Genomic DNA, 576,716 nt, shown 5'->3' with positions numbered 1-576,716 from the left:
ATACAGCTGGTTCTCAGCATGTGGTAATGATAGATATCTTATAACTGAAGGAAGCACAGATGGAGAAACGGAGCAGGACACTCTTGATAAAAAATCTTAAGATCTCACAAGGGTGATTTTTTTCAATTAATCAGAATAACAAAGACACAAACTGTCAGCTGGTTTCAGACAAAGATAATAAAGCTGTCTGGTCTAACTTGAATCCAAATGAACAGTTATGGAAAGAACTGAAGATCAGAGTAAACTTACGGAGTACAAAACTGTTTGTATGAAAGAATGGACCAATAACACATGAGAAATGGATGCTATGATTTCCTTCATATAGGAGAAATTTTCAGGTTTTCATTACAAAGAAATATGTTATTAGGTATTGAATAAATTTCAGTAAGAATTTTCAACACTTCGAAACTGTCATTCTACTTTCTTCCATATAATTAATGGACTTTGTTTTGATGTCTTGTAATGTTTGAATTTTCTGAGTTGTAACTGATGTATGGTCTTGATTTTATGTTCATCGCCTCCTTAGAAATATATTTTTAGAGAAAAACGTATTAAAGCATTTAATAATTATTTTCCTCGCTATGAACATGTGAAAATATAAATAAAATGTTATATAATTATTTTTTAAAAATCTGTGTATGTGTATGGACAATAAAGAACACACTTTACACCAATATTAATAAAATTACTATAAAGTTTCTTTTAAACTAAACTGGTGAAAAGTCTCTCCAATGTCAAATTTCAACATTTTATTCATGGAATAAAATAACAATTTAATTGAGGAACTTGAGAAAATTATTCAGGATGATTACAATTTTAAATTTCAAAATATTTGTGGAATGCTAGCAGTCTTGTCGACCACAATCCAGATGGGAGGCAACAGCTCTGGCTCACCGTCGGCATGCAGTTTGAATCCAAGTGCTGCCTGGCCTCAGCGTTTATCGCTGCTTCCAAACTGGAACCTAGAGAGAAATGCAATTCAGGCTGCATGGCCAAACGCAGAGGACAGCTGGCTGCTAGTCTGACACATTGGTGTCTCTCTTCACAAGCCCTGTTGGCAACAACATCTTTAGAACAACGAGGAATTACCTGGAGAGGGTCTAAGATTTTGTAAATGTGACATTTGACTCCCTCATGAATTTATGATGCAAAAAATCTTCTGATTCTTATGTTAAATGTTTAACCAACATCAGACTCCAAATCAAACAACAATACTTATCCAGAATGATATCATCTTAAAGTCACAGCTCTACGATTCTTAAATGTAGATTTGCTAATAAGACATGGAAGTTCTCAAATGTGAAAATTATGAATTTTGCCCTTAACATGTGGTTTCAAACTCACCTTATGAAACATCTGATGAAAACAGGTGACTTTTTATTGTAATTACAAAAGACTTTACTGTAAAGACAAAGTCTTATTATTACTTATCTTGCTTAGTAATTCATGTTTTGGATAATACTGAAATTCCCAAATGACTGTGGAGAGCTTTAGAAAAATAAGCCATTTATTTTAAGGTGCACAAATATTCTTGGCTGTGTGAGGAAAACTAGAGATACATAAAAAGCAGTTGAGCGATTACAAGAAAAATACAGACGGAAAAAAAAAAAGATGTCAAGGGAGAAAGAAGCAGAACCAGGGAAGCGAGGCCTGGCTTTATTATATCCTAATATGCCTTCCATACTCAGCCTGTGAGGAGAAGAGTGCCGAGACATAATTATATCCCCTCCCCAGGCCGTCTTCCTGTATTAACGTCTCCTCTAGTTCACTGGCTGCGACAGAGACAAATGAGAGAGTTTTTCCAGCAGATCATTCTCATCCGTTACTGCCAGTTCCGTGTGATAGATCGTCGCAGCTAAAGCGGGGCAATAGATCAAGGCATAAAAGAGCCTCTGTAGCGTAGACTACCCCTGAAGAGCGTAGCTTTACAGATCATCGCCCGTCTAATGCTTTTGTGGGTTAGGAGTCAGATCCTGTTAGTTGTGGTGCTCCCTTTTCCAACCTTTCTCTGAAACCTTTCTAACATGTCTTTCCTTTTCTAATCATTAAGCTGGAGTAAATTGCTGTAATTGTGCTGTTGACCTCACATTATCACAGGCAATGTGCTTTTTGAGCCTCCTATTGTGAATAATTGACTTTAATTGCCTTGTTATTACACATACACTTAGTATTATTTAAATCATTATTCATATTTACCAGTACCAGACAACTCTGTTGTTGATATAAAAACAATTTTTGCTTTTACATGGTCCACTGTTTTGTATCCCACTTTGAATTTATCATTCATAACATTTATTTTCTATTGCTACAAAGAATTAGATGTTTTTGTCACTGGAAACAAATGTGATTAAAAAGGCAAAAACAAAAAGAGAGAAAAAATAACTGTTTAGCAGATGGAAAGAAGCTGTAGCCCCTCATAATTTTGTGATCATTTTTCAGCACAAGTGAATGCATCACAACAGGACAAGATTTTATGCATCTTTGAAGACTTTTTTCCCACACTTGAACCAGCCAGAAAATATTGAAATATCATCTCTACTTTGTCATGTCTGCTTGTCTCACAAAGTATGTATCAGGCTTAATTATAAGCTTATTTTAATTTTCAATTGGCAAAAACAGTTTAAATACCACCGTTTGCCAGAATAATAAAAAAAAAAACACAGCTTATTCTTTAATGAAGTACAAACACCTGTTTCCTGTACATTTTTTCCAAGTTTTCTTTTCCTGTCAGTAGAAAGTCAGTCAGCATGCCTCATGACTGAACAGTCATTGCTACTTTTTGCAGTTTCATGTTATTTTTGAGATTTCTTCTTTACGTTTTACACAACCTGCCCTTTGACAGCGTGGCAACCTTTCCAGGGGGCACCCTGGACTTGATGCCAGTGATCCTACATGGATGCACAGGTAAAGATAATGGATGGATGATTGCTCAATTAAATTAAGGAATGAATATTTCCTCATATTATACAATATGTGAATAAGAAGTGCAAATGCAGCAGATTTATGCCAATGCTTCTATAAAAAAAGCATAAATCTGGAAGTTTCCAATAAGTAATTTTTTTTTCCAATATAAAGTCTCAGTGGTGCTGTGTCCAGTTCTATCCTTTTGTTGGGAAGAACCAGTCAAATAATTTCTTCAATTAAGAGCTTTTCTTTCACATTAAAAATTCTTTTGTGTTCTTCCTTTCACTCCTTCCTGTCTTGCAAATGAATATAAAAGGTGTTGGTTCTGATTCTGGTGGAAACGAGTCCACTTATGCCATTTACTTGATCAGATGGCTTTAGGCGTATGCTGTATGTCATGTTCTGAATCTCAATATTTGCTAGCATTGCACTAAATGGAAAAAAATAAAATAAAATTACCTGAATTTAGTCTGGACCGGACTGGAATGTGAAGTGAACTTGTACATGAATGGGGCATGTTTGATCCCTAAGATTTCTATTAGATGACATTTAGCAAGTAAGACTCGTAGCAAACTGTTCCACCGATAATTCAAATTGCACAGTGCATGCTTGGTATTTACATTTATTGCTGGTAATTGTGACTATGAAAAGGTTACAAAAGCATAAAGTATTACTGCTGGGGAACAGCTAAGTGTCCTGTCTCAATCAGGGGTAGTGAAAAGACATCCCTAAATAGCATACTGCTTCTTTATATGCTACAAGTAACACGACGAATTAGCAGGGCTGCACAACATTACAGATTTCAATTAATTCTGATCAGCACAGATGTTGCATCACTCTCCCACGAAGCAGGCTCATTTTTATGCAAATTGAAGCTGTTAGACGAGGGAAAGGATAGCTGGAAACTGTGAAATGGATAAATTTACATCTATAGAAGCTTGAAGGTATTTGTCAATATGATGCTTAAATCTTCCATAAATACTAGTGCTAATTTATCTTAGTGAATTTAGCTACAAGTACAATAATGAGATGATGCAATATTTTGCTCTTACACATCTTGATTTGAGCAGTTCAGAGGTTGTTGTTTTTTTTTAACCTAAACATAAGACAAGTAATGTTGTAATTCCAGTCATAAATGTCCACTCAGTTCCTGACAGAAGCCTTGACAGGAACCCTGAAATCTCATAAGGGTCAAAGTGTGTGTGACTTCCCTCACCCAAACAGGATATGTTTAAAGAACTTCTGTACACCTCGCCTGCTTTTTCTGTAAAATGTGTCATAGGAGTCATTTTTCTTGTCTTTCTCTTCATCGGGGGTTGTGGGAACCAAGGCTGCTGTGATGACAGCTATCGTGGCATGGGCTGGTTCGAAGAAGTCACCCCATTGTTCACTTTGATAAATCGTTTAGATGGTAGTGACCTCTTCAGACTACTCTTCCTTCTATGACTTTGATGTATTTAAGTGTGAGAAACAGTTGGGGTATAGTTCTCTGACTTCTCTAGACAGTTTCCTTGTCAGACCATAAAAATTTAATTTGAATCCTCTCGAGATTTAAACACGTCAAAGATAGGTAATAATGGATCTGTCCATGTTTTCCTGAACTGACGTCTCAACGTTGAAACTCCTGAAAGCAAAGGAATCTGCAGAAAGATTTTAAGGTGGTGTTACAGATTATTTTAGGGTGCGTTGCATGCATCTTTACAGTTTTCCACATTTTAACATTATCTAGCCACAAACCTTTACATATTTTATTGGACTAATTGACCAACACAAGGTAGTGCATAATAGTAAAATATGCATTGCAAATTACACAATTTGAGCATCTCAAAGATCGCTGTTTATTCCTTCATCTAAAGTTAGAAGAGTAAGACACAACTGGAAAATATGTGATGGTCCAGCTGTTCTGTGTTGATGGGAAAAAGGATGTAGCAAAGTACCAGACAATCCTGGAATACAACTTCTTGAAATTGTTTTTAATTTGTCATCTTCCTTAAACTCTTAAGAATTGCTACACATGCAACTTCATGTAAGCATCACATCAAATCCCAATAAAATACATGTAAGTCTATGTTTTTAATGTGACAAAATGTGAAAAAACTCTTGGTATAAATATTTTTTATGCCAAGAAGTGAATTTCCAATTAACATAAACCTGACTACTGTAATGTTGAATCATCATTTGTTAATATTATAGTACTTAACAATGGAGAGAATGTCATTTTTTCACATTTTGTCAAAAAGATATTTAAAAAATTTCAATGTGAGAATCAGATATTGAATAATTTGTCTCTGTCTCATTTCCCAGACAAGCTCAATTATTCATCTTGCTCTCTATTTCATCTTTCCGTCTTGTCTTTGCCTGAAACATTGAGATTCACCACAACAGGTGTAGAGGTCAACTGAGAGGTCACAGCTTTTACATTTGACTTGCTAAAGACTGGCGACAAGAAACCTGCAGAAGGAAAAGAATCCAGGATACTAAAAAGCGTGATTTATCATGTCTGCCAGAATTCTGCCGAGACTGGATGAAAAACGGCCTCGAAGGTTAGAAAACACAGTCTGTTGTCAATATTTTAATCCGACTGTGTCCACACAGTGTCACGCTTTTTTTAGCTTTTTCATACTTTATCATAGGAATCCTGAAATGCGAAGCAAGGCCATAAATATCAAGTTTTTTCTTTAAGGTTGTTGTATACATGTTAGAAATTACATGACAGATTTTACTGACTGAAATACATTTAGTTAAACTTTGAGCAACTGAGTTTAGCATAATTTAAGGATTATCATTAATACCAGACTTGCAGAATGTAAATGGGAAACTTATTGATTAAGTAAACATAAGAAGACAAAAAATTCTGTACCTTTTAAAAATCTCAGAAATAATTTACTTACTTGCATTACCCCAGTTGCTTGATAATTATGCTGCTCTAAAAGCTTTCTGTAATTCACATCATATAACACATTATTGCTTAAATGTACACAATATATTAATTTTAAAAGCAGATCATTTGTTTAATCTACATAATCTCTATTCTAGTGATGTATTTCTATTCTGCTCATGGTCTCAGTATTCAGTTACTGTTCTCTGTACAGCTTATTTTTGTTTTACTTTGAAAAGCAGCATTTTCTACTTGTTTCCTTGTAGTTCTCTGTGTTGGTCTCTATATTCTCTTTTCAGCTTTTTGATCCAAATCTTGATTGTTTTTAATTTTGTATTGATTCTCAAATTTATTTCCCAAGTTCCCTGCTGTATTTTATCAGACATTTTCCCCATTTCTTCAGTTTAACGGCAGTTACTCGCCTTCCCTCACACCTGCACCCAGTTTCTAATCAACCACCTGCTCAGAAATCAACTATGTCTCAATTAGTAGCTCTTTGCCAGAGCAAAACATTTTTAGATTGTAATAAATAGTCACATGACAATTACTAGTCAGAAAGGACTTTTTTTTTTTAAATCTTGTTTTATTTATGCATTTTTGCATCTTGCTCTTCATAGGTTTTATGCCATCTACTAGTGCATGTGGGAACATGCAATTTTTAAATGTAATTATTTTCATCTTGGATTTTTGATTGATATGCATCATTAAAATTATAAGGCTAATATGTAGGCCACCAATGGCAGGTATTTATGCTACAATCAATTAAAATCATGTAAACTGCATTTTTAAAAACAAAGATCCACACAAAAAAAAAGTTATTCTTTGTGAATAATAATTAATGCTGATGATTCACATGAACAAATTACAGATTGTTGCATCCCGCCTAACCCCACTGCAAGCGCACATACACACTGGCAAGTGAATTATCTTGGCTACTAAAATGATGAACCTTCAACCACAATGTGACATTGAGAAATTAATTTGCACACCATTTGCCAACTGAAAACTTACACGTCTGGACCTCCTTTATCCCCCCTACAGCAATCTAACGTCAACCCCACTTCCATCAATCACAGCTGGAAGTGGAGTCTGTATTCTGAAACATGTGTGCTGGTTGGAAGTGGTGGTGAGAGGAGGTTTGGTACCAGAAGGAACAGCCAACCAAATAATTTGGAGCTGTCTCCACGGAACCACACACCCCACTGAGGCTACCGTCACTCCTGTACCCAAAACAGCGACATAAGGCTGTCACTGCCCAAAACAAGATGTCATGTCAAGGCAGGAAAATTACACAATAACGAGCCTCACTGGAGATTAGGCTAATGAGAAAATCAAAAAACAATTTAATTCTTGTCAGCATCTTTAAATTACCTCTCTTCGCGGTACACTGATTAAAAAAAAGTCTGCCACTCAGCCGGCTGTCCACTATAAATAACCCCTAGGCTTTTTGGACTATGGACCATTTACTTTATTATGAGTGGTTAAACATACAACACACACATATCTCTGTGGACACATTTTTTACGCTTCCCCAGTAGCTCCTTTAATTCTTTTAGAGTAAGAAAGATTTGCTTTGGCAATACAAATGTATGACTTATGTGTTCGTATAGAGTAATGGATTATTTATACTTGTGGTTGATTTAGGTTTAAAGGATTATTTAATGTTACCAACCTGCTTCTTCTGAATAATAATACAGACATAATAATACATTTTGTAGAAGAATCTTAACTAAGCTAAAGATTGGGGTTATGGCAAAGACGACTTCCATTCTGAGGCTCGGAGCTCATCGGTAAAATAAATAGTCAAAGTATCAGTAAAACGTCATCTGAATAACTGGTTCCCAATTGTAAGAAGCGTCCAACTGGCTTAATGACAATGATTACTGAGAGAAGTATTTACATTTTTTAAATTGAAATGTAGATATAATGTAAAGCAGATAAATTTTGATCAAGTTTATTCTCCTTCACATAGTTTAATTATATTTTGAGGGAACCATGTTGATCACAAGCAACATGGTTTCTCATATGAAATCAAGTTGCATAGAAATATGGTTGAAAAAATGTATATTGTAAATTTGCCAGTGTTCTGAAAAATTTTGTCTTAACTTTTGGGCTTTTGAAGTTTACTGATAATTTTAAAAATCTTTTCCATTTCTGCTTTGTTTGTGTAGTAATATGATGGGATCAGTGGTGAGTAATTTTGGATGCTTCATGCACTTAGCATCTAATTCAATGATTATCCAGCAATAACAGAGGGTCCTTTTTTTTACAATAACAGTGGCTTTTCAAAAACATTTCTGTGTTTTACATGCCAGTGAGCATTAGAAAAAAAAAATATATATATATATATATATATATTTATAAAACTAATAACTTCAGAAATGTTTGATCACTTTGTAGGAGAGAGTCCCCTCACCTGATCCAATTAATCCTCATCTTTGTTTCTGATCTTCCCCTGAAGACTTCCCAACTCTCGCTGCATCCCAGGAAGCTTTTTTACCGACGCAGCATCTGCTTTTTGCTTTCTGCTCCAATGTCGTGGTGGTAATTAACTGGCAAAATGTTAGCTACAGCATGTCATGAAATGGCCACATCATTATTCCCAAACAACCTGCAAGCATATGGCACCAAATGTTACATTTCCCTAATAACCCCTGAGACTAGCAATGTGAGCTAAGAGCAGAGAAGGAACGGTTTTGTTTGGATATCAAGGGCTCAGCTGAGAGTTATCAGTTCATTCTGCCAACAGTAGAGGTTTATGGGACAAAGCTTGGAGCTGTTTAGTTGTTAAAATTAGAGACAACATAGGAACAGGTGCCACACTATAGAAGCATCTCTTGAGAACAAAGGTCCACTCCAGTGGTTGAGGCACTGCCTTGAATGTGTTTTATGATTATGTTTTTGGTTTAATCATAGGTGACTGATTTTGCTATAAAATTAAGGAGCAAAATTTGGAAATATATATATTTCTGTTTTCATTCCATTTAAAAAAAACCATCAAATAAAGTGGATAAAATTAAGAGTTATTCTCTAACTGATTAGATGAGGATGTACAGAGCTAGCTCATTAGAAACTGTTTTTCTTTAGTTTTTACTGTCTTGGCTGATTTTATAAGACTAATCTCAGAGGGTTTTAAATGATTCAACACTTAACCATGTTTTCACATACTGTACATACTCAGATTACATACTACTATGTTTCCTGAAGGAGTGGTGTTTGATATATTGTTTGATAATATGGTCACAGATATCACTGGGGTTTCTACAAACTATAAATAAACTGCTTGAAAATAATGTCTAAGTCTAATCACATGTATTTGCAAACAATATCTATGCAGTATTTGCAATTGTTTTAGGCAGGCTGAGTACATGTTGAATTGAAGCTTATGGCAGTGGAGCTTAAAAATAGTTTTAGATTTTAAATTGAAAACTCAAGAGTGGCAGTTCCTGTCAATAGTTAAAACAAGATTTCTTACATTGCTGGCAACCATGTTCTCCTTTGTGTAGGCCACTTGCACAACAAAACATAAACTAGCTGTGTTAAGTAGCCTAAGCACTCATAATTTTGACATTCGTCTCTTTCACAAAACATTTCTTTTGTAAGCCACCTCTGATCTCTCTCTGGTCATTCATAAAACCCAAAATCTCCCAACATCAGTCCTGTTCTTGGTCGAGTAAGACTCTCCAAATTGTATATTTCAGCTTCTTACTGCTCCTTTATAGTAGCAAATCCTTATATGGTCACAGAAAACTGCATCATAACTGCATCAGTTTCCCAACCTGCAAAAGCATCTTTCTCCTACAAGTCAGCTGATACAGGCTTGTGACTTCTTTGATTGGCTAGTCAGTGGCGTAATTGAGGGCTGACTTCTAACCACTGTATTTTCAGAGTGAAAAAATGTTTTAGGAGATTGAAAGTATGTCTCTTAGTCTGTCTGATTACAAATCAATATGGTCATTTGGTTCAGATTAATATTGCAGTTCAATCAGCTCATGTACTGAGCTGAGCTGGGTGCATAGTTATTGGTTGATGAAACGACTTCTTTTAGGAGTTAAGCTCTATATGGACCTCATAGCCTTAACATTGTTTTTACAAGAATAAACATGTTAGCTGCCAAATTAAGCCACCTGACTCATAATGCTCCCCGCCGCTTCCGTCTTTCACTATTTCACCAAGACTTTGATTGCCAGTCTTGAGTAGCCAAGCGGCTAACGCCATTTCCACCTCTTTACGTGCACCACTGCTCATCTCGTCACTGCTCTCGCGAAGCCATATGGCTTACGGACATGCTCCCCATTTGTCAAATAATTTCTCAAGCGAGAGGACAGGAAGGAGGGAAGAGAAAGATGTGCAGAGAGCAAAATCTCATCCACCCACTCTGTTTCTGACTGAACACAGGTTTTGAGAATGGAGCAGTTGCAATTGGCTTGTTAGGGTTCTTCAGGACTGATTCTTAACTGATATTGAATCGGATAGAAAGCTGAAGCAATTAAACACAGTACTTTATTCATTGGCACAGCTTTTAAATCTGAAAAGAGAACTCACTTGTGAAATTCAAGATTAATTGGAGTGAATTTAGAAATCAGTTGTGGGCAGGTTTTGTCTTTTGTTCCCCATTCTACTCTTGTTAAATCAACTTAATTACCTCTATCTACCAACTTCCTTATTGAAGCCAAATGCATTGAAAACATTTGAAGTAAACTAATAAGCAACACCAGTTCTCTATAATATTTACGCCTTACAAATTTCATGACTTAGTATATTCCTGAAGCTCCATGATCATGTATGCTCTGAGGACTTTGCTGCTGAGAGAGTTAACCCTTCTTCTCCCGATGGCCTGATGTTGGCAATGCATGACAGTGCCAGTTGACAACAGCGGCTACGGATGACAGATGACAGCAGAGGACGAAGTGGTTTGTTGTGTGTGTGTGAGTAAATGGGGGCTGCTTATGAGGATAAGGTGTCCGTGGGAGATCTCCGAACACACATACTCACACACCATCGCATTACCACAACTGAGGCATTAGCTCAAACACATGCCAACATCCTTGTGTATTCAGACTTGCCTGCACGCACATAAAGGCACACACACACGCATGTTCCTCCCAGGCATCATCCCATCTATTTGACACAGTAATTACAGCACACACTGATTCCAATGATGGATGAACTCCCAGTCTGGGATGATCAGTCCCTCCTTCCTCCTGGTTTTTCCTCTTTCTTCTCCCTTGTGTTCTTCTCCCTGCCTCGCCATACAACTTCCAGGCTTGTTTATTAAAGAGCTTTTAAAACCTCCTAACATTACTGTAGAAAGGATGTCAAATATGATTGATAAAACCAGATAAGAAGATTTCAACTCCAGGAAGAGGATTGGCAGATTAAGACAGCATATTTCCTTTTATTAAAGCTTAAATAATTATAGATGTTATTTCTTTATTACCATCTCTGACTATAGCACAATATCAAGTTTTTTGTTTGTTGATTTATTAGCATAACATTATTGCACCATTTGAAGTACAATGCACTATTATAATCTACATCAGTCAGTATCATAATAAGTCTATTAATTCATCAAATATCTATCACAGATCTCAATTAATGTAATCAATTTATTTTTATGTTAATTACACATATTCTTTTTTTTTTTTTTTTACCAGTTATTTGTTATTTCTTACATTGTGTGTGAATTGTGAGACAGTTATTTTTTGTTTTTAAGCATATGCACTGACTGATGGCACTTTTAAATTTCGTTGTTCTTGTGACAATGACAATAAAGATTTATCTATCTATCTATCTAAAGTTCACTCCCTAATTATACAAACAATAGAAAACAAAAACCTCACGTTTTCTACTCTACTTGTACAGTAAAAATAGATTTTACCAGTTTAATAGTTTTCAAAATAAAACTAAAGTTAAAAATTCAATACAAGCTGATGAAAATTTAGCTTTCATCACAAGTATTTTGGCCTATGTGTATTTTTAAAGAAATGTGTTTCATCACCAGAAATTATGAATTCTAAGACCTAACATTAATTTGAAAGAGAGAGAGGAACCAAAGGATGGAACCACCTCTGAGATTTCAGATCATAGACACTTCATATTCTTGTGATCAACTTGCATTGCTACTTTGGAATTGCATAACCTTCATACCTCTTTCGACCAGAGACAATCATCTTCTGCTCCAGTTCAATCTATCCGTTAGGTCACCCGTGAGAAGGGCGAGTAACAAGTTATAAGCAAATGAAAACACTAAGTATAAAAATAGGCACCCCAACATAATTTTTTTCTTTTTCTATTCTTAATTTCTCATTGCAATAAGTTTTTCAGAGTTTTTTTTTCAATTATTAAGTGCAACTCCACATGCAACCGCTAGGGGCCGCCTGTCACATTGGTGGCATAGAGAAGGTTGGACACAGAAGAAGAATTAACCTTCCTGTTAGACCTCAGCTTCCGCGTTTGGGGAAAAGCGGCTCAATCTTTTCTGATCTACTGAAAAAGGCTCTTTACACTCGGTGTTTGCAGGGCTTGTCCAAGGTAACAATTAATGATGAACATCGATCCGAAGCCCCAACAAGTAAGCTGGAGAAAAGGTTTTAAGATGTTCGCCTCGTTATACACAGATACGAAGGTGAGTTTTACTTTCTTTAAACTTTGTGGCTAACATTAGCTTTAGCTTATGCTAGACATTTTTCTTGTAAAAATGTGCTATTTAAGTATTTAAACATTTTTCATCCATTCTAACGGACAATGTTTTTACCTTATGTTCAAGTATATTACGTGCGTTTATTGTCGTTAGTGTCAGAGACCAAGTAACGGGGATTTTACGGTTCAGGCTTTTTGCTTCTGAAGCCTGAGGAACAACAAGCTTAACAGTAGAGCAGCTCTGGTGTTGGAGTTCTAGTTCAGCTGACTGTTCAGGTTCAAAGTTGTTGCTTTTAGAAAAATATGTCCGTGTTCCTTAAGGTCTCCGTGTTATTTCACTTTATTAGTTTTGCATGCTTCTTGTGAAGCAGGACGGTGTTTACAGCGGTTTGTACAGGCGGATCAGTAGCTCGGCTGTCTGGCTCTGGTCTGATCTCTGGTTCCCATAAACTCTTTCAGGCTGAATACAGAAGTGATTCCATGGAAATAACACAGGAGGCTCCTTTACCTTCTTCTTTAGGCTTAAGAAGTTGATCCGGAGTGAAGTGAAGGCTGTAAACTTTGCTGTGCTGCGTTAGCTTTAACTGGTAGCGATGAATATTTACAAGCCATCGTCTTCTTAATTCAGGACCGCTTGGAAATCCATGAAAACTTAAAAGCCCATTATATTAGGAAGACAGCAATGTTCATAGTATTGTTTTATTTGCGTCTGAAATAAGACTTTGTCTTTTCTAGCTGTCATGGTAACTCAAAGCGGAAAAGAGAGCCGCATTTGCGCATGCGGTTGTGACGTCAGCGCGGCAGGTGCAAAGAGCCCATGGAAGCGCAACATGTGTCTCATCTTTCCTACACTACAGGTCAGTAAAATGTATTTGGATGCATATATATATATATATATATATATATATATATATATATTTATATAATATAAAAGAGTTGACGAGGCTATTAAACCAAGAGTCAACTAGTTGATTGCATGTTCAATCAAAATTGTCTTTTACAAATTTAGACATCCCCTTTACAAGAATTTATTCTGGTAAATATTTTTTTTAATTAAGCATTGAAACTACACAAAGTTAATATTCTTTGATAATGCATTGGTACATTTTAATGAAAAGATAAACAATGTCTCTAAAAACTAAAAGCTAATATTAAACCAAATTTTCAGTTAAGAAAAATGTAGGCACATTTTAAAGTGCTCACTAATTTGGAGCAGTAATATACATAAATCCTCTTCAACTTCTGATTATCCAATTTGGCACCATATCACATATTCATGTCCTTTTAGCTATTGCATTGAATTTTCTTTTTTTTCCCTAACTGTATAATTGAGCTGCTGTTTTTTACATGGGGGAGTGAGGCGAAGAGAAAAGGAGGCTTGTCGCCTCAGGATGAGAGTGAAGTGATTCTGTAAGGAAGGTTTGCACTGCCCATCCACACAGACTGGCTAAGAAATCACCCACCCCTGATGCATCAAAATCTGTCAGAGAAAAAACAGAGACACAGCGAGGTCACACCAAACGGGATGAGCGACCTTCTCGACGGCTGCTGATGTCTTTTTCATTAGTTGCCATGGGGCGGGTTGAGGGAGAGTGGGGGGTTGCTGATTCGGTTGAATACCCCAGCGAATTGGCCTGAAATACAAGGCAATCAAGAATAATGTCATTGCCCACACAAATTAATGCAAGACTCATAACATTGTGAATGCGACTATTAATATAAAGAATACTCAGTGAAAAGTTATCTAATTTTCTGAAACATTTTACAATCTATATGAATGTAGAAATGTCCTGTGACTAAAAAGATGATTAATATAACAACTGCTGGATATAAAATTTATTTTATTACTGGAGTTATGAGCTTCTGCTGGTTTTCAGAGATCGTAGATCTTGTGATACAGCACAAAATAATATTTTACTACTGCAATGTGCTTAAACAAGGTATGCTGCCTCTGATTTATTAATATATTTTCTTGTGAAAGCATGATTCTTCTTCTACATTGAGCCAATAAGATATTATTCTTGCATAACCCAGAGCTGTTAGATAATCAGAGATGAGTTTTTAACACAATTTCATCACTCATGCTTTTCCTGCGATAGCTCATTGAGCATTTTTACAGTTACACATGGACCTATAGAGGAAAAAGACACTAATTACCAAGGTCTATCAAAGGCCGTCTTGACCAGACAAGATCTCAAAAACATTTTTAAATGTTAAGACCTACTTTTTATACTTAACCAACATTCCACTGAGATTCATTTATAATCCGTATTATTCAATATTATCTTATGGCTGCTCGGAGGCTCCAGCATTTTGCAATTAGTTGTGCTGTAGGTATGAAAAATGGACAAAGCTTTTGACTTTGGATAATCTTGACCTGAGTCAATATAACATTCTCCCCTAAACATTATTTTATAAAAGAGAAGCTTCTATTGTTTTGATAAGCTACAGCAATATCATAAGATTTATTCCTATCCTTCGCTGTATTCAGTTTTTTCCAAGATTTGGTATGATGGGAAAGTTCGACCTCTGCTCAAACCCTCCAGCACATCCCAAAGATTCTCAATGGATTTAAGGTCCAGAGTCTGTGGTGATAAATCCATGTGAGGATGAGATCTCACACTTCCTGATCACTTCATCTGCCTCTCTTCTTACCCTGATGCACCCATCACTCTGGACTCATCGGACCAGATGTTCTACAATTGCTCCAATGTTTAATTCCTTCGCAAGTCTCAAGTGAATTTCCAATAGCTAAGCTCTTAGTTTCACCACCAAATGATCATCAGTCACAATCTGTCAGGATTTTTTTCCTGCCACCTTAAGGCCAACCTGCCCATTTGGATTTTACCTACTGCTCCACATTAGCCACTATGTCTGATCTAGACCAATCATGTCTGTTGTTCCCTAAACATACAAATATGATTTTATGGTCAATTAAACAGCAACATGGGATTATTGTATACCCTTTCTACAGGCTAGTAAAATTTTTAGTCTGTAGAATACAATGGACAGTAAATTATTTTTATATTTTCCTGTACATTTATTTTCCACCAATCCAAGATTAAGGTCAAATATCAACTATGAGTGATTTAGTGGAATTTTCACAACCATTTACCTTTTCATTCAGCATCATAATTACTTCCAAACAATGGTCTGTCTCCCCTCGTATAACTGGCGCCTATTCCGCCCTGAATATTGCTAGAGAATGGGAAAAAGCACTGCTTCCACAGAGGATGTGAACATGGGCTGTGGGCACATTGTTGGCCTTGAGTCCCACCACACTACAGTCTTCCAGGGCTTTTGGTGTAGAGGGGGTCAGTAGTTGGTAGTCCACTTCTGCAGTTTCCTGTTCGCATGGCATTTAGACCTACAAGGCGCCAGGGACCTGGCCACTGTGAAAGACTATGAGCAGGAGGCGAGTAAATCCCTTCCTGACGTCAGTGACGTGTTTGGCTCGCGTGACGAGTTGAAGGCTCAGGAATAGGTGAAAAAAATTAATAGTATAGAGAATACTGCCAGCATGACTCAGAGCTGTTGGTTTGAAAAGGAAGCCATAATTAATTTGCTCTCTTTAAAAGTCTTGGAGTTCACCAACTTCTTTTGAAAAACTACTCATCTCCTTGGTTGAAGAAAAGAACTTAAAAAAAAAATTCAAATGAGATCAGATTCTAAGTAACCATACATGTTGATTAAGTGGATAAGAAGTAAATGAAAAACAGTAAAATTAGGATATGTGAAAAACATTATTTTTTATGTTCAAGTTTACAAAAAGGAGCTGCTTCTCGTGATTACCGGACTCTCCCTACATTATGCCAGCTTTGCATAAATCTTAGGACAATTGTCATCACCCCAGGAAAGGAAGACATTTTCTTGCTCTGTATCCTTGTCATGTTTTCACATTGGCATGGCCCCCTATTGTTGTACAGAATTGGACAGAGTCAGGCTCTTTGATGCGTTAAGTGATTTACTGACCAACTGGACATAAACAAATGGTTCATTGAGGACTCTGGGCAGGAAGTCCCCTCTGGCTTCAAACGGGTGCGCCGAAAAACAATAGTTTGAGGTCCATTTCTCTCTGTGATTTCTGTCATTGAGCTGAGTGATAAAAATGGTAGCACTAAACTGGAAATATGATAACTGTGACTTTTTCTTTGTAATCTTTACTACAGCTTTGTAAGTTTTAATTTATGGGATCAACGACCTTTTTTACAGCTGGAAGCTTGTTAACTTTTGACTTTTGATACCTTGATGGTCAAACTATAGTATAGTATGTAAAGAAATCTCAATCAATAGCTCTTCACTGGGTTTTGACTTGCAGTATAAACTGTACTACATGGACTGATGTTGCTCAGTGGAAATAAGATATAGAATATGTAGCTGTAAGAATAATTTTAATGATAATGGGTTAAATTTTTCTTTAAGGGTGTTAATCTTTTGGTTACACTGGGCTTATTTAATAATTTGATCTATTTTGTTCACTTAGATAATTGTGCTTCTCTATCTGTGGTTGTGTTGGAAAAGCAAAGTATATACAGAATTGTCTCTTCTAAATCTGCCCAGATACCCAGAAATTATGCTTAATTACATGGATTTGCTAACCAGAGTCATACAGAGTGGAATTAAGAAAGACTGCAGATATTAGTTGATGAAGTAGTGCTAAGATGGCTCCACTGTGCAGATTATTGGTATATATATTAAGGTATAGTTGGTGCCTGTTAAAAAGGCATTTGCAAGTGTTTTTAGACTGTGTATTCACAAGGTCTATTATGGTTGTAGTCATTAACCTACAGTAGACTCAGCACATGTGAACTTTGGTTTATTTTCATTTGTTAACAAAAATGTTATATTTAAGACACCAGGATGTTTCAAAGCAATATTTAAAGCAAATGCTCAGCAGATAGCTGTAAATGCTGTAATTTTTGTGATTGAACCAGTTGATTTGTTTGCATGAGTCAAAAATGTTTTCTGCTTTTTAAAATTCACCTTATGTATAAACAAGATAGAGCCATCTGAATCATCACTATATCAGGTATGTTTATTTTTCAGTGTGTTTTATATTAAGAGGAAGCTCTTAGAGGAGGGAGATCTGGGAGTGCCCTTTAAATTGGGATCCTGTTGTGCTACAAAGGGAGAAATAATCATTCATTAACTCTGCTGACCCCACAGAGGAGGGGTAGGGATTTAAATCGAGACCCTCTTTGTGTCATCCACTCTGCAGCTGGGTCAAGTCAATTGACAATGCACATAATGATCTTAAATGGATTAACTGGCCAAACACGCCCCAGAGTTTCCTTTTCAATTATGGAGCGAACAGATTTTTAAAATGGAGTCCAGTGAGGATAGCAGCGTCCAGACGACCCCTGGGGGTTACATGCTGAGTGTGTGTGTGCGTGTGGGGGTGTGTGTTTCAGTGTGTCATTGGGAAAGAGTTGACAGAGTTGGTTACAGCCTTCAGGTCATGCACGGACTCACTTGGAAAGGTGTTTTATGATAATAGAGGAAGGATGAAAGCTGTGAGACAGGAAAGGTGAGCTGGTATGCGTGTCTACGTGTGTGTGTTCGTACGTGCAAGCCTGGGGGTTTCAGACATGTCATTTCTCGATAAGCTCCCTGAGGAACAGACTTTATTGTCACAATGAAGACCCTGACAGACAAGTTAATCAATCTGGCAATTTAGTGTTGCACATCTCCCTTGTTCCTGCACTCACTTCCTCTCTGCTCACACACACACCCCCACACACAGTGTGTATGTTCACCTGCTGAAGTGTTCCAGGTTAGGATGTTAAACAGCAGGTCTTCTAATCACCTTTAACAATTTCTCATAAAATAAACTAACAAAATTAATAAGCATGTGAAATGAGAGAGTATCTGTGTTTTGTTGCTGGATGTTAGCTTGAAGCAAGATGAATTTAGAAAAGAACATCTCAAATCATATTGCCTTTCATTTCTGTTAACATCTGGCAACATCAGAGGTTTAACTAAGACTTTACTGGTTAGATAAGACTAATGTGTCTTCATTCAGTTTTCAATGTGTAAGAATTACAAGCAAAACAAAACGATTTTTAACATAAAATATTTAAAATGCAGTTCTTTAATTATTATTTTTTATGTATTCAGTGATATTCTAATAGGATATTGTATTTTACCTGCTTGTGACATCAAGTATCTGAAAGTGTTTGATGAGAGTCCACTGTTAATAAAAGATCTGCTCTGCTAAGCTGCAGCCAAAGATTGCTTTACACATAAGATGTCATTAAAATACTAAAGGGGGCCAGATTTCAGGATAGTTGTTATCCACATACTTATGTTGTGGAAATAAATCCTAAATCACTTTGTGACTTTGTATCTTCCCATCCATCTTTATCACAGCAGAGTTAAAACATCTTCAGCTAAATTAATGTTTCTAAAAAAATTGTCTCAAGTTCTTGTACATTATGCATTTGTGCTATACCGACACACTATTAGGAGAAGGATGTGAACATTATTGATATCTTTTGCCAGCAAATATCTTTAGCCTAAATGTGAGAAGTTTACATGTTCTATGTGTCTGTCAGTTATTTCCATTTGCAATTTTCCTCCCACTGTCTTAAACCATACAAGATTGGGAAAAGGACTGAATCTTTCAATGTGTGTTTGTGAAACTCTGTGTTGACCTTTGAAGGCAGGGTTCAACTGCCCTATAACTATGACCAAAGTATGTAAAAGAAATTATGGATCATATGATTTAAACTCACCTGGACTGACAGCATTGCTTTGCATCACAGTAAAAGATATAGACAAATGTTTCATATTATAAATCAATCTTAGATATTAGTACATTTATTCAGAAGAAGAGGAAAAAACAGTATATATTTTGAAACAAAATCACCAGTTGCTGATAACGTCATTAATTATGCCTAACAGAATGATTATTTGCCAACAGAAGTTTGTATTTTTGATGTCAACAGAATCTGCTAAGTTTAAGAATAACCTAAAACGTTAATTAAACGTCATCATCTGATTGTAATTATCCATACCAACACACCTGAAGGAATGAGCATGGCCTATTGGTTTACATTTTCCAGGATTTAATAAATTAATGTTCCAAGCTAAAGAATGTTTTGTGATCACAAAAAATTAGAGGTGCCTATGTGTGCTTGAACCGGCTCTGGTTTTTAACTACAGCTGTGAGAGAGATACAGAGCCTCCACGGCCTCTTTTCTGCACGCTCCAGTGTTACATGATCTAAGTGTTTTTTTTTTTTCTGAATGGCAGCACTGAGTCGACCGCACAACTGTGCTGTGTTGTGACAGCTTTGATTAATTTGATAATGATGACCTATTGTGGCATTTTATGCTAAGGTAAGCACAGCTGGCTGTCCGGGTCAGAAGGAGTAGGAGGAGGTCGCGTTATGAGAGCGTTAACTTTGTTAACAGAGACGCGGCCAAAGGGGAGACTCAGACCAAGGACAGGGATCAATGAAAGAGTCGTTTAATGAAATGGACAGTAACCTTGAAGGCGATGTGGGTCGTCAAGCTGGAAGCATCAAACACCACTGCTCGTACCTTTATTCGTCATTTCGCCTTGGATTTTTTTCATTTGTTTCTGCTTTTTGTGATTTTTAGTGATGTTCACTTGTATTTTACAAATCTCAAAATTTTTTATTTAATTGTCCTCACGTGAACTTTTTTAAGTTATTCGCTAATTTATTTTTAGTTTACACATTAGCTTCCTGAGTTGCTGTGGAAAGTTGCTGGTTTCTCTTAAGCTTGTGCTGCTGAAAGTTTTTCTCTTCCGTCCTTTCTTAGATGAGAGAAGACGAGACACCCGATAGCAATCTGGGCTGTGCTTGTGAGTCATCCTTTTCCAGAGTCGGATGGAACTTGAACCTTTAATCCAGAGGATCTCAGAATTCGGAGAGTTGCAGATTCCTTATCATTTACATTAATCTCAGGAATTTGCGCCATGCCAGGAAGATACAGGCTCCATTTACTTAACGGACACAAAATAGGGGCAACAGCTATGATGATCCTTGACTAGCTGGAGCTCACAACCATATCATGCGCTAAGCTGTAAATAATAATGTAATAAGGCTGACAGGAGACACAATATTTAACATAGAAAATTCTTAATTTGTCCCATTATTAGGTTTTGGAATTAAATTCTGGCCACTTGTAGATGTTTTAATTTGACATGTTTTGGTGTAGATACTTTGCATGTCAGCAAAAGACAGTCTTAATTGAAAGGACGATCTTCTTGATGACCTCTGATCTAAAGATCTCTCACCTTCAGTGAGAAGTTCAGCCTCATCTCTTTCCAAGTCCTTTGAAGTGATACTTTCAAAATAAAAAACAAACCCAACACTTGTCCATAAACCCTGCCAGCCACTGTATCGAAGCTCATTGGTGAAATTAATACCCGCTCGGAAACTGACCACAGACACTGCTACTACTTCTACACTTAACCTCGCCGCGTCTGCTCAACCTCTTTAGGGCTTGTCATGAAGTGAGCAGGAGAACTACTTTAATTGTGATTTCACTTTCTTTTTTTTTTGTATTTGTGGAAAAACAATCTCCACAAAAATGATAACTAAGGGAATTCAATCTGTTTTTTGGAAACGCTGCATCACGGTAATTCAAGACAACACAGCAGCTGTAACGATGACATTTCGAAATGCCATTTTTTTCCACTTCAACAGGGGCTGCAACTGATTCTTATACTGCAGCCGCTACCTGCTTGATCACAGCAGTAAGCCAGATTATTTCGAACTCGAGTAACAAGCATTAGCTAGTTAAAGAGTGACTGTAATTGCATGTGGGCAAAAACTAAACAGTTGGACTTGGCTGGCATAGCAGCAGGATTTTTCATAAACTTTGAGTTGATCTGATGTAAAAGATTTTTTTTTACTAAATTAAAATGACATACAGGGACAGTAAATCTAAAACTATTAATTGTGGCTGTAAGAGCACAGACCGTAGACTGTTTTATGGTCTGATTACATGCTCCTCTGTACCACAAAACACTAAGCCAGGAATGTTAAGCCAGCCTCAGTTTATGTAGGGAAAAAAGGTGGCCGGGAGGTTACGGCTTCTCAGAATAGTGAAGCCTTGTACACACAGCACCCATCGGCTTCACTTCACTTCCATATCCATGTTTGTAAATGTGAAGGATTGCTGCCACAGAGCCAGACTTTACTTACAGAGGAAATTTTGCTTTCATCCCATTTTTACTTTTAATCCTAGAAGAACAAAATCTTGTTGTACTAAGTGGGAAAAAAAGATCTTCATAAAAATAGAAATAAAACATAAAGTAACTTGAAAGATTGTACTGAATAACCTATAGAAATATAACTACAGTAACGTGAAAGTTTTTAAGATCTTGAACACAGACACACACCGGTGGTTTGGTAGATCGAGAAAAAAAATATATATATATATCCCCTTTTTCCAAAAATCAAAATTTCCACATTAATTTATCTTTACTCACCAATAATGTTCACTGACTGGTTTTGCTAAACTTACTAATTTTATTAAGTTCCTCCTCTGTCTTTTTTTAGTTGTTGGCTATTTCGTCATTCCACCGTTGCATGCTTTGAGAGACTTTCCAGAGTTCAAATAATTTCTTCCAGCAGGACCTTTTTTTACCAAGCCTGCATCAAATTGTACCCATGATGGAAATATTTCTTTCCAACTTTGACAACCTACAATTGAAAGTAATTTTCTATAATCTGATCCAAGTCTCTTGTAGTAAAAACAATGCTAAAATCTACCAGCAGGAAGTTGCTAAGTGTTGTTTTGGTTCAATCAGGGGTCATAATTTGTCATCATAGCTAGCTGACCCAAACAATGATTACACGATTCAGAGCCCTCTTCCCCTCAAAAGTACATAGATAGATTACACTACAAGGTTTTCAGATAACATACAATTGAATTAAACTAGAGGTCACATTTGAAAGTTCTTATGACTTCCATCTCCATAATTAATGAATACTTACTTACAATAAAAAATAAAATCATACACCATAATTTATTAAATGAAAGTATAAAGGGATGAATTAGCTTGATATATGTCATTTTTCCAATATATTTAAACAAAAATATTGATCGCAGTTTTTGTTTAAAATTGACAATCATATTACAATAACAGCATCAATAGATGTGAAAAACACAAACTATTATCTGCTAAATAACATGCATTTACTTCAGAATGGACAAAAACAGCAAACCATACAATCAAAACTTATTAAAAAAAAAAATCTTATTTTGCATTAGTCTCTGATTCAATGCAAGAGCAGAAAATTATGGCCTTTAACTAGCAGCGACCTTTATTTATATATTTTTTATTTAAAAAAATAATAATATAGTTCAGAATCACTACACATTGCTGCAACTTATAGTAGCCAAATGAGATTAATGTATTAGATTTGTCCAAAATTTTATTTGATTCTTTGATGTTGTCTTTTCTGCTACATTTATAGATTAAATAATCAACTTATAATGTCTTTTAATTTTAATGACAAATTCAGTTGTTTGAAAACCAGATTTCTAAATTGCATAAAAATAATATAATAATAAAACTTAACACTTCTTTAAAAGAAAAATATAAAGAGAAAAAATGTTTCTAAAGAGTTTCATGCATGCAATTAAAGATATAAATCTATGTGAGACTGTAATCAGGAAACGATAATTCACACAAATAATTCCATTTTATTGTTGGTGTAATGCATCGACACAGAAATAGGTCTTTAGGAAATTAGTATGAAAAATTTTTACGTCACACGTGTGTGTGAGGTGGGGAGAGTAGGGGGTGTCATCAACAAAGGTAAGTTGGAGGATCAACCTGCATTACATAATACAGACCAAATTTAAAATAAAAAACACGTTTCATTTGCATGGTCGTATATCCTTAACCTCTGAGAACCCAACTGGAGGTTAAATTCTAGAACGAAGAGAAACTTTGAACTCCTTCAAAGAAATTACGGTCCTGGAGATATCTAAAAGTTAAATTCACAACTGAGGACCAGACTTAAATACGAAGCAGCAGAAGATGGAAGAGAGGCTTTCAAGAGCAGATGTATGGCTGCTACAAAATGAGGATCAGTTGCTTTGGGAACTTAAAACCTCAGAGGACAGTGAGAGCTATTTGTATATTAAGATGAACAGTCTAACTTTGGCGCGGCTCTTCAGGGTTAGGGTTGGAGTTTGTCTCATTTGTTTCAAATAAACTAAATTTGTCTCAGTAATATTCATAAAATAAAAACTAAATCTGAAAAGTTACTATAAATAATGATGAACAAGGATAGAGCATGAAAAAGTAGAAAGAAAATGTATCCTTGCCTTCTTCACTCCTTAATAGTTGTTATCCATATTGTTGATTTTAGTGTACAGGCTTAATCCTTTACAATAGTAATGGTATGACAGCGTCTGCCTCACCTCATTTCAGTGGTATCCCTCAGTGGCAGGTAAAACCTCTCAAATCAATAGCACATATGGTCCACATTACAGTGGGAAAGGCCTCCAAATGGCCCATTTTTTCTAAGAGTGGCTCACATCGATGACAGACGTGTTCTGATTCCACATATGTTGAAATGTAGAAACCGTTACATGGCCTCTTTGATACAGGATGATTTATAGGGCCTTGACACCGGTTGCAAATGTCTTTTCAGAGGGCATGAGGAGGCCTTTGCAAGTGGACAGTGTCGATCAAATCACATTCCAGGACTCAACAAAATGGGTAGCGTTTCCACTCAAGGGTTTTTGCTCTTGCTTCCCTTGTTTCACTGTCATCAAGCGTTGATTTTGTCTTAAGTGAAAGAAAAGCTGAACAGAACGATAGATTTGTGCATATTCAGCACTTCCCTGAAAACACCATCTGGAGAAAATTTGTATTTTAATCAAACTCCCTCAGTATTTATGCTGTGAACAGATTTTATGCTCCAGTTAGAGACGGGTTAAAGTAGAAACAGAGAGAGGAAAAAACAGACAATGCTTAGTGAAATCTGCTCTGTATGCATCAACAGCCTTGCCAAAGTGCTCAGCATTACAAAATGAGGTTGGTTGAGGTCGCTATCTTGTGAGGTATAATTATATCTTTAAACTAAGCCTCTCGCTTCAACATAATGGTAGGTAAACAGAGCCTGATTGGTGACACTTCTCAGTTTCAAATCCCGACTCATGCAGATAACTCAATTAGCAAATGAAGGATCAAGAAATCCCTTAATAGGGATTGGTGTGGATGAACAAACGTGTTCCCAAAAGTGAATTACCGCTCAAATTTCTCTTGGTCATGAAAGTCCTTCCGGCTAATGGCACGGCTGAATCCATGTTCAGTGAAGTGCTCATGTTCCATTAGAAATGTCAGTCATTCACTTGACAGAGTGATCCACTAATGCACACTGCTGCCTCATGCGAAAGACATTTTCAACTAGCCTTTAGCTGCGTCTCTGAGATTAAATAATTTGGTTTAGGTGGCATATATAAATATGTGAGTACCAACTCCTGATCACTTAGTCCACTTTTAAACAAAACTGAATACAGGAGGGCAATTATGAATGCAAAGTGAGACCTGACAACACCCAGGAGGATGTAAGTGACAGCATGAAAGTGAAAGTTTAACGTAATTTCAGATCTCTATTACTGTGGCTTTATTGAATAATACCTCATGTCTGAGCAGTGCTAACAGTAAACTGTATGATGGATTATTGTATGACATGCCACACCCATTGTTTACGTTCCTGCTTTATTTGACATGTTTAAGGATCAGGAAGGCGTTAGCTGGAGATAGGCACCAGCACCTCTCCCGACCCCACTAGGGTCAAGGGTGTTAGAAAATGAATGGATCAGGAATCAGGAAGAACCGTTAAATATGGTGGTGGTGAGCCAATTCAAATAGCTGAATTGAAACAGAAATACCCTGGAGCAACTGCCTTTTATTAGCCAGTTGCTAGAAGTAAATTGATATGAATTACCTTACTACTACTTGAATCCTATTAAAGTACATCTACTGTATATAGTATATATAGTATAGGTATATAGTATATTGCTGGAAATGACTGCCCATCATTTCCAGCAGTCATTTGGAGAAAGGCAGAGTAACGTTTTTAGTGATTTTTTTTTCATATGACCGTACAGTAAAGGCAACTGTTTAAGCATTTTATCTGTGTGTCAATCAGTCAACAGTCCAATAATAATAATAATAATAATAATAATAATAATATACACACTCTTTTTACTTACCTATACAAATTATTTTCTTGTCTTAAAAGATCCAAATTAGTTTGGGAAACTACATGTTGCAGACAAATATGATGTCGCTATGAGGTTGTGGAAAAGCAAACAAAGCATCAGAGTGGGAAAAGATAAACAGCTGCTAAGGTTTAAATCTACTCAAATCTAAGATAACAAATCCACTGGGATACAGTGAGAAAATTTAATAAGTTTAGGATTTATTTATGGTGTGGCATCTAAGATGTTTCATTCTTGTGCTTTTTCAGATCTCATAGTTTAGAAATTTTCTTCAAGCGTTATAGACTGATCAGCTGATAAGACGGATTGATGCAGCCATTTTAGTTTGAAAGTGTAGATACTAATTTAGGATTATGTTGAACAAATATGAAGATTTTCAATTTAAGCTATACATGAAGTTGGCATTCCATCTTCACAGACCCTGAATTCAGAAGATCCTAAGTTTCCCTTCAGGCAAGCAGCAGGTGAACTGAGTCAGGTTCTTGACAACCCCAATGTTATGGATTGGGGTTGTGTCCACAACCCCAAGCAGTATTTATTTATTTGGTTGATCCATAGTCTTCTGTTTGGAGCTTCAGTGGCCAAAAGGCGACTAACTGTAATATTTGTGTTACACAGAGAAAATAAAAATCACTCAGAATTGACTGAACAGGAAAATAAGTCAGCTTATTTTGTTCAAGTCATTCCACAGAGCAGCTGTCGTCAAACTGCCATCACATTCATCAGTCCACCACTTTTAGAGCCCACCTTCTCAACTCAAATAAGCCAATAACATGAGCCTTCCTGAGCGGGAAAAAAAAAATAAAAATAAGAATGACTAACTTTACATAAATTATCAGGACGTTATAATTATTATGAAATATAGGTTAAGAATGTAATGTGTACACACCTGTACACATAAAATGTATGTTTATAAATTATTTCACAATTCTCTTAATTACTTCTTAAACATAATCAACCAATCAAACTTCTACTCTTCTCAGGTCACGTCATACAAAACCACTTCATCTGAGGTGGGTCTCATCTTCATCTACAGCACAACACGACTGCCAAGGAGCACACACTCATTTTGACATTTGACTGGAGTAACTTGAATATAACTACCAAACAAATACCTTGTTCACTGCTGCATAATTGAGTGCAACATTCAACAACCTCCATATGAAATAAGCAGCTAGGGAAGAACTTTCATTTTCCTAACAATTTTAAATAATGCTTTTCTCAGTCCTCTGCTAATGGTGTAGTCTTCTTTAGACAGATTCCCTGTGTTGCTAATGTTTGATTAATTTGTTGGTACTGTGATATATATTATTATGTACAGCATCCCTTTGTGATACCATTTTTTTCCCCTTGCAGATTTATTTGCCACGATTGTTGCCACAGTTACCCTGAAATGTAATCCAACTACTGGTTACTGATTAAGCATTTAAAAAGTGATTTAGTTTCTTTTACTGATTACTTGATTTCAAAAGTAGAAAAAAATACAAGTTACTTAACTAGACATCTGCTAACACCTGTTGTGTTTTTAATCATGTGAAACACTTTCAACTACCTTGTTGCTGGAATTTGCGACACAATAAGCCTGACGTGACTTTTATTTAAAATTTGCATACTGCCTTTTGGCTCAACACCATGCTACATAAACGTTCTTTATTAAATAATTAAAGTAAAAGTGTACACAGTGTGTGTTTTACAGTCTAAAGCACAAACTAGAACCTTAATCAGCAGGTTATGCATAATGGCTCTGCGATCCAATAGTGCACAGGTTTGGTATGGCAGGCGTGTGATGGAAACATGAGCCTGAACAGACAATGTGCCATGAAGCCTGGGGAATGTGAGCCTTTAAGCTGGGCTGAGCTGAATTGAGTTTTCAATAGTAGAGTAAATTCAAGGAATCTGTCAGAGTCAAGTTGACAAATACAATCATATATAAGGAGTTTTGCTGAATACCAGAGAAATTACAGAGTTTTTAAAAGTATGCCAAACATGAACAAATATTCAAATTTATTTGTTTTCAGTAACAGATATGAGCATTTGTTAACCAACACACATGGAGTTTAATTAAAACTTATGCATAAATCCCAGTTTATCATTTATTTGTTTTGATTTCTAGTTTTCCACAATACATTATTTTAGTCATTTTTATATACAGAAAAAAAATTATATGTTTCTCTTGGTCTCAAATACAAATATATATATAATCGTCATTTAGGCTCCTACTGTACTGGACTTTTATTAGACATTCAGGTTCAGCCGGCCTTTGAGCTTCTAGTGCTAAAATCAATACTGGAATTCAAGCCAACATCAGTCAAGTGTAGGGGACAAAACCAAAGCCTGGAGCTGTGAACACAATGTAGTCTTCACGCTGTCAGGTTGGTTGTTTACATGTGGCCTGAGATAATTAGCCTAGAAGTAATGACTGCACTCTGATGACAGCCGCTGAAACTTGATCTCTTGGTGTGACATGCTCTCCCCGTCACTCTCCCCTGCCCAACAACTGCAGTGGGGCTATTTTTGCACAGGCTGGAAGCTGGGCGAGCCTGGCGCCAGCTCCTGGGACCTGGTGTGCTAAAGGGTTGACAGGGCCAACATTGCCATTCGCCCCTTAACCTCCAATACCCTACCAGTGCCAAACGGCACCCGTAACCCAAGACAGATAACACTACCCCCCACGGGCGGAAGAATAAATGTGGCGTATTCTGATACCCCGTCTACCCTTGATTACAGTGAGCGAAGCAAAGGGTCAGAATGCTTTCTGTGTCAGATTCCAATTAAGGATGTTATGGATCTCTCTGGCCTAAGGAAGTGGTCCCCAACCCCCAAGCCGCGGACCGGTACCGGTCCGTGAACCAATTGGTACCGGGCTGCACAATAAAAAGTTTTATATTTCCTTTATGTATTATTTGAGTCTTGATGATCTTTTATTTTGAAAATCCTTTAACCGGATTCTCTCGGTTACGTCTTGCTCACCAACATTGAGCCCACAAGCAGCAAAATGAGTAAAAAACATATCAGATGTCTTTGGAAAGTTTCTTTGCGAAGGGAAAAGGCTCAGAGAAGAGACAGGAGAATGGATTTATCCCGGACCGGTAGGTGATTCCCACATTACAAGCCCGCTCTGCATGATGTGCGGCGACCGGCTGGCTGATGAGACAACGAAGCTTCAAACTGCTTCGCCATGTAGAGACCCTTATTTATGCACAATCTTGTGCATAAATAAGGGTGTCATTGTTTCCCATCTCTCCCAAATGCGACTATCTCATTGCAGAGAAACAACCTCAGGGCTCCCATTAATCTGTCATTATCTTGAGTTAAAATGTTCATGAAAGTAAAATGTTCGTTTTTGTGGCACATCTGTACATAGCGACCACAGTCAGAGAGCGTTAGGGCAGTGGTCGGAGTAGAGGAGCAGAGCTTATGAGTCTTAAGTCCGGTTCACACGGCACAATTTAAGAATTGTTGGCATATTTTCCAAACCTCTGTGACCACACAGGAGCTGATAAAAGTACAACAGGTTTGATCGGTTCGTGTGTCCAGCCACACGGCAGGAGCAACGCACCACACACGAACCGATTCCAGTCACGAACATCCCAATTCCAGAAGAAAATCCCTTAAAACCCCTAACACACCATACGCGAATTTTATAAACAAACACGGATGACGATGTAGAAGCAATGGTGACAGTTTGTGGACTCATTTTAAGCGAGCTAGTGTCAGCGTCAAGCCCTGACTGAATGAATAGCCTTATCTTTATAACCCATGTCACTTTAATGATTAAAAGTTACCGGGTTTATAAACTGTGGTACCAGTTTTGCTCCAGTTCCTCTCATTATCGTTTCTGGTCCTCTCATTATCGTTTCTGTTGATATAATCCTCACAGACTCTCGGTTGCGCCATGTAAGCTGTTTGGGATTCCCCTCCGCGCTTTCTGATAGGCTACCTGTCACATTCAACAGTCTGTGTTCTTGCTCCCAGGGACGGAAAACCCTACTCGCTGCAATAAAAGGGCCAAGACAATCCAACATGTTGAATACGCCTGATTTTAGATCGGAGCAGTCCAACATTCTACGTAACACACAGCATAGGCAGGATGATCGGTTATGATTATCGCCAACGTCAATCTTAGAACTCGGAAAGCTCTAAGATTGTCGTAAGGAGAAAATCGGGGCAAAAACTTGCCAAGTCTTGACCGGTCCTTGGTCATAAAAAGGTTGGGGACCACTGGCCTAGGGTAGCCAAAACCCATCTTCAAGAGCTATTATCCTGCAACTTTTAGATGCATCCCTTTTTCCAACCCAGTTGAATCTAATGTGACTCTGGAGAGGCCAGACTGAGCTCTTCCTTCTTTGATCCAGGTGTGTTGGGACAAGAAAGCATCCACAAGTTGCAGAATAGCTGCTCTTGAGGACTGGAGTTGGGCACCACTGTCCTAGGACATGTCAAATCAGAAATGTTCTGATCTGTCTGCACCTCCAAATTACATGCAGAGTTTTTGCTAATCCCAAGATTTTTAAATTGTTGGCTGATTTTCAAAACCTGAGTGACCCCACGCATGATATAAAAAAATCATAGATATTACAGGTTTGATCCTAGAGTGTGTGATGTGCAGTCATACGCCAAAGGCAACACACCAAACACACTCATGAACATTAAGATGTCAGATGAGAAGCCTTGCAAATTTCTAGAGATCAAACATGAGTTCAGAGTAAATAAACATGGCTGACAAGAAAAAAGCAATGGTGATAGATATGACTTATTTAACATAAAAACAAAAAGATATCTGTGGCATACACCAGACTTTCTGGTGGCAATTGTTTTGTCTTGTGTACTTTGGATTGCCCTCCTTATTTCTGTGATCTTGCTTTCTGATCACAGAAAGCAAGTACACATCACATTCAACTGGCTGCATGGTCATTTGTCCTAGGGCAGGGGTGTCAAACTCCAGTCCTGGAGGGCCGGTGTCCTGCAACTTTTACTTGTGCTTCTGCTGCAACACACCTGAATAGAATAATTAGGTCATTAGCAAGGATCTGGAGAACTTACCTACACAAGGAGGAGGTAATTAAGCCATTTCATTCCAGTGTTTTGTACCTGTGGCACATCTAAAAACTGCAGGACAGTGTCCCTTGAGGACTGGAGTTTGACACCTGTGTCCTAGGGGAACACCCCATGTATGAGGCCAAGACTTTCAAACATGCTGAAAAATCTCCAATTTGAGGTTGGAGCTGTCCAAACGTCCATCCTTAGACAAGATCTCTTTTAGCACATCACTCGCAGCAGAAAATTTTCATAAGATTATCTTTATAAAAATTGGGGACATGAGTCTTAAGAATCATGTCCTTAGTCATGTCAGAAGGAGAAAATTGGTTCAAAAATTGGTAAAATTATCTTGCAAAACAAAGCAGCACACTTCATAGCTTGGTGCAGATTTTTTCTAAAAAGAAATTGCTATGATGGAAGTTGACATGTCAATATTTATTGCTTAGTACAGTCGGTTTTTGCATTTTACTTTGTTCATGAACTTATCTTACGTACTGGTTTTGCAGGAGAAAAAATAGGAAGTGCTGCCTTAGTTCAGGTATTCATACTTTGCTGTATATTGCTGATGTCACAGCAGGAGACCAGGTGAAGAAAAAGGGGAAGACAATCTGTTTTAATTTGATACAAGGCAATTTTAGGGTTTTTCTTTGCCTTAGTTTTATGCAGGTTATTTTGTGCCAAGTTATTAACTTTTGGATTTTTGTAAATGATCCACCCACTACACCAGACAACCTCTGCCTACTGCTCGTTTTCAGCCACTTTGGCCACGCTATCCCACAACACCATTGATTTTAATATAGTATGAAACTAGAGTCTGATAAAAACTAATGAATCAGATAGTATTGTTTAGAACATGCCTGGAATAAGGTTAATCTAGGCTAAATTAAAAAAAAAAACATGAATGAAATCAATGACGGCAGGAGTAATGAAGCAAATTCCACATTTCTTAGCCGTTTGCTGTATGAGTTTTGTTGGTTCTTTTACATGTTTTTTATTGTTTTTGACTTGCTTATGAGGATCTCTACAAGTCTGTGATAAACTTGAATACATCTCTTAGCACCTTCTTTGCTAACAGCAACAAAAAAATCCCTGCCAAGTATTAAAGAGCACCAAATTTCCACTTTGCACCATTCTAAAAAAAGTTGTGCGGTTCGAGCTACATCAGAGCTAAAGAAAGCAGGCACAGCGTTGCAGCCGTGCCACCCCTGTAGTTCGGCAGCTTTAGTAGACAAACAAGGACTTCCCTAGGCAGCTATCACAACTTTCCTGCAAGGCAAGTGCAAAGACTTATCTAGTGTACTTACAGGGTGTAAAAAAGCTTTCCCATTGTGAGTCAACAAATGAGGGACATGAATTATCTTCATCTTCCATCCTCTCTCTTCCTCTGTTGTCTAACCTCAAAGCACTTTGAGCAAAGCTTCTCCACAAATCTAAAAGTCTAAATTTGGATGGCATTACATGAAGAGTTTCAATGACTCAAACCACAAGGAATAGTGTGTTGCCCAAGCAGCTAAAAGACAGCATACCGGAGACATGTGTCTTTCTTTTAAAGATGATCCCGTCGCTCGGCCTGTCAGTCTTTTTTTTCTTTTTTTTTTGCTTCCCTAAAGTTATGTTCTTCAAAAAAGTGAAGGAGTAGCACACAGAATCATATTTTTGGGACAGGAAGCAGAAACTGTGTACTTAGGTGGAGGTGGATTACTGTGTTGTTTGTCTGAAATTTACATAGATAGTGTCATACTGTACATTCACTTTCAAACTATTCATATATTTTTTTGTTGACAAGAACAGGCATAAAAGTCATATTTTGTAATGTTCATAAACATTTTCACACAAGTGTTGATAAGAAAGAAATTTAGTGACATTTATTTGTTACTGCCTCTTTTGGTTTGCGTGCATGACTATATTTACAACATCTTACTGATTTATCTCTACATATGCAGTCATGTGAGCACTAGGAGGTGTAAAAATATATTTTATATTTGTAGCTACAAAAAGCACAGTAAATAATTCATCCCCTCTGATTTATTTGATGGGTAATCATAATCTACTGTATGAACTGTCAAGAAGCAGAGCTGTCAAACACGTATCTGTTTTCCTCTCAGAGGTTTAGAGGTTACATCCTTGCTCTTGAAAGGCAGACACTAACATTTAAAAGGCCTAAAGGACTGCAAGGTTGCCACTTGTGACCTCCAAATGGTATTCATTCCTTGTCGGTCTTGTGTGTGAAACATTTCTGTTGACACCCAGCAATGTGGTGTTGATGAGTTAATCTAGCAGCTGAGTGTGTCCTTTAGCTACACCCGGGCCCCCTGTAGATTTTCAGAGGAAAAACAGCCCTTATCTCTGCAGGAGAAGAGAAAAATAAGAGCATCAGTGGCAGTAAATTCACAGGATACCAGTGTAAGCATGACAAAGCGTTGCCTCCTTTGTCTACGGCATGCCTCATCATGACTGTTTGTGCTCACAACATCATTGGAGTTCAATTGGTCCCGAGCCCTGCCCAAGTATTTCTTTTTAACAGCCGATATTTGGCCCATAGATGAGCTGTATCCAAAGGGAGCGGTTACATCTGATGGGAAAATATTCCTCTTGTTCTTCAGCAGGGTGCAAAGACAACAAAAAGACAGTCAGGAAGGCTAGGAGGTTGCACACATAAGGTTTTTTGATCTCGCGTTCAATAGTTTATTCCAACAACATTTAAAAGAAAAAAAACTGGATTATTAAATATTATAAAATGCTGCATCAGAGTTGCTCCTTTGCCATTTCCAGCTTCATTTTAGAATTTACTATATTGAAAAAAGGACATTTCTCACAAAATGTTTCATGCTGTTCATACAACTAACAGTATATGGTAACTTTATAATCTACTCATAGTCTGTTTTAAGCCAATGTGTAAGTTCAACCTTATTGCAGATAATACAAAATAACCCAATTGATCTTTTAGATTTTTGACTTGTGTTTTATTAATCCTATTCACATGTAAAATTTTCTAGAAACTGAAATTTTACACATTTGCAATGCTATCAGTGGGTAAAACAGGTTTTGACAATGCATGTTGCAACAGAGTTAAAAATACCGAACAAATATTTTAGTGCTGACAGAATCATTTATTTCTTTATCTTAATTTATGCTATTTATCTCTTTTGTTGTGCAGATACTTTGTCTACATTGATGAAGACTCATTCACATCAGCATGCTAAATTTATGAATCAACTAAAATGGTTCTGGATTAAACCTCATTTTGTGATTCATTGGACAAAGAATTTTTAGAAAATTTCGCTAATACTCAGATTCCCAGATGTTGGTCGTGGCACCACAGAAAAAAATGTCTTCCGTTATCCTTGCGTTTTCACACAACAAAAGATTTACGTTTTCTCTGAGTCCACAAATTATAAGAATGTGGCAGTTTCATACAGCCTCACACTTCATAAACCTGACAGAACGAAATGTTTTTCAATGTACTTTGTTTTTTTATTTGAACCTGTTTAAAACATTTACATTTAGTTACAACACTGACTGAAAAGTATCCGGTGAAAGAGGCATAAGGCCAAAGGTTTTTATACTTGTCTTATTAGCACCTTTTCTATTATTCCTGAACCTCAGCTTCTCTTGCAGGTTCCAATGGAAACCACAAGGCCAGGCAGGTTTACTTTAACTATTTTGGATGGAGTCCAGAGTTGGCCCAGATCAGGACAGCAAAAATAGGCTTGGAGTATGCTCGGCCCTGAGTATGAAATCCACACTAAGGCTTGCCCGCTTTATTGTATGTGTGGGACACTCGGCAAATATCACTTGCTTCCCAGAAACATCTTGTAACCTGGGCTTATTAGACAGCCTTAATAAGGACACCTGACAGCTGAGCCACATTCTTCTCAAACCAGTCTGATGTAAGTTTTATGTGATGTTGGAGTTCAAGATGTTTTGAGCGTCATAGATTAAATAATTTAAAGTTTTTCCATTGGCTAGAGGTGTCACAAACACAATAACTGCTTTGTGTTCCAATTAACTGCACGAAAGCAAAACAAAGTTGCAAACTACATAAGTTTCATTAGAAAATGTTGAGTCTTGGATATAAAATTGCATAAATCTCCACATAAACAACCAAAACTAATACACGTTAAAATAAAAAGAATCTTAAGTTATATTTGGAGAGCAGTAAACGTTTGCTCCACTGACTGCACTCCAAACCCATTTTTCACTGTGGGAAAGTCCAACTAGGCCTCAGCAGGGATCCTCCTCAGGAGGGAGGGGGAGCTTGCATTCAAACTAGATCTGAAGGTGGTAAAGATCAGCATATTCGTTCACACTGACAGCTCCTCTGACATCTCGGAATTTATCTCTTGCAGCACATTTTCACAGGCTTAAGACAGCAGCCAATTGCTCTGTGGTATATCTCACTTACTGTTTGGACAGAAACAGCTGTAAACTGAGGCCGGCATGGGGAAATAGCACTGCATTTGTTTGTGCTGTGACACAGCTACAAGAATTTACAGCATTCTCTCAAGGTTCCACATAAGTGCCAAAATTTAGTTTCACTCTGAAGCCACAGTTGCAGCAAACTCCTGAAGCCTGTAGGTTTGTTTGAGGTGACAGTTTGTCACCTCAAAGGCAAAGGTGAATGGCAAGTATGGCACTATCAACAGCCCCAGCTTATTAGCCTGCTGCTTTGACACTGGATCGTGAAGGCTTATTATGAGGGATGAGTAATGTGAGCCAGAATAAATCAATCCAGACCTGTCTTATAAAATTCATTCAAAGCAGCATGATGTCTCATAATGTAAATTATGCTGGAAAATTGAAAGACTGCCAGGAGAGCAAAGATGTGAGCAATAGTAAGATGGAGAGATGCACTCTCTTATTGTCAAACTTTACAAGCCAAATTCAATGCATTGCAAGCTACAAAATGATATTTTCTACATCTTATCATCAAAGCAAATGAATGCGAGTTAAACTTTTCCTGAATCTTGTTTGCAAAGGCTTAACAAACCTGAGGTTTTAGTGTGTTCTGTGCTGATGTAAGTAGAGAAATTTCTTAATATTTTTCTTTCTGTGTACTTAAGCAGAAATGGCCAAATGCCAACAAGTGAAGACTGTGTATTTCTGCTGCTGTGCAGTTGTTCTTGTCTTTAACTCACGGACACTCAAGCCACAACTTGAGCCCATTTGTTATCTGTTGCTGCGGCACGAGTTATTTAGCCTGTCAGCAGAATGATAAACTCTCTGCTGCCCTGGGTGTCACTTCGACAGCTAGCTCCCACATTAGCCAATAAACCTATAAGGTGGACAGGAGAGACGAGACTCCAAAATAAGACATCACAACTCTGACAAGTGGCAACTGCACTTACACAGCGATCAATAACATAAAACAACTGAGTTCTTTTTTTAAATCTAAAAAAACAACCTCAGGGCCACAGTAGTTTGGGTTATGTACCCACAGTTTTAAAGTTAAATTTGAAACTAGCAAACTAGCATTATTGCATGAATATACTACAAAGTTCTGATATAGACCTCTGCAGACGATTCTGTAAATTCCTTGGATTACTGTGAAATGCTGTGAGCTGTATTTAGGCAGTGGGTATTGTGCACAGAGGAGACTTTGTGCCTGGTACCGCCATTAATCACAGTTAACTTGACATTATAGGGATTCTTTATTAGAGGTTAGAGTTGGATGTGAGGTTCGGGGGAAGGTCAAGGCGAGCTTTATTTCTGTGGATTTGTCGAAACGCTATAAAACACATCATTCACTTACTGCTGCAAAATATGTTTCACTCTGCAAAAGCTGCTATAGAAAACAACACATGATGTTTCTTCAGAAGAGGCATAGGCCTATTTTTGCTTTACATTACAGTAACGTTTGTTGTGCTCTGTGTATTACTGAAATTGCATATATTGTGAAAATATTTGTTTTATGTATTTATTTTTCTTAATATGTCACTATGTAATAATTCCTGCTCTTATACCTCAAGCTGCAAAATGTTTCACTCTTGCAAATAAAACCATAATGGGATATTTTGAAAGAGACTATTCAATTAGAGTAGGATTTTTTTTTCTCTGCCTTGATAAGGTGACCTTCATTCTTTGTTTCTTCTTTTTACCACTTTCATTCACAAGCCACATTTCAGGGCTTGTGAGCTCATACTAGCCGAGTGTGGAAATTGCCACCTTTGAAAAATTAGCTTCCTGTCACCAAGAGGTCTTGAGTGAACACCCCTTTCGTAAGAAATAGGAGATTCCGATCCTGTGTGCATTAATTTTTCCATGCACAGTCTTCCAGGTTTGACCGATTGGTAAGGTTATCAAAAGTACTACATTAACTTTTCACTCCTCATTTCTGTGTGTTTTGCATCCAGACCTTCTTGCTTTCTCTTAAAGTGGCCTTGTTAAGTAGTTATCTAGTCTCTGTAAGACCTTTCATTGGACCTTCCCTTTGTACACATTTCCTGTCTACTTTTGTCTACTTGACCATGGCAGCATTTTGTAGACTATAAAATGTAACCACCAACTTCCTGGATTGTTAACAAACAACACCAGGAAGTTCTAGCTTTAAGAAATAGGAAAACAAAAATAGAATAGACAGGACTTAAGAGTTGGATATTTTCTCAAAACTTTAATTTTTAACTTGTAACTCGATGATAATTGCCTTAAATGGGAAAAATGGAATACAAGTTTTATTTGTGTCAGACTCATATAAGCTTTACAGATCGAATTTAAAATTAGTGATCTGCTTGTTTCCTTCCTGTTTTTTAAGTTGTCTGTTATGTGTGGGTGCATCTTAAGCCTTTATCATGGCTATTGATTCCTAGGTCAGATGACGGTCTCTTCACAAAAAATAAAATAGTCAGCGACTAGGCAGAAAATGACTGTACTGTTAGACACACTTTGATTGAGACCACATATTAAATCTTTAGTAGAAAAGAGAAATTTTAAAATTCAGAAAGTCTGTCATTTTCTCATTTTTAAAACTGGTAATTATGCCCTCAATGTTCTTTAAAACCCTAAATATAGCATTGATAAGATGGCAAAGACTGTGTAGAATAGTTAAGCTCACATATTAGGAACAGCGTTGGACTGAGCTGTCTCTACTTGGCAACATGTCACTGTCCTGTTCTGTGCATTTGTTGTGATCCCACTTCTGGCTGCTGCTTTTCTTTCAGTGCATTATGTGGTTCTGTTGCTGCTTCCCCCCTTCTGCAACAGACACCAGCTGAGGTCTGACCCCTGCTGACAGAAATGGAGGTTGTACTGAAGAGCTATTGCTCTGATATTGATTTTAACGTTAATCTTGATTTTAACTGCAGCCAGTCACATATAACACACAGTTTTCTATGTATTGCTTTAAAATCTGTTGTTAGCATAGTTACATACCCAATGAAATGGTAAACATGAAGGTGAGTTTGTGGTTTGCTGCATTTCAAAAATAGTTTATGAAATATTTATGAATTTACTTGTCCTTTCTGTTCTCTGTTGCACAATAAAAATGTTACCCCACATTGATTAGTGAACATTCAAGCATTTAAAAGTGAGAGTGCCCAGGTTGACTTTTGACTGGCCACCTATACTGAAAACAGAAATCACTGTTGGACACATCTCTCTTATGGCTGAGAGACACATCTCGTTCAGTCGTTGCTCAATGTTACACCATGATGAATGTAAGGGGATAAGCACAAATTTACATGCAGTCTTCAGCATAATGAGTCTGCCAGACATTCAAATATATTTTTTTCTACTCTGTTTTTATTAATGCATTTTATGCACTCAAATCAGTTTATTTATATAGCAACAATTTAAAAATACTTAATCTCAAGGACATTTACAAGACATCCAGGTCCAATTGTGATCCAGTTTTGTTTAAAATTGAATCTATTACAAGGCAATTCAAGCATCTAGTCCACTTTGGCTGAACTTGTTGCTGACTCAATATTTCAGTGATTTAATTTTCTTTTTCATACAGCATCATATTATATAGATCAGCTTATTATAATTTTGGTGTTTTATTTTTCCATCAGGTGCAGGTTACTGACATTTATTTTAGTCATTTTTATTTTCTCATGGAAATTATTTCTAAACTTCTTAACTACTGTGTCTCAGGGCTCATTGTGGGATTGTGGCAAAACACACACTGTGTAATCGTCCGTGTGTTTTTAAGCACTTAAGGTTTGATGTTAAAAGTTCTTGATACAGAAAAAGACCATTTATAATTCATGTGCTAAACTTTAAAATTCACAGAAAAAACCCAACTTGCATATCTGAGCAAACATTGCTCACAAAGGTGCCATTTTAAAAGGCCACTAAGTCGTGCTCAGTAGCTGATACTGTAGCATAACTAATTTAATGTACAACCAAGCTAGACTGGCCTGGGATTTTTGGGACATATACCAAGATATTTGGTATCATGACCTAACCCGGAGACCCATATTCACCTTATTCCTGGCGGTTCCGCTAGGGTTGATGATGTTATCGCTTTCTGGTAACCTGATGGCAGCTGCAATAAAACAGTGTGTTTTACTGCAACCTAATTGAGATCTATTACTCAATTAGGTTGCAATAGCAAACTTCCTGAAAACTGCAAAACAGCTGAAACACTGAGTTACTTTAAATCCAGACTTAAAAAACACACTTGTTTAGAGTTGCTTTTGAAACATTATAAATGAAACATTGATAAATATGCTGATGTGTAATAATGTCACCAGACATTTTTCAATTGACTGTCTTCTATGACTATATTTTTGTGTTTTTATGTTGAAAAGCACCTTAAACTGCCTTGTTGCTGAAATGTGTGATACAAATAAACTTGATAAATTGATTGATTGATTTACATTTCTGTTACAATATTTACACACTTATGCACATGTGCAAGCTTTGCAAATACATGTCTGCTTGTTTTGCAGATCAACCTGTGGCTTCAGTTGGTCTCTTTTTAACATACATTAAATGGAAACTGGATTGTACTTGCAGTCAGTGAAGCAATAGTGGATGATGCATCTGAATGCACTGCAACCACCAAAAGTACAGCATGTTAGCTCTTTTCACTTACAAACTAAATCCCACTAAGAGCTCTTCGTCAATCCTCCATTTTGTGCTTTTCATCTTTGTGGTAATAACCTGATATAGTTGTTTTACTTTCCTTTATCATGCTGTGAGAATCTCATTTCCCCTCATGCTTAATTATAGCACCTGAAGTTAGAATGTTCTTCAAAAGTAAAAATATATTTTTGTCCCAGACACACTTCTTGTCCAAATGAATATTGGATAAAATTAACAACTGCAACTTATTGTTTAGGTTGGGCAATTATCATCTTATAGTTATCATAAAAGTGGAGCGCTTTGATATTAACTGCCAATCTCTGTGAATCTCAGCAGCAATTACTATAAATTGTTAAAAAATAAATGTGCTGAAAACTAAAGCAAAACCCTCAAAGAGTTTTTAAAATGTTTTATTTATGAGAGAAATTCAGGTCAATATTTGCATTAGTTCCAGAGCAAGGACATGATTTCTGCTTTGCACCTGTGCACCGAAAAGAATGAAAGCATGTCACAGTTGTCTTTACAAATAGACATGAGTGGTTGCTGGAGAATGATTTTTTCTTTCATGCCATGCCAATACATGCACTATTAGATGTGTGTCCTTTTGATCTGTTTCAATCCCTGACATGAATTACAACCATGTTACAGCAATAAGTTGAGCAGAAACCTCTGTCACATTTCACCATGTTATGCTGCATGTTGGAATCAGCTGCTTAGCCATAATACATACATTTACTCACTGCTTTGTCACAGTCAGGAGTAATGCTAAAAGCAACCTTTTCAGGTCATGCACTGCTGAATATTTAAAGGTAATGATTTATCTCCTGTGTCTGATAAGAGACGAGGTGCTAAGGTGCTATCTGTTATTTATCTCACACTGCCACCTAGACCTTATACTTGGTTATTAAAAGAACAAGACAATTTGTAAGCATCTTAAATAAGAGCTAGAAGTTTGTGGTAGTTTTATCATCATCCAATTGAGATTTCAGATTTATCCTAATTGTTTGTTAATTGCTCACATTTTGCATTGTACATCTAATTTCTGTGGACAGCACTTTTCATCTCTTATCTCCTGTCTGTGAAAACTAAGCAGCGTCTCGTCAAAGCAAAATGTTCAAACTATTGTTCTGCATACGGGTCAAAAGAGGTCCTTAACAGCAGGACTCAGTTATGGTTTGATCCCTTGCCATCTGGTGACATCTTTCACAGCGTTCAGCAGAATTTGGCTCAACTCCACAGCCTTACTGCGATCTCACCGGTAATGCTTAGCGTCTATTTATACAGTGCGAGCAAATGGCTGGAGCAGGATTTAAAGCACGGCATTAACAAGCTGAAATGTCTGAATAGAGCATCCAGCGGATGTGAAGTGCTATGTGCTGGGGAATGGCAGCTTGGAGGGGATATTTGAGATGACTTCCTCATTGTTGAAAAGCATCCACTTCCTCACATTGGATCAGGGGATAGTTTTTATAGGTGGGGCGGCTCATCCTCTTTATTTACCAAGGAGAGCGAGTGTCGGCACCATAACCACAGCCCTCCTCCCCTTCCAGACTTCACCCTATTGTTGGCCAGCCTGGAGTTTGAACACAAGCCAGACCACCTTCGATCTCCGTCACGCATTGTTCACTGCTGTGTTGCCACAGACCCCAGTTTACTACGGCTGCACTGGGACATCTGGCCTTCCAGCAACTGCCACCTGTTCTGTGGAGGGTTTGTGCACCAAACTGGGATCGCTGATATGCCCATTTGTTGGCTGCATTAGTTGTAGCACATCATGTGATGTGACAGACTAAGCTCTGTACTCAGTACTGTCTCAAGTTTCCCATTAAAGATGAACAGGAAGAATGAGCTGGTGGAATCGGGGGCGATTAGATTTTCCATTTCATACAGTATGCATCACACTGAACTCACATGATTTGTCAAAGTTCTGCAACAGTACGTTTTACTGCTTATTTTATAATAAACATACACCTGGTAACATGTATTAAACAAAATAGGTTTAATCTACAATTTTGGCCCTGAGTCCATTTCAAAGACTTTACCACCCTGCTGCCCACTGGGGTCTCACAGCATAACATCATCAAATGGTCACTTAACCTTGCAATAAATAATCTAGTTGCTTTAATCATAAAATGCCTCTCCTCTTTCACTTTTAATTTCCTATATGTTTAATGTTTCATATTCAATTTAAGTTTAAATATACTTAAGAAATGATAACTGAGCAAGCTAATGTGACTTAACATTTATGGTACTTTGAAACACTGAACATTACAAACACAAACAAGTAAATAACAGGACAATGACACATATATTTTTAACTATTTTTTAAAAATAAATTTAAAATAGACATGCAAACACAACTGGCCCACTTACACCAACATCCCCAGTAGAACTGTTTTCCTTCAGAAGTTACACAATCTTTAAGGTTCATCTATGTGTGATAATAGATGGAGGTTGTCAGAAAACATTAGTGAATAAGTACAAAAATATACCTAGCTTTACTCATCTCATGGAGAACTGTTCAATGATAGGAAGATGAGATAGGAGAGGAGGTTAACTTTCCAGCAAGACAAAGTCGCTAAACATATATCCAGGTCCGCATTGGAATCACGTTGATCAAATTATTTTCAGAAAGGACCAGTTAAAGTTCAGGCCTAAATACCATTGATAATCTGTGGCAAGATTTATAAGTTTATATTCACAGCCCAATATCAAACATCCGGTCTGTCTTATATTGGGCTGTTTTTCAAAGAAAAATAAGTAGAAAATTCAGTCCACATCTACAAAGCAGGTAGAGGCATTCTTTTAATGATTTGCAGCTGTAATGGCAGCAAAAGATATTGACCTACTGAGCCAGAACGCAAATCCAGACCACACTTTCAATGTAGATTTTTGTAAAAATCTTAAAAACCATCAAACGACTAAATTATGTAGGTGGTGCATTTTTAAAGCACAAAGTTCAGATTTCATATTAGAATGATGCTCATTAAAGAAGCGTGTTCACGTATAGGAGTTGGTGGGTGTTAAGGATTTAATGACATAAATACGATCAGAACGGCAAACAATTACTGCGGTTATTGCTATGTTTTAACTCGCTATGAGCCTATTTGACTTTGACTCAGGGATGATGAGGTAATCTCAGATGCTGACTTTTTTTGTATTTCGTCATCTTCCTAAAATAATGGGCTAAGTCAATTTTTGCCAAAAATGGCAATTTATTTTGTCTAAATCATCTTTTATCACAAAGAGGAGTTTTTTTGTTCTCTTCCTCAATTGCAAAATCATTGTTGCATTTTATAAAATTATTGAAAACTAAAAGTCAATGAACTTATCTTGTCTTTTGGTATTTTTCATTTTTTTTGTCTTTGAAGTCAAAACTTGGATCTATTAATAATATCATATCCAACTTAATTGTGTTTAAAGTTCAAAAGCCAGTGTGGTTGTTGCAGATATCAATTGAGCCATTATTATAAATATAATTTGATAACAAAGTATTTCTATGAATCCTTTGGACATAAACATTGTAATGTAGGAATTACAAAATATTGAACAGTAGTATAGCTGGTGATTTATTTCCTGATAAACAATACTTTGCTACCAGAATTATCAGTAGGAATATACACATGTTAGCCATGTTCGATAATAAGGTTGGCAATTAGAAGGAAACTCAGACTTTTCAGCTTAAATCTTGGTGGTTTTCCAATAGATTTTTTTCTATCCTAAATACCAAAATTCTGACTTCCAAGAACAAACAGGAAGCGACGTTGTTACTCAGCTGTCTTGGTGCAGAAAGGGTCGCATTCAACACATTTTGGGTGGTCATAATGTTATGACTTTTTTTCCTTTGAGTAATCTGTGAAGTAAAAATTATAGCAATTATCTGAATCATTTTTAGAAAAGTCTTCTTCCAGATGTTCTTCACAGCCATGGTGCTAATAAGCTGCTAGAGGAAACAGGAAATAACTTCAAGCCAGTACATAAGGAGAAATACAAAGATCTTTGATGCATTCCGTATGAGCAGGAAAGTAAGAATTTCAGGGTTCACTGTGGGGATTTTCAGCTCAAACTGCTTCTTACCACTGTCTCAAATAAAACATAATTATTTCCTTCTGACATAACATTTTTTGCCTGCACCCCCGGTGCTTATGTTTACACCTGGAGAGCATATTTCTGTGATGTTTTTAAAAAAGTTGTACTAATAAGTTTCAATGTTGTTTTCATATTTGCAGCTTACAAGTACAACACAGACAAAGAGATTCTAATGATTAAATCTATATTCATTTCCAATAATGCGTGTGCCGAAGTGTGCGCTGGATGGTGCAACAGAGAAATATAAAGGGGTATTTAATGTTTAATGTTTACTTTAATGTTTGTACCAGTGGGTCAGGTTGTGATCACCCAGCAAAGGCAGTCACTACAAAAGCAATAAAATAAAACACAAATCAAAGAGTATTCTTTGATTTATTCTGAGCTAAAATACACAGTTTGGCTGAAAATAGATTACAGAACTTTCTTTCAATCTTTCCTTTAGTGCTTTTATAGTATGTGTCTTCAGTGGGTCAGCACAGGGAAAAATTGGCAATTGTATTTCCATCTTTATGTGTTTCTCAACTTGGAGCTGATTTGGGGTCAGTGGGGTGGGGAGAAAGAAAACATCTTACTTCCTCTTTTAAGAAAAAGACACGGTGTGCGGTAGTACCAGTGACTACTAGGTCACATCAGGGGGTAAAAACAACTGAGAGCAAGAGTTTCTTCACACCCGCCTGGTTAATCAGCTTCCCAGTGGTGCCTAGAAACTATTCTTCTTACCTCACTCAGCAGGGAAGAAAAAAAATGCCTTTGAACCTCGCAGAAAGAAGTAAGCCACATAAATGATCATTCTTCTGTCAATTTGTGTATCATACTAACAGGTAAATCATAGAAATATGTAAAATGAAATTGATTGTTATTTTCCAATTGAAAATAAACTAAACATCCAAGTGAGACTTCTTCTGGCTCTGTTCTCCAGTACACTAGCCTTTCTTTCCTGCAGGACTTTGGGAAAGCCTCTGGAGTGATCCAGCATGTCTCCCACACCTCCCTATCCCTGTCCTGGTTGCTTTCTGAGAAGCAGCTGCTCTGAGATTTAGATATAATCATTCAGGCAGGCGGAGAGGGCATCAAGACATTTCCCCCTGAGAAGTAGGAGAGCATGAGGAGGCAGAATATGAGCCATGTTTGCCTGACACAATTTGATGAAGGGTCTGCATGTCTGCAGTAGTAAAAACTCCCTGGAGTGCAAACCCTCACTGTGTACTACTACCGTCCAGACTTTTGAATGGAGTTTAAAATTAATATTGGTATTACTTTGTGTGTTTTAAATCACAGAAAGAAATTTTAGTAATCTGCTCACATAGCTATTAAAGTTCTGAAAGACATGGAAATTCTGATGGTTTATTTAAGCATTTGTTAACCTGTTCCTTCTGGTTCCTTTATTCTTATATGGATATCTTATTTACTTACTAAGTACATTATTACTTTAGAATAATATCCAAAGCAAACTAAGATAACTACTTGTGTCTAAAACTCAGAGACATATCAAACGTTTGTTGGAAAATGCATGAGTTTAAATTTTGTTCGAATTAAAGCAGCTGCAGTGCACTCACATTGTTCACTCAAGTTCAATCAAATCATGCAAAATTAGTTTTTTCAACCTGCTCTAAATTGTCTGATTTGTCTCTTTATATCAGAAAGTGCATTTTCCTTTTTTCCGCACCTTCAAAGACTTACCCTAACCCCTAATGTATCTCTGCTTATTGCATTTCTTCATTTCATGACAACGTTTGGCCAGATGCTCAGAGAGACTGTTTCATGGCAGCACTCATCAGATGGAAATTCAAATTAATTTGTCAGGTCATGTTCAACCAACTCATTACTGGTGATTTGGTTAGAAAGGAAAATGGACTCAGGTGACTGACAAGGCAGCTGAAGCCATTATGCAGAGACTTGGGATCACATCCCAGTGTTGGAAGACTATTCCCATCCACGGGCCTCCAGGAGTCATCCATCATGAGGGATTTCATTTTGTTCTTTAATGTTGGCTACATGTTGTTGTTGCAAGCCACAGAAATGATCAGAATTTGGCCAGATTGAACCATGGGCCGAGCGTGCTCAGTCATTGTTATCAGCAACAATTAATGTCTTTCAGTGATTTGGCAGGGAGAGAATGACAATTCATGTTGAAAATGGAGGCGTGTTTCTCAGAATCCTGCCAACACTGGGCAAGATCAAATACTCAAGACTGCTTCCTTTGCCAAAGACGGCAATTAAAGCACATTCCATTCCAGACTCCATCCCGGTTTTAAATGTCTCCAGTAATTTCCTTTTAAACAATTGTGGAAACAGTTTGGATTATTAACATGTGTATCGACCCAACCATACTATATATATATATATATACTGTATATAATGTATGTGTTCATTAATTATTACTATTTCTGGGCTTTGTCAATTTGCTAAGGATATATATGCAGGATATATTAAAAAAATCCTTCATCATATCTGTCACCTAAAATCCCACCAAAAAATTGCATGCAGTTTTTATTGATAGGATAAAAAAAAGGGGTATAAATATTTTTGCAAGTTCTGTAGTCTCAAAACTGTATATACTGTATAATGGTTCTTTTGGCAAGACTGCTTTTTTCCCAGGTTTGTAAAGGTTTCGCAGAATGCTGGTCCATTTCTCATATAGATTCATACAGTTTCATACCTGTTCATCCTCAGCCATAAGTAAACGGCAAAAGGAAAAACTGCTTTCACCTAACCGTAATCATCTCAGCTTATGGTTAGGTGAAACCAGTAAAATTCTAGACCCAATTATCCAAATGATTAATTGCACTTACAAATGATCACTTAAAAAAACAGATATTTTAATTTCCAGTGAGCAATCACACTGAACTGACCGTAATTATTACCATGCACAGAGCATTCCTCTGTCAGTGGATTCTGAAAAAATTGACTGAATGCATGTATAATATTAGACCAGATTCAGATCTGCTTTAATTGCTAACACACATGTATATATATATATAAAGATAGAATTCCAATATGTTCTCCAGTTTTACTTTCATAATGATAGTATAAAAAAAGCTTAAATAGAAAATATTGGACAATTGCAAGTTTTTAAGTTCTTTTTACATTTCATTAAAACAGTAACTAAGAGCATGTTTTAAAATGTTGGTTTTTTTTCCAAAGACAATAAAGCTAACAACTTTTACCTAATTTTAACGTGCATGCACATACCTTAAAATCTGATTATTTTAACAAAACTGATTTTCAGTTTTATTTTTACATTGTATAAATTCATAGTCAGATGTCTGCAGTTGCATTTATAGTCATGGTGAAAAGAACCTACTTGAATCCTGGAATGTCATGTTGTTTGTACATATGAAGGGTTTTAGTTTTTCACAAAGATCTTCCATTTTTCTAACATCTTGACATGGTGGAATGTGGTATTTTGGGACACAATTTGGGGAGAGAAAAACATTCTGGACGTCCTTTTTCCAAGAGTTCAAATCTCCCGGTAATGATGTGACTGAAAAGTTTTCTTATATGACGTTGCTTTGGGATATTGCAAATTGCAATGTCCTTAGAGCCTAAGAGGGTTTTCTAGATAAAGATGCTGTTTAGTCATCATCTGCTTTAGGTTGAAAAGGGGGATCCTGAAGTTGAACGCTGCCTGTGGACTGTGTCATGCCAGCAGTTTGGGATGGAATATTTTTTTTGTTGGGTCCCATACAACATATCCCATACAACACAGGTGAACATGACAATTTTGAATTGAGAGCCATTTGTTTTTATTGAACACAAAATAACCTGCAATTCCACCTTGATTGGACTTTGTGTAGGAAATGTGCTTTCACCAAGCTTCGTCAATATAAGTTTATATCATGTTGCCCCTGGAGATCCATCCAAGTCTGTGTACATGAGGCCCCTTTAGTGTTAAAACTTCTGAATATCTCTATTACCATAACTAGATCATCAGTTTCCTGTGTTATGATATGAAGATTGTAACTTTGTAAGATTCTTGCACTTGAGCACAGTGGGTGTAAGAGGTGTTTTATTAGGATGACAAACAGAACCTGACCACAAACAGCTGTAATTATCACCATAATTGTTAACATTTCTACCAGAACGTTGGGCTGCTCCTCGGGTTTTCATCAGGGGCCCTTAAGTATGTGATACCCACCATCAAGCTGTGTTTATGATGCCGCCAAAGCCTTTATTGCAGTCTCAGCTATCATAACAGTTGGGGGACTAGCTGGGGGCAGAAAATGGAAGGCAAGCCTTTTAGATGTGAGCACATATGCGTGGTGATAGATGTAATCCCTCTCTACCGCTCTTGCCCTCTGTTTGCTATCCCCCCATCGCAGCCCTTAATGGCGACGAATCCCCCTTCAAGGCTGTGAACCCGCGCTGTGCTCCAGTCTGCCTTCATGCTTGTTGACTTCAGAAGGTTCTGATGTCATAATGAAGAGGGCTGGCGCTTTGAAATGGCTCCTTGGGAATTTCATGCTCCCTGTGCTTTGAATGGACTAAGATGCTCAGCTGGCAGGTATAGTAGAAATAGGAGTTTTATGGCCTCTGCCCGGGAGGGGGGAAGTGAGAACAGGGCGAGAACATAGAGGCGGCAGCATTGCGATGCTTCTAGCCCGAAACTTCGAACTGCATTTCTCATGCCATCTAATCTGAAAGCACAGCTAAAATCCTGCTAATCTTCCCCAATTTCAAAGGGATACAAGGTGGTATACCAGTTACTCCACCAGGAATCTGCTGAAATGCTTAAAAGATTCACTGTCATATTTTGGATCTCTAAGGAACTCCAGGGTTAGTGCTTAGTGGTTGATAGAATATTCTACATGGTAAATATGAAACACAGAACATTTAAACCAATCAAAGTGAGGCTAAGGACAAAAAAATGTAATGGATGTACTTTACTAAATGCAATATTCAGCTGACATGCAGATATGAAGGTAGTGCTTGCCAAAAACCATTTGCAAGATGTTGAACGGTGAAACAGGAAGTGGATGAATATTTACTTATCTTTAGTAGAGGTAAAAATTAAGTATCTTTCTCTTAGGATAGATCTTTATTACATCAAACAGGCTGTTTCCTGTCAAAACATTAGCAGGAACAAAGTCTAAGCTACTTCCTCCAATACCTTTAATGATGTCATGCATTTTGCCCTCCGTTTAAGGGGAGCAGCAATCAGCCGGGATCAATGGCATTCCAACATGATTCCTGGAGCAAATCTCCAGTGCACAGACGGACTTGACAGGAGTACAAATTTATCATTTGCTTTACGATATCCCCAAATCAGTTCAGAATGCCTTTAAAGGGGGCCGCAGGGAAGGAGTGCAAAGACACATGTGAGTCGTCTGTTCACCAGCAGGCTCCCCATGGAACATAAATTCTGGGCTTCCACCGCAGAATGGGCCTGAAATGGAAGCAGACATACTTTACTAATAAAGAGTAGTTTTCCAGCTTTAGTAATAGCTGAAGGACTGACTGACTATCTGTAGGAAACTTTAAAAAGTAAAAAAGAACATAACAAAACTTTCAACAAAACTATACTCTCTAAACTGAAGTAAGTTTAGAGAGGAAAATACCTTTTAAAAAATTAATTACTGAGGAATATGTTGCAAGTATTTTTTCTGTTTTTAATCACACAATAAATTGGTGCTTAACTGGCATTAATTTGTTGATTCAGTGGCCCATTTTCAATGCTTGTAGTGTTCTTTAAAAATTCTAAAAAATCTTAATTTATCTGTTTTTCCCATATTCCATGCAATTACATGGCATATATATTGAAGCAGGGAGGGTGTCTCCCAGATTGTATGTGCCATCAACAAAAGATTGTAACCTATGCCCAGCCAAAAGAATATAATTTGATCATGGATTGTTCAGAATTCTGCAGAAAGAACATTGGAATTGCAGGTTCCCCAAGATTTCCATGAGTAACCAACACTGACTGCCACTTCCCACGCAGCTTTATCAATACTAGCTGCCTGCCAGCCAAATGCTGCCAATGACTGTTAAAGAGCTGAGAAACACAGCTTTGTTATTGCAGGATATCTGTGACAACCTGATGTGGAGCTGAGAACGTCATGTTGTGAGTCTGCTCAGCGTACAACACACTGTTAACGAACAGTGTTAACAGCACGCTTTAACATCGCTTGTTATTATATGGTATTTTCATGTCAGTAGGTTACATAAAATAGTCCTAAAATGTTTTAAAATGTCCCTGTTCTTAAAGGTAATGGCAGCTAAGCTACTCTAAATCTAATGTCTGAAATGGTTGATTTCTCATTCAGTCAAAACTAAGAAAGCATTATTTGCTCAAAATAAAGTTCTCTCTTTTGCTTTGTGAATAGGTATATACCAAGACTGGCAGTTAGTTTAAATTTACCATTTACCACTTGATCTAACTAATCTTAATTAGTTTAGAGGTAATTTCCCTCACCAAGAATACTCATCAATACAATCCTTAGTCTACTACTTGGATAATCAACTAGCACAACACACAGGTCATTGTTAACGGTCTGCTACAGCTGATTGTAGCAGCTGATTCTTTAAGGTAGCAGTCTTTTACTCTACCAGTGGGTTAATGCAGTCTGTTCTTGGATTAAATTTTCACCAGTCTGTTTTGTTCTGTATGAAGTTCAGTCCTTGTTTTCTCATCAAGGCCAGACCCAACAGTTTGGTCAAAAACATTCCTGAAACTTTGCTCCAAGTTTACATGATTCCATGATGCAGTTGGTACTTTGGCTGCACATCCTTGATGTGAATCTCCAGTTCCACCACATCCTAAAGGGCTATGCTGGAATGCTATCTGATAACTGCGGAGGCCTTTGTGAAACAGTGAATTCATTGTCGTATTGAAGAAAGTAGTTTATTATGATTTAATTTTTGTGTTGTGGTGCAATATCCTGCAGGAAGTTGGCAGCAGAAGATAAGTTTACTGTGGTCAAGAAGAAATGAACATGGTCAGGAAAAATACCCAGTCAGAATGTGGTGCTTAAATGATACTCAGTGGGGACTATCGAGCCCAAAGTATGCAAGAAAATATCCCCATTCCCACTATTCCTATCACTCCCTTTCTTCATTTTGATACTCAGTTTGAACCTCAGCAAGTTATCTTCAACCTATCTAGATGTTTGGCTGAATCCCTATTTATTTTAGCAGATCTACCTACTTCAGTCTTTTTCAAAAATGTAGAGATTAAAAATTTACATTTTACTGCACCAGGCTTTTTGAGATTGATTTTTTTTTTTTTTTACGTTAAACTCTGCTTTGACTTGAGCCTCAGTTTTGGTAGCTGTTGGTTTTTCTCCTGCTGGAGAAGTTCTGTTTCTCCAAATCCAGTTTTTTTTATAACTTCTCTCTACTACAGGTAAATAGTCGACTACTGAAAATTACTTGACAAAATATATAAAACAAATCTGAATTATCTTTTTAAACACTTTCCACAAAATAAAATAAATACCAGTTGTTCCATATTTACTTCAGTCTTTAATGTTTCTTTTCCATAATATGATGACAAAAACATTTCACACATGATTACAATTTATGGCTGCATATATGAATGATTTCCATTCATCTTCTGCCTGTTTTTTTCCTTCTTGTTGGTCTCCTATTACTGTCACGGACAGGATTTTGCAGAATGAAATGTCATCAGATGATCATAGCTCTGTTTGATCTGCACATCGAGGAAGGTCTAAGTAATTGATGAAAGCTTGATTAAGGTGATAACCTTATTTGGCAACAGTTGGAAGAATCAAAGTATTCCGGAGGATTTTGCAACATGATTTTCTAAAAGAGAAATTCTCAGATCATTCAAGTGAAGAAAGACGCAGTGGGTAGAAAATGATCACAAACAGATGCTGAATGAGAAAAGGCATGTGACCATTTATTTAGGGTTATTTTCTTCAACATTTAACTTTTATTATGTAATTAAATCTGTATTTCACGTAACTATTCTAAAACAGGAAATTTGGAGGATTTTAATTATGCAGTTTAAATCTCTTTAAGCATAGTTTTTATCTGTCTAATCATATTTGAAAGGGAATTCTTTCATTGTGACAGTTTAATTTGAAATCTTAACATTCAATATGAAGGGCTTTTGTTGTGATAACATGGTTGTTACTTTGGTGAGGAATCATAACTGAAGGAGTGCCTTAGTGACTCATAATCATAATGTCACTCTGCAGCACAGTGCCATGTTTGGGGCTAGGCTTGCCATAGCCACTGAGTACGACTATAGAAGATGGAGGCTGCAACATCAGGCCAAGTGTAAAATTGATGTGTCCTAAGGTTAAGAATTTAGCACTAACCAGTGACAAAGTAAAAACCTAAGACTTTATGTGGAGAGCTGATCCCCATAGATTTGGAACAGGTGCAGCTTAAGAGCTCCACAGCTGCCCTTTAATGCAGGAACTAACGTTCCATGATCAAAGTTATTACCTGAGCCTCAGCTTTGGTCAATTTATATCACAAAGGTTTTCTGAAATTATTCTCAACACCTTTGAAGTAAATACAAATCACTGAACCCCCCATGATTTGAAATTGCTTTATTTTGAATTATGATGTGCATATTCATGTGCTCTTGAACCAGAGATGAAACCAACAGGTAGTAATAAACAACTTCTGTGAAAATAACTGCGGCAAATTATTATTTTAAGACTCAAAAAGCTTTGAAGCTCCTTTTCATTTGTGTCAATCCCTGTGCAATAAAAATAATTTTACAATAAGTTCTAAAATGTTACATAAATCACCTGCTTTACAAGATTTGTTTTCAGGTTGTTGATGGAAAACTTATGAGCTGACATCTTTTCCTGAAGCTTCAGTGTTACAAGTTTACTTTCAAAAAGAAGCAGAAGGTTAGAGACGGGAACAAATGCTATATTTAGTAGCACCTGGTGAATTTGAATGCATAATAAATTGCTATTTGTAGTATGAGAGACACCTTACTGTTGAAAAAGACAATCAGATCCTCAACTGTTTCTGTCATTAATAATTTTGATCAGATATGTACATGCAAAATATGTAGAGCACTGTCTGAAGATTTTCAATATTTTTTTTATTACCTGGGATTTTTTATCTCATGCAGGGAAAACAAACCTATGCTGCCTGGGGTACCAATCAGTGCTGTACCTTTCTGATTGGTAAATGTTCTATCACAGCAGCTTGACTGTTCCAGTCTATGTAATACGTTGGCCTTAAATCTGGGGTAAAAAGTGTCATTCCACTTTGTAACTATTTGTTAAAATACACTTCATAAAGTCTGTGGAAAAAAAAATTAATGAAACTGATATGCCAGAACACATAACTATGTTGTGCAATGCATTATTTGATTGATCTCAGGCCAAATACAAAGTTCCTGATTGTGAAGCACAAGAAACAACTGGCATTCATTAACGTGGCGAAGAACAAACTGTCCCTGGAAAGATAAACGAGCAAGTGAGGGCTTCGCTTGGGATCAAGTGAAGTTTGAGCGTGAGATGCTTCTTTCAGCACAGGCTCTGGGACTTTGCTGGGACACCTTGTTGGGAGTGCACACCGCTGGGCAGACGGTGCTGCTGGAAGCTCAAGAAACAATGAGCAGCAGACCAAATGATGACAGAGTGTTCGCCTTTGATCTGCTAATGTATGATTGGCCTGTTTTTTGTCAGAAATAACAGATTCATTAAAGTTTAAGGCTAATGAAAACTCTTCAAACATAATTTTGATACAGTGAAAAATCTGGATTACATTCAATAACTAAGTCTTTGAATATCCAATGCCAAATTTTTTTCTGATTACGAGTGCAAAACATACTTCTAATCAGTGAGGCATTTGTCTGCCTTTGCCAGGAAGTTATGTTTTATGCATGTGAGAAAGAAAAACAAAGAATGTGAGCACAACCCACTGTACTGTTTAAATCAATATGCCCTTAAATCTGTTCATTCTATTACTTCTTTGATTGTATGAACTCTGTGAACTAACACGTTTTCAGAATCACCTGAAAAATACAATCATCTGCAAAGGGAAACTGAAATTATTCCATTTTCCCTTATTTTGTCATCCTCCACCCCTGTACTGGCATTAGTAGACTGCCACACTTTGGTTATTTGGATTTTGGTTTTTATTTGTTGATCATGTCCTTGTTCGTTTATTTTGATAGGTTTTACCATAATCAGTTCGTAACTCCTTTGTCCATTATTGTTAGAAAAGTGCTGCCATTCCTTTGTGTTTAGTTTCCTCAGTTTATTCTTGTGTTTGGTGCTTTTGGATTTTTTTCTCTTAGATTAGGTATTCTTTTCCCCTTCATTTGAACTTGAAATGTTTTGTGAGATTTCCTGTCTGACATCTGAATGCCCATGAGTGAAATCCGTTAGTGTGTGTTGTGTCGTCTTTGATGTGTGGCTGTAGACCACACACTGTACAACCAAACTTTATATACTGATGATTTTTTTATTGTCATGTGTGAGGTTTCTTAGATTTAGAAAATCAACCCACAATTTTAAAATTGTGCCATGTAACCAGGCATGAACAGTGTTTCGCTACATTTGGTGCAGTTCTCTTCTCAAACAGTAGATGTCAGAACTGAGGAAGTAATCCTAATTCACTGCAGCCAGCACTAGTAGAAGAAGTATCCTTACCTACTTTCTTCACAAATATAATATTCAATTTCATCTAAACAACTTCAATTTAATAAAATAAAATGTAAAAATTAATGTGTGTAAATATCATCCTAAAGCTGACATGAATAACAGCTTCTACTAATGCAGGTACGTGTGTGTTGCTGAAGTTGTATGACTAATTGACAGGGTAAGTTGTTAGGTCCGGGTCAAATGAATGGCTCCTCCCCAAACTGCAAACTCTGTAGGAATGTGAAGAACCTATTCTTTTTTTGTTGTTTCTTGTTGCAAAGGATTTTCTATTTGACTTTGAAAAATGAACACAGCTCATATTTCAATTACTTTTGGGGGGATTTTTAAACACAATTTTATTCAAAAACATTTGCTTTTTTGCTTTTCATCACTGGTTGCCAAAAAGAACTTTTAAAAAAATGAATAAATACATTTATATAAATGTCCTATTTTTAAACGACTTTTACATACAGATTTGTATTTAATCTGTGTTTTTCATAGCTGGTTTCTGATGAGAAAATACAATTACCAAAACATACAGAGTCCCCCATAGGCTGCCTGAGGTGTGCAGATATTCCAGAAAGATCTAAAAAGCTGACAGGTCTGGGAAATGTTAAGTGGCCCCTTCACTTTTTGTGGTTTGAAAACATTTTAACGGTTCTCCCACAATAACAACAGTAACAGTGTCACAGACACTCACCGCTTTTATAGAGCTTGCCGTTGCCCCTTGGAAGGATTGATGCGTCACCATAGAAACACTGACCCGTTGCAACAAGGGCTCGGCCTCAGATTTATGGGTGTTTTCAGCTTGTTACAGCAGATTTATCATCATAATAAAAAAGAACAACAGTCTGTTGAAATCATTAAGGGGAGTCTGGAAACTCTGGGTTAAAGGCAAAGGTACGGCAGCGGCAGCAGAAAAATAATGTTGAAATGATAAACTACAAACATTCGGACGCTAATAAAACCATCTCTGTTTCGTTCTGGAAATGATTAATTACTTTTTATTTCTACAGAGAGAAAACAGGCAAAAGAAGAAAGTAATTTTTTGTTTAGCTTAACAGCTAAAATTTATGTTTTTTATCATCATAAGTCTTAGCAAATACACTCATTAAGTTTTCTCTAACAGGTGTTTGTACTGAAACATTTAATTGGTAACTGAGCTTAGCAGTTTCTCCTACGAGCCTCGGTCTCCCTATTTTCTTTCCTCAAATTCAAATTGGTCCTGATTGCTTATGATTGCACATGTGATGAAGCAAAGATATTCAAAACCCCAAGATTTCCTCTGGCATGTTCTGATGTTATTTAAGACTTCTTCAAGAATCCTGGTGGAAGGCAGAGAGGAATGGTCTGCTGTTAGAGATGAAGTCATTAGCATTGTGCACTGATAAAGACGGATGACTCGTGGAAAGTGGTGATGAGGAGTTGGAAGGGTAGGGGAAAAAAAGCCTGGAGCGTGATGGCCTGACTGGTATTTTAAGAAGGACATCTTCATTCCTTCCTGCCAGAGTGAGTGATCTACCTCCATTTGCCATGGTAGCGAGCCGCCTGACCCTGCGGGGGCAGTCCGGCCGACTGGCCCTTCTTGGGGGCAGCGAGCAGTGTGTCCCTTAAGCAGGCTTGACCGACCTACAGTCCCACTCTCTGCGGTCAGGCCCTGGCCAGAGGGATTTGAGATGTGGCAGCATAATCAATTTCCATGATTCATGATCACCCCAAATGGAGGTCGTGCTGAGCGACTGGGCAGCTGAAAGAAGAGAGCAGACGGGGAATGCTGACAACAGAGCTGAGTCCACTGCCATGTATAGGAGAGGCGACGCTCTTCCTCAGGCTGCCGTGGGGTCAGGTCTTCCTCTTTGCTGAGTAACTACATCGATCCCAACACAGCAATTCTTGTTCTAATCAGCTCCAAAGAAAATCTGCTGAACAGACTCAGGTTAGGATTACAGAGTAATGATTTTTTTATTTAGCTTCTTCACAAACTTCACAAAAGTTTTCTGTTAACTTCAAGTAATCTGCATTTTCTTTTTTTCTTTTTTTAGCAACAAAACGGCCAATAGCAGGTAATTGCCAATTTCAAACTTTGTCAATGGCCGTGTATTGTTGTTGCTGTTTTGGTAGCAATGAGAAAACATTTACAAAATGTATTTTTCTAAATTTTTAATTGTTGTTGTGTTTCAACTTATTTGAAAAGTCATTTTCTTTTTCTGTTCTCTGGTAAATTGTTTTATTTGCAATTAATTTTAAAAAATTCTTTACAAATTTGCAGAATAGTAAAAAACAATCTAGCTTCTCACTTTTATTCTGTGCTTTTTATAGAATATAAAAGCATCTCATCTTTGTGACCCAGAGACCTTGTAAAACCTTAGGTTTGTATTTTGGCAGTGTGAAGGTCTGTCATATGGACAGACCTTATGAAAGAGCGAGGAAAAACAAAACACTGATCATTCAAGTTTTCCAACTTATGTCAGAAGCTAATTTCACCGTTATTTATTCAGTAAATTTTGTTTGTAAATTCTTAATTTAATAAATTGCGATGAGGCCATAAATTCTGAAACTCTAACAAATTATGTATTTTTTACAGATCTTACACTTTTATGTGTAGATAATGTTGCAAACACAAATTAATAATAAAAAGAAAACAGGCATATTTTTTATCTTGACCCCAAAAAACAACAAATTATGTCTCAAATATAAGTATACTTATATATAAAAATAACTATTTTTTCACAGCTAATTCAGTAAATTTTAGTTGTAGGATCCTTGGATGTTTGTGGCTTCCTAATTTGCTGTAATTTATTTCAGAGCTGGAGAGACAATAAATCTGGTTATTGTGTAAAATGTATGTTTTTACTTTTGCCTAATAACAAATGAATCAAATTAAAAATGAAATCTGAACTACAAGGTTTTTATTCAAAGTTTTCTAACGTTGTACAAAAACATTTGTTTAAATATCATATTTTATTCTCATTCCATATGATGCATAGTCATTTGCACCCCTTAGTTGTTTATTTGGTTATCTTCATGTTTGCATATGAAGATAAACAAATAAATAACTGCACACATAAATTATGCAGGGATTGAACACAAAATATGATAAAAAATAATTCAACATTCAAAAAAAAAGTGAAATGGAAGCTGAGTAAATACACAGAAATAAACAGTGGGGCATTTTACATGACATTTACATGCACAAAATACACATAAACAGACATATAAATAACAATTTTGGAAACAATTTCAACTATAGAAATGTTTCAAATCACAACAATTAACCCTAATTTGTGTTTCAATCTGAAGTAATCATTTCCAGAACTGTTAAAAATAAATGCAAATTTTCTTTTGCTTGTTTGCTTTGTGCTGCAGCAGGGTGGCGCTGGTGTGATTTATCTCACCTGTCGTTGTTCTGTCTTTGACGAAAACAACAACTGTGGTCGACGTTCTCACGGGGAAATTGGAGAGAGCTCTTCTTAGGTAACTAGTTTAACTGCTGGAGAATCAACAAAGATATTAGTCAGTCACATGAGTTAATGGTGTGACGTCTCACACTGTAAACAGCTGTTGGAGTCATATCATGGCAGTCATGGCGGATTCCAGACCAGTTCACAAAAACGGTTTCCTCCCTCTCGTATCATGTTCAGCTCAAGCCACCAGACATTTTGTTTAGTTTGTTTACATATAATTGAAATCTGAAAAAGAAAAAAAAAGGAAAATTAGCAAAACTGTTTTTATATCGCATTTAATTTTTTTTATTGTCTTCTTTGGGCATTTTACCTCTGATGTAACAGGCAATTATTTCATATCTCTTATTTCTAGTGTTGCCTAATACAATGACTTGGTTGCTTAATTGGTCAACTTAACTAGTAGCTTAGGTTAAATGTAAAATGGGTTTTTGGAGTTGTCATAATATCTACATTGTTATGTTTGAAATTTCTGCTGAAATGTACAATGGTAAATATAATGTCTTATTCCAAATCCAAAAGTCGAACAAAACATCACATCATAGACATAATACTCAGAAATAATCCTGTCATAAATAAACACCTGTTAGCTGGCTGCGTCTAATGTCACACTCCCTCTGCATTTGTTTGTCCAGCTATCAAGGTCATGGTCCTTGTCCTATTAGCAGGCTATGGCAGCCCTGTGTGCTCTATATGGAGAAGGTGGTGATGATTGTGCTTATGTGTGGGTGGGGCATAGAGACAGGAGGCAGGGCTGAAGCTCAGGAGTTGAGATGTCTGCCCCTGAGAGGACAGCAGGAGGTCGGCCTCTCCTGCCCAGACGACCGCTGACCCCCATGGAGACAGTCCCGCTTCAAGTTGCTGCCGGGTCTCTTTGAAAACATCCTCGGCCCTGCTTGAGTGATTGGCCATATGGGCCACTGTGCCATCCAGGAATCCCCCCACCCCACTGTGCAAACGTGGAGCTGTGGGAGACGAGAGGAGGAAGCTTGGCAATCTCCACCGAGAACCGTAACACAGACGTCTGGTCTGCAGTTTACCACAGCTAGGTGCAGTAATTTCTAGTTTCCCAAAACTGAGTCTGTTCTTTTTCTATTTACTGGCATATTAATAAAATAGGAGCCAATTTCAGGATGAAGTAGATGGAGCATCTTAAACATTGGTAATATGTTTATATGAATGGACAACTTTCTCCTCTCTATAGAGTTTATGATGGGTTGGTTTTTACCTTTTTTTTTTACCATTTGTTGTGTCATAAAGACCACAAGATTATCATGTATTGAGAAGAAAAATACATCCAATTCTTTTTTCCATACAGTGTTTTTCCATATTTGCATGCTGCACTTTAAAAAGCTGGTTAACATATGGGTGAAAAGAAGATTTTAGCAAAACTGGGAGTGTGAAACAATAAGATAAAAAATACTGAAAAAAATCAAACTCGTACTACTTCCAACTATTGGCAATGAACTACGGTCTGCAAGCTGACATATTTTTCATCTGCAAATTATATTTTTTCAAGGCTGTCTATTCTGAACTATTCTGAATCTATCACAGATTATTTTAGATTGATTGTTTGGCTGCTTGCATGCAGTTACTGTCTTCTGTGGTCAGTTAGTTGGAGATCAATAGCCAATTGACCCAAAGCAAATACAAACTAATATAATTTACTACAAATAAATCTTAGTGGTGTCTGATAATGTGTCATTGTTTTACACGAAGAGAAGAGCCACTGACCTTCATTAACTTTTCTAACATGGGGACTGATGACAGGAGGTTAGATATATTTATATGCATCTTCCTGATTTCTAGACCAAATTCCTTAAATTTATTACACTGGGTTTCAAAAACTTCAGATTCTGAACTATTTAGGGAACAAAATATTCAACCTCCAACTTACCACAAAATTCCTCCTAGAAATCAGTTTTAAATGCTAATGTTTACCCACAGTGAAGACTTTGTGTTCTTTTTGAACTTAGTTTGGCCACGAGAGATGTAACATAGACCCACCATATTTAAAATATTTTGGAAGCATAGTTGAATTTTAGGCTAGATCATGTCAAGGCACCGTTCTCTCCTTCCACCCAGCTCACATGGCTAACACCCTCAACATCCCTCTGTGTAGGCGGTGGACCCTTTTCAGGGCCAAGGACCAGGACTCAAGTATTGACTACCAGGGACTGTGGAAATAAAGGTGACCCTCTGCCCCAAGTCCGGATGAAGTCCACCAGTTCCCATGATCTTCCTGTATGGAGGTTTCTCTCTGCCTCAAATTGTGTTTGGTTTGCTGTTCATAACTATAAAAAGGATAGGCAGAATAATAAAGAGACAGAATCATTTGCAGAAGTGAGGGTCCTGCTGTAGTTTCTTGCAGTAAAGAAATAGCTGGTTCAAAAACTGATGGCGTGTTTTTACAGGTCTGTCTAAGCTGAGACTCTCAAGTATAGGAAGAGGATAAGGATCATCATCAAAAGATTGAAATCCCAGATATAAGAGATTGAGATGAGCTGACTCTGTCGGATAGGTGAGCTCAGTCTATAGGACTCTGCATGTTCAAGCAGAAGTTATGAAATCATTTGTCACTGTCACAGCTGCATTACCAAAATTGTATCATTTTGTTGTCAGCCTCAAATCTTCCACCCCTTTTTGTCACAACCCCCAATGCAAACGTTTTGTACCTGCCCTCTGCATCTGAAACTATTGTGTGATTGGTCAGAATTTCATGGGTCTGTTTGTTTATGATGGAAAAAAACCCCAAACTACTCAACTTCCAGAAACTGGTTTTTCAGCCAGAAAGCAGGATGGATAGTTTTGAGAAGCGCTTGTCCAAGGTCGTGAGAAAGTACATACCATTGGACCGAAACACTGAACTCCCCCAGTTTGCGTCTTGTCTGACGCAGATACAAAAACAGAACAAAAAATATGATTAAATTTTGTAGGGGATCAGCACTGTGAAGTTTGTCTGTCAGCTGTTCTGCAATTCTTGAGAAATTAACAAAATATCTTTTTGTCAAAAAATGTAACAAATCTGAACATTTTGACTTTTAATATGCAAGGAAATTTATGAAAAGTTGCTCATTATGCTTTATAATGAGCCTTTGACTTTATGAACAAATCAGATTTGAACTTTTGAACATGATGTTTTGAACCCCTGATCTATATTTTTTTCTGAACTATAGTACAGCAGACAGAGCTTTGAGAAATATAATTTATTCACATATCAGTTTATTTTGAAATTCCACTGATGGCAAAGCTGCTTCCTTCTGTTTGATTGGTTGATCATGTGACCATTGTTCCAGATAAACACATTGTGTTAATTATCGTTGTTTTCATACATTCACTTCATGATGCAGTACTCAAACCATTCAAACATTATGTTTATAGTTTCTTTGCTTTTTATAAATAAATGTATTAATTCTACAGAGAAATGTGGAGTTGTCTGGACACTGAAGGTTTATTATGCTCTTTAAACATCAAAACCCTGCACCTGCAAAACATTGGCCCATATATCTTCAAACCGAAGTGTCAAGACTTTTAATAGCCGATCCTGCAGGAGGACCAGAAGTTCTTTGAGTTATTCATAACAGCTGAATCATGAAGAATGGTAGAATCCTTTAGTGGGATTTTCATTGTTTTATTTATACCTGATAACAAGGATCATAAAGGTATTTTGTGGCTGATGCCGGGCCAATCTTCTTGTTCTCTCATAGGTTTATTTCACAACACTTTATGCCGCTCCTTCTGCTCCGCAAAATGAGATTTCATCAGAGTTGTAAATCTCCATGTCAGGGATTTTCTTTGATTTTTTTCAATCCCTCCTTCCTTCACATCTCTCGCTCTCTCTGTTTCTTCAGCGCATGATTGTGCAAAGCCTCAGAGGCTTACTTGGCAGCAACTGAAAAGGCAGAGGGGGTTAAAATGAACAAAAGTAATTTTATGTTTATGGGTACAAATTTTCTCACATTTTGTTGCAGTTAAATGTTTTGGCTGCACATTTGCCTCGGTGAATGGAGAAGGTGGTGGGGAATCCCTTGGAAATTGCAGGGTTTTTTTTTAGTTCTCATGCTTTACTTCACACAGAGTTTTATTTATGAAATCACCCTCCCATATGGTTGTAGTTGCTTTAAGGTTAGAAAGTACTTTCACCCAACTTCAACAGATTCTTTTTCAATTTTACTTAAGTCAATGCCAGCAGGTGGAGTCAGGGAAATAAGTGCTCTGTTAAAAGATGTGGTAATGGTGATAATCCCAAATGTCATCAGATAAAAGACAAGCCTTTTTCTGCTAAATTATATAGAAATCAAGTGTATCTACTATGCATGAGCCTCTTATGATCACACAGCACTCTCTGGTAAAGTGTAGGGTATGATTTGTGGTCGTTTTCAAAGTGCTGGTGTGAGGACGCTTCAGCGAAAAAGGCTGATCCATATCTCTCCTTATTTGATCAGCCCCAGTTCAAAAAACATGTTCCAAGTAAAGCTTGACGCCTCTGTGCTGTCAGATACTACAGAAGCTAAAATAACTGACAACTAAACATTTAACATTTCTTCCTAGTAATGCATATTTCACACCAGTAAAATGTGAAATAAGTCAGCAGCACAGACTTTGCTCATAGAATCATAAAATAAAACCTTCTCTGCTTGAAGAGAAGATCTTTGTGAAGAATCAGCTGTTTCTCTTTTGTAATCAGTGCAGACTGATTAAAGGCAAGTCAGTCACAGAATCAGTTAAGTGACTTTAACATTGTTGGCTACAGCATTGCACTCTGTGCTAGTCCCTAGTTAAAACATGAATGTTTTAATGCTGCGTCAGTGTTACAGCAGGAGCTAAAACGTGATCCTGTGATTTACCTGCACTTTCAAACAGGTCTCAAACATTTGGAATTGAATTAATTTCACACACTTATTTCAAAACCTGCCATCATCCATGTTCATAAATACACCGTCAAGTGCTTATTTCTGTTAATTGTCTTTACCAAGTTAATTTAATTATCTTACAGCTCTTAGAAAAAAAATAAATAAATTGTTATATCCAATCATGAGGAAGATTGCTGACTTGACATTTACACCAACAAAAAAGCTGACTGTTCATTGCCGAATGCAAGCATATTTATTCATGGAAATTTGAGTGGAAGGAAAATATGTTGGAAAAAAAGGTGCAAAAGCAAAAGGGATAACTACAGTCTTGAATCAAAGCTTTTTCAAAAGTTTGGGGAGGCTGACAAAACACTGTGGTGCTTAAAGAACCGCATGCAGACGTGTTAAGGTCATGGGCTATAAGGCAAAATCCTTGTGACTAGAGACACCAAGCATCTTACTTAGGCTAAAAAAATTATTATTATTATTATTATTATTATTAATAATAATAATTTATTTATCAACTCCAAACTAAGAACAGTCATCTACCAGGAAATTATAGATCAGGTCCTGCTTCATTCTGATGACAAGATGCTTTCATTTTCTAATATGAATTACAACAACATTTAATTCCCCTATGGGATCAATAAAGTATTTTTTAATGTAAATTTGAATTTCCAAGAGGACTTGGCATCAACCCACACAGTCAGAGGTACCAGGAACTAATATAATCACCAATCTAGAAAACCTTTTTCTCAGAAGTCAACATCTTCTGCAAAATCATCTTAGCTCTTCCATCAGCAGTAAAGTGAAACACTTAACACCAGCTTGACAAAGGTCATTAATTTTGTCAAAGTCTTAAGCAGGTGCTGGAAAAGCAGATAATGTGGGAAAAATCCAGCTAAGGAAATAAAGGCCAAGAGAATAAAGGGAATGAAGGCACTTTTTTCTCAGACAAACTTCAACCTTTTACTCCCTGCTAGACAGCATTGTCATAAATTATGCATTGTTAAGGTTCTGAATACCTTTTGGCACCTACTTCAAAAGAATTCAGATGTTCTGCTTGTTAGCTTCAGATTTGGCATGAAGAAAGGGGCACGTGGTACCTCCACATCTGGATGCCAGCACCTTGGCTGATATTGAGACTTTGTCTCTTGTGACATCTTTATGATCACATGCTGTTACCCATTGCACCCATTGGGTTTTTGGCCATATCTCCCACAATAAACCTCACAACCTTCACCCAGCCTCCTTATCACCCAGGGATCCCTCTTCTAGTTAACTCTGACGGGAATGTAAAACATTTGAAGTGTCTTTTGATTCCAGCCCTTTGCAAACGTTGCTGCTAAATGGAACCTTGCAAAGTTGGGTGGAACCCATCTTGAGCGACCTGCAGAGAAACCAGCCTACACACCTTGTCTTCATTACTACAATATAGTCCTTTTATGATGTTCCCCTATCAATGAATCTATCTCGCCTTTCCTGATTTATTGTCTGGCCCCGCGGTGGCCCCTGAAGCCTTTGACCTCCTTAAAATCTGCCTCTGAACAAATGGCAAGAGAATAAAAAAGAAGAGTGTTGTGTAATTGTTTTTTTTTTCTCCTTACTTTTTCAAGTGTTGACTCTTGCACATACAGTATTTCCACTGTTACCTTCTCTGCAGCTGGCTTCACTTAGGAAACCGTCCACATTGTAGGCTTTGAACAGGTGCAGAGTGGAAACTGTTAACCAGGAAGGCTGCATAAACACTCAGCAGGCTGTAAGACAAAGGCCTGCTGCTGTTTTAATCTCCCAGAAGTATGGGAACTAGAATAAGGAAGTGGAAATATGAAAAATGTCTTCACCCAGAGCTAAACTGGCTTCAACTATAATTGTTGAAACTAAAATGTTTTGAATCTTCATTAAAAAATAACCTCTGTCCAGATTTTAATGTATTTAAGGTCTAAGGTGTCTTCATTTGGTGAGGTTGGTCAGATGCCTGCCTCCCTAGCTGTTGGCTTCTATGAAGGACTTTATCTTCTTCCAGACATTGTCAGTTGATATTATAATTGCAATTAGAAACAGGGAAAAATATCTTATAGTGTATTGCCTGAAGAAAATGTAGAAGGGACCAATTTACACAAAGTCAGTTATGATAGCCTACACAGTTCTTTTCTAACAGACTTGCAAAGGCCACTTATCTCTAGTCAAAACAAGAGTTAGTGTTTTATTTACACAATTGCATTTACTTTGATGCAAGGCTTTTGCATGAATGATTGTCATCCAATGAGAGTATTTGTTGGTGTAGGTTAGATTAGGTTAGGCTTAAAATTACCACCATGTTTATTTTGACTGGAAGTAATATTAATGTTTTGGAGTGGCCCAGTCAGAGTCCAGAGTTTCATACAGAATCTATAGGCTAAGCTATTCTAATGCTTCAATAAATGTTCATTTTATGAGCTGAGGTGTCTTTTTCTTACTGTGGCCTTCAGCAACCCTGATGAGAGCAGCTGAGAGATTAGATATAAACTCAAATTTAAAACAATTTTGTATGTCTTCTAGTCAAATATTTATGTTTAATCTATTAACTTTCATGTTATGTATTTATTATTTTATTGCTGTTTAAGTTATTAATCTTTGCTTACTTTTATACGTTATAAGAATTTTGCTCCTTACAATTCTGGATAAGGTCTTCTGAGATAAAAAATCTGAGGTGGCTCCATCTATTCAAAGCCCCAACAGCAGACAGGACATGTCAGAAACATGGGAGGTTGGGGATCTTTGGCTTAGTGGAGCAGGACAGCGAGGAGGGGCTGACAGGTTACAGACAGGTTCATTGTGAAGCTATAGAAGATGGGCCTATCTGGACTTCCCAGAGGCCATTGGTCTGTTCGAGTCCTTGGGGCTTCATGCCATCGCTGGGGGCATCAAGCATCTGACACTTAAGCACATGGCCATGTTGATAGGTTGTCAATTCCAGAAGGCTGGAAACACTCAGGCATACTAAAGCAGCATGAACACAAACAAATGTACATAGATGAGTTTGCCTCACATATTTGGATGCACATCTAAATGCTAACTGCAGAGCAGAAACTGCAGAAAAGAGGGAAAAGCTTAGACAGACAAAGGAATGCGAAGAGGAGATGGAGCGCATTCCCTCCAGCTTTGACAGGAGAAATAAATCATTGCAATTATGGGCTGGACCAAGTAAATGGGGACAGGTCAACCTTATCATTTCCAAGTTCAAGGTGTTCCTGCTCATCTGAGCCAGCCAGGCGCTGATGCCAACAGACCATGGTTGATGACAGTGATCTAAATGTGCCATGGAAGCCTGTGAAGTGTTTGGCTCAAGAATGGGATGGTTCCCCCAACTGGGCAGGTATCGTCACATTGACTCAATGTTGGCATAGCAGTTTAGTTGAAATATAGCAACAATTTGAGCTTATATTTTGTTTTTTGACAACTTTCTTCACTCATATTGTAATTTTTGTAATACAAAACAAATAAGTGACTTGAACACAATGTGACACAACTGGTACCGTTCCTTATCTTAAGCAGTGAGCATTGGCTGAAATATATAAATAGACATGATTCTACTCTAAAACCAATCAGCTCTCTTTTTTGTCTCCGCAGTGCCAGACTGTTTGCATGTGAGCTCAGAAGAACACGGCTAACACGGAGCGCTACGTTTATTTCTTTGTTTCTTCACCTCCTTTTGGTCTTTCACCACCACCATCTGACTATTTTGCTTTTATTCCCTTTCATACTTGTGCCCCCCCCCCCCCCCCCCCCTTTTTTTTTCTCTCTTGTGGGTGGAAGTAGGGGAGCTCAAGACAGGGGGAAATTGGTGTAATGAATTTAGGGCACTCATGCTTGCTGAGGCGAGCCTCCCTTGGCTGCTTGTAGCCATTAATCTTCCGCACTCTGTCAGACCAAAATTTGCCCACAATAGGCAAAGGGGGAGCTCAAATTGACTACCAATTACGCGCTTGTGAATAAAGGAGATAGAGAAAGGAGGGAGAGCACAATATGGTTCAGCTGTAACGTTTATTTTAACCCTGTGAACTGTGCAGGAGCAGGAAGGTCTGCGGATTGAGTTGTTGGCGTGTGCGTGGGTGTGTGTGTGTGTGTGTGTGTGTGTGGGCGTGCGTGCGTGCGTGTGTGTGTGGGTGTGAGTGGTCAGGGGTGAACTGTAACTTTGACTACATCGTCAACCATCTCAGGATGTGGAAGTTATTCACCTCCACTGAGTGTACTACGTATTTGATTGTTTCATTCCAGCCTCAAACTGCTTTATAAACCTAATTTTTTACTAATGTTTTCAGTTAATTTATAATTTTGTTTTGTATTGAAATTGATATCAACCACAATACCAATTACTCAAGCTTACACTACTGTAGTTATTTGCATAAAAGTAAGATGAGATTCTCAAACTTTTTTTAAGCCACAAAATATTAACTCCATTTCACAATAAAGTTTTAAAGTTTCCACAGTGATCATGTAAAGGCTTCAAATAAAATACTCCAGATATATATTTTTATTTTTTATAAAATATATATTTCTCTCTGTTTATAAAACTCTTCATCTTCGTGGTCTTTGGGATTATTATCATAGATTGTTGTGATATTGATGCTGCACCAGAAGGTGATGATAATTTGAAGGTTTATGGCATAAAAATTAAAGTGAAGGGGATTCTCACCCTGACAAAGGAAGTCTCCATAAATCCTAAGTTAATAAATCATGTTTTAAATCTTACCTGATTTGGGAATTTGTCACAACTGGTTTACTGGCTTATGATATAAAATAATGTACATTTTCCACTTATTCTTGACTGGAAGGAATTTGGTTTTGTGATTATAATAAATACAATTTATCTGCAATTAAGCCACTCAAAGTTATTCTGATCTGATCCGAGTTTATAAATTGTAGTACTTTTTTAGGGTTGAGTGCTTCAAACAGGAATCACAGCCAGAATCAAAGAAATTTGGGTGTAGTGTAAAGAAGAATTAGAATTAGCAAATTATCTTAAATGTTAATAGTGTAATTTAAATGTTTGCCAACATATTTTGACAATTTTTGTCAAACAACTAAAACTGTCTGTGCCAATGTAACAAAATTCAATGTAAATCTTGGTTGTAGTTTAGTTTTAACAACGTTTCCTTTACTGCTGTATGTATCCAACATGTATGACCTTGTACTCATAGACATAAGTCTAATTTCAGTGGATGCTCAGAAACACACACTGGATGCAGTGTGTGTTTGTTTAAAACACCCTTGAAATAACACTAAACTGAGGTGCCAAAACCCTTTAATGTGTGATTCCCTTTTCAGCAAAATTCAAACATTAGCATGATTACTGGTTGTGATTATATGAGCTCTTGTGTTTATTGTATTACCCAAAAGAACATGACAAGAACTAATAAGTTCCTTAATTGTCTCTGAATTCATTCAAGCCTAAATTTGCTATCGGAGACATCGGCCTGCACACTTGGAAACCATGTTTTCAATAAGATCGTTACATGAATTCTCCTCCCAACATGTGGTGGAAGAAAGAAAAAAAAAACTTGACTGGACACTGGAAGATAGATCAGAAGTCTTAATGAAGTTTGACTTTCAGGATTAGCAAACTCAGTCCCAGCCTGCTTTGAAGATAGACTCAGTTTGCAATTCCAAGGAAAGCTTTCACAGCTAAAACAATATATTTTAAAGCTGATTGCTCTCACTGCTTCAGTGTGGTGAGAATTAGCACAGGACATGCTGCTGGTGTTAAACATGACAGAACTGAAGCTCATACCCCTGAAAGCCCCCAAACAAAAAACGTTTGAGAGTGTATTCATTTCTATCAATGCCTAACGCTGCATGGTGTTTATGATGTAAACTGAGGCTGGAGCTCTGGAAATCTTAACATCTAGTCTTGAACTGCAAATAAGTGTGTTTTAAGTGCAGTTTGAGTTTTTCTGCAGGGATCCCTAAATGCATGTAAACATCAACGCGTCTTTGCAGACACACAGCAGAGTGTGTCCCGGCCTGTCAGGGGGGCAGATGGACGATGTTGTTCTGTTTGGGATGAAAGAGGTGTGAAGGAGGCGCAGCCAGCCAACTGCTTAGGGTCACGTAAGGGTTGTCCACTCCGCTTGAAAGACAGACGACTCAAGACATCATCAACAGAATCTCACGCGTGAGCAGCGCAGAACCCAACACAAACATTATCAACAAAACAAACATTCCTACTTCCAAGACAGAATGCCCCCTTTGTGTGAAAGCTGTACTGTTTTCCGCTTTGTTTTTGGTTTCTGTTTGCACAGCAGACATCACAAGAAAAACACTCATCAGCCTTGTAGAATTATAAATCTAAGGCATAAGCAGTAGGATTTTAAATGTTGGAAACATACCTGCAGTTCAGAAAAAGAAAGCTTAGCAGAAATTGGATATTTTTTCAAGAAGGCACATTTTGGTAAACTTGAATAGCATCAAAACGTTTAATTGTTTCAGTAATTTCATAACAAAAAGTGAAAAGTAAGTTTGTTTTTGTAATTTTTATGATTATGGCTAACAGGAACTTAAAACCTCAAATGCACTTTCTCAAAAAATGTATACACATCAGAATATACAGAACATATTTAATGCAGAAAATCTATGCTCTGGTCATAAAGAGCGTTGATTTTATAGTAATCCAGCAGATTGTTTTTACAAGAACGAGTGTTGTGTCCAAACTTTATTGAAAATTTGAATGAAAGGAAAGAGTGTTATAGAAAAGCTCAAGTTTGAAGTAAATTTCATCCAAGAATTTGAGGGAGATTCAGAAACTGTAGAGTGTGGCTGGAGTCAGTGGTACAAAATCTTTCAGATTCATTGGTTTTTATTTCATTTGGAGATCAGTGTCCTTTTGCACAGGGTTCAGAGTGAAGTCAGGGATAATTTGGGGAGTCCTATTATCTGATGGTGTTGGTTGGTTCATTATTTTCAGATAAAACATCCATCCATTGTCTATGCTGCTTATCCTTGCAGGGCTGAGGAGGGACTGGTGCCTACCTCCAGCTGTCATTGAGTGAGAGGTGGGTTACACTTTGGACAGATTGCCAATCCATCACAGATCAATATAGATTCCTACAGGACAAAAAAATGACTCGCATACCTACTCTAAGGGAGAAATATATGCCTCTTTTGCACAGGGAGAACATAGAAACTGCAGGCTGGGCTCTGGACCTAGGATTTTCTAGCTACACGACAACAGAGCTACCCACTGTCCCACTGTGGACCATCTAAATGAAACAGATACAGGAAAATATTCTGCATATACAGTACATCATGATTTATTGCATGTTATTAAAAATACAAAAATTTTTTAATAACATGAGACAGGCAAGTGTGGTTTTGAACGGCCTTTTTGGATCATAAAAGTTCCCCATCTTCCCTTATTCTAATCTGGTCAGGCTGTGAAACGTTGCAAGGCAGAATGAGGATCTCAGATCTCCTCTAACACACACACTCTGTACACAGAGAGAATACACATCCAGATGTTTATAATAAGGAACAGGTTTTACTCTAATGCACAATGATTCTTTTTTTAGATAACAATTGGTTGAAGTAGTTATGTTTTTATTTATCAAAAAATGGGACCAGCTTACTTTTAGAATTACTTTCTGTAATTCTAAAAGTTTTTTCTTTCATCTTTTTGACTTTTTAAAATCCTCTGCAGTTCTTGCTATTGATGATTGTGGTCTGTAGTTCATTGCTTCTCTGTGTCAACAATTTTTTTTTTCATCCCTACATTATCATGGCTGACAACACAAGAGAAGGAAAGGGAAAGTACGTGGATCAGTAACTTTACAGAAATGTTAAATAGTTTTAGATAAGATAAAAACTGTGAATAGTTTGGACATTGCTTGTCAAAACTTTATATTTTCATTTAGCTGACTTTCAACCAGAATCTTCAAATCTTGTATTTAGTTCCATGTGACTGTAATGCCACATTGCTACCACAAGGCGGCAGTAGCAGGGGTGACTTTTACAGCAAGGCAGCACCTGGTTTAATGCAGTAGTTGTACTACTGCTGCCACAAGGCGACAGCTGAGAAATACACTCACAGAGTTTTGAACGCTTGGACCAGCTTCTATTTAGTTTTAATTCAACTGAGTAGTGTTTGTGTACTTCTTCTCTTAAAAGGATGAAGATTACTGCAGTTTTTGAGACTCATATTGATAAGTTTGTGTTTTTAGTCAGCTACAATATGCTAAAACTCTCAGTATGACAATGGACAGCAACACAGTGGAAGTGTCAGCTTAACTGCTCAATGATTTCACCAATGTTGCTTAAAGAGATGAGAGATTTCATTCAGTTCAGGAGTTTTGAGACAATCAGCTTTAAACCCACTTACTGTAAAGCATGAGAGTGGCAGTGTCATGATGGGGCCATTAGCCATAAATTAGACTGGTAAATCTTGAAAATAAAACGGATGAACAATGAGGACAATATAAAAATATTCACAAATTATCAGCTAGAATTTTGGAACTCGGACAAATGTTTGTAACTTCAGTGCAAAGCAAATTAGCATACAGCTTTTTTAAATTACTTTATCAAAATCCAAATATCAATGTATTCAAAAAGAGCTGGACAAGTCCAGTACAGGAAACTGATACAGCTTCATAAGCAGTAATATGTTCATGTACAATTCAGCCAACAGATGGCAGCTTTCTGAAGGACACATAATCAAGTTTCGGCCTGACACTTTTACATTGTTTAAAAATTCTACTTGATAAACATTGTTTTAAAAGAAAGGTTTGTATGAGCACACATTTTTGTTTTATGGAACAACATTTCTATAAACCCACATCATCTAAAACTGGCATTTATTTACTTGTCTCAACTTGAGTTTTAGCAGAGATGAGGTGCATAAGGTGTGACTGTGGAGAAGGTCTTATTACTGAGCTGCTATGCCCTCTAGCACTGATAGAGAGAAGAAGACATCAATCTTTTGCTAATTCCTTCAAGTGTGAAAGGGTCCTTGTGGTGTCAGCCAAAGGGGAAAGATGGTTTTAGCCAGAGGTAGTGAACAAGTAGAGGATGAGGGAAGGAGAGAGGCCTCCTCACAAGTAAAACTCGTCCTTTTTGGTCCCCCATCGTACCCCCTACGCTCAGCCTCAACCTTGTGGCTGACACCCCTGGATGACCGTCCAGATGGCAGCAGCATTAACCCAACAAAGGCGATCTAATTAGGGCTACAATAGAGAAAATAAAGGGGGGTGACAGTGTCCTGATGGACGGCACGCCACAGGAACAGCCAAGCAAGCCACTTGAGACCAATACCACACCTCCAACCCCCATCCTCACAGACACACACTTTCACTGAACATGCTCACCCCCACACCCCCTGGCAGTAATATAGGGGGCTATGACTTTATTACCCCTCATTAACACAAATTAGACCACTTGAGCCTCCCTGAATGGCAATGACAAATTGAATTAAGTGTTTGGAAACAAGTCAGTCTCCACCCATGGCCAGGCTGCCACCATATTGCTTAAACAATCAATGAAGGGTGTGTACGTGTGGGCAAGAGAGAAGAAAACTGCTATTATTTGAGGTAGGTGGAGACTTCAGAAGCTGTGAATGGCTGAATTCCTTTGGAAAAAAACATCAGTCCGTCTGCTTGGGATGAGTTAAGTGAAGCAAGTTAAAGGAGGAATGAAACAGAGAGGACCAGATGGTTTGAAACCATTTACAGCACATAACTCAAGACATTCAGTCATTTATGAGTTGACTCACGTATCAGATTTAGAGAAAAAAAAAATATATATATATTTTTTTTTTACCAGAAACATGGTCTGAGTTGACTGTCATGTTTCATTAACCTTCATTAAACAGAGATGCATAAAAATAAAAACCTCCAAAATGTTTTCTCAGAGACATGTTATTATACAGCCAGCATCATGTAGCAAAGAATGTCATTGACCAACCTGGTTATGTGGATGAATTTGTACCGTTGAGTTTATGTTGAAAACCTGATATATTTAGTATCAGAAATTAGATAAATATTGGATTATAGGTCAGACTGACAAAAAAGTTCAGCAACTCATCAATATTGACAGTGGTAAATGCGATATTTTCCTCTAAACTGGAGAAGTATTGATTTTACTGAAAATATTTTGGTAAGGGTAAACCAAACTAATTTAATAAATTACATATTAATTTTATTATTTTTGCTCAGATGCTTTAGATAAACATAGTTAATAAAATAGCGAGACTTCTTGATTAAACTTTGCTTTAATAACCATGTGATAATTAGTCAGGTTTATAGATTTGTCTATAAGCCTTATGATTCCTTACAATTACAGAATGAACAGTAACTACAGTTTTCTCTGAAAAGAATATGCTGACACCTTGTGGTACATACTGAAATTACAGTTTTAATTTTTTGCTTACAAAATCAGTTTAATCAAGGATGCAAATAGTGAAAGTATTGAAGGAAGCCACGAAGAAGTGAAATATACGACTTTGAAAGTTTTCTTTTATATTTTGCTCTGTTTTCTTCTCTCTTCCATTTCTCTTCCCTGTTGTGCTTCAGTATCAGAAGCTTTCAACTTATGAACAAGGCTCAGTGGTCTATTGTATCTGTGTAATATTTTCTATAATTAATATATTTGCTTTAATATTTGTAGAACTTATTTTTTTAAATGGCTATGATTTTACTAAGACTTTACTAAGTGTTAACTGTTCTTGGTTTTGTTGCCCCTTTCAGCCATTTTGTGTGCTTTAGTGTTTGCTCATGTTTTTTCTCTTTCACATCTCCATGCAGCAGTATAAAATATTCTTTCACCATAGCTAGAATTTCCTGATACAGAGGAAGTCAAATCTAACAAATAAAATGCAAATAGATTTATTTATTATCTACATAAGAGTAGATATGATTTCATATTATTATTTAGTTTAGCAGTATTAGAGGCCAATTGGATGCAGCTTTTAACATAAAATAAAATTAATAGTATATATAATATCAATGTTATGATGGATCAAAATGGTTTAAAATATCATTTTTAAATGATATTTTGAAAAGATCATTTTAAACAAGTTAAACAAAACTTGTTTAACTTTGTAAATAAGCTTTACAAAGTTAAACTTGTTTTGCTGTGCAGTGATGCTGACAAATTTATGACAATAATTGATCTTATTAAAATGAATCTGCTGGTGATATTAGCACATGTGTTAGTTCAGCCACTGCATCCCTTCACATAATTTTGACTGCCTTCATGGAACAATTGCAGCCAAATAAAAACAAAATAAAATAAAAGTTTGCTTCCATGTATTTCCAGTACAGATGTTGATATTGTTCTTTTAACTGATTTAGAAAATGAACTAAATTTATCTTATTTAGTAAAGTAACTAAATAAGCTAAAACCTTGCTTTTTCCAGCTAACCTGATAAAAGGAATTAGCTTTCTATAGGAGTCCAGGCAACTTAACCTTCCTGTTATGTTGCTGGTCAAATGACCTGTTTTAAAGTTTACTTTTTTTTTTAAATAGTTGGAAGTATTTTTTTTTTTTTTTGCATGAAACCTTTTCTATTTGTCCTAATAGGTGCACTCTACATATAAATTGAAAATTTATTCATTTTACACATTTGCAACCCCCCTGCGCCTACAGTTTACATAGATATTGTTCGGGTCAATTTGACCCGGCAGTCAAGTTGAAGGGTAAAAAAAATGTCCAATTCTATATGTTTCCTTGCAGCTGTGAACCATATTTCACTACACACTCCCACACACACCACATTACACACATGCGCACACACACAAGCCCACTTTCTCGCTACTCTCTTTACTTCATTAGGAAACTGCGAGAAAGCAGGTGTTCATACAACTTTTGATGGGAACCTTGTCTGTTCCTGTGGGCAAATTCCACCCACTCTGAGTGGACACTCAGCAGAAGTGGGGAAAACATAAATACTCTCTGCATGACTCATTTGTCTTGATTTTAATCAGCGGGTCAATTTGACCCTGAACAGTATGTGTGTTTCAAGTTCAATTTTAAAGATCACCCATTGAAATAAAAAAATCAAAATGTAATATAAAAAATTTTACAAAAGCTAAATTTCAAGGAAATTATTGTTTTTTTGGTGTCTAGGTTTTTTCAGTGGACATAAAAAAATTAAATTCCATTTTTTATCTCCAAATGAGTAAATGAGTAAGTTGTCGTCACTGATCCTTTATTTGTGAGAAATAAAAAAACATAATTGCCCAAATATTGATTGAAATGGTTAGTATTGGAGTTAATAATCAGATACAAAAATGTTTTGGAGGAATCTTTTAGTTTCTGACATTATTACATGATTAAACACACAAATTGACCCATGAACATTATTGCTGTACCTCAGAAACGAACATAACAGGAGGGTTAAATCATTTTCATAAATGTACACAATCAGGATAAAATCTATAATATGTAGCTAAAAGAGGGATACGTGGCATAATCAATTTTGTTAAATGACAGTCAGATTTTAGAGCTTTATTTTGTTTCAAATCAAACACTAGATGGGGCTAGAGATTTAAAACATGCGCACACTTCCAACTGACACTGTTTGTACCGTAACAAAATGAGTTACTTGCCCTGTGATGGATGGCAACCTGTGCAGGCTGTACACCGCTTCTCACGCAATGACAGCTAGAAGAAGGCACCAGCCCCAAGGAATAAGTGGGTATAGATGATGGATGGATGGATGGATGGATGGATGGAAATGTGTTAATATTTGTTTCGTAAATACACAAATAAAATGATGTTAATACAATTATCAGGTCATACACGCATGTCATCCACAATGTTTCCACTATAAAACAACCAGGCTGTTAAACTGGCATGAAATCCCTGCTAAAATCCGTGTATTTCCATGTAGATTTCTTATTAGAATAGAAATCAACTGTATTGAGTTTCACTAACTCTAAAAGAAAAAGAAATTTTGTTAAAAAAATCATACTGATATAAAACTTTGTATTACATAACATTGTTAAGATATCAAAATGTCTGTTAAGGCTCAGGGTAAACTTTAACAATTCTAATTAGCTAAACTCACTCACTCATATCATTGCATGTGATTGCAATATGTATATATTAACTATATTAAATCAAATGTACAAAATACAGATATATATTTTGACGGGCTTCCATTGTGCAGCACAGAGCCATCACATTGTTTTACATGTTGGTAAGTCTCTGAAGTACAACATGTCCAGATGTATTCAGTTGCTTTATAGCAAATCCAGCTTGTATGTTATCGTCATAATATTGACTCAAACACCATATTCGGCTAACATCTGTTACCAGTAAGCCAAAGCATTTTTCCTCCCAGTTCCAATATCCCTTCCAGCCATCAGGTTGTGCTGTTGCACCGCTCTATTTCTTAACGTTTGCTCGAATTGCAGGGGTCTTGTTTATCTGTATATAGACTAGAGGACTGTGTCCACCTGGAAGTGGTACAAAAGCACAGTTGTGCAGGAAGCGTCTGCAATTTCCTCCCTCTTGCGTCACAAACGCATTACTGTGCCTCTAACCCAAACCACAACCACATGGGAGCCAGTGCAGTGCTGGAATTTTCCCACTCACAAAAAAACACGTTAAGACTTCAGACACTTTTGGCTGACTTCGAGGTGGGGCTGAGCTCTTTCTGTGATTCCTTCGATGAATGAGCCACTTCTTAGGAGCACCTGTCCTGTGTTAGGAACCAATAAAACAGCTTATGTCCAAGTTTTACCTCCCATCTTCTAATTTGATCTCCATCTTGGATCATTTCTTGTTCATGATATTTGGGTTGCTTCATCCTTTATTACTTTCCTCCATGTTTTAGATCTCATCTTTTGGCCTCAGGAAACTAACAAATGTTTTCCTGATCCCTAATGTAACACTTGAAAATGCTTGCTGAAGTCAAGAGACAAAACAAAGAAAATACACAGACAACATTTTTTTAAATCTTTTCTTCTCTTGGGAAATAACTCATGGATTTAAAACAGCTTCTCACCACATTGTTTTTAGGTATCATGACAGTTATATAGTGCTAACATAATGCATTGACTATACTCTTCTTTGTAGCACTGGAAAATATCAGGTTGTGAAAGTACAAAGTCAGCAGCCATTACTGCAGCACAGGGCTGAGTGTACATTTTGCTCCCTTTCTATTGTTTACCTCTACTTTCAGAGCAGTTTATCTTGCAAATCCCCCCTAAAACCTGTTGAAGTCTTCTTTTGTTTCAGTTTTACAATATCAAATGAAAGCTAAAGCCCTTATACCCTCTGGCAGTTTTAGTTCAATGCATTATTTAATAACAGAGAAAGAAAACAGATCAATTTCACAGTTTAAGCAATGATCAATGAAGCAAATCTGTTTTATTTTGGTCACAAGATAAGAAAACAGCCTTCAGCCATTCTTAATGAACATTTTGTCTGTAGGAATTAAGTAGATTGTAATGAAGTCAAATGGTTGTGAGTTAAAGGGAAAAAAAAATTCACAAGCTTTATTACAAAATATGAACTAAACTAGGGTTCATTACTTCAAAGTTGTTGCAGTGGAGTTAAATTAATTCTAGTCAAAGTAAAGGAACTACTCAATCAATCCTAGAGAGCTTTTATAGGATTCATGAGCTGCCTCACCGATATGTGTTTTCTTGTATTTTTGCTAATTAGTCCTCAGGTTAAAGAAAGAAAACTGTTTATTCCTGAATAGAATAAAGTTCAGATAGTATCTTGTTTTTATCAACATGGTGTAAAATACATTCTTCCTCAATAATGGGTATGTAAATTCACTCCTTCAATGTTGAAGGAAGGAACTTCCATGTTCTTATTCCTCTAAAAATAACTTATTTTGTGCAGGTAAGAAATCTCTGACATAGTTGGAATTAAGACTTTTCATGCATTCATGTTGATTTTTCCAGCTGAGATAAAATTCTGACTAGTAAATTCAAATAATACTCATAAAAAAAAGAAAAAAAAAGAACCATATGGCAACATTTTCCAGTTTCACATGATGAAACCGAAACGAAACCGAAAAAAGCAAGACAGGTTTTTCAGATTTAACATCTGCTAACGGAATTGGATGCAAATTGCTTATAAGGGGAATTATATTAATTATCCAGTAATATAATGACAAAACAAACAGATCTGCAAACCATTGCAGTATTTTTATCCATTTACAATTGCAACAGTTACTTTGACTTTTGAAAACCAAACCAAGAAACACAACCTTGTTGTCGTTATGGGAACCAAGGGTTTAGATATTTACCTGACATAAAACAACCCAGGAGCAAATATATGCTGCATCACTCTGATTTCCTAATGTGCTGACATTGTGTGTTGCTAGATTAAAAGTTATTGCAACTCATCTTGGCCATTTCTGTCAACCGGATAATTGTTAACCAGTGCAAAGCTTCATCTACTGTAGCTTCACACTGTTAACTTTCGGACGACTGCACACATACACAAAACGCTTCGCTATGCAGAGGGTGAGCTCAACAGAGCCTGATGCCTCAGTGGACCATGTCTTAGACCTAAACAGAACCAAACTGCAGGGAGAAGTAACCACACAAACAGACAAGTATGTTGTTAATGGCTTCTCAATTTAATTAAAAAAATACTGTATTAATCCCAAATTAATGCAGTATTTTAATTTGTATTGAAATACAAATTAAAATAGTAAGTCACAGCAACATTTAATTTTGCTGTGATAACATTAAATGTTGCTGTGACTCACATTATCCACGTTTCTTGAAAGAGTCATTTTACTGTTGGCTTTGTGCAGAAAGGATCTCCAGCTGGAGTTTGCATGACAGTAGTTCTGATGAATCTCTGACTGTAGATAGTGTGAAGATAGTGTGACTGTTATAGTATGTTTATAACACTCTCGTCATGAGGATGCTCAGCAATGTTCTTTATTTTATGAAGAATCCTTCTTTGAATAATAATTTCCAGACTCTCAAAAGACTCTCTTACTCTGTTTTTGAATTTACTAAGTATTTCTGTACATAAACTAAATTTTTTAAAGTTCCTCAAGACGGCATTTGTTGTACATTAGATGTAGATAAATCTATATTAAATTAAATATGATGTATTATGTCTCCATTAAAGATAACATTTTCTCATTGCAAACATATGAACCACCTTCTTAAGTTTGACTTTAAATTCATGCTTGCATTTTTATTCCAGGAGATTTTGTTCTGGAGTTAAACATGTTTAGATAGTTTGTAGGGAACAACTATGCAAATAAAACAGCAAATTTCTTTTTTTCCAATTATTTGGAGAAAACATTGTACATAAAAAAATCATCATGATTCAACACTCTTCCAGTATTTAATCTGAACAACATTTTATTTCAGAAGAAGATTGGTACATTTTCAATATACTATTTTTAGAATTAATTAATATACTATAATATTGTTGCTGTATTGTGCACACCTGAGATAAATGGCTGAACTGAGGTTTAACATACGGTTTGCACAGGTCAGATTTCAAAGCAGAAGGCATCTATCTCTATGTGTCTCTAAATAAAATGTGCGTCTCGCCTCTTTTTTTCAAATTTGGGACTGATATGTGGCACCAAATTACCCCCTGGGCCATAATAAAAGCTAAAGATGGTATCCTTTTTTTTTCCTCGCTCAGAAAGAATGACTTTCATGCTTGGCTGCCGTCCAATTTTATCTCCAGGAGTTGCTAGGCGACAGGAAGGTCCTTATAGTGAGTGTATTCTGGGAAATGTTGGGGCCAACAAGTGAATTCTCTGTAACTTATCACCTGCCTTCAACGCTGTGATAACGTGCTTCGATGAAGTGAGAGTATGTGATGTAACTGGACCATCTGATAAAGCTGTTTGATCAGTAAATATTTTTTGTAGCTATTTAAATTAATAATGTGTATTCTCAGAGTCACATTAACTTCAAACACTGAATTCTTTAGAGATTTCAGTTTCTCTTTATCTACTGTTAGAAATATTTCATGTTGCTAAATTTGCACCTGACTCATAAATTATCTCTTTCATGAGCTAATCTTTTATGTTTTCAAACATAAAATATTTATATTTCTCACATAAAATTAGTGCTTGAGGTGTCCTGAAAGGCAGTACATTTCATCACTATTACACTTTTACTTGCTAATGACTTTAAAAAAAATTCTCTGCTGGACCTAATGATACAGCAGAGCAAGAACTTGTCATGGAGAAGTTTTGACAAAACTGATACTCACAGATGGTCAACCAATTTTACTGAGTAAAAGCTAATTTGCGAATAAGAAAGGCAAAAACCTCAATCACACTCAAAAGACTTGCAGTTGTAACTGTAGCAAATGTATTTCTTTTTTACTTCTCAGGTTTCTAATTAGAATAAAACCCACCATCCGTCCCTCCCCCCATTTCATGACTATGCACTGCTTGTGCTAATAAATCCCAATACAACAGAAGGACATTGTTGTGATTTTTAGTTGTTACTTGAAGAAATTTAAAAAACATCAAGGATTATTAATGTGTTTATATAATAGCGCTTCAGACCTGTGATGTCTGGTTTTTAAACCTGAACCTGGTCATCTGATCTTGAATATGTGAAAAAAAACCAATGTGTGAATGGATCATGAAGTAGGCATATAGTTTTTTTTGTCTTTTTTAAAACTTTTTAGTGCAGTAATTTATTCCATTGTCAGCTTTAATATACATTAATTGCTCTATTATAGTTCTCACTGCATAAATATTAAACAAGGTTATGTAATATTACTGCTGAGGTTGGCAGCTTTTAAGAAATTGAGAAAGTTAAAAGAAACATTATTGTAAAAATCAGTTTCAAGGTAGAAAACCAGAGAAAGCAGCTGCTAACATGCCAGTTCTGTTTGTAATGGAACAATATGAAAAACCACAAAAACATAAAAATATTCTCTGCTGTCTTGTTTCTGTCTTTGTCTTATCTTTTATAAGGCTGAATAAGTGAAATGATTCTGCAGCATGGTAGACTGAAGGCAGATGGTTAAATATTAAGAGCTGAAACATTTTGAAGGAAACACAAACTGGAAAATACCTGCTGTGCTCTCTGACCTAATGTTAAAATCATTTAATGTTCTTCTGCTGTGCAAACCTCACACCGGTCTGAGGTTTATTTCAACTGACAGTACATCTGCACAAGTGAAACAGCCACCAAGAAATGAGACGATCATGCTGTGCAGGGAACTTAATAACCTGTCCAGCTCGCTTAAACAGCTCGGGGTTTTGATTTCACATAAATCCTTTGTGAAATTTCAATTACAGCATCAAAGCAGTAATCTGCCCTCAGAGGGACACAGTTGTTATTGCAGAGTCCAAGAGACAGTCAGTGCAGCACTGTGAGTTCATCACCACTGCAGTTGTCATAATGAATCCTTCCACACCAGTGACTGCGGATATGGATAACAATCAGTAAAAAGAATTTGAAATAACGGTACAGGTATTACGTTTGTTTAATGTAATCCCCTTCACCACCACAAGGCACATAGCTTTGTCAAGATGTCAATGCAAAATATTTTTTTCTTATTTTTCTCAATTTAAAATCTGTACCAAATGACCACCAAATCTCTTGGTTGACGGCTAAAGATGATACCCCATTTACCTCTCACTATGAAGTGACTTTTGTGCTCAGCTGTTGTTCAATTTTATGGCAGGGAGTTGCTAGGCAACAGGAGCATCCTTTTTGGATGTGCATTCAGAGAAAGGATGAATGAAGCTGCAGAATGAATCCTGCAGCTTTGCTGCTTATTATAAACCTTTCAGCCTGTTGTGATGTGGGTCAACAAAAGAGAATAATGTTAATCAAACCACTGTGGGATTGAAGTGAATCATTTCAGGTTTTGCTTTGTCCTGCATAGAGACTCAGACACAATAAGGTTAAATGCTTCTACCCAAAGTAGAAACACAAAGTGAACGTGGACTATTAGATTTGATAACAATTATTTTATGCAAAAGGTCAGACAAATTTAGCTACAAATTTATTTAGACTGAAATAAAGCAAAGACAATGCAACTGTTTACAACAGCACTGTGCAAAAGTTTTAGCCAAATTAATAATAAAAAAAAAAAAGCTGGAAGCCAAAAACATTTTTAAAATGGAAATGTTGATTTTTTTATGCTCATCAGTCAATAACATCTGGTGAATATATGAAAAAGGATCATAGAGGCTTTGTTTAACTAACCAAGCCCCTTTAAAAGCATGAATTGTTTTTGGTACATGTTTTCTAATGAAGTTTGATCTGTAGGTTGCACCAAATATCTTGGAAAACTAACCACAGATCTATTGATGCTTGTTTATGTAATCCCAGACAAACTGAAGATGTTGAGATCAGTTTTTAATTACATTGGCTTGTGGTTGTTCTCCTGCTGCAGTACACATTTGGGCTCAATCAAATACCAGCTTGAGGCGTATTGCCTGATGAGAAGCATCTCCTTGCATTTCTCAGCTTTTAGATCATGATCAGTTCAAAGCTCCACCTGTATTGGCAGAAAAACAGAACCAAAGACCCTCTGCTATTTTTCACTGTAGTCTGCAGACACTCATTCCTGTCACTAGTTGGTGAAAAAACAACCTTCTGCAAAAATCGAATGTTTAAATTGTATACTCAGTCAAGCACACTGGGTCTTTGTTAATAACAATAATTTAATTCAATGTGCAGTCAATGGATTATTTCTGCACGCCATTAGGTATTTTCATTTTGTTATCACATCCCTTGAAAAGTATTATAACAATGAGTTTATCAAAAATGGCTGTCATGTTTTTAATAGAGAAGGTTTACATTTCTACCCTGCAGTATTGTACTTTATCCAAGAAGCATTCAGTGTAGCCAACACAATGATAAACACACTGACTTAATGAGTAAAATAAATCAAATGGGCAGAAATGACTAAATACTGCTGCTGAGCATTAACTAAATCTTGATTAAGTGCCAGAGGGAATCCAGTTGCCTCAGTCTTAGTGACAGAGACTGTTGGTCAACACCTGACTGATCATTCTGTCCTTTAATAAAACCTCCAGCTTACTCATTTTGTAATTAAACACCCAGTTATAGTCAAAATCAAATTTTCTGCTGTTTTACATCTTTATTGCTTTGCCTGTCAAACTATGGAGAAGGATTGGTTTAGAACACACATTGTATGCATCATAACAACCAGCTGGCGAAGACATATTATAGGATCATGAAAAATACATATCTCATAAATGGTGCAGCTAACTGGATTATACAGACCTATCTGCAGAGCGACTAATGGAAGTGGAGGCGTAGTGGGAATACGACCTGTTTGCTGACTGTGTTTGCCTGAAATGCTAGCCTGCAAGGCTTTTTCTCCACTGTTCTCACAGAGACAAATCCCTGTTGCACTTAGTAGTCATCCATTTTTAATGCCATGGCCTCAGCTGGAGAGATGCATGAAGGCAGAAGAAAAGGGGTGGGGGGCTCTAATATATGCAAACTAGAATCAGAAGCAATTATAAGGATTGAGTTGGAGAGACTGGAGACAGTAAGGCTATTCATAAACTAATCATAGCATTTCTTCATTCATTATTTACCTAATTTATGGAACATTTGTAGTGATTCAAGCTGCGGCTGTAAGTCACAAGCACTCACAGCTGCACTCCTTTAGTACAGCTCTGAGTTTTTCACAGAAAACAAGAAGCGTCAGCAAAGCTTCCTGCCTGCTTTTGAGCCCTGTAATGTGTCTGCAGCAGCCATTCCACAGATGGCAGGCGGGGAAGGCCAGCAGAGCCAGCTATTCAATCCACTTCAGCGCAAACATGATCTTTCTGAACCAGAGACACAAGCCAAGACATTCCTGCGTGGGCCGACCTCCCAAAACAACAGCGAACAACTGTGGCACTGTGTTTGTCCTCTCAGGGAACATCTTTGAGATGTCAGGGCAGCAGATCAGCTTGAGTTGGATCAAAGGTTAGAGTATTACTGTTATGCGTGTAGAACATGTAGAACATTAATGTAATATTCACATTACTTACAAGGCATTTCATATCAGAAACTGTCCTGGTTGAGATGTTCAATGTTCAGTGCAGCAGTAATCTGAGACTTGTTTAGAGACATGCTTGTATACTTCTCTGTTATTAAGTAAACCACAGAACACAGCCATGTAGCTCAAATATTTGATATGTTTTTATTTCTCTAGTGAATTCTTGTTATTCTGCACAGCAGCATACAGTAAAATATGGTAAAATATAAATAACAAAGTTCAACAGTGTTTCTTTTTCTCTTAATCATTTAATCAAAAACCTCTGTTAAAAGTGGCAAATGTTGTCAGCATTTTTTTCACTCTTTTGCACCCTCTCAATGTATCATTGGACAGCGAATCTTTCAAAAGTATGGGCATATTCATTATTTACAGACAATCACCTTTTGGTGAAGTAATGCTTATCATAGCTTTTTGGAAACTCACTTCCATTGTGTTAAATGCAACAAAATGAAAATACAATTATGTTATACAAAGATCAAAAATACTATCAAAAACCCTTAATATAAATGGCAGCACTATATCAATAAACTGCTATTGATTTTTTTTTTCTTTTACATGTAAGTACAAAATCCCGTTGAGGTAGCGCCCTCTGAAGTCACTTGTCATGTTAAAATACTGAATAAACATCATTTGTATTGACTGTACAGCAAACCTTTTGTCTGTCTCCCATTAATGCAGTTGTTTTCCTTTGGTAAACAAAACTTTCAGAAATGTGCAGTCCCACAAGTGACACTTTGAATTGTACATTCAGGACATTTTTGCATCTTTTTTGGGATTCTTCAGAAAAGAAAAAAGAAACAGATTATTGTTTACTGACATTCATTTGCTATGTTTTTCAGGTAATAAGGACTTACAATGTTTTATATAGCAGAGTAGGCCTGGCCATGAGACGCTCAGCTGAACAAATTGTCAAGGGAAACAAACATTTTTAAAAGTAAAATTACAACATAGGACTTACAAAGAAATAAAATAAAATCCAGTGTGTCACTTTTATTTGGGAATGTAAACATAAAAATGTGGAATAGTTTCAAATCTGCTCAGGTATGAGATATAATAGGTTTCTTATCAGTTGTTTGTTCCCCAGAGAACATGGAGCTAAAACAGAGGCGACATTGTCTGTTTTTAGTTCCTTCCTCCCAGAATGAGAATCAACTTTTAGAGCAAGTTGGAAAACATGTGGTGGAGTTTTTTTTTTTTTTTTTTTCAGGCAGGCAGAGGGGTTCAAAGACTTCCTCCTTCACTCAGACCCACACATACACATTACCAACACATTCCTCGGCTTTCTTTTAATGGCAAACATAACTTTGGTTTCTCTAAGACATGAAAGAAGATTGCAGCGAGCTTTTAGCTCACCATACAAAAATACTTGGTAGAAATTGGTTATGACATTCATCTCCCTTACCAAATGTCAGTGTATTTTCTTATGTGACCAAAATACTTTTAAAAATGTTGGATTATTGATACATATGTGTTTTTGTATGCACACACTCAAATGACTATAAACTAGAGAAAAGAGTAAATCTGATGAATAAAGCAGAAAATGATTCTATGTGGATAAAAGAACTATAAAAATAGAAGCATTCTCATAGATGGAACAAAGAAAAGAGACATTATGCTTATGAGACAGGAATAAAGGCTAAAACCGAAATCAAAACAGTCATCTGGAAATTGTTCAGTGCAATTCAATTTACTTTATAGATTCGTCTATTTAAAATATTTTCATCCTCTTACCGCCCACAGCCCTCCCCCCCTTTAATGGGCGCTGGGATGGCTGGTCTTTCGACAGTGGACAGTATTTTATCGTGTGGGCATTGTCCCCGTTGGCGCTGCAGAGCGGGCAGGTGTAAGCCCTCAGAATCGGACACACAACTCGGCCGTCCGGAGTTTTCAGGACGTGAGAGCCGAACACCTCCTCCGGCGCTCCGTTATTCCGGCAGAACACGCAGATTTTGGGCTCCTGTTTGCCCCTGGTTGTAGGTTTGCGCATCTTCCGCTCCACACCAAAGAGATCGAACCCCGCAAAGCTTCCACCGAAGCCCATCTCCCGCTCCGGCAGCTGGCTTGGGAACGGGCTGAGGATGGAGAAGCGCTCCTTCAGGTCCAGGATGGAGGGTGGCGGGGGGCTCCCGGACGGGCAGCAGCAGTCCAGGTGCCCGCTCTCTCCGGTGCCGCCCGCGATTACGCACGGGCAAGTCGGGGAATCGTCCAAACCCAGCGTCGCTTTCAGGGACTCGGTGATAGAGTTCGGATTCTGGGGCATGTTGAGCTTATTATTCTTCGTAACCAATGTCGTGAGTCCAAGATAGTCGTTCCAGAAATTGAAAGTATAATCGTAGGGGTTGCGCGCATTCAAATAGTTGTGATTGAGAAAATCCATGGTCACTTGTGGTTGCTTGCTTGCCGTCAAAAGATGAAACAGCCAGTGTAATCCGTTGAGTCAGAGTAGCCAGAGTTCACCTCCAGGAATACTTCATACACAGCGAAGTGATCTCCAATGTTCCTGTTTTGTTTGAGCGTCCTGCAAACTGGCTTTCTGGTTATATGGACCAGGAGGGCGGGGCGCTTTTCCACCAAACCCAAGTTTCTGATCAGAGGGGGGAAAGCTGCTCCTTTTCTTCAAAGCCACATTTAGACAGATTTGTTTTCCTGCGGGCAGCCTCTACTGCGACATCAATCAGCTCTCTGACGTCCAGAAAGTCGGTTACTTTTAGAGGGAAAATGGTTTTAATGTTTAATGATTTAAAAAATGTGCAGAAAATGAGTTTGCTTTGAAAACCATTATGTAGTTAATCACAGAGTTTCGAAATGAGACCGAAATGTTCCCCTTTTGCAATAAAAATTGTAAAGTTTCACATGATTTCTTAATCAGTATTAGTTATTGCAAGTAAATATTATCAAGACATATCTTAACTCATTGTGTCCCAAGAGTGAATACACTATTTTCTCATGGAAGCCATCTTTTAGAACAAAAAGTTACACCTGGATCAAATCTTTATACCTCAACATTCCTTCATGCCAAATATATGCAGTTTCTAATTTTCACGACTTGACAAATAGCTTTGGGACTCACAAAATCGTTAAATTAATTAACACATGCAATTGAGTCTTTGATAACTGCTTTATGTCATTGTACACATATAGAAATAAAATAACATTAAGGTTTCAGTCATTACATGAAGATGAATTGTTCAACAGGGGGCAGCATCATGCAGCTGCGGGTCAGTTCATATGAACCAAAAGACCCCTGACTAACTACTGTGTTCATGTCAAACTCTGTTGAGAGGATGACATTTCCAAGAAAACTAGAGGAAGAAACTATAAAGGCCACTGAGTGGACGGTAAAAGTCACTGATTTTGTCCCGCGATGGCCACATGTTAGCAACATGGTCCCAATGTGGCAGCTCTGGTCACTTTGACATTGAAAAGTGAAAATAGACAAACACAAAATGAAGTGGCACACATTTCTCCAATGCTACTGGATTTCAGTCTCTAATCAAATGGGAATCCGAATATTTACGGTAAATAGTGAACATGGTAAATATGGTTTGTGGCTGTTGTAAATACTGCTTACCACCTTGAACTCTAGAGATCTTCATGGAAAAATGGCTACAAGAAAGGAATTGTCATAAGAAATGCTTTGGAAGTCATGTACAAGCCACCAGCCATGTTTTGGTCAGGTGAGACCAAAACTTAGCTTTGTAATTTATGTGCAGAGTGTGGCAGAAAACAAATTTTGACCTAAAACCCTGAACATATCTTCAGGGGACCAGGCATAATGCTGGAGTTAGTTGAAGTTAAATACAGAGCAATACTGCAGAAACACCACAAAAACTTAATTGAAGATGAAAAAGACTTGAGATCAGGGAGGAGGTTCACTGAAACCTACACATACATGCAGACCTATATCAGAATGAGCTTGAATAAAATATTTCCATGTTTAAGAAACTGCGACAGACTGGCGACCTGTCCGGGGTGTACCCCGCCTCTCGCCCGGAACGTAGCTGGAGATGGGCACCAGCAACCCTCCCGACCCCATTAGGGACAAGGGTGAACAGAAAATGGATGGATGGATGGATGTTTAAGAAATCCCAATCCAAAATCAAAATATAAGTTGAAGATCTGCAACAAGACTTAAAAACTTTCATTTACATAGGCTCTCCACTCAGTCTGACTCTGCTTAGTTAGTTTGCAAAGAAGAAATTTCAGTCTTTACATGTACAAAGCTGGTCAACACATTACTAAAAAGCCCTGCAGCTGTAAAATATGGTTCTACCTATAGACTCAGGAGGCCTGGATACAAGGCACTGTGTTGTTCTTGTTGCAGCTGAAAACATAAAAACATTACTTTCTTGGTTTAAATCATTGCAGTGTAACAACGGCAATGCCTTTGCCAAAAGGGAGCTAATTTGTCTTAAGAAACTTTAACTTTATGTTTTAAACCCCCCCCCCCTTGACATTTCAACTACAACCTCATTGTGAAATTAGAAATGAATGCACAGCAAACAAATAAACAAATTTGGACAGATAAAGATAAATATACTTTCCACCTTACATCTTCACAAAAGCCTTTATGTTTCCAACACAGTTTGTGCCATCAGTCAGGCAGGAGCGTGAAGCAAAGTGGGATTATTATGTCTATTTAATGCAAGCCAAGATGTTTGCACTCATGAGAAAACAGTTTACATCCTAACACTTCAACAAAACAGCAACTCAAATGTAAAGGTAAACCCAAAAGAACATGACATTTTCACTTTGATACGCATAAACCTTTAATAACTTGTTTGTGCTTAACTTTCTCTGGAAAACTGAATAAATCAGAAGTTACTGAACACAATGTTATTTTTTTTGTTTTTATTTTGTTGGTCTTCAGGCAAACATCTTATTTCTATCAAACCATCTGCCAATGACTGCTCCATAAAAAAACAAGATAAAAAAGTGGCATCAAAAGCTTGAATTCCCTCAGGCCCCAAACGAAAACATTTCCATCAAACCACTTAAACTAGTTTCTTTCTGGCTCTACATATATTTCCAGTCCAACTGTCTCAGCAACAACATAGGGATCACATTGCCCATGCTCCTCTAGTTTTGTGTTGGGTTTGTGAGTATTATGAATCTAACAACAAATTCTTTGAGTCTAAACATTTCTCTGTACTTGTCCCAGAAAAATTGCTAAACATTCTTTACAGCCGCGTCCCAGTAGAGAATCAGTTTCTGAATGCGGAGGTAAAATGCAGAGGACACATGAGGCAGCCACCCTGAACAGTCCCCCCTCTGTGGGCCTCTGATCCTGTGATGAAGTGGGCATGTAAAGAATGCTGAAGCAGCTCTCTTGAAACAATGATAGCACGAATGACTGCTGTTCTAATTAAAACTTCCAGGGGGAGACTGCAAAAAAAAAAAAAATTACTGACTTGGAAGGATTACATCCATTTCTAGTGGATACAATAAGAATGCACTACCTTGTTATCACAAGACAGTGATAACAGAAAGAGGAGCTCTGTTCACCAAGCTGCAGAGGCGTGGAGGCAATTTCTCATTATTGTAAGCGTTCAGCAAGTTAGTTTGAAATAGTATTGACTCCTCATTGGATTTTCACTCCATCCCCCCGCTGCAAAATATAAATTTTATTATGAAGCATTAATAATGCATTTAATCGCCAATTCTTTTTCTGCAAGCCAGGGAAGATTGTGAGAGCAGATTCCCGTGTTGCTGCAGTGTAACTGAAATATTCATGGCCACATTAGTCCTTTATTTTGTTGTGACTAAGAGAAATTAATACTCTTTCATTAACTAGAGCTAATTCTGTTGCTGCCTCGAGGCTGCACGGGTATGTTTGACAGAAGGAGGAACTAGCAGGATGGATGTGGTTGGAAACTTAGTCTGGAGTCCTGCAGACTGATTGTTGGTCAGGGGCTTCTTTTGCTCGAAAGAAAAACAGGAAAATGTCTGCTGTCTGGAAAGCAAACTGTGCATTTTCAGTGATGAGATATGAAACCCATTCTTTAATGCAAATTGGTTCAAGTAGACATTTTTGTTAAATTCTGATTTACAGCATTTAATAGAGCTACTCTTTCACATTTGATTAATCCAAAATCCTGCACTCAAAAAAGCTGTTTTGGTGAAGAAAGCCGATTTGCCAGATATGAGATAAAAAGACAACACAGTTCATTTTGATGTGATAAATTATTGAAAATATTATGGAACTCATTAAACAAGAAATAATTTTTTCCCTTGTTTTAAATAGATCTCCGGGCAGTAATAATTTAAAAGCATCATTTGGGCATGTTTTAAGTCATGATAAGATAGTGCCTCCAGTTTCAAAGGTTGTGTGAAATCTCTTTATTCCCCCCATCCCAAAAAAAAACCAGACTCCCGTAGTGGCCTTGAAGAGTGATTCTGCGGATAAATCAGAGCTACGCCTTGTTCAAGAATACTTTGGTTGTGGTTATGCCCTTCAAATCTGTTAAGGCCGATAATCTGAGGCCTCAAGAAACAAAAACCATTTTCATACATCTTCCACCTCCTTCATTTACATGTTTACAGAACAAAATAAATCAATACCCTAAATGATATATAATGGGTTTGCAAAAATTGCTGAAAAATCCATTTTGTCATATTGATTGCAGTGATGAAGATGAATGCTGAATCACTTACGTCCAAAGGACTCATGTTTTGCAACCTGCAGTCTTCAGACCTTTTCCGATATCCTGGAAAATAACTTTTTGCTTTCGACGCATAGATTAGCATGTGTTTTCATTCCCGACCATTAGAGCTCTGCTTGTGATTATGCAAATGAGAGAGCAAGCAGGAAATTTAATCAAACCGCAAATTTGATTTTATGTGAAAGATTGCTGGAGGGTGGGGGCTTGATCACTTAATTCTGGGCAACAAAATTATGCTCATTTTTATTTATTCTTTTCACAGCATGTCTCACCTTGGAAGCAGCACAGCTCTAAAGGTTTGAGGTTTGCAGAGCACCGCGGAAGGTTTGATTATCCTTTTGTTCTCCCATGAGAAGCTGAATGGAAACTGGAGTTAATGGAAAGCATTTCCATATCAGCAGCAGAGCACAGCAGCTTGTGTTTTTGCATTTTTATTGTTGTTGCGTTCCCTGAACTAAGTATCTGAGTACTGTGTTTCCTTTTATTTTCCAAAGCATGAAAATGGGCTTCAATAATTGCACATAAACTCAGATGATGCTGTTGTGTTTGTATTATAGATAGTTGGTGATTTAACAGACTTTCTCCAGAGGCCTGTTAGAATTAAAACCAATAAAACATTCACTCAATATGCGAGTTGAGTCTGTGTAATCAAGACTAGGAAGTTACATAAACAGTCATTTTATTAAAGACCCACTTGATTTACTGACTTTGGGACCTGAAGGAGGGGATTGCTCCATGTAATTCATAACTGACACTCAACACCACAAATTAGAGTGATTTTCTGAAATTATGTGTCTAACCTGCCTGAATTTACCTGGATCACATCTCGCTATAGTAATATTTCCAGTGGTAAATTATAATTGTCTGAAAAAGGAAGGTTTCTATGCAATGACATTTCACTTGACATTGCACCAGTTCAGATGCAAATTAGGGTTAAAAGCAACACTTCAGTTTCCACGCAGCTAAATATTTCTGAAGATATAGCTTCATACATACACTTCATATACTCTTGACTTAAAACTCAAGTGTATATGAAGCTCCCTTGAGATCAGAAGCCAATTTCACAACTTTTAGCATATAAACCTGTCTGCCTTTCAGAGTGCATTGGCTATTGACTAAAAATTCAAGTTGTAGGGTAGAGTGACGTAGGCATATGCGTCTCCAGCCCTTAGGGGCCGACGTCCAACTTTTAGATGTGTTCCTGTTCCAACACAGCTAAAAGAGTGGTTTCAACTCTGTCAAGTTCTATAGACAGCTGTTTTTGATCAGGACGTTTCTTTCCAGTGCATCAAAGCAGGGTGGTGTCCAGGTGTTGGAGGACACCATTCCCCAAGGTCAGGAGACCCCTATGGATCGCGTAGCTTCAGATGTATTCCAAACAAGAGTGTGCTTAAAAGGCACAAAGCTCATCCATCATAGCTTTGATTTTATAGGGCAGCAGTGGTGGGAGTTTGTCCTGTAATCAAAGTTGCTGGTTCAAACCCCTGCACCATCCGCCTCCATCATGTCTTCTAGTAAAACACTTCACCTGCCTAGCCTGATGGTGGTCAGATTGCCCAGGGATGCTGCTGCACCACTGGTCAGTCTGCTCCAGGGCAGCGGTAACTTACCAGTATGTTAGTGCTTGGAAAAAAATGAGTGACTGAAAGTTGTGAAGCAATTTGGGATTCTTCTGGACATGATAAAGCCCTGTACAAGTACATGCACAGTTTTAATATATAATGGCACATCTTCATTTTTGTTCAAAGTTCCACTGTAAAATGGTTGATTTCATAAAAATCTGTTTTGAAACAAATCCATTGCCTGTTAATATGCATTGTAGCCCAGGATGATTAAATTACATTTCTGAAAAATACCTTAACATATCCACTTTCAGTGAATGTTTCAATTACACAAACAGCATTGAGCTCATGAATGTTTGAGCCCATGAATTTACCATGCAGGAATGAAGTCGCAAATATTTTATACCAAGGTTTGGCCAAAACTGCAAAGATACAGGATTCAAACAATTGCAGTTTCACAAATTGAGATCCAAGACTTAAGCCCAATTTGCTTTCTGAAGTTTATTTTTTCTTCCTGTGCAAAGCTTCATGGCCCAAACATATTTGCAGATCTTTCCAAGAAAAGTTAGGTTGATTTAAACAATGCATTTCTGGTTTTCAGTGAGTCATTTCTGACTATTGTCCATTTTGACATCCAAGACATTTGTCTCAAAATAAAATCTAAGTTTTAAATTCCTTGTAGGGCTTCAAGTGAGATTTTATAGTCACGCTTGCATTTTCCTCCAAACAATCTGCATTTTTGGTCAACTTGCCGCTACAAATTACCCCAAGGTGAGTGTCTGCATTGTTGTCTCACCAACTAGCTGCAGTTGAAACACTCAAGGATTAACTGGGTTGGGGGGTGGGAATTACATCAATGCCTCAACAGGATTGTGCAAAATATTTGGAACTTCAGTCATTTGCTTCTGGTGTGCCTCTAAATTTGCAGAGCAGGAGGTGCTAAAGGACTGTAGTTGGGCAACCCAGTAGAAGACTAAAGCTGCATTGAAAACATTACAGTTGAGATTCAGACAGTCATTTACAATTTTTAAAAAGTGAATACTCTTAAGACAGTCTAATCTTCAACTTTTATTGGTAAGTTAAGGGGATGATCATATCTCCAACTATACAGTCTTCTTCCAAAGCAAGGTTGTACAAGTATCCACTTCCATCTTTGTAGGCACTGGTCACTATCCTGAGCCAACCTTTTTCACCCTGAAAGAGAAAAGTTGTTAACTTGCAACCATGTTCAACCAAACTTTAGTTTAAATCTAGCAAACAAGTAGCTTGACGCACCCAAGGTTCCCCCCAAGAGTTGCGAACAATCCAATATTCAGTGCCATTTTCCACACCCCAGCCTGTTACTGACACAATGTGGTTAATGACAGGAAACTGGACATACTCCGAGTACAAGCCGCCAGTATACCCGTGAAGTTTCTGAGTGGTCATGATGCCACAGCTGAAGAAAGACATGTGCATAAGTTCAACTTAAGCAGTCTAAAAATGCAAGAGTCTTCATTTTATTCAACTTATACCTGATTGGTCCTCCAGCATAGATTTCTGCCATCATCTCTTCCCTTCCACTCACAGCACCAAAGTCCCCCACTTTCCATAATGTGTAGTTCTGGATAGCATTGCACTCCCCAAAAGTTGTACAAGTGCCACAGGAATTGAATGGCTTGCAGTCTAGGACAAAAAAAAAAAAAAAAAAAAGACACAAAATATTCCAACTACAGAGGCACATCTTATTCAAATAGAAACTGGTGAGGCTTTAGTTCTTACCTTGGTCAACAGCCTGGTAGTTATTACAGGTCTCATCAGGAATCCCATGGTTGTGAGCATACTCCCACACACCCGCATGGTCTCCTCCATAACAGGTACCAGAGTCAGCACAGTCAATTACATGTTGGACTGACAGAAATGCAGATGGCCATGCCCCTCCACGCTTAATATTGATACGATCTACAGGAAGTGCAATTGAAAAGATGAGTCAAGTCATCCAGCTACCTTAACTCCCATATCGCCATTTAAGAGTCCCCCCCTTCTGTCATCATTGCATTTTTCAAATTAAAGTCATTTCCTCAAGCCATAACCAAGTTGTGCATAACCACAATAGCTTTAATGGCAGCCATTTTGTCTTCTTGGAAAGTTTAATTTAGCTATATTAGCATAGTTTTAATGTAAAATCAAAAACCTATAAGACAAACACAAAAAACTGGTACCGTTTACCTGCCATAGCACTGGTGCTACCATGTGCCCAACAGGAGCCACAGAACTGAGGGATGTGTTGGTTACGGGTGGTACTGGCATAGTTAATACCATTCACATTCCTCCAGTCCCAGGACTTTGGCAGGTGAGCAAGGTTCAGGAGTTCATGAGCACGAGATGCAGTTCTATGGAAGACAAGTCAACCTCACAAACAGATCCACTGAAACACCTCAGATTGACAGTCATTGCCTTCATCTCAGTGAAGTCACAACAGAAAAAGCATCAAGTCATTGAATGGCTCAGTTAAGTCGCTATGGCCAAGAGTCATTAAAAAATAAATAAACCCAAGTACAACATGACAAGCTTAGAACATGACATAAAACATAGTGCCTTCATTCTCTTACACTACAGTTTCAAGGTACCCTACTTAATCTGCTTTAACTGCACCTTTAGAGAACATACAACTAAGGAGAGAGAGAGAAAAATATAAAAATAAATAAAACTTACTTGGCTCCATAGTTTGGTTTTCTAGGCTGAGGTTTGTAGCAGCCAAACTTGCTGCTGAAGCTCTGCTGTGCTGCAGCAGCATGTATGATGAGCACAAAAATCAGACCTTCTAGCTGACACAACTTCATCTTCAGAACAATAACTTCACACACAACTGGTGGGGAATAAATGCTCTTCTAGTCAGCCAAAAACCTGTTGGAGGCAATCAGGCTTTATTGAGCGCACATGTGAGTGCCTTAGAGTGCTGCTGGGTGTGTCCAGGTGGTGGTAAACCTGGTAGGCCCTAACTATGCCAGAGACATTTTTTTATTTTAGTTGTCAGTAAGAGTTGGATTTAACTTCTCAACCTGGAACTACACCAAGAATCAGATTAAATGGATAAATGAACAGAATAATTGAAGGTAAGCAGAAAAGTGAGTTGCCACTAACATACTTTTAGAGACTAGAACTACTTACTCTGTGGACCAAAAGTGTCTCACAGAGTTTTATTTTAATGATGATTGATTCAAAAGTGGAGAAAAGTTATTCCAATTTAGCCTAATTTTGCAAATATTGATGCAAAGCACCAGCTGTGATTGAGATCAGAGCTGGTGATGTCAGCAGTCAAAATCATTAGATGTGTGAGTTGAATAGCATAAGCAGTTTCAGCCTAAAAATGAAGATATTTTCACATTTATAGCAGCACACTGATTGTTGACAGAATCTCATCATTATGTTGCCTCATTTGTGTTTTGTTTATGCTCTAACTGCATCTCAGTGACAACAAAGACTTTATCAGGCTTCACTGTGAGACCACAAACAGAGCGTGATACTAATTGACTGCCTGCCATCTTTCCCCATCTGCAGGAATAGAAAGTCATATTTAATGCCTTGATTAAAATCTAATCCCTCCATGTGAGACGGAGATGAAAGTAATTCTCATGTAATGGAGACTATTAATATTTAGATATGGAAAGGAAACCAGAGTGCAGATTTGCAATCGGCTGGAGAATGTTAACTGAATTTCAGGGTTGTCGGGGAGCTAGAAACTAAAACATGAAATTCAAAAAGGAACTTTTTTAAATTTAGCATTATGTTTCCAATTACCATGTTTTAAACGTCTATTTCTTTGCGTGCACTGTTTTGTGAGGTTTCTTTGTGTGCACTGAAAACCTGTGATGAAACTATTTTCCCTTTGAAATAATTAGTTATTAAGCAAAATATTGATCCTCAGGAATAATTACTGTGAAGCCCAAATTTGTCCATATTGAATGCAGATAAGCTTTCCGACTTGCATTGATTTTCTGTACATCTGGCTGGTGGGTGATTTTTCTGCTGTGTGCTTAAATGTTTTCACAACAATTTTAGTTATGTGATTACAGACATTGCACTAATTTTCAGACCTTTGTTATGCCTCCATCTGTCCAGCTCCTAGAGCAGGATAATAGGCAACCAAGGTGCTTATTGGGTGCTTACTTGTACTTGTCCAAGGACAGAATAACCCATCCTAACAGACTGCTGATTTTAGGAAAAGCATATAAAAAATAAATAGAAATACTAGCAGTAATTTATGCACAGGTATATCTCAGTAAATAGGTTCTAAAAGTGAAACTCCTTTGTAGACTCCATATAAACAAAGTAATGTACTTTAAGTGTTTCAATCTATTGAGATTGAATACACTGGCTTGAATCTATTGAAAAGTGGTTGGACCAGTGAACACCAGTCAAGTCCTTTTTCTCCTTAATGTATCGAGGGAACCTCCTTGGGATGACACTTGAAGCTCCAGCTTTAACTCATAAATGAACTCAAACCCTTGAATGTGTTGTCTCTACCACTTGTGAGTCGATTTTACTACAGTTTTCCTTTCACTCAACCTTCCATTAATATCCTTGGATACAGCACTTTGAGAACAACCAGCTTCTTTAGCAATGACCTTTTAATGGCCTACCCTCAATATACTGGGTGTCATTGACTGCCAGCCAATGAACTACTGAGTCAGCAGTCTTTAAGTTTTTATTAGCTGTAAGACATAATCAATAAAATTACCACTGTTAAAAATGGTACACACAGCATGTTATTAAATTGAGTTTCATTTTTTAAATTGAGTGACAAAAATAATGTAAATTTGTTGGTATTCTAATTGAGGTGTCTATGTATTTATCCCGTCTTTCTGACTTTGCTCCCATATGTTTGATAAATAAATATGCTCTCATGGAATTTGAAGTAATATGGGAATATACTGTATATTTCCTGTATGAGAGTCTATGGGGATGAACCTTCGTTGGTTTTCTTTTTCCCTGCTAATTTTAAATCAGAAAATGCTCCACATTTATGCACATAGTAAAAGAAAAGTCAGATCTGTGAGAAGTTTGAGAATTTATGATTTATTCACTGACTTGACAGCTTGTTACAGTGGCATCAGAGTCATATCTCAATGACGAGCATCGTTGGTTACCTTCATGAGCGCATCTCTTTTCTCATTAATGTCAACATCATTAGTGAGTTTGTAACGTAGGTGATGGAGTTCTGCAGATGTTTGAGTGTGTGTGCAGTCGGCTGAACTGTTGTGTGTGTCGGCGTCAGTGGGGGGTGCATAACACACGTGTTCAATGATCTGTGCAGAACTTAGAGGTCAGTTGTCTTCCACTGGCTTTTTCTCAAGATGACACTTCACTCCCATGTATTCTACACTTACCTGTCAACTACCATGAAGGGGGGAATGTCAAATAACTGGACAGTTGAATAAAAAGAGCAGCTAGTTAAAGTTTTTATGCATTTTGAATCAGTTTTATGTGGGTGAGAATAAAATTCATCAACTTAGTTGTGTGTTAAGTCTAAACAATTTCTGATTTGTGTTTTAATATTATTCCATTTTCAGAGAATGTCTGGCAGTATGGCTCTTTGCTCAGGGCACATCTGTGACACAAGGTGTCACATGTACTCAGTTTTCTGCTGCTTACATGGATATGGCTGGTGTGTGGGCACTCCTCAATGTTGTGCGCTGTAATCTGGATTATTCTACACTGAACAGAGATACTTTGAAATACACCATGAGATTTGTTTAGCCTGTTGTTCTAATTGTGAGAGTAATTTGGCAACCTTAGATTATGATTGGCAACATACAGATAACCATGTTTTTCAGTTTTCTACAAACGTGCAATGATTGAAGTTTTTTTTTTTGTTCTAAAGGCTAATAGGCAACTACAGAAGACTTATTATAAGTCCAGTTATTTATTTAATTTGAAGCAAGTATTTTAATACCTGCTGGCAGCAAATATTTTATTAATTTAAACAAACAACCAATATATCAAAATAATGTTGATAAAATTATGATACAAAATCCATGCCAGTGTTTTTAATCTAGTATATCCATGACTGTGATTGGTTGGACATCTTTGAATAAATACAGTGTGGACTTTATGTGTTATAGAAGCTTCACAAAAAGGTCAAATATTGCCAAACAGTCTAATCAGTTGAGACAGACCACACTGACAAATGACAGAAATGTAAATTTCTGGAGCTATGTGCAGAAAAAAAACTCGCACTTTACAGCTGATTTCATCATTTGACTATTCAAATTATAAAAGGACAAAAGGGAGAAATTCTGTTGTAACAGGGAATAATAATCTACTTCAAGGTGACATTGTCTCAAACAACGACACGGTTTGTTTGTTTTGAAACTATCTAGTTAATCCTGAAATTATTGCAGAATGTTTCACCACTTGACTGACAAAAGGTAAGACTTTAGGACCTGAAATTGAATGTCTTGGTCATTATTTCTAGTAAGGATCTCTGGTCTTCTCAAAGGCAGACACATTTTCCAGCTGAGGAAATTTCAAAAGGGTTGGGGGGAGGATAGCATTAAGCTCCTGTTCCAGGGGGAATTACCTGTCCGCCACAACCAAATCCCTCAGAATCAAAGTTCACTGTGGGGTGTTCCTAAAACTCACCAAGCCATTTCACATTTGATTGGCTGAACTGATGTTAAAAGAGATGAGGAGATGCACTTGTTCAGCACATCTTTTCCATAAATGGCTTTTAATAGACATTGTATTAGAAAATAGAAGGCAATAGTTTTAAGAACAGAATTTAAATCTCATTGATGTCAACCAGAAATGAAAGCATAAAGACTCTTTCTGCATTATTAACATCATATTTGTCACTCAGGTTGATAAAAATAAAACAGGGACAAGGTTTTTGAACAAAATTGCAATTTCTGAAGAATTATGAGATGATTAAAGCTTACGTTAATTTAATGAGTTCATAACGCCTCTGATTTTATTTCTCATCTGGTTAAAAACTCTGTCAGTGACGTTGCAGTAGAACTGGTAATAATTCTTTTTTCTGAAGTGTCAGCCAACTTTCCGTTGAGAATCAACCAAAAAATAAGATTAGACATATTTTATCAAATGCATTTAGATTAAGAAAATTAACAATATAAGAAAGTGAAAATATCAAAGAGCATGTTCTTAACACATGCTTTGAGTTTAGTAAAAATCAGAAAAAGGTCAGAGACCTGCTTTGAAACTTAAATTGAAATAATTCTGCAATCCCTTATTTTTTTCTGCTTGAGTCAAAACTACAACAATTGTTAAATAACTTGGAGAACTTTATTTTCTTTCATATTCAGTGTGTGCAACATTTACCTGCTGATTTAAACACATGTGCTGTTTGGATGTGTTGTTATCATTTAGAAGAAAAGGTGAAGTAGGCAAAACTAGAACTGACCAGTCAGACTTGAAAGATGCAAGGATCAGATATAGGATCTGAGTCTCAATCACAGCATTTTAAAATGAGAAAAATCAGGTCCTCTGACTAACATCTGTTTTTGATATCTTTTGTTATTCAGTCTGTAGAATGATGACATGATTCTTTATGCAAGTCTTGCCAAACCTTTTTACAGGCTGTGTGCATTGTTTTGCAAAGAGAGATTGCATTGGCAGTTGCTAGATTTTACTGTCTGAGACAAGTGACCTGCTCTGCCCACCATGTTCTGATTTTTTTTTTCCATTCATGAGAATGGGACTTCATTCTAAGCAAACCAGTATGAAGCCAGAATCCGTTTTTTTTTTTTTTGTTTTTTTTTGCTTTCAGTTTTGTGGGCACATGATTTTTCAGAGCACTGAAATACTTTAAGAGCCAAACTGTCAGTGAGTCATTTCAAAATGTAGAGTAAAAGTGCAAACTTTAGCCTAGCATTTTAGCAAACTACTCGACATAAAAACATTTTCAGAAGGTGCAAGATAAGAGTTATTAGGACTGTACCTGTAAACATTATGTTTCAAACAAAACTATCCTGCAAAGACTTAAAAATATCTGGTGATGTCAAAAGAAAAAAAAGGTTAGTGCAACATCTGTAACATTATAGTTTAACGAGAATTAGAAATAAGTTTCTGACAAAATACATATAAGATCTTGGTTAAAATTGTTGCTAGTGATGATTCAAAATGATATTTCTCCTTATAAAGGTTCTTGAAATCTTCATATGCTTTTCCATTTGATCTGATGCTTCTGCTCTGCATTTACCCATCAAATAGTCATAGCTGCAATATGACGCTTCCCTGTGGATTTCAGTTTGAGATCCTGTCAGTGGAGCTTTTTCTTCCATCTCCTTCACTCTTGTTTGGTTTTAGTCATTCCACACTCCTCTGGGCTTTGTGTGTGTATTGATAGGTTCATGGGTTTGTTTACATTTAAACATTTTTTTTCACCCATGCTGCTAAGGGAAATCAATGTGTGCATGGTCTAGTTTTATAGAGCACAGCAGGCGGAGAGAAACCATTTGTACTCATGCACCAAGTGACCATATCTGAATGAACATAGTTTCATTTTCTCCAATCTCTCAACCAAACCTTTTATTGTAGGTGGACCATAAGATTAACTACTAAAATACATTGAGTACATTACATTGTTGTGCTTTTGGATCTTTAATATACCAAATATACCAAATCCCAGATCTCACTTCTGGACACCTTTCCACAACACAGAGGCTATTTTTGGTTCAGAATACATTTCTGCAACTTGTAGAATTGTTTTTACACTTCTTTTGTAAACAGAAAATTGATACAGTGACAAGTGAACACAATATGAAGGTTTCTTAGGGTTGATGCTGCAGCAGGGTGAAGGATAATCAATTTCAAATATGTTGTTTTTCAGTTTAAAATAAATAAATTGAAGAAACAGCATCATAATAAATGATAAGACCAGCTTTTTGAGGACTTATTGTGTGAATAGAGCATTGTTGTGCTGAAAAAAATGTTTTTGTTTTCTTAGGAAGAACAAAACAGCATTCATTGACGTATGATGAATGCATCCATTCAAAACTCGATCTCCATGATCTTACTGTATGTCACTTTGTGGCAAGTCCCTGATGGCTGATGGTGAGCTGTTGGGTGCTTTATGAAGGTGGAGGTCTTTCAGTTACAATCTTTAACGTCTTTGTGCTGACACATACAGTAGCTCTGGAAATGTCCTCTGTATGAAGTTACTTAAATTTATAAAAGGTTTGTGCAAATACAACGCAGGTAAATCTCAAAAGATGTAACATCTGAATTATAAAATACTTCAACTGCCATAAAGGATCAGTGATGTGACAGAAACATCAGCAGACCTGTTCATGTCCTGTTTGTTCTTCACCTGATGCTCTATTGACACCTGTCCTTGTCTGCCCCTTCCCCCCTTCCAACAACAAACAGCACTGGGAAACACAGCTGTCTAGCACTTGATATAAACATCTAGCAGATGCTCATGAAAAATATCAAAAACTCTCCACTCCTAAACCTTTTGCCAGCATGGTATGTTCCTCTTGTAACATTTTTATGTTGCAGGGTTGCTTTTACATCTATCTCTCAAAGTGGGATTGAGGTGCTTTAAAGTACTTATTTTGTCTACACATCAAAATTTAAGCTACATGTTTATTTTATATATTATTATTTAGCTAAATGCATATATGCCATTCCTATGAGACAGAACAGGGAAGATTAGATAAATTGCCTCAGATTCAAACCTGCGTGTTACTGTTCATTTGACTGTGCTGTTCTGCAGAATTGAGTCTGTTCGGAACAGAAGGTCACTTGGCCCACATGAAACCAGTGCATTGTTAAGTTCAGTTCTAGCATGTCCAAGTCTGTGTTATTTATCCACAGTGTCATCATTTAACCCACTGAAGACTAAAAACCGAAGCCCGAGGCAAAGAAATTGGACGCCATGAGTTTAACCATGCCTTTTGTGTTTTTACTGCTGGTATTTTGCCCAAGGTGCCATCAGTCCCCCTTCTGTGATGATGTTATTGTTAAACATCTTAAGAAGCAGAGACTGAAAATGGTGGTCCGCCTCAATAATTGATTCCCACTAATCCTTTAACTGAAGTGCCTCTTTCTATGCAGTAAATGTATAGTTGTTCTGGCACCATAAGGTTGCATTTGTTTGGCTGCTTGGATCACCACCACAGTGGCCTAATCCTACAGAATTAGTCTATCCAGCAGACACCTTTTGACCAGAAGGCATTGACCATTAAAAATGTTACAAAAGGAATGACTGTGTTTTCCACAAAGGTCTCCCCCCTCCTCCTTTTTTGCTCCATATGTGAAGGGTAGCCCACTGAATAAATTGCAGTTGCTTCAGCACAGTTTGACTTCTCCCTGCACATTGATTGTGCTTATTAAACACTCTGAAAGGCTAATTGGACCATATGCAGGCTACATCCGCAGAACTGCGATAATAAGGTTTTTATTCACTGAAACGATGCAGCTGAGCAAGCTTTGATTTTTATTTTGTGAATCAGAATTACCATCAGCTACGATTGAGGCAATCTTGGTTTTTGATGGGGGAGCAGTGGAATCTCATAAAAGTAGTTCAGCTGCTTTAAATATACAGCATTAGTGTCACATCTACAATCTGAAAGGAAATTTAAAACCAAAAGCCCTCTGGCACCAGAACAGAATTTTTCTTTCTCTTTCATGATAGATGTTATCAAGATGTCACATTAGATTACTTCTTTTTTTAAACTGAGATCCAATTCAAGCAAGAGCTATCTCTCCCTGTTGAGTGGTCTTGACAGAAGCAATTTCCTAGTTCTAATAGAAAGATTTCTTCATTGCTACAATTTACTAAATACCATGGGAGGCACACAGCGGCACCAGATGCGTCCCAGAGTCCCCAGGAAGACTCCAGCAGATTTGGGTTTTGAAGACACGTACAGAAGCATAGCAAATGTGTTCTGAATCTAGTTGCTTTATTTATTAAAATAAGCTTTTTATATAAAGTTTTGATTTTCAAACTATGTATGATCTACCTAAGAAGAACACCTCAGAAGTAAACATATAAATAGGGCAAGACATTAGTGTATTTGTAGTTTCTATTTTAGGTGGATTCATATTGCAATTATAAACATTCTAGGACAAATTGTTTAATTGTAAGACAATTTCTGGACATGAGCTTAAGTCAGTCTATAGTCACTCAAGAACAAAGACATGGACAGCTGATATTTACATTCACAGCCACAGATGTATTTGAGTCTGTGTTAATTTTTCCAGATAAATCATACAGTGTGACTGCTGCTGACGGACGTCTGAATATTGTCCATCATTCTCTTTTGCCAAGTCATCTGCACTTCCTTAGCTGTTACTTCTCTCTCATCCTCCTCTCCTTGTTTCTAATGCTTGACTCCAAAACATTCTAAAGTTACTGTCCAGTTATTGCTGAATTGCTGCCTATGTTAGTAAAATTGTTCAAGTCAATCCAAATAGTAAAACAGCACAGTGAAATTCAATCTATTGGTAAGAAGTCAGCTGTCTTAGGAAGTCCAGTCAGTTCCATTGTATGATTGACTCTGTAGTAATTCCTTTTGTGTGAGCAACAGGTGACAAAAATTATTAAATTATTTTTAAAATCAAGAAATCTCCAGAACAGTTTACACAACAAAGAACACCAAAGTACTGAATTATTTTCTCTGAGCAAGTGTACTATGGCAGTGGTTCTCAAATGGGGGTACGTGTACCGCTGGGGGTACGTGGAGGTACTGCAGGGGGTACGTGAAGCTTTTCAAAATATCTTTAAAAAATCAGTAGGCTCCTCATAATAAGTCTTGGGAAAAATTATTTTGTGAAAAGTTCGATAAAATATAAATGTGTGTTCATGCACTGAATTTTATATTCAGTATTTAGTTTCAATATCCTTTAAAATAAAACGGTTTGACTGGTTTTATACCTTCCTGGTGGTCACCGTCTTCTGTTTTTCATTTTTGTTTAACCATGCAATGTTTGCAATATGGATGTATTTGTCAGGTTCACTGATATAAGTTGTTTGGCTTTAATAAATCAGACAGTGATTTTACAGCACTGTACCTCTTTTTAATTCCAAAAATGTTTTGCCCGTGACTAAAAATATATTTTTAAGGGGGTACATCACTGAAAAAAGTTTGAGAACCACTGCCCTAGAGCAACGCATGGAAGGAGCAGAGAGTAGAAACGGTAGAAAGGTACTCAACTTTTTCTACTACTTTTACACGACTTCACAGGCCCTCGCATACAGGTGCTGGTGCGAGGGCTTTCAAAGGCCAGGGCCTTCACATGCCTTCGCATCCAGGTGGCGGTGCGAGGGCCTTCACAGGCCAGGTCCATGAAGGATCCCTGGCCTTCACAGTCCCCTCGCGTCCAAGTGGCGGTGCGAGGGCCTTCACAGGTCAGGTCATTCAAGGATCCCTGGCCTTCACAGGCCCTCGCGTCCACGTTCAGTGCGAGGGCCTTCACAGGCCAGGTCCATGAAGGATCCCAGGCCTTCACAGGCCCTCGCGTCCACGTTCGGTGCGAGGGCTTTCACAGGTCAGGTCATTCAAGGATCCCTGGCCTTCACAGGCCCTCGCGTCCACGTTCGGTGCGAGGGCCTTCACAGGCCAGGTCCATGAAGGATCCCTGGCCTTCACAGGCCCTCGCGTCCATGTTCGGTGTGAGGGCCTTCACAGGCCTTCACATTACCACGTGGTCGTCTTATTCAAGCACTTCTGAAGGAACAGCCTGCGATGTCATCGATTACATCACGTTCGTTTTGTCGGTCTGATGTCATCAGTGACAGTCAGGGACGGACGTGATGTCATCGATGACATCGCAGGCTGTTACCTCAGAAAAAATATTTTTTATACCTATGTTACATGTCTCAGCTGTATTGAAACAGTTGTAACAATTGATGTTTGTTTTGTTTTGTCTCTTCTTCTCCTTTCTTCCGAGTGGGAAGCCTGTAAACAAGAACAGCTTTAGCGAACGAAGAACGACTGCCGTTTTCTTCCCCAAACTCTGTCTGTTTTATTACAAATTGTCAAAATCATGAAATCATGCAATCATACATTGAACATTCCTTTGTGCATTCATGTCCATGTGTCCTTCCGTTGCTCCAAAACAACCATATTCCATCTACTTCAATAAACAACATCAGCCCCCACCAGCTGTGACAGCATCCATGGGCCAAATCAAAACAATTCAACAATCGATTTAAATCTTACAGATTTACATAAAAAGAAAACTATTCCTCAAGTTCAGTTAAATTGTAAGGCTACTAATTTCTTTGAATTGTAATAACTCTGAAAAATGTAATCATATTATTAGTTCTATAATTTAATATGGGCATATTTAGAGGACTAGATCTAGCTTAAGCTAGTACAGTAGAATCAATTACAGGGTAGTAGGGGAAAAGTGGTAACGTCTATAATAAATGTTTGAAACTGATGAGAACTGATTTCCGGTACATGTAACAGAGTAACTTTAACACTTCCTATCAAAAGATAACACAACCCCTCAGGATACCACCGAAATCTTAATAAGGTTGGGTCGGAGAGTGTATCGAAGTTTAGATACATGTAGCAAACTTCTATAACGGCTGTTTTACTACCGTTATAGCTACAAACCGTAATTATGAAACAAAATCACTCTTTTTCCCTCGAACGTCTAAACACGTCTAGCAAGTAATTACGAAATCAGCACCGAATGAACTTGTAAATTTACATTTTAGCGGGGACAGTTTCCACCAGCTTCACACTACTAACCTGTAAACAAGAATAGCTTTAGCGAACGAAGAACGACCGCCATCTTTTTCCCCAAACTCTGTCTGAGGCGCAAGGGGGAAAGGGGCGGGGCTCCTCACTCTAGGTCTCCTGGTGAAACGCTGTCTATAATTTGACTCTAACAGAACTGGAAACATCAGTATGAGACCTGAAAGAGCGTAGGGACACCCTATGGTCATATCTCAACTCTTTAAGATGTTCCTTTCGGTCATTAATCTACACCTGTTCTTTAAGTCTTGTAATATGTATATTTTTAAATGACAGAATAAATGTATTCATTCAGATTTTGTGGTTTTTAACCACTTTTCTCCACTCTCAGGATGTTATTCACCTCTCAAAACATTATTAATGTTATTCGTCATGCAAAACATTTGTATGCAGATTGTGTATTGTGCAGATAGGTTTAGGTGTTGTCTAGGGACCTACAGCAACTTTTATTATTTCCAGTCAATAATTTCCTGTAATGAAGAATTGGAAGCAGTGGCCACAGCTACATGGTCCATAAGGGTGCAGGATCTCAAAATGTTACTCCATTGTCCGTCATACCTGTTTCTAAAGAGCTGAATAGATTTAAACAGCCTGCATGTGAAATCATGTAACAAGTTCAGCCAAATATTTTTAGGTGTAGGAGAAACCCCCAAAATATTTCATACATAATGCCTGATGAATATGAAAAGTTTTAGACTCCACCCCTTTGATTCTGCACTCTAAGCTGTATGCTCTGACAAAACAGATGAGCAAGATTTTTTTTTTTTTTCTATGAACAAACTGTGCTTGTTTTTATCAAAAGAAAATACAATGTTGCTGTGAGTTCTGGCTTTAAAATGTTGCTTATTACAAGTAAACAAATCCCATTTCTTTCCACCCTAGTGAATGCCAGAATGTGCAATGGTCTTATTAAGGTTATGCAAGCCTTTATTTGATAAAACATGAGGCCACCTGAATCCTGACTTTACAGGGTGGTAATGGTGTGTTGCAGTCTGTTGTGCCCATCTGTTATCCCCGTGTTGAATGAAAGGCAGGTGGTCAGCCGCTGATGTACCCCCGCTTTGAACTATCGTTCATCTTAGCCCACTCAATCTTCACACAGTGATCAAAAGAAACTGCTGCTACAGAATACATGTGCTCATACATATGCATATCATGGCTAAAAAGACTCCTCTGGCACCCATTAGCTGTACAGTCACACTATGAAGGCCTGCTTTGAGAATTTGCATGTGGACATTAGCAGATTAATCATGAGTGACAGTCAGGGAAACGCTGTGGTAAAAAAAATAAAAAATAAAAACCCACATGGGAGGCACAATGGACCCTGACCTACATGTGCAAAGTAGATTGCTGGCCTGATAACACTATGACATTCAAATAATTAAAATGACCCAGTTGGCTTTTCTCTCTGTGAACAAAGAAAAGTCTAGTTTGAATATAAAAAAAGATCAACTTTAATGCCCTGAATCATAAAAATGACATGTGATTTGAGGCCATCTCTGCAGATATTGAATTAGACATTTCACACTGTGCAAGAAGTTTTAATACAATCTTTCCAAAAACAAAGATTCAGTCCATAAGAAGAGAAGATCGTTTCAATTGATTTTCATTGCAGAAAGTAAAACCTCAAAGGCTGAATAGATTATGTTGTATGTTATTAGGGGTGCCAATCATTATTGAGTCAGTGTCACTTATTGATGCCGTGGCTGATGTTTCATGAGGTCAATATGAAAACTGAATTGAAAGTTTTGTGCTACTTTACTTCAATTTTAGCTTTTCAAATAGAGGAGAGCTTTGAAATGTTGGAACTGGCAGAGAGTTTAAGTTTTCATACAGTCTGAGCACATTCAGACAAAGGGAGCATACATGTGTCCTAAATAGCTTATGGATTACCCAATGCGTTTGGTTAACTAGTCAGAACTTTAGTTCAAAATGACATTAAATTCAACATTTATAGAGAAATTGGTTATTTGTCATCCATACAAATGTGTCAAATCCTTATTTTACTGCTGTCTCAGGAGTGGTTGATACTTTCCTACACCATTTTGCCTTCCATTTGAGAAATTATCTTGCAGAAAAGCATTTTTGCTAAACATTTTTTGAAGCACAGAGATATTATTTGGTGCATAAAGAATATTGACATATTAGGTGATCTGCGGTTGTATGATTTTTTATTATTATTTTGTTTTGCTCTAAAGACGAATCCTGCCAGGGTCTTCAAGTCATGACCCTCAGGTCATACGCTGGAAGAGTTCACGGCCAAGTGAGAAGCATCCAGAATGAAAACTGACTTCTTTGAAGTTGAAACATCTCCAATGAAGCTGTGCAAACTTTAACTTAACTATTAACAATCTATTTCAAACCTAAACAAAACACAGAGGAAGCAAGCACCGTTAAAGCTGAAGTTTGCAAAATAAATGTTGCATCACTGCAACCTTCCATATGAGTGGATATAAATTCAGTCAATAAAAAGACCCTGAAGGCAGGTTGTTCTTCAGATGGCTAGTACTTTACCTCATTGTTCTTCGGGACTGTGTGAAAACACAGAAAAATATCTTTCTTTTCTAGTCCTTAAAATCCTCACACAGGGAGTCCTAAAAACTGAAGGGTGCAAAAATTCAGATGGTAAATACTATAGAAAATGTTATAGTAGGTAAATGTGAATATGCGATCTTTAGAAGACTAACTTCAGGTGACTTCTTAAAATAAACCAATTATGATCAGTCATGATGTAAATTGATTAAATTTTAAATTAAAGATTTTAATATTGGCACAGTCAATACCTGCAGTCACATAAAATATGCACAATTCTGTGAAAAGCACATTATTCATAAATATTACTGCAATGGAAAATAATTTATTTGGGCTTATTTACACCATGGATCAACTCTGATTTCTGTGTCCAATTTACCTGTTTCTTTGAGAGTCTCCAAGTGAAAAAGGGCTAAAATTAGAACCAGCCAGCTCCATGGTTATCAATCATGTATCTGCTGCGGACCTCAGAGGCAAAGGTTGATGGAGAGTATAAGGCCAACAGAAGAAAGAGGGCTGTGCAGCTGCTCTTCGTTTTGAGCCTCTAGGCCTAATCGTTCACACAGAAACTCGGCTTTTAGAGTGGGATGAAAAGCTGTTTTAATTTTCTCTGCAAGTACCATGGAGGTATTTGCCTTCTTAAAGATTTTTACCATTTACATTTTTACATAACAATTCTACATTGTAGGTAATCTAAAAAAAAAAAAAAATAAGAAATGGTAATCAGAGTAAATGCAACATATAATTTTCAAATCAAATTTTTATTTAGGAAATTAAGGAAACCGTCCAAATGCCTTATGTGAAAATATAATCATCCACTTTTTAAAATAAAACAAAAAAGTTCAAATTAACTGATTAACCCCGTTCTTGTGACTCTCCTAGCCCCACCCAAGCCTGATTACTATTTGACCTGTAGCTTAAACTAAATCCTTAAATAGAACTTGTCTGGCTGCATGAAGTAGGCTTAAAGATCTCAAAAGCAAGACATCATGCCCTGATCTAAAGAAACTCAAGATCAGATAAGAAACAAAGACACAGTCTGGAAAGGATTATGAAGCCATTTATAATGGTTTGGAACTCCAGACCACCAGTCAGTCATCATTCACAAATAGAGACAACATGGAAGGGCGGTGAACTTTCCCAGGAGTGGCTGACCTACCAAAATTACTACATCAACAATACATCCAGTAGATCACAAAATAACCCAGAACAACAGATAAGGTCAGGGTTCATGACTCCACAATAATAAAGAGACGGGGCAGAACTGGCATACATGGGAGAGTTGCAATTCCAAACCACTGTTGGCCAAAAAGAACATAACGGTGCATCTTACATTTGCCAAAAAAAAAAAAAAAAAACAGTTGTGATGAGCCCAAAGGTTTTAGGACAATATTCTTTTGACTAACAAGACAAAAGTCAAATTTCTGGAAACTGTTACATCTGGCATAAAACTGGTAGGATAACAGTCTGGGGCTGCTTTGCTTCTTCAGGACCAGAACAACTTACCATAATTGATGGAGCCATGTGTTTTGCTCTCCTGCACAAACTCATTAAGGAGAAAGTCTGACCATCAGTACAAGGCCTTAAGAATACACATAGAGTAAGAGCCACTTGAAGGTCGAGTGTCCCTGCTCTAGTCTTTATTAAACAGAGAGCCAGATATTAATTTCTTATTTTCAAGTCCTTACAAGAATTGCAACATCTCTTATTTAGTTCCCTACCTAATTTCGATTTTATTTTTCATGCACATTGAGTTTTGCTACTTTGCAATTTATATGACAATCACACTGAACACAAGTGACATCAGCACTTGCATTTATTGCCGTTATTGTCATTCATCACCATAACAGCATTTTCTCTTAAAAGTGCTGGTGTTTTTATAGCTTGGGTCTAAATTGTTTTTAGTTATTAGGAGAAAACTGAATTAGAAAAAATAGTTCATTTGAAAAAAACTTGTAAGTCTTAAGTCAAATAAGTGTTTCTACTGTAGAATCAAACAAAAGGCTTTTGTTTCCCAGGAGGAATTTGACCACCTCAAGAAAATTTACTGAGAATTGCATTCTGGACAAGTGAAAACATGCTAGAAATATTTGAAAACAAAACTGTTATGGATTTAGCCTTCTTCGTTGGAAAAGCATTTCATTACCCTGCCTGGGGTTAGTGATTAGGAAAAGAGCCAGGCAATGTATGAAGTGCAGGTGTGTTTCTTTGGCACAAGTAATCCTGGGTTTTATTGGCTCTGGACTCTCCATCAAAGGGCCATGACCACTTGAAATTCTTCACTGCAAAAACTCTGCAACTTCTGAAGCGTCTTTAGCAGGACAGAGGAGGAGCTGGTCCTCCATTTAGCCTGATTTCCTGTCTTTTTAAAGGATGAATGACCAGCTTTAGGCAATTCAGAGTGCCCTCACCTATAGCACTCCGTTTGATCTCACCATCATGGCTGCACACAGGTTGAAAGAGAGTGGACCCTTAATGTCAAGGCCATTTTTAATGAGTCCCTTAAGATGGGAGCAACCAGAGGCCCCCCAAGAAAATGTAATATCCTTCTTCAGCCAACTGACTTCCTTTTTGTTCCAGTTTCAGCTTCTATTTCTCATTCGTCAATATTATTTGAGTTTTTAAAAGACATACCCAGTAGTACTTTGCTTATTAAAAACCTTTATTGAAGCAATAGCAATGTGTTTTCTTGATGAAGCTTAATTTATAATAATAAAAGTCTTAGGACATTTATCTTTATAACAGTATTGACTGGTTTGTCATGTTATGGGGGCTCATCTCATCTTAATTGCATTTTAATGGATCTTTAGCAGAAATAATCAGCATTAAAGTCAGTGCAGTATGATAAAATGTTAGATTGGCTTAAGATGAACTGAAATGACTTGATTTAATTTATGCACTGCCTGAAAAATTTGTTCAATTTAACTAATCACATCTCAACCAAAGTCATTTGCATTTGTGAATAATGTGATTTCAAATCCAGGAGAGAAGGACGATGGCATTCATTTGAATTCCTCAGGCTTGTGCACAACAGGCTTTTTACAGATTCCAGTGCCCAGTTTTAAGAAGCCGCGTTGTTAATGAGAGGCACAACAGGCAGTGTTTATTCTGGCTTTGCTGTGTAGCTGCAGCTCTGCTTTGTTTGAGTCCCCTCTGAAATCTTCCACTGTGCTCCGTAGCCCCTTTGTGTCCTCGTACTCCCTAAGCTCTAGTCCACCTCTTTGTTTGCTTTGTGCAGTTTCTGTGGCGACTGAGCCGCTGGCCCCCAATCAGAGGCCCATACTCCTGACAGACAGGGGTGGGAGGGCAAGAAGGGTGTTGGTGAGTGGAAGTAAGAGCAAGAGACAAAGCACACACATTTCTTATGGTTTGAAGAGCACACAAGTATGAATACAAATATTCAGAATCACATTTCTGTTCTTTTGCGCACACGTGCATCCACAGGTCATGAATTGCAAATAGTGACTTGGATTCAGTTTTACCACCATGTCGGATTCAGTGACAAAATACCCTTGTGACAGCACAATGAGCCGCTTTTGCACCTTCATATGCTTCGTGACAGCTCAGAAATTCTTCTCCAGAGCTCGTCTTTCCATCACCACAGGTCTACCTACCATTCAGGTGAGGTCTTTGTCCCCCTTGGAACATTCTTTTTGTTTATTTGTTCGCCTGTCTTTACGAACTTTCTTAGGAATTTAGAGAGCCTGTGCTTTGAAATCCTAACTACCACCTGCCAGTGATAAAAGCCCTCCAAACCTTGAGATCTTTTACACAGGCAGGTTTACTTATGCTCTGCATCTTAAGCACTAAAAAATGGGGAATCCCAAAATACTATTTGATCATCAGTGTTACCCTACAAAAACACACCCTTTATGTTTGGGGAGAACATTTTCTCTCTGGTCTTCTAAGGGGTCATGAAAATTGACCATGTTGTGCAACATAAGGCTATTATTCCTCTGCTCCTCCCTCTCATTCCTCCTTCATCTTAACCTTGTGCACATTACCTGGAACCTGGTGATCATATTGCAGCCCGCTGATTGACTTGCAGCCGTGTTGTCACGTCTCCCAATCTTTTGTGAGGCTTTAATCATCCGTTGCCTGCTCGCTGCTACTCTCCCTCTCACTCAAGCTAAAAGCGCAGTGGGTGCAGCTTGCTGAGGAGACTGTCATTTATTTCAATGAAGGTATTGAAAAGCAAGTGCTACCGTCTGTCCCTCTATGTGTGCATGACTGTAGTGTTAGGCTCTGTGGAATGATATTCAGTGTATGAAATATTGATTTTTAATTTTTTTGTGAACTTTTATTTAAGAAAAGAAAAGATTAAAGTTAATGTGATGAATTTTGACAGAGATTGACTTGTTTCTGTGTGCAACTAGATCATTTAAAAAAAACAGAATTGAAAGCTTAAAAGCATCTGTCATTGCACTGTCACTTTAAGAGAGGATTTGGGCTATGTCTTTCTCAGCCCGAAGGTCAAATTGATCTCTGTGATGGGTTAGTCATTTATTACAGTCTGACTGGAGGTTCACATCAACTAAAAGGTGTAATGTGGAAAGAATACCTGAGAACAGGGGCTGAATTGTAAATGATGAATCAGGGTAAGCCGACTCAAGGTTTAAAGCTCACAGCGTACAGCTTTTGTTATTCCTTGCTCCCTCTAACAGGAGAAATACTGTTTCCCACAGTATGTGAACAATTAGATTTCTATCAGACCTTTTGAGACAGAGGTATGCTAGATTAACTTTTTTGTTTTTAAAAAGGTTTTTATGTATATTATAAGGATTAGAATGTTGTCTTTCTAAATTAAATCTTATATTGTTCTCATCTAAGGAATTTTACTAAATATAAAATTTGGTTTCTGTCTTCTGTTATGTACCTTTCCTGGCAACATGTGTCTGTGGGCCCCATAAGGTTGCTATGCTATTTGAATGGTCACACTGGTTGATTAAATACAGCCAATACTGGCAAAACAATTTGGGATACTTTAATTGGGTTCCGGCTTTTTTTAAAAATGGGAAACAGGTGGAGATGCTCCAATCACAGAAACATGTTCAGTCACTGAGTCCATCTGAACTGTCATCATTAAAAAGCTGTCTCTGGATCATTGAAAATCTACAAATAAAAATAAAATTGCCAGTATTATGGGAGAGAGGAACTTGCACAGACGAAACCTAGCCTAAAAAGAATTACAACATTTTTTTTATTTTATTTGCAAGACAAATTATAGCCCTTAAAATTTGTGTTTTTTCTCTTATTCCAGACCTGAAAATTTATATAAAGGGGTGAAAACAAGCTGCTATAAAATGGAATGGAAACACTAAGTATAAAAATAGGCACCCCAACATTATTTTAGTTTTTCTATCCTTAATTCCTCACAATAAGTAATAAGTTCTTCAGTCATTTAGTGAGATTCCACATACCACCGCTAGGGGCGCCTGTCGCATTGGTGGCATAGAGAAGGTCCAGCACACAGAAGAAGAATAAACCTTCCTGAGAAAAGGAAGCTGTGTGTGGCTCATCTTTTCTATATCACAGGTGAGTACAATTATATTTTGATGCGTATTGGTATTCTTTAAGAGTTGAAGAGGTTATTGAATCGAGAGTCAACTAGTGAGTCACAGCATGCAGTTACTGATTAGTATTTTGTAGAAAACAGGACATATTTCTGGGGGCTAAATATGCTAATGCTAGTGGACTTTGTACACATGTGTGTTTAGCTAGCTGAAAAACAGCTGAAGGACTGCTGAATTCACTCTGAACTTGTCATATTGTTCACTTTTTGGAATGGTTTTCACACAAAACACATCGTTTAGTGTCTTCATTTGTAAAATGGACCTTTCTTTATGGGTTATTGCAAAAACATAATTTTTGGGGGGTAAAAGCATTAATTTATTGTAACCATAAAGGAGCTTAAACTAGCCTCTTTTGATCAGACAACAACTGTATATCTTCACCAGAGAAGATGTCACACTGTGTGTGAAAAAGCACTCATTGTTACACAGCTCTGCAGTTAAACAAGACTTCAGTATTAAACAAAAATGTTTATATATAGCTTTTATTTTGATAGTCTCAATTTGCATATTAGCTTAATATTTAGCCAAGGGGTAAATATTGAGCTGGGAGCTTACCACTTAACTTAAAACTAAACATTTCAATTGCTAGCTCTATATTCAGCTTACTAATTACTAGTAATATACTGTATGATGTAGATGTTACAGTTGAAACTATGACTTTTATAAATGAATGAAAGTGAAAATATGATTTTGAAAAATAACCCCCCACTAGGCTAATAAACCTAAATTATTGCTGTTAATTTTTGACTGTAACTTAACTAACAGCTCAACATACCATTAACATGGAGCTATTACACTACGTACTAGAGATCCCATAGTGGCCCAGTGTGTTGGCTGGGGGTGTCTGGTCATCAGCTGTTGAAACGAGTTTTGTAGGGGTTATTAAGGACTGTTGTTCTCTTTTTGCTACTGTACCCAAACTGGTGGCTTTCTTGATGGAAAATTCTGACATCAAGCGTCCATTTTACAGTGACAGTTAGTCACATTGAATAAGTAATGAGGTCAATGGAAGGAGATCAGAAAGGACCTGTGCTTGAGAAAAACCTTTGAAACTACTTTTTAAATTTTTCATCATTATTTCACCCTTTCTTTTGACCAGCCAATCATAAAATCAAGTGACTTGTCTATATATTTGGAAAAACAAAAGTTGTGGGTAGAGTTGTTTAACAGTTAAGTGTGGAATGCTTTCCCTTGAATCCTGGTGCTTTTCTAGTCTCAGACAAATCCAGGAGTCCTTTCTGTATTGACAGTTAAGCCTTGTCACACATGATATTAACATTGGTCACAATTTCATTGATGTTCCTCATGCTTTAGTCAGACGTGCCTGTGAAAGTCACAGAGTTCACAAAATGCATTATCCATGCAATATTGGACACATCTTTAAATGAGGAAGTATATGAAAATCATGAGAGTTAGACTTTTCCTGCATCAGCTCCATACATGGTGTAATTCATATTGGCAAGCATGCAGTTCTTGTGCAAAGCGTAGTAGCTGTAGATGAAAGCAGCTGAAAATATCTCCTTACTTCATGTTGAAGCTTTCTGAACCATCAGTTTTATACTCAGGGGGTTTTATTGGACTTCTCCGCATACTTCACCTGACTATTATCACTGCAGCTTGTCAGAGGGGAATACAAACAAATATGCAACATTGTGTTCATCAAAGGGCAGCCCTCTGGGAGCAGTTTAAATATATTTAAAAATGGTCAGAAAATCTAGATTCTTTATTTGCTTCAGAAGAATGACAACTTTCAGTTAATAATAAAAAAGCATGGAAATAATGTTGTTCTGCATGTCTGTTACGCTTGGGCCATGTTAAGCTTGACAGATTTATTTATATCTACCAGCCAAGCAAAATACTTTTTGCGAGAACAGAATATGTTACAAGATGGCAAAATATTTAAGGCAATCAGAATCACGGGAAGCTTTGCAGGTTTTTACTTGAAGAATGGGAGAAAATAGGATCCATAAAAAGTCTCTGTTGTTCAATTTGTCCCTCACAGATACAGATGTATATTTTACATCTAAACAGCGTTGCAGAGCCTGCATGTGTGTAAAACATGTGGGTTTTTAACCCTTTACCTGAAAAATGATCAAATCAACATCCAAGTCACTTCATCTTTCATAAACAGGGAGGATGATTTGAAGAAATGTGCTCTGATTATTTTCTTGATTTCTGGTCTGCTGGTGACCAGGCAAAAATGATCTCCTAATCATAGGAGTAAGCCATCTTTAACATGCATCAGCTGAAGCCCCCGTTTAAGATATGTGTGTTTGAAGGTGTTTACAGCACAAGTAGTCATGTATTATCCAAACAAAGGAAATTTAACCAAATGAGTGATCAGTTACTTCAAAAATATAGCTCGCTATAAACCAAAACAAACTGCTTTGCTGCAACTGCAGCTATTATAAGTTGCAAACTTAATTAATTCTCCAGCAGGCAAAATTACATTTTCAAAACTCATTTTGCACAAAAATTGTGGGATGAGATTACTTGAACACTATAGATAAGGGAGCACCCAGAGAAACTGCATGAAGAGAAATGGTAAGAGATCCCTCTCTCTGCTTCTTACACAACTTGGAACAAACCGGTAATTGTGTTTCCATTTAAAATGTAAATAATATTTAACATATTTTACACAAATATAAATTTAAGAAAAAACAGGTTTTGACCATATTATAATTTGCCTTTATATTTTATCTAATGAAGAATGGACAGTGATCTTTAAAGTATGCCTCATGCTATTAAAATATTCCAGATTACCTATATTAAAACATTAGCTGTGGCTGCAAACATTTGAATAAATACTGATCAAAGACAAGCTAATATTAATTTAAATGTACCTTCTTTTTATTTTATTTTTTTTCCTTTTTCTCTAGCATTTTTACTTCATGTGAGTCCTATGTTCAGGAGAGTTATCTAAATGCTAATGCCTTCATGTATCAAAGAGCAGAGTGGACTTCACAAACCAGAGAAACATCTGTTATCGAAGAGTTGGTGGTAAGTGCAGACTATTGAAAGATTAAGATATCACAAAAATCTCACACAATTCCCTGTTTTATTTGCTAAATCAACACAAGAGTTGATACAAAAGCCCATGCAGTTCAGATATGCAATTTTGTAAGTTACTGCTGAGAATCAGACAGCAGAAGTAATGCATCTCATTTTGCTGAATGCTAATGTCACAATTGATTATTTTTGAGATATTCTCTTTCTGGTCTACTGAAAATCCATTCCACAAAAAAGTCTGTCTTCCTTTTAAGTCCATCTTTTTAGAATTTCTAGGATTCAGACTAAAGAATAATGCTTTTCTAAAAGATAATGCTTTTCTAAGCAATTTCCTCATGCTTTGTTTAAATCTTATGGGTCCAGATAAACTCTTGTTTTTCTTGTCATGTATCAGTGTGAAGCTTGTCAGGCCTGGAAATCACCTGGCTACAGATAAATAACCCTGAGGAATTTGTGGTTTTCTGAAGTCAGCGAGGCAAGCGAGAGTGCAAGCCCTCCTCTGGGCCCTCCACTCGCCCTGAGCCGTAAAACATTTCTAATGGAATCTGACCTTCACTGCATTCCAGTTCGTGTTCAGTTCTGGTTGTACAACCCCTGGCAAAAAGTATGGACTCACCAGTCTTGGATGAGCACTCATTCAGACATTTCATGCTGTAAAACAAACTCAGATCAAAAACATGATACAATATTAAGGTCGTTCCAAAGTGCAACTTGTTGGCCTTCAGGAACACTCAAAGAAATGAAGAGAAACTATTGTGGGAGTCAGTGAATGATACTTTAATTGACCAAGCACAGGGAAATAAATATGGAATCACTCAGGTCTGAGGAAAAAAGTGTGGAATCACTCAAATTGGAGGTAGAAAAAAAAGGACACACCCAGTCTATTTCCTTTCCCTAAATGGACACCTGCCCCAGATTAGATGTGCCCGTTAGTGTGCAGTTCAAAACACCTGCAGTCATGACACCTTGGAGGGCTGCTGGACGAAGTGGAGTGGTGAGAACCATGGCTCCAACAAGAGAAATGTCCCTTGAAACAAAAGAGAGGATTGTGAAACTTCTTGAGGAAGGTAACCCTTCACGCATGGTTGCTAAAGATGTGGGCTGTTCACAGTCAGCTGTATCCAAGATATGGACCAAATACAAACAGCATGGAATGGTTGTCAAAGCCAAGCGTACTGGTAGACCAAGAAAGACATCAAAGCGTCAAGACAAACAACTTAAGGCCATTTGTCTTGAAAACCGAAAAAGTACAACTAAACAGATGAAGCATAAATGGGAGGAAGTTGGAGTCAATGTATGTGACCGAACCGTAAGAAATCGCCTAAAGGAGATGGGATTTCAATACAGGAAAGCTAAACGAAAACCAGCATTGACACCTAAACATAAAAGAACGAGACTCCAATGGGCTAAGGAGAGGCAATCATGGACTGTGGATGACTGGATGAAAGTTGTCTTCAGTGATGAGTCAAGAATCTGCATTGGACAAGGTGATGATGCTGGAACTTTTGTTTGGTGCCGTTCCAGTGAGATTTATGAAGAGGCCTGCCTGAAGAAAACAACCAAATTTCCACAGTCCTTGATGATATGGGGCTGCATGTCAGGCAAAGGCACTGGGGAGATGACTGTGGTTAATTCTTCTATCAATGCACAAGTTTACATTGACATTTTGGACAGTTTTCTCATCCCTTCAATTGAACAGATGTTTGGTGATGATGAAATAATTTTCCAAGATGACAATGCATCGTGCCATCGGGCAAAAACAGTGAAGGCATTCCTTGAAGAAAGACACATTCAGTCGATGTCATGGCCTGCAAATAGTCCAGATCTCAACCCAATTGAAAACCTGTGGTGGAGATTGAAAAAAATGGTCCAGAAGAAGGGTCCAACCAGCAAAGCTGATCTGGCAACTGCTATCAAAGAGAGTTGGCACCAAATTGATGCAGAATACTGTTTGTCACTCATCAAGTCCATGCCTCACAGACTGAAAGCTGTTATAAAAGCCAAAGGTGGTGCAACTAAATACTAGTGATGTATGTTGAATGGTCTTTTGTTTATGCGTTTTTCATGATTCCATACTTTTTTCCTCAGACCTGAGTGATTCCATATTTATTTCCCTGTGCTTGGTCAATTAAAGTATCATTCACTGACTCCCACAATAGTTTCTCTTCATTTCTTTGAGTGTTCCTGAAGGCCAACAAGTTGCACTTTGGAACGACCTTAATATTGTATCATGTTTTTGATCTGAGTTTGTTTTACAGCATGAAATGTCTGAATGAGTGCTCATCCAAGACTGGTGAGTCCATACTTTTTGCCAGGGGTTGTAGCAGCAGCAACGCCAGCAGCGCACCACATGACTCAGTTCTCCAGACCACAGCTTTCCACCTTTCTACTCTAGTCTGACTGAAGGGGCTAATTAACAAACATTTAATGCAGACACTTCAAACTCCATTGTACTAAGTGTGTCACCTTGCCTGCTGGTTGTTATAGAAAATTCATACATGTTTTTAGGTTCAAAACCAAATCATATTTTCTTGACAAAAATATAAAAAAAATCAAATGAATGAAATTATATGCTTTGATTAAATGAAGCCTGCTACACTGCAAAAACACAATATCTTAAGTATTTTTGTCTATTTTTAGAGCAACAATCTTAGTACACTTCAGCTAAGCCAAATCTAACTTACAAGTAACTTTTCAGCAAGATACAGGAGCTTTAAGTCAAGAAATCCTGAATATTGATAACATGTATTAGCTCCACTGGTAGATTATATCCACTTATAACAAGATTTTTCTCATGTTAGAAGTGAAACAAATCTCCCAGGGGAACTAGTACTTTTGATCAATTTGAAGGAATTATTGACTTAAAACAAGCCCCTAATTTCCTGAAAGGTTACTTGAGTTTTCATCTTATTTCAAGTGTACTTAGATAATTACACATGATACCACTCAAAAATACTTTGTGAGAGTTTGTGTTTTTATAGTGTAGTCATGTAGTAATACCGTAAAAAAATCCTGTTTGGACATTCCACTGGACTTACAACAGAAAAAGACTGAATCACAGCTGGACCTTTGATGAAATCATAAAGCCTTTTGTTTTCAAACTGCTACTTCTATTATTTTAAGCTTCTGACTCTTGCACTTTAAATATGAATCTGATAGATGTAAGAAAAGATTATCCTGAAGCATGACAAAGGTAGCGCATGTCTCAGATCTCCTAGAGTGGTAGATGGATCAGGTCTAGTTTCTGTGAAAACTGATTGAGTTAAAAAAAAATGTTCCAACTGGTTCCAAGAAAATCTTTCTGATGTTGCTTTTCTCTCTGCATCAATGATCAACTAATCCAGGTGATTAATTAATCATTGTGTGTATATTTTTGACATTGCAAGCTGTACATTTAACCCTCCTGTTATGTTCGTTTCTGAGGTACAGCAATAATGTTCGTGGGTCAGTTAGACCCAGGGAGTGTATAATCATGCAATAGTGTCAGAAACCAAAAGATTCCTCCAACACATTTTTGCCTCTGATTATTAACTTCAATACTAACCATTTCAATCAATATTTGTGCAATGATGTTTTTTTATTTCTCAGAAATTAAGGATCAATGACGACATCCTACTCATTTACTCATTTACTCAAAAAGACCTAGACACAAAAAAACAATAATTTCCTTGAAATTGATCTTTGGTATTTTTTTAATGTTACACTTTACTTTTTTTCTTTGCAATGGGTGACCTTTATAATTGAACTTGAGACACACATACTGTTCAGGGTCAAATTGACCCTCTGATTAAAATCAAGATAAATGAGTCATGCACAGAGTATTTATGTTTCCCTCCATTTCTGCTGAGTGTCCACTCAGAGTGGGTGGAATTTGCCCATCCATCCATCCATCCATTTTCCGTTCACCCTTGTCCCTAATGGGGTCGGGAGGGTTGCTGGTGCCCATCTCCAGCCACATTCCGGGCGAGAGGCGGGGTACACCCCGGACAGGTCGCCAGTCTGTCGCAGGGCAACACAGAGACATACAGGACAAACAACCATTCACACACACACTCACACCTAGGGAGAATTTAGAGAAACCAATTGACCTGACAGTCATGTTTTTGGACTGTGGGAGGAAGCCGGAGTACCCGGAGAGAACCCACGCATGCACAGGGAGAACATGCAAACTCCATGCAGAAAGACCCCGGCCGGGAATCGAACCCAGGACCTTCTTGCTGCAAGGCAACAGTGCTACCAACTGCGCCACTGTGCAGCCCTGGAATTTGCCCACTGGAACAGAAAAGATTCCAGTCAAAAGTTGTATGAACACCTGCTTTCTTGCAGTTTCCTAGTGAAGTAAAGGGAATAGTGAGGGGGTGGGCTTGTGTGTGTCGGCGTGTGCATGTATGTGTGTGGTGTGTTGTGTTTGTGTGGTGAAATATGGTTCATAGTTGCAAGGAAATGTATAGAATTGGACTTTTTTTTAAATCTTTTTTTGCACTTCAACTTGACTGCCTGGTCAAATTGACCCGAAGAATATCTATGTAAAAAGTACACGCAGGGGGAGTAGGGGTGTACTATTTGTGTACACGCCTACACAAAATTCATTTTAATTTTATAAATGAATAAATTTTCAATTTATATGTAGAGTGCACCTATTAAGACAAATAGAAACAGTTTCATTCAAAAAATACTTCCAACTATTAAAAAAATATTTTAAACTTTAAAACGGTCAATTTGACTCGCAACATAAAATCTAAATTGTCTTTTACCAAAGATGAAACAATCTGCCAAACGGTATAACCAGAAGTATTACAAAAATATTGTAGCTGCAAACTGATCAAGATTTTGTAATGTAACACAAAATTAGACCTTAATGCATTAGTATGCATGGTGAAAACTCTGTTAGCATGACTGCAGAAGGTAATATTGTTAACAATCACAGTAGATGGTCCTTAGAAGAGAAACATCACATTCAGATGTTTTTGAGATCAGAAAGCTCCACCCATAACGTTCAGGTTTGAGTTTACATCAAAAAGGTTCAACCAGAATGCACTCACAGCAAATTATTACAGCATCGAAAGCAAATCAGATGTTGAGCATAACATAGAAATATTCTAAACAGAGTGGAGCCTTGACAGTGTAAAAATATTGAGGACGATCACAAGAATGACCGTTCTTCATGAGCTTGGAATAAATGACAGGTGTAGCCAAAATGTCAGAATGTGCATATTAGATTCAAATTATGTGTGCATTTCTTATACATAATCCCTGATCTTGTGTGTTTATTGTTATTGGGTAAAGAGTCACACAAGAAGAAGCATGCATTAAGATCTGAACTGTTTTATCAGCTTAGAGGTCAGTTTCTGGCATTGTTCTGTTTACTCCCTGCTTTTCACTTCATTCCACAGAAGCTCCATCTGACCCAAGGCAGCAGAAGTGATTGCAAAACACTGATACAATAGCTCATTTATGCATTCTTCTCACACTGCTGAAGCTTCATGTTTTACAGGGAAAAGTATCCATGCAATGTGGGAATATTTTATCCCCCAGAATGTTTAAGTCATGAGATGGTTCCACTGTTCTGTTCGCCTGTGCAGGCGTCTTTTGTTTTCTGTCTCTTTTCTTTCTCTCCCTTGTATAATTCTTTTCTTTTTTGCGTTCACATTGCATTCTTTCTTTGTCCTGGACCTCTTCCTCCTCCAAAAATCAACAGTAGGAATAAAAACATTCCAGAACCAATTTGATTTTAAAGCATCACAAAAGCTGGAGCAGAAATACAACTCCAGTTAAATGAGCACTTAGAGAATCATGGGAAAGGGCTGCATCTTGGCCAAATGCACATTTTAGCAAGGTCCAGCATTAAGAACATTTCTCAGCTGCTCAAGCAGAAATAATCTCATGGGCTGATTTACTTTAGCAGCTGGACTAATTAAGTTCTTTTATTTGGATAACCAGTATTAGATTCCAGTTTAGAGAAAAGAGTTAAATGGAAAAGAATGAGGCAAATGTAAGAGTAGTTGCAATTACACATAATCACTGAGGTGACTTCATGGATGAAAGCAGTGCAGAACAAAAAGTGTTTCAGCAAATGCTCAAAAAAGCGAGATGTTTACAGAGAAAGAGCAGACTACAGATAAAACTTGGAAACAAGTCTTCGAAGTTGGAATTTCAAAAACAAAAGTGACTGCATTGACAGGTGACTAAAGCTAACTTTGTCCCTAGTGTGTACTTATGGTTATACTTTTAGCATCACTGTAGTATACAACATGTTTTTGTTTCTTTCGGACAACAAAAGAAACAGAGTCCAATAATAGAAAATAAGGAAGTAGTCATTTAGATATTTCTGAATGAAATGCACTAAAATATTTACACTGAATAAGTTTAGGATGAACCTTCATTTTAATTTTCTCTTGGAGGTTTTCAATCAGTTAATGTAGTCGCAAAAACAAAAATGCATACATCAGTTAGAGTTATTGGTAATGTAGTTATTTTTACATTCTTTTTTCTATTTCAGTTTGCATTGGGGGGGTTCACAAGTAATGTCACCAGGAAGCTCCGTAAATCTCATTTTTGTTTCTGAATAACTATAATTTGTGGTGTACTGTATGTAGCAGTCTGATATAAAAAAAAAATAATAGTGGTGTAAAGGTTTATTGAATAATCTAATTAACTGCCAAGGTAAAAATAATATTTTATGCATTAATGGAAAATGTTTTGGAAATACAGTATTCCAAGAGCGAGCAGTAGTATAATGTGTCCAGACAGTTTCTTGAATAAGTTACCTTGCCAATCTGTTGTTACACCTTCAGGTTTTCCACATTTTGCCACACTACAACCACAAACTTTAGGATATTTTTTATTGCCATTTTATGTGTCAAAATTACACAATTTCTGAGAATTCTGAAGTGGAAGAAAAATGATATCAAAATCTTTTCCAAATATAAATCAGAAAGGTGTGGCATGCATTGGAATTTAGTGCATTAGAGTAACTATTTTTGGAGAATCTCATTTGGCTGAAGTGAGCTGGATGTGTTTTAGGATTTTGTCAGTAGCTTAATGTCACTAGTGACTGACATTTTTAGCTGTCGTCCAATTGTTAAATAGCTCAGTCAGACTGGATTGAGAGCTTCTGTGTGCTATACTATGTGCATTTCTGAATGATGGATCAAATAATTCTCAATGGCATGCTTAAAAGTTAGGTTACTGATTATTATTATTTTTTAAATTTCTGCTGTAAACTTCCTCACAACTTTCTCCCTGACCTGTCTGCTGCGTTCCTAGGTTTGAGCTATAACACAACACTATAAAGTTCTAGAGATATGAATACTTTTTGCATAGCATTGTAAATTAATGATATCATTGTATTGTAAAATTCTAATTTTTATGAGAACATTTTCTTTATGGTTTGTTTGAAAATAGATGACCTGGTAAATGGTATCTAATTCAATTTAAAGACAAAAAAATCTGACAGTTAAGAACAATTTCCAAAGGGAATGGATTACCTTCATTGACTTTGCTCTGTGTACTGAAGCTGAGGTGTTAAGTGGAGCAGAAAGGGGCAGTGAGGAATAAAACACAGCCAGATGGAAGGAATCACACTTTCTGGAAGGTGTTCTCACGGATTTTGAACAGAAATGTAACACGTGATGCTTCGGAAGCACCAGAGCCGGATTTATTCATTGACTTTCAATTTACTGTGATGCAAAAACATCCGATCGTTAACATTCAGTGGACAAATGAGTTTCTCCTTTACAGAGACAGTAGAGCAGGTCTTTGTTGCTCCCTTGCTTTGCAAGTTCACAATGAACATCTGCAACCATTCCAAGGTCATTTGCAGAATTGGATACAGAGATATATTTTAATAGCTAAATAGTTACTTCCATTACGCACGTTTGTGTGCTAGCACTAAAAGAATTTAGATTAGAAGAGAAACTTAACCAGTATCTACTGGAATTAACCAGTATCTACTGTTATCCACAATGTTTCATTTAGTTAATCATTTCATGAACTCTGAACCTTAACTTGATCACACAAAAAACAACAGGTTCTAATTTATAATTATTTCTCTAGCAGAGACATTTTTTAATAGTTTTGTTTAGGTTTTAGTTCAAGCTGTAAACATTTTTTTAGTTCCTTTTTTATTTGACTATTTTCTTTATCTTGTGATGTTCTATACATCTTCTTCATGACGATCGTTTCCATTCATTCTAATGATTGCTCATTCACAATATTAATTTCAAACTTTGACATTTCCTTGCTCTGTCCTTCTATCTGCATGGAAAAGGAAACAATGCTGTGAATTAACAAACAACGGCTGGCAGTAGATCAATGATGTGATACCAAATATCAAGTGCATTTTGAAATTTTTCATTAATTGCAGCAACACCAAATTGTTAGCAAAGTTACCCCCCCCCCCATCCCTCTAGAACACACACACAGTTATTTCACAGCTGGTACCACCTACAGCTCTCTTCATGCTCAACAAGCCATGACGGTGGTCACAGAGCAAATCTGGGCGTCACACTAGTGTAACTGAATGTGCCTGGATGCGTTTATGCAGGGATGTTTGCTGAGCCCTTATGGTTTGTATCAGGGTTCCAGCAACAAAGTTCCTTCTGGACATGAACTTGACAAGACACAATTAAAGTAATTGATCACTTAGACTAATTCAGTGTGTGGTATCCAGACTGATTTGTTAGAGCATTCCATACTTTGCTTTACAATTGCAAATCTAATGTTTGCATTATGAAACTATAGAGTTGATATCTTGGATTTGTTTGGAGAACGACACCTTGCAGAAATTTGTTGTTTGATAAATGGCTTGGTAGTTTCATGATCTTCAGTAAATGTCTTTCTCAAATAGTAATATAAAATTGTAAAATTATTCTATATTCAGAACTCAGTTAGACATTTGATTAAGCATTCATTCATTCATTCATTATATTCCACTGATCAGACATGAATGATCCAGACATGCCTCTCCCCAGAAACACTCTACAACTCATTCTGGGGATTCCATGCATGAAGAGAGATTTATTGTATTCCTTCCAACAGGTTAGAGTCTGCCGTGGGGTCTGCTCTCAACAGGATGTGCCTGGAAAAGCTCAAAAAGGGAAGTGTGTATCTTAAATAGATACCATATCTTTAAGGCTCTAATCAGCCACCCTACTGAGAAAGCCTAATATAGTCAAGGATCTTGTTCTTTCTGTTAGGAGCCATATCTCATGACCACACGTGAAGGTCAGAGGAGACTGACCTCCAAATTGAAAGAAGCAATCCACCTTTTTTAGTTTGAAAGTCCTGGTCTCAAACAAAGAGGACCTGCTTCTGATTCTTGATCAACTACAAATCAGTCTAATACACACTATTGGTCAGGGCTTAATATACCAACAGAAGCACAATTAAACTCAACAGTGGGAACAATGTTCTATGCTGAGAATCTGAATGCAGGTCCTGCTTTGGGTATACAATCACTGGATATCTTTTAAAAGGATTCTAGGTACCTTAAACTTAACAAAATCCCTGTCCACAAAAGTCGTCAACCTCAAGAGAAATGATTCTGAGACTTCTTTAGATCTACAAAACACACGTTGACCAGACAACCCGAGAGATTGTTTGAATCATCCAGTCTGATCTCAAGGCTGAAAAGTGTTATTCCTCAATAATCCCTTAACACTCTCTGGACCCAGGTCTTAATTATGCTGTTACAGTTACAGCCATTAGTCTTATTCGTTTAAAAGATGATGTTTGCTTGACACAGAATGATATTATGCTTTTTAGACTTTCTGCAAGTTTCCATAAATTTGTTGTGAGCAAATCTTCCGTCCAAATCTCACTTTTCATGAAAATATGAAACATCAAGTTTTACATAGATAAACATGCTTTTACTTATGAAAAAGTAAAAGATGTCTTTTGATGTTATTATGACTAAGAGTTCTACTGCAAATTTTTTCATTAATAATACTTTGGTGATGCAAAAGAGTCTTTTTCAGGTTCAAAAAGCACAGTAAATTGTAGTGTGAGCTCAGGTTTTCATATAATTCTTATTCAAATAATCATGTATGCATAGGTGCCAATAGGTGATGTCAGCAGCTAGACTGAATGAAACCCTTAAGAAGACTTAAAGCTTTCTCATTTTCCATTTGAACTTATTTGCTGTGTTTTTATGTTCCTATTTGCACAAAACAAATCAACCTCAATATGGTAAAGACATATTGAGTGTTCTTTTCTCTGCGTGGAAAGAAAAAAACAATCTGCAAACATTTTGCCTCGCTCAGCCAACTTTGGAAAGGTGCCACTTTACTTGTAGAACAGCAGCCAAACTGACTGTCAGTACTTTGTTTTCTTTATCCTCCATTTATTGCTGACCCTCTCAGCTTAGTGCCAAACGGTGGCTCGGTGCTCCATCACTTCCCTGGTTTCTTTGCATAAGATATTTCACACTTTGGTGTTCCCATTATGATCCAGGAAAGCCTCAGGGTCGTCCCATTGAGCAGTGTAAACACAGAACATTGGGCTTGTCTGTATTGACACAGGCACATTTTGTCCATATTTTCAGTTTACTCTGGTTCTATGAGTGATGGATTAGGTAACAGAGACTGCCAGTTTGATCTGTGCTAATGTGACCATAAGAGTGTGTTGCATGAGATTAAAAGATGAGTGGATTATAATGTTTGTGTTGCACCACCTCCGAAAACCATTATAACTCACATTAATTAGGCAGGCTCATGCATAGGCTCTAATTCAATTGCACACGCTGCTGTTCAGTAATGAATATTTAGCAAAAATCATTTAAAATGAAAAATAAAGCTTCTTCTTGCAGCTTAAATGGTCTGTTGTGGTTTTAAAACCAGTGCAAACCCACCTACATTGGTGGTTATTGCATCAATATTGCTCTGGAACAGTTTTAGGAGCTGAGGTGCTGCTAGTTGAAACCTGGCAAATGTAGATACTCAAGATCACTTGAAATATCCTTTTAAATGTTGAATGCAATTTGAAGGTTCTCAACTGCAGAATATATTTTTTTATATATCAACATCTCTCATTGCCATTAAGATGTTGAGTATAACTAAAGAACTCTCCAGAAAAAAGTTTTTACCTAGAGACTCTTATTCACTTGAAAAAAAAACAAAAAAACATCACATACACAAGCACTGGCAAGATGAAACAAATGCTAGACAAATGCTAAACCAGGAGCCACAAATCAACTCAATACCATGGCAAAAATGAAACACATTGGTTATAGCACTATGCTGTGGGGATTTTGTAGCTGAAGGAGTTAGGCGACAAGTCATGGCCAAAAGAAAGTGACTGCAACGACAGAGAGGCATCCTTGATAATCTTCCCCAGAGCGTTCTCAGAATAGGTTGACAGTTCATCTTCTAACAAGTAATCTAGTACCTGACTGGATTGCTGATCCTAAACCAGTTGCTTGATTACAGCCCTAGATTGTATATTGGCAGTCCTAGACTCTGCAGAGGGGGAAACTACACACCAGAGTCTCTGCAATTAAAGGAAGCTGATTTCTTAAAAGGATTAACTGAGTGTATAAAACAAGACATGGTCACAAAGCACCCCTTCCTCACCCATTGGCAGTCCCTAATACTGGTCAACATTCTAGTCAAACAGCAAGAATCTTACCTGCTCAGCAACAGAGTCAAAGACGGTGTGTCGTAAACTGTGAGTTGTAAATACTAATGTTGGGGTCATGGGGGCAGCAAGTTAATAAAAAAACATCAATCTGTGGCAGTAAGAACACAGTGTCTTAAAGAACATCTTAAGCACCATGATATATAGAGAGCATCTACATTCTTATCTTTAAAAATATGTTCAAAGATAATATTGCAGGAAGAGTGAAATAAAACATAATTTCCCAATATTACAGACCTGAGGTACATATCCACGATTACAAAGAAATTACTTTGTGAAAACTCTAAGAGGCCCATGACAATGCTCTCCAAAATGTAACAAAAATATTTTAATGAATGTTTTAGTTCCCCTAAACTGTCACCCAAATACACTTTTATGTTATTCAATGTGTCCATGTCCTCATGACAGTTGAGGGGTTTTAAAATAACTGGGACAGGTTAGAAAAGCTTTTGTCAGCTAGATGGAGATTTTATTACATTTAGATATGCTTCACACCTAACTGGAGTAGAATATTAGAATTATTTTTCAGAGTAGTTTTCTCTGAATAAAAATACATCTGCTGGAACCTGAACTCTACAATCACAGCTGCAGTGGAAAACTTTACTAAAGAACTGAAAGTGACTGTCTTAATGAGCTGACTTTCTATCTGAAGAATACATTAATACAGCTAAAACTTTCTTCTGAAATCAAAACCGAAGCCACTGGAATGTAATACTCAGAGGTAATATAGGCTTTAAAATGTCTGAATATATCCCTTTTGGCCCAGCATCTTTAAGAAATTATTAAGAGAAAATATTTTGTTTCTCCTTCAGATGCAGTTTCATTTTTTTTTTTCCTATAGTCAAATCTTTAGTTGATCAAGTAGAGCTATTCTCCTTGGTCCTATTTCACAGTTTGCACTGTTGCAGAGACCTAGAAGATATTAAAGACTGTAAGACTGAATGCTAAAATAGAATACAACTCAACTTCCACACTTGATGCTGAGAAATATTCCATTTCTTATCTTAATGAACCCCTCCATTTTGTAAATTCTTACAGGAGAGATGGGAGGATCTTTATGGAGTTTTCTGACTTTCATGACTTTGCAAAAAGTTACATTGATCAGTCCTTGATACCAAGGACTACTGTATTAATTCACCTTTTATGTGTACATGCTGTTCATGTGTTATCACACTGAAACACTTAGAAAGTAGTTATTTGGTACATCCCTGCTAGGCAGTCTTATGTTATATATATATATATATATATATATATATATATATATATATATTTTTTTTTTTTACTTTACAAATCCTAATAAAAATGAGGATGTTTGACAGTTTAACATTCATAAAAAGCAGAATTTATTCTGAATTGTTGAGTGGCTACAGTTAAACTGACAGAAATGTATGCCATAAGATTAAAATTGAGCTTAAACATAAACTGGTTAGTATTTTTACAATTTATTGATGCAACATGTTGATAATATCAGCAGCAAACAAAGCAGTGAAGAAAAAGCTCTGTTTTTCCTAAGCTGGGGGATTTTTCATGTTTTATACAAATCTGTAAGATTTTTCACAATTATTTTTATTTTCGTTTCTCTTTCAATATACACAATAGAGCCTGTGATTTGAGTGTTTTGCGAAAATGACAGGATGTTAGAAACTTTAAGAGGTCATTGGAAGGTCTTCTTTTTTGTACCATGACTGTAAAGAAAAATGGCATCTCAAGAAAAGCCTCCTTTGTTCGTCAGAAGAAGAAAAAAATCCCACTGGGAAAAGCTAAAAAGCAGCAGACAAACTGTTTAACTGACAGGGATTCACAGTGAAGTGCAGAATAAAAAGACCAACCACAGCATAACTAATGAACAAGATAAGTCATACTGAGAAGAAATATAAGTGCCAATTTTAAACCTCAGATTGAAAGTGAGGTCAAAGTAAAACCTTCACGGATCCATGAATATACAGTAACTAAATGCCGACCTTCAGATGAGGACACCCTGTAAAGGGGAAGGGAGGCTCAGGGTCCATCAAAATGTTTGCATTTTAATTGCTTTCTGCTGATCTGATCCAGTTTCCCCTCTGTGCTTTTATGCTATTTTCTCCCCCTGTTCTGAATAACTCGCATTCCCCAGTCTCTGCATTGCCTCATATTATGTAGCATGAGTGCAGGCAGAGGCCTGGCAGTCCATGAATAGGGTCAGTTAGATTTCAAACCTTTCCCGATGAAAAGAGCCCTGGCTGCGGTTGGAGACACTGGAGCTGCTCCCAGCAGCTTCACAAAGGCTAGCTTTCAAAAAAAAAGAAAGGAGATGAGGGAAGGGTTAGAGGGTTTCTTTTCCTTTCTTTTACCTCATCTTCCATACAAGCAGAATGAAGGCTAGTTGGGGAAAAAAGAGAATGAGAGTACTGGGATGACCTGTTGTAAAAAAGGCAGCAAAGACAGATTGCTATGTAGCTGGAAAGAAAAAGACAGGATGGTATGAATGTTGATGTTTGAATTAGATAAAATAGTTTATAGTAGGTGAAAGCTAGGGGATGTAAGAGAAACAGTGATACATTATTAGTCATTTCCCACATTAAAGTGAGCTGTGAGTAACTAACCAATAAAGAGCTGCAGTTCAATTTTTTATATCACTGCACTGAGAGTTAAACAGTATTTCTCCGTAATGCCTTTGCACCGACCGAACTTGATGTTCTTCATTAATATTTTACAGTTTTTTCCTTCTGACCTTTCCTGCTGCTGTATCTGTTGAAAAGAACTTCCTCAACGGATTACTTCTTTTGGTTTTCTAATGTATGCAGTTAATTTGACACAGTTTCAGAAAATTTATATGGCAATGTTGATTGAATAAAAGAGAAAAAGAGGAAACAAAACGATTACATACCAAAATGGTACTCTACAGTCATTACAAACACATTTACAGTGCAATTGGGTAAGGCAATTTACAAAATGTACAAAATCTGCATGTGCATTTATGCTAAAACTATAAAGAAAAATGTAAACTGTTAGTGTTACACAGGCCCTTCTGGGGCCAAATCTTTGGAGCACAGCAAACGACCTCTTGTTTACCTCATTTTGGAATGTTTGTAAATGGTAGATTAACAGTACTTTTCTTGTTTTAATGACTCAGAGCACTGTTCACCAGTAATATTCAACTTAACCAATAGGCAGAATGGTCGACAGCATGGGGGGAGAACAGGAGACACTGCAAGCTTAGAAAGGGTTTTTTTTTTTATAACAATATAGCATAAAAAAACCATATGATCAATTCAATGGAATTAAGTTGTAGATTCTCACTTAATATTGGAAAAACAATTTGTGCATATGTTTGTTAGAGAATAAGTTTGATATATTGCTGAAGAAGTATCAGCAGTGCATCTGTTGGAAGTAGAAACTTTAAATGTAGAAAATAATCCTTGAGTAGTATTATTCCTCCAGCCTACAGGGAGGCTAGTATTCCAACAAAGCAAAGTGCAAACAGAAATGTTGTTTTTTTTTTATTATTTGATGGTTCAGAAATTTATTAGCACAAAAGAATTAGCTTTATTCCATGCAGAACCTTAGCATGAACTTCGAAAAGGCTTTTGTGAATTTATTTTCAAGTGTCTTCTGGAAGCTAAGCAATGCAAAAAGGCCCATACTGTTAAGTCTTACAATTAGTGATATGTTTTTGACATTGACTGAGTACAGTTAATTTTGCCATTTCAATGAAGATTTTAAAATAGATGATAAATTGTCACTTTTCCAAAACATAAAATAGGTGATAAGGAAAGCAGAAGCAACCAGGCAGCATGAAGAAATTTAAGTGAGACGATAACACTGACAGAGACAAAAGTCAAAGTGAGAGAGGATTGGAGAGTTTAGTAATGTCTGATTGCTATGAAAGGAAAACAATCAAAGAAAGCCAGCAGAGACAGAAAAAGGAACAATGAGGGTTTAGAAAAAAATAAGAAGAGGACAGGGATGCTGTGATAAATTGTCTAGGTGAGCGAGAAATGATAATGGTTAAAAGCAAAGAATGAAAAAGCATAAGAGAGTGAAAGAAATTGGTGACAAGCTGTACAAGGAAAGTAGAAAGTGAAATGAACCAAAAGAGAGGGTCCACTGCGTGTCTGAGAAATCCTGCAGTAAAATGCCAGCCCTCACAAAAGAACAGGTGTTTGGTGGTCTCAGGTTTCAGGCAGAGGGAGCTGATAGGGTGACGGGGATGTTGACATTCAACGATGACAAAGGAGAGCCTGTTTGTGAACATCATGTTTTTTTTTGAGGGGATATGCGTAAAAGAGAAAAGCATTATTAGCCATGTAATGATGACAGCTATGAAATGTTATCTTCAGCTACATCTTTATTACACTCTGCCAAATCATGGCATATAAGGAACTTGTGGACATTTGATTTAGTAAATTCTGCTTTTGCCTGTTTAAGCTTCAACATTCAGTATTGGCCTTAGACATAAAATATCTTTTAAAGGAAAGGTTTTTATCTAGATAATAGCTGGATAAACTTGGGTCTTGAGGGAAATTCAATCTGTTTAAAAGCACATCTCCTCAGGGAAACAAATTACCGTTTTAAGTGTCACATGTTGACAGGTGAGAGGCCCAGCCTTCACACCTCATTTATTGGAGCTTTTTGTTAAACGTTGCCCATTTGCAAGCCAAGGCCACCGTGTGCGCTAGTTTGCCTGCTGATGTGTGCAGTAATGTGTGCTTGCAGATTTCCTGCATGTTAATGATGGGAACAGTGCTACAGCAGGACCATACTTCAGAGTGAGAGTGCTTTGCTTCAGGCTACATCTACATTGATTTTTTAGTTTTCAATCCTCTGGGATGTAAATTCTGCTTTAAACTTTGGCAAACTTGCAACAAGTTCCATTACTGAGGTGAATGTCAGCACCATCAATAACAATGTTTATTCCTAATGAGTTAAAATGACAGCAGCATGTTTTTTCTCAATAACATCTTCAACTTTTAGATTTTTACGCCTTTGACCGTCTATGTCTGCTTGCAGTGACCTGAAACGGGTCTTAATGTCAGTGGGCTGCGAAGATGATTAATATCACCTCAGATAATGATAATGCATATGGTATGGTATATCACTGTCTTTGCTAAAATGACAGATTAGTTTGAATGTACCTGATGCCTCCGAGTCAGAATACATTAACCTATCCTTAATAAACAGAAAAGTATCGGGCAAAAAGCATTTTTCTGAAGCCTTACCTGTTTTCTTGATCTTCACCCAAAGAGACAAGCATTTTTAATGGGTTTTTATTATTCTTTTTATCACTATTTACCTCCTACATTGTAGGTTTGGTCAAACTATCTGACGGGATGTGTCCCACAAGTCTTTAATGAACCCATAACTATTTCCTTTACCATTGCTCCCTAATGTAATTTCTTTACCAGTGCAACTATGAAATGGCTCAGTGGTTCTAGAAAAATAATTTGTCAGTTTATGGTCTGAGGCCAAGGCCAAAAAACAAGTTAAACTTGTATTATAACACTTGTAATATAAAATTTCACTTATTGGTTTACTGCTGTGCAACCTAGTATTATAATGTGAATTCAGCAGGTGGGCCATTGTTTTGTCTGCTTAGTTTTCCTGTCAAACTTTTGTTGTAACCAATATTTTTCTATAACATTTAGTAATGTCTGAAGTTTTATTAAATGAAATAAAAATATAGGCCCATGACCAACAAAGAAGGTGGTTTAACATAATAAAATATTATTCTAATATTTAAGGTGTCTTAGAAATACATCAGACATATTTTTCTAATTAAAGCCTCCTGACATCCACTAAAACATCCCCCTTAGAGATCCAACATACATACAATTCTGCTTCATTCATGCTTCTATTGAGTGTGTTTAATTTGACCTAAATTAACTCCAAAGTTTTATTTAAGTAGCCTGAGATCACATTTGTTGTAAACTGGTCCTATTTTGATAAATGCACATAATTGGATTTTAATTTAAGATTTAACATAGACATGGAGACACAAATGGGAATGCTTTGATGACAGTAGTGAAACACAAACTTGAGATTGTCTTTAGTCTGACTTAAGATTTGAATTACCTCAAATAAGTTGTGCCTTGGCTGATTTGGACTTGGATGTGGTCCCAGTTGTATCAAACTGGAACCGCATAGCACAGTTAAGAACATGGACTTCAGTCCTACATTTCTAACTTTCCACCAAATTATGTGGCCTGGCCTAGATACCCATAAAATGTAACAGCCTTGGGCCTCTGTTCCATACCATTCTCTTCCCTAACCATATTTCAGGCTTATTCTCATTCGGGCAAAAGATGTCCCTCCAAGGCACAAAGCAGCAAAGAGGTGTAGACAGAGGGTGCCCAACAGAGTCAGCTGTCAGGTGCGACAAATTAATGGCAAAGTGTTGCTGCTGCCAGGCAGGCAGGGGTGGCAGCTGTTCAACTAGAGACTCTCTGTCACTGCTGCACACATTAATGTAGCATGGAAACTTGTTTCAGGCATCACTGAGGCCATGTTTACGAGCTCTGATGGCTTCTGAAAGGTGAAGCATGGATGAAGGGGGAGCAGAGACCAGCTGTTAGTGAAGCCTGATGGATCTGACTCAGCAAAGAAGCTCTGCTCCTAATGATTGCTGTCAAGGATGAGTTTCAAAGCTCTGAATTGGAAAATTCATGGTTGCAACATGTAATCTGCAGTCATACATATAATCCATGAGGGTCATTTTTGTCTGAATGGCCTATTTGTAGGTGATTTCACCTGTACCCGCTCAGTTATTCAGGCTTTTCATACAGCACCGTCTCTGGGTTTTCCCCCCCGTTTCCTTCCAGTGTTATCCTTGTGCTCGGACTCTTTATTCATGCAAGCACAGTTTGCTGGAACTATCCACTGAAAACAGAGAGTGCTGTCGTAATAGGTTCACTGAGTTTGAAACCGTACCCAGGTGCCCGCCTCCTTCCTCTGCTCTGCACCACTGCCACTGAAATGTGTTTGTGTGATTGCTACTGAAAGCCTGCACTGACCTGAAAACAAGTCCCAAAATTATAAATAGCCCCTCTCCTTTAATCCAGTGGATCCATGATGGGAAAGTGGCCCCCTTGTTCACACATCCAATCAAAGTCTTTAGAATGATCAAAGGTGTTTCTGGACACTAATGCAAATCTCTGGAGACTAACACCGGATGAAACCACTGAGGAATTTTCAGAAACTCCCACTTAAGTCCTGAAACCTAAAGGGAAGTCAATCGAAGCAACAAAGCTTGACATGAAGTGATGTGTCCATCCAGTATGAAACCGAAATGCTCCCCTTGCCTAATGTTCATGATTTAAAATGATTCAGCAAAATATTAATACTTTTGCATCACCTTAACAAATAACGCCTCAGTTGTTGTCCCAGTGTTTTAGTAAGTAATTGTTTTTCTCTGTTTTTCTATACGATGCAGTTTTCCAAAATCTTAACTCTGCAGAAGTTTGTGTCTCTTCTTGCTCGTGTGAAGCTCAGTCATTGTGTGCAGAGATTCTCCTGCAGATTCCTGACCGGTGCAATTTCGAAAGAGCTTGGGTGAGAGTGTTTTACACTCACTCATCCGTTAAGTGAACATCCAATAGCAGGTCTGAACTGGTGCACCAGCTAGGTTACAAGTTGTGACAAGCTTAGCTGGCTCCCTGACTCTCTAGGCCAGAGTATTTATTAAAGTCTATTCAACCCTGTGTCCTGCAAAAATAAACAGAGTGCCAGGCTGCTGGAGAAAGTGCTGACAGTGAGTATATTTAAGCAGGTTGCAATAGAATGGGTCTGAACCTTATAGGCTCTAGAATACTGACCAGGCAGGAGGGGAAATGTTAAACTCTACTGATTTGCAGACAGAACCGTAGTGGTCCGAGTATGTGTGCAGAACTTCTGCTTTGTACTTGGCTTTGGGTGCAGTGCTTTGCGGAATGAAATGGTTGTGTTGTTGGTAAGTGAAAGCAGCAGGGAGTGCTGGAGGGAGTGAAAGGGGAAAAGATTATGAGATTGAATAAGAGAAAGCTTTGGAGCACAATCTTCTGCCAAAGAAGGCAATAAGAAGAGGAGCTGCAGAAAGAGGAGAGTTACTCAGGAGAGGAGAGTTACTTTAACATGTCAATTGCATTGACATGTTAAATGTCAAAGGTGAAGTAAAAATCTATTGTTAAGTCTGTGGCCTGCCTTTTAAACAGTGGCTTGGATCAAATCTCTCTGAAGTGGCTTGAATAAATCCACAAGGGACCATCGAGTGGCAAAAGGAAGGCAGAATCAAACAGATAACACACACAGCGTTGAAGTTCAAACTGAAAACTTCTGAGCTACATATTGTCTGTAAAACCAAATCATAAAATGCTGTAAAAGATTCACAGATATGCTCTGACTTTTTAAGCCCCCCCTTTTTGTAAAGGTTTAGTCTTCCAGCTCATTGTTTCTGATCTTGTTCACTAATTGATCACTAATTGAATTGATATCATTCAAGGACCATTCTGTTTTGATTTCAAGCTGCTGCAAAAATGAATAGACACAAACTTGATGTTCCATGTGCTTGTGATTAAAAACCCCAAATTTTAGAAATGGTGCTATATGTGGGTCATCTGATCTCTTCTTTCCTTGAAGAAGTCCAACTCAAGTCATACTTGAGTCCAACTAATCATTATAAATGTTATATATTATACATGTCTAGTTCCTGAAATCTTTAATACAAAGGGATTGGGACTGGTTGGCGACTTCACCATAACGTTATAACAAAAACAGTGTTACCAACTTTCCAGGCTGGTAAGAATACTGAACACACCATATATAGAATGTTGGCATTGGCATGACCTGTTAATGCTTAGACACAATGCATTCACTGATCAGAAAAAGATGGGATTTCTGAGTTTCCACTCTCACTGGTTAGAACTAATGAGGTGAATAGTAACCAGATGATTTCTCTGAGTCTCTACTTCTAACTCTAATTCAATTTTGCTGTTCACTTGGTTATGCCTGTCATTTGAAAATAACAGAAAATCAAACTAAATATGCACAGAGTAAGCAGATAGTCAGTGTAGTTGTTTGTCATTGTTGTGAAAAGCTTACAAAAACATGTAAAATTATATTTTTACCCAAAGTTCCAGGTAACATTATAAGCCCTGGAAATATAGATCAGCCTCATACAGTTTGGGATTATTATTGTGTAATGGTCTTTTTCTTTATTGAGGTTTCTTTGGTGTAGGTCAAAGTATGCCTAGGAGGGCTGCTTGGAGTGAACGTGTCTGGTGCATCTGCTTTGTTGTGTTCACTCTGGCATGCGGTCCTGGGGCTGTGGTGTGCACCTAACTGCTGTTCACATTTTTTCACCCGCCTCTCTGGCTGTGTTCCCTTGTTTGGCAGATTTACCCAACAAACATCTGCACCGCCCTTCGTTAATGCAGAAGACGGCAACCAAATGTGCTGCTTTGTCTGCAGAGCGCCTTGAGATTCTCCATAAAGCCAAAATTCCTGCTTAAATTAGATTGTTATTTGATCATAATTCAAATTGCTGCCGGGACTTTTGTTCAAAAACAAAACAATTTCACCAGAAACATCATCTTGCAGATAAGTAATTTGATTGGCTGCTGGATTAGCTCTTTCATCTGGTGAGGATTACGGAGTCCAAAGAATGACTAAACTATGAAAGAGAATTTTCATATTTTTCAGACTCTGCGATAGGAGGCATCGACTGCTTTAAATCATCCTACATTTTAACAAATTCTATAGTGTGAAATTTTGGCATTTTTATGATGAAGGTGTGGTAAACGAGGTGTTGTGGAACACAGCAAGGCTGGGAAGCCCTCAGGAAGGAGGATTTGCACAGAGGAAACCAGAATCATCGGAATTCAATTTCAAGATCAGGAGGTGATGACCCCACTTTTAGGGAGCGCCTCAGGAGAAGAGCTTTTGAGATTGGCTACCCTCACCCGACTCCCACCAGCTTTCCTCCAGATGCACGCACACGCCCACACACACACGCACACACTCAAAAACATGCTGTTAGACAGATATGCTTGTAGTTTTCATCCACTTGCTTTTGACAAGGGTTAATCACTTCCTGAGACCTTGTACTGTGGCGCAGCACCAAAGCCAACCACATTTCTCTCTTTATCACAATCTGTTTGTATTTGCCTTTGTGAGGCTTCCTGTTTTTTTGTTTTGTCTTGTTGTTTTGAAGCCTTGACTTCATTTTTTTCTTTTGGTAACACAATGAGTAGTCTCAGTTTGACATTTTTCTCAGGTGAAACCCTAAGCACAGAGATACCAGCAGGGACTGCGGTAAGAAAGCACAGATGGGGAGTGAAATGATCCAGCTAGGCTCAATGCCCCACTGTATCCGTGCACTGTGTTGTATCTTTTTCACTCTCACTTTCCTCCTCTCCCCAGTGGCCTCCTCCACTCAGGTTGTGAATACTGATGCGGACTGTGTGGGCATGATGGGAAATGTCAGTTTGGGCAAATTAGAGTCTACCTGAAGTGACTGAGGCCATTGCTATCTGCAGAGTTTGCTGTGTAGACTGCCCCCATGAGGGTCTGAGTAACTCTGCAAAGCAAAGAGTGAGAGATACTGATGAATTGTTTTGTAGGATGCATATATGGATAAAAATAGATATCTTAATGCTAGACAGGTTACTAAAATTATGCCTTCTTTGTTTCTTTTGAAGATTCAGTTGTTGAACATTTATAGCAGTTGTGTTTTTTGCTGTTGTTAATGTTTTACTAGCAAAAACAGATGTTTCACATTGAAGTTACTAATAAAAGCCAGTTGTGTTAAATCTTGCCCAGCTGTGGAGCAGAAGGTAGAACCTGTCCTGCAGCTCAACCTAAGGATCCCAGTCTCCACTGACCAGTCAGAGGAAACATTCATGTTAGCCAAGGAGAGCAAAGCAGAATATACTGTATTATGGTGACCCACAAAGAATTTATAGTTTTATACTCACTGGAACAAAACAGATTTATTTTTTATACATGAAATAAAAATGAATTTTAAATGGTAGAACTTCATTGTAAGAGAATGGAGCATTTGTTTGTACTGTTTCCAATGGAAAGTCAACTAAAATAATAATAAGCGTAAGAAGAAACAAAGGGTAGTGAGGCGTTTAGCCATAGGATCTGGAGCAGCGTCAGACTACTTTATGTACAAAAATATAGATGGCAAATAAAGTTACCCTGTTTATGTTTGCACTTCTGACTTCTTATATCTCATTAAAAAAAGTGGCACGCATAATAATTTCTCAATCTGGGTATTCTGTTTTATTGTTTAGGATGTAGAAATGTATAGATCCAGGCTATCTTCCAATATACTAACAGAAATAAGTACATACATCGCCCTTTGTGCTGATTGACTGTTCCTCCAAGAATGGAGATGAAGACTCCAGATGTTAGCTGTGGTAGAACTAAGATGGTATATTTAGTTTTGAATTATTAAAATAGGCAGTCTAAATATGCAATTCAAATATTTGTGAGTGACTGCGGTCCCTAGCCCCTGTGAATACCTCAGCATAATTTATATTTTCATGTTATTCAAAGAAATGACCAACATTAATGGCAAATTTTAGCTTCCAGTTCCTGTATTTTCTGACATCCACATTTTACCTTATCCACACAAAAGTCTTTATCCCACTAAATCCCCAATCCTACCAGACCAACTGGCTGCTGCTTGCTTGTCACATCTGCCAGTAACGAAAAGGCTGAAATGCATTAGGAGTTCATTTAACAAAAACCTGATTACAGCAGCTGAATACCTCCTTGTAAAAAGTGGTCCACTGCAAACATTAAAATAAAAAATGTGATTATTGTAAGTTCTAAAAAAAGATACAAAAACAGCTAACCCACAAGCCTTCTTTTATAGAACCTTCCTTATGCACATGTTTTTACATTCACTGCTGTAAACAATTAAGACCACATTTTTTTGCAATTGTGGAAAAGGAAGAGAATCAGTCACACTTTTCCAACAGCGCAGCTAATAATAGAAAACACTTTCACCATAATGCAGTCCAAATAAGCCTGTAAAAGCAAATGCTTTTTAAAACATAGGCATGTCAACAACTTTTTTCTTTTCCTGAGCAACTGAAGTTCATTCATTCATAAATCTTGAAAGGAAAGCATGCAGACACAACATATGGAAGTGTTTTTCCAGAGCAGCTTCTAATGATAGCACTATTGTCCACAGCAGCAGGAGATGTTTAAGACAGAGACGGGCATGAGGTTCTAAATCTTAGAAGAAATGACTTTTTTTAGATACTCGTATCTGATGGAAGACAAAGAAGAACCCAGAAGAATCAAGAGCTCCTTCTGCATATGGTGACAATTATATCAAACGTTGTTCTTCAGTAATTCCAGCAATCGAAAAGAAATCACAATATTCTAATCCCAGCCTTTCTCCTTCATCTCTTCTCCCACCATTAATCCAGGCATGCAGCACTCTTCATGTCTGTGGAGCCTCGTCTTCATCATTATTTCTTTCTCTGCAGCAGTGCTCAGCTCATGATTAGATACTCTCTGGGTCCTACTTCAAAATTCAAGAGGAAAAATACCCGCATGGTGCTGCGTACAGTATCTGCCAGGTTTTGACTTTCAAACACCTTTCAGTGCTACTGAACTTCTTTGAATTCTTCTTTTTTATTACGAGTATAGCATTCATATCTGGCTTTAAAACGTATATGTTCATTTTGTAAGAAGGGACAACATGTAAGGACTCGTCATGTTTGAAACTGAAAACTCTAAGAGATAGTTGGAAAGAAAAATGAAAGAAGCTGCACAAACCTAAAGAGTGATATAGGTATGCTCTGGAAGAAATATGTTAAAACTGTTTCCAAATGAAGAAAATGTGTGTTTCTTATAAGGAACCTGATGAAGTATTATATTTTAGATTCACAGTATGAAACAGTTCTTTGGAAGAGAGCAGCACCTCTGATATTTTGAAAGTTCAGCCAGCAGAGGGAGTGGACTTAGAACTCAGTGTAACAACTTTTTCAGCAATGTCTCTTTTCTGACCTGCATTCAGTCTCCATGGTAACCAGCCATTGAAGTGGCCTGTTGATGGTTATAGAGTCTACTACTAACCTTCCTGCACTGAACTTTGAAACAGACATTCACTAAAAATGTCATGAAAATTTCATACAGCAGATCCACAGGTTTTCAGAAGGTGTACTTCTTTATTAGGAGCCATCAGCAAGAGAAACACTCTTCAGCTCTTATACAAAAGGGAAGATTTTCCTCTATGAACATACATGGATCAGGCATAAAATTATGACCCCTGACAGGAGAAATGAATAATGCCCATTATCTGTTGATAACTCAATTAATAAAATAAATTTAAATAAAACCAGAATGTAACACATCTATTCAGAAAGGCTGTGGTGGCAGACAGATGACTGGATCTCTTAAAAAAGACTTTTCTTTTCCCAGTCTGCAGTGGTCAATATTCATCAAAAGGAAGAAACAGAGGTAAACCAGAAGCTGGCTCTTTGATACAGGTGGTGAACGGTGCAGGTTTTATTGATATGGATGGAATAAGAGTCACTGTTGACATGGAAAAAGTCAGTTTTTATACATAAAGCACAGTTAAGTCATTTTTGAAAGATTCATATGATTTGATTACAAAAGCACTGGGGCAAAAATGTTTGGTTCCCTATTTTAAATAAGTGGAGACTATTCAGCAGTCATGTCCCTAAGGACCGTTGTTGAGGCTCCACAATATGCTTTTGATTATGCTAAGTAAAAGGAAGGGAGACGGAAACAAACGGAAAACAATCTGAGAAGAGATGCAAAATGACAGACGTTTGGGATACGTCAAACAAAGGAGAATTGATCATTGTGAATACTGTAAATAGATTTGGGTTAGAGGCAAGTCTGATTTTGGAAAAGGCTTAATTTGTGGACACAATCAGTATTGGAACAAAAAGTGGTTGGATCATTCTAAGTCGGCATGCACAAACGTGAGTTAAAAATGTCAAATGAGGATCTGTAATAACGTCTACAGATTGAACAGTTCAAGATGTCTGAGTGGAAATAAAATTCTGTTTTAATGATGCTGGCATATTCCTATAAAGAAATCATGACTTGAAGAGTTTCTGCTTTTTCCAGCTCAGCATGAGGCACTCGTCTGCGTTTAAATCATATTGATGTTCAAGAAAAATGTTCAGATGAACAGATACATTATCATGTTAAGTGTGCAGTTACTTAAATTTTTCACTCAATTATTTAATAAAGGCTTGATTGCTAAAATATTCCAGCCAATTGTCAGCTGGCGAAGAACCAGGAAAGCAGCCAGATCTATTCATTTTTTGTCTGTTTTTAAAACTCAAGAGCATTCAGCAGCCAGATCTGTATTTTCATTAAAAAGGCAATGTGTCTGATTCACCTCAGGGTTTTACTCCTAAATCATTTAACATATTCAGGCTCTTTTTATTTCTTTCGCTGCAGGCTTTTATACCTAAAATTCTGATAGCAAAAAATTTGTAGCCTTTTTTTTTTTATTTTAGCTTTTCTGAACAAAGATTTAGAAGAATAATGTTTTTTTGGGTTTTTTTTTTTTACCAAACACACTGATTGTTTTGTTCTGATCTTCAAAAATGAAGTATTAAATTTTTGTGGCGGTATTGATTACCAGGAAATCAAATGCATTGGTGTATGATCACGTACCTGTTACTTATTTTGTCTTTTATATTTAGTAATAGCTTCTGGCTTTTGGCTTTTTTAGTGATGTGTTTTGTATTTATATAATTATTGTATAAAATCTGTGAGTAGATAAATAAGAATGAAAGATTCATGCCTGATTCTAAAATATGTGCTCTGATTTGACAGTGCTGCAGCTGAGCTATCACCATCAGTGAAAAATACTGAATCAAAAGAGTGATTGAAAATAAAATGGGGTCATGACTTCATTCTTGCAGCACTGTGACTTTGTGACTTTCTTCAAAATAGATAAAAAGACAACATAAAACATGGAACTGAACTCAGAGAAGAGTGGGAGCTACATTTAGCTGTCCACCAATGAGTCTGCACTTTCACCATGCTGGTCATAGTGCATGTGAAGATAGAGATGTTGTAAGCAGTAAATGTGTACTGAAATCAATGTATTTTTTTACAATGTAATAAACCTTGTAATAAAACCTGTAATAAAGCTTTTTTCACATAGATTTCAATAAATGAATAGATGAATTAGGTGAATTTAAAATGTATCACTGTGTGTAATAGAGTATGTGTGCTCAGCACACATACTCTATTAAAGTTTGTTTTGGGACACTATTATCACTTTAAGGAAAGTAAGCCTGCTGCTCTTGAGTTCAACATAATTGCGAATCTAAACTCTTCTTTTCTTTTCACATTTAATCAACAATGGTCTGGTCAAATATTTAAAGTTAAACTGAGCAAAATAACATATATAAATGTTGATTATTCAGATAATACATCCCAAAATTGTAGTTTTTAAAAAAGACATTGTTGGCAAAAACATGCATTTGATTCTTAATGTTTGACCTCTAAGAATTGGGGGCATTTTTCTTGGTCTTGAGATAACATATGATGTAAATTGAGATATGCAAATAAACCAAACTGAATTGAAATGATTAGTACTTCTGTTACTAATTGAATGCAATGGATTTTCTTTAGGTATGTCAGAATAAAGCACACCTAAAGAAAATCTTGCAGCATTTTCCTTCCACCTCACAGTTATGAGATGCCTTGTGTTGGTCTAGCAAACAAAATCAGAATGAAATGCATTAACACTTTGAGCTTTGAAAGAAACAACAATAGATAAGTATCAAGATGATAAAAAAACAAGAACAGAAAGATGAAGACAAAGAGTCATGTGTGTGCAGAAAAAAAATAAGACAGGGAACAGAGAGAGGGATTGTAATGAAATGGGACACACACTGAGCAACAAGCAAAGGAAAACATTCGAGACCTCTTACTGAGAAGGTAAAGCACAGAGCACTGAAGCACGATAGGTCTCTCAGACAGCAGATATTTATTTTGGCTGCTAGACTGTAGCATAATGCACTTATCTATAACATCACATGTTTAATGTTGATATAATTCAACAGGTTTTGGTATAAATTGTCATACTGCCATATGCCTTCTTTTTAAACTTGAGAATCTGGTCCTTTAAAAGGTCAAGCTCAAAGAAAATTCATTCGTTTGAAGCAGAGTTACTGAGACAGACGTATAAATGAATGTAATGCCTGTAACATTAGCACCCATAAAGAATAAAGTTCATGTCCCTATAAAAAAGTAAATAAATGTTTAGTGAAATAAAATTGTTTAATGCAACTTAGCCAATAGAAAGTCATTACTGACAGGGTCAGGTCTAAATAAGGTTTAAACCACCAACAGGTTTTTAAATTTTAGTTTTCACTACGTTAGTTTTCTCATAAGGTTTCAGAAGCATTAAACATTGCTTGAATCCATTTTAAGCTAGTTCTACATTTTGAGTGCAAATTTAGGTTTGAATTTAGATATAAAACATATGTTTGTTTCCTCTGATTTTAAGCATCCAACCTGTGCAGTGTCTCTACATGCTGTCGTGAACATTTTGAGCCTCACAAAGCCAGACATCCACAGTACCCCTGGACATTAATATTCACCAGCATCTGCTTCAAAGAAAACCCCTTTACAAATCCAGGAATGCAACTCCTGTGGATTCCAGGCTTTGACATTTCACCAATGAGAATGTCCCCCTGGCTTAACAGCTTGAAAAGTGCATCTTCAGCGCTTCATAGTATGTATTATTCCCCCTTATTTGCGAAGTCTGAAGTCTGTGTGGGTTATATATAATTCATTTTTGTTCCCAAGCTGAGGCAAGGTCAGATCTATTTCAATAGCATTTCTATGATAACTAATATAAATATGTATTATTGAGGTGAGCTTTTCAGAATTCCACTCTTCCCTTTTACTGTATGGATGTCAGTCATGACAGCAGCAGAGAGCCAGTAATACTCTCTGTCTGTATAATTAGAAGCATATATCACCTTTTAAGGTGAGCAGCATGCTTCTTGGATCTTATTTGTTTTTTGTCAATGATTTATATTATGTGTTTAATAGTAGACGTTTCGTGGTTTCATTCATACATAACACACACACACACTTAGAACCACACGGTGTCAAAAGTATACACACCCCTTTAAAAAAATATATATATTATAAAGCAATATGAATCTAACATAACCTGATTGTAAAGACCCCTGAAATAATGTTTTATTCAAGCCCTCTTTCATTTGGTTTCAGGATTCAATCTCCAAAAATCCAAACCTCCAATTAGAAATAAAGCTCAGCTGTTCTGGTCAATTTTCCTGCCATTTAGTAATTTGTATTCTTTAGCTAAATACATCATTAGTAGAGTGGCTACAAATAATCAAAAGATATCAGTCACAAGAAAGGATATAAAAAATAGCAGAATTTGATGTGCATGAGGTCACAGTGAAGGGGCAGTTACCAATAACAGCAGAAAAACAGCAAACATATCATATCTAACACCATTGAATTTAGTAAATGTGGCACCTTTTGAGATTTTGTCAGGAGCCTGGGAGTTGTTAGAAATCATTTTTCGCACCTTGGCACAGATTCTCCAAGTTCTATCTTTGACAAAGCCAACAACAGAAATCTGTGTAGGACAGTGCTCCTCAATTCCAGTCCTCAGGCCCCCCTGCTCTGCATGTTTGAGATGTGACTCTATTCCAGAACAGCTGATTCAAATGATTGACCTGATGATCACCCATAGATTCAATCCAGGTGTGTAGCAGAAGGAAAACACCTAAAACATGTAGAGCAGGGGGGCCTGAGGACCGCAATTGAGAAACACTGGTGTAGGATGAGCAGAGCACCTGGGCTAATTAGCCCATAAACAAATGTGTAGACACTTGAATAATTCTACTCCTAGCTGTATTATGTGGACAAGTTGGTCTGATTATTAAAAACATGAGTGTTGCATATTAATTTTTTTTCTAAAAGGTTGGATTAAGAGTTTTTTTAAGCTGCTGTAAACATACTGAAATTGTATTCTTAACTAATTCAAATCTGTTCAATATTGAAGCACTAAAGACAACACAATTCAATTTCAACAGAATTACATCCAAATTTGACCTTAGGTTTACAAACAGACATAAGATTTCAGTTATCCTTTTGACTTAAAAATTCAACCTGAGCAACAAACAGCACTTTCCAGCATATTGGTTATGGCCCACTTTGGTCAACAAAAAAGAAAAAGTTATAAGAAAGCACACCCATCGATCATGGGCACATATGTCGAGACTGCCCTAATAAAAATTGGGTGTAAATAATGGACGGGGCAGTTATTGAGACCAGCACCATTTGCTGCAGGGAGACATCGCCTATAAAACCAACATCACTGTTTGTCTCAATCTGAGCTGCATCACACTGTTTGTCTCAAGTCCACCATTAAAGCTCAGTTTCCAGCACTGTTAATGTTGTTGTTCAATGGTCTGCAGCACTGTTTCTCAAATCCCCCCTGCCCTGCATGTTGTAGATGTTCCCCTTCTGCCACACACCTGGATTGAATCCATGGGTGATTAACAGGCTTCTCTAGTACTTGATGACTGCAGAAGACTTCATGCAACCATTTGGATCAGCTGTTCTGAAATAGAGACACATATAAAACATGGAGAGGAGGGGGGCTTGAGGACTGGAATTGAGAAGCACTTAGAGCCAGGATCTTTGAATCTCATCAAATAAAACTTTGCTTTATTCCTCGCTGCTTTCTTATATAAAGTGTATTAAATTAGTTTTTGGTCTGTTGCGTCAATAATGTCTGAGCCTATGTTTTTTCTTATTGTTTTGTGGCAATACATCAAGAGAACACAACAATGTGGTTAGTTTTTCAAGTGCTTACACTGGATGCAGACCTGGATAAATAATTTCTCTGAGTGTGTAATACTTTACAGAGTCTATAGTATGCTTTCTTGTCTATTCTTTTTGTCCACTTTTCTATGTGCTTTAATGTTGAAAATGTGAAGGAGAGTTTGAGACATGAATATAGCTGGAATTTTACCAGGTTTGACAGTAATACATTCCTGATCAAAATTTTGAGATTAGTTGACATATGGAAAGAATTTACATTGGATCTTTAGAAGATTCTAAGTAGAGCTTTAAAATGCAAAAACAAGAAATGGGAGTGAGACAAATAAAAAAAATATGAGAAAGCATTTTTATTGCAAACAACCATTAAACTGAAATAGGCTGTTTATCAGTTTTATACTCCAACAGGATCTACACTGGAACACAGAAGCAGACAGGGTGGAAATTATTTTGGTTTTATTACTGATAAAGGTCATGTACTTGGTAAAAGGAATAATAGCCACCAGGTCACAGTTGAATCCAATGACCAACAGGGACAAAACACAGTTGGCTTATAGACTGCAGAAAATGGAGTCCAAAATCTACCTACAGATGGCACGCTACTCAGATCTGTCGACAAATGCTGTCAAAATACATTTTGCTCCACTCATGTCTTGGGGCAGGAGCACAAATCTGAAATTGGTCAAAGTCTTTGTCTGACTTAGAAATAAAAAATGTTGGGGAAAAAATATTCTTTGATATAAATTAGAACTGTTGCTGAGGCAGTGAGAAAATTAGTGAGAAAATAAATTTAGGAGGTGGCTTAGAGAAAAGATTTCATCATGCCAGAATAAAGCAGGCAGTGTGTGCTTTTGATGATTGAAACAGTCCTGAATTTGACCTCACTAACAACTCACTTTCAGAGGAAGTTGGGTTATGAAAATCATATTTTGATTTTCATAACTCATATACAGGGTCATAGCAGATGTAATAATATTGATCTTCCTTATGTTGGTGTCAAAGGTTTCCTCACACAACAGAACAAAACAGATGAGAGCAAACAAAGTCCAATCAGACACATACTGTCTGACAGCTGCTGGGAGGCCAGAAGACAAACCCATTAAACAGTGGAGAAGCAGCATTAAAAAATTATTTTTTCTTGATTTTCACTGTAAAATAAGGGTAGTTCAAAGGTTTCAAGTGGCTTAGTAAACCAATGCAGTAGCCATTTAACAGGCAGTGTCCAAACAGTATTAATAAAACCATAGAGCATGTAGAATAAAAACAGCTGAGACCACAAGAATTTAGGCAGGACGGGGACTGATAAACAGTTAGGCTGCAGAAATCCATCATTCAGTTCTAGAAAATAAGCACCTGGAAAGAATAACAACTGGTTGGACTTTTGTTGTTAATTTCAATCTGAGCTCAATGTTTCTCAGTTAAAGTTGGCTGTCTTAAGGTAAGATTGTCCAAGCTGGTCAGGTAAACCTTTCGTGTAGGTATGCTACAATACTGATAGCACTATTATGGCTGTTAGTACCTTTTTGTTAGAAATATGCAAAAAGTTATTCACAAATTGGCATACTGATTATTGTACTCCCTAGCATCTGTTGTCTTTACTCCAATATATTGTGCTTTATAATCTTTAAATTCCCAAAACAGCCACTCTTACTCACATATTCACATTAACAACCTCTAATTACCATCATGCCTGCACAGGGATTTGGTCTAATGTCATTGTTTTGCCCTTTAAACTGCATTGCATAGTCAAAAACACACAGTATTAGTGAAGAAATGCCAGATACTGAAAGTTAATATGGCAGCAGAATTCACTTATTGTGCATTTATTTTAACTGCACAGCCATGCAATCTAAATACATAAATTCAGGAGGCCCTTAGATAACTTAAACAAATTTAAACACTATTCTTCTTCTCTCTAATAAATCTTTCACTCCTGAATTAAGCACCATTACATAATGTCAGGATAACCTGAAGTTCGTCATGTAAAAGCAGGATATCTCTTTAACCAAAGTCTTTTGAAATTCAGTCGATTTTTTTTAAACAAAAATTATTCTGCATTTGTTTTTTTATGTTGTTGTTGACTTTGCATTAAGAAGAGACTGTGGCTCAGTGCTAGAGTAGTCGTCTTGTAATTACAAGGCTGCAGGATTAATTCCAGCTTCCTTCTGTTACATGTCAATCTGCCCTTGGTAAGGCATTTAGCCCCAAATTACCTACCAATTAAATGAGTGTTTGTGAGAGGTCATTATGACTAGAAAGGTACTACGTATATTTAATCCATTTATAAATAAGGTGATAATAGTAAATACATGATATAAAAATATGCAATGATCAGTTCAGTTGCTAAAGGCAACCAACCATGTAATGTGTAGTCATCAATTTTCATCTATAGAGGCACAACAGGTCAAAAATACAAAGGATGAAAGGTAGTGTATCTACTAAACCTCACAAAAATCATTCACAGTTTTCAAATATTCTGTCAAGTGTCATTGATCAAGTTAAACTGTTTTAGTTGAACATTTTTACCATGTGTGTACTCTTTGTTTTTCTGCCAGATAAACTAAATCCACCTTAAATTCAAACTGACCAGGTGCTCTGTCATAATTTGGTGGTGAAGCAGCAAAATGAAGGATTAGTAGTGACCAATAAGGACTGTATGATTCCTTTGAATCAACTGGTCCTCTACAAGGTGAGGGTAAATAAAAAACCCAGTCGGAAACAGCCAGTGGATTGTTAGTTCATCTGGCAGAGGATATAACATATACATTCATGAAAGTGAAAAGCTCAGAGATGTTGACTCAGACAAGGTGCTCTTTCATGCCACTGCTTTCTTTGACACGAAAACTCCCTCTGGAGAGTTTGTTACATCAGCAGTGCAAGGACATTTACAGGAGGAACAGGAAAAGTCTGTAGTTTTTTATGATTTAGAAAGTTCAAATTTGGCTACTCAATTTCAAAACAGAGACTGTCTATATACTCTTTAAACAAAATCAAAAGAGATCCTATGATCTAATCATTGCCAATTCATGGCCATTTTGTCAAGCTTTTATTTATCTAATAGACATATATGATAAATTATTTTTTAAATAAGGAAGAAAGAAATGATTGACTAAGAAGTAAAAAGAAAATTTTTAAAAATCCAGTGTTTATGCCCTTTAACAACACAGTCTGATCAGTAATACTACAGTTGATCATGTAAAAGATATTCTAACTCTTTATGCTGTGTGAGTCATCAGAAAAAGACTTAATCCTTCTCATAAAACAGCTTATTCAACTTAAAGTAAAGTACGAACGTAAATTTATTTTCTTTCTCCAAATAACTCCATTTGAAATGAATAGAACTCATTAAAAATGAATTGGCAGAATTTTATCTGAATGAGCATTTGGGGAAAAAAAAATCCATAATTCACAGTAGCTCCCGAAACAGAGCCCAACAGAGATGTTGTTCTGCGCTCTGAGTTCAGAGGAACAGCTGCTGCAGAAAACAAATTCCATAAACACTTCATTGGCAACCATGCTGCACTTGGTTTACCCAATACGACTGTGAATATTTTAAGAATCGCTGCTGCTGAAAACTAACATGCACAGATGTCTCTTTCAGAAAGTTGCTTTACTCTGTGCTGGGAAATATGTAAAGCCAGACTGCAGGGAGCCGGCAAGACAAAATTTCAAAGCAGCACAAGTGAAAGTAGCATCAAATCACAAATTTGGTTTGTGGAAAAGCTTTTGTGGCAAAGCATGTCAGACTAATAGTTTGCATACACAAACTTGGCACAAACACAGCAAAATTTGGAGCTGTAAACAAATTTGAACTTGTTTTTCTGAGTTTGATATGGAGACTCACAACATTTCTTCCACATTGCCCTGTAAGACAGCTCTGTTAGAATCTATTGTGTGACCTTTGTTCAATGAGATGTGATACAACGGTGCTGCCAATCAGAAGGCACAGTGTTTGACTGCAACCTGCTGGTGGTCTTTGGGCCCTCAGATTTAAGAGGCTTCAGAGTAGGTAGGGCACTAACAGACCCCTGTGAGGACACCAAAGAGATTTGAGTGAAGCAGGCGCCAATTTACTGTCATCTCTCCAGTTGATTAAATGGGTTCCCAAGCTGGTACCCACCTCTTGATGAAGCAGGAACACAGAGGAAGGAGTTGACAAATGGGCGAACACACCCTGCGCGGCTTACTAATGTTGTTTGATGGGATGTCGGTATGAAAGACATTGGTACTGGCAGCCCGGGAGAAATTACCTGCTGTGTGGGTCTATAGGACAGGGGGGGATTTCTGAAGACGGATGGGTAGTATAAAAAGGGGCTTACAGAAATACTGACAATGCACAAGCGTGTGCATGGAGGCACTGCTGCTGAGTGCCGCTTTCTATAAAGCCATTAAGAAATTTTTCGAATACCTAGAAAAGGTATTGACACAAAAAGGAAAAAAAGTGGAGGAAAGTGCACAGGCCCATTATCCACTCAATGACAACACAGAAGAATGCAAACATTGCGTTCTCAGTGTACCGTTCTGCAAACAAGGTTATACAGAAAGGTAAAACAACATAAAGATGTTTCATCAGCAGCTACTGCAAAAATCACCCCTATTTACAGTTGAATATATTTATGTTTCCAAAATATCTCATTTAAAGATTTAACACAGACTTAGTTATTTCTTTTAAATTATCAAGAATATTTAAAGAAAAAAATCAGAGGAACTGTGGCATACAGCTTCAATGCAGCATGAAAGGCATCCAGGAAACATAATCTTGCCATATATTTTCTTAGGCAAAGAATAACCTTTCAAGCAGGTATGTTATTCTTTACTGTTACGGAGTCTGCAACTCCAGCCTTTGGATGGATCCCTGCACCAACACACCTGAATCAAAAGGCTGAATTACCTCACTGGAAAGTCAAGAAGTTTAGCAAAGACTTTGTCACTTTTTATTCAGTTGAAACCAGACCTGTGGTTTAATCATTTCATGCAACAGTAAAAAGTACAAATACAAAATGCAAGTCAACATTTGGAGATTCACTTGTTGAGTGAAGTGATTTCCACTTTCTGATTTTCATTTAGAACAAGCACATGCTAGCAGCAGGCACGACAGAGACATTTATTCAAACTCATATGATGCAGCTTTTAAGTTGAAGGCTATCGATCTGGCAGTACATAGAGCTGCCGCACGTAAGCTCGGCGTGAATGAATCCATGGTTCGGCGTTGGAGATGGAGGGTCGCATCCTTAATAGCAGATTTATTAAGGACACACCCCTCTGCTGTGTCCTTGAGAGCGGCGGAGATATCAGTGGCTTATAGCCTGGTGCTTCTTATATATGTACGCTTCCAGTTTCTTTTTATTTCATGTTTTTATTGTAGGTGCAGCTTATAGTATGGTGCGCTCTATAGTCTGGAAAATACGATACTAGAGCTAACCACTGTGTGGTTAGTGTCACCAGTTTTGTGGTCATCATAAATCTTCATGTTGTCTTCTGCTATCCATTCCTAGTAAATGTGATATATCTTGTGATACCTTAATAGTGATTGACGTGTATTTGCTTAATAACCTTGAAATACATCTTTGTTTGAAATGTGAATTTGTAAATGTATATTTGCTTGATAATTTAGATGATGGTATTTGACTTTATGTAATGCTTATTGGTTATTTTAAAATTGATGTCATGATATTTTTATTAGGTAAAGCACTTTGAACTGCCTTGCTGCTGAAGTGCTATACAATTAAACGTGACTCGGTTTGTCCCTGAAACACAATATTTCACAGGAATTGGACTAGACAAGGTTTTCAGTCAACCCTATGTCCACTATGGGAGAAAACGTGGAGGTGGTTGAGAAATATAATTACCTTGGAGAACAAGTCAGTTCTGTTTTGCAAATGTAGGTTAGACTGGAAGGAATTAGCAGGGTTCCAGCAAAGTTATTCCAAATGTTCTTGTTATGTAGTTATCAGAATTTTTGCTTAAGGTAATTCTGCTCCTTTAGTGAAGTTCACATCAGAAGGCTGATCAAAACTTTACTGTTTTGGCAAAGAAAAGTAATTTTTACTACAGAAACATTCTCATGAAAAGGCCATCAAACATCAGTTGTGCAGAAACTTAATATCAAGGCATCTGTGTGCTTGTTGTGTTTAATTTAAAGACCTGTGACATCTAAAATATAATCAAAGTCTGAAAGTAATATCAAAGAAATATTGCATTACATATCACAGATAATATTAACCCCCAAAATCAATCTAAATGCTTCACTTTCAAACAGGCACACAAATCAAATTGACAAGGTAACTGTGAAATTGAGGACTCTCCAAAACTTATTACACTTTAAGTGCATTTTATAATCCATTGTTTTCATAACATGTACGGAATGCTAACTGCAGGATCTTTTTTTATAACTACCTCTTCAACGCCCTCAAGCCGTTTTGGTGTGTAATTGATGTGGAGTATGGAATCACCAGAGAGGGATAAACTGATTACAGTCTTGGAGCCAATATGGGTGTCTGGTGAAAAGGTGATATGGCACTGTGAAAAATTGAGAAATAGTATTATTTCTGCAGGGTTTTGTGCCTTTGCAGCTAAAAGCTTTGCCATTTAGGAAAAGCTCTTACCCTAAGTTGCTGTAAATATGAGAAGAAAGGTAATAATTTTATTTTTTTTAACTTAGGACAGGTTTTTCTTGTGAAGCCTGATAAAATCTGCTCTGCGGAAAGTCATTTTTAACCATCAGCAATCCTATCACACACATTTTATCATGCTGTGGTAAAGAGCTTACTTACAGCGCTCCAAAAAAACCTACACCAAGAGTTTAGTTTGATGGCCTAATTTAACAGCTGTGCTCCTGAATGGCCTGCAATTTTTTTAAGAGACCCCACCAGTAAGAGTCGATGCATCACGCCGGCACCTGAAATTGGAGTGATGGCGAGCGCTGATGTGCTCTGGAGGGCAGTTTTCCTTTGGGCTTATCTGAGCTGTCGGAGGCGGCAGACGACAGTCTTCTCCATCTAACAGCCTCTCGCTCTAATAACTGCAAGTCCCATCTCTGAGAAACCCGCCCGCCGCATGACTGATCAATGTGGACAGGTAGTTTCAAGGCCTCTGCTCATATTGCCCAGAACAGGGAGAAGCATATTTTCCTGAGGGCTCAGCTGTATCTGCCTTTTAAATTATGTAATAAACTTTATTTTTCTAGTATTCACAAAAACATTGCAACCAAGTGCTTTACAAACAATAAAACCAGAGAGGTATTCAATAAAAGCACAGGTGCATGCAGTTTCTTTGGATATAATGATGCAGATCCAATTTTATAGCACTGGCATATTACTTTTTAAATCATAAAACTGAACTATTCAAAAGTCATTTCAGCTAAGAGCTGTTCTTGTTATTAATGACAGTGACAGCAGTTAGTGCTAAATCTAACTCTGGCAAGGTTTTGTGTTTAAACAAGCTCATAACATAAAAAGAGTTTCAGCCTTTGCAAGAGCAGCAAAAACAATAACTCTCTGATGCACTTTTACTGCTGCTTATTGTTGTTTTGTTCTAATAAAATTTGTGAGTATGCACTCCTGCTGCCAACTTAAAAACCCATCTAAAAGGCAGCACATCATATGGTCAGACAGTAAACACTCTTCCTTGCCCAGACACAGTTTCCATGGAGACCACGGTCTCCCTTCTCTCCCAGGGGAGACTAAACACTGAGCGAACATGAGACAATTCATATAAATTGTTCCCTAATCTTGTTATTTTTCATTTTAATACTGGAATTAAAATTGGATTACAATAATGGAAGCTGAAGCTTTTTATGCTCTGACATTTACTGTAATTTAAGCCATGGTGGGGTATGGAGCTTCTACAGCTGCCATTCTTCTCTGAAGTGCTGCAATGGAAAGCATATTTTCATTTTTATGAAGCTCATCCAAAAAATACTTGATATGTTGTGAATATATTCATTATGTGATTATCAATTTGAATAAAGGCTCTTACTGATGCTGACTAATAATCCTGTAATTGCACCTGTAAAGAATTTAAGTACAAAAAACACACCCAAAGAGCAAACCTGTTCATGTCTATCTGTCTTTGATTGCTGGCAGTATAGCACATTTTCTCTGGTCTTGTGAATCATTTTATTCTTGAACTGATAGTAAGTGAAGTTGTAATTGAAAGCTTTTTTCTCAATAGCAATTGTGTGGTAGCCGTATGACATGTTAACCTCATCTATAATTGTTTGCAGGCATCTTGGTTTCTTTAATGTTCAGAAACTTGAACTTCTTTGAAACTTTTGCATGTTTCAGATTTTCTTGAACTGTTGGTTTCAGAGTTCAAAAAGCATGCAGGCTTATTTTTGTTGTATGCCCTGTAGTATGACTGTCTAACCAAACAACATGGTGCATTACCTCTGATTTGTGGTAACAACAATTGTACTGCAGTTGCTTGTGAAATGTATATAGTCCAATGACATTTCAGATTTAAAAATGCCTGGTTTTGATCTCTTAGCCTGAGATTTGTTCTCTGATGTTATTAGTAAATAAAAACCAAGAAGTAAGAAAATAGGCACCCCAACATTATTTTTCATTTTGTATCTTTTGGTTTCTCGTTGTAGTGAGTTCTTTGGTGTTGTTTCGGTTGGTCCGTGCAATTTCACGCACGCCCGCTGGGGGCGCTGTTGCGTTGGTGGTATAGAAAAGACTGAGCACACAAGAAGAATAAATCTTCCTGTTAGATGCTGACTGAAGTTCAACGTGTGTGTCTCATCTTTTCTGTATCACAGGTTAGTAAAAATGTATTTTTATGCATACATTTGGGAGTTGAAGGGGTTATTGAATCGGGAGTTGACTAGTGAGTCATGTTGTCCGGTTTGTGATGAGTATTGTGTAGAAAACGGAACACAGTTCTGGAGGCTGGTTTATGCTAATGCTAGCGGACTTTGTTCCTGTGTATTGAGCTAGCTGAGAAACAGCTAAAGGACTGCTGAATTCATATTGAACTGGTTGGATTTTGTACATTTCAAAACGCTAAATATTTTAAATGTTTTATGTGCAAAATGGCGTTTCCTTCTCAAAAACCAGCAAAACCATATTGTACGACATTCATAACTAATGGCTGTCAAGTGTAAAGGTTGGTAAAGAGACGCAGCATTAAAGGACCATTACACCTTTTTCAGTTCTGTATTTCTTTGTGTAGCAGATAAAGTACTATTGTTCTGTAAAACTATACAGTTGTAAGAGAAGATGGTTAAATATTAAAGTATATTTTATCTGTGCAGAATAGAGGTTGTGAAGGCTATTAAAATAGCTAAAAGCAAATTCATGTACTTTTATTTGGATTGTTACAAATACTAAAGATTTGAAAATATGCAGTATGTTCATTGTACAAAAGAAGAATAAATCTTCCTGTTAGATGCTGACGGAAGCTCAACGTGTATGTCTCATCTTTTCTGTATCACAGCATCACATGTTGAGAGAAGATCATTTTTCTACATTACCCTCAGCCACTCAGGGCAACACTTAAATTTCCATGCTTAAAATATTATTGCAAAATAGCCTGATATAGAAGATTATTGAGAATGACCTGTTAGGATTATGTCAGAGTATGACTCAACCTTAATGACTCCCTAAAAAGCCCTGAAATGACACATGGTGTACAGATTGTCCACAACATCCAGGGTGTTAGAAGTGTTATTATTATTGGACAAATGGGATGAAATAAGTCCTTAACCAAGATCCTTACTGCCCAGTTGCACTGAGTAAGAGTAGCAAACTAGTCTTTACTGAACTACAGAGCAAATTAATCAAAGTAAATGATAAACGCATTGTAAACTTTTTTGTACAGTCTGAGCAGTGTCAAAAATTTGGGTGTTATTGACCCAATGTAAAATCTGCTTTTTGTAACTGGGATATAGTGCATTTGTCAAATTCTTATTGCATAACTGAAGTCAGATACCTTTGAGTGCTTGGTGCAATTACCAAATTTCATAATCATTCATCTAATGCTTGTTGAATTGCTTTCCCACCACTCAACTGTCTTCTTTCACTACTGACCATATACAGTGTCAAATAAATCACCTTGTAGGCTGTGATGTGGATTCCTTACACTCCCAGACAAGCTTGACCTCTTTGGACCACAGTAATCTCTGACTTTTCTCCTACTTTTCTCCTCTGCTTTTGATGACACTTTACCTATAGCCTCCTTTTTTTAGCCTGAAACTCAAGACAGAGGGGTTAGCCGCTTCACGGCTCATGCATTTGTTGGTCTGCTGGATTTCAAAAGGAAGAGCTATCTTACCTCCCCAGAAGGGAAACATCCCCAGGTCAGGGCTCTATATCATGTCCAGATATGAAAAGCCTGTCAGTGGGGCAGAAGCCCATGAAATAAACACCTTTTGACAAGGCAACCTTTGAACTCATCAGAACAGGTAATTTTTCCTTGTCACATGTTAGAGCATGTAAAGTATGTATCGTTTAAAGTGCAGTGCTATTACTGTAGTTAAATTCAGAGTGCTTGGTTTAACTTGCTCTCTGCCTATATGGAAGTAGTGAAATAATTTCACTTATGGACTTCTGTATCATTCATCATGTTTTAGGCACCCATGTTTAAAACGGGGAGTACAGCACAGCTCAGTGAACCTGAAACTATGCATTACCACTTTCACTCTGTGCTCACATTTCCATTTGTTCTTTGATATGTTGTTCTGGTGCAGATTTAGCTGCATGGCATGACAGTATTAATCCCCTACGTTACCTCATCTTGTTTGTTTTGGGTGTTATGTGTCTCCCTTAATGAGATGAATCCAATCTTCTGTGCTTCTGCAGATTCAAAACAACACTGATGGATTTCACAAATCCAATTAGTAGATTCTGTCTGCCTCTTGCTTCTGATTAAAAGAGCTCACTATTGTCTATTAATGGCATAAGTAATTAGCAAAGTGGTGGCAGTCCATTACAGTGATCATAGTTGCAAACCAATCAGGGGTATGAGTTATGGAAGTTCTCAAGGACACATGTAGACCATTGTTAAAACCAGTTAACAAATTGTCTTTTTTATAAAGCAATTCCTAATATTCCTTTTATCAGTGAATTTTACTTATGAAGATGAATTCTACACAAAACTGGATGGTCTGGTTTTAAATGATGGAACAGCAATACTAGCTAGAATAACCACTTTTTGTAACCAAGGTAGGATATCACCTTTGAACAGCAACATGTAAAACTTTGTGCCACAATGGATCACAGCTGCAGAATTAGACAGGATGCTACTCCTGTCAGTAAAGAAAACAGGAAACTAAGATGCCATTTCGCACAAGCTCTCCAAAATTGGCAGATTTTCTAATGTTTCCTGGTCCCAGGAGCATTGATTTCAGCTGCAACGTTCAAAGAGTGGTGTAATAAAATTGCATTAGAATTTATATTCACAATAAAGTAAGGCTTAGGTTAGGACTTAGGTTTAAACAACATGAAAGCTTTAATCCATTCAACCGATTCTTCTACACACATAAAGGAAGGTTCAGAATGCAGAATGGAATTAACTATTATTGGAATTCCCCCTTTAAACAAACGTCGACAGAAGAGAAAGTTGAACCTAACTTTACAGTCGGAGAACAGAAGAAAACTGACTTTTTAACCACCTTTCAAGCACATTTAGAAAAATATAAACATTTTCTTATAGACTTCTTTTCACCTTTTAACAGCACTTTTATGTTGTTTAGACAGAAGGCAATGCCATTCTTTCTGTCTATTCAACGAAAATTTGCTGGGGGTGGATATCTCAGCAAAACTAGTTGGGTTTGATTTTTTTCCACTTTATATTGGAGGTTTTTTAAGGAGAAGAGTCTGCAGTTATTTAGTTCAGAAAAAATGTGCCCTTGCTTACTTTACACCAAGCAAACTATGACTCATTTCCATGTGTCCCTACCTACTGCCTAAAATACGATAAAAAGACGCTTTGATTAAATGGATAGAAGCTTCTATCACTAGTAAAAACGCTTCTGCTTTTATCCTGCAGCAAAAATAATCAGGTGCTGCAAGTTTTACTCTGCAGAAGTGGAACATGTTTTTTCCCCTAAAATAAATACCGTATTTTCCGCACTATAAGGCGCACCGCATTATAAGGCGCACCTTCAATGAATGGCCTATTTTAAAACTTTTTTCATATATAAGGCGCACCGCATTATAAGGCGCATAGAATAGACGCTACAGTAGAGGCTGAGGTTACGTTATGCATCCGTTAGATGGAACTGCGATAAAGGGAATGTCGACAAAATAGTCAGATAGGTCAGTCAAACTTTATTAATAGATTACAAACCAGCGTTCTGAAAACTCCGTTCATTCCCAAAATGAACAGCTGTTGCTTCCTCCACTTCCGCACCATTGATTGTTCATGTTAAATTCTCTCGCTGCTGCTCTATGGGCTCTTTGCACCTCAGCTTAATGATGTACATCAAGCCGAAGCCCCGACAAGTAGCTGGAGAACGGTTTTAACATGTTCGCCTTGTTATGAAGGTGAGTTTTACTTTCTTTAAACTTTGTGGCTAACATTAGCTTTAGCTTATGCCGGACATTTTTCTTGTAAAAATGTGCTATTTAAGTATCTAAACATTTTTCATAATTCATTAACGGACAATGTTTTTACCTTATGTTCAAGTATATTACGTGGTTTATTGTCGTTAGTGTCAGAGACCAAGTAACGGACGGTTCAGGCTTTTTGCTTCTGAAGCACAACGAGCCCATAGCTTAACATTAGCTCTGGTGTCGGAGTTCTAGTTCAGCTGACTGTTCAGGTTAAGAGTTGTTGCTTTTAGAAAAATATGGCCGTGTTCCTTAAGGTCTCCGTGTTACTTCGCTTTATTAGTTTTGCATGCTTCTTGTGAAGCAGGACGGTGTTCACAGCGGTTTGTACAGGCGGATCAGTAGCTCGGCTGTCAGGCTCTGGTCTGATCTCTGGTTCCCATAAACTCGATCATTCAGGCTGAATACAGAAGTGATTCCATGGAAATAACACAGGAGGCTCCTTTACCTTCTGCTTTAGGCTGAAGAAGTTGATCCGGAGTGACGTGAAGGCTGTAAACTTTGCTGTGCTGCGTTAGCTTTAACTGGTAGCGACGAATATTTACAAGCCATCGTCTTCTTAATTCAGGATCGTTTGGAAATCCATGAAAACTTAAAAGCCCATTATATTAGGAAGACAGCAATGTTCATAGTATTGTTTTATTTGCGTCTGAAATAAGACTTTGTCTTTTCTAGCTGTCATGGTAACTCAAAGCGAAAAAAGAGAGCCGCATTTGCGCTTGCGGTTGTGACGTCAGCGCGGCAGGTGCAAAGAGCCCATTCCCGTGTTCTACTGTGTGACTGATCGCCTTGAGCTTAAACTCTGCGTTGTAAGCGTGTCTCTTAATAGGAGCCATTTTGGGGTCTTTACACAAAACCCAGCTTGCACTGCTGGCTGCATCGGCGTCTGCTTTCCCGTTTCTTCTTCTACGGGGAAAATGAAGTTGGCGTCTGCTTTCCCGTTTCTTCTTCTACGGGGGAAATGAAGTTAGCGTCTGCGTTCCTCCGTTTCTTCTTCTACGGGGAAAATAAAGTCGGCGTCTGCTTTCCCGTTTCTTCTTCCACGGGGGAAAATGAAGTCGGCGGCTGCTTACCGTAGTTGCGAGACCTGTTGTGGCTCAATATTGGTCCATTTATAAGGCGCACCGGATTATAAGGCGCACTGTCGGCTTTTGAGAAAATTGAAGGTTTTTAGGTGCGCCTTATAGTGCGGAAAATACGGTAGTTTTCCCAAGAAAGTTTAGTGGCAAGGTGACTTGTTAAAGTATGATTGCACATGTCTCACTATGTACTCCAGGCATCCTCCACTGTTCATCCATAATTGCCTCAGGAGCAGGTTCTAGGTTTATGTTTGAATTACCAAAGTGATAAACAGAAGAAACTTTGGCACTTTCCTACCCAACAAGTGAACCTTGTTCTATTTGTTTACAGGCCTTTCAGCAATCCTCTACCTCTTTTCTGAGAATTCCCTCAGCTCATCTTGTTGATTTAAACTTTTTATATCAGTGTGGACTAGCCTGCAGAGCAAACAACGTAAGAAGTGAAGGGATAAGTGTCCAACGGAAACATAACTCAGAGTAAAATCGCTTCTGAATTGAGATGCTGCTGCATGTAGAGCCTTCGGGTTCAAACAGACTGATGGTCCAGACATAGGAGGGTTTTTGAGAGAAAGTAGAAAAAATTGGGGGATGAGCAGCAGTCAATTTGGCTGATCTGTGAGAGCATTGTTTTATGGCTGGAGAAGTAGTGTGAATACGGGGCAAAACAAAATGGGTGAGAACATACCATAATTGCTTTTTGTAGCTATCAAAACCTTTTAGAGTAGAAAGTCTTTTTTTTTTCTCTTTACTCCAAATGTGTCAGGCTCCCATTGTCAAATAAAGAAGGAAAAATAATTGTTATCTATTACTTTAGAAGTTTTTTTTACAAGTAGTAAAAAACTTGTTCACAGCAACATTAAAAAATATGCCACAGGGTATAGAAATGATCATAACAATTCACAAGTGTTCCTAGAAGGGTCTTCATCACATCTAAATTTACCAAAACATGAGGGCTAATTTATACCTTAGCACCCCATTACAAAGATAATTGGAAGTATAAAACAAAAACAAATTTGACAGAGCACATACTGTTTCTTAAAGTCTGCTTTTGTTCCACACCACCATCAATGCGAGGCAAGTTTATTTGTATAGCACATTTCAGCAACAGGGCAGTTTGAGGTGCTAGACGTAATGACAAAAAGGACGTCTTCCCCTTTTCTGACCCATGTATCTGTTTGTTGTTTAACTTGAATCAATTAACGTGAAATAAATGTTCAAACTGAAACCCATTAAGCCACCAACCATGACAAAAACAACAATTGCTTTTAGATTGCATTTGTAGAGAAATAACAAGAATCAGAGATTATCTGTATGAAGTAAGTTAAATGTTGCTCAGTATTTTAATCATATTTTTTTATCATGCTGGAATGGGTTGAACACCAAGGTTGTTTGTTCTATCAACTTGTCAAGGTAACACAGAAGGAGAGTTCCTGCCAGATCTGGACTGTAATAAAGATTAAGCTTCTTTGCAACCCTCCATTCACTACTGATTCATATTGTATATGATTCATAGTTTGTCCTTGATCAATTTTATGGTCATTTGGTTTTCATGTTGTTTTTTGGTGATTCTTAACCTAGACAAGCCAAGACACCTGAAATATTAATAGAGCCTCTTCAGTATGTGCAAATATAATAAAGACCCAGCAGTGCTTCCAAATTCCTCCTCTTCAAATAAAATCTTCTCTGTTTCATTATGAAAAGAGTTAGTCAGTCTGTCTAAAATTTTTACAAAGCTGTTCAGCAGCATTTATGTACTCACCAGTAAATAAGCATCTGGTAAGTTTGGGATTAATTTATTGCAAGACTTGAGAGAAATGCAGATTTTTTTTTTTTCATTTTCCCCAAATATGGCAGGTTATCAGAGTGAACTATAGAAAAGACTTTTGTGAAAGAGGAAAAAAAGACAGACATCACATCTCACTGGGGTAAATGTGGACTGCAGTCCTCGAGGCCATAAAGCTGCCAACACTTCCTGTTGGACCAAAGCTCTAACTGCTTAGTTTAATTGCTCCCAGAGAAAGAGGTTAATGGTTAAAGAGTACCAGATTCTGTATAAAGGTGATTATAGTAATCTAAACACAAAATATTAGCAGCAGTACTGTGATAGGGATTGTAAAGAACTTAATTGGCTCCAGTTGGGCTGCTGGATTATCACATCTGCTTTGGGGTCCATTTGTCTGATTGCACAAATAATGTTATGTCTACAATTTTTACTCATGAAATCAAATTTTAATATTAAACAGACATGACTAAATACAAAAGTCAGTTTTTTTCAAATTATACTTTCATGGTTTATGAATGAAAACTATCCAAACCAACATTACCCTGTGTAAAAAAAAAAAAAGGCAGTTGCCCTTGAATAGCTATCAAAGATTTGAGACACTTTGCAGTGAGCCTTTTGCCAACTACTTGCTTCAGAAACATTGAAAAATCTTCATTTTTTATTGATGCTGTTTTGTTAAATCATTCAGAGGTGAACTTGCTGGTGTGTTTGAGATCATTGTCTGGCTGTATTATCAAATTGAGCTTGAACATAAGATCATGAATTTAAATCCAGACATTCCCTTTCAGGATTTTTTTGTTGAGAAGTTCTTCTCAAATTTCAGAAGAGCTCTTGTTTTCTTTTTGGTCAGCAATGGTTTTCACCTGAGAACTCCCCCATAGCTGCCATTTTTTTCCAATCCCCTCAAGAAGACAAATCCTGATTTTGTTGTTTTAGGCTGGCAAATTGTTTTCCTTGATTATTTCATGACCTCCTGGATGAGTTGTTGATGTACTGTTGGAGTAATTTTTGAAGGCCCGTGACTCCTGAGAGGGTTCACCACTTTTCCATATTTTCTTTATCTGTCTAGAGTACCTGATTGCGGGTTGGTGGAATGTCAGAGCCCTTCGTAACCATTTCCAGACTGACAAATGCCGGTTTCTCTCCGCTTCGTGAATTCCATACAGATCTGAACATAAATATTCTTTTGAGACAGATTAGCCAACGTTTTGTGGGTTTGTGACATTGAACTCAACTGTTCAAAAGATGGAGTTAATCACAGCTGATTGGTTATTTAACAAGGGGGTTGACTACTATTCAACATAGGGTCCAGTATTTTTTGTACTTTGAATCATTACTGTGAATGTCTTATAGTAAAATTAAAAGGGACAAATACTTTTCCCTTTTAAAGGAATGAATTCTTCCTCATTTTAATGAGAATAAAAGGGTAAAAGTTGTGTAATTAACCAAAACTGAACAAATCCATTTCAGCCTTAGAAATGGTAAAATTCCTCAGTTACATGTTTGTTTGGAAATACCTACAAACTGGCAGGCATGAAATCAAAAAGTGCACACATACATTCCCTGCAAGGAGTCATTAGGACCATCTGAACAAATTTCCCTCACATACATCAAGCGTGCTGAAGAACAATAGACTTTAAATCCTGTTGTTCACTCTGACTTGATGTGGTGTGGCTTATTGCCATTGTGTTGACACAAATTTATTTCAACGAGAGCCACAGAGAAAAGATCAAATGCAGTCACCTCCTAATCACTTGTTATCCTGCTGGCTTAATGACCTGTGTAACATGGAATTACGGACATGAATAGTGATGACAACTAGCGCTCTTAATCTCATTTTTCGGACATGCAAAAGCAAGGACATCGATAGATTTGATGCTGGAAGTGTTGCTGCATAGAATCTGCATTGACTACTTGTTTCAATCAGCAGAATACCTATGTACTTAAATTTGCTAGTCATTCTCTTTCTAATAGAATGTAGAGAACAGATAATTAGAAAACTTATGTGATGTTATGAAACGATTAAAAAAATCCTGGGAGGAACAACTATTTTTCTGTATATGCTGTAAATCATTTTGCACTGCCCTATTTTTCCATTAAGACAGCACAAATCATTGAACTTCAGTCGAAGGTAGATTTTATCAGAACATGTTCAAAAGGTATTGCTGAATACTACATAGGTGTGAAGCCATTCATATATCACCTTTGTGTGTTGGTTGCCCTTTATTTTGCTCCTATAGGAATTCACAAAGTTGGAACACACAGGGAGATTTCTTTGAAGATTCCTCTATGGACACTGTCCAAATCATCCAGAGTCCTGGGTTCTGTCTTATGTTGTCTTCTAGGTTTTCCATATGATTTAGGTCTGGTTAATGAAATGATTATTGAAATGAAGGTTGGTTTTGCTTCTGAAAAACAATTTGTTATGTTGGATCGATATCCTGCTCAAGGCCCAATGATGATCCATTTTCAGTTCTTCTGGCAGAGGCCTTCTAAAGTTTTTATTCATGTCCTGGTATTGTAGAGTTCATGATTGCATCCTTTCTAATGAGGAACCTTTATTCTCATATTCATCCTTTGTTTCATGCTAGACAAGCCCTGAGTGTTTGCTGCTGAACAGCTTCATCTTAGTCTTCTTCACTCCATATATTTATATCAGTGATGTGAGGACAAAAGAGCATTCTCCTGTCTAAAAATGGACATCACTTTCAGACCATGAATGCTCTTCTGGAACCAACTGTCACCATATGAAGTAATTTTCATATTACTTCATATATGATTTGCAGTATATCCACACATTAGGCACTGCAATTAAAAACTAATGAGTCATATATTAAAAATCAGGTGAGCTTGCTCCTTAGCACCTTCCTGTTATAAAAGTCCACAAGCTGGACCTTAGTCATCCTGAACTTTCATTAGTTGCTTCTACCAGGTTACCAAATTAGCACACCAGCCAATGATGCAAAATATTGAAACAGATTTAATAATACTTTAATTGAAGATATTATTCTTTTAAGATGAGATATTAGAAACTACAATTTCTCTTAGAAGTGTAGTTTTTGCTGTTGGACCTTTTTGTCATATCTCAAAACTGCCCATTCCTATCTTTGTATTCTCTTGTTTCTGTTTTGTCTTTTTGCAATTTATTTATTTTTTTTCTCCGAAGAATTTTTGCGGCACTAGTGGCTTGTATTTTTTTGCGACAGTAGGCAGACAGGAAAGAGGGCGGAAGACAGGCGTCGTACCTGTGACGTCCACGTCAAGGACTAAGGCCTCCAAACGTGGGACATGCTAACCCCCTGCGCCACCACAGCACGCCCCTCTTTTTGTAATTTAAAGCTTATTTTTTAATTCAGGAGCACAAAATATAAATACTTGTAATTTATTTCCTGGTCTTAAGTTTTTGACAAATATTATTTATGCTCCAGCAAAACATAATGTCAAGGAATATTGATTAAAATTTCAAAACATTATTATCTATAAATTCAAAAATGCTTTTGTCAAAACTTGCAAGAGTGTATCACCAGTAATTTAACTATCTATTAAAATTAGATTTTTGTTTCTAAGGGGATAAATGAACTCAGACTAAAGGTTTACATTTTTGTGCAACTTCAAGGACAGATTATGCTGCTTCAATCAAAGATGTTCGTATGTAAGACTTTCTGCACATCTTTAACAAGGATGCTAATAAGTGAGCAGTTTTCTGGTTTCTCTCCAAACATTTTTTGATTCAAGCTAAATAGAAGAATTAATTAGAGATCACAAATTGAATTCAGAAAAATGTGACATAACATATTGGTTTTGTTATGGACATGGACTGGAAACACATGTTTTTCATCTTAAAGCAGGTCAGTATCTGGTGGTGTTAAGAACGCATTTGCACATTATGTGTACGAATTTTCATTTACAGAAATAAAGCATACTTAACTTTCAATTTATGGGCAGGAACCCCCTACAAAGAAAAGGCTAATTCAGATTTAATGTATCACAATTAAAAATAATGGAGAATTTAAACTTAATCAAGAAAGAAATAATGTGCTCAGAAAGGCATGTGCAGACAGCTTTGTCTTGTTAATGTTACTCCAAACATGTGAAGCTCCCTACCGTGCCAGATGATAATTGGATAATCAATCTCTACTAAACTGTAGTGGTGTAAGGTCTCTGTGTAGCACTTCATCAGTGTCACCATGTCAGCTGCTCTCCTGTCCTTATTTTCACCCTTCAACAAGCTGCAAAATTCTGGGAAATACGTGAAGGATTTATTTGTGTGAAATTTTCGGGCTTGCAAAATTAAAGTTGAACAAAATCCTGTGAGAGAAATGAATATAAATGTGCAGCAGAAGCTCACCAGGTGATTTATGTGTCTTTACAGAACTGGGGGAAAGCACCTCCTCCCAAAACTGCTACCTTTGACCCTGAGCCAGGATTTTACGCGTTATCTTGTCAGGATCCCTGGGAAGCTTTAATACCGTCTTCTGTAGCGTAAATTTTAATGGCAGATGTTTATAGAAGGGAATGTCTTCTTTCTATTCAGCTGGTTTGATGGAATTCAGGTGGTGGAAGCTAACAGCATACAGAAACCCCATTAGAGAGCTTTTAAACTTGATTTGTCTATATGCTATACAAGTACTTTATCACTAGAAAATAGAATCCAAATCTGAATGGATTAGGATGTTTACTGTGGTTTGAGCCTGCAGATGTAGAGGCGAACTCAGAAAAGTGGTCTGACGGGAAAAAAATAAACAGGGTTTCCTTGAAACTGTGTCTGTAATGTGTTTTTAGGTCATTAGTGGTACTTGGAGCTCAGTAAAGGTTGAAGGAAATGTTTGTGTCTACACGCAAACAACATGTCGATGCTTAGAAAAACACTGAACATGTTTTTCCCTTTCCAAAGAGTGTCGGATTTTGTGAGCACATTCCTTTGCCATCAACTTACTTTTATATTTATGTTCATTTTGTTGTAATTATGCACAATCTCATAAAAGAAGGAATACTTTTTATTAGATTTTGCATCCTAATAATGTCCGTTTGTGGTTCTTCTGCTGCAGCGGCAGTCAGTGTGGTCCTCTGCTGATGTAGCCCATCTGCCTCAAGGTTTGACATTTTGTTTTAGAAATAGCTTCCTGCATACCTTAGTTAAAACAAGAGCTAATGTAGGAAGGACCAGTCTGCCCATTATTCTCTGAACTCTGACATCAACAAAGCATTTCCCTCCACACACCTGCTACTTGTTGGATATTTTCTCCTGTCAGATCTTCTCTGTAAACCTGAGATATGATTGTGTGTGAAAATCTCAGTAGATAAGAGTTTCTAAAATACTTACACCAGCTAATCTGGCACTAACAGTTATTCCAGTTCTTTGTCTTTCTGTTGGTCAGTTTGAGCTTCAACAAGTTATCCACACCACATCTAGATACCTAAATGAACTAAGTTGCTGCCGTGTGATTGGCATATTGGTTGCTTATGACAACAAGAAATTAAAAATATGTGCGTGATAAAGTAACCACAAGTGCATATATAATAGTTACACTGATATTAACCAAACAATTATAGATACACCAACACCTCTTGACGTCAGTCTACTAACTCAAGAACAATTTCAATGAAAATAATACACATTGACACCCCTGGGGACATATTAGTTTGACTTTGTGACGTTGTTGAAAGAGATTTAAAGATTCTAGTGTCTTTTTAGATGATCAATAAATCTGTTCCATTTCTTAGTACCCTAGATGAGAACCAAGAAAAGATTTGAATGAGAGAAATTTCTATTCACCGTTGAGCAAAGGCGTACAATTTTAAACAAAGCTCAGTATTTTGTATTTGGTGAATTTATTATGCCTATGATGCTGTTATGATCACCAACCTTAGTGACAGGACTTTTATGATACAATCACGATTTTAAAAAGTACAAAATACTAGTGATTGTTTTCTGTTTCTTGAAAGAAAGCGGTTAGATTTTAAATTGGGGAATACATTCTTATCCAGTGACAAAAATATTGCTTGGTGAGATTCAAGAGCTTCACATCTGATGTATGCTGCTTTCAGAGTTACCATTGAGAATCTGTTCATTCATTCATTCATTCATTCATTCATGCTTATGGGTCCCTTTCCATTTTCTCTCATCACATTAATATTTAACTTGTGTTGAGTTGCTGATAGTCACTGAGGGGATTTTAATCCAAAGAAAGAATTTCAGTAAGAATTTTCCATTTGATTTGAATGTAGGTAGAAAAAGGAATATTTTTACATCTCCGTTGAATGGATGAACTGTCCTGATTGTGTTTAGTATTTCTAAGAGGATAATATAAGTTTCTTTAAGAACACGGGTGGAAAAAACAGAACATCACCTGAATAATTTGTATATTTCTAATTAAATATGGAGCATTTAGTCATAAAAAAATAAAAAGCTTTCATTTCAATAAAAGAAATCAACTTTTAATTCAAATAATCAAATTTTAATGTATGGCTGCAGACTCAACATAAATGTTACTTTTCTCTCTGGCTCATTAATGATAAAATGTAATGTCTAGATCACAAAGCTTTTGTGATGTTTTTTGCAATTAACGCACTGTAATCTCAGATGCTGCCCTTGGGAGTCCAATATGCATATGATAAATATCTAAATCCTGCAGTCAACAATCAGCTTGGGAGAGGCAGATTTAGGCAGGAGTTATTTAGCCCATGTCACTCACCATGAATCTTTTAAATGTGAACCTGCTTACTCCCTCCAAACTAAGCAGGGATCATAAAATGTGTAGATGTGCTTCAGCATACCCGAGCACAATATGTGCTCAGTGAAGGCAAGATAACTTATTTCTGTAGCACTATTCATACACAGTCATTCAAAGGGCTTTGTAGCAAAATTAAGGAATAGTCACACAGAAAATCACTACAAAAACACAAAATACTAACAAAGACAATATTTTAAGGGACAGTATTATTTCATTTTTGAGCTTTACATTATGTTATGATGTTATTCCCTCATCAAAAACATGAACATAGAATTGCCTTGATTCTTTCATGCATGGTTGAGTAATCCTTGAATTTCCCATGGCAACCATTCACCTGTGCAAAACTCTTGGACAGGCTGAGCGCTGCCTGTTTTTTTGTTTTTTTATCTTTGGTACTTTGTCTTTTAGTTTTTATACTTGCTGCAACATCAATTGCCCAATTTGGGATACGAATAAATCTGAATCTGAATCTGAAAGTTCCTCCTCAGAGGTTAAATTTTCCAAGTGTCTGCCTTACAGATCACCTGTCCCCCCCTCAACTCCTTCAGGCTAGCCAGCAGCAATTAGCAAACAGCAAAACATTCTGGTAAATCTTTGGATGGATGTTATTTCACTGGAGCAGCATCCAGACTGGTAAACAGAGGTCAATGGACATTTGCAATGCTAATACCTAAAGAAAAAATGTATTACATCTTTATTAGTTGTTTTAATTGCAAAATTGACATGAGCGAGTCAGTTATTGAATGACTTTATTGGTCTGCAACATGGTATAGCAAATCATTTTCACACACTTTCAGTTCCAAAATATTCATGAACAACCTTTATCTGCTCATGATGTGCATTTGAGGTTATGGTGACTAAAGCAGTTTCTTTTTTATTTTTAGTAAGTAATAAAAGTCATATGAAACTTAATCTTGTACCTGACAAAAAATAAAGTCATGCAAGTATTATGGTGGAGTATAATTTCTTTTTTGATTACAATAGTTAAACTTAATTAGGCTAAAACAATACACAATGATAATGTTGTTTTATTTATAACTTGAAATATGAGGATTAGATCTTGCCTGATTGTACAAAATAATCTAGCGACCCAGTCCACCAAAGAATCCCATCAGTGCATTCAGGCAGTCATGTGTATGCATGTGTGTGTTTATCATTCTGTCCCAGTGGGGCTCGTCCTCCAGGCTGCTGCTGCAAATAACCTTGTATTTTTAGTTAGCCCAGCCTGCTTGAATGAACAACGACTGCAATCTGAATCTTTGAAAAGCACAGTTCATAACATTCCTCATCAATATTCTTTCTCACTATTACCTGACCTAAATTTTACCATCTTAAATTATGTACTCTAAAAATACTTAAAGAATACAAATATTTTGCTTACAGAGTTTTGCTTAAAATATGTATGAGTCTTTCTTTGGATTGATTTAACACAATGGGTTCATATGAACAAACACACTGAGTTAGGCTTTCAATGCCCAAATATGGAATAAAGTATATTATGTTCTATATTTATACTACCACAGGCTGCATTATAAAATAACATCCAATAATAAAATAAAGATATTATCTTGTTTTTTATTGAATCTTATTAGTAGCAGTTTTTCCTTTGTATCTAAACCAAATGAGCTAAACAGAGAGAGCATTTGACTGCAGATACCGTCTTTTAACTTCCCTTCCAACCAACACGTGGAGCATAAGCTTGACGTTACTTGTTTGGGTTGTTGTGGAGGAACTGCAGGGAGACTTAGAAAATCTGAATAACAAACTGTATTCTTTGAATAACATTTTGTCAGCTACATTGCTTTAGTGCAGCTGAACTCCAGTTGTTTCTAATACCCGTACATAAAATAAAGTGCAAGAACTAATCATCAAAACACCCCTGTCTAAAAAAGGAATGTGCCCTAAAAAGTAGGGTTCCAGTTTGTAGGGTCTCCAAGATAACACATTCAGACTCAGTTCTTCTGATGCTCTCCAACTTACTGGATAAATTATTGAGTGTTCACTTTATCAAATTGAATCTGGAGATTTTGGTTTTACTACTTTCCTTTTTATTGGTTATGGTTTAATTTATTGAAAGGACAGTTTAGTGTTCCATACATAAGATCAGCAATTTTTGGCACCTTTAAAATAAATGCTCTCTTCTCTTTTTTTGGTCATGCCAATATAATAAGCATATTTTAGAAGTAAAAGTGGTTAAAATGATAACATGTGTACTCCTTTTTAATTTTTCATGTTAAATTTTGAGATGATGTTTGTCTTCTGTAGATTTCACACTTCCCTTTACAAGAGAGTACTTACAATAAACTGCAACCTATGCACTGAAAACTGCCAGACATCAAGAATTTGATCATGCAGTAGCAATCTCCCTGACTTCCATAAGAGAAAAATCACAAAAATCTTTAAATAAAATATTTACAACCCTTGTGATGTAACTGAAAAGTTTGTTTTCCCACAGGTCCTGCAGAATAAGCTCTGTTTTTCAGTTTTGTTCATGACTTTGTACGGCTTCAGGTTATTATGTTTGGTTCAATAAAACACAACCATGCAAGAGTAAAATACTTCAAAAATGATCTTAGTAGACAGAAAATGATGCCAGGCAGCCTGACTGCTGAGGGCGTGGAGGTATACTTGGAAAAAGTTTCAGTTTTATGCTGACATTAACTGAGGTTGGGCTGAAATTAAGGCATCTACAGTTTCAAACGGACACGGATCACACACCAACATGCTCCAAATGATTCACCCAGTCAATTTTATTCTCACTTCCTGCTTGGTTTGCTTACTGCTTATTTCATTTCAAAGGGACAAAACCAGGAAGCCAATTTGAGCATGGAGCAACACCATCTACTTGCTGCCTTGCTGTAAATAATTTCTCCACCTGATAGTTGGACAGATGTGGATGATATCATCTGGTGTGATGCAGTGAGGGGTTGTAGGAGGTTGTTTTCTGTGCAAATACATCTTCTGTAAGTTAGAAGCGAGTCCTGCATGTCAATATTCCAATGATGTTTTAGTAAAACATTATCAGAAAGACACAGACTCATTTTCCCTGGAGTTTTCCGGTGTCCAGATATGATTCATGGTCGCTTTATTGTCACTGTGGCTCTCATTGTTTACCAAACGAGTACAAAAGCACAGCATGAGGCCGGATGCACGCTCAAAAGACATGAAAAGAAGTCAGAACTGACTGTGCAGTGAATGCCATTATCTATGGTTTGAATATTGAGACACACCAAGGCACAACACGGCATCAACCGGACCGTGTTGTGTGTTTTAGCATGCTGTGAGCTGGCTTTTAACACATTTCCAAGGGCAGCTTCTGAAATGTGCTGGAGGAGCCCAGAGATGGTGCACAATATTCTCCATAGGCCTTCAGCTTATGTTCTTTTCTCAGTCACAGGAGAGAGACACAAGAAAAGAAACAGTGAGACAGTGAAATTGGCATGACCTTAAAAACTCCCCACAGACTCAAACTTCCATATGAGCCCAGTGTTGTTTCTGTACACCGTCAGCAGGTATTCTCTTTGGTTATTGACACTTTATTTAGAGGGAAAAAAAGGTTTAAAAGAGATTTTTTAAAAAGTAGATATAGATCTATTTGCAAATATATTCATGCCATTTGAACATTTACAAATTTGATTATATTCTGGCCTGAATAATACAATCAATCAGGTTGTTGGTTTGGTCTGGGACTAGGTGGACTGGGTGAGCTGGACTAAACCAACTTGGTTTGGTCCATAAACAGAGGGACAAACATTTGAGTTATTCTTAATACAACATAGGTTTGCAAGTAAAAAAGGGTGTAATAGGAAATAATAAAACTTATATAAATTTGTCATACTACAAGGGGTGACCAGATTTTTTTGAGTTGGAAAAATGGGAGCGCAAAAGCTTTTATGTTCCTTCACCTAGAAGCTACATTTGCTCCATTGTTCAGGTACTTCTGCCTTTGCACCAATTTATGTTGAAATACCAGTACAAGCTAGAAGTTTATATTTGAAACTTCACAAAATGTAGAAAATCTTCAGGAGGATTAAAATTTTTGCAAGATGCTCTAAATGTATGTCTGACTTTTCAAGCATTGCTCTGCTTTAGAAATGTATGTCCAAACTGAAGAAAAACGTAAAAATGAGTATAATATGATAATAATATTTACATTTTGAAAAACTGCTACATTCATAGGATAAAAAAACAGTCTCATTCTTTGGAAGTGGAACATACAAAAATGAGGGATGTCTTTTAAACTTTATCATAGAACTTTGTAGAGATTCATAGACTGGAAGACTAATCCTGGTGTTAAGCTCTTTATGTTCCAACAAAGATGCTAGTTTTATAATTAATAGACTATGGGAGGAGAATGGCTTGCTCTGTTTAATATTCAGTTTTCCTGCAGCTAATTCCAGTTGTCATAGTAACGCATCCTGCTTCATGGTTTGAGTAGTTCAGGAGCAGGTCATCTGTAAAAAATAGATGTAATAAGCAGTGTTTAAAGAAATGTGGATACGTCTTATACTTCAACACAGTCAGAAATGATAACATGTGAGCTGACAAGCCAAAAAGTTAAAAGCTGAGGAAGACTGCTTGTCCGTAAAAATGATCAGATCTTGTAAAATGCATCTTAGTCGTAGACTCAGACCTCAGTGTGTTCTATCCAACTGTTTACAGCCTCTGGTGTCATGTTAATATTGATTTTTGCTTTGTCTTTGCAGGACTTGCATAAAGGTAATCAGAGCATACACAGACTTTCATCCTAAGAGACCTAAAATGTATGTAAATGTGTAGAAACTCTGGCCTGTCACTTTGGATAATATGAGTTACAATAACATATAATTTCACTTTGGAATTAATAAAATATTTTTGAATTTGATTTTAAAACACTTAGTTTTCCTACATTCTGGTTAAGCATGTGGCATTTGATTTAGTTATGAATTACTCTAAAGGGAAATATAAATATTTTTCTTCCATCTTGTAATTTATGTTGTAACCCTGCAGGTGTTTCCTGCCTGAGCAAGAGGCTGTTAGCTGCCACTCATTCCTGTCTATTATGAGAAACAGCTTCCACAAAAATAGGATAATTCATTGCTGCTTACAATATTGTATTCAATGCTTCTCCTAAATTATTACTGAAGGTAATATTTTATTTAATACATGAAGACAACAAGGACTCCTATTTTTCAAGGTTCTGTATAATGGTTTAGAAAGTTTCCTGGCCTGTCAAATATGCAGTGCATGAGGAAAGTATTCACAGCACTTCACTTTTTCCATATTTGGTTACCTTACAGCCTTATCCCAAACTGTAATTTCCTCAAACTTTTATATGCTGGTCTTTTGCAGAATTATTAAAAATTGAAGAAAAAAAACACATTAACATAAGTATTCACATTATTCTGAAGGAGCATTTGTCTGTAGACTTTAAAGAAAAAGATTAATTTAATACAATTTGGAAAAAGGCTGCAACGGAACAAAATATGGAAAAAGTGAAGTATTGTGAATTACGGATGCAGTGTGTACTGTTTACATATTCAAAGTTTCATCTTGGTCATCAGTGCCTGTCCTATTCTAAACATAAGACAGACACTTACTGTACATTTTAGGTTTGCTTGGCAGAAAAGACTCAGTCTCACATTAGTTGATTGTTTCAGGCAGTAATGTAATGGGGGATTTGTTTCTTTTGCAGTCATGGATAAAATTAAGCACACAATCAATATGAGGTCTGGACTTTGGCTGAGCCAAGCATCGCCTTTATTCTTTTCTTCTACAGCCATTTGGCAGTAGACCTACTGGTTTGCTATAGATCATTGTCTTACTAATGGCTGATTTTGGTTTGACTCCATAATATTTGTTAATTCTTGTTGAACTTTGTAACTTGATAGTTGTCTGGCCCTATAACTGCAAAACAAGCTCATATCATTATGCCTCTGTCACCTTACTTTTTTATTTGTTTATGCTGATATGCTTTGTTTGATTACTTCAATATGCTTGTTATTCTCATCTGTCTGTAGGATGTTGAATAAAATGCCTTGTAATTTACACAAAAGCAACTTTACAGACATAGTCATTCTGCCATAGTTTTTTTTTTCATATTTCTTCAGTCTTTCCATTTCTCCACTCATAAACTTAAACATTTAACATCAGATGGAGTTTGTGGGTATTATACAGATTGAGCTTTTTAGCTTTGATGAACTTAATGGGACTTATGTTGCTTTGAAATTGGCAGAGGTCTTAAACATTTTCCACTTGGAGAAAACACTTTCTCATGGCAGTTCTCAAACTTCAGGTAGTTTGAACATAAATCTACAACCTTTCCTTGATTGATAACCATTGATTATAACTTCTCAAAGATCACTACTGACATTGACATTATGTTAACACACATGGAGTATAGATGAGCTAGACTTATTAACTTCTAAAATTCAAGCTAGTGGAAAAAGCTATATATGAGTTTGATCAATCAATCAGGAACATTTGATTAGTTGTGCTGGGCTGTTACTCTCCTAGAATCCTATAAACACTAAGGGTGAACCTTGCTTTGTCACTGTAATGTAAAATCTGTGCAATTTATGATGCTATGAAGAGTACTTCCTTGAAAAAGAAAAGAGCAAGAAAAGGTATTTGAAGATACAAAAATAGATGATAAATAAGTGACCTTTAAAGCAAGGGAAAATAGCTGAAATTAAAAGTACTTTGACAAAATAAAAAAAGACATATTCAACAGTCATGGAAAAGAACACATTTGTCATTTTGCAGAAGGTTTAATCCATCAAGTGGTTATTAAGGAAAAATAAATATGGCAGTCATCAATCTGACAGAATCTGTGGGGGGAGGAAATGATTAGGGTTATGGAAAATGGAACATCCAATCTCAAAGACTTGGAACAGATAAACAATAATAAATTGTTAAAATGCTCGTGGAAAAAAATGTAAAAAGCTGAAATGGCAACAAAGCTTTTTCCATAGATTTTTATAGAGTATTAATAATTTTTAACTCGCTGTTGTCAAGATCTAAAATATTTTTTTCCACAATTGTTTCTCTTTTGATATTGTTTTAGTATCTCTTGAGAATTACCTTTCATTTCCTTTCAGAAACAAAGAGGAAATGAGGATTTTAAATAATTTTGTGTATTTGAAGCTCAAGAATTTATGAGTTTGCTAGCATTTTAAACCTGTTTAAACATAAATAAAAGCTTTTTTTCTTCTTTTTATATTGAATTATGCAGATGTTTGGATCTCAATGGTACATTGAGATTTAGTACCAACTGTGGTCTCCTTCATCTCTGCATCACTGTGCACTCTGGACATCTTTATATAGAGTACAACTCAGTCATTGATATGAGTTTATTTATAAAACTAACCAGGGTATTTCTCCTTCTTATGCATCCTGTCTTATCAAGGAAAGTGGAAATTACAATCTTAGGTCTATGGATGTTCTGCAATTTGTTGACCCCAAAGTACGAACTCAACTGTGCAAGAAAATTTTTAGATTTTCAGCATCTCATATCTGGAAAAACTTGCAATCTTAGCTTCAATTTCACACCTGCATTACATTTCATGAGCTTAAAAATATAGCAATATCATTTTTACAGCGTGCATATTTTTCCTCTGAGCAAATTGTAATTAGTGCTGCAGTCTTTGCCAGGTCTCACTTGTAAAAGGGATATCTGATCCCAGTGGGTCTAACCTGACTAAATGAAGCTTAAATACATATTTATAATGTCAAAATTACCAGCAATAAAATTATGATAGATTCAAAGATAAATTTATGTTAAGTCTTTTTGTTATTTCTGTCAGCTGCAAACTTTCTTATCTTTCACTAAACTCGTGGGTAGGAAATTTATTCAAAGCAACCAGCAGATAGAGCTGCAAAAACAAAGAGCGTTTCCAGTGCTGGTCAACATGAACGCCATTAATGCTGCCCCCACGTTCATCATTATCCCAGAGCAATCTAAAGCTCAATAAAATGCAAATCAAAATTACGGCTGTTCTCACATCAGAAGATTTATACCTTAAAGTGCATCAATCAGTGGGATTCACTGAGATAGAAGGTTATGTTGAAAGAGTGTACAGTAATGGAATACGAAATAGGCAACATTAAATTATATCTGTGCTGCATACAGTTTGATATCAGGTGTTTTAATCAGCTCAGAAGGCTGAATGTGATGGGGGTTTGCTCATATTTAACTTGATTTAATGTAGAACCAGTCTAATTTTTACTCATTAGGGAGGGAATTTATTTCCTTCTCGCATGTTCCTCAATAGGAAACAACAAGGGAAGCGCTGACAGCATTTAAGAGCCAATTATTTTCCAAGAATACCATTTAATGAGGATATGGAGAGACTGTTTTTATGTGTCTCCTTGGGTGTTTATTTTGATTCACCCTGGTGTTGAACTGGGGCTTTTACAAGCACACAACCAATAACCTCAACAACCCCTCTTACAGAGAAATGTTCCCCTGCCTCCTGTGCTTTTTTACACTCACATTTTAATCCAATTCATTACTTTACGAGCCCTCACTACACTCAGCTGTCAGAGGAGACAAAAACCTTACCAAATATGGATGCATTTTTGTTCCCTTGGATCTGTGCTGCCCTCCCCTGGGGGTAATACACCCCCATCTCTCTCTGCACGCACATGCACTGACACCCTCCACCCCTTCATCCCCAACCCATTTAAAAGGGTGAAAAAATGGGGCTGCTTATTGTGTCACCTCTTCCATGGGAGGAAATGGCATTCTGGAAAAATGAAACTGAATGCACCCACAGCTTTTGAAAAAGGTAATTCTCAGTCAAAGGCAATTGGAGATTTACACAAAAATATTTAGAACAGATTCATTAATATTTGAAGTAAACAAGAGAATGGAGGTGGATGAATTTATTTAAATGTAATTTTTTGGGGGTAAATTTTTTTATTGTTTAGTAGATACTTTATTTTTCTGTACTTTAGTGCCATCCATCAGTTATTGTACAGTCAATTAGAGGTTGGGTCTTTATTTGTTTAGATTAAACCATTACTTGAATAATTTCAAGTTTCTTCAAACATAATGTTTAATATAAATGACACATAATATGAAAAGTTTAGGACCAAGCATAGGACCTTTTACGCCAAAGGTAATATTCACCAATAATATTAGCAGTTGACAACATTGTTGCACTTCAGACATTGTATGACTGTAATTCAGTTTTAATTTTCAATATGTACATCACCAATTTGACACTTTCAGTTTAACTTGACCTTTGTGATTTACATATTTATTCAGCTTAGTTACATCAGTATTTGGACTCTTCATTATAGTGACAAACTGAAAAGTCAGAGGAGATTAATATATTTATAAAATGATATACTTAATATGACAGAAAGCTTGAAATAAACAACCCATGTCAATCTGAAAGCAGCATTTCTTTTAATTTTTTTTTTTACAAAAAGCTTTCTTAACAGTCCTGTCAGTCAGAGTTATTCTGTTCTTTCAGATGTTATTTTTCTGCTGCTACACTGCTACCAATTACCCAGCATGAGTGATGGGCGGCAGTCCAGGGAGCATGGGCATACAGCGGGTCACCGGTGCTGGGGTCTCAATTAACACACACAACCACGTATGGGATCAGGCACTGCCCTTATCTCCTATTTATAGAATAACACAGAGACAAACACAGTGCATTGTCAAGAGGCAAGACCCTCAAGGTCAGCTGTTGCTACTGCCCGATGTTTGTAGCCAGAGCACAGAGACGAATGTTCAGCTGAGAGCGTCTGCTTGTCTGATTGTTAGGTTTCTTTATTTAGCCGGAAAGCCAACTTGTATTTATTAATTTAAACATGCTGAGCTTGAAGTATGTTCTCTTGATAGGGTGCTGGTCATTTTGTCTCTTTTTCATTCTTTAGTCTCCTATTTTTGGCTGTTTCTTCCTTGACTTTTACAGGTACAAATATACGTCCCATGAATACAGGATATCCATCCATCCATCCATTTTCTGTTCACCCTTGTCCCTAATGGGGTCGGGAGGGTTGCTGGTGCCCATCTCCAGCTACGTTCCGGGCGAGAGGCGGGGTACACCCTGGACAGGTCGCCAGTCTGTCGCAGGGCGAATACAGGATATTTCTTACTATTTATGTATCAGTCTACATAAAAAAACATGGTGTTATGACAATAATAAATGTAGGTCTGGTTTGTTCCCAGGTCATAATCTGCCATTTTTCATGAGTTAGTTAGCTTAATTTACTGTGCAATGCTCCAACCAATTTGAGTAAACAACCAGTATTGTTTTTATGTTTGAAGGAATATGATACTTTATCTTATGAGCAATCCCCTCCTCCTCACAGGCTTCAGCATAATGAGCTTCTGCCTTTAAAAAATTACAAATGATAACTCATATGCTAATGGCCGTGGCATTTTTGCCTTGCTTCATTATGGAGATTTAATGCAGACAGAGGAGCTTTCAAATCACTTTTTAGGACAACTGAAGCGCAATCAAAGCTTGCATTAGGAGGGTTCGTGAGGTGACTCTTTGTGGGATTCAATTTGCATCTTAAATCTAACAACTGTAACTGCACAAAACACACAGCGTGCATGCAGATTGGTCTAATTAGAGTGTATCCTGTCCTCCTGAGCGTCCGCATATTTTAACGGTGCCTGCACTTGTCAGAAATAGCTCCACAACATATGATAATGTGTGACGATGAAACCAGTATGAAAAACAAGGTCATGCCCTACATTTTACTCATGGAGGTAGTGTACCATGTGATTCTCAATACAGAGCAACTAATAAACAATCCACTACACAACGAGCAGCAACTAGAGGCTCATAGCTACCATGGTATACACTCATATCTGATGCAGGTGCATGGAGGCGCCCAGTTATAGCAGCAACCTCTGCTAAAAAGGTCAGTGTGAGCATCGGTCAGGGCTGTTTTATTAAACACAGAAAGGCTGAACTATCACACAAAACCACAGTAACAAAAATAATTTTGCATTTGAGTAAATGCAAAATTATTTTTGTTACTGTCACTTTTAGCTATAAAACACTTACAGAAAGAAGTAATTACAAATAAATAATTACCCATAGTGTCAGTAAATGTTGTGTTTTATATCCTGTTACTAGAGATCAGGCTGCAAACTTTGATGATACAGTATATGTTTAGCCTTTCACAATATTTGACCTACACTTTTTGATTGGCATTTACTAATAACAAATTCGAAGTTGAAAGCCTCTAACAATACAATAAAACAAATCATTTTTGTATGTCTATATCTACTTGATTAAAGAGAAGACTGAAAATGGCAGTATTATGATCTTTTACTTTGTGGGACACAAAATATGTAGAAGATCTATTCTGTCTTTAACTTCTGTTGGCAGGTCTGACTTTTCAAAAAAAGACAAAGCATTTTCTTGATGAAATGCATCAGGAGGGGAATTATTTTAATTCGCAAAAACAAAGAACTGGACAAATGATTAAAATCTTAATAGATTAGGGTGTGTTCCAGAAAGGAGGCTTAACTAGAACTTGCTTAGCCGTAGTTCTTGTATTGCTACCATTAGAAACCAGTTCTTGTACAAATAAACAGTCTTTTTTTCTGGCATCTGTTCTGTGCTGGAGACAAACCGCTTTCACCTGGAGCTAGAGGTGCGCCTATAGAGCAGAACAGTCAATCAAAAAGTTGTGATTCAAATGTGTCTGAAACTCTGAAGTTAGCTGCGTTCTGTTTAACTTAGGATGAAAAACTGTAAGTAATTGTAATTGTAAAAGAGCAGTTTCAACTATTAGGAAAAAATATCATTGGAATAACATAAACTACAGTTTCTTCCTATTTGTTTTGACAGGGTTTGAATAGATGAATCCACTGCATTCAGCTGTGCTCAAAGCCAATATTTACTTCTGAATCCATGAACGCCATGTAGACTAGGTTCTTAAACATTTTTATTTCCAATCACATTGGTGAAAATTAATGCTTTTAACTTGTCTTGTTTTCTAGGCTGCTTCTACTGCAGGTGATATTTGGCCAAATGCTTGCAGGGATAATATAATAAACAATATGATTTTTGCAACAGAAAATGCTGTCTCCATTCACCACAGTCATTTTCATTCTTGGAATGAAACAGAGGGAGTTAAAATTTAATTGGATGTGATGTTTATAGATGTATGACGTGTCTCTTAGGTCATGGAAAGCTAAACTGGTTCCAGATATGAACAGGAAATATAGAGAGCAAACTCTGACCTTTGAGTTGAAGAAGCTGAGTTTAAAGTTTCAGAAAGGCTTACATCATTAAATTCACTAATCTTAAAGAAAATAAATTTAGAGTGTGTTCAGAGGCCTAACTAATCATCAGCACAATACTAATTTATATTTATTTACCATGGCAACAAGTACCAAAAGTCATTAAACAATAGAAGGAGCAGGTTCTCCTTCAGTCTTTTAAAGAAGATTTGGTCATATAACAAGGCAGGAGTAGGAAGAGAGAGCAGATTCATGGTGACTTTGAATACATTGCTGCTCTAATTTAACACTTATCCATATTTACAATTTAAGTTAGAGTCTAGATCAATCAAAATCAATCAATCAAATTTTATTTTTCTATCACATTTCAGCAGCAAGGCATTTCAAAGTGCTTTACATCATATCAAACACAGAAACACAAAGTCATCAAGTGGGTAGATGGTGTCTTGAATAAATTCTATTTCCTTAGATGTAATGCAAAGCAAAACTGGACCATTAACAAATATAGAAATGAAGTCTATATACATAACACATAACTCACAATTTGAATGCAATTAATATTTGTTCCAAGCTTATACAAACATAAAGTCCATGGTGAATTGTTGTGTGTGGACATTGTATGTAAATAGCAGAGTCTATTGTCACATTTACATCCTCTCACATTTAGAGGTTCAGCAAAATTAGTTCAAAGGATGACTATTCCCAGTCATAACGAATGCTTTAATGATTTATGATAGTTGGAAATATATCAGGTGTAACTTATGGGTTTATGTTTAAACCTAAGTGTCCTGAAATTTCCTTTGTTGTGTTTTGTGCTGAGGACTAACGGACAGCTTCACCCCAGATTTATTCACTATGCTTTGCAACCTACTGTTACATTTGCATTATGTGCTTCTGTGTTATTCCATCAAAGAACATCAATAAATCTGTGTGGGTTCAGTAAACAGTGCAAGACTTTGATTATTGTTATATGGAACACCTGGGGACTCGGGGAGCTCCTCAGTTATTAAAAGCTTCACTACAAACTAACCTCTCTGCTCTCTTGCACAGGCCTGCTGACACTTTGTTTTATTCATTTTGCTTGCAAATTACTCTTACATATACATTCCCTACACAGGCAGACCAATGATTTAGCTGACTTTTACATCTCATATTAGGAACTTTGACTTATGCGTTATTTTGTTCTTATTTTCAGCAAGGTCATTAAATACAAACATAAAGGTGAACTGTTGCGTGTGGACATTATGTGTTAGTAGCAGAATCTATTTCTGATGTACATTTTTCCATAAATCTGTAGTTTGTTCAGATCTCACTTTGTTAATTTCAAAACTACCGCCCTTTTCCAACTGAGCTGTCACAGAGTTTGGCTTTAATGTAAAACTCAGGGTCTTGAATGTGCTGCAATAAATCCAAAGATGGTCTGTCCAGTTTGTGTCATGATGGGGCACCCAGTCCTAGAAACATTTGCAACTATCATGAATATGAAAAATCTTTTTGACTGTGGAAGAATGATTACCAAATTGTTTCAACTCTTCAAGAGTTGAAGAGCCTTTCAACTCTTCTTGGAGTGAAAAACAGCAGAACATTTTCTCATAAGATCTGCTCAGAGTTTAATAGTACTAAATATTTTAGATTTTTCTTATGCTAACATTTTATTTTTTGTCTATTTTTCTGTAGTTCATTTATGTTGGTAATTGATTGACAATTTATCCTCCCAGTCCCTGTCCCTCTGGTTTTCAATTCCCCTGCCCCTTACAACCGGGGGATCGGAGTGTCAACAGTGCCTATTACAAACCATCTTGATACCAACCCAACCCCGTAGCCCCCCTTGCAAATCCTCTACATTTTCTGCTTCCTCTATGTGTTTATGGTGTTTAAGAAGTCAGATTTATGTCTTGCATTTTGTGAGATCAGGTTCTGAAAAGGTTCAAAGCTATTTCATGGTAGCAACAATCGCTCTGTGGGAAATGATAGGAACCTACCTGATAAAGCTTTTGCTCTAGGACAAGAATTTTCTTTTTTTAATTTTTTGTTCATTTAGTTAATTTCACTAATTTTTAGCCCAATATATTAATCCATTTATCTATAACTGCTTGTTCATGCAGAGTTTTGAGATGAAAAGACGGGTATACTCTGGACAGGTCTAACCTGGAGAGTCCTTAGATGAAAAAGGAGAACTCCATTCAGAAATATGCTGGTAACACAAGAAAAGAGGTGAATTTGTAGATCTTCAGAAATTTGCATTTGTTGCTGTATGCAGAGGGTTACTTTTCTCAGTAAAATGCTTAATGCTTCAGATCACCCCCATTGAAAATTTGAGCCACAAATACACAATCACAGACAATTCAACAACCCTGAACTCATATCAATAAACAAAAGCCTGGAAGAGAGCCAGCAGCTCCATTGTGTGAGATTTGATCATCTGTGACCCAAACCATTCTGTTTCTTAATGAAAAGTGCATTTGGACACGGAGGAATTCTCCCATGTTAGCCTCTAAGCTAGCACTCTACACGAGGGAGTAAAGGAATACTTGTTCTCAGATAAAATGAAAACGACCACGGCAATGCATCACATTAGATATTCACAGCAACCATTAGCAGGCAGGCTGAAGGGAGTCTCAGCTGAAATTAGACCCCAGTAAAAAGGCTGGACAGAGGAAATCTCCAGAGATCTGGAAGTGAGTTCATGCCAGCAGGGATTCATAGAAATTGCCTTCATTCCAGTGTGCTGATCAGAAATAAAAAAATAATACAATTTAAATTTCATATTGTGCCATGGTGCTCCAGCTCTGGTGAAAACCTCCTTGATCACATGCTACTTTTTTCTGCTTCAAGGCCTAATATATATATGGCTGCTTCAACAGTAATAGACTCATGGGAAATAAACTCTGTGACTCCATCGCTGTTTCTGCTTCACCGATGGCAGTTTGTTGGAATTACTCTCAATTTTGAAAGGAGGTCATTATGGCCTGCTCTTTTGGGGCAATGCTGGAACATCTGTGGTTTTATTTTCTGGGTATTTTCTTTGCCATGTGCCACATTTAGAGAAATCAGCACTCCCATTATATGGTAACTGCACACTGTTGACTTCACTGATTTGTTGTAAACCTCAACATTGCTGGAACCTGCCGGCAAACAAACTCACACAGAACTTTTTAGTAATGTCCTTTGAAACAATTTCAGTTACTTTGTTTTGATCAATCAGCCAATCGTAGCCTCATACTGCAGAATTTCCGTCTGCACCCTGTGGCTTAAATGGACACAATTTAAAATGTGTTTATGAGTTACAACTGTTGCAGTTTAGAAATTAGAGCTGACTCCAACATTTACAGTGACCAGAACATCAAAGGCTGCTCATATTTACATTTCTGTGAAACTGAAAAATTAAGAGTGATTTACCTAAAGTGTAATATGGAAAAGTGCCTCATAAACAAATCGACATGAAAACCCATAATTGAAAAGACTAAATACTCATCTTAATCAAACTAAATTTACTAATGTTTTAATGAAAAAGACAACTACACAAGCAAACTTAACCAAAGCTGCTACATTAAAAATCGGAGCAAAATTGACTCAAATCTTAGATTCTTCAAGAGTTTAAATTAAAAGATTAGTAGTAATATGAGGGAGGGAAATGAAGGAGAAAACTGGGATTCAAACACCACTATGCATTTTTTTAAATAATAAAAGATGTTTTTATTATTAGCAGTAAGAGTGGTATTTGGGTTACTCTTTCCTTAAAAACATTTGCTGTATTTAGCCAAGTTTAATAAGTAAGTTAAAAGCAGACTTGTGTACTTTTTAATAAAAGTAACTAGATAGATGTGGTTATAGTTAAAGAGAAAGCAAAAAATTGTATTTATGAGAAAATAAATACTTTGCGTTGTACCTAATAGTTTCCACTGTAACAAAATTTGAATTTGTTAGCAATAACGTTGCCCTGTGCTGGTTGCTAGATTAATATCGTTGTTGAACTACAGTCAGATGCTGCATTTATGGCACAGCTTACATAGAAAACACCTTTGAAGGAAATGAATCAATTTGCTTTATTTTAACATGTCAAGAAAGAACAAAGTGAAATGATTTGGAGGAATGCAGTTACTGTAGGTGAAAGGTCAAATTTGACATCTTCTGTGCATTACATCTCATTATTATTATCTTATTAATGTGTGAACAAAAATAGATTTCACAGGAGCCACTGAAATTGAGTTTTTAATACATAATTTTAACTCTCATTAACAGCAGTTCAAATGCGTAATATTACGCTTCACATTTTCACTAAGGACTACTTCATTAATGTAGTTTAAATTCTTCACCTCTTTTTATTGTGTGATAATAATTGCTGTTTTTGTCGTTGTTTTAAAAATGGCTGCATTTCCCCACACTTTCCACAATCAGCTCAAACTTTTCAGTGGCCATTCATCTTTTTTCTTGGCTAACTTATTGATCAGTGAACTCACTTTTCTCCAACTATCTCACCGTTTGGGGTGCATTATGTGTTCAAATCGATATGTCTTCACTCGACTTTAAAAGGTTGATGATGCTGAAACACAATTGATCCATTAATAAAACATTCAGGTTCAGTCTATAGTAAACAGAAGAATGAACACTCAGGTACATGCATTGATTGGCCTACAAGCTCACACACTGAGTACAAGCACCCAATCTGCCTCTGCTTGAATAATACATCAAAGGTCAATAATAATAAGATGTTTGGTCAATAAAGATTTTATTGGACCAATTGAACTTGTTCCATCTTTTTATTTAGAATATTATTTCTCCATTTTTTCACCATTTACCTTTTTTTTTTAATGAATTGTTCTTTTCTAACACCAGAATATTTTCACTTTATTTTTCAATTATAGAAAAAAGCAATGGCTTTACTCCAGTGTTGTCTCAATATGTTGTCAAGTTGTCCAATGTCCAAACCAATGTCCAAATATCACCCAGTTTAAACTAAAGGTAGAAAAGCAGTTGTCAGAAACCACATATTCCTGACAACACAGGAGTTCTTCAAGGATATGTGTTTGGTTCACTTTTGTACTCTCTGTGTACACCTACAACTTTGTGGCCACTCATGGTTCTAACACTATTGTTAAATGATGCTGGACATTTTTACAAGCCAAAATTAAATAGAATGCATGGATTAGGTAAAGAGCCTGGTGTCATGATATCAGGAGAAAATGCCTCTAGCTGAACGTCTAGAGAGTTAAGCAGTAAGCAACAGCAAGACTGAAAGCCTCTAAACATCAGTGGTTCTCCACTGGAAAAGTGAGGAGTTAAAGCAAGCTTTGGTAACTTAATTACTATCTTTGTCTTGCTTTAATCCCTTAACTGTCACCTCCCAAATGCTTACTTATCAGTCAAAGGGTCCATGAGGACAGTGATGTCCTCATGATAGTTAATTAAATACTTTTGCATTTAGACATTTAACAATTAGTAATTAGTGTTTATTCAGCATGGTTTTAGGGACAATATACAGTTTTTAATGTGAAAAACATACTACATTGAAAAACTTGCATGTTAAATAATATTAAATAGAGACAATTTTAGTGAATATGTCTGAATGCTGAAAAACAAAATTTTTGCTTTTGTAATCTGAAATGATGCTGAGATGTGGAAAGGAAGCACATCTTTCTTCTCTTTGAGAACAAAAATCTCAAGTATGGGAGGTCTTTTAAACCTGATGCAGGGAGAGTACATTCTGAGAGGCTTTAGCCCTCTTAAGACACCCCATGGTGGGAGGTTTCTCTCAATCTTCTCTCGCTCCACAGGGTAGGAGGAGTGTGTACGGATGCATATCTGTGTGCTGTTTGTGTGTAGGTTGAAGTCTGGGTTAGAGGAGGGTGGTAGTGTCTCTTCACTCTCTTAGATCCTTCCAAGGATTAAGAAGGAACCTCAGTGATTTAATTTTTCAACAGAAAGAGGTCAAACTGATCTTTTGAATCTTACTTTGGATTAAATGAAACTCTACTCTTTTTTTGCCTAAGAAAGTTCTCCAAGTTGTGTTCCACAGCAACACAAAAAAACATTGCTTGAATAAATGTTTTTCAGCCTGCAGAGTATTTTAAAACATTTGACATTTAGTGACCAGTGGGATTTTACTTTTAATTATTTCAAATTGAAAATAGGGTTTGTGAATGCAGGTGGGAGACTCTCTGAAATTAAATACCTTGATATGTTATAGGAAAAGAAAGGTTCATTAAGGTGTAATTGGGTCGTCATGGTGCTCCCTAATGCAAGAAAACAATACAATAAACTTTTAATTAAAAATGACAGGGACCTTTCAGAGAGCAGCAGACACATGTGTCATTAAGCAAAAACAATATTGTGGAAAAGAGAGATTAAAGGTGAACACAGAACTGTTGCACCACCTTGAAAAGAGTGAAGCATGGTTTATATCTGTGCTGGTGTGATGAGCAGGACTAAACTACCGCAGGATATCACAGCTACCAAATATAGAAGACTGATGGATCAACAGCAGCCTCCATTCCAGCTGATGAAATATTAGCATCAGGCTTTATTTTTCTGACTGAAACTAAACATGGTTTTAATATACAAATAACTTTAGAGTAGTCAGGTGTTCTAGCAGCTACTATACATGCAGTGACAGTAGAAAGTTTATATACACTCATCATGAATGTAATCAGCTTTGGCTTTCAGGGCTGAACAACTTTCATGAAAACAGAAACAAGAATTGTCTGACCAGTAGAATGTTTTCAAAGCTGTACATTTCAACATATGTTTGATTTAAAAATCCTTTAGGAAAGTTTTTATTTTTTTATCCAACTTTGCTGGAAAACGTTATATCTGGAGATGGTATCCTTACTGCTAGATTGACTTTATTTAGTCAGCGTTGCATCTACTATTGCATGCTTTTTTAGCTAACAACGTGCAAATGACATAATTCTGACTGTTGGCAGTGATGATTGATGTCATTTAAACTGGTTGATATTTTGGCACTGATCCGGCTTTTAAACAACGTCCAAATATTATTTTATTTGGGTTCAATTCCAGAAGCTCAATGATAGTCTTTATTTATCCTCATACAACTTCTGATGTGTATGTTGTTTTTTATTTCCAGTTTTTGATAATAGTTTGATTTAAATGAAACTTAAATACAACTAGATTCTCCAGAAAGAAAGTCATCCCAAACATACACTGTACATCATAACTAGTTTTGAAAAGGAGAAGACAAGGTTGTGGAATAGCCTCTACAATATACCACACCAAAATTCCCCACCAATAACTATACTGAAAATTTGAAGAGTTTTCAAAAGCATAGCAGTAACAGACATATATGAGTTCTCCCCATTCTCTCAAGAGTAGTGTTGAAATATCCAGCCAGAGTTACTTTACGAGGAAAAATTGTCAGTTTGTCACCAGCAGCCTAAGTCTGTGTAGCAGCATAACTACAGAACAAAAAGGAAGTTTTAAGCCTAGTCTTAAAAGTAAACAAAGTGACTTATGGACAAAAACTGGGCACTTCTTCATTAGAGGAGCCTCATAACTAAAAGATCTGCCTCCCAACTCCTTTTAGAAACTCTAGACCACCAACAAACTTGCAGTCTAACAGCAAAGTGCTCTGTTAGGGAAATATGGAACAATCCGATTTCTGATATGAGCTGGAGCTTAATGATTTTTAAGGTCTAAGTAGTGTATGGCATGATAGTTCCAATCAAGAGTCCAATGAAGTGGGTTACATGGAAGTAACACCCACACATATCAACAAGCTGTTTCATAGCTGTTTACTGTGGAGTACATGCATAGAGGTTGCTGTGGATGAAACTATTAAAATATTCACATCAAAAACATCCTGCACATTTAACTATCTCCTGCCCTCATCTTTCCAATATTCTGTGTACAATTCTAAATATATAGAAGTGCAGATCTTCTCACTTCCTGTAGTTTTTTTTTGGGGGGGGTGGGGGGCACAGGGGGATCAACCAAGGAAACAAGCACAGTACAAGTGAGCATAGCAATCTCTGCCCAACTTTCAAAGTTGCCATAAAAGTTTCTGTCTTGTAGAGAATTTATCCCTCAACCAGAACTTCCTGGCAGAGCACAGTGGGGTGTTTTGGGTGAGAAGGCTGAGCCTTTGTGTAGAGAGCTCAAGGACAGGAGAGCATAACCCTTTTACAAGTTTGATTTATAATTGCGATTGAAAGCTGTGTTTACATCCGTTCTGCAGTCTCTACAGCAAACACTGCAGTTCACAGCCTGCTAAAAGAGAAGCCAGAAAATTGAAACCATTAAAAATGTATCTTTTTATGCTGCGTGAAGGTGGAGGAAGGGCCGAAGGTTGGCATGGTCACAGAGCATGGTGTTTACATCTGGCTGTACAGCGGTGTGTACAGTAATACTCTCACAGAAGGCTAAGGAAATGTTAAATCACTTCTGACAGCTGAGAAATTCCTCCCATCTCTGCTGTAAGAAGTTCAGAGACTTTCTTTGATGAGAGGCTGCAGGCTAATGAGTAATCACTTGGTGGAGACATGATTATTGTGCTGTGAGTGTTTTTAAATGCCTGCTTGTAAAAACAAACCATTACGTATTTGTTCATCAATTTGTCACAGCTAAATAGAATAAACAAGCACACTAAATGAAAGTCAATGTACCTTTTCTGTTAGTATACAAGGTGAATGCAAGCAGAAATTAGCTACTTCATTAATAATATGTTATTATTTACAAAGTCAAATACAGCTTAAATGCATCATAAACTTCTACTAACACCACATCTTTGTGATTGCATCAAAAGCATAACATTAATAAACATGCACATTCTTAATGTGAACATATCCAAATGGAAAGTATAGCTAAACTTATAGGCTGCATGTTGGAGAGTGTATGGCATGACATGGAGTTAGCATGTTCTTCCTGTGAGTGCGTGGGTTATCTCTGGGTACTCTGGCTTCCTCCCACTGTCCAAAAACATGATGTCAGGTACTTTGCCTTTCGCAAAGTACCACTGGAGATACGCACCAGCCTCCCCACAATCCTACAAGAACAAGTGGGTGTAGATAACAGTTGGATGGATGTATTATCACGTAAATGCAGAGATAATCATGTGCTCTGTCTGAGTTTACCTTTTTGTCTTAATTGTTTTTAATTTGAGTAAGACATGTCAGAACATGCATAACTGTAACTTTAGCATAAACCATACCAGAAGCCAGAAATATCCTAAATTTATACCTGGATTTTCTTTTAACTTAGCAAGTTTAAATAAGCAGCTGGAGGTTCATGAAGAGACTGCTAGTGATGATGCATCAAATACTTGTTTTACTGAGGCATCCAAAGTAATTGGTGTCTGATTTTATTAGATATTTTCCAGTTTTCTGTGTATAGAAATGTTTGCATTCTCAGTGCTGCATTTTTTCTGATCTTTCTATCAGATCTTTCATGTTAAATGGAATAAACAGGGTAAATTTGTACACTTTCTACATTTTATTTGGAAGTGTTTGAGCATATCATGTACAAAGTTTTTTGTTGTTTTTTGTTTCTTTCTTTTTTTTAATCAGAAGGACTCTTTCCAGTCTTAATTGAAAACCTCTGGAAAGAGGTTTTGCAATGTGAGAAATTTCTCTCTAGTTATGTGCTTTTATTTAAAACATCCTAACAGTAAACACCAACATAAGCCTAATTTAGAACCTCCTCTGTGGGAAAACAACATGGATGTGTTTTAAATATCTAAAAGGGAATGGAAATAGTGAATGCAAAGAGTGCCATCTAGTGTACCATGATATATTATTTTTATTTTCCATTCATATGAGTATCAATAATATATCTTGCATCTACCTAATCATCAGTATTTATTTCAGAGCTGTCCTACTCATTATAATCATAAAGTACATTGAAAACGTAACATCACATCCACATTTTAATAGCAGCACATATTTTCCTAGTTTCCTGGTTTTCTCCCTAAGAGTTATTGGTTGAACATGAAACATTTTATTGGGAATAAAAACCAATTTTGTAGACAAAATGCACAACTTTTGAATACGAGTGGATGAACCATGCTTTGTGGTAAATGAACAACATTGTACTGATTTTAAATATTAACACAATTAACATCTAAAAAATGTTCTCCTGGTTTACCTCTATGTTAGAATAAAAAAGAATGTGCATCAGATTTGTCAATATGTAGTTCATGTCTGTTTTAAAACAAATTTTCCTTTTGGATACAGATTTTTTTATTTAAATTTAAAATTAACTTATATTTCCCTTTTTTGCTCTTTTTAAAAATAATTCTAAGAAAATCATTCAGATCGTTTTCTTCTTCGTCTTCTTCTATCGTATTTATGGAAAAATAGTTTGTAAAAATACCAAAATTAAGCAAAATGACGAAATAATCCGCATTCTGTTGGTCAAATTGCAGTTTTTCTCCGCATTCACATAAGAAAGGAAGAGAAACCGTCATTGTTTATGGCAGGGGTGCCCAAAGTCGGACCTCAAGGATCCGGAATCCTGCGTGTTTTAGTTCTCTCCCTGGTTTAACGCACCTGGATCAAATGGTGGCCTAAAAAGAATACTGACATGCTGAAAAGGTTGTTGGTTCCACCAGGGAGAGAACTTAAACGCGCAGGATGCCGGCCCTCGAGGACCGACTTTGGGCACCCCTGGTTTATGGTATCCAGGATGCAGAATCCATAGAAACGGAAGAGAAGGAGGAAGTCTTCCTGCTGTCTCTTTTCTGTACTGCTGCATATTTCCACAAGATGTCAGCAGAGATCCGCAACATCTTACTAACTAAAACCGGATTCTTTCCTGTGGAATAATGAAGCCTGCGACAGACTGGCGACCTGTCCAGGGTGACCCCGCCTCTCTCCCGGAACGGTAGCTGGAGATAGACACCAGCACCCCTCCAGACCCTCTAAGAGACAAGGGTGTACAGAAGATGAATGAATGAATGAATGAATGAATGGATGGATGGATGGATGGATGGAGCCTCAACTGTGACCAGATCCTTTTGTACTTCTGTAAGTCAGAGCAGAGCAAAGAACTATATTACAAACGATGTTTTTGTCTCAGTTATATAAGAACACGGTCACTTTAAAAAAAATAGACAAGTTTCCCTTGTTTCTTTCTATCTATCTATCTATCTATCTATCTATCTATCTATCTATCTATCTATCTATCTATTAAGGGAGAGTTGTAGGCTTATTATCAAACTGGTTCATGTTGGAATTAGTCAATATTCATAATTTACATCTTTAAAATATAGCACCATGAGGACACAATTGAAATACCCTGAAAGAAGAAGTGTTAAAGATTCCTTATGTACTGGGTAACTGATTATCCATCCTTGCAGGGTCACAGGTGTCAGTGGGGGAGAGGTATGGTTCTCCCTGGACAGGTCAACAGTCCATCACAGGGCAGCATGGATGCACAGGAAAAATAACCACTCACACACACCTGAGGACCAAACAGTCATGAGTTTTGGCCCGTGGGAAAGCGGCCGGAGGCAACCCACACATACACAGGGAAAACATGCAAACTGCATGTAGAAACACCTCACTCTGGAATTTGAACCAAGGACTTTCTTGCTTGCATATTATTTAAGATTTTTTAAAATGATGTCACCAGAAAGACAAAAATATGGTTATGTGTGAATTCTCATATTTTAAAGACTAAAATAGAAAAGAAATAAAAGAAATAAAGAACCTAATTACAAAACAATCCACTCCTATGGTTGGTCTAGCACACGTTAAAATAAAATAAAATTTTATATATATACATATATATATATATATAGTAGCAAAATATGCAGAAGCTCATTACAAATAGATGCATTGCACTGTATTCTATTTATGTGTATTGTAGTATGTAATTGGAAGAGTTAGATATTTTTATACATAAATCTTTATTTTCAAACTATTCAGGCAATAAATGTGGATCATTGTGTCAGTTCTCTTACTTAATTGTAAATGTCAGGATTGAAACCTTTGCTCTAAATCAGTGAGATCCCTCCTGTGCTTTTTGCCCCACATGTGAAAGTGGGTGTGTGATCCCCAGCGTGCTGCTGCCCTCATTGGCTGCTGGTGGAGCGGCGCTGCTCTGTGTATTTTGGACCGTTGGAGCGATACTGCGGTGTGCGAGTCTTAAACTACCATCAAGTGAACGGAAAACAGCAACATTAAAACCGGAAGTTTGTCTTTACAAAAATAAGAGCACGCATTAAAGCCTCTGACGAACAAGCGAAGCGAAAACTTCCCCTCCCAACTTCACTAATTGTTTTAAAATGTCTCCAAATGCTACAAACGTGAACGAAAATGTTGTAAGTGTGGAGAGTTTTAGCTCTGATTTTCATCCTTCTGCTGATCCAATATATTTTCAAGGAGTCTGTCTGCAAGCTACCTTTATTGTGAAGGCTTCAAGCCTCAGTTCTGTAGATAAATACGTGCAACTTGACGCTGCAAACACTCTAGCAGGAGCGACTCTGTGGAGTGCACAAACTGGTTCGTTTGCCTGGCCGCCGGTGCTGCTGCTGGAACATCTACAGCGACAACCGAGGGAAACTGGAACACTGACGCGGCTCTTCACTCATTTCGGAGGAATATCGCGGCTTTTGCACCTTTTCTGTAAGGCGTTCATACTTAAAGAGAAGAGCCAAGTCCTTCGTCCATGGCCAGTCCGGTTGCAGACCTTGGACAGTCTCATCAGCATCAACCTGTGCCGGAGTCGGCCGCCGACTCTGCGTTTCTGGAGGCTCAGAAATGGATCGAGGTGAGTTCAAAAACTCGAGTGCTGAATCACCTCATCAGAACCTGCTTCCTTTAAGCGCAGGTGTTTGTTGATGCACTTAATTTTATTGTTTCTTCACCTGTTGAAATAAGAAATACATTTCCCAAAAAAATACTATGCAGGTTCATTGTAGCTGCATGCATCATCTAAATCCTAACTTTTACCCTTTAAACAACCTGAATATAACACCAATAGTAAAGGAACAGTTTCAGTTATTTTGTCCAGGCCCTCCTCAAATTTGCAGAACGGGCTCGCTGTTGTACAGTGGCTGTTTAAAGTGACCCGGTGCGTGTTTGGCTGAAAACAATGAATGCATCATGTGGAATGGATTTTTGCCCCATTGCAGGCCCAGTCAACAATAATCACACACAAGCGACGTTTTGTTCAGGGAGAATTTCAATCATGACACTTGTCAGTCTCCATTGCGTTTAAGTTTGTCATCATCCTGCTTTCAGCTGACTGACAACTGCTTCATGATTTTCACTTAAATTATTTTTTTTATAATTAAAATGGAAACATTTTGATTTGGAATAGTGGAGATCTCCTTACCCTGTGGCATAAAATGTTTGACTGTCTTGGATTGTACCTGATGTTCATCTGTTCATTTTTTTTAGCTATTAATGCACACGCCAAGGGAAAATCTATGGCTTGTTGCTAGAATGCCATTTTTTCCTGATAATTTTTGGCTTTCTTAAAGGTCTGATCAGCCAATTCTGATTTTAACAGATTCCAGTTATTTTAAGGAATAAAACATATAATTGTGACAAATGATCCCCAAGTTTCTTAAAAGATGTAATAGTTATGAATCCAACAGAAAAAAAAATTACAAGCTTATCCCCAAATGCAATAAAGCATATGTCCCATTCACTGTTGGCTAACTGGTGCATCCCTATTCCATATTTCTAATATTGATATTTTTGTATGCTCACAACACACCATGTTATCTGCATTAAAAAGACACAGATAAAAGTGTCAGGTGCCTTTGTAGGCCTATTTAGCAGCTCCAAACTCCTCAGAGGGCCATGTCACATCTTTAAAAAGCCACCACTGACCTAGAATTCATGAGGCTGAGAACAGATCAGTGGAAGTGAACTGAAACTGCTTTTTTGTTGTTCTCCTCTCAGCTTTCTCCCTTGGGATCTGACTTCATTATCCCCACACACCAGTTGACAGTCACTCACTCCTGACTGAATCTAAGTACAAAGTTTCAGTCAACATCCAGTTATATCCAACTGCTGCACCAGGTATAATGTCAGCACCTGATGCAAGAGGTTATGCCAGCAGTTTCCCCAGTTTGACATTTATTGTCAAAGACAAATCAAACAATAGAAAACTGTTGAGTCTGGCATGTTTGGATGTGTATCTTCTCAGCAGTTTGTTGAGGATGAAGCTAACTTTCGTTTTATGAAAGGTGTTTTGCTCACAGTTTCAATTTTTGCTCAAATGGTGCAGACTTGACTAAGGAAGACATGCACGATTACTTCCTAAAGCCATTTTGGAGCTAGTTCATGCCAAACATAATTAGGCTGACTTCTTTTTTCCCCTTACATGGATCACCTTTTACTTATTTTGTTTTGGCAGGTGAAAATAATTTAAAACCTGCCATTCATCATCTAACCACACAGAGACCCCTGCATCTGCTTTCAAAGCCAGATTCATGCCTCAATGTCTGCCTGTCCTGGTGGTCTCACCATGGTTAAATCTTGAGCTAATTCAATGCTTAAGTTGTGGGTTGTGCGTCAATTGAAGTAAAGCTGTGGCAGTCAAAGGGCTTGTCATGAACTACCGGGATGCATCTTGCGAGGAAAAGTAATTTTTCACAGATGTTTGATGAACTCAATGATGAGAGGTTGACACAAACTTTATTTTTGTAGCAAAAATTATTACAGTTCCTCTAAAATTACAAAAAACCAGTGGTGGATATTGCCAACTCTAAAGTTACTTTAGAGAAATCTAAGCATGATTAACATTTTCTCACACAGTGAGAAAAACACTGCCAATGGAGACATGCCCTTATTGGCTAGAAATGAACCAGACATTAATTGGCTAGAGTGAGACTTAACCATTGATAAAGGGGTTTGAATGCAGCCTTGCTTCAACACACCTGAATCGAGCTGTTATTCAGCTCTGCAGAGGCCCGGTAATGAGCCATTCATTCCATAGATGGAAGAACTGAATTTGGGCACCCCTAATACATAGGATGAGAATAAAGAGGTTAAGCTCTTTCAGTGACTTTGTACTGGAAATACAGACAAACTTAAACCTAGAATCGCTTGACCAGTTCTAACTTCCATGGATGGGGCACATAGTGATTGCAAAATTATAACCAGAGCAATTTTAAAACTTGTTCTTGGTCTGTTGTGGTCAGTAGCTATCAAACATGGTCCAAAGCAGGAGCAGTGAACAGGCGACAGGGTCATGGGTGACTGATCTTTACTAATGAAGGAGTGAAGACTGGCCTGTGGTCCAGTCCAGGAGTTGAACTACTATGGCTGAATTTACTGAGGTGTTACACAGTGCATTACATTTGGACCTGCATAGCTAAAGGCCAGTCAAAGAGCCTTTGCTGACTCCTGTTCACCGCAGAAAACCCTAAAAATGGGCGCGTGAACACCAAAACTGCACCAGGAAGCAGTGGAGGAACAGCTTGGTCTCACTAAATACATTTTCTTTTAAACTTGTTTGATGGCTAGGTGCCTTGTTTACTTGGGAACAAATGGGACCATGAAAGGATACACCATGGGAAGATGACAAGGAAGTAGAGACACTGTGATGCTTTGACCAATCTTGGGCAGGGAAACCCTGGACATCTGCCATCCATGTGGGTGTTATTTTGACACGTCCCACCATCAAGTATTGTTGCATACTGCGTACACCCTTGGAAACAGTACTCCCTAATGGCTGCGACCTCTTTAAGAGCAATAATGCTCCCTGCTACAAAGCAAGAATAGTTCAAGAATAGTTTAAGCAGCACAACAATAAATATGAGGCGTTAACTTGGAGTTGAAGTTCCCACAATCCCAATGAGTCTCGCAACTTACATGACATGAAGGTTCTGCTAACATGTTGGCGCTGAAAACTAAGCTCACCTTCTGGGGCCTGATGGAGTCCTTGTGTCAAAGGTTCAGGGCTGTCTTTTTAGCAAAAGGGTAGCTAACACATTATTAGATAGATGGTCATAATGCAATGAAAATGTTATGTTTGAAAATAATAATTATCGTGTTGAAATGACAAACTAGTCATGTAAAATATTCCTCAGCTTCAACTGCCAGACAAAAGGCATCCAGCAGCATTCTTTGGAACAATCCAGAACTGCAGTGAAGCATTGACACCTGCAATTATTAAGTCTTTGATGGGTGCTTCTTCACACTCGCAACCCTCTCTAATGATGGTTCTTAAGTTCCTCTGAACTTCAGAGGAGTCTGGCTGGCCCTTTGATGAGAGCAGAAGCCCCCAGTTGGTTAGGTTGAATGATTTGTGTCGAACAGCCATGGGGCGTTTTGCTTGAACAGAAACCTGATGAAACTGCCTTATTTGTCTTCTTTTCTCTGAAGCATCTCAGTAGTTTGATGAATTGGCTTTTCTCTAACTGGTAGTTTAGGACTGTTCTGCCTCTAACAGAATCATGTGAAATTATAACAAATGACAGGTTGTGTAATTTCAACAGTTGTATAGTTTTGCCTGAGCTGAAGACAAATTTATTGCAAAACAGGCAGCTAGAATTATTAGAAACAAATTAGAACAAGCAAAAATGCAAATTATGTAACCTTATCTAATCCAAAACCTATACTGAACTGAAGCCCCAGAAATCAAGCCATTTTTTACTGGCAGCTTGATTACTGTTGGTACTTTTAGGTTTAAGCTGAAAATATTTGCTCAAAATTTGATTACTCAGTCTGTTAATTTTGTTTGTTCAAATAGCTTTCAAACATGAGTTTGAGTGATTACAAAGTGAAATGATTTTAGTCTTAATGCAGGATCAGCAGGGTGAAAACTGTCTGGATTAGTTTGTTTGTTGGCTCTGTTCTCCAACACATTCTAGTCTAAACAAGGTTTCTTGGCACAATGTTTTTTTCTCCTGAGCATGTGTGAGCGTGTTGGGTGTCCCTTTTCTTACCAAGTAAAAACACATCTGGAAATTTTGGAATAATATAAAGATGCCTGAATGGAAAAGTGAATGGAGAATGGAGAAGTCTTGACATGCCAATGTCTCAGATCTCAGCAGACAGGTCAGACATATTACAGAGATTCTCTTCAATGTTTATATTACCATGTATACTATATTTAGACTTACTGCTATCATAAACCCAATTATGACATACACTGATTGGGGGGGAAAAAAGGTTGAATATGAAAATAAGATGTGTACATTTTTCTAGTCTTGGATTATTTTTATTGCCCTGTGACAGGATTTCATGTCACCTGTTTAAACTCCAATTTGCTGCTTCCTGATCCATGCCTTTGGCTAAATAATTGTTGCTCTTTGTTAATGGATTTTGATCCAGTCTTTTGTTTTGGATCAGGTTGCTTGTTTCTGTCACAGGATCTGGCAACAGCTCTGGCACAGTCTGTGCAAAACAGGATGAGTGCTGGCAAAAAGAGCACATCCTTCTGGAGCAAAGGGGAAACCTGAATAACTCTGAGTATGATGATGGATGTGCGTATAAATAATCAACTTCTGCTAACACCATAATCTAAAGTGGATTAGGTGAACTCACTACTTGACATTTGCATGCTTTCAAGCAACGCATATCCGCTAAAGATTTCTAAACATATTCTTCTTTTAAAAACTATTCAAAATTATGCTGAGATATTTTTGTCCGATTTGTTTTTAGAAGCATTTTTATTTTCTCTACACCTCTAAAACATTCTTTAAAATTCTTAAGGAATTTTAAAGAATTCTTATAAAAAGTTTTATCTACACTCACCACTGATTGAACCATCAAAACCTCAAAAATTTGACCTTTTTTCAACCAGTGAATGTACTAAACTAAACACTACCAGGCTGCAAGTCAAAGCTTTACAGAAACTGGAAATTGGCCTTAAAATTTCAATCACTGCATCTTTAATAATTGTTTTTTATTTAACTGAAATTCTCTGAGGGCTTTGTGAAAGACACCATTTAAGGTCTTTATTTTTTTTAAGTTAAACATTGTTCTGTAGTGGAATAAATTAAAGGAATTCACCATTACTTTTTTTTCCTATGGAAATGAAGAGGAGCCCAGATGGAGGGATGTCAGAGAAGGCGGACCATGATGCATGGTTGTTTAGCAAGGCTGCCGTCCACACTGTGTTTAGTCTTCGTTGTTGACTCACACAAACTGTTCCCTGTGAGATGTAAAAGAATGCAGATATTTTACTGGTCAGCTTGATAAGGTACTTTTTATGTTCAAGTGTACACTTCAGTAACATTTTTAATTCATTATAATTAACCGGCTCTTGAGCTGTAATTAGAGTTCTTTGTTGTTCAGGATGTTGTTTCTTTGAGCAGAGGTCAGTCTCGAAAAGCATAAAGTCTTGGAACACATTTATTTGGTTTGTTTATGATCTTATGTAAACAAAAATCTTGCAATCTACTTTAACATAAGATTTTCACCAATTTGCCCTCATTGTTGTAGTTGGTTAAATGATTTATTTGAGTTTAACAAACATCTGTAATTACTCTGTCTGTGTTTAGTTACGACCTGCTGCATGATATCATTTGCAGTTTAGGTTCTTTGTAATTTCATCCTACAGAATGGACCGTAATGTTAAGGGTTGAGCTTTCTTGGCAGTTGCCGTTGGAGTACTTGGGCTGCATTGCTATGACTACAATCTGTTGAAGAATGTAATTTTAGAAGGAAGTGTCGGTCTGAGAAGGATTTAGGCCACTTGAAGGATGTTCCATTCATCACTTAGTGCTCTTCTGAGGTTTAGACCCCGGATGTACAAAAGACATCCCTATCTTTACTACCATGATTTATGAAATCAGGGTGTGCATAGTTTTTGTGCTCGCTAAAGTATTTAATCATCCATTTTTAGTGTTTTTCATGTTGTTGTTTTTGTTGTTTAAGGTAGCACTTTCTTATTTTCAGAACTGCAATGTTTGATTTAAAATTAGATTAAAGAAAAACTGTGTAGAATTCCATCATTTGAAACACAAGATTTAAGAACAAAATTCCAAATGTTTAGTCTGTCAGTAGTGTCATTTTTTCAATGATAACAGAGAGCAAAGGGCAGGAATTTGCATCTTCGAGTCTACATTAACACAAACCAGACATGGACTCTGTTGAAGACCTGAGCTAGCAGTTACTTATTGTCATCTCCTAAAATGTGGTTCTTTAAGCAACTATAAAGCGTCATGGAATTTGAGAAAATTAACTCAAGAATTGTTAGTTAAAATTTTTCTTCCAATGCATAATGTTTATTCTGCACAGCTGAGCTATGACTAATAATAATGTAGTATGAGCTGAAGGGTTGGTCATTGGAGAAATGTCTTTTTTTTTTTTGTCTTAAGTGTTGTGCAGCTCAAATAAACCTGTGAAAGTTACAGATGAAAGTTAATTCTGTGACAGTCACTGACTCACAGATGCAAATTTCTGCCCTCCACTCATTAAGAATCTGTCAATCTTTTCAAGTTGTGTTGCAAATAACTGCTGTGTTGACACAGTTGAATTAGTGAAAATGGTACCACTGAGGAAACGTGTTTGAAAGATATTATCAACTTTTAACTGCAAGTACTAAACCAGATCTTGTGTTAGAACTCCTTTTACACTGGTTGTAAAAGACAGAATTAAGAACCACTGGCAGAGAGCCACTTGGTGTAGCATTATTTCTTCTTTAGAAACCGTTTCCTTCTGAATTTATGTACTGGAACACAGTGCAGGGAGATTTACTGGTTAGACATAACATTATGACCACTCACAGATAGTCATTTGCACTGATTATTTTTCTGGCAACTATATCCTGTGACATATTAGGCAGCAAGTGGACATTTTCCCCCAGAGTTGATCTGTTAGAAGCAGGACAAAATCTGCAATTGTAATGATTTCCGCAAGTTTGATCAGGGCAAAATTATGATAGTAGTTTGTAGCTTGAGCTACACCCTTTTTATTTTTAATTGTAGATTTCAACACAAATTACGTACATCGAATGGTTTGTTCCATGGTTAGCCTTATGTTGTTGAGGGTTTTGGTTTGTCCTCGTCTGTAAGGAGAATCACTTTCTTTAATTGTCTGCTTTTGTTTTGTGGCTTTTTGCTCCTGTGAAGTGCAAGTTTGAAATCAACATTTGCAAATATTCTCACTCAGCTCACAAATCAAATGCAAATTAATGTTTGACCTTTTCACCTCTTTTATTTGACTTCTTTTTGGTAGTTTATGGGAACCAGTAAAACTGCTCTTTCCAGGCCTTGTTTAGCTTATGAAAAATGGGGTCACATGTACATGTTAGTCATATTTATCACTTCTTAAATTGATCAAAACAGCAGATTTAAATTTCTTTCTGTAAGTAATTTAATGATTTAACATTTTAAATCAAAGGTAAAGATCTCTTGGCCTCATCATGTTAGATGCAAACAAATGAATATTTTTCATGTATGTCAGTCTATTTCAGTGGATTAAATGCTTCTGAATAAAGTGCAAAACTGAAATTAGTTGTGCAGTATAATTTTAGATTTATGTGAAAATGTTACTTTGAATGCATTTTTAATAATGCTTATCTAGCTCATGATGATTCAGTGACATTTTAATGGCATTGTTGGTAAACCAGTGAAGCATTGCCTCATTTTAAAAGTTGGTAAGGATGACGTTTGTTCTACCTGTAGCTGATTTGTTTAGTGATGCGTTCTCGAGGAGCCTCCAGATAAAGCAATAAATTGAATGGTTGCTGTTCATGTTCAGTAGAAGCAATGTGGATGTTTTAAAGCTCTATCTGTGTGACAGAAGGATGATGTTCATGTGAAACAGGAAGGTTGATCTTTTCTGGTGACATCTACAGGTTCTTCATTTCACAACCAAATATATTTAAATGAGGTGGTTGCTGGACTTCGTGACAGCAGCGTTGCTCAGTTATTCTCATTCTCATCACAACTTAGACAACAGTATTTTGTTTAAGTTGTGTATTTTGACAGTATTGACCACATTAGATGTCACATTTTGTAAGGATGTTTAAAAAGCCTTAATATTTTATTGATTCCAGTAGCGATTGAAGTGGCAAAAAATAGAAGGCTAAGAAAATGTGTCTTTAATGAAATGACACGTGGCACAATTCCTCTTAAAATATCTATTAAATAAATAAAACTAAATATTTTTGTTTTATTTATATCTTCCTTTTTATATTTGTCAGACTTTCTGTGGCATTTTAGTAATCTAGTATTTTGGGTGATGAACAGAAGATGGCACATGACGCACACTTTTCTTTCAGCCATCTGGAACTTTTTCTTATTATATTTTTCTACTCAATTTAAATACAAATCTGGTGGAATCTACCGATTTGTCTCTCTTTACACTCCAGATGTCTGAAGCTAAATCTTTGCGTACTTGTATCAGGTTTCTGTTATGGCAGATTGATTTTCCTCCTAATTCTCTCCTTGATGCCACCAAGGCATGACCAAATCAAAAAAGTAAAAAAGAAAGAAGATCAATTCAAATTTTAAATGTCTGTGAAGAACACAACCCACCCAGGATGTCATCTGCTCACTGTTTCTCTTTGTGTCTGTGGGTGTGCCTCAGAGTGTGTGTCTCCTGCCTGATGTCTGAAGTCTGTCTGTGACAAGGTGAACAGAGTCATCTTGTTCAACTGCTGTGTGTGTGTGTGTGTTCATGCTCTGAAAGAGAAAGCTTTCAACAAGAAAGATTAAAGCAGGGTAGCATTCAAGCTGTGTTGCAGCACTCACACATGCACGCGCACACACAGCGCTGTCTTAAAGAGAGGCAGCCGGCCGTGTGCCAGGCTGCACAGTCATTCTCTGCAGGAAAGCTGTTAGGTAGGGTTGTTACTTAGCATGCTTAGAGGTAAATCTAATAAAAGGGTCACCCTGAGAATAAACTGATAGGCGACAACACATAAAGTGCCTTAGTGTTAGGCTTTGATCTTTTAAGCCTAAAAACATTGAAAAAAAAGCCTTCTGAAAATAGCTATTAATACAAGAGGGACATTTTGGCTTTTTTATTACTTATTTGTTAAATAAGTAGCCACATGGCGATGTCAAAATCCTCGATGAATTAAACAGGAAGTGCTTTTATTTTGAAGAACCCAAAGTGCTTTGGCAATGAAGCTATCTAAACAGAGATAGAATAAAGAAGCAAGTTAAGTTTTGACATTATCCACATTAATTTAATGGTGATTTCAGTTTGTGGTGATTTTTATACTGCTACAACAGGCATACGGGTTGTTATAATTAACAACCCGTGGAAGCTTAATTAACTTCAGATCTGTAACATTCCTAGTTAACAAGTCAAATGCAACTTTAAACAAAAGAATATGCACATCTCTGACAGGCGTGGTCTGTGGTTGACAACTTTAAATAAAAATACCAACTCTGAAGTTGCCATTAACTCATTTTACTAGCTTGTACTGTTAAGAAGTATAACAGGAAATCCTAAGGAAGCGCATAATAACAACTATAACAGCTGCGTTATAGTTGTTATAACTATAACTGTAACTTTTCTGCGTTACTATAACGCAGAAAAGGAGAGAATCATTTACTTCCCCTTGTCCCATGAAATTGGACAAGAAAATATTTGTTCATTAGTCATGAAATGACTCGTTAGAACAGGGGTGCCCAAGGGTCGGCATCCTGCGTGTTTTAGTTTTCTCCCTGGTTTAACGCACCTGGACCAAATGATGGCTCATTAGAAGGCCTAAGAAGAATACTGACATGCTGAAAAGGTTGTTGGTACCACCAGGGAGAGAACTAAAACATGCAGGATGAAGGCCTTTGAGGACCGACTTTGGGCACCCCTGGTTTAGAAGGTGAGCCTAAGTCAGCTTTAAATTCGATGTTATGGTGGCTCCATTATGTTCATTGCTAAGGTCTGCTATTATGTAAATGCATGTAGTACAAGAACATGTTTAAGCATTCATAAAATAGAATTAGCATTAACAATGACAATATTTTCACTGGATATTGCAGGAGAGACTGACACTAGCTGAACACATTCAAAGTTACATGCTGCAGTTAAGACATTAACTCCTCATGCCTTTACACCAAAACCTCACTTCAAAAATACAGAACCAACTCCTTATTAATGACTTTCACAGGTTTTAAGTACAGTTAGTATTATGTAAATATGCTTTTTTACCTGAAACCTAAATCGGTTTGCTTCTTTGTTTTCACCAGTGCCAAAAGTTGGTTGAAATTCGACCTGCTTGAGTTACAGAACTCAAGTAATTTTTTAGGCGTTAGTGGGAACACAAAAGCTAAGGAACAAGAAAAACCTAATTTATCTGTCTTTGTAAACGGAATTGGAGAAATCACCACTATTCTCTTAAAGGAAAACAAAGCTGATTAAAAGCAGTTTTATAGTAAAGCTATTCATGCCTTCTTCTTGTTATTTACTGGCTTTCTTACTTTTGACAGGAAAAGTAGAGCCTCTGGAGCTGTTTTGAGTTGTTCCTTTGAACACACTACAGAGGAAAAGTGTTTACGTTCTAGTTGAACGCCCAGCTTCTATTTAATTAAACAGGAGCCACAAATCAACAGTGAGCCAGAAATATGTGCAGGTTACACAAGCCATGTTGCTCTACGTCACTTGTCTTGTAATCTGCCAAAACTATTGATTGTCCTCATTTACAAGCTGGGTGGTCACATTGCCTGCCTCTGATTTAATTCAGGATTTATGCATTCCTGTATGGACTCTGACATTTTGTATACAGGTCAGTTTAGAAACCATAATTAAACCTTTGCAAATGTGCAACAACTCTTGTAGTTGTTATGAAAAGATTTTATGCAGATGTACCCTTGCTATTAGCTTAAAGTCATTGCATTAGGTGTTATTCTGAAACCTTCCTCTATCCTGAGGTGTATGAAGCTTTTAACAGCAGATAAATGGGACCTTTTGAGGGAAAAGGCAGTGAGTGATGTTTCATCACCATCCAGGGGATGTTTCTAATTAGGTCATGCAGGATGAGCTGGTTTTTTAGTTTTCTAAGCCGGCGCTCTGGGGAGCTGGACTCTTTCTGACTGCCGAGGGAGTAAGTGAAACTTGACTGACAGTCATAAAGCTGTAATGTGAGAATTGTTTAAGAAACACAGTGGCTTTTGTCAGAATATTGGCTGTATTACAAGTGACTGAAAAAAACAGAAACATAACATGTCTCTTGTGGCTACAGATCTTGAAAATCTATCCTTCCCACCCATTCCCTGAATACATTTCAGATTGTTGTTGTTATACAACTGTAACAACAATCTTGGCAAAAGTTGAAAGTGACAGGCTAGTGATAGAAGTTCAGAGGGGTTAGTTAAAACCTAGAGATCTCAAAAACTGAACATTTGGAGTTGGTTTATAAATGATTTATATTAAGTACTTTGGTGTTTTATTTTGAGTTAAATAATCAGGTCATTTAAAGGACTCTGGAGAACTTGACTGCATGCTGAGGAGGTAATTCAGCTATTAGCTTCAGGTGTGTTGGATCATTGACACACTTCAATGCTGCAGGAAAACAGCCTTTGATGATTTGAAGGCCCCTGTCTTTTCCCGACTTGAAAGCTCTATGCAGACTCTCCATGCCTCCTTCTCTGTTTTTAGTACTTTTCCATGACAGAGTTATAGCACCACTTGCAGGCCTGGAATAGTTACAACAGCATTTAAGCTCGTTTTCATTGTCTTCATGTAGAAGTCATTTCTTTTACAGATTGTATGTTCAGAGAAATCTTGTAGGAACAACATAAATAATGGGTATTTTAGGGACAACGGTTTTCATCCAGATCAGTCTTTACTGTTTGTTAGTTGTTGAAGCTAAAAGCTAAAGTAGCAGGCCGTCTTTTTGAATCGGATAGGTTTAGATGACTCAGGTTTGCCATGAATGGAAGCTTTTTGAACTGAGTGGGATTGCTTTCATTGTTCCTCACACAGTGTGTCATACACATTACTCTGTGCCCACTGGGTCCAACATTCCTACAACCCCCTAGTCCTCATCCCATTCAGACACCAGCGCACACACATGCACTCTCTCACACATGAATACTGGCTTCGCCCCATTAACAATGTGTGCAGCCATCAGACTCTGGGAAATGACACAACCGTACCAACACTTGCCTGAACTTCCCTGTATGATGACAAAATATACATACTCTTGTTTTATATTAATGCAGGCAGATGGTATCTCTTATCAAAGGATCAGATGAAAGAAAGTTTTATCTGATCCTTTTTCACTTTATCTTCAAATGGCATGAATAATATTATACCAAAATAAAAACATCCATGCATCTGTGTCATGAATGAAAAAGAGGTTTAAACTTTACTATAATATTTGCCAGATATGCACTTCCTGCTTTCATGTTTTGTTTTGGTAAGGACATGAAGGGTTTACAAAATGCATCGTGTTTATTGTCTTTGCTGACCAATTTGACTATATTGAAGAAATGTAAACAAATGTAGAATTTTATGCAGTGAAAACTGTTAAATTGAAATTTTTGCCAATATTCACAAGCAATATGTCCATTCTTTATTGAAAATACTATTTTCTTTTCCATCTCACTGTACATGCATTTTAATGCTGGAATTTTTCCCACATTTGACTTATTTTCCACATTTAAGTAGTTCTTACTCTCCTTTTTAATATGTGTCTGTGCATAAAATCAGTCAAAACCGTGCAGCAAGATAGAAGTCTGTATCTGCTCCCAACCAGCACTGGATTTGATCAGGTCTATATCTAGTTTGTATCTTTATAATCTGGCTTTAAATAAGCTTAAAGAAGAAGTCAGATAATATCAGGTTGTTGTAACAGAAGTGGATCTATATTTCCGTTTTTAAAATCTATGAAGCTATTAATGCTCTGATAATATCTTCTTTTCTGATCTTTAAAGTTGCTTCATTGTACATTGAATTCAGATTTGCTGCTTGAAAGGTTTTTCTGCACTCAGGTATGCGTAAGCTCCATTAAAAGTGAAGAGGATAAAAGCTTCTTTTAAAAGGCAGAAGTATGACTTGGACAGTAGAAGTCCTGTTCTCTGGAACTGCAGAAGGTCAGGTTGTGTGGAGCGGCAGTAGCAGGCAGAGGTCTCCTCAGGCTCCTTCAGAGCTGGTTCACTGCCAGCCCTGCAATTTAGGAAGCTTGTTTGTTGAATACTGGCAGCAGTTTAACTTTGGCAGACCATTTAACATTTCACATTGATGGACTAAATGCTGTCTAAAGGTGCTCTATTTTGTTCTTTCTTTGGTTTTTCCTTGATAATATCTGCATAAACTAGTACTTAATCACAGCAGATAAGAATATTAAAAGAGTAGGCCTTGAGTAGCAGTAATGATGAGTAATAATGAGGCCATATAACACAAACCTATCAATCATTCAATCATTCAAGGGAATAGAGGCCCAAGTTATAAATCAGTATTACATCTAGATGCAAAAGACAAGTTAGAAAAATGTGTTTTGAAGTTACAGTTTATTAGAAACTTCTCAGCATCCTTGTGTCATGTCTTTGCCAGCAGCCAGTTTTTGCATTCATGAACATGCATATATAAATTACTCTTTTTGAATCACCATATAAGTGTGGAGAAACTATTTTGTATTAGCCAAACTCTGATTTGATAGTTTTTCTACATTTTAATCAAAACAAAGAATACTTGGGTATAAATCTGAAAATTGTTTCTTTTCTAACATGCTAATATGTTATTGATTCTGAATACATCCATTAATTTGCCTTTACGCAGACTCAAGTAAGATAGGTTAATATTAGCTTATGTGTACTTGAAAACAAAGTCCAAAATGTGAAACTCCCCTAAAAAACAAAGCTTGCTCAGATATTGCTAATAATAATTGACTGCAGTTATCTTCTGAAAAGCTTACAAAGTGATAACTCAACACAAAACAGACTATTCAGTGCATGTAAACTGTCGTTTGTCTGAAATATTTAGGCTTAACATTTCAAAGCTTGAATGTGTTTTTAGGAATGCTCAGTTCTGTTAAATTCATTGTGTTGACGAAACCAAGTTGTAGACTTTTTAATGTTGATTTCTACTGGACAGAATTGCCTTAAATGTCCAAATTAGATTAAAATCTGTTGTAATAACCTGAATAATGCCCTGTTTTGATGTTGCTGTTGACAGAGAATGTCAGTGAAACTCCTGATAAGACCTGCTGAGGACAAAGTTTTGCGAGAATATGAAGAAAGAGCATGTAAGAACATGCAGACGGGGAAGAAAAGAATTTTTTCATGCTGACAGATTAGGGGGTTTGGTTTGTTTTGGCTTGTGTACGGACCTGGCTCTCTGAAATTGACAGCATAGAAAGGAATTTCATTTCTGTCATTGCCGTTTTTAATAAACATCCAGGATCTGTTGCCAGGATACTGTTGTGAGCATTGTGCCACTTGTGAATAAACTCCAAATCCAACTTTTAATATCAAGGAAGAAATTTCAAGTCAACACATTTTTACTACAATTACTCTATTCTGAGCCTGGATCATTCCCAGGTTCCTAATGTAGCTTAAAAATACAAGACGAAGAAGTGAGAGAAAGACAAAAACAACAGAGTAGGCAAGTTATTTGAAATTGCATATAGACTCAGTATTTTCATCACTTGATCAAGGTTTAAAACCAAATATGGGTTTAAATATGAGTTCCTTATCATGTTCTGTCAGCAAATTGCTTCCACACTCTAATGACCGCCTGGTGGCAAAAGCAAAGTGTTTTTTTGTTTTTTGTTTTACACCTCTGAATGTGGCAGAGGGACAAAAACAAGGCCTGTTGCAACACTCTGTCGCTGTAGAGATTGGTCATACTAAGACAGTCATTTTAAAGTTCTTAAAGATCCTGAATTGACAGAAAAGTCAAGTGAACCTGAAAACATTCACATGCACTTCATAAATCCAACAGTCTATCTGTGAAGACTCAGGCTGATCCTGAGCCCAAAGAAGACGCCTACTGATGCTGACTGTGTCCAATTACTGTTGGACCATGTCTGCAACAGAAGGGCTTAAAGAAAAAAAAGGCTCCTCTCTAAGTGAAACCCGACTGTTTCAGGCATTTATCAAAAGTTGGAAGAAAGTTTATTTTCTGACAAAAAAAAAAAAAAATGGTCAATGTCATGATGGCCTCTGACGATATTAACATAGCAGATCAAACGGGAGATGTTTCTAAGCAGCACAGTAGCAGAGGTTGATCTGGGAGCATTTTCCTTCAAAAGAACAGTAGACCCTCAGGTTATGCACAACTCGGTGGTAATATTGCAGCAATTACCGTATTGACTATAGGTATTGGTCTATACAACAAGACAACCATGCAGGTCATCCAGAAAAATAGCGTCTCTCTTTTGAATCATCCTGCATGTTCACTTTTGCAGATGGATGGCTAGGGAGGTTTTAAAAACTGGTTGTCATGTCGTGACCATAGCTGTCCTTGATGATGCTAGTTTCACCATATGGAGCAACACTCCCATATGTCTACTGGAAAAGATTGCATCACACAGGTGATGTGATGAGCAACTGTAAATCCAAGTATTTTACACAATATCTTTGTAGTCACCTACTGCGTAAAGGCAATTACAGCAATTGTCACTCAAGCCAATTTGGAAACTGTTGGGATTAAAACCCAGCTCAGCCATATATTTGTACTAGGCTAACCCACGACTAGGCCTTCATTAAACAGGTTAATACTGCCAATGAGCTGTGGACCAGGTCAACATGAGGGTGCCCTCTTGTCTGTCAGAGTTTGACTACACTCCTTGTGTGACCACTGGGTAGATGTTGTTTTGTGCGTCAGGAAAGCTGTAGCTGGCAGGATATTGGAGACTAGGGGAAGCACATTGAAAAGCCCAGCTGCTTAAGTAGCTTAGCTCAAAGAACCAGTGTCGACATCGAGGATCTTTGTTTCCTATCCGGGTTCTTGGAGAGCTTGTCTCTAAAATCCTGTCGGGTATGAGAGAAATGCTGAAGTTGTGCTTTTCTGTGGACTCCATGAGTTGGTCAGTGTGTATTTCTTACATTGTTGCATCTGCTTACTGTCTTTTTAAGGAGCAAGGTGAACATCTGGTTCATGTTAAAATAGTAATAAAAGTATAACTATTGCAGTGGTTCTAGTAAAGGTGTTAATGCACTGGAATGAAAATTAGAGAACCCAAGTGAGACTGCCAACTGTCATGAAATCATGATAAATAAATGACAAGTTGTGATTTTTTTATAACAAAAATCAACAAAAAGAGCAAAAATAAAGTTTTTATACCACTGCTTAAAATACCTAATATGCACATTTGTTTGTCTGCCACTCTGCTTTCTGAAGTAACATTTACAATCGGACTAACGTTACTGTAGCTATTCCTTTCTTTGATATATTAATGTCTTTTTTTCATTACCAGAAAAATTCCCAAATAGGTTTGTACACTTTCTTTAGCAAGGAAAAGATAGACTTCCCAAATTTAGTCAGAATCGTATGACAGTTTGCACTGGTTTTTCACATTTTGTCAATTAAAATTACAGTGGAATGGGTTCTAGTGGGTTCTCATGGAGGATTGCCCTGTATTTACCTTCATCCATCTTCTAGGGGTGTACATTAAAATCATGGCTCAGTTTATATTCGGGTTCTAAAGTCACAGCAGTAAACAAAGAATTCTTGTCATTTTTTTAAATTATATTTTATTATGGTATGAAACAGTGTTCCAGTCTTCAGGGACCTCTACATGTTTTAGGCATGTCCTTTCTCCCACACACCTGACCTGAATAAGTGGGTGATTAAGAGGCTTCTGCAGCACTTGATGACATACAGAGCAGGTCATGCAGAGCAGGTCATGCAATCACTTCAATCAGATGTTCTGGAACAGAGACACAACTAAAATATGCAAGGCAGCAACCCCCGATGACTGGAACTGAGAAACTCTGATCTAAAACTTAAACATGTGAAAAGTATAGAACTGACTGGAGAAGTCATTGGAGATTTTCTTTCCTATAAATATAGACGTATGAGTAGGTGTACCCACTGCCTGGATAGATAGACACATAGCTAGATAGATTATACAATAATATAACAACTTGAAAACAAAATGTTTTAAATCAAACTGTGCCCATATTTGAGAATGAACCTTGTTTAAATCTGTTTGGAGTTGCGTTGGTATTTTGACAACCTAGAGCACCAATTGTACCTGAACTCTCCACAGCAGCTGTTGGGAAAATCCCTGTTCATCAAGGGGATTCCTCCCACTTGCATTTTAGAAGATGTACAGAGTTTAGGCTTATTGGATACTACAAAAAGTATTTTGGTCATCAACTTATTTTTCTTCAGTACCAGTGACCTTTACTTTCCACCTGAACTTTTTTCAAGTGAGTAATTCAGTTCAGAGCAAGCTTTATTGCTTTTAGAAAAATGATTCAGCTCACTTTTTCCCTTAATGTAGCAGTATGAGAAACTTAATGTTCCCAAATAGAATTTAGCGATAGCTAGGCATCCTCCCTGCTTTGTTTTTGTTATCACTTTCTAAAGTGGGACTACAAAATGTTGCATTCTGTTCAGGTAGAAAGCAAATCTGTAATCATTTGCATACCAGACTGACAGGATAGTACCAGCTATTTTTGGTATGAATACATAAATAGCTGGTAGGCCCCGACCAGCTACCATTTTGGATTTTATTCGATAAATCACTACGTTTGGCACAACAGATAGCTTTCAGAATTTTTGCAAATAGCTGTCTGAAAAATTGGTGGGTATTAAAAATGAGTTGTGATTCACAAGTGGAAAACAAGGTTGGTCCTCTGTAATAATTTATCAAAATTCTCCCTGGCAACTGCCTGCCTAATCTCAAACCAGGAAGCCCCTCCTTTGTCCTTTATGTCCCAAGATGTCAATCCACGGGGGTAAAATGTTGGAAGGAAAGGTGGTGGCAGAGAACGGCACCAATGGAGACTTGGAGTGGAGTTAATCCACAACAAAAACATTGTTCCACCTTTGAAATCAGGATGTAAACGGGACAGAAAGGCTGGAAAGCTGACATTTAGCTGAGGGCTAGTCCATGTCAGTCACAGGAAATTTGTCTTGTTCAATCACCGGAGCTTATCAAAAGTAAAAGAGAAGGAAAGGGATAAAAAAAGGAGCTGGGTTTTGGAATTTAGGCAATTTAAGCTCCAAGGAAAACAGATTTGTAAGAGGGAGCAGCCTCTTCTGATGAAATGCCAGGTATTTGCTATGGATGTATGTTATAGGCCTTTAAGTAAAAGCCAGTTCTTATTTCACAAAGTTAGAAACTTCATTTTAATTTTAATTTACTGCTGGGCTGTTGTTTCTGAATGCCCACGCTGTTCTTACCCACAGCCTACTAGCTACATGACACCAGTGAGTGAGACGGAGGACGAATGGCACAGTCTAGCATGGGAGTGTGTGGTAGACATATTAAGTCTTCAAGGACTACATGTGATAAAAATCACAAGCAATAAAACATGAGCCTGTTTTTTTATGTTCATATAGAACAGTGTATTAACATCGCTTGAATCTACATGCAGAAACTGCAAATTATCTGCAGTTTTATTAAAAAGGCTTGAAGTTAAGTTCAGAACCTACTTTTGGAAACGTCTTCCTGGCTTCAAGTGATGCTCCCTAAAACATTGGAGAGTAAAACTGAGTTAAGCATCCATGGGGTCTCTATATTTTCTCCTTATATTGAAAATCTAATCAGTATGTTCCTTTTGACAGATGGACTCATCTCCAGAGACAGATGTGTGACACCAAAAACACCATAAGAAAACATTTTCCTGCAGTTTGTCGCTGATCACAGACCAGTGGTCACAGAACTCTGGAGGCCAGAATATGCCTGACCGTTACTTTATTATTATGTGGTGATAATTTTATTGCTGATTATAACTATGTTTGAATATTTATTTTTACTACAAACGTCTGCTGACAACTGAACCATAAATACAGCAATGAAATCAGTGTGTGTTGCTGAGTAGGAGAAATTCATGACTAATCGGGGCTTGTGTAAGGTTTCCCACGCCAGCTGACTCTCACAGGATTCACTGTGTGCCTGGGAACATTTGTGCTTTTCTGGTAAAAATGAGACGGTGACAGCAGAAAGATGAATTTGTTTGTGTTTCTTAATACATGAAAGCAAGTTGATGTTTTTGAAGCAGAAATAAATGTACTTTTTGTTCTCCAAAATACAGAGCAGATTTCAGTGTTGCTGTAAACGTTTTTTTATGGGCTGTAAATTCCTAGATAACAAAACTTTTATTGAGCCTTTCTGTTCTTAATAACCCTAAAAAAAATTCTTTCATTTACAGAAGCGTTCAGCGTGTACACATTCCTATTAAAATGTGATGTTTTCTAATGCCGGTCAGCATTCAATAGTGCAGCCTTGGTCTTGCCATCTTTTGATGGTCTAGTTTCGGACTCAACCTGATTTGTACTCTGTCTTGTCCACATCTGTGGAAATTCTCCACATAAAAATAATGGCCTCTGCTTGCTTGGCGTGATTGGCACATTCTAATTTATCCATTAATCCTTCAGAAAAGTATTTTATAATTGTCCCACACATATTTTTTTATGTTGTCTTATGTTAGAAAATTATGTAATACTTTGTAGCTGGATACCGAATGGTTAATTTAGATCTTTTCTTTTGATGATGACTGTTTTTCTTGCACTTCATGGTGGTCTTTCAAGATGAGAACTGATATAATCCATTAAAACAGGAGCTCTTTAAGGCAGGTTAGACCTAAATTCTCTTCTATCATCAAGTAGGTTTAGATGCATCAGAATTCATTGTCTTCCTCTGGGATTAGTCTGTCACAGCCCAGTGATGATTCCACTATCTAATACTATGGTGATTACATTAGATAAACCTCTCATACATGTGATGATCCCTATATCCCAGTTCACTTTTGTTCACTTTCTCTGGCCTGAGGAGTGAGCCTTTATTTGGACTCGGCGTGTCTCACGGTTTCAGAAGTTCACATGCTGCCTTTAAAGTCATCCATCTTGTATCCCGCCTAAAAGAAAACATGCTGACAAAAATGGCTGTATTGAATGATTAAGTACTTGCTTTATGTGTGGTCCATTGGGGGTCTATTAATTTTTTGCGAGTCAGTGTGTGTGTGTGACCGTTCATCTTCAACAATCTGTACAGAAGGAGCTGGTGATTTTAGTACCAAAATAATTCAGCAGGCATAATCAGAAAATCTCTGGCAACTCGAGAAAACCTTGGAGTAAGAAAAAATTTACAAGTAATTTTGCCTTGCAGACACACATTTTATATTTTCAGTAGCGGTTGTAAAAGCTGGTAGGAGACAGTTTTCTCATGGAGAATCCAACAAGAGTTAATTTTAACCTGAAATGTACTGTTTCTACTCACTGACTCCAGTTGTCTTTGAGGTCTGTTCTGCTGACTTCAGGCACTTTATTAGGCACAACTTTTCAATTGTTGCTCAACAACAACATCTAGGTAACTTGGTAAAGTATAAACTGAGCATGAGAATGGGAAAGGGAGGAATTTAAATGACTTGAATGAGAAGTCATTAAAAATCACTCAACTGTGATTTTCATCCATAGTTGTCTATTAGATTAACAGTATAACCCCTAAAAAGAAAAAACATGCAATGAGTGGCAGTTGGACAAAAAAATTCTGATTCAACCAGATAACCATTTATTAAACCCAATAATGAGTGGCATACTTTGAGTGTACAGCTGTGATTTAGTTAAATTTAGTCATTTGTCACTGATTCTGTTCATCACTTTTATGGACAGAATTTCTAGGCGCAGCCAAGGTGTTGAGGGGATCCGATTTGGTGGCCTTAGGATCTCATCTCTGCTTTTCGCAGACGATGTGGTCCTTTTGGCTTCATCAGATCGTGATCTGCAGCTCTCGCTGGAGCAGTTCGCAGCCGAGTGTGAAGCGGCCGGGATGGGGATCAGTGCCTCCAAATCCGAGGCCATGGTCTTGAGCCGGAAAAGGGTAGAGTGCCTTCTCCGAGTCAGGGGGGGTGTCCTGCCCCAAGTGGAGGAGTTTAAGTATCTCGGGATCTTGTTCACGAATGGGGGAAGAAGGGAGCGGGAGATCGACAGGCGGATTGGCGCAGCGTCTGCTGTCAAGCGGGCGCTGTACCGGTCCGTCGTGGTGAAGAGAGAGCTGAGCCAAAAAGCGAAGCTCTCGATTTACCGGTCGATCTACGTTCCCACCCTCATCTATGGTCATGAGCTTTGGGTCATGACCGAAAGAACGAGATCGCGGATACAAGCGGCCGAAATGGGTTTTCTCCGTAGGGTGGCTGGGCTCTCCCTTAGAGATAGGGTGAGAAGCTCAGTCATCCGGGAGGGACTCAGAGTAGAGCCGCTGCTCCTTCACATCGAGAGGAGCCAGTTGAGGTGGCTTGGGCATCTGGTCAGGATGCCTCCTGGACGCCTCCCTGGTGAGGTGTTCCGGGCACGTCCCACCGGGAGGAGGCCCCGGGGAAGACCCAGGACACGCTGGAGAGACTATGTCTCTCGGCTGGCCTGGGAACGCCTCGGGATTCCCCCGGAAGAGCTGGAAGAAGTGGCCGGGGAGAGGGAAGTCTGGGCCTCCCTTCTGAAGCTGCTATCCCTGCGACCCGACCTCGGATAAGCGGAAGAAGATGGATGGATGGATAGTCATGCTAACCTTAAAACTAAACCAAAAATCAAATCTCAAACCATTTTAAGCAAGAAGATTACCTTTGTAAAGATGTTTCTGGTTGAATCTGTAGACGACTCAGTCCAGGACCTCGACCCACCAATTTCTCATTGCCCTTCCCTTTTCAGATGGTAGAAATCTGAGGACTCCATTGCTTCCATGAAGGACCCCCACAGGGGTGGCAGTGGTGACAGCTTGAGAAAAGGTCCAGATGACTGATTGTAGGCAGATACCACTCCTGACCTGTGGCTGAACTCGTTGGAGGTCTAAGTGTTGAGTGGGTCCCCTCTAACGCTCCTTCACAGGGACCACTCATGCAGACCCTCTGATCTGACTCGATGATGCTTGTGAATATGTAACATATTTATATTTAGTTCTGTGCCACAAAATGTTTCCGGTAATGAAAGCAATAGAAAGTTTGTTTCTGGAATAAAACACTGGATGTCTCTTATCATAAAGCCAGAGAGCTGTTGTGTTTCACCCCTCTGCTCATTTTATCAGCTTTGTGTCCCACGTTAGCAGGCTGGACTCCCTTGTCTTTGTTTTGTTTCTTAGAACCAGAAGCTTTCACAGTTCCAGCTCTTGCCAAGATGAATTAACAAGATTATTGGCTGCTGGCCAGAGGATGTGTTTATGTGCGTTCTGTGACTTGTGCATGCTTTGTTGGATTATGCAATACACTTAACTTGTTGGGCTTTAAAGCAGAATGCTTTCGACTGCAAAGCAGGCATGTGGATTCAGAGCAGGCATGGTGCGGGAAACCAGGCCTGTGGGGTTGAGAGCGTGTTTCTGTTTATGTTCAACAGCCTTTAGGCTTAGAGTGTCAGATCTGCAAAAGGCCTAGCCTTGAAGTAACTAGTGTTTTCATTCCCCATGTCAAGGAATCCCAGCCATTCTGAATGCTTATTGGTGTCTAATTTGGTTTAGGTAGCTGTAAAGTTCTGGGTTTCTCAGGTTACTTCTGTCTGTTTTCATTGAGTGGTCGTCATAATCAAAGGAATGTAGTAATCTGTTTCAGACTGGGAGCGAGCACTGGGACAGTCATGAACTCTGTGGCTATTCAACAGAAAAATCTTTGATATTGTTATATTGATTGAATGAACTCTGTTAAATTTTATTTTTTCTTGACATCCTTCCAGCAAAGACAATTGGGAATCTCTGTCAGATACGAACCAACTGTAGAGGAGACTCTCAACATAAAAATTCCTTTCAAGTGTCTGTTTTGTGATCTATATTTTATCAAAGTGATCCGAATCAGAAACCCTCCTAGGGAAACTGGATTTGACAAAAGCTAAGTTCTGCAAAGATTATTTGTGTTTTCCTAAATCAGCAGAGCTTTCATTTTCTTGTGAATGCCAGAATGAAAGGAATTGCTGCTTCACAAGAAAGACTTTGGTCTAGACATGAAGGTTTCCCAAAGGGAAGGAAGTGAATAGGTGGAAAACAAAGCCAGGGAGAGTTATGTGATTGTTTGTGAAACAATGTGAGCGACATTCCACTGAAACACAGCAGTCTGTTTCGTTTGAGACCCAAAACCCAAAAACCTGATAAAAGCACTCGGCCAGATACAAGTCTGCACTCTTCCCACAGCTGTGTAAATTAATGTAAAATAAGCACTCAGGAAATTTAATCTTGCAATTGTTTTGGCTTCCTTAGAATTGAAAGGAGTCTCCTCTTTTCATGCAGAATAAATGGAACTTAAATGAGACTGGCCATGGATGTCATTCAACAACACATTCTTTGGAGCATGCCCCATCTTTTCAGTATGTTTACTTTTTCTCTAAAAATGCTTGAGTTCACGTTAGACTTAAAATTCATTCATGAAACGTTCAATCTCACCAGATAAACGTTTTATGTTCTGGGGGGGGAAAAGACTGCAACAGTTTAAATTGGATACTGAAGAAAAGCAGTTTGCTAAAAGACTTTCTTCAACAAATAAACATATGTTTCCACATAGTCATGCCTTATGATCAGTTGTCAGGAAACTCTCATAGACTGACTTCGTTTTGGATGGTCTGAGCCTCTATTAACCGATAAATCCTCCGTCACAACACATTAGCCCGCCGCAGCCATTTGGTCAGGATGATTGCAGCTTATGTCAAGCTTGTTAGTGTTTAGAGCTGCTACACTGGAGGGGGACGTGATATACAACTGTTGTGTTTGTGCTCATGTCCAAGCCATTCTCAGTTTTTCCGGTAAGGATGAAGATGTGAGGAGAAAAATTGCAGCTCTTGTTTTGTAGTTCTCTGACAGGCCATGTGTCTAGTGTTCACACCGTGAACCTGGAATGATCTGCAGCCCTTTTGGTGTTATAATTGAGTGACTCACTGCTGTTGTTCAATCTGTAGGCTGCGACTGGACGGTGCTTTGGTGACAAGAATTTCCGAGGACGTTTGGAGAACGGGATTCTGCTGTGCGAGTAAGTTTTTCCTGCATTTGTTTAGCTCTGCATATAAATATGATAATTATGACTATTTCTTTTTGTCTTATTTCTATCTTCAACATAAGTCAGTGAGAAACATCTAGTTTATTTGTTAGCCATTTGTGGACCCCACCTTATCAATATGTTTTTTAGATCTCTGCCATATTTAGTTTTCTCTATCATTTTGTACAAATGTGCATCGAGTTTTCAAAAAGTAGGCTAAATTGACCTTGAGTGGAGCTGTATAGTGTCACAGTTGTTGCCACTGTTTCCTTCCAGCAAGAAAGTCCTGAGTTTGAATCACAGGCTGGGGTCTTCTCCCTGTACATGCCTGAGCCCACTGTGGGTACTCCGCCCCCCCAACCAGTTCAAAACATGACTCTTAGTTTAATTACTATGAATTATTTAGCAGAATTGCAGGAGGAGCTTAATTAACTTTCAAACATAACTGACAATGGGGAAGACAATAGCACTAATGCATGACTCTTCACTGCCCATTGACATCCACTGCAGCTACCTTCACACAACTATTTTTGATATGACTCATTTATTATTGGATGCATCGGATACCGGCTTTAGAAAATCAGTCACATTAAAATGTTTGGTCTTCAATGGCAAACATCTCTGTTTTTGTGGCGCTGAAGGTCGGCCCCAGCCTTCTGTTTTTTTTCCTCACTATTGCACAGAGACGTAACCTGAGGCTTTAGAGTTTATGACACCGGAACACAGTTATCTGGACGCTGCAGCTCAAGGACCCTCAAGTATAACTTCCTCCTGGAGATTTACCAAAACAACTAAGTTTGAAAGTTATGACTGAACTCATTTCAGTTTTTTTACAGTAGATCCCAACATCACATTTGTCAGCAACATAAGTTCACCGTGGAAAGGATATTAAACATTACAGTTGCATTTTTGCATAAAGTTAATGATGTTTGTCTTTGAAAACTAATTCATTAAGCTACGGTGTTGTTTTATGAATGTAGCAAAAATGCACAATTTTCCATATTGTTTTTAAAGATGTTAAAAAGTGCAACAATGTTGTACTCTACACTTGCTTGATGTATTGTTTGGGTGACAGTTTTGAATGTTTGAACTGTTGGTTATCGGTGTATATTGATAATATAATTTTATGTTAAGGTGAATAAACACTGCTACGATTTCCAAATACTTTTTGTAGATGCTAATACTTTATGTACTATGGGACCTGCCAGCATTGGTTTATTTATTTATTTTTTTAAATGCAGGTAGATACAGTAACAAAGGCTTTTTATGAGGGACATTTTTATCCCAAACAATCTTTTTTGGAGTAGAGGTATTGTTGTAATTATTATCAGCCAGTTTTCTTATCTAAACACCTACACAGCATTCATAGAGTACAGAAACATCCTCCTCCTGCTGTTACTTCAAAGTTATTTTTAGAAGTGAACAAACCAGCAGGAGATCTCTAACTGGAGTAAGAACACGTTTTGGGCTAAAGGAATCAGAGCTCACTAAAAAAGTAAATTACAGTTCCTATAAGAAGTATTCACCCCATGGATGTTTTACACTTTTCAAATATATCTATAGCAAGATTTGACCTTCTTGTTCAAGTTTTCTGTACTAAAATACCCCTTAAATATCAAAGTAAAACTGATTTCAAGAAAGTAGTTACAATTAAATGAGAATATTAATAATAAATGGTTGCACATTGATCCCCTTTTAAAGTCACTGACATAATTCAGCAGAGGTCCAGGGAATTGGTGCTTGTAGTCTTACCCTGAGTGAAATGGAGGTCAGCTGAATGCAGTGATTGTGTCTCAAGTGACTGTATAATAGACACCAGAATCTGGAATGTCACAGGTTTTATGTTTAGTATTTTACTTGTCATTTTGACATTAAATGTTTTTTTTAATTTTATTTTACTTATTAGGTCAGTCGCCCCTCCCTACCTCCCTTCTGTATTTTATTACTTATGATTGATTTGTAAAAAAAAAAAAAAGTAAAAGGGGAAAACATCCAGAGGATGCTATGCAGGCACTGTATGGTACTTTTTCTCATATTGACTGCTGGAATGTGGTCGGCATCTCAGGTCCGCTGATACCCAATACTGTGTAACCAGGAGAGGGGGCTTTCCCTTTACAAGGAAGGGTCATTACAGAGCTTCCTCTGATGAAAACAGACACAAAAGTTGAAATATAAGACAGGGAGGGAGAGCCGGGACTGTAAAGCTGTTTCTTCATGGATGTTAGGAATGTACTATAGTTTGCCCCAGAGAAAAGATTGCTTCTTGTGTGATGAGAGATTTTTTCTTTCTTTTATTGAATTTTTTTTCTTTTATTGAATAAAAGAAAAAAAGAAAAAGAAAGATTACCCTCTGCATTTATGTAAGTCACTGTGGTACAAAATATATGCTATCCACCATTGGCTTCCTACCACAGTTCAAAAGCATGACTGTTAGGTTTAAATCCCCCTTAGGTATGAATCTGTGTGTGTGTGGTTGTTTGTCCCGTGTGTGTTTGTTTTGCTCTGTGATGGACTGGTGACCTGTCCAGGGTGTAGCCCGTTTCTCACTCGACCACAACTGGATATAGATCTGGAACACTGTAAGGATTAGCAGGTATAAACCACGGAGGGATGGATGGTAGACATGAACAAGTTAGTGTGTAATCACAGAGTGAAAAGAAAATAAAACTGGATTTTTACATTATCACAAGTGCAAACCTCCTTAGACAGAACTGCCTAGCTATGATTTAAACATAGATCAAAAGTCGAATGCTTCAGATTAATGCATGTTTGTGTTAGAATGGCCCAGTCAAATTTAACTCCAAAATCTCACACTTTGACAAAGATTTGGTGAAAAATTAATTTCCGAGATGTTCATACCTAAACCTGTCAGATGTGCCTGAAAAGACTGTAGCTGTGACTGGAGTGAAAGGTGGTTCACAAAGTCTTGTCACAGGAAACAGCATGTGCATGTTACATAAAATTTTGCTAAAATTTACAGGAAAAAGTTAGTGAAAAAAAAGTAGAGTGAATATTTTTTCGAAGCATTATAACTGTACAGGTACATTTTCTTCTGCTGTCTGACATTTTTCTGTTACAAAGACTCAAGAAAACTCAATAGTCTTGTTATAATGCAACATTGGACACACTGGGTTTAAAGCAACATCCTCTATCTTGATTTATGCCAGTATTTTTAATTAACAAACACCCTTGAATAGATTTAATTAACAAATTGTAAAGTCTAGTATTCATTTTTTAACTGCTCACTATATGCAGCCTGAGCTCATTTATGGAAGAAAATAACCGTATTTCCTCAAAACACTTCTACGTTATGTCTGATTCTAAACATGTTGGAGTTTGAAATTATTTTGTGGTGTGGTAACCAAAGTTGGATAAACGTATGTTCCCACTAAGGAACATCTGTACCTTTTTAAAACGTATGGTAGTCAGAGTTCAAATTTTACAACAGTTTTATGAGTTTGACCTTCTTAATCCACTAAGTTCAAAGGTGAAAAGGAGAAGCGCAGAGACAGTTGTCTGATTTAGGGTCTTTATCTTTATCAATCTTCAAGAAAGCGCTATGAGGCTTTGAGGTTGTTTGCACAGATTCTTTGTTCTCAACATTTGAGCTTTTAATCACAACTTGCTATCAGCTCCTGTTTCAAGTTAGGATTCTGTTTTTCCCTAAATTCACTTGAAGACCCGCATTGATTACTTTGTATTTTTTTTTCTTTTCATGAGGTTACTGAGCTCCATTAGACCTGGCTTGGTAAAGAAAATTAACCGACTGCCAACACCAATAGCTGGCCTGGTAAGTTCTTCTCTTTTATATTCAAATTTACAGCCTGTCAACATAATAATTTGATAATTTTTTTTTCATTTTCAACCTTTTACGTAAATCCATCATTTACACATTTTCATTAAATTTGAAAACATACTAAAATTCTCAGCATTAGACATGCAAGAGCTGCACAATATGTCACAAATTTAAAACAATATTTCTGTAAACAGTGATGTTAATGATGTTACCTAGGCAGTATGGACATATCTCTGTACCATTCACAGTAAACAAATAGACAGAAGTATTTTTCAAGAGAAACTAACTCAAACCATCACATAATATACTGACGACCTCTAGGTAACATGCAAACATAGTTTAAGCTCTCTTGCTGTATCGTGAAGGGATGAGGTTGAAAAATGATGCATGTTTGTCTATTTTTGAAGCATTGCAAAGTGAATCACTGGCTTCAAAAGGAGTTGCATCTTAAGCTACCAGAAGTGCAGTAAGCTTTAAATTACAAATACCTGCAGGTGAATCTGATGACAGAAAATACATCTAGTCATGCATGACAGCAAATCCTCATTCAGAAAGTTCTTCACTAAATCACACTATCAATAAACATCCTGTCTTAACAACCTGGATCAATACATCAGTTTATAAAAAGCTCTGTCTCCCAGTTGTTACACTGTCCTTATTTAACCAGAATATCTCTTTCATTCTAGATTTGAGAAAAGTTTCTTTTTTCAGAAATATGAATATTACATGTTGTTGTCTGTGGTTGCTCTGGTTTCTCTGAGGAATTCTCAGTTTGAGTCTCTCTTTGAATGAAAGCTTGTGAATTGAAATATATCTCAACCCTGATAGTTTTCAGCTGAGTCTAGTCAAATACAGTAGAGTTCTTTCATTACGACCTATGACCTTGATTTGAATGAAGCAGCCATTCAAGACTGACGCTCGCATATAAACAGAGACTAAGAAAGTTGATAGCATGGGAGCTCAACTCGCACTTTATTTTAAATTCTTGCTTTTACTTTTAAAGAGATACCAAGAGTTGCTTTCAAGAAAATTGTAAGAGTTAGTTTTTACTAATCTGACGTCTAAATACAGTTCAGAATGGAGGATCTCATATCTAGCTTTAATTTCTTTTACTGAATCAGCAGATTCCAAAACATGATTTTAAACCATGGTAATCATGATTGTCTTCAGAATCAAGTGAAAAATGAATTATTTCTTTTCCATGTAACATTTTTACTCTTTCAAATCAACATGGATGAAATTTGAACCACAACTTTTTACATTACTACATTAGTATAAACAGATTTCTTCAGGTTTTGCCTCGGTGTTTTAGTCAGGCTGAGGCCTGGACTTTGATTGAACCTTTGCAACACTGTGGTTTTTCCTTTTTCAGCCCTTCACTTTTATGTTTGCTACAGTGTTTAAAATCATTGTCATACAGATGGTGCAACTGTTCCAAGATGTAGCAGTCAGATAGATCTTGCACTTTACGCATATATGGAGGAGTTTACTTTCGACTCATTGATTGAAAGGGGGCCATGTCCTTTGGCTGCAAACCTCAAGCATGCTTCTAGGTGTTACTATAAAACATTTTTATGGTTTTGATATGCATAAAATGTTTTATTCCAGAATTCTTGCATTCAGGTATATCCCCACCTGAATAAAAGGTATAGTTTTATTCTTTTCTTTTAGGAAGACGAGGCTTCTTCTTCTTTTAATCGGGCCAGAATTGTCCAGTGTTTTTTTTGTTGTTGTTTTTTATCATCATCCTTTCATAACATTTTACAGTTAGCATGCTAACTCCAGCCTTTAGAGTTTACCATGTAGGTACTTGATATGGAGGATTCCCAGTTTGACATCAAGGTGATTTTGCTGGGCAAATGCAGATCAATGAAATGTAGAAATATCTTGCAATATTGTTTTAATTCTTAGAAACACTAATTTTCAATGTAATGGAGTAAAAAATGAAATATTGTCAATGAAGTTAGATCAAAACCTTTGTAACTCACATTTAAGGGTTGTTTGTTGAATTTGTCAGGACTTAAAGTGAGGCATTGTAATTAGAAAATGTTAGTTCTATAATAAACCTTAGAACTTAGAGATCCATGGCTGCTTCCAACATGTTCAGGGTGAGTGGATATATCTTCTTGTCTAAGTTGCTCCCAGTGAGTCTTTTCTGGATTTTCACAAGCAGTACTTTACGATGCACTCTATCTTAAAATCAAAAATTACTAAAATTAGAAAAAAAGAACAATCACTTATCAGTGCGGGAAATTTGGATGTAGGTGTGCTTTGCTTTGCAAGACAATCCTTTATATTATTCTCATAGTGGGTGGGAGATTTTCTGCCTACCCAAGGAAGTTCAACACAGAGTCTGAATTAATCAAGATTACTGACTCTTATATAACGTGTAAAGTTATTCTGATCATTTTATTTTGTTAAATGCATCTTTTTTAAAATATATTGTTATATCTGAAGCACAAATCACTGAAGCATAAAACAACATTACAAAGAAAACATCCAATCATTTACAGTAGTTGACTACACAATTACAAGACCAGAAAAACAGGAATTAACCATTAGTAATTGGCCCAAAGGGACAATAAACAATCTACTGGAAAGACATGTTTACAGAAGTAATTTGACATAAAAAGTAATGTTAAAAGAACCCTACACCTCCGAGGGTTTTTTATGTCTGAACAATGGGTCCCTTTATTCTCTCTGAATTTCATAATTCTGCTGCTTTTGCACACTTTTCTCCTTTGTCTTGGCTGTGATTATAGAGGTGAGAAACACATAAACAAGGAGTTTGCTGTTATCTGCCCCATCATAATAAAACACAGCCCTCCCCCCTTCCTCTTCCTGTTTGGAGACTAATGGGAAAGTAAATCTCTGTGGGGTTTAGACCGTTTTGTAATTAGAACAATCACCTCCTGGCTTTGGCAGTTTGACCTCTGTGACCGCGGTGGCTGTTTCCAACCTACTATGAATTCTCTTGTGTTTTTCAGTGTAAATAGACATTTCAGCGAAGGATCCCCTTCCAAGATAATGAGCAGTAATTCTCATTTTCAAAAAGCATTCCTTGCCAGTCATGTGGATCATTTAAAGCTGGTATTTTTACAATAATGATTCAAATGGTAAGAGCAGTTTTAAATTCCAGCTAACCTGATTTTTATTAAAAATGTGTGCTTCTTGGAGCGCAGTGGTGGAGCAGTGGGTAAAGCGTGAGACCCATGTACAGAGGTCTCTGTCCTTGACTCGCTGCCACAGGTTCGAGTCACGGCCCATTGACCCATTGGCCTTCTCCTTCTCTCATAATCCACTTTCCTATCAATCTACTGTGAAATAAAGGCCAATAAAGCCAAAAATACCTATAAAAAATGTAGGCTTCTTTAATATCTGGAGATTATCTGTTTTTCAGAGTGTGATGCATCAAGATGTAGTTTTCTCTCACTTAGTTGTAAAATGTTTAACGTGTTTGAAACAATGCTTTTTTCTGACAAGAACTATTAGAATTGAGCATTAGATGCCTTGCTTTATTTTATGTTTTGTTTTGGAACATTTTCCTTTATTTTGATGCTTTTTTAAATTATATTTGATGCTCTTATTACATTGGTTTGTTAAGAAGCCTGTCTCATTGCCTGTCAGAAACAAACTTCTTGGTTCATTTGAAATTATTTTGCTTTCTGCCAGGCCTAATAATCTTAAATTAGGTGGTGTGCCATTTTGCTATTCAGGAAGTCTGACTTGGTTTCCATTATGTTACTATATTGTTTGAGTTCTGCTGACTTTTCTTAAGGTTATTTTGTTTTTTGACTGATTAACCAAAACGTTTTGTTGACCTTCAACCTTACAGTCTTTCTAAAAACATATCTGTGTGGGTAGATGCCCAATTTCCTGCCTCCTGTCTTACAAAACACCCAGCTCACACAGGAGCCCATATTTTTTTGCAATTTGGTGCTTTGTCACTTGATACTGTCTGATTCTGTTATTTCTAAGCCCAGTAACCCCTGATATGCAGATCAGAGGTCATTGTTGATCTTACTTTCTGGCAGAGAATTTGTTTGTCATGTTAAAAACTTCAAACTGCCTGTTGAAAGTGAAGTAAACTGAAGATTTCTGTCAATATGTTTAAAAAAAACTTGCAAAGGCATGTTTTCATAATGATTCAATGGATTTATTCATTTTGTTTACATTTGTCTTTCGTGCAAGGTAAGGAAAAGCTTAACAGCTTTATTCAACCAGCTGATTGACAGTGTGTAGCAACAGGTGGGGGAAGGGCACATGCAGCAGGAGAAAACCGGTTACTCCAACATTTCTGTGGCATTTGATTAAAAGGACTTGAAACCAACAGAGAAGGATGATGGATGTGCTGAGACTCTTAAAAAAAAAAAAAATTGTTTGTGGTGCAGTTGAGCCCAGCTTTGGCTTTCTGACGTTAAACTGGTTGAAGAAACTGCTGAGTCTTTTTGCGGAGAGATGTGGGTGGGTGCGTGCATGCGTGCGTGTGTGTCAATCTGTGGGTGGGGTTCCCCCATCAGGAGAGCACAGATGGCCCCGTCCCAAAAACACAGGAAGCTGCAGGGTGGGTTTAGAGGCAATGTTTTGCTCCAAGTGCAAAAGGACCGTGAGAACAAGTGTTTTCTATGCTGTGCTTATGTTTGCAGCCATGCCAGTGTAGAAAACTAAAACAAATATCCTTTTGCTCAAAGTTTTGCTGCAAATCCCAAAGGGTGCACTTAGATCCACTTTTTCATATGACATAAATAATCTCATGTCATATATGAATATGATCATATAAGACGGAAATGGGGTTTAGGACAGTTAAGGTGAAGAGGAAATGGTGACACCCTGAGAGGGAAAGAGAGGGAAGGGCTTTAGTTGCAGCCCTCTGCAACAAACACAAAGAGAGCGTTAGCAAGAGAGAGGGGGAGAACCTGGGAACATGAGAGAACTTGACTCAGGTTGCATCCAACAAAGACATTGTCAGAGCATACACAGGGGAAGAGCGAAGGACTGCAGCGATCGGGGCAGAGTGAAATCTAAGCAATGGAGGAGAGGAATGACCAGTGAGAAAGCGGGGGCCTGATGACAGATTATAAGGTTGAAAATATTTTTCTCAAACCAGAAGCTGAAGAGTGAAAGTTGGTGGAATCTAAAAATGATGTCCAAAACTTGGGCATAAAACCTGGTGGTGTCACCTTTCATTCCACAGGTAAACAGATTTTCATTCTAACCAGAGACAGATGGCTTGTTTGGTTTAAAGATGCAGAAAACTTCAGATTTTTATCATAACTCTGATGTTAAACTTATCTGACTGGCCTGAAAGCTCAAAAAGCTTTTTCATGTATTTATGCACAGGAAATGCTAATAATGACCCGATTGCAGACTATTTTGGGCAGTTATTGCATGCTCTGATTTTAAGCTGCCATTTGTTTCCTTTCTGCACAGGACAACCTGAGTGTTTTTCTGCGAGGCTGTGAGGAGTTGGGACTTAAAGGCTCGCAGCTGTTTGACCCAGGAGACCTGCAGGACACATCCACACGTCCTGCTGCCAAGTAAGACTCAAAGCTTCACTGTTATCTTTCCTGCTAGGTCCTACAATTTCTACAATTTTTGTTCCAGAGCCAGAGGCTTTAACTAATGCACTTCTAGATTTAATGCTACATTCAGTTTATAGGAAATTTATTTATCAGAAGAATTTTATGCCAGTCAACTTTACTTTTTATAACTTGATCAAAGTTTCTAGGCACTTCTGATTAGCAATCTTTGATCTTTTTGTTTCAGAATAGGTAAGCACATAAAATATCTCCAAAGCTTATTGTTTGATTAATCCGGACCAGTCTAAATAACAGGTTTTTTATGCTACCTGTATGACAAAAGGTTATTTGGGGAACATGACTGAAATTTACTGTTCAAAACACATGAAGATGTAAAATTTGATGAATGCCATTTAGAATTGACCTGAAACTACGTACTTTGGTCAAATTAGACTATGATTGAGTTTTTCAGCAACAATATTTGTTTCACATCAAATCATATGTGCAACAATGGATAAATATATGAAAAAGAATTGGTGATGCTGTGAGGTTGTTTGTCTTTCAAAGGCTTGAGAGCCATGGTAAAATGCAAGGCGTCACGGATCTGTGCAGTACCGGAAGATTTTAAATAAACATCTGATGGCCTCTGCCAGGAAACTCTGCATGAGGCATCACTGGATTTTTCAGCAGCATAAGGATCAAAAACAGATAGTCAGTTCAACAATAAGTGTTGTGCAAAGCTTAAACTGCAGAGATGCAAATAATTCTTCCACCAGTGATTTTCACAACATAATTATTTTTTTGTATAATAATTAATTAATGTGTTAATATAATAGAAATTAAAAGGTGTTTCGACTATCTTACTGCAACAAAACAATTTCATCTTAAATTTTTATACGTCTTTGCCAGGGATGCCAACAAATGTGTCTGTAACAGAAAATGAGTTGAGATCATAGAATAAATGTTTTGACGTCCTAATTGGCCGAACCTTTGACCTTTACCTCAAATGTCCTCTGATACTGAGATGCGTGGTTACTCTTCCATGCTTTCAGGTTATGTTTGAAACTTTTCACAAAATCTCTAGAGGACTGTATGAACTCTGGGGTCAAATATTGACTGCAATTTTAAACTTCTGTCTCTAATCTAGCATAAAAAGACGATGCATATGCACGGTAGTTACTTTTCTCCAAGTGGAAATTTTATTTCCACTTGGAAATTGTATTTCTTGCCATCAACCACTGGAAATAGCACAGGGTCACTGGAACAATGACACTTCAGTTTCCTCTCTGGTCCGACTTAATGCTACAGACTTCCTTTTTTTTTTTTAGTTTTACAGAATTGATAAATTAGCCAGGCATAAGGATCCTTATTCCCAGAACGAGTCCTCCAGTGTAGACGGTGTTCCTGAAGTTTTCTAAGGAGCAAATCTTACTTGGATTTTATTGGCTTTGCATACCCAGGTTGAGTTCCTCTCAGCTGCAGCTCACAAAAGACTACCATATCTTGTCTTGCCGTCAACATTTTTAAGCGCATTTTGAAGCATCGCATTAGGAAAGGCTGATGAAATAGCAAAATTCAAAATAACTTCCTCAATATTGCAAAAAATATTAATACACTCACTTGAAGTGGGTTTTGGCTTTCTATAGAAGACTTAATGTGTCGAAGGTAAGATGGATGTGCATGCGCTCATTTTAAAAGTTTGTGTGTTTTAAAACTCACACAAACTTAAATTTATCAGACAGGGTTGCTTCACACAGAGACAAACCTTTTCTATAACCACAAACTGTGGAGTTATTTATGAGGAAAAATGTAATAATTTAGTTTTATCTTGAATTATTTTTGGAAAAGCAACTAGAACTTTCTGACTTTGGATCTCTGCTGACTGTATTTTGTGCTCACGCTCACTTGATTGCAGCAAAATCTGATTTTCCAATACGGCAGTAAGCAGTTGCAGCCTTTCAAACTGAAAATGAGCCAATTCAGGTCACAAGCTGCGAAACCAATAAATCATAGATATAGGAATAGTTTCTGTTGTTGCTGCTAAATGTGGAATGAGTTATCTATTTTATTCAGCTTTATACAGACTGAAGGCCACGAAGCACTTCAGCTGTATGTCAACAGAAAGCTTTTGTTAAACACTGATTGTGCTTTTCTTTCCCCGTCTCGTGCTGTCAGTCAGTCTGCATTAGAAAATCATGCAGTTCACAGCAATATAAATTAGTAAATGACAGTGAATGGAAGTTTGGACAAGCCTGTCGATGCAGAAACAATGGCTTGTCTGTTTGACACAACTGGTCTCTGTCAACATACAACAAAAGGCTTTGCATCACTCACTCAGCCATGACTCCTGCTTTGTTGCTTGGTAACAAAACCAAGTACATGTTATGGTTTATACATGTGTTGTAAGTGTTTGTGTGAATGTGCAGGTGTCTCTCAGTGTGCTTGGCATGCTCTGTTCTGATGCTAAATGTGTTTAACAGGGTTTCATTCACAGAAGGGCTTAGGAAGCTGCTTCTGCAGATCAGATGAGAGGATAAGTGCTAATCTTAGCTGGTGTCGGGAGCAGCTGCTTTAGGGATTCTGTCAGGGCGAGGGAATCTCTGTATGTGTAGAAACTAATGTTTACATAGGTTTTATAGCAAAACATGTTTGTAAAGTCACTTTTTTCATTATTTGAAGATATTTACATCCATGTGGATGTAACAATCCATTATTTGTCAGTTTGTATTTTACCAATAGTATTAAAATGAATAACTCATATTTTTACTTTACACATTTTCTAAGCAAACTTATTTCATATGGAACTATACTAATAAATAACAATAGTAAATTCTGATTTGAAATCAAACCTCATGTGCTTTTACTTTTATATAAACTAATAGGGTCTTGATTAGAATTGATAGATTTATCTTTTTGAGAGTTGCTGCATATTTGTGTGAGTAAAGAACCTCTTGTTAGCTGCAGCTGAAAGGCACTAAACCTGGGTATGCAAAGCTAGTCAAATCCAAGTGAGATTAGGAAACTTCAGGAACATTCTGGGGGACTCATTCCGGAAATAAGCATCCTTATGCCTGTCTAATTTATCAATTCTGTTAAACTGTAAAAAATAAACAATGGAAGTCTGCAGCATTAAGTCAGATCTGAGAGGAAACTGAGGTGTCATTGTTCCAGTGACCCTGTGCTATTTCCAGTGGTTATGTAACCCTGTGTTGTTCAGGATGCTGTTTTCTTGTCCTTCAGTGACAGGAGACACACTGCTTCACTGAGGAATCTGAGCTGAAATTTACTCTTCTGTAAAAAGAAGTTTGATCAAAGAACTGGAAAGACAGATTCTGGTCTTTCCAGAACCTGTACATATGACACCATACAGACATGTTTACAGAATAGAACACGATAAACTCTGGATTAAATCTTTCAGTCAGCTTTTAAAAACCAAATAGCTTTGATTAAACATTGATATAAAGTTTTCCACAGCAACCATCTTTATAATTTTGTATGCATAAAGGATTCAAAATCTTGAAGAAATTCCAATTCTGAGAAATAAATAGAATAAAAATTAAAAACATTACCAATTTCAGATTTTGTTTTTTGTTTCATGTTTTACAGTAGGATTTATAAAAAAAATGTTTGTAGCAACCAACATATTTTCACTATGAATTTAAATTAACATTTTTTGTTTAATCCACTTTAATGGTCCCATGTTTAAACATGTAGCTTTAGGTTTTGTATACGGAGAACCCACAGTGGCCGTGTGTCAGATACAAATTATAACAAATACTCTAAACATATTAACAGTAAATATTTGAGCCAAGCCATATAAAAGGCCAGGAGCAGATGCAGCAGAAAACGTCAGTCTTGGAAATTATTCACGATAGAGTGAACATGTAGTGTGTAAAATGTACAAAATGTGTGAATATTCTTATTAATTCTCTAATAGATCACATCTTATTAATTTACACATAACTGAAAAAAGTAATTCACCAAATTTCTTTTAAATGTCTTTTAAACACATTTGGATGCATGGTAAAATGTGCTTAAAGATAAAAATGACATACGTAAAGTATTGCTTGCCTTTTTAATAAAAAAACAAAGGGAAATTAAAAACTCCGTAAAATCCCTGACTGACAGGTTAAAAGGGACGTAATGTAACAGACGTATTTAACTGTAGCCTCTATGTGAGCTCTTGTGGAATGTGAATTATTGGTGCATCATCTGAGTAATGGCAGAGAAAAAGCAGCTTGTCCTCATCTGTTCAACTGACAGAGAACCAGGTTGAACAAAAGAAGAAGTGTTTATGGATCATTTCCTGCAGCTACTTCTCTTTCTTCCTCACCTTCAATCTCACTATTTGTTTTTTTGGTCTCTGGGAAACTCAAATACCTGCTATTTAGGTGTCAGTTACCTGCTGAGTGAGTTTGACCCTGGAGCCTACTTAGAAACATACTCATAATGTAGGAATTTGGTTATATTACTGCAACCCAGTATTCATCCTTAAAGTTATGGTTTGCTTTTTTTTTTTTTTACCTCAAGCAAGAAATCAATCTGTCTTCTGTAATTTCTTTACCCTTTGTAACTTGTGCACCTTTATTATTTTATGTGTGTTGTTGCAACTATTTATGTGTTGCAACAACACACAAAAACATACATTTTGTAAAATGTTAATTGTGGAAAAATTGCAATAAAATCGCAAAATGTATAATTTTCAATAGTTTATTATTTATTGTCTTTGTTTTCATGTGGCATAATATAAAGATAACTGAAATGTTTGGAAAAATATGAAGATGTTTTTAGTAGGGCTGCCCTGATACAGATGATATTTAACTCTAATACTGATCAAACTCATTTAAGACATGAGCCGATACCAAGTTCCAGTTAACTTTGTTAAAGTTTTTATTAAATAATATATAAAAATTATTTTAAACTTGGAAACAAGTTGGAAGCTTTAACTTGTAATAGAATTGATCCGTGTCGTTCAGGATGCTGAATATTTAATTTTTTTTCCTGTTATCTCCTGAATGTCTTTCTCTCAAATGCTCATAATAATGAAATAAGTAAATGTGAGTTTCTTCTCTCAGCAACAGTGTCCCAACTGAAAAATATTGTCAGTATCACTTCGTAGAGCTTATGTATGATAAATTCACTGATCAAAAAAGAGATTTTTCAGCCATTCAACAGAGTTAAAGTAAGGCTCATTAATTAATTAAAAATTAGTCAGTATAACAAACAATTAAAATCAACCTAGATTAATGTTTGATCTTTTTACAGATAGAAAATTTTAGCACATTCAACAAAGAAGAAATTTTCTGCATATTTGAAGTTTTTTTTCACTTAACCTAAAGTCTAACAAGGACATCTGGCTGACTTAGAGAAAAGTATTTCCTGGAGGTAAATGACTAATGTGAGGCATTCTTGTTCACTATAGGGCTGATCAAGCTGAAAACAATCTGATTCTGATCATTAGCAATTTATCTGAGTGTTTATCTATTATTTCACACTTATTGATTAAAACTGAAAAACAAACACTCTGTTGAAACTGCTGAGTAAAAGGAGAAGTAACAGTACTAGTACATTAGTCCTGCCTGAAATCTGTGCAACCTATATTCCAATGTCTAACACATCTCTGTCTTTTTCTCCAGGGGAAGCGACTGCAGCCGAAGGCTCAAGAATGTAAGTGTCGCCATTGGATTAGATTGTTGTAATTTGTTTGTGAGCTAAATGCATGATTGGTTTTGAAATCGGTATTTTGACACACTGTCTGTTTGGACTGCTGTGACTACCTTTGTTTCCATCTTCCTTTTCTGTTGAGTCTAATTAGGCTTGTTCAATTTCATGGAGTTACTATCTGTGTTGTTAGAAAACATTTCTCTCCTGCAGAAACAGGATTTTATTAACCTTACTTTCTGTGTTTATTATCTGCTCCAACGTAGCTCTGTTTTTTTCTCTTTTTTTTTAAATGGCACTTTAAGAAGCAGAAGGTGCTGTGCTAGCCCTGCCCACTCTGCAGTCAGAGCAGTTCCACTCGTTCTCCGTCCCTTCACTCTCTCTGTGATGCTGGTGTGCACTGAGCAAGTTCATGTGTGTGGCGTTGCAGAGCTCACCTCTCCTGCTGGCTCATTTAGCTGACTAAACACATTGAGTCTCTGCTATGTTAGCCAGCATTTACAGCTGCAGAGGAAATGATTCTCAAATTGCCAGTCGGTGATGCTTTAGCTGGGATCTGCTTGTGTGACGTGCACTGTGGATTTGCCTTGCACTCTGAAGACTGAGGACTAGGATTGGACAGCGGCTGTCTCTGCAGCGCATCAAATATTAAGAGGTGAAGAACCTGCTGTGAGAAGAATCTGCTGATGTGGTCATAAAGCTGTTTAGCAAACAGATTTTATGTTACCTTGAAAAGAGGCTCCCAGGAGGAGTGGAATATCGCTGTAATTGTTATGTGCTTGTTAAGCAGGAGAAGATGTGAACAGCCAGTGAAGCGTTTTTTGTTTCTTTGTATTGGAAACCACACTTCGTGTTGGTTAAAACATAAGTACTCATGTGAATAGTTGTTCACATCCTAGTTATTTTTTTGTTTTTGTTTTTTGGTGCTTGGCGACCGTATCTTTCCACTAGATCCTCTTTGACAGGCCATATGTCACAGCAGACAGCTGCTGAAACTGATGAGGTAAAGTAAGTGTGACACACGTCTCCCTCTCTGAGGCCTCTTGTTGATTTTGCTGCCACTCAAAACTCCACTGACTCGTTTTAAACAATTATTTCCTTTCACCTGGTGTTTCTCAGTCGAAGTCGAAGTTTTGGTTTGACACAGTTGTCAGCTTGTTGGTTTGGTGTTTCTTGTGTAAATAGTGCTGGGACAGACATACGATGCTTTTCACTATGTTTTGTATTTGGGATCAATGTGGATCTATTTAGAGCTCAATAGTGAGCATGTGGAACACATTTGGTGGCGACCTACATTCACTGGAGATGTGCCCATTATGCTGGTGACACTGGAGTGCTCCACTTTGCTGCTGAGAGCTACATGATGCTTGTGATAAGGTTGAAAGGTCATTGCTTCTCACAAGTTTTCCTTTTCTGTTGTGTTCAGGCTTTTAGCTTATGATAGTTGGGTAGATAATGAAATTCTCTACCAAAATTGAGAAATGTATAAAGTGAATGAAAATAAATCAGAACAGCAGCCAAAAGTCATCAAAGACTTATTGGGAAACCAACCTGCTGAACTGGTGCAAAGCACATCCAAGATAGAAATCAGTGGTATTATTGACTCCTACCCCAATTTGAGTTCCTAAATCAGAAGATTTGAGACCTTTCAGACTGGCACCCCATGGAGAGATTTAAAAGTTCTGTCTATTAGCCTAGAGAAACATTGAACTAGGTGTAATATTCATTGTTCCTCTTGCTAATGAGAATTTGTAATAAAAAATGTTTTTATAAAAATCACTGTTCATGTAGCAGTAGCTTATCTAGATGAGATGTCATTCTCCATATGGTTCTCACCTCCTCTTTTTTCCTGTTTGTGTGACTACAAAAGTTTCTTGTTTCATTTTCAATCGTGCTTTTTATTTGCTTAAAAAATGGTTTGTTTATTATTCTTTCAATATTAAAATTTTATGATACTGTTAAAGACAGCAATTTCTGAGTAGCACTGTTTTTTTGTTGTTTTTTTTCTTAGCAGGGCCAGAATTTATTGTGCAGTTTTATGGAGATGTTCACCAAAAACAAGATTTAAAAAATATCACTTCTTAAGCTTCTAATTAGTTCATTTACAAATAATATGTTCTCCATGAGTGCCCCTAAGTACTTCTGACCTGTTACTCAAAATAAAGAAGTCATTGCCTTTAAAGTTCACTCAGGATTACAGCAAGCGACTCGTTTGGCGTCATGCTTCCCTCTGATCAGCAGGCCCAACCCTTTGCTTGTCCTCTCTGTGTATTTGAATGGGAAAAGCTGTTTACATTGACGGTGCAACTGCAATTACCACATTAAGCCTGGCTGAGCCTTCTTATCAAAGCTGTCCCTGCGGAGTGCAGGTTGACATGGACACTGTAAATATAGCTGGAATCACCCTCCCAACGGTGCTAAAGGTGCAGCCCTGTGTGATGTCAGCCTCAGTCTGTACATTCTGCATTTTACACATTAAGCTGACTGCAAAGAAACTTCCGATGAGTGCCGTAAGCTTTGTTTCCTCTTTCACACTCAGTGGAACCTTGGATCATTGGGTTGCAAATGGTCCAACTAAATAGCAGAGTAATCCAGCTGCTTGTTCTGTAATGTTTCTGTAGTCTGAGAGGCAAAACTGACCCAATAATTTATTCAGTAAATCACAGTGGCCAATTAAAAGGTCAGCATATGAGTCAGAGAGCTGTGTGTGACTTACCTGAACTGCTGAAACAATGTGTTTGTTGATCATTTTAACAAATCTACAGTGGAAAAATTTTAATTATTTATATTGCCGGAATATTGGAAGTAAATATATTTGACTCATTTGATATCTGCCAAGAGGAGAGCATTGAAAGCTCTGTTGGTTTGATCAGGCATGTCAATCTGTTGTATTGTATGTTTGTTCCATGTTTACCATTATCCCAACAAACCAAATGTCACTTGAGTTTTGTGATAATTTTATCCATTTCTGCCCCGCAGGTTTTAATCACCATCTACTGGCTGGGTTGTGCTGCCAACAGCTGCACCTCCTACAACGGGCCCACGCTGGACCTAAAAGAGTTTGAGGGCTTGCTGTCACAAATGCGAAAGGTCTTTAAAGTTATATTTTAATGAAAAATTCTGTTTTCAGTATTTTATTATATAAATATATTGTTTATCTCGGTATGAGAAATTTTATTTCTAACCAGTATGGCCAGAAATGAGACACAAACAGTCTCTGCTTTGTCACTTGATTCAGGAATCAGTAAGGGAATGTTGTTGGACGTCTTGATGTCAGGAAATATTTGAGAAATGATCTCAGAGAGATGATAGGATCATCCACCTGAGGTCCAGTCATGACCTTCATGAACTAGATTCCTGTGGAAATACTGCTGTTGCTGTCCAGAAGGACAGAGTAATGTTGGAACTGGTTTTACAAATCTTTCTGTGACAATCATTCATAGCCATGATGTCACCCTGCACAAAATTTCTTCCACATTGTCACATCATTTTACTGTCTATTAAACAGATAAATTACTGCGAAGTCAGGAGAATTAGCTTACCAGATGTTCATATGTTGCATATGGACAAAACAAAACCTTTTTTTCCAATAAATAAAATACTGGAATAACAGGGGAGTACAATAAAACTGCAAAATCCATTTATTTCTAATTGGCAACACATTATACTCAGTGTTTCCATTATTTATTAAAGCTGAGTGAAAAGCCTGAAGCAGGTGAATCTGACTGCACCAGAAGGAAAGAAGCCCTTATATTCCTGCTCATTCTTATATGACCAAAACAAATAAAGAATATGTCACTGTCAAAAACAATTCCCACCCACTGTGGAACATTCAAGAACACAGAGATTTATGCAAGGCTGGAGAAGCTATAGCAAAGTGTTATGGGGTCAGGAAAAGGAAGCCATTTGGTTGACAGGAAAGGTCTTTCTCCACCTTCCATTAGTACCAAAGACACATTTCAGCTGTCAGCAGAAAAAGGGGAAGGTCACTAAGGTGTAGAGAGAGTAATGAGAAAGGATGTAGGCAGAAGATAATGAGGATATTTTGAAAAGGTTGTTGACTAAACAGATGTGGGAGGACTGTGGAGTTTCCTGAGAGATTTCAAAGTCTAAAGTGCAACATTTAGATGCTGGATTTCTTTCAATAAATTGGATTGAATTATATTTGTTTCACCCTTCTTTTAGTTCACATATTAGAAAGCAAAAAATCTGATTGTGTTTTTCCTATTTCCTCATAATGTAGGAGGCAGAGGCGGCAGAAAGTCCTCAACGCAGCATTCGGGACAGTGGTTACATCGACTGCTGGGACTCTGAACGCAGTGACTCACTCTCCCCGCCACGCCACGGACGCGAAGATTCATTCGACAGCCTGGACTCCTTCGGCTCGCGCTCGCAACAGACTCCGTCGCCGGATGTCCTGGTCCCACGCGGCAGCAGTGATGGTAGGATATCATCCATCTCTCTTTGTTTAGAATTGTTGCATACAATGACCTGCCAGAGAACCACTGATACGCTGGCGGGCTGTGGACCACGGCGTAGCCCCACTAGCTATTGTAGTGAAAAGCTAAAATATGTCAATACTTGAGATCCCCTTTAAAAATGCTTAGAACGTCTTATATTAAACTCAAAATATACCCAAAAATGTTTTAATATTAATAGTGGAATCTGTCTTTGCACTTCTGCAGAAGCTAAGTCTTCCTTATCTCCTCTTATGGGGCAAAAAGCAAAAATATATATGGGGGTAAATACTTGTATGTATGTGGCACTTAGCAACCCAAACGTCAAAGAAGCTTTTATTATTTTTGCTGAAATTACACAATGTGTTAGAAAGTTCTTCAGGTTTTTATGATGCCAAACTTAACCACCTGCTGCAGCTAACAGCTGTTCACTGCTACACTGTTTGTTAATTAGTGCCTTTTAAAGTTTAACTGCAGCTTATAAAAGCCTGCAGTAGTTGTCATGACGTTATTTCCATTGCTAAACTGCATGATTGATAATTCAGAGCAACACTTAGCATCCTGTTTGTTTCTCCTTCTGGAAAGAACAAAGGAAAATCCTGCTATCAGACTCTAGTTCTCTAAATGTGCCGTACTTGTTGATAAGTTTAACTTAAAAAAAAAAAAATACACACCATTTCCATCAAGTAAAAAAAAGAATAGGAGGTTTGTAGTCTTACAAATTTAAAGGCAAAAAATGACACACAGAAATCCTTAATCAATATGAGAAATGACTTTTTTATCCTGTTAGGTTGCTGCAGTAAATCTCATTGCTAGAATGCCCTGAAGAATTATCTCAAGGATTTTACTGCACAAGTTTCTTCTAATCAATTTTTCTGAGCATGAACCTCAAGGTGATTTCATATTCTGTCAAGCATATTCCCCAACACCAGAGTTTAAAAATTTTGTGATAACTGACAAAGTTATCACAAAAAGCAGAATTTGTCCCTGAAAAACTTTATGAAATTACTTTACCTAGTTAGAGCTGTGTGACAGATATTAGAATGCTGGTTGTATTTTATCAAAAAATGTATATGTTGTTTGTTAATATTTTTATTAACACACAAATCTTCAAAAATGTAAACATGATTGAATAAAAAACTAACAAAGTGACTAGAAGAAGAGAAGCATATATCTGTGATCACCCAGTTGCATGAAACCTTGGCTCACACTGTGAACAAATGCATCAATTTACCAACATCCAGACAAACGTGCCAGGTTTTCCTACCCTGATCTTCAGACAAAGCCCAAATTGACTTCACTCTGAGTAACTAGGGGACAGATGGAAGAGTTTAGTTCATTCTTTGAATGAAATTCAATATTGGCAACATGGTTTTGTCTCTGCCAACTTTGATACAGCTCTAATACATGAGACTGTCTTGGGGAGCTTGCATAATACAGTTTTTATCTAATTCCCTCATATTGATCATAGAAAATCTATTCAGTTAAGCAATTAAACCTTATGCTCTGAATAAATATTTAAAATCTGAAAAACAAAGATTTGATCCCTGGTTACATTATATTAAATATTTTTGCATATTTCTGAATGCAGAGTTTTTCACTCTTGTTAAAATGGTCAATTCGCTAAGTGTTACATAACGGAAATGGATATTAATACTCAATTTTTGGCTGCTATAAATGCAGCTCATACCACAGACAAAATTAATAACTGGAATCATTTAATTCCACATCATCGGTCTTAGTTGTGGAAAGTTTCATCACTCTTTATCTGTGGACTTTCCATCATTTCAGTTGCTATATTTAACACACTGCACCCCTTTACTTTTTTGTGGGAGTTTGTAGATGATGTTTGTAATCTGGTACAGTATAGCACTGACACATGAAACATTTTCCCTCAAGCCTCAGTGTTACCATATCTACAGAGAACACATCATCCCATGAAAACATATGTTACTCCTTAAAGATGGATTTACATGGATGAAAGGGACACTCATGTTTCCTATTGGTTTGTTAGGAGTCATAACCAAATCATTCACAGTTGGAAGTGTGGATATATGAAGGCCTTTTTGGTTGGAGCTTCATCTGTTTCAGACCAGAACTTTTCACAACTATAATGTGACGTTTATTTCCACTAATAGAAAGGGCTGCTCCCATATGTTTCTGATAAGAAATAAAGGCCTATTTCGTGGTTCAAATCTGGTTGAAAGTTTTGTGTTTATAGTTAAGAAATGTTTACACTGAGTCATAGCTCACAGTCTGAGCACAGCAGCACTCAAAGTGAAGAGACAGTGGCTCAAGTTTGTCTAAGCTGATCCACAGGTATCCATTTTACACTACTAATTGATTGGAAAGGTTTTCAAAATAAATGAACAATTGAAAGAGGAACCTACTGGTATGCCAGGAGTAAATTACTGGAATTACACATGTGACTGTTCCTAAGAACCTGATTTTCATTCCTCTCCTCTGTGTATTATTAGAGGATCGAATTAGGACATTTTGCAGAGGAATTTACCCCACACATTAGGGAAAGTCCATAAGCAGTGCACTTCTGCAAAGCCAGGTGTTGAGAACAACATTAAAGACCCTGAAGTGGGTTCAAACTGTGAAATGGAGACAAATTGGCATCCAGAGTAAAATCCTGCACACTCTAGGCTAAAATGTCGGAAGCTGTTCAATGTTAATTTAGTAAAGATTTATGTTACTGTCTTTGTTTCATAAACACAGCCTATCAGCCTGTTTGGGTTTGACTGATGCTCAGTCAATGGAATGCATTGAATTTTATAACACTGTAAGATTGCTGTAAGGCTCATAACGTTTAGGAACTGAAGACTATAATCTGTAGATTTAAAGAAAAGGTTTCCAGACATCTGCCATGAGGCTCATCAATTACAAGTCTCTTCTTAAAATAATTTTACACCTTTGTTTCCCCCGCCCCCTTTGCTCTGTTCCCAGTTATCCTTGTCAATGACTCAGCTAGCTGTTTCTTACTGTTTACAAGATGCCTAAATTAAACAAGACCTAGAAACGTTTTGCTGTATCTGAATTAAATTATATAGGTAAAAGGTCTTTATCAAGCAAGGTCTTCATATACTGTTTTAATCATATTACAGTTAGTCTATTTTCTGTGATAGACTAACATAAAGTAGCATTGGTTGATTGATTTCTTTTGTTTGGTTTTGTAAAAAAAAAAAATCAGAAACATTTTTAATTATTTTTTTTATTTAGTTGCACTGATTAAAACACCTGCAGAATCTACAGTATATATAAGATGATTTTGGGGTCTCATATCTAGAGAATAGAAATGGTTAGAAATACTTGCCTTTTTTGCTGGGCTAAAAAGATTAGGTCAGAAAAAAAAATTCAAGTCTTGCTTTAGATTCTCATCTGAATTTGGGTATGGACTTGGACTGGTCCATTCTAACACGTACTATTTAATCTGAACCGTTCCATGGCAGCTCCGGCTGTAAAGTTTGGTCTGCTGGGAGTTGACCTTCTACCCTTCAAAGTTTTTATTAACATTAGTTCTGACTAGCTGACAAGTAAATTTTCTTTAATGTAACATGACAAAATGTGAACAAGTTCATAGGATATGAAGTCTTTTATAAGGTGCTTAAAACTGGTTAACTGTTAAGATTATACTGCAAAATAATGATGATGAAGACAATCTGTTATGAATTTAAATATCTGATTCAGTAATGCATTTTTTCCATTAATTTCCTTGTAATTATAGTTTGCAGCTCTTCATTGCATAATGATAATGGGAATCAGCCTTCAAGAGTTTTGTAACTCTGCTGAATCATCTCCTCAGTTTGTTTTTCTCTGGCCCTTCAGTCTGATGTCTGCTGAGGCATAAAAAAGTAATCCAAACTGGAAGAAATATGTCCCTCACCTTTGCATCTCTTCCGTTCCGAGAAAATAAAAATCTTTTAATATGCTAGTTTCCGAAAATTAGATTAAATCCTGATTCAGTGAACAATTACTTTCTGTGTGAAGATAAATGAAGTAGAATGGCCAGTATTTTCCACAATGATTATCATTATATAACTCTAATAAAAATCTTTTTTGCACCTCTTTGCTGTGACTCAGAGTCCGACGGCACCCCTAACAGGAAGATGCCGGACCTCCACAAGGACGACATGTTGGCGCGGCGGACATCAGTCACTGAGTTGCGCACCGCCATGCCTTTCAACCAGTACCTCCCCAACAGGAGCAACCAGAGTGGATATGTGCCGGCACCGCTTCGCAAGAAGAAGAATGAAAAGGAGGAGGGAGGCCACAAGAGCTGGAGTACCGCTACATCACCTGTAGGGGGAGGCAGACCCTGTAGGTGAGTCACGAAATGATGAAAAGAAAAGGTTAAAATAAACCAATGAAAAATAACACTTTCATTGATACTCTTGTTTGTTTAGTTTAATTATTTTAATTTAATGAGGTGCACTTATAAATATAAATCATCAAAATATGAGTTGGAGTAGATGGAGCTAAAATAAACAGGAGTAAAACTTTGGTTTTTAGATTTGGATCAGACACTGTGTGTCAATGTGCATATTTCTGGTATGAAACCTTTTAGCCACTGATTATTTTTCTCCGTCTCATATTGTTCTGATGGGTGTGGCTGATGGAGGCCAGATGTGTGTTTTCATTGGCCCTCATTGAACCATGCTGCTCAGCTCTGAAGGGCTTATTGGGTATATATTTGTATGGCATGTTAACGCCAGGGAAATAAATGTTCAGACTTTTCATCGCAAGTTTTACATTTCTGCTTGCTCAGTAAATTCTTTCACATTTTTCTCTTTACTAACTATTGTGTCTGTATGTGCTATCACTGCAGAGGTTGACTGAACCGACATCAATCACTTTAGTTTTATTAAGAGGTAAATTGCAGATAATTAACTCAAAGCCACTTTGTTTTATAATTAGTCTTCCACATTGTTTCGGTTTCCATCATCACTCATTGTTTGCTGCTAATTTTTGTTTGTTTTATCAACTTATGTGGCCTCAAAACTGGGCATTGAATATTTTTCCTTTCATGTTTTACCTCTTGTCTTTTCCTGCCTTTAATTTTTCACGTGTGCTTTTACGTCTTGTGATCATCATACCGTAATCCTCCTCATGTCACCAATTTTCCTCCAACCTGATTATGTGCTCCTGATTTTTCCTCTGTGTGGGGTAAATGATATAATAGTACAAATGGACTCCCTGTTTTAGTACTCCCACTTAGAGAGTCCCTCAGCCCTTCTCCCTCCCCAGTCATCGAGTCACAGGTTCAGGAGAGCGAGAGTAAAAACGAAGAGGAGGAGAAGGAGGAAAAGCTGAAGGTCTTCTCGCCTTGCATTAATATCCATGCTGTGGGAATAAGGAGGAGCAGCGAGCCTCCCAGAGACACCATAACTCAGCCGAAGGTCGTCTCTGAGCAAAGGTCAAATTCCATGTCCAACTTTTCTTTTCTAGACAGGATTCAAATAAGTGTTTCCTATAAATCTCTTACGGAGTTGTTGTTTCTTATATCTTCTGAGAAAGAAATAGTCTTACATCAGGGGTGCCCAAGTCGGTCCTCGAGGGCCGGCATCCTGCATGTTTTAGTTCTCTCCCTGGGGGTAGTAACAATCTTTTCAGCATGTCAGTGTTCTTCTTAGTCTTTCTAATTAGCCATCATTGGATCCAGGTGCGTTAAAACAGGAAGAGAAACATGCAGGATTCTGGCCCTTGAGGACCGACTTTGGGAACCCCTGTCATACATAGTCTCTTAGTTCTCTCAGAAAATTTGGTTCTTTTCAGAGAATTATCCTTTCTCTAGCTAGGTTCTTGATGCATGAGGCTGAAGAAGAGTCAGTGAATTGAATTTATGAATTCCATTTATTAATACCAAAATACAGCTGGTCCATTTGTTCATACTATTCTTATGGACTAACAGAGCAAAATGGCACCAAACAACAGTTTCTAATTCCCTTTGTTAGCCTCTATCTAAGCTACGCCCTAAAGAGAGCATTCTCTAGTGTGTCTTTTTTTTTAGCTGTAGCTTTGCACACATGTGACCCATGTGAATACATGGATGTGTATATGAGCAAGCAAATAGCTAAAAGAGATGGAGGAAAACACAGAATTATTATTTATTCTCAAAAGTTCTGAAATTATTTAAAAGTAATCACAAGAATTTTCCTTCTGTTTGAATTTGCATTTCTTCATTCAGTAGTTTTCAGAACCACCGTCAGCAGAATTAACTTAAAGGTGTCTTTATTGGAATCACATATTTATGGAGGCAGTCTGGGTCACAACTCTTTCCAATATGACTTACTTTCCTAACAAGTCAAGTTTATTGTATTGTACATTTCTGCAACAGTACACTTAGAGTGCTTTACATAATAAAACACAACAAACAAACAAAAAAAAACATTACATTACAGTGACATAATAAACAGAAGTTATAAAATGTTTAATCCAGACTAGAATTAATCAATGTTCCAGTTGTTGATCAAAGACACCTCTAAGCAAATGAAGTTTTAGTCTCGATATGAAGGAACTCAGTGTTTTAGCAGTTCTACAGTTTTCTAGAAGTTTGTTCCAGATTAAAGAAGCATGAAACTGTAAGTAAGTTTGTAAATTAAGGAATAAGTGCTCAAATTGCATGCAAGTTCATTTGGTTACATATTATTTTCTGAAAACTTCTTACTACCAACTACTTCCTATGAGAGGAAAGATTAGCAAACCTGATGGAACTGATATTCATCCATCATGTGAAAGATTTTGGTTCGAATAACTGCTTATTTCAACTGAGTATTATATCAATAGTGTCAGTTTCTTTCCATCTGAATATCTCTCCTCCCTTCATTGTAATTGTCAGCAGATGCCAAATTTTCTGAAATTATGTTCAAGGTTATTCATAAACATAACAATGAATGGTTCTCATCCTTAGAAAACAGTTCCAACTTTACAGCTGGTGCTTTAATCCGACCCTTTTATACTTTGGCACTGTAATTATCAGATGAGATTTTACACCATCGCTCCTTTTCAACAGCGTAACTGTAAGCTAACAAGGCTCTGTGCACATTCAAAGCTGGTTAAGACACACCGTCCTGAATTGCCTTTCCTTTATTGTACCAGAATAAGTGTTCACCCAGAGGCCATAAATTATACTTCAAGTTTTAAGTAACAAGGGGAGCCTTATCAATTGTCAAGGCTCAATGCTGGTTTTTATATTTCAGTTCTCATCATTTCTTGCTTGTTCTGGAATTGGCCGTATTATTTCTTGAAAATTACATTTTAAGCCTTAGGTTATATCATAATCCAGCTTTATCCTGTGTTTTTGTAGTTTTTTCCTAGAAAATTCAACATTTCATTCAGTCCTGTCGGTTTGTTATTGTGAGTTACATTCCCCATTTTCCCTTTTGTTTTCTTCAATTTGGCACAGTTGTTATGGCTTTGGTTGATTCTCAACATTTTAAGAATGTGTATTTTCAAAGGCCCTGCAGGTTTCAAGGATTTTATGCAAAGCTTCTACATGAAGCTCTTGGCATAGATATTAATATTTGAACATGTTTAGTTTCACAGCAGATTTAAAACCTTCATTTAACTTTTGTTGCTTTCATTTCTAGTCACGCATGGTTTTACCAAACGTAGTTGAATTGAAAATGGTTTCATATTAAACTTTTTCACACTTTGCCTTTTTACAATAACAATTTTAAATGTAATTTTGTTGGTATTTTACATATTTGACCAACACAGAATAGTGCATAATTGTCAAGTGTAAGGATAATTTTGCATAATTTTAATTTTTTTCTTTTAAAAAATACAAATCAGAAAAGTGAGCTAATCATATGAACTCTGACATCCAGAAATATCATCCATAGTAACAAATTTTGCTTTAGGAATTGTAATTTAATTTCAGTATAAATGCAGCGGACACGTGGTGGCAGCATCCATGTTTTTATTAGTAAAAATTCAGCTGTTCACAATCATTGGGAAGACAAATGGAGTTAAACACAGGACAATCAAGGCACATGTTTTCCTTCCTTCCTTCCTTAGAACATATAGCCAGATCTACAATGGAATGGTCTAGTCAAAGTCCATACCTTTATCCCATTCAGAATCAGTGGCAAGACTTGAAAATTTAAGTTCATGGATGTTCCCCATCCAATCGTATGGTGCTCAAGTTATTTTAAGAGGAAGACTGAGCTGAAAGTTCAGGTTGTAGATATCCTAAGGTGGTAGAGACAAATCCCAAAATATATGCAACAGTAGCCAAAGCTGTTCTTGCTGCATTGGCTCAGGAGGGGCTGCAATGTTGCAAAGCGTGTAAAGGTTTGGAGTAGATGTAAGTGTGTTTTCAGGGCAAGTGTTGGTAATAAATTTTTCAAGAATCAAAAGAAAATATTTCCCCTGTACATTCCACTAGATTAGTTTTAATCTCTTCATTAAAACAACCATCAAAGAAACATGTGTGCACGTTTAAACAACGGGCCATACACACAAAACTGTCCCGCATGTGTGCACGTATCAAAACATACGCAAAAACACCCTGCACTTGTGACCAGCCCTCAGGATGTGAGGAAATGAGGTCTTCTTCCGTCCCTGACCCCGAGCAGATTGGGACTGAAGTCCGTTCTTCTCCCTGCCAGCAGCTGGCCATTTTCTCTCTGCACGCTGTAAAAACTACCAGCAAAGCAGCTGTTCACAAAGTGGTGACAAAACAATAAAAAGACTTGAAGCGTTTTTGGGTTTGGCTGTTTTTGCACCCAGTTGCTCTAAACAGATCTGTTAGCATGCCGCGTCTCCTCTGATTTATGACCTCACAACCGTTCCACATTCAGGCTGCTCCAGAGGAATGTTGTCTGATTATATAGGGAGATACTAGGCAGCGAAGCGCTTCAGTTTGCTTTGCTTTCTGCAGTATTCCAGCTCACTCGTGCTCAGAGGAACTCTTCCAGTACTTGGCAGCTTTGTCACCCAGCACTACCAGCCGTGTTGGGAAAGGTCCGACCGCAACAGACCAGGAGGATGCGGGATGTGCAGGTGCAGATGAAGATGATAAACGGACCTGTCGAATGCTGACCTCACCCAAATACACTTCCTCTGAGTTCCTTCCTGTGCCCACTGCCGTAGCAACCACTTTAGCAGCTGCAGGAGCAACCGATGCAGGCGGATTGAAGGGAAGGAGTGACAGAGAAGAAGCAAAGGAAGAGAAATCTTGTTTGGGTCGTAGTCTTCCAGCAACGTGAGCCGAGTCATTTTATCAAACTCTGATGCTTTGGGCTCCAACTCCTTGATTTGCCTTTTACCTGAGGGATCTGTCTGTTCGATGATCCTGGAGCGCAATCTCTGTCAGCATGATGTTGACATCAGTGTGCACTGCTTTGACTGGATGATGATCTAAATAGTGCATGATATTATCTGCATAAACCAGGATTAAAAATGCTATTCTAAATGATTAAATGTTCACACAAAGCATGGAAATGTGAAAATAAATTCTAATTTCCTTGCTTTTTTTGCTTAAAGAAGCAGACAAGAATACTGCTGTTTTGTTTTTTGAGGTCATCCAATTGGGGAACTAATTGTTTGGTTCATTTATTGTGCATTGAGACACATGGAACTATTTTGAGACATGTTACAGGTAGATGTCCTACCAAAATCTTTTGGTAGATTGATATTTTTCTGGAGTATACCATGTGGTAAACAGATGCTGCAGAAAACAGTCTGGGTTTGGTTTTGAGATTACTCTCTAAATTTAGTTTCCCCTGACCACAAGCCACACTTTCTTTCACACCATTCCAACGTAACAGCAGCAGCTGCAGTTAAAAAAGAGAAGAGAGAAACTTTATGGTTTTACTCGAGTTCATAAGTAGTCACTTTAATCAGCTGCTCGTGCTGATTAAAGATGCATGAGTTTTCTTTAGTTAGCTTCTCTTTGCGAAATGCACCTTTTCTTCTTGCTCTTTGTTTTGTTTTGCTTTGCAGTGCTGCAATTCTATTTGTATGTTGGATAACACTGCCCTCTTGTGTTTGGTTTATATTTTTAATATAAGATAATTTACCAAACAAACCATTACATAATCCTCCTTTTTCTAAATTGGAACATTATCATCTGTTACCTGTCATTTAACACTCAGACATTTAATTTTCTGTATATTTGCATGAGAAAATATTTCTTTCTTGAGTGTTGTGTTCATTGGTCATTGTTGTCTTTTCGTGCTCTCTATGTTTTCAGCCACTCTGATAATTTATCAGATGATCCACAGTAAGTTGCATTTTCAACATTTGAATGCTTCCAGTTTGCGACTCATTCCACTTTTCATTTATTGCCAGAATTTGATTTTTGTTTTGTAGGAGGTGTTTTGTTTTTTTCTTCTTTTTCTTCATGCATTTTGAGTCTTACTGATTGTACTTTAACTCTTTCCACACATTCTTTCAGATGTTATTGGGGAAAGTAACTCTGGATCCCTTATCAGACACAGATTCTTATTCTTGTACATATTTATTCATTGTAATTCAATTTTTCCCTACTGTCCTTCTATCATAAAAAGGTCTAGATTACTAGACTGTGCAAACATTTGTACCCTTACCTGGATTGAAAAAAATGTATCACGATATTTAGAGATATAATAAGCAGAATTTGGATGCAACAATACAAAAAATTGTTTTCCTATAATCAACAGCTCTTAATGTTTATTATCCTATTTGCATGCAGCAGAACGCCCGTGTGCCGTTTTTCCTTTGCACTTTCTGGGGATGAGGGTTAAGAGGTTGTATAAACTAGTTAAAATGCTTCATTATGTCTGAGAAAAGAGTTACTGTTAAACAGAGTTTTACTGCTTGAAAATTGAGACAATAAGACAAAAGCATTTACCATTATGGTGACAATAATTTAGCTTATTTGAATGAGGTAGAACTAAACATGTAGAGCCAGTAAAGTTTAGGCTACTTCAGATTGTTTCACTTCAATCACAAATTGTAACTTCAAACTGTTTGGACTAAATCAGTCTGGAGTGTAAAAATGTTTTGCTGTGATTAAAAATGATGACCATATGTATTCTCTTGCGGCCTGTGATCCATGTTTTGCTTTGGAACGGACTTGGCTCAATCCTTGTGCTTCAGCCAGTTGCATGTCTTGCCTTCTGCTGCTGGATTCAGAAAAGTTATTTTAAGATGAAAGTTTATAAAACAAAAACTTTTTGCTACGAGTTAAAGAATCAGCACAAATGTTTGGTTCTATAAAAGAAGGCTGGCTTTCCTTTACTTTGGCTGCTCCTGTTTTGAGAGTTGCAAAGGCAAATACAAGCTAACATTGTAAACTTGAACAGAAAATAAGGTGAAAAAAACACTTCAAAATTTCCAGATGAAGCTAAAAGAAAAACAACTGAATTCTGCAACTGCTGATTGGTTTCTGAATAAAACAATATCATTACATAATACTGAAGCCGTGTTCCTCCATTTTGCATGTTTCACCTTCTCCTTTAGGAGTCTGAGTATGATCGACATGCGTGGTGAAAACGAGGGCATCTTGCAGCCGCACAGTCACATTCGTCATGAGCTGATGCACAACCAGTACAACAGAATAAAAGAAGATGAGAATCACTGGCAGGACGTAAATGCATTAATCTCCTCTCTTTTCACAATTTGGTCTGCAAGTTAGCAGAAATATCTGTTCCTTCAAGCTGCGGGGCATGTTGTATCTGATCTGTATTTCTTTTTTTTTTCTTTTTTTTTGCGCCTGTCAGGACCTGGCCCGATGGAAAAGTAGGAGGAGGAGTGTCTCTCAGGATCTGATCAAAAAAGAGGAGGAGAGGAAAATGATGGAGCGACTGATGTCAGGAGACGGCTGCATCTCTCAAAGAAGAAAAAGCATCAAAACCTACAGAGAAATTGTGGAGGACAAGTATGTGATGTCCACAACACATCGAACACTTTGGTATCCGAACAAAATCAGTTACCAAAGTGATCAACACATCCATATGTGAAAAACCTTTCATGTACTGTAATATGGGCTTCACACATTCAGGTGAATTTGACTTAAAATCACTTAAAAACCAACATTAATAAAGATATTTATTATTAATTGTCAAAAGGCTTAAAGCTGCAGTTTATAACTTTTCTTTAAAAAAGTCACATATTTGTTAAAACCGGCACTATGTAGTGAGGCTTTAATATGAAACGGATAATCTGTGAAAAAAATCTCACCTCCACCTCCTCCCTGAATTGCTATCTGAAGAAATGCAACAAAACAACCAATCAGAGCCAAGAGGAGGGTCTTAGTGTTGTCAATCATTCTCATGTACTCACTGCTCAATGTGCTAACGGCTGAGAAAAAGCCTACCTTTCCAGGAAAACCACCGTCATCAGTGACCATGCTGACTTGCCTTAGCATTCCCGTCAGGTTCTGCTATCAGGAAGAATGCAGCCTCTGCTACACGGAGGGTGATTGACAGCAATAAGACCATACTCCTGTTTTTTTCTAATGGGGACTGGGAGAAGGCAGATTAACATTTTTTTTTTTTTACATTGATCATCTGTCACATACCAAACTGTCACAACATAGAAATATGTAAAAAAAAAAAAATGCTGTCCATAGCAAGTAAAGAAAATGAAGACAATAATATGAAAGATCTTTGTTTTGACTCCAAATGACTGAATTTATTTTAGTCAGCCTGAACATGTCTGCCTGTTGTCAGGGAGCGGCGTGAGGAGGAGCTGCGGGAGATGTACCGGAAAGCCAGAACTCCAGAGGAGGCGTCGGCCATCCTCCAGCGCTACGCCCAGCGTTTCTCCATCAGCGAGACCGTCCTGGAGCGCCTGCAGCTGCCCAAATTTCTGGACCGCAGCTTGTCGGCCGACCCGTCCTTTCCCACCTCGCCCTTCTCCCTCTCACTCTCCTCCTCCCCCACGACTCCGGACCCTTTTGACGAGGCGCCCGACGGGCCACTGAGGTACCTGCGGCAGCAATCTGCACCGGCGCCACGGTTTACGTCCACACTGGAGGCGCAGATTGAAGAGTTTCCCAAAGACTCGAGCTCACACCAGCGGCCTCAGATCCGCTCTCGCTCTTCTGAACCACCGTCCACCCGGGCCCTGTCACCCAAACCGGTGCCTTTGCTGACACCAAAGCCTTACTTTCAGCCCCGACCGTCGACTGATGAAAAATGGAATAGCAAGGTGAGACAGGATGTGTGAGTTACTTGCATATTTAAGGTTACATTTAAATGAACTTTAAAAAAATGTAACTACTGCTTTCGGACTATTCATTGACCTCTCTTAAACTGTTTGTCTAAATTATTTTCAAACTGGTGATAAAGCTCTGATAAAATGTAAATATTCAATTAGGAGAACTATAATTAGGGTGCAGTTGCCTTTGAAAGTCTACACATTATATTAATAGGTGTTTGTGAGTTAAAAACTGAGGCTATGATTTATAATTTTAAATGTTTGTACACAACCAATGTGTGTTAGCTCCCGTTCAGCTCAACTAAATATTTTTTGGAATGAAAAGACAATCCTGAAAGTATTAAAGTAACAGATTTGTTTGTATTCCAGTTGAATTGTACAGAACAATTCAACTTCAATACACAATAAGGCTGCAACAAATGATTGATTATTCTATCAATTATTCTGAAAATTAAGTGGTTAAATGTGAAGTCTGCAGAATGTGTCAACTTTTTTTTTCCCCGATTAGTCTTTTCTCTATATTACAATTACTTTATGCAAGTAAACAAATACTTCCATTCCTTTTTTTAAATAAGAAAATAAATACTCTATGGCCAAAAATGGAATAACAATCTACCTTTAACGAAAACTTGATCATTTGTAGCAGAAGATGCAAAAAAAAAATGCTTCTAGCATCAACAGTGAAAAGCTAAACTCTTTCTGCTTGAATTAGCATCAACACAGAGTAAGGCTGATCTGGTGATTATTTTTTGGAATAACTGATTACCGGTAATAGTTGGATAGCATAATGTGCTTGGTTGATTTGATGGTTTTTGCTACATTTGAACCAGGTGAAGCTCAAACTACCACTTGTGGAGTTCTGGGTAGAACATATTTACAGATAATGGTGTTTCTGTTTTTATTTTAAATGCAAAATGTGTGTATTTTTTTGCAAAGTCTTGGCTAAATTACTTCTCTGAGTGTGTTGTTGTTTAAGCGAATGGCCTTTTTGTTAACGATTAATCAACTGCTATATTAGTTGATGGTTACTAATATTTTACATCATAAAAAAATCTGGCATTTTCACATTAGTGGGTAAACTTTAGATGAGCCACTGTATTCTGGAAGTATTGTTGCTCTTCTTCCCTTGAGAGATCTCTTAGCATTTACATGACAATGTCACAGAACCACCATTGTGATGAGTGACTGGTGTGTATGAAAACCGAAAACCTCCCTTCACTTTAGAAGTGTGTAATGTTCCAATTTCACCCTTAAATGGATCCATTCCCCTTTCTTCTGGCAAAAAATGAGCAAAAGGAATATTTAAAATGAGCTCTTGCAATGTGAAGTGGTGTAAAGGGAGATGCAAGGTATTACCAGATCCAAATGCAGCAGAGCACTTTTTCTGGAATTTCTTGTCAGGAGTCCCATCTTGAATGGAGTCCTCTGTTCGCTATTGACTTAAGAAGTTGACAAGTAGGACCTCTCTCAATGTGAAGTGGGCTCCCGGTGGACAATGAGTGCCCACACTGGCTGTAAGGACAGGGATGAGGAGGTGGAGGAAGAGGGGGCCGACTGAGAGGCTGCATTCAGCCGACTCCGGCACCGTGTCTTAAGTTACCGCTCACTGGAGCTCCTCACACATATATTAGTGCTTCTTTGTAGCAGAGGCCAGCAGGGTGTTTTCAGCAGATGAACAGACAATAACTAACAGAAGCAAGGTTCATAATGAGAAGGAATGAGGGATTTTAGACTTTAATTATTTACATTTTTTATTTGTCATGAATTGATTATTTTTTTAGCTGTGAAAATTCAGCCAACAGAAAAATACACTGTGCTAAAAAGTAATCATTCCTTTAACTTTCAGATTCTGCCTTTTTTTTTAATCACTAACTTAAACCTATTTAATTGGGATTTTATGTGACTTAAAAACATTCTGTGACTGTTAATTGTGAAATAGAAGGAAAGCTGTAAAAACTTTTTACAAGTAGAAATCTTAAAAGTGAGTAAAACTGACTTTACTCTGTCGACTCTTAATCAAATCCAGTTTGACCAACTATGATGAGAAGACAGCTAATTTGTAAATGGATTCCACCTGTGTGTGATCTAATCTTAGATGAATTCTAGGAATTCCTCAGAGACATGGTTCTCTACCTGAGAAGCAGTCAAGAGCCCCATGGTAACTCTGGTGGAGGTAAATAAAGGCCAATCGTGGAAGTAAAACATTTAGAAACTGTAAAAATAGTTAAGATCAAACTTTATTCATGTCTTCATGCTGCAAAGGGTGACTGTGTGAAGTGGTGACTGAAATAAAAATGCATCTCACTTTTCAGATTTTTATTTGTAAACAGTTTCTAAAACAATGAATGATTTTTCCTTCCACTTAATTTTCCTGTACTTTGTATTTGTCTAGTGCATAAAATCCCAATAAAATACATGGTTGTTTGTGGTTGTAATGTGACAAAATCTAACAAAAAGACCAAGAAGTAGGAAAATGTTTGCAAAGTACTACATAGTAAGTAAAATTAAATCTGATGCCTCACATCCAGTATAGTTTTATGGCCATAATAAGTAGAAATTATTCTTAACTCTGTGCTGTTGCTATGCAGGTGGACGGTTTGCTACGAGTAAACGGCGACATCAGAAATGATGCCAGTTCCATGAAGTCGGAGAGCAAAGAAAGGGACTCCCCTCCCCTGTTCCAGGCGTCTCCAGATGCCCCCCCATCAGACGCCTCACCGGCTCTCAGTCCGCCCTCCTCCCCCGAAAGAGGAAGTCCAGTGTTAACAAAAACCAGCCGCAGACAGAGCAACATGGAGGCAGCTTCAGTCACTGAGGGTTCGCCCACTCCCACTCGGCCTACTTCTCTTCCTGAGGTCAGATTCAGGATGTTTATGATTTACATTCATACACCATCTAATAAAGTTACTTTGAAAGCATTAGCAGGCATCTACGTTATGTCAAACAGTTTGCTGTGATGGAAAGAATGATTTGTTGAATCCAGTGAGCCTTTGTAAGCTCAAACGTGCTGCATCAGTTCAGTTTCTATGGAAACGGGCTCTGTTGGTACAAAACACTAAATCTCACAACATTCCTGCAAAGACATGCTTTTGATTTGAGACCTTAGGTTATTATTATAACTATTACATTTATTTAATTTTCTTGTTCCATCTCTGGAACTTTGCCCAATAATTCTTGGCATCTCACTGTTTGGGTTGGAACTCTAGAAAGCAACAATTTCCTCCTTCACTACAGGAATGTCAGTCTGCTGACTCAGTCTTTCATCCAGACAGTAAACCATCTGTGACCTTTGCAGGAGCTAAAGCAGCCAGAGGACAGCTTTGTGGAGACGGAAGGCCCTAAAGATGCTGCTCAACAGGAAGAAAAGTCAACTACTGCAGCTCAGAAAGCGCCACCTGCAGGTCTTGGCAATACACTAAAATGCTGGTGCCCTAATTAGCATGCTTTTGGTTTATAGCCTATTTTTCTTTGTGTGTAAAGTTATGATCTCTAGAATTTAGTTTATATTGTCCTCCAGAATCTAAATCGGAGAAGACTGAACAGTCCACAGGGAACGTACTGCAGATTCTCCCAACTGAGATAAACACACCAAACGACCCGGCCGTAACATCAATGGTAAGAGAAATTCAGTGGCCATTATGCCAGAAGTCATCCAATCATTGTAAACCATCTTGTAGGTAAGAGTTTCCTCCTGTCAGGAGTCTTTTGAGGGAGCGGAGACGGCACCGAGTCCAGCTGCACCCTTATCGCTCGGACATAACCCCCTGAGGGAAACGTCATCAGGTGAATTCATGTCCTGAAGTCCAAACATAGTCAGCAGCTTCTTTTCCATCCCTCCCTATATTCTAAGTTTGATTATCATGTCAATTTTGTTCGCTGTTTTTCTTTTAGCTTTTCAGAACTTTCTGCTTACATAAGATAAAATGACTGATCACAACCTATTGTAGTCACTTCTTAGTTGTGTACAGATTTTAATCCATATCAATAGGACACTTTAAAGCATTTTAAAAACAAAACGTTCAGATATCTGTTTTGAGCCAACTGAAATATATTGAAAAAATAAATCGCACGTCCTAATACCAAGAGTCTACTTATTACTAACTAAAATTCTACTAAACCCACCACATAAGTAAAAATACAGAACTTTTCCCTGGTTTGACTTAAAGTCTCAGGTTGTCTGCTTCAGCTCCTGATTTTCACACCTATCCTATCCCTCATTATTTCCTTCCCTGTTTTCCTTCTCTCCCACATTCCCTGTTTTTCTTCCATCCACGTATTTTTATCATTTTGCTGTAGAGTTTGAAATCAGTGTCAAGTCCCCGCAGTCCTCCAGCAACCCTAAGTCACGCTGGGAGTTCTTCGCTCCACCAGGTAAACCTCTGTGTTGGTGGAGGTCTCCTTACCGCGCTAACATGCTGCTGTACACTTTTCCCTCATCCTTTTACTTTCTGAGGAATCTTTGAAGCTTTCTGTTTGAACTGCTTTGAACTGCACATTCAGTACTAGAAGTACTGAATGTGCTTCTAGTTGATCAGACAGATCAGCTGATAACCAGCTTTTGACAGTATTCTGTTGAGTGTTCATTACTGGTTTCTCCACAAAAACCAGCAGCATCTGACTTATATTAAACAAGCTTTAACAGTATGATCACACCTACATTGAACCATGTACGAGGTTCAAGTCTGAGTGCGGAATTTGTGCAGACCTCGTCTTGACAAGAAAACATTGAATTAACGTCATTTTTAATTAAAGAAGCATATTCTCAAACTGCAAAATTTAGAAACGTCTTTCATTTGAGTATTTTTTTTTCAGTGAGGAACATTTTATAACATTTGTTTTATTTGTTTGTTTTGGTGCCACAAGTTAGGGATGCCTAAATTGTTAGGCATCTTTAATGGTTTCCACAAAATACATGTAACTAAAGCATTTCTATAACTTATATATATGTATTTTTTTTTTTGCTTTTGTGATCTATTGTCCGTTTCTGTTATCAGTATTAAATACGATGGAGGATCAGTGATTATATGTGTCTGTTTCTTTGTCAAAGACACCTGGAACCTTAGAATAATGAGGAAAAAGTTGTAATTACTGGCAAGAATGTCCTCCAGACAAAAATATCTTCCATCTTCCATGACCCTCTTGCTTTCCATACCCATGTCCCATATAATTCCTGGGTGGCATCTAATATTTTGTAAATAATAATAATAATAACTATATTTTGTGTAGGCGCATTCCTCTGGTTTAAAAATGAATTTATTTTTAGGCTCTGATCCAAATATTTCGGGGTTACCAACAATGATAACATAAACAATATTACATAATTTGTAGTCTTATAAAAATCACGTATTGCTTTCATAATATATCTTCTTTTTGTTTTCACCCCAAAATGATGTTTTGTAAACTTCTGCCCCATCACTTTGTATCGAGAATATTACTTGATTTTTTTATTTGTTCCTTTTGTTAACAGAAGCTGCAGAGAAAGATCGACATGGAAATGTGAGTAACTGGTTTGCTGAGCTCTCATATTGCTTCTCTTCAGGCCTGATACTTTGTGCTAGAGAGATCTGAACGCTGACGTTTTAGTAGAAGCAGTGATTTGACTCGACTTGCTAATGTTGCTACACTAGTACAGAGATTTGGAAGATTATTAGTCCTTTGATTAGGCTTCTTTATGGAGAAAAGACCATTTATAATATTGTGTCACATTTTTTGATAATAGTTTTTTGGTAATAAAGTTGTTTATAAATGCTTCATGTGAATATGAAGTGAATGCATAAATGTTATCAGTTTATTTTTATTCCCATGTTTGCGCCGTTTGTTTCTGCAGCCTCTGTGTTGAACTTGTATGGTTTCACCAAACATTTTATTTCTACCTTTAATTCAAACTACAGTTATAAACAGTCAAGCAGATAAATCTTCTCCAAAAATCTAAACCTAAATAAAACTTTTGTTACTTAATTTTCCATAAACAAAGCAGCCCCCTCATACTATATAATGATGCAAATGTCAACATTTACTTTTTTTTTTTTTATCATGCCCGTTTTTTGCTCATTTTTAGCTTAGCCGTTGGTTGTTGTCGCACTGAATGGTACTGAGCTAATTACTGAAGATCACTCGGAGCTGTTGATGTAGCATGCCATATGAGGATGCTGCAGTTGATGGCTGAGCCTGCTTTTTCCTTTTTTATTCACCTCCAGCTCTCTTTCTCTGTCTTCTCTCTCCTTAGTAGGCGTCCTTTGGCTGGCAATGGAGTAGTGCTGTTGTGGTAGACCAAATATTTCTGTCTCCTCCCTTCTCCTTTCTTTTTTTCTGTGGTGAATGTGTGTGTACATCGGGGTCTATGTGAATGGGTTATGTGTGGACATCGATGTGTGCATGTATCTGTCGTGTGTTTGTGCATGTTGACCTGTGTGTATACGTGTGTGGGCCTATCAGGTGTCAGTCCCGGTGTTGGCCAAGGCCAGGCAGGGAGACCGCTGGTCTTGGGACCCGGATGAGGAGCGAAAGCGTCAGGAAAGGTGGCAGCAAGAGCAGGAGCGCATGCTGCAGGTACATGGCAACCATGCAGGGAAAAGCATGGCGCATGAGTGTGCAAGGCCAGACTTAGTTTGTCATGGAGCTTGGTAGACAGAGCACAGCACCAACAGTGAGTCTGAGGTGTAGGACGTGTTTATCTCAGGTTTTCTGTCCCGTCTGGAAATGTGTAGAGTTTGATTTCAGTATCTTACAGGTTTGAGTAAGAAAAGCAGAAAAATAAGCAAATGCAAAGTAAATGAGAGAATGTTGTATCTAACTCTCCCAGTTATTCAATTTAGATAATTGGAATCAGACCAACAGAGTGAGTTTAGTTTCATCAGTCTTGCTTTATCATGTTTGGACAAACCCATAGAATCCACTCAGAAGCAATTTAGCCAGTTGTTTAGAGCATCTTTTTGTCTGGGATGGTTTATTTATCACAGTTCTCATCTAATGCACAATCACAGAAGGACTAACTGCACTTCATTGCTTTTTCCTCCCTGACATATTTTTGTTAATATTAAGCAAATCTCAACTCCCCTATGCTCACTTGAACCACTAGATGGCGAGCTTGCACAGTGGAAGAAGCCCTGCTCTGGTCGTCTTCCATCACCGTCTCCATCTCATGCGAACACAAAGGCGGGGTGTTTGTCCAACGTGGCTGCTGTTGTTGCTGCCCCGGTCCCTCTCTCCCTCCTCAGCCAATGAGCATCTGTAGTCTGCACATGTTTAGACGTTTAAAGGAGTGAGGTCTGTTACTGACAGCGTTCACCTGAGACCTGAAAACAGATTACACTCCTTTCTGGTTGTTTGTGAGGATATCTGCTCAAACGGACGAATGCCTGACGCATCAGTGTGCTCTCCACCTCCTCACTGTGTTTCGTCTTTGTGCTCCAGTCTTACTCCATTATAAATGTTGATAATTCCTCTAACTCTCTGGGGTTCCTCCACACATTTGATTTGTCTTTTCTGGCAATTTTGCCTAAAATTATGAAAAATATAAAGCAGGTTTTCAAAAAATAATTGTGAAGGAACTCTGTGCTTATCAGCTTCTGCATGCTTTGGTATTGTCTGTTTTCTGCTGGGCTTTTGCTGCATTCTGCTCTTTCATTTGATGCTTAACAGGCACATATCTAAGTGAAGAAAATAAAAATGCAGGCTTAAAGGTTTTTTTTCTGTCGTATTAATTTCCTTATTTTATGGTTAGAAAATCAGTAGTTTTAGAAAACTAAAAATGAAACGTTTTTAAAAGTGAAGGCTGTGCCAGCTAGCTGTGCACATCTTTTCTGTTTTTCGGCCCAAACATCCACCTGCACAAAGTTCAGTTTTTCACTATACCTTGGCTCTCTGCTGTATGTCATGTGTCTGTTGCCATGGTGACAGGAGAAATACCAGCGTGAGCAGGAGAAACTGAAGGAGGAGTGGGAAAAAGCACAGAGGGAGGTGGCGGAGGAGGAGAGGAAGTATCATGAGGAGGTGTGTGGGGGTGTGCGTGTGTGTGTGTGTTTGTGTGTGTGTACACATGCATTAGCTGAATTGTTACAGCATACTAACTCTATGTTTCTGTGGCCATTTTAGATCTATAAACCAACCTACTGTGTTTATGTCAGTGTTTGGTTTGGGATTTTCTCCTTCCCAACAGGAGCGTCGGATACTGGAGGAGACTGTGATGCCTCTGACGCCCCGCTCCTCAGCCCTGCCCTCCCCCAGCCGAGGGGGGCTCTCCTCCACCTCCGAGCCACAGGACACGATTGTGCGTTCGCTGGCAGATTGGGAACGAAAACAGGAGCTACTGGAGAGACAGTCTGTGAGGGACTTATTCATTATGTTTTGTGGATTTTCTGTTTTGTTTGTCCCATGTCCCTGTACAAATACTTTTTATTTCTTTCAGTTAAAACTACAAACCTTAATGTATTTTATTATGAATTTGTTACAGACTAACACAAAGTAGCACATGAAATAACAGGAAGAGGTGATTTACCTCAATGGACTTGCAGATGTCATTGTAGGACAAAGTGGTTCTACAACAGATTGACTCAAAGGCTCTGAATAAAAATGCATGCCACACTTTTGAGATTTGAGAACCATGTATCATGTTCCTTCTATTTTATAATTATGTATTACTTTGTCTTGGTTTGTGATAAAGAATCCAAGATTATGTTGCAGATAGTTAATATGAGAATTTAAGCACTAGATCTAAAACTATTAAAACTATTCTAGTTTAGTGATTGAAATGTATAGACATAAACTCTCAGAAGTTATGTAAGCTAATCAAATATCTGCTGTTTTATGATTCAGAGAGGAAGTACAGAGAGTGCAGAGTGGAAAAGGAAAGAAAATGACAGAACCAGTGACATCAGCACTGCTGACGACAGCATGAAGACCGGCAGAAGGTTGGTGAACCGAGACTCAATGTGGCTAACAGTGTGGCTCAGGTGGCTGACTGATGATTTTGCTCAGCGAGTTGCTCCAATTGACCTTTGATGTTAATCTGTCTTTATTTACTTCACTCATGCATTCCTAAGTCTTAAAACATTTTCCATGAATTTATTTATATGGAAATGCTTTTATTTTTATTAGCAAGAAGATTCATGTGTTTTAATCTGAATTTTCTTTGTATTCAAAACATGTTTAAGTCAAAACACTCAAGATTTATTCCTAAATATTAGGAGCCAATTCATTCTATTTGTGTCATAAAGTCCAGATTTTGACATTATTTTGGGCGAGGCTTTGAACATAAATAGAGATGAGGTTCTTTGATCAAAGGTTTTGTGTTTTTCTTTCTTCCTCCATCAGCTTGGTGAGCCAGAACAGCAGTCAGGCAGAGAGACTTGGTCACAGTGTTCACAACGGCCAAAAGCTTCCTCCTACATCCCCCAAATGTTCAACTCCACCCAAGAAGCAATCAGGGCCTGAAGGCACCAGAACCAGCCGGCCTGCTGGAGAACGAAGGTGTGTAAATGTTTGAGAGAGAGAAGAAATAAAGAGCTTGATTCAGTTTTATTAATCCATCATTTAAATGTTTCATAATCATTGTTTCTGTTTTAAGAAATTGCCTCCTTTTCAATTTAAAGGAGCCACTGTTGCAACCAAAAACGGCCAGCAGGTGGCATCTGCTGCCTGAATTTCCCTCCATGAATCTCCTTCACATAAATAATCCATTGCATTTCATGAAAGTGTTTAGAAAACATTTTTAGACAAGTCAAGTTTTATAAAAACATTAAAAAATGTTGTATTTAAATGAAAATGTGCAGTCAAATCTTCCAAAACTGTTTCTTGTGTCTGTGGTTTGGATTGGTCGTGGTCCGTCTGTGTCGTCCAATCACGTTGCTGTTTCTGGGACCTATCTTCATGTTGCATGTTGCTGTCCATTTCCAGGTGCGGCCCCACTGATAATAATGTAAGAAGCTCATCAAAGCCCCTCGCAGCATGTCCATCAGCACCAGACACATTTCCCCCACCGCCCAACAGGTACTGCAGCACAGAAAACCCACCAAGACCAGGAGGATGGGCACTGCTTGTTTCTGCATTGTCATTTTCTGCTTTACTCCCCACCCCCACCTTTATTTTCCTCCACCCATCTCATGCCATGTAGCACTGCAGCAGCAACCCTGCAGTCTGCCTGAAATTTTAAATAGACAGAGTGAACAGTCAAGCCAAGGATTTCTTTTTCGTTTTTTGTTTTTTTTCCCATTTGAAACAATAATGTCAAGAAAATTATTGTATTATATTTTGTTTATTTTGAGGAGATTCATAAATGTTGCAGGAGAAATTCTAGTTTTCAAATCTATTTGAATTTCTAGGCTTTGATGAGGTTTCAAATGAAAAAACCACACAGATTAGGAAAAGGAAGGACAATGGTGGTAATTTAATCACCGGTAAAGGATTTGGGCAGTACATAGAACAAACAGACTCTGTTTTTGGATGTTGGTTTGAAGAAAATCTTAACCGTGTCTCTTCTCCCTTTTGTAGGTCTGTCAGTGGGAAGAAGCTGTGCTCCAGCTGTAGTCAGCCTCTGGGGAAGGGAGCAGCCATGATCATAGAGACTCTCAGCCTCTACTTCCACATCCAGTGCTTTAAGGTTGGTTGGCCCACAAGCTGCACTTTATCTCCACAAGGTTTATTCACTGTAACAGATTCAGACCTCTCTGTTTTCTACTAGCAAAAGCTTGAATATCAAATGAGTAGAGTTAAAGAAGATGATTTAGATACAGTTTCTGCACAGTGCCTTCCAAAATTATTCATATACTTTGAACTTTTTTAAATTTTGTCACATTTCTACTTAAAACATTAGTGTATTTTTGGTGAGGGTTTATGAGACAAGCCAATACCTTCCTAATAGTGTGGCAAGCTTTTGTAGTCAATGAAATTGAGTCAGTTAAGTAGTAAGCAGATTTGATTTGATTTGATTTGATTTGAATCGCAGCCGTTTTGTAAAGAAATGTAAATATCTGGGTTGAACTGTAAAGAATTGTTTTAGGAAAACCTGTCAGAAGCTGAAAAAGACTTGAAACTGGGTTGGAGGTTCACCTTCTGCAGGACAAGGTGTTTGGACATGCTGCCAGAGCAACAAGGGGTTAAAGTTGAATGTTTTCCAGAACTGTGATGGAGTTTTTTATCTTAATGTATTAATAAATGAATAAACTATATTTGCTGTCTTCTGCTTGCCTGTCTCTTTGTTAGTGTGGGGTGTGTAAAGGACAGTTAGGTGACACAACCACGGGGACAGACGTCCGGATCAGAAACGGACTCCTCAATTGCAACCAATGTTACATTCGTTCCCGCTGTAAGTTTCCAAACATTCTCTCTATCTCCATCTCTCGCTTATTTATTTTTTTATTTATTTTTTTTGTTTGTGTTTTTTTTTGTTTTTTTAAATCTGCAGTTTCTACTTATCCACCTAAAATATTATTCAAATTAACCATCTTCATGGCCTATAGCCCTTATATGGGTTCCAGAATAAAAGGTTCTGTTAAAGTTTAACAAAAGGATACACACTGTGAACTGCTGTATATATATATATGTTAATTCTGGTTCATAGATTTAGTGTTTTAAAGGAAACTGATTCTGTTTCTTTCTAAAGCTTTTATATCAGAAGATTCTCTAAAACTTAAATGCTGTGACCCTGGTGAGACAAAAGTGCTTTATTAAAAAATCTCCTCAGTGTCCCTTTAATAAAAGCAAGTCAGACTCAGTGAAGCATCAGAAGGAAGTCTGAAAGGAGATGACAAAATTAATTTTGTTGGAAAATTAACATTTTTATTCCTTTTTTAAAAACTTCTGCTCGTTAAAATTATTGGTTTCTTTTTCCTTGTCTTTTCTCTGAAGCGGCCGGACAGCCGACCACATTGTGACGCTCGAGTGAAAAGCACAAGGTTTACAGAAGAAAGCCTCATTCTCATTTTAACCTGATTATCCACCAATCACGTCCTGCGCAGCCTGTTGGGATGTATGCTTCCTCTGCTGCTCTGTGACCACCGAAGATGCATCATATGGGCCAAATAGACATCTGGGAACTGTTGAATGTTTAAAATAAGAACATATATTCTCTGTGCTCATGTCATCTGCTATGTGAGTGAATTCTGGATTCAATTTATCCTCGTCTTTCCATAAAACATGTTTCATCATGCAGTGAGTTTGTTTTAAGGCGGCAGCCATATTGGAAAGAACCCACATTGAACACACTGAGAAAAATGTGACAGCTTTTCATACTGGGAAAAATCACAAAAATACGATGCAATCTGTTTCAGATTAAAGATTGATGTTGTTCCAAGGGATAAAAATCGAAGTCGGAGGGCAGAAAAGGAGATCAGCTAGCTCATTCTGAATTTTCTGAAGGTATAAACACTATTTTTTCCCTTCAGGTAAATAATATTTGAATTTATATGGTAAGTTACAAAAGTACAATGAAGCTATGAATAAACCTTTAGATACCAGTTAGAAACACATAAAATATACAAAAGTAAATATTTTTTCACCCTTAACTGTCATATAAAAGCTTTTGTTTCTGTAAAGAATGTAATTAAGTTCTAATATAAAGCTATTGAGCAATTTGGGCTTATTTTAAAGGCAATAATATGAGTTGTGAGCTATTTGGTTGCAGCAGATTGTTCCGTATGCAGTCTGTCTGGTTGTATAGCCGACAGTTTAATGTGCCTTAGGAAGTGGAAATGATGCAGGAAGCAAAGCACCAGATGTATGGTGTCTTATTTCGGCACTATTTTCATTTCGTGACAAGTGATTTGGTCAAATTTAAAGTTGGATAGTGCAGAAAAGCAAACTCCATCCCTCCGCCAGCGTCTTAATCACTGCTGTTAATTTTCATACAAACATATTCAATTTCATCATCTCCCTTTGATTGCCCTGTGATCTGTAATGGCGAATGACAAAAGAAAAAGACATTTGTTACACAATATGCTGTGTTCTCCGTACTGCAGGGCAAATATGGGGTTCATTTTGAATGTTTGTGATATTTAATGTGTAAGAATCAGGCTTATTTTGGTCATGTCTCAACTGTATAGTTCATTTATGCGCCTGAAAAAAATGTAAACATCTGTTGTATCTGAAACATCTATCATCAGCAGAGGTAATATGAAGACATACCAGCAGCAGCTGCACCTGTGCAATGTTTGGTTGGTTTAAAACTAAAGACCTGTCCTGCCAGCTGCACATTTAGGACTCTTGCTAAGAGCTTGGTTATATGTTGTGGGTGTTTTGGAAAAAAATGCATGAGTAAGCATAAAACCAAATGATTTGCTGTATGAAAGTAAAGCAGCCTAAACTTCCTTGTGCTGAACAGGCTTCACCTCTGGGGTCATCTCTTACTTTTTCTGATCTGCAGTATTTTAGGATCATTTTCCAGCTGTTGTATTTTTATTTTTTAATCCTCATTTAGCTGATGAGTAAATCAAAGACGAGTCTTTTATAGCTGTATCTTTGAGTCTGAGCTCCTCTCCCAGAGGGTTTTAACAGAACAGTAGGGAATGGAAACCTTTTTGCATCTGTACTGTATTTATTGTATAATATTCACCTTGAACACTATTCGGAATATAGTTTCATTTGATGTTTAAATGCAATGGCATTTATTATTACATTACTGTATGTTTATAAATAAATATTATAAATCAAAGATATATTTCTTTCCTTTTATTGCAAAACAAGTGGCACATTTGGACAGTCCTGGAAATGTAAGAGTAGGTCGTTGCTCATATTTGCTGGAAAATTAAAGTCCGATTTTTTATTTTTTTTTATTTATTTTTTTTTGTGGCATCAGTGTTGAAAATACAAATCCTTCCACATCATCTCTTTCCATAAGTGATACTAAATAGTGCAAAAACCTAATGGTCAACTGAACAAAATGCATACATTTAGTTTTGAGGTATAGTAAATGTAGAATGATTCTGCAGAAAATGTGGTTAATGCTTGGGAATAATTCAACAATCATATTTGTTCTCAATTTAACATTAATATTGTTGAAATATTAAATCAACAATAATATTTGTTCTCAATTTAATATTAAAGATAACAATTTAATATAATTGTCATCTTAATAAAAATGACAATTATAAAATGGCATAAATTTTTATTATTTTGTATCAATTGCCTTAAAAATTATATCTGAAAAAATGATGGGAGCGTATGACTTTTGGTAATTTATTCACTTTTTATTTACTGTGTTCAAACAGAATTTAGTAAACAATATATATTTTTTATTGAACTAAATCAGTCTTACTATGATTTTTTGTTTTGTTTTCATTTAAATATTTTTTTTACTTCTTTCCTTTTTACTAAGCAGACCAAATTATTTGTTTTTGTTTGTTTGGTTTTTTTAAGGTTGCATTGTTTTATTTAGCCTATTTTTACTTGTCTGGTTATTTGGTCGTTTTTTGATTTTCATGAACCATTTATTTTATGTTTTGTTTGTCATGATTCTGTTATTATTTTCCTTAACAATTACTAATAATCATTCGTCTAAAAAAGAACATTGCCGGTATGCTTTGTTTTAAATACATTTTTTTATTTATCTGCTCTTCGATGTGTAAAAAAGTCAAAGTAAAGATGTGGTTGTTTGGTTATTATTAAAGAATTTATGGGGCCTGAATGAATTAGAAACCGCGCCGGAACTGTCCGTGGTGCTGAAATCGACGGCCTTTTTAAACCACCGGGATGAGATTTACAATCTCAGTTAATCTATATAGACATGAAGAATAATGGTTGCTTCTTGAACTTCTTTAAAAAATGACAAAAGCAAGCTTGAACTATTATTTTTTTATCATCAACAATCATTTCAATGGTACACCTTGAAAACTATGTGCACATGTAGAAATATTTCCTTCTTAAATATAAGCATTCATTACCTACATATAAATAACTTTCAGATCCTGGACAAAACATGTTACATAATGCTCACAAAATGGGAGAAAAATCATTTTAAACCAGACAAAAAGACAACATGCAAATTATATAGAAATAAATACAATGTCTGCATCCATTCCCCCTTTTTTAATACCCAAAATAAATTCTTCCGAGGGAATTTTAGTAAAACATCAAAAAGACTTGTATGGTCGATCTACGAGGGAATATGGCCTATGGTTCAACTATAAGAGACAAGAATACGTAATAACACTATACAGTTTGAGCCACAAAACACTGCCGTAGAAAGACACACAAAACATAGATTTCCTGTCTGAGGTGAACATTGCAGTAGTTTGTGCCTTTTTTAATATCGAGGAAATAAGTGTGTTTGTAGCGACAATTTAAAGAAACTAAACTCTCTGCAGCCCTAAGAAACAAAAAATACCGCAGTTTCCACACAGCTGGCTGTGTATAGAGGGAAGAAAAAAGCGCGTCGGTGGATGGTTGTGTCAGAGCGTCGTCAGTCTTGGCTATCAGGCGCCTCTGTCCCCAACAGAAGCAGCTGATGAACTCTCACTCTGAATGGGATTTAATGAGGCTCCTTTGCTTTCTGATGGCACCGCGCGTTTCCAGTGTGCCAACCTTCGTTTATTCCCCACAGTGAGAACAAAAATAAACATCTGAACAAGTCATTTGCTCCAACATCCTTTTTTCTAAAACTAAATTAAAGTGAGGTGTGACGCCGTTCTATATTTTTAGTGAGAGTAAATTGCCCATTTCGCTGTTTTGTATGTAAATAGCTCTGAGACTTGACTAGGAGAAGGTGGTAGCAGTTCACCCAACTTGCTTTAGTCTCAATGTGAAAGTGTGACTTGTCAAGATGGATATTTTACAGGAAAATTGTTGACCACAAGGAAAAGCGCAAGGTAAAAATAAAATAACCATATTCAACTGTTATTCTATCTGCTTTTTATTGTCCTCCAGTCTGTGTTGGGCGATTGCTTTTCAGTCTCCAGAGAACTCTGCTCGGTATTTTCTAAGCTTCATTAGAACATGCTGGTCTTTACTAGTGTCGCTTTAGCTCCGTTCTGTCTTTGCAAAGACGACAGTACGCTGGCGAATGGCCCGCCCAACGAGTCCGGGATGGATGTGATGGTCCCGGGTGCGGCGGCCCAGCCTTGGCTCGGTGCCGTCACTCCCATGCCAGTGGATACGGAGGTCTTCACTTGGTCCACCTGTCCGTTCCCGGTGGTGTTGACCTGGCCCGCGGTGGGGCTCGGTCCGCCGCAGTTGGAAGTGGGAACCGGGTTCGGCCCCGGTCCTCCCGTGCTGTCTGGGTCGGTCGTTTTGGTGTCTTTACTGTCTTCGTCTCTGGAGTCGGACTTCTTCCCGGAACTGGACTTGGCAGCCGCTGCGGCCGCTGCAGCTGCGCGCTCCTGCTTGCGGAATTTCGCGCGACGATTTTGGAACCACACCTGGAAAAACGTTCAAAAGGTTTATACCACATACACAGCATTTAAATCATATGTATGTTTAATTTTTTAATAGTTGTGATACAAGCAATATGAAAATTTAAGTTGGATAATCTTGCTTCTGTTTGCGTCAATATTAGTAAAATAAAATGTGCAAGCTTTGTATCTAATTATTTACTTGAAAATGATGAGGTGAATCGTACGTAAAGGCAGCCGCCAGCGGTGGGCGCCTGTTGAACTGTGGGGGTTTTCGTACCTGCACTCTGGCTTCAGTCAGATCGATCTTGAGTGCCAGCTCCTCTCTGGTGTAGATGTCCGGGTAGTGGGTCTCTGCAAAAACCCGCTCCAGCTCCTTTAGCTGCGCGCTGGTGAACGTAGTCCGGATGCGCCTCTGCTTCCTCTTTTCGTTCAGCCCACCATGATCGGTGAATAGTTTGTAGGGAACTGTAAACCAAAAGGAAATGTCAAGGTTGACACATTTTATCCGCTCAGTAAAAAGGGAACGTGATTGTTTAAGTGTGATGCTGTCAAATGGAAGTAAATTGAAATTTGGTTATTTTGTGTAAAATGCGGTTCCGCACGCTGAGTTGGAGCTTCCAGTTAAATCGTGTATTTGATTACCTTTGAATTAGATCAGAATTGATAACACTGCTGACCTGTGAAGCGGCTAATTGTAAAATTAATTGTTGCTCCTCAGATTGAGGCTTCTGTTTGAAAACTTGTCATAATGTTGCCGTCCGCCTCGCTTGTTGCTACTGTAACTCCAATTTGGTGTCAATAATGAGCTTTAGTCTTTGGTTATCTAATTATTTTCGAAGCTTTATGTCTCATCGCAAAGTAAATAAATTATGCCTATCATTTTGGCAGCTTAAGATAATTCTGTTGGCGGTTTTGGGTGTGACTGGGATAGTATAACCCCATAACCGAATTACCTCTTGCCTGCAATCGCTTCTAACGTGATAAATTCTTTCATTTGTGTAAGCAAATTTCGTTTGGTAAATACTAAACACATTTCCATTTTCAAATGCAATCAAGGCTTCCTATAATACACCAGGTTGAGGCTGCGGAGCTCGCTGCTGCTTACCTGCGGCATACGGGCTGCTCTGGTGATCCCGCAGGGTCCCCAGACTGCAGGACCCCGGCGTTAGGGAAGGACAGCCGGAGGTGGCCCCGAAAGTGGTCCTGATGGGATTGTACTGGAAGCCGCTCGTCTGACTGCACGAACTGAAGTCCGCATAGGCCGATGCCAAGCTCGACGTGTCCATCCCGGCCATACATGACTCGTAGGCAGAGGAATTTAGGTAAGAATACTCCATTTTATACATTTGAGAAAGCTCGGTTGCGGTTGAAAGCTGCACTTCCCTGGGAAAAAAAAGTCAAACAGAGGCACCCAAAAATGGGTCTGAAATGAAAAAAAAAAAACAAATAAAAAATCAAAATGAGGAAACGCGCGGTCTGAGTTTGATGACTTGTTTGGTTTGGACTGCTTAGAAGAAGGCTGGACGGTGAGTAGATGTTCACTGCTCAGCGCCTGCTCCAAAACTGGCCTCCTTTATACGAACCTAGCCCTGTTTTATGAAAAGCCCCCTAAGAGCCGCCTAGCCCGAGGTCTCTAGAGCATATAGTCCTCATAATAAACTTGGCTCTTTCCGCTTGGACAATAGCAAAGCGTTTGGTCTTATTGCTAGCGCTTTTTTACATGACAATAACTCATCAGTCTATTGGGCTGGCACTGGGGGCCCGGGCTGTCCAACCTCCCTATCATTGATCCCCTGCATCTCTAATTAGAATTTAATACCACGCCATTACGCAGCCCTCCACCACCGCCGCCGCCGCCCACCTCCTCCACCCATCCACCCCACTCCTCTCCAACCAACATCTTGCCCTTTAATTCAATCACACCACTTGGAAATAATGAAAGTTGGGTGACGATTCTCCCTGATCCAATTTTCTCCAAGCTTTTAAGCCTTTTAAGCGACCGTATACCTTGGGCAGGATTTCACAGAGTATTCCCACTCTGCCTCTTCTTTCTGTCCGTATGCTCCGACATTTTTTTTCCTGCTGTTTCTGCCTCTGATCTTCTGCACTGAAGCGGTAAAACATGTCAATTTTTATCCAGTAAAATGACCTATTTTTACGCACAAGGATCCGTTTCAAGTGCACTTGATAATAATGCAATCATTGCGCAAAAGAAGAGGATGTAACAAGCAAATATGCACTCGTGATTTTTTTTTCTTCCCATATTGACATTTTTTATTTATTTATTTTTTATTTTGCTCTGCTTGAGAGTTTGGCTTTAACTCTGAAGGTGCAGTTAGGTGACTCGTACCGTGTCAAATTCTTCAAATGAAAATATCCATTTTATGACGAAAATAAAAAAACAACAACAACATATTTAAATTTCATGAAGTTAATTTAAAGAAATAAAAAAATGAACACATTTACATTCTATTTGATAACTTTCCATTTTTGCTAAAGTAGGCCTCGTCCTTTGCCATTTCTGCTGCAGAATCAAATCGTGCCGGGTGTGTTTTCTGTTTCAAATGACTTTATAATTCTCTTTATTACTTTCATTATTCCGTTTATTTGGCAAATAACATCTTTGTAATGAAAGTAACGAACTGGCGCGGCAGTCATCGGACCTCTCAGGCTCCCAATATTGGCTGAGTGGTTAATTCGGTTTGTGTAATAAGGTGAACCGCTTTGTATGGCGCTTACACACACTGTGTTTCTTCTTCTTCTTTTTCCTCCCATTTCAATTCATTGGATCGAGTTCAAGTCCTTCTTGTCGAGGCTCCGTGTTTTCCCTCCAAATTATCTGTGCACAAAAAAAGGCGCAACAGTAATTATGGCACATCAATCTAATTTTGCAAATGGTTATTTGGTGCCTAAACGCGTTCATCTGGTGGTGTGTGTTGATTGGAATATGACTGTAATATTGTTATAATAATCCTAGGGGGATTGAGAGCATGCATTTTACAGCAGGTGAGTTTGGTGTCAGTCTGGACAGTGGATATTAAACGCGTTTGTCTCACTGTCTGTTCAGTTTTACAGGATTATTATAGATTCTTTTTCTTTCTGAAGCGCCTCAGTCTTTATTTTACCCGACTTTATCGCAGTATTGATTGTGTTTTATCACCAAAAGAAATGTGTTGCTGTTATTGAAAACGTTGGCCGTTTGCAGGTAAAATGTATGTTTTAACGAGTCTGTGATTAAAATCTACATTTTAGCATCTAAAAAAAATGACATACATACCACATTTTAGAATTGTAGTTTCCTGGAATGTTAAACTTTTATTAGAATATAACTAGATCGGACGTGCTTCCATATAAACACGTATTTTGCTCCCATAATGCATGGATTTCCCGTCAGTTATTTGTGTCTCTCCAACTGCTGACACCTTGCAGTGTGTTTCTGTCTCCTATTTATTCTTTACTGACACAACCCCGTCCCTATTATGTAAATGCTTTCTTTTTTATCTTCTTTATTCGCTCTGCACACGAGCTGGGACCCAAAAGTTGTACCAAATGGTTAATTTGATTATTGAAACCAAAGAGCCAAATGGTTCACCGTCCTCCCTCCACGCGTCTGGCAGCTAGAAAAGAAACCATCTCTGGGAATTAATCTAATAACGCTCAAAGAAACGAGAAGTCTTTTCTGATATTTCGCCGAGGCAAATACAATTATAGCTTTTAGCCATCGGTTTCTTTCACTGAGGCCGCTCTTTATTCCTGCGCTCTATAGCCCGGTCCCCTCCACCAGAGTCCACCAGCTATTGAAACGCCCCTTCTTTTATAGTTTCAACATCTTTTAATTCTATCAACTGGTTCTGGTGAGACGAAAGGCCGCAGACTCCATTCTGATGTCGGAATATTGAATTCAAAATTTCGCACGCTGAAGTCTGAGTTTCTTTACATGATTTCAAGTCTTTTTGCAAAATGTCATATGGGGGTTTTATCCAGATGCACATTGGAGCGTTGCATGTAGTGATTTACAGTAACATAATAGCTCTTTAAGTCAAATAAAGCGGTAATTAAAGTGTAATTATACAGCTTTAACTACATAGCTTTACCTAAATAAATCAAGAAAATGGGATGTGTGCAAGACCCTAAGTTCCCTTGGCAAGTGCCGAACAATAGCCGGGATGCAGGAGGAACTCCTCTCCATTTAGTGCGCACTATCGTTGCTCAGCAATATAGGAATGCGGGTCGACAGGAGGAACAAAAAGAGGAACAAAATGCCATTGTCTGCGGATGGATTGGATGGATCCACTCCCCTGAAAAGGCAAAGGAACAGAAGAGGATAAAGAGAGGGAGAGAAATGGGAGGGTCCTGCTGTCACATTTCACCTACAACGTCTCACTCCTTCGCCCGAGGAAATGCCGGGCTTATCAAAGCAGTTATTAATAAGGCCGCGTGTTGCAGGGGAGGGGCTCTGGGGCAAATAAAAAATTCATTTTGGGGACACTCTCATGGCGATTTAGTCTGATGTCTCAATTTGACGGAACAGAAAAATATCCGACATAAAAGAAAAATCAGAAGTGAGATAAAATCACCGCAGATTATTACATTTCAATAAGTTCCATCCGGAAAAGTTCAAGCATTCCTTCACCTCAGTTATATACTTTTCGGATTAAATTTTTGTCGATTGACGCATTTTCAGATATGAATAAAAGAAACTAACATGTTCCAGGCTGGTGCGTAAAAAGCGCTTTGCATTTCCAACCGCACAGATGGAAAGTGACATCTGGAGAAGAGACGAAATTAAATTAGGAACTGGTGTCTTCCACCAGTGTCTGCAGAGGAGAAAAAAAATGTGCGGCACAAAGAAAGAGAGGGGTTTGCTGCATGGTACAGCCTCTGTCACATTTGTTCTGTATTTTTTTTGCTCATTTTTATCTGTTGCGTATTCTTTCTGACATAAATTGTTGCGCTGATTGCGTCAAATAGAAATGTAGAGATAATATTCACCTGTTCTGCAAATAAATGTTTTTTCTCTTCTCTTTGAGAACATATAAATGTGTGGTTTCAACCCACAGTTTAATTTTAAGTATCTTAATGACACGTCTCAGCAGTGATGGATGAAAATCATCGATTTCGAACCAGCTCATAACATGCTGGTTGTCAGACCGGAAAGATGGGTGGGACTGATTGTTACTGTGCTTAAACTACTCAGACTGTGTAATTTTGCAGTTATAATTTTGAGTAAATGACGATCAAGTGCGGGGTTCCTCAAGGCTCCATTCCCAAAACTCTTTTTTTTTCCAATTCATTTGAGTTATTTTTATATATTTAAATGAAACATTTATAAATAGCAAATGTTATATCAAGTCACTTTGCCAGACAGACAGATCCCATTCATAGAAATATATTTTAAAATCAGCACCATGCAATGCAATGATTGTGTTACCAATAGCGTCAAATTCAGTTTATAAAACAAATAAACTTCATATATCTAAGTAAGTTCACTCGACTCCATCAATATATTACTTTTACAGGAATTATAATAATCCTGAGCAAAAGTGGCAATTCTAGTTCAGCTCATGGAGGACTGTGTTTTCTACCTTACATGCTGATGACACACAGTTTTACACAAATCCCAGGAAGACACTAAGTGATGTCCACACAGTCAGCAGATTTATCAGAATCTTATCAAATCTAAGGCAAAAAAGACAAACAATATAATTGGTTTTGGCCCAAAAGATGCAAGTTTGAGGATTTACATTGAACTAGTCTTAACGCATAACAGAAACTTTGGACTCAAACCAATATTCACAAAAAGCCTATTTGTAAATCACCCTACTCCATATTAAAAACTATCATAACCTATTTCTCTGTCCTAGTCAGAATGCAATTTATTTTGGTAATGTTTCATATTTACAGTAAAGGTGTTTTTTCCCCCTCTTTAATTAAAATGAATCAGGCAGCTGCAGCTCACCTGAAAGAGTTCTGACCAACACCAGGACTATAGATCCTATTCCAACAGATTTAAAATCATATCCATGGTCTTTCAAAGTTTTTTCCATTAGGGCCAAATTTTATTTTGCTCATTCATATGTATCATGTTTCAGCTCCATTTATAACTAAAATTAATAATACGCGTGGTGGATTTAGATTTAAAGTAATCTTTTAATTTGATAATCATGTTTCTTCAGTAATATGAGGTTTTTCTGGAGCAGCCCATCCAGATTTCTGAGTTGAATCAAACAGAAACTCTGTGGAGGAAGCTAAAGATTAGGGTGGTTGCAAGGAGGACTCCCAACCTCCAAGGCTTGAAGCTCATCACCAAAGTTAAATCATTAAATATCAATAAAAACATGCAAAATACTACTTTGTTGACTGCTGTAATGTCACCAAATACGTTAATTCGCTGTCCTTTGAAAAATACCTGTTCCATTTCCTATCAAAAACAAATTTATTGGTTGGTTAAAATATTTTTTAATCTAGGTGAATAATATACTGTATGTATGCACTGTTTTATTTTTTGTTTTCACTGTTTCTGTCTTCTTACCTGATTCTTAAAGATCACATTTATTTTATTTATTTATCGTCTCTATGTGCAAGTCTGTGCATCTGTTCCTTTAGTTTCCTGCAAAACACTTGCTGTTCAATTAAAGTTGCCCTGCCTTTAGAGGTATCTATCGTGTGTAATAATGTTCTTTTGCTCTGCAGTAATGCGTGCCACTGTCTTCCAGATGTTGCGGCCAGTTCCTGGAGAGCCCTGCTCGTCCCTCCTGGCCTCATCGGCCCCTCCGAGCCTTTATCTGCGCTTCCCGAGTGACCAAGAGACCAGCCAGCGGATTAACATAAAAATCTTATTCCGGGGGATAAGATTAGGAAACATATTACCCTCTAACGCGGCCTTGGCACGAGCGAGAGCCAGGCAAGGAATCAATTACTAAATTACTCCAACCTCTAAGTCGACATTAACGCAGAGAAATGCCATCGACCGCTTCTGAAATAAGATTTCGCTAAGATGCGATCATTAAATCTCTTGCCAGTGTTCAAGAATTTGATTCATAAAATCGTCTGAAATGAGATGGAATTAAATTCTTATCGGGGCTCTTGTCATCGTTTCATCCCGCGCTGTTTAACGGTGGTCAATGGCCTTCATGAGATTTTCCCTGTAAATAAACTTAGTAATCGAATCCGCCTCTCCGCGACACATTGTTTGGTTGTTATTAATTTGTTGCAGCCGAGCAGGGCGGTGGGGTGGAGAGATGCAGGCCAGGAGGCTGCCGGCTGAGAGCCTGGCTGCGGGTTCTCTCTGAAGGTTTCAGATCACACAAACAGCGAAGCATTGTGGGTTTGGACTCCGTTTGGCTGCAACAAGCTTTGAGAGGAAGGGGTGACTGAAACATCTGTCATTTTTTTTCTGCATTTCACCCCTAGTGGGGTCAAAGCATATTTTATTTAGCATAGTCCACTGGCATTACCCCCCTATCCTCTCTCTGCACCCACCCCGACATTAGCAGTTGACAATTATTATCCCCAACCCCATAAATCAGATGCGTGACCCGTTATTATTGTTGAATTGAATAGCTGTTGGGGAAGTGAGGGTCAGTGTCATTAACTTGCCTCCACAGCCACCCCACACACACACACCACCCTCGGGCCCCCTGAAGGCATTTGGCCCTCTATACAAGGACCTGCTGGCTAATAATGCCGTGTGGCCTGCCCAGAAGCTTAATCACACATGCATTAAGGAGAAGACAGCGGCCCTTTGTGCACACGTAGGTTTACTGGAATTAAGCGATTAATGGTCATCTCAGCGGCAGGCGACGACGCAGCGCAAAGAGCACGACGCAGCGCTGTTTTACGCCAAAAAACGTGAAAAAGGGTCGGACAAAGAGAAGAAGTAAAGGAAGGAAGGAGATGAGATGCAATTACAGTAGTCCGTGTCCCCCAATCCATCATGCAACGTCAAGGTCATTGTGTATTGTATTGATTATGATACAAGGCTTTGTGATGTTTATTACACCCCTCTTGCTTCCATATAATAATATGCAAAAAATGCCGCATGTAAACACCTGCTATCAATTTCTAAAGCTGCTAATTTGCCTCGCCTCGTGGTTCCTCCTTTCTCTCCCAGTTTCATATTCCTCACTTGTGTTATGACTGAACACGTGGCCGCGCATTAAACTGTTTTGCCTGCAGCCTCCATCTGCATAAACCATCAGGCAGCTCATATGAATTATGATTTCCATATAGTCAAAAAGGGGAGGGGGGACCCAATGAGAGCCAACAACAGGGCTTCTCAAATATATTGTTTCTTATACAAATGAGATGTCAGAGCCGTTAATTAACTTATCAGTGACGCACTGGGTTAACTGGGAATAGAGGGTGATGTAACAATGCTAATTTAATAGTATTAGAAAAGTTGAATTTATATCTGAAGGGAAAATATATACAAAAAATAGCTATAACAAATATTTTGTGAAGCATTTCGACATCATTCACCTGCCCACACAGGTGTTGGGAGTCAAGTCTCCTCCTCAGGTTCACCTGGGAGTTTATGGATGTACCAGAAAACTTTCAGTCTTTCTTTTATAGATTACTGATTTCCTAATAGTTTTACTTTTTAAATGTTTGATTTGCAGGAGTCAGTGAGGCTGATCTGCAGTGAGTAAAGTGAACAAGTTTGTAAGAAACTATTCCAAATCGAATCCATTTGCTGTTTTTTATTGCTATTTTCCTCAAACTTCTATTTTATTTTTATACTTTGTCTGGAGAATTTACTTCCAACATGACTTATATTACTTAATTCTAGAACCATCAGTCATACTTTGGAAACCATAATGATACAGAATTAACTTAGACTTTGGGATTTTTATTCTTACACTTGTGGGATGAATGAATGGATAAAACATGCAATGTGTGCACCAGTTGGGCAGTATGTTGCTGTAGGCTGTTTTCTGCTGGTAAAAATGAAATCCTGTCATTCTTTTGGATCTTTTCATGAAAACGACCAACAGAATCTGGGATTTGGGATTTTGCACAGTTCCTCCTCAGCAGAAACAACCTGAACCTTCTGAGCTGCATGCTAGACAAGGAATGCAAACTCTTGAATTTTATGTTCATCCTTTTGTCATTGGTCTTCTAAAGAACAGCTATCTATATTGACAGTGGAGGGTAAATTATATTGCCATGACCACCACCCAATGGCAGAGCTTGTTGATCAATCAAACCTAATTTGATTGGATGGAAGTCTTAAAGAACAGCCAGATGGGAGCTATCAGAGCGGGTCTGTCCACTGATTCACTTCCTGTTCCCAGAAGGCGTTTTCTGGGCTCTGAAGGATGATGGTGCACCACAGAGCCGGATGAGACAGATTCCGTGTTCTGGATCAAATCAATACATGTGAACAGTAACTAAATACAAAGCCATCATTTCTTTATTTACCTTTTGCAACTGTTTTCACTGAGGATTTTGATTGAAGACTGCACCTGATGCAATAATTTTTGTATTTTTCAGATTTTCAATAATCATTGAACTTTGATGACGACCATAATCCTGTGTGAGATTTCTCTGTGTCCCCAGAATCAAATCACTAACTTGTCTTTGCTTTTTTAGGTACACTGTGGTTGGGATCATTGACTTGTTGAGCAAATAAAACTTTATTTCCTTTAATACAAATGTATCTATATTAAAGATCTTTGTCTGATATGGGTAGTAATCTTTGACTGTGACTACACACAACTGGGGGGCAAAAGGGGCTAACACGGAAAGTAAATATTAAATAAATATTTTTCTTACAGTTTTTTTTCAACTGATTAATTGATTTTGAATTACTTGCTTTATGTTGGTGAACTTTTAAGCCAGAAATATTGTGTCACTAGTTACAGCAGTCTTATTTCAATCAAATGGCTAAAGTCAAATTAATACCGTCAAAGTTATAACATGAATATGGTGTAGTGCACATGAACAGCTGAGATTTGACCTTTCTGAACTGTTTTCATTTATGTTCCCTTTAAATATCCTTTCAGGATTTTCAAATAAGCTCTTATTCTACACAGGTGGTGTCCTGAGATTTCATGAGTACTTATGACCTCATCAGTTGTTTTGCTCAAAAGGTTTTGTCTGAATGCCTGTTTTTTTGCTTTGAGAATTTTTTTCTGAATCTGCTTTTCAAAAATTAATCTGATGTTTTGGGATTTTTTTATTAGCTGGTCAATATGACATCATCTCCCATCAAACTACAAGATTCTAAGATTGTGACTAGTCAAGTTTTGAAGATCTAATTGTGGTAAGTATTTTTTTTGGATGATATGCTATGCTACATTTCTCTATTTGCGTGTAAAGTCCCTGCAAAATATTGCTTTCCTCCGCATGTAACCCACGTTTACAGCATCATTTAGATTACATTCACAATGCATTCAAAGGTGACCCAAATGTCACATTTTTAGCACACGTGACCCATGTCAGAGTCTTATGACAGGTACATTAATGAGCCTATGAGAGAGAGACTGTTGCAGAGTGCAGGGAGCTAAGACACTGGAAAAGTAAGGATTATAAAACTATCATGGTAACACTTTATTTGACGGGTTGTGAATAAGACTCTCATGTCACCATCATAAACATGACATACCACCTGTCATGAACATGAGTAAGTCTTCATGAATATTTATGACTGTTGTCATAAAGTGTCATTCGGTAAATCATGACACTTTTAATACAAAGTTGACATTATTCAAAATGTTTTTGTTATGACAACTTGACAGAATCATGATCTGACATAAATTTGTTATAAAAGTATTACTGATTAAACTTTATCTTTAATAACATAAAGCTACATAAATTTTAAAGTTTAATCAGTAACACTTTTATAACAAATTTATGTCAGATCATGATTTCTTGGTTAATGTTAAGTTGTCATTACAAAGACATTTTGAATAATGTTAACTTTGTATTAAAAGTGTCATGATTCACCGAATGACACTTTATGACAACAGTCATAAATATTCATGAAGACTTACTCATGTTTATGACGGTGTCATGACAGTCTTATTCACAACCCGTCAAATAAAGTGTTACCACTATCGCTAACAAAACAGACAAATGCTAAATGAAAAGAAAACTTAGGAATACATAAAAACCCAAAATGTTACAGATCATGAGTCACTGATTCTTGACAAAAAAATCACTGATTTATCAACCGAATTACAACTGACAATAACCTCAATATCACAAGGGACTGTAAAATTACACCCAGCTTTTTAATTCCTTGTAAGATTTTGTCCTCTAATACTGAATGTTTGTATGAGACTATATATTGGAGAAAGAGAAGTCTAGTGGTTAAAATATGATGCCAGCAGTCTTGGCTGCCTGAAAGTAGATGGTGCTTCTCTGAGTTTCTGTTCTATATCGTTTCTATGCCATGCATCATCTCTCCTCTGCCTCCCCTGTGGAAGCTTGACGTGACAAATAGCTGGATCTGCACTTTTCTGCAGCAAAACTAACACGCCCCTCATCATCGCGGGGTGCAAATTTGATCAGAACACACCCAGAATCCCCCAGCTGCTTGATGATGAATTGGCATATTAGGAACAATGTTTATGCATCAGGCCACAGCCCCCCTAGAAAATGGCAGTAAATTGCCTCTCAGACAAATCTCTGGTCTGGGATTCCAGGCGATGAATTGCGCCTCCTTCCTGGATCCCGTGTGTTCCAGGAAACTTTGTTGAAGAAGCCAGATGATATCCCTAATCAGTTCAGATTGGATGGTTGTTTACTTTGAAATTAGTGAATTTCTTGAAAACCAGGTTTAGTTTGTTTTCAAAAGCCCCGAATCTGTGTCTGCAAACTTTTGTGTCACTCAACAGGACATGTTATTAAGTTGCGCTTGGCTGAACTGTCTAATTGTCATCTTTAGCTTGGGACATTTGGAAAAATGCGTAAACAAATTACAAAAACTGTTTATCTTCCTGTTACAGTATTGTTTCAGGTGTCAGTTTCCACTGAGAGAGTGAGTTTGTGAAGTCAAGATTTGGACTCAGCTGTTCATATAAATTTCATAGGAATTATCATCAGGGGAAGCTGATCGGCCCGGCCTGGTCCTGGTCCAGACTGAGAACGTCCCAATGAAAACCAATAGCCCTGGGCTCATATAGAGCACCAGCGCGAAGACAGAGGGAACCATAAAAGGAGCAATAAAGCTAATGCGATAGAGAAAATGGCTTTCTGAATAAAGGTGTGATGAAAGCCATGCCCCTGAAATCTGGGTGTGCAGAGCTCTGCAGAGGTGACAGTCTGATGAAGTTTATATTGGATTTTCTGAGAGTTAAATCAAAGTAACCTTAAAATACCACTACTCTTGTGTTGGATATGAAATTGATTGGCAGTATGTGTTCATAAGCTGAATAACACTGGATGAACTGGCAATGATGTCGGCCTGTATATGAGTAACAGCCCAAAGTTAAAGAAACAAGAAGACATGACAAGAATTGGTTAATAGTTGGATGCAGCTAGTAGGTATGTAGGTATGTTAAAGTGAAGCGTAAGACACAATAAAACCATATGAAGCACCTGCAACATAATGAACAAAAAATATATACTTTTTTAGGTATTAATTTGAATACACGAAGAGTTTTTCATCTGTCTGGTGAAATTAAACACATACAGTATGAAAGCAGATATGGCTTTCAGTAACAGTGGCTTGAAGATTGTTGTTGCAGTAATGACAACTGGTGGACTCAAGCTGTGATGAAGCCATGCAGCTTAAGGTGCAAACTGTCTGGGAACTCCTAAAGCAGTAGACAGGCACTGAGCTAGAAACTTAAGAAAACTTGAATGTGGTAAGAATTTGAGAAGGACTTTTTGTTGGAATGCTGCCTGGTGGCTCAAGAATAGGAAACAGGGACCATTCATGGGTGTGTTTAGTTTTCCAGGGTTTTTATGTCACAACTGGGCTCTTCACATAACTTTTAAAGGCCTTCATGAGTGCCAGTTTGTTTGGTATTGCTCTTATAACTGATTGCAGTTCAAATGTTTAATAAGAAAGTTAAGAAAGTGAAGAGAAATGTCTATCACCCATTTTTTGGTGTTGTGGGTGAACTGTTGTGTTATCCATTAATGCCCAAGTTTGGCATTCCAATATAATGTCATCAGTTTTTAACATGTTTTTACAACTTATACACAAAAAAGATTTAAAAAGTCTGAATATAACTGCAAAAGAAATGTTAAAAAAGTGATACAGTTAAGAGTAATGACAAAAAACAGAGGACCTTCACCAGACATAGTATTTTTTGCTTTCACTTACTATAGCAAAACATCATGTCAGTTTGTTTTTTATATATAAATTGTGTAATGTTTTATGTAGTCCAAGAGCACTACATTCAGTCATTCACCAATGCATTAACCCGCTAACGGTTGCACGCTACATTGTAGCCACAGCTATATCATACATTTTTGTGGAAGACACTTTTTTGTCATAATTTCATATCTGGTGGGCATGTGTCCTGTCATTCAGACGGTGTGGAAATCTCGTTCATTGTCCGTTTAAATGCAATCACAAAATGCCCACCAGTTTGCAACCAGCATTCATCCCGCCCCTCTCCATCCCTCTGCTTGTGTTTGTAGGTTTGCATCTGAATCACGGGGCTGGTGGGGGCCCAGCACTCGGCCACGTGGACCAGATTGATGTCATTGTCTCGGCACACTGACCTTTGCTGTAATACCCACGGCAGACATCACAAACTCTCACATCAATTTAGTCCAATTGGATGTGGCATGTCTTGGCTAACTCAATTTGTGGAGAAATGCACCTGTCTCTGCCTTCCCTCCCTATAGATTTGCTAAAGGGAGGGGGGAAGCAGAGAAAGGGAGAGTGAAGGGAGAGCTTTTGGAGTGAGATGCTCCTGGTCTACTCCCCGTCTCCCTCCTCACCCCTAGAAACACTCACCCCTATGCATATAAACACCAACTTCTTTTTTTTTCTCCATCCCTCAGCTCTTTTCCCTCGGCCTTACTTTGCAGATGTACCGTCTCTGCACCAACATACGCCCCAAACAGCCAGTGTTGGTTTGTTTGCCTCTGTGTGTGTTTTCCAAGGTCTGGGGAGAGCGTCTGGGAGGAGCAGAAGGAGAGCCATTAGCCCAGCAGTAATCAGATTAGAGAGACGTTAAAGGGGGATGTGAATTTAAACAGCCAGCAGAGAGAACAAGAGGAAAACTTGGAGGTGTTATTAAGGTTGTTCATTACTCATACGCCCTGAATGTGCATGCTTATGTGCAGCTTATGATAAAGTGTGGCTTGCAAGGTGACTTTTGTATACAGCTTCTATGCATTTGAGAAGTGGAACAGTTTGTTCCCAGAATGTTAGTTTATTGTATTGTAATGTTAAAAAATAGTTGAGCAATGGTTTTCAGTCATTTATAGGTCAGATTTACACTATATATACTGTCATTATTTACTAAACCAACATGGAGCCATAACTGAAACTAAAATATCTCTACGGAGAGTCAAGAAAGAGGGATTTAGTTTAGATGCAGTGAAGTTTTGGTGTATACTCGGCATGAACAAGGTTAGCTGTTTCTACTCAGGTAATGCATTACATCAGTGTGTGTCCTCAGAGAGAGAGGGGGCTCCATCTGTGTGTTTAAGAGTGTGTGCTTTATGCAAAGTGTTCAAGCTGTCAAAGATGAATAATATGTGTTGGGATCTGAGCATTAGGTAATGAACAGCATGCTGTGAGGTGAAGCATAACACCACCAACCTCCCCCCCGCTTTGCACACCCATAATGTTTACTTGTAAACACTTTCCTTGTGAGAACCTGCATTTACTCCCTACTGGGTTTATTGAAGATAAAAATCTTACTCGGTACCTAAAAAGTACAGAAACATAGGAAAAAAAACACGCTAAGCGGTTTTTTTGGAAATTCTTGGAGGTAAAAATGTAGATGATGTGTCTACAAGTGAGACTGGAGCCTAAGAAGGGAGGCCCAGACTTTCCTCTGCCCGGCCACTGATTGAACTCTGTGTGTAAATGTCCTGTCTGATACAGTGCTGTGCAGATTTTAGCCTTACTGTTCACAGTGAAACAAAATGTTTAGATAGGTTGAAAAATAATTCACTGTTTGCTTTTAATCAACACACTCAATCAAAACTGTGGTTGAGGGATGGTCAAATGTATGATCATTTGTTACTGAAACTGTATTATTTTGGGTTTTTTTTAATACATTGTATTAAAAATGCTCATTGTATTTTAATCCCTGTAGTGCTCACGTCAGCTGATCCAGAGACTATAGTTGGAAATTAGCCTTTTTGGCAAAGCTAGCATATTTACAGTAATGTGTATTAATGTTCACTGTCTTTGTATTTTTTAAACATATAAACAAACATCATCGGTTCAGCAGTGAAAGTTTGATGATACACTAAACAGGAATCCTTTTCCAACCTGTTCCATTAAGAAATGTCTCTATTTTCATAAAACCTCACATGGCTGAAGTCCAGTACTCTGTCTTTAGCAGGATGTGACCAATTTGTGTTGAAGGCACAGACAGTGTCTTTTAACATGACTGACTTCTGTCATCCTTCTGTCTAGGGATGGTAGAGTTTTGAATTGGTATTATATTAAATAATAACACCACAGAATTAGAACTGTTTTGTATTTATGTTTGACTTGATAAAATTCCTTTTTGTGCTATAACATTGAAATAAATACAATTTCACTGTTTTAAGATATTAACTAAAAAAAATTAATTCTTTGAAGTTGGTTGCAAATGAAGTATTACAGTTTGGGCTTTTTTAGTGTCCATAAAGCTGCTTGCAAGTGTTACTAGAAGCCTCTGGTAAATATTTGCCAAAGGCCCGCCATATTTTAAATATTCATTTGGCTCAGAGAGAATATGTTGCAACAAAATGTAGAATTAGAACCACTTTGCATAAATTCACAACCCTAATAAGAAGTCTAAGCTAAAAGCTCTCCTTTGGAGAATGAACTGATGTGAGTTTGTGTGCATTTTAATAAAGAAAAGGTCAATATTTCATTTTCATAACATCCGTACTCTTTCAAACCCTTTTCTCTACCCACATGCAATACAGATTTACATCTCATTTAACTATTTTAAAAAACATTTAAAGCCATGTACAGACATGGAACATACAAAAAACATTTTGAGATAACATTCGGAGGTCTTATAGATTTTGCCTGCAGTGGTATTGACAGGTGAGTCAATAAGCCAGCAGGGTAAAGACAAAGCTAACCTTACTATTCACTTAATATCGACTTGAGTGGAGTCTCCTGGAGATCACAGTGAAAAAAGCAATGCAAGGGAAAATACCAGAAGGCTCTGCATGATGTTCCCGGTGTTCATGTGATGACTGATGAAGGAAGAAGTGTTGCAACATGACTCACAGAGCCACTTTAACACCAGGTGTGTGCATTATAAACTGAGTTGATAGATTTAACTTCAAAAGAGCAGTTCTGTGTGTCCTATGTTTACTTTCTAGCATTTTATCTAGAAGTCTCTTTAGTATTTTATAACCTGTAACAGAACCTAAATGTTATCATAGCTCCAGTAAAGGTAAATAAATGATTTACCATTGATCTCCAGCTGAGGTATAATCCAGTAGTAGTAAGAACAGTGGAAAATAATGTGGTGCAGTCTGTCTGTAAACTCATTCAATACACCCATAAAATAGGTGATTTATCTCAAAGTCATGTGGGCTAAAGTTTTCTTTCGATTTTTTTTTATTACTTATTCTTTAATTTACATGAACACTGTTATTAAATAATGCCAAACTGCAATAGAACATAAATTCTGGAGAACTCAGGGCTGAGAAGTCACAATCCGGACAGCTACGAAAATGTGCTATGGCAATTTAAAGATAAAGAATCATAGAGTTATACTGTATGTTTCTTGTGTTTATTTGAAGATGTGGACTCATAGTAATGTATCCACACAGTTTAAGCATAAATTAAAGGTTTGTGTCTCCTGCTGAACTGTTGACCTTTGGGATTGTTTTGTTGAGCAGTGAGAGATTGTTTACATCACAAACTCTATTGTTTTTTACTTAGTTTTTTGAATTGTAGACCAACACACTGCATGTGGCACATGGTTTTACAGTGGAATGGAAGTAATGGTTTTAACTTTTGTTTCCAAATGCAGATCTGAAAAGTGTGGTGTGAATTTTTCTTAATTGCCCTATGTTCTGCCACCTTTAAATGAAATCCAGAACATCCAACTGGCTTCAGAGATCATCCAGTTTGTAAACAGACTTCATCTGTGTGTAATATAACCTCAATATGAGACTAACCATTTTGTGAAAGTGTCAGAACTTTGTTAGGGGACATTAATGAGTAAACAGCTCAAAAAAGACTAAGGAAAGCAGATAAGATATAAAGTTGTGGAGATTTTAAAATCAAAATTAAGATATAAAATAAGATCACAAGCTCTCAGCCCCTTACAGTGCTCTGTTCAATCCATCAACTATTAATTGTGTGCTCCACAAGTTTGGTATTTATAGAAGACATCATGCAGAGCCAAGGAGAAAGGAAGAAAATTGAGAACAAAATTATTTGGGGTTTCTTCAGCAGGAACAGGGAAGTTGAATAGAGTTGATGGAAGGAGCTAAATATACATGGTAACCCTGGAGTATAATCTGTTGGAAGTTGAAAAAGAGTTTAAATAGGGGAGGAAATTCACCTTGAAGCAAAAACAATAACAGTAAACATGCAGCCGCAAATACAATGCAGTGATTTAGTTTAAAGCAGACTCCCCTATAATAACAGCCAACCAAAATCTAAATCCCATTAGAATCTGTGGTAAGACTTGAAAATTAACCTCATAGATGCCTTTTATCCAGTCTGATTGACATTGAACTGCTATGCAAAGAATTGGCAAAGAAATGTTGTGCTCCAGATGTAAAAAGTTGGAAGCAACATAAGACATGCAATTGTAATTTCAGTGATAGATGGATCTTCAAGGTTTTAACTCAGAGATCTGAAAAAAAACCTCAAACTACTGAAAACTGCTCTTATTTGTAAAAATTTTGGAAACCAAAAATTATTTTCTTTCCCTTTCACAATTATTTGTTGGTTAATCAGATTATACCCAAATGAAAAATGCAGAAGTATGTGACAATGTGACGAATTGAGATAAATTCAAGACATATAAAGACTTTTCCCCAGTGCTTTTTTGAATAATGATCATAAAACTCAATATTTTTCTCTTTATCTTGAATTAGATTTTTTTTTTTTTTTTTACCTAAATACATTAGAATAAATTTTCTGAAATGTCTTCATTCCTGGCTGATTGGTAAAAGTTAATCAGTCAACTGGTATTATTCATCTTAGTTAATCACAGCTCAATTTATCAGGTCCTTTGTTGAACATGTTACTAAAGGAAAATAAATGGATTCTGGGCCAACTGTCCGGCCGCCCTGCTCCAGAGGGCATGAGGTCAACCAAATAAAGAAAAGTTAGCTTAAGCATGAGGAATGTTTTGTGCATTCAGAAGAAATCCATTTCATAAAAAAATATTTTAGAAAATATCATGGTTGAAGTTCATTGAGTAAAATTTCTGATACAGTGCAACTGAAGACAACTATTTGTATTTTCTAAAATCTCAATTTACTTCTCAGCACAGTTTAAATCAGCTTGCTGTTTATTATATATGAAGAAAAAAGGGAGTATTATTATTAACAACACTTTAGCCTAAAGTGTAAAACCAACCAGCTGTTATGTTTTATGTTTATATGAGAAATCTGTAAAAGTTTTGCAAACTGACACCTTGTAAAATGATTCATATTTTCCTGCCAGCTGTTCAGGAGGCCACAGTTTTGTATCAAAAACATTTGGTAAAAATTTCAGCTGAAATCACAAACTGAAAATGATCATTTAGGTTTTTAAACTGGCAGTCTGTGCAAAGGTTACCTGCAGTTTGTATTGGATGATTAGATAAGATAGAAGATAAGACAATAATAGAAAAGAGAACATGATCAATAAAATATAGTTTTTTTTGTTTTGTTTTGCTGGTTTTATGTACTTCACTTATCAGGGAAAATATGATCTACCTTGAATTAATACTGCATTGTAGTGGGAGTACCCCTTAGAGATCTCTGTAGAAGTGGTGAGAGTCAGCACACACATGCATAAAGCTGCAAGGAAAAAATAATATAGTTTCCTAAAGTTTTATCTCCGTCATTTTTAACCTAACACGAGAGAGTGGTCATTAATCCTTCAACTACTGCAGCAGATTCAGTCTTCATCCATATTTCTTTCTCAAAGACAGCAGGAATTCTGGGAAATGTAGTGAATCACCAGCTGAGGTAGACGATGAGAGTTTTCCTCACCTGGAAGAATAAATTACAGCCCATTATCACAAAAATTAAATCTACTGAGTGTTAGTTTTGTTTAAAGAGAACAACAGCACGTATGCACAAAGTCATATAAACTATATATTTTTTCTTCCTTTTGTTTCCAGCCAAAGGTCCAATCAGTGACCTATTCGAGCCACATAGCAGTGTGACCCCCGTGCCCCCTCACACCACTGTGGCGACCCGTCCCTTTGCCTCGCTCCCCTCCAGAATGCTGAGCACACAGTCCAGCAGCACCCCCTGACCCTGCGCTGTCCCCCATTATAGAGCAGTCAGAAAGCTTTTAGGGGCTCCGGTAACGCTGAAAGATTGATGGCGTAAAATGGGGAGGAGGAGGAGGGAAGAGCAGGTGGTTAAGAAGAGAATGTCCTGCTTAATGGGTTGCCAGGAATGTAATTCAATAATTATGAAAAGTGACTCAGGAGAGCTGGCTGGATGGATGGATGGCTGGATGGCTGCTGAGGGAAGCGGGAGGCTGGTCCAGTCTTACTGCCTCAACGTCCTCAACATCCTGAAGCGACAGAAACAGGTGAGCAGATTTCTCACTCCCAGTCAGTCTTTACTTGTAAAGAATAGTCAAATACAAACAGTGTGTGACCTGCATTATTATCAAAATATGATTTTTATTTTGTAGTGTTGGACTTCCCTGACATAATTTACCTAAAATATAAAAAACTGTTAAATTATTATTTTTTTAAAATCAAAATAACACCACTCATTTAATTGTGTGATGATAAACAATTAACATAGATGCGAAACATTTAGATTAAACTATTTGACGTGTTAACATCAACTATACAAGAAAGTAAGTACAGGCTGTAAAAGTTCCTTGCAAAAAATAAATAAAAATCTTTACTCAAAGGTGCAAATATCACAAGAAAATATTTATGGATTTGGTTTTTAATCTCAGAGTCTCAAAATGCAATTCCTGTCCTGTTTGGGATATCTTTAAAAATTCTATTTTTGCAGATAAAACTAAAGTTACTCTAACTCTTATTAATTATAATTAGATTACTAAAAGTTATGCCACTGTACGTAAAGCATATACCAGAATAAAAATAATATATTTTTTTTGTTTTATCTTTAATGTAGTAAATGAATTATCTCACAAAACTACATTAAGCTGAATGTAAGAGCCATGTAAAGCAGAAATTTATATTCATGGTTTATTAACTGTTATCTAAGTGCAAAGTTTAAATGTCTGAGGTGAAAATTGTTATAATTATTTATTTTTAATTTGTTTGTTTTTAATAGTGTATTTTTAATATGTTTAGAAAAAGCATAGTAATACAGATAAATAGTGATTTAGTGTGTGTTTCACTTTGTGCTAACCACCAATAATCAATTTTAAAAAGTTGTAAAAGTATCATGTACATGTACACTTTAAGATTTAATTTATGACCAGGTACTGTAGTACTACTTTCCTTCACTGTAATGCACCTTCTAATTGAATTAAGTAATTTACTGTTACTCACAGGAGGACAGCTGATGTGAAACACCAAATTATAGTGGAGTTCATGACTCATCAAAGGACGGGATAAAACCATCCAGGACTTTGAAGATGATTCAGTGGTTCTTTCAGTTTTATTCCTGCTGGCTTGCTCTGCTCAGCCACACATTCTTCCACTGTCAGGTGAGTTATTCTCCTCTGAAGAGAAAGATCCTTAGGTGTGCACCATCTCAGATAACATTTTTTGTTTGGAGGTACTTGAGAGAAAACCACTCTGGATATAATAAGATGTAAGATCAGCTGATGTTGGCTTGTGATGTTTTCACTTCAGTTCTTTTAGTGCCTCCTGCCTGCACTTAGTAAAGCACTTTGTAATTGCTGATTTTGAGTGCAGTTTACATTAGATGCTGAAGACATATGCAAGACTCTTTTTTTTTTTCAAACTGAACCCATTAGCCAGTGAAGATGTTAAATCATCTGATACATCTCAGAAAGTTAGCCAGAGAAAGGAGCTGTGGTTTGTTTATAACACATGTTGGAGCATCCAGGCCTTCAGCCTCCTGTTGTCACTCCAGGTCTGATGGCCTTAGCTGTTTTTGTAAAAGTAAACTCTTGACTATCTCTTGAAACTAATATTTACAAATATGAGTTAAATAAAAAATTTTTTTAAAACTTTGGGTAGCTACAAATATAGCTTACTACCCTTAAACCTACACAAAGCTATCTTATCAAAAGAGCTCTACAACAAAATACATTACAAATTTAATAGGTGAATAATTTTCTTAAGACTTCATCATTTGAACTAAGACATTTCATCCAATGTGCTTGAAAAATGTAAAACGTATACACTCAATCAACCTTACATGCATAGGGGAATCTATTTTTCGTCCACCTCTCAAGCCTGGTCATTGTGTAAAGAACGACCAGAGGAAAGGCATTACTGAAAATGTTTCTTTTGGGTAAAATGGCATTTTCCTTTCCACTGTTGCCACATGTGAACGACATGTGAACCACTACAGTAGAAAGTTAGCAATCAACTGCCTGCACTGGATGAGGAGTTGCAGACAAATCAAAGATTTAATTGTATGCATTTACTTGAAGAGAAATGTTTTTCCAGTTAGATTGATAAACAACACTTCACTGTTTAATAACTAGTATTGAACTGGAATGTATTGAATTTCATTTAGATTTTTTTTCTGTATATTTATGGCTATAAATTAGAGCTGTTTGTATTAAATTAAATTAAAAGTGCTGTGGGACAACATTTACTGTAAGCTGGTTATAAATAAATAAACTTAATTAAACTGAATCAAAATCTCAGTAAAACACAGAAGTTTGTGGCTGCAAAGTGAACAAATATGAAAAAGATTCAAGGGATGCAAATACTTTTGCAAAGCCTTGTATATATATTGTCTTTTTTATTTTTAGATTTTGGTCAAACATTTCTTCTCAACATTTGTAGTTTTATTTATATTTGTAACTATTCTGAGACTAGTTTCTTTACCAACTTGGAACATGGCCTCAATGCAAACTGCAGGAACTTTGGAGTTAAAATTGTCAAAGTTCACATTCTGGTAACATTTACAAGCAAAATGTTATATCTCAAAGACAATATTTGCACAGGTTTCCTTCAGTTTTTCTAGTTCGAGTTTTCTTGCCTCTTTCTGTATGTTTTTGCTCATTGGCCACTATGAACTGTTGCTGATTCTACATTACATTTTGGTCTCATTAGATGTTGAAAGATTTCCTTGTCTGGCATGTCTATAGTGCTTTTCTAAATTTAGGAAAGTGTTAATGTAATATTCCAAAACAAAACAAATGTTCTCGTTTTTTATTGTTTGCAGGGCTTCTGTTGATGTTTTCTTCAACTGTATACTTCCTCCTTTCCTCATTTCAGTATGTACCCACTTACTTACCACATTTACCAGACACACAATAAAGTGTCTACTGTGGAAGAGCAGTGTTTTACAGTTTTGATGTGATTTGCAAAGTGTAGCATATACATCTGACCCTGGCATGTCAATAAAGCCCTTCTCCAGTTGGTGAAAGTCTTTTATTCTACTCCTGCTCATCTTTCATCTGCTGTATTACATCCCTCCTCTCTCTACCCAGGGTCTACTTTTGCTCTGTGTCTTCTTCCTTTTGTTCTCCAAGATGTATTGATAATTTCCAGCAAAAATACGATTTCGGGTTATTCTACAGAGCTAAAAATCTAATAGTAGTCTCCTCAATTGAATTGTGCTTTACCGAAGTGGAGAACAATAAACAGGGAGGAGGGCTCCACTTCCAGACGCTCAACATGAGATTATTGTTCAAAAGAGATCTGATGCGATTACAGGAAGCAATAGATGATAATTACATCAGAACATGACTTTTCCTCAGCAAACACTTATATTCATCTGGGTTATGCATTGGCCCAAAACTGAAATGTGGCAATGCATGAGATGACATGCCCCAGACGCTGTCGTCAAGAAGGGAGGTGTGTGAAGTCAGTGCGCGGTCATGGGACCATCTCTGATGTTTGAAAGACTTCTGTCTCTAAAATGGTCCGACTGTAACATAGAAATCCACTCAGCCCTAACATAAACCATAAAATCTAAGTCCTCAACTCTTCCTTTCTAAGCTTACTGTCCTTTTTTCCTTTATTTTTTCCCAAAACTGACTTTTGTATGTTTGTTGGACATAAGGCTGATACACAAAAAATAAAATCTGTTTCTCACCTGGTCTGTATGTATAATTAGACACACAAAACCTCAAGCAAACAGAATATTACATATTCAAACAGAATATCACATATTCATAAATGCATTATGGTTGCATTTATTCAACCATAATGCAAATACAGAAATTAGTAGTGTGTGAAGTGGCTATATGTTGACAATTAAATGCTTGGGTTAGCTCACTAGCAGCAAAGGCAACTAGCTCCACAGAAATTTGTCAAAATAGCTGCTCCTCTGCCATCAATATTGCTGTTAACACAATGACAAAGAAATTATATCAGCATTTATGTTGGAGAAGTAAGTGATGTGGCACTTCAATTTGGGAAATACTATAAGGCCAAACTGGTTTGGTGTCACTTATTGAACTAATTGAATGGTTTTATCATAAGAATCTCCCCAGGAGTTGACCTTGCAGCAGACTCACCCCAAGCTCCAAGCATGTTCAGAGAAATTGCAGAAACCCAGATGCTCCATCTCAGTCTCACAATTAATAAAATTTCAAATTCATGACCATTTCTTGGAAAATGTCTATACAATCATGGCTAGAAGGAAGGGTTTGACAAGTAAGACTCTTCTCTCATGAAAGAATATGGCATCATGTATTAGTGTTGCACCATTATATTGGAATAAATCGCAGTACAACAAACCCCTTTGTAATACTGTAAATTTGTATGAATGTACTTCATACAAATTTAAATTCAGAAATACTTTATTAATCCCAAAGGGAAATTAAATGTCGTTGTAGCTCATTAATTCAAATTCTTCAAAGAGTTATTGAAGATGGTGATGGCTGTTGGCAAGAAAGATTTCTTGTAGCGGTCTGTATTCCGACACTCCGCCTTCAGCACGTCGTCACAACAATGCTGTCATAATGTAGTTTACAACCATTCTTAGGAGTGTTGTACTGATTATGTTTGTAGGCTAAACTCAGTTTATGTGCACTTACACCAGGAATCAAAATGTAAATTTCAAATAAAGTATATCCTAAAAAATTGTAGGGAAATATCTGAAGCATGAACATCTAGGTCACCTGATGTCAGAGTTTTAGATTGACACCAATAAATGGCTAACATGTAGCTTACAAGACACAGGCAATTTGTTTCTCTCAGCAGACCTATAATTTCACAGACCTATGTTGTTCCTAAAAGTAGCCTCAGAAAGAGAATTAATTGTTGATTATGTTCATCACACACCTGCTGGCTAATTCATGCTTGCAAGAGTTGGTTGCCAGAGATCCCAGCATAGTTAAAACCTGTAGTTGAACAGGGATGGCATGGTTCCGGCAGGTTGGTCTTTCCAGTGCTGGACCCAGTTTTGCATGGAGATCTAAGAACAATACTCTAGGGAATCTAATTTGGGATATTAAACAGTATTGATGGGATTTCATGGGTCAGGAAATATAGGTGATCCTTGAAAACATGTTCCTTCTTGATTCTTCCATTTGCAAGGTTTTTCATCAGATGAATGAAAAACCTTGCTTCCATCAAGCAGCATTATGCAGGAGTGTCACTGTGGTATTTAAATGTTTACCACAATCAGTCTGATTGCCACACACATTGTCATATTTATGTGTTAATCTGTGGTACATATCACACTGTTGATTACCTTTGGAGTGGAATGTGATGGTAGAAAAACTCTAATGAAATGTTGTGCAGACATTTATTTTAGAGTTCAGTTGGCTTTCAGACCTTTTTAATGTGAACAGTACTTTTCTAAGTAGTATTTTTTAAGTAACATTTTATTCTAAATGTTTTAGGGGTTGAAATGAATATTCCTCAGATGCCAGGGGTACATACCCTCTTCATACTTATCTAAAATGTGTTTATCTGGTCTTATGGACCTTTGCGTTGGAGACTATTTCTGTGTGTCTGTAGTTGTCCTGTTAAATCTTAATGCTGCTTTTAACACAGTTGATCACAATATTCTCTAAGAAAGGCTTGAACTGCTGTAGGGACCAAGGGAATATCATGTAAGGCTTAAATCCATTTAACTGATCAGATTCCAGTTTGTTCATGCAAATGATAAATATTCATCACACTTCAGGTTTAGTCATGGAGTAACATTTTTTACAAAATAAAAAACTGAGAAGTGTAGTTATTATTTATTGCATCTAAAATATCTAACTGCTTCAACGGTTAACATTACTCTGCTACCCAACTCTAATAGTCAATGTACCAAAGGAGGGGTTTACCATATTTATGCAGCTAGTTGATCCCAAACATGAAAAAAAGTTATATTTTTAAATAAACGACGTTTTAAAACCCTTAATTAAACAAAAATTGTTGCATTTTTATAACTTTATTGCAGTTGTAAACTTTATATGGAGCAGATTAATAAAGCGCTGAGTTATTTTTTGTAAGGCGCTCTGTTATGAATTTTCTCTTTACTCTGGCTCTTTCAGACCCTCAGTGAATCGACCGCACAGTCGCTGAGTTTGAAACATGGAAATAAATCGCAAAACAAACAAAAAAACAAAGTTGAAGCAATGACCCTGAGCATTTGCCAGACTTTGCTGTTTGGTGAAAAACGAGCGGTGGTGAGGGCCAGGCGGTGAAAGATGGCCGCTTTTACAAGGCAAGACAATGCAAAAGAAAAATAACTAAACTGGCCAACTTTGATGGCCCCTGAATATATTGGGCACTCTGCCTTGTCTGCGTTTATGTGTGTGTGTTGTGTGTGTGAGCCTGTAGCAGCGGGTGGGGGGCCGAAGGGTTAAGTAGGATAGAAGGCACCCATACTTCAGATTGGCAGCAAGCTGCCGCAAGGATAATCTAATCAGGGGATGCAATTCAATTAGCCAAGGTTCTCTGGGGCCATAGAGCCAGGCAGCCAGTGGCAGTGCTGCAGCTGAGGGAGCCACTGCCTCCTCAGCTGACACCCCAAAGCTTGCTTCTCCCGGGGCCCTCGGCCGATCCGCATGAATGTAGATGAAATTTGAAATATGAAAATATCTAATAATTTATGGAAGTTGTCAGGAACAGCGAACCAAGCTGCTGCAGCTGCTCCAGGTTGAGAAGAGTGGGGGAAGGAAGGGTGTTACCTTTCTGTGGAAGTAAAATTGCTTCACAGCTGCTGCTGCGTGAATAATACTGTTGTAACATTATAGAGCCATTGAATTGTGACATCATGAGGCCCTACTGCACTCCAGGTTTTTCTCTGCAAAAATGCACTGCTGGTATATTAAAGTGAAATGTGATACTTTAAGAAATATTATGAAGTGAACATAAAGAACTGAGACACAAAAAATATTTTCATATGGGTATACATTAGCACATTAAGAAATGATGGATTCATTTCCATGTAAATACCAGGAAAAATGGGAATCATCTTAATAATTGCATATTTAACAAAGCAAGCAAATGCTTAATACTAAAAATCATTCAATAAAAAAGGCAGATTAATTGGAACAAGTTTATGTCTTCATGCAGCTTTTAACATGTTCAGTCTGACAGTAGTCAGGTTTTTTTTGTAATATCAAGTAACATAATTTAATTGAGAGTAAGCTAAAGTCTCTTCAAATCTGAAATAAAACTCCATTTCGTCTTCGCTATACAAACTCCCCTAATAAGGATGTTGAGGATGGTACAGCTACAAAATCTTTTTAGTTAGCATGCATCACTCTCTTCTGAGGATCTTTGCACAAGCAAACGTTTGCTGAGGAATAAGGCTGGTGTTGGCTCTCTTACTTTGTTTTAATATACCTTGTTGATAATTTAGCTTACAACATATTTTCTTTGCAATTCCAGTTTAGAAAGCTGAAGAAAGAGTTTAAAATCATTTAAATAAAATCACACATAAATTCCAGTGGATCCTAGTTATCAAACAGTACAATAAACAGTATATTATTTTTAATACAAATTAGTATTAAAGAAAATGTGTTTTATCCTTTTGACCTTTCAACCTGTCATGGAACGTATATGGTTTGGAAATTTTCTGAGTCATTTTGAAATAATTATTACTCTTAAGAATGTACACATGACGACCATTAATGCCAGCCGAGATAACCTTGCTAATTGCGAATATAAGATGCTTAAAACTCCATGTTAACCGTTACAACTTGCTTTGCAGACATTTTCTCTCCTCTATTTAATCTGTGACATGCAGCTTTGCAGAAACATATAAGAACCTGATGAGAGCTAGAGCGGAGTGGGAAGGGTGAAGGAGGAGTAGCAGGAGGAGAGGGAGGTAAAATAAAAAAGATGGAGAGAGAACCTGAACAGCAGAGAGAGAAGCTCTTAGACAGATTATTGCTCATTAGACGCTGTCTTGCACCATACCATTATGTCAGGAGGAATCCTTTTTCATTTGCACAAATTTGCCTGGAATTTTTCTTATTTAGCTCAGCCTCCATTATCAGAGCTGGAAATCAGATTAGCCTATGATTATTCCCTGGCTCGCTTGCCAACATTTCCCCGTGTGGCCAACGCCAGTGGCTTGGGCTTGTCTTGGCCTTTTGCTAACCTCTGCCCACCAACAACGCACAGCTGTAATTGGGAGTAATAGCTCCAACTGAGAATACACTGTAATGGATGTGTTCACACTGCAGATAACCACGTTCCCACCTCATTTAATGAGACAATATTATGGATGCAAAATTAATCTGCATATGGAGATATGAACCATGGTTTAAATGCATTTTTTAATTGATACATTAAAGACAAAATTGGCCTTTTGATCAAAATAAAACATCTAATTACGTTTATATACACAAAACATCAATATATTCATATATAATTACAGAGAGATTGAACGTTTTCTAATGACTTTTAATGTGTTGTGTCAATGATCATGGCTGACTGCAATAATTACCTTTCAAATACATGTAATATGAATATGAATATGGGCACTGAACAAAAGGAAAATTCAAAGTTCTTTATTAAAATGTGACAAGGATGATCATGAATTTTCTTATTTATTCAATTATTTATTTTTAAAAATCCCTAAGTTAAAGGATTTCTTGCCTGGTTAGAAGAACAGTGTACCTTTTGACCAAAACAACCAGATTTATGATTGAAGGGGTAAAACATTAGTGGCAGCACAGTGGCAACGTTCTTAACACTGTTGTCCCAAGAAAATAATGGATTCAATTTATGGCCATCCATTGCAGAGTCAGTAATGGATGTCGCCATCTATGGAATGACTTTAAAGTTGCTGAGCAATGGGAGCCGACAGTATCATCACAAGATCATAACAAAACGAAGGAAGCTAAGAAAAAAAGCACAAGTAATAGCTTGCTCGCTTTAGCCATGGTTTGCATCCAGATTTACCACAACTGGCATCTTCTACAGAATTATGCATAAAATTGTGCATAAAATGTAAACGTGAACTAACTTTTTCTGAAAGTTAGTTAACTTCTGAATGTTCTGAATGCAGATGCTTTGAACCTGATTTAGAATCACAAATGAAAGAGGCACGGATCAGTTTTTTGGAGGGACTGAAAAGATCAGAATTGGACTCCTATGAAAAATAAATGGATTTGGGTTTTATTGCCTGCTGTGTAAACATAGCCAAAATCTTTTTTTTAAAAAACAAAATAATCAATAGATGCTGCAGGTTGAGCTGCTTCAAAGTGTAATCTACAAACAGACAGGCTAATCACGGCAGCTGTAAGGACAAATGTCTTGTGGGTTTGGTTATTAGAGACAAAGGTCAGTGAGTATTTAAACTCATCTGGTTAAAATAGGAATGTTTGGATAGAAAATTGAATGCAAATGGATTTCCAGACAAACAGATCAATAAGAATTCAGATGAGCCTGTTAAAGCTGGTGTCATCAGTATCAAAATTCAACAAGTGTGTTTTTTAACTAATAACACTTTAAATTAGCTCTTAAGACTGATTTGAATATTATAATAGTTTATTTGAACAATTCAGGGTGTAACTGCATTTGTCAACATCAAACATCACTGAACCTTCCAGACGAAGAGAACAGGTGCAGTGGTTTCCCATTGAATAATTACTCCAATTAGGCAATTAAAATCAAGTCCAAAATCAAGTTATAGATACCCCATGAATGAACACCCTCACTAATCACAAATCAATAAAGACAAACGTGACTGTTGAGCTTTCATTAATCTGTTGCTTTTAAACTGCTCACACTGATTTGGTGTCTTTAATTGGCTGTAAAGCAATAAGATGCAATTTGTTGCTAGTTAGTAAGATTTAGGTTCATTAGTGAATAGTATGAGTCATTGATTTATATCATGAAATGATTATAAAACTTAACAAGAGACAATGAGGCTGAATGCCACACAGCTTTTAGTTGTTCCTGAACAAGCATGTCAGTCACTGCCATCGCACTATAAACACAGATCTATGTTCATCCTTCTCACTTTAATAAAATCTGTTTCTGCATTTCATTGTTTTATTGCCACTGCTTGATCTGGACATCAGATCATCTACCTGGAGCTGTCTGTCTAGATAAACATCTTTGCTTTGAGTCTAAGACAATAATAATAATAATAATAATAATAATAATAATAATAATAATAAATAATTAAATATTTTAAAATTGTTTACTGTAACTTATTTATTCAAAGTCTTCTATTATCATTAAGTGTATTGCGTATTTTTATTGCTATATTGAATTCTTCAACTTATTTTTTGACAGATTGACTTATTGAATCTTGAGAAGCAGTTATCTTTTCAAACACCTTTCTCAGACAGTGTTGCATTTTCTAAAGCTTATTTTCCAGTCTTTTAGTTTTTCATGAAACTTCTTTTTTAACACATTTCGTTTCAAACTCCTAGTGTGGACAAAGTTATTTTGGTAGATCAGACCCGAGTACACGTCTCCCTACATCAGCAGCTGTTCATTAGAGCTGGGTATTACATTCTTCAGAGCGCACATCTTTGATGACCTCACCTCCTCTTGAACATAACTTGGATCTGCCAGGCCAAGCAGACATTGCACTTTCAGAAGAGCCTGAAACCAACTGTTCTCTCTAGCTCCACCGTCCTCACATGAATCTATAGAGCTGTGGTGAAGAAAGGTTTGACCAAGTGAAACATGGTACTTCAGCTCCAAAGCAGATGTGAAGCCCCTGCAGAAGACAGTGAAGAGAGCTAAACAAATCTTTGGATTGTCCCAGTCTTCCATAGGGATCTAGCTCTGGTTAATATGAAACAATAAGTCATTCAGATTTTTTTAAGCCTCTCATAACCATTTTGTTCTCAGCATAAAAGTCAACACCTGCAATGAAATAAAATCATCTTGTTAAACCATCCATCCATCCATTATCCCTACTATGTGAGGATGCTGGTGCCTATCTCCAGCAGTCAACGGGTGAGATGTGGGGCAGGTCGCCTGGACAGGTCGCCAGTCCATGCATGTTAAACCATTTGATGTAATTCATTTTCCAACTTAAATAACTCTATTTAAATGGATTTGGATTTTGCTGTAATTCACAATTTAAGATTATCTTCAAAGTGGACTTCAGTTCAATGTAAGGAAAAGTAATAATGAATTCATTTTAATATTACAATGTTTTTTTATTTCTCTAGTCTTTTGTTACTAACACTAGACCAGTTTAGTTCGTGTGATCTGATGCATGATGCAAGCATATCAGTGCAGGGATAAAAACACAACAAACAGATACATTTTATAAAACCATGTTAGATTTATTATCAGAAACTGCATCAATACGTTAAACTTTACATTAAAATTTCAACAGTCAGACAAAACCTCTCCTAGTTCCTGCAGAGTGAAGACGTCGTCATTTTCATCACTCGTCTCTCTCTTTCTGACCTCCATCCTGACAACTCCAGCCAGGAGGGTCTGCAGGACTCTGTGTAGCCATGCTGGACTCACTGAAAGCTGGCTTGGTAGGAGCAGATTGGTGCCTAATTGTGTTTTTCAGAGCTGCTGTGAGATGGGGGTTACAACAGGGCTGCATGTGGTCTGGAGGCACATCAGTAGATGCAACACCCAAGGAATCCAATGTTGCAGGGTCTCATTGATCTGCTGAACCAAAGGTCACCGCAGTTATGCATTGGCTGGCTGAGTCATGACCACCAGAGTTGACGTGTGAGGGGTCACATCGCTCACTTTCTTGTGGTCAACTCTTTTTTGGCTCGTTGATCATTTTTAGCATGCGTAAGCAGCCAGCCTGCTTCTCCCATTTCCCCTCTGCTTCATCTTCTTCCCTTTTTTTCCCATTATGTCCCCCCCCCCCCCCTCCAACTCCTACCCCTCCGTCTCTGCCTCTTTCTCCCCCTCCAGCTCTCCACCAGCCAACCCCTGCTATTTTCGCCCCACACACATCCGTCGCTGCACTTATCCAGCCTCAGACGGCTGCTGGCTCGACAGCTAAACAGATTATCCGACAACAGAGCACCTCTCCTTCTCCCTCTCTTCCTCTGCCTCTCTCCATGCACTCCTCTAGCCGTGGGTCCTCGGAGGCGGAGGGGCCCAGGCTCTCCACTGGCCAGGCTCTTTATTGAGGCGTCTATGGAGCTTTATGCTGCCAGTGTCGGCCTTGCCCCCGCCGTCATCAATCATCCTCGGCTCCAGGGCTGCTATCACTACCCAGACAGCCGGCCAATCACAGCCTTCCAGGAAGCTATAGGCGATGGGAAGAGAAATAGAGGAGAGAGAGGGAAATAGAGGATCAGTTTGTGTCTGTTGCTGTCAGTCTGATTTGACTGACATTTTCTGCAGAATAGATACATGAAAACAATGGTACTTTGGCCTGTGTGGTATTTGATTAAGTTGAAAACTGAGTCATGAAAACACATTTATTTCTTATTTCAGCTTGAAGGAGGTTTTTTGGTGTATGAAGCACATGCTGATGGTACTAAAATTGGATTGAAAGAAGGAAGAAAAGTTGAGAACTACTTCAAAACAACAATTCCATTAAGTAGAAGAACCATATGTAAAATATACAGAGTAAAAATATTAAATGTAATTATGAAATAATTATTTTTTTAGGTGAAAAGGCCATGTCTAAATAACTCCTACACCAATTTCTTATTCTGTAGCTTCTAAATGTGGAATTTTCCGACCTTCCCTTTCCTCTTTAAACTCTGCCTTAAACTCCAGCCAAATGTGATGAGAGTTGATTCAGTTTTTCACCTATACCATTAGACATGGTCTGCAAAGAAAAATAAAGGTATTATTTTTCTTTGCAGCCTTTGTGCATATCTACCAAATATGGAGAAGAATCCTCAGCAAACCACAATTTGTTTAGTGGTACCCAAAGTTTGGGTCTGGAGCCTACAGTGGGTCATGTAGCACCATCTGAAAGGCTCTAAAAGGATTAACAGAATAATTTTCATTTAAAAAGATTGTTACTGGTATTGTCAAATACTTTGTAATAGTCAATAATATCTAAATGCATGAAAACTCTGTTCTTACACAAACACTTCACCTGTGTTGAAGTGTCATAAGGCAGTACAGTAAATTTAGTCCAGGTTTGAACTATATTTGGCTCATTTGGACCACTGTGTCCCACCCAGAAATCTATAGTTTTCATTATGGCCTTTTGGGACAAAACACTGCACTAATAATTATAATGTCTATACAAAAGAGAAAAATGAGAAGTAAGGATCTGAGAAGAATGAACATAGTTATTTCTCACCAGAATATCAATGCAGATATTTTTCTTTGTGGTTTCTGAGAGACAACTTGCCCAAATGGAAAGAACAGACTTTCCCCAATTGTTTCTTAAAAGGAAATATCATTGCTTTTTTTCTTATGATGGTCATCTGATGCTTTCTTTTAAACTGCTGCATGTTTGGATCACTGAACTGTAATATTATTGTTGTATGTTTGCAGACTCAGTCATGACTGCGCATGGCCATTCACAGAAAACCCTGACGGACCCCAGTGGGTGGGTACAGTTTACAAAATTTTCTTCCCACAGGCTGAGCCGACTGCTGTTACTTTGGTGTTACACTCACAATGAAGTTTAAGATGCAGAACCATCTTTTTCCAATGAAATATACATACAACTGCAGTCTTGAATGCCTTAACCCTACTGACCATGGACACTTTCACGTCAAAGTTCTGCGGTTAAGATCTAACCTGCTATTATGGATCACTTTATCCTGTCATCATAGAAGATCTGAAATGTCACTGACCCTTTGATTCTGCAGTCATGTTTCAAAGAGACATGACTTACTACTGAGAACTTCCACCTGTGGGATATTTCCCTCATATAGGTCTACCAAATACATTCACTGTTTCAAATACAAGCAAATGTATTGTATACAATCTGAACAAATTCTGCTGATCAATTTATTTCTCAGATTACATAGATAGTGGAGGATAACATGATGTCTCTGCTCTGAGTTCACCTGGGCACTGAACAGATGTTGTCTTTGCTTTGGACTACATCCCATTCAGTCCATAATTTTGCATTACCCCTTGCAGTTTACTGGGATTATGGATTTATGACTCTGTTTTAATATGACTTGTTCATATTTTGAATTATTAGATATTTCAGTATTCTGGTTTTTGTTGAAGCCCATTTCTAAAACTGCAACAACTTTAATTAATACTGTATTTTTTTATTTATGTTTGATGGATCAAACTTTTTCCAGGATGTTTTGCTCCATTGATCAGTTTGATCTTAAATACTTTTGTTCAGAGGGGATTTATGCAGTACCAAGAAAAATATTTTTGTTTGTTGCCTGGATATGTAGAGGAATTAACCTGAAACTCTGTGTCTTTGCCAAAGAGAAAATCAATTCAAAGTATATATGTTTCTTTGACATCAAGTCGATTTCAAAGCAAGTAAGCTCCTCACAGAAGTTCTGAGCTGGATGTGTAAAAGTCCACAAATTGATCCAAACAGGACTCAGTTAGTATCTTCTGTTAATATTCAAATCTAGTCATACAGATGACAAGAGCCTCTGAATTATTTCATCACTGGAAAATAATTACACAGTCTCATTTGGCATTTTTTTTATATCTGTACGTCAGTTTGTGGAGGATGATTTAGCACACTGCATCTGCCTGTTGATCTAATAGGAAAGATTGATTGCCTCTACAGGTAATGTTATTTCAAAAATGAGAAATTTATCAGTCTGTGAAACTTTTGTAGACATCACTGTGTAATAGTAACTCTCACTGTAGTGTGTATTTGCTTCACCATTCTTTGATATAGTCACAATCAAATGATTTTCTGGGTTCATTTCCTTTTATTTTCTACTGATCATTCTTCGTTCTTCACCATTTCACTTAATTTGAATTACTGGACGTTGTGCGATTACTAAAACTGTACCCATGCAAAATGTGACCCTTGAAGGTATGAAGGTATGAAATAAATAACTGTTCCCCAAAGATATTTTGTCATTAGTGAGTCGTTCAAATCATTTGAGATTTTCTTTCTTGTAATTGAGTGAATGAAACATTCAGTAAAGGCCATTCTGCTGCTTACCAACCTCGGCCATTTGCTTTAAATGTTGTAAAGTTTAATGGTCAGTGTTTCACCGGTGCACATGTCACAGAGAGGCCGGGACCTGCAGCAGCCAATACACTCTCTCTACCTCTTTTCAGATCATTGTTAGGGATGGAAGAACTAATTTGTGGGGAACTCAGATTTGTTCAAAAAATATTTGGGATAATCTGTACAGCTTTACTCACTCTGTAGATATAAAGTCCCATAGAACACCGACAAAGAGCAACAGTTTAGCTGAGGATCCGATACAGAGCATTTGAATCAGGAAGGAAGCTGTTGGTGTTTTGTGCCCTTTATTAACTGCCTCATTACCTATATTTTTAGACTTTAACTAACAATGCTCAGGATAGAACTTCTCTGGATCATTATTGTGAGGTTTAGGAGCTGAAATAACTTTGAGAACTATTGGCAGAAAGTGGAAAACACATTAGCTACTGCAGTGTTAGAGTTGTAAGTGTGAAAGACATAATTTGCTGGAAGCATTTATGAATGATTTATAATAACCTGAAGGTTTGCATTTATGGAAAAGGATATGAAAACATTGCAAACCAATAAAGACAAACAGATTTCAAAAAGAAAGCTAGTCATTGAAGAGTGTTAAACCACACTAAAATTCAGTATAAATAACTGGTTTATTTAAAGAAAAGAAACCCCATAAGAGAGCACAATATATGTTTCCTTAGCAGGCTATCCTCTTTTTCATCAAGTATCACCAGTATGTTGCATTTCTTCTCAAGGCTTAACTTTTTTAATAATGATTTCTTTCTCTCTTCTTCGCTTTCTTTTTGGCCCCCATCTCCGTCTTTCTCTGCAGCCCTGAGCTCTCATCCTGCTCCAGGAGGAATAGGCGGAATCTGATTACAGACCTATTTTACAGCAGACGCCAGGGCGCAATAAAAGGAGAGAGAGCACGGAAACGGGACTCGGCCCATCAATTAGATCTCTATTAGCAGCCAATGCAGACCTCACCTCAGGAAACGCCAGGGCCCTGAAATTAAACAATTCTTCAAGCTCGACAAGCCAGTCAGTTCTGTTATATCTGCTGGAAGAGGATGGAGGGGATGGAATCCATACTGAAAATAAGCAATATGGAAACAAAAACATTCCTGTCCAGATAGATAAAATGTGAAAACTAAAAATCATTCTTCTGAAACAAATGCAGAGAATGATTATTTCTTTTAATGATATATTAGGATGTTGGATAAATGGTGCAGTGAGTAAGTTTCCCCCCCTTACATATTGCTTCTGATTTTGTTTATTTTGTCAGTCTTATATATTTCAGATCATTACTAAAATGTTACTATCAAAAGTTTTACAATACAGTTCTCAAACCATCATGACTCTACAGGAAAACATAATTCCCCCACTTGTTAGATGTTTAAGGATCTAACAATTTGGTTCAATTTTCCCAGCCACAATTAGGAAATCACATGAATAGAAACTGTCTGACAACATGAAGTAGGTTAATAGATCTAGAACAGCAATGCATCATGTCACAATCTTAAGAAATTCAAGAACAGTTTAAAAATGGAGTAAAGACATCCATCAGCATAGAAATTATTATTAAACCATTTCTAAGACTCAAGGAAACCAAACTGAGAACCATTATTCACACATACAGAGAACATGGAACGGTGGCAACAGAATGCTTACCTAAATTGCTCCAAGAGGACATCAATGACATTTTTGAGGAACCCAGAAGAACATCTAAAGCATTATAGGCCTCATTTGCTTTAGTTACCACCAAAATTCATGTTTCAACAGTAAGAAGGAGACTGAACAAAAATGACATCCATTGGTGAGTTCCATGTTATAATCACTGCTGACCCAAAAGAGAATAAAGCCTGTCCCACATCCTCCAAAAGATATCTTGAAGATCCCCAAAACTTTTGGGAAAATATTTCATGGAATGAAACAACATGAGTCAAACTTTTTGCAAGGTCTGCATCCCATTGCATTAGTTTAAAACTCGCATTTCGAAAAAGAATGTATGCACAGTCAAATATGGTAGCGGCAGTGTGATGCTCCAGACCTGTTTTGTTGCGTCACGACTTGGAGAACTTGCCTAGATTAACATAAATTCTGCTTTCCACCAAAGAAAATGTTGAAGGAGAATATCTGACCATCAGCCTGAGACCTAAAAATCAAGTCCACTTTGGTCTGCAGGACATCAACATGTCCGCTTATGAGTAGCTCAGCACAATAAGATGGCTGTTTTTTTTTTTTGTTTTGTTTTTTTTTTGGTCTGTGTAAGAACTCATAGCCAGTCTGCAATTACTTTACAAAGCTGCTTTTCCTGTAATAAATTAAAGCACCGTTTTAGAGGATGTCAAGGATTAATAAGTCCTGACCTTCAACTGAGAACTTTTAAAGTAAAATCTGTCAAAAACAAATTAGAAATAAATCATTAAACAAATTATAAATCAATATAAAGGTATTACAGTCACTTTTCCTTGTTTCCTCCCCTAGATGCCATTAATCTGCAACTGTTGACCTGCTGACCCCAGGCAGGACAAAATGTCAATGCTGGATAATTAGGTGTAACATTAAGGCCCTTAGAAAAAAAAAAACACCTTGAGACATTTCCATATTAAATCATTATTGCTTTTTAGAAAAATAAATACTTTTTTTACTGGCTTGATTTAACTATAGATATTTAGGTATTAATGTATGGAAAGTGAACTTTTTCATAGTAATAGGCAATTATGCTTTTGGAATAGGAGTAAGGACTCTGGGGCAGCTTCATGCGTTTATTGTGGGTTGTAATTCAGGTTGTTATTGCCATAGCTCAGTAAGAGGATAGTTAGTTTGTCAATCAGAGTGTTAGTGTAAAAAACGGAAGAGAAAACCTTTTGAATGTTGTGTTTTCAGTATAGAATATAAAGTGGTAATAATTCTGCTAAATGGTCACTTGGTTTCATTTCCCTGAGTATTTCCCAGGACAGATTATGAAGTTCCCAGATTTCCTTGGTTTGGGAAAATGCACTTGCTTTTAGAGCCTGATGTCGGCCTGCTTTTTATTTCTGTCATGATCTGACGCAAGACAACACTTCCCCTCTTTCAACAACCTTAGACTGTTTCGCAGTGCTGCGGCACGAATTTCTCTATTTGCGCAATCAAAGGATGGCCATTTATCATCGAGAAGGACAGCTTCGTATTTTCTACCTTGCTCGCTCGGTTCCACACCAAATTTCAGCATTTTTATGGAAAACCGCAGTCATTTTGATTGATGAAATCCAAAGATGTCCAAAACAATCCGAGAGATCCCCAACCGCGGCGCACCGGCGGGGTGCTCCAGTGTTGTCATTGTTTCTGAGAAAGAAAGGAGCGCGTCCGGAGATCACCAGGGAAAAATCACGATTTTCAGTTCAAAAGGGGCCAGAAGAGCAGCGTTTCTTTACAGGCAGTGGGAAAGTTGAGGAAAACCCTTTTTCACTCGCAGACCAAAACAATACTTGCTTTGCTTTTTCCTCTTGGTGCATTCAGCTATAATGGCATGCTCTAATAGAAACAGACCAGAATAATGAATCGATCATTTTACTGTGAGAGTCGATGTTATTTGTGTCTGAGTCAGTAGAATGACTGGTGAAACACACACCCCTCCTGCATTTATGCAATTTGTGCACATAAGCTCATTGTGCGCCATGTAGCTGTGCAAAGTAAAATAACGCTGCCCTAAAACCGATTTCCCTGCGCTTTTATTTACTCACTCCTTGTCTTGTTTGCGGTGATTTATAATGTCACAAGAAATGTCACCTGTCTGGCCTAATTGCGACCTTCTGTTATTAATACCAGGAGCGTGGCTCCCCTTTGCACCCGTGGAAATAAGCCTATATTGCGTACTTAATACACCGTCACCCAAAGGGAGATTCAATAAATCTCCCTTTAACGGCGTTTCCCCTCAAAACTCCTCCAGGCGAGTGGAGGCCGTGTCAAGATTGCGATTGTGCGCCAGTGCTTAGGACCAGCTGCTCCCAGGACAGACAAGCCCTTGTCAATTAGGCGGTGACAAGCAGGTCCTTCAGCTGCCTGCAGGCGCTCCGGCAGCCAGCAGTGTACAGTCCCCGCAATTAGTATCAATTTCTGTCGAGACCTCCGGAGAGCGCGCAGACACAGCTAGGGTAAATGGCCAGACATTGTCCGAATAACAACCGAGAGCCGCGGATGACACCGTGTAATGGGGCCGGTGTTAACCGCACTGCGCGCTGAGGAGGAGGAGGAGGAGGAAAGCTAAAGGACGGTCCAAACCCTACAATTCGTGTCTCCTTGTTCACGGGAATATGAGGACTTCTACCAACATTTAGCTTGATGATACAAAAGCCAGTGCCTGACTTCATTTTAACCAAATATTGGCGTTTACATATTTTCTTTTTTTTCAGTGATATGGACTCATTTTGTCTGAAATAAAGATGAATAATATTTAATCAGCAGGCCAATCACAATAAATGAGAACAAACGGAAAAGTTATTTTTTTAAGTGAAACTCATTCTATATTTTAAGGTGTCTATTTCTACGAGTTTTAATGACTATGACTTAAGTCCAAATTTCAGATTCAGAAAATTTTAATAAGACCAAATAGTTTAAATAAATGCATAATATAGCCAGCTTAGACTATCAGTCACTAACACCCTCATATGGGGTAAGCCACAACAGGTCATAAATAATTGGTGTTTTTTATAAGCATATTATTGGAAAGTTAGATATAAGGGAAAAGTACAATAGAACAAGCTGCACAAGCAAAAGTGTAGCCTTAGGATTGTGAGGAAAAGTCGTCTGGTTAGAATTTTTGAGAAGATGAACATGATTGTCGACTGCAACTGAAGTCTGCATCAAGTCCCATCACACACAGACATGTCCCAGTCAGGATGTGGACTACAACTGTTGCTTTCCTTGTATTAATGCTAAACTAATTTAGTATTAATATATTAATTTAGCATTAAACTAATATGCTAAACTAAGGAGAGCAGGGACTAAGAAAATTTATGAAGTTCTCTTAGTAAATTTTGCATCAATCTGCAATCAAGAACCCAGAGTGGAAAGGAGTGGAGATTCACAAAATCCAATTTGCTTGAGGTCCAGTGTGAAGTTTCTCCAATCAGTTATTATTTGGAGAACTGTCTCATCTGCTGATGTTGGTCTACAGAATCTTTTTTCAAGTCCAAAGTCATTCAATGCAATAAAATTCAAAAATACTTTATTGATCCCAAAGTGATATTAAATATCTCATCATAATGTTCTATTAAGAAATTTTATAGCATTTCATTCTTCACTTGGCTAAAAAGATTTATGGAGATACTGATTTTATTTTCTAAAAGTGACAATATCTGGTACAACGACCTCAGTATTCCTGTGCTTGATTGATCAGAAATGGACTTTGTCTACATGTGATCTTGTTTTTGCTTTGGAAGAATTTGAAACTGACTTTTAAACATCTACCGATGCAGAGATTTTTTCAAAAGGCACAGACTTTTTATGCTTTATTTAATTTGTATTTATAACCACATATGAGTTTTAACTCTTTTTGTAGTCCAGACCTCCACTTTTTGGTCCAGTGAGCAAATGCATGTCAGTCCAGCTCTCTCACAACACTGACAGCCCTTAGAAGGATGGCTCACCAAGCTTCTTTTGTAAATGGTGTCACTGCAAGCAGCTGGTGGTGGCATTCCCGGGCCTTGGCCGTTGCCCTTTGGCCCCTGGGGGGGATGGACTCCGGCCAGGGCGGTCCAGGAGTCTTCGCAGTGCCATGATAGCTCAGGTCAGTGGGGCCAAGTCTCCAGCAGGAGAAGCTGGTGCAAAGTAGGCGAACAAAAACCCCAGAGCTCACCAGGCCAGTGGGATCATTAGTATTAACGTTTGTTTAACTAATTAGCAAGCTGGGCAGCCAGAGGGAGTCTTGTATAGGCAACATGGACGTCATATATAGCAAAGGTGTACGGACATCCGTCACTCTCTGTCTGTGGAGGGAAGGGTTACAGAACACGACTGAAGTGTTTAGCACCTCAAGGATCAGCTGCTGCCTCCTTAAAAACCTCAAAGTCATCTGGTTTTCTTCAAATGACTTCAGAAGTTCATGAACACTGAGTTGTTATTTTCAAGGAAGATTATTGTGCAGGGTTCAGAGTACAGGACGGGGACAGGGCAGCTCACTGAAGTTCAAGAACAGTGCAAACAGCACATGCCAACAGAAGGAGCCACAGAGCATTGAGCAGCAGAAGGAGCCTGCGGGAGGGAAGCTGCGGCTCCCGCCTTAAATATGGGAAAGTTTGGGGAACAGGGTCAATGGGTCAAGAAAAGTCAACAAGAGAGCAGTCTTGATGACAGAAGGAATTTAATATCAAAAATACATAAATCTTCAAGTGAGGGCAGGCGCATAATGGGCACAATGGAGGCAAGTGTTAGAGTCAACACAGTTTTGTTGTTGGCGATTAAATAGATCAAGCCAAGTTGTTAACATTTAACACAAAACGTTGGCACTAGAATAGAGGTTGGGTCGGACTGAAGGGGGTTTCCTGGACGAAGACGGGCTGACAAGGCACACAGATAGACGGCTCATGTGTAGCGACACGTCTGGCGCCACTGCATGCAGTTTTGCAGCCAAGTGGGAGTTACACTTTTAAAACTGAACTGTTTTAAAACTTTTAAAACAGTTCATTTTCTTACTTAAATTTTCAACTACTTAAAAAAAAATCTGTTGATTTACTTGGATGTGGGCCCCTCAGCTAGAGTTCGTTTGGTGCCCACATTAGTTTTGTTTCACAAATGCAAAGAACTGTAGAATAATTGAATAAATGCAAGTTTTTCTAACACCAGCATTGTTTTGTACATACATATATAGTATATATATATATCAAATGCCTATTTAAAACCTTTTTTGGGCCCCTCTTAAAAATTATTATTATTGATTTTAAAATGACTCCAATTCAGTCTACCATCCATATATTGCCATTTTATACATTACTTCTTCTATTTTATACTACTATGCAAACAATTCCATACTTATGTACAGATACAATACTTTTGGGGCTATAAATTATAAACTTAAATCTCATATATAATTTAGTTTACAGCTGTATTATGACCTAAAAACTTTTGTTTTACTCGCTATTCTAATGTATTTTGGTTCTGAACCCTTTTTGGCCAGCCTTCTGTTGATGAGATGAGAGATTAGGATGTCTGATCAAACCAAAGCCACAAAGACAGCCTTTTTTTCTCTGAATCAGCTGCATGTTCAATGCAAAACATCCTGTGGATGATGACACTGTTTGCACTCAAAGTCAGGTACAAATGAGCTATGGTAGTGATGGCAAATGTCACCACTGAATTGGATTCTCCCTTTGGATGCTCTTTGGGAGACTTTAATATCACCCAAAGAGCAAGTTTAATAGCACATGAACTTTTGAGTGCAAGAATTTTGCACAGTTTGTGTAACTGCTGCACACACGCAGAGTCCAGAATCGGAGTGTCATTGCATTGATGTCTTTCGTCTTGGACAATGTGGAAATTAATCTTCCCATGGCGCAGCAAATAGACCCGCATTTGTCTGCACATCCCCTCTGACTGCTGCGCCACACTGGCCGCAGCGCTGAGAACTCTGGCTGACCTTCGCCCTCGCCCCCATGAAACCCTGCAAGTCCCCCAGCAGTTGCAAGCAACTCTGAATTCCATAATTCTTCACCAAAAGGCATTATTAGAGGAAAATCCTTCCTTTTTGACAATTTAATAGTGCAAACTAATCATCTGGTTGACATGGGCCATTCGTCTTGGTACAGGCAGACAAAGACAAGGCCTTTTCCATAGGTTTGTCTGGATCCCACAGTCAGACCGGCCTCTATTTTCAGATCGAGTGCACAATAAAAGCATTGTGACTCCTTAATGGTTATGTTTGTGAAGCCACCCAAAACCCAGTGTATTAAATGCATTTTTTTAAACCAAGAATGAAAAATAGGCAAACACGTACAGATGGCTGCAGAAGTGAGAATAAGCAGCAGGATGCTGCAAAAACTTTGGATGCTCAAAGCAATCACAACCTGAAATAAAAGACGTGAGGATTAAAAACTGGGCGCTGCGGAATTGCTTAAACGCCTCAAGTTATGAATTCGTTTCTGAATCAATTTAGCGGTGCAGGCATTTTCCAAACATCCTCTTGCGGGAGTAACAAGACAGGGAAATTGATCCGGTGAGACCTCACCTCTCGGTGCGCCTCAATAAAAGAGACATCAGCCTCTCCCGACGACTGTATAATTTTTAATATATATGCAATAAATGTTCAATTTGTTTCCAGAAATGACGGGAAATAATAACGTCAAAATTTAAAGTCATCCATTACAGCCAAACAATGCTCAGGCATAGGTGCTCCAACGCAGAGAGCATTGATTAATTCACATTTAGATTGTGGTTGATAAAGCAATAACGTTATCCTTCTGGCAAACCAACGGTGGCAGTGTCTTAAATTTAAGATACACATAATGGCTACTCATATAATTGAAAAGCTAATGGATTTGTTTTAAAGCCTTACATGTTGTGGTGATCTTCAGGTGGCCTTTTGCTTCTTCAAGTATGAATAAATATCTGTGAATTAATATTTGCCAGTAAAAATGAAATAATTTTCATAGTAAGTGAGAATCCATACATTTCTCAAAATTGTATCACTTTTTAGAACTGCAACACGTAAACAGGTTTTATTTTACCTCAACACAGCAGGTATTACGTGGCAATTTATGGATTATTAATCAAATTAAAGTGTAAAAGAACTGCGCCCTCAACAGTTCGTAAATAACTGTATGTTTGAAAATATTCAATCCAGGGTACAATAAGACATTTTGAATGTCATTAAACATTAGCAATTTATAATTGAGCACAATAAGTCTGGAAATGTAATGTTTAGTAAAGGTTAAATTCAGTATCCAACACTACAGGTACTTTAAATTTAAATTTCCTTCAGCTACAGATCTATCTCCAAAAGCCCATTGGGGTTTTTCTTCACAAAGCTTGAGAACCTTTACAGTTAAACACAAAGAACATTTTAAACACTTGTAAAACATTACTTACACATAAATTATTTCTTTTGGGAGAAAATTTCATTTCTTGACTACAAAGCTACATCTGTTTGACTTTAAATCTTGCAATTCTGTGTTCCTACACTATAAAACTGACATTTAATATTACCATTACAATTTTTAAATTTTTAATGAAGTTACTGAATTATATAAGTATGTTCACCATTGTCCATGTTTGGGAATAAACCCCACTTAAACATTAATTAACGTTGGTTCAATCAACCATTAATGTCGTTTTTCCAGGGTGTTCACACAAGTTGTTTTCAAAATTCTTATATGAACTTATCAAATTCAAGAACTCACATAATAATTTCTGTTTGCATCCCGATTTTACAATTTGAACACAAGGCTACTGTTAAAATCCAGCTTAACAGCTAACTTTGTTTCTTACCCTGCCATTAAACAAGTTTTATGCCACCAAACAGATTTGAAAAGTGAATTATTGTTTCTGTATATTTTTTACATTCATTTTTTGCATTAGAGAAAAAATCAGTTGAGCAAATTAATCTTCATTCAGATAAGGTTTTAAAAACTTGTATTGTTTAGCTGTTATATGGACGTAATTCCTCAGACATTCTGATTACCCAAATAAAATACCACATCATTTTTATATGTTATTTTTTGTTTCATCAGCGTGTTTACCCAAGTGTGTGGGCTTGTTGAAAAATAGAGTAAATATGTTATAATTTAAACATTATTGTACAATATAACATAAGTCATTTAAACTTGTTATAATTTGAACTCTTTCCAAATGTCAGTTTTGTATGTAGGATAACTGAACTTTTTTATTACAAATGCAAAGATTTAAAGATTTGTACATTTGAAATGAAAATTTCTTTTAAAATGATTGAATTTAGGTTGAAATCAAATTGTATTAATTGTGTCAATTTTTAAGAAGTTCCTTGATGCTTGAAACAAGAACAAAGATGATCAAAGGAAAGTTGTGGAAACCTTTTGTTGATGCCAAATAAAAAGATTTTTTTTTTTCACTCATTCATTTCTGTTTTAAATCTTTTGCTGGATTTGATCTTTAACAGTAAGTCGGAGCTGTCCCTTCAGGACCATGAATATCTTTTCAGTCTGCAGGTTCAATCGAAGATATTTCGGGTCTCGGATCACTGTAGATCTCGACATAAAGTGCATTACGGTGCCTGATCCTCTCAAGCCATATGATTAATTCACTCCCATTGAAACCCGACCGAGCAAGGAGTGGAAGGACGTGACCAATGACATAATAGGCTCTGTCAAACAGCCCAGCAAAACGCCCAGACCATTTGTGGTGACAATCCTGATGCCATCAGTTCCATTATGGGCCCCCATTCAAGTCACAAACAAACATAGCTTTAGTACGCAAAAAGGGGAAAAATAGTGCTTTTAGGTGGAGCCCCTTTCTCCGTGTGTCAGGCTGCTCAGGGGATCGCGGAGGCCATCAGATATCATCTGATTAATCACGAAACAATGAGCTGTTCTCAGAAGAAAACCAACATCAGCCGACACATCCCGTCCGTTTAATCTGGAGTAGACTGACAATATGATTTCACATAATAAAACACACTTTTTTTCTTAAAATATTTTTAATTGTATCTTCACCGCTCCTTCATGTTGCCTCGGTGATTTTTTTTTATTTTATTTTATTTATTTATTTATTTATTTATTTGCATAAAGAAAATTGTGTATAAGATGCAAGATTTTCCATGCGCTATAATATTTTCCGACATGTAATAAAAAAGACGAGCTGATGAAGAAAAGTCAAAGTATTTAAAGAACTTGAGCCTGTAAAAAATAACACGTCCATGAAAACGTTTTCTTTGTGGCAAACTGGAAGATTCCTGCAGGTCCTTCATGACATGCGCCGTTGAATTCTGGTGTATTTATGGATATAAGCTAAACAGCAACCTACAATATGTTTTGGATAATGACCAGCATTTTATTAGATTAGTCACAGTTATTTGTTTGTTTGTTTGTTTATGCAGTTGCAATGTTTTTAATTAAAAATAAGCGAAGTGTAAGTCATTTTACTATAAACATAATAATTCTATAAGATACTTTATGACTCGGTATTTTTGGGTGGAACCATACGTTAAAAAAACAGACGCGTTATTGTCAAACTTCAAATTACTTGTACAGTTTTGTTGCGAAAATATTTCAGAATGTCAGGACATTTTTATGTATGTACCTTAAATTGTCCATGTTAAAAAAGTAACATAAACAGTCGATTTTGATCTCGACTCAAATTAAAAATAAAATAGTCCCTCAAACCGGAACGCGCCTTGATATTCTTCATTACACCATAATATAAGTGAACACAGAAAAGCGTCAATGACGGAGCAACAAAGAGGAAATAGAGCAGAAAGATCTGCTGCTGATCCGCCTTGTTTTTTCGGGGAAAATTCACCGAGTCCTTCCTCTCATCCCCATCAAACTCACGCACTTGTTCCCATTTTCACTTCCCTCCACGCCCTGTTTGTTTTTGTCTGAATTCATCGAGGATCTGAGATCCAGACACGGTTTATTTCTTTCTGAGGTCTTTTTCTTTTGTTCTTTCTATTTCGCTACTCATGCTAAATACGATTGAAGCTTTGAAGTAAAAGCTCAAAGAAAGAAAAAAAGCAGAGATTTTTTTTTTTCTTTTTGCGGGTTGTCGTGTGAGGATGCGTAAAAAAGCTTCTGTAAACAAAGACTTTTTTAAAAACGGATAATTATTTAAAATACCAATTAGAAAGTTAAGTTACATATATTCACAATTGAATTATCAATTTTACAAGGCCTGTTTTCTACATTTAATCATTTTATTAAGTTACTTTTTCTATTGAACATATTCTATTAAATTGTGCCATTATTTTATGGAGCCACATCGAATGTATCAAATAATATGAATTTTTAGAGCTTTTAGTCCTTTCATCTCTAAACACATCTCACGTAGGTAGGCTGAAATCGCATTTTATTCGCCCTGTGTTTGTAAACAAATAGGCAAAGCTCACCAAGAGATTTTTCAGTATTTTTTTAATAAAAGTCCTGTGATCAGAATTATTAATCGGGATTATAATTATTTATGAGAAAATTGTGCATATTTACACATTTAGATCATTATAAGGCACCGGATCTATTTCTGCAGCATTTCAAAGATGCGAGACTTTTCAGAATATAGTATCAAACTATATAGATATAGATTCTTTAATTATTTAAATGTCGTAATGCTTTCGCGTGGTTAATCGGTTTGCGGCGTATTCCTCAGTTTTCCCTATGGAGCAGCGCCAAATTAAAACTCGGCCAGAAAATATCTCATTTAAATTCTCACCTTGAGCTCTCTGGTGACTGTTAGCGGTCCGAAAGGAGCTGACGCTTTCGAAATCCAGCAGGCTGTATAATAATATTTGAGATCTATTTTGCTACAGCGTAGTGTGCTCTTTGATGCCCAAACATTTAGAGGAAATTTTAAAGAGAAAAGTGTTTCGCAGCAGGCAAGCAGAAGCATCAATTAAACATAGAAAATGCATGCAAAGCAGGTCGGGCGCCGCAGCTTTACTTACTCTGTGCGCTGTGCTGAGCTGAGTCTCCGCTGTTTAATTACAACCCCTAATTTTCCCAATCGGAGATAGTGTCAAAAACCTGCGACTATTTCTCAGAGATTCCCTTTAACAAGTGGAAACTTAGTGTCCTCCTGCACCATTTTATACATGATGAGCCGGCAGTAATGGGATTATTAAACAAAAACGTTTCAGGCGCTGGCGTTAACCTTTTTTAATGCCTAATTAGGTTTTGCAAAGAAATAATTAGATTCTACAGTGCTTACACTGCCTATATTTTCAAATGGCATCTGCAGCAAACACATCATCCTGCGACGCTGCTGCCAATAATCTTCGGGTGTATGCCCCTCAGAATCGGCCAGATGTAAGATTTTTAAACATGTTTCGACCAAATAAGAACACTAAAAGCTAAAATAATTTTCCTGGACGGCTTACAGGCCGAGTTGCTGCAGGGTCATAGTCTGGTCGACTGCGCCCCCTGGTGGTTTTAAAATGTATGGTAACAAACGCAACTGCAGGATGTCTGAAAAAGACGTGTAAACATATACAAAAGCTTTACCAAGTAGGTGATTGTATTGTTTGGTGATAATGATGGAGTAGGAAATCCTTTATAGTGGGAACATGGTTTTGGAGTAGCATGGCGTAGAATTAAGCTGAAATGGGGTGGGGAGTTGGCGCAGGCGCACTTTTGAGAGTGCGGTAAACGTCATGCGCACGAACTGTAGCTTTGCAACAAAATCATCACAGTGCAAAATCATTGCCTTTAATATTTTATTTCCACAATGACATTTTCCCAAAACCATTTCAGTTTCCATCCACTCACTGAAATTTTGAATTAATTTCAAGCTTTTAAAAATGCGTCAGAACCGTTTTTCAGGGTGAAATACGAGAATTTCTATTAATTTTAAAAACAATTATTGTGTGAATAGGTGTAAATTAATTGCAAGTTTTCTTGCATTAAATTTAATGCAAGAAATTAATCATTAAATTAATTAAAGTCATCATAATTAACAGAAATATTGGCTTTGAAACATCAGTCTTTGTGCAATTAATATATATAAAGTGTTTTACTTAGTGACTTACAGAAATAAACCAATTTTTCAATAATATTCTAATTTATTGAATGCTACTCACTACATTGGACATACTTTTTAGTGTACCGATATAACTGTAAAAAAAATACATGAGTACCGTTTTTTAACTGAATGATAAAATAACCAGATATTCTTTAGGTAATATTATGATTTTTATTTTGAAGACGAACCGGTATTGTTAACTCTGTGATCGCGTTGACTAGTAATAGAGTTCACCACCAGAGGACAATGTTCTGTGAATTACCATGAAACTACACGCGACACTAAAATATTTAGAATACAACATTTGGGATTAGTAGTTACATTTGTGTGGGTTCCAGCACATATAGGGATAGTAGGAAACGAGAAGGCTGATATAACGGCAAAGAAGGCAATACATAATCCTATTAGTTTTTCAGTTAAGATGAGTAAATCGGAAGGGAAAAGTAAAGTCAAAGAAGAACTGATGAAAATATGGCAAAGAAGGTGGGATAAAGGGTTAACAGGAAGGTGGTTTTATAAAATTCAGGTGGATGTAGGAAAGAAAAGAATAGGAAGAAGGAATAGGAAGGAGGAAAGAATAATAACAAGGTTAAGGTTCGGTCATACAGGGCTTAATTATTCACTTTTTAAAATACAAAAGCATAAAACAGGAAAGTGTGATTATTGTGAGAAGTCTGAAACAATAGAGCATGTTATTGGGGCCTGCCCATAGCAATGCATAGGGATGTAATCCCTATGCATTGCATGGCAGGCACCTATTGTTCTACACCTCAAAATAACTGCCGCTTCCTACTACCGTTAATGCGGCTCGTACCGCTGCATGCCCCCTCACAATATATATATCAAAACGTGAGGCTCAATCCCGTGAGGGGAGCTATTACTTTTGTTGGCATTTCGAGTAACTGTGGCGACATAATTAACAAAAAACGAGCCAAATTTAACTCAAAACAAAAGTCTAACTGACACAAAACAGTGTCAGTTAGACTCAAAATAGACATAGAATTTAGTCTGCCTCTCTGAACTGCTCTTTAGAACTACAATGACTGAAGGTTAGAACTACAACATGGCGGACACTGAGTGCCTACAAAAGAGGTCTGAGCTGAATGTCAGAACTACAAACATGGTGGAACTGTCAGTTACTACAGAGGAGGACTGAGCTGGCCTTTAGAACTACTTGTGTTTTGGGCATTATATAACTGATTTTACCCAACCATTGTTACACATGGGATTAGTGTGGCAATTTAAAATGAAGCTTACTGAAAATTTCAAAATAAAAGCCTTGAATATTTTTACATCATGTAGTTGCTCTTTTTGGCTTTATTTGACTTTTTCATCCAAAGCACTGTTACACATGATATTAGTTTAGCTCTTTGAAATGAAGCATACTGAAAATTTCAAAATAAAAGCCTTGAATATTTTTACATCAGATAATTGCTCTTTTTGGCTTTATGTGACTTTTTTATCCAAGGCACTGTTACACATGGGATTAGTGTGGCAATTTAAAATTAAGCTTAACAAAAATTTCAAAATAAAAGCCTTGACAATTTTTACATCAGATAATTGCTCTTTTGAGCATTATATAACTGATTTAACCCAGCAATTGTTACACATGGGATTAGTTTGGCACTTTGAAATGAAGCTTAACAAAAATTTCAAAATAAAAGCCTTGAGAAATCTTACATTAGGTAATTGCTCTTTTGAGCAATAAATAACTGATTTAACCCAATGACTATTAGACATGGGATTAGTTTGGACCTTTGAAATTAAGCTTAACAAAAATTTCAAAATAAAAGCCTCAACATGCCCCTGAGGTTAGTGCACCGCCGCAGGCGGTGCAATAATATTATTCTGCATTATCTTTTTCTCTCAGGTCAGGGAACTGCCTTGCGCAGCATGGCAGTTCATTAGCATTAGCATTTTAGCTTATATAAGCTATAAGCTATTTATTTGACTTATTAGCCATGTTTAGTCTACTGAATGGAGTAAGTCCATTATAGAAAACATCCTAGTGATGTCCCACATGCTACTGACAGCAATCACACTAGCATTAGCATTTCTGCTAATTTTAGCTGATACACTTACTTTATCATACTGAATGGTGCAAGTCCATGTTAGTAAACATTCTTGTCAATCTCCACATGCTATTGATTACTTTGCAGCTTTCTTTAGCATCGATGCTAATTTCTAGCATCAGAACGCTGGGTCCAAACCGACGGGCACACTTTGGCAGGCCCCGGTTAAATTTCTTCAGGAATTTTCTAGTTTTAGATTGTTGTAAGTATGAAGAAGAGAGAAGATGCATGATGAGAGAGTGTGTAGGCATTAAAGAAAGGTTTAATTTAATAGAATTTTTGAGGAGAGATTTAGGGAGTAGACATATTCAAATAATTATTCGGTATCTTAAAAAAACAAAGCTATCTCATAGGATATGAGTAGAGAAAGTTGGGTGTGAATGTGTAAAGAATATAAAAGAGGGGTATATAAAGATATAAGCAAGTTGGATAATATAAGCAGGTGTGTATGTGTGGGGGTATGTTTAATCAGGAGTTAATGGAGGGAAAAGGTAGAAAGTGTAAGTTTATAGACCATCTCGAACCACACTCCATACTGGTAAGTGGCGGTAATGCTACTGTAAGTTTGTTGCCAACCGCCATTAAATACCAAGAAGAAGAAGAAGAAGAAGAAGACACTAAAATATCGCGAGATGTGACTCTGCTTTATCATTTCAGAAGGTCAGCTGATCATTTACTACACACAGGAGTGACGAGCGTAGATCTGCATGACACAGAAATATTCGACGCTGTGACCGCTTTATTAGCTCCACATGTAAGATCTAAAATATATTTTTAAGCTTTATCCAAACATGTTTGACCATCGCGGGCAGCTTAAAAATATTCAGTAGTCAGAGTAACGTGACTGCCGGTGGTAAGTTGGTGCTAGGTACCTAGCGTTAGCTGAAACCTTACAACGAAGCCAACGGAATATTCTAGACCATCTTCTGCTAACGTTAGCTATAGATGATGAATGGGTATTTGCTGTTAGCAGATTTTATTTTTAGAAGCCCTCACGTGGTGTATTTTTGTGCTTGTTTTATTCATACTTTTACTACTGAAACTATTTAAAGGCATGTCGGCCGGTTAGCTAGATTGATAGCTCATTCACAAGGCATATCAAACGAGATGAGCAGTGATTAGTTCTTATATATGTCCTGGTGATGACCACGAATAGCCTTTCCTTTCAGGGTGCTCCCCAGATATGTGTGTGTGCATTTTTACATGCTGTCACTTTGAATTGAATTATATTTAACAGTTTGTAAAAGAAGTGGCCGGTTGTGATGTATAATGATTGATCATTTTAAGAATACAAAAGCAATGATCATTTAAAATATGAGCTCAATAAAAAATGGTAATTAATAATTTCAAATAATGTCGGTTTGATTCCAAGGAATTTCTTTATGTATGTATATATTTTTTCTTTTCAATAGAGCAACCTTACACTAAAATATGGCAGACAATAACCAGGCAAACCCTCCTCCCCAGCTGGGGCCTGTGGTGAGTTGGTTGGTTCTTATCTCTCTCTCTCTTTTTGCCATATTAAAATTAAGATCATTACATAATAACTGAAATCCTGGGGTAGTTTAAATTACACTGAAAACACAGAAGTATTTTGACTAAAGTAGGAAAAGATTGTTTTAACTCTAAATACGTTTTAGGTCTTGTTATGAAATGTCAAAACAATCGATTAATGCCTTCTCTGATTGTAATAAATGTCAGTGAATTAACCTGTAATAGTACTTTTATGCAGTCAAAAGGTGACATTTGCTGCTGTACAATATGCTATTCTGCCTTAAAGCAAATGCACATTCAGCTGCCTTCTGTTCTAGATGAAACTTTGTCGTTACATCCTAAAAGACCACGGCTTTCCAATTTTTAATGAAATCCAAGTTTTTTGTGTGCGATAACAAAACATGCTGTCATAGGTCAACTTGGCTATTTGTTATGTATAGGTACAGATTATTGGGTTGATTTTTTTTTTTAAAAAAGGAGACCTGCCCAACTGCAGGTAAATAAAACATAGTATTGTTGGACTAAATTTAGCCCAGGTTATCTTGCTGAAAGAAATGGATAACTGCCCCTGTCAGCTAGCCAGGCATTGGACATCTATTGCAGATCCAAGTTAGATGTTGGTTAAAGTTAGTGAGAATAAAAAGAAGCTTTGATTTCTTCTTTTGTAGTTTAATTTTAATTGTCACGGATCATTTTTCTTATCCTTAAGTGTCTTTGTAATAATCAAATGCTGAAAGACTTATTGAAAGAAGCTTTTGGTAGAAATGTAGTTTAAAGAAATCCACCCTCAGAATAAGCAAACTCTTCTACAGCAGAGCCACAACTGCACAAAATATGATCATTAAAAGGAGCTAGTCTAAGGAGCTAGTCTTATGAACAGATTATTGGCCAATTAATACATTCTGGTAAGCGGCATGGTACAATATTCTATAGCACAATAACCTTCAAGTCCAAAGGAGGGTTATTGTGATAAACAAAAGCTGAAAGCCTCTCACCAAATATTAAAAACAATTTAAAAGCACTAATAGATGTATATACAGAGGAAAATTAGTCAGCACCAATAGGGTCAAAAATTCCTCTGTTCCCTGTGCAAAAGTTTTTATAACTATGTGATCTTATTATTTTTTAGTTCTTTTATTTTGATACATTTATGCTTTTGTATTATGTGGATTGTTGCATTGCTTCTTTTGGAAGACCTTTTTTAGTGAAGTTTCCCACCTGGGGCAATAAGTTGATTATGATAAATCCCTAAAGCTGGTGATGATAAAAACTGAAGCCTGTAACAATGTAAACTGTTCATAAGTTCTTCTGAATTTTGCTTTATAGTCTTTTTTAAATAAAAGTTGTACTTTCTTGAACAATGACAATAAAGGGATTCTTACTCTTTTGAGATTAATTCATCTTACTGAGATGATCGCATTCAGTAATCATCTTAGACGTGTGTTTATTTTAAAGTCATGCATATGTTTATTCCCCACAGCAATTCTTAATGAGCAATAAGCTGGAAACAGCGATGTGGCTTTCCCGTCTCTTCACAGTCTACTGCTCTGTAATGTTTATTCTGCCAATTCTGGGGTGAGTTCACCATGTCACTTTATACCACAGTTCAGCAGTTTCAGCACAAAGCCAGCATCACTAAAACACCTTTCCGTCTCTTTTTGTGATTTCAGGCCTCAATCAGCAGCAAACTTTTATCAAAGAGCCTTGTTAGCTAATGCCCTCACCAGCGCGCTCCGTTTACACCAGAGACTTCCACGCTTTCAGCTCAGCAGAGCGTTTTTGGCCCAAGCTCTGCAAGAGGACAGCTGTCATTACCTGCTGTATTCTCTAATTCTGGTCAACTCTTACCCCATCACAAGTATCCTTCACTTCACATGGTTTTCATATCAGGTTTCCAGCAATATTATGTTATTTTATTGTTAGATTTTTAATAATAATTGCAATGAGTTGTTTATTTTGCATTAATCTAAGCCATTTTAACATATCACATCTCTATATTTATTACATTTATTAACATTCCTGAGTGATCTGAGGAGCTTTAGTTTGGTCCTTAACTTTGTGTTCAGTGAGCATCTTCCCAGTTTTCTTGTTTTCTTTACTTCATGCAACCACCTACACAAAGAAAGTTCTTGATGTGAGTATTTATTATTAATCGACTGCATCTAATGTGACTAAAAAATGTTTTTTTCCAAACACACTAGAATGCTGAAATGGTCTATTAGAAGCAGTCAAATTGAGTTTTTGCTGTCTGGAGATGCAAATTTCATAATAGGTCTAATACAAAGTAATAACTAGAATTGTGATTGGTTTTGTATTAACTCAAGGTAAACTCTGTGCCCAAAAAATCTTTTGCACAGCTTTGTCAACAGTGCTTGACTTTTGTTTCTTATAACTACAGTCTATGGGTCCAGGCAGCCTGATGTTCATCAGAAACCTCCTCGACCGACTAACGGCCAATCAGCAGAACATCCTGAAGTTTATTGCTTGCAATGAAATCTTCTTAATGCCGGCCACTGTTTTTATGCTCTTCAGGTATGTTTCCAACTTAACTGATGTTATTGTTGCCATAAGACAAAGCAAAACCTGATCTTAGTGATATGTATAAATATTTCATGTAATATGTCAAACTGTATCACATTATACCAGGTTCCTGTTGGTTATGATTGCAGTTTAGGTAGGAAATGCACAGATGTGCAATATATTTATGCTTTATTTATGAGTCCATTCAGATTTTGAGTTTAAGACAAACATATTCGTACATTTCAATCACACATAACATATGTATGATTGAAATGACTTCTTTTTTTGTAAAGTTCCTCAAGATGACATGTTGTGAATTGATGTTACATGTTGTTTGAGTTTTATGACCTGCTGGTTTTGAATTTAGGTCTTCTTGAAGGCAGCTGTAACTCTGACTGCATGTCGCTGGAGTCAAAGCCCCACAAGCAAAAATCTTGCTCTGTGCTCTCACAGGCCCATTTTAAAATGGGGCTCTTCAGTACATAAGTGTAATTTGTCACAAAGCTGCACATAGCAACTGCATTTATTCAGATTCTGAAATTTTTTTATATTAATTTGTATTCTCAAGGAACCAACAGTGATTGAAAAAGTACAAGTAACAATCCTGACAACAGTCACTTTTGGAGGTTCCTAGACATCATAAAGTAGAATTTATTAAAAAAATGAAATCAAAATTCTTATCACAGTAAAGTATTTTTAAAAATAAGTGACACAATAAACCCTAATGTACTTGTATAAAACTTGTGACTGAAGTTAATTGTGTCTTCAACAGTGGTCAGGGAAGCTTGTTGCTGCCTTTTATCTACTACCGCTTCCTCACGCTGCGCTACACATCCAGAAGAAACCCTTACTGCCGGTAAGGTGTTAAATATTATAATATATATCAAAACAAAATCTAAACATGGCTTTTCATGTGCATATGGTGAATTTATTTCTGCTAACTCTCATAGGTTATGGATAAATGTACATTTTATTTGCTCTTTCTTACCAAAACTTTTTAACTATGCAAATAACCTTTATGCATATTGTCCTACAGTTCATACAAGTGTTTGTTTTAAATTAAGTATTGGATTATTCCTTCTCTGCATAGAGTGTGTGTGATTCTAAACATATATATGGTGGGAATTAAACATTTAGAAATATTTTATAGGTGGCAAAACAAACTTTATCAACAATAACTTAGTGAGGTTTTTTTTTTTTTACTTTTTAAGTCTGTCACATCATTATGACTCTGTCTTCTTTATATAACTTTGCTTCAAATTATTTAGGTTTTCTGAGCACAACTCTCTTTAGGTTCCACCTCAGGATTTTACAACAAGTTGCAGCAAATCGATTAATTACTTTCTAAGGGTTTTAGGTAGATTTGCAGGTGCATTGGAGATTGCTGTCCATTTAATGACCCAGTTTAGTGAATGTCTGTGCTGATGGCGTCACATTATTGTCTAGAGTGCTTTGGCATAGAGTGAAATTCTTGGTCAACTCAATTATTGCCAGGTGGCCAGGTCAAAAAAGGCCAAATGATCACATTTCTGTCACCACATTTATAGCAGGAAAACACAATATTTTTGGATGGTGTCTGAGCTGCTTTGCAATGTAAATAAATATACCACCAACCTCAACTAAGGAGGAATATTTAGTCATTTGTTTTTCTGTAGTCACACATTTCAGATTTATTATTCTAACATGGTTTTCCCTCTGTAGCACTTTGTTCACTGAGCTACGAATTCTTCTGGAGCACTTCATCATGAAGCCTTCTTGTCCTGCTTTTTTGAGGAGGATGTGCCTCAGCAGCATCGCCTTTGTCAGCCGCCTCGCCCCCACAGGGGTCTGATTAGACTACGAAGATGTTGTTCGGTTTTAGTTTTTCAGCCATTTGCGATGTGACTTAAAATTATGAAGGGGACAGACATTGCCATCAGTGGAAGAAACCTTTTTTTGAATGTCAACTTTACTGTTTGACCTCCCTTTTTTACCTGTATATTGAAGGCAAGCCTGTAAAGCACTGAAATCTAATAGTGATATTTCTGTTTTTGTTGGCTGATCAGAGCACAGCAGATATCAGCTGCACTCTGCATGTTTTGGCAGGTTTATTTTCTTTCATGTCATTATTTATTCATAAAAATGTTTATTCTGTGATGGAAAAATAACATTCTAAGATTATAGAGACTTGAAGCATGAATATGTTTTTATTAAAGAAATGTTTTTTTTTGTTGTTTTTTCTGTCAATAATTATGAAATGTCTGACTGCCTGACCTTCAACGTTTTCCTTCTCTGCCGTCAAATAAGTTTCATTAGCATCCATAATTATTTTGCTAGGTTGTCTGATGGATGTGTAGCTGAGAAGGTATCTGCTGTATTTTTAAGAATATTTTATGGTACCACAGTTTTTGCTGTCAGAGTTATGTATGATATAATTTGCACAATGCATGTCATCCTTACATTGTTTCTCAATTTTTATCACAGCTCTGAACTTTTTTAACTCAATGATGTTGCAGTAGGTTTCCTCCTCAATGCCTGTTTTTCTTTACATTTTATGTGCTTCTATACCTAAGGAGACACCACATTTTTATGACAAGAATAAAGTTATCTCTTAAAAAAATCTCTAAAATATGAACTATTTTGAATTGCATTAACTTCTCAACTTAATGACCAGGAGATTTTAATCAGTGACTAAAACACACTGCATTTCTTATTCTAAGAGTTTCTATACATAGAATATGCAGTTTGTTTTCCAGTAAATTAAAATATTGAAAAATCATTCCCCTTCTAATCCAAAATGTTACTCATCTATTATGTAGATTAATTACACTATATTTTAAGCATTTTATTCTATAAATGTTGATTGTCATAACCTGTACCCAATTAAACTCAACACTTTTCAAAAATGTTTAATATTGCACAGTACTTTAGAACAAAAACAGAATTGTTGTAGAATTGCTGGACAATTAACTGAGGAGTTAAGGAAGCCATAATTTCTGTAATGGCATTGTTGGCTTTCCTCTTTCAGCATAGATTTACTATAATTTTGGTCAGGTCAGATTGGTGCCTAACCAAGTACAGATACATGGTCATTACACCAGGAGTTGGTAGTTTAACATAATGAGCAGACTTGTGCCAATCTCTGCTAGCAAATGAAATACGCATCAATGATTTTTGTCAGCAGAGGGCAGCAAGAATATCTCTAAAATTTCCTTTCATCCCCGAATTTGAACATTTCTCTCTTAATATAAAGCAACGAGGCTTCCATGTCCCTAAATTATGTATCCAAACTATCTTGATTTTCATATGAAATTAATTTCTTAATTAGTTTTCTTGAATTTGAAAATAGGACTTTGGGCCACTCAGCAGCAGTCAAGACTTGCTGTCCTCATGTCAAAAACGTTCAAATTAAAAATGACTTAGATTAGACTGTTCAATTTTAACTTTTGTTGTAAGGTTATTCAACGTACACATGATTAAGGTCTTGATGCTACACAAACCCTAAGGTGACATGTAAAAGCTGGATTCAAACACATGGAGACTGCAACCAATCAGTATGCGGGGTCAATCTCCCCGCTCTGCTTTTATCCAATGAAATCGTAGCTTGGAGAAAGGAAGTCAATGTTACCGTGGCAACGGGAGTTTGATTATACAGTTCGCCGTGGAAGATTTATCTTCAATTTTTGTCGTTGGACGGGGCCTAATCTCACATTTATCGCAAACAGAGATATTGTTTGTCGTCGGTTGTTTTATGTTGTTCATTCTGTGTCTTTATAGTTAGTTTGTGCTCACTGACGGAGACAGATGGCGGCTGATTTAATCGTGTTAGTCAATTAGCTTGCTAGCTAACGTTAGCACGTCGAGCTAATCTCTTCGCTGAAAGTAATCCCAACATTGAATGGCTTCTTCGTTCTCGTTTTATTCATCTTGAAAGAAGCAGTCTGAACAACCTTTAGGAATCAAGCAGACAGTTTTCTTGGTCGAAAAGCATAACTGGAATATTATCTAAACGACTTTGAAATTAAAAGAAGATGGAGCTCCACCTACATAGACTCGATTATACTCAGGTAACACCATTTAATAGTCGCTGTTTTTGCCTTTCTAGATTTAGAGTAGTTTTAGTTGCTGCTGAACTAAAATTAATCAATGTTATGTTACATGTCTGCTCTAGGTTGGTGTGACATCCCAGAAAACTATGAGGTTACTTCCAGCGTTGGGAAAAAAATCAACCCAAAAGGTATTATTACCGAACACCACTGTCACATGTAATTAGAAACCTTTAAAAACAATTTCCCTTTAAATGTGACCACATTTTAATACATTTAGTTAGTTAAATCTTATATTATTATTGTTACTTTTTATTAAATACATTTATTTGGACTTTGGCAGTTTTCTTACTTTCGGTCTGTGGAGTTTTGTAAGTCAAGTTGTGTCTCCTGTGAATAAAAGTGACACTGATCTCTTTAAAATGTTGTTGCAAAATGTAAACTATTAATACAGAGAAGTAATTAATATGATCCCTTATTTCTCGAAGAAAATAAATTCCATAAGGAGTAAGGAAAATACAGCACACTTAACACGCGACCTGAAACATGCGTTATAACGTTTGCGGTTAATAAATTTGCTGTATGACAGATTTTCTGATAATAGTCCTTTTTCTGACCACCTCTTTAGTCTTTTCTGGTCTGACATCTTTGCTATTTTTAACAGACTTATCAAAAGTAATATGAACAAATTGTGTTTTTGTTGGACAGGCTACTTGTAACAGACTCTGAAGATTCAAGTTTTCTGTTTTCTGTAAATGATGGACACATCCCTCTTGATTTTAGCCAAATTTTATGTCTGAACCATTTTCTGAATCACACAAAGAAGGAGGATGACTTCAGTTATGATATATATCTTCTGTTTATGCAGAAGAGAAAGACATGGTTCAATTAGTGTAAATATGCATTGTATCAATCTGTGCACCCTCTCTGGGAATTGTTCATCTGAAGGGCAGCCTGGGGGAGGAATTTATCTCTGACAGCGCTCTGTTACGCTGTCGTGTCCAGGATGTGTGGGCTCTTCTTAGGGAAATGTTAAGTGACTTGACTAACAAATTCTCTCAAACAAAAATAATTTTTATTATGCTGTTTTATGCTTTCTATCAACTTTAGTAGCCTCAGCTCAACATTTAGTCAGTCTGTATGACTGAAAATTTGGTTTGTTGAGATGGACTCAAATAAAAGAGTTCATGTTTTTGGTCTGGTTGGTGTCTTGTTCTTTTTCAGGTTGCCATAGCTGATCATGATGGTGTAGTTACATGCTTTGGGATGAAGAAGGGAGAAGCAGTGGTGAGCTTATCTTTTATATAATCCAGCTGTTGTTGAATTCTGAAGAGACATTTATTACTGTAAAGACATATGACTGTCTGTTTTAGCCTGTGTTTAAAACGCTCCCTGGAGCAAAGGTAGCCAGAATGGACCTTGGAGGTGCAGAGGGAACTCCCCAGGAGAAGATCTTTGTCTGTTCTGGTTCTCAGGTTCGAGGATTCACTAAGAAAGGAAAACAGTTCCTCACCTTTGAGGCCAACCTCACGGAGAGCATTAATGCCTTGTAGGAACCTCCTCCTTTTATTGCTTCTTATTCTGTTTGCCTGACTTTTATAGTATGTTGTGATATTAACCTATGTAAATGATAATGACAATGTTTTCTCCTAGGCATGTCTCAGGAGCTGACCTTTTTGTCTGTGCAAGTTACATCTACAACCACTACTGTGACTGCAAGGACCAAGACTACTTCCTTTCTGGAGACAAAATTAATGACATCACATGTGTATCCTCAGAAAAGCTTCCTCACCTCATCCCTGTGTTAGCTTGCCAAGATCGAGTTCTCAGAGTCTTACAGGTAACTCGAACTTACAGTTAAATACAAAATTGTTTAACTGGATGCTTTCATGTTGTCATACCTGTGGCTAATCTAGAGTTTAAATTATTTTCATTCAAATAAATGATCAGTTGTAAACTCTTTTGCTCTATCCATTGGCTGTCCCATCACTCTAATGAGTTCTCTCTTCAGTGATTTACTCTAACTCTATCTTCAGGGATCTGAACTATCTTATGATATTGAAGTTCCCGGCCCTCCATCTGTTCTGGAACTTTTTAATAAAGATGGAGGCAAGTCAGCTTCTTGTCTTTAGTTTATTTAAATTATAAATTCTCCCACAGTTTCATTTGAACACTGCATGTTTTCCTTCAGGAGAGGAAGTCCTTTATGGAACCACTGATGGAAAAATTGGACTGGTTCAGATTGGTGACTGTGATGCTGCAACCAAATGGGAGATTGGAAATGAAAAAAGGAAAGGAGGTATAGTTCAAAATAGAGCTGATCAAAAGTTAAACATACACTAATTATTGGCATAATAGCGATATTAGTTTAGGATTTTTAATTATTTATTTTAACTGTTCATTTTTCATGCAGCTTCAGTAAGTTTTGAAAACAAGAATTAGGTGAAGTAGTTTGGATTTATTGTGAATTTTCTTTAATCCACAAATGTTTGAAGTTACACATACAAGCACAAGTATATATACACACTTAATGTAATTTTTGGTTAAGTCTCCCTTAGCATGTTTTTTCCAGTCAACAATAAGCTTCTAGCATAACTTTGGCCAGATAATTAATTCACCATCCTTCTTGGGAGAAATAGCAAGCCTTGTATCGGCTTTTAAACAGAGCCAGTACATTTTTAATATGGTTGAATCTTAATGCTTTCCTGCTTCATTTATTCTAAAATCAGTTTTGATGTGTTTGGTTTTAGGATGTTTAGGAACAACTAGGAAGCATGAACGCTCAAGACTTCCATGAACTATAAGCGGTTGGCATAATAGTGCAGCAAAACCTTCAAACATAACACTGTACCAGCTTCCAGGCATGGTGATGGTAGCATCATGCTGAGGGTGTTTTTTTCAGCCCACTATTGGTAAAATGCGCAATAATACATGCAAAAATACTTTAAATCTGAGTCTGTGCCAGACAGACAACCAGTTTAAATACTCAAATCTAAACGATGACATTCTAACAAGGAGGGTGGTCAAATATGCATGTGAATGCATATATATATTAATGGGGATGTGGGAGTTCAGTTCAAAGGCTGTCTGTATTTGAACTTTGTGTGGATTATGGGAAATTTGCAATAAATTGAAACTAGTTCACCCAGATTTTGTTTTTCAGTTTAATTTTCCAAATTAATATATAAGGCAATTATTAGTGTGTGTAGACTTCTAAACTGAACTATAATATCGTGCACAATGTTTTATTAAGTGTTTCGTTTTAAAAAATTCACGGCATGACCCATTGTGTCTTGAGTTTTAGTCTCAAAGCACCAAAACTATTTTCTTTCTTCCATCAGGAATTCTTTGCATTGACACTTATGACATCATTGACGATGGTGTGAATGACATCCTGGTGGGCAGGGACGATGGGACAGTTGAAGTCTATGGTTTTGACAGTTCCAGAGAGCCTACGTTACGCTTTGAACATGTGAGATTTTGTTTGGCATGATGAAAATGTCTTTACCCGTTCTAGTTTGATTTTCTTCATTAATAGTGGCAAACAGTTATCACAATTAAAAGCTGCTTGACCACATTATCGGTCAGGTGGCCTGCATGTTGCCAATAAGTTTTAAGTTTAGTTTTCAATCCTAAAGCTGTTTATGACCTTTGGATTAATGCATTCATTCACTCCCAGTATAATGTCCCGTCATGTATGCTTGCAGGAAAACACTATAAAAACTTGCCAGTCCAGCCTATATTTATGAGCTGATTGCCTCCACGGGCATACCTTAACTTTGCTTTAAAATGCTGGCTGGTTTCTTAATTAAAGATGAAATTTCTTCTCCTTTCAGGTGTTGACAGAGAGTGTGACCTCCATCCAAGGGGGCTGTGTGGGGAAAGAGTCGTATGATGAGGTCTTAACTGCCACCTATACAGGTTAAGAGATGTGATTTACCTTTAGAAATTAAAGAAATTATAAAAATGGTCTCAAACTTAGATTTTTCTAATAGTTGTATCCTTGAATGCGGATTATATCTTCAGGATGGGTGACTGGGCTGACCTCTGAACCCCAGAGGGCCGAGACTGTACAAGGAGACGAAGTCAGATTGAGCAAGGAGACCCAGTCTAAAATAGAAGCACTCAGGTATGAGCACAATTATCCATTTGTCTGAGCTTCTCATTTTACCTTCTGCGTTCCAATTAAATTTGGGTTTCAGCACAAATTTGTTTCTGAGTCATATTGTTGCCTTTTAGTGCAGAGCTCGAGCAGCTGCAGGTTAAAGTTCTTCAGGGGCGTGAGCAATACCAACAGTCCAGTCAGTCCAGCACAGCCGTCTCTGCTGTGCCTGTTTTCAGCATCAATGACAAGTTCACGCTCTGCCAGGATGACGCCAGCTACAGTCTCACTCTGGAAGTGCCGACGGCCATCGATAACCTACTCTTGCAGGCATCTGCAGCAGTTGTTTGCTGCTGATATAAATAACATTGTTTATTTTTAATCGTATTATCTAAGAAGCAGACTATAACTTCAATCTTTTCATTTTCTCAGAGTGATGTCCCCATAGACCTGCTGGATGTAGATAAGAACTCAGCCGTTGTCAGTTTCAGTGAATGCGACTCACAGGTGAGCTGTCTAAATCAGTCTGTATACATTAAGCCTGGATAAAGCATAAACCTGCTGTGCTCTTACAGCCCTGACTGAATATGTATTTCCAGCAACCTAATGGAAACTTCCTCCTGGCCACATACAGATGTCAAGCTAATACAACCAGACTTGAGCTTAAGGTAACTATTAAATGAACTCAGAGTGAAGGCATGTAGGGTTTTCTTTATTACAACTCACATCTAATGGAGCTCTTAGGTTTGTACAATGGTTTGCAGAGGTATTATTAACCCTTAAACCTTCCTATGTTTTTTGTTTTTTTTTAACATTGCAGTACCACACTATTGTAGGCTAACACAAAGAGATGCATGATTGTGACATGGAAAGAAGCTTATGCAGTTTTTTTTTTTTTTACCTCTCCAAGGGGTCTTTTGTGGGCTCTAGTGTCCCTTATATGATAGTAGGCTGACAGGAAACGGGGAAAGAGAGGGGGGAAGACATGCGGCAAACGTCGTCGGGTCCGGGAGTCGAACCCGCGACGGCCGCGTCGAGGACATAAGGCCTCCAAATGCGGGTCGTGCCAACCACTACGCCACCACGGCACGCCCCTATGCAGTTTTTTTAACAAATAAAAACCATAAATGGACAAAGAGTGATGTGCATCTATATTTAACCCTTCTGGGTCAAAATTTTGTAGAATATCTGGTCACTGCCATTACAGCTATAGATCTTTAACAGCCTTTCACATCTACACACTGATGTTTTTCCCCATTCTTCTTTGTGAAAACAATTCAGGCTCAGTTAAATTGGTTAGAGAGCATCTGTGAACATCTACTTGAAAGTCTTTCCACAGATTCTCAGTTTGATTTCCATGATGCTGTTTGGTCACTAATGAGCGCTAACAAACCTTAGGGGTTTCACAGAACAGCATGAATTTTGATAAGATTAAATTAAGGCTGAATACATATTTTTATTAGTTAAAATGTAAGAAAGTAGGTATCATTTTTCTTGTCCTTCACATTTATGGAGTGTTTTTGCTTGGGTCATGAAAAATTCTAATTAAATACACTGAAGTTTATGGTTATAACCCAACAAAATATGAAAAAGCTTAAAGGTGTAGGAACACTTTTGCAACACATTGTGCAACTATAGTTGGTATTTTACTTTCTATTGTATCACTGCTTGGTAAATTCTTCAAAAGTGAAGTCTCTGCAGTGTCGGAACTATTTCTCCCTTGTCCCTTAAATCTTAGAATTTAGATTATTTAGTTGATTTTTATTTTTTGCTTATTTTCTAGTTGATTTATAATTAGATTTTTTGTTTAATTTGTTATTTAAAATTGGTTAGTAATTCACTTAATTAGTTAATTAATTTCAGTTTGGGATGTGGGTGTTTCACGGTATAAATACTGTAGGTAGGTCTTAGGTAGCTGATTATGCATGCGTGTGGTCTGATGGGTTTTTTTTACCAGTCAGCCAGTTTGTCATCAGTTGTCAGTCTGTCAGTCAATCAGTCAAAGAACAGGGGCAGGAATAAGAGCAGGAGAAGTAGCAGAATCCTGTGAAGACTGTAACTTGTTTTGTCTGAACAGTGGAATAAAACAAACTAAGAACTGCGTTTTGACCCTTTTTGATCTTTTGGACTGCGTAAGCCAGAATACACAGTGCATCAGGTGACTATTGGAGTTGAATTCACCTTTTGCTTTAATCACCTTTAAGTTGAATTTGAGTTTTGGACAAATAGTCACTACAGTGCAGGTTTATATGAATGCTGGGGAAAAATGACTACCCTGTCTACTTGATGAGCTTAAATCTTGTTCTGTATAAGATGTGGCAAATAAACAATCAGTTTTATCCACAATCAGGTGAGATCCATTGAGGGACAGTATGGGACCCTGCAGGCTTACATTACACCCAGGCTGCAGCCTAAGACCTGCCAGGTTCGACAGTATCAGATCAAACCGCTTTCTCTGCACCAGCGGACACACAGCATAGACCCAGACAGGTAAGGGCTTCATGTAAGCATCAAATAACAATTTGACTGCTTGAATATAAAAAAGCTGGTATACAGTAATGAGTAGACATTTAGTTAGAAGTCAACTCCCAGTTATATCAACTACATTGTAGATGATCTCTGTCCATTTCTGTTTCAGGCCAATGAACCAACTCAGTCTGGTGGGGCAGTTCAGTTTTGCTGAAATTCATTCCTGGGTGGTTTTCTGTTTGCCAGAGGTGCCTGAAAAAACGCCTGCAGGGGAGAGTGTGACCTTCTACTTCCACAACACGTTCCTTGGCACACAGATTGAAGCCACATACTGGTAAACTCAGGAACATACTAAAAACAACTCGAGTTTTGTTCAGGAGTGTCATATCAGATATCCTCAAAAGACCAGTTGTCACAGAATATATTTATAAAACCCATTAGCAAATGTTAAAATATTAATAAATAGCTCTCTCTCTGCATTCTAAGAGTACTTTTTGAAATTGAATAATAATGAACATCTTTTCACTTTGGTGTACTTTGGCACTTTGCGGAGAAAAGTGCTTTGATTTGACTGATAAAATAATATCTAAGCTCACAACTGTTATCTTAAAAGTTCTGTTTATGTGGACTCTGAGGCTTAGAGGACAACATAAAACCTTGTTTAGTTGCACATTTTAAAAATGTGCAACTAAATTTGAAAATTTGTCCTGGGTTTTACAATTTCTTTTAGGCATGTTTTTTCAATTGTCTGATTTATCTTTCAGCAAAGGGGAAGGTCACTTTAAGTCAGACAACATTTCTACCATCTCAATCCTCAGAGATGTTCTCTCTAAAGAGGCGACCAAAAAGAAAATAAATCTAAATATTTCATATGGTAGGTCTACTGCGTCTCTGAATTTTACACTGATGTGGTTTTGCTTTGATCTATACAGGAGAAAAGAAACCCATTTGTTGTGTATCTTCTAGATATAAATGACGACTCAGTCAGTCATACTCTCCGGATGATCCATCCAAAACTGGAGTACCAGTTACTGTTGGCAAAGAAAGTTCAGCTTATCGATGCTCTCAAAGTAAGTTTTGGTTAAATGGGAACACATTGTGTCAGGGCTCATGCATAACCTGGTTCTCCTTCCTTTTTTCTATAATCGTAAGGAGCTCCAGGTACATGAGGGGAATGCTGATTTCCTAATACCAGAGTACCGCAGCATCTTGGACGAGTCTGCCAATCTTCTGGAGGAGTACAAGAAGCAGCCAGCACACCTTGATAGGCTCTATGGTAAAGTCTAGGAGTCACTGTGAAACTGATTTTTAAGGAAGTTTGAATGTTGTAAGTCATTTGGATTGGAGTAACTTGATCTGTGCTTATCTTTCTTGCAGGGATGATCACTGATCTTCTTATTGACAAATTCAAGTTCAAGGGCAAGAATGTGAGAACAAAAGTGTCATCAATGCTGCAGATACTTGACCATTATGACTTAAATTCACTATTAGACTTTTTCAGTGAACCATGAAGTCAGACAAACCAGAAATTTATATTTTTCTGTTTTATCTCTGGGCTGCTTTGTCCTGTAATCACATCACAGAATGGTAATTATCCAACACTGATGTTTATGTTGTTTCAAATTATGGTCTTTTATTGTATTTAGAAACTATTTATAAATATAATATTAATATTGCAGAATAATAAAATATTCAATCTTTTGATATTGCTTAAATAATAATGTATGTTTAATTGAATAATGGCTGTCTTTTAATTGAGGCTAAATGAAAATGTTACAAAAATCCTTGAATTCAGTTTTACCATTTATAGAGAATTTGCTTTTGAAATGTTTCCAAAACATCAGATCTGACATGAATATTGTTTTTGGGGACAGATTTAATCAGTCCCCATACTGATTAAATCTATCTACATATTTAATCAGGGGGACTGATTTAATCTATCTACAAACCTATGGCCACTGTACCTTGGACCAAGTTTTTCTGACTCACTTCATTTATAATGAAATAACAAACATTTCCCATAACAGCTATTTGTGTGTGTGTGTATATATATATATATATTTGGGGGTTGAGAAAAACTGTAATAAAAAACCCCATTTAAAAGCAAAACGGATGGTTCAGTCTTGACAATTTAAATAATCAGTGTAACGTAGAGCAAATCCACAACAAAGGTGCAATTTCTTAAGAAATGTTTCATTAAATTAGTTAAATACTATCTGGTCACATGAACAGCTGGAGAAATTGCCAATAGGTTGAAAGTTTTTTTAAATTTAAATAATTGCAATAACCATAAGGATTACATCAAACTTTATTTCCATTATGGGAGAATTGGAGGTGGTGGAAGAGAAAACTTATCTCGGTGTTCACCTGGACAACAGACTGGACCGTAAAGCTGCCTACAAGAAAGGACAGACTGATTGTACTTCTTCAGGAAGATAAAATCCTTCAGTGTTTGAAAAAAAAAGCTGCATATCTTATATAAATCTATTGTGGAGAGTATAATCTCTCCTATTCTTATATGTTGGGATATCAGATGGGGTCTCAAGAAGGCTTGGCAAGGTGATAAAGAAGATAAAGGGACTATTGAACCTCTGGAAATGACGGCGCTAAGAAGAATTCTTGAGAAAATTACAGACAATAATGACCATCCTCTTCATGAGACTCATACAACAGTAAAATGTCTTCAGTCAGAGGCTTCTTCATCACTGGTGTAATACACTACCACCAGTTTCTACAACTCTTTGAAAGTAACTTGAGTAAAATGAGTTACAATATATATATACATATATATATATTAGTGTATATATATATATATATACACTAATATTCTTGTATTCTAACACTGACAAAAGTTAATGAACATATATACAGTTGAAATCATTCAGTTTCAAATTAAATGACGTATGAACCTCCGATAGTATTGACTTTACACATTTTTTCTGTCAAATGATATTTTTTTTCCAGCAATGCAAGTCTTTTTTTTTCAGGCAGACTAAAACTCTTTAAACTTTTCAGGAAACGTAAAATCCTAAATGTTTAACATCATCTCAAGTAAAATACAGCGGTTTGTGTGTTTTCTGAACTGAAACAGTCGTTAAAGCCGTGTAACGTTTGTCTTGAGGGTGATCTTTGTTTCAAACCGGTTTTGAATTTGCAATCAAAGCAATATTGCACTGTCTCGGCCGCCGTAGAAGCACAACGTGAATCGCTCTCTCTCTTCTGATTGGTCCGTTTCAATCATCGCGGGCTACTTGAACTGGGACAATCTTGCGTCCCCTTCATGCTTCTCTGTAAATAGATCTGAGCGCAGCTGCTTTGTCTGCAGGTTGGTACAACTTTCAGACCGCTTAAAATGACAACTTAGCGCCGTTTTTTTTTTCTTTAGCAAGGCTCCTGCCATATATGCGCTTTCTGTTTTTGTTTGTTTTGCTTTTAGCGCCTCAGTTCTAAGTGTAGTTGCCATCTCAACAGTTAAGTTTTGATTAGAAACGACTGTTTAGTCTCTACAGTAACTGCTCGTACACAATTTCTTGTCACTGAAAGATCGTCGCGATTTATCTGAGCAGTTTTAACAGAAGAGTATCAGTTTTTTGGGGGAGCTGTTTGAGGGGGAAACATGGCAGCAGCTAACAGACGAGGAAGCGCGGCTAGCGAGAATCACAACCAGGAGAACATGTTAACACGGCTCAGAGGCTCACTCAAACACAGAGCTGCAGCCAACGAGAACCTGGAAAATCTTCCTCCGAAGCAAGCTGCCAACAGAACCGTCCTGGGAGCCCTGCAGAACAACCACAGGAGCAAAGTCCAGAACCAGCGCGGCGTAAAGCAGGTAACAGTGCTGTAAACCAGCCCGTGTGGTTAGCTAAAGCTAATAGCTGCTTGCATGCTCTGAATACAGTAAAACTTAAAATTCCTACTAGTCTTCAAAGAATCGCATGCAGATTAAGTGGCTCCTGTTGGACTGCCTTAATCGATCCATATTTAAGGTTCAATTTAGCCTTGGCTTTCATTTGGCCTAGTTGTCCGCCATTTTTATGTGGCCTAGCATAACAGTTTTCCTCGTCTTGGAGCCAGTTAAAGCAGTATACATTTCCCAGAGCTTGCTCCCGCCATCAGTAACTAAATAAATTTGTAAAATGCAACATCATTATAAATTCTAATGCTTTTCTCGTGCTCAGTCCGAGGAGTTTCCTGATTCAGTCGTTGTTGTTCCAGGAATCATCGCAGCCTTTCTTCTGCAAAACTGAAGATGTTGCAAGGAGCAACATTGAGAAGCCACCAACCAGGCAACCTGCTTTCCAGATCCACGTGGATGAGCCTGATAAAGCTCCAACCAAAGGGGCTGAGGCCATCAAGCTGAAACCCACTGTGGAAGAATCTCCCCTCACCATCAGCAATGCTGTGGTACGACTTCGCCAGCCTCTGGCCACAATCGACATCCCATCATCAATGGATGTTAGCTTTGGTGGGTTGGAAATTTCTTAATTTTTCAACGGTTGGGTCTTCGGAACATTCAAATTGGTTTCTTTCCCCAGATTCTCCCATGGACATGTCTGTGGTTGATGGGGATGAAAAGTCAGTCAATGTGAACGAAGTTCCAGAATATGCAGCTGAAATCCACGCATACCTTAGAGAAATGGAGGTAAGAAACGGCTGCTATTTGGATGCTAGTGTATTTGAACTTGAACCAAATTGCATATTTGTCCTGTAGGTGAAAACCAGACCTAAAGCAGGGTACATGAAGAAGCAGCCAGACATCACAAACAGCATGAGAGCCATCCTAGTAGACTGGCTGGTTGAGGTCGGAGAAGAGTACAAGCTTCAGAATGAGACACTTTATCTGGCTGTTAACTACATCGATCGCTTCCTCTCCTCCATGTCTGTCCTGAGGGGCAAACTTCAGCTCGTTGGGACTGCTGCCATGCTGCTGGCTTCGTATGTACCCATTTACGACCTCTCTTTATCCAACAAGGTGCACTACTGTCCTGGTGTAAAAGTGATTGTTTAATACAGGAAATTTGAAGAGATCTACCCTCCTGAGGTGGCTGAGTTCGTTTATATCACAGATGACACCTACACAAAGAAGCAAGTGTTGCGAATGGAGCATCTGGTGCTTAAAGTGCTCTCCTTTGATCTGGCTGCTCCAACAATAAGCCAGTTTCTTACACAATACTTCTGCCATCATGCTGTTACCAAGCAGGTGGAAAGCCTGGCCATGGTGAGTATCAGAAGTTATTCACCTAAGCCTAAACCAGTGCTTCTCAAATCCAGTCCTCGGGCTCCCCTGCTCTGCATGTTTTAGATGTGCCTTTATTCCAGAACAGCCAATACAAATGACTTCATCACCATCAAGTACTGCAGAAGCCTGTTAATCACCAAAATATTCAATCCATATGTGTGGCAGAAGAGAAACGCCTAAAATATGCAGGGCAGGGGTGCGGGAGGACTGGAATTGCGCAACATTGGCCTAAACTGGCTCTACAGGCATATTTAACTCGTAAAACTGCATTTGTTCCTAGTACCTTGGGGAGCTCAGCCTTGTCGACTCGGATCCCTTCTTGAAATACTTGCCATCACAGATGGCTGCTGCTGCTTACGTCCTGGCCAACAATACGGTGACTGGCAGCTCATGGGTAAGTCCCAAAAAAGGTTTTATAGCCCTTTAGAGCTATAAACTTGTATTTTTTTATTTATTCCCCTCCTTGTTCAAAGTAAACATATCTAGCAATGTTCCACTTAATCTTAAAGATTGAACAATTCACTGCCAAATTCCCTTAACATGGATGCATTTTCCTAGTCTTGGGATGAGATCTTAATCAGCCTCTGTAATAATTAGAACATATTGGCTTTTTCTGGTTTGGATCAGACTGAACCACGTTCTGTACTTGAACATGCTTTTCTGTTGCATGGATTCTTGCAGTAGCCTGTAAGTGACATTTATTTCCCTCCTCAGCCAAAGTCTCTGGTAGAGATGAGTGGTTACACCCTGGAGGATCTTATGCCATGTGTTGAGGATCTCCACCGAATCCATGTTGGTGCTGCACAGCATGCCCAGCAGTCTGTCCGGGAAAAGTATAAGGGCTCAAAGTAAGCGGTTGACATTAATCTCAAAACTTGATTCTGTGACTTGACACTGTTAATCTTTTTTTGTTGTTGTTTTCCAGATACCTTGAAGTCTCCAGTATCAGTCCACCAACCAAACTGATGTTGAACTGACTTCTTCCTCTAATGTAGAGGCATACCTCCAGTCACTTTTATTTTTTATTATTTTTTTTTTTTGTAAATGATGTGCAACATTTTCTATTACGCCCTGCTCTTTTTGGAGTAGTGCTAGATATTTTAGAGGTTTTAATATTTTTTTAATACTCTGAATCCCAATGTTCATGCCACATGTCAGTTTTTGGCTAATCAAGAAGTTTTAATGTGTATTTCCAATAAGACAAAATGGTGAAGTGTAAAACACTGTTAATGCTACTTTGGCCTTCAGTGTTAAAATACTGGGCCGTGCAATGTACCAGAACCCAGACTGTTTTTCTTTTCTAAGCAGTTGCTGCATTCTACAGTTTTCTAAGGTGTAAAGCATTTGACCTCATGGGATACAGATTAAAGTGTTTGTCTCTTAATGAGTCATCTCTCATTGCAACAGTGTCTTAAAATGGCAGCATTTTTGTGGCATCCTATGACATGTAAAATATGGCTCTTGTAAATAAAACCCATTTAAACTATGTATGACCTGTTTGAAGCATCTTTATAGTGTTGACCTCATGGGGGCAGCAGAGGATACATTTAGGTCTTGAATTACATGGCTGTAGATATGAAACTACCTACAGCCATGAAACTGGAAAAACTTAAGTAAATCTGCCCTAGTGGTCAGGTTAATGACTCAATATGAAATTAATGTAACGTACTGGCTTGTGGACTCAGTATTGAGCCCAACAGAGCTTGATTTTAACTGGAAAGTAAAATGAAACTAAGACCCAATTTTGTTTTGCAAGTAAAACGAGCCATACAATTAAAGGGAGATGTAGTGCATTTCAATATCAGTCAAATCAAGAATGTGCCAATGGTTCATATTCAATATCTGATAATATAGGAGTCCTCCAACCCTGTCTTGCATTGTCCTTCAGCTAATTCATAAACAGTAAATTGGCTGAAGGATGGTGCTTGTACTAGTTTTCATAAGAGAAAGTGAGCTGACAAAACTGCTAGCAAGATATTGGTCTGCATCAAGAATGTTTCAGTTAAATGAAATCACAGAAACTAAATGAACTGTTCCAATTTTTCTGTAATGGAAAAGTAAGCGTACCAAGCAAAGATTTATATTTGAGGACCATTTGGTTGGAAGGTTTTGTAAGTGACCAACTAGCAGAACCTGAATTTTTTCTTCCTTTTTTTGTTTCCTGACTGATCTGTTGCCACATTTCTCTACAACAGCTTCCTACAATCACAGTGATTCCGGTCCAATGCTGGTCTCTTGATGTCAAGTCATTTTTAAACATTTTGGCCAGTAAAATAACTATTTTATCACTTATGCTATTGGTTGCTGAAAGTGAAAGTGCCCAATCATTTTCCATAACTTTTTTTTATCTATTATAGTAATTGAATGATTTTTTTTCTTTTCATGTTTAATATCAAAATTAAAATATTACATCAAATTTAAAAAACAACTTTTTTTTCGTAGTGCTAATCCAGGAGGAGCTATAGCGCCCCCTGCCGCCCTGACTGGCACCACCACTGTTTGGGAGCACCATACGAAGAGCAATGACGTCTTAGATCCACATCCAGTAATAATAAAACACAAAGCTTTGTAGCATACAAAATTCAGCCTCTTTACAAACAGGCCAGCTTAACCACAGAAGGCAAAACAGCTTCCAAGTGTTTATTTCATTTAAAAGATGAAGCAAGATATACTGTAGAAAAATCTTCTATGCCTTTGAGCAGGAAAATTCAAGTGACGGTGACTTAAAAAAACACCAAAAACTTAAGTTTTTTTTTTTTTTTTTTACATCTTTTAAGGTCGTTTTTAAATAACTAATTCCCATAATGATGCCAATTTGTTGGGGGCGGGGGGTTCAGGATAAATGTTATACTTTAAAGGAATATTTGATATTTCAGTTGCAAAGCAAATATCAAGAAGTTTAAATTTAAAAAAAAATCTCAGGCTGTTCATCATGATCTTCCCAGTTGCAAATCTAATTGCTCTAGGCTGGAATCTGATTTAAAAAATGTGGTCTGCCTTTTTCTGTCTCCCATTCAGTGACTTCCTCTCTGAAAGGGAGCTAAAGGCAGCCAATGGCATTGAATTCACCTCACTCTCTCACCCTCCTGATAAATAGGGAGGCTGGCTTTATGCACAGCATCTGACAGAGGGGAAGCAGAGCCCAGCTGCAGAGAGGATTCTTATCTTGCAAGAATGGACAGCTCAAATGCTCTACACTCAACAGGTCTGCTTTACAAGCATGATACTGACTGACTGGGATACAGCCATAAAAAAGGATTGGATTATTCGAAACTATGAGGTACTTTTCCTGAACAATGGCTACAACACAGCATCTGAGGAGACCCAAGTGAGGCTGAAGACCTGGTTCTGAAAGTGGAGAGCTAGAGCAGGTTGTAGCCAGAAACCAATGCCTGCGCCCAGAACATTTCTGGTGGCATCCACCTCGCTGCCCCTGTCGCTGGGATGGGGCTGGAACCTGAGCTTGTACGTGGGGATGCTCTTTGGGCTCCTGTTGCTGATGCTGCTGCTCCTCTGGATGCTCTTTAAGCAGCTCGGGAACTCGGTGGGGAAATCAATGCTGCAGCCCGCTCGCTCTTTCAGACAGACTTGCACTGATCAAAGGTTGCAGCGAGTGTTGTGAAAGATGTGATAAAAATCTGCCAAAAACTGTGCCAGGACTTGGATTTGTTATAGAGCTTGAAGGTGCCTTTTCAGACTCATGTTTAAGGATGCTGATTTGCTCTTAAACACTGCTGTTGCCTCACAAAATAAAAGAAGATGCTATTTAGAAACCCTTTTGTGTATTCTTTGACAGTTTCAGGTTTACCCTTTTCAGACATATGTAGAACAGAGTCTTTATTTCATGCTTCTTAGAAATTAAAAATACAGTTGATTTTGTGCTGCAGTTAGACTTAGACTTAGACTGACTTTATTGTCATTTTGCATGCACAGGGTGTAAACAGAACGAAATTTCGTTGCATACGGCTCAGGACAATGTTTTGAGGTTCCAATGTTGTGAGGTTACTCCAGAATAAAATAAAATACAGTATAAAATATGATTATAGATATGAATATATCTATTATTCCTTTTCATCTCACCAGTCATCTTAGGCAGCAAAACCTAAACAACTAAATTAGTGAGTAAAAGCACAAGGCAGAATTAAATCTGCATCCCTATTGATGGTGATTAAAAAGAAGCTTTTAGGGGGCAATATGCACTCCTCTCATCTTATTGGTGAAATGCCAGAAGGATATGAAGGAAGTGCTCCACTAGCTATCCTCCACTTCCCTGTCCATGTCCTTGTCCACGCCAGAGAACAGAGCAAATGAGACTCTTGTGGGAAACAGATAACATCAACAGCAGGTGCTCACAGGTTTAATGCCGTTTGATCTCCATGCAGGATGCACTAGTGGTTGTTGTGCTGTGCACAGGTGGATCAATTGTTAAACGTGGAAATATACTCCATTAGTTTAGAGTGGCTTGATAAATGTAGCCATTAATGTGTTTTAGCTTGGGTAATTAGTTAGAGGTGGAAGATGTGTCTTTTATTTTCATGTCTGAGAGGAATCTATAGACTCCTGACCCTCAGGGAGAGAAGTGCCATTATTCTGACAGCTGATTTCCCTTCTGGAACAACATAATTAGTCTAAGATTCACGGTTCATTAATGTGATCTCTCAGGGTTGGAAACATTTTTCAAATGCTGACATGTTTGCGTTAACTCAGAGTAAGAAAGTCAGTTAATTCGAGGGGTTTAAGCAGTTGTTTAATTCAATGACAGCAATCTTGTAATAATTGCTGACATAAAAGGCAAACATCCAGTTCAAAAGCTGGAAAAATAATCCCAATCCCTCATTTCTCAAAGCTCATATATACAGATGTTACAGTTGAGGCAATTTTCTCTTGTGACAGCTGGCAAGAAATCAACGAAGAATATTTCCCCAAACAATTCCTGTAAACATTTTCTCCCAAGGATTTTTTAATAGTCTGTCAGAAAACACATCATCTCACAGCTTTTGTCACACCAGCAACTCTTCAGGGATTCCTCTTAAACAGGTTATTTCAAAAATAACTGCTGTCAGCTTATCTGCTGCCTTCAGCAGACCTGCAGATTAAAGATGTATGGCATGCTTGGATGCATGTTTTCAAACCAGGCTCTCTCACTTCATCTTATCCTCTGATATTATAACTAAACATTTTGATGCTAGATGTTTCATATCTTTTATAATTCAAAGAGCTTAGAAAAATGGAAAGCTAAGATGCTGTGGGACTTTCAGACAGACAGATGACTGTTGGATATTATGTGGGTTAATAAACTGCAGTAGAATAGTAACGGTGAAAAATGTCCCAATTCCAAGTAACACATAAAGGACTGTTCAAACATAAGGTAAGGCAAGTAGCCATGCATAGCTAAAAAATATGTTTTTAAAAAAGCTTGTGTGCAAAATACCATTGATTTCAGGTTATGAATAACTTCTGCTAAAACTATATGATTCAACAGTTCAAAACAACCTAGATGAAGAAATTACTTTAGAGATAAAGGAAACACAAAATTATATTCAAAATTATAATACCAATGCTGATGCATAAGCATCACACATGTTAGCCATGCAGCTGAATTATTCTTCAAAGGCAGATAAATGTTGCATTTGTGCTTTTTGACCAAAATTACTGCCAGTTTCAAAATAAGAGAGAACACAGGACAAATTATTAGAAATGTCATTTGAATAATATTAAACATCACATCAGTAACAAGCACTGCAAATAAGCATCGAACACATCAGTATTGCTCTTTCCTAATGTAGTTTTAACTGGAGTATTGGCATGAAATTCAAACCAGGCATCTGTAACAACAAAGAGATCAAGCAATTTATTAGAATTAGTTCATAAATTAAATTATGTTCACAAAAGTGGAATGCAGGGTAAAAAATAACTGAACAAATGTGGGTAAGCAGCTAAAAAAATTAAGAGAAAAAACTGCAATCAGTAATTATTTGGAGAGCAATTCTACCGCCTGTCAGTGCAAATGGCATTGCATGGTTTAATCCTAACAGACGGCTTATAGAAAGGTTTCATGACCAAGGTGTCACACAAGAAGCATCTCAAGACTGGTAAAGTGATGTCTCAGGACTTTTGCAACCTTACTGATGCAAAACATGCTTTTGTGTGTAAGCGTGTTTCTGACGGTGTGCATCTCCCACTAACCACCACTGGACTCATAATCATAAAGTGGAAAGAAGACTGTGTCACCCAAAACCAGCTTCCACTAAGAGATTTCTCACAGTGGAGTTGAAAGAAGAATTTTTAGAGTTATCCAAATGCCTTCATGTAGTTACAAAGAGCTTCAGAAAGAATTAGAAACAGCAGGTAGTTTTTCATGAAAGCAAATAATGCATTCAGCCACCATGACCTGTATTTCCACTGCCTAAGAAAAACATGTTGGAGCTCAATTATAGAATTAAAGCTAGGTGGGGACCATTTTGTTAAGCCAATAAAATACTTGAAAAATGCAGTCAATTCAGCTGGGAAAAAAATCTAACTCTTTTTATGCTAACCAGCATGTTTGGATCACAAAATGTATGGACACACCCCTAAAATCACCATGCCAACAAAGAAATTTGGTGGCGGGAACATTATGATGTGGGGCTATCTTTTAGCTGTGCAAGCTGATATTTAATTGAGGGATAGTGCATGAAGAAATTTACTTAGATACTGTTGATAATAATTTGGAGCTGAAATATGGGTACATGTTTTAGCTAGTGAATGACCCCAAACACACACCAAAGAAATTTGTCAGTTGGTTTCAGAGAAAGTAAGAGAAGACTCTTGCAAATTCAACCAAATCCAATAACTGCAACATGATCAGGTGACTTCCAGGTAATTCTAAAGCCAAGGAAAGGGGTCAGATTTCCAGTTCATCAAGGTGCTGAACTGGATATCCTGATGTGAGTTTAAGCCCTTTTGTCTGACACTTCATGCACAGTTTACATCAGGCAGCTCTTTTCATCCAAGAGGGAAGCTTTCCAAAAATAATTAAGAGTATTAAGAGTTTTAGATTGACAAAATAAATTAAAATTAAGAGGCTGATGATGAGAAAAACTAGTTTTCTGTGAAAAAGTAATTTATCCACTATGACTGATAGAAAGGACTCTTTCCACATTGATAGTGGTAACAGTTAAGGTCTTTTGCATGGGTGTGAGGGCTACTTGACCATTAAGAGAGAACCAGATAATATTCATTGCCATGGATCCAGCTCTCTGCTCAGAGAAGGTGGCAAACAGAGCCCATAAGTGATAGCTGGGGAACCATTTTGACTGATGATGGTGGTTATTGTTTGTCAGTTAACACCGAACAAATGGAGCTGCCTGCAAGCAGCCCTGTAACCCAGCTGTCGAACAGAGAAGCTCTCATGAAAACACTCTAATGTTGTTTTGATACAGAAATGTTAGGAAAGTAAAACCAACCAGACGTTTTTCAGCTTCTTTCTTTGAATTGTTTCTGAGTAGCTGCTTTTTTCATAAAGTAGAACAAAATTAATTTTGGCTCATGAGAAAAGCACTTGAAAAAGCATTTTAAGAATATCACCTGATATTATATGAGGGATTCATAAAAAATAATTTTAACAACTTCTGGGAACTGATAATGATCTTTGCTTTGCCTCAAATCTCATTTAATCACACATTGATTTGTTAGATAGTAAGATTCAAATGTTTCACAAAAAATATTTGATTTAAATTATGACCCTTTCAAGTCAAAATCTAAATGCAGAACAAAAGAATACATTTTGTCTGAAATCAGTTTAGTTTAATACTGCTTTTTTCAGTTGCTGTGGTGCATTTTCCACATCCCCATTAACATTTGCACAACTGTTATTGCATTTCACAAACTAATTAAAACAAATTGCAAAACCTAGTTGATAACCAGCAAAAGCATGTCACCTGCTCTAAATGGGTAGTTCATTCCTACATTTTGCAGTTTGTAACTGTTTCGAGAAGAGGACTAGCTGTTTTGCAAATGTTTATGGAGGTGTGAGATAGATATGCAGTGTCCAGAGAGTAGCTTGTCATCCATTGATGTTGTCCAGGTAGCAGTCCAGAGACCAAATCTCCATAAAATGGAGACATTTTGTGTAAAGATATTCTCTCCATAAGATCTGATAAGCTTGTTATTAGCCATAGCACACTTGTTTATTGCGATTAAAGGAAATTGGTTTCATGTCAGTCTGGGAGTATGTGATATAAAACGATGCGCTCTGTCACCGGATCATCTCCCAGATGGGTGTTCACACTCTCATCGTCTCACAAGCCCTCACTTTAATTAAGGTTTGCAGGAAAGGAGATGGCAGCGAGGACATATGAGCTATCACTTTGTTGTGCTGGGCTCTCTGGTCCCATCAGGAACCTTCTGTTTGGGTCCTGGTTGCTTTAACACACACACAAAAGTAAATTGTACTTAGGGAAAATGAGAAATAGCACCAAAGTAATAACACATTGATGATTTATTATTCAAAATATCAACAACCTTTCTTGGGGTCTCATCCATCACAATGACAATAATTATGGAATATGAGATTGACCCCCTCTAGACATTTGCTTGGGCTCATGAGTTTTACTTCTACTCTCTAAGTATGGATTTTACATAATACCCTACAAATAAGGCATTTACAGACAAAATACATTTGAAATGAGTTTGACATGTTTGTAAAAAATACACAAAACATTTATTCATTAGCGCTAGTTCACTGTGTCTGAATTCTGATAGTATTTTAACATAATGTTTTTGATATTAGTCTCTGATTGAACTCATATTAGGAATGTTAGGTTGGTGGAACTTTGCCCCAAAACATAATCAGGAAAGAAACAAACAAACACTTGTTCCAGTTGATGGTGTTTTTGTGTCATTTATGGTCATTATGTCCATATCCAAACACTAAATCTTGTCTTGGCGTTTCCCCATCCTCTTTGTGTCTTGTTATTTTACATTTTACAAGCAAGACGTTATTTAAAAAGCTTTTAAGCTGAGCCAAGCTTAGTGTGAAATTTGTGGGAGAAAGAAACATTTACGGTGTGTCTCTGGGGAATGAAGACTTCTGTTTAATGTCTTTTAAAAAACACACGGTGGTGGATGCATGGGGTCATTATCTCTTGTTTCACTGATGTGGAGTGAAATGCAACACTTCCAGCAGATGAGGTGAGTGCCTCTTGCATGCTTTCTCAGTTGAGGAGGAGCTTTAAAGACCATAATAATAATAAAGAGCTCACCTAAGCCACAGATCATCTGTGAGGAGAGGAAGACACAAACCTGTTGGTAAGAACAGAAACCTGTTTAGCTATTTTTCATCCAAATTGTTGTTGAATCAATTGTGTTTTTGCATGATAACTCACCAGGATGAGGTTTAATTTGTGTTTTCTTTTTACTTTCAGTTTAAAACATCCATTCAAGTAAGATGGTAAGTGCTGTTTGCAGTTGTTTTATTTTTGACTGAAAACAATAAAAAATGTTTCTTTAGTAGTACACAGAAATAACTTCTGTTTTACCCAATATCTAAGATTCGGTGTGGTGTGTTGTAGTCACACAACTGGGCTAACCTTTATGTTTGACTAATGAACTACGTGTTGCCTCTGAAAGGTCATTGCCTAATCACCTAAATAGCACTGACACTTCAGGGTCTTCCTCATTTCCTCATTCAGAAACACCAACTTTTTTCTTTCTAACCCTAAAAGCCTGATCAGTTCTCCAGTTTCTTTGTAATTGGCTGCTACTGTACCGTATATGTGCAGATACACTGTCTTTTAGCTGATCCCTATTTCACAGTTAGAACTTTCCACAAAGAGATGCTCATTACTAAAACAGGAGTTTTTCTCCAGTTGTATACTTACATAGCAGAATAGAGAAAAGGAGCACCTCCATCTGATACACTTGATTTAAGCTGTTGAGACACCTTAGACTATCTGATGAGGATAAGTAGCAAGAACTTAGTTTCAGCTGATGTCATCTGTCTAATTTGTACCATATTCAATTACATGTTATGGAAACACTATAGGCACAATGGACCGAAGTTTACAGTTACAGTTTTGAGACAACGCTGCTTAGTAGCAATTCGGTTGACAGAGAAGTAGTTTAGTTCTATAATAAGGATGGAAATTATACACTGTAACCATAAACTGTACTCACTTTTATGTCTGTATAGTTCCTTGAATGGCTTATTTTATAGCCTTTTTGCTACTTATAAGTTTAGTGTTACCCTTAAAACAAAGACATTTTGCCAATGTTTTGGTAAGATGACCATAAACAGAACCCTGACTGCGAGGGATAAGAGACTATATTTTCTACTTAGTCCTTCAATTTTTTGGTTAAGGCTGCAGCTGAGGAAAACTGTTTTATTGCTCTTCATGTAATTTTTAAAAATTCTTTTCTGGAAAACACTTTTGAATACAAGTACAAAAGAGTAAATTTTTAACACCCACATGACAGAGCTAAAGGTCGAGACCTCAAATTTGATGAGTAATGGGAAGTTTAAGGAAACACCATCAATGGTTTTAAAACCTACAGCAGCTTTGATGGCCATTGTTAGTGATTAATAGAGCAGCTGCTGAATTATTCACAATCATTTTCAGCATATTTAATTTTTTTTGCAGCAACAAAATAAAGCATTTCTTTGGGACATTTATTATTTCCAGCAAGATAAATTGTTTCAAAAGCCATTCAGGCCTAAAGTGTTTGCTCTAATGATTGTTTGCATCATATTTAACACTTGGTGGGTGTTTCTACTGATTTACTGTCTAAAAACAAAATAATGCTTAAATATTTCAGGAAAAAAAAGAAAATCACAGAGTATGAACATGAGTGTTTACTTTGGTTGTAATTTTTTAGAATTGAGCAGATAATGATAAACAAAGACAATATATATAAAGTTTGTTGTCACTTTTGGAAATAATGTTTATCCTTTTTCCCTGTTTCTGTCTGCAGGAGTACAGAGGCAGCGTTAGACCTTTTGTTCATTTCAATGCAAAACATGATGCTGAATTTCTTCATAAAGCCATGAAAGGAATTGGTAAGCATGCTAATTGGGGGAAATACTTAAATCTTTAAAAAACTTTTCTGTAAAAATTATTTTATTGGGTCCTAACACATTTAATACAAAACAATTTATAATACAATGTCCACAAAGACTACAGCAACAACAGTAAATTTATAATTATAATTTTAGAATTTTAACACTTTAGTTTATTAATTGAAGATTTATATTGTGATTTTTACAGTGAGGCTGTGTGTTCATGTTGGCAGCTACATTTCTGTTGCATAGTTCAACTTTAGTAAAGCACTGATTATATAACTTGCATAGTTTCTGCTTTATAGGACATAAAATAGGCTGTTCTGATAATACAGTTGTTGGAAGGAAAGTGATGATACATCAGAATAGTAATCAGAACTGGAGCAAAGCTTCAATGTGTATTTGGATGCTGATATAAATTTTATTTTCTTTTGGAGAAAATTATTTCTCCAAAGCCATCAAACTCACCCACTATTAAAATCAGCTCTATTTGGAGCATCTGAGCACAAAAATACTGTATGTGTTGAAATGGAGCAAATATGTAATTTGTGACTGATCATTAGCCCCATTTTTAAATATACATGATTTAAGCACAAAATAAATGCATAATTTGTAATTATTATTTTTTTTATTATTATACATCAAAACACAGTGTCCAGAGTTTTTACAATAAATGTACGTCATGAAACTGTGTTACAGGTACAGATGAAGATGCCATTCTCATGGTTCTAACCGCCCGCAGCAATGATCAACGTCAGCAGATTAAAGCAGCTTATAAAAAAGCCTATGGGAAGGTGAGTTCTGGAAAGTTAAATGGAAAACTAGCAGCAGCTGGCTGTCACTAACCTAAATATAGAGATAATATTTTACTCCCAGGATGAATGTAGAAGGGAACATGTTCACACTCTACTTAAAAAAATGGATATAGAAACATTCATAAAAAATCTTCTAAGAACCAAGTGTAAGTCAAATTATAATTTAAAACCTCAAAGTGGATTTTTAATAACTCTGTTTAGATCCATATTTTTAATTGACTCAACATAATTCAAAATCAGCCCAATGTAGCAACATTTTTGCTTAGTTGGGATTTATTTACACCTTTGCCTGAAGTTATTCTTCCTCTATTTAATTTTATTTTCTGCATAAATTACTTTGTCCATGTTAATTATAAAGAGACAGATGCTGCCTGGACACAGACATGTTTTTCTGATATGTATATAGTTCTAATTAAAAATAGATTTTCACAAAACAATGAGCAGTGATCGAGGATGAAGGTGCATTCATGCATTTTGTGTATCACATCACTGATAGTAAAAATATGAAAATGCCTTCACTCAATATTTAGAGCCAAATCCTAAAAACTTTCAAAAAATACTAAAAATACCTAAAAACTGAAGCAATGTTTTTGTCCAGCAATGTCCACAACAAAAGTTTAATGCCTATTCGGCTATCATTTCAGAAAAAAAACCATTTAGGTAAAGTAGTCTCCATGGAACAGAAAGCTGTGCAGCTTGTTATAAAGAAACTTGGACATTTCATGCTTTAATGCCCCTCCTGTTTTGTCTCACTGTCAATTTGTTTTATGGCCACCGGTGGAGGTTATTACTGGTTCCCTAACCAAAGATAATCACTGCCTCAAGTATAAGTAGAGAAAACAGAATAAAAAGATACACAAGAAAATTGCAAAGTACCCATCGGAATACCTCTGAATATTACAGCATTATATCAAGAGAGGCCCTGAAAAAGTCATTTTTGTTTCCAGCACTATTTCAGAGCACCTTTATTGTGTCATATAAAAATCAATGGCTGCCTTTTGCTGGTAATTTGGAAGAAATATATCTAAAGCCAGAATTTACAAATAAACAAATTAAAAAGCAATTTTTTTTTTTTTTTACTTTTTAAAGATATCAAATATGGTCCAGACAAATGATAACTATCTAGTGTAATGAATGATTATTTGTAGGCAGATTCAGGTTCTAAATTTGACATTTAAGTTGTTAAGCAATTAAAATATCATTCAAGTGTTTTATGATAAATAACTATTTGCTGAAGAACAGTGTGAGGACAGACATGTCTGTGAATCCGGGTGGAAGGTTAGTTCTTCTAGTCATGAGTTATTTTGTGCATCAGCTCAGGAAACAGACTTTGTACCTGCAGCTAAACAGGGAAGAGCTGAACAGATTCTTGGGGAAAGGTTATTATGTGATGATTATTGTTTGTTAAAAAATGCTGTTTTTAACAAACAACAGTTTGAACCTTTGTATTCCATCCATCCATCCATCCATCCATCTGTCCATCCATCCATCTGTCCATCCATCCATCCATCCGTCCATCCATCCATCCATCCATCCGTCCATCCATCCATCCATCCATCCATCCATCCATCCATCCATCCATCCATCCATCCATCCATCCATCCATCCATTCATCCATCTGTCCATCCATCCGTCCATCCATCCATCTGTCCATCCATCCATCCTGTCTGTCGCAGTTGGTATTCAATAAATATGATTAATTTTACCTTGCTGACTCTTTTTGTGCTGGTTTAATCCTCCGCATACAGATCGAGGGGAGGTTACTGTTCTTAACACTAGCTATCTAGCTATCTATGTAACTATCTTCTGTTAAGCTAACTGTCTAGCGACATAGTTAGCTACAGAATTGTTACACAGTAACTGCGATGAGTAAAATCTTGTTTATATTTTCATATTTTTGACATATGAGTGACCCTCAGTTCTCTTTTTTTTCAAGTACTGTCTAGACTTTTAAATTGATTATATCAACCTGCATCACTCATTTTGCCAGGATGACTAATACATTGTGGGTGTAGATTTCTACACAAATAAATTTATTAATGATTCTGGTCCTCTTGTTATTATTCATTCTGTGGTGGCAGGACTTAGTCAGTGCACTGAAATCGGAGCTCGGTGGGCTGTTTGAGGCCCTGATTGTGGCATTGATGACGCCGCCGGTCTTATATGATGCAACTCTGCTACACAAGGCTTTGAAGGTAACTTAGAAAACTTTTCCTGAAATGCTTCAATTTGTCCAGGTTTCTGGTCTCATGCAAATTATTCTGAATTCCCAGACCAGGTAATTTGACATTAATCTTCAACATATAAGTTCCTCTTTTGGTGTTCATTAAATCCCTAAAGGAACTAGTCTATGCTTATGAAAATTACATTAAGGTGATTTTTTTCCCCTCATAAAAAATCTATTTAGTCTTAAAAATGGATTAGATGTAATTCTAAACCTTTGGCTCATTTAGAACGCACTGACTTATGAATGGGCAAATTGGTTCACATCTCCATCTCCGTTGGTCGTCTGGTAGCAGCTGCTCTCCTTCATACAGCAGAAATACTGAGCAGATATGCTGCTGCAGTAATTCAGTCATAAATGTTTAAAAATAAGCAAAATTCCTGAGGAAAGAGGAGGGATTTGAAGTCTATGTCAGCCCTTTTAAAAGGTTGAAATATAAGCATGGTGCAACACCTGGTGATTTTACAATATTTCAGCTGTTCTGTATTGATATTTTCCAATCTACAAACATTTTTATTCAACAGTCTTTTTTGATTTCCTCTTTCTTTATATTTTTACAGTGTCTTAAAGTGGTTTTAACCAAAGATCTCCAGGCTTTTTGAAAGCCCTTGAAGGTTTTTCTTTGGACTTTGGCTGTATTTATTTTATTTGTCTATTAATTCAAAATAACACTCAAAATTCAATTCAAAAATGCATTATTAATCTCAAAGGGGAACTAAACAATGTTGTAACTCGTATTATCCAAAGTGGATGTTATTTCAGAATACACCATATAACTTATGAACACTTTTAATTAATGTTCTGGAAAATTGTGATCTTCAGATAGCTATACAGACCTTTTTTTTATAATTAATTGCCATTGTAATTTTAGTTATTAGTGCATTGTTGAAACAATCAGAGACAGATCACACATGAATAGTAGAAAATCAATTTGGGTTTAATGGAGGCTTTTCTACAATCAATTAAGTCAGTTCAGTTCATCACGACAAATCTTACCTCTAGATCTATAAAAAGAAACCTGTTCAATTTCATGGAGGTAGTTTACAGCAATCAGTCCTTCAGAGTAATCATCCTTTAAAATCCTCAGATACTTTAATATTCATCAGAATGTGCTCATTTAAAAGGGAGCCTTATAGGCTTCCATTGTGTGAGCAACAAATGATCATAAAGCAAAAACACAGTAACTTAAAAAGAACTAAGTCAGCAAATTATTCCTGTTAATAATGCGGCACACAAACCAAAAAAGTGATTTTAATAATATGCACTCTTCTGTAAATCTCTTTGCTGTTGTTTTCATCCCTCCTATTTTCATGAAATCACATTGATTGTGTTGCTTATGGTCAGATCAGCAAATAATTATAAATATTGGAACAGCTTGCATTAAAAATCTGAAGGAAAAGTTCTTCCTGCAGTGGATCTTTTTCATACCTTTTTTAATATGCTTCTTGTTCTCCACAATGAAAATCACCTGTCATGATGTGTCATGTTAATGACCTGTGAATATTAAATGTACATGGCCTTTCATTTGTCTCTCCATCTGCTTTGGATCTAGGTTGAAACTATTTTTCTTTAGCCCTTCACATCACCGTCTTAATGTATTTTCATATTTAACATTAAAGTTCAATGTTTTCTTCTGAAACAAATAAAAACATAAAACATTTAATGCTTTTCAGCTTAAAGACATTTAGAGACATTTCTCCTTTTTAGATCCCTCTGAAGTCTGACAAAAAAAAAAAAGTGTTGTCTGAAGCACATCTACATTGTTTCATCCTGAACTCCAGTATTCATGTACTCTGTTTGCTTCCCAGGGTGCAGGGACTGATGATCAGGTACTGATTGAGATCTTGGCCTCCAGGACTGGTGATGAGATTAAAGATATCAGCAAAGTCTACAAGAAAGGTGATGTAATGAGGCAGACCAGAACAGAGAAATTATGATTGCTGGAACTATAGTCAGGGAGTGGAGACCATGATGGATTACACCCTAGAAACATAAAACCAGCTTTGTGAAATCCCCATGATAGACTTGAAAACAGTTTTTAAACTGGTTTAAATAGTTTAAATCATCTAAGGTGAGATTTAGGTAGGTTTAAGTAGGATTGAGTTTAATTCTTGAATGATGCCAAGTATGTCTGTATAGAAATAAAGAGGAAGGTTTTACCTTCAGCACAGTAAGTATCCAGATTTTAATGTCTTGCATCATCCTCTCCTTCTACATTTTTACTATGTTATTCAGATGAAAGAGACCAAATTCTGATGCCACGGATTAGAACTGGTCAACACAATCCTTCTCACATGACATAGAAAAAAGGTCCAAAGCCAAAGAGCTCTGTTTCTCTGATCTGGAAAAAGAGACATTCCTGCTAATCAGTTAATCAAATCATTCCTGTCGTTGCTGTCCTTGGAAGATAGACCACTATCGATTGAATCCATAAGCAACAATAATGTTGTGAGCCTAAGCTTCCTTTTGTTTCTTTTTCTTATTTTTCCTCCAGAGTTTGGTGGCAAACTGGAGAAGGATATCAGCAGTGACACCGGTGGGAGCTACGGGAGACTGTTGGTGATCCTGCTGCAGGTAGAGAGCGGACCGACTGGGAAGACTTTCCTGTCATGATAATGAGAGTCTCTGGTGATCTCATTATAAAGTCATGAGAGCTTTAAGTCTGAAGTTGAGAGGTGACTGGTAGATGTTTTTTTTTTTTTACTAGCGACAGTAAGGTAATCGCACAGTTCTGGGACCTTCTCAGGATAATTTAATCTTCCCAGGTTAGGTTCAGAAGCACCCTGAGTTCATCCACCCTGACCTACTTTTGCTTTCTGTTTGTCACCTTGTCTCTCTGCTTCTGCACCTGCCTGTCCTCTTACATTTCTACTGTTGTTGGCTCGCCAAGGGGAGCAGGGAGGAGGAAGTGGAAGAGGATAAAATTGAAAATGACGCTAAGGTAAGAAAATACTAACATTTAAATACATATATCTGCAAGCAAACTAAAAATGCATGAAGAAATGCATTGAATATTGATTGTTTTGGTTATTATCAAACAGTTTTCACATTTTGCACCAATATTGTTTCAAAACAAATATATTATAAATGAGAAATATTCAGATTTCCAAAACTGAACTATTGTATTTTAATTGGTATTATCTCCAAAACAAAAAATATGTAAACTTCTACATGACTGTAAATAAAAATTAGATTTAAATATTGGAAGATCTCTTCATCACTCATTAGACCCAATTTCACCTTTTCCTGTATCAACTAAGCCACAAGTATCAAACTCCAGTCCTCAAGGGCCGGTCTCCTGCAGTATTTAGATGTGCCACAGGTACCAAACACTGGAATGAAATGGTTTAATTACCTCCTCCTTGTGTAGATAAGTTCTCCAGAGCCTTAATGATCTAATTATTCTATTCAGCTGTGTTGCAGCAGAGGCACATCTAAAAGTTGCAGGACACCGGCCCTTGAGGACTGGAGTTTGACACCCCTGAACTAAGCACAGAGTAGCTATGACAAAAAAAAACCCACCATTGTTGTATCCATGTGATTTCAATGGGACTGTATCAACAGTGTCTACTAATCTAATGCTATTCATTAACTAACCATTTTGTAGCTCTGGAGCATGCAGATACATGACAATAACAATAAATGATGCCCACTAATTTGGTGAAGGAAACAGTTTCCAAAAAAATCTAAAGTCCTTCTGCAGTGAGATAGGCTGTTCATAACATTCTAAACATTTAAGACAATGAAACAGCAGACCAACGGCGAGGTCAGATAACACAATGCCCAAAGACATGTCAAGAGGTCCCAAGAGCTCCATACTAGACTGTACAAGCCTCAGTTAGCAATTAAATGTTAACAGTCCTGACATGTCAATAGTAGAATGCCTATTGAGGAAGAATAACAAATCTGGAGCTTTGGAAAGTCGCTCTTTTATGAACTACCGTGTTCTTTGACCAGATTAGATGAAAACATGGATATCTGGCCCTCATGCTCAGCACCATGTTAGGAGAAAACCAAACAGAACATGTCAGCACAAACATCTCATACCATCTAAGTGCAGTGGTGGAGAGATGATGATTCAAGCTTTCTTTCACCTACAGGTCCTGGGCACTTTGCAGTCATTGAATTTACCATTAAGTAATCTGGACAAAAAAGTATTCTTCAGCCAAATTATGAGATAATCATACATAGTAAGTTGGGTTAGAGGGCCAAAAAACAGAAGCAAATCTGAAGCAGACTGGCAGAAACAGGAAATAATCAGTGTTTCATTTTTCACTGTACACAAAAGATGGACAGGCACAACTAACTCTTCCTCCATATGCTGCGCCTCTTCTTGCATCGCTACAGAACATTAGTTTTAAACACAATGAGCTGCATAATCATCCTTTATAGATGGACTACTCCCCTCATTTGCACTTTACTACGCCTATAATAGAAAGCTATTAAGCTCTCTGACAATACAAACTGTAAGAAGAGATTCCCCGGACCTGCTGGGAATTTAAGAGTCACCTCGACATTAATTTTTACGTTCTGTAACAAGCAGCACAAACACCTTTGAAAGGTGAAAATGCAGAGGCGCATTCTAAGTAACAATCCAGAGGACAAATATAGTAAATTAAAAATTTATTTAAATTCCATAATCCTCTTTGCCAGCATATTGTTTTCTGAGATTGTGGAGCAGCTCAAAGCAAATCTGATTTTGTCTATAAAGCACCCTCGGTCAAAATGACATAGTATTAACCTTTGGTAAGAGGACATCTACTTTAAAAGTCATTTCTCTAATATAAAGCAGTGAAATGGGATCTAACACATAAATCCTTTTCATAATGTGTCTGTAAGAACATCACAATCAGCTTTTTTTAACTAAACCATTCAGTGATCACTTCAGGAGAAAATTACAAGGTTCAATGCGTTTATCAAATGATCATGGTAATTTGTCATTTCCTAAAATGTGAGTTGTCTGAGAGGAAAATTTGAGAAACTATCATTTAGCTGCCGAGAAATAAGCCTAAGGTTAAGAATTTCTCTGTAACAGCAGAGAGGAAAGTGAAACACACTTATCCTTGGGTGTTTCTCGTCAATGTGAAGCCCTTCATTACTGCTGTCATACCGGCTCTGCCAGGTGGCTGCAGACCCACACCTGCATGAACACAGGTGTGTGCTCTGCCATTACAGGACCTGTACGCCGCCGGTGAGGAGAAGTTTGGCACAGATGAGGAAAAATTCATCACAATTCTTGGCAACAGGAGCTCTGAGCATCTCCAGAAAGGTGAGGTTTGGCCATGGCATTGTAATATCAGAATGCTCACTCTGGGTTGCTGCCCTTTGATAAGCAAGGTGGCCCAAATCCCTAGATCTCAGCAACAACACACCACAGATCCAGGTATTATAATGGTGAAATGCAAAACAGCCTCAACCTCAGCAGCCCCAATATTTCCTTTGGGGCAAATATTGTTTACTGGGGTTGCAGGTCATAGAGGCAGGTGGGGAAGGTTTATCTGAGGTAACGAGTCAATCTGAGGACATAAAGTTAGTTAGGTATGAAATGGATGAGTTTGGACAGCAGAAAACTCTGTTGGGTTTACACTTTTTTTTCACTATTAAGAGGTTTAAAGTCGGAACATTGTAGAAACATTTGAGCCTGGAAAACTTTTATAAACAATTAGAAACATTTTAGGAACAGTTATGAACAAATATCTACTGCAAATATGATAGTGGTGTAAAAGTGGAGAGAACATTGTTTGCATGAACCACTGAGACGTTTTCAAGTTCCAAGTAGATTTTGCTTATCCCTCTGACAACCTATGTTGGAAAACCTTCAAAATATCTTCATTTTTACTTAAACATCAATGTTTTTTTTCTGAATAAAACTTATAACTTTGTTAGTTTTTGATGCGTACAAGAAGATCTCTGGCTCTGACATAGAGGACATCATTAAAGGCGAGACCACTGGGAACCTGGAAGACTTACTGCTCGCTGTAGGTAAGACCCACTTTTTCTGTCTTCCAGATGCAATGACAAAGACTAGTACTCCCTCTTAGTTTTATGTTCCTGGCAGACATATTTTAGCAACATTTATACTTGACAGTTTAACACAATTTCATCTTAACCCTTTTTAAATTAAATCTCTTGTTCATTTTCTCCACAGTGAAATGTGTCAGAAATGTCCCTGGATTTTTTGCTGAGAGCCTCTATCAATCCATGAGGGTGGGTACTGATATTCCATCCACACACTGCAAAAATAAAATATCTCTGTCACATTGGGGTTATTAAGTACAAACTAAAGGATAGTTGCAAATTAAATAGCAGAATAAATAGCAACGCTGGTATTTTCTTCCACTCTCATTGCTGGTCAGCCTTGCTGTCCAACTCTCCACAAGAAAGTAAAAGGTTCCTAAACCCTGCGTATATCAGGGCTCCACTGTAATACCAATACTGTGCAAAGTCATAAGCTATTGCTAACAACTGTATATTTTCTCTCCAACTTCTCAGACTTTCTTTTAGTCCCTTGAAATTGTCTTGATTGGGCTTTCTTAATATCTTTTAAAGTGTTTTCTTTGAATATTGGCCACTTCATTTGTTATGACAACTTGACAGAAATCATGATCTGACATAAATTTGTTATAAAAGTATTACTGATTAAACTTTACCTTTAATAACTACATAACTTTTAAAGTTTAATCAGTAATAATTTTATAACAAATATGTCAGATCATGATTTCTTGGTTAATGTTAAGTTGTCATAACAAAGACATTTTGAATAATGTCAACTTTGTATTAAAAGTGCCATGATTTACTGAATGACACTTTATGACAACAGTCATAAATATTCATGAAGACTTACTCATGTTTATGACGGTGTTATGACAATCTTAATCACAACCCATCAAATAAAGAGTTACCAAGGACTGTTTATCCATGAAAGACTACATCTAATTCACAAAACAAAATAAACCTGTCAAAGATTATTTTTGTCACTTTGAATAAAGGTGCCCATCTTAACTTTGACCATCTGTTTTATCGGGTATGTTTAATGTTCAGCGGGCTGGAACGGATGATGACACCCTGATGAGGATAATGGTGTCCAGGAGCGAGGTTGACATGTTGGACATCAGAGCAAACTTCAAGAAGATGTATGGACAGTCTCTTTACACTGCCATCCAGGTACAAATCACAAGAATTCAAAACGTCAACATTATTGAGTTTCTTAATAAACACTAAATATTCCAGTCCCATTAGAAAAGACAGAAGGATGTAAAATCATCCTTCTTCCAGTTTTCACCTTGCCTACATGTACACATCCATCCTGCATGGAGCTGGTTGGGGTGGGTGTGCTGCTGGTGTCACTGCTGTGATGGAGTAGGGATTGCTAATTTGCTTTAAATGTCTCGTTCGCTGTGATGAGACTGCTTTCCTGCTTCTCAACATGCCGAAGTGAATTAATCTTTTCCCCTGGGACCAGATGTTCCTACAGAGAGGAATTATCACTCTCTTTCTTGTGATACTCCCAAATCTCTGAGACACAATAGATAAATAACACATTAGTGAATAACCTTTGAATAAATGGAACAAAATGCATTCTCGATTAAATTTTTACATTTTTCATTTAATTGAAATGAAAAGTTATTATCTTTTGAGTTATCCTGTTTACAAAATCATTTTGATAAAAATGCTATTTTTGTTTTCCAAGAAAAAAAACTTTCTCGCTCACAGCTGGCGTTTTGTGTCAGTTGTTTTATTCTTTATTCTCACAGTTCCCATGATTCCCTTTGACCCTTTAAATGTAATTTTAATTCTATGGCATTTTGCTGCCACAGTAATAAAAGAAGAGGTTTATCTGTTTGAGCTGCGAAAAATTCACACAGGGATGGATTTTACATCAATCATTTATTTTTTATTTTTTTTACTTCACAATGTAACTTTTCAGTCTCGGAATAAAAATATAATTAAGGCAGAAACAAATGATCTAATTTGTCTTTTTGATCGGTAAAGTATTTTTTAATTTGAAACTTATTGCCATGATTGCACAAAGCCAAATAAACAGGGCTCTTATGACAATGCAAACTTTTTGCAATACCCAGACCAAACTGTCTGGGTATCCCAGACAGTTTTATTCTTTAGCTCAAATTTTAATTAAAAACTTATGTTTTTATTACAAAGGGAACTGAAATGCAATCATAACTTATATCATCTAAGTGTCTTTATAGAGTCAGTACGGATGGTGATGCTGTGGGCAGGAAGAATTGTCTGCTAGCAGTCAGTCTTGCAGTGAAACTGAAGAGGCCTCTGACTGAAGACTGTTTATGACAGTTTCATGACTCTCATGACAGTAGAGACAATATTCCACAGTAACGTCTCCTGCATGGCACCATCAGTTGATGACAAGTACTGCTAATCCACCTCATTTGCTTTTGCCACTTTACTTTAAATCTCTGCCTGGCTGCATGGTTAGAGAGCTGGGCAAAGAGATGCTGGAGCTTGGGATAATATTTATAATCTTTTATAATCAATAGAAGATAGTTTGAGCTTTCTCTTTCTCTCTCTGCTGTTCAGTCCTGCTCTGCATCCATTTTTCATCCATCATTCAATCTTTTCAACTCTTCTGGGATTTGGGATTGTTGCTCACAATAATTGTCCAAACATTGTCTTAACCCAAAAAGGTGTGAACAAAAGTCTAGAAAAGAACAAATCATAATGAACATAACAGAGCTACTCCAACATGCTGCCACCATATTTCACACAATTCAAGAAATATCAAGAAGTTACAAGAATTTGTAACAGAACTTTGCTAATTTGCTGCTACCAATTAAATTTTTGGTATTTTTTATTAATTGAATGAAATGTATGGTGTACATTTTTTTTCATTCTCATTTCTTATTTGGATAAAAACAGTTTGGATTGAATAAGTCGAAAAGAAATGAGCTTTAATCATGACATTATATGATTTTTTATTTCGGAGGTGGAATAGTGAAGGAATTTTAAAAACAGAAATTTGACACACATTCAAATATATTGTGGATTTTCTTAAAATCCCACAGTCAAGATTATTCATATGTGATCAAATATACAGATTTACCTCAACTAATATTTGTCTCTTAGAAATTTGCACAGAAAAAATACAGACTATTTTTTTTTTGCCATGAGCAATATTCTGGTATGATTATAGTTGGATATTAAACATAGTTCTGTTTAAAAAAATAAAAATAAAATGAATATGGAGTTGTTAAAGATGCTTAATGTTAGCCTGTTTTATTTGTTGATGTGTGTTTAGGATTATTCTCTTGTTGTAAAACTAATTAGGAAATAATCTATTTTGAAAATTTACCAGTACTGAAGGCACCAAAACAACCCCTCATTTTGATACTACCACCACTGTGCTTGACATCTGTTATACTTTAGCATGCCTGAGATTTTCCTGAGAAGTCCTGGAGAAAGATCCTAACTAAACAATTTAAATGATTTTTATCCGTTTTGATAAGAAGAGTGTGCAGTATCAATCCACCCTGGAAAAATAAGAAAATAAGAAAATGATTAAGCAAATTTAACATGACATTATTTCCCCTGATGAGTGTTTGAGCTTCTAACCAAGCAACATAAGTTTGACAATTTTGCATAAATTACAACTCTTCACATATGAAGAGTCTTCTCTGCCATGGCACGATTTTCCCCCAGATGTGAAACAGTTGTTTAGCTTCTGCCAGAAAGGACATAACCAGTTTGAGCTTGTGTGTTCTGCTGGAGGGTACATCGCCATGTGGAGAGGAGGAGCAGGATATCCAATCATGGATCCCCACACCCACACACATGTCACATTAAGAGTCATTGTTACTTCCAAAATGTCTCTGGAGAAACACTGAAGGGAAATTGATCAATTCAAACACAAAAGGAAGAAGAATTTTCTGTCTGTGACTAAAAAGGGTTCCACATCTTTTCTTTTTGTAGGAGGACACAGCAGGCGACTACCAGAAGGCGTTGCTGTACCTCTGTGGTGGGAAGGATTAATCATGTTTGAGGGATGAGACAGTTCTACTTACAAGGGATTAGATATTGATCCATGTTCTTCTTCCTTTCTGACTTTACTGTTGATTGAATGAATGTAAATTATCCACACATCACTTCAGACAGCATATTTGCAGGATGAAGGTCACTTACAGTCTACTTCATACATTCATTAACAGCAGCCCTTTTTTAGTGATCAGTGTTGATGCAGACTTCAATATAAAATGGAAAATAATGAATCTTATCCTAGATGATAAGTTAATCTAATATGTGGCTGCTTCAGCAAGCTCAGATTCATGGCAATTGGTTACCTCTTTTAGGCTTTTTTTAGGCGTTAAATCAGCTCACAGAAAATAATACTGCTGATCAATTATTTAAGCAACATGTCCACAGCACTGCTGCTGCCATTAATTACAAATGAGATGCTGAAATCCAAACCTGCTGTCAGTAGTCAATAAGTAATAGAAGGGCATTATACACTTGCTAGCTTAAATTAGGACCTTTTCATGAAGGGCACATGTGGTAAGCAACCCACAGGAGATGACAAATGGTCCACTTCGCTGAAGCTGAACCACAGGGTGGCAGCAAAGTTCAGAATCTGCCCCAAATCTCAGCAGTGACCCAATAGAAATTAACTTTAACTCTCCACTGTAAAAAAAAAAGTTTGTTTTTAACTTCATATACTTATTAAAAGTATTTAAAGTTAAATAGGTCTCATTGTTCTTATACTGTAAGAGATTTTATGGGTTCACCACACATACCCACATTTTAGAATTATAAATAGTTTAATGTTTCTGAATATCTTTGTGCTTTGTTTGTCTATTTCTTCATATGTTACTGTAATTTTCAAATCTAATCTGTATAATCTTTGTGAACAGTTCAATAAATTATGAAGCATTGCCCTACAAGTTTCCTGTTATATCCTCTGTGTTTCAGTGTTTTATCGTTCCATTGTAAAGATGTGCACTATAACTTTCATCTACTGTGGAGCATTTCACACTGCAACCAACAGCACCAACTAATCACACATGGTATCGTACAATAGTACATTCTTGTGCAGTTTCATTAATTCTTTTAATCCTCCTCCTGAGGCTCTGTTCAAACCTCATTTGTACTCATACAAAGGCATTCATATGAACACTCCGGCCATACACACACACACACAGTCCCTAATCTACTTTGTGTTAAAAAGTGGAGTGTGTTGTGTGTTCTCATTTATTTTCAGTTTGACCGACTGATATTTGTCAGCCAATCAGGAGCTTCAGGCAGTCACACCACCTGTAACTCCACACTTTGCTGGGTCCACACAGCAACTCTAGCATTGTTTCTAATGTTTCAGAATAAACTTTGAAGAATTTGTGGTGTACAGCAGGAGCTGAGATTATTTTTTCCATTAAACTTCTTAAGTGATCAGACTAGGAGTTGCAAGGAAGCCATAAGTTGCACAAATGCAAAGAGTAAATTTTTCTCAAGTTTAAGCCATATTTCAAGCATCAATTCAACAATTTAACTCTTACAGAGCAAGAATTAGTTAAATTTTTAACCCACTGAGTATCAACTGCAAAATATCCATTCTCTAATTTACAAACACATTATATTAAAAGCAATAGATTCACTTGAAATGGTCTTTCTACACTTTAACAAACAAAGATGTTCCCTGGTTTTCTGCTCAGTCAGAACCCTAATGAGAGATAACTGAAGACAAAGCCTGTAACCTCCACTCGCCATAAAAATAAACCATGTAGAAATGTGGAGTATCAAGCACAAAAGAAGTGATTTTGTGGACCTATGTTTTGCAATTATTTGAAATATTTAATACTTGTTTCATTAAACACATTGAGCCATCTGTTTAATTCCTAGAAATATCAGTTTTATGTGTGCTGATATGTGAGTTTTTTTAACTAGTCAAGAGGTTGGCTCAAGGTCAAGGATGAGCTGAAAGACCAACTCTGGACTTTCCAGGTAAGGATATTTAATACTTTTCAATTTTTTACCTTTCATATCACTGTTCTAACCTGAAAAAAACATTTTGGGTTTTTAAAGGTATTTATTTTTAAATTAGAGTCAAGGTTTCAAAAGCTAAATAGAGATTTTGTAGTTTCTTGTTTCTGGCTGTTTCCTTCCAAAAAGTAATACATTTTAACTTTAGCAAGTATAAGGTGGTAAATATTAGTCTTTCTTGTTTGTCAAACATCAAACCAACCTTTATTTATAATTAAAAACTCTCAAGTGTAGAGAATTGTTTGAAGTGATAATAGCATAACCTACTCTTCAGACACAGATCCTTCTTTCTTTAAATGGACTGCACCTGTAGAGTATTTTGAGAAACTAGTTTAAAAGAAAAAACACACCAGTTGTGAATCAGCAAAATTAGGTGCACAGAGGAGCTGCAGCTGTTCTACAACCATCACTGCAATAAGCTCAATAATCATTTGCAATTTAAATGGCATTGTTTCCATACTCATCTTAAAAAAAACATTATTTGCAAATCTGTTATTTGCACAGCTTTTAGTTTTTGATACACCTACATGCTATTACTAAAGAAATATTCTATTATATTCTAACCAACCTTCCCAGCAACAGTGGTGTTCTGCTTTCAGCAGGTGGGGTTTTATTACATTGCTTGAAGTAAAATTCCTCCCTAAGTACACTTTTAGATTTCCCTGCAATCCTCCTGACTTTGTGACTGCCCTCTAATTTTCTTTTCTCTTTAGCCACATTGCTTAAGTCTTTCTTTTTATTCTACAAAAACAAATTTCAAACAAAGAGCAGAAGGGAGCCTGCTGAGATTCTGAACTTGATGGATATCAGCTGTAGGGATTGCATTATGTTTCAGCAGGAGTTCAGAACTAAATCAAAAGAAAAGTATAAAGTTATCCCCCTCCTAAAATCCCAGCCTGGCCTCAGGCCATGGTGGTTTCTGAAAGTCTGCTTTTAATGACCTCTGTCTGACTGCTGAATGCTGATATCCACACTCTGCGTGCTGCTGATGATTCAAGTATGAGCAGATTATTACCAGTAGGAACGTTAAGCTACATAAAGACCAAAAGGAGACAAATCTAAAAATTTGCAGCCTGAAAATAAAAAATAAAATACTTTATAAAAGCTGATGTTTATTTTCTCATGTAGATTTTCAAGGTTGAAATCTGTCTAGAAATTAAACTAAAGCACTCCGATTGAACTTGATATTACACATTCTGGCATAAAATAACATTACCCAGCATGGATGCTTCACACCTAAAGACATTTGAATTAATGTAACCAAGAGAAACATACATTAAAAAAAAGATTAATAGCTAAAAAATGATCAGTTGAGAAAGCTAATCTGATAACTGCCCAGATATTTAGGGTGCTTTCACCAAACTCTAGTTTGCTTGCCTAGAAAGTCAGGTTTGTTTGGGGAGGTTTAATGCACAAACTCTGGTCCGCCTACAAACCTACAGCAGGTATTGGTTCACTAAAAGTGAACTCTGGTACAGTTTGATTGCATATGTAAATGGTAAATAATATATTTAACCTGGAAAAAAGTTTCACCAAGAACTGAGCCTTGGGGTACACCTGCATTAATTTTTCAAAACAATAATTTTCCACAACTGCTCACAGGCTACAAACGAAGATTTAAACTGCTCAAAAACACACCTTTCTGATTACCCGTAACTTATTGTTGTTTAATATATGAAGAGCCTTTTAGTATCCAGTAAAACTGCTTCATTAAGAGTCCCCATTAAATAATGAAGATGAAACTTAGCTTGTGTGGATGGCTATGATTTATTTTGGATGGATTTAATTATTCATCATTACAATGGGAAAAAATGACTTTAAAGTTTACATAACATTTTAGTTTCTATCATATAAATACATATTTTCATGCAAGTAGAATAAGCAGTGTTATTTTATTTCCAATGTGCAGTGACTATCACTTTACAAGTTGAGTCTTACAATCTCTTTACGAGACCACAAGCTACATGAAGTATACACTTAAATACTGTATGTTCTGAAGTGACCACACAAGCCAAGCCTTTTTCTATCTCAGCAATCATAATTGTTCACCATGGTGGAAAAAAATGTGCAAACACTAGACCAGGAGTCACTGCAGAACTCTTTGGCCAGTTTCTTGTTCTTAGGCAGGCAGGATTTGGCGTCTGTGTCTGGAGCTGCTGGAATGTAAGGCAAGGGAGTCGCCGCCTTCTGGGTAACTACGAGCCTAAAGTGAGCCTCTCTGGGGGCTTGTTTGCACATGCCTGCCCTCACCAGTAACTTTTCATTATGACACAGGCTGTTTTGCTTCTTCAGAGCCCTGGCAATCTGCTTCCAGTAGAGTAAAGTTTTGGATGTATATTGGGGACAAAGAGCTGGTCTGCCAATATAACTACAGATGAAGCTGTTTTCGCCAGTTTTGCAAGTAATGAAGAGAAACAATGGATCATTTTCTATTGCAGTCCAGGTGCAACGTGAACCATCTTTTGTGACCAGTTTGCCTCCAGCAGTTTTCACACGGCTCAGTTCTGATCTTTCCTTGCGATGTCCTCTGTCCCCCCGTCCTCTGTGTCCGTGGATCCTCTGACAGCTGCCCAACATCATCTGATGGGAAATACAAGCGAGCACCATCAGGATGGCTATGTTGGTGAGGAGAGCCATGAAATCCACAGAACACCCCCTGCAAAAGAATTCATTAGAGATATGACCCAATATCACTCACAATGCACTTTTCAAAGGAAACTTTGAAAAGCCCCTATTAGATTAACATTCTGGAAGAGTTGAGAGAATAATCAAACTTTTTAAAATAGCATTTCACTCCTATTTGAGTTTGAGAAACCGAGGGACTGATTTCAAAATGAGATTTACACAAATGTTGTAGGTTCATAAAAGAGAACTTATTTAATCTGAGTTCAGTTTACATTAATCTATGTATAACACTTTAGCAAAAAAGAAGCTTCTGCCACTGATTTAAATACATAAAAAATGACAACTATTATGCAAAAACGATATTCTAACTTTACAATATCAGTGATAGAAATGAAGAGACTAATTTTTAAAACTCTTAAATGTATGCATGTCTATAATAACCTAATGTTATTCATTTAAAATTAATACTTAGTGTTATGCTAATATATCAAATGAATTAAATTTATTGTAGTTAAAACACAACTAGAGACTTCCACCAGGAGCACTGGTGGAAAAGTTCTACAGAGCAGGCTTACTGAAAAAATTGGTCAAACTTACTTGCCGTTTCAGAGAAAGTTCAGTTTGCTGTCCCGACACATTTGAGCTCTCCCCGTCTTTTCTTGCAGGTTGCAAATGCTGCTGCAAAGTCAGCAATCCCCTTCAAACCCAGAGCCACACACACAATGTATCAAATGCAAGCACACACCCCCCACACACCCACATGCCCACACGCACACATATATGCATATACTCAATAACAACGTCCAAGCGAATATACTTACTGAATTCAAAAGTGGTTAGAAATAAATTAAGCTTAACTTTCGTCCAGGCACATTTGGCCCCAAAATAAAACAAATTAACTTTACTTGTATTAAAATCAGGTATTATGACCATTACACAAAGATAAATCAGCTGAATGGTAATACGTTGTGCCTCACTCTCTGACTGAAAGGGAGTAAATGTATATATATAATGTGGATGTGATGAAAATCTGACTTTACCTACGCCGAGGAATCACATTTAAGAGAATTTTCCAGTTTCAGAAAGAGCTTCCTGGTTCAAGAAATCTAAGCTACACAGCATGAAATTCTGCAATTTTAAGAAAAGTTGACATCTGAGACATTTTAGTCCTTTACTTGAACATCTGTGAGGTGCAGTGAAGATAAAATGATTTTGAAATGTGCCAGGTGCCTCAGCATGAGAAAAAATGTAACAAGTGGGGTTTAATGCATTTACACCATGAAGGTCATTCTTCCTTAGTTTACTTCATTAGTTTGGCTCATGAATTATGAAGCAGGAGGATTAATGTTTTCCTATTTTGCCACATTGCAGCCACAAAGTTCAGTGCATATTAATGGGATTTTATGCAACAGATAAACACAAGGTAGGTAACTGCAAAGTAGAAGAGAAATGCAAAGTTTGATTAAATCAGGTCAAGTTGTTAATATGATACTAAAAGAAGAAATTAATATTTGTAGTTTTTTCTCTTGCCATTCAATACCATGTATATGTGATCAGAAGGCACCAATATGTAGACATAATATACAGGATGACCTTTATTTTGTTTTTTTTATTCCTATGCATTAAGATTTCATCACTATGAATCTATTTAGTCTAGACTTACTGTATCTTTTAAGTTGAGGAACATAAACCAGCAAATAAAATTAAAATAATATTAAAACTTTGTGAAACAAAAAACAACAGTCAATGTTAAAGTTCTGCAATTCCAATAAAAATACATATACTGTTGACATTTAAATGAATTAGTCCAGGCTGTATGTGAATTAAAAAGTTAAATGACTATCAATAACAGTACCGAGGTATCGGAAAATAAAAACAACGACAATGGAGGCTTTCTTTGGTCTTTGAGACATTTATCTTCAGAAATGAATGCCAATAATTGTCAATAAAAATTTTCCCTCCCTTCAGGGAGGGGAAATTTGTAAATAAAGCAGATGGATAAGAATTGTTTAACTAATAGTGTTTATTTCTCATTTAAAAGCATTTTCACAGTCCATATATATTTTTCAAAAAATGCCAGTAGAGAGAAAGTATTTTTTTAAACAACAAACATAAATTTTGATCCCTACAAACAATATTCAAGCTAATTATAGTAAATATCACAAAAAACACAAACATCTATACTATCTTTTCACAGGTTAAAGCAGTTCTAATTCATACAGGTCTACTTCATGCAAAACATAAAATAAACTGCTAAAGATTTCCAAAGAAAAATGTATCACGTAAAATCAGAGAAATAAAAATGTAACAGCCACTGTAGTAACAGGCTAATTCCGTAAGAGGGCGCTATAGATGTTTCAAAACAAATAGTTGGCCTGGATTTTTCCTCCACTGGTGGTTTCAGTCACCAATTCAGCACAATCTGTATGCAGAGAAAGATATAAAATCCTGATCGTTATGAATCAGTGATGAAAGAAAAAACATTTAAGCAAACAAGATTACACAGGATTATACTTGTGTAATCAGGATTTATATCTTAAAAAGATATAAGGAATTTTCTGCTGCTCACCTTTTTTGTTAATTCCGAAACCAACCAATTACAAAGGAACAGACGCCCTGCAGGGACCTCCAGCAGTACTGCTGAGCCATTCTCCTCCGGGCGCTCTCAGTCGGAGCTGCCGTCGGCTGTGATTTGGCTCTCTGTGTGGTTTTAACTTTCCCTGAATCCCAAGCTGTTTTAAAAGGTGTCTTCATTGTCAAATTAGGTCTTCCACGTGCAGCTGAACTTTGGGGTTTTCCAGGCTGCTTTGATGGCTGCGCTGCTGGCCGAGACCTTAGGAAAGGACCAGCCGAGAAGATCATCTGAGATTCATCAGTCGCCTTCCTGCACATGTGAGGTTTGATCTCCCTAGGACCCTGACAGGCGTGTGCTTGCTTCCTGAGGACCCACATCATCTGGACGAAGTAGTGCCTGGGGTTTTTGTTGAAAGCACTGCAGGTGTAAGGTCTCCCCATATACTCACACCAGTAGGCACGTCTGTTGCCCTGGCATGACAGTCTCAGCTTTATGTTTTCTCCTTGGCCTGTAAGGATCATGGTGCACTTGTCCTTAGCCTTGGTTTGGAACTTGACGGGATCGTCCCAGATGCTTTGTCTCCTTTCGTCCTGTGCCTCAGCTGGCCAAAGGCAGCAGGCCAGCAGCAGAGCAGTGGCTTGGGTCCACATGGTGTCAGATAGATGCCGAGAGCAGGATAAGAGTGGAACTGCTTGAGCTGAGGCTTCCTCTTGGTATTTATTGGCCAAGCAGACACACAGTAGCTTTAGGGAACAAAAAATGAGTCAGACTAAGAAAAAGTGGTTATATGGGCGGAGGAGTGAAAAGCCACATTAGTTTCTGCTGAAATGTATGCAAAGCCCACTAAGATGCAACATGGATTCTCATGTTTGATCGTTTCACATAAAAAAAAACAACAACCAACCGAGATGAAGAATTTTTTTTTTTTTTAACGTTTACTGACTTTAAGAATGTATAGGTCAGTTTCACACTGGATTAACGCACTCAAACAGAAATTGTCACAGTTTCCAATTTGATGCATACATTTCAATTAGAAATGTGAAATATGATAGAAAAAAGAAAGCTGAACCTCTCTTGTTTGCTTTAAGTGGCAGTTAAGGCTCATAACTGTGCAGGGTAACCTATCATTTCCCTCTAAACATAAACCCAGGACAGTGCCACAGAGAAACATGAGTACACACATGCAGGGACAAGACTGGAAAGGGAGGCAGTAATGGCCATGCCAATTAAGAAAGCACAAGAAAATGCATGAAATAGGAAGGAAGGATGAAGCACACATATGGCACACAGGGTCTTACATGAGATTACTGTTTCGACCAAAACAATTTTAATTTTTTGCAAGAACTAAACAAAACAGAGTGCTAAATTTTTTTTAACTTGATCAGAAATGCAATGATTTGTGTTCCTCATCTTCAAAGTTGAGTTAAATATTTTTAGAACAAAGTGAAGGAACCCAGTGTTTGAACTAGTAACATCCCAAAAGGGCAGGGTTTACAACCTACTTTAACTTTAATTACCAAGTATGACGTGATTCTGACTCATCTGATACAGAACATTTAACTGTAAACCATAATTGCATATGAATCCAGTTAGTTGCAACATTTTGAGAAATTAGATTAAACTTTTAAATTATTTAACATAACCACACCCACACAATGTTCAGTGTTTCAGTAAATATGAATAAAGTCAATTCTCTCAAACTCGGCCTCTGTTTTTGACTGGTTTTCAGACAGAAAAAAGTCTGTGTGTGGTTTTTCTTGGAGTGTTTATTTGCATCCTGCTTGGTGCCTGAGAAAACTTTGAAGCCAAGCTTATGGAAGAGGATAATAATGTCTTATTGAAATAGCTGACCGGTAATGCAACCCACAGGGTTCTGGCTTGGCAGTACAACCATCACGTTGGAATGTGCATAGTGCTAAAGTGTGCAAAACCATCTGCTCCATTGTTACACACAGTTCCCATTTAGCAACAAATTTATATTAATTTCAACATATGTTCCTGTTTTTAGCCCTCAGAATTATACATTCCATGTTTTGCCTCACAGTAAAATAAGAAAACTGACTAATTACTTTCTTTTCCATAACATGTCAAAAATATTGTTACCCCAAAATACAGAGCAAGCTGAAAAAACGTAAAGGAAGATTGGAAGAGAAAATAACTTGAAATGGAGAGTTTATTCACAATTTATACACTTTTTTTAATATCCACATAAAAAAACAAGCATCTTCCTGGATCCATCATCGCCCAACTGTTCAGCATCACATTTCAAACCAGCAACCCATTCATCTGATCAACCCAAAGCTGTCATATATACCTAGTTTAAGCACTTAAGTTGTGAATTTGTCCCCATAAATGCGTTACCAGACTCCAGCAAGGAGTAAAACTGTGATAGTCAACATCAGCACACCGATCACCTAAAAATGTCCACCTTGAGGAAAACTAAGTTTGTAAACGAAGCAAGCAAAAAAAGAGAACGCTGGGAAGAGACACAGCCAATGAGTTCACATTATGGAAAAACACAGCTGGGACATTTTAACATGGCAGTCAGTGTTTCCTTTGGAGAAATAAAATTATTCAAAATAGTGTGTAAAGTCAGTGTAGCAGAGCATAACTTGTAAACCATTGGTAAACATTGTCAGTACTTCTACTGCAAATTACAGCAAATTACAATTACAGGCTTTATAGAAGTCAGATGTGCAAAAAAATGGGTTAATTTTTAATCCTTGTCATGGTAACCTAATTAAAAGTTGTTAAATGTTAGTACTCTCTTTAGCGACTTCTTAATAGACACATTGTTTTTGTTTGTTTTTATTCAAGCCCATGGGCTTGTCTTTTAAAAACAATATCAAACTTGGATCTAAGACGGATTTATTGGGAGTATAAAACAAATGTAATATAGAAATTATGGATAAATTATTAAATTTAGACCAGCCTTTACCATTACAGTTTAATATATATATATATATATATATATATATATATATATATATATATATATATATATTTGATTCACATAAAAACTGACTTTTGTTAGTCTTCATATATGCATATTACATAATCTACTACCTGGTAAATGTTTATAGTTATTGTGCATTGACAGTGACGAACAAAATCCAAGTTTTGGTTGCTAAGGCAGGTATTGCTTTTTTCACAGTCCACATAAATCAGATCTGTGCAAACCATGAAAAATACTTCTTTTAACAATCTGATTGATGATGCTCATTTGTCCCATAAATTGATTGTCTAAGCTCTCACTGGAGAAAGCATCTATATAGAAATATGAGATATAGGATATGTTGATTGGCCTCCCTGATGTAACAATATCAGCATATTTCTCGCTCAACCTCTACATATAACAACGATTAATGAATGAACACATTCAAAAGTTCCATGTATTCAGAAGTAGAAGAACTGTTTAACAAAAAAGCAGGCGAAGGGCAAAAAGTGTGCCACAGAAAGACTATTTAAAAATATGGGATTTGGCTTGAGTTAACTTTCCACTTTAAAATTATGAGTACCATAAAGCAGGAAAGGCCTGAAAATAAACGCATGTGGTACATAGAGGAAATAGAAGTAGATGTTATTTTTACTATTATTCTCCAACTGTACTGTATTATTTATATGGATAGTTCAACCAAAACACATCAGCTATGCATTTGGTAAGAATTTGTCATTTGGTGTTACTGTGTGGTTGTGATGGGGCTTTTTTACCATAACAAAGGAAGATGACTGATCATATGTGTCCCTTGCTTCAAGAATTTGTGTTTTTTTTCTAAACCCACTCTTCAAAATAATTCTGAGATTTGGTATTTAAAACTCCAAGTAGAAGAATCGCTTTAGAACAACTTACCACTCTGAATTACAAATAATGCTAAATGTTAACACCTGACACAAGTTTAAATGGTACAGAAAGGGCATTTTAATGCTGTCAGTTCCTAGATTGTTTATATTTAACATAGTGATATGGCCTTTTTTAACTGTAATGTTATGGTAAAACATCCCAAAGGCAGACAGTCCTCTTCAGTGATTCTCACATACAGGTGGGTCATGTTGCCCCTTTGTCATTTCATACTTTTCCAGTTTTGCCTTTTTCACGCTGAATAGTTATTGCATACCAACAACAGCAACATCTGTTGTTGTTATGCAACAAATGTTGGTATGCAACATCCAATGACAGATGTTGCATACCAAAATTCAGTCAGGGGACATTTCATACCCAATTTGACCATTGAGTTAAAATCATTTTTGGTATTTTGCTTCTACTGTAAAAAATCTTTTTTGTCATGTGACTCCAGTGGGACAGGTTCAAGTAGATATCAGAGTCAAAACCAATGAAAAAAGGGTGCAATATAATTTTTTTAAGAAATAAAATTGCATCTTTGTTATTGAACTATTCCTGAGATTTGAACAACAGGATACAAGTAGTGGGATTTATAGGTAATATATTGAAGAATTTGGGGACAAAATGGCTAAATTTGAATGAGGTTATGAATTGTCAAAGAGGGAAATTGACCCATAGCCACCTAAAATTAACAAGACCACCAACATGTATGAAAATATTGTAAACAGCTATAAAAAAAAGTCATGCTTCGTTTTCTTACAAATTCTCTCCACAAGTTGTTATACCACTGTTCACACAAGCCTTTTCTCAACAGATAAAATATCTCACATCCATGAGCTCACTTGTGTTTCAGTTAAAAAGGATGCATTTTTTCAACAAAACAATCAGATCTTTATGAAACCTGTCTTTTGACACTCACTTTGAAAGTGCAACACCCTTTTTAACTGCAGGAAGAAAATATAACTTTCTCCAGCTTCTCTTTTCTTGAGCACAAAGTTCATAAAACGAGCAAACACAACAGTCAATGTTATGTCCTCTGAAGGGCTTTTTCAGCTTGGTTTTGCGTCCAAACAAATGTAAACACAGACACAACAGTCCTGGAAAATGTAGATGAAACCTGGCTCAGATTGATGCTGAGGGCTGATAAGGTGAGCGTCCTGCCGGCAGAAACCAAACTGGAGAATTTGATCTGCATCATTGAACAAGCAGGACCTTCTGTGTTCTTCTTTTGAAGTGAAGAAACCAGCGTATTTTGAGATTCCTCAAGTGAGCTACAATAAATGAAAAGGAACATTTTGAGTTGTTAACTCATAAGTTGTTAATACATTTTTGTAAATATACTCCCTGGCCAAAAAAAATTCCCAACCAAATAAATAAGGTCACAATAAGCTTTGCAATGTCACAAGATTTATTTATAACCAGCATTACATTCAATGCTGGTTATAAATAAATGTCATCTTGCATTGACGATGGAAGAGTGCGACCACTGCAGTGAGCCTTCTGATTGATTGATTGATTGATTGAAGGATGGATGGATGTGTGTAAAAATGGTGTCTGATGCTTCCTGAACCACTCTTTCACAGTTGGAGCCAGATAAATCCCATCATGAAACATAACTTTGTCATCACGGGAAAAAAATGGGCATCATTTAATCTGCCTCTCTTTTTACCCTCATGGCCCATCACACTGTAAGAGGGTAAATCTGAACTAATAATATAACTTGATCTTCTTGCATTGCTCCAGAACTCAAACGTTATGCTCCCTTGCAAACTGAAGCTTTTTCTCTAGTTAGCCTCACTGATTAGAGGTTTTCTAACTTCTACACAGCTGTTCAGGCCCAAACTCTTGAGTCCCCTTCATTGTAGAAATGCTCTTATTTTCACTACTAAACAACCTTAAGTTATATTGTTGTTTTTCTTCTATTTGTTAATGTTTAAGAGATCCCTAATCAGATCCCTAATCATAATCATTCAGGATTCTTTAAACCACATTTCTTCCTGAAAACGATGGTTCTCTACTGTTATTCAGGATCTTAAATATTCATTTGACATTTAACCCAATTCTGTAATTTTATCAGTTTTTTTCTCTGCTTAATGTCAATGATTTGACCTTTCTTAAACAGACTAACATCTTTTCCACAACCACGGGATGTGTCTTTCCACATGATGTCTAAGAAATGAGGAGCAACCATTGCATCAGCTGGAGTTAACCAACGTGTTGCTAGCTAAGTGAATCTCCAAATTGTCAGTTTTGTTAACTTGTGTGTTTTGCCTGGGAACACAAAGCCCAATCACTTCACTTTCACATTAAAACAGGTCAGAATGAAGTTTCAAAGAGAGGGAATTATCTTACTTGTAATCAATAGAAATGATCTCAGTCAGATGTTATCATCAAGACAACAAGCTACTTTCAAAAATGTTGTAATGCTGCAAAATCTTACTTGGAAAACTGAACAGAGTTTTAAGACTAAATTAGATAGAATGCCAGTGGCTCTGTCTGATCCTCTGTATTGATCAGTCAGTCGAAACTCATTCAATTATTGAAGTTGCACATTCAATCAAATACCTGCGACCTGAGACAAAAAAAACACAATAAAACCTTACCATGATGTTTAATTCCAGTTGTCAAGGGCACTACAAGGGCAAATAGCAGAGAAAGATACTTTAGATATTACAATGCAAGAAAATATTTCAAAACAAAAATATCCCTAAAATAAGTTAAGTTTTTATTGCAGTTCCTTAGATACTAATGAAAATTTGTAATGTATCTCTGCAGTCTCAGAGATCAGAGATCTTCACAAAATTCAGAATTGGTCAAATTGTCATTTCACCAAATAATTCTTTCAACACCAGTGGAAACTAACACATTCTGAAGACATGTAGAAGGTCTTTCAAGGTAGTTGCAATAATCTATAAGAAAATAACAATGCTGCAGCATTCCTCTCTGACTAAATGTATTAAAATTAAAGGTTTGATTTTTTTTCTATTTTATTGTCATTGTGAGACAATGCTGCTGTAAGACATACTACAAGAAAGACTATTTTTTAAGGCACAACTTTTCCAGTGGTTTTATTCAACATGGAGGGTGCTGTTAGGTGGAGGTAACTACATATAAAAGGGTTTCACTTATCTCACACACTAACTGAACACAACCACTCACAAGAGCCAGTAGACACGTTAGAGAAAGTTTTTTAAACTGCATGATATTATCCTAAATATAAATCAAAATAAAATTGAAGGTTTCTTCTCTCTAAAACACTGAGTCACGAGCATCTACAGTAAATTTAGTCATTCTCACCATGATGGTTTTTCAGCAAGCAGAAAAGCACTAAAACGAGCTGTGAACAGGTGTTAAAAGTGTTAGCACATTAGCAATATAAGATTTAAAACAGATGATCGCTGACTCAGCAGGACAGCTGTGAGGAGAGGTGTGAGGAAATCGGTGTTAGAGAGACAGTCGTCGTTTTGTGTTACCAGTACCTTTCAAGAGCCAAGCTAGAGCTGACTCTCACCAGTCGATGTGCCTCGGAGGAGCCGAGGCCCGTGGAAACCTGTTCATTGTGTCATATGTCGGGACGCTACCATCACAGGAACAAACACGCACACACAGGGAAAATCGTTACCAGACAGACTCAACATTTTACATCCACTTCCTTTTGGTGGCAAGAGGAGAAGGGTGAGCAGTTCATACAACAGAGAGCAAAACATTCTCTGAGTAGCTTACTGTGCAAACAGAGTAGTTTAGTGTTGATCAATTAGAACAGGTTATAAATTATGTAATACTCCTATTTACGTGTGAGTTTCATTCCAAAAGCTTAATGCAACTCAAATAGAAAGATAAGGTTTAATAAAAAGTTGTATTAATCTTGCAAGTTCAAACTGGAAATGAAACTCCTATTTTTTTAAACCGCAACAAGTCAGAGCAAGTCCTCATTTAGATGTTTTACTCTCTGTGTTTATCTTGCTGGTTGGTGCAAACTCATCTGCATCCAAATGCAACTTAAAAAGATAAAACACGCAGTTAAGCATCTGGTTAGATTCAGAAAAGAAAATCAAAACTAGCACCACATCCAGGGACACAGTAAAGCTCAACATGCTTGCCTCTCTCTGAACAAAATGATCAGGTGTACATTCATCGGATTTTGGCCGACACTAAACGAGAGGAAACAGGAGAAGGTTTCATTTCATTCCACAGGAACTTCCCAGCGTCAGAAAGAAAGCAGTTGGTTAGTAATATGGTAGATTCCCTCAAAACCACCAAGCAGAACATTTACAACATGACAGTGAAGTAGTGGTAGCAGACAGATTCATCAGCCTCAAGGCTCCTATAATTGTTGGAAGGTGGAAGAGTCAGACTGATTATTGGGAAATGAAACCCTAATTTCTCTTTGATGAAAGAGAGTTTAAGTGAGGGTATAGTTTTCCTCAGAGTAAAGACCATAATTTTTGTTATATAGTAACAAAATGTGCTCCTTCTTTTTCTCCATCAAGATGTTCCAGCTCTTATTTGTATAATACTCACCTGTAGTTTACTTTTGCTCACTGAGATAAGCAAGTATTTTCACTAAATATAAATTGCAATTACATTTCTTTAAGTTGTGATATTTAAAATGTTGATTGTGAAAATGGCACTTTTTACAGAGTTATGCGTATTAGCTTTAGATACTCTCTGTGACAAACCTTTATTAGTATTTGTTTTCCAATAATCCCCAGTCTTCAAGTTGACAGAATAAAGGAATCATTCTTTATTCTGCTCCATATTTCAGCCTCAAAGAAAACAGTGGGGCTATGATCTGATGCTCATCAACAAATCCCACACTCCACCCCAAATGTTAAACCACTGCTGAAATTCATTTTAAAGCATTTTTTATCATGGACACCAAAAAAAAATGATTCTGGATTGTTTCTAATAAAAGCTACCACTGCTACAATATCACACCCACTTATGCATGTGCGTGTCTTGAAATGACTCCCTCTGCGAGCATGCACTGTGTTCAGCCATATTATATATAAAACCAACTTCCCAGGCATGCATCCACCTCCACCACGACATGCAGTTAGCAGGATAAATAGAAAGTTTACCTTGTCATCATAGGATTAGGAATACCTTGTGAACTCTCACTATGATAACCATTATTACCAATTTCCATACTGAAAATAAAACATCGTGAACAAAAATGGAATGAAAAATGAGAAATGCGACATGCTGAATAAAAATGTTTCCTTTATATGTGGATACATCTTTTAACAATATCAAGAGATGAATATGTTCTGAGTATAAACCTTAGTGTTTTATTTACACAATTTATTTTTACAAAAAACACTTGAATGATTGCTAGAGCCCTTCATGAAAGGTACTGTAAGGGGCACTTCTTAAACATAGCACATGACAAAAAGCCACATCGTTCACCCACATGAGCAATTTTGAAGCTCAAAAATGCAAACGAGCACCAAGAATTTAGTAAACAGCTTTCTATATACATTACTTGGGAAAAAAAAGCACAGAGTGAGAGAAGTTAAAATGAAAAGGAGGTTGGGGAAGAACGTCTTACTTTTTCATAGGAATTGTCTCAACGCTATGGAGATACACAGAAAACAGGAACATAAAAATGTTATTGAGATTTTCAGCAAAAGAAATGCATCAGAAGTCCTTCTGTGCAATTCAGCACTGATTGTACAGAGGGAGATGCAGTTGATCAGCTGAGATATTACAATTACTACTACTGTAGATAAAGCCATGAGTCCACAGAGTCTGAACATGAAAAAGGCCCATGAAGAAGAAATAAGAATTGACTAATTTATCAGTGTCTTTTCTTTGTAAAGTGCCAAGTGCTTGACAAAGAAGAATGAATAAAATGAAAAATATGACATGATGGAAATAGTAGGAATGGTTATCACAAAGTAAAATGCCAAGTCCCAGAAACAGAGGAGCTAAAGGGAAGAGAAAACGGAGCAGAAAATAAATCAAAATAGAAAAGTTTAGTAGTACAGAACAGTTTTAGAACCCATTAAAGGACGCATTATAAAGCAAACCAGAAAACTAACCAATTATATTCAGCTACTCAAAAGAAAAGCCTAAAAGATAGAAGGATATCCTGCAACCATCAAATATTTTAAATATACAGTATGTGCACTAATTTAGATCTAATTGAGCCATAAAAGAACTAAAATTGCAACTTTATAGTAATAATAGATATAATACAAACATGTGAGAAGAAAGATAAATGCAATAACTCACTCATCATAAACATCCTCTGTGTCCATCCTGCGGTAGTACTTGGCTAGTTTCACAGCTAGTATTACGCTTGGGAGCAAGAATAATGTGCTGCAGCCCAGGCCCATCCAGAAAGTGTTCTGTCGAAAAGATAATTTAAAGAATTATATTTTTATAATTATAAATATATTTTTTCATAATTTTATATGAAGTTATACTTTACAATGCTTTGCTTTGTAAAGTATTTATACCTCCTAAGCTTTTTCATGTTTATTTGTAAAAACAATAAAAGAATTTAAAACCATGAATCATTTTCCTTCCACTATAAAATTGTGTACCAATTTGTAGTAAGTAATCACTTAAAATCACATTAAAATGCACTGAAGTTTGTGGTTGTAATGTGTAAAAGTTGAACGGGTGTGACTAATTTTGAAATGCATTGGAACTGCTGTTTTTAATTTGGTTTTGATTTACAGACATAGAATCTAGATATTGACCTTAATCACTTTGGGCAAGTGATAGCACTGCAGAACAACTAGATTTGTTTCACTTTGACCTTGGGGGGTTAAAGCGTTAAACCTAAACATCTGCACTGAAACACAGAGATCTGCAGTAAACTGCATGAAGCTTGATTAGGTGGGATCTATTTTTATTATTGCCATTGTTACCATAGAATCCACCAGGAAACTGCAGGTCATGATCTGCGCCGTATCCAAGATGTTGCTGAAGGGCTTGCATGGTGCAACCTCCAAAGCCAACTACAAAGGATGTAAACAGGAAATGTTGTCGCACCACTGTACTTCCAATAACCACAAAATTTCTTAACTGTGGCACGACACATCTGTGCATTCTGACTGTTCCTGAACAACAATAAAAATAACATTGACACTGAAACAAAAAGGTTTTATTGACATATATGAGAATCAGAGCTAAAATATTTTATTTTTCACTTTGGTTTGAATTCCTTTGGCTTTACTGCAGCAGAATCCATCGTGCCTCAAAGTAAATTCCTCAGATTTACAGGAGCTGTAGCTTTTATATTTGTCCTCTCTATATTTACCCCAAAAACTGTTATGCAAGTTTTTTGTTTTCCACCATATAATACTGAGCTTTTTTCGTAATTCATGCTGCAGAAAATCCTTTCACTAAACATGAACAAAATAATGCATAAAACATTAAATTTACATAATATGAAAATGGTAGATACACACTTACTGATGTTTTGACCCATTCTATGTACTGATTGAAATAGCCAATAATGGTTGCTGAGTATTTTCTTGTTTCCTGTACGAAATTAGAGAACAGCTCTTAGTTTAACACAATCACAACACTGAGATTAAGCAAACAGATACATTTACCTGATTGATTAAAAGTGTTGCATTCTGGGAGATGAGGTGCTGAGCAGCTTCAATGGCCTCAAGAACATCTGTGACTTTGTTCTGTAAAGACAAACTAGTCAGTACCAATGTGACTGTAAATATAAATTTTGATAGCGGTTTATTTACCGGAAGGTCAGAAGCTGTCCTCTCCAGGAATCTCATACTCTGGTTCAATGCACTCTTAGAGAAAACAAAAAATAATACATTAGGTTCAGAAGTTAAAGACCAACAGAAAACTGAGAGCAACACAAACACAATGAGTAACATTGATTTAATTTTTGGCATGCTGGGGGATTTTGTTCCAAAATCAAATATCCACAATGCAAAGACATAATCACATACACAACATAAAACAAATAAGGACTGTCCCTTTATTTTGTCTAAAAAAATAACATTTATTCTCATCATGTGGATATTTTGCACTATTTTTGGCACAAATACTTTTGATATCAACTACAAGTTTGTGAAAACAACAATAAAAAGTGTGTCTGCAACAAAATATCATGTCAAAGACAGGTTGTTTGTTTAAAGCTCCAGATAATAAAACAGTTAATGCATATCATATCATAGACTTGTGCTTACCCTTGCTCTAACATATTTCTTGATGGTGAACAGAGAAAAACAAAACAACAAAACATAAATAAATGTTGTGCTGAGAACCAACAATGATTGCATCTGTTCGTCCTAGATAATATCTGACAGACTGGAGAAAATAAATCTAAATATTTCATATTTAATGTGTTCTGACACAAGCCCAGAGGCAATAAATGCTACTTTATTTTACAGAACAGCAGACAAAGCAACATTTTATATAATCACACCTCTATACCGTAGACTGTTACCGTGGAATAATTACTTAAAATTACTGGTTGTAAAAGCAGAAACAAAGAGTTTATAAAGCAGATGGATGTAAAATCAGCCCAAAATGTAAAGTGAGAATTTCTTTCTCGGGCATGAAAGCTGCTATGAAAATACAGCAATGGGAAACATACAACGGTGAAAAGGTAAAATGACCATCACACCAACCAAACTAAGGCAACGGACATGAAATGCCGAAGTACAAAAGTCAGTTTTGCTAATTTATGCAGCAAATTTAATTTAATTGCAAATATCATCTCAAGCTTTGTATTTAGAAGATACAAAGCTCCAATTCATAAAAGGAAATATATAATTAAATCAATCTAAAACAATTTAATCCTATGGGGGGAGAAAATTTAACTGCATACGTTCAGTTCCAGTACAACATCTCTAAATCCATCAAGGTTTGCTCACCTGGATGGAGTCTACAGTATTTATGTCTTCATTGTTTGGTGCAAGTGAGAGAATTACTTGTTTTCTTCTAATATTAACTGTATTTATCAGAGATTTATTCCATTACATATTGAAAGTGTATGTCATCATTTTTGTATTGTTTTTATGTGGTTTAGGGTGAATAACTATGCAAATCTGGTCGAAACCGAGTTCTGCTGAAAGTATCTGGGACACGCAGTGGGGATTACCATGGCCTGCTCCATTGGAGTGATCTGTTGTCTGTGGATCCGCTGCAGAGTGGCCACATGGCCTTTCAGAGCTGTCTGCAGAGGTCCCCTGGGCTGGAGAAGGAAAAAAAACAAGTCGAGTTTTATTCTAAAAGAAGAGGAAGAAACAAAAGACTGTGTTTGTGAGATTCCTGCTGCCAAGGCATTTCTTAAACTTTTGGTCACGTAACAGAAAACAATGCATGTTTAAGTTCTCATTCATCATACATCAGGAAAGAATCAAATGGTTTAGAAATGTAATCCTTTTTAAAAAAAACACATCTTCCCAGTTTACCAAACTGTCCATTTTTAAATAATTGCATTTTGTTTTTGCATTTGAAAGTGCACAAATATTTAGTTTTTGCCAACGCAATCATTCTGCATGAAAGCACACCAGTATCTGTGTAGCAGCATCTGTTAAAAGAACTTAGTTAAAAAGATCACTCTCCACCACAATTTGAGAGAAGAAATGCATTAAAATAATCTCTTGTGCAGAGATGAAATAATATGAAAGTCCACAATCTGAGTGTTGGTGCATCAGCTAATGTAGGCAGAGCAGCTTCCTTACCATCAGGTCTGTCTGGGACTCCAGCTCTTTGGCGAATGAAAGAACATCCACCACAGTGACTCCTTTATTCACCTTAAGCAGACAAAGAAATCAGTAACTCAAACACTGAGCTTGGATGGCTGCACACACATTTATTAAATAGAAAGTTATCTTTTAGACATGTAAGTATTGATAATGCAGTGAAGAATTTATAGTTTATACAGTGATTTTCTTCAGGCATATTTGTGGTTTACATAAAAGATTAGAACAATTTGTCCCTGTCCTTTACATAATTAATGACTGCTATGAGCAGAAAGTCTCAAAATTAATTCTTGAATTCTGCATTTAATACATCCAGACATTGTTGTTCTTAATTTGCCACCAACATGCAGGTCAAAGCTTTACAAAAACTTTCAATTTAAATTGCTCACACATTTTGAAATAATTGCAGTTATTCTTCAAATCAATGTACAGAAAAAACATGGGATTGTAATTTATCGTGTTTTTCTTCAGCTAAGGCTTTTAGGCCACCTTAATGCAACTGAATCAGATCAAATCTCTTGTTTCCTTGTACAACTCAAAAATCAGAAGCTTCTGACTGAGAGAATGAAAGTTAAACTAAACATTTCACACATTTGCTTGTAGATTCAGTCTGTAGGATAATTACTTTTTTGCCCTCAGTCTCAGGTCTTTAAAGTGAAGCTGATTGATGAAAAGAGCAAATGTCACGTTCTAACACAAACCTTCACACCTTTGGCCTGGATTGGATCCTTATTGGATCATTTAGCTTTAGCAGTCCTTCACAGAACTCTGCCTGAAGCTTGTTAACTGATTTAGGTGTTGATAAACTTAATAAGTCAATTGTTAAATAATTTAAATCTATTGTTTCCACAGACATAATTTAACAATTGCAATAATTTATACATCATAACCCAAAAATAAAAACTATTCAAACCCAACCAATGAAAGCATGCTTTTCTCCTGTTCATGTGTTTCTATAATCACAATATATGTCACCTCGTCAAGGTAGTCAGCGTAGTTGATCTCTGATAAGCCAGCTTCAGAGAAATCTAGGAGGTTCTGCTTCCCCTCTGCTTCTAACAGGATTATCGTTCTCAGGTCAATCCGAAAGTTCTCCAGCTGACGCACCACATCCTTAGTGAACTGTAAACACAACCGGGGATCAGAAGTTTGGGTGAGAATATAAACCCTGAACTCAACTTTCACATTTACAGGTCAAAATCTTCTGTCTAAACAGGGCAGATGTCTGTACCAATGTGGCAGCATGCTACATGCGGCATGCTACATGGTGTAGGCTTGTAGAGGTAGAAGGTAAAATGATGACAGCAAAATATTAGGAAATCCTACAGGACAGTTAGTTTCCATCTACCAGAGAATGATGACTTCAGAGAACATTTATTTTCCAGCAACACAACAACCTGAAGCACCAAGCTAAAGTTACACAGAAATGGTTCAAAGACAACAAGGTGGATGTTCTGGAGTGGCCTAGTGAAAGTCCACACCTCAATCCAACAGGGAATCTGTGGCAGGGCTTGAAAAAGACTGATCGTCATGCAACATGGCAGAGCTCGAACATATTTGCAAAGAAGACTGGAGTACCATTGCATCATGGGAATTTGTTCTTTTTATGCCATTTGTTTAACTTGAAACTTTTTAAAAAGAAGATAATAAGAGATAAGAAATATATACTTTGGTATTTACTTGAGAATCTCTTGCTTTCCATTTGTGCTATAAAAAAGAATTTGTCCCTGTTTGCACCAAGACTAATTGGATTAATAGGAGAAACTACAAAAGACTTTATTAGGTCTTCTTTTATTTTGAGGTCTTCTGAAAACCACAGTCATCATTCTCAGACATGTCTTTGTAGAAAAAAAGTTGAAAAAGAATGCCTTGACCAAAAAATGTCTGCTTTCCCAGCCAAGAAAGATGTTTTTTTGTGCCACTATAAAGAGAACAAAAAAACACATTGCGACAGTAAACCAGTTTCTAGGATAACTGTATGGGCACGTCAAAAGTTTAGGATTTTCCAGAAAACTAAAAATGTTAGTCATATAAGTTTTTACTGTGTGTTTGTTTTCTTCAGTGGGGTAAAAATGAATGTTGTTTTAGAGTCCAATCAAAAGGGAAGAGACTATCTTCCAAAGAGCGACAGTATAATCAGGTTTAGAAAGAAGGAAGATGATGAGCAGTTGGTATTGTCTTAACTTTTTATTAAGATGTTACTCTCCACATCAAAAACACCGTCTATCATAGATAACATAAAATGGTTAAAAGTTCAAATTGTTTCATATCAGATTATTGCATTTTATTATTAATCAAATATGGCTATATTATTGATATCCAAAGGAATTTTAATGTTCGTGATTTGATTTGGTGATGTGGACAAAAAGTCTGATTGGATAATAACTACACTGGTTTTCCCAGACAGCCAATCAAATATGTATTACAATATCAAGAATGCAATCCTCTTTTCTGACTTTGACTTGATAGGAGAGCTCTAATGAAGACTTATTTGTAATATGAACCATCATTACTTCCGAGAATGTATTGTTACTTCAGGATGCACATAATTTGAATATTACTCTATATAACACTGGTGACTGACTGATATGTTGATGGGAAATTAGTGAAATGTTTGTGCATGACCTTGTTCCACATTGTTTAATTTTGTTCATTCAAAATTAGCTGTCAGCAGAAATAAATAGCTGCAGCCAGAGAAGACCATATAATCCCACTCAAAACAATATTTAGTCCGTTTTTTTTCCTTCAGAGTATCACATCCCACAAACAGTCAGGCAGTCCACATTTTTTCACACATTTAAATATTATGTGTATAATGTAAATAAATGGCTTCTTCAAAGCAAAGTACTGATTCAAGGATGCAGAATGTAGAGGGAATGCCACACTTCACATTTTTTTGCAATCTAATTGACTTAAGGGATCATCAGTATGAGAACTGAAAGAAGCTCATTCATAAAACTATGTTATCATGTTTAATGTTTACAACATGTTTGAAGCTCTTTTCCAGTTTAATAAAAGTTTTCTAACTTCTGTAACTGTGTTTATCAGATTTATTTACTTTCTTTACATGATTTCCACCAACAGCATAAATCTATACTATAGAGTACCATATATGTTGTGATTACTAACCACTGTGGTGTTCAGGAACGAGGAGATGTTGAAGACTTTATCCAGACGCAGCGCAGAGTAGATGCCTTTGTTCTGTTTGCAAGTACTGACAATGTCAAACATATAGGCAATAAAACAAAGGGGAGAGAGAGAAAAAATCAGTTTTATACCAGTCTGAGAAAAAATGTTTGCTGCCATCATGTGTAATTGATTGGAATTACAGAGCTGATGTGTTTCAAAATTGGAAGCAGGATCATTTACTCAAAAAGCTACAGTCTTATAAAACTAACATTTAAGCAACCAACTGGACTCAGTCAGAGGAGTTTTCTTATTAAAGTTAAATCCATGTCTGTTTGTAAATGTAATGACTTTGGGTCTGCCATCACAGCGTACTTATGAATCCCCATCAAGCAGGAGGATGATGAAAGCTTATGTAATCATACAGAAGTAAGCTGCAGAAAAGCAGTACTAAAGTGTAAAAAATGACACTAATTAGCAACGGCAAGTTAACTGCAGTTCCTTTCATTTGCATTCCCCCTTCCGTGTGGATGAAATATGCAACTGGAGACTCAATGCCACAAGCAATGAATGTGCCACAGCAGAAAGTTTTAGCAAAATATGAGTAACCTCATTAGTTGATAACCCAACATCCAACAGAAATTGTTTTAAAAAAAAGTTTAAAATGCATTCATCAATGCTTTCTAAGATTTTAAATATAAAGAAGATAGATACAGAGAACACTGAATGCATTGCTTTTCATAGTCACCCCACATTTCTTTATAATTTAAAGATCTTGTTTTCTGCTTTGCTGTTCCACTCTTCATATGCAATGTTGTTTATGTATTGCTTAAAAAGGGTTTCTAATTCTCTGCATAAGAGACATGTGTTTACCTCAACTGAAAGCATTTTACATTTGAATACCTGCTAAAAACCTGAATATGTTTATTTGAAAATAAATTTAACAACAAAACTTTGCAAAATGTTAGTATATAATATAATATATCTGAGTTTTCCTTACCTGTACAAGCTTTCCGATGTCAGCTCCAGATCAGAGTCATTGTACATGTAGCCTGGAATGAAATTCTTCCACTCTGGGTTGATCAAGTATGGGGTGTCAACGACCTGGTGAAAAAAAGACAGAAGAAATGTCAAAGGTCTCTCATACATTTATGTTAATATGTATTCTTTACATGAAAGCGATAAGAAGTCTATAGATGTATAGTTGGTGGAATTGTAGCTAACATGGAGTGGACTATTGCATCGCATCATTACAACCCCATTCAGGCCTAACATTACGACCAGTGAACACTAAAGTAAACAAACGTGATTAACCAATCACTTATGATTGGTTAATCACTTGACCCAACTGACTTCCTACTTTAGCACAAATTACTCAAGAGGTTCATGCTGGTTCTGAAAGAAAGGTGTTTGAACACATACTGAAGCCCAGTTTGTGTATGCTGTTGCTTTTCTGCAAACCTTGCAGGGTTGAAACAATATTCCCTGACATCTGTGGCCTTTATTGCCAGGAATATGTACTTTGCCACAAAGCAAAATGGCTCAGAAATTGTTTGAGGAGCACAACAAATTTGAAGCATTGACTTGGCCTCCAAACTCCCCAGATCTCAATACAATCTATGGCGAAAGTAATCTTACACATTTATAAATAGTTACATTTTCTTGTTTTCATACTGAAAACCCATAAATTAAAAAAAAGAATGTTCCGAAACATTCCTTCTGATAAAAAGAGAGGTTAAAGGCAAGTGTTAAGAAATAATTGTCTGCTTTTTTCACTTGCCTTGAAAAGTTCTTTGGTGTGAAATGGCTCACAAAGAAGTTTCTCCATGTTTCCTCCTGCCAGAAAGATGGTGGTCAACACTCCCATAAGCATCCAGGAGAAAATGAAGCTAAATCCAACACCGCTGTGGACAGAAACAAATTCAGGTGGGAATTTCTGATTTATGTTCACAATGTTAACAGTGAATATTTTTATTTTACAATTGTCATAAAGAATCTCCAATGTTTTCTCTCCTGCTTAGTGTAGTACAACTGAACTAAGATCAAACTAATTGAAAATCTTTTGAAAAAAATAGCTGTTTGGAAACCAAAAGACGGGACTGTTTAAGGTATAAAACCTGAGTTTCACTAGGATATGTTAGACTTACGCCATCAGCAGTGTTCCTCCTGTATTGGAGATACATCCTCGTGTCGTCGGTGAGGCATGCTTGTCGTATCCCAGGGTGCCGCACAGAAGGCCCAAATAATTAAAGGCCAAAACCAGAACCACCATGCAGCACAGAGCGATACAGCCGATCCATCTGTGAACATCAAGCAGAAACTAAACATGTAGAAGCATCAAGTCCCAGGACAGATTTTTTGAGTTAGGAACAGTTTGAGCTTATCAGAGGTTTCCAATAATCAGTATAAATGTCTCGGAATAAAATCAACTCCCAACAGTTGATGTTGGTGTATCTGGGAAATAATTTCAGCCACACCTGTTAAATTAAGTGAGTCACATGAAGGTGCTTGCTTTTAAAAATCACACCTTTTTTCATTTGAACGTCTTGCAAAACTGCATTACAGACCATCCGCACTATGTTTTGAAAAAAAAACCAACTGGGCTTTTTTGTGATAATTATATTTTATTTGTACAAAATAATGATATATTTCTATTTTAGAGGCCCATGAAATAGGACCTAACCTTTCCTGCACTGTAAAACATTTTCCTGTTCTTTATGCAAAGAAAATCGTTCACTTGTCCGGATATCATTTTACCTGTAGAAGTCCATTTTATCAACTTCAGGATAGTAGTCTTCGATTTTGGCGTGTGCATGGCTGATGAAGATGGTGAAGTTGGACAAGCAGGTCTGCAAGGGGAAAGCTTTGGAGAAGCTACTGATGTTGTTGCCGACACTGTCCACTAAATTCTGGACACCTAAATGAAAGATCAGCCATTAGAAAGAATGCTATTACTAAGGCAACAAAAGAACTTACTAATTCTGAATTAATCTTGTGTTTCATAATTGATCTGATCTTTAGATGAAGCTTAAATGAAACAGCAGACATGGGTGTAAAGATATGATTTTGAAATGTTCACTTTTTGCATCTGTCTCATCATGCACACTTACAAAACAAACAAAAAAAAAACTATTACATTAATTTACACAATTAGAACATAATGTGCACAGCAGAAGTTGTGTGTTTGCTTTTACTAGACACGTACTGTTGACAACGCTTCTTGTCTGTTCAATCACAATGTGCGGTGTGTCATTCAAAGAGGAAAAACCCTGAGAAAAAGAGAAGACATCAGGCTTTTAAAATTCATAATGCCATAAAAAACTAAAAGTTTTTAAAAAATACACATACTAGTGATACTGGTTAAAACCAGTTTAAAAATGTGGAGGAAAATCCTTTAATTTATTCACACTCACCCTGTGGACAACAGAGCTGAGATCCGTTTTCACTACATTTTTCATTTTTTCCAGCTGAGGGTTCACATTAGGAAGCTAAAAATCAGTGAAAAAAACATCAATAAACATGAACACTGATGCAAAAGGAAGATTACACTGTTTGGCATCAAGAATCTAAGTTCTCCTTTTTCTCATCGATTTCTCTCACAATTTCCTGCAGAGAGCTGAAATTGATGAGTTGACAAAATGTTGAAGCAACATTTTGAAGAAAATGTTGCTTCCTCTCCAACTAAATTGTAATTCATCCTGCAATCTAAGGCCAATGTGAAAGAAACTTTAATAACTTTTATAAAATTGCATGCAGTTAGACTGCAGCCACAGTCATTAGATTTTGAAATCATATTTGAAATGTCAGTACATAACATCAGACATTAGGAAAGAAAGAAGAGCTTGTTTGTGTTGAGTTCAATTGCAAAGTATCTCTATAGTACTATATTTGAAAGTAAAGTAAAGCCATTCAGATTATTGTTCACATCATATTATATTCTCAGATTGTGTAATAGTTTGTTTCGTACCCGGGTGAAATTTGCACTGATCTGCAGCTGGGAGAGGGACTGGCGGATGCTGCGACAAAGCTGAGCCGTGGTGGCGTCCGATTCCTCGTCATGACACCCGGGGTCATCGAGGGTGCGGTTGATGCTGTCGCAGACTTGGCTCAAGTTGAAATGAAGTTTTCCGGCTCCTTCCTGTAAGACCACCAGAGATACACTGACGTTCTCCAGGGCCTCCTTGGTTTCCCTCATGGCTGAAAGGAACCAGAACAAAAATGAGGTGAAGAAGAAGATTTGGTTGCTGATATGGAAAAACCAGGCATCAGAGCTAAAATGTTTATGTTTCCTTGAAACATAAGTATAGAAGTGTTCTTTATAGCCCTTTAATAGTTTATGGATGGAATAATATTTGAAATTAAATGAGGATTTTTAAAGGCTTACCACAAAATGACTCATAAAGAGGGAAATGATTTATGAAAATCTCATAATTCTATCCTGGTAAAATGGTTTATGATATGCAAAAACACACTGAAATTATTAGCAGCAATGCTTTTTCCTCGTTTTTCAACATAATTGGACCAGTCTTTCAGTTATATGTGTGACACTTTAGTTTTAACATCAGCATACATACAAAAAAAACAAAAACCAGAATATACAATGTGTGCTTCTGTTTCACACACTCAGACTCACAAGGGGACAACATTAACACTTAGAAATCACCAGGCCTGACTTCAATACAACATGTAAACTTCCTTCTCACCAAGGTGAAAACTCGTTTTTGTTTTTCCTGGAACAGCAATGATGTAAATCATTGTTTTTTATTATTAATGATGTAGTTAATGAGGAGCTCATTGTTTTGTAATCGAGAGTTTTGCAAAGCAGCAGTCAGTGTTCGCTAAAAGTCCCATGATATCCTGCAGCAAACATTCAACATTAAACAGGATAAGGAATAAGAAGACACTGGCAAATGCTGGAACAATGACAAAAAATGCAATAGGAGAAATGGCAACACTGACACTGTAACATAAATACTTTGTAAAAAGAGAGATGGTTAATTATAATTATTATATTGAGTTCTTCAGGAACTCATAAACGGCTTTTTGGTCTTCTTCAGGTGTGCCTTGAAAAGTATTTGCAATTTTTTACATGTCATCATCATCTCACAACCACAAAGTGAATGCATTTTATTGGGAATTTATGTGACAGGCCAATGCAAAACAGTACAAAATGGAGAAGAAAAGGAAAATAATTCATGGATGATTCATAAAGTGAAGTTGGGATTCTGACATGACTAAATGTGGAAATGTTTGTACTTTTAAAAAGCACAGCATATTTTAGGTGACTAGTCATATTCTTTTTGTTGTTGCAGGTTAGTTAAAATGAAATTATGACAAACAACAAACATGTCACCATGAGGGAACACAGTTGAGATATTCAGATGCAGGTTGATGTTGGTTTGGACTTTTAGTGAGATCCATTGACTTAAAACTGCACTCAGCAACATTGTCATCCACATAAATGAAGAAAAAAAGTTCATTCTCACTTTAATAGAAAGTGAGAATGGAAGTAAACAATACCAAATAGGAAAAAACAAATTCAACCCTCGAAATATTTCTCATCATAATCTTCTTCCTAGTCCCCTTTTTAAAAAAAATTTTTTAAAGACATTTGTTAGATGTTGCATCATGCAATTTTAATGTCATAATTGTTCTCTATGAAGATGTGACTTGATGATCAGGGAGGTTTCAATTTTCAGGAGAAAAACCCAGGAGGATCAGATAGTAGGAGCAACAACAGCTTCAAAAGTCACAACATTAGGGATAAAACGACTGGATCATCAGTTAGTCATGGAGTCGCTGAGTTACCTTTGATGGCTCTCTGGATTTTCACTTTATGAAAAACATAAACAATATAAACCATAAAAAGAAGTAATAATGATTAAAAGTCAAAGACTTGCTTACAAAAATATTGTAAAAGTGTTTGTCTTAAAAAACGTCTACTTCATAAGTTTAATTCATAAAACAGCAATGAAGTTATGCAATATGCTGATAGTAGCAGGCCATTAAATGAAAGTTAGTAAATAAAAGGAAGAAAAAAGTGTGTTATTTACCTCCAGCCATATTAAGCACTTGGTTTAAAGAAGGATGGACCTCTTTATCTAACCGTACATGTATCCTTCCCCCGAGTAATGGACCTATGTCTGTAAGAAAACAGAAACACTTCTATAAGGCAAATGTAATTTCTATATAAATATAAAACAAATGTAACATTATTGTGCCTGGCTGCAAAGTTAGGTTTTTGTTTTGTTTTGGGTTTTTTTCCCCCAATTTCTAACCAAAAATGGTCTGCAGGCAGGAAAGAACTGCCTGCAGAAGAAAGCTTGAATATCAAAGGAAGCCTCCATTACAGTCACAGCTGGAGCTTTTAGACCCAGATATGTCGCTAATCAGTTGTAAAAACATGTCATGGATAAAGGGAAGTAAACAAAATGTGTTACCAAGAAAAAAAGCTGAGTGAATCATTTATGCCTACTTAATTCACTATCAGAGGCAAGAAGAAGATCTACTTACTATCTAGGTCATAGTTGACTTTGTTCTTGACGGTGGCGTATTGGGATATTAGGTAATCAATTTGCTGCAAACAGGAAACACAAAGCAAAACAGGCTTACAAGGAAGCATACAGAAACTAGTTCATTAGTTTCTGAATAAAAAAAAATGAGCTGAGTTTTAGAAGACCCTATAGGTAAGAATATTAAATAACAGAATGAACATGAAATGTTCTCAGAACACCAAAAATCCTCAAAACTCAGATAAGAAATTGTAGTCCTTGCAATTGAAAAGAGGCATTTTCCCCCCTTTTCTTTTACTACAGAATGAAACAATAACACAAAGGCTGACCACTCAATGCTTAAAACATTGTCATTGTCATTTAAGTCGCATTTAAACCCATAAAATTAAATATTGGTAGTTTACAGAAATACAATGTTAATATATTTTCATCATATTTTGACATCTTATTCCTCACACTTGTTTGTTAATAATATTAATAAGTAATAAAAACGTGATTGATTGGATCAGATCAGTTGAAAGATTATACATCTCAACAGTAGAATATCATCAAAAATAATTGGGAAATTCAAGTCAACACCAACCTTCAGACTGAAATTATTGTAGTTCTGGGTATCTCATTTTAATCTAGCCTTAAGTCAAGAATAATTAAATACAGATGTAACATGGTCATGTAGCATGTGAATCTCCCCACACTCGTGAAAGCACTTTGCTACAAAACCATTATCAACTGAGGATTCCAGTTTTTAGATTGAATTACTAAAATGAATTAACTTTCAAATGATCTTAGAATTAGAGGCAGCTGTTAATGTTGTTTTTATTTTGTCTCACCATTGGTGTGTCATTAGCAAAGGTATGCAGGTCCCTCATGTTGCTGTTAACCAGACGGCGTATGTTCTTCACCTGAGAGCTCAGGTTCTGGTTGGCTGCATACGCACACAGAACTCCAATCCTGTAAACAATTGGCAGACGCAAGTAAGATGATATTACTGTCTCACAGCCGGGCATTCAAATCTTAAAAGCAGCGGGTTCTGCAGAATGGGATGATGGCATGTCAGCAGCAGTAGGGGTCAGCCTTTCCCACTTTTACTTTTACATTAAAGCACCTGTAGAACTAAGTAATATTATTATATATTATTACATTATATAATATTATTATATAAATTCAATATAAATAACAACAAAAAGTGATGATTGTAGTTTACAAACGTTTAATCTCAGGTCCTCAGGATATAAACAAATCTAAATTTAATGAAAAAACAAAAATACATGAAGCGGGTCATTAAAGGAAGTCTCCTGTATGCTTCAAACAAACCTGAATAGCTCACAAGACTTAATTGGCTCCAGGAACATGAAGGGAGTTAGCCCATAATATTAGGCTGTTTCCATAACTCATTTCCATCCCAGCTGAAAGCACCTCACCACTACCCCTGCTACTGTAAGTCTGTTCGGCGGTTCCTGTGAGCATGGCTGTAGCTCCAGGGGTGATCAGACTTCAGAAAAGATGGTTCTAAAGAAGTCAGAATTCATAAAGTGGGATTGTACTGCACAGAGAACCTCTTTCATGGAAATGCCTCAGTGGAATAAGCAGCTTTATGAATGATGTAAGATGACTTGCTGAGAGGAATAACAAAGGGACTGACTCAGAGGCAACTGGGATGGTTTAGATCAATAGAAATGAATCGGGTTGTTGTGACTCATTGAATAAAAAAGCAGTGGAGATGTGTGTGTGTAGGTGTGTGTGTGTGTCTGTTGTTCAGCATAAGTACAAAAGTAACTTGTACATACAGTATGTGATGCAGTGAAGATGGTGTGTGTAGTTCATTCTTACAGTGTTCTGAGTAGCAGCTGCATTAGTCACAGTTTTTATCCTGAATAAAATCCGATGTGACATTAAACTGAAGACATTTCCCACATTAGGGCAGTAATGTTTGTTTAGACAGGGCATGATGAGATATACTGTTTCTCTCCTACATGTGTACAAGTGCTTTTCTACTGAGCAGTAGCAAGAGAACTATGAAGGTATTATATTTCATTATTCTACTTTTCAATTTGAAAATTTACACAAAATTAGTAATGCAAGGACATTAACATATTAGTTTCAATTATGTTATTTTATAAATTTTAAAACATTAAGAATTTCAAAGCAAATGATTGTGTTTTTTTTCTAATATATAAACATTCAGAACGTAACCTTTGTGTTGGCCTGTTTCTAGTACACCCATAAATCTGACACACAACTGACAAGGTCGCTTCTCTTGGCTCAATATATGCTTAAAAAACAATCTGATGAGATGCTGGAAAAAAATAGTTGTGTTAAAGTTGTGCTAAAAGGAGTTAGCCTACATGAACAAAGCTATTCAAGCCTAAAATAAGATCTTAGTGAAAATATCAGCAACAAACAAAGAGCAAGAAGTGCATGTACCCAACTCTAATATCAGCAACCACAATCCAAATTTCTAAAGAACTATTTTTTGTAGACGCTACACGGATGATTAGGGTTTTCTAAAATACCTGACAGCTAAATAGGTTTGATAACTTTTTGCACCAATGTGATGGTTGAATAACCTGGATATCAGGATAAAAACAATAAATGTCTCTCTTGTTAAGCTCACGTCTATTTATTCAATAGTTTATCAGTAAAAAGGGTTTTGAATTGAGAATGTTGCTTATTATATCGATTTATGGTTTTTGATCAAAATGCAATTAGTTGCGAATAAGACCCTCCAATTAACTTGATTAACATTTTTAATTGAGTCCCACCACTACAATTGACTTGATTTGACAAAAGCAGGGCTTCACAAGTCCGTTAGTGAATAGGTTGAAACTTGTGAATTAGCCAAATGAGAAGAGTGAGACACAGGAATGATCATTTACCAGGGAAAGATCAAAACTGTCAACTTCAACCACAAACCTTTTGTGCAGCCGTGTCTCTCTTCAGTTTTTTTCTTTCCTTATTGTAAATATACAGTTTCAGAAATTTGACATAATTTAAGTTTTTGCTAAATTTATGAGATCAAACTTTCTTGCTTGCCCATATCATGTTTTCCACTCAGGGTCACGTTGGGTCTTCCTAAATGCACACATTACTCAATATGCTGTACATGTTAACATCAGGCTTAACATTAAACTCATATTTCCCTTGTGTAGAATCTGAACTCTGTTCCCTCTGTCTCAGCCCACCTCCTTCTGCTTGTCTTTGTCTCTCGCTCACTCTGTCTCCCTGGTGTCCAGCAAGGTCACTGGAATCTGGTGCTTAACAAAGAGTCTTTGAGCGAAAAGCAAAGCACTTAGTAAGAAGCTGTGGAGAGCCTCGTCTGCCACACTACAATATATATGTATGTTTTAATTTGATTTATATTTATACCACACTAATAGGAGAAACATAAAAATCTTTAAACAGATGAGTTGTACTTTTTCTAACCGAAAGTGTTAAAAGTTTCTCTTTGAAAACTTTCTTTAAAGATTTAAAGAACAATCTGTTTTGTGAAGGTTGAGATAAGTAAGGATGATCCAACAGCATTCTCATTTCCTTTATGTATCATAAATTTTCTACTTGTTTCTACCCAGTGGGATGTGAACATTACAGCGAAACAACAGGCATGCAATTTAATATTCACAGCATGCAAATTCAGCTTTTCTACTGCTGATCTGTGTACCTCATTAATTAAAAAAATACTGCCAAAAACAGACAGATTAAATTGGGGCCAAATGTTCAATTTCAACCAAGACACAGAAATTTCTTAGATGTTTGCAAGGCAGAACCTGAGGCTTCACTTCAATATTGGATGTGTTACCTATTATAATAGGGTTTTTTTTCTAACTGTATCACATATTATGGAATGATTCCACGAAAATCAGAGACTTGTTTTTTTTTAATAGAGTTGTGTAAAGTAGTTATGAGAATTGCATGTGAAACATGAAGAAACATCACTCTAAAAGTGCTCAGATTGGAGAAACACACACCTGAGCAGTAGCTCTCTGCTGCTCCTCCAAAGTTACCTGTTGCTTCTCTGATTAAGGCCATCCTCAAAAGGCAGTTAGTTTAGCTGGACATCCATGTCCAGTTGTGCTACACTCTTTCCATTTCTGTGAGATGGATTGAACGGTCCTCTATAAGATGTTGGAATGTTGTTTTTTACTCTAATCCTGCCCTAAATGTCTCCACATCTTCCTCCCCGACCTGCCTGCTGTGTTCCTTCATGATGCTGTTTGTTCACTGAAGTTTCTAACAAATCTCTAAGGCCTTTATATAACAGACATATTTAAAATTGAGATTAAATTACTAACAGCTGGATTATCTTTAGTAATTATGTGACTTCTAAATTATTAAATTAGGTTTTTATGTGTTTCAGAAAAAAGGGTATGAATAAAATTCATGCCACACTTTTGAAAACCATGTGTTGTTTTTCTCTAGTTTATCTTATAAAGGTCCCAATGATATTTATTGCTCTGATGTTAAAAAACTCTCCTGTAACAAAATCACTTTATTATTCATAACATCAACTCATTTTCCATTAATCTGGTTTCATGAGTTCTTCCTTCTTTGGTTTAAAAATATTGGAATGAGCCACTAGCATGTTGTGTTCTAAGTTTGTCCGCTACATTTAACTTTGGCAAATGGTTGCACGTCTGTGTGGCTTTTTTTTTTTTTTTTTGCCTCGTTTTGACCAGAGGGGAAAATTCAAACACAGCGGGAAAGGGACTTACCTCTAACAACTCTGGAAAAGGGCTTTAATTCTTGTTTGAGAAAAAGCCAAATGACATATGAAACTCTTCCCTAAGGGTGGGAGCCTCAGAACGGCAGATGAAGAAGAGCATCAGTCCAGTGTAGTGCTGCAGAATCTAGGCCACTACTGGGGGCTGGGAAGTGTGTGTTACATGGTCTAGTGGCTCCATAGCTTTTACAAACCAACAATGGCTGCATTCAGCATGACTGTGGCTGCAAGGCCGGGGCAGTCGCCTTTCAGCCGTCCCCTTGTTTCACTCTGCTGGAACTGGACCTCACTCCTCCCGTCTCTCAAAGCTTTAGTCTGAAACGCTACTGTAAAGTGTAACTGTCACCTTCACATGAGGGGAAAAAGTTTGGGATTGTGCTGTGACAATCCAAAAAGTATGAAATTAGGACACTACTTTATTTTTGGCACATCTTTGTTTATTTTATTTATTTATTTTGTTAATGTCATCTAGGTATTCTGCACAGAAACAGACAGATTAGGGAATGTGGGACAAATATGTGCTGAGTTAAACATTCTGGAATCAAAACAAAGTATACTGACACATCCTATGCTCTGTGTCTGCTGAGAAGTGCCTAACAAATACTATAAAAAGAAAATTATCACAGTCTTTTTAATAAGACTTTAATACCAGCAAGCAATATGTGTGACAAACAGTATGCTTGTTAATCAGCACACAACTTTATGGATGCCTGAGCAGATACCCTGACTATTTAACCAGAAAAAGGCTTGTTATTCTTACCCTATAAAGAGCAGGACAACAAAAAATTATCCATTTCCTCTTATAGTTCTAGATATAGTAAGTGTTTATTATGAAATTTAAAAAAAAGAAAAATGATAATAGCATTTTAATGATCAAGATCATATGTTTAATTTGAGGTATTAGGGATAAGTGATTATTTTATTCACTCTTTTTTGTTATATAATTTATGCAGCTAGTTTAATAATTTTTCACTGTGTTTTTTTTTCTCCTCACAGTTCATCAGGTCAGTGTTGACACCCGGCATCCTGTTACAACCACAGTTTCCTTATAAAGTCAAGATTTTGGTGCATCCCCTGACATTTATTCATTGCTCTTTAATCTGGAGTCAACTACAACTCTAATGCTGTGAATGAAGAAAAAACAAGTCGGTTTCTGACAAAAAACTCATAAAATATTAAAACATTTATGATTTAAGTGGCTCTGTCTGAATCATCTAATATTCTTTTTTCCTCTATTAATATTTATAGGTCTTAAGTTAGCAGATAAATATTTCATTCATTTATTTATACATCTTAATTTCAGAAGTTAGACGTTTTCACATCTATGAGTTGCAGGAGAGAAATCTCACTACAGAAGACCACAACTCCTTCAACTAGTTCAACAAATCATGAGTTTTCTTAACATAAAATGCTTATTACTCAGTTGCTGAAATTAACTTTTCTGCATGTTTTTTAAATATAAGGATGTTTGCCTTCTTTCATTTCAGAGCCAAAACGGACCAAGCTGTATAAGAAATCTTGTTTTGGGGGCAGGAGAGGATCCTAGCTTTCCAGAAATACAGCACCTCTAAGATGTAAAGCACATCTCAGAGCCATGCAGCTTTTCCTTTTCATTTCTTTTCTCTCCCAAGGAACAATGTGCTATATAATCTCTTTAACCAAAACTCTGCAAGAATGCCTGCCTGTGCACCTCAGTCAGTCTCACAGTGGAACATGCTTAAATTTGCATGTTAAATTGTTTTATACACACCACAAAATAAACTGTGCAAAGATAAAGTGGTTTTCATGGATGAAACAGACTTGTGAAAATTAGAAATTGATTAATAGGGATGTTTTGCATTAAGAAGATAAATTTGAGGATTCATTCTTAGGATGGCCTCTCTTGTTAATTAGCTGAGGAATGATTTGTGTCGAGCTGCCATTGTGTGTTGAAGGTGGAAGCAGTGGGAGAAAAATGTGTAGTTTGTTAATGGAAAAGCAAATAAGTCATGAGGCACTACAGAGACCATGAAAACACACATTCAATTACAAATCTGTTCTAACAGGAAATAAGTCAGGCTCCAGGCACAAGAAGCTGATAAAATAACAAAGCAAAGATTTTCCTGAATAAAGAAAACTGTGGAAATGCATAAGACTAATTTGTTATGCTATTTTCACTGGTGTTTGGTTGAATTCATTGATGGAGCAACATTGAACATAAAAACAATACAATTTAGATGCAAAGGGGCAAAAAAAATCTATAAAAGAAAAAAGAAAGAAAGAGCATTTGTTGCATGCTGACTGCATTGTAGCAATATTCTCCCATACAGTTTTAATATATATTTAATAATATCACTGACTGTGTGAAGTTTTGCTCAGCCTGTGCTTCCACCATGGGCCTTATTAAGATCCACGTCACAGCTCCACGGTACTGTTTCACATAACTACACTACTTATGGTGGAAATAACACTTAAAATATTAAAAGTATTCTGCTCAATGAAATATTCCTGATTATGCACACTAGTAATGTGGAGGGTAGTATCAATCCAATATACTGCCGTTAGGGAATTGAAGCTAGATGCTTCTGTAAATTTCCCTCTACTTTAGGCTTCATACTGTAATTAAACACTTATATAAGCATAAGCAACTAGCTTCTAGGCATCCATATTTATTTAAATGTTGTTTGAGAAAATCTCACCATATTGTAAACAGGCTCATAGCAGGTATAATGCAATCTGTAACAAATTAACTCTAAGATTTTTTTATGTTTTATGTTAAAAAAAATCTGTGTTTTTTGTTGTTGTTTTCTGGACTTTTATATGCATAAAACTGAAAATGTATGTTTTTAGATTTGTTTGTGCCAGCAGGATGTACAATAGTATATACAGTGTCCTTCACACTTATCAGAACTCCTGATGAAGATGTAGCAAGCCTTAAATTATATTTATCTCTTATTGCAGCAGCATAATCTTATCCTGGAAATGTTGGAAAAGCTAAACCTTTAATATGAGGACAGATTTCAGCGTGGAAGCCTTCTGTTCTCTCGTTTCGGATCACTGGATGGCCCGTTCTAGCTAAGGACAAGTTTTACCACATTAAACTGTCTGCCTGGGATTTTAGGTCGATATTTGGTTCAAAGTATCTGAACTATCTTTAATTAGAACCCATCTGATTAGCATAATAAGCATGAATTACTAAGCTTGTAATTTTTGGACCTTTTTTTGTTAATACCGTCGGACACCCAGTAACTGAAATAGATTGTTGAAGTGCATGCTGGGTAACAGAATCAGCAGGGCTCCTCCACTCAGCTGCAACAAAAGGAGGGATCTTCATTTTCTTATTATAAATCCATGCATGGGTCATGTTGAATCAGAGCTGATTAGGACAGACTCAAATAGCTCCTGCTGTTCTTTAAATAATGCATGGTGTGGCTTTAGCGTAGCTGGCAGACAAAACGCAACATGTCATCAGTATAACGAACATACATGAGAGCACAAATGTGACATGTGAAGGATATTTGCACATTTTTCTGCATAATATGTTTACTAATGATGATCCAAGTACATAAATATCAGGGAAAACATTAAAAATAATCACTTCTCAATTGAAATATTTCAATTCGAGGTTGAAATATTAAAAGAAGAGGGCAATGAATGTTTAGACAGAAGACATGTTTAAATCCACAACAGCCAGGATCTAATGAAGCTAAAGATTTATGCTCATTATTGCTACATCAATCGCTTCTATTTGCTGCAAATCTGAGTTTAATTAGTTATTTAATGTGATGGATGATGACAAGCGGATGATGTTTCTGCTGCTCTCATGCTCATATTGCTTTGCTGTGGTCAGAGGTGTGTTTACAAGCCAACATAAATGCCAATTTATTTATTTATTTACCAGATAATGCTTCCTAGGAGCAGATAATCAGTCTTTCAGTGCTTTGAAAGCAAATCCCCATTACAGACAAAAATGTAAAGAGGCCATTTACTATTAGTTCAGGGTTTCAGGTTTGTGCATATTTTTAAAGAGAAACATAAAAATTAATGAATAAGTGGAGCTTTTGTTTTTGTTCTGTAAGATGCAATATATGTAAAAATAGAATAAGATATAAAGTTACATGACAACAATAAACTATATCTGATGAAAAATTGGTTTATTGTGGTGCTACTGTCTTAGTTTAGGGTTTCATATGGTGATCTACAGAAATTTATTTTAATCTCTGTGAACTGAACTGTGAAACGGTTCTGGTGAAGCGTAAATTGGGATGAACCTTCCTACAGAGCAAAGTGATATTACATTCCCACAACCTGAATCACTACTCAAAAGAAGTATAAGTGAAAACCATAAAACAAACCCATTGACCTTTAGATCCTCAAGCACCAACAAATTGTTTTTTTTAGTAAAAATTAGCTACAAAGAACTTCAGTAAACAGATTTGTTTTATGCAGCAACCTAAACCTTCTGGCTGTTAAACATCAACGTAATCTGGGATGTAATTTTCAGTAACTTGTCTTTTCAGTGAATAAATTAATTTAAATAAACTAAGCAGTGATATTCACTGTATTTCATAGTTAGTAGGAATCTCCGGAAAGAGCTTAAAAAAAATCTTCAAAAATATGATTTTTGCCTCAAATTTAACGATGCAAAACAAAGTATAAAGTCAATTTTGTTCTGTGCCAACGATTACTTTTTGCCTTTTTATGTTCCCAACCTCACCTAGCTGCTGCCTTTCCCTTAATCTGGTTTGAACACTTCTTGGAAAATAAATGTCACCACTGCTCTCCTGTGAGCCTGGCTGTCAGCTTTCTTGTGACAGTAAAAAGCAGTCAGTTCCTGGGCTCTGTGCCTCTCGCTCAGCTTGTAATTGTTCATTAGAGCTTCTGCTGCATCTCTGCCTTGTAGTTTGGGAGATTTAATAAGAGCAGAAAAGCATCTCGCAGTCTCCTCTGTCTGGGCTGCTGGGTTATTGCTGTGGAATTTCTTATAACATGAAGACAGAAAGTCAAAGAACATCAAATTAAGTACACTCCTGGAACCCTTCACTTCAGCACAAGCAGCAACTAGAGCTCTCTCAAAGCCGCTAGGCTAAAGATTTCATGCTGCTACCGAGACTGCAAAGCAAATCAACAGAAAAAAAGAAAAGAAAAGAAGAAGATCCATGAAGCTATTTGCAAGAGATAAATGTTTGCAAACCTGGATGTTTGAGTGTTTCAAGTCTGATCTGCTCAAAAAGTGTCTCCCAAGCAAGCAGGTTTCGCTCTCCACTTTTTATACGAGCAGAAAAATTATGAATAGGAATGTTAATGAAGTGATCCTCACGTGTAGTGAAGCCGTCTGATGTTTGCAAATACATTTCTATTCAAAAATTGTGTCTAAATTGTGATAAAAATTACTTTATTACTTCTTTAAAATTCAGAAACCCTTTGATTATGGAAAGTTCCAATGGATGCCTTCCATGCTGAGTATCACAAGTAGAATTAAAATAAAAATTATTAAAAGATTATAAAAATACTATCCTGTGATTTGCGTATTGAATGAGGCTCACTGAGAAACTCGACCGTTGCTCTGAGGGTTACTACTGCCGAAAACAACAAAGAAGACGACAGGAAGTGGTAGCAGGAGGATGGTTTGGTTTTGTTTGTTTTATTTTTTTTTCAGACAGTGTGCGGCTGGCTCCACTAAAGCTCTCACGGCATCATAAAGTTCATAAAAGGTTGTGTGTCATTCAAATGTGTTGAGTCCATAGCTTTGATGTAAAATCACAGACTACATTTCCCACAAAACACTGTATATGTAGCCGCTTCTAAGTATAAAGGGCTTGTCGCTCCAACGCCTGAATAAGTCGCCAATGTCTCCTCTAATGGCTGACAGATGATGAGTGTTAACACCATGGCTTAATTATGAGTATATCACATGAAACGGTTTATATCCATGGCTTCCATGATTTTTAGTAACTTATTTTTTGAACAAGCTTATTCATGTGTGATTTTAATTTAATTTCTTATTTAAAAGAAACACTGCAACTTCAAAATTGAGTTTTTTCAACATTAAAAATGTCAGAGCATAAGATGAAGGGAACTGCTGTGGGTATAAAGCATAAAGCAAAATCTCAACAGAAAAGAAAAGATGAAATTGTAAGACACATGAATGAATTTGACATTTTAAGGCATCTTGTAGTTTTATCTGGGATTATAAATATTTTTTGACATGACAGAGCTCTCTGGAAGAATCCCCTGCAGGACGATGAGACCCAAGCTTAGACTGAACACAAGGATGAAGGGTGCTGCCACACAGAATCTACAGTAAGACTTTACTATATTTAGCAAACAACATGGGGGGATGGTGAAGGCTGATGACTGAGTGTTTGACCAGAGGAGGAGTGTGTCTGTAGTATCTGTGCATAAACATAATTAGGAGTACAAAGCTGCTGAAGAGGGCGGGGGCGTTGCATGTAATCAAGCGTGCATGCATTCAAATATTCCTTTAAAAATAATATGCATTTTTATAATCATATTTCTGTCATTTCTGCATCTGCCACACTCACGTGATGACCAGCGAGGTGGAGAAGAGCAACGTTCCCAGCAGGCCGCGCCGGCAGTCCGCGTTCTTCCTCTGGCGTTGGTGCATCTCACCACCGCAGTTGTCGCAGCAGCGGCACATGCAGAAGAAGAGCCCCACAACGGGCATGAGGATGGCGAAGAGTAGGCCCACCGCTGCACATATGAGGAAGCCTATCTCATAGTAGATGGCCTGGGGTCAGTGGAAGAAGAATGAGAGGAAAAATTATGAGAATTATCATAAAAGAAACAAGGAGGGGGTATAAATATGGAAATAAAGTTAGATGGGGAATCACAGGTGAAAGGGGATTAAAATAACGTGTTGGGTTGGGAGAGTTTGGAAGGGAGGAATCGAAGAGAGGAGAGATTAATGAAGGCAAAACAGAGGAGAAGGAAGGACACACAAGGAGGCCAAGGATAAAGAGAGCAACAAATCCAAAAATATCTGGAAGAACCCAGGGCTGTAAAAACTCCTCCTGTCCAACGGACATGTACATAAACAAAGAACACAATGCATCACATGTAGATATTCCAAGTTATTTTGATTTGGATTTTTTAATGATCTCTTGCTAGCATGCTAAATGGGACAACCAACCTCAGGCTCCATGATAACAGATTCAAATTGTAACAGAAAAATCTGAAATGTTGTAAAAAAAGAAAGAATAAAAATCAATAAGCCCCAATCAATCAGCCAGAGATTGCATTTTCATCTTTATTGGTTCTGATTGGTGATCAGCAGGACAAGTACATGAAAATAATATTTTTTATTTATATGCCTTAAATGCATCAGAGTTAAGAAGTTATATCATCAACCAACAGTGAGTACAAAGGTTTTATTTTTTTTAATGATATAAATGCATTATACAAAGATAAATACTTTATTTTTTGTCGTATTCAAAACAGTGATCAAAGAATCTGAAGGACACGTTTCCTCTTTTTTGTCCTATTGTCCTTCTATGAATTATAGTCCTTAAAATAAACAGAACTGGCAACTCATGCATCAGAGAAACCTAGAAATCAGCATTAACTAGAAAAGCCTGGTCAGTGTATCTCTACTAGAAAACCCTCCGGGAGTCTGCATACTTCAAACAATAGAGACCAGAAGAATAGCAGCTTAACAGTTGAAGGAATCTGACCTATCTGAGTTAGCCTGCAGTTTTGTTTTTTCCAATTTAATGAAGGCTGCATTTCTGATGAAAAACCTGACTCAAGAGGAATTGGTTCTAAAACAAGAAAACATTTTGAAGGAACTCTTTGGAAAACTGAACCTGAATTACAAAACCAGGTTTTATTTTTCTTGAAACAAGACAAATCCACCCAGAACTGGGATGATTATCTGTTTCACTGAGATTCAACTGAGAAAGATTCAACTGAATAATAACATTATTATACGCAGCAGAAATCAAGAAGCCATGAAAAACCTGCAATTATTGTCTATGAGTGAAACATTTCTATATTTATTTCTCATGAATAAAATTTTATGAATTTGTTCAAAACATTAAACATGCAGTTTTGAGGCCGAGATAGAAACTTAAATATATATAAAAAGGTTTGTATTTAACTAGAATGAGCTTATTATCAAACTTATTGCTGATTTGAACAAAATGTATTATCCTCAAGATATTAGATAATTTTAAGAAGTTATAAAAGTTTATCTAATGTGTCACAGAGCATGAATATTTCTACAATGTCACTAAAATATAGAAATCAAGCTTAATCTTGTCTGTGATGGGGCAGTGAATATACTGCATCGCTTCTGCAGTGCAAAGAGAACGAATGTAAGCTGCTTCACAAATGACAGTGTCTAAAATAACCAAGAGAAAACTCTCATTAATCACAGATGTTAAAAAAGTTTAATCAAAATGAATGCTGACAGAAAATGAATGATTTTGAAATAACTTTTTTAATAATAGTCTACATTTTAAAACCAGAAAACAGCATATTCCTAGTGTTAATCTTATTACACAGTAGGGAAAAAACAATGTATTATAATCTATATGTGTAGGACTCTGTCCTGTCTTTATGTGGTCACCTAGGAAACAGACATATCTCTCCACACAAAGCCTCAGTAATCCCAGGATCCATCTGAATGCCATAAATATTCAGGTTGACTAAACTGCTTCTGCTGAAATGCCCTGTGTATATCTTCTGCCTCGTTTTATCGGAATTTCCACAAGAGTCAGCCCTATGAAACCTGCATTCATCAAAGGATTTGGAATTTGACAAAACTTTAAAGGGTGTTAGTAATCCCTCCTAGTAAATGTAACTTTAGTATGAAAAGATCAGAGTATGACTCTCAGTGGTCCCGAATGGTTGAACAGGTCTCCCTCTCTTTGTCATGTTCCGTGTTTTTCTGTGTGTTTATTTTGAGTTTCCTGTGTCTCTGAGTCTCCGTGTTGTCCTATCTTCCCCTTGATTGCTCCCAGGTGTTTCTCGTTCCCTGATTGCCTCCTGTGTATTTAGTCTCACCTGTGTGTCTGTTCTTGGTCGGGTCCTTGTCTAATGTGCACTCAGTCCTTCGTGTGTCCAGTCATGCTGCCTGTGTTTTTGGACTGTTTGGATTTTGTCCATTAAATCACCATTATACATCTACCTGGGTCCATCTGCGTCTGCCTCACCACCGCAATTCATGACACTCTTATTTGCACTAATCTTAAATCGCTTCTCAACTTGGCTCAGAAATATTCTTCTGTTCTTCAGGAAATATTTGTGCAAAAGAGCTTTTAAAAAGCCTGCTTTAAAAAGCAATTGCTGGTATTAAAAGTCTGATTATGTTTTTTTTCTGATATAAAGTTATAACATTGTGGAGCACCAGATCTCACAAAAAAAGAACTTGGACAGTACTAATGTTGGTAGGAAGAGAAGGAGAAAAGGGCATGAGGCGTAAGTGAGTTTAAATGTACGTGAGTCATTTAAAAGCCCCAACGGCAACCTGCTGTTGGGGACATCGTAGAAATTTAAATGTCCACACTGTCATCATGCTTCTGGGCACTGCTTGTTATTGGGTGAATCCTCACAAAAAAGGTCAGCCATGTATATATATGTTTTTCTTTCCACCAAATCTCTTAGAGTGCCTGCAGCTTAGACTATTTCTGGATTCCAGTTTTGTTTTGGCAAGTGCCCAAAAGAAAAAGACGCCCTTCTAATAAGAACAAAGGGGATGATGGGGTGGCAACATGTCTTACTGATGAAGATGATGTAAGTTTGATTAACTCTAATGCCAACAGCAACCATTAGACCTGCTAATAACCTGCCTAATGTGGCTCTAAATTTAATAACTTTAAGTCATTACTTGAGATGCACCAGTCCGCTAATGGGGAAAATGTTTGTTTTAGCATCTTTTTTTCTATTTTAGCTTGATTTGTTGTTATGGGCAAAAGCACCGGATCAATGGACCAAGGTCAGGAATCAAATAAATCTTTTTTTACTGCACCCTCCTTGTGACTCAAAGTCCTTATTAGTCTTCGTTTTACTTTTCTTTTATAATCAAAATATTACCTTAATTTAACTTCCATGGAGATGAAAGGTAAATTGAGTGGATTTGAATGATCTCAGTTCATCTCACATATAAATCAGTCAGAACTCAGTAAAGAACTTCATACAATATAGTATTTAAGGGTAAAAAAATAGGAGTCCCTGGAGTCTGATCAGACTTCTTATTTTACTTTCATCTTACCTTCTGATTTTTTGTTTTTATTTTATTGCCTCCATTTGTCTGTCAGTTTGCTGCTGGTAAACCTGAATTTCACAATTGAGGGACAATAATACTCCATTTTCAGGCAAATTTGTATTTGCGCAGAAATCATCAAGTCTTTGTTGGCTTATTTTAAAGAAAATGCTTCAGTTAGTTTTTCAAATCCCATAAAATATAAACTTATTATGAGGCCTTTTGTACATATTCACTATGAGTGTCTTGTACTGTAAATGAGCTCAAACTGCTAATGTTAAAACACTGGATTATGTTACATGACACTTACTACAACAAAATACCAACTGTAACTAAAAGGGAGCAAAAGGTTCTCATTTACTGTCAACATGCAACCAATTCAAAACTGAAACCAACAATCAGGTAAAAAGAAAAAACAAATAAAAAATCTGAATGACCATGTTATGATTAAGCCCTGTTCTTTCTGTGATCTAAAAAGCATTTCTCCTTCTGAGAATATGCTTTTAAAAGAGAAGAATATAAAAAACTGAAGGATGTGGTTGAAGAAAAATGGGATGGTAGCGTGAACGTCACAGGGATACACAACTAATCACTGATGCTTCTGTAATTTATCAAATAATGGTATAGAATGAAGTTCTGAACAAGTTAAGATGCCTTTCTCAGCTATAATTGTGCCACCCTGGTGACTTACAGAAGCATAGTTAGACTGAATATGGGTTGGACTGGAAGTCCAGAGTGTGGACTTTACCTGCAGGGTCAGCACTATGTTCTCTGGCTGGGGGAAGCCAGACGAGATGAAGAGGACATGCAGAAGACACGGCAATGCAGCATCAGAGAAAGAGCAAAGCCACAAAACATAAACATGAGATGAAAACGACCAATAGAAAATGAAATCAAAGCAGGCATGCAAAAACACTGTTGCATATTGTAACAAAACACATAGATAGTGAAAAAGGCTGTTTTTAGTTCATTTAAATTTTATTCTTTTCCAGGTTCAAAATTATTTTATATACAGAAAAGTTGCACCTAAATGTTGTTGGGTATTTATCAGAAAAAAAGTTGTGTTGCCTAGGCTAATAAAAGGTTGTGCATTGGAGTATTACTATCATTAATCAATATTAAACCCTGAGAGCAGTCCTTATCTGTTCTGCTTCAATATGGCAGTACAAGTCTTTTTACACTTTAACTGAATGTTGAATCACAGAGTATCCCAGAGAAATATTTTTTTGTATTTGTTTACAGTTTGCATAAGATATTTAACATCCAGACGAAGACATCGTTATTTCTCTCTCTTTCACTCACTCACCTTTTGATATTCTGTTTGAATGGCTCCAAACTTGTCCTTTGCCAGCTTCACAATAAGATCTGTAGGCACGAGGACAAGAAAAACAATTTTACTTCCCAGAAAATAACAGGAATAACGATTCACTCTCTTGTCCAAAAGTTTGTCTAAAAACTCATCCATAGCTTAACTGTATTCAGTTTAAACATGTCTCCATGGTTTTCTTATTTTCTATAATTTGTTGTGTGTTCCTTTCATCCTTTAGTCTCTTTTCTGTACATTAAGTCCATTAACACAGGGACAGTTTGGTGTGGAGTTAAAGTCTGGAATCAAAAAACATCAATTTAATTTCTAATTTACCCTAGTGACCTGTTTGTGTCTACATTTTCTCATCTCATCAGTCTTGAACCAGTTTGCAGATCTGACATCCTGGAATCATCAGGATGTCATATTTAGCTACATAATCATTTAATTGTTATTGCCCAGGCTTATATATAAAAATAACAAAATGGCATGTGTCTCTATCAAAATACATGCCAATAATGTGTTGAATAAGACATGGAGGGAGATCATGAAAAGACAAAAGTTTTTAATAAACTTCTGGAATTATGTTATGATGCATACTTTACTTTGCATAAAAGTAACAATATGAACTTTTGCATAATCTATAATAATTATTGACTCATTTCAAATGTTTTTAACCATTTTTTGTAGCTCTACTTTGCTTAGGTTATAATTTTTTTTACTCTAAATAAAACATAAAAATAAATACGACTTAACCAGTCTGCTATTAGCCAAATCGAGTGACTTTATATTTTTCACCCAGTGTCACCTGGGTTCCTGTGTCAAGTAGTTGTGATTCTCAACCTTTTAGTGGCAAAAAAATTGGAGGCCCACCCTGTGCATTAACGAAGAAAATGATGATGATTGCCATCTTCCTATGTATGTTGTGAGCAGAAAATAGATCAAATGCACCTAATAAATAAGTACAACGATGTCAATAAAGTAAATATACACATATAAAAAAATAGATACCCAGTGTCACCGCAGAAGATAAATAATCCCTAAGCAGTTCAAGAAAACAGCACAAGTAAGACAAAGGTTTGTTTCATAGTTGTAAGTCAATCACTATATTAAAAAGACAAAAATAAACAACAACAGAAACTATATTTTGACAAAGTTGGCATTTAGGTGGTTAAGAATGGCCCCTATAATAAATAATATGTCTGTAGCTACAGAAAAGAGCTTTTTCTGTGTGTAAGAGACACAACTTTAAAACATAATTCAGGGATCCCAGAGGGTTAGGGTACAATACACATTTATGGTTTATAAAATGTGCAACAGGTATTATTTAGCTAGAGACAGTGCCTTGCTCTTAGGTGTGGAATAAAGAAAGTGGTGAGGCTAAAGACAAACAAGAAAAAAAAGAAGACGACATTGAATCAGAATCCTCTGAGAAAGTGCAGAGAAAACCAAGGCAGGGAGCGAAGGCTGCAGTGACAGAGAAACACTGAGCAACAACCAAAAGAGGCATTCAACCTCACCTGTTGGTAGGAATAATACACAAAGCACAGAGAGATGGGAGATTGTGTTCTCTTTTTTGTTTACTGGTGGGGAAAATGACATGATGCAGTTTGTTTAATAAAAAACAACTTTAAAAAGTTGTTTGAGAGAAAAACAACTTTAAAAAGTTGTTTTTCAGCACGCCCTTAAACCAGTGTATGCAAATCAACCCACAAGCTTCAAAAGTAATTTTTTTATTTGTTTTACTTCAAATTTTACATCGCATCCAAACGCAGTTGTGAGCTTTCCTCATACAGGTGTGTAGCAACAATAATTGAGTTAAGAGCCACTGAGAGGTTCAAAGAGCCTCAGGTTGCAGATCCCTGACCTACTCAGCACAGTGACTGTTGAGAAGTTACAGTCAAAGCAACAAGAAACAATGCATCTCCTCAGAGGTGTGTGGAATAAGCATTTAACAGACAATTTCAGCTTTTATCTTCTCTACAACCTAAAGTGGTGGACAGGCACAGCTTCAGTTTGTCCAATCTGGTTCCTGCTAGTTATCATATTTCATCAAATTTATAAGGTTCATGACTGTGGACACTCGTTGATAATAACAAGCTAGATTTGCTCTTGGATCTTTGCTGCTGTGCAAACATTGGTTAAAGTAAAATAAAATGGATAAACTCTGAACACTTCAGCTGAATTCAACTGGATTTTAAAACAAGGGAATCCACATAAAACATCAAAAACTCCACAAATGATTCCATCACATATCAAACTCTCTGTTTCTGTTCACCTGGAGCAGCGCTGACTGTGACTCATCACACGATGATGATAGAAAAAGCAAGACTTTCAAGATGCAAGAGATATAAAAGTTTTCCTTTATCTGCAGTGTGCTGTTTGTTTTTCCTGAAGGTAAGGTACAGAACAAGCTGCTACAGAGTGATTTTAATTGATATAACAATAATAAATTTCTGAACTGTACATATTTTTAAAGAAAAACATTTTTATATAAACAGGTTCATCATTCACCCAGTTGTTATGGATGTATAAGACAAACCTTTTTTCAGTACGTTGTATCTAATTGCCTTTTTTCAAACACCTATAAGGCAGAATTATTTGACCCAGTTCTTCCTGTACTTGATGCTTTTACAGTTCAGTGTAATTGTATGTCCCTCACAGAACAAAAGTTTTCCTGTGTCCTTACTGTAATCCAACATCTGAGCTATGTGGTGTTCGTACTTGATTAAATGTTCCCACCAAGATCAGAAACACAACCCCACTTTCGAGGTCAGTTTGTCCGTGTGTTCTGGGTCGGCTCCTCCGCCCCAAAATGGCTGCCAGCAGTCCCTATTGTGCGTTTCTGGGCGAAGTGTCACATGATCCAGCTTTTCCGAGGACATTAGATACAATGTGTTTTCAACCACACCTTGGGCTTAGAGTGTGTTTTTATTCCATTCATCATGGGGAGTACACAGGCTGAAACTTCTGTATGATAGCAAACAAAAGCTTGAATGACTGAATGCTGGAAAAACTCTCAAAGCAGGAAAAATTAGGGCATCCGTTTCTGGAACTCCCTGTAAATGAAAAGGTGAGGTCAAATGACATTTCAGATCGAAAATAGGAGAGGATCAGTAACAATACCTGTTGTTATTCAGATAATGCACAACGACTAGTTTTCATAGATAAGTATCCAGGTACCACAGCAAAATACAGCATATCTTGTCTTTGTTTTGTTTTTAACAGTGGGCGATACGATGCTGGTCAGTCATCAGTTATTGAGGTTTTTCCAATGAAATTAAGACCTATACTTGTTAACTAATTTTAAAGGGAAAATCCAGAAAATGTTGCTGGTTAAGGATTAGAAACGAATCATGGTTAAAAACTACAAGAAAAAATGTTTTGTAATGGCAACTTTACTTTGTCATGACCTACTTTGTATCCAATAACAGAAGTTAAGACAGCATATCTGACATAAGTTATCACAATAAAATCAGTGCTGCAACAAGATAAGAAAAAAAGAGCCATGATAAATAGCAGGGAGGAAGGAAATGTTAACAAAATGAGGGAGTTAATGAATGTTAAGAACAACATCTAGGAAAAGAGTGAAAGTGAATCCAGTCTCTGCTTCTTAAGAAGTGTCTAATCCTCCTTTATGAACAAAAAGCTCAGTTAATGCTTTTTTCCACCCACATTACTGCTCTCTTCACTCTTTATGCCAGTGCCTGTCCTTTAAAAACCACATTAATGTATTTGTCAGGATGAACTGGCCTTTAAAAGCTTCAAAAACAAACTTGTCACATGAAAGATGTATACAGGCTTCAGCAGTCTGCCTGCCTGTCTGTGAACTGTACACTTTCCCTTTGGAAAAATGCATACATCAAACTGAAATGTACGAGGCACATTAATGTAAATTAACTGTTGCAGCTACTTTCAGGAGTCTGAGCTTTAAATGAACTCATGGCACAGCTCTCCCAGCAGATTTAATGAAGCTTTGCAGGCAGCTCAAGATAAAGCAGAACCTGGCAAGATGAATTTTTCATCAGTTTTCACTAGAAGGGAGTCACCCACCCAGAGGAATGCAGCAGCTCCTCATCTATCTGCTCCTCACGGTTGGAAACAGCAGAGGAAAAAAACAGCCAACAACAGGAGGAATGCTGAAGATACTGAACTCAGTCTTGGACCAACACTTTAATCTCAGCAGGCTGGACTGTTTAATCTTGCATCTGCAAGACGGCATTTTGATTTGCAGAATAACTTTAACTCAGCCTGAAGTCTGTTCCAGGTACTTTTAAATACAAGATGAAGTTAGTTGACGGTTTATTGGACAGGTCTGTGCAAAGTAGAGCCAAAATAAGATGCAAAATAAATATCTGTGGTCTTCCCAAACCAAAAAAACCTAAACAGGTAAATAAAAATGATCAGCATTCACCTGCATTCTACTGCCAGTTAAGTTTTTTCCTATCAGAATCTTACAATTTAATCTCCAGTAAAAATGGTATTGATGATTGCAGTGATGAACTATTTTAGTAAACTTTTCTGACCTGCTTTGTTATTTAAGAAGATTTGCTTCTTTTTTTGCTGCAATCTAAATGTGACATTTGGCTCAGGTATTATTGTTATGCTACTGTAGGTTAAACCGAATGACTGAATGTTGGTTAATCCTGTCAGGACCTGACTGGATGTCTGAGGATAAAAAGGCGATTAGTGTCATGGATGAAATCATCTGCCAGAAGTGTTTAAGACTGTAACTTTATGTGTACAATTTAGGCTTTGGACATGGGAATAACCACCATTATAACCAGCAATTTATAGTATTTCTCTATAACATGTGAATAGTCTGCTGTGAGGAAATATTCTTTTGACAACTAAGAAGTATCCATCTTTACAAGGTCTGGAATCTGGAATCATTAGCTATCTTATTTTATAGGACATGACTGACCTGATTTAGAATTATGACAACAATCAAAAATAAAAATAGTCGGTTTGTATGAAATGGCAACATGGCGATATGAACTACAGAACATTGACTGGGAGCATGATAAGACTGGGCTTTGTAATTGCTGTGGTTTAGGCACAATTAGCTTTTCAGAAATATCAGACATTGTAAAGTTAATGGCCTTGACAAACAAAAGGTTTTTGTTTGCTTAAAAAAGATACAGAAATAGAATCATGGCTGACTATGAAATGTTTGATGGAGTTGAGCAAAGTGAGAGTAAATACATCAACTAAAAACTTATTTTTTCTTCAGCCATTTTAAATTTATGAATGGTTTTTGAGATGGGAGGTTGTACATTTAAACTGTTGCTTCTGTGGGATTATATTTTGTATTGTATTTCAATACGGGATTACACTTATTCTTTTATTACAATATGTTAGTCAGCAGGTATTGAGGTTTCTACTAATTAACTGAGTATGATCTGCTCTAAAAGTATCGCGGCCCGGACAGGTTTTGCACCTGCAACTAACAACTCCTTATTAGGAAGCATGACTCGTTAAACCAAAAATGTTAAAAGTAATATTCCAGAAGCAGTTTGCAGATTGAGGTGTGGCTTATATCTATATAACTGCCAGTAATCAGAATATTTACCAGATCTTACTGAATCTTTATATGCATTTTTTCTGTCTGGTCCCCGAAAAATATGTTTTGCATTTTATTAAAGTTAGGTTGATTTTTAACTGCTGACTCATCTTTGATCTGTCACATCATGAACCTGGACGAAGATGTGTGCTCATCTTCAGCAGTCGCTTCCATTTTATCTCAACAAATATAATACCAATGGACATCATACAAATTAAACAAGAAATGTAAGCTATGATCAACTGAATTTAAAAAAAAAGTGTAAAGAGAGTCAGTACCAAATGCTGCTGACATCCAAAACTTCCCCACTAAAATTTGGTTATATCCTGGCACAATTCAGGCTGAATATCTGAGATCTCTTCTTTCAGAATTAATTCAAAATGTTTGATTTCCCAGCACAGACCTGTCTTTTAAGTATAGTTCACATTTGTTTTAGAAGGAGGAGATCACGGCCATTTTAGGAGATTAATGCTGCCCATTCCAGAGTCGGAGGTGTGTTTGGAATTATGGAACACGCAATTCTGTTCATGTTTAAGCTTTTAGTTTGGTTTAAAATTAAGTTGGAAAATTTGAAATGAGCTCTTCATCTTCACTGTTTCATCCACTGTGTTAATGTACCAGTAGGCAGTCACTTGACAAATGACCACTTTCCATCTTAAACTTTGTGATAATTGCAATAAAATTGATTTCTTTATTCTTCAGATGTGTGTGATTACATGTTTCACACACAACAATATAAGCCTTTCATGGTGAATCACACTGCCTGTAAAAAGTACTAAACTCCTTGGATGTTTTACCCTATTATGGATTTTACAAAACAATCATGATAAACAAAATGTGCTTTTTTCACAAAAAACCCTGTAAATTTCAAAATGAAAATTGATTTCTGCAAAATAATTACAATTAAATAAAAATATTTAAAATACAAAACGTGATTATAAAAATATGGACAAAGAGAAACAATTGAACAAAGTGAGAAAGGTAGGATGGCAGATGATTGAAAGAGACAGATTTAAAGAATATAAAAATAATGTTCAATATGAATAATGTGGGAAGAGTCTATGGTTGTTTAGCAGGCAACAGTACAGTGATTTAATGTTGCACTGGTTTGTACAATCTGTGTAACCTTTACAAAAAGAGAGGGGGTGGAAAAAACACAATCAACTGCTCCAACAGCAACCAACCGAATCAACAACGCTGTAACATTTTAAAGTTAAGCTGCGGCTGCCGTGTGTGAAAACATGCATTACTAACAGGCTTATTAAGAGATAAACTTATAAAATAAGCCTGGCCATGAGGGACTCTATGCTTTAGAAGTTAATTCAGCTCTGCTCTGCTAGTAAGGCGAAAAGCAAAGAGCCTGGCCAGCTGGAGGCTGTCATGATTCTTTCTCACAAAGTTATCAGAGGATGCACACAGGCACAGTGAGGAAAGAGATTTATGTCAACAATTATATTCTGCAGAAGTTGTAACATTAATGGAGACAAGGGACTTTGCTCTGCCCTTTATAGTTTCACTCTTGAGTCAAGAAAATGACAGTTTTTATTCAAAGGCTGCTACAATCAATTTTTCTAAATGAGCCAGGGGGCACATGTGAGTATTTGTAAAGAGGTCGCACACATCAATCTGTTTCTAAATAACTGCAACCTTTAGATGAAAGCAACATTAATGCCTTTTCTTCTCTATGATACATCTGTGCTTGTAGAACACAGATTTAGAACAGCAGTTGTTCCAGATTTTATTTTGGCATAAATTTGCAACAATCTGTATTTGCGACCAAAGTTCAGAAGGAAATCTGAGAGTTTGCTACCGTGTTATTTGCAGCTTGTCTATTGGACATGGCTCTATGTGAGTATGTCAGTCAGATGGCAAAATCTGGAGAGCACTGTTGAGGATCACGTCAATTGGCTACAAAAGTGATTAGACTATATATTTTGCCTTATTAGACCCAGGCCCATCCAAGAAGACAGGCACCTTGTCTTCTTGGATGGGCTGTACTGGAACAAAATGTTGTTGTGCTATGTACAATAACAATAAAAACATTCTGATTCTGATTATTTCAAAATATGCAAATCTTTAATCTTTATTCCACAGCCTTTCATTACCAGCTACAGGAAAATACACATTTTTAATTTTAATCAGTGTTGAATATTTTAGCAGTAGATCTGTGCAGTAGAACACAATGTACTTAAAAAATATAACTTTTTAAAAAATAGATACATTATCCAGAACCCTTCTAACAAGCAACCAGCATCATTGTTCACTAAGTTACTTACATACATCACAAAGAAAGACTAAGTGATGCATTTCTCAAACCCTGAGTCTCCTATAGAAATGTCTGTATGCCTGTGATATCACAAATGAAGCATTTCTAACAGTGCCGCTTGGGGTGTCAATAGAAGAAAGGTGCTAAAAGCATTCAAGGAGCAGGTCTTCATCCTTCCACCTGTTGCTATGCAACAAGAGGTTCACTTTTGGATAATAGCTTTAGCATTCCTCTGTTTTACTAAAAAGTTCAACACACAGGTGGTGCTGAGACAGTGAGAAAGAGAAGAATCATGGCCTAAGGATTGATATCCAGTACTTAAGGCTAGGGGTTAATATTTAATCCTTTTGGGTGATTTCAGCAAATCCTTAACCTCAAGAGAATAATTTCCCTGTTTATAAGAAGAAAACATGAGAAGTAGGCATTGAAATGCATGTTCCTCTTAAGATGGCCAACATATAGCTCCAATTATTAAATGCAATCTCTTTTTTCTTAAGGTACCGGTGCTCCTATCAATGTTGTGGTCTGAAAAGAGAAAAAAGGTACAAAAAAGATATCTTGGGCCTGGATACCTCAGTAGGCAGATCAAGATCAAGATTTAACCTTCTTAATTCAAAGACTGGGGCTTCCAGTCTTTGTGTTTTAACTGATGCAAAACGTATCTGCTTTTGTTCCAATGATATGAAGCATCAAGGCGAATGGATGACGGTAAGTTGTGTTGGTGATGTTTTCTTCTTTTCTCAGTTGCTGTCTATTCTGCCACATAATTAAATCAGATAATATGCAACTTATAAAAGTAAAACAGACCAAAGCATTTGATAAGACTTTCAATATTTGGGTAGAGATAATGAAAATTAAATTGATCAAAATTATGAGGAAACTTATCATAATTACTATATTTGCTTATATATTTGCTGGCACATCTTTAGACTAAGAAAAAAAAAAATCAGTCTAATCATGCTGCTGTTCAGTTTCTTCTTCCTTTTCCTGTTACAGTTAATGTTCCAGATAAAAGATAGCAAGGTTGTGTGTGTGTAGGGGCGTGAGCGTGTGGGCGTGTGTGTGGGTGTGTGTGTGTGTGTGTGTGTGTGTGAGAGAGAAAGAATGCCTCTGGGGCTGAATGTTCGTGTCAACGCCGACTTCCCATGAGCCTGCCTGAAAAGCACCTCCGCGCAGGACAAACACTGTTACCACAGAATCTGTATCTATGGAGAGACAATGTGACTTTACTATTCAGTGGAAGACACACAATCAAAGTTACAATACACAGAGAAAGATTTAATTTAAAGCTGCCAACATTGGCTTTGATGACTCAGTAACAACATTCCCACCACAAGCATGAGAAGACTTACTTCTCTCCTAACAAAACAATTATGCACTATTTTGTTTCACATAAAATAATTATGACATACATTTTTTTATTACATTATTTTTGTAATAAAAAATTATGTGAAAAGGTTGAAGGGATATAAATAGTTTTACAAGTTTTATGTACATGCTGCACATAGGTACTGTATGTACGGGAGTGTGGAAAGCTTTTTCGTGTAAACAGCTGAGTCTCTTGGCTAGATAGGCAGCTGGAGTCTCTCTTAATTTCATTTCCATCAGATGAAGTCATGTATAAGAAACACACAGAACAAAGAAACAGCTTATTTACTTGTGCCTTAAATAGGTCCTGATGCCCAATTGCAGTTTTCACAATGCACTGGTAGGAATACGGTGCAATCGGCGTGTTAATAAAGTTAACAATCTCCCCTCATGTGAAAGTCACACTGAAGAGGAGAAATGCTTGACAGAGTGTGTATGAGAGCACTCAAGCAATCACAGGAAGATAAAAATAAATCTGGGGTGCATGGCAGCAGGACAGACAGTAATAAAGCATGTTATATTGCACAGGGGCTCCATGTAATCCTGACTGCTCACTTTAAGAAATGACACCATAAATCAAGTGTTCTGAGGCTTTAGTCTGCTAAGTGAGTTTGGCTCTACTTTCTAAATGTACTTCTTTGCATGCAAATCAAGGCAGCAGATTAGAGCCTGTTCTGTGATAAATACAAATATATAACATAAAAAAGGGAGGAGGGGGACTGACAAATCATTTTTACATTTGCATTTTGTTTGGCTGCTCTTTTACCCCTCAGGCTGCAGTAAAGGACCAGAGGTCTGTGTGGTGAGCGGATTGGCTCTGTAGCCAGACCAAGTAAACAAAACCCCAGATTATCATCAGCTAATGAAGGCTGAAGCCCTGCCACAGAGATGACAGTGAAAGACAAGACTAGTGACCTGCACAGTGTGAAGAGTAAGCAATCAGAGGAAACAACCTGGAAACCCACTGGATGACAAACAGCATTAAAAAGGGCCAAATTATATTTCAGCTGATGCTATTATCCAGATATATGGAGTATTCTAAACAAACTGACATAATTATGGTGTGGATATATTCAGATTTTATTATTCACAAGAAGGAAGTTAAGATTCACAACAGCTATAGCATAATAGTGCCATGGGAGCAGCAGTAGAAAAAATATTATTTTATGTGTAGATGGTTTTGAAGGAGGCAGCTGCTGCTTCACAGTGCAGCTGAGCTGCTTGGAAAATAATCAGAACAACACATGAGTTTGACCTCAGGCCACTACATGACAGATCATTTAAAAATACTCTATTATGAGTTCTAATACGTTTGTGCTGTATTTTAGCTCCAAAGGAAAATGTGTGAGAAATTTTGAAGGCAGTAAGAAGATTTCTTCAAAATGTTTAACTGCCTTCTCAGCATAAAAATATAGATTTTTCCAAAATCACTATAAACTTCTAGAAACTGCAATGGAAAAACAGAACAGCCTGTAATGGCTGCCAGCAAAGATTTTGGTAAAAGACAAAAGAGAGAGAGAGGTTCTTTTTAAATCATGTGTTGTATCTGTGTGGGCTGGATTTTAAAAGCTTATTAGAATATAACATGCAGCACATGCCCAGTATTGCTTCCTGTCTGAGAAACCACAAAACAGTAGAGCCTCTTTAATGCAGCTTTTTACATGTTTTACTCTGTCAGGCCCATTTACATAAACTTGAAATGTGTGCAGAAGTTCTTCAAGATTGAGAGCAGATGGTTAATATCATTGAAGAAAACCTAAGCTTTGCTAAAATTTTTAGACAAGCTAATGTTCCACCTCAGGTCACTACACGACAGATAACTTAAAAATAGTCAGTTATGATATGGAATACAATCTGGAGCACATATTACACTTATCACATACTAAAATACATTTTAATTTTCACTCTGTTAAAAGTACACTTCTGTTGAATGATTTCTTTTTGTTTCTTTTTATGAACTTACCATTGTTTCTTCGTTCAGATCCTACATCCAGGACTGATGTTTGGGAGTGGTCAAGCCAGAACTTCCTGTTTTATCATGTCACTGATTACATCACTGAGTGCAACCAAATGGAGGGTTTACTGTTTTAAGAATTACCGGTATTTATTTTGTTCAAAGTAACAATTTGAGCTTCTCTGTATGTATATTATATATTGGAAACCATTTTGCTGTGTAAGTGAGTTTGTAGATTAAATCAATAATTGTATTTCTATTGTTTGGTTTAATCCATTTTTTAACAACAACTGTGGCTTCAGACGGATTATTGCGAGACAAGAATTAATCATTTCCTTTATTAAGTAAAATTGACAGAAAACAAGATGTCTTGTTGGTGAATAAAATCCACCAACAAGAAACTCAAATGTCTGTTAATGTTTTCCTATCATCATCTTTGATACATGTTTACATTACAAAAGGGAAGCATCAAAATCTAAGGATCTTAAAAGGTATTTTAAAACTGCTCTGCCTACATATACACAAAGATTGGCAGATATGATGTCCTATCAGTAAAAAGTGACAATCACTTACATTTAAAATTTTTAGAACTGTCTTATTTTTTTAGAAATATGTTTTAAAATCTTTGACCGTGCTCTGATGCATAACTCCTAAGATTGCTGTATTTTGTTGTTGCTGAACTCTTATTGCAGCACAGTGGGTCACAGTGGAGATGATATTTTTTGCTTCTCTCTAATGAAAATTAAATAGGAAAATATTTACATTAAAAATGTCTTAATCGACTGCATTTCATTCACAATAACTTTTTTTAAGGAAATGTAAACACTGGAATGTACTTCCAGTGCAGGTGAATAGAGATAAAAGGAAAGAACAAAGCAGATATATTCATAGATGTAACTGCAGATGTTACGTATTTTGGCATTTTATTCACAGAATTTTAAACTGTTCAGCTACAGATGAAATAATTCTGCTTTTTCCCCTTAAGATAAGGCCAAACAACCTGGTTCACTCAGTAAGGCAGAAGCCATGCAAGCACATTCATAGCCCAGTGGTCCACTAAGGATTAATCCTGCTTCCCACTATTGAGTATTCCTGACATGCAGCTTGTCAGTTTGAGATAAACTGGACTCTCCTAAAATCCTGTATGAGTTTTCACACAGCCAGCTTCCTGTGAGACATCCCTCTCAGTTAAACAGACACTCTGTTGCTGAGTGAAGGCAACAAGGACCTCATGGACACGTCTGACAGGAGGCAGCAAGAGCAGACAGAGATGGACTCTTAAGAGTAAAGTCATTGTGTTTGGCATTGGCAGGTTGACCTCTTATCAAAACACATCTGCATCTAAAAATCACCATGTCCCTGAAGTTGATTCATAGCGGGCTCCACTGCTCTTACCAATGAAGCGGAACAAGGCAACAGAGAATGCATGACTTGACATCTATTTAGCAGGCCTGGGCCGCTTGCTTCGTCTCACCCTCGCCTCTCCTGCTTGGCTTCCCAAGCCTGACCCAAATATGACGTACCCGAATGAACCGGAGCAGCACCCGGGAAAGTGACAGCTCTTTCTCCAGCAAGCTCCTCTGATTTCTTTCTGATTTTTATTCCTTCTCCTTTCTGCGGATTAGAAAAGCTCAGCTGATACACGCACAGCCATTCTTGAAGGAATGATCTTTTGATCAGTTTTGATTTTTCTTCTGTACTTTCATTCAGTAAATGTTCTCATCTACTCTCGATAAAGTAGCAGTGAGCTTAAGCTGGTGGTGACATTATTGTATTTCCTTAAAATGTTCACTTTATCTTAATACTGAGGTCTTACTTGGTCTGCTAATATAGTAAAAAAAAAAAAAACCTTTCCAAATAAGATCCATAACTCTTTCCTCATAATCTAAAAGCTGTAAGTTCAACCTATTGAGTTACCCTTTTCAAATACAAATCCTCAGTTCTACCCAGAACTGCAGGTTTAAAGGCTTTACAGTTCAGGTCAGGTTACATTATGAGAGCCTCATTTGATTTATTATTATTTTTTTCTTGTATTGAACCAAATAAAACCCTATTGAGGTGTGAAATAAAGCGACAGGTCCCTATTTTCAAGAGGACCAGGGCAGAAAACTGCAACACATTACAACCTGGTTACACAAAAGTAAACCAGATTAAAACATATGCACAAGTTAAAAACAAATTACAAAACAGTTCAAAAATATTATTGTTTGAAATCAAAAGTGTGCAACTCTTTGTAAATATCCCTGTGAAGTACTTTTAATTGTAAGTATAAAAAGGCATAGTACAAGTACTATGCCCACTCTGATTTCATGAAGTGTAATTAATTTGATCCAATCTTTATCAGCAAATCAAACCCCAAGAGAACAAAAAACATAAATTCCATATTGTCAAAAATGAAGGAAAGTGGCGAGTTACGTGTTCAAACAACTAAATACATCATTGCTTCTTAAAAAAATTTCATTAAAGTGGTAAGTGCAATAAAAGCAGGAGTTTGGGCTTATATGCTACCTTGTAAAGGCAACCATTGCTGTCCATCAGTCTGACTAGGGTAATAACACTATTTCCAAACTGTTTGAAGTCTAGCATCCTACAGACAGAGAAAATCTTCACAAGTCTAAAACATTTCAGATCAAATGTCATTCTTCCTATGAGTGAATTTCTTAGCAATCCATTTCATGCAAATATCACAGTCTACAGGCCTCACTTAGTATAACAGGTAATTAGATAAAACTTGACAATTCTGGTTCTTTTGGAAGGATGGAATTATCTCTATCTGTAAAACAAATTGGCATCACATCTTCAGTTTGCAGAGTTTCACAGCAAAATTTCTAGAAAAATGCCCCTTTGCACAAATGAGGCCAAGCTAGAGACTTTAGCAAAAAAACAGACACGCATTTCAGCTCAAACGCCTCATGTCAACTGTCGAGCATGGTGGTGGAGTGGTGGTGATTTGGGCTTATTTTGCACCTTCTGCTCGAACCATGAAACCCTTGAAATATCTGAGATCTTCATGACCCAAATCTGGGTCATGCAGGCAATGACTCATTGTTGTATAAAGGAGAGTGAGCCAACATCCCTACAAAATGATGTGAAAGACTGATAAAACAAATACTTAAAGTTATTGTTAGTTTTTAAAACGTAAACTATGTTGAAATCTGTTGTGTTATAAACTGATAACATGTAATTATTATTATTATTATTATTATTATGTAATGATGCATATCATCCCTGAAGTAACAGAGTGCGTAGTTTGATGGTAGTCTGAATGCCCTTGAGAAGTTCCCAAACTCTGGACTGACAAGAGAGACACACCAAACACTGCATGTGGGTCACAACAGGGGTTCTAGGAGCCTGGATAACAGCTCATTATGTATTCTCTTTTGAAAGCACAAAACATATCCAACTGGAGTTTTCAAATACAGGAATATTATGAGGACTGAGTAATTGTCTACTTCTCTATTGCCGGAATTTAAATATGGTAAATGGACTGAACTTATATAGCAATTTGGGGTTAAGCCCAGGGGCATAAAAACATGTGGCAAGAGGAAACTTTCACTGATTTTTGTTACACAATGGTGATGGAGGATGCAGTAATGATTATGTTCAGATATTGTGTTTACAAAAAGTAAGAAGAACTGAAATTATATATCTGAAAATTAAGGTAAACTTTGACCTGTTTTATTTAATCTTTGTTTAATTATTTTTTCTGTTCAAAGCAATAAGCCTGACAGGCAGTAAGAACAGCAAACCTCTCAGACTGCACTGGTGCAAAACACCTATGCAGTTTAAGTACAACAAGATATACTGTACGCTGACATTGTGACCTAACTTTATCATCAATGATGCTCACCATCTTGCAAAATCTCACGTATATCCTCTTAACACTGCTTCCCCAAATCTCCTGCAAGAAAGACTGCTCTGCTCCAACGGGAAGTTGAGGTTTTCAGTACTCCTAGGAAAAGCAGAACTAACTGACGATTCTTTTAGAGGAATATGAGTGGACAAATACAGCTGCCCTGTCTGTAATAAACTCACAATTTGCTGCTGAGGATGTTTGCATGTGAAGGTTGCTGCTGAAGCGACAGGGTGACAGTAACTTCTTTCTCTGTCTTTGAAGTGACAGTGACTTTTTTGGCCATTATATTTTCTTTCAAGAATACTGTTTGGAAATGAAACTTAAAAAAACAAACAAACAAAAAAAAAACAGCTTTCCTGATACAGGTGTGTATATCTTTCCTTTCAGTGTTTTTTTTCTTTACATCTGCCCATGTTATCTTTTTCGGAGCCTTCAGAAAGACCCCAGACACGTGGATCCATTTGTAGGGACCCACCATGTATTTTAAGGTTGTTATGTGTATTCAAAGAGCTACAGCTGCAAGCATTAAATTAAAGTGCTGTACATTCGTTCTTTTTGTGTTTTAAAAATGGAGCTTGATCGTTACCACAAATCTGATGCAGCAGCCGTGGCTTAAATGCAAGACAAACCTTTCCGATGACAGCATCAGTGTGTTTCCTCAACCAAAAATATGAGATGCATCTGACTTTATAATGAAAAAGTGACTCAAAGATCAATTTTTTCCAGCCAGGATTAAATAATCTATATCAAGAGAGCATGGAGGAAATACGTACAGTTTCCTGACTAAACGTTTTTTTTCTCAGACTGAAATTCAAATATGGTTTATTTTTGCAACATTTTTTACAGTAGTATAGAAATTAATATATTATTAAATTAAGAAAAGTGATAAATGTGCAGAAGTCTGATTTCCTCTTCCAGCTTTAGTCATAAATGGATGTGGACACTTCCTTGCTTAGTTATTTAAATACAAAAAGGTCACTTACACCACAACTAAATGGACATAGAAATGAACGCAGGCGAAATGAAGCACAATTTTACTGAATGTGACATTTTGATGTGACACATAGGCCATGTTTTGAGTCATTCAATCCTGCGTGGAAATGATCGGGACAAAGACGCAGATGGTGCGCGATATGTTGTCAGTTTGCTTGAACAGCTTCTGAAAGCCAAAAGTAGTGCATGACACAGCCATCATCTGTTGCCAGAATGAAACTAAATGATCGCTTAATGCCTTTTCTCTTATTGATGTCTAATTTTCACCTCATTAGCACAAAATTCAGCTTCGTGCACAGCCTTTGCACATGACTGCAATTATTCTAAACTTCAGAATTTCAATATGTTTTGTAAGATAACTGGTAAAATCACAAAATAAGACAAAAGAAATCCTCTGTTTCACCTCATGGCCCTACATCTACATATGTTTGCATTGGTATCAACAGTTTTCCAAACCTTTCTGTGTTTTAAAGGAAGGACAAAGCAGAAGAGGTGGGAAACACAAAGATGCTGTGCAAATACGCCGACAGCAGAGGCAACTGGCATAACATTTTCAGAAAGACTTGGCTCTCATTTAAAGAATACATCAAACATTTAAAAGTGACAGAGGTCCAGAGATTACCTGTTCAACCTGCACCTGATTGGTCATTATGAAGTGTGTCTGCATCTATTGCTGATGGTGCAAGTTAATTGTTATTGACTGTAGAAAATGTTGGTATGAATATTATTTGTGTTTTTGTTGTTTTGCTTTTTTGTGTCATTATTCCACATATCATTCAGTCTTAAGTATTTTGGGATGTGCTGTGAGTTTTCGTATGCACAGCACACGCACATGTATGAAAATGCACACATAAAGTATGGAAACACTTTAAATGCATTGTTCAGTTTATCAGCAGACAAGTTTAATGAAATTGCAAGACAGGGAAAATAAACCCTGTTTTTTGTTTACCCTGTAGAAGAAGCTTTTTAATTATATACTTTATGTGTAAATAAAGAGAGAGGCAAACAGTCCTGAGAGTTTCAGACCAGCTATTCACCTGTCAAAGCCTACTTAGCTCTGTGCTGTGGTGACGCGTTGCCTCTGGCTTTATGTTGGAGGCAAGTAAGAAAATGTGTCCTTAAGCTTCACTCTGCGATTACTGTCAGTACAACGACATGTCACCATGTGACAGCTGGAAACCGCAGCACTGGAACCATTTACATCACTTTCTGCCATGCAGATGCTGCTACAGTATAACTGGACTAAGGATAATGTACAAATGTACAGTCAGTTCATCAAAAGACTGCCCTTTAATATTTTACAGATGCAAAATACATTTAATATCATTCAGGGTGGATGGATTAAATGTCAAATGATCCAATAAAAGCCCTGCATTCTTTTATACAAGTTAAATTCTTGTTAGGGATTTAATCTGAACATATACCTATAGCTGACCTGCTGTTGGCTGACACAACTCAAGTTACAACAGCCGTAAAGAAACCTCCACCACTCTGAAATTGTTTATGCGGCAGCATTTTTGATTCCTGAGAAAAAGAAAAGGTTACATAGAGTGACAGGTGCATTTGATTTGTATGGGTTGTGAGAATATCATGACTGTGTTATCTGCTAATGATGCTAACGTTGGCATCTCCTTCTGAGTTTTCGACTGGTGCTAAGCTAAAGAGCTATTTTACAGTTCTAAACAGTCTCAACTGTATTTTATCAACTCGGGTTGGAAATCTAAAATAGCTAGACTATGCTATGCTTGCACCTCAGGTTTTTATGTAAAATTCAGTTTTTATATTCGCTAAGAGCTGCTTTTATGATCTTTTTCTCTGCGGTTGTTCATTGGGTCATTTTAATTTGAACTTCATCAGAATCCAATATGAACAGTCTGTAAAACCAGAAGTGATCTGCACATACAGAATGCTGTTGAGAGAAATAAACATGGATGATGCACATGCCAGCTGGAGTCTATCAGTTTTGAAATTGATACAATTATGACTGATTATGGGTTTAGAAAATGATCAAGCAACAATTTTAATAACTACTGAATTGAAGCGACTGAAGAATATTCTAAGCCTTGGAGCTTGTTACTCAAGCTCCAAGGCTGTTCGTTCCCATCTTGCCACAAACAAACCAACAGAAGCATTGAGTCGTGTTCAGACACACAGCACTGTGATAAATCCAGCTTCTCTAGTTTCAGCGTGTTGGTGCAGCGCTGAAACACATGACTCCAGAAAAAAAACAGGACTAAAGCTGTGACAAGATGCACAGCGACATAAAGACAACTTGCACTGGCACAGATTTTCATTGAAGCTGAAGGTTTTTATCTGCCAAGGAATTTTTACTTCTCTTTAAAAATTTGGCAGTTCAGTTTTGTGGTTCGTGGTTGGTTGTGGAAAAACTTTAAGCACATATTAAAGATTTTGAGAAAGAGTTGTGGTTTGTGGTTTGACTATCTGACAGTCTTGATAACGTCTCCTTCACACAAGCAGTTGTATTTTCTCAATGTATGCCTTTGTAGGTTTGGTTGCAGTCTTTTAGCAACTAAAAATGCATCACTTATTCAATCGATAATGATTAATTATTCAATGAATTTCAAGGCTTTGGGGAATATTTCCTTATTTATCAAAATGTTAAATAGTAATTTACATTACAACAATAATGGTATATTAGAAAAGCAGAGCTTCTTTTCATTAGACACAGGATATAAATGTGAGGTGGTGAGATATCGACACTATCTGAATTGTAAATTTAGGCCTCTGTGGGGGATCTTCAAAGTCCCTGATGGTAATCTCCCCAGATGTTCCTGCTGCTCAGGAAATCTCTAATTAGAAACATTTTCACCAGAAGGCAGAAAAATATTACAATAATGTCTCACAATTCACTTTTGTTCTGAATTTCTGCACTAAGAGAGACGCCCTGTCCAACAGAGATGCTTCATTGTGTCACCATCTTACACTCTGTATTCTACTTTGCTCAAGGACACTTCAGCCCAGCAGATGTTTGCTGTCCAGAGGCTCGAGCTGCAACCTTCCAGTTGGAGGACACTCTCTGTTATCACTTTTGCAGTATGTTGCTGTCTGACACCGCCCACAGCATCGCCCAGCCACCCCTGTGTGTCGCGAACTACCTGTGGGCGCATGCAGATTACTTTTTGGCTCTGGCTTTTATTCTGCTTTTTTCCAGTGAAGATAAACCTTTAAGAGAGGGCAGGCTTGGCTGAATTCAAGGTCAGAACCCTGCAACCAAAAGAAGAAAAAAAACCCACAACCTTATCTGCTTTTCTCAAATTTTTCAGAAAATGTTAGCTTTTAAAATATAGCATTTATATAGATATAATAAAGATGGTGAAGCATGTAATTGTCTTGAAATGTTTATTTTCCCTACAAAAAAAGCTAAAATGCTGTGAATGCAGCTTAATCCAGAACTACCCATTAGTTCTGCTTCTAAGTTGGTTCTTGTGTAATTTAATCCACTACAAACATATGAACCGGCTTCTGTCAGCAATAATCAGCAGAAATAATCACACTATGTTTTAAATTTGTTGAGCAACATGCATACAATACACAAATAATGTGACTGGTAAGGAGTCAAGACAGATGGAATACAGGAATTCTGGATAAAAATCATGAATAATAAAGAAATTGCGATGTAGCTTATCGCCATATCTGTATCTGAAACTCAAAATCACAGGAGATTCAGGCTCCTATTATTCTAAAGAACCTGATGTTCTGCCTTACAGACAGGTACAACATTCCTGTTTTCAGGCACTGTAGAAAAATGTCTCTAAAAGTTATTTTCTTCCAGTATTTTATCCAAAGAACACAAAGTACTAGAGCAGAAAAAACATCTCCATTATTTTTCATCATTATTATCTATCTGAAGCAGCTCATTACTACTTGGCATGTCTGTTATGTGCCTGAATGTAATTCATAATTTTGTTGAAATTAACAGCAACCACTTGCTCCGGGAATGGACCAGTATGCTAAAAAAGACATGAATTTACTTTTTATAGAGCTGAACTCAAGGTACCCAACAGACACACAATTATGGTATAAATTATGGTATTAATATATATATATTTTTGGCAAAATTCTTACTGAATATTTATTCATTCTTCTTATCAAAAGCTCCCTATTCACACCCACTTACATAATTGTTGAAATATCTTTTCTCAACACTTTTCAGCAGAGCTGAAGTATGGTTCAGGAGGGAGAGAAACAGGATTACAATGGGTCAAACACTATTTCCATAATGGTCAAATTAAAGTTGCTTCAGTGTAACAATGATAGATGCTTGGCCCTTAGGCTGTTATTCTAACCCATTTCCTTTTTGGGGGAGGGGATGACAGATGGCTTCAGATAGTTGAGAATTTGACACAATTGGGTATTAAATTTTAAATATGATCCAAAACATTATTTTCCATCTTTAAAAATGGAAAAGTATGGAGTATTCGTACATTTGGGTGTGAATAAGTTTGACTCTGTGAAAAGCTTGTGGAGCAGTTCTAACTTAAGGACCTCATTAAAATCTTTTGTTTAATCATTCCTCCATGAAGAAACAATGTTTTAATCGTGCTGTCAAAAGCTTAGAATTAATATGGTATTCAACATCTATGATAATTGGATTGAAGCTTCTCATTGGTATTGTAAAACTCATGACACCGTTTCTGAAAAGATTATATGCCTGAATTCTCCACTACAAACTCATGGTTGCAGCACATTCATCATGAGGGAATTTCCAGCGCCACTAAGATGTATTGCTTATATTAAAATTTTATCCTTTATTGATGTCTCTTTCTTAGGACATATAAAAGAAAAAATAAAATCCCAGCAACTTTTCATTCCTAGTCATGCATCTCATAAAGTCCATTATTTTTATCTTTGTTCCTGCTTAGAAATCATCTCAAGTATTTTAGTTTCTTGAATCTTTTCTGTGTTGTCCTCTGAACATCAAACCTTTTGAAATGAGAGTTAAACAGCAAACTTGTTGTGAAACCTGGCTCAAAAACACTGCTCTGATGACAGACACCCTGTAACCCTGGAGACTGTAACTTTCTTTGAATTAGTGCCAAATATCTCCCTCATCCTCCTGTGGTTTGGATTCTATGTAAACCTGATTTAGCGACGAGAGGGAACGGAGACACTAATGAGAACTCGCTTTTCAACAGGGATCTGCAGCCTGATGGTGACTGGAGTGTCTCCCACAGGGATGAGATGATAAAGACGGAGCTTAATGCACCTCTGTTGTCAAGTGGAGGCTGACTTACAGAAAGATTAACTTTAAGACATGAGAAACTGAATTAAAGAAACCAAAATCACATTAAATGCAAAGTTTATATTAGTTATTTCTACCTTCAAGACTATTTATGGGGGAAACAATTCTTTAACCACAGTATGTTGTAGTTTTTTCTGTATTTCATGTCTCAGCCTGAAATCTAGCGATTTTGGAAAGAACAATTAGAAAGATTTCAACTTAGAGATGTGTAATAGTCCACAAGGTCAGATGTTGGGAGCATGAATACATACAAGCATGTGAGCATGTGTTTTACACATGCTAACCATACTAACTGATCTACTTTGAGCTCTTTACAGAAACTCTTGTCATTATGTCAGTTCATAAAAGAAGTTTCCCGCTGATGTCTGAAACCAAAGCAGTTTTCCCACAATGACTTGGCTTTCTGTGCAGCATAAGAAGTGTGTTACACTCATTATCTGGAAACAAGCGTCTGAACCCAAATGCTAGCCTGTGTTTTGAGGAAATGGGGGACATCAGCAGCTGCTGTGCACGAGCAAACTGCAGAGGAAGACTAAACAATAAACAGTATTTAATACACAGCACCGTTACTTTGTGTGACGTGGGCGTCCATGGTGGGAATTTGTTGCTTCTCTCGTATTAACACCTCCTACGAGTTTGCAGAAGGTTTAATAAAACAGTTACTCAACTAAACAATACGTGCTGCAATTACTGAGAATGACACACTAAACATGACAGAACTCACCACTGGCTTAACTGGGTACAAACTTAATCAAACAGCTAAATTGAACTGACTGAATCTGATCATCTAGTGACATGAACTGGCCATTTTCACACCAGAGCTGTTTAGTCCGTTTCAAACAAACTCTGGATTGTTTCCTCTCTTGGGTTTGTTTTGATGTAAACACAAGCAATCAAACTAGAGTGCAGACCAGCAATATTTTTTGTGAAGAATAAAACCATATGGAACTTTAATACATCTCAATCATTTGTTATACTGCTCAGATAATTGCACCTGTAAACGTGTCCAGAAACACACAAGGACATGATTAAATTCTACAAGCTGAGAAAGACATTTACATTTAGTTTACCCACACTGGACAAATCTGGAAAATACACACACTGGTTGAGTTACAAGTTACCAAACTCATCAATTGATTCAGAACAAAGAAAACAAACTGGAGTGTGAAATCGCCCTTCAAGTTGGAAGGTTGGATATTCACTGTTGGTGAGGTGAAATCAGAGACAGAGCAGTTAAAGAAGTTGTTTAAATGGAAGCTGTATTTTCTATGAATAGCATACATAGTGAGAACTGTCTGTAGATCATCTCAGCTGTGAGATTCTCAGCAGATGTCATGAGAGATGAACAGAGCAAAGCTGCTTAGATTTATCTGTTTGAGTTTTCATACAGTGTTATGCACTGTGCTAGTTTTGGAAATCATGGTAGCTGTCTGTGAAGAGACTTAAATAAATCTTCTTGGCCTACATGTAAAACATTTTGTTGACATCCAACATTGACCTGCTGTTGTTGTATCAACTTTCCAGACCAGTCAGGTTTTCCAGCTCTAATCTGCTCTGCATCCTCAGAACCAGAACCAAACATGGAGAAGCAGCATTCAGATTATATATTCCTCAAAACCAAAACAAACTTCCAGAAAACTGCAACCCACCTGTTAAGAGTTTCTTTTGAACAATAATAAACTGAACATTGAACAACACAATTGGATGTGTGTTGATGATTTTGATGAAGACATTTGACAAAATGTAATGTTTAGTGCTTGTTTCATAACTGATGACTGTATGATGTTTTTATGGTGTAAAATACTTTGATCTGCCTTCTTTCTGAAACATGCTATGCAAATAAACTTAACTTTATGCTGGTCTGTTCCATAAAATCACAATAAATTACACAGCAGTTTGTGATAAGAACATAAAATAGATGTAAACGTTCAATGTTAATTAATGCAGCTGAATGTCGTCATTAAAAATAATCCAAACATCAGAATAATGGAGATTTCTCAGATGAGGTGTTTTTTCTCCTTCTTTTTTGACGTTCATATGGTAACACTTGATATTTAATTTAATTAACTTCACCCTGACAACCTTCTGTGAATTACAAGAGCCATGAATGACTAAAACTTCAATGATCACAGATCTGGCTCCTGCTGCGGATTTGGCCAGCTGCCCCCTGAAAGCTGGTGGCAAACTGGAAACTAAGGGGCCAACAACATATGGCTCAGAGGCTTATGGGATTACTCATTTAACAAGGTGACTTGGAGAGCTACTAATCTTCAAAATGTTCTAAAGGAGTATTGGAGTCTGTGTGGGGCGCAGGGGAGCTGCCTCTTTTGAGGATCCCATACTCAATTAAACACAAACCTCCTTTAAGTCGTTTCTGAAATGCAGAGGTTGGCGCAGTGAGGCTTTCTGGGTGCAGCTCCAACTAAATTCTTTGCACACACGTAAAAATGCCAAGCAGACCGACCGCAGAGCATCTGATTCTGACAACATGTAGGTGCGCTAATTGTAATCATCTTGACACAAAGTGCGCCGCAGGCATAAACACCACCTCCAAAGTGCGCTGCTGCGCGCACAGAACTAGACGCGCGCCGCCTAGACGGACGTCACGCACACACACACACACCAGCTGCAGATCAGAAAGTGCACTTATGTTCACGCAGATCAGTAATTAAAACAGCACTAAGGGTAAAAACCCGTTTTATTGAACATTTGGGGGGTTGGCGCTGGAAAATGACGCAAATTAATTGTTGAGTTTTCCAGAAATGTAAGGCGGTTGATTATCGTTGATATTTTGTTGTTAAATCAACTATCTCAATAAAAGAAGTCACCACAAGTTCACATAGCGCTTTGGGTTACTTTAAATGTTAAAGTTCTGCCAGTTGAAGCTGATTTTCTGGCAGTCCAAGGGGTTAAAATGCCCACTGAGATCGGACGACGGTGGCTTACCGTGGGGGAAAGCGTTGGGTTGCACCGCATGCAGGAAAGCGTGCACCAAGTGGAAGAGGATCCCTATGGGTCCCGGTTCGTAATGGGCCAATGTCTCGTAAACTCCCGCAGGTACATAACCAAAATCCAACTTTCCCGGAGGTGGTAGCCTCCGCGGCTCTGTCTCCTGCTGGAGTTCACCGGACGCCCACAGCACCGACAGTAGCAGTAGTGTCCCGGACTTCCACATCGTGTCCAAGCCAAACCCCGATCTACCCTCAAACTGGTTCTAGATACTAAACTGGACGGTGGTATTTCTTATAAAAGCCAGAGGAATTGATTCGAGATCAATCTTAAAGCGCTCCAGTGGATGGACCGCGGCTCTTCAAGTACTGCTGCCCACGGAGCGACTCGTTCTGAGCATCCTACCCCGCTCTACCCCGCTGTCCGGGGGATCCCTGTCGGATGCACACCGGCTGATCTTCCCTCTACCGTGTCCGGTAGTGGATGCGCTCAGCCCCTAAGAGATGTGCGCGCCTGTCGCTTCGACTCCAGCATCTGCGCGTAAAGAGATGCGCTGCGTCACGGGAGCGGGCGGGGTCGTGCGCAGCCATCCAGACAGTGCAGAGGATAATCCAGAGAGGAGCGCTTCTCCTGCCGGGAAAAGGAGGCTGGATGAAAGGAGTGCTAGTACCAACAAGATGTAATTAAATCTACCTTTAAGTCACTTTCCATAAAATTTATTTTCCAAAGCTTATAACTATAGGTTACTGTCAGAGCCGGCCCAAGGCAAAGCAAACTGAGCAACTGCCTGAGTCCACCCACGACAGGGGGCCCAGACAGCACTACACTTGTCATTAGCGCTGTATTGAATCTCAGTGTTGATCGTAATATCCCGCCTATCCGCGGTTCAGAATTCAGGGACTCACCTATTTATGGATTTGTATATGAAACATAACTCCAAATTTTTTGCGGTAAATCTGCTTATTCATAGCTATTTTTCCATAGAGCATTTTTAAAATATTCAAAAGAAAATCGATTTTAGAAAGCTGTAATATATAGGCACAATGCTAAGCTATTGGCTGGTGTTTGTAAAGCAGTTTTATGCTGATTGGCTAAAGCAGAGGTAAAGAAGGCTGTAGATTTTAGCTTCTGAGGTAGTGCCAAGATGGTTTCCACTGTGCACTTTAGTGCATAATGCAGGTATATTTCATGTGTGAACAATTAGAACAAGACGTTATATTTGTTTTTAAAGGGGGTCTTAAGTATTTGCAGATTTTAGCTGTTTGTGGATAGCTCTGAGGGAGACAGAGGAGACAGCAGGATCTTAAAAAATGAGTTCAATTTTATAATCATTTATGACCAAAATGATTTTCAGTCGTTCAGATTTTTTAGGGCTGAAGACTCCACCTAATTGTACCACTCAGTTGCAAATTTCCAAACATTGAAGAGGAACGTGTGCAGTATTTTATTAGAATCATTTTTTTAAATTAATTTAATAAATTTTCACTTCCTGTTATGATGTTTATGTGTTATGGACACTTCTAGATTGACATTTTTGTTTCCTAATAATGGGGTTTGACTTCTTTCATCTTGAATGCATTGTGTGCACAGGTCAATTATACCAGGTCCTCAACTTTTCTTTTCCTCCAACTAACAGATGCTACTGTAGCCATGGTGATACCTGGCTTACTGGTATAATTGCTGATGCTATGTTAGGTGGATTTTTTTCAGTACAATAAGATTTTGTGGAAAACATCAGGCCTCAACCCTGGCTTAGAAATGTTTGATTGTCGACTGTGATCATATTTCTTTACAGATAAAAGGTCATTAAACCTGCAGAGTGGTTTCACTGTACTGGTAAATTTGATGTTTTAGACCCTGGGTTGGAACAGATGACTTAACTTGGATTTAAGTCACAGATACTGTCTGGTTTGACTAAAAATGCCTCTAATGAACAATATTTTAACATCTTTCCCGATTATTTTCTTCCGACTTTCTTTTTAAAATTATTTTTCTACCCATTTAGACCACTGCTGCTGCACTGGAATTTATCTAAATAACCTACGACTACACCTGTCGCCCTATAGGAAGCTGTAACAGGGCTGCAGCTTGCCTCAGCTCTCGGCAGTGTAAGGAGCTTATCCCTCTAAGAATGTCTAGTGCAGATTTACTCTGCCTGACCTCCGCTTCCAAACAGACAATGTGTGGGTAAAGATGAGGTCATCATCCTAATGGGAAGTCGAAAATATAAACCATTGTTCCAGCTTTGTCAACCTTGGTCCTTTTGTTTTTTAAATCTGGTTTTCCAAACGGTGAGGCTGTCAATATCTCCAGAAGTATAAGAATCAGAGTCTGATTTTAAACTGTAATTTAGCCTTTGGAGTGATTTGATATGCAGCTGTATTGCTGAAACACCTTAACTATGCTTCAGGGTTTTTTACCCTACCCTACTATTTCTCAATGTAATTTTAAGTGTTTTTAAAGTGTTTCATTGAACTTTTGACCGATCTTCCTTTTCCTCCAGTTCTTGTTTCCTTTAGCTAAAGCCATAGTTTGCAGAGATATTCCAAATATGCATTCATCAAGTCATCTTCTATACCTGTTTATCCTTTACAAAAGTATTATGCTTTTTAGTCAGAGTTTATTCTGATAATCCCCTACTTAACTTTGGCGTTTTTTACTTACTAGATACAGTAAAAACTGCGTAATCCTGATCACTGAGTGAAATGTGCTATACCCATAATAGTTCACATGCAATCAGCTAGTTGTTTCTGATCATTATTAAAGCTGTTTTAACACCACATCACAGAAGGCTTCTGTTGTATGTATGCAATCTCAGGAGAGAAAAAAAGGCAATTCTGTATTATATGTATGTTGCAAAAATAAAAGTTCAGAGTTTAAGTAGGCCATTCCAAAGCCTTCCTTTAGGCTTTTGGAGACATACACCGGTGGACTTGTTTTTTTTTAAAATCAGTTTTCTAATCTGGCTGAATACTGACTGATGCAATTCTCCAATGATTACTGAATTAGATTTTTTTTGTTTGCTTCAGAGATAGAGCTGCAAAAAAAGCTGCTGTTCACAGTTACTCCTTTCCTTATTGAGGTTATAGGAAACATTTGCGATCACCATTTAAAAAAAACAAAACACTTTTATTATTCCAAAAAGGCAATTTCATTCATTATCAAGGTATGAATTAAATATAAATCTAAACTAATGAAACAGAGCAGGCAGTGTACTGGACATAAAAACACTCCACTTCATCAGTTCTGTTGATCTCAGCATTGGCCGCCTGCAGTTCGGCTGCCCTTCACTGTAAACAAACAAAGTTTGGACGACTCCGAACAAAACATGGGAGAGTTCTGGCCTTCTGAGAAAACCACGCGATGGTCTGAGGAATCACATTTCACATGGAAAATTTGAGTCATTTACAGTTCCCCAAGTCGAACCATATTCCTTGTTGTGATGGAAAAGGACAATGTAAATCAACACTTTGCCTTAAACATTAATGTCAACTTTTTTCTGCTTAAACAATATTTAACATTTGTCTGTACGTTCTTGTTCCAAGTACATTTTTGTTTCCAAGACTGAATGACAAAGATAATGAATTCCTAATAATCTGATTCAGTTTTACAAGTCAACAGTCCTTTTGAAATTGTGTTTCGGTGAAAATATTTTATACAAATTAACTGTGTAATAATGGAAGAAACCAGAAAGCAAATCAAACTATATTTGTGTTACATTTGAAACTGATACATTTCTGATGAAACTGAAGGGCTTTGCTTGACTTTCTATCATAAAAATATAATCAAGTTTGGGATTTTTATATGGTCCTTACATTTAATTATAAACAAACAGTTTTTATATACTCTATATATTTGTCATATATTTTAATCACAATAAAAAACGGTTTACAATAACTTCTTAAAGTCAGTCAAATCACAGGTTTTAAAGCACACATGCAAAAAAAAGGCATTCTGTCGTGGAAATATTGCTTCTATCTTTCTAAGATGTTCCTATGGAAACATCAGCTGAGTTTAAGCGAAACATGACTCGATATAACTTAATGGTCCATCAGTGCAAACATTCGAGAACAAAAATTAAAAACTGACTTGGTACATTCCAGAGGAGGTGCCGCACTCAGTCATATCCCGTCTTAATGAATGTCAAGACTTTGAAGATGATAATATTGAATGATTTATCACTTTGTTCATAAAAAGGTGACATTATAGATGTAACTGACCCGCTGCATCCTCCACTTCAGGTCTCCATTTGCCGAGTAAGGGACCGACAGAAGCTGCTGAGTTAACGTCAGCAGCTTCATTAACAGACAGTTTCTGTTTGTTAATGATACAATGATGTAAACAAAACACCCCTCTTAAGGCCAACAGTTTAAAAGAATGTTTTTTTTTTTTACTTTACTTTGGATTTCATGTTTGCTGATTCATGTTTTGATTTATAAATTTCATGTAGTTCTCTGTAATCCCCATTTTATTATCCCCAATAAACCGAATAACATACTGATGTATATGTGCAAAATTATATTTCCTGTTTGCAACACCATCTCAACATAAATGCCTAAAATAACCACTTAGTCTTGAAAGCCAATATGTTGATACTTCAGCATCTTTTCTTATACAAAATGAATATTCTGACGCTTGCTTTAAAAATCTGTGGTTTTAGTTTGTTTTCTGTCTGCAGAGCGACATTTCTCTCCTTCTGATCCCACAGCTGCTCAATCAGGAAGTGCTTGTGTGCTGTCACACTCACACGTATTTCTTTCACACACAGACACACACACACGCGTACCCCCCCGTGCCCACGCATACAATTGGCAGATTGTCCCGACGACTCGGCTGCCACACTCACACTTTCTGTCTCCTGCTGTTTATCAGACACCTGAAGTGTTCTTCGTCAAACCTCTCGACCTGAGACGTCGACCACAGCAGAACCGCCTGACGCTGTGTCTCTGGTAACAATAACTTATCGTATTGTCAATAAATACTCTGCTTTCAGCTTGGAGGATCTGGCTAAGAGCCTGCGCTTTCCGCTATACCTGAGTGGGTTACTTGCTACATCGGCCGCTGCTGATGGTCAGTCAATTCGGTTGCCACAGATTGTGAAGCGGTCGATCTCCAGCAGGTCTTTATTGGGAGCTCTGTGGTTCATATCGGAGGTTTCGTCTGCCTCCTCTTCCTGTAAAGGTGAAGCTGTTGGTGGTTCAGCGTCAGATTGGGGTTCTGAGGTCGAAGGACAGCTATCTGCTGTCGCAGGTGAGGCATCAGTGGAGGGAGGGAGAAACAAGTCAGGCCGGGGAGCCGGCTGGGTGGTCACAGAGGATGAAGAGGAGGTTGGAGGGCTACAAGGTGTAACAGGAATCTGATCCACGCTGGATTCACCTGAATGACAAAGGATGAAGAGTATAAACTTCTTTTCTCTGAAAATGTATTAGTAACTATTTTCTAGACAGTTGTTGTCTAGAAAGACTTAAATATTCCAATAATAACTTATTATTGCTTATATTATAACTTAAAATGTTGTTATGCTTATCAAGCTAAATCAGCTCTGCTCAGAATAAAAACAAAAAGGCAGTGGACATACTGTAGTTCATCTGATGACTTTGTACAGGGTTCTTGTTGCCAGGCAACCAAGGCAGACTACAGCAAGTCAATGCAATCTGTCAAGTTGTTTGCAAAATGGCAAATTGTTGCCATTTTTGGCATCTTTGTCTACTGATTACACAATGAAGTTGATATATTAATAAACCATTTGTGCTGCAGCTGACTGACTAATAATGGCCAAACATTCAGCTATAAAACCTGGCATCTCTATTTCTGAAGATTCAAACTATAGTTAAAAGCCAAGAGAGATTGGGTGGTTTAACTTGTAAACAAGTACAAAATCTATTTTATCTTTACATGTCTGCTTCCTTTCTTTTGGGGAACCGCAGTAAGGTGATTTTTTATATTAATATTTTCTATCCCTCCTCCTCGGTGAAAGTGAGAAAAGATCAATAAGAAACCAGCTTAGAAAATAAAAAGTAGTTTTTCCACAACTTGGCTGACCTCCATCAAGATGGCTAATTAAAATGATTCTAGTTTATCCAGAAAAGTGTAATCTTGAATAAATCAAAGGAGAGCACATATCTCATTATGAAGTATTATGTTTTGTTGAAAGGAAACAGTGTGTACTATTTCACTCTGAGAGTACAAGGAGTAGTATCATGAGAAAAATCATTCTGAGAATAAACAAAATAAGTTATATTTGAAAGAACTGTACAGAACTGATAATTAAGAGGTTTGGCAGGAGAGACCACTGCCTCACTTCAGGATCTCTCGGTTGCCAGCTGCACATATAAATAACTGTTTTAATAAATAGAACTGCAATCCACCAACCTATTGACTTTGTTTGTCAGAGAAAAGTATTTGCATTGTTTTAAAATAAAAATAAGATGTTTAGACTGTATATAAATACCAGCTGTATTGACGTGTTTTTATAAATAGTTTTGCTGGCCCATCAGCTATTACAAACATTTTTCCCCCAAGAGTTCAAATTTACAAAATAAATAAAACATGCCAAACTTTCTCTCTTTTATACAAAAATTGACTCCATGTAAGTTTTTAATAAACATTCAGTTATTATTGTCACAGTTCTAGTGAACTTAAACTTTTTGGATTTTATGTCGAAGAACAGAAAAAAATGATCAGACTTAAAAAAATAACTGGACATTTTTACAAAGTTGAGGCAATACTTTTTTTTTAGTAACAAATAAAATGCACTGCACAGGATAAACCTCATGTTGTGTTTTTGTCCATATTTTACAACATAAAACTTCAATAACTTTTATGAGCGATCCATTCATCTTCTCTGAAGACGTGCACTTTAATAAAAAATTAACCACCATGCGGTTAACTTTGATTTTAATAAGACTTGATGTGATCAGCTTTGTTTACCTGAAGATTTAGCGCATCTGCGTGGGTCAGATTTGCTGGGACTCTTTGCAGAGAAGGACGGAGCGGTCGGCGGCCTCTCAAACAGTTTGTCCTCCATGTTGGCTCTCTTGACATAAACACAAGACTTCCCCAGTAGCACGATACTGTTTAAAACTTTTAGAGTAACCATCCTACAAGTAGAGCAGCAACAAAGGAAATAATATTAGAATATTTAACATTTTATTGGCATGAAGAAATAAATTGCTAAAAACATAATAAAGGATAAAATAAGCAATTACTTGGGGCTAATTCTGAGTTTCCTTGAAGTTAAATTAAAGCAGGTTTTGGAATTTAGATAAAAACTTCTCTTTTTTTCCATAAATGGTGACATTTACTAAACTTGTAGAACTCTATCACATAGTGAGGAGACCAGAAGAGCAGAACATCCCAGTTATTAATTTACTTTAATTAGAAACAGTTTTCTGACTAAATCAAGCAAAACTCGGATGCGCTTAGCTTACAGAAGCATCTTAACACATTAAAATCCGATCAAAATGTTTGTTTCAGTAATTAAGTTTAAAATATGAACCTTAAAATTTTAGAAGTTAATTATTTGGAATATTACTTAACATTCTGCAGCTTTAAAGGTGCCTCTGCTTAAATACACCTGATTCTATTCATTAGGACATTAGCAGAAGTCTGTGTAATTTGACTGCTTGCTAAAGAGAAAATTGAGCCCTTTGATGTGGGTGTTGGACCAGGAACCCAACAAAAGGTTTCAGAGCTCAAGGTTGAAACCCCTAATTCAGAGGATTGTGAGCCAATGACCATTGAGAAGTTTAAAAGAGATTCACAAAGTGTGGAGTTCGGTTCAGGTCAGTGTTTAAAGAGTCACCTGCTTCAAATATTCTTTAAAAATATAAAAAATAAAAAATTGGTATTATGTAATATTCCTATTGTCTGAGAAACTGAATTTTGGGTTTTCCTCAGCTATAACCAAATTTAATCAAAAATAAACAGAATGTAAGTCTATATAATGCTAGTTAATTTATTTAACAATTTAAATAAATATTTTTTTTACACAAATTGTAATTTGTTGAGATGCCCTGATAATAGTGCTTTCTTAAAATGGAGCCTAACGATTGTAAACAATCGCCACCATTCAAGCCTCATCTTTCACACCCACATGCTGATGTGCAGAACGCTTTTCTTTGCAGAGCTTTGATTCTGACACTGATGAGTGGAAGACGGACACATTTGGGTCTGTGGAGCAACGCTTGCTGTGACAGGCCATTTGGAACTGAGATTGTGTCAGCTAAATCTTTGCCAAGGCACAGCGATCTGCTCAAACAAGGGTTATTTTTAAACCAGAGGAAAGGGAAGGCCAGAGATGACAACAATGTGTTCTTCTCCCTGAAGTGAATTCTTCAATGGGAAGAGCCCAGTGGGAAGTCAGCTACAGTGTTCATGCTTATATAACCACAGATGTGTCAGTGTGACCTCATCAAGCGCAGAGAGCAAGTCAAGAGTCTAACAATTGCATAAAAATGTATTTTCTTAGTGTTTAAAGCATTTGTTAAATTTGTCAAAACTTTCATCACAATTTTGTGGTTACTAGCTCTTATTTTGGAAATATATAATTTGCCATAATAAAGCAGAAGAAAACAAGCAGAGCAAAACTAAAGGCTTACCCGAGGTAAAAGAGGAACACACATAGGTATGACAGAGCTCCCTGTACCTTCACACAACTCATCACCACTCGGATTAGCTGAAAAAACAGCAAAACATTCCAAAATCAGTTTAATCCAAAAACCAAAAAATCTAAAACCTAGTATTTGGACTGTTACTTTAAAGGCTTAATGCAAGATTTGAGTCGGTTTAGGGTAACAGACTGTTGTCGCTCACCAGAACAGCCAGCGGCAGAGGGATGAAGCCCATCCTCCGGGCCACTGAGTCACTATAGTCAGTGTAGGCCTGCACAGTGACAGACAAAGGTTACATCTCTTGACATGAGAATCTGTTAGCTGCATGAGCTTCATGATGTAACAAAATAATTGCAATGATATGAAAACAAACAAGCAAAAAATAAAAAAAATTTAAAAAGTCATACGTTCTTTTGTCGACTGCTAACAAGATCGAAGGCCAGACTGGCTCTGTATTCACTGTACACCTGGAGGACATGCATGCGACCGGTTAGAAACGTTGTTCATTAAGCGATGAGTAAATGCGTTATTTTGCCGCTGGCTTGTTTCTTACATCTGCTGTGATGTCGTTGAACTTTGTGATGAATGCATGTTTTATGATGTCAACAGCAACTTCAGACATGACGACCATAAAGACATCAGGGAACAACATCCACAGGTGGTCTGAGGAAAAAAAATATCATGTCTGAGCAAATCCATCTTGGTTTATCAGAGGATGAACACAGAATGAATGCAAGATGAGAAGTGTGCTGCTTTAAGGTGTTAACATTTCAGCTGACAGTCAACATCTGTCACTGACAGGGAGTTTGTGTTTGAGACTGGCAGGAGGAGCTGAGTGTCAGAAAGCTGTCAAACGCCCAGCTCTCATCTCTGACTTTGCTGCCTTGTTGACTGAAGATTCTGGGAAAAACTCCCCAAAGTACTACAGTTGGTCAGTGGGAAGAGACAGAAAGCAACTGCTCAGCATAACTGTCAAATCTTTGTTCAGTGCAAGCAGCAACATCAGGGCTGGCACAGAAATACTGGCAATGTGTTATATTTATGGCAAAAGTGAAATTATGCAGTTTTGTGTTTATTGCATTTTAAATGTGAATAAACACTTAGTTTACAAGGAAAACAATTAATTACCTGGGTTCCATGAAAACTGCTCCATATTCCTGAGACAGACGATGATGAGGAGAACATAACTGGTAAACCGTTCTTTTATATCTGAAAGATAAAATAAAAACTGCTAATTAAGTAGAGTAAAAAATGTTAAATGGGCTAATTAAAACAGTTCACGGGAAAACAGCTACCTTGTATTTAAATAAGTTCCAGTACATTTTCTAAAAAAGTCGCAGCTGTTTTTTTTTTTTGTTGCTGTCATGTGTGACAATGAAGCCAAAAATCAACAAATGCACTTTTTTTTATTAAGCTAGTTATGGAAGCCTTCACCTGACTGTACTAAACTATCAAACACCTATAGCTGAAAGCAGAGCTGTCCAATGCAACAAATGTATATAACTGTTATGAAAGACAGAGGTCAATGAAAAATGATGTGCAGTGTGCAGTGATGAAAAACTTACCACTGTTAGACATTTGGAATAAATTGTTCTTCTCAAATTTCTTGAAGACGCTTCCCTTGATCTCCACAAACTGTGATTCATAAAACACACATAATAGATCATCAAATCTATATTGTATAAAAATACAATGTTGTAGCTGCAAGAGTCAGGTTTCAACATCTGCAAGCTGAATATATCAACACACAAATACTTTTAGTGCATTGCTGCTTGGACAAATATTTTAGGTAACATATTTTAGGTGTGCATTAGAATTTCTTTTTGTTTGCATGGATGTGTGTGTGCACTGACATTGTTGGACATCATGATGGTAAGCAGAGACTTGTTGTGTGAGTTGAAGGCAACATTCAGAGTGGAGGCTTGGACCATGATGAGGATGGAATGAAGAACTGAGGAAAAAATACTCAGGAAAAACACCTTTTAAAAAATAAATCAAGTTAAATAAAGGCAGTGGTTAGAAATAAGACTTGTAAACTAAACCAGAAACTGTAAAAGTCTATTATTTCAATAATATTTGGAGATGGCTCAGGTGCTGAAGCGACAGGCATAAACAAATGTTTAAGTGCAAAAATGTTGATTTATCCTGCCTTTGGTATACCATATTTGATAATAAATTTCAAATAACTAAGAATATGAATGTTACAGAATACTCATTTACATAATGTACGACCATGTGTATCCCTGTTGTTTTAAAGAATAAATAAAAGGGGTCATATTTCAAAAGCTTTTGGGTTTAACATGAATATAAAATGGAAGGATACAGACATAAAAGACAGCCATAAAAAAGTGAGGGATAACTCCTATATTGTCTCTTTTGCGTTCTTTGGGTTCAGTGGCCGTCCAGTATAGAGCATCCAGGATGTCTTGACCAAAAGACGAGAAGAGGCGATCTGCAACCTTATAAAGAAAAACGAGTTGGAAATGAAGCTTATCAGAGCTTTAGAAAGACAGTAAATGTAACCTTAATGATGTTAGCTAGTGACCTATTAGTTTTTTTCTGTTAAATCACAGAACCACCTCAATCCAGACATAAGTAACTTTCATATAAAGTGCTTCAGAGCATCAAATATGGAAAAAACTACAGTCTGCCTGTGATGCTTGCTTTCCACACAAGGATGAAAGGTTTATTTTGTGGATGCAAAGAAGTTGCTCACATTGCTAAACATGACTTGTCAATTTATTCAGCCATGAATCTTAACTTTTATTAGAAGTCGTACTACTGAAAAGGTATGCGAGTCTGAAGAGAATTTAAGAATCACAAGCCTCAATTATTTAATGTTTAATCTCTGAACTTCAAAAAACATCATTGTGTTTGCCAACAATTAAATACTAGATGTACTTAGAAATCTGAGTCTATTTACCAAAATCAGATGAGTTTCAGCTCGATCCCCAGAACCACAAAGTCTAATCTGTTTTTGATCAGTGAATTGATCAAGCCTCTACTAAAGGAGAGGGAGTGTAGAGAAATTATTTATTTCCCTTCTAATAATTAATAACTATAATTATTAGATGTAAAAAGCTATTTGAAAGAAAACTACTTTTTGTTATTGGGGTAAACTCTGTTCAATATGTCAGCTTTGAAGCACACTTTTCCTTGTAAAATATGCATTTTTTAAAAAAATACTAGAGATTTATTTAAAATGACTCTGCAAATAAATAGTTTATTTTCTTCTTTATGGATTTCATGCAATGGAATGGATTTTAAGAGTTATACATAAAACAACAGTGCATGCTATAGCATCTCTGATTTAGTTTTTCGGTATTTGCAGTGTAAAGTACCTCCAACATGTTGTAGATGATGTAGAGCTTGATGACGGACTGTCCTCTGATCAGGTGATACATCATGGAGTAATCCACGTAGTGCATCAAGGAGAAGCACAGCACCAGGATCAGCCCCTTCAGCATATCACAAACCTGCGCTGGCTGCAGCAGTCGTGACCCGCTGTTCACACAGACACTCAGAAAACTCAGCGTCTATTTCCCGTACCGACACACAGACTAGTGTTATTTAATGCCCTGATGCATGCTGAGCTGCAAGCTGTTCTGTATCTCCCAAAATCAAACATGCATGAATAAATGTGTTCACACCGTAATGTAATGCGTGCTGACAAAACGCACACGTGAACTAAGTATTAACATGAAGACATTTCCAACCTTTTGAAGAATCATGCACACATTCGTCTACCCCACGCTGACGCTTTACTGTGAGGCCAAGACAGCAAAACAAGAAGGAACAGACAACAGATGTCTCCCAGCCTCACCTATTATTGCAGGTTACTCAGGCTGAATGATCTCTGATTAGATTCTCACAAGTTGATGCTGAGATACAACACGAGTAATATTTTCCTTTCTGTTCAAAATGAGATAAAACACCAGGAGCAACAACAGATGGTATCAATGAAGGTACAATATGAAATATTAAAGATATTATCTCCTTTATATAACATTTATCTTAGAAGCCAGCTGTCCTTTTAATATGGCGGTTTTTGAAATGTGTTTTTCTGTTTAAAGTACATGTATAAAAAATAAATCCAGACTGTTCTTATCTACCAAACAGACCAACAGAACCAGTGGCTGAGCCTCACTCTTGATTAAAATGTTTCACTTATGGTATAAAATTGGATTCAACATTTTGGACAGAAATGACTAAAACAGAAAACAAACAGGCATCAGCTGTCATATCCAACAGTGACGTTGGCACGTCTTTTCAGGGTAATAAAGTGAGTCAAACATGCAGCTTATTTTATTAATATCTGTAGTCGGCAGCGGCAGCTCTGGAGTACGTTACGAGAAGAGCTGACAAATCCATGGGAGCGGTTATTTAGTTACAGTGACGGGGGCGACTGGGAAGAGCTGGAGGAGATTAATTTGAACACTTTCTGCATATTTTCCATGTCAGCTGTGTTTCGTCTATTTGCATGCAAGCATGCAACACCACTGTAGAGAAATTATTTATTTCCTTTCTAAGGACATGAACTTATTGGTAATGACCAGTTTGTTTAAATTATTCATTTATCACAGAGAAATTGGAATATACCTTGAAAATGCTGAGGGAGCCTAATCAGCTTGCTACTATTTGGTTAATTGAGCGCTTCTGAAAGCTAAACCCCGTTACCAGTTCTGCATAATTTTTTCTTTGCCAGATCACAAAAGGCACAATTTTTAAACACTCAATAACAAGGTGGAATGTTAGGAACCATTCTAACTGTCATTGATGCCTCCATTGATTTTAGCAGCAGCTTTAACGATACGGAAAACATGATTTGCATGGCTGGTGATAGAGAAGCTGAATCATTGCACCTCTGAACTGACAACAGCCTAATCATTAGTATCACTGTACTCTCAGTCAAAACAGCCCAGATGTTCAGCCCAGTTGAACATCTGGGCTGTTTTCAATATACCATTAGAGGATAATTATCCTCACAGTGAACTTTGATTGTAGCTCAAAAAGTTACCCCATATCAAATTGCTTCATATCACAAATAAAAGAATGTACATGAATTCTGCAAAATTGGGAAAGACATTGGACATGGACTTCTGGTGCTATACCACCACCTAGTGTTCAACCTTGCATTGCATTGCATTATACGATGCAGTTTTAGTATTCAGGTAGTCAAGGTGCTGACCCTGAGAAGGCTCTTGATTCTCAGCACACAGCCTTTAAAGTTACCTGCTCAGGGGTGCGTCATCTAAATTCTGTAAGCACCATCTTCACAAACCAAATAATTTCACAAGAGCAGAGAGCAGCATTACAAGCAACTAGGACTGAGTATAGTTCCCTCCATGCGAGAATGTAAAAGAAAGCTTAACATAAAGGGCAGAATAAGACGTGAAAGATTTTGTTAAAGAAGCTTAATTTTGAGTATCAAACAATCTGTCTGCTGCTGTACAGTGGTTAAAGATAATTTAACAGTGGAGCTAAGTAATTACTTTGTTTTTCTCCCTCATAAGTACTGGAAAGTAAAGCTACAGACAACACAAACTGTGCAGTGCAGCAGTAGGTGTATCGCAGACACTTAACACGGGATGAAAATGGCCAAACATGCTCAGCAGAACTTTACCAGAGCAGACAAAGATAAACTAACTTGAAGACCAGAACATGGAGTGTAGTGCCAGGCTTTATCTTTACAAACATAATGAAGATGAGATGAGACTGATTACTGGAAACACAGGCTTGTTCAGGACAGGACTAACTTTTACTGAAGCTATGATGGGCTTGTGGGAGCATACCTGCTTCTTTTGCAGTAGGGGCATGTGCGTGCCCTGCAGGGGAAGGACAGTGAGGTGAGAGATAGGCAGAACAGGGGGCAGAATGTGAAATGGGGCCTCTCGTGAGAGTAAGGGTACATTTATCCATAACTTTGTGACATAGCTGAACTGTTAACAATTGTTCCCCTCATCCAACTGCTCTTGAGTGTACAAACTATTAGAGTTTTTGAAAGAAGACATTTCTCCTTAGTCGGTTTTGGCCTTTTCTGGAAAAATTATCTTTTCAAAGTGTGGCCCTATGAAAAACTGATATAATCACTCCTAACATTTTTTTTGCAAGTCTCACAACTTATACTCTTACAAATTAATAAGGAATAACTACAGACATGATTGCCAGTCTGAAAATTAAGGGAATTATCTGAATGATTTGTATTTACCATTTATGCTTGCATAAAAGTAAGTGGACATCCCTTTAATTTTACTGTTTCTGAAATACAGTACATGTTATAATGTTTTAGACTTTTACATATGTTAGTTGAACGCTTGAGTGAATGGGTGAATGACTGAATGCGGTGTAAAGTACTTCATCCTTTCGACTTGATAAAGATGCAAGTTCAGGCCATTTATCATTTACCATGTCATTAGATGAATAGAACTCTAGATGAACACCTGACAAGACAATAAAAGCACAGCTTAAGTTTGCAAAGACGCATCTGAGCAAGATGTCTGGACCGTAACCCTAATGCAAAGGTAATCAGAGAATCATAAAATTGTGGCCTCAAAAGCTGGTTCTACAGAATAATTAAAAATTTTAAATTGCTTAAGTATCTAAAATGTTAAATGTTTTTTTCCTTAAATTATGTGTGATAGATCATGCGTTGGTATTTATCTGACATTGGATTTATCCAACTTGAACTGATGAGATATTTTTTATGTCCAGAGATAACACCTGCAAAATATTGAGAGAGGGTGGCCTTAACTTTCAGTTAAAGCAATGTATTTGCAGTTTAACAGTTTCTCTAGAAGTATGAACATGTATTTGAATCCTTCTGACATGTTATTATATGAAGAAACATAGGAATAGGTCAAATGATCCTGGAAGTGTCTCCCAACACAAACTCCTGAACCTAATGACCTAATGAGAAGATTGTGGTTCTGGTTTTCACAAAACCAAGACAAATACAGAAAATTAACTGTAACACACTCAGTTTGTGCAGAAATACAATTTATTCCTGTTTTCAGTTATTGCATAATGTATGTTTTCCAATCTTACCTGAAGCCACAGCATGGCAGGGTGAGGAGGCGAAGCAGAGCCAGCAGCACTCTGAGGGGTAGCAAGGTGAAGATGTACAGGAAGGCATCGGCACACAGGAAGAAGCCAAAGATCATCAGCTAGAACCAACAAACAACACCCGCACGTCAGACAATAGCTGTCAGTGTGAATGTAAAACCTCCACTGTGATCATTAAATGTGAGCTGAAAAGCAACAATTCAAAAATCTATATTCTTATAATCTATAAATTTAATAAAGGTCAGATTATTTAGCAGCAAATCAAAAGTACCATCAAAATGTTTCACAGTAAGATGTTATTCTAAATAAAATATAATTACATTGGATGAAATTTAGTTGTAATTCATTTAAATCAATCTAGTTAAAATATAATTACACAGATTTCAGTTTAATTCTAATGCTGCATAGCACAATTCAGTTGACTTAGTTGATTCAGCCTATAGCAAATAGTGGTTTATATTAAAATAACATACATTATATTAATTCATATGATATATATTATAAAAAACAACTACAGAAATATCACCAATGCACATTTTTAATTATTATAGTTATTAGTAATAAGCAATAGTTGAATTAATTAAGCAGAATCAAAATTTATTGTAAAATTGTGCAATGACAACTATCACATATTTGGTTTGTTTACAAGGGATTGATACAGTTTCAAATCATACAATCCACTGATGTACACACTGAACATTTGTTGGGTTGTCACATGGCTCAGCTGTAACTCAGCTGAGCTTCAGGCTGCTCATAACATAATCATTTCTGTTTGGCTGGAGAAACAAGCAGCTAGATGAATCTGGCCAATGAGAAACAAGGGGAATAGTTCAGGACCGTTATTGTACGCTACCTTCTCCAGCTCCTTGGGAATACGCATGCATGTATATACCCTCTCCCTGCGCTCTGTGTACTTTGCTTCATTGTGTTCCAGGAAGTAGCCTCTGGTGAGTTCTGTACAAATGAAGCGTGTCAACGATGGATCTGGAACAACAAGAGGGCCACAGTGTTACCACAAAGCCATTGTCTGTGACAATTGCATCTGTCAGCAAAATCCGATTTCAATTCCATGAATGTTACTGGAAAAAGTGATGAAATCGGATTAATTTTTACATTTTTCAATGTAAAAAATAAAATATACCGAATACTTATTTTAACAAAATTATGTAATTACTCTCCTGGCAAGTACAGTTATTTTAAAACTTCATGATGTTTTGTGATTAAATCGATTAATAATAATCAATTAAATGATAAATTAAAATGAAGGATTATGTTGAAGTTTAAAAAATAAAAAGGATTTTGCTCTAAATACAACTAAATGTATTTTTCAAACGGCAGCCACAAATAATACTTCAAGCATCATTGTTTCACCCCCAAAGGGTGAAACAATGATGAGTTTGTTGGGCTTGATGTCCACATAATCATTTTACATCCTTTTCTAAGGATGTCCATCATAACATTATGCCACAACTTCAACAGTAACTGTTTTTGTGCAACTAGGCACATTATGTAACCCAGCATGACTTTGTACTTTATACTGTCTCTGTTTGTTTAACTGTGTTGAGACGATATCAGATATACTTGCTATCAATTGATCCCTGTATAATTCACATCAGCATACCACAACTTAAAGGTGAACTCAAGGTTTATATGTTTGATAGGTTTGTTTTCTTTTGCACCTGAAAAGTATTTAATTTGATTCATTTAGTATTTATGTTTTTGACTAAGAGCCTCCAATCTAAAAATTATAAAAACTGCAACATTAGTATTTTTTTTAAAGTAGTATTTATTTTTTGTAACTTAAGGTCTGTACATTAAAATTTCAACAGAAATTTGATATAAACTTGATGTAGAGCAGTACAACATATCACATCGCAATCATCACCATATCAAAATGTGCAATATTGCAAAGAACTACTTGGATGCTATCATGTTTTATGTTTGTATGCAAATTCCTTATGCCAATATTGTATTTGGACTGTTGGATAGTCTTAGTGGTCTCAATGCTAAAGCTGACAAGCGGTGGACATTGCAATGGAGAAAAGTGGGTTAATCATAACCAATAACATTATTGCAATGTGTAGCAACATCTTCCAACATCATTTCATCATATTGTGCAGTCAAAGTAAACAAAATATATTGAAACTTTTAGTTAATCATTTCTTTCTATAGCACTTTGATACAATGCTCAAGGTGGATTTCTGCCCAAATAAATAAATAAATAAATTACCTTGATTCTTCTAGAGTGAATTTTGGGTCAAGGGTGCTCTACAAATATTTAAAGTGAAAAAAATATTCATGTGTAAAATACTTATTTTATCTCCTCTGAATACGATGCGACACTCAAGCAAAACATGAGTTACCTGGTATAAAGCAAAGTGGCTGTATATAGTACCAACAGACCTCAAAGTAAATGACTTCTCAGGTCTTTGGGTAATTTATTATTCAAGGAGTCAGAGTTTACTGTAATGTCTTGATAATAGTTTAAAAGAGATCAGAAATATTTCTTCAGGACTTCATAACTCCTTTAGAAAATCTATATTCAAATCAGGTCCAATTCTGGACCTGATTTACACATGTAGACAGTAGGTGACAAAGAACTCTGAATCAATTAAACTTTAAAAAAGTCAGTTGACTTAAGGGACAAACCACTGTTGAGTCAACACATGACTTACTGTTTAACAAAAAACATATTTCAAATGGCATCTTGGTATTTTGTTAAGTGGTTTAGGGAAAAGTGGAACACGTTGCATAAGTAAAACAGTATAAACAGGTGAGCAGATGCTTGTCATCTAATATCGAATATTGTGAAGTACAGTTCCAAATTAATAAATTAGAACATCTTTCATTTAAGTAACTCAATGAAAAATATTCACTGAAGTCAAAACATTTAACTCATACTATGTAGATCAAATACAAACAGCTACATATTTCAAGCATCCCTATTGTTTATAGTTTAAAACTAGTAAATAAACCAAATGTATTTTGTTAGACTTACAATTAAACTGGATTTCAAAAAGAGTTTACACATGGTAAAAACAACAACAGAAAGATGCTGTTGGTCTGTCTGCTGGACCAAAAGCAGATGGCATGGCTCCCCAAATCATCACAGAACCCGGAAACTTCAAACTGGACTTCTAGGTAATTGAATTTGGTCCCCTGGTTCTTTTCTTCCAGACCAGGTCCTTGATTTCCAATGAAACTCTGAACATCATGTAACAGCACGATTCTTTTACTCCTCAAACTAGCTAAAGCGTTTTTGGTTCAGAACTAGCTTAACACGAAGAATTGAAGAAGCCCAAATGTTGGACACATTTGTGTGTTGGCTCTTAAATCACAGACTTCAGCTGTAATCCACACACTGTATATCTCCCTTACACTTTTTGTTTTGACCTTCCACTGAACTTCCGCTTAATATTCTTGGATAAAGCACACTAAACAGTAAGCTTCCTTAGCAACAACCTTTTCGCTATCTACAGATAGATCTTTATTTTTTACTAACAATAGTGCAAATTGACAGCACGGTGTGGTATGGGAGCCTAAAATATGTAAAAGTAATATGAAAAAATCTTGTCATATACAACAGTAATACGAAGCTACATAGGTAACTTCACCAAGTGGCTGAATTCGCCGTTTTTAAGCTAACTGGCTATTTATTATTAGCTTGTTAATGAAGCTAGCACTGTGTATGAACAAACTCAGCAGCTGTCATCAAGCTGACTCATTTAGGCTTTTGTAGCTAATTTATGCTTCATTCCTCACCCTCCACTATAGACAAAATGTTGTAGTCGTTGAGTCACGTAAGTGTGAATGGCTAAAGAAAGTCAAAACAGACTAAAACAAGCTTCAAGTTGTTTAACGGTTGTATCTGTGGCTTCACAGATGGGCAGACCAAACGGTTACCTGCTGAGACCTCTTGCTGCTCCCTCTTCACTGCACTAATGTCGAAAAACCCCAACGTCTCCGGCAGCTCTGGAGTTATCCCGATTTTTCCCGACCTGTGAAACTCTTCCCAAGGTCTTTTCTGTCTTTTCTTTAGCTCAATTTCGTTTTCTTTCTCTTCTGACAGCTCGGTCCCCAACACATCCGCCATCTTTACTCTGGTCAACGCATGTCGTCATCGAAGCGGCGTCGATCTAAGACACGTCAACTCGTCAATACATATATATATATAAATTATTTTTAGATCCATAACATGCATATATATATTTCATATGAAATATCTATCTATCTATCTATCTATCTATCTATCTATCTATCTATATGTAGAGAGAGAGAGAGAGAGAGAGAGAGAGAAATAGATAGATATAGATATACAAACTTAAAATATTTTTGTTGTTCGGGCAGAACCTTTTAGCTCTGTTTTCTGTACAAATTCTAAAGCCAGCCACAAGACCTTATTAATTTGTAAATTAAACTTGAACCTACATTCTTTTAATTAATAAATGTGTCTGATAGGCTGTGTGCAAAAAAAAAATGGATGCATTCTTTATGCAAATAAAGAATAATACAGAGTAACTACAGTTACACTTAAATAAATAAATACGTTTGTATATCTAGTTTGAGTATACCTTTGAGACGAGGGCATACATTTGAAGTAAGAAAATAAATAAATTCCTTCTGGTGTCAGTTCTCAAGCTCTTCCACATGGTGGTGCCAAAGTCCTGTCAAATATTTCAAAATTTAAAGTCTACCCAACAACAGCACTGAGGCTTCTTCTACAAAGGATAACGTTCACATATAATGTGTCTTTACCAGGCTAAGCAGTTTGCACATATATTTCTGTACTGCAGTTTGCTCTTCTCTGCAAAATTTTGGGTAAAAATATCAGCAGGTCTGTTTTTCACAATGATCATTAAAGGCAATCAAAAATGGCAGCTAAAGAGAGAATTTGTTTAGGGAAAAGAATGAGTCATTTTATGCCATTAGATTGTATGAAGGGTACAGGCAATGTGAACAATTATTTATTTTTTTGCCAGTGTATAGAAGTGGGAGAACTATGATCTAGAAATAAAAACAAAAAACATACTGATGCATATCATTAAGCATGTTTCTCATAAAAGCTCACCTTACAAAATGAAACATTCCTGAAGTTCTTAAAAACATTTATCATTCATTTTCCATATGTTCTGGATCTGGTTCAGCATTCACTGTCATGTTTTGAGCATAACAGTGAATAGGTAGTAGTACTCAACCTGAACACAGCACTTGACCATCACTGGGCTAATTCAAGACAAGCGACCATTTCACATAAACACTGACTTCTAAAGCCAATTTATAGAGACCAATTAATCTTACAGGCACATTTTTGGACTGGTAGGAAAATGTAATTCCTATATAGAGCAGATGAAAACTCCATGAAGCAGGACCCCAGGCCTGAGATCTGAACCCAGGACCTACTTGCTGCAAGGCAGAATTGCTAACATCTGTTCCATGAAGCAGCGGCTCTCAAGGAATAGTAAGACTGAAAAATGTTACATCCTCAAGCATGCAAACATGTTCTCTTCTACATTTCTACCGTTTCAAGGCCTTTTATGAGTTGCCAGAGAATATTTTTTACCAGCTGTTTGAAGCATAAAATAATGCAGCGATGCCCCTGCTGCAAAAACAGAAGTCTTATTCTCCATAGAAAAAAACTGATACTTTTTCTTACTTCAGCTGTGTAGACTATATATATATATATATATATATATATATATATATATATGTATGTATGTATGGGGGGGGGGTGGAATGTAACTTTAAACAATTTATAAAAAGTTGTCTTTTTGCAAATTTTTCATAGAACATATCTAAAATATTTTAGATAAAATCCAGATTCAGAAACTGAAAGACTGAAGTATAATGCTACTTGACATGCTATTGGATAGCACAAAGAAGCAAATCCAGAACAATCATTCATTTTACTTAGGACTGTAAAGAAGATCAATTAGCCTCTGCAGCAGTGCTAGCGGTTTCCACTGTGCTTATTAATGGATATGTAGCTGTATTTGGTGCTTAACCTATTAAAATGGGCAGTTATAAGCATTTTTAGAGGGGCTCTTAAATATTCCTAGATTTCAGTTATTTGCACGCATTTGGGGTCCCTAAAAATACTACAAATACAGAAGAATTACTATATATAAGTAATACCCTGAGAGAACCCACAAAGGCCTGGGATATCATAGAAAAACCACACTGAAAAACTTGCATTGCTGAAATTTACAGCAGAAATATTTTCAGTTTTAACCACCAAGCAGCCCCTGCAAAGAAAAAAATGTGTTTCAGAAATACTGTGCAACATAATGAGAAAAATGTGAAAACATATGGTTCAAGAAACAAGACCGTCGTTTAATACCACATGAGTGTTGATCAAACCAAATTCAGCTTTTCTGTAAGCACGGTTTATTGGCACACATAATGGTAAAGCATACATACCAGACATCAGATATGACACTGAACACCTCTGCTATATAATGTACAAATGGTGTCTAATAATACTAGGCTCAAACATATTTTGAAATGTGTTAGCTTCCTTACAAATACACAAATAAATACCCATTAGATCGAATTGTATAAAGACATCTGTCATTGTTTTCTTGCCCATTTTTAAACAAAAATCCAACAAAAAGATCAAGGATATACTGGGGTAGCGATTCAATTGAAGATTAAAGAACAATTGTGAACAAACACGGGGATCTTAAAGCATTTCTGTGGGGTGGATGAGATTGTATGTCAATCTGAAAATGCAAAACTGGTTTGTTCCTTCAGTTTGTCACTAAGTCCTCAGTAAATCGTCATGTGACAGTGTGGCTGTTCGTTAACTTTGTGGCTTTGGTTCTGTACTAGCTAGAGAGGTGTAGAAACATGAGAAGTTTTGGTTCAAAATAAAGCAAACCAGCATCCATCCAAACCACCCTACAGAAATGAGAAACTGGTATAAAACAAAAACAGCTGCCATATCCACACTGCTTTCAGTGGCTGATTTACAGTGGACAAAATAGATTCCACCTCTATTTACAGAGCTACAAACCTTGTTACAGTGTTCCCAAACTGATGAACACAAAAAGCAAAAACCAAACGATGCGTTTCAAAGAGCACATTTATCAAACCAAATAAAAATTGTATAAAATCATGCAGGAGAAGGCTTTTGTATCAGTTTGGGATTAGGTCGTTAAAGGGAAAGAAGTCCAACTTTCCAGGAATAATAATAAAGAAAAACAATAAAGCGTCAACATGTGTCAGCAAAGTTCACAAACTGATTGGCAAAATTACAATGTGACTTCAAAGGATTCAGAAAGAAGCAAAAATACCAATAGACTACAAACACAATCAAACTGGTTTGCATGAAATCACAATCTGTGACAGCCGCAGTAACGTTAAGAAAACAATTCCAGGACAAGATTTTCCTCATTTGAAAAAGCTTCCACTTTGTAGAGAACTTGTATTTCCTCTTAATTGGAAATGAAACTCTAGCAACAGTAGAAACAAACCAACGGCCGACTGAATTTCCAATAAAAATGCAATTGCCTCCAACAATGTTTCATTTGAGTCCAATGCGGTGAGACACTTCCATGGGCTCCGCTGGCTGCTAAAAACCACCTTCCCTTCACCAGCTTTCTATTTCAGAGATATTTTGTTTGTTGTTTTTACTCTTCTCTCTTTCCCACTGTCCGCAGTCAGCGTGATGACTTGTGACCTGCAGGTCAACCAATCACAGCTGAGGTATTCCACCAGACAGGAGGTTCGTATCTGAAGGTCCGGGGGGGAGAATTTGATCTACAGCTTTCCACTGAAGGGAAAAAGTCAGTCTGCAATAATAATTTTATTTTACAATGCATACGTTTTGTATGCATTTATTGTCTGTAGATACTTCTGAGCAGTTCTCTGTGTTTTTTAAAAGAAATGTTACAATGATTCAGAGAAGAAAATATCCCAGATGACAAAGTTTGGCTAGACATGCCAGTGGTGGTTTTGCAGACAGGTGAATTCATTATGCGGCACAGAAGCGCTGTCCTCAGGGTAAAGGGGGAGAGGTTTAAATGTCTAACCCACGTGGAGCCAAGGATCTGTTGTTTTCTTCTTTTATGTAATTTGTTTATTATATTTTTACTGCGAGGGCTGGGGCGCTGTGCTCTCGGGCTTGCTGTCCTGGGCGGCGGGGGGTTTGCTGCTCCAGGGGGCGTTGTTTCCCAGAGCTGGGGAGCTGTTGAAATCGTCCTCGTCATCCAGGCCGTTGGTGGCGTCGTACTGCGTATTCTCCAGACGGGTGATCAGACGCTCATCCTCGTCCCCAAACTCGCCGCCCATGAGGGTCGGCTCTCCAACAACCATCACGTCCTGTAGAGATGCAGAGAGATTGATTAACTGAAATCTTCTCTTTTAAAATAGACCTCAAATCTGTAAGTCAAACTGTTTTTACACCTATAAAACTGTGAACAAATTCAAAGTTATTTGCTCCCTTAGAGGTTTCTTCTCTTTATGCTTTCTTGTGACACTTAAATTTATCAATTGATCAAACAAGTTGTATATTTACTAATATTATTGATATTGCAAGATTTGTCTATATTATTCAGCCCAAATAGAACCAACATGGCCGTAGAAAAGTACTGGCACCCTTAAACTAGGGTTTGTGATGGTCAACTGTCATCAAGACGTTGTGGTAACTGGCAAGGAGAGTTCTTTATATTTCTGTTGATGAGTTTTGGCCAATTTTGCTTTACGGAATTGTTTTATTTTGGCCACATTGGAGGATTTGGGAGCCAGAATGGCCTGTTTAAGGTCACATCACTGCATATCAATTGGATTTAAATCAGAAGTTTGACTAGACCCTTTCAGAGCCTTTCTTTTTAAGTCATTCCAATGCTCCACCTGCTGTGGATCACTATCCTGCTGCATAAACCAAGTCAAGTTGAGCTCAAGGTCACCCCCAACCACGTCTGACTACCAATATCATATTCTATTGAAATGCTGTAAAAGTTGTAATGGGACACAGACCAGACCTTACAAAAAGCTAATCATTCTACACAATGATCTACAGGATCATCAAGATGTTTGTTGGTAAACTATTGGTCCATGTTTTCTCCATTTGTGGATTATGTATCTCATCATGGTTCGCTAGAAATGTAACTCTCTAAAGCATCACAATTTAAGAAAAATGTCAGGGACTTCTTACATAATTTATTTTTTCACATAATTCCAAACTGGTTTGAGTTGTATTTTATTTTCTCCTTTAATAAATGTTAATTTGGAAACAGATACTGTAGTTGCTTTAAACGGCACCGTATTTCAGTTATGACCAATAGTTCTCCAGCTGTGCTTCAGCAAATGAATCTGTAAAAAACACTTATTCAGAGCTAAAAATTGATCAGAGTAATTATTTTATTAGGTGTTTTCTTAGATTCCAATAAAGAAAAACAAACTGATGGTAAAAAATGTCTAAAGATCTAACCTGGTTCAATGCCAGAGTGTTCATTATTGGTAGACATAACGTTGATTCATTGCTCAAGTTTAGAAGCCAGTTCATTGCCTGAATGATTTGTAGTTTTAACATCTTAAAGATTCCTCTCAAAATGGTCAGCTACAGGATTGAAATGCTTTGAAGAGATTCAATAGTTTTTAAAATTATTATTATTATTTAAATGTGGACACTAATATAGTGAGAGCCACATCTTTGATTTTGTAATTTCTAAGTACACAAAAATAAAAATAGTTTTGAAAAATTGTATTGTGGTTATGTTCTGGAATCAACAAGTGCAACTAGGGGGGATTTGAAATGCAAATTCAATGAAAAAAAAAATCACACTGGAAATGAACGTGTATCTGATTTTTCTATCTAGTCTTTATTCTCAGACCATCAGAACACCAAAGGAACATTAATATACTTAGACTTCTGAAAAATACTTGCACTACTTCAATCAAATGATTATGTTCTACAAAATATAAGAATATATTTAGCCAGCTTTAAAAAGAAATACCACAAGGTCAAAAAGACAACCGTTGACTTTTAATAGCCTTTATCATTATATCATGTTTTCTGTCTGATATATAATACCCAGTCACTGAAAGCTGTGTGTTTTCCTGCTTTAAATGCAGACCCCCCGCTTGCAGCGAAATGACAGCAAATGTGCGTGTATGTTTAGGACAAGTGCGGCTGTATCCAGTGAACCCATCCGAATGGGCGACCCCTCTCTGTGCTCCCCGTGCAAATGAAACCTTCCCATACACTGAGTGGATACCCCTGGTGCGCTGTACCCAGCCCGATCAATACTCATCATGTAAGACATATTTCACAGAGATAGCCCTCTCACCCTGGGTCATGGAAAGGAAGGACAGAGATTCATCCATTATCTACTGATATCTGTGACTCGTGTGATGTGAAGGAATCCTGATGGAGAGGGATGCCCCCCTGGAAGTGCTTGTGTTTAGTCACGTTTTTAAATTAATCTGCAAAAATAATCCTAGCAGTGTAATTTATTATTTTAAGCACCGATCGATAAGGACCTCAATTACTGGCATATTTATTTGTGAGTTGTTGAGTCTCATCCTTTGTTGCTGCCGAGTTCTGGACCAGCTACTGTAACCTGGGAAGAAGCCGTTCAGTTAAATGGAGTGCACGCTTCACCGGCCATGTGTGTCAGCGCTGCCTGGTTGGGAGATCTCACTCTCCACAGCCGTCTCCACCACAACAAATACACAAAAATAACCCACAAACGTGCATGTGCACTGGAAAGAAGCCAAGACAAACCCACCGCATAGCCGCAGCGCTGCAAACAATTCCACACCAAAAGCAGATGAATGCAGATTAACCCTGCCTGCAGTCCTGTACAAAGTAAGCGTTGATGTAAACATGCACAACACACCCTGCTTCTATTCCAGTCCAAAAAACACAACAAAATGCACAAACACTTTGATGAGAATCACAAGGAAATTCAGTTCATGAATCCAAGCCATCTCCTCTCTGTTTCCCCCCAGCGACCACTTCTACACCTCTCTATGCCTTAATCAGGCTAATTAATTTAGGTGAGCTTTTCAACTAAATGACAATATCCACACTGATTTGTCAATTTGCATAGCTAATTAAGTCATTAGCTAAAAATGTACTGATTGCCAACAAGCCTTGCATTCACCATCTGTCCCTGTGAGGAGGCCTGTCAACCTACCTCTGGCCAATTTTAGGCAACCCCCTCCTTCCCACCATCCCTCTTGAACAAAATCTCTTCGACGATAACAGCTGGTGGCTAGTCTGAGACCAGGGAGAGCTAATTGTGAGCTAATTAATACTGTCTACTTGTCTACTCATCTCGTTAGGAGTTTGCTTTCGCACTAGCAGAAGCATCAAGATCTTGAATGGGCCAAAGCAGAGACAAACGCCTCCCTTCTCGCTTGATTTCACCAAGTGTTGCATCAGGATGCATTCATAGAGATTAGCAAAGGGGAGCGAGGAGGACGTATCTGCTCCTCCTCAGACCTCCAAAACAACAAGTGGGAATTTAGTGGGTTGGGACAGGATGCAAAGTTTCACTAAAGGCAGAACAACCAGATACGTGACAGAAAATCATTTAGTCATTTATGGATTGTATTTAAAAACAACATCAGTTAAAACACAGTTATATAGAGCCAAAAAAATTACAGCCTACTTGTAATAGGAGAAAAAAGTTTCCAAAAGTAAAAACGGTTAAACAATCCAATTAAGAGTATAATCCAATGAGCTGGCAGCATCATATTTTTTGGGCATTATTGGTATGTTCTTTCACACCTATAACTGTTGTCTTTGATCATCTCTTCAGCTTCTTCTCTTTGAAAGGCCCTATGGTTATTGGAGATGCTATATTTGAAGATAAAAACTGATATATTGGACATAAAAGGCAATCGATGGATTTTAGATCTTTCTTATTATTTGCATCTCCATAAACTGATCTTTGGCATAAATGTCACAATAGTTTGGACATTTATGGATACTGTAGTATGGATATGTAGTTCATTTTTTTCCAAAAAAGAACTACATTAGTAAAAATAAAATCAACATTTCTTTTTTAATCTTAGAACTGGCTGAACACATTTAAATTTAGCATACACATAGTGAAACTCAGACATAAATATACTCACATTTTTCTGCATTTTGACTATATCTTATCAATTTGTGCAGTAAATTCACTTTGTTTGGCCATCAACAAGATCCTGACATAATTTTAGCTCAATATTTCACAACTCTTTGGAAAAGGTCTTAAAGGTATTCCTCTGTCTTTATTATTTCATACATTTTCTACCACTGGCAGTGTAACAGATCTTATGTATTATGCTAACACTGCTTGCTTGACAGATGTTACAAGTTTAAAGGCTTTACCTTCACTTGTCTTTGCAGGCAAGTGTGCAATACAACTTCCTCAGACAATTTTTTCTCAAGTCAGTATACTCATAGTCTACACTGATGTTAAACTAGAAAGTGACACTGGACTTCGAGCGTTTCCCAGTTTATGATAAACTTCCTGTGTTCTTCCAGAACTTACTAACTGATTTGCCTTCATCAGAGGTAATAGTTTGGGACAGAAATTTGGACATAATTGGCAGTTCCATCATGACGATGATCCCAAACATAAAAAATATTTTTGGAAGGCTTACATTAGGCTTACTGAATGGCCTCCTCAGAGCTCTGACCTCAAATCTGAACATTTGTTGGCTTCACTCAAAAGCCCGATCGTTGGCAGGAAATCAACAAACAAATCAACTCTACCAATCCAACAAAGAAGAGTGGTCAAACATTCTTGCCAGACATTTTGGTTAAAAACTTTGAGAAAATCTACAAATAATAAAAAAATAGCTATGTATATATCCATTCCTTTCTTAATTAACTAAGGTTGTTTGATGTATATTTCTTACAGCCTAAAAAATAGTTAAAATCTATGATTAAAAGCTCAAAATATGTATGATATTACAGTCCGTAATGTGTGTATGCAACTGCCTGTGCCACATGCAGTGCAGGTGCATTTTTTTTTCTTTAACTGTGATTTGATTCTAAATTAAGGCAGCTTAAATCTAATGTCAAGGTAGATCTATGGATATAAAACACGACCATTTCAAGATGATTTCAGTCTGGGATGTTCCCAATGTAGACCACTAGAGGTCAGTGTTGCTCATTCTATGAATACCCTCTCCACCACCACCGGTTAACCCTCCCCTCCACCCCTTTCCAGTTGCAAGGGTCCACTCCTTATTGTTATTGGACTCACGTAGGCTTGTGTTCAGCCACAAACGAACAACTTCTCAGACAAAGACGGCAGGCGCACAACATATGTAACCAGCATGTAACAGACCGCGCTGCCCGTCTTTAAGAGTTGTGTGGATGCACGACCCAAGTGGGGATGTGTATATGTGTGTGCTTATGTGAGTAGGTGGGTAGGTAGGTGGAGGTGATGAGGAAGAGGAAGAGGGAATGGGGGTGGTTGGGGTTGGAGGTGGGGTTGGGGTGGGTGAGGGGGGGCTCAATGATGAGCAAAGACGGAGCATGTGAAGAAGGAGGGGGGGTGAGGGTGTATACAGATATCTGCGATAATGAGAGCTGGCACAGAGCCACGCTGCCTTCCAAAGAGAAAACAATTTGTGAGTGCAGTGTGTATATGTGCTTGAGATGTACATTATGTATGGGTGAGACGAAGGGAGGCAGGTAAAAGACTAGAAAAAGATGAGACAGCCCAAGAGTCTTCAGTAAATATAGACGGTCATTGCAGAATGTTTGTAGGCAGCCCAGGGTGTAGCACATTTAACACTACTGTCCATTTAAAAGAAGAACAAAATGAATAAGTTAGTTGAAATCAAAAACAAAATTAATTGGTCTTTCTTTTCAAACCCGTATTAGAGGACTAAATTGTTCTGTATGCCAATTCTGTTCAATGACATCTCAAACATAAACCCTGTTTTTATTGAATAAAGAATAAAATGTATTCTGGTAATGTTTGGGAGAGTTAAAGAACTAGTCTGAAGTGGGAAAAACATGCAGTTCTTGGCAAAAATTTAAAAACAGAAACAGCTTTACTTAGCGTACTTTGTGTTATTTATGCACAGGCACTGAAACCGAGCCATGACACCTTCCAAAATAGTATATTACAAAGAATTTCAAATTCTTAAATTATTCAAATTAATTGATATAACATTTAATTCACACAAGATTTAAAACAGGAGGGTACTCTGTTTAAAAATATGAACTCAAATGTTCAAGAGGTTTTTAATTTTTCATCTGTGAATATAGATACAGTCAATTAAACATTCCTGAGTTGGTATTGAAACAATATCCACCAGACGTGACAGGAAGAGCAAATGGCTAACTTAGGGTAACTTTCTACATCGTTTACACTTTATTGACTTTATTTATTGTTCTTATTTAATATGTATTAAATTTATGTACTGAATGCTGAAAAATGATGTGGATGATGTGATTTTCATACCACAAAATACAGAAATTTATTGCTGACTCACATGTGCTAACATGGATGCGCTGTGGTGGCTTCCAACTTTAATTTTGATGAGGGCCCCAATTAACCTTGGACTTTGTCTGGTTCCTACATGCAGGTCTCCTACAGAATCCTTGTGTTTTAAAATCTTTCCTAACAGCAGGTCACTTTTTCAGATAAACTAACAGTATACAGACTCAGTATATTTACTGTGAGACTGGGCAGACACTGTATAGAAAGCTGGTAACACTCTTAAATTTTCCATTAGGCTGAATTAGTGCTGAGGACAAAATGTACGCACATTAATGCCAACCAGTAACACCTTAACAAAAACAAATTCCCTTTATGTTTTGTATCAGCGCACTTTTTCCTGCACTGAAATGATCTGTGTAGAAGAACAGCGGAGTGCTGTGCCGGCGCGTCTACAGAACAGTAAATTGGATGCTGGGGAGTGAATGTGATACAGCATGTGTATAATGAGCATTGTGTGGAATAAAAGTAGAGCCTCTGCAGACAGCACACCCACAGCGGCATCCAATCCTCCGGGGAGGTGCCAGGCATGTGGTGAAACACTGAGCTGTTTAGGCGGCTGTTTAACCTTTAAGTACGTCAAGTAACCTTTAATACAGCCGTGTTGCCAAATCAGGCATTTTGAACCTAATACAGGTCATGAAGCTGTATGCTTGTAAAATCCATTTAAAGCCCTTCAGGATTTATTTGTTTAATCATAAAAACTATATTATTATGACAGTTTAATGCTGATATAAAATAGTTTAACCCCCTACATTAACATAAAACTTCCATATTTATTAGTAAAAACACAAAAATACAGTCAGAAATTTAATTAGAGATTAAACAAAAATTGATTTCCGATATGAATTTTTTTTAATACAAAACACACATTTAAAAAGTAATCAAAATAAAAAGTTAAATAAGTTTCATATTTATCACATGCCTTTATCACAATTGAAATTACTGAATGTTTTCCCAATCATGAGAGAAGGTGTTAAAAGTTACATTCATCCTATCTTCAGCTTTATAAACAGTGAAGCTGCCTGACCAAAACTGGCCCATATATATTGTTTAAGATAATATTTATTATACATTCACACATAAACTATGTGTGTTATGTTGTAATGTCTTTCACACCTTTGTGAAAATAATAATAATAAAAAAACAAACAAGTATAGCACCCTCCACATTTATGATCCACCAGTAAATATGTGTAAAAAAAAAAAAACTTAAATAAATGCAACTTTTATAGAACCAATGTAAATGCATATCGAAGATACTAAAATCTTAATTTGAGTCCATTTGCACAGCGGTAGAAAAAAAGATTTCACATTAAGATTTAATTATTTCTACAAAATTACAGGTGCCACAATACTTGGCAATGCCAAATAACACTGTTGGCTTGTTGGCATAGAAAGACTGCTTTGATGCAGCTTTAAATAAATAATGCTAAAACAATACATTTGAACACCATACATCTGAACTACTGCTTCAGAATTTGTCAACATACTGCTATAATATCCCACCAATGACCCAAAAAAATAATTATTTCATTATTTTAATCTCACAGAAACTCGACAGGAACACTTGTAGAAGAATTAAAATATTTACACCAGTAGTGAAATCTTTCTGATTAATTTGGCAAAAATAATGGTCAGTTATTTCTTCAAAGTGAAAAGTAACATTCAAATTTCACAAGTATAACATGTCTTGATGTTCCACTAAATCATCTGAGTTTCCTTCTGTTTAGACCCACAAAACATACTTTTCAATGTACCAACAAACATATCAAGATAAGAAACGTCGTGAAAGCAATCTAAAAAGTGACTGCAATTGAAGAATTTTTTAATTTATACTTTACAGTTTTAAGTTCATCTGAGAGTCTAGGAACGTTTATTTAATAATCAAATTCTTCACCTGAAGGAATATATATTGCCTTTGGGTGAAATATCAAAAGTCTTTTTCTTTCAGTCATTCTTCAAAATGGTAAATACAAGACGACATACTATTTAGGTTGACCATCATAAGTTAGAAAACACATTCACCTAAACTTCCCAGATCAAAAATTGCAAAGTTTCAAACAAGTGATAAATAAGCACATCAATGCCTCACAAGATGTAATGGTCAAAGGTCAGTTTTTGAAAAATGGCCATTTTTTATGTGCAATAAATTAATTTGTATTTTGTGATGTGCTCAGTGTTTTTAGTCAAACTTATCTCTGTTTAGTTGATTTATTTTAAGGCACAAATACATTTGACTTTTCTTGTCTTACTGGAGTAAAAATGAAAATATTGGAATTTTATATCTTTATAACACATATCACAAGTGGCTGTATTGTTAGTGAGTTATATGTTCTATTTTATAAAAATAATCCATATTAGTTTCTCAAACTTTTTTTCTTAAACATTATAATATCAATTTTTTTCATTTCTAAATACATCCACCTTAAAAAGCTGAAAACTCCCTTTACAGGAGTAAAGGGAGTAAACTCCCTTAAAGGGAGTAAAGGGAGTAAACTCCCTTTACTCCCTTTAAGCAGGATGGTGCTATGCTTATGATTTCCAAGTAAAATTAACTGCTCTTGGGCAGTCTGTGAGTTTAGTGCCTTGCTCAAGGGCCTGGTCAGTGTGCTGGCTGTGAGAGGGCAAAGCATGATTTCACCACCCACATTTTCCGATTCGCTTCAAAGTTCTTCTTTTATTCATAGCCTAAGGCTTTGGTCATTTGGATGAGCAACAAGGTCTCATTGCTGGTTGGTCGTTTTAAATAAACATTCTGAAAAGGCAAAGGTTTTTCTGAGAAATAAGAAAACATTTAGGAGGCAGCTGTAATGGTTGGTCACAAAGCATCCTACAAGAACAGTTATGTTCTAATCTTTCACTAAAATGTTTTCCTGCTTTGATCACTTTTATTTTGTCCCATTTTATTTCATTTTATATAACTCTTTTTTTTTTTTTTTTTTACAGTTTTAAAGCTTTTTCTTTCATTTGTACAAATAAATTAAACCATACTATCTGAAATGCCATTAGGATTTCTGGTGCTTGTTTGGAACCCTGCAAACACTCATTTGCAGCTACAGAAACCAATTACGGCTCCTTTCTGAGATGCTTTGAAGAAAAGTGACTGCTAAATGGCTCTATGTAAATAAAAGAGGAGGCAAACCGAGAGGAGCTGATGCTTACAGGTACCTGACTGGAGAGGCTGAAGTTGGTGGCGGGGCTGCGCTTCTTGCTGGCGGCGGTGCCCACGCTGCTGTTGGCGCTGCTGGCTGAGTTCTTCCGTTTCCTCCTCTTCGTGGTTGTCTGTCGGGCAGGCTCAGCTTTGGCGCGACCAGCAAAGAGAAACAGAGGCCATGCCAAGAACATAATGCATACAGACGGAGACAAGGTGTAGGAGTGTGCGCAGTGTGTACAATTTGCAGGTGAGATCATGCAAACTTATTCCCAGTGCTTGTACACCGAAAACACATGCAGACAGAAGATGCAATCCCACAGACATGTTACACAGATAAGAGCCTCTATTAAACAAGGATGCATGCTTTATCTTCAGAGGTGAAACCACACAAGCGTTAACATCTCCAAACACATGCAGCTATAAGAAAGAACCTCTGCTTCATTTACATAAATGCTCAACTATAGACCTTGATGTTCAATGTGATGCAACTTCTTCAAAAGCAAAAGCAAGACTGAAAGAAGAAACACAACCATTCGACTTAATGAAATCTAACTAGCATTAACACTGAGTTTTTATTATTTCTATTGAGAATCGGTTTTTAATAGCTCTAATTACAAGTTGTAGCCAAGTCCTCACATGCAATAAACATTCAACACATAATTTTGACATCAGGTAGGTGAGAATACACAATAAGCTTGCACATGAAAATGCATTTCAGTCCATTCAAGCGAGCAAGAGAAATAATGCTGCTTTCTTGAAAAACAACAGACAGTTGATGTTATTAGAGAGAAGATACCTTTTTTGTGATTTGTGGGAAATATTTCCGTTTTGAAGTTCTGTGGGTGTCCAGCTGAAACCGGAGCCAAAATTAGTTGTGTTGGTTAAACAGACAGAAATATATCAGATGGTACAACAGAGAATTGTTAATAACATCACTGGGTAATGCAACATACATTAAATAGAATGTGAAGTCAATCTATAAGTGAAATAATTAGAATTACAAGGTTACCCAGGTAAGTAGTTCAGTTTGTTCCTTTACCCCTGACAGTTTTACTAACTTTTGTTAAAGAATATATGTAGTGCACAATTTATGAATACAAGGTTTTGCAAATTCTTCCGGTATTTGTTAGAAAGCATTATTCTGTTTAATCTCAAGAGAAGACAAGAAAATCCTGCTGCGATTTTCAGTCAGATGTCTGAAAGTGAAATAAATGTTCTGAGGTTTCTGTCTAATCATGCTCTCATATTCAGTTATAATAATCAGAGACTCATAACACAAACAGCAATATAAATCAGAACCCAAAAACAAAGCAAATTTTATCTGCATCTTATCTCGTTTGATTTAAAAAAATTTGACAGATGTGTTCGTTTATGAAAAAAATTAAAAATAAAAAGGCTGCTATTGTGAGAGACAATCATTTGTGTTATCCCACTGGTTTCCTCTAATGCTGAGCCTGTGACGCACAAAAATCGCTTCCATTTCCACCAAAAGAACTTATCAGAGCATAAATACACCCGTGGCTTCCTTCCTGCCAAAATCCCAACCTGTTTTCAAGCTGGAGAAGAATCGCAGGAAAAGTGGAACAACATCACCAACAAGGAAAACCCTCATTTCAGCTAAACTGCAAAGATTGTGCAACAGATGTGTCAACATGTAAATGAATGAGAAAGAGTAACCTGTTTGTAAAGGGTCAACACTGTGAGGAGTAATTTTTAAATAAAAAGCTGCATATTACCATAACGCTTGCATAGAGCAGAGAAGAATTCTGATCTGCTTTTGCTCTTTTACCATGTGCACAAATAACTATCAATTCAGCCAGGAGCCTTTATTATATTCATAAAATGCTTTCCTTTTTCTCTCTCCCTCTGACTCTGTTTTTTCTTTTCTTTGAAGAATGTCGTGGACACTAGGGAGCCGCTGTCCGGGGAGCTGGATCTGCGAGTTTGATTACACTCGGCACTCTTAATTAAAGTTACACAGGTCTGAGTCAAAGGCTTTTTGACTGGTGTTGGTTTTTAAAGACATCTCGTCACGCCTCGCTAAGCATTGCTGTAATTTGCAGCCACTCCAATGTGTCCCAAAAAAAAAAAGAAAAAAAAAAAGGCCCCGGCTTACTCCCTCTCCGGCTTAAGACCGCGCAGCCAATTTAAGCTCAGTACTTTTCAGAAACCAGCCTGCAAACATCAATCAAGGGCGCCTGAGAGGCCTGTTAAAGATTGGCAGGGTTGAGATTCAAGAGGCAACCCTGAATTCTGATGATTTTATATTACTGACAGGCAAAAAATATATTTCAGGAATTAGGATGTATAATGGCAAATTTGGGAACATAAATGATGCAATAAAACGCACTCTGAGTGAAAATATTCATGCACAGTGATGGATGGAGTGGAATTAAAAGCTGTTTAAACAGAAGAATAAACTCAAAAGCTCAGTAGAGGGAGCAATTACCTCTCAGTATTCTTTATGAGGAACCAGCTGTTTATAATGATGGTTACTTCAGCCCCATTAGGACTCACTTTTATTGTATTAAATATTCAGGAAAACAAAACAGAATTTAAGAGTTTTGCTGAAAGAAACAGCTCTTTCAGGGTTTCAGTAGAAGGAAACACTATGCATTATGTATTTACCTGGTGGTGCTACCATTCTCTGCCATTTTTGGAACAGACATGTCTTGAGACAGTCCCGAGGACTGAGGTTGTAGGTCTTGTGCCTCGACATGAGCTCCTGCATGGGCTCCAAGATGACGCACAACTGCAGACACGGCGAGACAAAGCAGAAGCTCAATGAAAGCAGAGGACAGCATCGCCAATTTATTTAAACTATTTAAAGTTCTCTACCGTGTTTTGTTTTTTTTTTTACTGCTGATGCTGCTCCTGTCATGATAACCCAAAACCAGAATAGGTTGAGTTTGTTGCTCAATTAATCACTCGCTCACTGACGTCTGAGTGGTTAATTAGGAAGTAAACTTATTTTTATAGGCAGTTTAGCAAAATAGCTTTAACTTTTTATATCAAAGTCCTTCTGGAAGAACCAAAGACAAACTTCAGATTTATTCATTTATACCTTTCCTCCCATTTTGACATTTACAAACACAGAATTCGTTATAATTTATCGGAATATAATGAGACAGGTCAACAGTGAAGTCAAGTAAAAACAATTCATGGTTTTCAACATTTTTTAGCAAAGAAAGCTCTATAAAAGTTTTCAGCACTTATATATTTAGTTTCTGGTTGTAACATGACAAGATGTGAAAAGTTTAAGCAGTAATACTTTTATAGGCCACTCTGTATGTTATTTAAGTAAGCCAGAGTGTGTTGGGAAGTAGGTACAGAAAAATGTGTTAATCTAAACTTGCCTGTATAATAAAACGTTTAAAACAACTGGAATGTTGGGAAACAAGGCTGGATGAGGACTCATATTTATCTTCCCATCAGATGCAGCGAGGACAATGAAAAAGGAGATAAAAATAACATCCACAGCTCCCTGTTAGAAAACTACATCTAACAGCCACCATGTCTCCATAACAACTATTTATTTTAAAGCTTTAGTACACATCTTTAGCAACAGAGCCGATAACTGTGGAGGCCACTGTATTCATCAACACACATTTCTGTCTTTAGAACAGAAACCACAGAGAACAGCTCGTCCCTCCCACCCTGCGCCTCATAATGTTTCCGCATTGAAACAGCACGAGTAAAATATTCATTCTGAAGAGAACCATAAATCTCTGGTGACCAGCTTTGAGAGGAATCAGGGGTTAGCCTGTCATCTTAAATACATCAGGATCGGCTTATCCGCAAACATCTGGATAACATTACAAGTCAGTTATACTGCTGTGTTCGGCAGCTGGAATCATCCAGATATGTGTTGGACAAGTCAGTAAAGAGACTCAGAGGATTTTATCATACTCCAGGTAGATTCCCAGTTTACCTGTTTAAGTAAGCAGAGGGAATATTAACATCAAAGGTGGTATTGTATGCTTTTAATTTATAAAACAGTTTTCATCTCAAAAAAGGAACGTCATAAAGGTCACCTGGTGAAATTGCATAGCATGTAATATCAGTTTCCTTCTTTCCTTCCTCTCTTTCTCAGCATCAACAGGAGGAGGAGGAGCGGAGTGATCGTTTGTTGAAATGGCTTCAAACAACCAACATTTATGTTCCGTATTATTGGGAAGAAGCTGCAAATGTTTTAGGGAGGGGGATCCTTGTGGGTGGATGTGCTCACCAAACGTTTGACTTCATCGCTTGACTCCAAATCTGTATCCTATTATCTGTAAATGTTGGCTATGCAGAGTTTTTCCATTACAGTGTCTATTACCACAAATGTTTAAGTTCTTTTAGTGTTTCTGTGGTCTATTAGGAGGATCTAAACAGCTACAAATGACTCAAACAAGCAAATTTGTCAAAATTTTTTCTCTTTGTCAAGCACCAGGTTTGTAGTGTTTTTTTATTAAATGTAAAAACACTAGTGCTCTCAACCCTCCACTGTCATGAGTTATACATCATCATAATTTCTTCCTCATTTTTATTTGTGGATAATTATGTGGTTACACTGGAGAACACATTGCTTAAGAACACCTACAAAAACTGTTCATTTCAAAATTGCATCCATACCATACCCTTCCATACTAGAATTATGGACCTGTTAACGGGTGTCTCAAAATTTTTCCCATTTAAGTTCAATTGTTTTCCAGACTAATAAGAGTTTTGGTTCTTTTAAGGCTGCTTGTGTTGTTTAAGCACAAAAACTCACTCGGACTATATGGCAGATATTTCTACAATGATCAGAGTTTAATTATACAGAGGATCCATGCCTATTTGCTCCTCAGTATTTGCAGATATTTCCATGGAATGCGCCTCCAAATTATGGCTATTTGTGGATTCTTTTCTGAGCAGATAGCTAAAATATATTTTTCTGCATTCAATAGCAGCCGACATCGTTTTATTAACTCACCAACACCACAGTGTAATTAGTTTAAGAAATCTAGCTAGGAAGTTTGGATATCTATTTCTTTAAGAGGAAGATAAACCATAGCAAGTGTCTGAGTTAGTAAAACTGGAACTCTACCAAAGAATTCACCTGCTTGGCAAGTTTAAAAGCACCTCCAAAATTCACACCGATGTTTTTGACATTTGAGTGAAAATAAAGGTAAAAAAAGTCAAAGCTTTAGTCAGTGTTCTTTTGTTTAAAGCGTTAATGGTCATCCAGGATTTGACCCAGTCTAAGCTGTCAAACAAAGAATAAGGGGATAAAAAGAAAAAGGCCTAAGACAGAACCCTGGGGAATCCTAGAAGTGATAGGAACAGCTGAAGAGGAAAACTGCCCAACATGAACTGAGAAGCTCCAGTTAAGTATGACCTAAATCATGAAAAGACTGTGGTCCTTATAAACTGCTGTAAATGAGACAACCGGTTATGAAAAAGACGTGTTGGGGTGTGTATTGTTGTGTATTAATTCCAAATTGATGGGGAAGCCTGTCAAAACTGAAGTTGATTTAAAAGTACATTCTCTAGAAACCTGTACAGTAAGGGCAGTTTACAAACGAGATAAAAAGGTGTTAAAACAGAAGGATCAAACTTTCAAGTAGGATTGAAACAACAATGGGAAACAAAAAATACAAATATTTTTACATAGTTTATCTTTTTCTTACCTATTCAGACCTGATTAATACTTCAGTTAAATTATCAACTTTTCCACACTTCCCAGGGCTGATTGACTTGGCCAGTGCAGTTTCCTAACATCTGAGTGTGAACTACTCTGATGTGTCCACATAGTTGCTGTCTCCTAATCAGATTGTAATGTAAGGTCAAAATTGCTGCAGTGACGGTAGGCGTGGGTTTACTAAGTTGCTCAAGGGCACTCTCATAGTCATTATGGAAAGAAAAGGAGACTGTTAATCATCCGTTGCATGCTCAAATGATCTCATCTGACCTTCAGCATCCCACCACTGCTACTTTTCTGATGTCACTTCTAATCAGCGGGTTGTTTCCTTCTTGAAACGGTCTGTACAGTGAAATAAAAAGAAACCTTTACAGAAGACATGTATTAAGTACAATCCACCCACAGCTATTTGTAAATCAGTGTTGGAGGCTTTTATGCAACCTGCGTTGCAATATTAAGAGTCCAAGCAGAAATGATAGATGTTCTCCAGTTCTTAAAACAGTCGATCTAACAGCGGCGAAGTCAGCTGCTTAAGTCAAATTACCCTACGTGAACACAGCAATGTTTGCTCCTTTTTTCTCAGCTGGTATGTTGGTTCTGTTTGGATGCTACACCACTAGAGGAAAAGTGAGCATCCCTGTGGCAGACTAATCCAGTGTTCTCCTCTGATGGTTCCCTCCTGACATAGTAATATCCCTCCCCGGCTCAGCCAACAAGCCCTGGCTCTCTGCCTGAAAACAAGGGCTATTTTCAGGCTGAATAGTAGGAAGCCAGCAGCTCTAATACATGGAAAGGCTTAAACACTACAAATGAAAAAAAAAGATGTGTGTGTTTGTTGGGGTGTGTGTGTGAGTTTGAGAGGGAGAGAAGGCAAGTTGTAGCCCCTTTGGCCAGGAAGCCGTCACTCTCTCTTGGAAGGATTGATAAATGCTGCAAAAGGCCATTTCCAAAAGAACATTATTACTAGTTTAATTTGAAGAAAATGAATATTTTACATTGACAACCTCAGATAAGAATGATGAAAAACATAATTCATAGAATGTGAGACTAAACTATACAGTGGTGGTTTCCAAACTGAAGAGTCTGACCTCAAGATGGATCTAAAGCAGTGAAAAAAAGAAAGTTAATTGTATTATTTTAGTCTATTATTTTGTTGATATTCTTCCAACTTCAACTCAGTGGAGATTAATCTAGGCTTTAGATGTATTGTTCAGGATCTTCCATGATAACAGAATGAAAACAATATTTAAAATAGAGTAAAAGTTTATTCTAAGAAAGATTGCTAGTCCTGAATTCATCAGACAAGGATTTCTGTGGGATATATGAGGCATCATGAGTCACACTGAGACAGTTTAGACACCTTAACCTCACCCATTAAATACAAGTTTTCAGCACTCAAGGCACAAACACCATTTTATTTCTTGAGTGCTGACCGCGTGAATCACCAAAATAAAGGAGCAGAAAGAAAACCTTCAGTTTGTAATTAAAGAAGCTTGAATTATGCATTCTCCCATTTAGCCATGCTGGAGTTGCCTTCTGTATAGAAAATTTTTTGTTATAGAACAACAGCAAAAAAAAAAAGAATAAAATAAAACCCATCCTGCTCCCTCGCTCCTTTTCTGTGTGTTTTTCTTCACTCGGCTATAATAAGCTGCGAAGGTCCCGTACTCTGATTCGCGCCATTTCACAATTATGAGTCTCAACAGGGAGCGTTCATTAATGTTATGCTAATTTTCTGTATCCAATTAATTCTTTCCTCTCCCCGTTTCTCTCCTCTTGTTCCCCCGTTTGGAAATTGTACCTGTCAGTCAACTGTGGTGTTGGAAAAACACAAACAAAACCCGCTGAAATCATCACTAATGCATTCAGCAAGCTCATATCCTAAATTACCACATGTTAAAATGCAGAGAAAAGTATGTGCATTTATAAAGTTAAACAATATTATTTCTTTATATGTACACAAACAAGTGTGGAAAAATCCGAGAGTAATAAAGCCTTTACCTTTAATTGGAGCAGAAAACTGACAAAAAAATGTGCAAATTTAAGCTAAAAAAGCAAGTGAGAAGAGAACAAAAAAATAACACATGTATTCAAACCTGCAAATACAAAATTTCTGAATAAAAATTATGACTTGACTGCAGAGCATGTAATGTTTTCTGACAAGAAGCATATTACAAATAAAGCATGAACATTCTGCACAATAAAAACACTATGCTATCTAGACATGCTACTTAATTAGAAATTATGAGCAACATCATTTTTCTATGTATGGATATCAGATAACAATAGTACCTTGGCGTGCATCAGGAGTGACAAAAACTAAACCAAAAGCAGAATGACATTCTGAGAGACAGCCCTCCCAAAACACACACACAGAAATTCATATGCAAGGCACTTACCCTGAGGTAGTTGAGGGTGAAGTTGGTCAAGCCCATGCGCGTGATGTTTTTGGACAGTTGTTCCAGCACCTGAGGGTCTTGCGCCTAAAATAAGGAGCACATAAATAAAATAAGGAGATTTATGTATATTTTAGCCCATATTATATTCTGCTGGACAATTGTTAGGTTCATTAGTATATATATATTTGAGGTATTTGATTTTTATTTAGAATTTTTGCAAATTTCTAGCAGCATTTGTTCTTGTTGGTTTTTTAACAAGATTTAAAATTGCTGAGTGTAGGTTTGTCGTGCCACAGTTCAGAGTGCATTGAATAAATGACAAGATACAGAAAGATGCAGCCCAAAGAATAGAAAAAATAAAAAGCACTGGTTTCAAACATTTTGCTTTGTACTTTTATGAAGAACGTATAAAGCATAGCAAGATGGTTAATTTGCATGAAGCACAAAATAATTAAGAAAACAACCACAAAAAAACTAATAAATAAACCTTAGAACTCCAGCAATTATATTGAATGTTTTGGAGAAAAGGAAATATTTTTGAAAAGTTTTTTCTTAAAAAAGTAAAAAATGCTGGCAATTATAGCGATAAATCTAAAGGCTTCTTTTTTCTCTAAACTTGTTTGCTTCACAGATAAACATTCACATCATAAAGAGCTGGAGGTATTGACAGACCAAAACACAGACCAGACTAAGCAGAAGCACCGCGCACTCTTGGATTCAGTGCCTCATGAAAAATGCATAATTCTATCTCCAGTCGCATCTCTGTGTGGGGAAAGTCATGAGGGAAGCGGGGGAGTCCTTTTGTACCGTCAGCAGACCAGCATGAATGATAGAAGGATTGAACTAGTGTGCATTATTTGACAGCTGGCAGGATCATAGTCTGAATTACTTTACTCATCAAGCAGAATTAGGATGAATGTACTGTACACATATTTTTCTTGGCATCACTGGCACAGCGATGCATCAACAATTTAGAAGAAAGTTGAGGAAATACTGACACGTGTGGATGAGAAGAGATGGAGGCGATCAGCTCAGGAAACTCAGCAAACAATGGAAGTAAAAACCAGATTAGAGGGTCAATTAAGAAGTTTAAAATGAAGACAATAAACTGTATATGCATTAAATCTAAGATCAGACAGAAAGGAATGTGTAAATGTGTCTATAAACAGTCCTTATAGAAAACTACAGAAGCTTAAGACTTAAAAAATAAAGTTATAATGTCTTGTCCTACGATGTAGTGAGGACAAAACATCTTAAAACATTAGATTCCACAGTTCCATCCAAAATGCAATCACATTTAACTCTGAGTGCTTCTTGGTGGTGGCAATATAACAGCTTTGTTTTTATTGCCTTCTGTTTGCGCCTGTGCCATAATCCAGCGTGTTTTCAATAGGAATTTCATTTTAAAGGAAGTACTATTACAGCAACCATAACAATTGGTAACACATTCATTACTTTATTTGCAAAACAAAAAAGGTATTTTAAATGCACACATTGAGAGCAATCCAGTAAAAGTTTGAGATTAACATTCATAAAATATATGACAAAGCTCAATTTTACAACCTGCAATAACGTATTATTTCATTGCTACATTGATTCAGTGAAACACTTCTGCATCTCTTAGAACCAAATCATAAATTTAGATATAAGTGCAACAAACAGGAGCTTGTTCATGGAGCCTGTTGATAAGTTTTATTTTTCTATTGCCAAAACAAGAAGCTTTGCAAATTTGATGTTTGATGTTTTGATAATTGAAAAAGAGATCTGACTTACTTTAGTTAGTTGATTATATGTTGTAAATTTGTACTTTTCCACCTCAAATAAATTCAGTTGATGAAAAAGATGCACTTTTTAAAAATGATTTGCTGATTATAAAAACAATTTACAAGTGATTTTACAATCTCTGTGCTAGGAATATAATTCACAGAAAGGAAACATTTAAAGCTGTAAATGATCTTTCAAAACGTCTATTGTGTTGTGTCCAAATTAGCACCTCAGGTCTTTAAGTAAACATTAAAAATACCAAAAAAACATGTGAATAAATGAGATTCCACTGTGGAAGCAGACCCGCAGAAGAAAATGAAATCTGTATAAAATAATGCAGATTGGACATTAGTCTTTCCGGGCAAAATTCCAACATCTGCTGTCCATCCTTGTACAATATTTTTATTTAGTTTTTTTTACCCCTCCAGGGGGTCTTTTGTGGGCTCTAGTGTCCCTTATATGATAGTAGGCTGACAGGAAACGGGGAAGGAGAGGAGGGAAGACATGTGACAAATGTCGTCGGGCCCGGGAGTCGAACCCGCGACAGTCGCGTCGAGGACTCGAGGCCTCCAAATACGGGTCTCGCTAACCACTACACCACCACAGCACGCCCCTATTCAGTATTTTTAAAATAAATTCCATTACAATGGAAACATATATATATATATATATATATATATATATATATATTTTGTCTCTGACAGACGACTTTGTGAAGTTAATAAGTAGGTGCTACAGATGGAGCATTCAAATGTGATATCTGCCAATCGATTCATTACTGCGCTTTAAAAATTATAGCGCCATCTAAGGGAGGGCAAAATATGTTTTAAGTTTTATTTTATTTTGTGGTAATGTACCAACAATAATGAAAAGTAAAAGCAATAATAAAAATGACAACTTCAAGTAGCTGTGTGCCACGCTAATCAGTCCCACACTGTAACTCCATTAAATCATCAAACCAACAGTGGAGAAAATAGTCAAATTAATTTTGACAATACAACCAGTTATGTTTTTTTTTTAAGTCATTAACTTGGATTAATCTTTTGGATGAATCCAAATTTTTATCATGATAAAAAAAAAAACTCACAATACAATAAATGATACGACAAATGCTCACCCCACGCTACACCTTCACTTATGTGGCCAGTCTAATCTGGTCAATTCTTTATCAAATTCAAAAGTTCCACAAATAAAATATTTTTCAGCTTCATATGAGGTTTGGTAAAATGTAAAAAAAACTACGCTCCAACCCTCGCTTTGAAAAGCAGCTAAAGTTCTATAAGAATCTGAAGCTTCAGCTTCGCTGTTCTGACTCCCATGTGTCTGTATGTGCTTTCATTAGCTCAGCCAGTGATCAAAAGAATGTACTTACACTCAAACACAAATCACAGAAGACCTGGCCAGGACCCACAACAGCCCACAATATCCCACTCTCCAGGAATTAGCGTGAATACCCAGAGGGGCCAATTTATTGGTGAGTGAAAATCATAAGAAGTTTCAGGCAAAAAGCAAGACTGGATCTTAAACCTTTAAACCCACATTAAAATAGAGAAAAGGATCATATGGTCATTTCAAAGCAAACTAAAGAAGCTACATATGGAAAAATGTAATGATGAGATGGGAAACTTGTGAATTAAATTTAAAAATTGTTGCTTACACTAGAAATTGTCTTATTTGACTCATACTACCTGTTAAACTTTCTCATTTATACTAATAAAGTGAATAAAAAAATATTGGTGAATATATACACACAGTGAAAGCAAGACTGTATTGGAAGCTGATGCTTCCTGTCTGTGTAAAGATCAAGTCTAGCACTATGTATACGGAGCAGAACATTTTTTTCTGTGTCTCCACATGAATAACTGCTTCCCCAGTGAACTTTATTACTACCTGAATAATTGACAAGTCATATTAAAGCAGACAGCAAATATGCTAGCATTACCCTACTTCTTCAGCTAGCTGCTCTGTATTTAAACATTGTCAGATGGAGTAAGATGTTTAATAAAGACTGTATGACTGGAATCAGATACAGTGGGGGAAATACTTATTTATACTCCAAGTTAACACCAATATAAAGAAATTTATGATGGAGAATCTGTACAATATGGGTGTTTCAATAGACACAGAAGAAATGTCAGCAAAATATATAGAAATAAATATTTAATTAAGGGCTGAAAGCTGATTTGCATTTAATCAAGTGAAGTAAGTACTTAATAAGCATTGTTAATACGCATTTTTAAAGTTCAGTTCAGAAACTCAGTAGTACACATGTGAAACTGGTAGTTTCATATATCATTATTCTACGACCCAGTGTACATATTGTTTTTAGACAATTGGCAGGGTTAAAAGATCAATGACTATTGATAATTGAAAATTTCATTATCCACATAAGCCAGCTTCAGTCAGTTATAGTGCTTCACTTTAGCGCCCCCTGTGGTCTAAAGAGAAATTGCAAAGATAAGTCTCAAAAAATATTTTTTTTTCTTGCCTTTCAGTCCTGAGTAAATGTAGTGTGACACATGACAGTAAAAAAAATAATAAAATAAAGCTTTACTTGTCTTCAAACCCAAACAAAACAAAAGTGGACTACAAACCTGAAAACTCCCCAAATTTTCCTAAAAAAAAAAAAAAAAAAAAAAAAAAATTACTTATCTTATCCCTCAGTGCTTCTATGCAGGTTATTGTGGACTTAAAAGATCACACACAAAAAAGTTTAAATCGAAGGTATTTTAATCTGCATCATCTTTAGTAAAATGTACAATATAAATTGTTCAAATGCTCTCTTTTGATGTACAGTATATTCCATTGTTTTTTGGCCACATGAAAATGTATGCTTTTTGTTTCACAGTGAAGCTGTGCATACAGAGTACATTAAAATATAAAGTCTGAACAAAAACTATCTAAACCCATGTCATAAACCAGAGACAACAGCTTAAACATTTGGCTCTTTTAAACTCCCTCTTTTTGCACCAAAAAAAATCTGAGTGTTTTTTGTTTAATTCATTAGAATTATTTTTCTTTCATGCATTGACTTAAGACACTTGAGAAACTGAAAACAGTGACCTCTGAATTCACTTTATGTATCTAAATCCTTTGCTGCAGAAAACCTTACATTAATCTGAGCACATTCTAATCAGACAGACATGCTAAGAGTTCAGGTAATGTTGCCTTGAAAGATTTCAGTGATAATTTTGATATAAAAGTGACCTTGGTGCTTCTTCATTAATGAGACTAGCATGTAAAATTGTCAGTTTTTATATAAAGCTGCTGTGGATTTCTAAAATATTATATCCAACTATTGGTCCTTGAATCACATAAAAAGAGCCCGGAGGCTAGTGGGAACATATGCATAGTTTTTCTTTATTTATTTTATTTTATTTTTAGTGCAGCATTATATGGTTTCATCTTTTCTATACTCTATGCGTGATAGACTGAGTAATCCATTCAGTGGAATTAAGAACTGAATATATATGTAACCTTTTGCTGTATTATATTTTTCTCAGACAAAGGTCTTATTTTTCCTTTTCAGTTTTTCATGTAAACAGAAATTCTTTCATATTCCTTTGTTGGCATATCCTCACAAAAGGCTTTTAAATACGTCTCTGCACTGTGCACCGACAATCTCTATTAGTCAAAAAGTCAACCAAAGTGGACATGCAGTGCTGTGGAGAACAAATTTAAATATCAAACAGAGACAACCAGAGTAAATACAAAACTGAGTTTTCATGTGAAGAGAAAAATGTTTTCCAAACCAGCCTGTCCAACCTCTCTCTATATGATGAATTAACTGGGATTAGCATTTTTTTTTAGTCAATTTCACTACTTGTCTTCTGAACACTGCCAGACTTGAACAATCAGGAAATCTCTTAAAAAGAACTTGTTTGACAACATGATGTAGGCAAAAAAAAATCTCCAAAATAAACACATCGTTCCCTATTCCAAAGAAATTCAAGAATTGGTCAGAAATCAAAGAAATCATGTCTTCAAAGGTTTACAAAGCCATTTCCCAGGCGTTGGAACCACAGTGAGAACCACTCATGGAGAAAGTTATCATAAGAACACATCCAAAGGAAAACCACTGCTGATCAAGAACTTCCATCTTGCATTTTCCACAAAAGCATCTTAATAATCAGACACAGCATTAAAATAATCTGTGATTTAACAAGACCAAAGTATACGATTTTAAAAGGTGTGTGTCCCTTACATCTGGTGTGAAACTAACAGCATTAAAAAAGATCACATAAAACAGGGTGTAAAACATGTCAAGCATGATGGTGCTAGTGTGATGATCTGGGGTCACTTTGCTTTTCCAGGAACTAAATGACTTGCTATGATTAATAAAAATCTCTACCAGAACATCCTGAAAAAGAATGTCATCAGTTTGTGACCCTAAACTCAGACAATGATCCAAGGGTTTACTGATCACAGTTTTCTGGCCTGAAGTGTCAATTCGGATTTTTTTGTCTTAAATCGCCTCTAAATATGGCAACAAAACCACTAAGTTGGCAACAGTGCGGTGACTATTGTTACTCGGATGTGATCTGGTGGCCAGGTTTATCAGTCAACTCTCTCTCACAGCAGAGCAGACCTTTGATGAAGTAGAGGAAGATCAGTGGATAAGCTCTGTGTCACTGATCTCTCAAAGATTTATGAAACTGAGACTAATTCATTGGAGCAGCTTTACAGCGATCCAAAACAACACCAAGTCTACATTTGAATGACCCAAAAGAACAAAATCATAATTTTGGAGAGACCTGTTTAAAGCTTAAACTAAAATCCAAGTGAGACACTGTGCCACTAACTTCATCTGGCTATTTATGCATGAAACTCCTTGACGTGGCTGTATTAAAATTGTTCTGTAAGGAGCAGAGGGACAAAACTCATCCACAGAAATGTAAGAGATTGCGAGTTACCAGAAACTCTTGAAGGAAGTTGTTTATACCAAAGGTGGCACCGTCAGTTACAGTATTAGATTTATGGGGGGATTAGTATTTTCTCCACAAAGTGCCAGTGCACTTTTCCAAAATAGGTCCCAATTTTTAAACTGCATTTTACTAATTTAGCTTTCTCTGATAGTATTATTTGCTTGATGGTATGAAACATTTAAGTTTGGGAAATGTTTTTCACACTACTGTTTGTGTTGTCTGTTGAGTGTTAGCTGTGTCAGACTTACGTGCATAGCCAGGATGCTGCGCGGGATGAGCTCCCGGTACTGCCGGATGGTAAAGTGCCACGTCTTGATCCTCATCAGATCATCGAAGGCAAACTCCAGTATCAACCGACCCTCTGTGCAAACCTGGAGAAAGATCCCATATTTACTGTTACCTCACATTTTTCCTCATTCTTATGTTTCTTTAACTGACTGGTGGGCAACTGTCAGATCATTGTAACACAGAGAAAAGAAATGTTACAGTTTATTGTTCAGGTACGATTTCTCTAAAAATGCTGGAATTGTTTTGTCTCAATTCTGGAATTTGCTAAATGACTTTTCAAGCTATTATGATCCCAATATTTACTCTGTCCTTGGGCCCCTAAAATGCAAAAATAAAATGTAATCTGCAGAGGGGTGTGTTTACACCAGAGACAAAAGAACTTCAGGTCAGAGAGAGTTGCCAATTAGGAGGAGATGGAGAGAGCCAGAGAAGGGGAAACTGAGAGGGGAAAAAACATTATTTCGCCCCTTTAGCTGAATCCAGCTCTTGCCGGGGCTCTTGCGCTTCCCCGTATTTCGTTGCTGTGACAACCAGGCAAGAGACGGGAGAGAGAAAGAGAAATGGAGAGACAGACAGAGAGTGGGGGGTGGGGGGGGAAATCAGCTGATTAGTTGGCATGGCAACAGCAAAGATGTAATCCCACCAGACACACTCTAATCAATGCCCCCAGCGCAGATGGTCTCCTGAGGATCAACAAGAAAGAGGCTAGCGGCCATACTGAACCCCCCCGACCCAACACACAAACACACACGCACACACCCACCACCACCAACCCTTCATCCCACCACACGACCCTCCCCTTCCTCACCCCCATCCCCCCTGTTCCCAGCCAACTACCTCTGTAACTCACGTGCCAACACACTCAGTTATACAAAAAAAAAAGAAGAAGAAAAAAAGAAACAGAATCTCAACGGCGCTAAAATCACTGCATGGAAAACCGTCTCTCTGCTGTTTCAAATAGAAAATTAGATACCGTGAAATGTTCCCACTTTTATCAAAAAACCCTGTTTGCTGATATATACACCCATTAGAGAGTAAATATAAGAAAAAAAAAGTTTTGTTCAACACCAAAATGTTTTATACAGACACAAACTTTTAGATTACATGCAGCAATAACAAAACATATGGTCAACAGAAGTAATTAAAGCCAATAAGAAATAAAACATTGTGTATATGACTCTGTTGATCTACAGTATTGCTATGACAATCAACAATGCTCAAACAATATGCTGAGTCTAATTTCCGTTGTCATGCAAATTAGCATGTCTTATTTTCTAAATACCATTTTAAAATTGTTTGATGTCCTTAACTGTAATGTAAATTTTTCACAAGTTGCGTTATCTGCTCTGGACAAACCCTGCTCTGGACACACTCTCAACACCCGGACGTTGTTATTGTGTCTTGTCTCTTGTCTTGTCTTGTCTCTATGCTGTAACTGCGAAGTAATTTCCCTGCTGGGATGAATAAAGTACTTCTATTCTATTCTATTCTGTTATAGTTCTGTCTCTCTTGTTAAAGTCAGACTTGCTGCACTTAATAGTAACATTAAAAAGGACAATATGTCATGAGAAACTTGGGATTAATTATTTTATGTCTTGTATAACATGATGTTGTAGCTTGGAAAGTAAATCTTTTAAATGTGTGACACTTCAGTGTTTAGTTTGATATACTGTATTTGCTAGAACTGGAGGGTTTTAAATTAGGTCTCTTGTTATGTTTTGATATAATTTAGTTACTTATATTTCCTCTCCTTTTGGTTAGTAAATTAATTTAAAAATCAAGTAAATAATTGCCTAAGTGAAAACAGAGTTAAGATAATCCATTAATTTAAGGATTTTGCAGCCTTCAACCTGCTACGAAACACTTCCTGGTGTTTTCTATTATAAAAAAAAGTATAAAGGCAATGATTAAATTTTCAATTCACAGTTAAAACATTGTTGACAGTCCACTTTATTGATATTAGAATTAGAAGAAACTTAAAAAAATCAACTTTGGCTGATTTTTTTTTTTCAATTGCATTGCATCCTTTTAATTATGTAGTGGATTATTTTTCTACCCCCTGGCAGCATATTTGAAACTAAATATTAAGGCAAGTATGAAAAAAAAAACTATTAATTCCTGACATTATTTCTGAAAGTTAGGTTGTTTCTCTGCATGGCATTTACCCAGGAGCAGTGGAATAACTTGAAATGTATTTACCAGTGAATCAGTGTCTTATGGTGCTTTCCAGGTCTATTGCCTACAGTGAAACAACAATGCACTATTGATTCCTTCTTCCATAGTACCTACTGCGTCCTTAGCATTGCCTTCTAATATTGCTTCTATTTCTCTCTGCAGTCCTTCTGCTTCTCTGCAACCCATAGATAAAATCATAAATGGCTTAAATCAGAACCAGAGAAAAATGCTGTACTCTAATTGCCAAGCCATATAATCACAAGAATTTGTCTTTGTGGTGCTGGTGCAGAGATAAAATTGCAGCCAAGGCTTCATATTTTCCATCAGGAAGATTCAATCATACACGCTGGTTATTTCTCCACAGCAGAAGTCAGTTGGTTAAACCTCATATTTTCTCAACAAAGCTCTAGCCGATTATTTTTTAGCTAAACAGCTTTCCCTTATGAAAAACTAAAAGGAAGAAAATCCAGATGAATTAAAAAGTGTTCCATTAAATGCTACAGCCCCTCACAGAGTCCCCATTGATTTAAGAGCAGGGTCATAAATCTTGCACACAACGGGGCTGAGATCTCGGGCTCAAAAGAGCAAGAAAGAATAACAGTGTCCCACTGCTGAGACACTATTCAGTACTGTGCCTCAACCTGACAATCAATTAACGGAGCAGATGAGAGTCATTAAATTGAGTATTATAAGCATTTATCACAACTTCTGACAAATTTCTTGACTAAATATTCTAAGTTAGAGTAACTAAGTGGGTAGACACTTAATACAGGAAGAAGGGAAGATTCTGACAGCATGACATGTTTAAAAGTATGATGGTATTAACACACAAATATTTAAGCCAAAATAAATAACATGAGTAATTGTTTTTATTAAAAACAACTGCTGCTATTCGCTTTTGCAGAAAATTTATAGTTTTTTGTCTTACTAAATATTAAAACAAACTGAAGCTTTAGTTTAGCTGATTAACTTGTTGCTATTTAATCAGACAGGTTGCTTGACAGACATGTCGCTTGTACCATGCTAACAGCCAAAAGTGTTACCATAGTAAGTGTATTAAGGCAGCGTAGTAGTCATTTTTCAGCCAGCTGAAACTTAACTAAAATTTCATTATGTAAAAACATTAGAATATGAGCACATTGTCAAGATCATCTAAGTTCTATTTAAATCGATGACAACCTTTCATTATCTAAGGTAATAATTCCTTAACTCGAGTGGTGTAGTGCCACCTCAGGTTAGCTCAGGTCAAAATTTTGGAAAATAAAATCAACACTTCAAAACAAAGAAAATTACTGAAATAAAATTAACACTTCAAAATAAAAATCCTGGAAAATAAAATCAACACTTCAAAATAAAGAATTGCTGGAAAATAAAATCAACACCTCAAAATAAAAAAAGGCTGGTAAATACACCTTTACGAATGTTGCTTTTGAAAAAACATTAGAATATGAGCACTTTTCTTATGTCTTTATTGTGGTAAGATCATGTAGGTATTACTAAAATTAGCTGTTAGCTCAGCTGGTTAGAGCGTGGTGCTAATAACGCCAAGGTCTTGGGTTCAATCCCCATACTGGCCAATTGTAATGTGCTGTGTTTAGAGCGTGGTGCTAATAACGCCAAGGTCTTGGGTTCAATCCCCATACTGGCCAATTGTAATGTGCTGTGTTTTTGAAAATCCACTCTTCAAAAGTGGATCTTGTGTAAGAAACCATTACACGTTTCTTTTGAAAATCATTAGAATGTTATCACTTTTGTCAAGATCATGTAAGTTTTACTGAAATCAATGAAATGCCAAAATAATGTTTGGCCGGTTAGCTCAGCTGGTCAGAGCGTGGTGCTAATAACGCCAAGGTCATGGGTTCAATCCCCATACTGGCCAATTGTAATGTGCTGTCTTTTAGAAAATCAACTCTTCAAAATAGCAGAATTTTTTAAATTATACCATTACACGTTTCTTTTGAAAATCATTAGAATGTTATCACTTTTGTCAAGATCATGTAAGTTTTACTGAAATCAATGAAATGCCAAAATAATGTTTGGCCGGTTAGCTCAGCTGGTCAGAGCGTGGTGCTAATAACGCCAAGGTCATGGGTTCAATCCCCATACTGGCCAATTGTAATGTGCTGTCTTTTAGAAAATCAACTCTTCAAAATAGCAGAATTTTTTAAATTATACCATTACGCATGTTTCTTTTGAAAAACATTAGAATATTATTGCTTTTGTCAAGATCATGTAAGTTTTACTGAAATCGATGAAATGCCAAAATAATGTGTGGCTGGTTAGCTCAGCTGGTTAGAGCGTGGTGCTAATAACGCCAAGGTCATGGGTTCAATCCCTATACTGGCCAACTGTAATGTGCTGTCTTTTAGAAAATCAACTCTTCAAAATAGCAGTATTCTTTAAATTATACCATTACGCATGTTTCTTTTGAAAAACATTAGAATGTTATCGCTTTTGTCAAGATCATGTAAGTTTTACTGAAATGGATGACATGACAAAATAGTGTGTGGGCGGTTAGCTCAGCTGGTTAGAGCGTGGTGCTAATAACGCCAAGGTCTTGGGTTCAATTCCCATACTGGCCAATTGTAATGTGCTGTGTTTTTGAAAATCCACTCTTCAAAAGTGGATCTTGTGTAAGAAACCATTACACGTTTCTTTTGAAAATCATTAGAATGTTATCACGTTTGTCAAGATCATGTAAGTTTTACTGAAATCAATGAATTGGCAAAATAATGTTTGGCCGGTTAGCTCAGTTGGTCAGAGCGTGGTGCTAATAACGCCAAGGTCATGGGTTCAATCCCCATACTGGCCAATGAAAACATCAAGTCTTTAAAAATATTAACTGTGAAAATAGCATAAGGCTTTAAATGGAAAATTTTTACAAAACATTAGAATATGAGCACTTTTCTTATATCTTCATTGTGGTAAGATCATGTAAGTTTTACTTAAATCAACTCTTCAAAACAGCAGACGGCTTTATATCAAACATGTTGATTTTGAAAAACTTTTGAATATGAGCACTTCTAAACTAAACTTATTGCCAGAGAAATGTAACAGAGTGGGATCTTGAGGTTCACCAAATCTCCATAGCAATATATATATTTTTTAAATCTCACATCTTTTCTAGGTCTGCCAAAAACTATGAAGGCTGCTCTGAGTCATGAAGTTAAAATACAAATGAGCAGCTTGTCTGTTGCATAAATTCTGAATAATAAATTCTGTGGGTTTTATTTGCTTGTTTGTTTTTTTTTTTTTTTTTTTTTTTTTTTTTTACATCAATTCAGCCAAATGTTTTAACTGATGATTGAATAATTCACATCTGAATGAATAAAGTTTCAAACTCCAAGCCTATATTAAAACGAGTAAAGATGCAATTTTCTCTTGATCACCTTTGATCGGTCAAGACAAATTAGACAAATTATTGTCTTATGCATTATGCATTTATTTAATGCATCAAAAGTAATAATGCCCACCATTCTTTGCTTTTCTTCAAATTATAGATAACTTGATGATTGCATCTCTAAATGTATAATTTTTCCTTCTGTTTTAAGTGAATTAATGTATTCATTTGCTTCATCAGAGCCCAGTTAATTAATATATATATACAGTACATAACTTAGAAATTACCGAAGAGGTACATAATTAAATGTATTCAATGGTAATGAACAGAACAAAAACAGTTTGGTAATAATCCCTTTTCATTTTTAGCCATTGGTAAAAAAAATCCCTCCTGAATTAGATACACTTGAACTGAAACCATTGTGTCACAAAGTTGCCTTTTCCTCTTTGCTTGCCTCCCAGCATGCAGAAACCCCAGCTGGGCACCAGTAACAAGGACCAAGGCCTCAGAGCTAACACACTCTGGTCAGGGAAAGCAAGGCCTGCTGGGTACTGAATAGAGGTGTTGGGATACTGGAAGGTGGCTGAGAGGTTGGGAGCTTTTGCTCAAATTGGCACCCCGTGTCACCTTGTCAACACCTCTCAGCCTTGTGAGTCACACACACACATTTTCCACCTGCACCTAGAGAGCTCGCCCACTCAGAGAACCCCTGTAGCTCCACCCATTCGTTAGATTATAACACTCTGCCGTAGCAGGAGTGACATCAATTCAGGGAGAGAAAAAAAACTCAAGAACATGGGGTGCTGAACAAGAAAGTCTTTACATCTAGTTTGCATTTATATTTCCACCAGTAAAATTAAATTAGGTGATTCTGGAATGTTGTATATGTTCAACAGCATTGCTGCAGACAATAACATGGGTTTACAACCCATCTCATATTACAAACTGTAGCTAATGATGATGATTAATAACGGGGTATATCAGTATTTTCTGCCCACTTAAAACAAATTACTAGTTCTGGTATGAACCCCCTTCTTACCTTTAGTATGCTCTTAATTATTTATGGCCTTATTCTGACAAAGTCTCAAAAACATTCAGAAAAGATATTGACATGGCAGCATGCCACAGTAGCAACCAATTTGGACATCCATAATTTAATCTTCACTGTCACTACATCCCAGAGGTACTCCGATGGATCCACATTTGGTAACTGTGGAAGCCATTTTTGGAAACTACTAAAATGTATTGATTACAACCATCTGTGAATAACCAAAACCTGTAAATACTTGAGATCCCATCTTAAAATGGGGTCTCAAAATGGAGATAATTAATAGTTCAATTATTCAATATACCTTCAGTCGTTATGCACAGTGGAAACCATTTTAGCACTGTCGCAGAAGCTAACATTCATGGTCTTCCGTAATTCTGAAACCAATCAGCAACATGAAAAAGAATGTTTTTTCTGGATTGGCTGCTTCACGAACAACACAAAGTAACATGTGAAGTACCATTGCACCTAACTAATTCAGCTTCTCAAGGTGCATCTTCTTTAGAATATTGTAGATATACTCGACAAAACATATCAGCGATTAAGCGGTGTTTCCACCAATAATTTGAAGTTGCATTCTACAGAAAAAAGTGCAACTAGATAGGTAAAATTCGAATTGAACAGCAAATGCACTCTGTGAAATAATTTTGACAAGACCCCTACTACTGCGGATTTACAAGAACACCAACTATTGGCCAGTATGTTACCAGTATAAGAAGATATCCATTGCATTGCATTTGTTGTTTCTTGCTGTTTTGATTTTCTGTTAATGGTGAAAGGGTTACAATGCACCCATATGTGAAGTTTTTTGTTTCTTTCTCAGATCATTACAGGATTCCCAGACTAACCAATTAAATTGATGCTAACTGTACTTTTAGAACTCATTGAAAACATTTAAGTAAAACAACAGAAATCTAACTCAACTTTTAATATACCACAATATTTTTTTAAAAAATATGCAAAGAATTAGACTTTTTGAAAGACGGATGGAGGAGCAGAAAGAGACAGATACAGGCACAGAGAGAGAGAGAGAGAAGGAGGCAGAGGCAGAGCAAGAGCACGAGTTGGGAGCTGGGGATGATTTCTCCAGGGATAAAGGATGCGGGTGTGTGTGTCTGTGTGGTATGTGTGTGTGTCTGTGCATCTCGAGGGAGCGGGGGTGGGGAGGAAGAGGGAAAGAGAGGGGGGATGAGAGAGAGAGCGTTGGAGTAGAGAGCGAGGGAAGAATGAGCGAGCCGGCAAGGCGGGGAGGGGGATGAGCAAAGCGGCGGTGGGGGTGATGTGCTGTGGTGGTGGTGTTTGAGGGAAAGCGAGGCGAGGCAGAGCTGATTGAGATTCGGGCCTCCAGAGCTGCAGGCTCGCTGCTGCTGGGAGCTCAGACAGAACACGCTCAGTTATTGGAATTTTTTTTTTCTAATGAATTAATTCTTCTCATCCAATTTAGGTGAAGATGAAAAGAGAGCAGGGCTGCAAGCATCAAATTTAGCTTTTTGTTGACCGGGCCTAGCCTGTTCTGCTCCCATTTTGTACGGTTAATATCTGACACTTGTAATATATTATAGCTTTTTTTGGTCTGCTGCTTTCGAGAAGCCTTGTTTACAAAAAGCAGAGAAAACTCAAACAGCAACAACATGAAAAGAAATTTCCTTTTTCTATTACTTGACACATTCCATTCTTATTTATTAACATGATAACAAAAGCGCTCCCCTCGTTCCACTTATACTAAAGTATAAACGTGTTTACACATATGCCAACACTCCACCCTTGCCTACAAAAATTGCCCCTGTTTTTCTCCCCCTGATTGAAGCTAAACATTTATTCATGTAAATACCTGCCACATTCAAAATAAGAGCATGATTGAATGAAAAATAATGCTCATTGCTACAGAGTTAAAATAAATGTTCTATTAAATTGAAGTCAGTTATGATGATGATTAAGCAGATGTTAGGAATGACAGCTGTAGGTTGATGTAAGCCACGGTTAAAGCTCCACCTTGTTGCTGTAGTTATTGCGGTTAATGTTCTTATAAAGTAACTTGAACTAAGTTTCAAACAAAGAAGAAAAACTAAAGTATTTATAAGTATCTGATTTATAAGACAAAATCACCATTTTGCAGGTTCTGCTCACCTCCTTCAGAATAACTAAACATGTTGTGACATTGTTTCTTATCTTGCTACAAACACTTAACATTATATAAAAATAAGAAATAATAGTGACCAAAATTAATATTTTAATAATAATAAAGCATAATAATGTTAAAATGCAATGGTCAATAATATTTCCTGTATTGAAAACAAATCCTACATAAATACTTCTAGGACTTTGTTAAGTATGAGATCAGAGGTCAGTAAAGTCGATGTAATTATGTGTGTTAAATAATAAAAATATATAAACTCAGGCATAGGTTAGAAACTGTCAGAAGACTTATAGTTGAGAATGCTTCTTTGAGCAAAATCTAGCTTTATCTAGCTAGTGAAAATGCTAATGTGCTTTTTGAGGCAGTTATTGCCAAATTAGCTGTCATTACATGACACATTATTAGTTACCTTATTATGTTTTAACCCTTAATCACAGGTAAATTTGTATCATTTCTTTGTCACATATAACAAATGAAATCAGAAAAATTATTTTATTAATTAGAATTTAACTTAATTTAGCTGAGTAACTTTTAAAGACTTGCCAAAATGACCATTGGGTCATAAAGTCCAAAGCTCTTTAAAAGGTTTATGAGAGCCCTCAAAATAAATATCAGTTGAATTCATCAAACATCAGACTACAATACTGTGGTAGCCCTTCTTTAACCACATTAAACCAAGTGAATCTTCATTAGTGCAGACAAAGCGTCTGCAAATTAGTCTGCGATTAAGTTAATTTATTACTGAATTACTGCTACTATACTGAAATGCAAAGCAAACATGAAATACTTCTGAAGTGGCATTAGGAAAAGGAGGCAATATATATCTACAGCTGGTAAACAATACTTAGACTTAGACTTACTTTATTATCATTTTGCATGCACAGGGTGTATACAGAACGAAATTTCTTTGCATACGGCTCAGAACAATGTTTTGAGGTTCTAATGTTATGAGGTTACTCCGGAATATAAATCTAAATATAAAATATAAAGTGCAGGAATGACAGTAAAATAGAAGTTATTTAGCTGTGTACATGTGCAAGGTATACGAATACATTTCTGGATAGAAATTAAAAAAAAAAAATTAAAAGTAAAGATAGATTTTTGAAATAAAATCTACCTTCATTTTGAAATGTGATTATGTTTAAACTTCCGTGGACATGTACCGTATCCATGTTTATTAATTTTGTCTATGAATATTATTTGTTTTTTATAAATCACAATGCAGTATCATTTTAATACAAGAAAAGGCATAATACCTGTCAAGCATTAAAAAAAGCCAAAAAAATCAAATTAAGCTAATTTGAGATCAAAACTAACATCCACCGTCCAAATTGTTTTCCCAAAAATGTTGCTTGTTAAAACTCAAGTTTTTTTTTTATTCACTCCATAAGCTCACAGCCTTTGAGAGGTCAACTAAAAAGTTAATTATCTGGCTCGCACATGCAAACAGACACATACACACACCTGTGAGTGAGTGCATACTGTCGAGTTCTGAAAACAAGAGGGGTGTATTATGTTTAGGGTCCTATAATGTCAGCCGTTTAATGTCAGAACAATCTGGTCTGGCACTTCAGCTCAGGATTCATGGTAGAGGGAACATGGAATCCCTTTAGCTCAGCTGCTTGGCGCTGACAAGGTATCTGGCCTCAGATTCATTTAGACAGTCAGCAGAAGAACACCAAGAGTCAGCGAGCCATATGGATCAGACCGTGGAGGAGCAGATATTCACTCCACCTCACAGGGGAATTCTGTCCCCAAAGACAAAAGCCGATGAGCACAGCATATTGCTTTCAGAGGACCTCTGTTTCTGCTTTGGATCATTTTACCTGTGCAATTAGTGTTTCCTCTCCTTTTGCTTGCTTCCATCTGTGTGTCAGTTACAATACAATCTAAACCACATTCTGCAGGCATCTTACTCCGGTCCTGATAGCTTTGCCTTTGGAGTACCTGCAGGCTTGAGAGTCAGTCTGTGTCTTTAGCACTGTAAATGCCAGAGGGCAGAACGGCCAAATTTCTGATAGAAGACAGAAAAGTAAATATAAAGAATATTTCACTTAAAAATAACTACACTGCTAAAAACAATGCTTTGCATGGTTAAAAATTTAAGAATTACCTATTTTCTATGACTGTTTTTAATATTTTTACTCAGTAGAATTATTACATTTGATATGTATAAAAGTTTATTTCATCATAAGAGATAGAATAATCATAAAATTCACTTATGGATAAACTGACATAAAAAGCTCAATTTGGATCTGCTTTGGTCAAGAATAGGCATTTAAAAATAGAGGAAACCGCTTTTTAAAAAATATTATTCTTTGATAAAGACACAAGCACCTTCCTGTGTTTGACAATAAAACCATCAAGTGCTACTTCAAACAGCAGAGACAGCGTGAAAGAAAGAGGAAGAAAGGGAATCAAAGGGTTTAAATGGGTTTGATCTTTAAGCACGTTAACACCTTGTCTGGCCATTATCATATCACACAATCAATTATTTATGGAGAGCGAAGCAAGGGTCAGATGTTACCTTTGTAAACATTGGCTTCCCATGCTGGGTGACCATGGTGCACTGATCACAGTCCAGGGTGATGCAGGAGTTGTGGAAGGACTCCTTGGAGTGTTTCAGGATGTAATGGAGCTCGGTGACGCCGCCCTCAAAAACTGTGCTGAAATAACGGGGTATCAACGTCCGGCCGATTGCTGCAGGGAAGGGAGAGGAGAGAACAGACATGCTGAATACTGAAGGAGCCCAAACATGAAATGATGTGAGAAAGATAGGATCAACTTATGGACAAACAAAAAGGTGCTGCTGCTCACCAACAAAATCCTGAATTTGCATGCTTCATTTTACTCTAAATTTGCAGGGTTTTTTTCTCAACTGACAGGAATATAAGGTCTATTAAAGTAGCTTAATACCTTGCTTAAGGATCCTTCTGCATGTGTTGTGCTGTTCATTTAACCAGCAATATTCCAACAGGGAGATTTTGCCACAGCAGCCTAGGAATTTATTTGTCTATTAGTTAAAGGTTGCCACAGTCTTTTGGAAACATTAATAACCACTTCAACTTTTTTTTTTAAAAAATAGCATGTTACAGCCACTAACCAAACTGTATTTTATTGTAATTTTTGTAACAAAGCAATATAAAGTAGTGCTTAGCTTTAAAGTGAGAAAAAAATTAAACATGTGTTAAAACTTTATGATAAAAACAAAAGTTGTGGTGCATAAATGCATTGAACACTTCCTGAGTCAAAACTTTGTAGAACCTTCAATCACTGTAATTACAGCAGTATATCTTTTGGGGTATGTATCTAATAACTTTGCACATCCGCACACTGAAAGTTTTCTCCATTTTCTTTGTGAAATAGCTCAAACTCAGTTAGTCTGGCTGAAATCTTCTATTCTTTCACACAAGTGCCAAAGACTGTCTACTGGATTTAAACCTGGACTTTGACTGGGCCATTCAAACACATGAAAATGTACTGATCTCAACACATATCATTGTAGATTTGGATGTTTTCTTAGGTTTATGATACAGAGGGGTAAATATATAATTTAAAATGTATTTATTTAATTCATACCAAAATTATCTTTACTTGTAATAATCTTACAGGTACACCTTGAATGCACATGTAAGTAAACAGTATCGGGTTTGTATCCTGTTAAATGTATTTGTCAATAGAAAACCCTTTCTTTGTTACTTAAACTGCTTTGCTTTCTGAACCGTAAAGGAATCATTTGGTGATTCCTTTAAGCGCCTCTTCGGCTTGTTTTGAAGTTCTGAGCCGAAGCAGAGAGACAATTAGTTTGAGTCTGCATTAAAAACTGGAAACAGCAGGAGGGAGGTAGCTGGCCTGGATGCATGCCAGGACTGGAGCTCAAAATCAACCTATTATTTTTGCACAACACCTTTGTGTTATCAGGTTAAACAAGTGAGATAAAGGGAGATCATTACAAAACTTCAGAGAGACTGGTTTGCACTTTGAACAGAACCAACCTATTTCCTGCTTCTTGGAGATATTTTAGGCTAGACTAATTGCCTCTTGGCTCAGCACACAAACCGCAATAAGAGTGCTATCTGTCTGTTTTTTTTTACTTTCAGGAGGAATGTGAAATAATCTATACACTAGCTAGTATGTAAGAATTTGTGAATTTTGTTCAGATTCTATTCAAAAAACAAACAGCAGAGCATGTGCATTGTTAAAAATAAATATTATTTTATGTTACAACATATATCACAAAATAAGATTTAATAAATATGATGCATAAAAACATAAAACACATTCATAAATTTGAATGTGTGTTTTGATGAGGTTTGTTTATTAGGTGGTTTTAAACTCCCATTTGTGTATTAAAAATGTTTTTTATTGGTATAATGTAGTATTTGATTTTAAATGTTGTGTTTTCATTCACTGTATAAAGAAAATAATCATAATTAAGAAAAATAAAGGCTGAAAACAGTCTGTGTGTAGTTATGTTATATAATGTGTTTCACTTAGTGAAGTGAGTTACTGGAATAAATATTCTAACGTATTCAATATTACCTTACCTTATTGCCATAAAATTGCCATACCTTAAAATAAGTACAAAATGAAAAGCTGCTAAGGCAAAAAAAACAACTAACAAGCTAACTAGTAGTTGTGGTTATCAAAGAAAATCACTTTTTTCTGTTATGGTTTCAGATTAAATTGTAAATATGAGGAATCCATTAAAAGCTTTAAGAAGACAGGAACAGACCAGGTATTCCAATGACTTAAAACAATATTTTGTGTTTACTGTATGACATCACCTGCTGTAGTCCCTGACAATCATAGGAGCAGCATAGTTATTAGGTCTGCTGCTTGGCTGCTTTTAATTAGAACATAAAAAGGTGAGTCCTGATGAAACTTCACAATGATTGTAAATTTAAATATATAATCATGAAAAAAAAAAAGACCTTCTAATTGAGGTCGGATGGAAATGTGAGCGTTCAATTCAGCGGAAACTATTTGGATATTGTTGCTGTTATTGATATAAGCTTCAGCATTTCTGCCACTAAAATCGATACTGCCAGTAATAGTCCATCCAACTAGTCACATATATTTGCATGCAAAGCAATAAATGCATTCCACTTAAAATATTCCAGCAAACCAAAGTTAGCGTCCAAGCATTCTTTAGTGATATTGATTTTTATAAATGTTTGCAAATTGATACATTGTTATAATTCAATCTACCTTGATGTCTTATTTTCTCTCTAAGTATAATAAATAAATCTTCCCATCCATAAGTTAAAGTCCAAATAATTCACAACCCTTGATATTTAAAGATTTGTCCTTAAACAGTAAACGTTTCAGTATATCACTCTCCCAGAAAAGGCTATCTGTGTAACATGTATAGTTCAGGTTTGACATAATCTTCAGGTGAGTAAGACTGCCTGGAAAAATGCAAAAAAGATTTCTTCCCCCCCCCAACAGGTTTTTTAGGATAATAAGATTCCACGACTTAGTGTAGTGTTAAACTGACTTATTGAGACAGACAGTTTCTGCAGTGCAAGCCTTCTGCAGAAGCCTGAAGAGACAATGAGCAGGCTGCATGATGAAAACCAGAGGAGGAGTCAGAGAGGGAGAGACTGTATTCAGTGGTTTATAGTCCTCAGGCTTTGTCTGGTTCTAGCTTTCCTGAGCTAGCTATGGCTTCAAGGAGAAGCACAGATGATACAGTATTCATGCTACTCCACTCTATGGATGTGTTGTAAAGTCCTGCCAGAAACCAACTTCTGAAAATGTGGGTGTATTCTACAAGTCTTTCAAATTTGACTTTTTAATAAAGGATATATTAGGATTGTTTTTTTGTGAATAAGTTATTTTGTGAAGAGAATAAAAAAATTTACATCAGAGTAAGTAGCTTCAAGAGGGGTTTCAAAAGCTATGTCTCACCACATGTTCTCTCTCTGCCAAAATGAACAGAAAAGAGGTCCAGAAGCACAATAGGTTTAGGCAAAGTAAGGCATGTGCATTTTTAAAAAACAAAATCATACAAGACTTGACGAACAGCAAAACAGAAATTAAAAAGTAAAATCATCGTTTAACAAATGCCTTAAAATAGTGCTGTCAACATAAATTCACCTTCCCGCTGCTTAAAAAAACGTACAAGAAAATGTATCTTTTATAGCAACAGCATGAAGTCACGCAGAATTTTTTAAACAAAATTCAACTTCTCACATTTATACAGTTGCAGAAAAAAAAAAATCATCATTACAAAATTAGCACTTAAAAAAAAAACAATTGTTGACAACCCTAACAATTAAATGCATTTATTTATTAAGTACTTGACCACATCTTCTGGACTTTCTAATCAATAATGCATTTCTTTTTCTCCGGGGTATAAATATGATATCACACAGAGGCCCACTTCTTTAGCCTACTGGTCACAAGGCAGAACAATGACACATTTTACCTTGACACCAGGCCCGGTAAGGAAGTTTGGTATAATTTCCAAAGTGTCTTGGGGTAAAGTCCCCATAACAACTTTTAATTATAACTTTTAAACATCCCAACTAACAGTTTGGGAGTGATGCCAGAAAAAAGTATTAAGTTATCACAGGCATAAACTGGGGTATGCTAAACTTTAAATCTTAGTTCTACATCCTCAGTTTAAAAAGCGAGAAATTTTAATCTTAGAATACGGTGATAAAGTATTACTCTGCCAAACATGATCACTGTAACTGTAGAGATAAACTGCAGCTGATGGTGATTTAATGATCTCCAATTAATCAATTAGGACATTTAAAGAATTAAAGTATTTGTTAGTAAAGTAAGAAAACGGCTAAAACTAGAAGACAAGACAATTTACTCAGAATCTAAAACATTGTTTTTGTTGCACAACTAAATATGTAGATTAGTCATCTGCACACCACCCACAGAGAGCATCTGCATCGAACAGCTTTCACTTGGAAGAAAACCTGCAGCCTCCACTTGTGACTGCAGACCTCAATGTTGCAGTTTCAGTTACTTGTTGAGCAGATGTCCAGAACCAAGAATAACATCTTGGCAGCATATTCTTAAAGAGCCTACTTCTGTTGCTCTTATTTCTCTCTAGCTATAAGCTACACACTGTGGTACACACACACACCTGAGAGCAGCTCTGCAAACACCTGCTTCATCCAAACATCACCGGGCAGTTCCACTTCAGCAAATTGACTTGCTTAAGGGCAGCTACTTATCAAATGCAGAGGGAATCGGAAGCGGTATCTGCTCCATCCTGAGCTGATACTTTTCTCTTCCGCCTGCAAACTATTATTGCCCCCACATATGCAAATCCCAGCAGACATGTCTTAAATTTGATTTACATTTCAAGTTGGATATAATATATTTGCGCACTAAAAGGGCAACGATGTTATGAAACTCAGGCTGTACACTGATTCTTAGATAAGAGGAATGATGAATCATATTCCACCCTAAATTGATTTCTACACATCTATAAGCAGAAATAAAGAAAACATTTTATACATAACAGATGCCTGAAGTTCCTGATATAATTGCAATGTAAACATGAGAAATGCAACTTTCACATTATTTAGAATCAAATAGGATAAAACAAAATGCAATTAAACATTCTCAAACAAGAGTTCCCATCAGAGAACTTCTGCAGTTAGAAATATACCTTAGATTGAAACAGTGACATCACTTAAAAAATGCAAAAAATACAAAAAAAATTAACAAATGTTCAGAAAAGTTATGATTTCACAAAAATATTAATTTGTGTCATTTTTATGGTGGAAAGTAATATTGATGAGATGCCAATTAAAGTGCAGGAAGGACCTGAGGTCCCTCCTGAGCTGTATGGAGCAAAGAGCATCACATCTATTAGCATTTTTTGGATAATTGTTGTCCTTCCTTCTGCACATTTGACCACCATGCAATGAACTATGCTTTAAACATGTAAACAATCTGTAGTTTAAGATGATTTATCTGCAGGGTGACCAGTCTGTATAGTGGGGGGGTGGAGGGAGATAACTATTGTTCCACCGACTGCAGTTTTCTGGGCAATCTCCGATCCTTAAAACGTTTAGGCCAGCCAATTGTGGTGATCCCAATAGGCAGTCCCAATTTCAAAAACAGCTTACAAAGGGCCCTAGATTGTATTTAACACAATAAAGGTTTGCTAATATTATGAATGTGTTTTCAAGATTCTCTGTTCCTGATTGCAAAAATCATGGGCAGCAATGGCACAGGAGCTAAAAGAGCGTCACCTATCACTCTTATTAAGGTAACATTGTTTTAAAAGTACAGTTCAAATCTACAGAATGGTATATCTGATAGGCAGCCAGCTGCAGGCTAGCTCTCTGAACCCATCTAATTAAACAGCTAATATTAGCTTCATATGCTTTGTTGCACTAAAGGTAGCAGTGAGGCAACCGGTGATAAAATTCTGCAGAATAAGAAAGTAGCACTACAGTTAGATTTCAAAAGTGCTCTATAGTTTTGCTTGAGTCTGCGTCTCAAAATCAAAATATTAAACAAATGCTAAATATGTAATTATTATAAAATTATTCAATACTTTTAATTTGCTATTATTATTTGTTTGTTTTTAGAAGATTTTAGATTATGTTGGATATTTTTAAAGTAACTTACTTAAAATTGTGGCATTATTCCAGCTAATCAAACTGCTAGAATCCAATTGGTAGTATGTCAGATAAAAAAAATTAAAAAAAAGATTAGGGGGAACATTTCTAATAATCCGATACACTAAATAATTCAAATCAATTCCATTAAGTTGACATAAGTTGAGTTACACCAGATCAGTAAAACAAAAACAGTCTAAGTCCTGATTTTGGCAATGTGAATGTGAACATTTTGGGATTTTCCTGCTCATCTAGTGGAAAAGGTCTCTCTCTTCTTCTCCATTTTGCCGCACTTCAAATCTTCATTATTGGAACACCGGTGCAAAACAAAAAAATTGGATGGCCACATTATCCAACAGCACATGGTCTCTGATTTCAAGCAATAATAATCCATCTTAGAGTCAACACTCTGCTGCCTAGAATTATGCTCTCTCGCTTTCCCCCAGGGTGGCTGCTTGGTCAGGAGGCAGTGGAGGTTGGAGGCTGGGGTGAGGGTGTTGGGAGGGTCTAGCCTGGGAATAAAACTTCATTTAGAAGTGAAATGTCCCCTAAGACACTGGCTCAAGAGGATTTTGTGGTCAGACCCGGATTCTAGGGTCTAAGACGTGGATGATGTGAGTGGCTGGGCGCGGAGGGGGAGCAGGGGGAAGAAACAGGGGAGGGTGGACCCATGACTGGCATGTTTTTTAAATTCGATAAAGTCAAGCATGACTAAATAACACATAAAATGTTTGGCATCGTGAGCAGCAACTGTAAGGAGGAGGAGGGAAAGAAAGAGAAGGGGGGAGTGTGCTTGGCGTAGATGACTGTGTAAATGATGCTCTTTCGCTCTCTCTGTATCTCACAGCCTCCCTCACTTGGTCTCTACCACGGTTGAAAAACAAAGTACGCCAAGGAGTGGAGCTGACTGCTAATGCAGAGGAGCTCTGAGGAGACGAGGGGGGAGACGGGGAGGTGGGAGGAGGGTGGAGAGTGGAGGAAGGTGGGGGGCGAGGAGGGGTTGTAGAGATTGGGACTGAAAAAAATGAGCAAAGGATGAAAGAGAAACAGTAAGAGGAAACTAGGAGAAAAGCTAAAAGAAAAAAGTAAGCGCTTGTCGATGAGGGAGAGAAGTCTGTCTGTGGGGTAGAAGGGAAAGAGATGGAGAGATTGGGAGAGGGATGCTTAGGTGATTCACAGATCTGCTCCCTGCTCCCATCTCACCAAACCATGCAGGGGTTTTTGGTTGCGTCTCCTCAACCAAAACTGTTCCAATAAAAGTCAGTGTGCGTAACTCCGGGTGACACAGTGATAGATAAGCATGTAATAGTAGCCTTGCTAGCAACTCTTGGATCATTTCAAGCACAGTAGTCCCGTGTTTCTCCTCAGATAACTTCTTCACTCAGGCTCAAACATGTTCAGGCTCCCTCTATGCTGCAGGCAAACACTGGAGCTGGGTTGATTTTAAGTCCTGATGCATCCTTAGATCCCCCACAGAGGAATTCAACACGCATGTGTTGATCAGGGTGTTAATTCCAACATACTAACATCTATTGGGTATGTTCTTTGTAATCTTATCCAAAATGAGACAAAATGTATTCAAGCAACAAAAGAAGTCCAGTTGCCTTCTACTGAAGCATTTAGGACTTCCATGTCCTGAAAATCCTGGACATGGAATCTTGGGGATGACAGGGGACCAGTGTGAATTCTTTGTTAAAAAGATAAATAAATAAATAAATAGGTCATCAACAGGAATCTCTTGAACATGGAAGTAATTGATACCATTTCAGGTGTGTTGTACCAGGATGCATCTGAAAACTGCAGGACATCCACCTTTCAGTGCAAAACCTCAAGATTCAAGACCTATTATAATCAAATATTATGGAGGTACAAACACAAGACAGTGCATATAAAAAAGTTACATCAGAAACAATCTATGCATTGGAATTTCACAATATTTAACTTCAGTAAGCTCCCATAAATCCTCAACTGTCTGCAACTGTTCTTTTATTTGCAGATTAGTCACAGAAAAGTTTGCGAAGTTCTCATTTTTAGACAGAATCTTAAAGAAGCTGTGCATTTGAATAAATTTCAGATGGTGATTGTAAATGTATTTGCAGTAACAGAAAACTGCATTATATATCACAAGTTTTAAATGTGAACACTATAAATATCTCACACTGCTAAGGAGATTAGATTGTCTGTTTAAAGGTTCAAGACTGATTTGTAAAGAATCAGATTTAGAAATCAGATCAACAAAGTTTGAGAAAAATTAGTAAACCCTTATCATTATCTCATGTACAGCTTAAAAGAGGGAGAAATAACACTTCATGGCTACAACTGTCTATTTGTGATCCTGAGATGCTTAAACTTTGACTTTCATTCCTGAGCAAATAAATTGTCTCTTTACATGCAGGAACAAAGAACATTTATAATCATACATTAAAGTCCATCACGAACTTTTAAAACTTTAGGAACCCAGGCAGTTGTAAAACACATATTATGAAAGTTGTCACTGTGTCTTTGAGGAGCTGCTTACATGAAGGAGCCAATGGAATTAGTTTCACCGATTTATCTTTCCCCAATACCCATTTTGCTGTAGACTTCTATCTTTTACACATTTGAAGACACACTTTAACCTTTAAAAGTATCTACTCATAAGGCTAAATTATACAATTTAAGAAAAAATAATAATAAATACAATTTTAATTAATTCAATGTTTTTGTAAAAGTTCTCAAAATCTGTCATTTATCTACAAGTATTTTCATAATAAAAAAGTAGCATGATTCACTTGTCAGTAAAGAAACCACTTAGTACAACACAAAACACCAAGATAAACTCACACTACACTGCTCTACTGCAGCAGTGTCACTGTGTTCTACCAAACTCTTTAGCCAGTAATGATGTTCAGGGTGCTTTGTGTCTTTCAGACAGTGTCTAAAATTTATCCCCCTGAGTTTCTGGACAGCCTGCCTTGTTCCAACACAGGTTTGAAAAGATTTGAGCAAGCTGCTTTGAGTTATAATAACAGTCAAAAACACATAGCTTCAGTGTTTATTTCTAAACGACTATATGACTTGGCACATAACACTACAAGAAGTCAAACCCTGGTTTGAACAAAGCTCAGGTAAAGCACACAAAACTCAGAGAAAAGGAGAAAGACAGAACTGATGCATAGAACAGTCAGCGACTGATTTTTCATTCCCACTATGTCCTCTATCCCTCCCATATCTGGGCTGAGATATGTTCCAGTTAAGACTTATTTCTCAGCTAGTAAAATACTAATTTGATGAAATATTTAATTTAACAAGCAGACAAATCTAAAATGTATAGTTTAAATTTAATGCATTAAACTGGCCTCTGGTATTAAAGAACCTTTGTGTTAACTCTCATCAGGACATGTCAATTAAATCCAATAACACATTTCTGGATTTCCTTCTTTAACCTCAGGAATATTGCCAAAATTGGAAATATCCTGTCCAAGAGTGATGCTGAAAAACTAGTCCATGCATTTGTAACTTCAAGGCTGAACTACTGTAGTTCTTTACTATTAGGAAGCAGTTAAAAGTCTTCAGCTGATCCAAAATGCAGTTCTGATGAAAATTAAAAACAGAGATCATATTTCTCCTATTACAGCATCCCTTCATTGGCACTCTTTAAATCTAGAACGCTAACACGTAAAACCCTTAATGATCAATCCATCAGAGATCTGATTGTTCCAGATGTTCCTAACAGAGCATTTCATTCTCAGACTGCAGGTTTATTAGTGGTAGAATAGGCGGCAGATCTTTTAGCTATCAGGGTTCTCTCCTTTGGAACCAGTTTCCAGTTTTAGTCTGTGAGGAAGACAACCTTTCTATTTTTAAGTCTGAGTTTAAAACTAGTTTCTACTTGATATGGTATTTAAACTTGATATGGTATTTAACTTATACTCCTCCTAAATATGAATGCCTATGATTAGCACTTTAGGGTTAGTGGAATTAGCTTATTAGTTAGAGGTGCCCATCACTGGTCTCTCCTAGAGAAAACCAAAGACTAACTGCATCTGTTCTCTTTTATCATAGACTTGAAACCGGCTCAGAGATTATCTGCTTAACAATGTTTCTCTCCTAGATAAGGCAAATAAAGGAGCTTCTACTAATAATAACTTTTTCCTTCAATATAGGAAGTAATCCATTGGTGCTATATAAATGAAAAGAACTAAAATTATATCTGAGTGAACACTTCAGCTCATTTAAACAGACTCTAAATAAAATATAACTGTACAAAGCTACCAATGGTCAGCAGTAAAAACAATGTGATCTTTGTATAGTGCGTCTTCTGTCTGCTTTACTTCAAAAATGAAAACCATGCATTAAATTAATTATATGTTGCTCATATGGAATCATTAGCTTTCATTACTTGGCTGACTTTTTTACCAACAGGGATATTGTTGGTAAAAAACAACAACAACAAAAAGTTTAATCCATTTCTAAAAGAACAAAAAGTTTAAGCCAGTCTTAAAAAAAAACTTAACCATCATAATCACTTTTATATCACTTTTAGTTAATAAAAAGAGGAATTGTGCTGAAAATAGAAACTCTCAACTGAGAGCAAACATAAGCAAACACACCAATCACAGGATTAAATTGAATCTGCACTTTGACTTGGAAGACAGAACGAGGAGCACCTTTTAAAGCAGGACACATATTGTATCCTTCAGTTAAAGATATGCTACCTATCGTGTAGAAGACGAACTACAAACCCAACAAACTTTCTTAACAATTTTATTTTTCCTCTGCACTTTGCTTCATCTCACTCTCCTGCTTGTGTTTTTATTTCCCTCCGCGGTGCTGATTGGCCCGTCTTCAGTCATTGGGGCACTCCAGAGATACAGATTAGCTGGCACTTGTTTGGACGAACACGAGAAGCAGCATATGTCTCTCAAGTAATGTGTACCCAAACATGCAATTTACAAATAATTAACGTGGTGTTAATTAGTCACATTAATTCATAGCACTTTGTTGGGATTGTTTCCCCCCGTCGGTACCCAGGACTCCTGCCAGCAGCGTCACTCAGCGAGACAGCGAGAGGGTTTTTTCCACTCCAAAGCCAGAGCGGGGCGTCAGAAAACATAAGGGTTTGTAGCTGACATAATACACTGGCAAACACACCAATACTTACCCACCCTACCAACAGGTGAGTGCATACAGTACATTCACAGTGTATAGTAAGATGTATTTTAAATTCACATAACACTGTGTAGTGTTCAAAATATCATTCTTGACACAAAGTTTCACAAAATGCTTCCTCAACCTGGATATTGCCAGGAGATGTTGTAGAAGCTATGTTTTTAAAAATGGTTTTAATCAATAATTTATAACAACTGCATAAAATCTAAACAAGATTTGATTTTTCAACTACAGTTAAAAAAACACCAGCAAGCAATTTTGCCCTGACTTTTAGATTGTGGTTTTAAGGGGGAAAAAACATCTAGTCACACATTTCTAGTTTCTTGTAACTTTTCAGAGCACAACAACTTTAAAGACATCAACATTCTTCCTAACTTACTTTATAAATTACATACGAAAGGTAAAATTAGGCGACGTGTTATTTTGGTTTAGGTGAGTTCATTGTTTTTAAACTTGCTACATGTTACATTCAGTGCATTTTGCACTATTAACAATCATTATTGACAGAAAGTTTTAACAAACTGTTGGAAACATTGTTTATCAAGTCAAACTTTATTAAATGTATATCCTATGTGATAACAAGAATATTTCAGGTGTTATTCAATGAAAAATTATGCCTATCAATCTTGTACCTATGTATGACTGTGTGGACATGTGAGCTCGACTGGGTAAATGTGGCTCTAGATTTAAGACCTTTGAGTGGTCAGAGTGATGAGAAAAGTGATTTATAAATTCAGCCTTTTTACAATATTACAATGGACATACATTTTTTTCACTATAGTTATTAATCAATCAATATTTATTCACTATTGAATAGCTAAACAACAGAAACACATAAAACAATTTACACACTACTAAGTAAACTGAAAATTCCAATTGGCAAATAAACATATATTACACTTGAGTAATAGCTAATTTTTACTCCAGATCTTATATGAAATATAATTGTATCACTATAACCTTAGGACATTTAGGCACATCTAATTGCATTTGTCAATAAAGAAGTTGGAGATGCTTGTTAACAGGTGGGTTGCAATTAAAATAAACATAAGAGTCCAAAAAAAGATACATTTGGATGCAGAGGATCAGTGCGACAGAATATGTTGTGAATTTACTAAATCTATTATCCACACTGTCAACCTCACATACATACAGCACATCCATAAACACAGTAATGATCTACCAAGGGACACCAGACAAAGCTTGGTATAATATGCACACCCACATGTATAGACAGAAATAAATACATGTAAACATACAGCGATGTTCAAAAATAAGTTAACAATAGGCTCATTTTGTACACAGTGCCACTTAGAAGTTTAAATACAGATATTTTTACATAAACGTCCAAATAATTTTAGCCAGTTAATTATGCGTTTGAACCATTTATCCTCCAAGGTGGAATGACGATACAAGAAAGTTACTTAAATGTCATTATGGTTCCCTTAGCAAGTTGTAGATAAGTCTATTTTCTTGGCATTGACTCAAATGTTAAGGAGCCATTTCAGAAGCTTACCAAACCAAAGCTGTGTAACAAAATAATACATCATTAAAAGCCTCAAATGATCTTGACATTTTTGGTAATGATGATAATATTAAAAAAATAAATGAATAAGAAGCATGTTGAGTAAAATCTTCTGTATGTAGTTGTGCACACAAATTTAAACATGGACTGTAAATACAAAACTACAAAATTAAAACAGAACAATACAAACTGCTTGTCAACTCAAATATAAATGTGCCTTTTTATGGCTATATTCTTTATATTTAACACCAGAAAGGCTTCACTAATAGTATTTCACTCTATAGAGGAAGGTGTCTGTATGACAAGAAAGGTAAATACTGCAGTCTTCTGTTAAAGCAGCCCCAGAATATCACAGTGAATGAACTGCATAGTCTCAAACAGGCTGAAACTCCAGTGGGCTGGGTCAGTAAAGGCAAAAAATGAAAGACAGGGAAACTGTAACAAATAATGTAAACAGAGCAGAAGAGACTTCTTCCTCTAAAATACAATATTTTCAATTAAAAAAACATACAGAACCTTGTGTTGGCATTAATCAGACCTGATATTAGTTTAGTTTCACATAAAATTAATATTTTTTGTTTTGAAAATTCAATGTTTAACTCAGAGCATTACAACCTGTCTGTGCTGTCCTGCCAGTGTTTCCAACTTGTATTTGTTAGACAACGATGTAGTAACTTATATTATGAAGCAAAATTAAGAAGCGCGTGTGTGTAGGGGGATGTGCACGCGAGTGTGTTTGGTGGGGGGACATGAAAGTCAGGAGCACTCAGTGGGTGATTATGCAGCGAATGCAATTCTCTGCACTGCAGAAAGGGGAAAAATGGGATGAAAATGAGAAAAGGGGGAGCCAGGAGCGATGGGGATGATCCATAATATTTGCAATCTGCATATATTCATCAGATAAAAACCTGATTGCTTTAGCTGAGCCTAATGACTCAGAGCAAGGCACTTTTTAGTCTAGAAGGTCTGGAGTTCAATTCAAGTAACTAATTCATGCCAGCTAATTGGACAAATTATATTTTTAATATTCAGTCAAGCTCATTGCTATAAATCATACTGACTGACTGACTTAATTATGAATTAATATAATATAAACTGAAACTGGATTTGTTGGTATAAAGTACTTTTGAATTTGGATTTAAGCTCCATATGTTATTTCTATCAGTCAGATTTTACTTTGGGACACACTGTGATATTGTAGATGTTCCTGGATGGTTTTAGGACTGGTGCTCATGCTAGTTGACCATTTCATATTTGGGCAAATCACTGAACCAGTTCCCCGATTCTTGTTGCCTTCTTTGAAAGCAAGAAAGCAAGATCACTTGTTATCCTCAACATGTTTGCTTGTTTTTGTCTGGGAATGAAGGTATTTTTCTTTGCATGTATAGAGTACAGAGTGCCACTCTCCCACCTGTTGCTGCACACTGAGACTCAGCTGCCAGAGAGAAGCTTTAAAGCTGCAGTTGAAAGTTGAACGTCTGTTAAGCAGCCAAGAGCAAACTCACTCCTTGAGTAGATTGCCAAATAATTAGGAGCCTTAATACGCTTGTTTTAGTCATGGTTACCTCATGAATAGCAAGATGGCAACAAGTTAGTGTAGTAGTATTGTTCTTAATAAAAAAACATACTACTATAGCACGTTTATGCTATAATTTTGCTTTTACTTATGCATTAGCATCAAAATAACAACAAACAGATGCTATACATATTACAATAATTGTAATATCTGATATGGAACTATTGTCAACCTTATGTGTATTTCTGTATGAATATTTTTGATACATTGGTATTTTTGCCACAGTGCTAAAGCCAGCTAGTGTTTATGTTCTTAAAGGAAATTACAATGACTTAAAGTTAGAGCAAAAACTGGCACACTGTGGTGAAAAGGGAAGAATTTAAACTATTGACTACACTGTAGTATTTGGTATATCTTCCTAACAGTCTTTTGAGACATTTTACTTTCCATTGATTCCAATCCCAAGACTTTGAACTTCCTCACAGGGAATTCAAATCCCAAGTGGTAAGAATCCCGATTCAGACATAACGTCCCACGAGTAAAGGCTTCAAATCCTACAGTTATTGAAAGTCTTCCTTTAACCACAGAAATTCACAACCTTATAACATAAAGAATGTGTAAAGTTAGAAGAATTACAAAAGACAAAAAACATAGAACCTTAATCAAAGGTGCATGTATGCTAATATTCTCATGTTTTTAAAACCTTTTTCAGCTGTTGCCTTGCAGGAAGGCAGTCCTGGTTTCAGTCGACACCTGGTGTCTTTCTACATGGCGTTTGCATATTTTCCTGGCTGGCTGGATAAACCATTGCTTGCTTAGACTCACATAATGTGCTGTACTTCAATCCACTGAGCTAAAAAATACAATTTAAAAACTGATTATTCCCTCTCAGTGTATTCCATTGTTGATGACTAGTGGGGAGGAACATGCAACGATTAAAATCAGGATGACATATTGATCTGTGGGCTTAATCAATGGTTGATGAGAACCTAAAATGCTTGGCCAATGCACATGTCTTCATCGACTCATATCTTTATCTAAATACCCGTCAGAAGCTGCCATTCCTGAGTCGACTGTGTGGAGAATCGGATCATTGGCAAACTGATAAAGTCAGCACAAGTTAACTCACTGTCAAGGATTTGACAAACACTACTGTCGCATAGTACTTCACATGGAACATGAGCAGATATGTTCACAGTAGAGAAGGAAACAGAATATATTAACAGAACAATACGACAAAACTGAAACAAAGTATTTATTTGTTTACTGCATACCGGCAATTTCTGAAAAACTAAAAACTAGAATTGTTTCGCTCATAATCAATATATATATTTGTCATATATATACAGATGAACTGTGTGATATTTCTTTGCATTCTCCTTTGAGAACACAAAGGGGAGCATGTAGGATATGGAATATATCACGACATGGAGGAGTTCGTACAACCCTGAAAAGGTGCTTTTTAAGAAAACTAATCTATTTTAAATAAACACTTCTCAATAGTGAACATGCTGTAATTGTAGCTTCAACTCAACTTATGAGGTAACTTTGCAAATACGGATGTGAATTAAGTCCAAACTTTTTCAAGTGCCATTAGAGGGAAAAACTTTTTCCTAATAAGGCAAAGATACAGGATACAGAACCAAACCCAGTATGAGCTTAAATGTTGGCAGAAATACAAAATAATCCACATAGTTATTATAGAGTCTAATATAATCTAGAGTGGGTTAAACCAGGCATTCTGAATTTTAGGAGAAATTGACACGTGCGCTCAAAGACCTGTGCACATTAGTGCCCACACACTGAACACTCACCAGAATGTGGGAATCACTGCCCAGAACATGAAATATTCATCAGTCATAAAACTTTAATTCAATCTCTCTCTCTGTCATTTTAGAAGCTGCTGTATTTTACTTTGTGAGGTAAACAAAAAAAAATATAAAACTACAGATTTCATTAAAACATATTGTCCACATGCACACACCAAACCACATCATTATGACACTGCCATATGTGAGATAAAGGAAACTGGTGTTCCTGATTACACGTTAAAAAGAAAAGGAGCTGTGATGTCTGTAACATGATACTGTGAGACTGAAATTAAGTGTCTAAAGTTGACCTCATTCAAACTATGGTGCTTAAATACATACAGAAGAACAGCAACAGTGAAATTATCATTCATTTTTAGCTTTCAGACAGTCAAAAACACACAAAAATCATCTGATATTTTTCTCTAAATATAGTTTTTACTGTTATTTTTGCTTTTATCAGGATCCAATAAAACTTAAAATGAATCTTAACTGTGACACACAATTGTTCCATAAAATTCTGCAGGCAAGTGTTTCTAGCTGAGTATTTGGTTGGTAACTTGAGGAGTTGTTGTGTTATTAATTAAAAAGAGCACTACTACAATAACTTTGACAAACAATATTGCTGATTTTCATATTCAGTTAACTTGTTTTGCTTTAAATATTTTTAAAAAAATGTTTTTTTATTATCCATAAAATAACCCTTTCATGCATAGTGGTCACTACAGTGGACAGCTATCTGAAAGCCATTTTCTTGTGCTTCCTGTGGATTTTTATGTTATAAATGCACACAGAACACTGAAGTGGACACTAATGCATCATAAAATATACCATCAACTACTGGTCATCAGCTGCAAATGCAATAAATTATTTTTGTTAAATACAATATGGCCGACAGACAAAAAGCATGAGAACCGACCCGGTCCCTCCTTCTACTGTAGACGACTCTTGCAAGTAAAAAAAATATTGTGACATCAGATAACCCCTAAGGAACAATACTACTGATGTATTTTTCAAATAACAACTTTGTATTTGGACAAAATTACAATTGATCACATAAAAAAAAATAAAATAAAAAATTATTTTTACAAAAAAAATGTCCTACCTTTTTTTATGCCATAAGAAATTATTTTTTAAAAATGGAAAAAAAAATCTGACACAAAGGATCATAATTCATGCATGAAAGGGATAAATCATACCTCAAGTTCTGCAGTGCAACTTTCTATCACAAACACCCAAAAAATGTTTGGGATTAAATGAAGCAAAGCTGCACATTACAAAATGTGGAAAAGTGATTATTAGTAGTTCTGTTTGTTAAACTCTTGAAGTGAAGCATAAGGTTTGATTCCTAAACATAAAACAGTAACAGTTCCTACTGTAAAGCCAACAATCCTGCTAATGATTTCTTCACCCTCTTCAAGCTGCTGTTGCAAACAGAGCTGGACTGGGAGATTCTGACGCTTTTTGCCTGATTAAGATTTGCAGAAATTTGCAAAACTATGGGAGTATTTCCCTCAATATGAAGGCATTTTTTAAAAAATGTTTGCTGATTTAGAACAAGTGTAGAAAGCTAAATTTTCATTGATAGTAAATACGGAGGGGAAAAAATCATTAATTTGGCAAGACAGAGATGGAAACTCTTGTTTGCTCCTCCTTGCTCATGGAAAACAGGTACTGTTCTAAAGAAAATAAACCCCGTAAATTTATTTCATTTTTAACCATTTTGCTTTTGCTGATATAAAAAAATCTATCTGAAGCATGTTTCACTGAAAACTGGTGTGTTCCTTTAACAATCTCTTAACACATAACAACATGAGTTTATGAAAACAAGTATTTTCTGCTGTCAGTAAAAACATTATCATCTCCATTTTAGTGTTACCAAACACATATTTTTAAATGAATGACAGAAAATACTAACAATTAACGCCTGCATCTATAAATGCCATCTATAGAGAACATGTAGAGCTGATACTTCTACAGCTGACAGATGAAAGATCCTTGCAGATATTAATTTGTGTTGGTGATATCAATAGAAAATGTCACATACTATATATATTCATTGCCACTGTTTTATCAAAGATTTCATTTAGTTTACTTTGAACTAAACTTTTGAAATATGATGGAAAAAAGATAAAATGCAAATTAAAGAAAGTTTCATTAGTGCTCAATAAATAACAATCAAAAAGTTAATAAATGTCAGCAATTTAAATAGATTTTTACCATGAAAATGTCAACCTATTGAAAAGTATCTCTAGATGAGCTACTAGTGCATGCATTCAGAATTTAGTTAGACAGTGAGCGAGAGCCTGCTGAGATGTTCCAGGTTGCTTCAGCTTTCACCCATCCATGTGGTTTTGTCTGATTCTCATCTTCCTCTTTACAACACTCTGTAGATTCTATAGGTCAAGAGAGACAGCTAAGAGAGACAGCTGACCAACAATGACGCTATGGTTATTAAATCAGATACTACTTTTTGCAGCGTGGGCAGGTGGTAAGTCCTCCTGAAAAGCTAGCGACGTTAATTCACATCTTTTTCAACCACACTTTTTCCTTCCACTGAACGTTCTGTGAATATGCTTTGATACAGCCCTCCACAAAAAGCCTCCTTCTTTAGCAATGTACTTTGGTGGTTTACTCTCCTTGTAAAGGGAGTCAATGACTGTCGCAATAGGCAATTATTCAATTAATTGCATGATAAATTATATTTCCAATCTGATTATTAATATTTTTTGAAGGGCAATTTAGTTTACAGAGGCATCAGTAAACTATCTTATGGTTTCGTTTGTGTTTGGTAATTTCATTTTAAACATTGTTTTTAATTTGTCATGTTTTATTCTGGTTATTTAAAATATCTTCCACTTTCAGTGATGAGTTCTTTACAAGATTAAAGTTTTTTTGGTCTTTGCTAAGAAGACTTTGCATTATTATGCCATTATTAACATAGTAATTGAAAATGGTCTCAGAACAACAATATTATCATTTATCGCAATATTTACTGAAGCAATTTCTCATCCAGCAAATTTATTATTGTGACAGACCTAGTATAACGTCTGTCTGCATTATTTGTTCTTATGTTGTAATATTATAATTAAAAACTCAATTTTGTGTTTAATTAGCTTTAGACTATGAAAATTAGAATAAACATTTGAATTACAATGCTGTGTATGTAATGAATCTACATAATATATGGATTTATTTGTTTTGCAAAACATTCAATGACATAATAAAACAATAAAACTATAGCAATAAGACGCCGTCAGAAACACCCATTGGAATCAAAATAAAGATACTCTTCTGCTTTTTCTTCTCTCGACATCCACCGAATATTTTTGGCAAAATGAAGTTCTGTCATTTTAGCTTTCCACTTTAAGGGGAAAGGAGGTGATAAGGAAAAAGTGTGTAACAACAGAGAAAGAGAATCCTCCACAGTCAACCTCATCCAACCTCAGGCCACGCATGGATGGTGACTGTTTGGGTAACGAAGTGAGCAGGAGGAGAGGGTGGAGGGGCGGACAAAAATCGGAAGTGTTCGGGATGGAGGGGTGTATGTCTCCCCTCTCACCCCCCCTGAGGGCAACCCTCTTCACCTCCATCCATAATTCAGCAGACCTCCCTCCCCCCAGCTGTGCAGACCCCCAGGGTAAAGCTCCACCAGGAGAACAACACGCACAGGAGGAAGACACAAAGACACCCCACCACCAGCGAAACTACCAAATACAGCAGGACAAATAGAGAGGAACATGCCAGAAGTCAGAGGTAAATCACATAAAGCTTTCCGTAAAACCACCATGAACACCATGAATGACAGTCAGACACCAAACAATCACAGACTCCACTGATACAGTGAATTAACAGCTAACACATACAGAGGTTCACACACTGCCCTGGTTTGACTCAGACTCCCAGTGAGCCTAAATCAATGGTAATGAGTGTCGTTTTGCGCTGCTTGGCCTCTGATAACTAAACTCTGATCTGACGCAACGGTACCGGCTCGGCTCACAAGTTACCTCTGAAAGGGATAAAGACGTTTTTACAGATCCATGTCAGAGTAGAGCTTTAAGAGATTTCCAACAGAAATTTCAGATGATATTCTGAACTACATCGTTTAATAACCACCACAGAAAACTGCACAAATGTATCAAAAACCTTAAAACATTCAAATGACAGAAATTTGCTAAATATATTTTACTTTTGAAAAATTACATGTGGTTAAGATGTCATTTATATAACTAAAACACAAATTGAAACAGTTTATTGAAAAGTTTCGGCAGAAGAGAAAAGAGCAGAAGATGATATAAGAAAGAACTCAAGACAATGGACAATCTACTGAGCTATTGGCAAAGAGAAATGTTTTTATGTTTCGTCTCTCTGTGTCAACTAACAGAAGACTAAGTGTCATCCTATTGATTAAAGGGGTGGTTTAACATATTACAAGCAGAAGTACCAGCAATTGTGAATCTTTTATTTAGTTAGAAACTATGAAAAAGATTTAGGGCTACAGAAGATTAAATAAAAAATTATAATTCTGACTCTTGAGAATTCTGACTTTAACTTCAGAGTTCTGAAAAAAAAGATGGACATGTTTACCTGGAAAATGATTGCCCCCAGGTGCCCACCTGCATGAAAGTTAGAACTGTGAGATTAAAGTCCTTTTTCCTTTCTCTAATCCTCTTAGAGTAAAGAAAAAGGAAACAATACCCCTCCTAATGAGTGCGCTCAGATTAAATGTTACATTTTTATAACTGTAGAAGTACTTGAAGTGCCATTGCTACTTCAATAATTTTATTTTCAGTCTTCTACACATTGTAACCAGGTGTGCGAATATATATAATTACATGCAAAGAGTCCAAAAACATTCAGACAGCAAAAATAAATTAAAATAAATTATAAATCGTCCTCCAAGACTTCTTTATTTCAGTTTAACAAGTTGAAACTCAAACTGGCATCTTTTAACAGATGAGTAATGCTACTGATGCAGCTTTATTTTAAGGAGCTTTATTTATATTAGGAGTGTTCACAAGCACTGCAATGAAAAATTGAAGATTTCTCTATAAATTACAAAAGAACTACATTAACATGTTTGGTTTACATACAGTTATGAGGTGCTGTATGTTTAGCTGCGGGTCATTTTAACACTGTGATGTATGAAACTGGGACTCAGCCCCCCCACCACTTGAGATGCAACAAGTGAACATTTTGCACTTATTGCTGAGGCGCAGCCACCTGAGCTGCTGCCACAATGGAGTTCATTGTTATGAGATGTTCAGTTCATTTGAGATGCTTGTTATAAATACAGAACACTAGAAAGAAACCTTTTGTCACTGACTCTTAAATATATGCTCACTAAAGAATGAGCTACAAAGCTCAAAAAAGTTATATTCCCTGTCATTTTGAGCTTGTGAATTTCTTTTACATTGCTGCCATTATGTCTGAGGGTGTGTGTGGGTGTGTGTGTGTGTGTTTGTGGGGAAAGAAGATTTATTGAAGGATGAAGGAGTGCCACATTAACATTTAATAGCTTAAGTAAAGTGGTGCAGGTCTTTCATAGACTATGGAGACTGATGGGTCTCCAGCACACTGTATTATAAATAAATATGGATTACTCCATGTGTCAATAACGAAGCTCAGGGAACGTCAACATGCACATTTGAGCACAGTCTGAAAGTGTGTGTTTTTGTACACACGCCACCACTTTTTCCTCTGCCTTTGAGTCTGACGCCAACGTCATCTCTTCCTACAACCATCTGTGTGTTGGGACTTTCTCAGAAACATATGTTAGAGCTTGTTTGCATGTTTTGTTTCATCATGACATTACCCTTGCTTTCACTATGCATATGCATATGACTGCATCCTGTTGTGTATGTCTGTATGTGTGGGTGGCGTCGATATACTCAGTGTATAGAAGCTCAACACACAAAAATGTGCAACTCTATTTATTATTGATGTAACTTCTCCTCCATTCTCTCGCAGAGCTCATCTTTCTGGGCTTTCTGAAATGTTTCACTGTTAAAAGCTCGAGTTGCATTTCACTCTTCATTTTTTCATGAGCAACATGTTTTCTATCAAGACTTGGAACATTCACAAATTTCTTTTTCGCAAAACAAATCACAGAGGTGTACAGTAAGAGACCTCGTGGGAGACTTTCCAGTACGAGTAACTAAGAAATCAAATTTCATGTTTATTTAATGAATTACAAAAGTGGGGGTTTATACAGATTTAGAAACTAAATACGAGCAATAGCTAGTAATGTAAATTTGCATTTTAGAAGATGTGTTAACCAAGTGAAGATCCAATTACCGTACTCATTTTAAACTTGTTTGCAGGATTTTGATTATTCAGCTAAATAGGATTATTCTTTTAAACTTTTTTCCAAACATTTGGTCAAACTACATATTTTACTATCTAAGGAACAAGCACAAGGAAAGAAGATGAGAAGAAATGTAGCTGAACATGAAAAAGAAAGTTTAAAAAATTTTGAGAAAAAAAAAATCAAGCCCTTCAGAGTCAAGAATTTTTTTGTTATTTTTATTTCAGAGTAAACCAATAATCCAAACTTATAATCAAATTGGAACATTTTCTATCATTTTCATACTTTTTTCATAAAAGGTTAAACATATTTATTTTATATTATTAAAATGACAAAGATTCAAACTAAAACAATGCAAGTTTTTCGCCTCCTATTAAACCATGAACTTCTCATATTTTGTCTCATTACAATCACAAATGTCAGTATTTTATTACTGGAATTTTGTGTGAAAGCCCAACACTGTAATATAATATAATTAGGTAAAATGAAAAGAACACAGTTTTCAACAAATAAAAATAGGGTATCATGCGTAATGCCACGGATCACACACATCTTTTTTCATATTAAAAATATGAAAAACGATCAAGCAAAGGGCGAGAGTGAAAAACAGGAAAATAAAAAATAACAGAGAGAACAAAGAGACATGAAGATAAAGAAAAGGAGAAACTTTGAAAAGAAGGCAGGATGGAAGAGGGGAGCTGCCTGCGGTATGTATTGTTTCTCCGACTGGAAAGGAAAGCTGGTTTTGTTTTGCTCTGGGGCACACAATGTGTTGAGAAACAGGAAGCCAGGAGACCTGCCCATCCTCATGGACAGCTGGTGCCCTCCGATAGCAGGTCCCCTTTTCCTGTTAGCCACAGTACATACAATGGTTCCCACCCTAATTCAGGCCACCTGGAAAGCAGCACAAGCGGCGGCTCTCTGCAGCCTCTTTTCAGACATGCTTTCAATTAATTGGACAGCAACTGAACATGTCTGGTTTGTGTCTGAATTGTGCCCCTAGAGCATTTCTGAACAATTTACACTGACAACTGTCTAATCTGCTGCAGTCACATTAAGAAGCAGACATGCAGTGCGGTGGCGTGCAAAAGTGGCAGACATTTAAAAACTATAGTTCAACAAGAGAAAATAATGCTCTCATTCATTTGTGCTGAATAATTAGTCGAAAGATGATGCTTCACTATTACTAAGAAATTTAAATTTCCAGATTTTAGTTTAAACAAAACAGATCATTTGAAGTCAGATTTCCAAGTGGAAAAGTTGGATTTTCTCACCATCCCAGACCTCAAAATCCAAAATGGCCACCTTGATATAAAACTTTACAATAGCTGCTTTGTAAACAGTTTATTTCCTTGTAATAACTGAGTAATTCACTTTCTCATACTGTAACATATTCATTAAATGAGGTGTGATAAAGATTTAATGACATACAGATCATCTGAAGGAGGGATAATAATAATAATTACATTTTATAACAACATTTTGTGGTATTCATTTTTAATTTGTTTAGTTATTTATTTCAAACATAATATCAGTATAAAATAACAAGCATAAACAAGGAATGTAAAAGACACATTTTTGTACTAAAATAATCTTAACATGCTTGAAAAGGAGTAGGAAGAAGAAAAAAAAACATATGAAATCTTATCCATAAACTCACATTATGTTTTCAGGTAGACCCTCAATATTATATCAAAAAGAAAAATCTTGGCATTTTAAATGAAAAGCATTTAAAATCTATCTCAGTCTTATCGGCATTACATCTTTCTGTACATACAGTCAAAGCCTCACAAAAATAAGTACTGCTCTTTAAACAGAGTTTGTACCTTTTAAAATAAATGACAATTCTTATCATGATTTTTTTCATTATAATGTTAAAGGGAAGGTTTGGACAGATTGCAGTGTTTTGGATATCACAGATTATGATCTTTTAAAAGCCTGATTCGCCGACTGATTTTGGCTGATACATATTTCTTTTTACCTGAAAAGTTGCTAAATATAGTGATAAAGTTGCTAAGTTCGAACAGTGGGGTGACTGCTGTTGACTGAGCATGTGCAGATGTGACCTGCTGGACGGGTCTGTCAGTTAGCCCTCTCAGAGAGCAAACAGAACAGTGGCAGATCTTCAGACGCTTGCAAAGGTAAATAAGTATAGGTAACTCCCAAAATGGGTCCTGAATTATCAGAGTACTCTAAATAAAGGGTATAAATACCTATCCAAAAATCAAAACTGCAGAATAGCAGTTTAATATGGAAACTATCTTATAGTTTTGTGTGCAGGGCAGCCTTATTGGATTTTCAGGTATGTAATAAGCATAAATTCCCCACTTGGTATTCAGACTTGAAAGGACCACCTCTGAAAATGTCCCAAATTTAAACCTATGCATTCCAATGTGGAGTAAAAATGAAATGCACAATAAAACAGCATCTCTTAACCAATCAACCGCTGATAGAATATGTATTTTTTTCCCTTGTTGTGACAGAAGACAATAAGCAGCTTAGTACCATTGTTTTCAATGTCTTTCAGAAGAATAGCACATCTTATAAAAGGTTTAAACTTTTTCAGTTGCCTTTTGTGCTTCAGATTTTATAATAACCTAAATGTTTGGATCTCATCCATGAAGACAAACAAACAAGCTTTAGAAGGCATATAAATATGATCATGGTTGCAACAATCCATTTTAATGCCTCTGTTGTGAAATGGAAAATGCATGAGAACTGATTTGACCAAATCTTTAGGACTAACGAGAAGGTTATATTTTAATGCAAATCCTGAAGCTTAAACTTCTCTCTGGTGGATGATCCTTAAATAAAACAAAAACACAGAAGGTCTGATTTTAACGGAAAAGTTGGGAGTTCAAGTGCAAAAAAAAACATAAATAGTCTATCAGAGGAGAAGATGGACCCATTAAAGGAGAAAGAGAGATCTGTTGGGATGCAGTGAGTGTTTGAGTGTTTCTCTCAGTGTAAAAACAAGCTGATACTATCAGAATACTGATTCACAAAACAACTCTGCAGGGGGGAATAACTTTCAACTGCATATTTTCAGCTAATTTGATTCAAAAATAAACAATCTAACTAGAGCTCATCCAACATTAGGCATGTTTTTTTTTACAGAGGAAAATATTAATACAGCATGCCAGTTGAACGCCACAATAGAAATGTTCAAATACATTTTCATTCAGATCTTTTCTCTGCTCTCTGATTGGAATCGCTGCACTCAGTGAGGCAACATCCATCTCTCTTGAACGCAGAAAAAAAAACTATCCTTTCTTTTTTTAGATTGTAAAAAATAATTTCATTCTCATTTTAAAGCCACTAAACTAAGGCTTGAAGAGCTGATAGAGAGCATTGGCATCTTCTCTTTGGATGTGAAACGCCTATGAGAGCTGCATGCATCTTGTTCTCCCTACAGTAGAGGGCAGAAGGGCTTTCTGAAGAAGTCACGACAAGCAGGACTTGTGAGGAATGAGCCTGCGAGCCTGCACAAGCAAGAGGTAACGCTCTGAGAGGGATGAGATGAAAAAGTAACAGCTTTTATTTTAGGGTGCAAACACAGACAACTTTTAATACCACTAAATTTTATATCTTACATCTCAGATCTGTCAAATTAAAGCCAAAACTTACTGAGTTTGGAAACATTTAGCTGATAGGAGAATTTTTAGTCAACCCCTCTAAGGCATTTTCAGTATACTTCCTTATCAGACAAAATGGCAGGAAATATAATATCCTTTAAGAGTAACATTTTGATTTTTATTTAATTTGCACCCTCATCCTGGCTTCTAACCTCTAAGACTTAAAAAATTAACTAACGCAACCTTTTAACTTTTTTCACATCAAGATTTTTGATGTTGTTCTCTGAATAAAATGACATTTGATAAACATTGTTTACATTAGTTCAATATTATCATCTTTTAAACTTCTTTAAATCCTGGCTATGTGTTTGAAGCTTAAATAAACTGCAAACATTTTTTCTTTCTGCTAGAAAGTTCTTATCCAAACATTTCTTTCCTTTAGTTACTCATTCTACGTTTTCTGACAGCCTCACTGTCATTCAATCCTCTCACTATTTGTATCTCTGCTTTCAATAACTTTTTTCACTGCAGCCAAAGACATAGAAGCATTCTAGGTAGGAAGACAGCTGTCAGTGATATCATTAAAATAGGACGAGCCTGGTTTACAATAGATGGCAGTGTTGAACTATTCTGAAGCAGACTACACAGCAAAGCGTTAAGGCTGGATATTTATGTTGGAATGTATGATTTTTCTCTCTCCTCTGCAGCTCTTTCTCTCCATCTTCTCTTTCTTTGTGGCCAATCCAGGTTCCCAGTCTGGGCTCGACTGTCAATCAGTAGCAGCCTACACCTCGGTGCTGCAGCTGAGCCAGGGCCGCATCATCCCACCTGTCAATCACGGCTCTACACCTTCAATCCTTTCCATCTCTCTAAAGCAGAGTCGAACACCGCCACCCGCTCCCCCTTCTCTCCTCCTTCCTTTCAAAACAACCGCCACCACAGAAGCACCAAGATACCATTAACTCACAAACCAATACTTACACGCATTCAATAAGACATGCAAATATTTGTTGTTGCTAAAGCTTAAAAACAGACATGAAAATAGATAAAAGGTATGCAGGACTTCATACACAGCCACATTCAAATTACTGCATGGACTGAACGCTGTCATAATACATAATCAATATGCATAAAGTACCTGAAAACATCATTCTAATACCATGCAGTGCAAAAATATAGTGCTTAATAGTGAAGTGAGGGTTTCTACAAACATCGTTCTAACTTAAGCTGGCCATTAATATTTTCATATGACAATCTACAGGAAAATAACTGGTTATTGTGCCCTCTGGAAGCTGCAAAAGACTTTCTTACAAAGCATTGCAGAAAAAATATTCTTTATTTGTATTTTTGATTCCAAAATATTAATAAAATGTTAATTTTTTTAATACATTTTTAGACTTTTTCATATAAATATGTTGTTAATATGTAGTTTACATTAACAAAGTGACACTGAATTTTCAAAAATTTGATTTTTATTTAAATATGAAATTTAACATCCGTTAAGGCTGCTACTTGCTGCAGCACAAAACTGTCCTCATTAAAACAATGAAAATTAACAAAATTCATAATATTGTGAATTATTGTGTAAATATAATGAGATGTTCAACCTTTTGGTCATCAATGTCTAAGGGATTATTCAAACACAAAAATATTGACAGATGACAGAAATGAGGCTTTTCAGCTCCTTTAAGTGCAGTTTGATGAGAAATGTTGTGTCCTACTTTCAGGTAAAAGTTACTTTGACAAAAACCATCATCACTAGTCACATCATTCATGTCACCAAAACACACATGACAAAGCCCACATTGTTAATGTGGACTTCAAATATCCCCTGGTTAAAATACCATAGAGAATCCCCAAATGTCTATTTACAAGCTTCAAAGGACCAAAAGTGTCCTGGACTACGCAGTAACTCAGGGCAACAAAGGATCAGTCTATTGAGAAAAAAATCAGAATCAAATCCTAGGACCTTCCTGCTGGGAATCCTTTCTGTTTAGAGCTTGTACTTTCTGCATGTGCATGCATTGGTTCTCTCTGGGTACTCCAGCTTCCTGACCCAGTCAAAAAACACAACTGTTCCTTGTCCTGTGTATGAGTGTGTGTTTATATGGTTGTTTTCCTTGTGTGTCTGTGTTTCCCTGTGATGGACCCCGCCTCTCACCAAATGACCACTGGACCCACAATCATGCAAGGATAAACAAGTAGAGAAAACAACACACACACACACAGAGCAACTCATCTGTATAAATGTGTATACTCTAAAACATTTCACTATATGACAATCGTTAAATTCTTGCTACTGATATTGCTACATTTTATTATTATTATATAAACCATCTACTGTAATGCACTTTACAACAAAGTTCTAGAATATTCTATGGCAAGGCTGTCGAAAGTGCAGCCTGGGAGCCACATTGTTTGATGCAGATGGTCAAATATTTTAGGACAACATTTTGCCATCAAATTAATATCCAATTAAAATCAGGAAGTATGTTCTTTAATTAAACTATGCTGAACAAGATGTAATGATCTTTGTCCTTACTAAACATTTGCAATTAATTTACTTTTGCATATTTTTAATCTTTTAGATAAATTTTTTTGACTAAAATATAAGTTTTGGTAAACATCACAGAAAGTTTAGACACCTGTGGTCTACTGCATGTTTAATGCATATTCCAATGAATCTGTTTTTCAACTATGCTCCTCAAGACACACTGCCTGGATGTTTCAGATGTTTCCTTGGTCTAACACACTTTATTCAGATAAATGCAGTTGAGCAGAGCTTGTTAATCAGCTACTAACTGAAATCAGGTGTGCTGAAGCAGGAAACATCTAAAACATGCAGGGCAGTGTACCTGAGGGACCAGGGCTGGGAAGCACTGAGATAAATACATTTCTACATATTAAAAAGTTAAAAACCACATCAAATGCATGTGTTTTGAATATCAGATCTGTTCAACATTTCTACATAAAGTAATCATGAGCACTCTAATCCATACATTACTACTTCACTTTTCCTATCATTAATATTGCAGAACTTCATCATTATCCTTTATCACTTGATGGCTCTAATCTTGTGTGGTGGTAGAGACGGGAGTGAAGACAGAAGTTTGTTCACTTCTTATTTCTGCTTTTAAACTATATCAACTGTTTTTATGAATAAGCTGGATTTGTTATTTCTACAGAAAATGTAAATGCTTCAGAAACTCGCTGTAATTCTTGCTAGGAAGAGATAAAAAATTCAATTTTGTAAAAAAATATATGTGTTTAATTGCAATATAAATAGCAGATATTAAATCTAGGCTACATGCAGATTTTAGAGTGTTTATAAAAATGCTAAATATTCAACATATTTAGCTAACTATAATCATCAAGTGATAATAAAAATATGGCAGAACTCACTGGTTCTGCTTATTGATCAAAATGTTCTATTCTTAGTAAAAGCCATTGTTTTGTTCGACTTCAAGGCAGAGGTGCTTTGGCTCATTCCTTCTCATGTAATAAAGTGGGTCCCTTGTCTTTTCTGCCTCCTCATTATGTCCTTATGCCTGCTAAAAGACAATTAGCTGTGGTCATTTCATCGCTGCAATAATTGTGACCCGCAATGCCAGGATAACAAGATGAATTGCGAATGCGTTGAGAACAATTTTTTTTTTTGCAGTTTGCCCTCAACCAGCCCACGAAACATGCAAAGTTTTCTCCTTCTTGTTTGAACTTCTTCTAAAATGAGCCTTGCTCTTTGATTGCATCATAGAGCGCAGCTTTCATCAGATGCCTCATAGACTGCAAAGCGAGGCAAGATACCCAGCCGAGTTTTCAGACCGCTGTGAATTAGGACATAATTAGACTGAGTTTTATACATAAAAAAAGTACAAAACAATAGCCGGCACTAATTGATGTATGACTATAGACATTTTGATGAAAACATGTCGCCAATGAGAACACATTAAAATAAATCAATCACACTATCTTGAAAATACACATCTTTATTAGCTTCTATTTGAAATGAAACTATTAAAGATTATGTCATATGAGAGGCAGAAAAGTCTCGGAGCTCATATTTAGTGCTCAGATCTTAGAAAGGAGGAGGTGAGGCAACAAACAATACAATCCCTCCGGATAAGCATCTTATGTTCTCTTCTGTTGTAATTGTGGCTCATATATGAAGATTACACTTAGCAGGCACTGGTGATCTGGCAAAATCACATTTTTATTAGTGGCACAAGGTGGAAGTGATTAAAGAGCCTCGTGTTCGGGTGCTTAAGAATCTCAGACTCATATACGTCATTTCACAAACAAATAAAATGCTGTTCATGCTGCTTCAGGTAGTTTTTGGACAGTATTAAGAGTATGTATAGTATTTAAGTGCAAATTTTTACATAAGATATATACATTTTAAATATTTAAGAACTGAATAGATTATTTTATCCTATACCCAATTACTACTCAATAGGAATGAGGACTAAAGTTGGAAGAGTTGTACTTGAATCAGTTAAGATTTGACTTGGAGTCGACTGAATGTTTGAGACTTGACAGATTTGAGCCATTAGAATATCACTTCCAGTTTTTCAAAATAAAATCCCTTCTCGCTATATTTTTGCTTCTTAGCTTTTTCTCATGGCTCACACTTTATTTTTTAACTCATAGCTACATTTTGAACATGTTCATTAATTAGACTCCAGGACAAACATTTTAAATGCAGATTTAAATATTGGTTTTCTAATATATTTTTTTCAAGTCCTCCGTCTTAGATTAAGATGGAGGACTTAATCTCCGTCTAAGTCCTCCGTCTTAGATTAAGTAGAAAAAAGAACACAAGTCCAGTTTTATGCAATATAGTATAAAGAAGCAGACAATTTGAGAATGGGATTAAGTAGACATTAACTTTGTAATTACAAAAATGTTACTTCTTAAAAATAAAAGCATTTCTGTTTTGAATAAATTAGAAAATTTACATCTACTCTCTTCTCGATTTTATTTGACCATTAATGCATATTTATATTTTTAGTGACGTAAATATTCCTTATTAAATTATTTCCAGTCTTTTTACATTGTACCAAATATTCAGGAAAAGATAAATGGAAGACAATGAATGGATGTAAGCAAATGTTGAAAATGTATTGATATCATATGATATCAAAAATAGTTAATTATTGGCTGATTATGACATTGCTCTTTATATAACATAAAAAGTGTTAACATTTGTTAATGAAATGAAAGAGCATCAATACTTAGTTCAGCATCAAAAACAAATTTCATTGTCATGCTTTTGTGCATCCATCCATCCAATGCCGTTTATCCTTGCAGGGTCACAAGGGAACCTGCTGCCAATGCACATCTTAATTAGTTCTGTGAAACCAGGTTTATTGGTGCTAGAATCACATCACATTTCCAAATCTGGCAAAAATGTTTTGAAAGACTGATCCGTTTTGCATGTTTGCAAACTAATTTCTGACTATTTTTTTTTTTGTCCAGCAAAAATGATTAAACCAAAAGCATCTCAGAAATTCAATATTGTCAGTAATTGTTGGCCCCCAAAGCCAGAAGGATACAATGCAATACCAGAGGTGTCTATAAAAACTTTCTGGAGATCCCACATATACTACTGACCCTCAAAGTGACATATTTACCTGACAATAAAAGATATTCTACTTTGGGCGTTAAAAAAATATTCTTTTCTCAACCAAACATTCTGAGCCGACTTCAAAATGAAAGTATAAAAAAGGTACACTGAGTGCTCATGAAGAAAACTTCCAGTAGTTACAGCGGTTATTTTCAATATGAGCTATTTCCTTTGAGAAGCCCCATTTAACAGCAGCTGGAGACGAGTTACGAAACATCGGTCCTCGCAATAAAGAAACAGATTAGGTAAATTAGCTTTTCTAATTTTTCCTACACTGAACGTTATGAAATTAGAGCACCTCAGACTGGAGTAAAAGAAATGTTTCTTTGTAATTATCATGTAAGCCACTCAAACAAATATGATTCAATTCCAACAAGGATTGGAATTTTTATTTTTAAGCCTTTATCCATCACACAATGTGAGGAATTATAAATGTACCGGGTTAGAAATAATAATCAAATGTGAAAATTAAAACTAACAAAAACACTAATAAATATGCTAAAATGAAACTATATAATAAATTCTAACTAAAACATTTTCTCTTGATACATTTACATTTCAAAGATATATTTAATTTTTTAGCACAAACACTATAAACCTGACAAAGAGGAGCTAAAATAATCTTCGGCATAATCAGTTTTAATCTCTTGATTTTACACCTGCGGGTTTATATTTAGAATCCATACAGCTGTTCCACTGCAGTAAGTCACAAGCTTTTGTTTTGCAGCATGGCTGCTTCTGAGCCACCACTAAGCACTTCCCACACTGGTCAGTATTGTTCTGACCTGCATGACAGTAACTACAAGTATTAAGCGCTTTACACAGCTGGAAGCTATAGGATTAATTCAGCATGAGGTCGCTGGCTGGCACATTTACATGTTTTTCTTTTTGCAACGAGAGAGCAACTGAGCTTAAGTGTGGAGACTAAACGCAGAAGAAGGAGCTTAAACACATGTATATGAGCTGTAGGGTAGGGTCATAAATCGATTTGATAAATTAATCAAATTTTCTTTCATCAATTAGATTTTTTATTTTTAAGCCATATCTACGGTGGCCGACAGGTGCAAATGCGCAGCAAAAGAGAAAACATGCAAACAAACAAAAAACACGCGCATAAATTAAATGCGGCAAGCAAAAAGCGAATAAAATGCAGCAAACAAAAAGAGAGACGCAAACAAAAAAGAAGACACCCCCGAATGAAATGCAGCAAACAAAAAGTGAGACGCAAACAAAAAAGAAGACACCCCCGAATGAAATGCAGCAAACAAAAAGTGTTGAAAACGGAAGTGCTCCAGACCACTAGGGGGAGTCAAAGAAAATAGTATTAATTTCTATGGGACCAGATGCAAGATTCAGAGAAAGAAATTTGAAAGAAAGTAAAGGTACGTATAACTATATTTCTTTTCAGAAATATAGTTATACGTACTATATAACTATATTTAGTACGTATAAATACTATACGTACTTATATTATAAAAAGATACGCCGTCTTTTATAATATTATAGAATAACAGAATAATTTATGGGTAGCGTGATAGACTTTGTGTCAGTCATACCGTTCTGGGCTCGGTCTCGATTTTCTTTGACTCCCCCTAGTGGTCTGGAGCACTTCCGTTTTCAACACTTTTTGTTTGCTGCATTTCATTCGGGGGTGTTTTCTTTTTTGTTTGCTGCATTTCATTCGGGGGTGTTTTCTTTTTTGTTTGCTGCATTTTGTTCGCTTTTTGCTTGCCGCATTTAATTTGTGCGCGTGTTTTTTTTTTTGTTTGCATGTTTTCTCTTTTGCTGCGCATTTGCACCTGTCGGCCACCGTACATATCACCCAGCCCTACTGAGCTGCAAATTGGAAAATATTACAAAACAGAGAGTGATGGGGAAAAAAACAGACTTCTCTATTTTTGCAAAGTAAGCTTTAAATAATAAAAAAGTGCTGACTTTTAAAAGAAACAGAATTTTTTACATTTTATTTTATAGTACTTATTTAATTTGGTGTTTTAGTTCTGCAGTTAGTAAACAGTTTGAGCTATAAGAACCATAAAAATCGTCAAAAAGTAATGACCTTATGAGTATTGTAATAATATATTTAGTTTTTCTCTCTTGATTTTGTAGATCATGTGCTCATCCATTTGGTCCAGAGATGTCTCTAGGTTTATTTGTTAAGTTCTGTTGGAACTCCTTAAATTTGGTGGAAAGCTGTTAAGTGAACAAAAGAAGAAAATCTTACATTTTTTTATTCATTGCTGCGATATCTTTTGGGATGAAACGTTTCCGTTCATCGGAACAAACGTGTCTCTTTTTCCGGGTTGCCACGGAGAATTTGGGCTGGAAGAGAGCAGTCTAAGAAAATTTGGAACTTCATTTCAACAATTTTCTTTATGGTTTTTGAAACCAGGCTGTGTACAAATCAGCAAAATATATGGGTTTTCTTAGAGATATCTGACTCAGGACAAATGTGGATTAATTTAAAACAGGCGAAGACCAATCACATTCAAGAGGCAATAAGAAATCAGGAAACAATATTAGATGTAGTTGGTGAATGCACATGCTAAACTCCAGATTAATCTCCTTTTTCCTAATGTGCCCCTAATTCCCCCAGACTAAAACTGTGTTTTAAAGATTTAAAGCAGAGCTATCCAAAATGTGACCGGGGGCCATTGGTGGCCCTTCCAGTGTTTTGGTGATTTACTAGCACACATGGTTGAAGCAGCTCGACACTTTCTGAAACATTTTTGAGGGTCACATTTTCCATTGAAAATCTACACAAAAACATGAGATACATCACAAACAATTTCTTTTTTATTAAACATTTTGTTTGTTTACATTCTAATTTCATACTAAACAGGGCCAACAAACCTTCAAAGGCTTTTACTCACACATGAAATGAAACTTGGCTGAACAGGTCAATAACAATGTAATGTTTTCAAAGGTATGCATTTTAATCAACATTAGTCCCTTAGTTTCTTTTCTCAATGTATTGATTGGTTGACAGGCGGTGCTTTCATGGTCTTGAACCTTAATCCGGAAACTTAACCAGTAATCCTTTACAGGGTGCCAGGTTTAGTTGTTATTTTTTGGGGGAGGGGGGAGTTATTATGCTACACAGGATTTTCTGCTCTTGTGCAGGTAATGTTTAAATGTAAAAATGTATTATGGGGATAGAATGGAATAACATCCAAAGAATAGCAACAAGCCAATCAAGACATTTTATGTAAACCCCCCAAAAATATTGAGTTGTTCCCATTCATTAAGTTAGATACCATAAGAAACTATTAGCTGTTGAAAAGTCTTGAATTATTTTGGTGTGTTTATTGTCATTTTAATTAGTTGAATATCTGACAGGATGTTGTTTTCTGAAAGCTACAAAGTTTTTCTCCTTGAAGAGTCGAGCTGTTCACAGCTGTGATTGCAACCAGAGACTGAATCTCCAATCAGCCGACGTTAAACACTAAAGTTGGTCATAAGGACATCCCTTTAACTGTTATTTATTAATAATTATCATATGCAGTAGTTGGTTATGCACAGTCTTGGACAACAACACTTCCCAATTTTTTGCCTTTCTTCGACAAACTAGTAAAATTGGAATGCATTTTAAGGTGAAGGTGTTTGTGTGAACGTGTGCAACTTAGCACACCTGAATGTGAATCGACAAAAGCTCGCAACTGATGGTGAGTCATCATCGCCATGGTGTTAAGCCTCCTGTTCCCGGGGGAACAGGGTTACCATCTCTACACCGGTGGGGATTTTTATTTTTACATTTGAAAAGCAAAGCTGAGCCCAGCTACCAACACTCCTCCACTGCATGTATCTCTGCTCTCGCTTCCTCCTCCTCCTCCACCGGTGAGCTGCGACACACAATAACACACGCAAACGCAGCCGACGCCACTCACACATCTGGTTTTTTCAGTGCACCACGTCCTTATCTATGTCTGTGTGATTTTCAATATGTTTCAGAACAAAACATGCAAATGAGATGGAGGGAACAAAATCACAAACTCAGTCAGAGCATCTGCTTTGGAGTTTATATGACAAAATGTATAACATAAAGTTCTGATGTTTCTTGAGTTCAAAACTGAGTTCAGAAACTGAAGCATAACAAACTTTTAAGATCTAAAATGAATGAGTCTATAAATCCTCAAGGTGGGAAAGAAAAGCAACATCCAGCATACACTGAACAGGCTGAGAATTATGACTACCAACAGAAAACGTAAATATCCCTGATTATCTTTTCATGTTGGTGGGACAAATAACACAGTAAAAGAAAATGTTTTCCTCAAAGTTGCTGTGTTAGAACCCAGAAAAATGGGTAAACATGACTGCCTAGTGGTTTATTACATACATATTTACAGATCAGTCAGTGCTGACCCATGTATACTGCCAAAAATACCAACAATGCATCATAACCAGAACATGGAGCATCATAACAAGGTGTCCTGATCTGATGAATCATGTGTTCTTAGACATCTTATGGACGCCCAGGTGCATCTTTGTCTGTCAGAAGGGAAACACATGGAACCAAGATGAACTATGGGGAAAAAGAAAATCAACCAGGCAGAGTCAGTGTGTTTTGGGCAATGTTCTGCTGGGAAACTTTGACTCCTGCCATCTATGTAGCCTGTACCACAGCAAGATTGTTTTATACAAACTAATATATCAATATATTATGCCAAGTTTGGTATAATATATGTATTAATATACCAAAACATGCATAACATGCATATATATAAATATATTGTTTTCCCATATATATAGGAAAACAATATATATTTCTTATGAAATATATATATATAGATATATCTATATATAGAGAGATATATCTATATATATATAGATATATCTCTCTATATATAGATATATAGATAGATAGATATCTATACAGTATATATATATATATATATATGTTTGTTTCCCCAAACATCAAAAGCTTTTTCCAATTAAAATATAGATGTTTTTTAAATGTAATCAATCTTCTAAAGTTAAAACAGCATCTACATGAAAAAAGTAATTTGTGAAAGTAAAACCCATATATTAGACATATGATGAAACTTTTAGAAATAGGTTGCCAGTAGTTGGGTGTGACATTGCATCAATGCTCAAACACATGCAGAGTGAAAGCTAGAGAGAGAGATAGCAATTTTCTCAGGGACACAGAGCAGAATGCTGTGTGGAAAAAATATTGTTTCAGAGGTAAAAATCTTTACTGAGAAAGTTCACACATTTTTTTGTTGTTTTCAGTGAGGTGTTATAGAGGTATTTTGGGAGAGTAAGACATCAATTATTTGACTAGAAACTTGGTAAAGGAAGTAGCAGGTTAAAGAGAAGTAAAAATACAATATGTCTTTTTTTTACTTCAGCAAAAAATCATTTGAAGAAATAATGAACACCACAGACAGAGGTCTTAACCTATGTGAAAGCTAAGACTTTCTGTAAAACAACAGCTTTGCTTCACAACCTGTTTTCAACTTCGCCTCCTACAATGTAATAAAAATCCATCTAATTGATAGATGGCGATAATAGGAATGATGATAAATTGAATTGGGAAGATTTTCACAAGATCCAGATTAGCACAACAATAACTCATGAAGTATTATAAAGCTTGTAAAAGCAAAACAGCAGGAAGAGCAGCATGTAACACGTTGAATGTCTCAACAAACGAGCCCTTACAATGAAACAGTTTCACAGTTATCCAGTTCATTCTAACAAACACAACATTTTATTTTATTTTTTTTAAAAAGAGATGCCTGCAGTATTCTTACTGTATCTCTTTGGTCCATCTTCGAGGCAGAAGGAGAGCGTGAGGGTAGCATCTTCCTCGAAAAACTCTGTAGCAAAGGCGTCCCACCACAAACTGTCACTTTCCTGTGAAAAGAAAAACAGAATCAAAAGTTTTAGTCTAGATTTTAAGACTAAAAACCCAGTTTTTAGTCTAGATTTGTAGGCATATGATGTACCATGAAGTACCATCAGGTTTGTATTGCTTCAGTGTCGTATAGGAAACATTTACCAACCCATATTCTTCATCAAGGTCGCTGCATGCTATTGCATTTTTATACAAATTCAATACTGATTCTTAATAATATAACATTTTTTGTAGTATAATGTGACAGCTTAGTTTATTACATGAAAAAATATAAAAATGCACATTTTATATTTCAATTTATGTTAAAATTAAATAACGTGTTTGAACCACAGTTTTACAAGATTTAAATTAGTATGAAAACTGTTGGAACAGAAAGGAAAAGTGTAAATCAGAAAACATATAACTCCATAAAAGACAGAACTTCCTAATTATACCTATATTCACTGCAGAGAGGCGTTTCCCCTCTCCCACATGTTGCTGAATGTTGTAATCCAGGAGTTTTCCAACTATTTTCCCTTTGCTAAGAGAAAGACATCATCATCAAGGTGCTACTGTATCCAGGCTAAATAATAATAAGAAGTATGCACATCAATACTACTAATAAAATAATACATTTCAACAGCAGCATTTCTTGTTTATTTTCTGAACTTAAAGCTATAAGAAGTTTGAAGTTTGTATATTTTAAATGGTTGTTTTTAAAGCCAACATACAGTAAAATTTGCAGTATTTTTACTCAAGATAAACAACACATCTCCAGCTCAAGCCCTAATGTAGTTGACTGTTAATAATTGTAATAACTTTGACAGTAGCAACAATAGTATAGTAAAAAGCAGCTTTAGCAGTAGCAATAAGTAGAGAATGTGGGGAAACTGCTATAAAGTATTTCTAGCACTGGCTCTGGTAAATTGAATTTTTTACTATGCATCTTCTGCGGAAAAGCTCCTGATAATTCTGGCGGGGTAACCCCCATGCCCCTACCTCCCTCTTCCACCAGCAACGTTAAGCTGATGCTAATTTACTTTGACATGTTATGACAGATCCCCACGTTTCAGTCTGCGCAGGAGCTGAAGAATGGCAAGCACTTCCCAGATGTTGACAATTAGCGTTGTCACCATCGAGCAGTGTCAGGCCTGATGAGCGGTGACCGGAGCGCCCCGCGGGTCAGCGTGTCTCATCCGCGGCAAGCCCGACGCAAAGAGGAGGGCATGTGGTGCGCAGTCCCGGAACATAACCCTAATCAAGCCGGGTAATCAATAGACGATCATGAGCTGATGGTAAGCACGACACAAGTGAGATTCCACAAGCGAGAGCTTTAATCACTGCAAACTCTCATTTTTTTCAGCATTAACATCTCTACTGTAAGATCTTGCAAGTTTTTGGATAAATGTACAATACATTTCAACTTTTGGACAAGAAGAAGCTAATTGTTATGGTAAAAAGCAGCACCTTTTAGCAGAAATTATTATGATTTAGTTAAGTTTATAAAACTGTATTAAGGACATATTCATAAAGTTTGATTTCCACTTTTCAGATGTATTTCTTTAAATTCGCACCAACAAAAACAAGCAAACTATTAGGTCTGAAAGCAATACATGTTTTATGTAATTGGTTACAAAAATGTTGAAAATTGATTAAAATACAAAAATAATAATTAAAATTTTTGCATGAACTAGAACAATATTAAATAATGACCTTAAGCAAAAACTTGAGCATCTGTGCTCACTTGTTTTGTTGCCACAAACTGAGAAAAGACGTCACCTTTAAAAGGTCACTATTGACCTGTAATTATAGCGCTCCCACTGGGTCAATCAGAGTAATTGCTCACCCCAACAGTGCAAAAATACATCACTCCCCTCCGTGTTACGCAGTAAAACAAACTGATAATTGATTACATGCCAGGAGTTTGTCTGAGTGCATTCTCACTTTTAAAAAAAATTCAGAAAAATAAATTGAATCTGGTAAGCTAACGTACGACCCCGACTATACAGTACGTCCTCTGGGGATGAGCTGCATGCAATGCCAAGTGTTTTTGTGTGTGTGTCACACTGTGAGAATCAGCAGGTGTGAACAGCCAGCATGTGTGTGGTGTCATGTGAATACATCTATTTCAGAAAGACAGAGAAGAGTGGCACACCGGGACAAAAGAAACGGAGAGAGAGTGAGACTGAATCCGGTGCTGGTCGGCATTCAGACGGAGTTCACCTCATAATCCAGCAGCAGGAGGAGGCAGGCACTCCCGGGATTGACAGTCAAGTGAAGGGTAACCAACACGCTCACTGCACTCCCACAGCAGCCCTCAGCCATCCTGCTGCTGAAAAGCTACAACAACTTTTATGAAAGTCAAAACAAATTAACTTTCTTATATATTATTACAAATAATTTGTTGTCAAAATATTTTAAAGTTAACAAGTTCACAAACTGAAAATTCTAATGTACTGTGCATCATATTAATGCGTCTTAATTCCAGGTTTACATTTATTTAAAGAGGAATTCTCAAAAATCATGATCAAATGCCCAAATCTGATTTGATCAGAGATTTAAATAACTTTTATTACATTAGTTTGCAATAATAAAAAAAAACATTTTATGTGTAGAACTATGTTTGTAACACAACAAAACAAATCTTTGCAGTAAAGCATGGTGAGCATTCTGATTTTATAGAAAAACTCAGCTGAAAGTTGAAGAACTCATGCCTCAGACCTAAAAATAAAAATGACAATTTTCACACACAAGAATAAAGAACATAAGTAAACTGACCATAAGGTGCAGTTTAACATAAAAAATGAAGGGAAATGTGTGGATCCTGTTATAATACAAAGTGTTATAATGTTATAATACAAAGTACATGTGTTCCCTGATTCCATTCTATTCTATTCCAAATTCATTTTCCCTTTTTTAAGAATTTGATCATTTTGATGATGTAAAACCTAAAAATAAAAAGTTCTTTCTTCATTAGAAAACACACAATATTAACACACTCTAAATTGCATTTTTTTTTCTATGCAGGCATGGGCTTTAAACATAATAGAATTTAAGTTCATAATCTTACGGATATTGTTCTCCCATCAAATTTTGTCAAATGAAGTTGTTCTTGGTCTTGTGATGTAATGTGAATTTAAGATTTAATCAAAGCTTTGTGATTAATTTCTGAACCAAACATGTTTTGTGTATAATTATTTATGTGAGGATCTCCAGATGTTTTCCTGAACCAAACAGAAAGCACATTTCACAGGAGTCACTGCTAGAGTTTAAGAAAGGTATCTCATAAACGCATGATATAAATTTCACCTAAGTTTAGATCTGAATGATGACAACTGGTTACTGAATTTGTCTGTGTTACAGAAAACCTCTTTCTTTTAGTGTTAGTTACATGCTACCTTCCCACAGTTTTCCTTTCTCTTCCTGTTTTCAATATTTTTCTGAACTAAAGCATTCCAAAAAACAATGTTCTCCACTCAAACTTAATACTGTTCATTTTGGCAGCTGCCCACTATTTGACTCAGACCACCCTAAAGAAAGAGAGCATTAAACATAGAAGCAGAGATGACAACGATGTCTATTGTTTTGTCTCCATTAGCTGCGTTTGGCCCAGCAGGGTTCAGCCACAGACGATGTGGTTTTGTTTGTGTCTTTATTGAAAAGTCTCCCGATGCAGACAACAGAGGAATCTGAAAATAACCAGCAAATTTCATGCTCATGAGCAGGATTTAGCTTCAGCATTCAACACAATTAAACTCCTACTGCACTAACAATCTAGCATATTGATTTACTGATTGAATAATGTAATTAAACTCTAAAACAAACTCCAGTTGTAATTTTCAAGTAAACGTGCAGAATTTTGAATAATTTTACCTGAAGTTGTAAACAAACTTCAGTTATACTCAAATACTTACAGACAATTTGGAGATAAGAGGCCAGTTAACAGTTATGTCTTTGGACTGTGGGATGCAGCCGCTGTACTCAAAGAAAAGCCATTCATGCAGAGGGAAAACATGCAAACTCCATGCAGAAACACTCAGGTTGGGATTTGAGCCAGAGATCTTCACACCAACTGCACCATCAAACAGTAACCAGTAGGATTAAAAATTTTTGAAAGCCTAAGTTTTTAAAATTCATGTATTTACCTTGATGTCAAAGATCAGACCAAGCCTACAGCTGTATATGTCCCACTATAAAAATCTGAAGTCCTACTTAGAATTGAGAGGCAGAGTGGAGTTGCCTCACAGCTTCTTCCTGGTGTGACACTGAATTACAACTTGTGCAAAGCTGAGCCACCAGACTGGCCAGATTACAGTCGAGATCTAGAAGAGAGGAGAAACTGGAGGCCAGACAACACAAGCCATATGAAACCCACATCTGAAACTAAACCAACCTCAAAAGAATTACAGCCTGATGCAATGAAGAGTGTAAGTAGTTTTGATTTCATTTTGTAATAAAGCTAAATATTTATCATTTTTAAAAAGCCGTCATCACTCTCCACTGCTAGACTCCGTTTTATTTTTATATTTCTCTGCCTCTTCTCACATCTGTCTCCCTCTCGCTGTCTCCCGTCCTCCTTGCTGCTACCCAGTGACAGACAACATCCTGCCTTCATTCACGCCCGTGGACTCTCTGACGAACCACGTGGCATGACGATGTTTGTTGTCAAAACCAACAAATCAGGCTGACTCCAAGGGACCTTAGGTGAACTGACACAGTCGCAGCCGTGACGGCCTTGACGCCCGTCAGACGATAAGGCTCTATTGATTCAAATGAATCGCACCCCATCTGAGGGGGATTTATCAATGTGTCAATTGCCCACTAGCCAACCACAAATCACCAGCACAGGCCAGACCCAGGGGATTTACAGGGAATCAAGTGGATTGGACAGACAGCATAGTAAGGATCCTCAGTAAATAGCAACAGAGCTGAGGGTTAAGTCCTGGCATAAAGAAACATCCATACAGAATGGAAAGGCAGTCAGAGTTTCATGAAAACACTCAAGCATGCCCTTAAGAGATGCATATATACACAAACAACCCGGCATGCTTTCAAAGAGAACAATGCACTGTAAACATGCTTGCATTCACTTTTTCCCACTGCCTCTGTTTAACATGGACCGGTTTACCAGGAAGCTTTTGTCAGTCCGAATCTTTTTGTTATCGCCTTCAGCCCCTTGTGGCAGAAAAGCCTCCAAGAGTGTAGGCGTGTCGGGGGCCTGATCTTGCAGAATTGCCAATGACTGAGGTCCTATTCAACTTTTGAATAGTTCATAGTGCAGCTTACTGTTGTGTAAAGAAAAATGTACAGTGGCAAAAAAAAAAATCAAAACTGCTTCAGCTCATTGAAGAACATAAGTTGACAATAAAAGCAAAAAATTTGTGCCAAGTGACTCACTTTACAGTATTTGTGCAACCTAGAAACTAGACAAATTCAAAAACTGAGCGTGAGCCCTTAAAGTTCAACTGAAAACAGCTTTAATGTGAGCAAACCTATCATACTGTCACTTCCTCTTTAGAGTCATTTTTGTGACAAATAATTTACAAATGGGCTTAATAATGAAAACTACTTCTAATCGAATCCCAAGTGCTACAAACAAGTTTACAGAAAGTTTCTGTCCTCCAATCAAGAGAGGGATCAAATAATATGGAACCGTTTTCTTCAGTCGATAACTTGCTCTCCTTAGATATTTAGTCCAGATTTTTGAAAACATTAGTTGGGACAAAGGTTCCTATTGTCACACATCTTTTACTTGAACAATAGCGGAAAATATATTTCTTGCTAAATAATTTTGAATCTATCATGAAAACCTGACAATGTCAACTATGACAATCATGGAGAAAAGATTTTTACCAGCATTTTGAAATCAGTTATCAGATCAGATTCATATTAAACACACTTCACAGCAATCTGGAAAAATGTCTCTATTTATTTAACATGTTTTCCACTGTTGGTTCCATGAGAAGATCATCAATAATCCAACTGCATGCATATATACAGTAATTCACCATATAGTGGCATAATTACCCCCACTTTATGTGGTGAACTGAACTGTTGTTTGGAAGTAGAAAATTTTGATACAAAATACATTTGATTTTTATTGTATTTTCTTTTTTAAGCTCTGAGTAGACATGTTTTATTATTCTTAAAAATACATAAAATTTAGTCCACATCTTCTTTTCCTTTTAACAAACATTGACTGAAATGTTACCAATTTTCCTATCAAAGTTTATTAAAAAAAAAAAAGTTTATTTACCCATAAATTGAATTTTGTACACTGAATAACAAATTTCACTAAATAAAATCTTACCTAGTTTTATTTTTTCATTTGTAGATGGCACAAAAAGATTTAACTAATCTGTGGTCAATTACAACTTTATTCCATGAATTCTCACGTATAGTTATTTAAGACCAAACGTATGGCATTTTGCATTTGCAACATTTTAAAACTAAACTATTTTTTTATCCTTGATTTTTTTACATGCTGTTATTCCAGAGTAATTTTCTGAATTTTCTGTCAATTTCATGTCTCAATAAAGTATGTTTATAAAAATGGTGATAAGCTAGTTTACCCATAATTTGGATAAAAAGATATTTCAATGTAGTTCCAGTTAATCCTGTGGGAACAAAATGTATAAAAGTTCATCAATGGCATCATAAACATTAATTTTTAATCACATTTTTTGGGTTATGCTCACATCTTTGCAACATTCAGAGCCTCAGCGAGGTGATATTACAGATTTTTGTTGCTCTTTTACTGTGGATGGTGTTAAAAGGTGTCAAAAACAGATTGTTAATAAAACCCAGATTCACTGGTCAATAAAGTAATGTGTCAAAGAATATGCTACAGTTTTGCAATGCACACAAAAATACTAAGTAAAAAATTATAAGTAGCAGCTCCTGCAGCTACTAAAAAAATAGATTTATTATTTATTCTTAACAAAAATGACTTTTTGAATACAATTGTGGCTATTTTCCTCCATGTAATGATGCTGCTCTGTTATTTTTTCAATAGCTTACTAAAAAACAACAATTACAGTTTTGAAAACCCTACAGTTAATATTTGTTAGTTAAAGAATAACACAATTAGGCTGACTTGGTTTGGACTTACTGTTTCATTTTCTGGTTTTCCCAGTATGGCTGAGTGAGATGCTAAATAAATACAAAGAGACAGAGATGCCTGAGAGAATAAACCTTTACCTCATTGGCAATGGATCTTTAGTGGTGCTTAAACTGACAAAGTAAAGCAATTCCCTCCATACAGCCATTGCTGTGATCATTTCTAAGACCCAGGACACACTAATGTTAGACATCAACATGTTTATTCCCGTGGGTCTAGAGTGCAGACTATACATGCTGCTGCATTTGGCCACCATACAGCCACCTGCCACGCATTAAGGAAATGAAGAGAAATGAATGCAGTGGGAGAAAGTCATTGCCCTTGAACAGCCTCTACATGTTCCCCAGAAATGAACTTTATCTCTCTGGATGAAGTCACTGAAAAAGTCCCCAAGTTTAATTTCATATCTGCCAATTTAGTTGGGCTTCTTCTTCTTCCCTCCCATTGTCCCTCTCTTTCACTGCATCAGACTTCATGAACTGGAGTCACAGAACTGGTTCACATATGTTCCACAGAGCAACAATGTAGGGAAGGTCAGAGTAAATACACACAAGTCGTTTGTCTGGCGTTTTAAAGAGAGAAACTCAATTCAGAACAAGCTTGAAAAATGACGGGAGACAACATTCAAGACTGCTGGCTTTCTCCCAGAATGGAGCCGGATTGATTCCTACAGCAGCAATAAAGTCACTTGTGCTGCAGATACACACTGAGGAGCGACACTGACTTACTGACAGGGGATATTTTCCTCAAGATATCAGTCAAATGTACAAAAAAAAGTATCTCTGCTCGTTCAGAAAAAAATCAATAAAAGTTTGATGAAAAAAATCCCGCAGGAATTGCACAGTTTTGGGTTCATAATTGCAATAAATTTTAAAGATCAATAATGTTTTGTTTACCATACTTTAATTGTATAATCTTATCCAGCACCGTTAGGGGGTTGAAATGATGCAGTATTTTTAAACAAAAGCTACGGATACATACCACAGATGTTTTTTGATCTTATTAATCATTACAGTGGCGAGTCATAAGGTTTCAGTCAGAGCCTTCAATAGACGTCAACTATACCTGAACGATACACGTTCTGAAGGACGATGCAAAAACTATTCACCACACCGAGAAACAGACATCCAATAATATGCCAGTGAATAAAAATACGTCAAGTAAGGGAACAATGCACATATCAAGTAATACATCAATGTATGTATTAACAAAATACACAGGCAACAGCGCATATAATTGTACAGCCAGCAATTTAACAAAACTTTTCTGTTTCCCAGTTCAGCTCAACATTAATCCATACCTGCTCAAATAGCACATCTGAACGATTAAAAGAAAAAATATTAAGTAAAATTTGTATGAGAACGTAGGCTTATAGAAAAGTAACATTCACTCATTATTTGTAAATAAAATCCACAGGTTGTTGTACTTAGTGCTAGCTGCTAGCCACTTGTAGCGTTCATAGATACAGTCTTTAAAATGCCTTACAAAGTTCTTACTGGTCTATGTTAGTGAGTCCAGGTTTGGTGAGGATTTTCCTCCATTTTTAGTTATTTCTTTTTTATCCGTTGAAGGACGTCTTAAAATATGCGATTTTGATAAGTCTGCAACTATCTCATCCCGAGTTGAAGCAAACACAGCTACCATTTTTAAATAAGCGTTAAATATACAAGTCCATTTTTTTAATAATTTAGCATGATTAATTTTCACAGTATAATCTTTTACTTAATGTATTTTCATTATGCTTGAAATGAATAAATGTAAACTATTAATAAGATTTAGCAATGCAGTAGCTAAATCCTATGTGTACGTTTGACACAAACATATTCCTTACATCATTCTTGGAGTGACCCTGTCCAAAGCAGTTAAGAGTTTCCACAAATGTTAGATTGTTTTAGCTTCATCTGACCTCATGAATCAAACAAGATCAATAGCGAGCATAATGCCACTGGATTAAAAATTAGTCTGATGTTCTACTACCGAGAGGCTAATTGTTGACATCACTCAAAACCCACATTTACAGTGCCAGTGTGTCCACATGAATTTGTTTCACAAAGATAAAATAGGAAATAATTCTGGAGTCACAGCTTGCTCTAGACTGTAAGAAGGTAATTAATTCTGTGTAGAGTCAACTCTTCTACTGGTAAAGTTTTAAAATCAAACAATATCCTAAAACTTTTGCAACACACAACATACACAATTAGCCAGCCCTCTTGGAAAGTTGCAGATCAGCTGCTGTACAACACTCGCAATGACACATCACTGATGCAGATACTGAGTCACAGGTGCAACTTTTCAGCAAAGATTTAATCGAGAAGGGTGCAGTACCCATGACAATATCAGTAATGATGAAATAAATTTACAGTCTATAGTCTGTCTCCATCCTTGGTCAGAATTATCAAGCTCAGCTCATTTACATGGAAAACTCCATTAGACTCAAACAGCTGATCAGCAAAATGATGAAACAGCCAGAAAGCAGCACAAAGCAGAGCCTGGCTGCTGGTGAAACCTCCCTCGAGTAAAACTTCCCTCTCTATATTTGCTGCTTTCACTGGTAAAAATATGCAGCTGGAGTTGCACAGCTTTTTATGAGCCAAGCTGCATGCAACAATAAAACCCGGTGTCATACCACTTTGGATACACCTTCTGGATTGCTATTTGTTCGATTTACGGAAATGAAGATAAACCCTTGATTAGTTAACAAAGCTGATTAGGGAGACCAAGATTAGGATGATACAAACAATTTTATTTGTTCTTTTGTTCCTCTATCTTGTGTACACACAGATTTACTATGAAAACCCTTTCACTGGGATTATCTCATAATTTTATCTCATATCTATCTCATAATTTTATATTTTTGTTTTATTTATATTATGCAATATGACACCTGCAACATTGACCAGAACATTAGTTTTGCAACATTAGCATTTTGATATAATCATTTAAACAAAGATAAAGATATGCAGCCTCAAATGGCTGTTACTGTCTGTGAAGACTTGCCCATTTTATAATTTATTATTAAACATAATGGATGAAGATTTTATTGACTAACAAAGATTTCCGGTTTTCTTTAAGGTTTGAGCAGACAAATTCAATTTTTCACTTTTTTAATTTTTGATGGACTATAAGGCGTCCAAATTGTTTTTCAATGTGTTTTATTTCAAATAAATGTAACAAATGTTGACCATAAAAGATAATTAAAAGTCTGCCACGGGTTATATTTAGGAAGTAAATTTTAAAAGCAACACAAAATGACAAGAATTTCCAGATTTTCTCCAAAACTCAAAACATGGGATATTAAAAAACATTTAGATTGTTGGAGGTTTATTTTTTGTTATTATGCCAAAAACATAGGAGAATTAGAATGAGTAATTTCCCACAGTTCAAGCTTTCACTGTGCCACTCAAATATTTGCCAAACAATATGAGCACAAACTGTTTCAGATCCAAGATTTCAACCTGTGACCTCTTAGTTTCAGGACGGAGTTGTCAACCATGCTGAACAGAGAACACAACAGGACATGGACTGACTGCAGGCACGTCTGTCTTCTCTGTTATCTGAGGGGCAGAGCTGCCTGGAAGGAACCATGGGAAAGAGCCAGGAAAAAGGTGGGTCCATTGTCCGAGCATCCTGCTGGATGTGACTGACGCTTGTGATTTCACCGGAGCTCTTTTCTTTTTTTATACATTTTTATGAGTTTCTGGAAATATCCTTTTCTAACATCATACATACAATGGGACACTACTAAGAAGCACCATTTTTATATATTTTCACATAAGGACAGAAATAATAAAATCTGTAAGGGTATGCTATTTTTGACACTAAAGCAAAAATATCCCTTTAAGAGTACATATTACTACATTGCACATTTGACAATCCAAATATTTAAAGCAGTACCACACTAAATTGTTCAGTTGTGTTAAATGAGAGCCAACAGAATCATCACTGTGATGTGCACAAACACACCTGATTTAATCAACTACAAAAACTACTTTCCTCCTTCCAAGGTTACTTCAGTATGTCCTTATCGGGCTTTTTAGATTGAGTCAAAATAACCTCTAATTCCCATAGGAAGCTTCTGAGAATCTAATAAAAAAAGCTTTGACACTGGCATGTTATTCTACAAGAGTTTTGTCAAAACATGTCAGATTTTTGTTTTCTAAGAAAATTAGAATTTCAAAAAGTCATAATTTTAAATATTGGTTTGTGAGCTAAACTTTGAATGTAAATCTCTTTGGATTCAATAGAATTAATCATATGTTGTCTCCTTTTAATATGAAAAAAGCTCCAGTTATGAAATAGAGAGAGTAAGATGTCTCTGTACCTAAAAGCTAGTCTATTTTTTTAACAACCAGTCGAAATGTTTGGTTTTTTTTATCTGTTGAATCACTGGCTTTACCATAAAACCTCTCTGATTGGCTGATAAGCACTCCTGACAGAACCAGTACACCAATTGGAAATTCTTGTTCAGTCGGGTCAGGAGAGGTGTCTAATCAACGTAGTGATAAATGTTCTTGCTTGCATCATAGAATTTGCTATTTTTGTGTAAAAATCTCATTGTTTTTCTTCTGTGCACTGAACTGGTGCTGAGGGTCATTTAGTAACTTTCTTCATCCAGATCCAATTTCAAAGTGAGAATCCATCAAGACGTTCAATGACCTGTAGCAGAACTGACAGTTGCTAATCTCTGAGTGACTTCCAGCCAGACAAAACTGCTGTTGGAGCAGAAAAGTCAATAATCCTTCCTGCTAAATAAGAGATGAAGGTGACGAAGAGTTAGTAAGTAACTCAACCACCAGATCTGACCAAGTAAGATGTTCTTTTAGTTTGACCCCTTATGGTTCTGGTGTGGAAAGCTATCAAATCAGGGGTGAGTCAAAATCAGGCTGCAAATCTATCTGCATCCGTTTCCGTTCTATGGATTCCGCTGTATCAATAGAACTGCCATGAACTTCGTCGTCGTTCACTCTTCACCACCAGTAGGCATCATCTCCAAAAGGAAAAAGGCCATACCCATACGTCATGCCAGTCATTTTAAGAATGCCTACTGGTCCCTTGAAAAACAATAAGAACCCAGATATTATCATAAATCAATAAAATCCCCCCCGGATGCCACGGACCAACCTTGAAAATTGGATGTTATTCTGCTAGCACTCAGCAATCGTCAAGAACTAACAGGCAGAAGTAAAGGCGCAACACAAATAATCACCCGACTGGAATACGGTGCGCTAAATAGTAGAACATAATTTAACTAAGCTTACAGGCAGATGATTTGCCTCAAGGAATTTTAATAATCGAGGTACCTGAATCATTTGGGGACTAGTGCAAGTTTATTTCCTCAGAAAAACCAAAAACCCTTGCTACAAGTCATAAACATTTCCTTTTAGTCTACAGTAGCAGTTGTAAAGTTAGCATTAGTGTCAATTATACTTTTGATTTTTGTGCTTCTACTTAAAAGTAAGCAGGCCTTGGTTTGATTAATATTTACTTCTTATTTTGTTGATTAATGACTATAACCATAATATGTAAAGAAAGTTTGAGTATCCCTGAACTAATTAATCTATGAACAAGACCTCGTTTTTCTTTCAATTTGTGACTACGTAAAAAAACCATTGATGGAATAATAAAAAACATTGAATTAATGGCAAGTCTGTTTAGATTGTAATTTACAAACATGGTTGTCCAACTTTTACAAAGAAAGCAACAGCATATTTACGAGGCACATAAATATGCCTCGTAATGTAACACGAGGCATACTGTATGTGTTACATTCACATATGTCTGAAAAGAAAGAAAATCAGGTTTCACTTTTAACTCTTCAACACTTTTATACATTATTCATTCTTAGTCCAAATCTTTAATACCCATTTCATATATTAGGTCACATATTGTGTCAATTACCTATATGTATCTCTAAGCAGTAATTTTATATAATATAAAAGAATAGCTTTAAAATCCAATAGAAAGTCAAGTAGCAGCTACAAGCTGTGTGTGTCTTAGTTGGTTACATTTTTGTAAAATTAATAGATTAATTACATTTTTGTATGTCAGTGACTGCTCATGAGTGTTTAAACTATTTTCTAATGTGTTCCATAGAAGAATAAGACAAGATATAAAACTTACTGTAAGACGGTAAATTGAATTTTGTGTATTTCTGTCTCTATTCAGAGATTTCACACCAAAAAACAGCTTTCTAAGAAAAAAAGCAATAAACAGGCATGAGGTATTCAGCTCTGACACCAGCTTTCTGTGGATAAGGTTACTTTGTCCCTTCAAAATGATCAGTCTGCCTGCTCACCTTTTAGCACTATTATTCTTTAATTTAGCGAGGCGGATGTTGCCGGGGACTTAACGAAGAGACGCAGGATTAATGCGATTCAGTCCTTTCAGTGACTGGCCAAATTATGAAAATGCAAAATGTCTTTGTTTTTAATGTGAGAGCACTGAGCGACGTTTCACAAGCCCACAAAGGCAGACGGCTGCTCTTTGTCAATAAGCCTTGAATCATAAAAATGGAGCATATTAGAGATTCAGCTGATAGAGGAATAAATAAAAATAATGCTGTTGATTCAGTGAAGCGAAGTAAACACGACATTTTTGACATATCGAGACTGTGTCGCTTTTTCTTTGTTTCGCTATTTAATGTGTAGGAGGGAAAATCAGTGCAGAGTAATGTGACATATTTCTTATACAGTTAAAATAATCATTAAACGGATCACTGAATGATTAAAATCAGCACTGACCAACGTTTATCAGTTGAACAAGGATCATCAGCACTACTAAAGAATGTTTGAATCTTAATTAAATTAAATTAAAATAAAAAATTAATCATCCTAAAAGAATCACAAGATGGTCCATTCCTAAGAAAAAACAGGAGTGCAAACTGCCAGAGACCATGAAGCCTTGTATTGTGACTCAATCCGGTCTCCTTCTTTGACGGCTGATTTTCTTTTGCCTCTAGACGTGTGTTTTAAAAGCAAATTTCTGTATGATGTAAGCATGTCTTCCCAGGTGTCAGGTTTACATCATTGCATACTGGAGCTGTAGCCAGTAATATCAGAGCTACTGCAGTTTTTTGACTGGACGCCGATTGTGAACTTCCCAGCTGAAGACAAGAACCAGATGTTCTTGGGTGGGTGCTACAAAGCTTTTATTTTCAGTACAACGGTGATATCAGACTCAATACATGTCAGTTTTCATATGACCTACAGACAGTAAAAGCCTCCATTAAGGCCACAATGTATAATATGTCTTAGGAAGGCAGATTCTCAAACATAAACCTCTGGCTGCGTTCTTGGTGGCTCATCTTTAATCCCTCCATGTGAACCTAACAGCACACTGCCAACTTGACCTCTACACCATAAGCCTATTCATGTCAATCTGACACTTCGCGCTGATGGGAACAGATCCACTTTGCTCCTGACAGGAACAAGGGATTTTACCATAATGAACACTCCAGTTCCCCCAGTTCCACAGAGAAGCCAATGAGTCAGGTCTGCAGGCCCATTTAAATAATGAGAATGAGACTAACTATGTGCAATAGACACAAGAATCCAATAAAAGGCCTGCCAATCATTGTTACTGATCGCATGTCTATCTGCTGAGGAGGAGTGTGACCATTAGACCCACTGTCAGCAGCAGCAGCAGTGAAGCCTCTGAATGCAGCCTGCCGGGTATTATTGCAGCGGCTCCATTAAAATGCTTTTGTTTTCCTCCTGTTTCTCCCTCTGTGTTGTAGTTTTACTTACAGTGTTATTCTGCGTCTCCGCTCTCTGCCGCTGAATATTAATGCCCTCTATGCTAATGGCCCTGCACCAGCTGAGGTCGACCAAGCTCCTCCTCTGAATGTTAATCCGCCTTTGTACATTTGCATATGCTTAAGTGTCGAATTCCCCCACAAATCAGCGCAGCTCCCTCCAAACGCCGGAGGTCTGTGCCCTCCGCGCGACTGCACCGAAACAATGTGGTCACACCGTATGCATGGCATCAAACCCACATCACAGCCTGTTTAGATTGCCAGGTCAGCGCAGGTTCACGTTCACTAAAATGAAGGTAATGGGATAGCAGTTGGTCTGGCACAGAAATACAGCCAGCCAGGTAATAAGTATGAATGGAGTAGGTAATAAGGTTGGGATAGAAACAGACCCTGAGTAATCACAGGACCAGAGTCTGCTTTAGTGGCAGCAGAGGTTTCAGTTCAAAGGTGAGCTCAGAACCCGGACAAACATGCGATCAGCTGCGCTGTTGGCTTTTATTAGGCCATATTTCCATGAGACTACGGGGCAGGTACAAAGGTTGTTACTGAAAACAAAACACACCAAAAAAAATATTATCTGCGACCTGAGGAAAGTTTTCTCAGTATGCAAAAAATGCAGGAGTCCAACTGACAAACCCAACAGAGCATGTCACATTAATTTACTAGGATAAATTATTCTCCTTCAGTGGTCGAGAGAGCTATTTTATCAGATAACAGGAATACTGAATCATTTTAATACCTAGGTTATTATTTCTTCTTGTTTGTCCTAACAAAACCAAAAACGATTAAAATAAAGATAGAACTGCTGCTACAAATAAAAGTCTCCAGGTTCTCAACAAACTCAAGAAAACCAAAAATGTTGCCTCTTGTTAGCTTAGTCTACACATAAACCTGGCTGTGGAATGTTATAATAAGAATATTAAGATTACAAATATACTTAAATATGAATATGCTCTTTGCTGGCAGTGTAAAATTTTACTGAATTAATTAGTCAAATCTTTTTCCTGATCCTAATCTTGATTTAGGTTTATTCTCTAGAAGAAGCCCCCAGTGAGATCATGTAAATAAATTCACATCAGTCACTATTAAATAAAACAAACTAAACTAGTAGTTGAAAAAACAGACTGGTGATTAAGGAGAGAAATTCAAAGAAATATTTTGTTGACCTTTAAGCTTACCGTCACCCTATTTATTGTGACATGTATGCTGGAGAATCATAAAATACATTTTAAATGGGCTAAAAATATTTAAGGATCGCTTTGCCTTCTGAAAGTTCAATTCTCTTAGTGTCTAACTGCAATCAAAAAGAAGTGCATCCTGCCATTAGTTCAAGCAATCTGCATGTTGAGGTAAGTGAACATTCATTAGCACAGACTGAGACTATGCATAGAATAGCATGAGGATTAATGCTAACCTGCAGTAGCAAGATTTAGAAGATTTTTACCTTTATCAATCTTAAGAATTTTCTGGAGGTTTTCAAAATGTTTATACAGAGGTTGCAAGGATCAGAAATTCTAGAAGACACCCCACTAAAATCCCTTGTGTTTTTATTATCATTAGTGTAACTGAGTATAAAGATTTGCTATGCAAAAGGCTTAAGAAGTATATCTGTTGAACAAGACTCAACAGCAGCCCTCAAACCATTGTGGTTTTAAAGACTCAAAGGACTTCAAGTTCAAGTTAAATTTTTTCTTCTTAATGAAACTGTTAATCTATCTCTTAGCTTTGAACTTTAATAGTCAGTTTTTTTCAGATATGAATGAATCAGAATATTAAATTGTGTGACGTTTTCTTTGGCTTCTATGAAAACAAAACTGACCTGACTGTTAGCAACACCTTTAAGCTATAGATTTGAGCTCATTGGCTTTAGTTGATTAAGATATTAAATACATGAATGAATAGTTACTTGTTTGTTTTGTAATGCATTTAATTTAATACCCAAAATACAGTGTTGAGCATTGCAGGGTGACTGCAGCTTATCCCCACAATCATGGAGACAGAGGCGAGGTACAGGCTGCAGGTCCATTTAGAGAACCAACATGGAGACAAACAGTCTCACCCATAAGGTCAATTTAGAAACAACAATTAACCAACAGTGTGTGTTTCTGGAATATGGAAAGAAGCCTGTGTACTCAAATAAAACCCACACATGCAGAGGGGAGAACATGCAAACTCCACGAAGAAATGCTTCAGTCGATGTTCAAATCAGAGCCCATATTCATCCAAAGCAGCAGCACTAACAAGCACAGAATGAAGGGAATTGCAATAAAAACAACTACCACTATAATCCATTACTATTTTATTTTTTGAACAAACTCCAAGAATTTTGGCTGGAGTTTGTAAGCAAACTACCAGAAACAGAAAACCAGAAGTATTGTTGACCAGTTAACATAAAACTGACTGTTAAGGTAGGAAACAGAAGGATAGATTATACTGTATGTGCAATCATTAGCACTGGCTCTGCTCTACATTTTATATCTCTCCACCCACATGCATATCAAGTTAAATAAAGACACATTTTGTTGTAAGATTAAGAAACAAACCTCACTGATGTGAATATGTGTACAGTCAAATGTAAATGTCAGAACAAATAAAGAAGCTCTAATGCATTTCTCATGTCAGACAAGCAAATTGTTGTATTTGTATTGTTGACTTCACTTCAACAACTGTCATTATTCAGTACTACAATAATCTATTTTGATATTTCGCTATAGGTGAGTCTGCTCCCACTATTGTTTGCCTGCATCAGTAGCAGAATAATTCATAGACCCACCTATGCACGTGACAACTGAGAGAATTTCAAAAAGCAGGATTAACATCACTCAACTCTTTGAGCACTTTTCCAGAAGGCAGTGCCAAACTGCAGCATAGTAAGAGAACCGATTAAAAACCGACTAATATCAACAGCAAAAGCAGTAGTCCTGAGTCATTTTAGCCTGAGCAGGTTGCCAAGTGCAGTTTGAGCTTTTTGTTGCAGCCAATAATTCCACTTCTTTCAATACATTAAGCATCTATTTGTAAGGTTAACATTTTTGACTGGACCATTGAAATATAGCAACCAGCACAAGTAAATTATCTCACTGAATACTAAATTTAAACACTATTTTCACATAGTAAACCTACTTGTTTTCTGAAAAACGCTAAAATATGCACACCTACAGTTACTCTTACAAGTATTCCTACACTTTAAACCCAATACAGTCTCAAATTTCACTGTGTTTTTTGTTTTAAAACTTTCACTGAAAAGTGAGGCATGCACATGTATCCAATTCTCGAGTCAGTATTTTCCAAAACCATCTTTCCCCAAGTCTTTATAAATACTGTCTCTACCTCTATTTGAACATACAGAGATTTATATATTTTTTGCACTATATCTCAAGATTAAATAGAGAGCGGCATTGAAATAAAATTTCAAGTGTTGGGAAAGATTCTCAAATAGAATTAAATGGGGACTGTGTCAACCTTTCTATTTGGTTTTACGCTTAGCGAAGCGCTTCTGCATGAAGATGAACATCTGGCCAGGTCCTATGAGTTTTCCAGGTTTTCTTTCTTGATTGTCCTGTTTTTAATTCAATCTATCAACTCTAAACTAATTTTCGGTCCCTGCTGAGGAAAATGTCCCCAAAGCATTATGTAGCCACCAGAAAGTGTCACTTTTGGGGGGTTTGTGTTCCAAATGATAAAAAGTAATAGTTTTTCATCAGAAATAGAGTTTTGCATGTAGCCCAAAAGGTAAAACTCTGGTCTCATCTTAACTTCTCACCTATGTATTTCTTTGTTCTCTTTTTGACTTGTTTCAAACTGCAAATGAAATTTCTAATAACCCTCATTTTAATAATAGCTTACTACTTGAAACGTGCCAAAATAAAAAATACTGGATTGCAGAATGCATGACAAATAATTACACTGTCCACATATTGTATTCTACCACCTGAGCTTTGGACCTCTGTAGCTCATCCAGAGTCATCTTCAACCATTTGACCAATCTCATTAATATTCTTCCTGCCCAGTCTGTCTCATTAGGTGGATGGCCATGTCTGTGGGTTTGCAGTTGTGCCATAACTTTTCCATAGACTGAACAATGCTCTGTAACATGTCCAAATTTGGGATCTTGCTTTTGAACCGATCTCTACTTTAAATTTCAACAACTTTCTCCCTGACGTTTGTTCACTGATATTCTCCAACAAACTTCTGAGTCTGTCACAGAACCGCTGCATTTTGATTGAGATTAAATTATACACAGTATTTTAAATGACTTCTGAAGGCAAATTGTTGCACTGGATTTTATTTAGGGGGTTTCATAGTACATAGGGATAAATAGAAACCATGCTTTTTACATTTATACTTTGTAATATATTTAGTAAATAATTTGTCCTTTTCCTTATACATATATTAAATTGTGATGATCTATTACATAAAATCCAAATAAAACTCACTGAAGTTTGTGATTGTAATGTGATAAAATGTGAAGAGGTTTCAGGGTAGTAATACTTTTTGCAAAGCTTAAAGAAAGGAGGTCTAAAATGATCTCCTCGCGAAATTACATATAACATCTACTAGGAATCGTCCCAGTTTTTAAATCTAGTTAAATGCTGGAGATTTTCATTATGGTCTGCAGAAGTGATTTGTGTAGTTTATGCCACATAAATCTGCTTGAATTTCAGTTATTTAAGTTTTATTGCAGCTTATTCACACAAAAAAGATCAAAGATCCCAGAAGTCAAAATAGTATACTGCACACTAAATGTTTTGAAATGAAACAAAAATGAATTCAGCTTATGTAGCGGATAATTCTTAAATTCATGTGCCAGCAGAAAAAGAAGCAAAGGAAATGATCAATAATTTTTTACCTGATTAGTTTAATTATGTCAGAGAATAACAGGACAGCAATTTTATCCCAGCAGTACTGTCGATAAACTTAGAGATATCTTTTGCAGATTTCTCTCCAAAGACCCCAATTGCTTGTTTGACTCTCATACTTCTACTTACATTGTCTAGTTTATTAATGTGAGCTGTCTTTTAAAGTTCAGTGATGAGAAGCGGCAGACTGACTTCTCGTGCACGGTCCGGTCCAGCAGCTAACCATATAAACGGCTGCAGCTTCATGTGGAAAGTATGACATGTATCCCCTCAACGTCTTAGTTAAGATACAGGACACAAATATAGCATCGCTACAAAGTTAAGGATTTTTTCTTCACTAAATGAAGCAGTTTTAGGTAAAATTGTGGTTTGGGTTTTGCTTTCATGAGGATAATTATGATATAATTATGTTAAAAGCCTGAACCCCGCTATATGGCACATCTGGATTCAAACAAAACTCAAGGCTTTTTTTTTTCTCTCCTATAAGACAACATTTTCAATAGTCAAACAATATGCACGAAGCATATGATGTATATCCTGACTACTGAAGACAGAAGGAAAGAAAGACAGAAAGAAAAAAGACAAAGAGGAGGCTGAAAATGCAACTCAAGCCAACAGCAACAAAAAGATGAAATATATTTTTAAAAATACAGAATTTTGCAGGGTAAAGTATTGGTTTAAATGGTAGTGCACCTAGAGCTGTGCAAACATCTGGAAACGTGTGTCTACATGTCCATGTGTCTGAGATTGTGTGCGTGGTGATTGCACTTGGTTTCTGGGTATGTGTGCTACAGGAGTTGAGGTCCACTGGGGCTCTGCATGAATAATGCATCAGACTGAGGCTGCTGCTGCTGCTGCATCACAGCAACATTGCCTTGGTCGGTCTGCTTAAAGTTGCAAGTTTCTCCTCTGGAAAGTCAGTTTCTGTAAGAGACTGCAGTAACTCAACTGGAGCCCGAATTTAGACAAAAATAACTGCAGGAAGCACAATTCAGTTTCAAGCATTTTATTAAAAAACTGATTTAAAGTATCAAATATGTAAAATTTTAATTGGAGTACAACATATTAAAAGCCGAAACAATATGCTGATTACTTAGTTTATAATAGAGCTACATTACATTACAAAAACTTGATAATGACTTGTTATTGCTGAATGGCAATATTAATATGCCATCAACACAAATATTCCTTGTTATTCTCTTTCTTTAACATCTTCACAATGTTCCCACCACTTGTCTTGAGCTTTAGGAAAATGTCAAGATCTATAAGAGGTGTTCGCCTGGGGAGACTGAAAGTCATCCAAATAGCCAAATTTTTAATTGGTAATCAGAAATGGAAAGCGTGGCAAGTGAAATATGCAGTGATGGAGCATTTCAGGTATATTTCTGTTCTATTTTACACCATATATAAGAAGAACATGTTTCTTTTGGCATCTTAGAATTGCTATATTTACAAATTTCCACATTTTTGTACAAGCAGAAGTTTGGACATAGAATTACATTTTACAATTTTTATGGTGAAATCTTGAAATATGAAGAACAGGGATAATTTAAAACTAATTCAAGATTTTTATTGCTTTTTGCTTAAGATGTCCATCTCTTTTAAACTTGACATGTCAGATGAACTTTTTATCTGCAGATTCACACATGTTTGATCACGGAACAGCTGCAGGAGACAGATGCTCTCCATGTAGCTGGCAGTGGGATCACCAAAGGTTCAGGCTGGATGACACTATACGCCACACACGCTTAGAGCCCAACGACTTGAAGCATCAGGAGACTGACACGAAATTAATTCGTCCCCATGTGCAATCATAAATTTGCAATCAGGACCACTTTCATTGAGGAAGTTTGGCTTAAACGGGTTGAACGGTGGATTTGCGCTTTAGCAGAAACTCGTCCATGAACTTAGAAACTCTTTTCCAACGGTTTATGGAAATATTTTAAAGCCAGGCAATATGTAAATGTATGCAAATTAAATAGGCTACATGAGGTGATACATTTACTTTGCCTCAGTCACTGCAGCCTAGTCGGATAGTTTTTTTCGACTTCTTTATTTTAAATCCCACTCTTCAGTTTCCTCTAAGCGCAGCTCCTTTTAAAACCTGTGTCTTCCATTAAAACTGTCAAATCCTCCTTTCACTGGAGTTTCCCGCTTAAGGTGGATCACAGGTGATACTTGTGCAACGCAGTTTAGCACTTTAAATTGCCACATGTACTCCTCTCCTGCACTAATCATTTTATTTTGTCACTAAAAATGGTACCTATTTGTCCCAAGATTAAAATAAGTGCTGCGTGTTTGCAGCGTGGACTTCACACGCTGCTGTTTACTTTCACCTCAGGAATGTTTGGCACTTTGGCATCCGTATGTCCTGAATGACGGACCGTCACAGCTTATCTCTCTCTCCAAACCCTACTCTTCCCTCCCTCCCTTCCGCGTCGTGGACCTTCCAATTCTGCCTCTTCCAGTGTCCCGTTTTCGCGTGACGGCCACGTCCGGCGGACTCACCTCTGTGCGCGTCTGCAGCCGCTTGTTCATCTCGTAGATCCGATACTCGGGCTGGACCATGTAGGGCGAGTGTCTTCTGTAGAAAGGTCCGAACGGAGAGGAGTAGAACGGGTCGTGGGTTGGGTTGGACATGGTGGCTCCTGGCGAGGCGCACGGCGCGATTTCAACATCCAGCGGACACAGCAGCGCACATGGGAGTGCGATGCTCTCCGACAAGCCCCAGTTGGAAGCAGCCGCTGTCGAGGCTGAGCTGCACTCTGCAAGTTGGCCTGCCTAGTTCCCTGCTATAGCGTGGTGCCGGAGGAGGGAGGGAGGAAAGCGAGGGGGAGGAGGTGGGGAAAGCGGCGGAGTTGGGTGGGGTAGGGTGGGGGGCTTGAATTGAAGGGGGGAGGAGGGAAGCCAGTTTCCTGTTCCCTCAAGACCTACTCTCAGTTTTGCACTCTTGCAAAGTTCAGTGTGTGGTGCTGCACGCGTCTCTTTCTTTGTGTGTTTTCATGTTTGTTATTGTTCAAATTTCACATGTTGGATCGAGAGTAAAAAACAAGAATGTGCCCACATTTAATTCCTATTAATATTTTCAGCATATCACATGTAAGGGAGCATAAACAGGCATGAAGCCACGGCCGGATTTAGGAGGATGCTAGCCTGGGTTGGGACTAATATGGTGCCCCCATTTTCTTTTGCAATTACAAAATAACAATGAACCTCTTTAGAAAAAACATTTCTCTTCAAGAGGTTTAATTTTAGAAATCAAAAAAGAGAGAGGATTTTGTTGTATGTTTAGTAAAGGATCCAAGTTCAGAGACTGTGGCAGAACTGAAGAGTTTTTCTAATAATAAATAGAAAAGGAAATTTAGAAGGGGAATCATGGGTCATGCAAAGTAATGGAAGAATCCAGCAACGAACAATGAAATCCACTCAGTGTATATAGTGAGGCAGTGGTGGAAAATGACAAAGGAATCAGATGAACTAATCAGGGGAGAGGAGGAATAGCTGTGGCACAAAGCAGGCTGGGAAACTGAGGGAAAGAGACTAATTAACACAAAGGAGCAGAATTAAGAGTTAAATAAACTATAAATATAGGTGAACAGACTAACAAGGATCTAAGACAACTGAATCCAACTGAACTAGGAATCTAAACACAAAACATAGATTTAGAAGACTCCCTTTTAGTAATAATGAACATAGAAATGAGCAGAATATGACAAGACCTAAACGACATAAACTAGAAAGGAAAGTAGTTTGTATGTTTTTTAGATTGGGTTTTTCAAGTAGAGAAAAAAAAATCAAGCAGAAACTGTGTCTTTCTAAAAAAGAAATTCTAAAAAGAAATTATAAATAAAGATGCACTTATTGCATTTATTCAAAAATAGACGTGAAAATTTGTTATCTTGTTATAGTTAATTTGTGCAAACATGAAAAACTATCTTTATAAATACATTTAATATGTGCAATCACTTTATGTAAAAAAGAAAAAAGGGTTTCGGTGTAAGTACCCCTTCCTTCATTAGCGAGCTGCTGTTGTCACTTTATCACAGTTTGATGAGCACTAGCTGCTATTTCTTCATTTTTCTCTGGAGCTCCTATATAAATGACTTTTTCCAGACGTCTTTGTTGTTTTTCTCCTAAAAAAAAGTGGTTTTATGAAATATATCATTTTTATTTGTGTCTTTGCGATTTTTATATACAGTATTTATTTTTACTAAATTAAAAAAAGGAAAATGCACATCCTACAACTTTCAGTTGTCCTACTAAAGGCAAACAGGTCTCTATATATTTCATACTTTAACTTCACCAGCAGAGTAGAAATACTATCCTTTTCTCTCAGTGGGCTCACAACATTTATGCTGCATGAAGCATAGCAACACACTAAGTGACTCTACTGGAGAATGGACAGTAAAACCATTTGTACACCAATCAGGCATACTTTAGCACGTATGCAATAAACTACAATGCTCTCTGAATCGTTCTATCAGAACCGTCAGCCAGAAACATTCACTTTTTCAGAAATTTGAGATACAGTCACTACCGTTAGATTGGACCACACGTCCTACCTCTGTGCATCAATGAGCCTTTACCTTGTCCACTTGTTACTGTTTTTCACCACTTTTGCTACTGACCACTGGAGACCTTAAAAGAATTGCACTTTTGGAGATTCATCTAACCATCACAATTTGGTCCATCTCTCAAACTGGCTCAGTTAACCATTTTTTTCTGCTTCTACTAAATAAATATTAAGGACTGAATTAATTTTGCTGTCACACATCCCCCCCCTCTAACAAGTGTCATAGGTCAGTGGTGTAATATTATCCCTGATTGGAGTAAATGATATTTGTCAGATAAAAGAAAAAAAGGCTCCTACAATGTGAGGTAAGATAAAGCTCTGGATGAAGCTCAAAAAGAACAATGTGTGGGTTGACAGAAAAACAAGTCAAAGCAGTAAAAAATCTTCCTGAAGATTTATTGTCTCCTGACATGTTGATGTCCTTTTTTTACTGCGCAGGCAGCCTGACACAAATACAACCTTTGTTGAGTAATTTTCAGAGGAATCCCTTTGTGTTCTTGTGGCATCTTCTTCCCAAGTTGATGCCATGGTCAAATGAAACATCTCAGTGGTGGAGGGGAGAAACACAAAGCTGTCTGTAAAATAATCTTCCAACCACTTCTTTCAGGGGTCTGCACATCTGCCTCCATCTCATCCTATCCTTTGTTTCTGGCTTTATTACACTAACTCTGAACATCCATTACTACATCAGTGAATCTCCTCCCTGGTGTTCTTCTTCTTCTCCCCTCTGGCGTCTCCATATTCCTGATCCTTTGTTATGTTAAAGTTAGCTTGTATGGTTCAATTCAGACAGAATTAAGACTGTGTTGCAATGTCAAAACTGACCAGTGCTGGATGGTTTTGCAGAGAATGTGTTCTGGTGCACAGTGGGCTTTCCATTATATGTGATAGAGAGTGAGAGTTCCTTTTTAAGAGCATTGACAAGACTTATTGTCATAGCGACCAAGTATGACTTAGATGGAGCACAGAAGACTATGGGCATCAGTTGCAGCAAATCCATAACATGTTATTGCTATTGTGCCCCACCCAAACTCTGACTAAAACCATAAATGATCAATGTACACTCACTACTTTCTCACCATCCAGCAACCATCAATCCACTCTTCTCATGCAGAAGACATTTTATCCGCACTCCGGCCCCCAGCACATTGTAAACTGCTGAAGTAGAACTCAGAGCTCAGTGAGGAGGGATGAACAGGTCCAAATCGATCCAAGAGACCAAAAAGAAGTTGTGGGTTTTTCACACTGCAGCCCGTCTGCAACATGCATCAGAAAACATCTTACTGTATTAATCAATGAGCAGAAGGAGGAAGAGTGATCAGCAACTAGAAGAAAAGCTTTAGACAGCAATGTGAGAGAGCAATGCGTGTCTGTGTGTGGTTGGGGTAGTCATAGTGAGATTCATTGAGTTCTAGGAGTGAATGTTCAATTCCAGGAAATTCAATTCTAGGAAATCTACTTTGGGTTTTTCCTATTGTGATCCTCACACTTTGAAACAATTTAGAGTAAGATAAGAAAACTTTCACTTCAAATTTCATAGAAAAAAAATGTAAAGCCAAAAATGTCAAAATTGAGTAACTGCAAAGACATAATACAGTTTAAGGTTGTTTTATGCATTTCTAATGTATTGTGTTATTTAGTTTTCTAAATTTAGTTTATTTAGTTTTCTAAATCTTAGCATTCTGGTCAGACCATTCTGAGAGGAAGCTGCTGACATGCTAGAGATCTTCTCAAGGGTCTAGTTCATGACTGAAGGAAAAATGGAGTGAGAGCTCAATAGGTGGACTGGTGCAGCGTCTGCAGTGACATGATGGTACTGGCCTGTCTAGATGAAGACAGAGCTGAGCTGAAAGGTGAAGCTCTAGATTTACAAGTTGATCTACGTTTCACCCTCATCTGTGGTCACGAGCTCTGGGTTGTGACCGAATGAAGGAGGTGGAGGATAGGAAATGAGTTTCCTCTGCAGGGTGTCTGGCCTCTCCCTTACACACAGGGTGAGAAGCTCAAAGTAGAGACATTCCTCTTAATCCTGAAAAAATACTTTCTATGTTTTCCTTAAGGTAAAGTAATTTTATTTGTAAAGTGCATTTTCAGCAAGGTAATTCGGAGTGCTTTGCTTGATTAGAAGGAAAATAAAACAACAAACCAAACATTCCATTGAAGTGTCAGAGTAAGGAAAAATGTTGACAGGTTGAAAAACAGGCAACACTTTAGGATGTTTCAGTTGTTATTAATCAAAGGCAGCTCTAAACAGGTGATTTAAAAGAACTCAGTGTTTCAGTAGTTTTCAAGTTTTCTGGAAGTTTGTTCCAGATTATAGGAACATAAAAATTGAATCCTACTGTTTGGTTCTGATTCTGGGGATGCAGAGCAGACCAGAACCAGACGTTCTGATAGACCTGGAAGCCTGATACGACAACAGCAGATCTTCAATGTACTGTAATTTATAAAATAATGAAAAGTATTTTAAATTCTATTCTCCAAGCTACAGAGAATCAGTTTAAGGACTTTTTTAGAACTGGTGTGATGTTCTGGGCTCTATGCTCCTGGTTTTAGTGAGAATGTGAGCAGCAGCATTCTGGATCAGCTGCAGTTGTCTGATTAACTTTTAAGACAGGCCTGGGAAGACATTGTTGCAATAATCAATTCAACTAAAGATAAATGATGGATGAGTTTCACAACATCTTATCGGGACATTAGTCCTTTAATTCTGGAAAAGTTCTTCAGAAGATTGACTTTGTAATTGTCTTTATATGTTTCTGATGTTTGAGGTATCAGACCAACTCAGATACATTTTGTTTGGTTGCATAATGCATAGTGAATTCTTAATACAGTGTTAAGGGGCCGTAACTATACATATATTTTGTGTTTTCAAATTAAGATATTTTAAATACTGTAAAATAGTATTTAAAGGTTGGAAAAAGTCATTATAATTTCCAAAGTATAAGCATCTTTAACTTTTCAGATGCTTCTTCAGTCATGGGTTAACATTATAGAAATTATAGTTAATGATAATGATATTTGTTTCTGTAGTATCAGACAGTGAAGCAGTATCACATTTTAAAGTGAGAATTAATTTCAACTTTTGAAAATGTATATTTAGTAGGTGTGTTGATAAAAACTAGCATTTCTTTCAGACAGAGCAGAGTTTAGTGACATCTAGAGGTGAAGCTTCAGGCTTCAACTAACTGCACATTCTAAATCTGAAAGCACATCAGAGGTTGTTCTTTGGGACTAAACACTAAAATGCAACGCAAATACAAAGCAGCCAGTGGAGCCGGTGTTTAGCTAGAGAATTGGGGTCTTTGCACAAACCTGCTGATGCAACATGGAGGAGGAAGAGGACACATTTTATCTGCAGAAAAACATCAACAGCGTTTGTTTTTGTTCAAGCTGTCAAAAATAAGAGTACAAGTGTGATTTATTATTTATATTTTTCCAATAAATTAAGATATAAACCGCAATTACAATTACAAATGTAGACACATACATTACATTTATTGACTTATTTCAACATGAAAACATGATCTTAAAAAATCCTGACCCCCTTCTGCTTTGAGCTATGAGGAGTAAATCTCTGAAGACCTGTTGATAACACACAGATGCTGAGCCACACGGCTAACGAGCCTGCATACACAAACTGGGTTTATGTGAGAAATGAGTTCTTAATACTGTATTGATTGTGTTGCCTCTGGTCACTGCTGCTAATGACGGAGTCTTTGTACCTGGCTAGTTATGCACCATAATTTGTGATTAAAGGAAGATGAGGGAACATTTGCTTCTCTGACTGCAGCAGTGAGAGAACACATCCTGCAGTGTCACTCTACATCAACATTCCAAATGTGTGTTTGAATCATGTCAGAATTTTGGTGTTTAATTTAGCGGCTAGACAGAAATATTTCTTACTCTTCTGCTTTTTAAAGGCAGTCTTCCACTGTCAATAAATAGTGATAAAAAATAATGCCCTGTTATTTAAGAAGTAAAGTGACGGAAAATAAAATATCACTCTTAGGAGAAATACTATGATGGTGCTTTTTAATGGCATCAATAAAACATAATTTTTAACATTGTTTAGAACTTCGGCATAAAACTCCTGATGTGATGGTTTATCTGTCTTCTTTATCTTTCCGTCAGTGCTCTACTGTGGTGAAGAATTTTGTCTCTGAAAGAAAGGAAGAAAGAAAGAAACCGAGAAAAAATAAGAAAGACAGAACAAGAGAAAGAAGGAAAGAAACTTATTTTTGGTGGAACAATAAGTGCAGCAATTTCTGATTCTGCTGAATATTTCTGATGTAACTGTTACAATAATCTTAGGACAAAAAAGATTTTTCAATTTAGATTATTTTACAATTACATGAGCAATTCAGTTGTACAGTTTATTTACATGCCAATATGTGAAGAGTTTTTAATTAGTAATACCAAAAAGGAAATTGTTTGAAATGATTTTATGTAACAATACTGTAACGTCTAGTTAATGTATTCAGTTTTATTACATTTGCATCATCTGATGGTGGATTTTTAACTGTTTACACTACACATGCAATACAGGTAGGAAATCTGATGGTAATGACCAGGAATCAAGAAGAACTGACGATGCATTTATTTCTTAATATACTGAAATATTAAACCACAACCTGAATCAGGAGTCAAATGATAGGGGCAGAATAAGGATTAAAGACATGGATAAAAACAGGAAATGGGATCTAGACTAAATATTTAAAATGTAAAGTTGTATTGTTTTTTTTTCGTATATTAAACGAAACACGCCAAGAGATGGTGTTATTTTTTTTATCTAGACGTGACAGAGCAACGCTGCAAGTCTTGGATTTAATCATTGATGCATGAACTGTTGCAAATGCTGCCAATTTGATGATTTCATGAGAAATAAAAAAAAATTAAAGCTAGTTGAAAATGTATTACAATCAGGGAGCCTGCACAAAAGTGAAAGCAAATAACTTAATCTATTTACTTATTGTTGTATCCATTAATCATCTAAACAAGAACAATCAGAATGGTTCCTTTTGTTACTGTGACATATTTTTGACTTAAACCAATATTGTTTATCTTTATTTCTTTATTTAGAGACAAATTAAGTGTTATTTGATAGATAACATACATAGGTTTATATATTCCAGTATACTTTATATATGAAATTATGGATTTTAAATCTGGTTAGGATGTTTAATCCCATTTTAGCATCACCAAATTTCTATTACCCTAGTTAAATATGATTTTCTTACTTGTATCCTCAACTCAAGATGTGGTAATACATCCCTGCTAAATGCACAACCATAAACAGAAAATATGTAATTCTGAACAATTAGGCAATTATTTCTTTTTGCAGCATATTTAGTTTCTATGCAACACAAATAATCTTACATAGTTCCAACACTATATCCAATAAACATGACTTTGTAACACATTCCACATCTGTAATCTTTACTAGACATGTCAATTTTGTGATTGACTGTGACAGTATGTGTACCTAATATGAAAAATGTCCATACCGGACACAGCGAAGTGCAGTGAAAATCTTTTTGTGGCACAGTGATTAAGATTTTCTCCATGCTCTCCACCGTGACAGATCAGGCCTGGGCTGAAAAAGTGGCCAGAAGAATCTAAAAATAAACAGACATTCAGACCGACTGTAACGATGCAACCGAATCTCACATTAACTGCACACACTGGGAATTAATGAACAGCATTTATGAAGTCTGACTTTTAATCCAAAATGGCTGAACGGGGGGAAAGCAGTCTGAATCGAGTGAGATAAAAGTTGTAATCCAAACGCCTCAGGCATCCGGTCGGGTAATTAAAAAAAAAAAGTTTGAAAAATCTATTAATAAACCGTTAATTAAAAACTACATTTTTAATATCTCAAGACCTTTTCAATTGACATTTCTAACAGGATTTACTTGCTCGCCTAAAGCGCTTATTGCTTGAGTGTAGCTGCAGTACGGTACATTGAAGTGAACAGCTCATTTACCACATTTCAGCATTAACCTGGTCATAGTGCAGTTGATCACAAACACATAATGTTGACTCCAGAGATGATGTGATGTACAGTAGAGCAGCAATGATACAGAAAATGACTAATTAGGATTTTTCATTAATAGATCAAATTTCTTCTATGTTTTTGGGACTATATGAAAGTCCCAAAAATATCTGCTTGAATAATTAAATTCATCAGGTAGGTCTGAAGTAAAGCCCTGACCATGCTAGAATGTGATCTATGGTTTCTGTTTTCTTTTTTAAAATCACTATATCAGGTTCAAGCTTAAACAACCAATAGTTATACGTTCAGTTATCTGTCTAAGACTTAACAACAAGCAGAAACAATACATATCTAATAATAATATGCTTATCTTTTCTTTTTTAGAAATATTGGGCATTTTAGGAATAGATACTGAGTAACATAGTGTTCATCATATATGGGGAAAAACAAATTTCTCTAGATATCTTAGGAATTAATCATCCTTTGACAGAGCCAGAAAAAGACTGCACAGAACCCTGGGCAGAATTTTATTTGGGAATCACCTCCAGTTAAGATAACTGACTACCAAACATCAATATCTCTTATATGTCATCCATGCTTGATGTATATGTATTTATTTGTATGCTACTTTTAACGCAGCTTAATTTAATGATGACTTTGAACTAATGGGCCAACAGCAAATTCAGATTTTATGAGAAGTTGGTAAAACCACGCCAACTCTCCTAACATTTAAAGGGATGACATTTTCCCAGAGGCTGAATTTACCAGTTCCAGAAATAAAGTTTTAACATAGAAGGTTTGCAAAACCCTAAATCTTATGTCATGGTTATGACTGTTAACTTCTCTGTTCTGTTATTACTAATAACTAATTAATTAGTATTTTTTTATTTTATTGACAATTACATAAGAGTGACAATAAATTGTGTACTTCAATTAATCAACAACGTTGAGCAGCATAGTTGCAATTCTTGTATCTGGTGGATTGAGGTAAACATTTGATAACACAAATGGCAGCTAATAATGTGTCAGGTTGTACTGTGTCTTGGCATTTTAACTTCCCAGGCTGCATTTTCTTTCAAATACTTTAAATATAATGTATGAAATATGTTCCACAAAAAAACTGCAAGTAGATGAATTTGTGAATACTGAACTATGTCCAGTGTGTTAGTTACAATTTAAAGCAATGCTTGTGCATGTAAGTCTAAGGCTTTATGCAGCAATAGATTTAAAACAAAAAAGATTCTAATAGTTTTTATAATTAGATTCCAAAATCAGGAAAATCTCATGATGTCCATCTTTGATTGAGTTAATCACACAAATCTAGGAGAAGGCTGCTCCATATGGCTCCACATGAGTCACACAAGAAGCAAGAACAAGACGTTTAATGGTGAGTTAACATTTTCAGATTCGTGTTTGGGATTTTTTACATCATTCACATGGTTGCTTTCTTCTGCTGCTCTTGCTTTCCTTCCCAAGCTGTGTCCTCATGCGGGAGTTCACTGAGCTTTTTCCAGGGGAACATCGCTACTGTTTAAATTCAAATTAGCTTAAGACGATTCTGAGGTATTCAACAATTCTGCATTTCCTCAAACTGTCTATAGTACAGCTCCTTCTTTAGCTTTTTTCCAGAAAATAAATAAAAAAGACAGCTCCCTGTGACCACCCCCCATACACTGCCACTCACACACTTTACAGCCCACTTTCCTCTCTTCCACAATATATTCTTCCGACAGGTGTGGAAGCTCCTTCAGTCAAATGCAAAGTAACAAAATCTGTTTTTGTTCTACATTTTACCATCCAGATCCAACCAGAAATATTTTATTGTAGTCTTGATAAACAGAGCATCAAGATTTCTGAAAGTCTTTTAATGTCTTTTTCAAAATTTTCAGCTTTTTCATACATATTTACAACAGTCTTCTACCTAACCAACACAACAACCACTGCAGTTTATTGACTTTAAGGTTTAAACAAAATGAGAAACATGGACAAGCAGAGAACAAAAGGTACTATTGTTCTATAATTTCACAGCTTATGGATACTGACTACTATGTTTTTCAGTTCACTGTTTTTATTTTATGACAGATAAAATAAAACCAAGTGAAAGCTACCTTTTGCTGAGTTTAACAGCCAAAAGTCATGTCTTTAAGTAAAAGAGTATATATAAAACGCAGTATTGGAGAAATTGTTTGTGTTGTTGTTGCGCAACACCCCCCCCCCTCCTTTCTGTCTCTACTCTCTCACTCTCGTACTTCCTCTTCTGAGAGGGGAGATGTGCTACCAGCTCTCCGTCTAACGGGTCCGTTGAGTTTCCTAAATCTGCTGGGATTTACCCTGTCCAGAACTGAAGTAAACTCTGTTTAAGCTGGTTTCGAGAAACGATTCGCCTGGTTATCTGACGGCCTACATCCAGGTGTCCCACCCTTCTTCCCCCTGTGAATTAGCCAGACTGAGCAGCCTACAGCCAACTAGTTTCACAGAGCACACCTGTTAACGGTCGCTCGTTCTCTATTTTACAACTTGCATTTGTTATTGAACCAGGTAGGTTTTAGTAACTCGGGCGAGTCCCAAGGATGTTGTTTTAAATATGGGCTACCAGCAACCTAAAAACATTTTCCACTTTTTCCTCTCCAGAATCAAACATCACAGCTATTTTACAACCATCAAAGAACTTTAAGGCGACTCATTAACTGAATGTCCACAACATCTTTTAGATTTTCTTTATGCTAAATATTTTATTAGTAAGGCATTTTTGCAAGGGTCAGTACAGCTTAATTCAGTAGCAGAAATAATCAAATAAGTAAAATCAATCATCTAGTCTATCTTTCCCTACTGCTGATACTGAGTACTAAAAAAGGGAACCTTTGAGAGAGACGGACGGAGTTTGGCGTTTCGAACCCCAGACCTGGCTTGATGATGAAGAAGGTGTGGCAGCAGGAGGAAGATGTTGATCGGCGAAGGCCAGGATCTCCGCAGGTCCGATGAGCTTCTTCTCCGCATGGATGCTGAGGTCACACAGGACTTGGTGCTGGCAGGAAAAAAGGCACCAGTTCTTCTTCCTTGTCTTTGTCTTCATCTTTGTCTTTGGGGTCAGAACCCAGCCGATGAGAGAAGTGCGATTCGAAGCCACAGATTGTGGGCCACACGGGTTGGTCTCCATGTGCAGGACAGTCTCCGGCTCCGTGGTCCCGGCTCTTCTTCAGCTGCAGAGTTCTTTGTCCATCTCGATCTTGGCTCAAAGCTGCCCGGAGGATCCAACGAACGGTTCCTCTTTTGCACCCACCTTATATAGGGTTTATCTGTCTGCTTAGACAGATGATCTCATATCCGTCACTGTCTTAAGAGACATCATGTCATGATGTCTGTGCCAATGTCTCAGGGCTGCTCAACCTCCTGTTTCCATAAGGTGCTGATCATCTCTGCTCTCCTGTTAGTTCCCCTTTTTCCCTTCCTGTCACCTTTCACCTACCATCTACCTCCAACATATCAGTGATGTTTAATTGCAGTTTTATAACCTTTTACACCATTTCAAGTTCAATGTCAAAATCACATTTATATCACATTTATTTTCTTTAGCTTCTCTGATTTAGCATTCATTTATAATTTTATAACCATAACTTATTAATTATTCTTATTATAATCTTAATGTGAGTTATTACAGATGTTTTCTGAAAAGAAACCAAGAATAATCTATTATTCTAATTATTTGATACCAAAGTTACAGTTACTTGTTTTTCTTGTAGGTGTTCTCACAAATATAAGTGTAAGTATTATTACAAGTAAATCAATATTAATATAAGTATTTTACTTTGAATCTTATCAAATTACTCAAAATGTTTAGATTTAATTTTTTAAAACTTTCATGCTTTAAAATAGTCTCAGCTATTTTTATAAATCTGCAGGCTGGAAACTTCCTCTTTTTCCAGGAAACCTGCTTTTCTTGTTTCATGAATCTCTCTGACTGACTATGATTTCTTATGATTAGATAGAAAAAAAGTAGAATTAAAGCAAAGTTTGCATGAGACAAAAACAACACACACAACCAGATTTATTTTATTGACACTTAAGTCTACTGCTGGGCCTTGATGTCACTTGAGTGATTCATTTTAAAGATAACTTTATATATTATTACTGTTAAACTAACTTTATTGACACTTAAGTCTACTGCTGGGCCTTGATGTCACTTGAGTGATTCATTTTAAAGATAACTTTATTTATTATTACTGTTAAACTAAAATCTCCAGCATGGGGAAGTGGGATGAGCTCGGATTTTCTTGACAGTGTGCTGTGTGTCTTTAAGAATCACGTTGTTGGTACCAGTTTATAATTTCAACCTCCATTGGAAACTAAGTATAAGCATTTGATGGATACAGTACCTTTTAACGTTCCTCACATTTGTCATTTTTACACTGAGAATGTTTTTCTTATTGAAACAAACTGCTGATTAGTTTTGAAGACAAGGACAAAACTAGATTGTAAAACATTTTGACAGTAAGTTCTTCACTAAATAAATGCTTTGTCCTGAACAAAACCAGACTCACAGAAACTGTTTATCAGTATTCTGTACAAACTGTTGTGAGAGGACACTGAATGAAATTCAAATATAAAACCAGAACGGGTCGACTGTTTATGGAACAGATGGCAGAAGATGATCTAATGCAAAATTTTAAAATAAGTAAAGCTATTTTCATCTTTAACCAGTAAATGCATCTTATTATATAGTCATTTTTTTATTTTGTTTCATGAATGTTTTGTAATTTATGAAGCAAAAACATTTTAAATGACAAATACTCGTACATAAGCTCTGATTTGTACATTCTTAGCTCTTCCATTGGATGTGTTGTCACTGACATAAACTACCAACATTAGTTATCACATTTTTATGCACTTCAAAAAACACTCATTTATAAAGAACGGTTATTTATTTCCTGATGCAAAGAAAAAGGAGGACATAAATGCAGAAATATGAAGACAGCAGGTAAGTAGGAGTCAAAACTTCATATTCATTCGTGAGAAAAATTATAATAGGAAAACTTGTTGCACAAAACAGAAATCCATCAAAGGAGCTAAATCTGCAAACCGTCAAGAAAGTACTCTTAAACAAGCATAAACAGAGACAATGAACGAAGGAAAGCCAGAGAGCTTTAGTACAAACTGCAAGAAATGATTAAGTGAATTGACAGATGTGGGTGTTGAGAAGTAGGTGATAACAATATAATCTAGAAATAAGAAGATAAATATCTAGGTTTTCACATCTGTGTACAGAAATTAAACAAAGGCAACATACAGGAAAGCAGACAAATATAGGAAACAGTTCTGATGAATGGAAATAAAATCATCATCTAGCAGTAAATGCATTTGCAAATGAAACCACACACAATGAGAGGTGATTAAATCTGGCCAATCGGAGATGAGTTTTGCAACGTTCTTAAGAGCAATGAAATTCTCAAGAAATGTTACATTATCAAACAGGTTGTGAGATTTCTGACTCATTAGAGAATAGCAGTGACAGTGAATGATGAAGATGTGTCACACTCTCAATTTCAAATGCAAACTCATGAAGGTGCAGAAGATGAGTTTGTAAAGTAGCTGCTGCATTCTGTTCTAAAATAAACAACAATTCTGCTTGTATCTTTTTAATTGAAAAACATAACACTTCATTGTATTTTTTGTTTCACCAGTTATAAAATAAATCATTTGTTAGCTTTGTTCCTTTTTTGAAGTAATCTGCCAGAATTAAGGTAGTTTATTTTTTTCTTTCTTGAGTTTCAGGACAAACACAGGATAAACCACCATGCACACACACTGTCAAGAACAACTGAGAGTGAGCATTATGAACCCTAAGAGATAATGTCAGGGTCTCGTTTTGACATAATTACAAATATATTTAGCACATTGCATTCAAAGCTCAAAACTTCCCTTAGTTTCCCAGTTCATATACAGTTTATATGCACAATTTGGAGGTGGGACCTCTTCTCACCAGCTGGGACGTCCATTCAATGGGAAGCGCACTGTATAATTATCTTTATGGGGTATTTTTTTGCCACATAGAGTTTGGATGAGATTATTTTCACTTAAGCCACAGTTTTGTACAGATGCCACACGCAAAGCAGCGTTAAAATAAACGACATGGAGCGCTGCCAGCCCTGTGTGAGTATTGTTAGGTTGGCATTTGGCCAGTGTGGCAGGAAACTCTCTTCAAGTTCTCTGATGAGCAAACCACCTTCACACTCACTGAGCATCATGGAGAACCAATCACAGCTACTACCAAAGTCCCCAATGTAGAACCCTGGATCCAGAAAAAAAAAGTTTTCTTCAAAGGAGTCGGGAAACACTTACTGTCATCATATCGTCACCTTACTAAAATAATGGCCAAAGTCTTTGGGGGAAATTTCCCCCCATAATAGCCACATTTTTCCACGTTTTTGTTTTGTTTTTTGTTGTTTGGGGGGTTTTTTTGCCAAAATTACTTTGGCAAAAAACAACAGTTGATATGCATTGATGCACCCAGATGACATCTCTAAGAAACAACAGAGACAGTCCATGTTCCTGCTGATTTTTTATGTTGTGGCTTTAAAGGTTGGTGTGATTTGGACCAAACAGTTAGAACTAACTGTGAGGAACTCTTATCTTTAATCTGTGCACATATTTTGCTTCTGTTCATCATGTTTTCTCACTTAATAGCTTTTCTAAGCCTGATTATTTCTGACATACTTTTGTTTGCTTCATTTTTGTTTCTACTTTCTGAGCCATAACAAAGTCGAATGGAATCAGATGTCGATAAACTGAGCACAAAGCCAAATGTTCCTTGAGAGTTTGCTCATTTGGAAGTTGAAAATTTGCTGGAGGTTTGGAGCTTCAACAGTTGCTAGATACGTCAAATGCATCAAGGATCAGGAGAGAGAGGTGCTTTTAGTTGTGAGGGAAACCAAACACTTGTGGATGAGAATGGAAATGGGTCAGGACACATATAGACTCTGCTTCTGCTGGGTTTCCTTTTGGTGTTACTATGGTAACATATCCTGTCTTCCTAGCTACCTACCTACATACCTAACTACCTACCTGCCTTTAACATACAAAGTACACCTTTTTGCTCCAGGTTTTGCACCTGAACACACCAACGCTGCTCCAATTCGGAAGAACTCTCAAAACATCTTTTCATCTTTCAGAGCAGAGGGCGGGAATGTAAAGTTATTTCTATGTCTGATGTAACTGCTGCTGCTGCACACAATCAACACTACTTTGCTTTTTTCTTGCTCTCTCTTTTTGAGGAAAACATATCACCACATGCAGAACATCTGAGAATATTTTATCACCAGAAGAAAGAATCTGATTGTATTAATAAAAGAAGCTGACTGGAGATTGACAAGTAATGATGAAGCAAATTAAGTGCTAAGAATAGAGCACAAGCTTATTAAAACTGGAAATACTGGGAAACTGTAACCAGTATCAAGCTGCTTGTGGAGAAGGAAAGTAAAAAAACTTGTAAACTCGATTCTGAAAACCTATTTTGAGCACACAACTGTTTTCCAAATATGGATGAAATATACCCCGGATGCCGGAGCAGCAACTTCTATGGTGGAATCTCATTAGCATCGTAATAGCTTCCAGGCTCATTTGCATTTTGCCGTGAGTGATTTTTCTCTCACACTCTTTCCTCTTTGCCGCTGGATGGAATAATAATAATAATACCAAAAAAAAAGAAGTAAAACTTTAAAGCACTATATTTTATTTCATTATTTAAGTTAAACAAATTGTAATTGAAAAGCACTTTTCAATTAGGCCATTTCCTCATCCTGATGACAAATGAGTCTTCCAGTTGTGTCAAGCAATTATAGAAAGACACACAAAACTACAAACTAATATTTGCGCGCAGGGATGGCAAATTAGTCTAAACAGATTAATAGAGGAAGTAGATGCTTTTAGTTCTGTTTCAGAAATAGCTTGTGTGGGCTTCCATGGGGAGTAGGATCACATTTTCCCCCACGTTGTGAGCTAAGGGGTGAAAATAATACGACATGAAACAATACCCATGGCTGATAAAATGATTTAGCTCCAAGTTCTGAAAATGTCAAACTATATTTGAAGTGAACAGGCAGAGCTGGTGGTACCTGAAGGCCGCCTTAACAGATGCTAACATGTCTCTGCATTGAGAACAAGGAAACAAACATCCAGCGCAGCTTGTTAGACATCCACTCTGCCTTTCTTATGCTGAATTTTTGCAGCTCAGCGAGCAAAGAGTTAATATTTTCAACCAGTTCTGCCTCTGAAACACACACAGTCGCACACGCGCACCCCCCCACACACACATATCCCCACAACCCATCACCCCTGATCACACTCAGACACACGCACCCCCCACGCACACACACATGCACACAAACCCATAATTCCCAACACTACATTCCCCCCCCCCCTCCCTCCTTCCTCCTCCTCCACCACCTCCTCCTCCTCCTGCCTCCCTGGGCTCACCCTCCCCTCCTCCTCCTCCTCTATTCTCCATCTCTGCCCTCCCTTCCTCCCTCCTTCCCTCTCTCCTTTCCTCCTCCACCACCGCCCCCCTCAGGTCAGTTAATAAGCGAGCCTGAGCCTGTGCCTCAGCTTGGCTGTCTGGAGGACATGCAGAGCAGTGTCTCCTGGGAATTGGCTCATGCAGAATGCTGCTCCACTGAGAGAATGGAATTTTACCCTCGCTAGGGCTCCCAGCCGCACCGCACAGCAGGAAACCTGACAGACATGCACACACAAGTGCACACGCCTGCACACCAACACGTGCTGCAGATCGGCACACAGAAGTACCAACATGGCTGCCCCCAGGGGTGCGTTTCCTGAGACGGCTCCCTGTCCCCTTTAAGTAAAGTGACCACTACCTAAGAAAAACACTTATTTTCTCCCTGAATCATCAAGAAGCCATCATTAAGTTAATGGCGACACAGTCTTCGGGGATGTGTGGTAATAGTCTGTGATGCACAAAAGCTTCCTTTTCACGACAATGTAAACACACACAGCTACGAACACAGGGACATCAGTGGTACAGTGTCGCTAATGAGTTGCCCTGTAGATTCAGAAACAGTGGCTTTTCCTCACTTCTGTCTCAACTTCAAATGTTGAGAAAGTCTCCCCCCCACCCTGCCTTCCCTCTGCACTTCCACCTCCCCTTCTCTTTTAGTCCTCCTCAAACCCACAGCTCCATCTATTGGTGTCTGTGGGTTATAGGGAAGAATCTGTAAGTGACGGAAAACAAACACTGAACTACTGGAATTGATTCAGACGTACATAATCAGATATTCTACCAAGCCGGGACTTTCCTGTAAATTAAACGGGGGGTGGGGGGAGAACAAGCATGTTTAGTTGAAAAATTATCAGGAGGTGAAAATATGTTTGTAGCATTGAAAAAAAAGCACAAGGAAAAAACCCTAACCTTTAACCCTTAATTTTGTTTTTAAATGAGCTTTTTCTCAGTTAGATTGTCTGCAAATGTGACATGTTTGGTTTCAGAGTCTGTTTTCCTGGACAAAATGACAGAGGTCTGATGAATCATGTTGCCCAGCAATGCTGAGTATGATTCATGCTTTCAGCAGGGTCGAATTTACCCAGAAAAATACGTCTTACAGCTTTAAACCACTGCAGACAGAAAACAAAATATGCTTTCTTTTGGTTACTTTGGTAGATTATTAGAAAAATATGTTACTTAATTGTAAACGACTGTCTTTAGCTTAAACTCATGTGAAAAATCTGCTCTCAATTTGATCTGTAGCTGCAGCACATAAAAAAGGCAATGTCTCAACAGAATCTCTGGGGAGAGATTCCAGCACCTCTTTCCAGATTAATGCCACCGATCCAGTGGGATTAGCACTTACACAGATTGTGAACTCGTGGTTTCTGGTTAGAGTACTTTTCTGTTAAAATAAATAAGACTAAATCTCCCAAAAACACAAACATTTTCACCTCAAAAATGAAATCAAAATTAAATGAAATCGTAAATCTGATATATTTATTTCTAAAATGAGCTCTTACATTAAACTGTGATAGGTTTATTTTCATTCTACCAATGTGAGAGCATGTGATGACTTCAAGGAGAAGCAAGACCCATCCACAGACACCATTCACAAGATCCTAGGTATCTACAGTATATACCTACTGTATATTTTGTATTACAGCCCCAGACTTTAGTGTATTTGGGGGCTTTGGGGGGTTTTTTTTGAGTGAAATGAAGCATTTTTGTGACATAGAAAGAAAATAATGCATCATGCAGTCAGCTTCACTAAGTCAATACTATGTAGAAAAGCTTGTTTGCTTCAAAATTTGTTAAAAATTATTTGCAGATGCTTGATTGTAAAATAGCTCGCAATCAGTCATATTGGAAGGTGATTATCTGAGCAGTAATCTTCAAGTCATAACTTTTTCCACTGGAGTTAGACCTGAGCTTTGACTGGGCCATTTAAACACAGTCCCAAATCTTTTGCCACCTCTGACAGTTCTTTCTTCCAGGATCCCCACAGCATGACAGTGTCACTGCCATGTTTCTTTGATAAACCTGCTTTTACTTCTTCACAACTTTCTGCATGACCAAGTGTTTCTGAAGTGTTTCTTGAGCTTTATGATGCTATCTGCTCACTAATGTTCTTTAACAAACCTTCACAGAAAATCTGACTTTACACTGAGGTTAAATAAGACTTATGACAGCAGTAACAGATTTTATTTAGAAGTGTCACAGTAAAGCAGGCTGAATACAATTTCTGTAGTTTATTTAAAATAAAAAAATAAAACTATTAATTGTTTTCTTTCCACCTCAGAATTATGCAGCACTTTGTGTTTGTTTATCACATTAAATTAAATGAAATATATTGACGTTTCCAGTTGTATGTCAAGAAAATGTGGAACAGTTCATGCTTTTGCAAGACACTATACTAAGTGTTTTTTTGTTTGGTTTGGGTAATTGTTAAAGCTGATGTGATGTGAACAAAATCCCTCTGAATATAAATTGTTATAAAAACTGAATACAGTTCTCTGCTTCCAAATGCACCATGACATGGTTGGAAAAATTGTGGAAATGGAGGAGTTCAAACCAGAACATACACACACACACATAAACGCACACATTTCAAATAAGTGAGCCCTCTCTGTATGAGATACTGAAGCCAAGGCACCACAAACTTACCACAAAAAAGCTCCAAATAAAAACTGCGACACTTTGCATAGAAACCATTTCTACATTTTTTCCTTATTGTAAATACTACCCATTTGTAGCATCTGCCAGGTGTATCATACATAGGTTATAATTATAATTTCTCTCTCTCTCTCTGGTGGAGCACCTCCAGTGGAAAAAGCGAGGCTGTCTCAGCTCTGGCTGTTTGTAGTGCAGCGCGCCGAGGCAGCAGCGCTCTCTTTGGGATTTAGCCTTTCAAAAGTCCTCATCAGACTTGCAGCGCAGACGTACTTCTGCTGCCTGCCGCCCCCACATCTCTACCCCCCCAACTCCACCACTACCACATCTCCCCATCCCTCAACCCAACATCCCAGCCCTCCCTCTCCTCCCCACCAGCCTCCTCATCCCCCTTCTCTCCTCTTCTCTCTGGGCTCACTCTGCTGCAGATGTTTTGGATATATGTTTTCTTATTGAAGAAACTGTGCCAACTGCAGAGCACAAACATAATACTCATCAGCTGCTGGTGTGGTTGGGCTGGCCAATGAGTGGTGAACTACATCGTTTGCATTGGGGCCAACATTCCTCAGACACTGAGAGGTTGAGAAAAGGTTGTCCCATTGGCTCCCAAAGTGCACATACTGGGGGACCCATTTTATTTCAGCTTTTTTATATGTTTTGTACCACATTTGTTGCAAGTTGGACCGACATGCTTATTGCCATGTTTGTTGTGTGATCTAGCATCACAACAACAGACACTGTTTGCACATAACAACAGAAGTTATGTGCAAAACGTCTCACGGAAAAGAAAAGAGAGAGTTTCTGCACAATATAAGGGAAACGTCCTCCGGCGTTCCACCTCAACACTGCAAATTTCACACATTTTGATTGTTCACTGCTATCCTGCAAGTGTTGATTGTGCACTCAAGAAAGGTTTGGCTTTAGGGAAGTTTAAACTTACCAAAAGGAGTTAAGTTCAAGCAAATGTGGCAAAAAGGATTTACATAAAAACATCAAATTAGATTAGATTTTAGGGGAAAATGTTAATTTTTTGTTAGTCAGTTGCACAAGTAACTTATTCTTTTTGACTAAAAGTTATGAAGCTGCTTGCTTGAAGCACACAATAAATTAACCAGTTAACGTTTTTGATTTTACACAAGATTTCTGTATTTTATTCACTATTTTTTTAAATCAAATTCTGTTTTGTTCCATGTTGTGTATGTAAGAAGAAATACAACTGAAAGAAATTAGCTGCATGTTCTTGCATTTTTTGATTACTTTTGCATCTTTGAAGCTTGTAAGTTTTGCAAGTTATAAACATAAAAATCATAATTATGAGAACAATCTTTTATCTACCCTCATTATCTACCCTACAATAATCTACAATTACTACAACAATTAATATGGTGAACACATTCATTTTATGGTCGTATCTCAAAGTTCATTGAGGTGCTAGATAGCAACACTTACATTTCTTTTAATTCAGCAGCATGAAAAAAGTATTTGTTACCTACAAATTAGTAGCAAAGTGACAATATTTTTGCTTCTTATTAACTCGTACATCTTATGAACGCGGTTACAACAAATTAGGGTGGCTATTGTCAGTATTAAGCCAGTGTTTTCAGTAAAGCTCTTACTGTAATAACTCTCTGCCTATGTAGTTGCCACATGGCAAAAATCCAAATTTAAACTGATCCTTTTCTAACATCCTAAAAAGGCTAGCTGGGCTGCACTGTAAGTAAGTAAGTAAGTAAACTTTATTTCTATAGCACTGCTAATGCTAACTTAAGTAAACAGGAACAGGTGAAAATTTAATAACAGATGTATTAATTAAATTCTCCTTCTTTAAATGGTAGGTTATTTGTAGCCTATCTTAACCGTCTGTCTCATGAAATCATGCCTTTTGCAAAGGCCTGATAAAATAAAGCTAAAGTCAATAAAAACAAGTAAAATCATGGTGTATGAGTTTTGATTTTGTAGTAAAGCATATTCAATAAGGAATTGATCTCACAAAAAATTTGTGTGTGAATGTCTATTTATATTGTGTGTCTTGCTGTGAGGAACTGGTGACCCTGCCTCTCACCCAACACCACTGGTGTGTGTGTAAAAACACACACACACACACGCCCACACAACACTCCGGTGATCCTGCATGAATTAGCTAGTAGATACTTTTAAGTACAAATTATTTAATGGAGTAACATGCCCATATTTACTTAAAGTAGACAGTGATGGGAATATAGCAAACTTCTTTAAATCATGGATTGCTAAAGAATGTATAAAACAACAGTTATGAATTGAAGGAAAAGCTGGGCAATTATCAAAACTGCAAAGGTTCAAAACACCAAAGGCGAAATGACCAGCACCCAAAAACCTCCATGCATTATCATTTTTAGCAGCTTTTGTTAAGAAGTAAACAGCTTTCTACTCGTGAAAAAGTTCTGATATAATCAATAAAAAAGTAAGATTGAAGATTTGAAGCAGCAGCTAAGTTCTCAAGGTCCAAGATGAACCTCTTGGTAACTGTGATGGAGAATAATAACTTCAGCACTACTACTATGATGTTCTTTCCTGAGTTAAGAAAGTTTCCATTAATGAGTTCAAATGAAGTTCGGGTGAATGGGCTTAAGGCCTATTGGCCTCAGGAATACCCACTTCCAGTGCTAATTTGTTCTCTTAATATTTAGCAAAAATTACAGGTTGGGTTTAGGTATCAGGAGAATATAAATCTCTGAAAGCCAGAGGTTGATTCTTTACTCTTCTCTGAATGAACAGATCTCTGACTCTTATATAGGGACATATTGTGGAACTTGTTACCTGGGCAACTAGACAGGTTGGTCAGACAAATCAGTATAAAATGAGCACAACTTCTTAACAACACATATAGGCAGAGGAGGAGAAGCTTGTTACTTTTCCCCAGACACATTTCACCACAGTATATGGCTGCAACACATAATGTCCAGATTGTTTCTGACACAAGCCTAATGAGACTCCTATGCAAAAACCTCCAAGAAGTATTTTATATGAAAATGTGGATTCTGTTTAAAGGAATGAAACTTCTATGATTATCTGGTTTCAGAAGAAACACAGTAGATGCATCTTTAACGTCTTTATCAGTTTGTGTTTATCCATGTTTCAGGATAGCGCACCATCTCCACTAGTATTAGCATCTTCACCTTTGGGTCAATATTTCACTCTGCATATTTTGGCAGGTTGTAGTGATCAATAAACATCGGTACCACCGAGATCAGTCAATAATTATGTGGATAATATATTTTAGTTTATCAATCTATGTCCACATTGTTTCTTTTTTTTTTCCCAGCTACTGTTTTGCAGAGAGGGCGAGGCTGATAGAAGACCAAACTTGATGTTCAGGAGAGAAAGAAAGAAAAATAGCTGGCTGTGCTGCTACCATCCCCCATCTCGTAGGCATGGCAGCAGTCTTACACACATGCGCCTGCAGTTACACACACCAGCTCACGGACACACAAATGCACATGCTTACAAAGCACACACACATATACGCACGCACACACACACACACCCACCCCATACATGCACAGCCCATCTCTATCGCTCTCTCTCTGTGCTATCTGATGTGCAGCAGAGAGAATATTCTAGAAACCAAACACAATGAATGTTTTTTTTCTATTACTTTTACAAAACAGGCCATAATTCTAATTGAATGCATGTCTTGTTTGAAAAAGCTGCTTAGTTTAGTTTCAAGATTCAATATTAAAATAGCAAGTGTAAAAAGAGTAAAAGTTTGTTAAGTAAAGCTTCAGTGTTCGATGTATAAAGTGTTTTAGGAGTCTGTTTTTGATGGCAGAAAGCAGTTGTGATGATCTGTGGAGGTCCCGCTGCCCTCACTGCACCAACACACTGCAGCTCAGGGCGGTTTGGCTTCAGATATCCAAGGTCATTCCCTGGAAATTTTATGATTCATTTTTCAAAGGTGTTTAAAGCACTTGAACATTAATTTGTAGCACTACAGTCATTTTTTGTGGTATTGCTAATGAAGCAGTGTGTGAGATTTGCTTGCTTTATTCCATTTTGTGGCTGGTTGTCCTGCAGAACAACTACACCGTCTTCTAGAGGAATTGACATTACATAATTACTTTTTATTCATTTGTTTTATACTTCATAATATTTTATTGCATTGTCTAACAATCTGGCAACCAAGTGCAAATGCAAACACATTAAATCATTTAAAAAATAATGTACACTAAGGTATTTCAACCCAATCAACCATGATCTGCCTTGGGTATGTGTATATTTGCCTTGTCAGACTGTCTATCTCTCAAGCCTAACAAGTAGGGCAACAAATTATTTATTCAGGTCATCTTTGTCTGATATTAAAAATCATTTGCTAAAACATCTAAAACAGTGAGGGAACAAAACAACATATTTTTAGTTTTCCAGAATCGTTCAGGGTTTAGAAAACACATTTTTAAGACTTTATGAATCTGTTAGTGTCATACTTACTGCCATAGTGTCTTTTTCAAGTCCTAGTCAAGTCTTTGATTACTTAAATAATAATTTTCCCATCAGATGCATGCCATATTGTTAGCCTATGCTGCAGGATGAAATTGATTAAGTTAAATAATGTGCTTTTAACAATTAATTTACCTTATAAACATCTAATTATACTTCAACAAGTAAAAATACTTGTTTTATAATATTGCGAGACTGATCATTTGTAATATTTGAATCCTTAGAAATCAAAATATTAATTTATGTAGAAATGAAAACATTCAACAAAAATTTATATTGTCCACATTTTAGTGCTTTAGTTTGAGTTTAGAAGTCTTTCATTTCCTCACACAGAAACAAAGAATATTGCAGATACCAGAATATAATTGTAATAAAAAAAGACGGCAAGCGATATTATTTTGAAAAACCAGAAGTGGATTTGTTTTTAATAACACTTTCATTAAAGTGAGAGAATAAGATGGCAGAAGATGAACAGATCGTTAAGAACTTGACAAAAAAAAAAAAACACAAAACAAACGTATCTCTGTAAGGTCTACAGTTTATTGAGCGTCTTCCTTTCACTCTGATTTTACGTAATAAAGATTGTTTATGGGAGTCAATTCACAGAGTGAGAGTCTAAGATAAGTCTTAAATCTTAATTTTCACATCCTAAATGATGCAAATTTAAGTCTTAGACTTATCACTGTCTGTGCCACATTTACAGTAATTTTGATCATTTGGAAAGCACTCTATAAGTCTGGTGAGGGAATTAAAAAGGTCCCAAAGAACCTAAAATCAACCATTTCACTGTATTGGAAAACATTTAAAAGAGTTGTCAAGGTGCCCAGGTCTTGCTGTCCAAGCAAGTTCAACCTGAAAGGACCTTAACTTTGGTAAAAGAGTTCTCCAAATGTCATCAAATGTCACTACAGGACCTGTAGCACACTATGTCTACTGTTGACCTCTGCAAAACGGGTACAGGCAACTCATGTTGGAGTAGCAAAAATAGGGGCCAGGAGGTTCAGTTGGTAAAGCAGGCGCACCATAAGGAGAGTCTGCTGTCCTGGGTTTGATTCCAGAACTCAGGTCGTTTGCTACATGTTTTCCCCTTC

General features: G+C 36.8%; 13 protein-coding genes, 3 long non-coding RNA genes and 3 other non-coding genes across 41 annotated transcripts; 9 read left to right on the top strand and 10 right to left on the bottom strand.

Moving 5' to 3' along the window:
- Positions 1–55,475: 55,475 nt before the first annotated feature.
- Positions 55,476–64,604, top strand: LOC114138723 (uncharacterized). Of its 2 annotated transcripts, none has more exons than XR_003594279.1 (4): positions 55,476–56,319; positions 56,426–56,446; positions 57,750–58,893; positions 59,967–64,604. It is a non-coding gene; the product is annotated as an uncharacterized LOC114138723 (long non-coding RNA). The 2 variants fall into 2 exon arrangements; XR_003594280.1 differs by having other exon boundaries at positions 55,488–56,319; positions 57,750–57,857.
- Positions 64,605–83,783: 19,179 nt separating this feature from the next.
- nanos1 (nanos homolog 1) lies at positions 83,784–86,210 on the bottom strand. The gene has a single exon (XM_028009523.1). It carries the CDS (start codon positions 86,039–86,041, stop codon positions 85,373–85,375), a length of 669 nt encoding a protein of 222 aa, XP_027865324.1. The 5' UTR covers positions 86,042–86,210; the 3' UTR covers positions 83,784–85,372.
- Positions 86,211–92,943: 6,733 nt separating this feature from the next.
- On the bottom strand, positions 92,944–94,792 carry LOC114138823 (cathepsin Z-like). Its single transcript, XM_028008248.1, has 6 exons — positions 94,583–94,792; positions 94,097–94,260; positions 93,650–93,829; positions 93,403–93,553; positions 93,164–93,326; positions 92,944–93,082 (listed from the first exon to the last, which is right to left on the bottom strand). Exons 1-6 carry the CDS (start codon positions 94,708–94,710, stop codon positions 92,957–92,959), a joined length of 912 nt encoding a protein of 303 aa, XP_027864049.1. The 5' UTR covers positions 94,711–94,792; the 3' UTR covers positions 92,944–92,956.
- Positions 94,793–193,930: 99,138 nt separating this feature from the next.
- Positions 193,931–264,665, top strand: LOC114139010 (LIM and calponin homology domains-containing protein 1). The gene is made up of 27 exons (XM_028008607.1): positions 193,931–194,227; positions 218,359–218,429; positions 222,156–222,225; positions 227,662–227,768; positions 233,387–233,417; positions 236,391–236,501; positions 237,655–237,867; positions 241,951–242,195; positions 243,054–243,287; positions 249,320–249,446; positions 249,580–249,737; positions 250,531–251,011; positions 253,609–253,875; positions 254,316–254,421; positions 254,538–254,635; positions 254,719–254,803; positions 255,317–255,391; positions 256,488–256,516; positions 257,456–257,569; positions 258,920–259,012; positions 259,179–259,343; positions 259,835–259,929; positions 260,333–260,488; positions 260,915–261,007; positions 261,509–261,617; positions 262,220–262,322; positions 262,865–264,665. Exons 1-27 carry the CDS (start codon positions 194,126–194,128, stop codon positions 262,888–262,890), a joined length of 3,564 nt encoding a protein of 1,187 aa, XP_027864408.1. The 5' UTR covers positions 193,931–194,125; the 3' UTR covers positions 262,891–264,665.
- Positions 254,897–256,481, bottom strand: LOC114139011 (uncharacterized). Its single transcript, XR_003594363.1, has 2 exons — positions 255,573–256,481; positions 254,897–255,498 (listed from the first exon to the last, which is right to left on the bottom strand). It is a non-coding gene; the product is annotated as an uncharacterized LOC114139011 (long non-coding RNA).
- Positions 264,666–265,789: 1,124 nt separating the features above from the next.
- On the bottom strand, positions 265,790–269,331 carry phox2bb (paired like homeobox 2Bb). The gene is made up of 3 exons (XM_028008606.1): positions 268,448–269,331; positions 267,620–267,807; positions 265,790–267,366 (listed from the first exon to the last, which is right to left on the bottom strand). Exons 1-3 carry the CDS (start codon positions 268,686–268,688, stop codon positions 266,938–266,940), a joined length of 858 nt encoding a protein of 285 aa, XP_027864407.1. The 5' UTR covers positions 268,689–269,331; the 3' UTR covers positions 265,790–266,937.
- Positions 269,332–298,443: 29,112 nt separating this feature from the next.
- LOC114138813 (uncharacterized) lies at positions 298,444–315,050 on the bottom strand. The gene is made up of 2 exons (XR_003594312.1): positions 314,837–315,050; positions 298,444–299,409 (listed from the first exon to the last, which is right to left on the bottom strand). It is a non-coding gene; the product is annotated as an uncharacterized LOC114138813 (long non-coding RNA).
- Positions 315,051–318,621: 3,571 nt separating this feature from the next.
- Positions 318,622–324,603, top strand: tmem33 (transmembrane protein 33). Of its 2 annotated transcripts, none has more exons than XM_028008980.1 (8): positions 318,622–318,735; positions 319,394–319,460; positions 320,956–321,050; positions 321,146–321,333; positions 321,542–321,609; positions 321,874–322,007; positions 322,768–322,851; positions 323,697–324,603. In XM_028008980.1, the coding sequence occupies exons 2-8, from the start codon at positions 319,413–319,415 to the stop codon at positions 323,824–323,826; spliced, it is 747 nt and encodes a 248-aa protein (XP_027864781.1). In that variant the 5' UTR covers positions 318,622–318,735; positions 319,394–319,412; the 3' UTR covers positions 323,827–324,603. The 2 variants fall into 2 exon arrangements, with proteins under 2 accessions (XP_027864781.1, XP_027864782.1); XM_028008981.1 differs by having other exon boundaries at positions 318,731–318,834.
- Positions 324,604–325,586: 983 nt separating this feature from the next.
- bbs7 (Bardet-Biedl syndrome 7) lies at positions 325,587–334,621 on the top strand. Its single transcript, XM_028008978.1, has 19 exons — positions 325,587–326,041; positions 326,146–326,211; positions 327,245–327,307; positions 327,394–327,569; positions 327,674–327,860; positions 328,057–328,129; positions 328,212–328,319; positions 329,362–329,492; positions 329,857–329,941; positions 330,047–330,149; positions 330,260–330,452; positions 330,555–330,629; positions 330,722–330,790; positions 332,473–332,612; positions 332,761–332,925; positions 333,356–333,465; positions 333,558–333,661; positions 333,744–333,867; positions 333,969–334,621. The coding sequence occupies exons 1-19, from the start codon at positions 326,006–326,008 to the stop codon at positions 334,100–334,102; spliced, it is 2,142 nt and encodes a 713-aa protein (XP_027864779.1). The 5' UTR covers positions 325,587–326,005; the 3' UTR covers positions 334,103–334,621.
- Positions 334,622–335,821: 1,200 nt separating this feature from the next.
- ccna2 (cyclin A2) lies at positions 335,822–339,318 on the top strand. Its single transcript, XM_028008979.1, has 8 exons — positions 335,822–336,420; positions 336,807–337,056; positions 337,127–337,233; positions 337,303–337,526; positions 337,605–337,809; positions 338,111–338,224; positions 338,545–338,678; positions 338,756–339,318. The coding sequence occupies exons 1-8, from the start codon at positions 336,208–336,210 to the stop codon at positions 338,805–338,807; spliced, it is 1,299 nt and encodes a 432-aa protein (XP_027864780.1). The 5' UTR covers positions 335,822–336,207; the 3' UTR covers positions 338,808–339,318.
- Positions 339,319–347,036: 7,718 nt separating this feature from the next.
- On the top strand, positions 347,037–362,805 carry anxa5a (annexin A5a). Its single transcript, XM_028008143.1, has 13 exons — positions 347,037–347,118; positions 347,235–347,260; positions 348,781–348,865; positions 349,565–349,659; positions 351,762–351,875; positions 353,713–353,803; positions 354,399–354,478; positions 354,795–354,845; positions 357,080–357,173; positions 357,791–357,886; positions 358,053–358,111; positions 358,946–359,068; positions 361,847–362,805. The coding sequence occupies exons 2-13, from the start codon at positions 347,258–347,260 to the stop codon at positions 361,904–361,906; spliced, it is 951 nt and encodes a 316-aa protein (XP_027863944.1). The 5' UTR covers positions 347,037–347,118; positions 347,235–347,257; the 3' UTR covers positions 361,907–362,805.
- Positions 362,806–365,652: 2,847 nt separating this feature from the next.
- On the bottom strand, positions 365,653–368,323 carry fgfbp1a (fibroblast growth factor binding protein 1a). Its single transcript, XM_028008185.1, has 2 exons — positions 367,127–368,323; positions 365,653–366,560 (listed from the first exon to the last, which is right to left on the bottom strand). The coding sequence occupies exon 2, from the start codon at positions 366,539–366,541 to the stop codon at positions 365,933–365,935; it is 609 nt and encodes a 202-aa protein (XP_027863986.1). The 5' UTR covers positions 366,542–366,560; positions 367,127–368,323; the 3' UTR covers positions 365,653–365,932.
- Positions 368,324–368,697: 374 nt separating this feature from the next.
- fgfbp2a (fibroblast growth factor binding protein 2a) lies at positions 368,698–369,978 on the bottom strand. The gene is made up of 2 exons (XM_028008184.1): positions 369,099–369,978; positions 368,698–368,951 (listed from the first exon to the last, which is right to left on the bottom strand). Exon 1 carries the CDS (start codon positions 369,752–369,754, stop codon positions 369,107–369,109), a length of 648 nt encoding a protein of 215 aa, XP_027863985.1. The 5' UTR covers positions 369,755–369,978; the 3' UTR covers positions 368,698–368,951; positions 369,099–369,106.
- A 2,129-nt stretch (positions 369,979–372,107) lies between these two features.
- prom1a (prominin 1a) lies at positions 372,108–433,330 on the bottom strand. Of its 17 annotated transcripts, none has more exons than XM_028008165.1 (29): positions 432,718–433,330; positions 408,509–408,567; positions 407,951–407,977; positions 403,523–403,728; positions 393,112–393,232; positions 392,283–392,346; positions 391,823–391,912; positions 389,737–389,966; positions 389,183–389,257; positions 388,975–389,038; positions 388,527–388,686; positions 387,917–388,069; positions 387,550–387,673; positions 386,770–386,873; positions 385,773–385,857; positions 383,619–383,765; positions 382,623–382,694; positions 382,037–382,129; positions 381,120–381,137; positions 380,664–380,717; positions 380,517–380,597; positions 380,374–380,442; positions 379,827–379,916; positions 379,183–379,298; positions 378,497–378,520; positions 378,027–378,095; positions 376,243–376,522; positions 375,549–375,578; positions 372,108–374,216 (listed from the first exon to the last, which is right to left on the bottom strand). In XM_028008165.1, exons 1-27 carry the CDS (start codon positions 432,944–432,946, stop codon positions 376,453–376,455), a joined length of 2,694 nt encoding a protein of 897 aa, XP_027863966.1. In that variant the 5' UTR covers positions 432,947–433,330; the 3' UTR covers positions 372,108–374,216; positions 375,549–375,578; positions 376,243–376,452. The 17 variants fall into 17 exon arrangements, with proteins under 17 accessions (XP_027863966.1, XP_027863965.1, XP_027863982.1 ...); XM_028008164.1 differs by having other exon boundaries at positions 376,425–376,522; positions 432,718–433,328; XM_028008181.1 differs by lacking the exon at positions 432,718–433,330 and adding an exon at positions 419,669–419,728 and having other exon boundaries at positions 376,425–376,522.
- A 2,502-nt stretch (positions 433,331–435,832) lies between these two features.
- Positions 435,833–452,520, bottom strand: tapt1a (transmembrane anterior posterior transformation 1a). 2 transcript variants are annotated; one of them, XM_028008182.1, is made up of 15 exons: positions 452,298–452,520; positions 449,248–449,378; positions 448,377–448,495; positions 447,125–447,157; positions 444,674–444,836; positions 443,656–443,791; positions 443,186–443,283; positions 442,898–442,967; positions 442,461–442,541; positions 441,886–441,995; positions 441,740–441,799; positions 441,535–441,603; positions 441,321–441,397; positions 439,651–439,820; positions 435,833–438,096 (listed from the first exon to the last, which is right to left on the bottom strand). In XM_028008182.1, exons 1-15 carry the CDS (start codon positions 452,485–452,487, stop codon positions 437,792–437,794), a joined length of 1,812 nt encoding a protein of 603 aa, XP_027863983.1. In that variant the 5' UTR covers positions 452,488–452,520; the 3' UTR covers positions 435,833–437,791. The 2 variants fall into 2 exon arrangements, with proteins under 2 accessions (XP_027863983.1, XP_027863984.1); XM_028008183.1 differs by lacking the exon at positions 447,125–447,157.
- Positions 452,521–454,703: 2,183 nt separating this feature from the next.
- Positions 454,704–552,212, bottom strand: ldb2a (LIM domain binding 2a). 4 transcript variants are annotated; one of them, XM_028009399.1, is made up of 9 exons: positions 551,929–552,212; positions 529,606–529,708; positions 492,275–492,447; positions 481,008–481,130; positions 474,071–474,154; positions 468,635–468,758; positions 466,803–466,856; positions 466,015–466,151; positions 454,704–456,713 (listed from the first exon to the last, which is right to left on the bottom strand). In XM_028009399.1, the coding sequence occupies exons 1-9, from the start codon at positions 552,058–552,060 to the stop codon at positions 456,483–456,485; spliced, it is 1,161 nt and encodes a 386-aa protein (XP_027865200.1). In that variant the 5' UTR covers positions 552,061–552,212; the 3' UTR covers positions 454,704–456,482. The 4 variants fall into 4 exon arrangements, with proteins under 4 accessions (XP_027865200.1, XP_027865198.1, XP_027865199.1 ...); XM_028009397.1 differs by having other exon boundaries at positions 466,015–466,163; positions 551,929–552,211; XM_028009398.1 differs by having other exon boundaries at positions 466,021–466,163; positions 551,929–552,211.
- On the top strand, positions 485,028–485,101 carry trnai-aau (transfer RNA isoleucine (anticodon AAU)). Its single transcript has one exon. It is a non-coding gene; the product is annotated as a tRNA-Ile (tRNA).
- Positions 485,261–485,334, top strand: trnai-aau (transfer RNA isoleucine (anticodon AAU)). Its single transcript has one exon. It is a non-coding gene; the product is annotated as a tRNA-Ile (tRNA).
- Positions 485,961–486,034, top strand: trnai-aau (transfer RNA isoleucine (anticodon AAU)). Its single transcript has one exon. It is a non-coding gene; the product is annotated as a tRNA-Ile (tRNA).
- Positions 552,213–576,716: the final 24,504 nt, after the last annotated feature.

This window comes from Xiphophorus couchianus, chromosome 23, assembly GCF_001444195.1.
Source record: "Xiphophorus couchianus chromosome 23, X_couchianus-1.0, whole genome shotgun sequence".
NCBI lineage: Eukaryota > Metazoa > Chordata > Actinopteri > Cyprinodontiformes > Poeciliidae > Xiphophorus > Xiphophorus couchianus.
Note: the sequence above shows the minus strand (reverse complement) of the source record. Positions and strands in the feature narration are given on the sequence as shown.

Coding starts and splice junctions, on each gene's coding strand:
- nanos1 (XM_028009523.1), bottom strand. CDS start 86,041: ATGGATTTTCTCAATCACAACTATTTGAATGCGCGCAACCCCTACGAT.
- bbs7 (XM_028008978.1), top strand. CDS start 326,006: ATGGAGCTCCACCTACATAGACTCGATTATACTCAG. Junction 327,570..327,673: donor ACGGAGAGCATTAATGCCTT/GTAGGAACCTCC, acceptor GTTTTCTCCTAG/GCATGTCTCAGGAGCTGACC. Junction 330,630..330,721: donor TCAGTGAATGCGACTCACAG/GTGAGCTGTCTA, acceptor ATGTATTTCCAG/CAACCTAATGGAAACTTCCT.
- tmem33 (XM_028008980.1), top strand. CDS start 319,413: ATGGCAGACAATAACCAGGCAAACCCTCCTCCCCAGCTGGGGCCTGTG. Junction 319,461..320,955: donor CTCCCCAGCTGGGGCCTGTG/GTGAGTTGGTTG, acceptor TATTCCCCACAG/CAATTCTTAATGAGCAATAA. Junction 322,008..322,767: donor ACTGTTTTTATGCTCTTCAG/GTATGTTTCCAA, acceptor TGTCTTCAACAG/TGGTCAGGGAAGCTTGTTGC.
- fgfbp1a (XM_028008185.1), bottom strand. CDS start 366,541: ATGGCTCTCCTCACCAACATAGCCATCCTGATGGTGCTCGCTTGTATT.
- prom1a (XM_028008165.1), bottom strand. CDS start 432,946: ATGTGGAAGTCCGGGACACTACTGCTACTGTCGGTGCTGTGGGCGTCC. Junction 393,233..403,522: donor TCCACCTCGCTGGTCATCAC/GTGAGTGTGGCA, acceptor AATTGTTTACAG/GATTGGAGTTCTGTGTGCGT. Junction 382,130..382,622: donor AGTCCCAGACAGACCTGATG/GTAAGGAAGCTG, acceptor TTCCTTCTCCAG/CCCAGGGGACCTCTGCAGAC.
- LOC114138823 (XM_028008248.1), bottom strand. CDS start 94,710: ATGAAGTTGTGTCAGCTAGAAGGTCTGATTTTTGTGCTCATCATACAT. Junction 93,830..94,096: donor TAGCACCAGTGCTATGGCAG/GTAAACGGTACC, acceptor CACTTCCTGTAG/ATCGTATCAATATTAAGCGT. Junction 93,327..93,402: donor TATGCTGGAGGACCAATCAG/GTATAAGTTGAA, acceptor GTCTTTCTTCAG/CTGTGGCATCATGACCACTC.
- phox2bb (XM_028008606.1), bottom strand. CDS start 268,688: ATGTATAAAATGGAGTATTCTTACCTAAATTCCTCTGCCTACGAGTCA. Junction 267,808..268,447: donor GAGCAGCCCGTATGCCGCAG/GTAAGCAGCAGC, acceptor TTTGGTTTACAG/TTCCCTACAAACTATTCACC. Junction 267,367..267,619: donor TGACTGAAGCCAGAGTGCAG/GTACGAAAACCC, acceptor ACGTTTTTCCAG/GTGTGGTTCCAAAATCGTCG.
- ldb2a (XM_028009397.1), bottom strand. CDS start 552,060: ATGTCCAACCCAACCCACGACCCGTTCTACTCCTCTCCGTTCGGACCT. Junction 468,759..474,070: donor TCACCCTCAACTACCTCAGG/GTAAGTGCCTTG, acceptor CCGTGTCTGCAG/TTGTGCGTCATCTTGGAGCC. Junction 466,857..468,634: donor GAGAATGGTAGCACCACCAG/GTAAATACATAA, acceptor CTCCGGTTTCAG/CTGGACACCCACAGAACTTC.
- ccna2 (XM_028008979.1), top strand. CDS start 336,208: ATGGCAGCAGCTAACAGACGAGGAAGCGCGGCTAGCGAGAATCACAAC. Junction 337,057..337,126: donor ATCAATGGATGTTAGCTTTG/GTGGGTTGGAAA, acceptor TTCTTTCCCCAG/ATTCTCCCATGGACATGTCT. Junction 338,225..338,544: donor CGGTGACTGGCAGCTCATGG/GTAAGTCCCAAA, acceptor TTCCCTCCTCAG/CCAAAGTCTCTGGTAGAGAT.
- fgfbp2a (XM_028008184.1), bottom strand. CDS start 369,754: ATGTGGACCCAAGCCACTGCTCTGCTGCTGGCCTGCTGCCTTTGGCCA.
- anxa5a (XM_028008143.1), top strand. Junction 357,174..357,790: donor CTCTGAGCATCTCCAGAAAG/GTGAGGTTTGGC, acceptor TAACTTTGTTAG/TTTTTGATGCGTACAAGAAG. Junction 359,069..361,846: donor CTCTTTACACTGCCATCCAG/GTACAAATCACA, acceptor TTCTTTTTGTAG/GAGGACACAGCAGGCGACTA.
- tapt1a (XM_028008182.1), bottom strand. CDS start 452,487: ATGGCGGATGTGTTGGGGACCGAGCTGTCAGAAGAGAAAGAAAACGAA. Junction 443,792..444,673: donor TCATCTACAACATGTTGGAG/GTACTTTACACT, acceptor TTTCTTTATAAG/GTTGCAGATCGCCTCTTCTC. Junction 439,821..441,320: donor GTGTTCCTCTTTTACCTCGG/GTAAGCCTTTAG, acceptor CTCTACTTGTAG/GATGGTTACTCTAAAAGTTT.
- LOC114139010 (XM_028008607.1), top strand. CDS start 194,126: ATGGCCAGTCCGGTTGCAGACCTTGGACAGTCTCATCAGCATCAACCT. Junction 249,447..249,579: donor ATGAGAATCACTGGCAGGAC/GTAAATGCATTA, acceptor TGCGCCTGTCAG/GACCTGGCCCGATGGAAAAG. Junction 262,323..262,864: donor ATGTTACATTCGTTCCCGCT/GTAAGTTTCCAA, acceptor TTTTCTCTGAAG/CGGCCGGACAGCCGACCACA.